The sequence below is a fragment of the Eublepharis macularius genome, chromosome 11 (assembly GCF_028583425.1).
Source record: "Eublepharis macularius isolate TG4126 chromosome 11, MPM_Emac_v1.0, whole genome shotgun sequence".
Taxonomy (NCBI): Eukaryota; Metazoa; Chordata; class Lepidosauria; order Squamata; family Eublepharidae; genus Eublepharis; species Eublepharis macularius.
In genome coordinates, this window is record NC_072800.1 from 47,082,506 (window position 1) to 47,650,485 (window position 567,980).

Genomic DNA, 567,980 nt, shown 5'->3' on the forward strand with positions numbered 1-567,980 from the left:
CATCCAATCCATTAACCTATCAAGAAGTTGTGCCGCAAAGATTTTCCCTGGAATAGAAAGTAGACTTATAGGACGATAGTTATGAGGGTCGGACCTATTACCTTATAAATTGGGATTATAATTGAACGCTTCCAGTCAGACGGCATGAAACCGGAACTATTTATTGATGAAAAGATGGGAGCTAAACAAGCCCCCCACCAATCAGGGTTCATTAGGAACAATTCAGGAGGGATAAAATCCGGTCCAGGTGCTTTGCCCCGTTTCAGACATTTTATTATATTAGTTATTTGGCTTGGAGAGACCATTGGCCAAGTTCCAATGTTCTCATTTGAAAAGCAAGGTACTGTGATAGTGGTCTGTATAGGTTCTTTTGTACTCTGAAAAAGGGCACTAAAATGAGAAATCCACTGGTGTGTGGTAATATCTGAGTTTTCATGTGAGTAAGTAGATGAATTTTTGACTAGCTTCCAGAAAAGCTTATGATCATTTTTTACTGTCGCTAGATGAAGGGATTCCCAGTCTTTCAAGGCTGCCAACTCTTTCTTCCTTTTAATGGTCTTCCTGTATTCTTGTTTAAGAAGTCTGATCTTTACAACTTCCTTCTGAAAGGGAGAAGGGGGGGAGCACCTACTTTGGGAGGCCTCCCAAGTGGGAGCAGGCTGAGACTTGGTGGGGGCGTGGGAGGAAAGGTGGGAAAAAGGCCCCTGAGGGTTGGGGGCATTTTGCATGCAAAACGCCACCCCTGGCAAGACAAGCCTGCATCTTCATTTTTTCCCCATAGGAAATAATGAAGATCAGCAGCAGCAAGCACAAAAAAAAGATTAGCAGCAGCAAGCGAAAACCGTTCCCTTTTTAGGCGAGGATAGGGGGACCTGGTTTGGGGGGCCATAACATGGCCCCCCAAAGTCCAATCTGTCTGAAACTTGGGGGGTTGTTAGAGAGGAGTTAGAGGAAGGTCCCCACCAAGTTTGGCTTGATTCGGTGTGAAAATGCCTTTGAATGCTTTTTCCCATTGAAATGCATTACCGAAACAAGCCGAAATACCGAAATGATTACCGAATCGCGAATACTGAAACGGCTTGCCGTTTTGGTATTAGCGATTACTGAAACGGTTTCCTGTTTCAGTAATAACCGAAACAAGAATACCGAAACGGTGTGCCTTTGCACACCCCTACTGGGAACACTTTGCAGTAGAATTACTGTAAATCTGATTAGTAGATATATACTTAAAGTGCATATTTTTAATGTCCAGAAAGAGTTATAGGTTTTTTGTTTTTACTGTCAAGTCACAGTCAATATATGGTGACCCCATGTGGTTTCCAAGGCAAGAGATGTTCAGAGTTGGTTTGCCATTGCCTGCCTCTGCATAGTGACTCTGGACTTCCTTGGTGGTCCCCCATCCAGGGGCTGACCCAGATGGCTTCTGAGATCTGATGAGATGGAGCTAGCCTGGGCCATCCAGATCAGGGCAGTTACATATCTATTTTAGGAAGTTGCATCCTTTATAAGAATGTCACATTTAGTTCTTTTAAGGCCTCCTCCCACATAATGAAGATGCCTCCATGAAGGCACTTACATGCAGAAATGTGTGAGAGCTTTGCATATAGCTTGGGACCTGTGAATCATGCACTTGAGTTTTGCTGTTGCTGCATGTACATGTGGTGTCAAAGTTTTAGGAAGCTGCAGCTAATAATTTCTATTAACATTTGATTTCAGTAAAAAAATCTCCATGTACAATAGTCATGTGTGACAGTCCTTTGCTACATGGAAATGCCATACTGTGGGAATCCCCCCTCCCCAATTGGGGGGAAAGGTGGAATATGAATAAATAAATTCAATACTCTTCTGTGTGAATTCAACATATCAGAACATATTCATAGAATACTCATAGAATTTTTCCTTAATTTTTTTCATGACAAATGGAGGCTTTTATCACAAGCCTTCCAAATCAAGGCTGTCTAAACGGATCTGCTCTAGGATGCCTATCAGTGAAAATTAAATGAACTTTTACTAATGTACCACTAATGACATTATTAAATATCCATTCAATGCGGGAAGTACTTTGTGCTCAGGAACACCAAGTGCCCAAGGGTGACAGGATGGATTTGATGTTATTAGCATGAGTGGCCATGGTATAACTGATTTTATTTATAGCAAGTTGATTGTGTGTATCTTTGACATTGCAGCGGGGACTGAGTTGCCTTTGGATTATGCCCTGGACCTTGTGACATATTTAGAATATGGTATAATGTACATTAATATTAATCTCTATTGTAAAGAAGTTTCCCCACAGGGATGATGACATCCCACTAATTGAGCAATTTCCTAGCTGGCAACTCCTGCGGATTATGTAGCAGGGACAGGATGCTGAAACAATGCAACATAACTGCACATGCTGGAAATGTGGTCCTGTCTGTTAATGCAGAAGTGCCTCTGAGAGTCTTTGTTGCTAATTTGCCTATCCTCTAAATGGCATATCAGTCTGCAGAATACAGATGTGTGCCAGCTGCTGTTGGAAAGTGGTGTGGGAGCTGTGCATCTGTTGATGTGCAAATGATGATCAGAAGATAATATGATGAAACCCTATTGGATAAATCCCTTGATTTTTTTTTTGCCTGCAAGTGCTGTGGAATTATATTTCTCTGGCAAAAGAATAATGAATCTGACATCAGGGCTTTTGTGAATTATTTGAACTTGAACCTCATCTGGATATACTGCAAAAACAGAATCAAGGACTTTAGCGCTGCAGAGGTATTTTCTGAGAGGAAAGATTTAGAGAATGGTTTTATGAAAAAATTCAAAACCAGGATGGGCATTTGCTCTGCTGGAATGAAACAAAGGGAATCTCTACTATTGCCTAAAGAAGTAAAGATATGATACAGGAATAGAGAGTGAAGTTACAGCAGTACAGTTAATTAGGATCAGAGGACAGGATACAAAGAATTATTTTCGTGTACCTAGCTGGGTTTCTCTACCACTTGTTCTCTTTGAACACCAGATCCACATGCTATATCACAGGTTCCTTTTGAAATTCCCATCTGTTTCAAAAATGTACTGTTTGAGAATCACAAGGATCACTGGGTTCTAACTGCATTGTTCTTTGGATCCCAGATTGCTGATCAGCTCTGCATTGCCAGCCAATTCAGGAAGGACCTGTACCTTGAAAAGCTAACATGCAGAAATGCAGCAGTTCTCTTTTTGTTTCTGTGCAGGGAATGACTTTACTGCTACTTTTTTGCAGGCCATGCAGCAGTTAAAGACACAGGAGCTCTGCCGGGAAAAAAGTTGGCAAGGCTATCCTTGGTTAAGCAAATATGCATTTTTGAGTGCTTGGAGGAAAGGCCACAAAGCCAGTAGACTGCTTAGCACTAACATCAAGCGAAATGATTACCAATAAATCCCCGTACCATTATTAAAAGTTTTATCTGCAAATACTATCTGGGGTTAAAGCTTATCTCCATGGTTTCTTACTTTCTTTACATAAGTGTCATAAAAAAAACCATACCTCCTGTTCTTATAAGCACAAACCAGGTTGGCTTCTTTCTGTCCAGCTTGCAATCCTATCAGTCAGAACATTTCCATGTTGCTTCTCTGCACCAACCAGGCAGACTGATTCAGCACATTTGATCCTCAGATTCTCCCAGGGCATCCCATAAAGCAATCAGTTTGGACAGCAGATTCAAGAAAAGATGCCATTTTCTTACCTTCACCACAGTGTGTCATTTGTAAAACTTAGGGAAGGAGGACTGTGATTTGAATTTTGGTTTCAGGTGTGAAAACCTGTTAGGCTAGCACCACACACACAACCAATTGTGTGGCTGCACAGCAGGAAAGAGTGAGAGGGGCAGCAGAATGGCCAGTGCTGGGCCTTGGTTTTATACCAAATCAGGTGCAGAATTCTCCTTCAACACCATATTTTATCTTTTCTGAGACTTTCACCAAAGTGAGCTGGTTTGGAGCTCCACCGTTATGTTAATAAAACAACATCAGTGAACACCTTTGTAGGAGTTACTCAATTTATAAACATACAGAAACACATATAAATATGGTTACCAAGTCAAGATGTTGAGAGGTAGTTGAGTCCCCCCCCCCTTCATTTTATTTGATTTTTTTTTTGTATAGAATTTAACAAATTCACCAGATAGGAGTTAATATAAAGAATAATGGTTTCTGAATGTCAGACTGTGGCTTGCTAAAAGTTGCAACTCAGCCCGCCTCTTTCAATAAGACAAAAGTCCTTTGGTTTCAAAAGGCTTTACTGGAGATAGACAACCATTAGAGTACACATTCCAAGATACACGGATCTTAGCTGAACTAGGAAATTGTTACGAATGCCAAGCAAAAGATGAGGTACAGAATAAGCAGTTCCCTGCAGGCCCCATCCTCCCCCACAGTTCTCAAAACAAACGACCCGAGGGTGAGAAAATGAAAGTTTCTCAAGGGTGCCAGGAAGGCAGATGTATGTAGACATAACAATCCTCTTTTCTCTGTAAAGCTTCCGGCAGTAGTCTTCCACCTGCAAAAGAAACACTTAATACACTGACAAGATTAAAATGGAGTCTCTTTGGCTTAAACACAATTAGAACCTGACACTGAATGTGTACCACTAAAAATCATTAATCCAGTTAGCCAAAAACTGGTATCAGCTAACCTATGAGCTACAGGTGTTCCATTCTGCAACTTCTGGCTTGAAAGCATTTTCCACCACTGTTCTAACCTTCAGCAATATGTTTCTGGAAGGACTCTCAAAGACCTTTGGAGGGGCCTGCAAGGCGATCCTGTTTGTGATGACTTCAGGTTGAAAGCTATTGTGCTGATAGTCTATGCCTGTTTACTAACAGCTGTATTTGCCTAACTCAAATTGGCTAAATTTGATGAATTGAATGTTTTGTTGTTGTTCCTTTTAGCTTTTCTGTGCAAACTTTTGTTCTGATGTAAGCTGCCCTGAGGTTTATGGAAGGGTTGGGCATAAATCTTTTAATAAATTAATAGCCTAAATATACAGAACGGAAAGGGAACATAACAACAGAGCCAAAATTAGAGAAGAAGCCCTCCTTTGGGGGAGACAGGCTGGGGCTGGGAAAGAGATTGAGCCCTTTTCCAGGGCCATTTTTTCCCTCCAGTCCGACCCTGTGTGGCTTCTCCCGTCACAGAGCTACAGTGATGGAAAAAGTCTTTTGTTCAGTCCTTATAACCCAATGCAATGCAGAAGTCCCACTGTGTTCAATAATTACTCTCAGAATTTGAACTCTGCCCAAAAGCAAACAACAAAAAATTAACTGGCTTACGTCTCACTGGCAATGGTTCCCCAAGGTCTCAGACAGGCTCTTTCCCAACTCCTCTGCTTAAGATCCTTTGACTGGAGATGTATGGTTCTGCATGGAAAGCATATGCTCTTCTTCAAGCCACAACACTTTTCCAATATGACAATTATATTCAGACTAGCAACATAGCCCATTGTGGAGAAAAAAATACAATGGACTCTAGAAAGGGAAGGGCATCTGGGCCCGGCATTGCACCCTACACCATACCCCAATTGCAGTGGAGGAAGGGCAGGGCACTGAACCTGACATTGCCCCCTCCCCAGCAGTGGCCGATCGTGGCAGGGAAGGGCTGGGAGGCACGCCTGCCCGTCCTGCTGCCTGCCCTCCCCGCTTTGGGCTGGTGGGTGTGGTTTGCCACCTACCCTTCCTGCTCCAGGGCTGGAGGCTTGGCAGGCCCACTTGTCTGGCTGCCTGCCCTCCCTGCTCTGGGGCTGAGGCTTGGCAAGCAAGCAGGTGTGCCTTCCAGCCCTTTGCATTAGTGGAGGGCTGGGAGGCGCATCTGCCTATCTTGCTTTGGGACCGGCAGACTGTGCCTACACCACATAAAAGGGTGAGTTGTTGGGAACATGGCTCCCCCTTTATGTTTAAGGATTCTTTCAGTGGTAGCTGTGTAGGGTTGCCAAGTCCCCTTACCCTATCAGTGGGAAGGCAGGTACCCAGCACTCCTGTGCGATGATGTCACTTCTGGGTGATATCATTGCACAGGAGCATGTGCATGCTTCACAGCAAGCCAATTTGGGTCCCAAGTGAACTGGATTGCAAAGTGTGGAAGCACTCTTTGGGTGACCCGATGACATCACTCCCAGGAAGTGATGTTGTTGTGCTGCCCTGGAAGTGCACCCGGGAGGCCCATTCCCATGCCTTTCCCCCCTGCCAGCCAGGTAAATGGTGGCAGGGGACAGAGAGTGGGAGCGGGAGATCCCCTCACTCCCATTGGGGGACTAGTAACTCTATAGCTGTGAGATTCTGTGCAATAGCATGATCATGGCCTGGTCCACAGTAGATATAGTATGAAATGCAACAGGATGAGTTTACTTCCAAAAAGGGTGATATACTGGTTAGAGTGTTGGACTAGGATTAGAGGATCCAGAGTTGAAATCCTCAATTGCCCTGAAACTTATTCGATCGTCTTGGGTCAGTAATTCTCACTCATCCTAATACACATGAAGCTGCCTTATCATGCCCTTGGACCATCAAAGCTAGTACCGTCTTCTCAGACTGACAAAGACTGAGGTCTTTCACATCACATCCACCCTGATCATTTTAACTCAAGATGCCAGGGATCGAACCTGAGACCTTCTGCATGCCAAGCAAATGCTTCACCACTGTGCCATGGCTCCTGTGCTACAAAAAACCCAAACACATGAAACTGCCTTACACTGGTTCTGTCAAGGTCCATATTGTCTGCTCTGACAAAGAATGGTTCTTCATGGTCTCAGGTGGAGGTTGTTCACATCACCTACTAATCCTTTTAACTGGAGTTGCCAGGGATTGAACATGGGACATTCTGCATGCCAAGCAGATGCTCCAATACTCAGCCATGTCCCCACAACTAAGCTACCTCTCATGGTTGTTGTGAGAATGATATAAAGAGGGAAAGAACCATGTATTTCACAAGCTTCTTAAAGGAAAGGCAGAATAAAACACGACAGACAGAGGTAATTTAAACAAGCCTTACTGATAGGCAAAATAATCTTAAAATCCTAATACTAAATACATTAACTTGGAAGGCACTCCTAACAATTTTGGCTGACCTTCAAGTAACAATGGTTTTGAATCACACAAAATTTGATTAGAAAGACAAAATTGTTCTCACAGCTTGTATTTTCTTTTCTAGAAAATGATGGTGAGTAAAGAAATGGAAAGTGAGCAAAGAGTAAAAACGAGTCATGGGAAACAAAGAATTGACTAACCTAGAAGGTTCTCAGATGAATAAGAAAAGTGCTGACATATACCATGTAAGCAGACCAGGAGGATTATTATTGATTTGAGAGAGATAAAGAGCCATGAGCTATTGAAGAATTGCTAATTGATGCCATGAAACAAGACACACGTGGTACCATCCTGGGAAAGCCAGAGAGTGTTTCTCTTAGCTGAGTAATGCCTACCTGGCACCTTTACCTGTTTTATAGAAATAATGTTTATTTTCTCACGATCTTTACCAGTGCTGATTCTAAATTAGTATCCAATGCCACTATCTGCATTTGTTTTATTGGAATACAATCTTCTCACACAAGTTAAATAAATCATGCTGACATCTTTGAAATTCTCCATATCTTGGCATCTGGAAGTTAATGAATTAATGCCATTTATACCCCGCCTTTATCCCCGATGGGGACTCAAAACAGATCATTGTCCTCTCCTCCATTTCATCCCCACAACACCCTTGTGAAGTAGGTTAGGCTGAGAAATCTTTACAGGTCCAAGGTCACGGTGCAAGGTTTCATGATATTACAGGGATTTGAATGCAGGTCTCCCAGATCCTAGTTTGACAATCTAACCACTTTAACAACACTGGCTCTCAGATGTTAAAATAATAGGGCATTTCAAAAGTACAGATTCTTTTGTAAATAGTTGTATTTTCTATATAATTTGAATTTTTTAAAACAAATTATTAGAGGAATGTGCCATGTAAGCTAAAAAAATTAACGAAAAAATTTCTATCCTGCCTCTCTGTAGCTGTCAGCTGGAGACAAGCTTACATAAAGATAACAATATACTGTCTGCCTTTCATATAGGTCTTCTAACCTCCAGGTAAGGTCTGGAGTTTTCTCAGAATTACGACTGCTTTCCAGACCATAGAGATCAGTTGCCGTGGAGAAAATGGCAGCTTTGTGAAGGGTGGACTCTTACATATTCCCCTCCCAAACTCCACCCTCCCCAGGCTCTGATGCCAAATCTCTGGGAATTTTCCTACCTGGAGTTGGCAACTGTACTTTCAGAGAACTTTGAAATAGCTATTATATCTAATAATGTGAAAATTAATGTACTTTACATACAGGATTGCCAACTTTGACTTGGAAAATACCTGGAGATTTGGGAGTGAAGCTTGGATAGGGCAGAATTTCAGGAGTGGAAGGATCTTAGCAGGGAATGGTGCCATAGAGGCACCTCCAAAAGAGCCATTTTCTCCAGGGGAATTGATCTCTGTAGCTTGGAAATAATCTGTAGTTCTGGAAGGTCTCCAGACTCCACCTGGAAGTTGACAACCCTATTTACACATAAAATAAAATGTGCTTGGCTGTACACAATTATGTGTCTTTATGTATTGTTACTTTAAGAATTAAAAGCAGGAGGAACGTAATATATGTCTGGGGATAAAGCAGTATACTGGTCTTATAGTTGCCAACCTCCAGGTGGGCGTGGAGCTCTCCTAGTATTACAATTGATCACCAGGTGACAAAGATCAGTTTCCCTGGAGAAAATGTCTGCTATGGAGGGTGGACTCTATGGTATTATATTGGGCTGAGCTCCTTCCCACCCCCAAATCCTGCCCTCCTCCTGTTCTACTCCCAAAATCTCTAGGAATTTTCCAACCCAAAGTGAGCAGACATTTCGATTACTGCCCAAGAAAGAGTGTGCTCCCTCCCCCCAATATTCAGACATAAATCCACAGAGTTCAATGGGATTTACTTCCTAGCACTGAAAGCTTAATAATAAATTGAGAGGACGGGGACCTGGCTTTGTGGTCTCCAGATCCATTAAGCCCAACACCTTACGCACGTGTCTTTTGAAAGAAGTCCCCACTACCAATTAGAGTAGCTCAAAATCTGGAGAAAAAGTGTCCTATCCCATTAACAGAGGATAGTTGTTACCAGCTGATGTTATGAAAACCTTCAGCAGCCCTTTCCCATAAATTCAGCCTGTTAAAAGAACAGGAGATTTCCCCCCATGGTGCACAGGCTTGCATACTGAAGCCCTAAAAACGTGTTCTGCAGGTATGTTGGTTTCCTTTGTTACAGAAGCGCATCGGTGGCCTCCAACGCACAAGCGCAAAGTCCTCAAAACAACAAGCACGGGACCCCTGCCGGCTCACTTCGGAATGGCCAGCAAAAGAGGCGGTCGGGGCTGCGTATTTTGCAACCACCTCTTCTCCCACCGACTGGACTGCGATTGGGGGAGCTTGGAAGGCGCCGCCCAGTTCATGTTCGTAACAGCGACAGATCATCGGGATCGGTGAGTGAGGCTGGGGAACGAGCGTATTGCATTATGCAAGCGACTTTCTAAGCTTTGGGGGTCTGGGGTGGCATCGTGGGGAGCGGCTAGCGCCCTCCCCCCTTTAGCAGCCTCTGCCTTAAGTCCAGGGCTTTCTGCAAGGGGCCCAATTGAGCCGCTTTTCCAGGCAGTTTCTAATTGCAAGATCATGGGAAGCGCAATATCGCCTCCGAGTGGCTATTGGAAATCGAAGCAATGGCTAATTTCAAAAGCGAAAGGTGCCGGGGCTTGGGCTGCTGGGAACGTCGGCCCTCTGCCCTGGAAGGCCTTTTCTAAATCCAGCTTCGTGGGGCCGGGTTAGCTGCGGCTGATTTTGCAAGTATTTATAAACTCGACATCCCTGTTTTCTCTGGGAGTGGAGTTTGAAGGTGAAAGAGCTTAAGGCCTAGAAACCTCAAAGGGAAATGAAATGAATCTTCCCGATATTTGCCGCTGCTGCTGCTGACTTCGTAGCACTTGTGACAAGAAATGAGTTACGTAATACTGAAAGTGGTAGTTCCTCTTCCTTTCCCCCTCAATAAATGTCAATTGCTTGTTTATTCTGCCTGTGCTGTGAAGGTGGCAATTTTTAAAAACTGTCCCAAGAGAAATTCCCAATGGGTAGCAGCCTTAGTCTATAACAGCAATAAAGCAGAAAGTCCAGTGGCCCCTTGTTAGCTTAAAGGCTAACAAAGTTTATTCCAGTATAAGCTTTAGTGAGTTAGAGCTGTTCTGATGAAGCAAGCTCTGATTCACAAAAGCTTACTCTGTAATGGGCTTTAATAGTCTTTAAGATGCCTTTACCTTTACCTAAGGTGCCACTGGGCTCCTATTTTATTCTGTATTGGGAAATGCTTCATAGAGAACCTTTAGTTGTCTTAATCTAGTGACATACTGATCCTGTATACACTATCTTTGGAGGAAGTAATACTTAATGCAGTGGGCCTTAATTATGAGTAAGCTTGTATAGGGGTGTGCTGTAAATCACCAGGGCGCCTCAGGCTGTGACACAACAATGTTTCAGAACCCCAGAGTTATTGCAGTTGAGTTTGGTGGGGTTTCTAACACTTTGGGGCGGGGGAAGAGAAATTAAACAATTGGCATTACTGTAGTGATTTATGTATACCTGTTCCTGTTGGCCTGGATATCACTGCCACACCACTACCTAGCAATGGCCAACACTGTCTATGTCTGGAGCCATATTAATAACGTTTCTTAATTTGGTAATATTGTGTGTGTGAATATTCATCCATCTGGCTGAGCACATGTGTAGCATTGTAAAAATAGTGTGTGAAGGGGTCAAGAAATAGCACAAAACTACCTCCTCTGTATTTGCGCTGCCCCTTCAAGAATCATTTCTCATTCTTAAAATGTATTATTTGAAAAAAAATGCAGTGCTGTACATTATGGTTAAGACCCCCTGCTTGAGTTTATCGTGTGAGTGAGAGTGAGAGAGAGAAAGAGAGAAAGAAATGGTCTGCACCAAAATCTTTTTTGAATCCTTGATTCAGTGTCACCAGTCTATTGAACTGAGTAGGGAAATAGCTACAATTGTGAAGTAAGGCTCCCCATCCACCCACCACAATGACATTTATACAACTACAGTTGCTGGATCAGGATTGGCATTGTGGCTGTGCTCACAGAGGAGGCTCAATGTTCTCCAGAAGTTCTTTTGCTATGAACAAATAATAAAGAAACTGGAGTTGGATCTTGCAAACCCAATGGCCACTATGTATGAGTATGCATAATACAAAAACCCACACCATTTTTGTAGTAAAAGAGACAACCAACCAACCTTGTGATAGAAACCCCTACCATGGAGGAGGGCTGATAAACTGTATTGACTCTGTCATGCCTGTCCAGGTGCTCAAGTAAATAGCTGTCCCTAATGAGTAGAGGAAACACCTCTATTTAGTTGTTTGTATCCTGCTTTTCTCCCCAGTGACCTACAACATAGTTCCTGCCTCCATTTTATTCTCTCAAAAACCCTGTGGGGTAGGTTAGGCTGAGAGCCAAGCTACAAGTGACACCTGACACAGGTTGGACACTTGTCAGCTTCCCTCAAGTTTTGATGGGAAATGTAGGCATCCTGGTCTTGCAGCTGTAAGGGAGAGCCAAGCTGTAAAACCAGGACGCCTACATTTCCCATCAAAACTTGAGGGAAGCTGACAAGTTTCCAACCTGTGTAAGGTGTCACTTGTGGCTTGGCTCTGAGAGAGAATGACTGGGCCAAGGTCACCAAATGAGCTTTCATGGCAGAGCGGGAATTTGAAGCTGGATTTCCCAGGTCTGAGTCTGAAAATTTCTACCGACTGTACCTGCTAGTTTTCAGGGAGTAGCAGGAGATTCCTTGGTAGGGGGCTTAGTAAAAAGATTATTGTGGGAGAACGTGTGGAGAGGAGAGGAGAAAGCAAGAGCTAGCAACAGAGTGAGTGAAGAAACGGAAATTATAGAATGCATCCTGGGGGTGGGGGAGTCTTGGAGAGCATGCATGGGCTACAGGATGGATACGTTTGCACTGGGATACCTGAGATGGTGTTTAGGAAGCGATACTGAGAGGCATGCAGTGATCAGAGTGTGCTGATGGCACTTTAATAGTTCTCCTTAAAGGAAATATGACCATGATGCCATATTTCATGGTCAAGCTGCTAAACCAAAAAAACAAAGTCCAGTGGTGTTTTAGAGGCTACCAGCGTTTATTCAAGCATAATTTTAAACAAGCCTGTCTATCAATTTCCTATCAACGCTGCCTTTCCGGAGTTGTGAATATCAAAGCATTGGCCTAATGAGTATATATTTCAATTATTTATAGTCTGCCTTTCTTACTGAGACTCAAGGCGGATTACATTGTGTGAGATTAGTGCAATCAATATCAAGGACATTTCCATAAACAATAAGTACAAGTTTATCAAGAATCCAATGCAGAGTTGAAGAAATGCTGAAACAGAGCATAAGGAATTCTGGGACAGACATTAGACAACATATAACTACCCAGTAGGATTATACTTGAAGCACAGGTAGCACATAGGAGCAACAGATAGGACATAAGGCAACATAGTGGTGAAATCTATGTGAGCTCTGTCTCATGAAAACTACCTGGTGCTAAGCCAATGTTTCTTTATAAGTTTCATCCTGTTTTGCCTAAACTTGTTTCCTTGGGAACAGTGTTTCTAGAAATTAGATACAAAGAGATTAAAATGTGCAAGAGATAACACACCTAGAAACATTTGTTTCCTGTGGAATGAGTAGGTGGTTTCAAATTTGAAATGAGACAGTAGAAAGAAGTAAACAAAATCTTGGGAATTGTATAAAGGTTTGTGTGTGTGTGTAAGGTGCTGTCAGTTGCAGCTGACTTAACGGCAACCCCTGCTGGAGTTTTCAAGGCAAAAGACTAATAGAGGAGGTTTGGAGATCTCCCATCAAAGTATTAATGAGGGCCAATCCTGCTTAGCTTCAGAGATCAGGCTTACCTGGGCCATCCAGGTCTAGGCATGAAGGTTTAGACCTGCAGATTTTTCCGTGATTGTTTTTCAAGGTCTGTTGCCATGGAGTCATAAGGACTTGAGATGACCTTTGGACCAATTATGTAGCTTTGTTGTAAAATGCATTAAATATTTTTGTTCCTATTTATGTTTTTGACAATGAAAATTAGACTCCAAAGGTCAGTAAGAAGCAACAAGCTACAAGAGGGAATGCTGTTGTAACATAATATTAGAAATATCTAATACCTTAGAGTCACTACTTCCTTCTGAAAAAACCAAGGATGAATCAAAGTAGTCATTTTTATTTCTTTTGGGTAGCTCTACTAAGATTCTGCTTGTTAGAGCTGGAAAAGGAGGAAGAGAATTTACTAGGCTAACAGGTAAGCATATAATTCCTCTTTGTATTTATTATTTTTGTAGCTCAGCTGCTGACTTAGTCATATACACATTCGACTAGAGCCCACTTTTTAGGCAGGAAGTGTCGATGTAAAATTCATGACTCTTTGATATATATGTATATTATGAATGATGTATCTGAAAATAAGATGCCCCAGTGTGCCCTTTTAGGAATAAAATTTCATTGTATCAACTAAGTAGTCTACCTCTGAAATACCTTGAATTTTCTTCTTATTTTGATAGCTTTTCCGGAATGAGAAAGTTTCTGTATTTGCTTGGAGGGCTTCCAGGTTGTTGCCAAGCAAAATGTAATCCGAAGCAATCTTGAAACAGTGTAACGAAAACTAATTCCTTTCTTAGCTTCCTAATGTTAAAAATTATATCCTTACTGTGTTTTACTGAGATACACTTCAGTAACTGAGAGCTTGTCCTGGTCCAAGCTGTTTGGCAAGCTTTCCTTTGCTTTGTCAGAAATATTCTACAACTGACAATCCTTGGCCTTGTTAGCCAGGCAGACTTCATCTATAACCAGATCCCAGATTTTCATTCTTGCTGAGAGGCCAGCAATTTACCATAAGCAAAAATGTTTGAGACTTGAATAAGGATTGTGAGGAGCTGTAGAGAGTGAGCCAGGAAGTCCTCTTTTCAAATTTTACCTTAGAGAAGAGCTGATTTTGGTTAGCTTTTATTCCTTCTGCTCCTGCCCCTTACCTTGAGCCATACTACCCTATCTTTTAAGGCTGTTGCAAGTATTACTGACAAAAGTGGGGAACTCACAAGGACTTGGGGGGGCATCTAATTTCCCCTCCCCCCATCATGTCTTCTTTCCCTTCCCTGCACCCTATAGCCTCTCCCTCTTTTCTTGCTTTCTTCCCACCCACCTTTGTCTGCCATCCCCATCTTTACCTTTCTTCCCCCCCCCGACCCCGGCAAGGCAGCCTCTCCCCTATGGCCCATTTGTGTGGTACTGGCTGAGCCAGGCCCAGTTGAATGGTGGGGAACCTGCAAGGACTTGTGGGGGTACTTCACTTTTCCCTGTATTTCCTCTTTCCCTCTTCCAGGTAGCCTCCATAAGCTCACTTTGCCCTGCATTCTTCTTCCCTTCAAATCTATTAAACAGCTTACCTTTTATCTGCCCCCATCTCCATCTATATTTATTAATTTAATTCATTTATATTTGCTTTTTCTACAATGCGGACCCATAGCAGCTTACATCATTCTCCTTGTGTCCATATCCTCACAACAGCCCTGAAAGGTATGTTAGGTTGAAAGTGAGTGCCTGGGTCAGGGTCACCCAGGGAGCCTCTACAGCAGAGCAGGGATTCAGCCTGGGTCTCCTGGATCCTGCTCTGAAACACTAACCTGTACACTCCACTGGCCTTTGAAGGGGGGCTGCTGTTGAGCAGTAGCAAGCAGCCAGGCCTGGGTGAGTCATGCAAGTCATGTGGTATCAAGTTGTTCAGTGGTTGCTTCTGGGCCTGGCCCCAAGGAGTCCTCCATCAAAGGCCAAAACAGCTGTGGAAAGGGCCCTGCCTTCTCCCTCCTGCCTCTTCCTGCCAGAAAGCAAGCCTGGAATACCAGCTAATGGTTGCCTAGCAACAGCCATTAAGGCATCTGACACTAATGGCTCCAGGCTCCAGATTGTAATCCGCCCTGAGCCTGCTGATGTGGGGAGGGCAGCATATAAATTGAATTAAATAAATAAATAATTTAAGCATCCACAGATCAGGGCCATTTGGCTATTAGTATATAAGATGTCTGTTAGGCATCTTGAATGTAATGATTCCATAGATACCTATTGTAAGAACATGAACTGGAACAAGTATTAGCTGCTTTGGGTAAAATTTTGAAGAACAGAAAGAAAAAGTGAAAAGGGCCTGTCTTCTTCACAAAAGCTTTTACTGGCCATTTTCTCTTAGAGATTTGAAATCTACTTTGTCCATTTGTGGGCCTTTTGGTAGCAGAGTCCATTTGAAATGACCTTCCAGAAAAGGTTAGAAAGTTTCTTTTGTCTTTGCCTTCAGGAAGTCCTGTAAAGTGGGTTTGTATAGAAGGGCTTTAACCTCAGTGGTTGAGTTTGAACCAATATCCTAGGGATTTTGTGTTTCTAAACTGTTTTAAAAGGTTCTATGAATTTAATATGGCCTTGTAGTAAATAGTCATGTCCCGGTATGGCATACGTAATCCATCTTCAGTGCCTTATGAACGAAAGAGGCAGTGTATGATTTATTTATTAATTAAAATATTAATATCCTAATGGTTCATTATTATATATTAATATTATTGTCCATGTGGTTCAAGGTGGCTTACATTTATGGTTAAAAAACTTTTCCAAATTAAAACCAAGATAAAATAACAAACCGCCAAATCTCTCCCTCCCCCTTTAAAAGATGCCTGCCATTCCCACCCCCTCAGAAGCTCTGGCAAAAGCAAGCCTTCTATCATCTCCTGAAGATCTTCAAGGAGGGGGCTCCACTCACCTCCTCAGGTTCCACAAAGCAGATAGGGTTGCCAGATGGTTTCAACCCAAATACTGGACACACTCCATGATTTTTGTGCGTGTGCATAGCACACATGCACTCCAGAGATCCCCAATGACATCACTTCCAGTTGAAACCTGAAGCTGCCAGGTCTCAGTGAGGTCAAAATTGGCCCCAAATGCAGCATTTTTGCACACAACCTCTCAGAGCACAATGCTAAGCCTGTGTATTCAGAAGTAAATCCCTTGGAGTTCAGTGGGACTTACAGCCTAGTTTAGGATGGCAACCACAGCCTATTTCATTATGCTTCAATAAGAAAGAAACGTGCCTCGAATCATGAACAGAGTGTTTCTCCTCTTCCCCTTCCACTTCATACATATTCTTCTCCCATCTAACTTTTCTCCATCAGCTTCTTTCAGTCTGATGTCATGCAGCAAACAATGCCTCTCTATTTAAACACCTTCCCAGCCTTCCTGGGGCTCCATTTCTCACTTTCCTCGGCTGCACGATTCACTGCTTGGAGGTGGAGGAGTGAGGACAGCTCTTGGGCTCTTTCAATCTCCTCTGTTTCACTTTTTCCATGTCCCTCAAACCCAGGAATAATGTGGGAACATTGGCAATAAGCAGCGCAGCTATCTTGGAAGAGGGTGACAGAGTTTAAATGCTCTTTTTTGTCAAGAGAGCCTGGAACTGCCTTTGGGAAAGGGGTATGGGTGTTTTGAACATTTGATCGTTCTCCCTTATTGAGATTTGGCAGGGGTGGGAGCTGCCTGAATCTTCCTGCATCAGGATAAGGCAGAAAGTGAGAGTTGAAGGATATCAACGTGCATCCCTGTCATACCGCTGTCAGTTATCCGTCTCAGGCATGCTCCATTGTTTGCTCTGGCCATTAACTTGAAAAGGTGGATGATTGTAAGAGGGAAGGGGGTTGCACAGGAAATTTGAGTAAGCGCACTGCTGTCTTGAGACAGAATGTTATGCTGGCTGAGGTGACTGGGCAGTCAACGGGCTGCTGGATGGAAATGAGGGGAATGGAGGCGGAGCTCAAGCTCTGCTGTTGTCTGCGAGGGCCTGTGCTTTTGTGCCCTCCGGCAACAGATTGGCTGTTGGGTGGAAGCACGGGGGGGGGGGCGGGTGGTGAGGAGGAGAAGGGAGGAGGAAGGGAGGTAGAGCTCGAGCCCAAGCCCTGCTGTCCTCAGTAACAGCCCTCACTTGTACATCCATCCTACCAAATGCTGAGACACCAGCCAGCTGAATCAAACTGCTGGTGCCCAGGCACAGCAGCAGCTGGCGGTGCTGCTCATCTCGCTCGCCTCAGCTTCTCCATTTAAATGTCTAGTTTTCCTGGACAGTCCAAGAAAATACTGGTGAAAACCAGGCACCTGGCAACCCTAAGAGCAGGAACTATGGGGGGAAAGGCCTGGACTGTGGTTGATGCCAAACAGACCACAATAACTAGTGTAACAGCGAACAGATGGCTATCTGAGGATTGTAGTTGGCACACTGGGAAAAATATTTTAATATTTAGAATTTAATATTTAGAAACATGAAGCATTTTTAATAACCCAGTTTGTTTTCAATGAATGGAAGAAAATGTTTGTTTTTTTCTCCTGGACCATCTCATTTCTGCACAGAATTTACATAGCTCTTCAAAAGAGAAAATTCATCCATTTATCTATTACCTTTAACGTTCCTTCTTTTAAGAGATTCATGACATGTACTATGCAAATGCTATTATTAGATTTATCATCAAGAATCATCTGACTGTCAGGCATGGATGGTTTTCTGGGGCAGGTTTTGAACAAATCATGATACTGTGATTTAAAGAACTGATACATTGTTTGATAAAAGGCTTTCATAATAAAATTGTAGGTTCATGTCCAGTATTGGAAAAACTATCTGGAAAAATTAGAAATAAAATAGAAAAGATACAGCCTAGAACAGTTTCCTGTACCCTACTTTAATCTTGCAGCACAGGTCACATTCCTGGGAAAGGCAGGCACATTTTCTGCAGTGTACTGCAGTTCTTTCCCTGACCTGGATAGCCCAGGCAAGCCTGATCTCATCACATCTCGGAAGCTAAGCAGGGTTGGCCTTGGTTATTAATTGGATGGTAGACCTCCAAAGAAGACCAAGGCTGTTATGCTGTGGCAGACAATGGCTAAACACCTCTGTTAGTCTTTTGCCTTGAAAATCCCTCAGTGACTTGATGCCACTCTCCACCACCATTGCAGTCCTTCCTGTGGAAAGACTATCAGGTTCATTTCACATGTTTCGTCTCTTGTACAGCCCTATCAATCTTTGATGTGGATGAATATAAGGCTGATTGGGACTGAAAATATTGGTACATGTGGATTGCAGGAGCTAAATGTACTGCCTGAGCTTAGAGGTAAAGGCCTCTGTGAACCACTTTGGATGTTAAAAGAAAAGAGCATCCTCTCGCCCTTCTTCACAGGGACATATTGTCATATATGACAGTGCAGCACTACTGTATATTCAGTTGTTTGGGACTTCCCTTGTCATGTGTTCAACAAGGATAGTTTCTTGTCCTTGTTGAACACATGAGCCAGGCCATCCATTTGTCCGCCCAGCTCAATAATGTTTCTGAATAGCAGTAGCTCTCAGTAGTCTTAGACAAAGAATGGCTTTTCTCAAGACAGCTACGCAAGGTCCTTTAACTGGAAATTCATTTACTTATTCTTTTATTGTATTAAAATATTTATATCCTTCTTCATGGCTGAAGTTGGGTTACAAATCATAATTATAATAATTATCATTTAAAAGCAACAAACTAAACTCTCTAAATAACTAATCTCCCTGCAAGCCATTAAAAATGATGGCAAATAAAATGACTTTGAAGAACATCTAGTTTTTTTTAAAGAACAACTTACCTCTCACCTTCTTAGGGAGCCCATTTCACAGAGTGGGAGTGAACGCAGGCTGTAGCTAGTGCCAGGTGGGCTACTTTAAGAGGGGGGAACTGCTTGTAGGTGGCAACCTGAAAACTGCTGTTAGCACATAAAGATATATTAGAGGAGATAGCTAAGAACTGAAACTGTTGTCTGCCTATGTGTTCATACTGTACAGAGAAATTACAGATAGTAGCATCACCTAACTAGTCAGATGCTCTGAATGGATAGTTCAGGCAAGCCTGATATCATCAGATCTTGGAAGCTAAACAGGGTCGGCCTTAGTGATTGGATGGGAGACCTCTAAAGAAAAACAGGGTTCTATTCATAGGCAGACTGTGGCAAGCCCCCTCTGTTCGTCTCTTGTCTTGAAAACCCTAGTCAGATATGATTTGATGACACTCTCCATGACCAGCTAGTCAAACATTTTGTAACTGCATTTGCTTATTCTGAAAAATACTTAAGATCAACATTTTCAAGCTGTGCAGCAACAAAATGCTTCTGTTGAAAGTTGTGTGCCGTTGCTGAGTAGTAATGCTTAATGTGCCACAAGAAGATTCAGGGTCTGTATAAAGTTGGAAGTTAAGTTCAAAGAACAGTGAATCTTGAAGAAGGAAATGGTATCTTGGATCCCTTTCCAGGTTGGCCGTTCACTAGTTCCCGTTCAGCAAGGCTGTGGTAGCCTGATAACATTGACTGCCTTTTCATGTCCATTGAAGAAATTTTGACATAAGATTTAGAAGTGTGCCTGAATGGCTGGCTGGCTTTATATGGGTGGAACTAATGTGTCTTTGTGTTTCACTACAATGGATATTGCTTTTGTTCCACCTTTCATTTGCCTTTGTATCCTAGTTCGTTGATTAGCTATGCTAACAGAACCTTGCTAGAGTTACAGATTGCCAAATGAGAGAAAATTATGGAATCATCAACCTTTTTGATTATAGCGTAACTTGCTTTGCATACTAAAATATGAACTCTAAAGGCCTTTCCCAATGGGGGTTCTTTCTCTCACACTGCTTGTTCTTAGCGCTTTGCTAGTATTAAGTGTGCCAACGTAGGCTGCTTACACAGATGATTCTCTGTGTAACAGTCATTGGTGCAGTGAATGCAGAGGCAAATATGCAGCAGAGCATATGCTCTGCAGTTTTCACACACTTAATCTCCCCCCCATGCTCATTATTTTTAAAAACTAATTGCTAGATCACTAGAGCAATATAATAATCTATTGTCATAATCTACTAGTTCCTGAATTTCATTTTTTAAAAAGTCTCTATAATTTTTTGTTGTTGAGTTATAAAGGGAAATATGCTGCCTGGGAATTAGTGCAATATTGTAGTAGATTCTGATAACACTACTGCCATCCAGAACTTCCTGATTTTTTTTAAAAAAGTCTGAAAAAACCCCTCCAGTGTGCATGTGAATTGGGAGTGGGGTGGCAGATGTGATGGCTGAGGTCAAGAAAATAGCACTGGCATCAGAAGGAAATGTAAAAATGTACACTGCCATGTCTGAACAGTGTCCAGAGGTACTTTGACTGTCATCTTTCCCAAAAGAGAGTACCAAAACAGGTTTGGGAAAGATTGCAACAAAGCAGGACAAAACATAGAAGCAAGACAAGCAGAGGATCTCATGTGGATTTTATATTTAAAAAACACCCAAGGTAGCTAACAAATATGAAACATCCTAATATAATGTAGACATCAAACAGTACCAGCTTTCAGATTGGTTTGTTTTGCAGGCGGCTAGGGGGTGGAGCTGAGCAGGAAGAAAAGCTCGGCCTAGATGCCAAGTTCTCCCCAGGATCTTGTAAGGAAGCCAAGGCAGAGTAAAGCATCCTTGAGGAAGAAGTTATATTGGAAAGACACAGGTCTAGCTAGCTTTGCTGCATAGAGCAGCTTTGCTGTGTGGGCATAATATCAGTGTGTCTGTGCATGAGTGAGACAACCAGATGGGCTCTTGTTCAGTCTGAGGAAAAGTGTAAGCTCAGGCACTGAAGGAAGGAAGAGCTACAGGAGCAAAGTAGTACAGATTTGTACAGTATTCAAAATAAGTTTTAAATGTACCTTGCATTCAATAAGTACTTAACACTAACTGAACTACCACTCCTGCCCCTTGCCCAGCAAAACACCAATGAAATTTGTGCATTTGGGGCTAAAAAAATAATAATCACATAATTGATGTGGAGTAAGAGAGCTGGTAAATAGTCATCCTATCATAACATTTGCAGAGGACAGATGGCACTTGGGTGGTAGTTTACTGACAGCTGGTTAAATGACAGTATTCTGAAAGGATCTTATGTAGTTAGCCTTGTTACTCAAATGAGCCACATAAAGCACAAAACCAGGCAGAAAAAAGCACTTTCGAAGCATGGGACTTAGTGACTGTAGTTTAAGAGACAAATGGGAAGCAGTAAATAAAAGAAATAATTGAAAATTAATCACTGAGACCTAGGCAGTGCTCCATATGGCTGCTTAGTGCAAGGTGTGTGCGATGAAAGCATCACCATGGACATAGTTTAACAAGAACAGCTCAGTTGAAATTTTATCTCTTTTCAATTCTGGCAGTTGGCCAACAGGATAACAATTCTGGTCAGGCTTATAAAACTCTGGCTGACTACTCCAGAGACTCACGAACCCTCCATGTGCATCCAATTGGTTGCCAGTGGGGGAAACATAGGATTGTGGCAGGAAGCTCCTTCCCTTATTTATACATGTTTAGTTTACAGTACTAAATCTATGTGTGTACATATACTTGTGGTTGGGAATCCTGCAAAAATCAAAGGCCAGGATCGCAAAGAACAACCTGCATGTTCAATTTATATGTGCAAAGGTTCATTTCCAGTGTGAAAAAGCACATAGGTTGTATTTTGCCCATACAGTCATGATTGAATACCCTTTGGGTATTCAGCATACACACACTGAATGCATGTAAATAGCCTGTGGTCCCACTGAAATATTTGTGTCAAGTGCATTGTGATACACTTTTGTTGCTTTCTCACAGTTAGCACCAGAGGATTAAATAAAGTTGGCAAAGAGCAAAAAATTGAGTCTTCTTTATGAGGGCCTTTGTATTCTCAGAAGTGTGTTTGTAGAAGTTTTGTTAGTACTGACTTGTCACGAGGACATGCCATCAGAGTTATACTTGAAAAATGGCTGCAGCTGTGGTTTTGAAGTTTAAGAACATAACAGAGAAGTAAAAGTAATTTGTTCTGCTTCAGATGTGATTTAACATTCTTTCGCTACTCCAAAAGAAGTCCGGAACCTAGATGATCTTTACAAGGCAGCAACAGCCAATTCAAATTTTGTTTCCAATCCTGCTTTCAATCTATTTTCTCCTGAGGTAGTTTAATGAAAAGATGAGCAAGATAACAGTTTTGCTGGCTTTGCTGAGTCTGATCTTCACCTTCGAGCGAGGCAGCTCCCATAAGCAACCAAGTGTCTTCCGAAGCATTTTTAAACGAATAAAGTCTTCTGTGCCAACAAGAGGGGACCCTGGACAACCGCTGTTCTTGACTCCTTATATTGAAAGTGGCAGAACAGAAGAAGGTAAAACTAGTTTTGTTAAAATTAAAGAATGCTGAGAGAATATTTTTAGTGTTTTCAAGATATGAGCCTGGGTAAAGTACAGAACACCTGAAGCTCTGTTTGTGGAAATAAAAGGAATACTAGTTGTTATCAGGGCCCTCCTGAGGTAAAAAATTTATGGTAATGTAAGGAGGAGCTGAATTAAAGGCCCAAAGGCCTTAAAAAAGACCATCATCATACCCAGGGCCGGTGCGCCCATGGAGGCCAGGTAGGCGGTGGCCTCGGGCGCATGGGCATTGGAGGGGCGCCGGAGGGGGTGTCGGGGGCGGAGGTGCAGGCGCACGCAGCGAAGCTGGCATGACTGGGCTGCATCTACTGCTGCAGCCAGCCAGCCAGTTCCGCGCTGCCGCCACCGCCGCCACACACCCCAGCTGGGCGCAGCCTCCGGGCGCTGCCCCAGCAGCGGCTTGCGGCTTGTGCGCCCAGCTGGGGTGCGTGGCGGTGGTGGCACGGAGCTGGCTGGCTGGCTGCAGCAGCAGCTGCAGCCGGCCACGGCAGCTCCACTGCGTGCTCCTCCACCCCAGCCGGTCACATAAGCCGTGAGCTGTTGCTGGGGTGGTGCACGGAGCAGCCTCCGCACGCCGCCCCAGCAGTGGCTCGCAGCTTCTGCCCTAGGCTGGGGCATGTGGTGGCGGCGGCACGGGGCTGGCTGGCTGGCTGCAGCTGCTGCTGCAGCCAGCCACGCCAGCTGTGCTGCGTGCTCCTCTGCCCCAGCCAGGCGCAGAAGCCATGAGCTGTTGCTGGGGCGGCGCACGGAGCAGCCTCTGCGCGCCGCCCCAGCAGCAGCATGAAGCTTCTGTGCTTGGGGCTCCATGAGCTGCCTAGCCCCCCGCGGCGCATGATGACATCTGCGATGTCATCACACACGCCACCTCAGGCACCAGAACCTCTGGCACCGGCCCTGATCATACCTGCTCTTTGTGATCCTGTCTGAAGAGATGAGGCTTGTGTCAGCTAGACACAGGGCTTTTTCGGTGATGGCACTCCACCTTTGGAATGCCCTCCCGGTTGAGGCTTGCCTGGCTCCCACTTTACTGTCCTTCAGGCACCAGGCCAAAATGTACCCATTCTTTTAACTGAGGAGTTCCATCTTTTAAAATCTGTTTTGAAAGTCTATTTCTAAGCTGTTTTATGGGTGCCATCTCAGGCTACTGTATATTGTTTGGGGCTGGGTTTTTTTTTATGCCCCTGGCTTGTTCTGTGATTTGTTTTAGTAATAGCTATTCTTACATTGGTTTTTGTTATAATTTTCTTTATTGATTATGAGTCGCCTCAAGCAGATCTCTGGAGAGGTGGCATATAAGTTTTCTAAATAAATAAATAACTCTTTGGCTGTGGCCTGCTAAGGCATAGATGTATGTGAGATAATTCATATACCTTCTCTGAGGCATTCTGGTGTTCTTTTTCCTTTGAACATTCCATCGCTATTCAGAGCTCATGCATTAAGAAGAGATTTGCGGAAAAATGCGCAAAACTCACAGCACGACAGCATCTTCATAGTGTGATTTCCCATCATGATCCCGTTTAATGGCATGATGACATCAGAAATTGTGCCATTAAACGGGATCATGATGGGAAATCACATTATGAAGATGCTGTCGTACTGTGAGTTTTGCGCAATTTTCAGAGGGTTACAGGTGTGTGAAAGTGGCCTTTGTTTCTTTGGCATTTTTCACTTACTTATGAATACCTTTCATCGGGAAATCAAAACAGAATCCACAGTAGTACTGGATACCCAGAATGTCCTAGGAAAAAGGACTGCTTTGCTTGCATCCTTCTTTCTTGATACAGATGTTGATGCAAACCATTACTTGTGTTCACTGGCCTAGTTTGTAAGAACAGTACTTCTGGCTTATCAAAATTGAAAAATGCCTTTAAATTGCCGCTGAACTGCTAGTGTGATGTGGAGTATAAATGGAGCATTCTTCAGACAAGTCTAACTACCCATTGAGGAGAAGGTGTGAACTCACCCACTTTCTTCACTTCAGTCCAAGACATTACACTGAATGTGTGATTGCTTCTTACACTGTGGAAGTTCAACTTTGAAATTGTTAAATAGGCTAAGAAAATGAGGCAGATATCTAGCAATCCATATATACTACTAGTATTTTTCTAAGCTGATCAGTGTTTCCTCTTTCTAGGAATGTCTTGCAGTAATACAGGTTGTTTCCAATGGAATAGTTATACCTTTTAAATATTTTGCCTAATACTGTAAATAAAGAGTGACTATATACTGAATATTTCTGCATTCTTGAACACTTCTTCACACTGCTCTTTGTCATTTGGCTTGTTTTTTGTTGTATTATGTAGGAAGGCAATTAAGTCTGGTAGGCCCCCTCCCAGGAACCAATGTGAAGAGCTATTCTGGCTATCTCACAGTCAACAAGACTCACAACAGCAACCTTTTCTTCTGGTTCTTCCCAGCTCAGGTAGGACTCACTGGAAATGCTGCCAAATGAAAGAGTTCAGAGTTTGTTTCTGAAAATATAATTGTGGAGGAGAGTGGCTGCGAGGGCCAGTTGCTGGCTCTGTATCATGTTTGGTGTGACTGGAAGTAAACATGATTACGCCAGAAGTTACATTGTGATGCACCAGAGGAGCAGTCACCTCATGTTCTCATCCAGCTGATATGAAAAGCCTCACTGGCAAAAAGTAGGCCTCAGGGCCAAGCTACAAATAATGAATGACACTTGCCTGGCAAGTGAACAGACTCACATGTATTCCTCCCTGTTCACTTGCCATTCACTTGCGCTCCACTTAATCAAGTGGAGCGCAAGTGAATGGTAAGTGAACAGGGAGGAATACACGTGAGTCTGTTTACTTGCCAGGCAAGTGTCATTCGTCACTTAGTGAGAGTTGTGGAGCTGACAGAGAAGGTCTTCATGAAGGTTCCTGACAAGACCCTAAGCAGGAAACTATGGCTCCAGAGGCAGACATCGAAGCTCAAATAGACTGTGAGGGAGGTCAAATCCACATTACTCATTCTAAGTCGCATGTTCCCCGCATTCCCCACGCAATCCCGAGTGCCGGTCACATTACCTCATTAAACAGACGCATTTCATTCGCATTTCTCCTGAATATGTGGTCACAGGTTTTCAACGGGAGTTTCACGGTGGCTGTGAACGAGCCAATGTGCAATTTACGTGGGTTTTTTAAAAACCACCCCCCTTCCTGTCTCTCCGGACGTTCCGAGAGTTCCTATTGGCTGATTCAACTTGCAAGTGCTCCGTAGTCTGCAAAAGACTGTTTTTGACTTCATAGCATTGGATTTATTGATTATGCTGTTTCTGAATCAAATCTGGTAGTTTGAAAAATCATTTTGGGGTGAATCCATCCTCAGAACAGACTCGTGAAACTTCCTTTTAAACTGTTTTTTATTTTTTTTATTTTATATTACTGTAATATCGAAATTATGAAATATCGAAATAATGACACTTCAAGGAAGTGAAACTTCAGTAAAATTCAGGCACTGAACTGTCCTGCATAGGAAATGCCCACGAAAGCTTCCCACATGCTTCCAAATTTCCCAAAAAGAAACGGGTGAGAGCCATCAGTGCTGTCAGTGGGGGAAAGAGAGGCATCATTATCTTCAATGATGTTTCTTTATAAGGCAAGATTGAAATAACGGAAAAGTGCGTGCAAAAAAATAATTTAAAAAAATGGGTGGGGAAAAAAGGTCCCGCCCAAAAAAGCGGTTTTCGAGCGGCCGTGTGACCGGAGGGACGCATGAGAAAGACGGATTGGAAGCAGGAATGTGAACGAAGAGGAAAAAATCACGGATTGGAGGCAAACGGAAGATATCCGATAAACATGCGGGTAATGGGTGAATGTGGATTCAACCGGAGTCTGCTGCTGGCTCCACCCTTATCAGAAGGTGTTGTGAAATTTTTGAGTGACAAAACAGCAGGTAAACAACAGAACTGTTTGAACTGAAGCACAGTGCAGTATCTCTGTGTACAGAGCATATGAGTAGTCCAGAGGGGATGTAGAGCTAAGTAAGGTAGGTAGGTAGGTCAGTTTCCACTGTATCTTTTGTCTTGTCTGCTTTTCTTCTGTCTCCTTGATTACCCAAATTGCTGTCTTTCCTAAAGCAACAGGAGGACTCATGTGGACTTTATTCCTAAGGTAGCTCCCCACCTTTCGCTTTGCACAAACAAGCTCTAAACCAACAGTAACAACAGACATTAGTCATGAGAAAGGAGAGAACAGTGCAACTCTCTCTGACCCAAGAGAAAAAAATTTCTTACTAGCCAATGATGATTGGGAGCAGGGCTTTTTTTCAGCTGGAACGCGGTGGAACAGAGTTCCGGAACCTCTTGAAAAGGTCACATGGCAGGTGGCCCCGCCCCCTGATCTCCAGACAGAGGGGAGTTTGGATTGCCCTCCACGTCGCTGAGCAGCACGGAGGGCAATCTAAACTCCCCTCTGTCTGGAGATCAGGGGGCGGGGCCACCTGCCATGTGACCATTTTCTCCGAGGGCAACCCACTGAGTTCCACCACCTCTTTTCCCAGAAAAAAAGCCCTGATTGGGAGTCCCAACAAATTATCCACAATCATACAACCAATCAGAAAAGTGCTCTGAGATTGGTAAAAGTTGCATCTTCTTGTGATCAAAGAGTACAGATTATTGGAGGTAGTTTTTCTATGTAGAGTCTAGAAGTGATGACTGTTGTACAAATGTATCAAGCCTGAGTGGGGAAAGATGACATGTTGATAGGGCCTGTTCAGGGGTGGGAATGGAGTGCTTGGAGCACTTCATGACCTCAGTTATCTTTCACTAGATGCACAGAGAGTCTGCCGCTGATCTTGAGGCACAGGGAACTGGTAAATAAGTCCTTGAGGCTAGAACCCAGGCCTGCCAAATCCCAATCAATCATTCTGCTTTTGTTTATTTTCAAATGTTAGTTTGGGAAGTTGCCTATAATCTAATGCTTTATTAACAGACAGCCTTTTCTTCTTTAATGTAGTGTGACACTTTTCAGTGACTACCTATTTTTTAAAAATACAACTTTCAAATCCTACTGCTTTTCTACTTCCAGCACTTAAAATAATTATTTATTTCTTAGGATGTATTTATTAGAGTATATGGGGAGATTCTGTTTTCTTGCTTTGCTAGAGAGCATGAAGATAAATAATATTAAAGTATTCCTTTTGTTGTTGTTGCCTCTTTCTGATCTTCTGGGAGAATGGGTGTATTTGGATAATGAATGATGCTGAACAATTTCAAGTCACGTGCACATATTTTTTAATGAAATCATAGTACTGTTTGCTTGTGATTCTCAGAAAGTTCTGTGATTGCATCCTCCTTAAGTTCCGAGTGCCACTGAATCCCATGATGATCTGTTGATACTATCTATTAATGAAGGGCATTTTTGTGAATTTGTAAAATAAAATCAATATATAAAATAAACATTCTTATAAAATGGGATATTTTCCTGGACCCACAACAGCTGGTCCTGGTCACAACCTTCAGATGCCAACTCCTCCTGTGGCCACTCCAATGGCAAGAGAGCCGGCTTAGCTCCTATATATCACCATGGCTCCTTTAAGGAGTTGGCAGCAGCCAGGCTGTCAGGCAAATGGGGAGCAGGTGTGGAAGGTCAGGGGAAGCTCTTCAACATGTACATGTATAAGGAGCCAAATGGCAGGCTGGAGAGGAGGCTCCAGGTCTTCTTCAGGCTGTGGTGGAGTGACTTGGGAAGAGAGGAGGAGGAACAAAGTGTGGCTAACCCCTCCCCTCTCCGTATCTGAGTGCTTTGCTGGCCCTAGTGCGTCAGCTGAAGCCACAGTGGCAAACAGGGATGACCAAGCAGCCAGGGATCCCCACAGGATAAAACTGGCATTTTCTCTGAGCCTCCACCCTATATCCTGCTAAATGGCAGTGCCGAAAATTCAAATGACAGTTTTGTTTAAAGGGCTTTTTTCATCCATCAATTTGTGAATGCAGTGTAAACTCTACATTAGCTAGAATGCTCATTTGCAGTATGGAGGGCACCTGACAGCAGTAATCACAACGATTTAAACAGCATGACTGAAGTTTTAAAGATTTTAAAGACTTGTATATAAAAATATTGAAAGTGATTCAGTGAAAGGGTCAGTCCAATCTTACTGAAGTGAATAGATTATCTCTTGAAGGTTTGAGGATGTAAGAGGGGCTGTGCTGCAAGTCTTAAGTGTGCAAAAAGATTGAAAGATATCAAAAATCAGTGTTGCTCAACTAAGGCTCAAATTAGATGTCACCTCTTACTTAGATTAGGACATGGGTGCCCATCTTGCCTCACTGTCACACCGAAGGGGAGGATATCTTTCCTTAATAGTGCTCTGTCACTCTGTTCTGTTCTGGAGCGCCGGTGGGAAAGATTTCAGAGCACTGTTTACCAGAATAATCTCTGCTAGGCAACAAAATGTCACAACGTTTATGAACTAAAATACTATCAGTATCTTGAGATGTGAGTTCCTGGAAGGGAGGGGGAGTAAAAATTTAGAAAAGAAAAAAATCTTCTATAAAGCATGATCTTTTTTTTGAATGAGAAAAACCTTGTCTAACAAAACATTTCACTCATTTCATAGGTAGATTATAAAAATATCTAAAGGTTTTATCAATTTTTCCAAAGGAAAAACTGGGAAATTTGAGGGAGCATTGAGAAAAAACTCAGTACTGTAGACATGTACAATATTTTCAATTTTTGGCTATTACAGAAGTCCATGAATGCTCTTGATTTGACTGTTTTGGTTTTATGGTGATAAGTCAGGCCACTGTGGCATAATCTGTGTTTTCAGATAAGTCACTTGATGTTTGGCCTGAATTTTGGAAAGCGATGTTAAATACATGTTTAGAGAACTGAGGCTTAAATTTACCATTTGCTGTGTGTAAGTATTTCTCTCTCTTGCTTAGGAAATTCCTTATCAGCAATTCAGTACAAGAGAGAGTATTAGAAAAAAGTGTATTGCGAAACTAATCTGAAATAAGGGGGCAAAGTCCAAGAACAACTAAAGGAGGATTATGGGATAAATGTTCATAGTATGGTTTCTGGCATCAGCAAACTTGTTGAGCAAAATGCTATGGATGTAAAAAAATGTCTAGGTTTCTTTCTTTTTAAGAAGAAAAGATCTTTCTTTTTAAGAAGAACCATTTTTCTACTGACAAATGCTTTAATTTCGCATGTCAGTATGTGGAGCACTTGCAGACGAGCACTTGAAGTTCACTGCCCAGGCCTCAGGTTATAGCCCTTTACAGATTGGTGGCAGAAAAGCAGAGGAGGTTCTTGCTGACTTGATGAAATATGCCTCGGCCTTCTCTCCCCATTCAGTGGACATTATTTTTTCTTTATCTCCTTTCCTTTCTCCCAGTGCTTTTGAGGCCTGGTCAAGAGCCTCATCCATTGTCTCTGCAACAAGCTGCAAAACCATTTCTTGTTTTTTTAAAAAACTGGGCAAGAAGCAATCTACCCCATGAGATACCATGTTGTGTGGCATTAGTAGTTAGAAACATTTTGTATAGCAGAGCTGAATGAGCCTACTGCCTGAACTATGGATTGCTGGGAGCTTAAAACAATTTTGCTGTTGCTGTTGTTGCTGCTGCTGCTATTAATATTAATATTGTTATCAATATTGTTATCAATATTGTTATCAATATTGTTATCAATATTAATATTAATATTAATGGTTGGACTATTCATTTCAGTTGGCACAATGTGGTTCTTTTCCTAACAGAAAGCCCTGAGTTCCATGAAATTAACATTTAGCACATATGGTTGCCTAAATACTAAGCAAACCCAGGCACTCTATACTGATTGATTTATGGCTGTTAGAATTTTGGCCCAGGTGTCTCTGCAATAAATGAACTTTGACAAAACTTTGGACAGAATAATTGATGAGTTTTCAAAGTATTTGACAGACACAGACCATGTATAACAGCGACTGCTTTTTGCAGAGAGGTTTAGACCACCATATAAAATCTTAAAACAATACCATTAAATTGAAAAGCAGTGGAGAAGCTTTTGCCAATAAGTTTCATTTCCTTTTCATTTTTAAAGTGTTAATTAGGATGATGTATTCTGACTACTCCAGGGAAAAAGAAAAATGGCTTTGTATAAAAATACCAGCACTGTTTCCAAATAAAGGATTTTCTCTTTTGTTAAGTAGCATAAACCATTCATTCCCGGTGTTAGGATAGCAACTGTGTTATTTCTGCATTTAGTGTTGCTGTCACAGACCTGACCTCCTTACTTGAATAACGTTGTCCGTATCGTACAACTGATGCCAAAGGCAAGAAAACCATTTACAAAAGCAGCCCTTTGGCTTAGAGGGGGCCCTGCAACTGCTTTCAAAACTGTATTAAATATCCAACCTCTCATGTGTTTAAAAATTAAATGATCATGGAATAAAACTAGAGGACAAAACTCTCCCAACAAACAGAATTGAAAAGAAAGCAATTAAAATTGGCTAGGATTTCATTATGCGGTCATCGTCAAGGTTTTTTTTTTTTTTTAACATTAGACATACCTAAATACATAGCGAATGCTTAGAAAGATTCAGTGTTTTAGCTAGCTTTCATCCTGACATGCTAGTTTTCTATAAGTAAAGAGGTTTTCTCCCCCCATGGTGAGGTATTTCAGCATGAGACTGCCCCATGTGCAGTCTGGTACAGTCCAGCCCTGACTTATTTATATGGCTCTGCTATATGCTCCTTCTTTCTCTGTCTGAAATCAGAAACTGTCTCTTCACTGTATGTCCAAGGCAGTGTTTCTAGCATTACAACTCACCCACACTACAGCACACAGCATTATTTATGTCTCTCCTCTTTGTCCATCAAGTCACAGCTGACATAGCAACCCCATAGGATTTTCGAGGGAAGAAATGTTCAGAGGCGGTTTTCTATTGCCTGCTTCTGCATGGCAACTGTGGTTGTCTTTGGAGGCCTCCCATCCAAGTACAAATCAGTGCCAACCCTGTTTGCTTCTGAGATCTGACTGATTCAGGCTAGCCTGGGCCATCAAGGTCAGGGTGCTCTCTTCCTGTCTTCTAGGAATGTATTTTTCTTCTGCTACAGTTCTTCTCTTGTCCCCACTCCAGGAATCCTCTTCAGATGTGTTTTGGATTTCAGAAGTGAACCACTTGAAATCATAAAGGCCAGTATGCCTGATTTTAAAAGCGGTGATTTAAGAGACCTGAGTTTAAATACTGTACACAAATTGGTAGCCCTGGGCAGACTATTCCAAGTTTATTGAAAATATTTTACCATGGATACTTAGCAGCGCTCTTTGAGACCATTTCTGACAATGACTAAAACACAATCAGAAAAAGATTAAAATAAACAGACACATAACATGTATTAAAAGCTAAGAAATCTAAAATCCAAGCAATAAAGCAATATTGAGAGCTGCTATTTCAAACCTCTTCACAACAATCCAGTTTAATTACAGGAGGGGTCCAATAGAAAAACAATCTGAACAGGGACTACAAAAGAATCAAACTTAATACAACTAGGTGCTGGACTCAATGAATGGAACTAGACACAGGAAGGTGCATGAATCAGTATCAGCTGTCTGTCTGTAAAACAGTAATGATAATCACCCGATTCTCTTGATAAAGGTTTTAGAGAAGGCTTTTTGAGAAGGGTTTTTGATCCTCCAAAGTCCTCGGTTCATCCTGGAGACACCCTTGATGCAGGAAAAAGAGGGCAAAATGATATGAAATGTCAAGAGCTCCATGAATGGAGTTATCAGTATTTATTTTTCTGTAAATACCAGACATGAAGGCTCCTGATTTTGATTGGGACTAAAGTGCAAGGAGAGGGGAAGCTTCAGTCTCCTTTTTATGCCATTTTCCTGATCTTAAACAGGCCAGATAGTGCTGCTAGCAGGGGCTGGTCCACTATCTGTTCTTTTACCCCAACAAGGCAAATGGTGGTTCTACAGGGCCATTCCAGATTGAGAAAATGCCATGGGCGGGGGGGGGGGGAGGAAAGGCTTAAACAGTCCCAATCAGAATTGGGAGCCCCTCACACCTACCAGTATTTCATACAGTTCAGCTCTCAGTAAGCAGGAAATACCTTTATTTATCTAAGACCCTGCAGAATCATTTCCAGTTAGTATAGACAATACTGAATTAGGTGATCTAAAGCAGTTCAATGTATTCAAAACACTGTGTGCATTCAAAGAGCTTCCAAAATGCTTTTTCTTTATTTGGATCTATATTCTACCGTATTCTGAAGGCTTGACACAATTAACAGCTCCTTCCTCCTGCTCTGTACTTTCCGTGTACATAATTTATGAACAGTCTTTACAAAGAAGGCTGGAGAGGGTCCATGGCTCAGTGCAGAACATCTACTGGGCATGCAGAAGGTCTCAGGTTCAATCGCCACTTAAAAGGATCAGGTGGTAGGTGACGTGAAAGTCCTGTCTGAGACCCTGGAGAGCTACTGCCAGTCTGTGTAGACAATATTGATCTTGATGGACTGATGGTCTTATTTCTTATGGTGCATTATAATTTTTAATTCGATTTTCAAATGCTATCAGGTTAATTTCAATTCATATTGTCCTTTAATTTGTAGAAACAGCCCGAGAATGCCCCTGTATTACTTTGGCTCCAAGGTGGACCTGGAGGAACATCCATGTTTGGCCTTTTTGTTGAACATGGGCCATACGTTGTTCACAAGAATCTCACATGTTAGTATGGCTTGCTTCTTCTTCAAAGGATTCCAGTGAGATGTAAATATTATAACTTTGTTGTACATTCCATACACAAGATGGAATAGTTTATAGATATTCTATGTTTATTTGATGCTGAACAAATTGCAGAAGCTGATGTTATTCATCTGATCATATTTTAGGTTATAAATGAAAACTTGCTGTTTTAACTTTTTTTAAAGAAATAAGTTTTTGTTATGGGAAAATGTTTGAAAGACTTGGCTTTGTATCAGTCTGATGGGAAATAACTGTTAACGGTCTTTAATGAATTAACTTAAAAGGTCACAGGAGTTGTTTTAAAAATAAACTTTGTAAAATAAAATTTAGACCAAAAAGAAATTCCTCTTCCATACACATGAATGTTGGAAAGAATTAGAAAATGCCTAGTTTTGCCAAGGCTGTGGATAATGTGAAGCTTGTTCTTTTGCGGCTATAAACATGTATTTTGCTTTGGAAATAGGCCGCTATCACACCATTATCAGGCATGATATGTTTTGAACAGTGCAATCCTAAACAGAATTACATCCTTGTAAACCCTTGTAGAAGAGTATAACTCTTGCACAGGATTACACAGTAATAGTATCAGGGTGAAAATAATCTTAGTTCAAATCCTCACTCCAAGTGATATGTCAGCTTTCTTACAAACTCACGAGGCTAACTTCTGCATGGTGGTAGGTTATTGTAATTCACGAATGTAATACTGAAACATGCCTGTGAAGTCTGCAAGAAGTGTCTTTCTTCACTGGGGAAGAAACCTGGGTAAACTTGATCCACTTTGCTTTCTACAGTGTTACCAACCACTTTTTGTATCAGCTACCATACAACTTTTTTATGACTTAACATTTCTGAAGTTCAGAATTTTTTTTTTTTTTTGGAGCTACACATTTTTCTTAGAACTGACTATCTTTTATCTAACTGCACATTTTTAAAAGCCCTGGTAAAACCAACATTATGATATACTTCAAAGTAGTGAACCCATTCAGAATGGAATTTTTTCATGTGATTGCCAATGTGTGCATTTTCTTGACACATAAAACTGCCAAGAAGTTTACTCATTGATATGCATCCAGAGACCAGCAGTGAGAATATGGTGCAACACCTTATTTTAGGTAGATCTCTTGATTATAAGAATTATATGTGCATGTACCAAAATACAGTGGCAAGATAATTGCTGTTTCGTACTGTATGGTCTTGAACATTTTGAATGATGGCTCAGTACTGGGCTGACTGACCTTGATGAGTCAGTTTTGCTTTGTTGTGAAACTAATATAACTGTTTTTGATTTGTCAAAGTCACCACATGGTGAAATCTAGCTATACTTCTGACGTGCTCACAATGCCAGCTATAACAACTTTTTTCATTTTGACAGTGTCCGAACGAAAGTTTCCTTGGACATCTAAATTCTCCATGCTCTACATTGACAACCCAGTAAGTTAAATACATAAAGTTTAGACTACAGAACCAAAAGTATGCATGTTAAAAATGTTTTGCTATTCCATTAAAGCATTTTGGGGCTTCTTTATAATGTAGTTTATCATAGGTCAAACTAATGTGGGTTTTATCAGCTGTTAGTCATGACTAAATGAAATCTTTGTATTCAGAGATGAAGCATTGCTAATGCCAGTTGTTGTGGGGCAACAACAACTGTGCCTCACTTTACTTCTTACATTTTTCCTGTAACTTGTGACCAGGTTTTATGCAATATTGGGGCCAGATACCAGGTAGAGTTGTTATATGGATGTCCTAAGAAATGACATCTCAGGAATGAGTAATTTGCACGTAACATTTAAAAGGAATAGCCACATTAAACTTATCTTTCATACGGTGAGTCTTCCCATCCCTATCACACAATACAAAGCAGGTCTGTTCAGAAGTAAGCTTCACTATATTCAATGGGTATTAGTCAGAGGTAGACATGGGTATGAATTGAAACACAAATCAAATTTCATGACAAATGGGGCTGATTCGTGTATTGTGAAAACGTGTTTCATGGGGGCCACGTTTTTTACAAAATCCACGACTTTGGGGGCTGATTTGTTTGATTCGTGAATACTTCGTGATTCCAGACAGGCTGGCACCAATCTATTGATTCCCTAGGCAACATAGGCCCGGAATGTCTACAGACCTTTTGTCGCCATAGAAACCCCAATCTTAGCCCACATAACCTTGATAGGCAGCTTTCCCTGCCAACCTGAGAGCTCCCATTCTGTTCTATGAGAGCAACAAGCAGGGGAGAGATGGTCCTTTTGTAGCCATGGGAACACCAATCTCATCCCTCTAAACCCTGTTAGGCAGGTCTGTCTGCCAACCAGAGAGCTCCTGTTCTGCTCTATGTGAGCGTTTTTTTATATAAGGCACAGTTCTGTGCCTCCTGCTTTCAGTTCCAGTAGACAGAGGGAGAAGGAGGAGATGTTGCTGGGATTTAGAATGAGAGAGAGTGGATTTGGGATCTTTTGGCTGGATTTGCTGCTGCTTCAAAAGTGACTGAAAAGCCTCTTTCTTATTTTCTGCTTTTGTGCTTGCTGGGAAGGTTGTTGGGTGAGTGTACCTTTTTTACTCCACCCTACCCCAGTCTCAGGGCATTGCCTGGCTCTGGGGCCTAGCTTGACAGAGGCCACTCTACCCCCCCCCCCGAGCCCATGGCACCTGGGGGGACAGAAGGGAGGCAGTCTCCCAGTCAACGTATTACAATCTTCACCAGACTTGGAGGGTGGCTGGAGAAGAGCCTGCTGAAGTCTCCCTGCGAGTTTGGCGTCTCTGGGTATGAAGAGGGCCATTGTAGGGCCCTGGGATCTGATGAATCACAAACCTAACAAATTGTTTCACGAAACAGGACAATTTCATGAAAGTTCATGGTTCGTGGAACACGATGAACCACGAAACTCAGGGTTCGGTTTTTTCCCCATTTCGTGTCCATATCTAGTCCCAGGAAAATGTTCTCAAGATTAAAGCCTAAATTTCCCTCTTCCTTCTAATCCTGGAACAACTTTAGTTCACTTTTAAAGGGTGTGTTTTGAGATCTTAATAGACAAACTTTCTAATGGCCATTAGAGGATTATTTTAAACAGAGTAGGTTTGAGGTACTTCTCCCTATTTCCTTATTTAATAGGATATATTTAAGGCAGTGTTTGTCATGTTGGTTGAAACAATGCCTCTGAAATATATGATGATGCTCAGGACATTTTGCTAGAATAATCCTAACTGGTGGACTTCTTCCTTTTTTCTTTTTTTTTTGAATTTTATTTAAAAGACAAAAAAAGAAAAGTAGTGTATAATGAAATAAAAGATTATACAGGTACTATATTAGAAATTAAGCTGAGTCTTATACAATCGTATATAAACAATACATGTAGAATAATTTTGGGAGTTAAACAAGCAGTATGTTTAAAGTTACATTAACCTAATAAACTGGTGGACTTCTAACTGGTGGACTTCTATCAAAGAAATATTTCCTTAAGCAGTAAGTGAGAGGGTGGAGATCCAGGACTTTGAATGTGCTAAGTGCAAAACCAGCATTTAACTCAATTCAGGTGAAACCATATACCTCACAAAATATCCTTTTACTTGATGTGGAAAACAGCAGTACAGAGCTGAAAGCTAATTATTACTCACACATCTTATATTCTCTTTTATTCTCAGGTTGGAACTGGCTTCAGTTTTACAGACGATACAGGATATGCAGTGAACCAAGATGATGTAGGAAGAGATTTGTATAGGTAAGTGAATTGATGCCAGCTGGATTTCTGATAGGCTTGAAGAGATATCTGAAAAATTAGCAATGCTTGCTGACCCCCTTCTGCATATTAAAGTGTTTGTAGTTAATTACCTTTTGCCCTTCTGAATCTTTGTCATGATTTTGCCCTTCTGAATCTGGAGTCATGATTAGAGATGGGCACAAACTGGAAAAAAAATGAACCATGTGGTTTGTGGTTCGTCGTATTTCATGAACCATGAACTTTCATGAACCTGCCCCAGTTCGCAAACTGGTTCGTTTGGTTCCATCACATCCAGGTCAGCAAATTGTCACTTCTGGGCCAGCAGAAGGCCACTTCTGGGCCAGCAGAAGGTCTGCAGGAAGTCCATTCCCTGTTGCCTAGGAAACTGATTCATTGGCACCAGGCTGTCTGCAGTGACAAACCAAAAAACAAACCAAACAAACCAGCCTAAAAGTTCGTGGCGGTTTGTCAGAAATGGGCTCTGACGAACCGCTGGTTCGCGAACCACGAACTGGTCTGGTTTGTCATGAATTTTGGTTTGTATTTCAGTTCCTGCCCATCTCTAGTCATGATTTTGCATGTCAGAATTGTATAGAAAGGTGTTTCTTCATATACAGGCAATAGGCCAGTCTCATAGTTATAGTGTTTCAATATCTATGGAGAATTAAGTATGTGTGGCAAAACTGTGCTTGCATTAGATCTGTGAGATTTTATCACACTTCCTTTTTGTAGGGATTGTATCAGGGTGGAGGGAGCAAAGTAAGAGGTGAAGTGATACAGGGAGGAGACGTACAGCGAGGGAGCAACCACCAGGAAGTGTTTTCTCACAACAGCAAAGGAAAAAGCGTGAGAGCACTGGTAGAGGCCCAAACCTATGTTTAATTGTTTACTTTATTTATACAAATCTTGACTAGCAAACATATTTCTTTTGGCATAGGGTTTGGCAGGGGACTAGTAAGGACTGCACAACCCTAATAGGTGTTGTTACTGGCTGAGAATGCCAGGTTAACACCAGCATTCCAGGCAATTATTTTGTTGAACACTGATGGTGGTGTTATTGCACATTTGTTGAACAAGATTTCCTCAAGAAAGCACTTATTTTCTAGAAACATTGGATTTCCCCCCAACACTCAAACAGTAATATGCTTTCACTGTGAAAGTGAAATTCGGCCTGCGTCAGTTATGGTAGCAAATATAATGTGAAATCTGATTGTGTGAAGACAATTGTGTGAAGACAATTCTCTCTCTCTCTCTTGCACTCTCTCACACACGTACACCTTTCTACCTGTGCCATTTTAGGGACTTTTAAATAGCTTATTTAAAACTGGGCACTTCCCTCTCTTTGGTAATTTATTGCTAGCACATGACTCTTCTCCTACTTGACTTAGAGGGAGTAACTGTTTCAAAGCATCCATTGTTTATGGCCACAGTCTTCCCCTTCCTTTTTTCTTTTTTGCTTCAGGCTTTTGAAGCTGATCCTGGAGAAAAGCTAATCAAAGGCATTGCAGAAAACTGATTTCAGCTGTCCCTTTATAGGTTTCATATTTTATACATCCCGCCAGAGATTGTGAGGCAAGGGGAGGAAGGTTAGTTTGCTCAGTATAAGTATGAGGCTACAGTGAAGGGCAGAAATGAAGAATATGCTTACAAAGGAGGAAAATAGGAATGTTAGCCTTTTCATATAGTAAGGAAACAAATTACTCCTTCAGACAACTGTTCGTGTAATGGTTCAAGTGTCATGCTGGAGTCTGGGAGGTCTGGTTCCTATATGCCTTCAGCATGAATGTAAACCAGTCACAGGTTGGAACAGGCCTACCGTACATGCTCATTGCAAGGATAGAAAAGGGGAGAAGCATGTACACTGCCCTGAACTTCTTTTAGAAAAATAAGTAAAAATATAATACGTTGTAGCAGTAGCTGAGAAGGCACATTTTAGTAAGTTGCCCACACAGGTGGTAATATTCGGCCATATGTCACAGTGGCCTAGTATGGAAGTAATATTCCGGTTCTCTGGTGGTCCAGAGGGAGTGGGACAGTTCATGCAATGGGAAGTAGCTTCTCCTCTCCAGTGCAGGGTCAGTTGACTTAATTGATCTCGGATGGGGAGGGGCTCTCCCACAGCTCGCCAGTTTTTTCTGGCTTTGCCTTGGTGTAGGACGTCAACGATGCTCCGTAGAGCACAGGATCCCAATAAAAAAAAAGAGTAAGATCCTTATCAGAGGAGAGTGGTGAGCAAAGAGAGCTTGCTGGGGACGGAAGGGTTTTCCTTCCACCACCACCCCGATCGCGGAAGACACGACTGCGAGTGGTGGAGCTGACGGCACTAGGCGCGCCTAGCTTCCACGGCTCCCACCCAGGCTCCCACACTGAGCTCCAGCCCTCGGGCAAGGAGATCTCTCTCTCTCTCCTCCCCCACCTTCACCTTCCTTTGCCTCGGAGAGTGGTAGAACCTAAAGAGCCAGCAGACTAACGTCGGGGCTGAGACGGCCTGCTACAGCTTGGCGCGGCTTTTCTTTCCTGCTCTGGTGGAGGCTTCTCTTACAATGCTAGAGGAGCGGCTCCCGGCTAAATGGATGGTAAGAAGCCTTTTCAGCTGTTTTCTGGTCACCCCCCTTTTATTCTTTATTTCTCCTGGCTGGTCTTAGACTCCACTTTTCCCACCCTTTCTACTGAACATTGCTATTTGGGTAGGAAAGAGCAGCTCTGGGCAATAATGGCAGCCAAGGCAGGCTTATCTAAAGCTGCTGGCATAGAGGGCACTCAGTGTGATTTGGATTTGCCTAACTCCCCTGCCTCCCTGTCTCCGCATCAGTCCCCATGGGATGAAAAGGAAGGCAATGCTGAGCTAGATTTCACAGGTCCTGATGCCAAAGCTAACTTTCTAATATGGCTCAGAACAGAGATGAGGAAAGAATTTAAGGAGGTATTAAAAGAACATGGCCATATCAGTCAGGCCCCTGTTTCCTCCGAAAGGCAAGGAAAGCAGTCCAAAAGGGGGTGAACCTCCATGAGATTAAAAAAAAAAAGGAGTGCCGCCTCCTCACCACCAAAATCTAAGAGAAGGAGGGAGGAAGAGTCTATCGTTGATAGGGATCTTAGCCCCTACAGAAATGATTAGTCAGACTCAGAAATGTCAGACTCATCCTCAACTAATGAGGAAGGAGAACTATCTGAGGAGGAAGAGGATACCCTGGCCCTTTCGCGGGCAAGGTTATTTCCTCAAGAGGTATATACTAGACTGTTGCCTAAGGTCTTAAGGGTGCTGGAAATTCCATCTATACCCTCTGACAAGAAGGAAACGAACCCTGCCTTCCCACAAGGGTCAGAGAGGGTTCTACCCAAGAAGGGCAGTCTACAAACTGGTGTGACCCTACCTGCAGTTTTCTATGACATTATGAAAGCAGAATGGGAAGCACCAGCAAAATCTAAGACTACTCCCCCTATTGTGAACAAGCTTTACTCACTGATACCAGAAGTGGCTAAGAAAATAAAATTACCCATTGTGGACAGCCTGGTATCTAGCCTTGCAATTATTTCAGTCTTACCCATGGAGGCAGGTGGTCTCCCTAAGGACCCTTGCAATAGAAGGATTGAACAGGCACTACATAGAAACTTCGAGGCCTCAGCAACATCACTTAGAGATTCAGCATCTGGCTCCTTATTTGCAAGGGCAGCTTTCTCCTGGGCTTCAGACTTAGCTACAGCGGAAAGCAGTGTTCCAAAGGAAATCAAAGATGAGGTCAAGAAGATAGCCCTGGTGACAGCCTTTGCAGCAGATGCCTCCTTGGATGCTCTTCAGTTCTCCTTCAGAGCAATGGACTTCAATGTTGCGGCTAGAAGGAATACTTGGCTGAGAAAATGGGAGGTGGATCCTTTGGCGCAAGCCAAGGTTGCAGCAATTTCTTTCAAAGTAACTAACTTTTTCGGTGAGGCATTGGAAATATTCCTAGTTGAAGATGAGAAGAAGAAGAAGGTTCTACCGCCGAAAAAGAAGGAACTGCAACCAAAAAAGGAGGTTCCAGTCCTTTCGAGACCCCAAGAGGACACCATGGTTCGGGAGCTCTGGACTTCTTAAGGGACAATGCAACCCAGAAGCAGATCTGATAGCAGATCCTCAGCTTTCTCTAAATTCAATCAATACAACAAGGGACAGAAGAAGGAGCCATCCGCATGACTACGACATTCCAAAAGAGACATCAGATATAGGGGGCAGGTTACAGATATTGCAAGCATATGGCATCAAACAGTCTCAGACAGATAGGTTCTGGACACTGTAACAAGTGGATACTCTTTGGAATTCAAATCAACTCCACTGAGACATATTCTCCTAATGTCAAGGAACCCATCAAGTCAAAAACATCAACTTCTACTAAAAGCAATCCAACACTTACTCGACATAGGTGCGATAGAACCTGTCCCACCAGATCACAGGAACCAAGGGGTCTACTCAGTGTTCTTCATAGTACTGAAGAAAAACAGAGATGCCAGGGGCATTCTAGATCTTCGGTGGCTGAACAGACACATCAGGATGCTCAGATTTTGGATGGAGAGTCTGTGGTCCATTGTGTCCTCCATTCGAAAAGGAGATTTCCTAGCCTCCATCGATCTGTCGGAGGCGTACTTGCACATCCCTATAAAGGAGACACATCAAAGGTTCCTCCACTTCGCTTACAATGGAGAACACTTCCAGTACTGAGCACTGCCCTTCGGTCTCAAATCGTCCCCCAGAGTTTTCACCAAAGTACTAGTAACACTGATGGCACTCCTCAGGCTTCAGGGGGTCTCATTATTTCCATACCTTGATAACATTCTAATAAAGGCATCCTCCTTGCAACTGGGCTTGGAGGCAGTAAAAAGAACATCAGAATGTCTGAAGGGACACGGTTTCATAATCAACACAAAGAAGAGCAGTCTGGTACCCGTTCAGAGGATCATACACCTGGGAGTAATGATAGATACGATGAAAGACAGGATATTCTTATCTTCAGAAGGACAAAGGAAGATTCGATCCATGATATTACAAATCCGAAGGGACCAACAGCAGGATGTGATGTTCCTGGCTCAACGCGCAGGAATGATGGTGTTGTGTCAGGACATAGTACAATGGGTGAGATTTCACATACGGCCACTCCAGTGGTTCCTTCTTTGTTACTAGAGAGCCATCGCACACAAAAGACACGTTCTGACAAAGATACCAGGAAGTCTTCTTCAAGAGATCAAGTGGTGGATGGACCCTTGCAGGTTCCAGTTAGGTGTCCCCCTTCAGGAACCGAGGAGAGTGGTGATAACTATATTCGCCAGTCGGAGGGGCTGGGGAGCCCACTCTCTGAGCCAGATGGCCCAAGGTACTTGGTCGGAGGAAGAGAGATCCAAGAGCATGAACCTGCTGGAGCTGAGGGCCATCAGAAAGGGATGAATGCCGTTCAAGAATCAACGTTCGAATACTCATGTGTTAGTACAGACAGACAACATGACGGCAAAAGCATATCTGAACTGACAAGGGTGGGGATCAAGTTCAAGACATTGCACAAGGAGGCCAGTGCATAATGGAATGGGCAGAAGCCAATATCCAGTTTCTAAGAGCAGTGCATGTGGCAGGGCAGAACAATGTTCTGGCGGACCGACTGAGCAGAAGAAAAATAGATCAGTTGGAATGGATGCTGAACAGGGACATATTCTTAAGGATATGCAACAGGTTTGGCACGTCACTCATCGACCTCTTTGCAACAGGGCAAAATTGCCAGGTTCAAAGTTTTGTGTCCAGAAGAAGGGACCTTCAGGCAATAAACACAGACACCCCTAAATTGCGATTGGCCACGGCAGCTACTGTATTCCTTTCCACCGATACAACTAATTCACAGAGTAATGCAGAAGATAATAGAACAACAGGCAGAAGTAATACTCATTGCACCACATTGGCCAAGATGGGCATGGTTCCAGGACCTGATGAGGCTGTCAACCATGGAACCGTGGCCTCTGCCCATCACGGAGAATCTGCTGACACAAGGGACCCTACGTCATCCTCAATCAGGGGTACCAAACTTCACTGTTTGGAAATTGAACATGACCAATTTAGGAAGTTAGGTTATACAGAGGACGTGATATCCACTTTGCTAGCCTCGAGAAAGAAGTCGACAAGCAGAAGTTATAACAACACCTGGAAGGTTTTCCAGGACTGGTGTTTGAACAGACAGAAGGACCCAATGTCAGTTGCAGTTAGTGAGGTCCTACTGTTCTTACAGGAACGCTTAAACAAGGGTTTGAGCACTAGCACCTTAAAATGACAAACGACAGCCATTTCAGCTATTAGAGGGTGTAGGAAAGGTAAATTTCTCACTCAACACCCACACATTAAAAGATTCCTTAGAAGTACAACACTGATCAGATATACAGATTCACAACATGGAATCTTAACGTAGTGTTAAAGGCTTTAACTAAAGAGCCTTTTGAACCTATGGCGACATGCCCCTTAAAGGAGCTAACCTTTAAAACTCTTTTTCTGGTGGGGATAACATCAGCAAGAACAGTATCTGAGCTAAATGTACTTTCAGTAGATAGGGAACTCTGCATTTTTCACAACGACAGAGTTGTGTTAAGGCCAGACCCAACCTTTATTCCTAAGGTTAATTCCACTTTTCATAGAGGTGCAGAAATAAATTTACCTTCCTTTTGCACACATCCCAAACACAAAAAAGAAAAGGAATGGCACTGCCTAGATGTGTGCAGAGCCCTAAGTTTCTGTATAGATAGGACAAAGCAAATCCGCAAGTCAGAGTCCATGTTTGTTTCATTCAGAAAATCATCCCTGGGCAATAGTGTCTATGTCCATATTCATAGATCCAGAGGAGTTAGCTGTGTTAGTCTGTAGTAGCAAAATCGAAGAGTCCAGTAGCACCTTTAAGCCTAACCAACTTTACTGTAGCATAAGCTTTCGAGAATCACAGTTCTCTTCGTCAGATGTGCATCTGACAAAGAGAACTGTGATTCTCGAAAGCTTATGCTGCAGTAAAGTTGGTTAGTCTTAAAGGTGCTACTGGACTCTTTTTGATTATACTTCCATATTAAGCAGGTGAATCAGGGGATGTATCATTGTGGCTTATAAATCCAGGGGATTGGAGCCTCCAGGAGGGATAACGGCTGACTCTCTTAGAGGGGCGGCTACTTCAGCTGTGTACAGATCCTTTCCCTTCCTGGAGGTGATCTGTAAAGCAGCCACTTGGAGATCAGTACATTCGTTTACTAGACATTACAAAATAGACAAGATAGCCTCAGCTGAGACTTTCTTTGGGCAGAGAGTACTGCAACACACCCTCTGAAGCTGACAATTGAGTAACCCTCCCTGGGGCACACTGCTTTTTTATGTTCCATTGTATGGACTGTCTCACTCCCTCTGGACCACCAGAGAATGGAAGATTTGAATTAACTTACCATGAAGTTTCCTTTCTCGGTAGTCCAGGAGTGGAACAGTCCTACCCACCCTGCAGAGGGAGAGGGTATGCTGACGTAATGAAGTTACATTATAAAGCAGGATCAGAGGTGTATAGTTTGTTACAAAACAATTAATTATGGCTTTAAGTTGTGTTATAGATAGGAAGTTGAGTTTTGACATAAAGGTGGAGGGGAACTTTCTATACCAAGCAAGATGGCTCATGAGAACACAAGGCCTGCAAAAGAACTGGTGAGCTGTGGGAGAGCCCCTCCCCATCTGGGATCAATCAAGTCGACTGACCCTGCACTGGAGAGGAGGAGCTACTTCCCATTGTATGGACTGTCCCACTCCCAGACTACTGAGAAAGGAAGCATCACGGTATGTGAATTCAAATCTTCCATTCTCCTAAGAAAAATTAGGCAATGGGGAGAATTCTATTACATGATTTCCTTCCTGCCTTCTCTTTCAGCCATTGCACAGTTTTAATTTCGTTGATGTCAATGCTAATCATGGTTGGTGTTCCCCAGGATTTTCAAGCCCTGGTATAGAAGTGAACTATGGTTTATGTGCCTTTCTACTCAGGACCCCCCTCCCTGGAATATGTACAGATTGTAGTTGAAGATTTCGCAGTTTAAACCTAATCACATCCAAAAGTGTTAATAAAATATGTTGCAAGAGTAGAAATAATAGTTTCTTTTTCTGAATTATTATTATCCTAGACTATTGTGAAATACAATGCATAGCAAGGGTAAAGTTAAGTTGATGTCACTTTGGTTTTAAATAACTAAGCTTTTGAGGAAGAAAAACCTACCTTGTTCTTTATCTTTATTTCAGTGCTCTTGTTCAGTTTTTTCAGCTTTTTCCAGATTATCAGAAAAATGACTTCTATGCAACAGGAGAAGTAAGTTCAGATTTTTTTTTTACAATAACTGAGCATGAAATTCCCTAGTAAGAGAATCTCCCTCCATCAGATGCTTCCTCACTGCTGGCATATGCCTCAGTCCTCAGAGAAGGGAAGGACCCCCCTTTACTGGTGATCATTAATCTTATTCAGGGTCTTCACTTTTCTGCTGATGGCTTGGATTGAATGTTGTATGCCATTTCCTGGATACAAACAACATGTTTAGCTGACTAGGCAATTTGAAAGATTTGTTTAAACAGACTTCTGCCTTCTGAATTGTTCCATTGTATACATGAAAATTAAGAGATTTTATATGATCACCCAAGCAGAATTGGGGAACTAATAAACAGAACAAGAATGGGTGGATAATATCTCTTCCTTCTGCCAAGAATGTGACTTGTAAGAAAGAGATATATTGAGATGATGTGTAGAGCAAAAGTTCACAAAGTAGCTTTATTCCTTAAAAATATTTGGCCTTGGATGATCCTAAGCAGGGTTACCTGTTTCTCACTTGCCCTGACAGCCCTTTGCTGGGTTCACCATAAGTTGATTGTGATTTGACAGCATATACACACAAGCAGAGTTACACCATTCTAAACCCATTCATTCCACAAGGATGGCACTTGTTAGGTAGCAAATTGCATACATGTTTACTTTTGACTGTCAAGCCATTTCTCTGCTGATCACCTGGAAGTTTAGCTAATCATAAGAGGAGTGACATTTTAGTCAAGTAGGGCATAGCAATGAACCCACTAAAGTTGGTCTGGGGAGATGCTTTTTGCTTCCTTGCAGTTGTAGTATCTTCATGCTTCCATGTCTTTTTCCTTAAAAGGTTAATATGCTAAAATTTTTGCCATTGCATCCTTTCACCTATTCATCATTGATATTAAGCTAACTTTTAAATAACTTCTTTTAGCATAAACTAATCCTGTAACCTTCTGATTCCAGAACTCCCCAAGCCTATTATATGTCCCCTTTATAGCATTTTGTATCAGTTAATTATGGTATTGATCTGTGCACAGCTGAAACTGCACAATTTTAACATTATTTAAGAAAAAAAATTAATGGCAAGAGAACACTTGAGAAGTGGGAAGGAAGAGAAGCTAAACACAGTAAGAGTTCTTGTTTGAAAGAAACAAACCCATTACAGATATTCTTTCAACTCACTTTACAGTTATTTACTTGGTATTCTTTTAAATCCTGCCAGGTATTATTCAGGGTTCCCCCCTCCTTTTTTTTTTTGGAAGCACAAGAGTCTTGGGTGAATATTATGAACATTGGTGCAAATACCTGTTTTTAAAATTAGTTAACACAAATTAAATCTGTAAAACAGCCAGCAGGGGGAGCACAAAAGAGCATCTGGCATTTTAGCACAAAAACACTGCGCATAGAAAGCCCCCTCAGTTAAAAGCAAAATGTTGTTCTTGCAGAGTATCTGTGGTTCATTTATCATTTTTCACTGTCAGTCCAAAGGGCATTTCATGGTGAATGTCTTCGGCCTCAGCATTTAGTCTGGCAGTGTTGATCTTAAAATGAAGAGTTTAGATTACGAGCCTTTCTGAACAACAGCTTTGTTTATCACTCTTCGCAGTGATGCTTGTTTTACTGACATTAATTTTTTTAAGTACTGGAAACAGAGAAACATTTTTGTCTTTCTGCCTGGTAAAATGTAAATAAAAACAAACGATTGTTAACCATCTCTAGCAACTTCAGCCAAGCAGTTCATTCATTGGTTACCTAACTGGCAACACATGTGACATTCAAGTCAAGAGGCACTGCTTTCATTAGAAGTTTGTTCTCTGATTCTGTTTTGTCTCTGAAGATGTAGATTGCATCTTGCTTAGTCCAACAAGAAAGTGATTTTTTAAGTGTTCATTTTTGCTAATAGATATTCTTGGAATGGATAGAAATCTGCAGTGAGAGCTTCACAGTTGCATCTTATTTTATTATGTATAGGAGTCATGCCACTTTCATATGATAAGGGTGAAGAAAGTTTTAAAAAACAATTTGTTTGGATGCAAACTTGTCCTTGTGCATGCTTGGGAGGAGGTTCTCTGCCTATTCCTGATGCATCCTCTACAACCCCACAGTATATAATTCCAGAGGCCCCTGGATCCTCAGGAGGGGCTTTTCAGGGGGCAGAAGGGGCTACAATAGGAAAGGGCCAATGGGAAATCTGTTCTGGTCATAGTTTGTTGGGACTATTACATTGCTTAGTAAACTGTCAGTGCAAGGGCTTGTTCTTGTTTTCACTAATCACTTTTTCACTTTTAGATCAGGTTATTTTAATGATGTTATTTATCATTAATGTTTTATGTCCTTTGTGATTGACTGTTGTCACTATATTGTTGCATGTGGCTTGGTTCACTCAAGTTATCTGGAGGATATTGCTCTGTAGGCATCTTCTACAAGGGATCTGATTTCTTCTTGTGAATCATTGCTGATTGGATCTGGAAGGCTAACTCTGTGGAAGCACTAATAGTGCAATCTTATGCCAAGAATTCTTCTTAGGATTGCACTTTGAATCCTCTTCTCAATTTTGTGTTACTCTTTTGTCCTTCCTTTCAATCGTCTATCTGATAGCCACTTTCACTGGGTTTTATTCTTTTTCTTTCTTTTTTTGGTGCAAAAACTTGAGCTATTCCTGCATCATCCCTCATCATATTCTTCCCAAATTATTTTTCAGAAGATTTGTAATCACAATTTATTACTGGCTAAATCTTTCAACTACTCATTCTCTATTAATCAGTTGTCCATTAATCAACCTAATTCTCAACATGGCCAATCTGGGAATACTGAAATCCAGAAACTGGAGCCATGAACAGACAAGTCGGATCTTTCTGTAATGTTGAAAAGCTGCAGGTTCACAGAAATATCTGTAATCTTAAAAAAAAAAAAAGTTAGAGGCTTATCCCCACCCACAAATAATAGAAGCAGCATCTGTCGTTTTAAATAAATCAATGTCCTTCTAATGGCTGCTGCTAGGCAGCCAGAACAGCATTGACAGCTTTGAAGCCTTGGTTCATCTGTAAAAGGCAGGGAGAAGGAGGACCGGGGCTGTTCCCAGGCTGTTTGGACTTTTGAGGGAGGACTCAAAAGGCCTGGCAGCAACCACCATGCAATTTGATACCATGTGACTTGCATGTCTCATCCAGGGTTCACTGCTTGCAACTGTTGGCAGATTATGAATGACATACATACATAAGTTAGAGTTTCAGACTAGGATCTGGGAGACGCAGGTTTGAATCCCTGCTCTGCCATGGAAGCTTGCTGGGTGAAATGCTCTCAGCCTAACCTACTTCACAGTGTTGTAGTAAGAGTAACATGGAGGAGAGAAGAATGATATAAGCTGCCTTGAGTCCACATTGTGGAGAAAGGTGGGTATAAATGAACTAAGCAAATAATAAATATAGCTGAAGATAGGGGACAGATAAAAGTAGGTAGGTTGGTAGGGAGGGAGGGAGGGAGAGAAGGAAGCTGGAAAAGGGCAGAGGCTATGGGTGCATTTACAGAAGAGAAAGAGGAAATAGTGAGTGAGGGAGCGATTGAGAATGCCCATCCCCACAAGTTGTTGTGGGTCCCCTCTTCGTAATGTCTATAATTAGCAAAGTATGTGTTTCTTTGTAGAGGGTTCATCCATTTTTTGTTTCCTTTAAACTTTTCTTTCTTTCCATTCTGTACTCCATCTCAAGAAGAGTGAGCCAAGAATGCCTGAAGGCCCCTTAGGTGCTCATGACTGGGCCCCTAGGAAAAACTGAAAGAGCCAACCTAAGCAGAGTTACACCCTTCTAAGTCCATTGAAGTCAATGGGATTAGAAAGGTTTAACTGTGTTCAAGATGGCACTGATTATTTTTTCCCCCCAAAGATGAATGCAGTTTGAAAGAGTGTCACTGCTCCTGGTGTTTATACCCAACCCGCAAGTATCTGGAAAACAAGTTTGGCAGGGTTTTTTATTTTTTAAAAAAGCCTCCTAAATCTATTTGACCAGAAGCATTATGAAGGTAAAAGTAATATAATGGGAATCAAATCCTTTCTCTGTGCATTTTTAATTTTCTTAAAACTCTTATCACTCTCTAGCTAACTGCAAATTAGTTTTTAGGATAGCAATATTGCTCCAGTGCAATATCACAAATCAGAAAATTTATTAGCATAGCATAAATGCTATCCTGTGATAAACTTCACTAGATAGTACAACAAGTTAATTTAGGGATTTTAAAAGGCTTTAAAATCCAGGTTACTGTATTGATTTGAAAGCTAGCCATATATTTTGTATAATATTTCAATTGTAATGATAGATACAGATTGTTAGTTCTTCATATTTCCTTTTGTTGACTGTTCTGACTCTTCATTATCCTTTTAGTCTTATGCTGGAAAATACGTGCCCGCCATTGGCTACTATATTCATACCCATAATACTGCTGCAAAGATAAAGATCAACTTCAAGGGTGTCGCCATTGGAGATGGTCTCTGTGACCCGGAAGTGGTACGTTGTCCACATATTGTATATTTTTAATGCTTTTTAGACCTAAGTGGTGTATGATTCTCAGATTACAGGCCTAAAGAAAGAACCCCATCCCAAGTGACTTCCTAATGGTTCTAACAAATGCCTTTAATTTTTGCCACATGTTTCTGAACATCAGCTTAAGAAATTAACTGTGCAGAGCTAGCCTACTTAAACACCACTCAAGTTTTAAGTCAGCAAACTGCTACAAATGTGAAATTGATTTTATTTTTTAAAAATTAGAATGGCATTTTAGAGAACACTCTTCACTAATACTGTGCATTATACACATTTCCTTTGTACAGATGTTGGGTGGCTATCCGCAGTTCTTGTATCAAATTGGTTTGGTGGATGAGAAGCAGAGGGAGTATGTCCAGCGGCAGACTGATCTGGGAGCAATCTATATTCAGCAGAAGAAATGGAAAGAAGCCTTTGAAGTATGTATTAGAGACCCACATGCTGGCCTTCAGCAATTAAAACCATCTGAAACGAGTGAAGGGGTCAAGAAGAAGCAGAATGGAGGTCAGAAGTTTGGTGCTGGAAAAGTTGTCCATTATATTGCAACCAAAAAGGAGGGTTGAAAAAAAGAGGATAATGGGGGAGAAAAATCGCTGTCCAGTGTTTCTTCAGAATTTACCTTGGCCTCTTTTCAAAATGGAGTGCTGTAGAGTATGTTTACACAGGCATCTCTCTCATGAATTGCTTTAGTTTCTCTAAGCCTGTGCTTGTATGCCCTTAAGGATTAGTTTATCCCCAGGAAATCAGAGGAAATGCAGTCCTGGAACATGTTGCTTATGCTCAAACACGTGCACAAACCCCTTTAGATCCATGGATAATCGTTCCAATTTTTTAGTCAAAAGAGGGGTGGTGGTGGTGGTGAAGGAAACCCCCTTATCACTGACTGGCATTTTTAGTGAATCTTGCAACACTGTATTGTGCTTGCCATCAAATTATATCCACTGTAGAGTTTGGATGCATGCTGTGATGGTTAAAACTGTAGCTGGTGGGGTTTTCGGTCTGATTTTTAGAAATTAGCCTTTTAAAATGCATATGTATCATACATATTTGAGTCTGAAATCCTTCCCTTGGAACTAATTTCAGATCAGTCCCTAAAATCCACTCATTATATAAACATTACCTATGGAGAAGGATTGTCCTACGTGCTCTACCTTGGCGCTCTACCTTGGTGAGGAATGTGGCTTGTGAATGAGCCACAAGCCCTAAAGGTGAAGAGGACTTACCTCTCTTCTCCCTCCTGTCCGAGAGAGACTGGATGCAGCCCCCTCCCCCGATAAAAGTTCTCAGAGCATGAGGCAAATCTGTCCGTTTGGTCTGTTCTGCCTGATGTGTGGTCCATGAGGTAGATATCTAGTCATGGAAAATGGAATTGCACGTAGGCCCTTTTCGCACTTATGGTTTAAACCGCCATTTATGAGCATTCGCCCCAATCGCAGTGGCTTCAGCAGTACACTCATTTGTTTCACACTGTCCACTGTAGTTTCGATTTGGTGGCAGTGCTTCATTTCAAACCTGCTTTGAAGCCTCGGTGCAGTTTTGGGCTTTTGGGGCTTTGCAATTCACATCACACTTTTAAAAAAACTTTAAGCATACATATTAACATTGCAATGTTGAAACCCACCCCCACCCACACTTTTGCTGACTGGGCTGCCCCCTGCCCACTGGAGAAGCAATTGGTGGCAGAGTTCTGGGGGGAAACATGTACCACTTTTTTTTTTAAAGCCAAGTCAGGAAAAGGTTAAAATACTGCTGCTTCTTTCCCTCTCTGCTGCTTTAATTTGCAAACAGCTGTGCAAAACACTTTTTCTTTTGTGGAGAAATTAGTAATTTTACAACACTTGAAAAAAAAAGTGTGTGCTCATACTAGAGCCAGTTTGGTGTAGTGGTTATGAGCGTGGGACTCTAATCTGGAGAACCGGGTTTGATTCCTCACTCCTCCACTTGAAGCCAGCTGGGTGACCTTGGGCTAGTCACGGCTCTCTGGAGCTCTCTCAGCCCCACCCACCTCACAGGGTGTTTTGTTGTGGGGATAATAATAACATACTGTAAACCACTCTGAGTGGGCATTAAGTTGTCCTGAAGGGCAGTATATAAATCGAATGTTGTTGTTGTTGTTGATATTATTATTACTGAGGGAGGAAGGGAAAAGCAGCCATTTAACCCTTTCCTGGCTTTTAAAGCTAGCAGGAAATTAGCAGCAAGCTTAGGAATCATTCCTGGCTTTGGAAAAAAAAATAAGAGTGCGAGCATACCCAAGAGGAAGGAAGCCAACGGAGAAGCAGCCTTATGACCCTTACCTTGCTTTACTGAAACAAATGACGGAAAAAGAGTTCAGAGAGGTGAGGAGCGTGGGAGAGGTTAATTCTGCGCAGACCAATCAGCTCCTGGGGGAGAGGGGGGAGAAGAGAAGCAGAAGGGGAGTATAAGTGTTCTCACTGACACTGATCGCGCCAGCTGTGACTTGGCAGCAGCTTCAAAATAAACTCATGTCTGCAGGGGGGAAAATCCAGGATGCTGGAGACAAACATCAGTTGCATCCCATGACTACATAGCAAGTGTGAAAGTCCCGCAAAATGGGAAGCAGAAAACGCTTTCAAGTTCCAGTGTAAAGAGGACCAGAGACTTCTGTCCCTTTTAGAAACCATTAGGGACAATAACATGGGTGGTATTAAGTGAAGGGATGCTCTATGGTTTGTACTTCATTATTGTATGTGGTTCTCTTTCCACAGGTGTTTGATGTTCTGTTGAATGGGGATGAAACTGGAAGCCCTTCGTATACTCAGAATGTTACAGGGTGTAGCAACTACTTCAACTTCTTGCAGTGCCAGGTAAAGGCTCCAGTTTGCTATGAACAATGGAACCTGGGGCTGATAACATCAAAGCCATGAGGCAAGCTGGTATCAAGCAACAGCTGATTTCAGTATGTTTGAGGGAAGGCTCCCCCCCTTAAAGCTAAGCAGACTGAGCTTTGCCAGACTGAGGGTTGCATGAGCAATTATACAACTGCTGCCAAGGAGAAATAAGGAGCATTGGACTTCTAGAATTGTACAACACCATCAGCTGCATTTTTTCTCCTACATCCCCACCCTTGCTATGGGCAGCACAAACCTATGCTGCTGCAGAAGGGCACTGTACCTTTGTTACTTGGAAAATGGGTCTATACATTTATAAACCCTGATAGCTAAGTGGGATCTCCATGCTTGAAAGCCTAGGGAGATCAGGTGCTTGGAGTCAAACAGCAAGTGGAGGGGTGCTTTTAAGCCCTTCCTAGAGCTTTGTGGAAGCACTTGGTTGGCCAATGTGAGAAACACGAGACTGGATTGGTTGCTTCACAGTTGTAGGTTCCTTTGAAAAATACTATACAATGAAGGAGTTTCTACAGAATGAGCTCATGTTGACTGCCTTGAATGTATGGATGCACACTCTCTAGGCAGTGAAAAATGAACATGGCTGCATTGTTTTACCAGCGTCAAACATCTTGCCTTTTCCCGCTGATCAATTGCCAAGTGTCAGCAGTTTTCAGAACCTGCTGTGCCCTCCCTTATGAATCTAATAAGCTCAAATGTATTCAGTTTCTTCAACGTTTCAGATTTTACCATGAAACTTCACAGGCCAGTTAACACAATCTCCACTTATTTTGTGCTTTCTATCCTCAGTGCTGGAAAAAACCCTGTGGATGGATAACTTGGGCATATAATTTTGAGCTGACTTCATGTGGCCTTTCCCCACTTTTTCTTCTTTGTTTTGGTTTTAATCAGGAGCCTGCTGACCAGGAATATTTTGGAGAGTTGCTATCCTTGCCAGAAGTAAGGAAATCTATCCACGTTGGGAACTTGACCTTCCACGATGGGTCTCTAGTGGAAAAGCATTTGCTTGAAGATGTGATGAAGACAATCAAGCCATGGTTAGCCATTCTAATGGATAATTACAGAGTAAGTAATCGGCAGCCAACCTCTACTTCTTGACAGCATATTTATTTAATTATTTATACCCTGCTTTTTTTCCCGAAGGGGCACCCAAAGCAGCTTACAAAATAATTCTCTCCTTCATTTTATCCCGTGAAGTAATGAGAGTGACTGGCCGGCCCCTGGTCACCCAGCAAGTTTCCATGGCAGAGTGAAGATTCAGATCTGGGTCTCCCAGAACTTACTCTGACAGTTTAACCACTACAACATGCTGGCTCTCAGGAGACCCTCTGAGTCAGACTGGTTTTACTTGATAGTTTCCAGGACCCAAAGAATAAAGGTACAGTTCTTGATGTTGTATCCTGCATTCCTAGGAAAAAAACTGGAATTCTTTTAAGCATCAGGTATTTACCATGCATGCTTTAGCAATGATGACCACAGGGAATTGGCCAATTAACTTTGGATTTAAAGTAATCTGATATTACATATGCTTTAATTGTGAATGTAGTTATTATCTATTTTTGGACATACATTTTCTTTGGATCAGACTCACTTTGAGGTCCTCATTTTTCAACTGGGTGGCTTATTCAAAAACACAATAATGCAAAAAACACATCATATGATGAACAGTTTTTCAGTCTTCTACCTGATGTAATAGGCTTTCACTAAGGGATGCTTTTTAACCAGTCTCTCATAGTAGCTATATTCTACTCAGGTACTTTTCTGCTCCACAACTTTTCTTCAGCCTGTTTGTACAGTACTAAGAATCCCTGCCTATAATGTTTCTGCAAATGGTGGCAGTTAACAGGATCTTACTTCTGTTGGCTCTGACTCTGGGAACAGAGAATTTGATTCATGCTTCTTAATCATGGCATTCCTTTAATTCCACATCCCACTGAAACTTATCTAAGATGCATCTTTGTAAACAAATTTAAATTGGTCTGAAAATGGTATGCATATATGAGTGTTCTTATAATAGTTATTACATTGGATGTTTCATATAACTTTTGAAAATGGTTTAATAGTTATGGATTTCTTTTTAAAATTATTTTTGTTAATTTTTTTCCAAGCATTCGTATGTACAGCAATCAATAGTTATGTATTTCTCAAAGAATCCTGGATATTTATCTTTGTGGGTATTGAAGTGTGTTTCCTAGAAGGATGCATTCTTTGAAAATTTGCAGTCAAATTTTGTGAAAAACTTTGCACCTTGCAAATTGTGTCCTCAGCCTTCTGTGGAATGCTTTACATTTTAATGATGTCAGTCGCTTTGTGAAATTTCCAGTGCACATTTTTTCTCTAATATGACTAACTCACATTTTGTCATTTCAGTTTTTAATTCTTTTGACCCTTGGAGCAACTGTAGTCTTTTGTGCCCCTTTTTTCCAATTGTTTTTAGGGGAAGGGAGGTACACACATGCCCTTGGATGATAGCACCATTCTAAAAATAAATTCCTTTGCTCTCCCGATTGGCTGTTATATTGCTGCTGGACAGTTTATTCGAAGACACTTTTGTACATTCTAAGTTGAGTGATGTAATGAACAATTTTAATTTAATTTATTGCAACTACACCCCACATTTCTTCCATCATAGGATTGGTGGCTGACATAGAATTCCAGGTCTCCCATCAAAGAATAAAGACAAGATCTAGAACAAAACAAAACTTTAGTGGCACCTTAAAGAGTAGAGAAGGGCACGAAACGGGAAAAAAATGAAACAAAGAGTTTCATTTTTTGTTGCATTCCACGAATCATGAAACACAAACTTTCACGAAATTGCCCCGTTCATACCCAGAGATGCCAAACTTGCAAGGAGACTTCAGCAGGCTCTCTTCCACCTACCTTCCCAGTTTGGCCAATATTGCAAAACGTTGACTGGAACCCACAAAGCTGGCCCCAGAGTGACCCTTTGACTGGGCTTGGGGGGAGGGCCCCAAAACCACCACACAGACACCTGCACAGGCGGGGGAGGTGCGCAAAATAAAACCAAAGGAAACAACAAGAGTGTGAGCCCTCAAAAGAGCAGAGAAAGAATTAAGAAGAAACAAAGACAAGCAAAGGAAAAATAAAGAAGGCCTCAGTCAAGCTAGGCCCCAGAGCCAGGCAAAGGCTTGAGACTAGGATGGGATGAGGTGGAGGAAAAAAGGCACCCTCACCCAAAGACCTTCCCAGCAAGGACAAGTGAGGAAAATAAGAAAGAGGCTTTTCAGTCTCTTTTAAAGCAGCAGCAAATCCAGCCAAAAGCTCCCAACTCCCCTCTTTCTCATTCCAAATCCCAGCAATGGATCCTCCACCTCTCTCTGTCTACTGGACCTAAAATCATGAGGCAGAGAGAGGTACCTTATATAACAAACGCTCACATAGAGCAGAACAGGAGGTCTGTGGTTGGCAGACAGAGCTGCCTAACAGGGTTTGGAGGGATGAGATTGGTGTTCCCATGGCTACAGAAGGCCCATCTTCTTAGTTGCCTAGGGGATTAACCCCCCTGTTCCTTCCTGTATAGAGCAGAATGGAAGCTCTCCAGTTGGCAAGGAGAGCTGCCTATCAAGGTTACGTGGACTAAGATTGGGGTTTCCAATAGCAACAAAATAGTCTGCAGACATTCCGGGCCTATGTTGCCTAGGGAATCAATGGATTGGTGGCAGCCTGTCTGGCATCATGAATCATTCACGAATCAAACGAATTGGGCCAAAAAGTTGTGAATTTCGTGAAAACCACAGCCCCACAAAACACGTTTTGCGAAACATGAATCGGCCTGATTCATCACGAAATTTGATTCATGTTTCGATTCGTGCCCATGTCTATTAAAGAGTAGCAAAATTTATTCCAGCATCAGCTTTCAGGAGTCACATCTTACTTCACCAGACTTACTTGGCTTCATCAAGTCATCAAGTGCCCCAAAACCTGCCAGGAATTCAGCAGTGTTCCAGGAAATCAATGGTACCATTTTGGACCGTGCACTTTGTAAGCATCAGAAGGAGGGAACCAGGCCAGGGTGAAATCCACTGCCTGCATATATTGCAGAAGTTGGACATCATCTCATCTCCTAAGATGAAGCAGTACAAACATGTCCCACAGTTTCTTGAAGTCAGGAATTAATACTGGAGGAAAGTTTGTTACAATGAAATGTTTGGTATTTTGTGTGAAATGGTGAACATCCTCTTGAGCTTTTGCTGGAATTAAGTATATATTACTTTTAAGGAGCATAAGAAAAATGTGGGGGGAGGGTTTGCAGTGGGGGAGGGGGTTGCTTCTCACTGAACCAAAACCAGATGGAGAATAATTCTCATAATTCATTGTTTAGGATTTGTGAAAGATGCAGCGTGACGTGAGGTAGCTAGTGATGGATGCAGGGGCCCAGTGACCTTTTAAAAGAGCGTGATCACTTCTAGATTAAGACCACCACATTTGGAGCTTAGAAATGCTCTCAGGAGTGGTTCAGAAATTTTTCCACAGACTCAGTTTGACACTCCATCAAGTTACTGTGTCTCTGTCAAACTGTAGGCTGTTTTTGTTTTTCTTTTTCATGTACAAGTTAATAAAGAATGAAAAAGTACCAAGCTGGATCCAGTAACATCCTTTCTTAACTATGAACACTTCTTCTAACAACGTTTTTCCTTCGACAGAAGTCTTCACTTTATGAATGCAGTTATGTGATTCAATTCAGTGTTATTTGGAAAATGCTATATTACTAGTACAAGTGGTCTGTTAAAATCTGTCATTAGTATCTGGTGTAATCTGATTATTTTTGTCAAATCCTGTTGGTATAGCTTATCCGCTGAAAATCCTGTGTCTTTTGGACGTGTTAGATTTATCGTTATTTAAAGAAGAGCTGAACAGATGTGATGATAGTGTTAGATCTCTTAAGGATCTTATAATTCAGTTTTGTAATCCCAGTATGTCATAATTTTACCAAAAGGTATGATCTAATGGGTTGTGTTTCCAAAGCTGGAAGAAGTGATAAGTGCAAAGGCGGCTTAAATGATAACAACAGTGGCTGAGTGTTGTGAAAAAAAATCAATTTTTTCTTGTTTAAAACTATGTTTCTAGTCATCTTATTTAGTTCATCCTCATAAAGGTTACAAAGTGCCATCCATCAAATTGAAAACCCTAGTGTCTGAAGGTTTATTACAACATTTAATTGGGTTGGCTTTTTAAAAACGTTACTGAGAATTGGCCATCTTGATGCAAGGTTATTAAAATTGGATAGGGGTTAAGCAGGACCCCTAAAGGGTTTCTAAAATTGAACAAAGGAAGCAAGTTTCTAATTTGTCTTAATTAAATGAAGGAAGCTCATTTATATTGACAATCAATTTTACTTCCTCTCATAAATTACCATATGCAATTTTAAAAGTTCTTAATTACCTTTATTACTTTGCTCCTGACTTTTACACCGACAAACAAAATGAAGTTACTTAAATTTTAACCATGACCCACACTTCATTCTGTTGCAGAGAATCAAGAAGTGGTCCTAAGGGATTGGTTGTTAAGTCTGGTAATAGTGATAAAACACAGTATGAATCAGAAGATCCATTATAAAATCTTAGATGATCAGAGGTCCAGAGTTACCATGTGAGTGTGGTTGAGGGGGTTGGAAACTTGAATCTAATTGGAGTCGGGGACTGACCATGAGTTACCAGGGTTGTGTGTGCCTTGGAGCCTCTTTGGAAAGCAAGAGGGGGTTGCAACATTGGCCACAGGTAGTTTGAACGCTGTGGTAAATACGAAGAATGTAGCCTCCTACGCTTACCTGGTTGAGCCTCTCTTGTACTTCAGGTTCTGGCTTTTACCATTCTCTTCCAGTCTTGATTCAGGTATGACTTCTTGTGATTGATTCCACATGGGTTTGGCAGGTGGACAATATTCAATTATATACCACTATCCTATTCTTGACCACAGTAATGGTGAATTCCCTTGCCCTTAAATTTTCCTCATTAAATTTCAGCCTTTGGTAAATGTTTTGACTAAACACTAAAACTTAAATAATGAATCTAAAGAATGGTATCTAAAGAAGTCACAGGACTACAAATAAAGACTGCAGGAAAGTAGTAGCAGAACTCATTGTACTCTTAATTAGTTTTATTTTCTTGGAAGATGTATGTACAACCTCTCCAGAGACCCGCTTTAGGTAGTTTCTAAGGCACTTGGCTTAGAATATTAACAGATTTATCAGAGCAGGACATCACCTTTGACCTAGACCATATCACTTAAGATATTCCCTTATTTAACAAGTTTTACATGACTTAGAAAATTTGTGCATATACTAACAATTCCTAAGAACAGTGTATAGAGTTCTACTTATGCTGCAAGATTTCAAAGATTCTTCTTCCTGCTACAGCCTTTAAAAAGCAATTTCTGGATGTTGGAGGAGGGACCCTCTGGAATGGTTTTCAGCATAGCATGGCAACTGCAGCTGGAAGGGGATTGGTAGAAATATAATACCCTCCTTGTGCTCCTCTGGATCACCTTGTCATTTGTACAAGATTTCTAGAGCCAAGCCATGTTGACCAGGAAAGAGGAACTTTGCATTCTTAATTAATATTTTGTTTTTGTTTTTTGGTGATTTATGTGTTCGTATTGTTTGGGACAGGTTTTGTTAGGTGTCTTGGGTATTTTTTAACAGGCAAGATATTAATATTTTAAATAGTTATAAACCAGTAAAATTGATCTTTCTCAAGCTCCCTCAAATTCCAGATGTCTATGAATGCCAGAAATCTATTCTATTTTTTGTTGTTCTTGCCTTCCTTTTTTCTCTATAGACACATTTTTTTCAGGCTCCAAAAGGTATAAAATAGTTTTGAAAACTTCTCCATTACATGAAAATTGGGACATAATACTAACTTGGCTATTTGTGTCCTGCTTTATATTTCTAAGTTTGGGCTCTATTTCCTCCAAGTTTGCTGTTGGGAGATTGTCTCAAGCTGTCCTTTTCCACTTTAATTTTTGGTAATTTTCTTCATAAAGTGCAGCTGTTACTGAAACGCTTAGTGATTTTATCAAGTTTTCTCATCATCTATGCTTTACAATGTCACTTGTGAGGAAATATTACACCAGTAGGTTCAGGCAATGAACAAACATGGCACATGTGCTGATTGGCCATTTTATAACATTAACAGTATTGTTCCTCATACAGCTCAGGCAAAGACCTCAGGAACCTAAACCCACACACATTTAATCTTTCAGGATTTCAAATGGGAGTTCTTTTACATCCACTGCCATTAGAGACCTTTCTTCCTTAAATATATCCTTGTTGCTCTTTCAGATAGATCCACTTCAGAAGTCAAGAAGCAATAATTACTGTTTTATCAATCTTGTCACACTTTATTTGGCATCACTTTTACATTGATAGATTCACAGATTTCTTACACACATCTTCAGCCATTTATTTTCTTAATATTGAATTGGTACATTTCTATATTTATCCACTGCATTAATTGGATGCAGAGTTTCAAAAGAAAGAGGAAGAATCATGATGGTGAATTAGCTGAATTTTTTAGCTCCTCCTAGCAAATGAAATTTCACAAGGTATCCATAGGAGTTGTGCCAGTCATACACAGACACACAAAGCTGTTTCAGTGGTGAATCCTTTTATAACTGTCTACCCGTGCATACACATGGAGTATTGTGCTGTCGCTATACAACATATGTCAGTATGAGGCTGTCTCTTGATATCAAGTTACCCAGTTTTTCTGAAGTGGTTTTCTCAAAAGTAGGAAATACTGGCTCATTTTGATTGGGAGTGGGAGTGGCTTTCATTGATGTTATTAGTTGTTTCCAATCATTTACTTATTCAGTAAATGCCACCTTGGGTTCCAAAAGTGAGAAAGACGTGTTAGTATTTTAAAATAAAAACATAGATAAAATATGTATTGTCGAAGGCTTTCACGGCCGGAGAACGATGGTTGTTGGGGGTTTTCCGTGGTCTTGGCATTGTAGTTCCTGACGTTTCGCCAGCAGCTGTGGCTGGCATCTTCAGAGGTGTAGCACCAAAAGACAGAGATCTCTCAGTGTCACAGTGTGGAAAAGATGTAGGTCATTTGTATCTACTCAGGAGGGGTGGGGTTGAGCTGAGTCATTCTGTAAGAGTTTCCCAGGGTGTGGAATGCTAATGGCGGGAGGCTTCACTGAGTCATTCTGTAAGAGTTTCCCAGGGTGTGGAATGCTAATGGCGGGAGGCTTCACTGTATCCTGAGGAGGTTCTTTTGCATATGGATTGGTGCTTGATGTGCTAATCTTCTCTGCAGGGCTATTGTCGGGTGTGGAGTGTTTTGTTGGCCTGGTGTTTTTCAGAACTGGAGCCCATGCTCTGTTCATTCTTAAGGTTTCTTCTTTCCTGTTGGCCATGGCCACCCCACCCCATGGGGAGCCCACTCAGCCCAGTTATAGCAAACTTCTACATGGAACATTTTGAAAAAACAGCTCTAGAATCAGCACCCCACAAACCCAGTGTATGGTTCCGGTTTGTGGATGATACATTCATCATTTGGAGCCATGGGGAGGAAGAATTGATGGAGTTTTTGAATCATCTCAACAACATCCACCTGAACATACAATTCACAATGGAGAAAGAAAGTGAGGGAAAACTCTCATTCCTGGATACCTTGGTCATCCGCAAAGCAAACTCTCAGTTAGGTCACAAGGTCTACAGGAAACCAACTCACACTGATCGGTACTTACACAAAAACTCCAATCACCACCCCCGACAGAAAAGAGGCATAATGAAAACATTAGTGGATCGTGCAAGACGGATATGTGAGCCGCGCTTTCTCAATGAGGAAATTAATCATCTAAACCACGCACTTCAGGCAAATGGCTACTCCAGAAATGAAATCCGAAGAGCAATCAAACCCAGGATGAATCAAACAACCAAGGAAAAACAGTCACCTACAGGAAAAGTGTTTTTGCCATATATCAAAGGAATTACTGATCAGATGGGAAAGCTTATGAAAAAGCATAACCTTCAAGCAGTATTCAGACCCACCCGAAAAATACAACAGATGCTACGATCAGCAAAAGACAGCAGAGACCCCCTCACCTCTGCAGGAGTATACCGTATACCCTGCAGCTGTGGACAAGTTTACATCGGGACCACAAAGCGTAGCATCCAGACAAGAATAAAAGAACATGAAAGACACTGCAGACTTGGACAGCCTGAAAAATCAGCAGTGGCTGAACATAGCCTAACTCAAACAGGGCACAGTATCTTATTCCAGGACACCGAAATACTGGACAACACTTCCAACTACTTTGTCAGACTGCACAGGGAAGCCATTGAAATTCACAAGCATAAGCAAAACTTCAACAGGAAAGAAGAAACCTTAAGAATGAACAGAGCATGGGCTCCAGTTCTGAAAAACACCAGGCCAACAAAACACTCCACACCCGACAATAGCCCTGCAGAGAAGATTAGCACATCAAGCACCAATCCATATGCAAAAGAACCTCCTCAGGATACAGTGAAGCCTCCCGCCATTAGCATTCCACACCCTGGGAAACTCTTACAGAATGACTCAGTGAAGCCTCCCGCCATTAGCATTCCACACCCTGGGAAACTCTTACAGAATGACTCAGCTCAACCCCACCCCTCCTGAGTAGATACAAATGACCTACATCTTTTCCACACTGTGACACTGAGAGATCTCTGTCTTTTGGTGCTACACCTCTGAAGATGCCAGCCACAGCTGCTGGCGAAACGTCAGGAACTACAATGCCAAGACCACGGCAATACAGCCCGGAAAACCCCCAACAACCATAGATAAAATAGTTTTACTTTCATTTATTCAAGGAAGAAAAGGAATATTCCTCCTCAAAATAAATTGACACTGGCCGCTTCCACACGTCCATAATGAGACGGCCTGCTAACAGAACTTTGGCGGATTATCTCACTCATTACATACGCCTTCGTTCCCCATGCGCGAGCAGGTCATCATGATTTCGAGATTTGATCGTTTTTTGTGAAACTAGTTTTGTTCCATTTTCATTTTTGATGCCACTTTCTTTGTGCAATTGTCTAACGTATCAATGCATCTGGAGACTTTTTTGTACTTTTGAAGTGCCCTCCCACAAATCTCCAACCCCTCCTCTTGCCATTACCCCTCCCACACAAGCATCTGGCTCACATGCACGATTATAAGTCCTCCTCACCCTTTTTTTTTACTTTTTAAAACAGTCCTTGTGCTATTACGATGCAGTGCTTGCTACATTGGATCACTCAGCAATCAGACTATCAGTTTAGGAACAACATTGGGAACAGAATGCCATTTCTGATTTTATTTCAAACTAGCATTAAAGCCTGTTGTTTTGGAAAATACAACAGCTCCTAGCAGCGCTTCCCCCCCATCCCGGCGCCTCTCCCCACAGCATCAGTCAAGAGGGGGATGGGGAAGAGAACAGGGGCTTCCTCCTCTGATCCCTCAGCCACTGCTTGGCTTGTGCCTGGCCCTCCTAAGACCCCATGGAGGCAGCAGGGAGCACCACCCCTGCTGCTGTGGGACATTGGGAGGGCCTGGCCGCCGCACTGAGCCTTCCCGTAGCCTGTGCTGAGCTCTCATTTTGCCCCCACTCACTTCTTATCCCTGCATACTGCACCTCCGTGGGGATACGGAGTTAGTACTAGGGAACATGGATTGCCTTTTATATAGTAGGATATGAAATCATGTGATTGTGTTACTCTATTGTTTGTATATTTATTAAACGTTGCATTTAAAACTTTGGAAAATCAATGGTAGAGAATGGAGTACTATGCCTGCCCAGTTTCTACAGAAACTGAAAGACAGGACAACGATATAGCGCAATCCCACATGCATTCAAAAAAAAAAAAAGGAAAGTTGGGTGGGACTGCACCAACATCATTTGTGACGAGGTGCAGAAAGAACACACTTTCTGTTTTGGGACCTTTTTTCCTTCTGCTACGAACACACACAAGAAACGCACGAAGACGCTGCGTATGGAAGGTAAGTTATGAAAGTGGGTTGGGAAGACTCGGCTTCAGGACAGAGAAAGCCCTAAAAAGAAGGAACCTGTGGAAGCAACCATTGGGTACCTTATAAAACCATTGGGTACCTTATATTTGAATAACTGAAGTTACATGCTCTTATTGCTGAACCTTCTTAGGATAAGGAAATATATGTATTAAATCCTATATACCCACCTAAAGCAATCTTAGGGAGGGACCACGATACAGCTTATTCATTGCAAAATCAAAATTAATTTTTCTCTATTGGATTAGACTCCATTGTGGTAAGAGTTTTCCTCCAATGGAGCAAGGCTTTGCAGAATTTTTTTTAAAAATACAAACACTTACTGATTCCGCACATATTGGATAATGCACTTCCAATCCTCTTTAGAGATCATTTGGAACTGAATTTTTCATGTGTGAAACACAAAATCCACTTCCAAACGATTGCTAAAGTGCATTGAAAGTGCAATATCCAATGTGTGTGGAATCAGCCACTTAGTGAAAGAGAATCTTTGGATCCAACACACTTTCTTCTAGAATCTGTTCCATGAAATGGATAAAAAAAATTAAACCTAGGTATTTCAGAATAAGTTTTCACAGCTTGAATTGTTTCTTTGTAAATGTCCCTTAAACACTCATTACAGACAACTGTGTGCTATATAAATGCTGAATGATCTGTGTACAAATATTCCTGTAAAGCCTAATTTTAAGGTAGTCAGAAATGATTTGGTGACAAATGTTCTGAGAAACTTCTCCTCCCAACCAAAATTAGCTCTTGTAGTGTGTTCTCCAGATGTTAGTAGAATGGTGTTCAGTAAGCCTTGCTCTTTAATTGAAAGAATATTTATGGAATTAGCTAAATAACAGATGTTATGTTGAATACAACATCTTTGTGAGTAACAGAAGATGGAAGGGGAGGAGGCACTTTTTCCAAGAAGGGCAGTCAAGATCATGTGACGCTCCCATCACATTCAACTAAAAAATCATCATTCAAACAGAATAGAACTACTATGAATTGATAAGGAGAGGGTCTCACCTTTGTGGCTGCTGTGAAGAAGTTCCATGATAGTGGTGACTCCCTATCCAACCACTCCACTGATCAAAGCTTATTTTAATTAAAAAATTTATATTCCACCTTCTGGTTCACGTTTGAAGCCTTCCTCTAATCTAAGGAGCCTTCTTCCAAATTAAGAGGCTCTTCCATTGGAGGGGCAGCCTTAAGTTAGAGGGAGGCTACTTGGAGTATGGTTGAATCCACTCTATGGTGGAACTGAGGTCATTCTGTATTGGCACTCCCAGTGGACTTTACCCAATCAAATATAGTTTTCATGCGTACTTCATTGACCCCTCCCCATTAAAAAGGGGGGAAGGGTCAATGATTACACCCTACAGAATAGACCATTTAAGGGGATTGTCCATGCTGATACCTTAGGTCATCTTCTCTTCACATCCAGTGAGATAGGTTCATCCCTTTCTATAGAGGACCTGCTGTTGTGATGTGAACCCAAGGACCTTGACCTTATCTGTGTTCTCAACTGAGTGTGGAAGATGACAGTTAGGGATGCATGAGGTGAAATTCAGTCCATTGGAGTCTAAACATAATGAACTATCAGTGTACAAGGGCTGTCTTCTTAAAGCTGTGGCACTGCATGTTTGAGGCTCTGTTTCAGGCACCCTGTTATAGTGCAGGTGAAGGTTTTTGCTTGCAGCTATGTGTGCTGGCCCAAGACAAACAGTGCTACTGATTCAGGAGGTTTAGTGAGTGACAAGCTTCAGTTCTGCCACATGCCCAGAATTTATCCTCTTAGCAACAGCAGTGTCATTTTCCAGTTCAGTATGATAACTGCCAGTTTGGTTCAAGTTTTCCTCTTGATGTACCTTTGTGGATAAAACAAAGTTCTTGATGATGATATAATTTATGCGTTGCCTCCACTTCATGATACTTAACAGGTAGCTAATATTTAATATCCAGTTCCACAATTGCAAGACGATATGTGGAATCTGCTGATAAATTTCAGTAAGTCTTGAGTTAGGTTTTTTCCTATTGATTCTTGTCCAATAAATCATTTTGTAATTAAGTGCTATTTTTTTGTGCTAATCAAGTTGTAAGCCTTTCTAGGGCAGTAGTTTATTTTGAAGGCTATTTATTGAATCCTTACAAATCTATAGGGGATATTTCTTTTTTTACCTCTTGAGTAGCTTCATTGGAAAGGTTAACTTGCCTTAGGTTAAGAATCTGCAGAAGCTTTCAAGAGTTCATCTAGTCAGGAAATTGTGGCGGGCCCTGTCATTTATCATTAGACAGCCCATTAAATCCAGATGAATGCTTTGTTCTAGTTTTTTTATGTCGCAGTCCCTTAATTATCTCACTAAAATCTTAACATTCAAACCACTGTGGTTAACTTCATTAGCTGACCCTAGCACTTGTCTAACTAGAGTTTGAAAAAGTTTTGTTCCACTTAAAGGGTAACGTGTAGTGAATCTATTCTATCCACTAGCCTGAAACGACCGACTGTGGATAAATATACATAACCACATTAGCACACAATTGAGTGTTCATTTATATTTTGTAATGTGTGTTGATCTTCTTTAATATGTCAGAGTGTTGAAACAGTTATGTCACATTCCACAGCAGTGCATATAGAAAGGATTAGCTGGTGAGAGGTGATGCTATTTATAAAATATGGCCACTAATATTCATGAAAGATATTGATTAACATATTCTAAAAAGGTTATGTATTTGCTCAGAGTCCATATCATGTAGTATGAAGAAAGGGTTCTGAGGTTATTCTTTCTTTTTAAGCAAATCATGGCCCAATCCAACATGAGCAAAACCCTGGTTAATAGCTGGACATACATGCCCTCCTCTTGCGCAGTAAGAAGATGTATGACTTCCAGTAACTCATGATATCTGAGTGCGAGCACGTTAATTTCTGTTTGGCTAGACAAGGTTCTTAACCATGATTTAATTCTGGGAAAGAAACTAACTTGTTAGTAAAGATACTTGCATGACTAATTGGAGTTAGTTGAAAACTAGCACATCCAGCAATGGACCGTGCCAGTTCCAGGCAAACTATGATTCATTTGTGACATCTGAATTGAGCATGTTTCTTCCTGGAGACTAGAGGTTCTTGTGATTTATTTCAGAATAAAAAGAAAATTTCTAGAGAAGGAGATGGATCCCATTTCTGAGAAACAAAACAAGGAACAAAATAGTGCTTAGTTCTCGTGGCCCCTTCTTACATGCCCAGGATAAGACCGATCGCACCTTGGGGTCAGGTAGCAGTTTTCCCCAAGCCAGTTTGGCTAGGGATCCTGATGGTGTTTTGCCATCTTCTGGGCATGAAGTAAGGGTCACTGGGCTTGTGCATGGGGGGGGGGAGTATTTGTGAATTTCCTGCATTTGTGAATTTTCTGCATAGATTCTATGATTCTATGAACAATGAAACAGGCAACTTTGCAAAGACTAGGAAAAGTCTTGTGCATCTCCATTTAGAAGGGTCAGGTAATAAGTTATGTGAAAGGTGACTGCCTTGGAGAGCTGCTGCTAGAGTAGACAGTACTGATCTGATAGACCAAGGGCCTGTCTCAAAATAAAGCAACTGTGGATTTGTCCCTTGTGCAGTTCCAAAGGCATCATCATAAATGTCAACTTATGTTTATAATCCAACATTGGGAAAACCAGTTTAAAAACAAGGGATCAATTTAGAATAACAACAACAACATTTGATTTATATACTGCTCTTCAGGACAACTTAATGACACACTCAGAACGGTTTCCAAAGTGTGTTGCTATTATCCCCACAACAATCACCCTGTGAGGAATAAAGAAACAACGTGTGGAGAAAAGGTTTAAACCTGCACAGATGAGCATATGCTCTAGTCTGCTCTAAATTGCCCCCTTCCAAAATGTTTTTTTTTTAAAAACTGAGCTGTTAAATTAGTGTTTATGTTACATATTCACATGAATGTTGCGGCCCTTATTTCTTCAAAGCACTTCCCTTGCTTTGCTTGCATCCTTTATTTGAAATGAATTTGTGCCTCCTCCCTTGCAGGAAGGATGGAAAGAAAGCCACCCAAAGAAGCTTATTCTTCCTTAATGCACTTAATAATATATTCCAAAAGTCCTTAACCTTTGTTAATCTCTCTGCTTTGCTTTCTTTGTCAGCAAGGCTCATGTAATGCTTCTTGCATATTCCACCTCTTGTATGGATACTACATGTGAATTTACCTATCCATTGGTCTTGTTACTTCCTCCCCGCTATTGTTGGGAGCAAGGATGATGGTTATGATGGCAGTTCTGAAGTTGTGTGATCCATGTGGATTGATTAATAACACTGGGAAATGGAGCAGTGTGACATTGTTATCTGGAGAAAGAGTATTATCTTTTCCTCTCCATTTGCTAGCATTAGGTCATCCTGCCGTAGTGGAAGTATCTCAGTGTGACAACAGAGCTTGTTTTCACTGTTCTGCTTAGTTTCAATTTAGGAGTTTTAGATGAATTATATTCTTTCTCTTGGTTGTTCTGCCCTTTGTTACCAATTGAAAAACATTTTTATGGTGATAAACAGGAAGGTTAATGTGGTGCTTGGTCCCATCTTTGAGGAACTTCTGGGAATATTTAGTGTTAGTGGCTGTCTCAGAGTAGACAGCTTTGGCTGAGCCTTTTTGCAATACCTCTGATCTTGTTTCTGTGTAATTGCCTCAATGTGTGTGGCTCTTTCAGACACAAAACTGGCAGCTGCAATGTTTAAATACTCAGTTTCCTGCAGTCTAGCGAAGTGCCCATGCAAGGAAGTTCAGGAAGGAAAAGAAGGCCTTTGCACTGCCAGGCCAGTGTCATGGTGAGGTAAATGGCACAAAGGTGCATGTCTTAGTCAGCTTCCCCTGTGTGCCCTTTAGGGCACATTTCACAGGCCTTTGGATGTTTGATAATGTTGCTGTTAACAATAGAAATTTCCTTTGGGTGTCAGGTTTACTCAAGTTATGCAAGTTACTTTATGTTTCAGTAGTCACAGGTTAAGATTTCATGGCGTTTTCTGTCTCTAAAGACCTGACTTTCTAATTCAGAGTTCAATTGTAATGGAGCATTGGGTCTAATGCTGTTGTTTCCTTGTAGAAACATTATGTTGGTTCATCACCACAACAGTACTGCTGTATCAGTGAAGCCAAGGCATTGCGGTACAATTGCACTTTTAATAGTAGTAATAGTAATAACAATAACTGTGCTTATATACCACTCTTCTAAACAGATTAGTGGCCCACTAAGAGCAGTGAACAAAGTGTCAGTTTTATCCCCACAATACAGCTGGGGAGTTGAGGCTGAGAGGAGTGGCTTCCCCAAGACCACCTACAGAACTCATGGCAGTAGTGGGATTCAAGCCAGCAAAGTGCTGATTTGCATCCCAACCACTTAACCATTATTATTAACCATTATTAACCATTCGCTTTCACTTGTAGTACTATGGCTTAGGTTCAGTTTAGGGTCAGAGGACCCTGCAGTAATATTTTTTTTGAATCCTCAATGTGAGAGTCATCTCTTCATGTTACAAATACAAGAAACAAAAACCCACAGTCTTCAGTGCTTCTGGGCAAGGTGACATGGGAAGGGCAGTAAAACTGGAACCACATTTGTGGTCTGTATGAACCTCGTATATTCCAATTTAAAGAAAGCTGTTCCCTAGGTTTTTGGCCACTGGCACTGGCACAGAACACACAGCAGATTTGTAAAGTGTATCCTGTGTCTGGCATTGTGTACCAAATTTGGCTTGAGTACTCTCCTTGTAACATCTAATTTCTTATTATTTGAGACAGGGCTGCCATGTCATTGCTCAGCTATCTGAAAAAAATGTTCACGTGTGCGACAGAGAGACTTTTCATGTATCTGAAATATGAGGCTGTATTTCAGAATCTCAGGGGTAACCTAAAGAGGCCTTCATTTAACTGTTTACTATAGCTCTGTTGGAGTCCTTTCCCTTTCCTCTGTTGATTGACGGTGACGAGCTGTATCCCTAGGTAACTGCATGCAAAAATCCAGAAGTTCTATTCTGGGCTTCAGTTTCAGTCCTGGGTATTTTTCTGATTTAAAAAAAAATCCTGACAAGTAAAATATTCTGCAAGTATTTAAACTGTGTAAAAAGGGGATATATTGTGCTCAGATGAATACACTGTAATTGTAATGGAGTGATTGTTTTGAAAAATGTTCATAAATGATTCATGCCATCAGGATCATTCAACAAAACTGTGATTAATGACATGGCCCCTGTATCAAATGATGCTATTAACTGCTGTTAGCTTTGCTTACTGGAATGGATTTGGTTTATGACCCCCAAAAAAGTCATTAGTCAGAACTTGTGTTTTGTACTGTCTTGCTTTTACCAATTGCCGTAGCTATTGAATTATGGCTGCAGCTGTTAAAAATGGCAGCGCTTCCTCAACCAGTCAGGGGACAATCTGAAATTGTCTGGTTCCCTATTCGGCGTTCCTTACAAATATCCTTGGGGCTTAGTAGCATATATTGAGGGCCTTTTGGTTGACAGTTTGTTGTGGAGTGCTCAGAATGGGAGACTGGGTGCATGAGGCAGGCCAGAACATCTTGGTCTGCTCTTCAATCATAATTTCCTCTTGCAGGAAACCACAAAATATCCTAGATTAAAGTCACTAGGGAAAGGAGCAAAGTTTGTTTGCATAGTATTATGGTGTATTGTGTCTAAGCCAAACCATGAAAATGGAGCTTGTTTTAAAAATATAACAGGAATAAGAGTTTTATTTATCACACACATTGTTTATATTAAGTCAAGAACTTTGAGGTGTTCAAGCAGATATGCTTTGCAACTTTTAATGAGAGCTTTTGTTATAGACCAGCTTCCCCAAAACTGCGAATTGAATTTAGAACTGTTTTTTTAAAGTCTGTTTGTTGACACTGCCATGCCTAAACAGAGCACATGTACTCAAGTCATGAAAGTTTGCTTTCATATTTTTATTCCTAATAAGTGCTGTATCTGTTTCTGTTTGCTAATTTGCATTATGTTGCACTGTTTCTACTCAGTGCATTTCTAACATCTTGAATGTGAACAGATTAATTTGCAGCAAGTCAGAATTGTGAAAATAACTCTACATATCCTGCTTAACCATCTAATTATGCATAAGTTAACATGTGATAAAATGGAGGCTTCCTTCTACTTTCCTTAAGCGTTGCTATGACAGCATTCTTTCACAATGCATAACTAATATTTGGGTTGTCTCTTTATATTTTATATGAGTAAAAGCTACTGGTATTAACGGTAGATGACCTTTGAGAACAGTTATGTTTACCGTTGTAGACAGAAAGAACAAGAAATTTGCTTAGTGCCCAACTATTAAAATGTAATTATTTCTTATTGATTGTATAGATGATGGGTGTGTAGGCTAATAAAGGACAAAGACCAGTTCTTGATACATTGCCCCTTACTGCCCCTCCCCCCCAAAGAACCATTATTGTAAGTGGTACACTCTTATTAGGTGCATTTATTTTTTTCTGTAACACAAAAACTTTGCTGAATGAAATGGTCAACTTTCTCCAAATAAAATGGATTTCTTAAGTTTATGCAATCTCCCACCCTTTTGCTCTCTGAGGGATAAACGTGCATGTTATGTATTTTTTACATGAGTTCACTAAGGGGACTTGCAGACACGCTGCAGCTGTAGTGCTTGTTGGTAACTTCATGTAAGCACCACAGGGGCCCAGTTTGGGTCAGGAACACGGTGTGTGTGGGAGGGGGGAAGGGAAGGGCTCCTGCCTCCTCCCTGTACCCTTTTCTGGTGCTGAAGCTGCCCAGTGGGGTGTTACTTGCCATTTTGGCTTGAGAAAACAGAGGGGGTAGAGGCAGAAACCCCTCCCCATGCTGCATCTGTGATCCAAATCGGTCCCTGCAGTGTTTTTACATGGTGTTCACACTGGGCACTCATAACGACAGTATAGCTGCCAGTACCCACTGGGAACTCATGTAAAATCGAACGTGTAATTTGGCCTTTAATCTGTGTGCTGTGACTAGGCAACTAACCAAAATGAACTTCATTGGTAGTTTGCTATCAGTTTCACAAAAATAGGAAACAAGCAAGTCAAGGGTCAACATGAAATTATAAAAGCATTAAAGTTTGACAGAACTCTTTTTTAATATGTTATTTGTTCACATGGATGTGCTCAAAAGTCTTCATGAAACTACAGCTTATTGAAAACTTATCAGAAAAACTGAAATTAGTTTGAATAAGCAGTGCTAATTATATGATGCCAGAAAGATTGTAGAAGTGAGGCTATCTTGCCTCACCAACTGGGGCGTTGCTTTTTTTTACTATGCCGTGCCTACGTTTATGCTAGTAATTGTAATTATTCCCATACCGTTGAGTGTAACAGCTGCAGAAAATTTTGCAGAGGCCATGGAGAATCAAGGTCTTTGAGGCATAGCTCCTTCATATAAACAGTGCAATTATTTTATTTGAGCTAGCTTGGGTGAGTCTTACAGAAAAGGCTTTTAACCCCACCAGGATTTTTTAGTAACAAAGAATTAATAGTTCATAGGAAACATGTGTGTATTGCAGCCATACAAAGGGTTCCATCTTGGCTTGAGCCCTAACAGTCTGCTGTTAGATCCTGATTGATACAAAACATATATGCTGTTTGGGTATGGGCTTTAAAGGGAAACTTAAACCAGGTTTGTGGGATGAGAGACATTTCTGCACCAATAACATGTTCCCCTTCCTCCCTTTTCTTTTAAGCAATGTATGCTACATACTAATAAGAGTCTTTATTCTTAACCTTTTCTATTCACTGAGCCAGAGTACAAAAATTTCTGGTAGAATCTACCAGAACAGCCTGCCAGGCATTTTGGTGGTGTCCTTTCTTTCCATATATGGCCCAGACCAAGAATAGATATTCCCTGACAGTAGTGCTCAGTGAACTGCACTTAAGGTTGCTACACTTGCTATTAGATGTCCATACATTGTTTTTACTGTTGCTACTACAGTTAAATTGATTGTACTATTTCCGTAGTATTTTTTATTTTAGATTTTTTTTGCTTTGTTTTGAAGCACCTTAACCTTGAGAAAAGGTAGCGTGTAAGCCTTTAAAATAATTACAATATTTACATTAACTATACATGTATTTGATCATCTTAGTGCTGATTTTTATTTATGCTTATGGACAAACATTACTTCATAGAACTATAGCTTGGCCCTCTAGAAAGAAGTGCAAAATGGGGTGGAGGGGAAGAGAATTGTAAACACAATAATGGTTGTTGTGGATTTTCCAGGCTGTATAGCCGTGGTTTGGCATTGTAGTTCCTGACGTTTCGCCAGCAGCTGTGACTGGCATCTTCAGAAGCGTAGCACCAAAAGACAGAGATCTCTCAGTGTCACAGTGTGGAAAAGATGTTGGCAGGTTATCTATATCTATATCTATATCTATATCTATATCTATATCTATATCTATATCTATATCTATATCTATATCTATATCTATATCTATATCTATATCTATATCTATATCTACCATCGTTCTCCGGCCGTGAAAGCCTTCGACAATACAGTAAACAGAATACCTTGGATTGAAAACTTTTCTATTATTTCACATTCCAACTGTGAATTTAGTTTTAGCTTTCACATTTAAAAAGCAAACATTTTTATTTATTTATGTTATTTATAGTCTGCCTTTCTCACCGAGACTCAGGGTGGATTACACAATCTTAAGTCAATGATCAATGGCTGGGGCATTCGTTGTTTTCAATAAACAATGCAATAGGGCAGGGCCGGATCGATGGGGGGTGGGGGGGCAGGTAGGGTAGTCTGCCCTTGGTGCCGTCAAAGAGGGGGCACCAGGCGCAGCTGCCAGCCCCCGGGAGCACATGGGCGGCTGAGCAGAGGGCAGTGGGAGTCCGCCCGTGCCATTCACCTGCTGCGAGAGCAGGGACATGCGGCAAGCCTACCGCCTTGTCAGTGTGCCACCCATGCGGCAAGCCAGCTGCCCCCTCAGCGGGGCAGGCAAATGGCATGGGCGTCCTCCCAGCCACCTGTGCTGCCGCCACCGCCAGCTCCGCAGTGTGCCGGGGCAGCCGGCTTGCCATGCAGGGTGGCATGCTCCACAGTGCGTGATGATGTCACAGAAGTGACGTCATCATGCAGCGCCGGGAGCACGTGCGCGCTGTGCACGCGAGGCCAGACTTGGGTTGCCCTGGGCGCCGGCAACCCTAGATTCAGCTCTGCAATAAGGTATGGATTGTAGAAATTTGAAAACAAGCAGAAATTCAATAGAGAGCTGAGACAATGCTAAAACAAAGCATAAGCAATTAAATATGATCTATTAAACATTGCAGAAGCACTCCAATAGGACCATACTTACAGCAACAGACAGTATGCAGTAGAATAGTCCACAGTCCTTCTAAGGAATAATTTTGCTTAGTGTTCAGAAAGCCAGGACAGTGGGAGCTTTCCTGACCTCTTCAGGCCAGCCATTCCATAAGGAAGGGACTACCACACAGAATGCATGTGTTGGGCAGGGGCTGATTTTGCACATTTGCAAGGTGGCACCTACAGAAGCCCCTGTTCAGATGAACAATGCTGCCCTGGCATAGCATAGGGAGAGAAGCAGTCCTGCAGTTATGAGGGAAAAAGGCCAAGAAGGGCTTCAGTAACCCCGTTGCTACCATGTTTTGTTTTGTTTTTTAATGAGAAGTGTGCTTTCTTAGTTTGATGTGCCAATGAAAGCCAAAGGCTTAGAAATAACACTGATGAAAAAGCAGATCTTACAATAAAGATGAAATGTGAGTTGATTGTGGATATTCTATTTCAGAATTACAAGTCTTAAAAGTTTCCCCACACCAAATACCCCTTCCTTATAAAAAGCTAGCATGTTGGGGGAAAGATTCTGAGCCAGCCTTTTCCTTCACATGCTGTTTTTGTATGTGTATGGAATACTTTATGTGGAATATCATGCACATATTTGATTGATGGTCTATGTCAAATACTTTTAACCAAAATGGGGCTGGTGGGGGAGCCTAAAAGTCATACTTGCCCCAGCTTGCTGTTTTGTGCTTCTTCCCTGCTCCTTGCAGAATTTTCTTCAGTACTACCTTTCCCATTGGGCTGCTTCGTCACAATGGGAGTCCAGCCAGTAAGGGATCATGATATCATGGTACCAAATAGATGGCATCTCTGAGTGCACCTGAAGCCAATTCAGAGTCAAAACTGTGCTTCTCGTAGGACATTTTCTTCCCTCTAGATTGATGTAAGGGACATGGGGCAAGAAGGGGAGTTCTGGCTCAACCCTTTTTGAATTCCCCGCTGCAGTCTGAAACAATGCCTCTCAGCAACATATACATCATTGGTGCTTTTGCTTGTCTATTTCAGATTCAATAGCTGTTGTCTTCCAGGCTGAGAACATGTGTTATACCTTATACTACATTATTCTCCAGTCTCCAGTCCTAACCTTGTGAGGATAAAATGGAGGAGGAGAGAAAAACGGGGTATAAATATGTAAATAAAGTTGAATAATAAACAGAAGAGTGGCTTTATTCTTTGGGTGGATGGGTCAGATATAAAACCTTTTTGGCTGACCAAATGTTGCTGTTGTCTTACAAGTTGCTGACTTGTGTCTTTTTTTCCAGGTTCTCTTATACAATGGGCAACTTGATATCATTGTAGCAGCCCCACTGACAGAACGATTTTTACCTACTGTGCCCTGGGCCAAAGTAGATGAGTACAAAAATGCTGAGAGAGTCGTATGGAAAATACATCCTGCAGATCCAGATGTTGCTGGCTATGTACGCCAAGCAGGTGAATTCTATCAGGTAAGAGAAAATTTCCCTATGATGCGAAAACTGTATTTTAAATGACAAGAATTCAAGTTCATTTCCACACACTGGCTGCAATCCAGTAAAATAAATGAAGCAAGCCTAAAACCTGTGGTGCTGGAAGGGGCTGTGTATGTATTTAATGCTCCCACACATACACACGTCACAATTGTCCCAGTTCAAAACTCCAGAGCTGCTATTTGCCTGAATAGACGATATGTACAAGCACTAATATGTACCCTCACCTGGATGATCCAGGTGGCCCACTCTTGTCAGATATTAGAAGCTAACAAAGAAAAGAGGGCTTCTCCTGTTAGTAACAGAAACCAACGACTACTGAGTAAACCGGAGAGACTCTACAGGTAAATCACTCAAGGCACAATAACCAAATATATGTATATATTCTATACAGTGCAAAGTGTGCATCTATACAATATAAATGTAAGGACAAAAGATAACCGTATTATCAAAAGACACGATATATACATATGAACATCCTATCCAAAATGGTCCAGTCACAATTCTAACAGGAGTGCACGCAGGCACTCACCAAAACTGCAAATATATACCAATGTAAAGGTGCTCACAGGTGCAGCTGAGCACCTTTACATTGGTAAATTCCTGTTGGAATTGTGACTGGACCATTTTGGATAGGATGTTCATATGTATATATCTTGTCTTTTGATAATATGGTGATCTTTTGCCCTTACATTTATATTGTATTGAGGCACACTTTGCACTGTATAGAATATATATATATATTTGGTTATTGTGCCTTGAGTGATCTACCTGTAGAGTCTCTCCGGTTTACTCAGATATTAGAAGTTAAGCACGGTCAGCCCTGGTCAGTATTTGGATGGGAGACCACCAAGGAAGGCCAGGGTTTCAGTTGCCTTGAAAACCCTTCAGGGTCGCCTTCAGTCGGCTGCAACTTAGCAGCACACACAAACCCTAATGTGTCCCCACCACCACCACCTTCAAGGTTGATAGCAGGTTGGAGAAGGGAGAATTTGTGCTGAGAGAAAAGGTTACATCCTTCTTCGAATGCTGTGGTCCTGATCCAGTTTGGGAGTGGGGCACTCCCATGGCTTATATTAAAAGAAGTGTAAAGGTATGCAAGATGAGATAATGAATGTCCACCCTAAAAATGTGGTTTTCTTGTTGTCAGCAAAAAAGTAGTAAAAATATCTTACTAGACAGTGACTAATATTAAGATGTGCCTTCTCTAAAACAGGCAACATTAATTTATTTATCTTCTGCTCCTACTGTACTTATTTAGGAATAAGCCTGATTGGACTCGTTGGCACTTACATCTGAATCACCCTTCCCACGTTCTGTACTTTGTGCCCTACAGAACTTGGGATGGAATATAGGAACTTTTACTCGACTTGTCTTTAAGTGTCATTGTTCTCTCAATAGCATCGGTTGAATACAACAGGAGCTCTAGTAATATGATCATATTCCGACCACCTTGCAGCCTGGTACAGATCATAATATGTTGGAGCTGATTCCAAATGTTTATGACTTCAGTTTGGACTCCAGTTTGCAGGAACAAATGATTGTCCGTGGAAAAAAAAGTTTAATTGATTTTTGCAGAAAGCACTGAGCAACTGATCAGTGTAGCTGTCTTTGATCGCTGTTGACAAAGATGGCATTCATGCTTGATGTCTGCTAGCAAAAAAAAAAAAGCATAGGATTTTTTTTTCCTGTGCAGCAGCTGCAAATACATAACTGAGTGTCTTGTATTGCGCTGCAATGGCTTATCACAAATGATTCAGTGTGTGTTTGCATCATAATGAACTTCATTGTGGGCTCTTACAAACCATGATCTGCTCCTACAGTTCCTGTAAGCTTCTGGAACTGAATCTGGTATTTTAAAAAATACATTGCATAGATGCCCAGAAAGCTATGTATAGTGTGAATAAACCATTTAATTAACCTGCCTATCTTCTTCTTTGCGTTTCTGTAATGGGGTCAGTAACCTATGGTGGGGGGAGATTCTGTAGGTCCAAAATACATCAAAGAGAAATGCTGAAAAAGCTGATATTGAACCAGTTTATACTTTTAAAAAAACAGCCTGAAACATTTCTAATATACCCTTGGTTTGGGATAATTAAGAAGGGCTTAACTGTAAATTCAGTTCAGTCCAATGAATCTGACATGCTGCTAGTACAACAAGCATTATCATCCATCCACAATACTTATTTCCTTATGCAGCCTCTCTTAGAATAGGTCGTGTTTTGTTAGGTTGTTGTTTTAAAGCTGTTTAAATTGTCACACACATACTAGGGAGATAACAAGCTCAGATGCCCACTATCTAGCTGATTTTATAAATCTAATTTATAACCCAGAATTGTTTATTAAAAATTCTTATTTAAATGACTGTTTGAAATTGGCTTAATTCTAATACCATGCATCAACATATTTTTGGCTTCACTAATAAGCACTTGATTCTTTGCAAGTATTTTGTGAAAACTGAATAGGGCTATAGTAATTGGTAGCTACTTTAGATATAAGCAAATTGTTCAGGCATTATCCATGAAAGGGTTGTCTTTTGCAGTCAGTAAATGTTAGCAGACCGCCTAGTAGCCAGAGAAACACGGCATGTAGGAGCTTGCATTACTAGTATGCATGGGAGAGAAACAACTTACACTCAGGCCTTGGCTACGTTTTAGAAAAGGAAATAAGAGTTCTTTATTGTGTGAATTCCATACATGATCCCTATACAGCTATCTAGTCCAAGGAGGCCAGTGGATGGCGGGATGGGAGATCCTGCATCAGTGGCACAGGATGGAGAAGAAAGAGATGGAGAGTGTGACAAAAAGAGGAAAGTGAAGTGTTCCAAAGAGGAAGTCCTTGAGAATATTATTCTACACAACAAAGGAAGTTGCCAGGGCAGTAAAAAGAAAAGTGTAAAAAGATTCCTGACATGTTTATCTTTGGTTTGTCTCCCTCTGAAACCTGAGTAAGGAACAGTGTTAGGCCTCCTCTTCTTACAGTAAACTACACTTACAGTAAAACTCACAAGTTTATCAATATTTTGGATATGATCTAGGTTATCACTATCTACCTTTCTATCGTTTTGCTAGGATGAAATTGTTTATGAAACAGTTTAGAAACAAATTGTGTTGGATTTTTCACAGTGATTTGAGACTGCTTGGCTTACAGTTAGCAACAAGCTTAGGTTTCACTTCCAGTCATGTGGCTAAGTGCTTTTCTGAAAGTGGGTCTTTCTAAGGATTTGGGGAAGATTGCTGAATTGCAGTAAGACAATATGAATAAATGTATTTCTAATCAAAGAAAGGAGCTGCTAAATAGATTTTGGATAATAACTGCCAAGAGCAGTAAGTTCCCAGCAAGAAAAATCTTGGCTTTCTTGAAGTCTTTGTCAGACATAGAATACAGTTGTTTGTTTCATAGTTTGAAGATGAGCTAAGTTCCTAATACTACATATTATGTCAGTAGTTTTTTAGAACCTTCTGTGTGGTGTTTTGGTATTTCATATGGCTTTCCCTTGAGTTTGTGAACCATATGCAAAAATGTGTTCTTAAGCTTTCATAATGGCATTGAATATAAGGAAGGATTATAAGGTTTAAAACCAATTTTGCTACATCTTTTCACCAGTTGTTCATCTGTCAAAATATCTAGTGTCAGTTAGTTACAGAAGAGATGGAATCCCTAACTCAGTGGTAGTGTGCCTATGGTGTATGCTGGGCTATAGTGCAATTCTAAGAAGAGATATATCATTCTAAGTCCCCTGAAGCCAATGGTCCAAGAAAGTTGTAACTCTCCTTAGGATGGCACTGTGTGAACAAAGTGCTGGACTAAATGAGCTTTTGCTCTGATCCAGAATGGCTCTTCTTGTGTTATTTGCTTTTCTTCCAGTGATAATAATCTCTACTAAGTAAGTAATTACTTAATAGTAATAGTCAGTGTTCCCCACCACATACACCAAGGGTTTTTCAAGCATGTAAGAATGATTCTTTAAAAAACAGAACAACCCACCACAAAACTCCCAACAAATATCCACCCAAAGGAACCCTACCTTTGTGGCAAGTTACGAAGCCAGTTTGGTGTAGCGGTTAAGAGCACGGGACTCTAATCTGGAGAACTAGGTTTGATTCCCCACTCCTCCACTGGAAGCCAGCTGGGTGACCTTGGGCTAGTCACAGTTCTCTGGAGCTCTCTTAGCCCCACCCATCTCACAGGGTGTTTTGTTGTAGGGATAATAATAACATACTTTGTAAATCGCTGTGAGTGGGCATTAAGTTGTCCTGAAGGGCGGTATGTAAATCGAATGTTATTATTATTATTAAAGCGACGACAAGTTTTGTGAATGGTAAGGGTATTATGGGCAGCATAAAGGGCTGGCCTTAACTAGCAAATACAAATCCCATTCTTCTGATAATCATTTTCTGCCAGGGAATATGTGAAGTTTTTTCTTCTTCTTCCTTATTCATTTCAGGAAGAAGAGAAAACTGTAACCCCAGCCAAAACTAATGACCAAAAGCATGGGAGCTGTATTGACAGTAAAAACAAAGGCAGTCACACAATCTCCTGTATCTAATAAACCGTTTAACTTGCCATGTTGTTCTTTGAGAGTAGAGGTAATGGCAAGAAGAATGACTCACAGTAGTGTGTAGAGACAAGTCCATTTTAAATTTTTTTATTTCATTCTTCTTTCTCCTCCTTCTCCTGCACCTCCTCCTCCTCCTCCTTGTATTTGAAATTTCTTGGCATCATTAATACTGTAGCCCTTCTTCAGTTGGATTGTTACCAGTCTTTTATCTCTTGTGGGATGGCACAGTCTTGCTATAACAGACTCTGACACTTGGCCAACAACCAAATGGCTTGGTTGCCAAGAATTCAGTTCCTTTTAGATCCAGCATACCTATTTTTGTATGTGCAGCTTGATCTTTTTTGACCTGCCAAGGGCCATTGAAGAAGTTAAAAGTTTTCTGAGCAATAAGGGCACAGAAACTTTCTTTAGGGTGAACCTCTGCAGTCACACAGGCAGCCTACAATCTGATTGGTTCAGTGATCCTAGGCATCATTTCTGGGCAGCCATTCTGGCAAACTGTTTTGCTGGAAATTATCTGAATTTAGGGAAGATTTTTCTCAGTGCTGCTTCTTTGAAAAGTTGCATTCTTTGTTCCTAGCCATGTTGTTTCTCTGCTTCCAGTGTTTTCCTTGCTCCTCTGCTGTGCTTACCTCAATTCCTATTATTCCTGCTTTCTTGAAGTTTGGCCATCTCATACAGTATACAGCTCACTATCTACCCAATGAGTTCCAACCTTTCTGAACTTCTTACTGGCAAGATGAGAATGTAGACATAATGACCATTGCTACCCAGTATTCATTTGTAATAAAACCTGTTTGAGGCTCAATCAGTGGAAGTCACGTGTTGTGCAAAAACAATGTAGTTAGTTATGTGTTCAAAGGTAATAGTAAAGTTTATGGGTCTCGCCAGTAAATCCCATATTCATGACCCGACTGACACTGCATTTTATTCCCACGAAGCCACATGTCTGCTTGTGAAACCAATAATTGATGTTGTGCTGACCTGCTGCTGATCTTAAAATTATAGTAAAATTCTGGCTGTCTATGTTTGGTTCTTCCTACCATTTTCCTGTCCACTTAGGACAGTCTGTTTTGTAACATTCTTAATTGTATGTGTCTGGCTTAATTGTACATGCCTGTGCACTTGTGGAGGTACCCACAAGAAAAAATACTTGTACAAAAAATGATGGAGTCAAATAAGTGATGCTTTAATAGATTTTGTTTGCAAGAGGCTTTACTTATTTGAACCAAGGTTAGAAAATATCGCAACTGATTTTTTAAATAACTCTTTATTTTAATTTTTTTCTAATTTTTTAACAATAACAATATACAAACTTTTAACACCAAATGATTGAACATTGTAGCAGTATGTGAAACATAACTTAAAATATAAAGTTATGTGCCATATGCAATAAATATAAGAAAAAATCTTTATTATTATTTTTTGGGGGTACAGAGCTATCCGTAGAAGCGTAGTTGGGGGACCAAGTTTCTATATATGAGGATTGATAGTTGGGATTATTCATAGATGTTAACTGATCAGTTATTTTCTCCATTATGAACATGTCCCAAACCTTCAGCATCCATTGTTTAACAGTAGGGATTTTATCTGTCTTCCAAGTTTGAGCTAATGCAGTCTTGGAAGCTGTCAACAGTAGAGAAACAAGATCTTTTCTCATATTTGGAACACAATTATCATTCCACAAGTTAAGCATTATAGTTTCTGGACATTTTTCTATTTTGTATCCTGTGATCTTTTCCGTAACATCTAGAATTTTGTTCCAATATTTTTGTACATGTGGACAAGACCACCAGCAACGTATAAACACAACTTTCCTTATGATGGCAAAAAAAGCGTGTTATTCTCTTCTGGTATAAATGCCTTTTATTACGAATTAAGAACATAACAATAGTGATGGGGAAAGACTAAGTATCTGTGATTTTTTCCATTGGGACAAGATTAATGTTTAACATAGCTTTTTGAAAAAGCAAAACCAAAAGATAATTCCCAGTAAATTAAGCACAAGAGCATAAGAAAATCCCTGCAGGATCAGTCCAGGATCAGTTCAGCATCGTGCTTTACACAGTGGCAACCTGTTGCCCCTGAGGACCAGTAAAGAGAGCTTAGAGGCCAGGACCTCCCACTGATGTTGCCTCCTAGCTAGCTTCCAGAAGTGATGTCATAGCATGCTGGTGAGGAGCATGCATGTCACCCATTGTCTGGGTTGCCTGCCAGTGGCAGGCGATGGCCGGGCAGGGAGGTAAACTGCTGGGAGTTTGCTCTCCACTGGCAGACACCCGGCAAGCCAGTGTATACCTGGCTAAAGGTATACCTCCTTTATTGTTAATTAAGTCATTTTATTTATTTATTTATTTAAAATATTTCTGTGTCTCCTTTTCACCCAATTTAGGGTCCCCAATTTTTAAATTTTTAAAGCATTTAAAATACAGATATATATATTAAAAATATTTTTAAAAATTAAAAAAGCACACACACAAAACACACACAAAAGCAGGGATAGGGTTAATAAGAGTTAGAGAGGGAACACCAAACAAAAGAAAAAAAATCTTCCTTTGCTGACGGAAGACAATGATAGAGCAAGTCAGACAAACCTCCCTAGGGAGGATGTTTTTTTTCTTCAAAGGGAATTTCATGGTTTTGGGACCACAACCATAAAGGCCTTGTCTTGGGTTGTCCCCCATCTAGCATCAGATGGTGGGTGCACCCGAAGCAGGCTTCTGAAGATGACTGGATTGTTTGGGTAGGTCCATATGGGAATAGGCAGTCCAGGTAAGCTGGCCCCAAGCCAAATAGGACTGTAAAGGTCAATACCAGCACCTTGAATTGGGCCCAGAAGCAAACTGGTAGCCAGTAGACTTGCCATGCCCCTGCAATCCCCACCTACTGCTCCCAGCCCTGCTGACCTGGATGGCAAGGGGGAAGGCATGGAGGGAGAAGTGTGTGCATGCACTCCTGTGCTTTCCTGTTGCGCTGGGAATGCAGAAGCTTCTGGGTTCACTGGAGCTGAGCTCCATATAAATCCTCCATTTACAGATGATTTCTGCTGAGGTCAGCTTCAATGTGGCTCCTCTGTCATGCTCATTTTCCAGTGTGTCATTTTCTGGTGTCATAGATCCAGAGGAGTTAGCCGTGTTAGTCTGTAGTAGCAAAATAGCAAAGAGTCCAGTAGCACCTTTAAGACTAACCAACTTTACTGTAGCATAAGTATTAAATAGTGGGTTCAGACTTGAAGTAAACCAACAGCTCTTTATTCAGTATAACCACACACAACAACAACAACTGACAGAAACCCTCAATATATATACATACCAGTTTTCCCTCCCAAAGAGTTATAGCCAATGAGAACACGTACTTTAGAATACCCTCGTTTGCATAACTCACATACATTGTAACTTATTTACAGCTCAGTGATTGGTCTTTATCTGGCTCTCCTGATTTGCTGCCACCCGTACTTAGTGGCCACTGATAGCAAAGCCTTGAGTTCTCTAACAGCTACAGTTCGACCAATACATTACACTCCTCCCCCCTAAGTCAGAACTGACCTCCTAACAAATATAATCTTTCAGGTGGCTGGGAGTAGTCCGAGTCCGCTGGGACCTTCGTAAGGTCACTTGAGGCGAGGGACAAAGTGCGTCCGACAATTGAGCCGGTGTTTGGGCGGTTGGTAGCCCGTTACTTAGTTCCGCTTGGTTCTCGGGGGTAGTACTTGCCTCTGCAGCCGGTGAGCTGACCGTTGGTGCCTGCTGTGGTATAGCTTCACTGTCCGTTTCTGGAGGGATGGTATCCTGTTCACTGGGCGTTGGTAAGCTCTCGGCTCCCGTTGTCCTGGTCAGCCATCTGCGTCGTAGCTGGTCCACGTGTCTTCGTAGTTTCCTGCCATCCGCAGCGACAACGGCGTATGACACTGGTCCCGTTGTGGTGTCCACGGTCACAGGCACCCATGGCAGACGTCCGCTGTAGTCGCGGGCATATACGAGATCCCCCGGCTGGAAGGTCCTTACCTCTCCTTCCGGCATGGGCCTTTCCTCATCCGCTAGGTCGGGGTGGAGCCTGTCGAGAGTCACGGTGAGCTTCCTGTTCATTAGTAGTTCAGCGGGGCTACGCCCTGTCGTAGAATGCGGCGTGACGTGTTGCTGTAACAGGAACGCAGCCAATCGCGATTGCCAGTCTCCTTGGCTGATTCGCCGAAGGCTGTCCTTTGTTGTCCGCACCATCCGTTCTGCCTGCCCATTGGTGGAAGGGTGGAACGGAGCAGACGTGACTTGCCTGATGCCGTTGTTGGCCAGGAACTGCCGGAACTCCGCTGACGTGAATTGTGTTCCGTTATCTGACACTACCGTGTCAGCCAAACCGTGTGTTGCAAACAGCTGACGTAGGGCCCTAATGACCACAGCAGTAGTCATTGTGGAGACGGGAACAACTTCTAGCCATTTTGAATAAGAGTCCACAACTATTAGGAAGGTTTGTCCCTGAAATGGCCCTGCAAAATCAATGTGGAGTCTCGACCAGGGTGCTCTCGCTGACTCCCAAGGATGTACTGGGGCTTGCGCTGGAGCTGGGCGTGTTTCTTGGCATGGCTGACAGGTACGGACCCATTCCTCGATAGCCCTATCCATGCCTGGCCACCAAACATAGCTGCGCGCCATTGCCTTCATGCGGACTATGCCTGGGTGTCCGCTGTGTAGTGCCTCCAGCACTTGTTGTCTCAGTTTGCTGGGAATTACAACTCTATTTCCCCATAGCAGACAGCCCTTGTGCACTGAGAGTTCGTGCTGCCTAATGAGGAACGGCCGAAACTCTTCGGCCAGCTGGCCTGATGGCCACCCCCTCCACACCCAGTTGAGAACACGGCTGAGGGTGCGATCTTTAGCAGTGTGTGACGCCACGTCGGAGGCTCTAAGTGGTGGACTCGGCAAGTCTTCCAGCAGCATGATGTGATGAGCTGGAGATGGGTCGGTCCCCTGGTCAGCAAGTGGCAGGCGGCTCAGGGCGTCGGCATGTCCCATTGCTTTGCCGGGGCGGTGCTGTAAGTCGTAGGAGTAGGCAGACATGAACACCGTCCACCACAGCATTCTGGGCGAAAGGATTTGAGGCGTTTGCTTGTCTGGAGAGAGTAGTCCCAGGAGTGGTTTGTGGTCGGTTGCGATGAGGAACTTCCGGCCGTAGAGGTAATCATGGAATTTTTTCACCCCAGCTACGATAGCCAGAGCTTCCTTGTCTATTTGGGCATAGTTTCGTTCCGCGGCCGACAAGGTTCTTGAAAAGCAGGCGATGGGTGCTTCACGCCCGGTATGCATTCTGTGGCTTAAGACGGCTCCGATACCATATGGGGAGGCGTCGCAGGCGAGTACGAGTGGTTTTTTCTCATCAAAGTGTGTCAGCACGCTCTCTGACGATAGTAGTTTTTTTACTGCTTCAAACGCCGCGGCTTCTCTTCTGCCCCACCCCCAGGGGGCGGAGGAATCTAGAAGGCGGTGCAGGGGTTCTGCAATTGAGGCCTTATGTGGCAAGAATGCGTGGTAGAAGTTTAATAGGCCCAGGAAGGATTGTAGTTCCTTCTTTGATCCTGGAGGAGGTGCACTTTTAATGGCCCGTACCTTTGCTGATGTGGGATGAATACCGGCTGCGTCAATGAGGAATCCCAAGAATTCCACACTCTCAGCAGTGAATTGGCATTTCTCTCTCTTTACCTTTAAGCCGGCGTCTTGTAGTTTGCGAAGGACACAGCGAAGCCTCTCTGCAAGTGCGCTTTCTGACTCCCCCGCGATTAGGACGTCATCAAAGTACGGAATGACGCCTGGAATTCCGTGTAGAAGTCCTTCCATGATGCCTTGGAAAATTCCTGGGGCGACGTTGACGCCGAATTGTAGTCTCTTAACCTTGAACGCCCCTCGGTGTGTCACGATCGTTTGGGCTTCTGCCGTCGCCTCGTCCACAGGTAGTTGTTGGTAAGCCTGTGCCAGATCAAGCTTGGCAAAAATCTTTCCCCCTTGAAGCGATGCCAGGAGATGGCTCACGACTGGTACTGGGTAGGCATGTTGCTGTAGTGCTTTGTTGATTGTGCATTTATAATCTGCGCAAATTCGGACCGCTCCATTGGGTTTCAGTGGGGTTACTATGGGAGTTTCCCATTTAGCGTGAGAAACTGGCTCCAGGATCCCCTGTTCGATCAGACGATCCAGTTCCTCATCTATCTTTGGCTTGAGCGCAAATGGAACCCTGCGAGGCTTCAGGCAGATGGGGGCCACGGCTGGGTCTAAGTCAAACGAGACAGGCGGTCCTGTGTAATTACCAAGGGCCCCGTCGAAGACTGCTGAGAACTCTCTGCATACTGATGCTACCTCATCACGATGCAGCCGCTGCACGCCTGCGATTTGGATGCCGAGAGGGCGGAACCAGTCGAGGCCAAGTAAGCTAGGTTGGCGGCCTTGAACTACCACTAATCGTAGTGGGCCAATAAAGTCCTTGTACTTTACTTGGAATGTGCCGATGCCCATGATCGGCACGCGGCGGCCTTGGAAGTCTTTCAGCACCATGTTTACTGATTCAAGATGAGGTGTGGATGACCCTCTGCGTATCAGCTTGAGGGTGTGTGACGAGATGATGGATAACGCGGACCCTGAGTCGACTTCCATTTCACATGGCATGTTTTGGATTTTCACGGTTACTTTTATTTTGTTGCTGCTTGGAGGTCGTAATGCTTGCACTGATGACTCACTAGTCTGGGCTACATTAGCGTGGCGTATAGTGACTGTATGGCAGTCGCTCTTGCGGTTGGGTGCCTTGTTGTAGCCCAGTGCTGACTTGTGGCTGGACTTGGGCGATCCGACTTGGTTCTTTGCAGAGCGACAGGCTCGAGCGATGTGTCCCATCTTCCCGCAGTTCCGGCATTGTGCTTCCCGGAACCGGCAGGACTTCCTCCAGTGAGGTCCTCCACAGCTTGCGCAAGGGGTGCCCTGAAATGTTGTGGCCCCCCCCGGTTGCTTGCCGTGGAACTTAGTTCTCAGGACCTCTTCTTCGTCATCCTCTGATGATGACAGGTCCTCTACACACCCCTGATGTACCTGTTCGGCCCTGTGGGATGATGGGGAAGTGTGCGACTGCCGGACCTCTTTTGCAGACTGTTCTGCTGCTTCAGCAGCGAGTGCCTCCTCATGCGCTGTTTTGAAAGTCAGCTCTTTCTTCGCAAAGAGTCGTCTTTGTAGTTTTTCATTTCGCAGCCCACACACCAACCTGTCCCGAAGTGCCATCTCTAGGTCAGGGAAATTGCATTGCCGGGCTGCCTGCCGGAGGGCTGTGACGAATGCCGCTATGGATTCCCCTTGGGCTTGGTTGCGGTTGTAGAACGCGTGTCTGCTGGCTATTTCTGATGGCTGTGGTGAGAAGTGTTCTTTGAGTCTGTTCTTTATTGTGTCGAACGGTGTAGTTTGAAGCTGGGCTGGCGCCACTAGTGCCCGTGCTATATCAAACGTGGAACGCCCACACACGCTGAAGAACGTTGCTCTCGCGAGATCTGTGTCTTCAATCTTGTTCGCCTCAAGGTAGAAGTCGAAGCGGGTAATGTAGGATTCCCAGTCCTCGGCTGTTGAGTCAAACGGTTCGAAGTGACCCTTAGCGGCCATGTCTGCCTTCTGGACGACGCGAGCGTATGTCGGATGGTGGAGGTGACAATTCCTCACGCTTAAGATTTCAGCTTAGGTCTTGGGGCTGCCTACCCAAGCACCTTGTTAGTGATATCGCTCTGGTATTGGGGCTGCATACCCAATCAGAGATCCCATCCTCGTCGCCAGTATTAAATAGTGGGTTCAGACTTGAAGTAAACCAACAGCTCTTTATTCAGTATAACCACACACAACAACAACAACTGACAGAAACCCTCAATATATATATATATACCAGTTTTCCCTCCCAAAGAGTTATAGCCAATGAGAACACGTACTTTAGAATACCCTCGTTTGCATAACTCACATACATTGTAACTTATTTACAGCTCAGTGATTGGTCTTTATCTGGCTCTCCTGATTTGCTGCCACCCGTACTTAGTGGCCACTGATAGCAAAGCCTTGAGTTCTCTATCAGCTACAGTTCGACCAATACATTACAGTAAGCTTTCGAGAACCACAGTTCTCTTTGTCAGATGAAAACTGAATCTTTAGCCTTTCCTTGTAGAAGAGGCACTCAAGCCCATCTTGGTTGTCCTCTTCTGCAGTTTTTCCAGCTCTGCAATATCTTTTTTGAGATACAATAATCAGAACTCTCAATGGTACTCAAGATAAGGCCACACACAAGGGCTCATTACAACAGTGAACATTTTGTTTTCAAGCCCTTTCCTAATAATCCCTAGCATGGAGTTTGTCTTTTTCACTGCTGTTGCACATTGACATTTTCATCAAGCTATCCACTGCAGCCCTAAGATCTCTCTCATTGTGTGTGTGTGTGTGTGAGTTTATGCCAGTTCAGACCTCATCAGTATATATTTAAAGTTAGAACACCAGCAGCTATTCTTGCAAGTGTGAATATGAAATCATGTCCCACCACTTATTAAAGCAGTGTTGCTTTTTGAAATCCCTGCTGACTTAGAATATTTGGCCGGTCTGTTTAAAATGAGAAATATACCTTCTCCTTGTGTCACACTTTTTTTTTATTCTCCAAGGTGCTCAGGAGGGTATTCATGGTTCCCCTGTTCTCCATTTTACCTTCACAAATTGGGAGTTGAGATGAGAGAAAGTAACAGGTGTACAGTTCACTTAGCACCCTTCATAACTGAGAAGGGTGAGTTATAGTCTAGCCCTCTAATCTTGCTCTTTTTTTGCTCTAGCTTCCAGGACTACAACTTCCAAAGTTTCCCTACCTCTCCTGCCCTTTTTCTAAGTAGCAAATAATATACTCCTCCCCTCAACCCAATAGGAAATTGGTTTCTGCCCAGTTTGTCTGTATCCTGTGGCTGACATCTTAACTCTGACCGCATGGAAAGTTTGGGAGGATGCGACAACATTGCAGCCAGTCATTCAGCAGTTAGGCTTCTGGTTCTTACAGGCCAGTTGCACATTTGTTGGGTGTTATATGTGAGGTCATTCTTGATTTAGGTAATCTCTTCTTTTTCTTCCTTGAAAGGACCATGACATCAGACCTCTTCTGTGTATATGCATAAACAAAGCCTTCTTACATTCATGATATGTTTAAAGCATCTGACCAGCAGATACATGTTTTTAACATACTAGAATTTAGCCTCTTCTTAGGTCTTTTGAAGATCCGTGATTAGGCAGCACTGTGACATCCTACAGCCATTGCCCTCCTTTACTTTCAAATGTGGAGGTCAAAGAGGAAGTTTGGGTCACAGTAAATATAAGCAAAGGCTTTGCATTCTAGTGTTCATTTTCTGTCCTGCATGAATGCCATTTGGAACAGAGCCCTGTGAACTCGGCTGGCTAATTTCCCCTCAATACTATGCGTGTGTCTTTGAAGCAGGATGGAAAGAAGGAGAAAAGCAGCTGTTTACTGCTTTGACCTAAACAACCCTTTTGGTAATTTTTTTCAGTTTCTGAAATTAGGGCTCAAGCCTGGAACAGCCTCTGTGGAGAGTTCAGCAGTGTCTAGTCAGGGCAATGATTGGAAGAAAGAGGAGCAGTGTCTGGAAGGACGTAAAGCGTAGCCAGCGTTTGTGTTTCAAACTGATCCCAAAGCCAAAGTAAAATGAGTGCAGGGTCTGTGGTTTAAAGCCAGTTAACATCAGGATAGAGTATGTGTCCCAAATAAATTACCACATCTGGTTCCTGCGAGGGGAAAGACCAGCAGTGGATTGTGCATGAAACCTGAACTCTTTCTCACCCCTAGAAAGGATGTGCTTTTCTGGCTGAAGCCAGGATGCTGTACCATGGCTTTATATCCCTGTGCCATCAGTATTTTTCCGAATCTGACAAACATGTTAATTGTGTTATCTGAGAGGAAACTGTGGGAGGGGCAGTCGGGGAAGTTACTTATGTAATCAAGTCACACAAGCCCCTATTTTGATATCTATGAATGTATGTTGAAGGTAATTTTAACATACCCCCTCTTGGTAGAACAGGGATCTAGAGGCAGCTCTCTTTCCCCCCACCCCTCTTCAGGGAGACATTCTGGAGAAGTCCCCCTCCTATTCCATTAATGTGCTGTTGGGCAGTGTCCTCCTCATAAACTATATAGGCACTCCAGATTAATGTGCCTTTTAGAGGAAGTCTATGCAGCCCAAGTTGTGGGTGCATGTTAAGTGCAAGTTGTGAAAGCTCCTGGTTGCTATGTGTTTTTGTATTGTGTGTTATGAAGTTGTATGTTTATAAAAGAGTCCGACTGCCCTCTGCAAGTAAGCCTTCTCGGTTCTGCTCAGGAGGCTCTGAATTCAGGGAGTGCTCCCTATAAATGGTATCTGGATCACATGAACGTTGCTCATCGTCTTCTGGCTTCAGTACTCATCATATTGAAGTAGAGATCTGTGATACAAATGGCTAAACTCCTGGAAGATTTATATAGTAGCGATTTAACACACACACCAACCCCCCCTCTTTCTGTCATAATGCTAGTGAGGAAATGACACTGTGATCTTTTTTTTTTTAAAACTTTTGTTCACATTTAATAAGGAATTTTGGTGCCAAACTCTTTTTAAACCTAAAGGCTGTATTATAAAATAAAAATATCACATCAGTGTCCTTCAGCTAGCTCTGTTGCTTCCACAGAAGTCACTGCACCAGAGAACTGCCAAGACGGAAGTCTGACTCTTTTTTCTCCTTCAAGGCTCCAGACTGATTGTTGGCGCCAGCAAGGATCCTCTCTGGAGTAACATGAAGATATTGTCCAATTGTTGTTTACTTGTAGCATATAGTGACGACGGAATATCTAATCAATTCAGATGAACTCCAGAAGGACCAAATCTGAGAATAAAAATGCCAAATAATTAGAAAAGCAGCATGAATTTACAAGGCTTTTGAAAAAATTATATTGCATTACTAAATCTCACCTTTTAATGTGAATTTGGCTTGTTACATATGCAATGGAGTGAGGCAGTAAGGAAATGGCACAGAGTCCTGATGTGGTGTAGAAAGGATTGTGCCGTTTCAGACTGTAGGTGCAAGAAAGATTGTTGAATATTTCCCTACTTTTAAAAAAGCAGGAAAAAACCCTTCCTACAAATAAATAACTAGCACAGCTGTCATTTTTTCGACAAAGACTTTTACTTGGACGTGCATTAAAAATGGTGGTCCCAACCTGCAGTCAACACTACCGACTCAGGATTCTGTTGTCCCATTCTGCTGTTTGACTCAGCTAGGTTTCTCACAGTCATACTTCTGTCTGAAATGAATACCACATACTTGATATGATTAGTAGACACCTTATCACTAAGGTCTGGAGAAGACACTTGCAACCTTTCTGAGGCATATAACTGTTACTCCAATCTGAGTTGGAATGATAAACTGGAATATGAACCAGTCTTGTAAATCTTGCTCCACCATGTTATACCTACAGGCTTATATCACTCCAGTCCAAATTGATACCTGAACTGTAATCAGCTGGTGAGACACACCTGGATGTGGACATTTCAAATTCTTTGAGGGCCACTTCACATTTTTAAGAGTACTCTGAGAGCACCCTGTTTGGACAGATTGTGTGAATACAACACACACACACACACACACATTACAGGAAAACATTGTCTTATTTTTCCCTTTCTATGACTGCTTACTTTGTTTACTGCCTTCCTTTGACCTCCAAATACATTCACAGGCCTGTTGCCTACTTCAGTTTTTGGACCAGAGTACTTATATGCATATTCAGCCAATAATTACAAAGGTATGCAGATGTAATTGAAAATCCTCTGAAGAATCTCTGATGTGGTATCTCCCATCCTTTCTCTTTTTTGAAGATGTGTATAGATCCATTATACTGCTATAAGTGATGCATGTATAGTTTGGACTTGTGCAAATGTAGGGAGCTTCAAAACATAAATTGAGACTTGGCCTCATACAAACAGCAAACACTTGAAGCAGTTCAGTAGAAAAACCGTATGTAGGTAAACAAAGCTTCTGCATTGTTAGCTGTGGACATGAGGGATAGGAAACACAGAGCATGGGTTGTACATGGAACTCTGAATTGTAACTGGCATTTGGCAGACCATGTGTGCATACATGTGGAAACTATTTTATTTATTACTCATTTGTTTCTCCTCATTGTGTAATTTCATTTACATTAATGCAATGAAAAGCTTGCTTACAGCATTTGCACCTGATAGCAACAGCAGCAGTAGCAGCAGCAGTAAACTTTCATCTGTGTATATTATTCTGCAGGATAAATGCAGCTACAAAATCCTGGATGTAATTTTTTTGTGGATAGATAGCAGTGATTCTTCTTCTTGGGCTTAGTTTTTATTATTTTTTACATTTTATTTACAATTCTACAGGTCATTGTTCGAGGTGGAGGACACATCCTGCCCTACGACCAGCCAGAAAGATCTTTGGACATGATCGACAGGTTTATATCAAACAAAGGATGGAAGCCTTAATGGATACTGAAAGACGGCTCTAATCTTGTTGCCCTCCTCAATTTCTCAACAAGAGAGTTAAATGGTCTTTAGAGAAACTTTGACTAAGGAAAGGCATTGAAGATTAAAATAGTAAAACAAATACTAATGTGTGATTTGTTTTCTTGTCAAAAAATCTGTGGTGTAAAACTGCAGTGCAAAAGGAAAAATCCGTTTGGACAGGATGTTAAACAATGCTTCAATTAGATCTAGAAAAAAGAAGATGCTGAGGTGGTTCCAGAGTCTATGCTAATTCATTACTAATATTTAATTGTCCAAAATGTGCAGAATGGGAAGGGAATTCAGAAGCAAACTTATACAAGTATCTTTAGAAGATGTTTATATGTCTGCCTGTAGCAGCTCTGTCAATTTTGGTTGGTGTCTTGCTTTTTGCAGAGGTTGAAGAACACGATACTTTCAAAGTGATGAATATTAATATTTGGTAAAGAATTGTGTGCCTTTTCAGCAGCAGACTTCATCTTCATCAAGCATTTTTGTTGCTTATGAAAGAGACTAGGAGTTGTCATAGGAAGCAGTGTGTGGGACATCATTTTCTAAATGCCCCTTAGGATGAGCATATTATGTCTACTGATGATTACTCATTACACTGTAGTTTCTGTAGAAATGATGGTTACATGAAATGTGAACTAGGGTTCACATGTGAACTAGGAAAGAACTATTTTAAGATCCCACATTTAAACAGTCTTCCCAACAAAAACTTTGGCCGTCGTCACACAGCCATAAATTTAGCACCATCTCCCGCTGAATGCTCACCTTATTCTGGTTCTCTTGCGATTTCGCCATTCTCCCCAATTCATGCTTTGTGACTCTTTATGTCGTCTTTATCCACTTCCATGTGAATGCCCTGGATCAACTATGAACACTTTGCAGCACCAAAACGCTCACTCTCCCCAATCATCTGTCTCACCTAACACTGATTCTCCTGCCCTACACTCCCACAAGCCCCAGCGCGACCCGCAATTAAGACTCAAAGTAATTAAAAAAAAAAAAAAAAACGTCAGCCTTATAGCGCTATAGCAAATTTTTTTTTTTAAAGGGCGGGATTTTGGGCCCCGTTTCCAGAGGCACTTTGACTGACCATCAAATTGCGCTTTTCCCTTTTAATGTGACTGACTGGAAGCGCAAGCAGTCATCAAAAGATGAGAGAATCCGTTCTAATAACAATAACAGAAGAAACGATTTCTAGTGCAACACTGACGAAATAAGGGTCCGTGTGACGACGGCCTTTGTCGGGTTATGAGATCTGGTATCTTTGCTGTATCTGCAGGCAAAACTCCATATGATGCCAAAATTTATTATTGGAACTCCAGATGTTCAAAAGGGGGAGCATCTGGATTCGGGCTGAGTGCTGAATATGGGGTGGGGGAGTTAACTCTTCCTCCCCCCCCATAAACATACCATTTCACTTTGGAAATGTAAGTTCCTCTGCCTTGCTTGAAACAGCCCAGGAAAAATTGTCTATGAGAGTTCTTACTGTTTTGCTGTGTCAGAACTTGTAAAAAATCTAGTCCTGGTACCAATAAATTCAATCTGATTCTTGTGTTTCCATAAAACCAGGGTGAAATATTTTGTATTCACTTATCTTTTGTTTGTACATAGTGTGACAATCCTAGGACGTGAGGATTTCAAAGTAATTACCAACGATCCCTTTACCTTGTGTTTGAGATGTTTATCAAAAACAAATGAATCTCTCACCAATCAATTGCCTTTCATTTAGCTTAATTGCCCACCTGTGTTTTTAAAATGCTAAACTCTGCAGGCTAGACTTTTCAGTGTTATAAGGAACCAAAGCTGGAAAATGTGTTGTACCTATAATTAGCAGATTGTACCTTTAAAGGATGTGTTTTCACAATAGGACAGTCAATCATAAGCTGATCCTAAAGGCATTCCTTAAATTAACTTAGCCCTTCTGGGAGCTGAATGAGCCAATGTCCCAATAGCCAATGGAACACTGGCTGCAGGGCCAGTCCCAGGTTTTAGGGAGCCTGCTATGCCCACTACTAGGTTCCCCTTCTTGCTCTTCTTCCCATGTGCCCCCATCTGCCTGTGCATCCTTCCTCTGCCCTTTTACAAGCTCTCCCACCCCTGCAGTCACAGCTGCCCACACCTCCTGCACAGCCTTTCCCCAGTGATGCTCTGTAGTGGGTGCAGGTAGGTGTGCTGCTGCCACAGCCACCAGAAATGCTGATGCTTTGTGCACAAACCTATGTGCACTTCTCCAGCACTAGACAGCATATGAAGCTGAGAGCAGAGGTGACAAAGCACTCACAAGCAGGCAGTGAAAGGGTGTGAGTACAGGCCTACAGGGGATCCAGCAGCAGTGGGTCCCCCCAGAAGCCATTGGCCCTGGCAGCTGCCCCACCTTGCCGTGTGCTGGCACTGACCCTGATTGGCCCAATCAGCTCCCAGAATGGCTAAGCTAATTTAAGGTGCTTCTTCTCTGGCATCCCTTTAGTAGGTAAGTGTAGGATACTCTTTAACAGTACTATTTTGTTCTGCTTTAATATTTATATAACATTTAATTGGAGAGAGTACTTCAAAACTCTTATTATTCATGAGGAATATATAAGACTACTGTCTTCAGAAGCATGGAAAAATCCCAAATACACATGCTCTGAATTACAGAACAGTTCTGAAATTAATGATATAAAGAGTCCCCTAAGTCCATTTAGAAACATACTTTGAACTGAAAGCCTGTTCAAATGTATGAGAAAACAAAAAAGAGCCAGTGGCCTTGAGAACAAAAGCCTCTGGTTTAGGACCAACAAGCTTGCTCAAAGTACACTTGGCCAAAGACTTCACATTCTCATTGGTTTAATTTCTGGATACAAAAATGTATGCATGCTGTCTTGTTATTGCCCCTTCATTCTCTCTCATGTATGTTTTCAGCTTCAGTAGTTGTCAGACTTCTTTTACTAAGGGATTTGGAGTGAGTGAGTGTGTGTGTTGAAAAATGCTGGTGTCCATTTCAACCATTTGCTAATTGAGAAATGAAACTCATCTTAGACTTCAATATGACCACAATATTTCTGACACCCACAGAATTACCATCCTGAAACTACTTTTCTTGCGTAACCAAAGCCCTGTAGTGGCTGGTTGTAATGCACATATAGATGCCCTCTAAATATGGGCTTATTCATTGACTCCAGTGGGGAGGGGGAGGTAGCTCTAAACTTGCTGTTCCTTGAAAAGCCTGCTGTAAGGGAGTGCATGTCAAAGCAAAAGACAAACAAGCAGAATAATTGTGCTTTGTCAAAACAGAAACATGAGGGCTGTGTTATCAGAAGGCGTTTAGATCCAGAATTGGAACTCTGCTCTTCTCAAAGAAAGATTATTCCTTTTTTTTGAACTTTGAAAACTGATTTCAAATCAAATTAGAGGGTCGTATTTTGGAGCACACGTTGGTTTTAAACAGACTTTTTTTGGTAAATAACATAGGAGTCCAATGCTTTATAGTGTATTTTATTTATTTTAATTAATTAATTAATTAGTTATGTCATATATTTAGTCGCCATTCTCACAGACTCAAGGCGGATTACACAGTGTGAGATTTATCTTATTGCATTTATCTTATTGTCACACAGGTTCTCCCAGACAGTAAACATTTATGCCTAATATGTTTCCTACCTCATTGTAATGAAAGCAAATCACTTAAAGGACATAATGTTGAGTTGCAAAACAATTAACTCCAGTCATGAAGATGGTTTTTATGAAACATAAAACATTTTCCTATGGAAACCTCTGTGGAGCTTTTACTGTCTAAAATGCAATGTTTCCACTTCTGAATAGTTATAAACCTAGTTCTTTGAAATGTGATGGTAGGCATTTGTCATGGGGATGGCTGTCCATGTGGCTGTCAAGTTATATTAAAGCCACATGACGTATACCTTTTGGTCAATACTGATTTCACAGGGCCTCATAATACACAGACTGTTTTGATAAATACGTTAAACCTAACTAGGCAAAAAGGTCTTGGCTGTGACCTGGGGATCGAATGTCAAAGTTCACTCCTTTAATTTCCTGTTCTCTTCTTAGAATTTTCATTTGGGAAAGATGATAGGTGCGTATTCTGAATGACCAACATGACCTGTTAAGCTTGAAAGTAAGTTGTATAACTTGGTCTTTTATCTTGATTTTTTGAAACTTCTTTTAGAAGATCTAGTTTTTAAAATAAGGGAAATATCCCAATTTGTAAACCGGGGATTTACTACTACAGTTAGGTAACATTGCATGCATTGTGATTTTTATTCCCCAAAAATAAAGTAGAGAGAAAGTTATCAAACTGATTTCTGAAGACCCTCATCCTGTGTTGCTCTTATTTGTAGACTTTTGGGGGGCACAAGGGGGGGGGACCTGCAAGTACTTGTAGGGAGCATCTCATTTCCCTCTCCCTATTTCTCCTGAAAACCCCCATAGCTTCTCCCCTTTTCCTGTTTCCTTTTCTCTTCCCACCCACCAAGCAACCTACCTTTACCTGCCCGCCCACCCACCCACCTTCACCTTTGCTCCCCCTCCTGGCAGTTTTTCCCTGCAAAAATTCTGCATGGTTTCAGTTGCTGGGCTGCACTGGGCCCAGTTATGGGGAGCTGACTGCCAGGCTGGGGCCAGTTGTGCAATGAGGAACCCACAAGGACTTTAGGAGGCACCTCATTTTCTCCTGCATCCCTCTCCTCTCATCATTTCTTCTTTTCTGCTTCTGGCAACTTCCATATCCTCACCTGTTCTTGGTTCCTTCTCTCCTTCCCACTCGCCAAGTAACCTGTCTTTTATCTGCACTCTATCTTCAGCTATATTTATTCTTTATTTACTTCATTTATAACTCATCTTTCTCCCCAAGGGGGACCAAAAGCAATATCCATTGTTCTCCTCGCCTCCATTTTATCCTCACAACAACTCTGTGAGGTAGGTGAAGCTGAGTGTGTGTAACTGGCCCAAGGTTACCCAGTGAGCATTCATGGCAGAGTGGGGGTTCAAGCCTGCCTCTCCCAGACTCTAGTCTGAAACTCTAGTCACTACACGCACTGGCTTTTGTGAGGTGGTTGCTGTCGAAAAGTGGCAAGCAGATGGGCCTGGGTGAGGCGTGCAAGTCAGGTAGTAGTAAGCTGCCTGGTGATTGCTGCCTGGCCCGGCCCGGCCCTGATGAGTCTTACTCTCCCTTCAACAGCCAAATAGCCCTGCAAAGGGCCCTGCCCCCCTTCTTCTGCTTGTTACTAACAGAAATCAAGGATGGAAAGCTGGCAATACTGCTGTTGTTGCCTAACAGTGGCCATAAGTGAGAGAGGCACAGGTTGAATGGTGTACTTTAAAAAAAAAGATTTCAGATTTTTCTGCAAATTTGGGGCTTTTCAGGTTTGTAGAAAGTTCTGCCTTGTCTGTACATGGCTCCAGATTTAAATATCCACAAATGCAGTCATGTTGAGAATTACATATATTGATAGAAATTTATATATGTAAAATTGTAAGCTTTCAAGAGGCAGAGCACACTTCTTCAGATACCAATAGATTTCTCCTCCATGTGGCTGAATGTGGTGCCTTTGAGGATATTAGGTAGGTAGCTATGTTGGTCTGCAGTAGGACAGTAGGATTTGAATCCAGTGACACCTTTCAGACCAACAAGATACTCAGAATGAAAGCTTTTAAGAGTCATATAGCTCCCGTCTTCAGACACTTGAAGGGAGTTCTGACTCTCAAAAGCTTACATTCTGAAAATCTTGTTAATCTCTAAGGTGCCACTGGACTTAAACCCTTCTGTTCCACTGTAAACCAACACAACTACCCATCTAACTGTCCTTTTCAGATAGGTTGGTCAGCTCCAAAACTCTGGAACACTCCCCCCAAGCAGATTCACCTGTCCCCTTTTGGTGCCTTCTGTTCCACCTGAGAGTGAAGACTTTTTTGTTTTGCTTGACATTCCCTCAGTGATCCCTCTTTCCTCCCCAGTGTTTTTAAGTGTTGTTTTTACGTTTTATATTTATTTTAAATTGTTTCACTGATGGATTTATGAGTTGATCTTAATGGCTTTTAAAATTATGATAATGTGTATGCTTTAGGTTCATTAGCCACCTTGGTGGACCTGTGAGGGAAGAAAGGTGAAGTAAAAATCTTGTAAATAAATAAATAAATAAATAAATAAATAAATAAATAAATAAATAAATAAATAAATAAATAAATAAATAAATAAATAAATAAATAAATAAAATGGTTTCCAATTCAAATCCATATGATACAAATAACAGCAATAATTGTTGCCTTTGTAACAACTTGCAGTACTGTCTGGTGGTGAGATAGCCGTTCTCCATTCATAACCTTCCCCATTCTTTTTGTTTTCCACTTCATTTTTCACTAGCAAAAGGCCCAACAAGTTTGATGCAAAAGGCAGATGGAAGTTGGGAGAGGTCCAGATTCTTCTCCAACCACCACCCCTACTCCATAGGCTGGGAAACCTCTTTCACTGCAATCAGTGCCCATTGATTTCAATGGGCTTAGACTGAGAGTAACTCTGTTTAGGATTGCACTGATACTCTAGGAAACACTGCTTCCTCCCCAGTGATATTTCTTTTGATGCCGACTAGCTTGTCTGGCTTCAAGGTTGCTGGGATAAATGAAGTAAATATAAATTCCTGGGATCTCTTTGAATTTCATGATAACTTTTCAGCTAATATCTGTTTAAGATTTATCCCACTAATGTACTTAATATTTTTTGTACAATTTTACAAAATTACAAAACCACTGAAAGTGTAATGGTGAATGTCACAGACACACACACACAGTGTTAAAACAACTGAAACCATTATCTGAAGCAAGCAACTGATAATAATGAATGGAGCAGTAGTGTAAATTGAATAATTCATTATTCAAACCAACAACCAAATTTTCTAAATACAGACACTGCATGGAGGTTATTAAAATGGATTGCAAATTAGATATTGTCCTGCAGATTTTACAGAAAATCCATTAAACATCCCAGTTTATGACAACTGCTTTGAATACCCTGTACTATAGAATTCTTTTATCTTAAATAGATAGATGGAGCCTTTCTTCCATGACCATCAAGATGTGAGATTCCTTCTGTAAAAAAATACCAGTGCCTAATTCCTCCCCACCCCCACCCGACGTGTTATAAAACTAACTTTTGGTGGCTACGATAAGAAGCATCAAGCTGGGGATTTAATCATGTTTAGTTTCTGTTGTTATTTTAAACATTATACATAATATGTTTGGCCGGTTTGAACAACTAATCCTGATGCAGGGATGTGTAAGCCCTCTCATGTGCAAACCCCACCCTACTCATTCTTGTGGCTGGACCCCAGTTTGCACATGTAAAAGTAGTGTGGCTTAGGTTCTGTTCCTCCATTTTAAAGAATAGGGTCCTGCTGAAAGTGTTCTTTACATCCCTATAAGAATTTTCAGAACTCAAACATTAGACTTTGCATTTATGTTTGAGAGGTTTTCATTTAAGTTTATGATGTAACTGTCCTTGAGGCTTCAGCAGAGTATGAGATTAAAATGAGAATAAATAATATCATTTCCCTTTACTGAAAATGAATCCTTTCTAAGTGATCCAATAACTATAGAGATTTCTGGGGGTCTCTGCCTTGAATTTGCAGCAACTGAAGGCTTCTTTTGCTTAGAATACTTAACATTTTATTGGCACGTCGACATGCTGGAGATTTGCCCAGAGAGTAACACAATCCTTTTGTCCTCTGGGATAGTTACCTCAACCACCTCATACTTTGCCTGCTGTTAAATGTAGATTGTTCACCCCTTGTTGCTGTTGTTGTAACATCTCTGGTACGTCCTTATCATTTAATTTTGCCAGAACTTGTGATATTTTATCCTACTTAATAGTCTTTGCAGTGTCCTTGAGTGCTATTCCATATTGTACTTTTCATTATTGGCCTTCTTTCTTGCTGTTTGGGTTGTCATGTCAACGCCAAAACCTAGAATTACTGCTTGAGAGGATTTCTTAAGAAAGGCACATCACAGTTACCAAGCTGCATGAACAGAAAACACAAGCATCACAAAATAAAATAACAGTGTGGCCCAGATAATTCAGCTTCCAGTTGTCCCTCTTTGGTTCCAGAAAAGTTCTTTGATACCCGGAACAAAATTAAAAAACGAGCTTGAAAACTGTAATGCTTTATTATTGTTGAGCAGTCAGATTATCAGTGCCAGACCACTATGCATAGAAAATAATAGCCAAAATACAGGCAATAAACCAGTAGAAAAGTAACATTTCACAGTAGCACCAGCCGTTTAATGTAATCTAGCCTTGCCCTTTCGCACAAAGAAAATGGGTCTATGATTGCCATGGATTTCATACTGAGCTGCAGTACACCATACCACATTTCCTACTATTCCAAAGGGGAACCTGACCCATTCTTTTAACACTTCATTGCACTTTAGTGTAACACTGACAAACAGAATCCAAAATGGAACTGTGCAAATAAGAACAGGTTTGATACATTTTTAATGCCTCTAGTCACGGGCCGGGAACAGGGTTAGTTCCAGTTATGTTTTCAAATATATATCCTTTTACCTGGATGTGTGAATTTTTGCCATTAATTCCTATAGAGAAACATGAAGTACAACACTTAGAAACACTGGAGACCCACTCCCAATGGTTTATGTTGTTCTCCCCTCCACTTCATCCTCACAACAACCTTGTTAGGCAGGTTAGGCTGAGAGTGTGTGAATGGCCGAAGGACAACCAGTAAGCTTCTGTGGCAAAGTCATTTGCTAATGACTTCTTTGGACATTAGCAAAGGCCCGACAGAGGTTTTTTTTTCAATCAGAAAAAGTGGGGAAGGTTTTGAAGCATAACCATTACAAGACAACATCAAATAACATATGTTTTCTTTTCCCCATCCCATGGTTTATTCGAAAATGAAAGTATAAATAGTGATCATATGAAGTTTTCCAATATGTACTCAAATCTCTAGTATCCAAAAGTTGTTCAAATATTCAAATATCAATCATAGTCTTGTATAAAATAATCCCACGTTTTCTTTCAAACTACACATCATTGTCGAAGATCCAGAGGCTCAAGACACAGGCCGAATCCACATTACCTCCGCGCGTCCCGGTGTTGCGCTAAATGTCCGCAAAACACCCGGAAGTATAGCGTCTTTCAAGCACGATTTCAGAAATCGCGCTTGAAAGACGCTATACTTCCGGGTGTTTCGCGGACATTTAGTGCAACACTGGGACGCGCGGAGGTAATGTGGATTCGGCTACAACTAACAGCCCAGTGTCACGTAGTGTGATATTTTATTGTCAGTTCAGGAACTTTGGCAACCCGTGTGCAGCCCACTGATAACCACAAAATGCTTTCCTGGCAAATGGAGGACTATGAGGAATGGTAGCAGGACGAATCGGCAGAAATTTTCAAGTTAAGTCTGGATCCCACCTGGTGTATTCTCTCGGAGCTTTACAAGCACCTCTGTATTTTTTAATTTTTATTTATGTCATTTATATTCCACCTTTCTCACTGAGACTCAAGGCAGATTAGAAAGCAATAAGGAGACATGGCCTTTGTCTATATTCAGACGGAGATTGAGCAAGAACTTCAGATCTTTATGTGAAGCACAAGCCCTACCCCATAACTCTATGGCCCCATTTCATACCAGAAGAAAAAGACTAGAAAAATACACTCTTTGAAAACAACTTTTTTTTTGCTTAAAAAAATGCAGGGGTCATGCAGGGTCTTAATCTCAATGAGTACTCATCAGTGCATGACTCTTCTTGCAGCCTCCTGTTTAAAGCATGAATTTGTTGCATGTGGATCCCACCCAGCCTTCAAGGAGTTCAGGGTGGTGTCAATTGGCTTACCTCATCTCATCGTTGCAACAACCCCAATGAGGTCAGTGTTAGACATAAAGAGTATGATTTTTTTAATGGAATTCTGGGATCTTTGAGACTGAGAAGTCCATATACTAACCTATTGCTTTAGCCATCACAACCACATGCCATTGCAGGCTACAGGATCAGGCACAGTTTCTCTCTGTTTCCAGAACATTGACTCTGTGATGGCTTGCAAAGGGGAACTAAAACCTCCCAACTTGGAAGATTTGAAACGGAGATTGATAATGCAGGGAAAATACTGCTCTGGTTGATTACTTCATTTAAATTCCACAAATATGGGGCTGTTGTTAAACAACGATTGGTTCCCATTAGTATTTGCTTAAGGCAGGAAAAAGCAATGACCTGTGATGAAGTTGTCAGCACAGTGACTGCTGCAGAGCCGTGCCTGGGTCATTCATTCCCCACTGCAGTGTACATCATAATTTAACAGTTTACCTACATGGTTGTATACTGAGATGCAGAAAAAATTATTGTTGTATTAGTATACATGTGACAGTAGCAGATGCCCAGATGCCAAGGATATTTCCATTGCTTTGTTCCTGTTTTATTACTGACGTAATAATGAAATGGTTTCTATTTAAATCCATCCAAGAATGCATATTTCTCTCTGGTATGCATCAGCAATGCAGACGGCATTTACTCTCCAGCCCACCCCTTTCCCATATAGTCTTTATAGCCATAATGCAACATCTACTTAACCACGAACCACTGTCTGACTTGCTCTCAAGCTCATGACTAGGAACAATAGAGGCACTCAAGGCATGGTAGTAAAGGTGAAATTAAGAGTCAAGGGTTAGAAGAATTCCATACCATTCACAAGTGAGTAGCTTTGAATAGATTTGTGAAAGATCCAGAGCTGGCTCTTTTCATCAAAGAAAATATTTAATAACATCTCTGTAGATCTTTAGGAAACCTGCTGATCCTCTGCTATTGCATATGATAGACAAGACAGATTGCTCCATTTTGGCTGTCATACTGAAGGTGCTGGAGTGACATTTTATATGGAGGCAGCCAGAACATGTTTGGGCCATTCACTGTATGAATCATATAGAAAATGTCTATGCCACCCCCAGTCATTGCTAGCAATTACATAGTTCTGATGTGCAGATTGCTCAGGCTATAGGAGAACTCACAGACCTAACGGCCCTCATAAACTATGCGGGACATTTATGTCCATTTGACATTCCCCTCCACATTTGGGTCTGCCAAGTTCACATGAACAAGGAATTGCATACAAGATGCATTAATGTTCTTATAATGAAATATTGCATTTTGCTGCCTGTTGGCCAGTGTTTTAACATTCATTCATTGTGAAACAACCTGGGAATGGCTAACATGGCTAGACCATATTCAGTGGGCACATACTGGAAAAAAAACTCTTAATAGGGTAAGGCATCCAGTTGTTGAAACAGGGTGTTATTATCAGACTTTTTTAAAAAATAGCATTTACTAGAAATTTAGCATAATCTTAATCTATAGGAATCTATAGGAATGCAGAGTTATTTTAATTTCTGAGGTTCTCTCATAAAGAGTGGAAGAAATACAGAAATCTATGTTTCTGAACGGTGGTGTAATGACATGTCCAAATGGCTGTTTCCCCCAGAGTTATAGTGAAGTAAGCCAGAATGAATGGAGAGAGCATGCCAACTAGGCACATATGAGTGTACAACAGATATTGTTTTCAATTGTGTCATCTGTGCTAATGCTAGTAGACCAAAGAATGCTCTCCGAAGCAGTATCAAGCAGCAAAGGTGCTGACAGAATCCTCCTGTGATTTGCAAAAGTAGGCCAAACCTGTGCAGCCGGCACTTGAAATAGCATCTGCCTCCAACTTGGTATCAAAACAGAGATCCTGACAACTGTTCATTTAACAATCGAGTGGATTACACAGCTTTATTTTGAAACTAAAGTTACCAGCATGGATGTACTTTGATTCACACAGGGCTCTCAATATGCATGGTACTTTACAGAGTTTAACATAAAAAAAAATAGACAGGTCCTTAATTCCAAGATAGGACAACAAAAATGAAAAAACTAAATAACAGAGGGATGATGGAAGTAGTAACACTTCTTGTGGGCTTACACAGTTTTATGGACTGAAAGCTTGGTTCCCAGCACCAAGGATTAAGGGTTAAGCCAAGGGCCTTGTACAAAAGATGAGTTTGAAGGATTTAAAGGAGGAGAGGGAAGAGTCTGACTGACTGGCATTTCCACTTAAAGAGAACCTGGATCTGCATCAAGGTCTTTGTAGGGCAGATTTTTTAATTACTATTATTTCCCCAGAAAGAATGCAGCATTCAGTAGTAAACGAGGTCCAGAATATAAACACTCTAGTCCTAAATGCATATCCATAGCAGTGTCATTAACTTTCATGAAACTCAGTGCCAAAAAAGTATTGTAGCCTTCCAAGTCATGAAAGTCGTGATTTAAAATTCTTTATAATGGGGAGGGAGAAAGAAGAGTTTAATTTCAGTTGTGGCACATTCAAGGAGCCTTATATGGGCTTCAGGCTGCTTGAATCAATTGCACAGCTACAGGGGGAAAATGTGTAATCGTGTTTTATATTTCACAGTGAAATCCTAAACAGAGTTACCCTAGTCTAAGACGATTGAAATCAATGGGCATAGACTGGTGTAACTCTGTTTAGGATTTCACTATTAGTATCCTAACAGATAATGTGTCAATGATACAGCAACAAATTGTGCTTAATCTTCCTTGCCTAAAAGTATTTAAGCACTGTGTGCCCTTTTTTTGGTCTTATGCAAGTGACTTACACTTGGCCATTTATGGGTATAGCTATTACATTGTACTGAAAGTATACATTTCTCTCCATTACAGCATTTCATTCCCAGGGAAAGCAAGAGCCCTTACACTATAAAAAGCAATGGAACTGGTTCAGCGTATCTCTTGTGTGCACATATCCCATTCAACCAAACTAGCAAAATACAAGCAGGGTATAGCCAAAAAATACATGTGGTTGAAATAATTCTTCACTTATTATGATTTTTTTATTTATTTCATTTATATCCAGCCTTTCTCCCCAGTAGGGACCCAAAGTGGCACATTGTTCTCCTCTACTTTATCCTCCACACAACCCTGTGAAGTTTCTGTAACATAGTGGTTAAGGTGTGGTTAAATCAGCACTCTGCTGGTTGAAATCCCACTACTGCTATGAGCTTAGCAGGGCCTTGGGTAAACCACTGCCAGCCCCAGCTGTATTGTGAGGATAATAACAACACTGACTTTGCTCACCACTGTGAATGGGTCAGTAATCTGCCTAGAAGAGCAGTATATAAGCAGTTATTATTTGCTGAAGTATGTTCAGCTGAGAATACATGAGCAGCCCAATGGCGCCCAGCAAGCCTCCATGGCAGACTGGGATTTGAACCAAGGCCTCCCAGATCCTAATCCAACGCATCAGCCTATTTAAAACATTTATTTGGATAGCAAACAAGTGAGCCAGCATGGTATGGTGGTTAGACTGCTGGACTAGAATCATATCCCCACTCTGCCATGGAAGCTTATTTACTTGTTTGTTTAGTATATTTTTAGCTCTTTGATGGGGGACCCAAAACCGCTTTATAAAAAATATACCTTAAACCAATTTACAAAATAGTATAAAAGTATGTGTTTTTTTTAAAAAAAACAAGCCAAAAGAAAATCAAAATCCTAGGCTCAAGTCAGTTTGAGTGGCCAAGGCCATGGGCTGTGATCCATGGGCTAAGAGGGAAAATGTTGTAAGCTGGAACTGGATCCCCAATGAGCAGGAAAGGGAAGTGGTATAAGCGAAGTAAATGAACACATAAGTGAGGACTGTAATTTCAATCAAAATTCAGTTGCCTAAATCCAACATGTACTGATGCAAACTTTGCTCATGCACAGCTCACAGACATGCTGCTCTGCCAACACGCGCTTTTGTCCTGATGTTGACCTGATGTTCTGATGAAAAATTGTGCCTTCCGTATCCCTTCATTTTGATGGCCCCACAAAATGGGCTAGACTCATCTTCAGATACCACTGGGAATGTGCATCCTTATCTATGGCACCTGGAAGCCATACACTATGAGAAGTGGATTGGGATTTTACATTTTTAAAATTAATAAGCCTTCTGCACATCCTTGACTCAGATATTTAGTGTTAACAGATCTTTGCAACTGTCAGAACAAGTTCTGTAGTCTAACAGTCCCTTGGGAAAAGATCTGGATAGTTATTAAACATCTGGTAGTTTCTCCCTGTCTGAGCAGAGTCAGCACAGAACATTTACTGTGGGTCTGGGATCCATGCTTTCTTCCTGAAGAAGAACTGAAGCCCTCCAGCGACATTCCATTCTTAAATGGAAGCAAATGATTCCATCACAAAATACCTTATCTGCAATGTTATTCAACCAACATGAATTACAGATGGCATATAGATTACTTCCACAAGTGAGCCATAAACTTGGGCGGGGAGGGGAGGGGAGAGAGAGCAAAGCATTCTATGGGATCTGGCAACAAAGGGCTCAAATTAGGCAACTTTATATCAGTCCGATTGGCTTTGGCACCCAGCATCATTACACTTAACAGCAAAGAAAATAACAGGCCTTTGCACAAAGTTTTAACCATTCTTCTATGAATGTGGGGTTCAACGTATATACCAGCTTGTCAGCTAGGTTCGAGTTTTAAAAGAACCTCTATGGACTTCAGATCAGACCCCAGGATTTCAAGAAAGGCCCACAGTTGCTAGCCATATAACAATATTGGTCAATAGACCTGTGCGTTGGTGACAGCTACTTATTAAGTACATCGAAATGTTGTGGTGTGGCCTACCAATTTTTAATGAGCGGAAACAAAGTTGGAACTGAGCCCACTGGCAACCTGTGCTGCATAATGTGAGCTCTGGGTGCAGGGGTGGGGGTGGGGTGGATCAATAGGGAGACAGATTTATGCAAGAGAAACTGAGAACTGAAGAGCTGGCATAGAAGAGTAGCTAAGAATGTGACCAGCAAATCTCAACACATTCAATTCTTACCTGAACCACGGACTTGCCAGGTGGCTGCTCCACGACAGGACTGCTGTAAAGGTAATTGAAGTAACTTATGGGATGAATATATGAGCCTGAAATATGCTGTGTATTATTACAGAACACTGAGTCACTTATTGGGAGTGTTGTAATAAATGCCTCACACCTGGGAATATCACACTCAGCACTTGTTTTCTGTAAAGACAGGAAAACACCAGTTGATGTCAAGAATCAACCCCGAGCAGTGAAGGGTTCAAAATAGAAATACTTTATTTTGTCCTTATGGCTTTATTACTCTTTGTATTTGTAGTATTTTATGCTCTGGCTGTCCTTAAAAATTTGAAGCCACAATTCAGCAGAGAGAATAGGGCTTATTACAGGCTTAAGCAGACTTAACTCCATACGGGGTTGTGCCTGCAGTGCCAGAGGAGCCAAGCGAGGCCTGCTGATTAGCACCCAGGAAAATCCTAAATGCGTAAGTCAGTTCTAAAACCATTGTGGATTTCCATGGCCATTCAGTTCCTCCTTTCCTATCAAAACTGGGGGGAGGGGGGCAGGCTCTACGGTACTTTGCATGAAGAAAGTTTCAGGGTTTGATCCTTGGTATCTCCAGTTAAAACAATCAGATAGTAAGTGATGTACAAGACCCGAGACCCTGGAGAGCTGCTGCAGGTCAAAGCAGACCACCCTGACAACCAGTGGTTGGACTCAGTAGAGGCAGCGCCATGTGTTCATTCACGTTCAGCAATGCAAGAGGAGTTGAGATTGTTCCCCCACTCCTGATCATCTCCTACTGGTTTTCCTTGTGGTTGTCCCAACTCCAATCTGAATCAGCTCAAGAAGCCAGATGTTTATATTGATTGATCATCTTCAGTAATGTAATATTTGTGAGAATGTTACTCGTTCGCTTAGCGATGTGATGAGAAGTTTCCTCCCCATCTCCCCTTGTGTATAGGAATTGGCCAGGCAATCCAGCAACCTTACTGGGATATGTAAAAAAACAAAAGCAAAACCCTACTCCAGAACATTTTCTTGCATATGATATCATCTCACCCTCCACAATAACACATTACCATAATTGCTTTATCCAATTTGCACACAATATTAGGAAGACTCTTTGGGTATTGAGAACAGGTAGATAGGATGATCCCTCAAGTGACTGAAATGTATCTGGGGAACACCCAATGCCCCCCCCCCAATCCTAGCCACCTTTACTTGTCTTCTTTTTTTACTTCTAAGTAAGTGTGCCTTGTTGTGTGCTATAGCGGAAGCCTTCAATGGAGTTCTGAGGAACATGTACAATGGGCAGATACCTCTATTTTCATGAGGCAGTTTTCTGAGTGAGGGTGCTGCTGACTGCTGAGCTTTGACCACCACCACCCCCGCCTCTGCAGCTCTTCTCTGAGAAGCAAGATTTGGCCATAGTTAAGCATGCTCTGATTATATCCAGGTTGGATCATTGTACTCTACGTGGGGAAATCTATGAAGACTGTATAGAAGCTTCACTTGGTTCAAAATGCACCAGCTGGGCTGCTAGCAAGTTCAAGTTACAGATATCATATCTTGCCAATTCTAATACAATTTTACTTATTCCTGGTTTGATTCTAGACCTAACTGAAAGTGCTGGTTGTTACTTATAAAGCTCTACACAGTCTGGGCCTAGAGTTCCTCAAAATCAATGTCTCTTAAGCCTGCACCTGCCAATTAAGAGGTCCTGCTCTGTGTCCTATCAGAGCTCAGGGGGTGAGTGTGGCAACCCTCCCCAAAGCCCCTCCTATCCTCCAGAGTTCTGAACCAATCCTCGTGATTCTGGCCTCACACAAGTGATTGTCAGCCCACAGAACTCCACTGGATGAGAAGAGAAACCTTTTTTTCTCAGACAAGGAATTGCAGCTCTGGATAAGAGCATTGGCTTAAGATAGGATTTTTATTTGGTTTTTAGTTAGGATTTCACTTGTTTTAGTGAGACAAACTAGCACCCTATCAGGGGCCTGTGAAATCTAACTTTAGTGTACAGGTTCTATGAACAGGGGCTCTGTGAGTTAAAGGAGTGGCCTAGAACCTGAAGAGTAACCCTGTCAGTTAGGGCCTAGGTTACAGCAAATCTTGAATGCTGAGGGAACCAGTCTGGAGAATAAGGAATCAAATCTCTCCTTAGTGTTTGTGTATGTTGAACTGAGGCTCAGTTTCAATGTTAACTCCCATTGGGAAGTAAATAAAATAAACACATTCATCAGATGGTTGTTGGGGGTTTTCCGGGCTGTCTTGCCGTGGTCTTGGCATTGTAGTTCCTGACGTTTCGCCAGCAGCTGTGGCTGGCATCTTCAGAGGTGTAGCACCAAAAGACAGAGATCTCTCAGTGTCACAGTGTGGAAAAGATGTAGGTCATTGTATCTACTCAGGAGGGGTGGGGTTGAGCTGAGTCATTCTGTAAGAGTTTCCCAGGGTGTGGAATGCTAATGGCGGGAGGCTTCACTGTATCCCGAGGCGGTTCTTTTGCATATGGATTGGTGCTTGATGTGCTAATCTTCTCTGCAGGGCTATTGTCGGGTGTGGAGTGTTTTGTTGGCCTGGTGTTTTTCAGAACTGGAGCCCATGCTCTGTTCATTCTTAAGGTTTCTTCTTTCCTGTTGAAGTTTTGCTTATGCTTGTGAATTTCAATGGCTTCCCTGTGCAGTCTGACAAAGTAGTTGGAAGTGTTGTCCAGTATTTTGGTGTCCTGGAATAAGATACTGTGCCCTGTTTGAGTTAGGCTATGTTCAGCCACTGCTGATTTTTCAGGCTGTCCAAGTCTGCAGTGTCTTTCATGTTCTTTTATTCTTGTCTGGATGCTACGCTTTGTGGTCCCGATGTAAACTTGTCCACAGCTGCAGGGTATACGGTATACTCCTGCAGAGGTGAGGGGATCTCTGCTGTCTTTTGCTGATCGTAGCATCTGTTGTATTTTTCGGGTGGGTCTGAATACTGCTTGAAGGTTATGCTTTTTCATAAGCTTTCCCATCTGATCAGTAATTCCTTTGATATATGGCAAAAACACTTTTCCTGTGGGAGACTGTTTTTCTTTGGTTGTTTGATTCATCCTGGGTTTGATTGCTCTTCGGATTTCATTTCTGGAGTAGCCATTTGCCTGAAGTGCGTGGTTTAGATGATTAATTTCCTCATTGAGAAAGCGCGGCTCACATATCCGTCTTGCACGATCCACTAATGTTTTCATTATGCCTCTTTTCTGTCGGGGGTGGTGATTGGAGTTTTTGTGTAAGTACCGATCAGTGTGAGTTGGTTTCCTGTAGACCTTGTGACCTAACTGAAAGTTTGCTTTGCGGATGACCAAGGTATCCAGGAATGAGAGTTTTCCCTCACTTTCTTTCTCCATTGTGAATTGTATGTTCAGGTGGATGTTGTTGAGATGATTCAAAAACTCCATCAATTCTTCCTCCCCATGGCTCCAAATGATGAATGTATCATCCACAAACCGGAACCATACACTGGGTTTGTGGGGTGCTGATTCTAGAGCTGTTTTTTCAAAATGTTCCATGTAGAAGTTTGCTATAACTGGGCTGAGTGGGCTCCCCATGGCCACCCCATCCATCTGTTCATAGAATTCGTTGTCCCATTGGAAGTAACTGGTTGTCAGACAATGATGGAATAAGGCTGTTACATCCTCTGGGAAAATCTGATTAATCAGTGCAATAGTGTCTTTTACTGGAACCTTGGTGAACAGGGATACAACATCAAAACTGACAAGTATGTCTTGTGGATTGAGTTTCAGAGAACTGATTTTGTTGATGAAATCTGCTGAATCTTTGATGTAAGACGAGGTTTTCCCGATGTGGTCCTGCAGGAGATCTGCCAGATGTCTAGCTAATTCATATGTCGGTGAACCAATGGCACTCACAATGGGTCGGAGTGGGACTGAATCTTTATGTATTTTGGGGAGTCCATATAGTCTAGGTGGCTGTGCTTCTGTCTTGCATAGTTTGCTGTGCGTGTCGGGATGTAGTGAGGAATTCTTGATCAGCGCATTTGTTAGCCTGGTGATTTTGCAAGTGGGATCTCGTTTTAGAGATCATCATTGTCTGACAACCAGTTACTTCCAATGGGACAACGAATTCTATGAACAGATGGATGGGGTGGCCATGGGGAGCCCACTCAGCCCAGTTATAGCAAACTTCTACATGGAACATTTTGAAAAAACAGCTCTAGAATCAGCACCCCACAAACCCAGTGTATGGTTCCGGTTTGTGGATGATACATTCATCATTTGGAGCCATGGGGAGGAAGAATTGATGGAGTTTTTGAATCATCTCAACAACATCCACCTGAACATACAATTCACAATGGAGAAAGAAAGTGAGGGAAAACTCTCATTCCTGGATACCTTGGTCATCCGCAAAGCAAACTTTCAGTTAGGTCACAAGGTCTACAGGAAACCAACTCACACTGATCGGTACTTACACAAAAACTCCAATCACCACCCCCGACAGAAAAGAGGCATAATGAAAACATTAGTGGATCGTGCAAGACGGATATGTGAGCCGCGCTTTCTCAATGAGGAAATTAATCATCTAAACCACGCACTTCAGGCAAATGGCTACTCCAGAAATGAAATCCGAAGAGCAATCAAACCCAGGATGAATCAAACAACCAAAGAAAAACAGTCTCCCACAGGAAAAGTGTTTTTGCCATATATCAAAGGAATTACTGATCAGATGGGAAAGCTTATGAAAAAGCATAACCTTCAAGCAGTATTCAGACCCACCCGAAAAATACAACAGATGCTACGATCAGCAAAAGACAGCAGAGATCCCCTCACCTCTGCAGGAGTATACCGTATACCCTGCAGCTGTGGACAAGTTTACATCGGGACCACAAAGCGTAGCATCCAGACAAGAATAAAAGAACATGAAAGACACTGCAGACTTGGACAGCCTGAAAAATCAGCAGTGGCTGAACATAGCCTAACTCAAACAGGGCACAGTATCTTATTCCAGGACACCAAAATACTGGACAACACTTCCAACTACTTTGTCAGACTGCACAGGGAAGCCATTGAAATTCACAAGCATAAGCAAAACTTCAACAGGAAAGAAGAAACCTTAAGAATGAACAGAGCATGGGCTCCAGTTCTGAAAAACACCAGGCCAACAAAACACTCCACACCCGACAATAGCCCTGCAGAGAAGATTAGCACATCAAGCACCAATCCATATGCAAAAGAACCGCCTCGGGATACAGTGAAGCCTCCCGCCATTAGCATTCCACACCCTGGGAAACTCTTACAGAATGACTCAGCTCAACCCCACCCCTCCTGAGTAGATACAATGACCTACATCTTTTCCACACTGTGACACTGAGAGATCTCTGTCTTTTGGTGCTACACCTCTGAAGATGCCAGCCACAGCTGCTGGCGAAACGTCAGGAACTACAATGCCAAGACCACGGCAAGACAGCCCGGAAAACCCCCAACAACCATCGTTCTCCGGCCGTGAAAGCCTTCGACAATACATTCATCAGACTATGACAGACCTAAGCAAGCCCCAGAACAATGCTAAGCAGCAGGGGGAAATGACTATGTACATATCACTTATGTGTTTTCCAGAATCCAGAGTAGATCTGAATTTTTTACACACGAACACGCAAGAGTTTCTCTTGGAGATGCTGGCTTCATTAATTTTGTGGTACATCACAGCCACAGAGTCCCAATGGCAGTGTAGTTGTTAGTGCTGAACTGAGATGTGTGTTCAAATCTCTGATCTCTCATGATGAGGCTAGTTCTTCATGAGAATTTACCTGATTGTTGTGAGGGAGGGAGAGTTGTATATGCTATCCTGAGCATCTTGGAGGAAGGGTGGTGTACAAATGTACTCTTCCTCCTTGACAAATACTACTTGCTCCGGCAGCATATATACTAAAATTGGACTAAAATTGTCATGTTCACTTTATACCATGCATACATACATTTGAAATCGGTGGTTGTTTTTAACTGCTAAAATCACACGTGCATGTTTCTTTTGAACACACGATTCATGTATGGAAGGAGGATTGAGGTGCAGAAGCTTTGAGCCAGTTGGCTGGGGTGATAAAGTCTGGTATTTTTAGCAGAGAGTTAATGAGTAGAAATGGGCGCTTGGAGCTTTTTATGGTAGGTAAATTACATCACCGGAGAATTGCTGCAGATCAAACTGATAGTGAACGGGAAGTTAGAGGGGGCAGTTTAAAAGATGGCAACCGAATCAGAAGTTCGTGTACATGGACCCTTGAATCCGTAGTAAACCGTGACTATGGATTTTGTACCGGCTGCTCCAGGACGAGGAGAGGGGCCAGGGCGAGGCTGGTTTCTGCGCCAGCAACTGAAACGGCCGAGCGCTTTATCTGCAGCCCACGTGTTTCTCTCTTCTCCCCCTCCCCTGCTCAGTAGACAGCGAAGTTTCTAATTCTGCTGTCCCCACTTCGCGCCCCTGCTGCTTGGATACACCGAGCCGAGCCAAAACAAAGCCCCCTCCCCTCCACCTACCGAATCACACACCCCGCCCTGTCTCCGGCCCGGCCGTCTCCTTCCAATCCGCCCGGCCTGTCCTCCCTCCTCCCTCCCCTCCTCTCTCCCCCCTTCCACCCGATCTTCCAGCGCGTCCCCGGGGGCGAAGTGTGGGAAGTGCGAGTTTCCGCTCCGTCCGTCTGTCCCCGGCCGCCTCCCCCGCCTCGCTCTGCAAGTCCAGCGAGCAGCCCGGCAGAGGCAGCAGCAGGAGGGGCGCTGGGAGCGAGAGCAGCTCGCGGGCGGCGTTCCCTGCCTACGGCTGCAGAGGCAGGCGATGAAGCCGCCACCGGGCTGGAGCTCCGGCAGAGACCCGTAAGCCCATCCTGGCCGAGAGAGAGGCGGGCAAGGAGGATCGGTAACGGCCGCTGACTTGCACCGGAGCCGTGCTGTCTTGCAGCAGTCCAGCCTGGCTCGGGCAGCGCGTATCCCAAAGCCGGAGAGGAGCCCGATCCGTAGCTGCAGCTCAGGAGAGGGGGATGCCGGAGAGACGCCGCTGGCGCCGGGGAAGCAGCCCGCCACTCGCCCGGGTGGGATGGAGCGCATGGTCCGCCTGATGCAGCTGCTGCTCCTGGGCTGCTCCCTGGCTCTGCTCCCGCCGGCGGCGGAGCCCCTCTGCCCGGAGCCATGCGACTGCCAGCAGCAGCAGCACCTCCTCTGCACCAACCGCGGGCTGCGGGCCGTGCCCAAGGCGCTGGAGCCTCAGGACATCCTCACCTACAGCCTGGGCGGGAACTTCATCGCCAACATCTCCGCCTTCGACTTCCACCGCTTGGTGGCGCTGCAGCGCCTGGACTTGCAGTACAACCGCATCCGCTGGCTCCACCCCAAGGCCTTCGAGCGCCTGGCGCGCCTGGAGGAGCTCTACCTGGGCAACAACCTGCTGGCGGCCCTGGCGCCCGGCACGCTCCGCCCCCTGGCCAAGCTGCGCATCCTCTACGTTAACGCCAATGAGATTGCTTACCTCAGTGCCGCTTCTTTCGCGGGCTTGGGCAGTCTGGTCAAGCTGAGGCTGGATGGCAACGCGTTGGGCTCGCTGGGCGATGCAACCTTCGCTGGGCTGTCCAATTTGCTCTACTTGCACCTGGAGGCCAACCGCATCCGCTGGCTGAGCCGCAATGCTTTTGCTGGCCTGGGCAAACTGCGGTTCCTGGACTTGTCAGGCAACCAGCAGAATTTGTTGCGCCATCCGGACACCTTCCAGCCTATGCGCTTGCTCAACACCCTTCTTCTCTCGGGCAACAACATACAGCAGTTGGCAAAAGGGCTCTTCCAACACTTGCCCAGTTTGGCCAAGCTGTCCTTGAGCGGGAACCGCCTGGCTTGGTTGGCACCAGAGGCCTTCGCAGGGCTGGGAGCCCTCAAGGAGCTGCACTTGGAAGGCAACCTGCTGAGCCAGCTCGCTTCCACTTTGCTGCAGCCGTTGGGTAACCTGGAGGTGCTGGATCTGAGCCACAACTTGCTTGTTAGCCTTCACCCTGACACCTTTGCCCACCTGCACAAATTGAGGGAGCTTAGCTTGCAAGAAAATGCTCTGTCTACTCTGTCCGGGGACCTCTTTGCCTCCAGTCCAGCTCTCTACCAACTGGAACTTGATGGGAATTCCTGGAGCTGTGATTGCCGCCTGCAAGGCTTGAAGCGCTGGCTGGGCTCCTGGCATTCCCGGGGACGGCTCCTGACCGTCTTCGTGCAGTGCCGCAAACCGCTTGCGCTGGCTGGGAAATATCTTGATTATCTGGAGGATTCCCAGCTCCTACCTCCCCCCAATGGCTCTTGTTCCGAAGCGACTGCCTCTCCTTCCCCATCCCCTCAAGGCAACATCAGCTACAGCCCAGGCCGGGTACAGGAGAGGCTAAGCTCTTTGCCTTCTGCCTCAACCATGCAATTGGTAGGATCCCAGAAGATGTTAGTCCCCGTGCCAGAAAGAGGCAGTTGGGTGACTGACGCTAGCCCTACCACCTCAACAGCTCATTTGCTGCTCAGCACCAGGCCACCTCCTCTGCCTGGTGGCGCTTGGCCCAGACGGGCAGGGAAACACCACTTGGTCTCTTCAGTGTCTGCTGTCCCTCCACTGGTCACTGACCCATGTGATTTTAATAAGTTGTTTCTGTACAACCTGTCGGTGGATTCGGTAAGCACCAGTGTAGTGACTGTGCGCTGGGGGGTCCGCCCACATCGTAGCCCTCGTTTGCTGGGGCCTGTGCGCTTCAGAATCCTTTTTGATCGCTTTGGGGCTGCTGTCAAGTTCCAGCGCTTTGTTTATCTCCCTAAATGGAGTGAGCCGACGGCCACGCTCCAGGAGCTGCGCCCTGATACCCCTTACCTGGTCTGTGTGGAGGGAGTAATTGGGGGCCGTGTCTGCCCGGTAGCACCACGAGACCATTGTGCGGGGCTGGTCACCTTGCCTGAAGAGGATGCAGCAGCAGCTGCTGCTGTGGCAGGTGGGGCTAGAGGCCCAGACCAGCAGCTTCTCACCCTGGTGCTGCTGGCAGTGAATGCACTGCTGCTCTTCCTGGCACTGGCAGCCTGGGCCTCCCGCCTGGTGCGGAAGAAGGTGCTAGGGTGCCGTCGGAGGAAGGCAGCATCACCGGTACATGTTAGGCAGATGTACTCAACCCGTCGGCCCTTACGCTCCATGGGCACTGGTGTGTCTGCAGATTTCTCTGGCTTCCAGTCTCATCGTCCTCCCCGTAGCACTGTATGTGCCTTAAGTGAGGCTGACCTCATTGAATTCCCCTGTGAGCGCTTCTTGGACAGTGCTGGCAGCGGTGGTAACAGCAGTGCCCGCCGTGGAGAGGATCACCTTTTGCAACGGTTTGCGGACTAAGATGGGCAGCATTAATAAAACTATAATTTGCAGGGTTCTGTTAGGCTGGAATCAGCTGGATGTTAAAATTGTGGTTTAGGGAGGTCTTCTGGGAACTGTAGCCCATACTTGGCTAAGGGGCCACCATTGAACAAAAATGGTGGTTCATCTGACAAATGGTAGATGGCTCTAGAACAGAATATGCTCAGAAACAGCAACTAAGGAAGTTTGCTATTACTTAAGTGATTGCTGCTTAGGGACCAAATGAAACTACCATGGGATTCCACCACTATTCTTTCCTGAAGTTGGATGGGCACTGATTCCTGTTCATTGGCAAATAACAATATTTAAAAATTTAAAATATCATGTGGGTTCATTTTCTAAATTGTCCCATCATTATTTTTCACACTCACTGCCCCTAGATTTAACTTTGTTGTTAATCATAGTTATTCTTGAGCAGAAAATGAATTAAGAAGCTGAAATGGAAAAAAAAGTGATGCAGTATGTTTCCAGCTGGTTTCCGTGCCTTTGTGTTACCTTTACCTGTGGCCTTACACCATTTTAAGTGCTATTCCCATCAATGAATGCAAGGTCAGAAATAGGGCTCCTCCTTCACAGGACAGTAATCTGGTTAGATTTTAATTCTTTCGTAGTAAAACGTCGTAGTGGAACTGTTTTCTGTACTGGCATTCCATTCTGGCGGAAACAGCAGTGTGCGCCTCCTGATCATGCACAAGCCCATACATACTACTGTTGCCACTAGTAAGACTATACTGGCATTGTTATGCATACATTGAATACATTTGGAACAGTGCACAAGCCAAGGGTGTGAAAGAGCACATGTTTTGCCTGCAGAAGGTCTCAAGTGGAGACCCATGGCAGCTCCGGTTAAAGGATCTCAGTGTTGGGAAAGCCCTTTCTGTGCTTGCCCTTGAAGAGCAGCTGCCAGTCAGAATACACAGTCATGAACTAGGTAGACCAGGGGTTGATGCAGTATAAGGCAACTTTGCATGGTCACTGTAGTGTTACTACTTCTGTAGCTTCACTGCAGCAGCAATGTATTTTTTAGTAGTGCTCACAAGAGGGACAGTCATGTTTAAAGTGGCCCTAAGAGGCTGTAGAATTGATTCCCTAGTGCATGATTCAGAGGTAGTTTATTGTATCTGAAATCAGTGAAATTGCAGATACTGCTTTTCATAGATACTGCATTTGAAGTTGTTAAGAAAATCCAGGTGTGCCTAACTTTTGTCAGATAATGTGAACCCAACTTACTACTATAAAACAGTAGTAGGATTATTCTTGAATTTATAATATTAAACACTGATGCTCAAAATTCAAAAACTATTTTGGTTCCTAGGCTTTGAGTAAAGAATTTTTTTCAAGGGTTTCCTTGAAAATGAACATTAGCTTGTACACGGTTTTTAAAAAGATAGAATGGTGCATTTTATACTGACCAGGTTTTGTGTTTTTTTTTTAACTCCAATGAATGTGAGATGTCTTTATGTGTGTTTTTATAAATATGCAAAAGGAAAATGCAAACAATTTTTATTTTGTAAGGCTAAATTGCTGACACCACTAGGAAAAACTAACCAAAGTTTGTTACAATTTGTTTAGAATGAATTGTTTTTACAATGGTTTTGAATAAATACTTTTTGGTACTCGTACAACTTAACATTTTTAAAAGCTCTCAGGGTATGTATTTGGAGAGTTAATCAAAGGAGTGTGTTTGGTAGATAACCTGGACATATTGTTTCTGAAAGTAGCAATCAGAGCATAGTTCAAACATCTGGAACATTTTTAGACATCCCCAATTAGGCAATACCTCTTAAAATGTACTTCATTTGACCTGGAAGTTAATTTTTAATATAAAGAAATTCAGCCAATTTATTGGGTAATGAATACATTGTTCTAAAGTATATTGACTCATATTAGAAGCTATGTAGGTGCTCACATTTAATTTGACTCACATCAGAAGCTTTATATGTGCTTTCATGTGATATTACTTAAGTTAATCTATGTTTGACATCACTTTTTATTTTTCAGCTTGTTGAGCTATGATGTCATCAAACATTTTCTTATTGGGTCACACACCACGGAAAATGGGAACTGTTCCTTCTGGGGTCTGTTGCTTTCGGTGATTCTTGTGCCAGGAAACTTCCCAGTGGATTGTGTCTCTGGAGATCATGTCTCCAAGGGAATGAAATTGGTGTATCTTTTGGTTTGCAAGAATGACATTTTAATTCATACCTTTTTCAATAGTGCTATTTTAGGGCACAAACATTTTAATTTCGGAGCAGTCAGAAATGTTTTGATTAGATTTCTATACACACTCCATGATTCTTGAACCTATGATGCTTGGATTCATGTCAAACTTCATATTCTTGATGTGTTCCATACCAGCCCTGATTCTGGTCTGTTTCCTGGTACACAATGAGAGCCTAGTAAACAGGAAAAAGAATTACATGCTGATGAATACCACAGTTGCATATGCTCAGATCCACCCATCTTGTGTTTGTGTGTGGATTCTTCCCTGCAGATATCTTTGCCCATTTTCACATCTGACACTAAATAGCACAATTTACCTTTTTGTGTGTGTTATCTTGTGCTGTGTGTGAATATTGTGAATGTGAGATAGAATACAAATGGATTTTATACATCTCATGTGGGGAATTGCTCTTTGTTTCTGTGCTCATCTGCTTTGATGGGCAAAGCGAGCCCAAAGGTCTTTGCTGTCTTGGAACTCTCCTGTAAATATATTCATTACGACTTTCCCAGCAATTTGTCCCATTCCCCCCTCCCTCAAATTGATTAGCTGTTTTGAAACTATAAATATATGTTGTCTTGAATGCTGCCTAACTGGGAAATTGGCCTTGGTTTTGACAGCACTAGAACAGCGGAAGCTGTCTCCATTCCATTTTGACAACAGGAGCGGGGAAGGAATGTCAGTAGTAGGATCCAGTTCTCCAAAACATGGGAAAAGCCCCTCCCCCCATGTGCATAGCAGTGAGCTCAGGCTCTTTCAACAGATGTGTGCTACACGCACAAATTCCATTCCAGTTGTCTAATGTGGGAATCAGCCACTGGAAAGTGCAGCCATCATTTGAATAATACTTCAAGAAGGCTGGCAATATAAGATCCACATTAAGAGGGCTGGTTATATAATTCACTATATAGCAAACAGATAAAAGTGTTGCTGTGGCATACATAATACACAGTTAATTGTACACACTCATGATTACTTAAATTACTGGATTATTCCTCATTGTCTTTCAAGGATTGCAGTCATGGCACCTAAAGAATAATGTTTGGTGCTTGGTTAGCATGCTTGTGCCTGAAGTGGAAAATCTAGTCCACGTTCTTTTTATAAAGCATTTACATAGGATCACAGTACTTTCATACTCAGAAATGTCATTGTTATTACAGAAGAATGAAGAAGGCATATTTTGGAAAGGGGAATTGTGGGTAAGAGAGAGTAACTTAGTCAGTGCTACTCACTTGACAAGTTTATGGCTGCGTTTGAACTTGGACCCTGCAGGCTTTTGACAAGTACTCTTGCTACTCCATCACAGGAGTCTGGAACATCTGACTTATGGTACTCTGTATACTGCTGGTTAAATGCCCTGCAAAATCTTGTTTCCAAATGAGATCTAGATCCAGAAAAACTATTACTATCACTGGAAGATATGCAGATTTGACTGGATCATATAACATGCCATCCATCCCCAGGATTACAGAAACTACCTTATACTGAACCAAATTGTTAGTATATGAAGGTCTTTACCCAGACTGGCCATGGTTTTCCAGGGTCTCAGACAGAGGCCTTTCTCATCACCTGATCCTTTTTTAAAACTGAAAATGCCAGGGACTGAACCTGGGACCCTCTGCATGCAAAGCATAGAACCACACACACACACCGAGAGAAAAAGGCACCCAAAGCCTTTATCTTACAGTGGAAGACCTAGCTGTTTCTGTTTGTGAGTAAGATGAGTGGAAGGAGAGATTGATGACTGTACTTTTGGTGGCCTGAGGAACTGTGAGTACAAAGGGTGTGATCTCATATATCGTGCGCAAGTGTCAAACCCAGGAGATTTCTCTGGCTTGTCGAGCTCATTCCATTCCTGCATCTTGCTAATTCACCACTGCCAAAGATGACTTGCCTCTCTGATTCATAAGGTCACACTTAAGGTTACACTTCTTGTGCTGACACAGGCTGCATTATGGATGCCTTCAGAAACATTCCTCTGAGCAGGATGCACCCAATATCTTACCTGCTCTTGTAAACACCCGATGGAATGAATACAAGAGGCTATTTTGAGGAAAGGGCAGCTATAGCTTCCAACCCATGCTGATAAGTTACTTACTGAGCCATCTAGACTAACCAAGAGGTGCTCCAAAAGCACTGCAGCTGTTTCTCTTCCAAATCAAATGATTACTTAGAAAGAAGTCATTGAAACATCTACAAATTGGGCCAAATTTATCCTCGATACTGATCCAAACAATCTGTGACTCTTTTCATTGGTGTCCATTTCAGGGGTTCTTTACCAATCCCTAGTCAATGACACCATATGGGATGTCATGGGATCCACTGGAGATTTCCACACTTGAAAGGGATTTTTGTCAGAATGACTTCAGCATTTTTTTTTATTTCATTCAATTTATACCCCGCCCTTCCCGTGAGCGGGCTCAGGGTGGCTTCTAACAAAATATATTGTTAAAATACAATAAAACATCATTGTAAATAGCATAAAATCCACTATTAATACACATTAATACAAACAGCATAAAAATCCAGGCGCCACCAAACACCTGCTGCAGCCCAAATGCTCTCCCAAATGCTCCTCCTGGTGTGGAGGGAACTGAACTACAGCAGGAGGAGAGAATTAATGAAAAATTGTCAACATCCCTTCCTTCAGTGGAAATTACTGGTTCCAACTTATTTCTTCCCCTTTCATGCCCCCTTAGAATTAAGCAGCTTTTCTCTGCCCTGTTGATGCCACGCTACAAAATGATACAGAATGACCTTCCAACTTACTGGTATTTAAAATGTTTTTATAATGGTAAAGATCACCTCTGCTGCCCTGTCAGGATGTAATACCGTGTAGTGCTGAGGACTCTTCATGTTATTCATTTTTGTTTGTAGAGTCTTCTTGGGTGTATGATTTTGTCCATAGAACACATGAAACTGCCTTATACAGAGTCAAACCGTTTGTCTATCAAGGAGGTCGATATTGTCTACTTTGAGGAGCAGCAGTTTTCCAGGGCCTCAAGTGGAGGTCTTTCACATCATCTACTTACCTGATCCTTTTTTCAGAATTCAAGAGAGCAGCATGCCAAACGTGCTCTAGCCGTAGCACTTCCCAACATTTTCTCACATTTCCTTGTCTTTCTCACAAGATAGTTGTGATGATCACTTTCATAAGTGTTTTAATAGGTAAAATGTTGATTAAAGAATTTAGAAAGTACCTTTTAAACAAAGAGCCCATAGATTCTGTTGCTACTGTTAAACATACAAGGCTGTGACATCAACTCGTTTTTTAAATCAAAACACTGAGTGATGTTTCTACTATGTACTGAGTATAATAATTACTCAAGCCATATTTCTTCTATGACTGAAAGCAAGAAAATCTTACGTTAGCCAGTTTATAGACATATCTGAGTTCATGAGCTTCATGTATTCCAACTTGAGTCAATGCAGAAGAACAGAAGTAGACCCTTCCCTGACCCCTGCTTTTACACTGGTACCTATATTTGGAATAAGGCTTCTGTGTGTGCATACTTATGGAAGACTGGGAAATATGTAGTCCCTCCCCCTGCCCTACCGTGATCCTGTGCTTTTAGGTCTGCCAGTTCCAATTATTGGGAGGAAGAAATTGGTGGAGGAAGAAAGTTGTCCGTAGATGTTTATTTATGTTCACTGGATGCTATCTGGAATAATGACTTCTCAACATCTGACTAAAATGGAATAGATGTGAAATGTATACCATATACTTGAGGGAACTCTAGGTTTTGTGGGTTAAAAGTATCAACCTTTGGCTCTAGCAAGCTTGGCAATTAAAAAAAAATATTTAAAACATTTCTGTGTCGCCTTTCCACCCAAATAAGGTCCCCTAGGCCACGAACACCAAACCTTAAAACATAATTAGAAACAGAGTATATATACAATAATTCAATAAAAACATAGAGACAGACGCAACACCAAAGACCAGGAAGGAGATCAATAACAGTTAGTTTAACTTCAGCCCATTAAAAAAACACAAATGAAGCTATAGCAGAGGCTGGCAACCTCTCTTAGTCTCTTGTCTTGAAAACCCCAGCAGGGGTCGCCATAAGTCAACTATTACTTGACAGCACTTTCCAACACACACATCTCAGGGAGAATAAAGCTTTGGGAAATTTCCCAATGTCCTCCTCCAGGGTAATCTTTCGAGCTTCAGCAGGCTTATATGCTCCCCTACATCCATTCCCTCTCCTTTAACAGATATTCAGCTGCTGCATTCCCTGCCTTCTAGAGCATAATTACTCTCTCTCAGATGATTTACAAACTAATATTTTTCTGCATGCTTGTGCACCTCTACCTTATCTGTAAATGGACACATTTCACAGCTCTTCTAATAGACAAGCAACCTTAACTTTATTGTTATAAAGAATTATAGGATATATCTTATCTTTGCTATAGGGAGGAATGGGGCTTTTTAAAGGCAGACATTTGATGAAGTAAATCAGTTTTGGGGTTTCATTACTGTGTTACAGCAGATACGGTCTTATTATTCATGACACTGAGAAATTAATTAGCCTCGGGAAAGACTGAGTCTCTGATTCAGCCAGATTCATGATATCTTGGATACCTCACATGGAAAACAAGGTTAACAAAAGGAAACATCTGCTTTTTATTCCTGTGAATGAACATTTGTGCGGTGAAGGAGCACATAAGCTTTGAATCACTGCTTATCATGTTCTAGGCTAGAAGTGATTTTTGAAGTAGGGACTTGCCTTGGATCCCATGTAGTGGGAAAACACTTAACAATAATATGCCATTTACTGACCTCTAGTTTTTCCTCTGGATATTTCTTTTTTTGATTCTGGAAACAAAAAAGCATGTTAATCAAACACAGTTTGGGAAGAAATACAAATGTTTAGTGAAGGGAAGAATGCATACTTTACTCATCCTTTGAGAGAAGGTAGAGGGATGTTCCAGTATTTTTCTGCAATGGTCTCTCTACTCTTGATATTCTCTCTTATTCTGCCCTTTCCCCATATGTTGACATCTGCTTCAGAAATAAATAAAACTGTCTATTGGTACCAGTAGCTGTGAGACTGTGATATGAAGATTTGCATTTTTTGATGAGAATATTGCCTTTGTTGATGCTTTCAAATATAATTGAAATCTTCTTTTTCTTCCCTGCTGTCACAGTCCTAAGACAAATTTTATGGCATTTCTTTCTTGTTTTAGAGCCATAGTAGACCTTACATAATCTACAGGTCCTGCTGTGGGTGCTGATGCCATTTTAGAGCTGAACTCAGCAATTTAAAAATGCTATGATGGCTCAGTCCTGATCTGGCCCGCAGTGCAGTAGGACCAGGTAATCTAACCCCCCCCTCCCTTCAAGTGCAGAAACAGCCCTTTGTGGCATTTTAAAATGGCCAACTTCGGTTCTAAAATGAGATCTGTGTCTGCAGATTGGACCTGTGGATGCCATAGTGTCTAGTTTTGCCCTTAGACTGATGTTTTGGGGAGGAAGTAAAGCCAAGGATCATTCATATATGTATTTCCAAAAGGAATCCCTGAGCCAACTGGAAGGTATGCTTTCTCAGCCACTTTGTTATCCTTCACTGCTAGGTATTGGAGCATCTTCTCTATCAGTCCTGTGCTAATTAATGTTTATTTCTTGTTCTTCCATTGCTTCCCTTTTTTAAATTTCAAAGAATCTATTACCACATGACCTTATCTGTTGAACAGTGTGATTCTGAGTCAATTCCCATGCTACGTGTTCCTTTTGGCAGCCATCAGGACTCTTGACAGACGTGGCCTGAAAGTTCATGTGTGTGGGGAGATAGGGCGTCAGTGTTCCCTACTCTCATGCTATTTTCTCTGCATGAAATGGCCCCATTTGCCCAAATGATGTAACAATCAGTACATGTTATGTTTTCCTCACAACGTAGCTCCCCAGGAAAATCCTTGCAGTGGAGGAAAACTTAAGGCCTCCTTTCCCCATGGCCCATAATCCTGGTCCAAATATCTGTTTCACAAGATTTTGCTCTATTCAGTCCAGGGCATTCAGAGTGCATCTAGGATACATGGAATCTGTCAGTGAGTAATACTTTTTTCTGAGTAGAAGCCAGGAAATAGTGACATAAATTGGGCTGAGAAAAATTAGGAAGGAAAGAAGCCTTCAAAACATGTCTTCACAAACGTTAACCTAAAATAATCTTTCTTCACACACTTGTGCTTCACTTCCCAAAGTTCTGCTGCCAGGAAGAATCATATTCAAACATAAACCATTGGAGGTTAGCTTGATACTTGCCACTTTAAGTAACTGCAGTTTGAGGGTGAATTCAAACCAGATGTTTATTTTTGGTCAGGATTATTTTCTGTTGCCTGGTGGGGGCAGGAGGGAAAGAGAAGCACAAAGAGTTATGGAACAGGCCTTTTCGTACTGCAGTTGATTAGAACAAATTAGGAAGAGGCTATGCTTCAGATTTGAAATGCCGAGGCGTTTATGATCTCAAGCGCTAGCAATTAAAAGGAAACAAAAACATGGGCACTGAAAGAATATGTCTTGCAACCAGTAAGCAGGATACATGGGTCTGCAACAGCTGGATTTCATTGAGTCTCAAAAAGTTTAATAGCATAAGCTTGCACATCTCTTCCTCTTCAGAAGTTCATCTGCCAGGTGGGGGAAATCCTACCCCTTCCTCCTCTCCTTCCCCCCAGTAAGGTTTGTACTGTAGCATTTCATTTTTACAATAAAAGGTATTGTCTCAACATGCCTTAAAAGAATCTGTCTTTTAACCACAGCAGAATTTACACCCCTGGAGGAAAGGGAATTCAGCATCCAGTGAACTGAAGGAATAGGCTGTGTATAACTATGAAGTGTGCTTTTTATCCTCAGCCTTCTGACAGAGAATAGTTTCATGGCCCCTGCTTGCCATAAAATGTGAAGTTTCCCATGCTGAAATTGAGTCCACTTATTCTAAGCGGATAGGTTTGCATCTTCCACAGACAAGTTTTCCTTAGCTCTGGTAATAGGGAAAACATCAAACAGATTCTTTCCTTTTCTTTACAGATGAGTAAATGCCTTCAAGAATTTTCTTTTAAATGTGAAATAATGGGCTTAGACCTGTGTGGGGAAACAAATACTGGATTCGCTGGCTGCTACTGTTGTACTAAGGGCTGAGGAGAGGAAAAGGATCTTCCAGCTGTTTCTGTCATATCCTCATAGTGCAAGCCCTCTACATAAAGCAGCCTGCGTGAACATGGACCATGACATCACTGGTGTATGTATGCCACTGTAAACTGTAGACTAGGAAGAGATAGGCTCAGTTCAGCCATCATGTGAAACCATGGCCTAATTTAACTAGCCATGAGTGTGGTTGTCTGAATGCAGACCATAGGGTTAGTTAGGGTTTAACAAACCAGAATATGAAACAGTGATTTTAATCAGCGTCTCAGTGGCTTTGTGTGATGTACAAATGCAGATATCTTGGTTTAACCTGTCTTGTTTTCTGGCACCCTAGAAATATAGAAACATAGAGCTGGAAGGTAAGGGTCATCTAGTCCAACCCACCTGCACAATGCTGGAGATTCACAGCTATCTGTCACTGCTGCTCTATGCCCACAGGAAGGTAAAAAACCTACAAAATACTTGGCCAGTTGGCCTGGAGGAAAATTCCTCCCTGACCAACCCCAAAGTGGTGATTGGCATTACGCTGGGCATGTAAGAAAGGGCCATGAGAGCCTAGCACTGGCTCATCTCTTCATGCCCTCTCTCTCCCCATATGTGTACATTCACATTGAACATTGAATCATCATTGCTGTAAGGTGGCCATCTAGCATCTTCTTAAATACCTCCAAGGAAGGAGAACCCCTGTTTCCTCCCCCACTACAGAGATGCCTGACCAGACTGAAATAAATGAGACCAAGCTTTTTCAAGGCGCAAAGGATTTGAAAGATTAACTGCAAACTGAATCTTGGTTTCAGAGACTAACCATTGTTAAAATGAACTGTGTTTTGCTTTATGTCCATTCTGAGCTATACAGGAGCAGTGTCTGCATCACAGGACACAGAGGCAGAATGGGAGTGAAAAACAGGACTGGAAAAGGGCCCTGCCCCCAAAGGAAGAGGCAGTCTGCTTGGTTCTGCCTACCCCTCTACCAAAGGGGGGGAAGAGGGAAGGAGGGTGGAGGAGGCAGCCTGCCTAACCAATTGGCCCAGCCCCTCTTGGCTCACTTCATTGTAGGGCTTGGGCGGGCCAGGTGCCACTTTGCTTGCCTTGTGTGGGGCTTGGACTAGCTGGGCATTACCTACCTCACCTTGGAGGCCAATGCTTCCCCCCCTGACTTGCAAAGGGGTTGAGGCAGGCCATATGCTGCTTCCCCACTGCACATGGGAGTTGGGTTGACTGGTTGCCATCTTCCCCCACCTTGCACTGGGGCTGGGCCCTGTCCTTCTGTTCTGGGGTTGGCCTGGTCCAGATGGAGGGAAGCCATTGGTCTACCAGGAGCTTTCCCAGAGCTCTTGATGGCCAGTCCACTCCTGTTGGGTGGTGAGAATGTTGGGAGAGGATCTAGGACGCTCAGGTTTGAATCCGCACAATGCCATGGAACCTCACTGGTGACCATGAGGCAGTCATGCTCTCTCGGCCTCACTGGGATGATGTGAGGATAAAATGGAGGATGGGGGACAAAGTTGTAAGCTGCTTTAAGGGAAAAAAGAACGATAAATATCTAAATAAATAAAAGAAATTGTCTGACACTCTAACCACTGCACATGCTAACCCTTGCTAGGTGCCCGCCAGTGGTAAGCAACCTCCTGGCAGTTTGTCCCTCTGCCAGTCAATTACTGGCAATCAGTGGGAGGAGGCTTGGCAATCTCCAGCAGGCAGCCCAGGCAAGCAGCCACATGCATGCTCCCACACCCCATGCAATGACATTGCTTCCCATTATACTGGAAGTGACAATATCATGTGAGGATCAGTTCTTAAACATTCTTAAAAATGCTGTTGTAACTCCTATGAGATTAATTGGTTTAGCCCAGTGGGGTGGAGTCAAAAGCTAGAGGCAGGCTGCTGAGGAGGAGGCTGGTTACTGGGGAGCTTAATAATTGATATGCTCTTACCACCTTGAATAAGGTAATCAAATGTTGTCCATAAGAAATATGATTTAAAGTGGTGTTTGTGTATTGTGTTTAGTTGGTGTTACTGGGATCAGGGCTTTTTTTCAGCGGGAACGCAGTGGAACGGAGTTCCGGAACCTCTTGAAAATGGTCACATGACTGGTGGCCCTGCCCCCTGATCTCAAGACAGAGGGGAGTTCAGATTGCCCTCCACGCCGCTCGGAGGCACGGAGGGCAATCTGAACTCCCCTCTGTCTGGAGATCAGGGGGCAGGGCCACCAACCATGTGACCATTTTCTCCAAGGGCAACCCACTGAGTTCCACCATCTCTTTTCCTGGAAAAAAAGCCCTGACTGGGATTATATTATTTTTGTTTAGGGCTATAATTCCCCAACAAGAAGACAGAAGCCTGGGATACAGTTGCTTCAAATTAATGAAAGAGGACTCATCACTTGGTGAAATGTTGAACTGTTTTGCCTTTTCAAAAACATTGTTGATTTAAAGTTTTCAGTATGGTTGCACTTATGAGTTAGTTTTTTTTAAAAAAGTTGTATTTTATTAATTGTTAAAAAGTTTAAAAGGAAAAAAGAAAAGAAAAATTCTTTCTTAAAATTGTGTGAAAGTTGCTTCCTAAGCCCCATAGAACCCATGAAAAGAGAAGTTACACTATGTTTTGAGCTGGTTCTTAAAGAATCAGCCCCAGCACAAAGCGTGCACGTGTTCCTGCTCCCTGCGCAATGATGTCACTTGTGGAGATGGCATCATTGTGTGGGAGCATGCAGGAGTTTTGTGTTAGTGAGAAGCTCCTGTGGGGTAAGTGCCTGTGCTCCCCCGCCCCACCTCTGACCTCCCAATGGTTGCCAGATCCATTTTGGATCTAGAGCACAGCAGTGCTTATTCACTGGCATTAGCTATATAATCCTCAAACATCTTTCGTCAGAGTACTTAATTTGGACCTGGAAAAAGTTGTAAAAAGCCACATTGATCCATGTAAAATGCAAAAATAACAACAAATCTCATTTATTAGGACCAACCAAATTGACACAAATATTGTGCAAGGTTTGAAACTCACCAGAACGCTTGATCAGGGTGGAAGTTACAAAACTTGGATAGAGTGATAGGAAGCAGATTTTTCAGGCCATGATGTTCTGTCCTGAAGTTACCAACACCCTCTGTGAAATGCAGGCCCCAAACTTAACTTAATAGCTGATCTTAGGTTACAGTACATTCTTTAGGAAGAGGCATTTTGATGGTGTCTAGTCTTTGTCCACACACTGAAAATGAAGAAACTATCATTAGTTCATCCGTGTTCCTCTCAAATGTCAAATGACATGCACCATTCCCCTGTGGGCTGAGAGCAAAGGGCAGCACCTGGTAGTTGAAGATTATTTCCGGTGATGCAGAAGATATAAAATCAATTAAAGCAAACTGGATTGTTTTTACCTTGTGTGTTGCAAAGTTTTTAGTAGAAGTGTGTCCCGGGTTTGTTTTTATTCTGTTGACAATTCCCTCTCTTCCTTGGCTAAAATTTGGTATCTCTGAAGTACATTTTTTTAAAAAATCTGGTCCATGCAAAATTGAAAAGAACAAAATCTGTGTAATACTTGCAATACCATATAAGACCTGGGCTAAAGAATGCAGCGGATAGGACAAACTTTGAGCATCAGCCTATTTCTAAACTCCAGAATGAACCCAGAAGCTTTGTGGTTGTTGCCCGTGTCCTGTTCTGTAAAGTAGAAAAACATTGTCACTGTTTCATAGCACAACATCTCTGCCATAAAACCTAGGTGATGGTTTTACCTTGTGGGTATGAAAAGTAACAGCTCCAATAAAAAATTTAACATGGCAGTAATTGGAGTCATGTTGCTAAAGCATCAGATTACAAGGCAAAAAACCCAAAATTAAAGCAAAAAGTCAAATGGCACAATCACATTGTATATCATGAAACAGTTGTGTCAGACATCTCAGGGAATGGGACAACAAGCCTCAAGCTGGTGCCAAATGTGATTTATTCTTTTATATAAAGCCCAGAAAATTTTGATAAACATCTTCCTCAGGGCCAATTAATTCTGAAGTCCTCTTCTCACAGAGAAAGAATGAAAGGGGAAAATCAATACCACATATAGCAGTTTTGTAAATGAGCTGTGACTGTCAAGCTGCTACTGTCTCATAAACCCTTTCAAGGTGACAGGATTCTCTCTTGATGCGGCAAAAGCAGTCCTGTGTGGAGAGATACAAGGCATTCTCCAGGTTATAGACGTTAAAGGGGAACGGTCTTCAATACAAGGAACCAAGGCAAAGCCACACAGACTGTTGTATTGCAAAAAGTTATATTTTACTCAGTTTCGTTTTCTTTTCCACGCACAATCACGTGAATACGCTTCTTCAAAAGCCTTCGTGAAATTGCCAATGAATTCTCTGAATAATCGATAGACAGGAGTCATCCAAAATTCCTTCTTCTGTTTAATACCGTGCATAAAGCCTCAATCCTCTCAAGTTCTCCTGAGAGGAGAAAACAGGAGAACTTGAGAGGATTGAGGCTTTATGCACGGTATTAAACAGAAGAAGGAATTTTGGATGACTCCTGTCTATCGATTATTCAGAGAATTCATTGGCAATTTCACGAAGGCTTTTGAAGAAGCGTATTCTCAGCGAAACGGGATATCTAGCCGGGCAAACCCGTTGCCATTCTCCCGTCGGGAGCAGTCCCTGGTGGGTGGACGCTCCTAGACCTTTATTTTTGTTTACAACTACGGTTTTCTGTGATTGTGCCTGGAAAAGAAAACGAAACTGAGTAAAATATAACTTTTTGCAATACAACGGTCTGTGTGGCTTTGCCTTGGTTCCTTATTCCCCAGGTTATAAACAATATGCAAACCTTCCTTGAGACATTTTGGTAACAAAAATAAAACCAATTAATCTTTTGTCCTTTAAGCAGAACTCCACAACTATACCCTCTGAAATGCAGCCTACAGTTACCTGAACCTTTTTAACTACTCCAGATTTGGGCCTCTGGTTGTCTTAGCCTCACCTAAGCTTCCTCACTCCACCTCCCCCCTTTAAAAAAAATCCCTCTTAGGCACTGATGGGACCTGCTTTTCCTGTCTCTTACTATTGCCTTATGAGATCCAGGCAACAACATCTTTGCACATTTCTCATACATCCCCATTAATCTATCCATGAGTTAAAATTTTCAGTTTAGGTCTTTCTCACCTCTGACTGCTCCCACCTTCAGAGGCATGGTAAAATGGGTGGCTACTGAAGGCAGTGCCTTATTTGTGGTGGCATCTAGACTCTAGAATGCTAGTCCCTTATACTGTCATTTTTAGATCCCTGTTAAAAACGCCTTTGCATATCCCTTTGTCAATATCTGACTGGTGTTAGTTTTTGTGTTTGAGTTTGCTTTTGTTTGTAACATTGCAATCTTAAGAACACTCTTCTAGGAGGATGTCCTAGGGAATAAAATTAGATTTATTGCTAAGTAAACATGTTTATAATTGCTCTCTAAATTGGGTAAAATAATATATGTCTCTAAAAAAAGAGATCAAAATCAGTCAGTCACCTTTTCCATCTAGGCATGACCATAGGTAATCCTGTACAAGGGAACAATAATGGAATAAGGCACATTCATTTAGATTTAGGGATCATTTCACCCATGACTGGGTAATCCAAAGCCAAGAATTTGATAAACTGTCAAGTTAATGATAATATTGGTCAGTGACTGAGCCCAGTGACAAGCAATGCCTCCATAGGTGAACTTCCAGCCAACAGCAACCTGGGCACAGGTCAGAGACCAAGAGTGTACAGCCTAGACCCACTTTGAGGGGCAGTGGGAGATAGGGGTCCCTGGGGAGACTGATTCAGCCAGGTTGGGGGCCCAAATCGACCTGGTGCGAAGCCTGGGAGCACTTCCAGGGCCTGTACGATGATGTCACTTCCAGTTAGGGATGCCATCCCCTGGCTGGGGGCGGGGGGATACCCCACTCCCACCCTCTGCCCCTTGCCTCTACTCACCTGACCTGGGGGGGGGGGAGGAAAGGTAGGGGAATGTGCAACTCCCAGGGCAACACGACAATGTCACCTCTGGGAGTGATGTCATTGCAGTGCCCCTGAGAGCACTCCTGCGCTTCTCAGCAGTATGTTTTGGACTCCAAACAGGCCAAATCATGCCCATTTGGGGCCAAAATCACTCCTCTGAGAAGCACCCATGGGCTCCCAGGGCTGCACGATGATGTCACTTTCCAGAAGTGATGTCATTGCATAGCCGTGAGAGCATGCGTGCAAGGAGCACCTGGGAACAATGAAGAGGTAAGTGCCGAGTCCTCTGCCCTCCCACTGGTAGGGTCAGGGGGACCTGGCATCCGTACTTCCAGGAAGTGGCAGCCCCCCCCCCAGGAGGGCCTGCTGCTAGGGTGGAGAGCAACATAGAGGGTGGGGCCTGGCTGGGACACTTGTTAAAAGCAGTCTGGAGATACAGTTGGGGCTGGCTGGGCACTGAGCAGGGAAAATGTGGCTGAGCCTGGGGGAAATTGTAACTGGCCTTTCCCAAGTTGCAACAAAGTTATTGAGGAATGACCATCTCTGCCTCTTTGATGGAAACACACACCGGTATGGATGGTTTTCACCTGCCCAGCTTGCTATGGATGCCAATGCTGCTTCCCCCATGTGGTGCTGTGGCAGTCTCCACTCCCACGACTGTGCCTGCCCCACTCACCGGGCCTACGCTATCATACTGACTTAAACCTCAAAAGAAGTCTCACAAACAATATTATAATTGAACCTGTCAAGACTTGACTTGCTATACACAGATGGATTTCTATCTGCATAACGACTCATTCATAATGCTGAAAATCAGTTCCACATTTACTAAATGAGTTGTGATTTAGTTGAGGATGATTCTATAAATCGTCCATAAAGAAAATGCTAAGCTGGCCTCCCTGGAAAAAAAAAAAGTTCCGGCCTAGTCTAGGTTTCCTAGCATGTCACTATGAATGGCTTGTTTATAAGCTTTCCATTTACAATGTCTCCTACAAGCTGCATTGTGTTTTCTCTCAGACAGTTTTAAAAATTTAAAGACGGCTAGTGCCGCCTTGTGGAATTTGAGATTTACTGCAGAGCTCAGAACAAATTCTATAAATTCTATCTCTAAATTTTCTCCCTCTCTCCTTCCCTCTCATACCATGCTCCATAACTTTGATATCATTCTTTCTCTGGAACAGCAATAAAGAAATACCTGGCATTATGGCATCATTTTGCGCATTATATTAAATGTAAAGGGACTTGGAGTAGAAGAGGGTGAAGGGACTTGGAGGTTCCTTGCTTTTATTGTCTATTTGGCCTTGAAGGTCTAGCTGGAGATGACTGAGGTAAATTCATATTTTAAAACACAAATTTCTACTGAAAAGCAGGAGTGGGAATGTTTTGTGTGGTAAAGTAGCGGGCATAGGTGATGAGATCTAAACCTCCTCTACTTGCTGATTTTTTGTAAGCTCTACCACACAAATAGAGGCTGGGGGATATTCTTTTGGGGGGGAAACTTAAGTAGGTAAAGGATCAATGCCCCTTCTTTCCTGCTACTGCCTCACTTTAAATTCAAGGAAGATTACCCTAAATCCTCAATGTAACAGTTCTTTTTAAACAGCAAGATTTGAGTCAAGTAGTACCACGAAGACCAACAAGATTGCTTTTCGGGAGCAAAGCTCTCTACGTCAGATATAAGCAGGGCTTTTTTTCTGGGAAAAGAGGTGGTGGAACTCAGTGGGTTGCCAGCACAGGACCACACAATGACGTCACTTTGGGTCACCTGGAACAAGGGGGGAGTTTTTTAAAGTTTAAATCACCCTCAGCGAAAAGCAGGGCCACCAGCCATGTGACCATTTTCAAGAGGTGCCAGAACTCCGTTCCACCACATTCCAGCTGGAAAAAATCCCTGGATATAAGTAGGATACAAGTATCCCAGCCAGAAGGTGGGAGGGGTGTTGCAAAGAAAGGTGTCAGGATGCAAAGGTACAATTCAGCCTGATTTAAACAGAAATTAACACCTGTGGTGAGATGAGAATCCTGTCTTTGTCCAGAAAGAGTTGGCATCTTGGTTCATTGCAGGCCCTGGTCCCAGAGTCCATGTCTATGTTAGAAAGACTATCAGGAATGATAAGTTGTTTAAGGTTAGGGGCTGCCTTTTGGCAAGAAAAAGGTTGCTTGTATCATTGTCCAGCATAATGCATTGACCTGATTTGAGTGAGAGCTGTATGTGACCTCCAGTGGTGTCCTGTTGTTTCATGTGGGCCTATCTTGTAGCAGGTTCTTCCTTGGTGTCATTCTGGCTTTGTTAATCTGTTTCCGTACTACTCTGGATGGGTATTGTAATTCCAAAAATATAGATCCTGCTGGTAAGAATGTATTAGATAGATTGGAACAGATGCAGTTGTAACATAGAGCTTTGCTGTAGACAATGAGTTGTTTGATGTGTTTAGGATGGTGACTAGAGTTATGTAGATGTTTGCCATTGGGTAGGTTTCCAGTATAAGGTGGTTCTGAAGCTTCCATCATTTGTAGAGTGGTTTCTAGAAAATGTACTTCCTGTGTAGATTGGTTCAGGGTCAGAATGGTGGAGGGATGGAAGTTGCTGAAGACCTGGGCCGATTCCAGACGGCCCTCCCCATGCCGAAACGTCGCGCGTCGTCACGCGAGAAAATGTGATATTTTGCGTTTTCCGCGCGACGACGCGTGACGTTTCGGCATGAGGAGGGCCATCTGGAATCGGCCCTGGTTGGTCTTAACGGTGCTACTGGATTGAATCTTGCAGACCAACACGGCTACCCACATGAAACTACTTTTTAAATGTATCTTTCCTTTACATCTGAGTTTCAAAAGTGATATTGTAAATGTGCTCTTATAAAACCTTGATTTGAGATTATAAAAATGTTTTGATAAAAGTGCAGGTGATGGAAAGACCATAAACAAATGATGTCAATAAACCTCTTCTGCAGTGCACAGCAGCAACTAATGGACTTGCGCATCAATTTTTGAGTGCGTCTGCTTGCTGAACTCCAACAAGTAGAAGAGAATTCCAGAGAGGTAGCTGTGTTAGTTTGTAGCAGCAAAAATAAACAGGAATCTTGTTGCACATTAAAAACTAACAAAATTTTATTCTGGCATGAACTGTCATGGGTTAGAATCTTATGGAATATTAAATACTTACAAGTTTTTATTCTAGCATTACCTTTGGTGTGAATGTTCATGAAAACTTATGCTAATTTTTTTTTTAAAAAACCTGTTCATCAATTAAGGTACCACAAAACTCCAGCTTGTCATAGATTGTTACCTGCTGGCTCTCTGTTCATGCCTTACTGCATGATACGTAGAAACTACTGCTGGGCTTCATTGATGCTGGTGTGTGCAAGTTCTAGTGTCAGAATAATTAGAAAGCCAGTAGACAGAACTGAACATAATTCATTAAGTAAACACAGCATACACACAAGGACATATTGCAGGGGGATGCACAACTGAAATTACTCCTACATGCATATAGCAGTGAGTATACAAAAGCAGAAACAGCAAAAGGGGTCAAGGAAGAATGAGAAAGGGGTCTACATCACAAAGAACAGCACGCATAAATACCCACAAGGAAGTCCCAGAGGAAAAAAGAAGAAGAAGGGCAGCCATTGCCATATAATATTTGTGATCTCAAGAGTCCTCTCAGGGCATAAATAGCTGGGATCTTTACCATTGTGATAGGAGATGCAAGTACAACGCACCACACAAAGGGAAGCTAGCAATCTGGAACCCCCCACAGAAAGGAATGGAAGATGGCAATATAAACTATTAAATCCATCATACTCCCTCCTCCTTCCATTAAGCATTCTCAGGAAAAAGTATCTGTGGAGCAATGTGATATTTATAGCCACAAATGGGAGAAAGTTGTGAGACCTTAATGACACTTTGCTACCCTGCAGTTCATGGCCAAGATCTCCCTTGACCTGTGGGGGCCCACGTAGGCAACAAAGCACCAAGGCCTCGCTAAAGCTTCTGGTACTAAATGGTACCCACCTCTTTCATTGGCTCGGTTAGCCAAATACCCATCTCCAATCTTTTTCTTCTTGCAGCACACTGTCTCTTTGGATCACATGGTGCATCGGATAACAGTACTTACTTTTGTTAAACAGAAAAATAGCCCAGTTCACATGTTAGAGTGAATACATGGACATCTGGCAGGTATACACGCACGTCTGTTTGTAAGAACCAGCCTACTTGTGTTTGCTTTACAAATGGGCACCCCAATACTGTTAAAAGGAGTTTCCCGGTAGGAACTCTCTACAGAATGGTGGTGCATCTTGTCTCGTTTGGCACTGTGTATAGGCTAGATTCTGAATGGGGTGAGAGGAGGATTAAAGGGATAGTACACTAGCTTGGTTAGGCTTGGGGAGTCATCTGACAGAGTCTCTAATTGGTTGTTCCCTCTCTTTCCCTTCCTTCGCCATGGGAAATGTTAACAGGCCTGGTTGATGGATTCTTGTTGACCAATATGGCTCCCTGTTGGTGAACTTGTTGGAAGAAGCAATGTGGTGTACAAAGAGAAAGAGAAGACGACCCTACTGGGGGCAGCAAGGTCTAGTCAGATAGGAACATGAGGCCAGCACCTCTCTTTCTATTGAGTGTCACTTCCTTGTCTTGTCTCCAGATTGGTACTCTCAGGGCAGTAACCTGCTTCTTCTCAGAACCTTTCTCTTTCAGTCAGCTAGAGAGCTAGAAGTCTATCTCTCCACTTTACTATCAAGTATGTTAGTTCCTAAATAAACTTTCTTTACTCTTAATCAGTTTGTGTGACTATTGTTGTATAGATACTCTGCCAACAGAACTAATATATTGGCATGGATGCGGCTCTAAAAGGAAAGAAAAGCTCTCTGCCTTTGTATGAGATTTTGCTTGGAGTGATTGAAAGAACGAGCCTGCTTGCCTAGGCAGCGGTCTGCCACCCACTGGACTGTCTAATAAGGAGGCAGGGTGGGAGGACGGAGTTGGAGGGGAGTCTAATTTGGTGGGGCACTGGCCCATTTGCCCTAGCGCCCTCCACTGGGAAAGCATTGTGTAGATGCTCCAAAAACTCTGCTGCAGTTTGACAGACAAGGCACAGAAAACCCTGTCTGGAAGCATGCTAGAGTAAAAGTTACTTTAGTAGATTAGACTGGGAGTAAGCTGTTACAACCCAAACTGCTTCAATTCCCCATGTAAAGCTGGAAATGATAAGCATGGCCATGGATATATAAAAAATGTAAACTGTTCCTGAGTAGCAGTTCATCTGGTAAGAGCTGATTCATGTATACATCTCATTCCATTGAAAAGCCTTATATAAGAAGTGGTGGTGGTGAATATGAGGGGGTCCTATCTTTGGTGTTACATCTGTGACAGTTATTTCCTCACATGCAGGGCGATGAATTCATATGGTGATGAATGAGAAAGGGAAAATTACCATAGGCATGCCTCATGGGGTGTGTGCGCTGCGTCCCTTGTGCTGAATTCTAGAGAACCACCAAGTTTTTACACACTTTTTTGATTCCCAGGAGTCCACATGTCAAGGGCATATGCAGGCCTGGTGTCTCTCTTTTTGTTTGGCTTGGCTCCCTCTTTTTACTAGAGGTACAGTCCCAAACACAATTAATTAGAGGCATGTTTCTGTGAAATCAATGAAACATAAGCCCAAGTAACATGGCCGTGTTTATAGGTGGAAATTCTGAACATTTTCACAGCACTGAGCCACTGCCATAGCAACTCACTTAAATACCATGTAACATCAACTTTACATATGGGTGGGATACGCCTTGGGTAAAATAAAAAAGTATTTAAAGTCTATTTTCCCATCCTTTTAAAGACGTTCTCCATTTTTGCTTTCCCTTCCGTTCTGTTTCTTCCTCACTTTCCCTATCAGTGAAAGTTTGGTAACATTTTGTTCTATTCCTTTCAAATGGACCACATTATTAAAAGGGGAAAGACATCACAATAAAATCTGCAATTGCTGCTTCTGTAATTTTGAGCAAATGTAAGCTGTAGGAAATAGGCTTTTGCAGAAGTTGCAAGGTGACTGTAGTTGATGCATTTTGTGAGGCAAGGTGAATCTTAGAACTTTGTCCACTGGCTAACTCAAGTGCTCACCTGGGCCCTAAAAATCAGATGGGTGCTGTTTTGTCCTCCCAGAAACTCTGTAATGTAGACTACAATAATCTCTTTCACAGTGTATAGATTTATTGGAGAAAATGTTGAGGATCTCTCCACGATGAGGCAGAAGTTTCAAACTGAAGCCTAAAATACCAGTATGGTCGCTTCCACATGTTCCTCCCCCCCCCCCCCGGGGCTTTTTCTGTCCTGAAGCCAAGTCTTCCCAACCCGTTTTTATAACTCACCTTCCGTACGCAGTGTCCTCATGTGTTTCTAGTGTGTGTTCATAGCGGAAAGGAAAAAAGTCCCAAAACAGAAAGCGCGTTCTTTCTGTACCTCGTCACAAATGACTATTGGTGCAGTCCTGCCCAACTTTCCTTTTTTTTTTTGGAGTGCATGTGGGATTGTACTATATCGTTGTCCTGTCTTTCAGTTTCTGGAGAAACTGAGCATGCATAGTACTCCGTTCTCTACTGTTAATTTTACAAAGTTTTAAATGCAAAAGCATTTAATTAATATATGAACAGTAGAGTAGCGCAATCGCACGATTTCATATCCTCCTACTATATAAAAGGCAAACCATGTTCCCTAGCAGCAAATGAGGGGCAAAACAATAGCTCAGCACAGACTGCGGGAAGGCTCAGTGCGATGGCCAGGTCCTCCCAACATCCCACAGCAGCAGGGGTGGTGCTCCCTGCCGCCTCCATGGGGTCTTGGGAGGGCCGGGCACAGGCCAAGCAGTGGCTGAGGGATCAGAGGAGGAGGGAGCCCCTGTTCTCTTCCCCATCCCCCTCTTGACTGATGCTGCGGGGGGGGGGAGGCGCCAGGATGGGGGGAAGCACAGCTAGGAGCTGTTGTATTTTCCAAAACAACAGACTTTAATGCTACTTTGAAATAAAATCAGAAATGGCATTCTGTTCCCAATGTTGTTCCTAAACTGATTGCCGAGTGATCCAGTGTAGCAAGCACTGCATCGTAATAGCACAAGGACTGTTTTAAAAAGTAAAAAAAAAGGGCGAGGACTTATACTCGTGCATGTGAGCCAGACGCTTGTGTGGGAGGGGTAATGGCAAGAGGAGGGGTTGGAGATTTGTGGGAGGGCATTTCAAAAGTGCAAAAGCCTCCAGATGCATTGATACATTAGACAATCGCACGAAGAAAACGGCATCAAAAATGAAAACAGAACAAAACAAGTTTCACAAAAAGTGCTCAAAACATGGGATCATGACCACCTGCTCACGCATGGGAGATGATGACGTATGTAATGAGTGGGATAACCCGCCAAAGTTCTGTTCGCAGGCCATCTCATTAAGGACGTGTGGAAGCGACCTATGTGTCAGTTCAACTTCCCTGATACAATCAAGAAAAACTTGGTTTTGTTTTTTTAAAAAAAAGAATATTCCTTCCAACAAACAAATAACCATAGCCTTTATGACAGGGCACATTTTAAGCATGTATTTCTGAACTGAACATTATATTAATAATAATATAGATCAGGAAATAAAAGCAAACAAGAGGGGAACCCATAAGGACTCATTCCCCCTTTTATTCCTCCTATCCACTCTACTTTCTTGTTCCCTCTCCCTTTTTCCTGCTTCCTCCTTTCTTCCCACTCATCAACCAACCTTTATTTTATTTGCCTGCCACTCTTCACCAAAATTATTTATTTACTTCATTTATCCATTTGTCCAGTGAGGACTTAAAACAGCTGACATCATTGTCCTCTCCATTTTATCAGCACAATAACACTGTGCAATAAATTAGTCAGTGACGCCTGACACAGGTTGGACACTTGTCAGCTTCCCTCAAGTTTTGATGGGAAATGTAGGCATCTTGGTCTTGCAGTTGGCCTCTCTGACTGCTGTCCAATGGACTTTTCAACTGTCACTTGTCCAACATTCCACCAAGCTGCCTACATTTCCCGCCAAAACTTGAGGGAAGCTGGCAAGTGTCCAACCTGTGTCAGGCGTCACTTGTAGTTTGGCCCTGAGAGAGAGTGACTGGGCCAAGGTCACCTAGCCAGCTTCCGTGGTTAGAGCGGAGTTTTAGCCTGAGTCTTCCACATCTTAGTCAGATGTTCTAACTACTATGCAACACGGTCAGCATTCCCTCCTTCCCTCCCCTGGGAGCCTCTCCTTGGGAAAAGTCTGGCCAAATTGCAAAAGTTGTGCCATAGCAAGTTGTTCAGATGAGTTATGTGTTTTGGAATAGGCATCTCAGCATGCCTTGGACATTTGGAGGGATTGCATGTCTCTCTCTGTGTATGTATTATTTTCCTGATTAGTAAGCTTTCTCTCTTTGGCTAAGGTGGAAATGCCTCTTGACTCCGCCACTTTTCCTGTCTTTGTTGCTAGGATGCACATTTCCAAACCTTCTGCTGTGGAGGCCTAATCCATATACCCACCTGTAAAAGTGATGCTAAATTAGTTGGCCATGCCAAATAGAGAGTTCACTTTCTTCTGTTTTCTACAAGAAAACGCTGTGAATGGAATCCACCTCAATAAACTGTAAATTCTATCTTTTCCACAATTTAATTGCCTGAAGATTAATTACTGCATGTTGGGAAAACACTTCTAAATGGTTAATGCTGCTAGCAAATGAAATATAACTATTTCCAATAACGTGGTGGCTCCTGCCAGGCTCAGTCAAGGAGTCTGGGGCAGAGATAAACTAGAAGTGAAGTGACAAAGAAGTTTGTATGACTGCTGATTTGACCTAACCAGCTAAACCTATATATGCATCTTTATTTTTTATCATCTCACTGTTAGGGTATAGCTTGAATTCTGGTAAAGCAGTACAATGAAAATACCTCAGAGATCAGTCCATTGACAGCAACAAATTGGTCTCTTTCTGCCGTAGGAGACTTATGGGGGTCTTGGGTAATGCTGGGGCCACAGAAAGATGTTTACACATCTTTGAATATTGCTCATGCTCTTGTGTGTGGCTTGTAAGATAATAATGTTCATTTACAGAATACAACTGCAGGTGATAAAATTGTTCTTTAAATCCTGAATTACTTGGATTCTGTATGAAGAAGCAGACACCAAACAACTCCAAAAGCCAATGTCATGCTTCACAAATATTTGTCTAACTTTTGCTCAAAGCAAAATGATTAAGAAATTTGAGTTGTTTATACAATGGGCATGTGTTCCAATAAAAGCAAATGAGTTTACAGAAAAATCCCCAAGACACTGCCAATCTTTCGCATCTGGACACCCTTGTTAACTTTGCATGCATGGAACAATTTATAAATAAAATGCTAGAGATGTGCTAGATATAGTAATGAAAGAACAACAACCAACTGAGGTTTTTTGTTTTTTTTAGGGGAGGTGGAATCTAAATAGGTGAACTTTATAGAAATTGTATAGAAATATAAAAAATGCCATAATTTATTTATCTTGTACAACCCAGCTTTCATTTAGATTACAATTAACTGCTCTTAGTTTAAACGATGGTGTATTGAACTGACCATAGTTAATACAGCAGAGAATCAAAACTGACTATAGACTGCTTAGAAATCCCAGTTTGATGCTGCCAGTGAAAACCAATTATAGCAGAAGACACAAGTCTCTGGGGTTTTGGCTGTTCTGCAGCTGCAATGGTATCTGGAGAACACTGCTAAGAAATCACCGGGAATTAAGTCAAGATTTTGACATTTGGACATCTGAATCACCACAAAGCAGGACTCGTGGACCAGTGTGTAACTGTGGCTAAGAATCCTGGTTTATGGCCTTCCTACTAACTAGATTTGGTGGGGTAGCTAGCATTTGGATGCCGCATGAAACAGAACAATAAAGAGTCCAGTAGCACCTTTAACACTAACCAACTTTATTGAAGCATAAGCTTTCGAGAACCACAGATCTCTTCATCAGAGCTGTGGCTCTCGAAAGCTTATGCTACAATAAAGTTGGTTAGTCTTAAAGGTGCTACGGGACTCTACTATTTTGCGAGTACAGACTAACATGGCTAACTCCTCTGGATATATGAACATGAAACAGAAGTATGCTGTTTAGCGTCTGAATGCAGCCTTAATGTTATCAGGACAACACTGTTCTTCAGAGCTATCCAGTTCTTGAATCTTTGTTGATGCTTATAAGAGGGTAAAAGTGATTTTTGTATTGTCTGTCACTGTCAGGCCCACACCTGTTATTGGACAGGTTGCCAGAAGCATATGACTATTTCAGGACTGTGCATCTATGAGACAACTGAACTGCAGATGCATACGAGGCTCTTTGGACTTGTATGCCACTGCAGTATTCTTCGTTGCAACATTCTAGAATAGCAGGTGTAATGGGAAGGGTTGTGTTACTCAGTGGTTGAGCACATGCCTTGCATCTAGAAGGTCCCAGGGGAGCTCAAGTAAAAGGTGCTAGCTTTTTCTGTACCTGAGACCCTGGAGAGCCACTGACAGTTGGAATAGACAATTCTGAGCTATAGGAGACAAAGGTCTGACTCTTCATCTTCATGGAGAAAAGGGAAGATGGATAAGCCAGCTGTGAAATGCCATGTGAAAACAGGTTAAAAGTCCAAGGAAAGCAAACATGGATATTTGGTCCACAGCATGAGCTGTTGCACTGGTCTGCGCAATGGGAATTGAGAGTGAGATCAAAAAGTGTCAGCCCTGTATTCCTTTGGATATGTTGTATTATTGTAATTTGAAGGGTGGTAGGTTGGTCTCTTTGGGAGAGTAGTGGCCTTCAGCTTTTCCAGACTGGGATCCACCTTCCCAGGTGATAATATGAGCCAACTGAACTGCAAGCATATGACAAGAAATCACATCAGAAAGAATGGGACATAGAATTATGACCTCCCTCGTGCTGAAGCCAGGACCCTGGGCAGTAGACCAAAAGAGCTGGTGACAGGAAACTCAAGCTCATCATCAGGAGTTGTACCATAATGAGGAACAAGTCAAAGGTCATAGCTAAGGTAGAATCCTGTATAGTACTGAGTGAATTTACCACTGTTGCTTCTCTCAGCGTGTATGCAAAAAGAGGCGGGAGGCATGGAACCTTTGCTTTCTACATTTGCATAGTATAATCAAATTTTTGCAAAAAGCCAGAAAAAATAGTGGTTCTGTAGGGCTTGTAGCTCTATAGGGCTTGTGTGGCTCTCCAACCCTGCTGAGCATCCCAACCCATGGGATGAATATCAAAAGCTAATCCTTGTTGCTTTTATGCAGCTGGTATATGTGCCAAAAACATTTTTGAAGTCCCCTGTGTCTATCTCCTGCTTGAAACTTGGCCCCTAATCTTCCATTACCCTTTGTGTCAACTGATTTATATTAGAAAGAGATGTTTAGTAAGCCAAAATTTCCTAAGGGGAAATCTGCTAATGATTAGCTGAGGTAACAGTGCCCACAAACCTTCAGTTAGCACTGAACTAAGTATTGCAATTTGCCACACACTGAAGTAGGGGAGTGGTGTCCTTTATTGTCTGGTGATATTTAGAGATGTTTTAGAGATGCTTGAAACTAATAAGATACAGTGCTCTTACAGTGCAAATTTGGCATCACTGAAAAGAATACATTTTAAAAGATAATTCCCACATCTTGGCATAACAAAAGAACCCTGTGGAATCAGACCAGTAGTCCACCTAGTCCAGCATTGAGTTTCATTCAGCAGCCAGCCACCTGTCGTGGAGGGCCAACACACATTGTGTAGAGGTCAAGGCCCTTCTGCTGATGTTGCTTTCTAGCCCTGGTATTCAGAGGTTTAGTGCCTCTAGATGAGGAGGTTCCCTTAAGTTACCATGACTAGTAGTCATTGTGGTAGACCTATTGTCCATGAAGCTGTCTAACTCCAAAGCCATGCATGCTCATGTCCGTCACTATGGCCTATGGCAGTAAATTCCACCATTTAATTATTCACTGATTAAAGAAGAACTTCCCTTTGTCTGTCTTCAATCAATTGCCCATCAATTTCATCGGGTGCTAGTACAATTCTAGTATAATAGGAGATATTAATATTATATTTAGATATAATATTTAAAAAAGTATTTCAATATTACATACTGAAATAAACACTCTGTTAAATGAATCTGTGAGGAAGTTTAGGCTGACAGAGTGACTGGCCCAAGGTCGCCCCAATGAGCTTGATTGCTATGAGAGGATTTGGACCCCAGTCTCCAACCCATTAATCACAACACTGTATTAGGTCTCCTTAGGAAGGAGTTACCAGTAGAGGTGGGCACGATCCCCAAAAACTTACCGATCAAGCTGATCGGGGATTGGCGCCGATGACGACCCCAAATCACCGATCTACACCGGTCATCTCTCGTTTCCGATCCGTGGATTGGGGATCGGGGAGGCCAAAGCGGAGGGGCGCCCCACTGTTCCCAGCTATGTGGGAAGGTGGGTGGTGGCAGCGACTGCTGGGTTCAGTGGGCACGGGGAGGGGACGTTCACACACACACACACACTTAGAGCAGAGGGGGGGAGTTTTTAACCTGGCGATGAGCCGGCTCCTCTCAGGGAGGGGACATTCACACACTCACACACACTTAGAACAGAGGGGGGGGGTTTAACCCGTCCCTGCCTCTCCAAATAGAGAGCGAGAGAGACACCCCGTCAACATGTTTCAGCCAGCTTTTATAAAAAAAGCAGGGACAGAATCCTCTATTCCTCCCCACCCGATTTTAAAAGCAAGCAGCCAGTCTTCCGAAAGCATATTTTAAACACACACACGGAACCGTGAATGAAGTTTTCCCACAAAATACAGTGTTTTTAAAAGCAGGTTAAAAACAGAGAGTGACAGACAGAAAAACAGCCATTCCTCCTACAAAGCCCCGTTTTTTTTAAAAGCAAAAAACGTTTGGAGCGCCCATGGCTACAGAACACCCCCTTCCCCCTCCCTCCCCTGGCTGTCTTCCAACTGGTGAGTGCATTGCTGCTCCGTGGTTGGAAGGAAGCCCTGCTGATCAAGGCAAGCTGGGCTTCCATTCGGGTTTCCAGGGTGACAGAAGGAGGGCAAACTCAGCTCAGGCATTCCCCTGGCTCCGTTGCCAGGGGAATAGATTACTGGTGCCAGAGTGACTGGATCTCTGATCTGATACTGATTGCCCCGATCAAGCCCTGATGAAGCCCCCCCCCCCCGAACGCTGGATTGGTCGCCGTGGACGGCACCGATCCGCCAGGTCCTGATTGCGCGAACGCCATTTTCGTGGGTATTTTTCTAGCATAATGCTGATCATGCCCATCTCTAGTTACCAGTGTCTTTGGTTCTTACTGTACTTTGTGGAGTTTTCTCCAAAAGTTGGCATATAGTTTGCTGAAATAAGGAGGAATATCTGTTTGACATCTTACACTTACTCCCCCTCTCCATTGTCATAGTGTCAAACCACAATCTGAGCACTTGCAGAACATAGACTTTAATGTACCTCCCATAAGCCTTCATCAGTTCTCTGGAGTTCAGGAGAAGACATTGTTAGGAAGGAATACGTTGCATCTTTAAAGAATGTTCCTTGCCCTTTTGCTCCCACCACTAATTGTTCTTTGGGGATTAATAGTAAAAATGTAAAGAGTCAGCTCTCTGTTCCAGTCAATAACTTTAATGAGAAATCTCCGTGCAAAGGGTGAAATGTGCCAAATTTTGATCAACCAGGAAGTGGCATTTCCCCATGCAGAACTCCTAGAATCCATTTAAGGTAGATAACTCAGTCAAAAGTAATTAGCTCTGATTGTCACAGGTGAAGAGCATTAAGCAAGGGAGCCTGCTCACAGTATATGAATTTGCCAGGAGTTATGTGATGGGAAAATTTCAATGAGATTTTTGTGCCTCTAGGAAAAGGGCTTTGGGCATATCCCTAGACTGATTCTCAAAGCAGTATAATTAATTACTCTGGAGAGTTTGGGAAAGTGCAAAAACTCTTTGAAAGGGTATCCTAAGTTCTAAAAGGGCTACTTAAACTATAAAAAACACTTAGCACATAAGATCCATTTAAATATTCAGTATGTAGACTGGCTTCTGTTCAAATGAAAGTTTTAAAGTTATATTTTTGCTGTCTAGGAAACTGATCACCCTAATATTTTGCAGGCTTAAGGTGGGTGGTGGTGGCCATGGGATGAAGCTTAGGAGGTGACAGAAAATATAGAGTTTACCATAAAGTGCTTTCTCACTTAGAACAAACATAGTGCATACCTGACATTTCTAGCCATAGCTTACACTATTGGACATCCCATTACTAGGACACTAAATCCACCTGGGCCCCATTATTAGCAGTGATTCTTGGATTTCTTCCAAAACACTGGCAGATTAAAGGTTACGTTGTTGTCAATGGTAACCTTCCAAAATACAATCATGGGAAAATATTCCAGTGGACTTCAGTCAAAATTACCAATGGCTCCTTAGTTGTTTGGATAATTAAAGCATAGCGACAGTTGGCTTGTGTCTCCCAGGAACATCTGACGCCGTGCCTCCCTTCATAGCAATGGTAAGCACAGCAGAGACAGTCCTGGTTTTCATAGGGAGATGTTTGCTTTTTAAGTAACGTAGAATTAAAAGATGCTAATTTATTCCAAAGCATCTGTCCCAAAATGTTTTGCCTTCAGAAGGTTGCATTGATATCAATACATTCATTGCAATATTTTTGAAATATTTACATTTTGGTCTTGATTAGAAGGTTGTTTTGTCTGTGTGGAAATTCCCCTTTTCCTGTGGGTGGGTGTGCAGTCAAGTCTCAGCTGACATGGGGCTTTTAAAGGCAAGTGAGAAGCAAGGTGGTTTGCCATTGCCTTCCTCTGCATTGCACCCCCAGTCTTCCTTGGTGGTCTCCCGTACAAGTACCAAACCCTGCTTTGCTTGTGAGATCTGACTAGATTGTGCTATACCATGCCATTCTCCTACCAGCACCACCACTTTCCCTACCTGTTAGAAAAATACATGTTGACTTGAGTTAAAATTCAGTTTGCTAAGGACTTCTGCACCGAGCCTCCTTCCTTAGTCTTGTCTGTTGTACATCCAGGCTGTCCAAAGATGGCAGTGTTTCAAAATGTTAGACTCGTACACATAAGGAAGCATGCTGTTTGGCTGGTAATATGCCACTCTTACCATTACGATCAAGCATAATCCTCTTCAGGGGCAGAAAGCGGAAGATAACTTGTTTGTGTCGATGTTATTCAACTACATAAAGATGTGAATCAGACCCACATACAGAAAGATGTCAGTGAAGACGTGTTCTAAAGTATGCTGCTCTTTTACACATTTGTTTTCAAAGCTGGGTTCAAAGCACTTCCATCTGCGGTAGAAAATACGACTGTCTCCAACTTGATTGCATTAATACAAATCCACAGCTCTCAAGAAATCCCAATGGAGAGAAATGAGAGAGAGAAAGCTTAGAAGGCCTGGAATGATCCTTGACAGAAGGCTGCAAAGATCTCCTGTAACTCATTACCTAGTTATATATTTTCTGAACAACATTTGACTTTGAGCCCTGCTTCTCATACAAATGCTCTTCCTCTTGATATGCTTTGGTAAGCACTTGGATCAGAGATGGTGGGTGGCCTCCTTTGATAAGTGCCGGTTCCATAAAGCTATGAATGTCAACATGGACGGCCACTGCTTTTGAAGGTCCCTTTTGCAATCCTCCAGCTCCCTCTTCCCCCTTTTTTCAGACTAATTTCACAATGGAAATGTGGAGTTTCAAAGATTGCTAATTGAATGTGATGGAAACATCGAAGGTATTTCTAAGTTTGTACATATAGAGCTTAAATAGATTATCCCTTCTGGCACCAGAGCTATCAAGTTCCTTTCATAAGGCCTCTCAAATGTGGAAATAACCACAGTGAAGTATTATCACCTGAAACATCTGCTGTGAATAGCTGGATTATACTGATCTTAGAATCTTTTTCTCCCTATGGCATTCACATAATTCCCTCTGTGAGAGATGTTCTCTTGTGACTGAAGACAGATTCTATGCTGCAATAATACAAAGGTTGTAGACAGCTTTTGGCGTTTTCTGGGGCCACCATGTTTCCATGTGTGTCTTTGAAGAAACAAAGGCCGGATGTCCAAGAGAAGCGCCTCACATTTGAGCACATAGATCTATGTGCACCAGATTTTCCCCTTTCTTCACAATGTTAGGTAGGTTGTTTGCCCTGAAGCTAGAGGTAGGAAAGAAAATAGAGGCACCTACCCACAACATAAGAGAATAGATAGGTGATGGTGAAGGATCAAATCACCAGTATGATTTAGATTCCGAAATCTTTTGGGTTCATTTAAAAAATGATGCACACAAGTGAAAAGAACTTAATCCTGCTTCCCTTGCCTTACTCTGTTGTGCTCTGAAGCATATTTTCTCCCATATGGAAGAAAAGACTGAAAGAAACTGAGTGGAAAAAAATAAGGCACAAGGTGGGCATCAGCTCCTACTGCTATACTAAACCCTCTGCTACCTAAGATCCTCAGAGAAACTCACTCAAATGCCAAGTTTGTAAACTGATCTAAGAACCAAATCTGAATGCTTTGGCACACCCCTGATTGTGTTTGCAATGTAAAACAGACAATAAGGCAGGCTGATTCTGCACTTGACACTTTAGCAAGGTTCAAGCCTTTCATTTGCACAATCTGTGACTAGTGTAATGAAAACTGGGGTCAATAGTACTTAAGACTTAAGAGTACACTATATTCCCTGTAAAAATCCAATCTTGTCCATCCTCCGAGATCAGATACTACTCAGAAGAAAACTGAGCAGTAAGTCCCGCTCTGTAAAGAAGCCTCTTCTTATTGCAACTTTTTCTCCCCCACCTTGCTTGCAGCCTAAATAATTATTTCCTGCGGTTGCAGAATTCCTGACACAATGATTAATGATCACTTCTAGTTCTGTGGGTGCAGGGTTTAAGTACTGCTTACTTTGCAGCCAAATTGATTTATCACTTTTGAACACATGAAGCTGCCTTATACAGAGTCAGACCATGGGTCTATCATAGGCAGCATTGTCTCCTCTGCAGGGTCCAAGCATTATCTTTTCAGGCCTGGTACAAACTTGTAAAATGGGTCCCCACACTAGGCTTGCCAACCTCCAGATGGGGCCTGGCGATCTCCAAGAATTACAACTAATCTACAGATGACAGAGATCAGTTAACCTGGAAGAAATGGCAGCTTTGGACAGTGGACTCCGTTGCAATCTGCTATGCTGAGGCCCCTCCTCTCCCTATACCCTATCCTTCTCAGACTCCACCCTGAAATCTCCAGGAATTTCTCAGCCCAGAGTTGGCAACCCTACCCCCTTCCAAACACCAGCACTGCAGTCCCTTGTCCCATATATACAATCTCACGAATTAATCCCCTAAAGACAATTTTTCTTGAAAGTTCACATTCAATAGACAAGGTCTCTAGGTGGCTTAGATGTTCCTGCCCCCTTGTAGAACACCTTCAATTTTTGATGAGTGTTAAGCTTTTTGAAACTTCTTTCAGCTTCTGCCATAGTTGCTGGCATTATGCAAAGAATCCACAGACTCAGTTTCTATATCAAACTCATTTCCATCTTGTTCATCTTATTTATCTGCTTCCCCAGTTTCTATAATGATGCCTGACTGCAGAAAGGACTTTTCTGATTTGAAAAACTGGAGGATAGATTGGTTTCCTTTATCTTCTTCTTGTTACCTTCATTTTACCTCCTTACATTTCTGACTGCCTGATTTGTATTTATAGCCACTTCCAGCCATGGCAGCATGGAGCATATGTGTTTGTGGCTGTGAATGAATTAGGTAAGGTAAGGTAAAAGTGCAAGCACCGAGTCATTACTGACCTATGAGGAGATGTTGTATCACGATGTTTCCTTGGCAGACTTTTTATGGGGTGGTTTGCCATTGCCTTCCCCCACGAAACTGGGTACTCATTTTACCAACCTCGGAAGGATGGAAGGCTGAGTCAATCTTGAGCCGGCTACCTGAACCCGGCATCCGCCTGGATCGAACTCAGGGCATTGTGAGCATAGCTTGGGCTGCAGTACTGCAGCTTACCACTCTGTGCCATGGGGTTTACATATATTTTGGGTCTGCAAATCCTGCCAGAAGCAGCAGCACTTGCTCTCACTGTCTTATGGTGCTTTGCTCGTCCCACCAGGTGTTCCTCCCTCCTTTCTATACAACAGGAACTCTGGAACTGGTAAGTCTTAATATGATAGACCCAGGAGGTCCAGAAGTTCACAATGTTGCTTGAGATTGCTGTTTTAACACTGCTTTTGATTGGCTCCAGAAAATCTCACAAAATCTGGACAATAGATATACAGATGCAAAGAAGTACATTTCTATAAATATCCTCAGGCAAGATCTATAGTTTATTCTCAATTTCCCCCCTGATGGTAATGGGGATTGCTGCCTGGGCTGGGCTCCTCTAGACCTCCAGGCCCCAGCAAAGTGTGCCCTTCCCCCACCATGTGGGGGCCTTGCTCCTCTGACTGGTGGCAGTGCCTTGCCAGAGTCTCACTCAGAATTCTTTCACATAATCACATGAGCCTTTTTACTGGGTATGCCAGGGATTGACGCTGGGACCTTCTGCAGGCAAGGCAGATGTTCTGCCAGTGAGCCATGCTTCTTAGTAAACATTTTTTTAAAAAAAAATTGCAATCATAATTTGATAATAGCACTGTAACAATAATTTTAAAAATTGCATAAAAATGAGAATGGCTGTATCTGCAAAATGAAAAACATGTACTTGCTCCTTCCGCCAAATGAACTGATAATTAACAGTTGATTCATGAATTCTATGGCCAGCCAGAGAGAACAAGAAATAATTTATTAAACTGAAAGTAGAAGAAAAGAAGGAAAGGAGGGATGGTAGCCTGGAGAAACTTCAATAGTATTTTGGCAGTCAGTTCTAAAGTCTGAAACTTAAGTTCTGTCTCATGTTTTAAATATTGCCACAAAGCAGATCTGAAAAGGATGGGAGGACTACTGGGAAAACGCTGGAATGTAAAAGATTGCCAGTGATGCCATTTGGGCTTTCTGTTAAAATGAAGTGAATGAATGATGGCAATTCCAGACTAATGGCTCATGTGGAAGCACCACAGGGCGGGAACAGCGACCAGGCTATGAAGAGAGAGAAAAAAGCGAGCAAATGCAATTACATGTACCTAAGCCTGGCTGAAGTCTGGAACAAATGTTAAGGGATTAAATTAAAAGCCTCAAAAAAAGGTTATTTTTAAGAAGCAATTTGAAGAAGCAGAGAGAGGTGACATGAATATATTTGTAATGCTAGAGATAGTGAAGAGTACTTGTGTGAACTGACCACGTGCAATGAAACCTGTCACAGCCAGAGATTATTTTCTTATGCGGTCTCTGAAGCCTAACTGATTTACTAATAAAAATGTTTTGTAAACCAGCCCAATTTTCTTACAACACAATCGTAAAATGCAGAATTTAATGAAACTAATTTTCTAGTTACTCTGATTGCAGTCTGTTTCATACAGGTTCTATAACCCGCTTTGGCATCTGAAGGCCAACAGATTTTTAAAAAAAGGTTTCACATCCTTTAAGGGTAAAACACACACAACATTGGAATAAAACAGATTTTGGAAAACCTTGATTAAAGCTTCATTAACTGCAGGAGTACAATTTTTTTTCAGTGGGAATGCAGTGGAATGGAGTTCTGGCACCTCTTGAGTCCGGTGGTCCCGCCCCCTGATCTCCAGATACAGATCAGTTCCCCAAGAAGGAAATGGCCATTTTGTAAGGGGTCCTGTGTGTTTCTCCCTCATTTTCCTCTAGAGAGTTCCACCGCCTCTTTTCCCAGAAAAAAGCCCTAGTGGTATGCAAAACCTTTTAAAAAAACCCACCCTTTTCCTTCAGAAGCCAAAGCTGATTTTACCTTAAAAGCATGTGAAATCTTTTTTTAAAATCTTGTTTGCCTCCAGCAGCCAAAGTCGGTTGAAAAGCTCATATGAAAGTCACTTAACAGTACAATCCTGTGGAGAGTGACTCCAACTGAAGCCCATTGAAGTCATTCTGCACAGAATTGTGTAGGGTAGAATCTGGATATATCCCATATGCATTGTTTATCACTCATGGTTAATACTTTTTTCCCTTACACCATTTCTGCAAACTCAGTTTGGATTCTAAAATACAACATTATCCCTCCTTTATACTATTGTATATACACCTTAAAAGTTGCTTCCCTGCAGGGCTTTTTTTCCTGGGAAAAGAGGTGGTGGAACTCAGTGGAGGACAAACTCCCCTCTGTCTGGTGATCAGGGGGCGGGGCCACCAGCCATGTGACCATTTTCAAGAGGTTCCGGAACTCCGTTCCACTGCGTTCCAGCTGAAAAAAAGCCCTACTTCCCTGTATTTATATGGTTAAGGCATTTAGTTGTGGATTTGCTATTCTTGTCAATAAGACTTTTTAAAAAACTCTAGCAACTAAGAATTGCCTCTACACTCTTTTGACACAAGTCCTGAAGGTGGCCTCTGTGGAAATATTAAAGTAACATAATTAAATTAATTATTTTTCTGACCTCTGAAAGAGACTTGATACCTTGAGCAAAAGCTAATTATTGAGACATATTAGAAAAATGAAACGATTCCCCCTTCCTCATTAAGTTAAGGTATTTTTTTTAAGCTAAAAGAATATTTCATTGTTTCTGGTTGTCATATTACAGAAATATAATCTTTATTCAAAAGCCTCTGGAGGGTTTTAAATGTAGATCAGTCAACAGACTGCATGTGCGAATACAGCATTCTACAAAACGTTTATTCTGGCTCAGACAAAGGTGAGAAGTTCCCTATTCATTCCACTAGAGGGCATTGTGGGCTACATAAACAAGGCATGATGAAGAGTTTAAGCAAGTATCTGTCAAAGGATACCATTTGCTAGGAAAACATAATTCTTTTGCTCCGTTCATGGATATTCTCTTCTTAAACCTTTGTCTTGGCTTTTAATATATATGCTGAAGGTAGTTGTGCAATCCTTCATTTAGAGTACAAATACCCATTTCCATTTAGAACTCAGACCCGAGAAGGCATACTTGGCAAAAGAACTGTTTCACATGGTGAAATTTGTGAGGATTTATCTTGTCTTATCAATTCTTATTTATACTCTTCCTGGGAAAAGACGAGGCAAGTTGCATGGTGGCCACTGTTGCCAGGTCCAGTCAAGTTGCGCAGTAGCTGCTGTTGGACCCAGTTGTGTGGCGGCTGCTGCTGGGCCCGACCAAGTTGTATGGGCAGTGAATTTCCAGCGGTCTCCATAAGGCCTGTCCCTGGCAAGTTCTTCTCCATCCAGGAGCATGACAAGGGGTGGGGGTGGGGAACAATATCCTTTCCACAACTGTTTGGGTTTCCAAGTCCATTCCTGCACACACATCCCCTCCGTGGTTTGCTTAACAGAAAGCAAGGCTTGGAAAGTAGGCGATATTGTTGTGGTTGCCTAGCAACCTCTAAATGCTTTAAAATCTCAGAACTTAGTCTCTGTGGGCGTTCTTTCCTTAAAGCTACAGGTGGTGGTGGTAGTTGTTAGTATTATGTGATGTTATCACAGTCCACCAGATGTTTGGGCTGGAATTTTTTGGTCCTTCACTGACTGATTTTATCCAAGAATTTAGGAGGCAGTGAGGTATCACCTTAATATGTGGCATGTTCCAAGTAGTGCAGCTGTTTGCCACTGTCTGATTGTTATCCTGTCTATGTCGATATTGCCTAGATATTTAGTTAGTCCTTTTGGAATTGCACGTAGCAATCCTATCACCACTGGAATAACCATTGTAGAGTTCTTGCAGAGATACTGAACTTCACGTCTTAAATCATGTTATTTTGTTACCTTTTCAATCTCTTTTTTCAATTTAACCGTATTATTGTTATTGTTATTGTTATTGTTATTGTTATTGTTATTGTTATTGTTATTGTTATTGTTATTGTTATTGTTATTGTTATTGTTATTGTTATTGTTATTGTTATTGTTATTGTTATTGTTATTGTTATTGTTATTGGTATTGGTATTGGTATTGGTATTGGTATTGGTATTGGTATTGTTTTAGATTTCAGATTTGACTGCAAGTCCGGGGCTTTGTTCAGGTTTGTAGAGAAATCTCCTCTGTCCAGCCCTGGCTCTATTTTGTGGATTTTTTGATCCATACTATAGCCCGGTTTGGAATTAGATGTATGATGGCCCTCAATCCAGCAATGGTCTCAGGCTGTACACCGACTGTGAGGGTGATTTCACCATCTCACTGCACTGACCATCACCCCTGTTAGAGATCATTATATTCATCATCTATACAAGAGGATATGCTAGTGGAAGTCTGCAACTGGTCCTTCTCTGGGACATGTTATCAGTCAGAACTGGCAGCTCTCATATTGTGAGATTAGTAGTGGGTTAGGGTTAGGCCATAGTAACTTTCAAGACTGGTAGAAAACATTTTTTGCCCTTAGGAACTTGATCTAGTGTGCAGCTCTCCTTTGTTTGAGTGCAGTTCCTTATCCACATGTTGATGATCAGTGCATTTCTACAAGAGTTTTGCTTCTTTATGGCCTATTCTCCAAGGAGTCCTGGGGTCCTACATGGCCCATTCACTTTGCCCAATTTCCATCTGCGTTCCTCAGAACTGAAACCACGGTCCAGCAAATCATGCTCTTCTTTCTGTCATGTGTGGAGAGATTCAAAGAAACCATCTCTTGACAAATGCCCTGTTCCTGAACATGCAGGCCATTTATATTATGAGTTTGTGCAGGATGCTGAGAGGCCTCTCCTGAGGTTTGTACCTGCACCTGTTGGGGCTGGGCTTTTTTGTTGTCTGAATCATTACCTTCCCCTAAGTATTCAGTCTGTATTGAATGCCAAAAGACGGATCCACTGGACTTACTACTTTTTCCAGAAGAAACATATTGGGAATGGAAGATTAGAAAGAATCCTCCATCCACAGTATTTGTGTATTCTTAACTGTGATGCAATATTGGTTCTCACTGCGGGCCAGAAAACTAGTCCGGGGGGAGGGGGGAGGATTTCTAAGCTCCATTCGAAATATTATGCTAAGTATTCTGGGGGAAAATTACATTCTGGTCATTCAGTGTCCCACACATACAATATAAAGAAAAGAGGGAGAACACCATTGAGAAAACTGTCAATTGTGGAAAGTGGTGAATAAAATCTATATCCATAGAGCCTCATTTTAAAACTTGGACTTGAAATAAATAGTATTTTAACTCGTATTTCTATCTGAAAGAGTGTAATATATAGTGGGAACTCCTTGTGAAAATAATTTCTTGCCACCTTGAACAAATGAAGATGGATCAACTTTATATTTTACATTCATTTTGTTAACAATGTCCTACACTTTTAAAATTAGTAATCTAGAGTAAACAAAAGTTATATGGTTTGGCACAATCAAACTAGTGTGTTGCGGTTAATGAATCGTAGTGAAAATGAACCCATTAAAAGGATATTCAGCACATTTTTACAAAAATTAGAATTCATATATTTTTTTCTTTTTTAAAAAAATGTGTACACAGGTTGCTTACTATTAAAGGACTAATTGTAGTGTAAATCAACCATAAGTCCACAGCCTATTAAGATATAGTTTATAGGATTTTTACCCTAAGGTAAGGACCTCTATTAAAATATACAAGAGTCACATAGCTAAATACCATTTTTACAGTGCCCTATACATAATGTCCCTTTTAAATTTGCTTCATTAAATGTTTTTGTAATTAATGCATTTAATGGGAATGCTGTGGTAACAAATATAGAATTTATTACTTTTTTAAAAAATAAAGAAACACACCACTTTGCTTACTAGACTTTCCATTAGCAAGCCACAGTGTGTGAAACTCCTTGTAATATTTATGTACCCAGACCAGGAATCTACTACCAAAAACAGGTGATGTTTTCAATAGTGCATAGAAATATTCCACATAAACAATCCTTACGAAGGAGTTAGTAGTGTGTATAGAACATGAGGCAACACCAAAGGGTATCTTTAAAGTAATCCAAGGAAAATGTTTCCCATGGTGATAGCGGTGTATGTATGTAGGCACCAGAGCTTGAAGGAGTGAGTTATGAAGTGTAGAAAGGTATAGTTCAGAAAACCTAGTCTCATTCTGAGTTTGAAAGTAAACACTATCCAGCTGCCAAAAATAGGATGCATGAAAAGTCTAAGGTTGATGCCTGAATTTACAGGCTATATAGAATTTGAATTGCTACCTCCCTTCCTCTCCCCATCCCCGGCTTTCATTTATGCCACTTCTACTCATGTGAGGTATAGATTTTGGTTCTAATAAGCAAAAGAACGAACGATGGAACTGAACTGATCTCTAGATCAGTAATAATCTACACAATGTGGTCCAGTGGTTAGAATGTTGGACTAGGCTCTGGGCGATCTCACTTCAAATTCCTGTTCTGCCACAAAGTTCATGTAGTGATTCTGGGCCTAGTTCAGAGGATTGTTGGGAGGATACAATGGGGGAAGGTAAAACCAAGTGCGATGCCTGGAGTGCTGTGGAGAAAGTGTGGGATAAAAGTGACCACTGAGGACTCAGAAGAAAGTTCTAACAAATTCTCCATCTAGGAGCCTTTGTAGATGGCAAGTGACTTAAGGGTACACTCAGGGCCAAGCTACAAGTGACGAATGACACTTGAACGGCAAGTGAACAGACTCACATGTATTCCTCCCTGTTCACTTGCGCTCCACTTGATGCGATCAAGTGGAGCGCAAGTGGAGCACAAGTGAACAGGGAGGAATACATGTGAGTCTGTTCACTTGCCATTCAAGTGTCATTTGTCACTTGTAGCTTAGCCCTCAGTGCCACACGAGGAGGGCTAGAAGGACTTCAATCAGCTCATCAGTTTTTTGGGTCTTTTCTGCCTTAAATCTTTCAAACAGAATCGAGTTCATATGCTAAGTGACAGCAGCACTGAAACAGCCTGGCAGAGGATCCATTCAAGTGCCTCTTCTGTAGCTTACAAATGACTTCCCATGGAAAGAACTAGGATGGATTGATTCGATCTGTATACATGGGCATATGCAGTGGCAGCTCATGGGATTAACCTACCCTCCACCTATGTGCAGCACTGAAAGTGAAGGTGGATGAGTAAGTCCATATTTATGAAGAAAAACACAGTCTTCATTTTAAAATGCTTCATGTTAGTTTATAGCAGGCAACTACTTTTTAAAAAAGCATTCCTTCCAATGTGTGACAATATGTTTCCTGTAATTTGCCAAGGGAGGGGTTTGGAAGTACTTCATATTCAAAAAGTAATATGTTTAAAATGATTAATTTGGCCATCGAATACATAAGTTGTCCATCCCAGTTTTAGAACATGGTATGAGACCACTTTTTTATTTTACATATAAACTGAAGACATTCTAAGATGATATTTTGAGTAAAACATCTGTATAAGCCCTACTAGCAAAATGATTAGAAAATACCAATTTCCTTGTATAGGATTACCTCAATACGGACAAAACTGAAATTGTCTCTTATTTTTGACCATGCCAATAAAATTGGAATTAATTTATTAATCATTAAAATTGGCCCCTATTTTTGCCAACATGGCGTGTTGCAAGAATGTCAGCCTTGGAGATCCAGGTTTGAATCCATTCTCTACCCTGGAAGCTCACTAGGGAACCCTCGGCCTGCCACATTCTCTCAGGGTTGTTCTGAGGACAGAGGGGAAGAGGGGCAGATGAAAGTAAGCTCTTTTGAGTGTCCATTGTGGAAAAGAATATAATTAATGGTGTGACATGTAAAACTGTCAGAAAGGTAAGAGAATGTTGCTATGTTCATCGATCCAGTTTCCAGTGCATTAGCATGTTACAAGAATGTGAGAAGCAGCACCAGGAAGAAAAGGAACGATGCTGCATGAATGTTCTCACTTTTCTTGCAGTGCGTGAAGACCACTGTCTCGGCTGACCCTGCTATTTACTTGGTTCTCCTTGTAGAGCAGGGGATCAAACTAAGAACTTGGGGCAAAAATGGTCATTCTTTCTGTTAACCGTTACCTGATAGGAAAATATCTGAGTCCACTGAGAACTGTCCTAGTTCACTGATGCCTTCTGTACAAAGGTCCTGTTATCGCCACCTAGATAGAAGCAGGGATTGCAAAGACCAGTCCTTGGAGTCCCATACAAGATCCCTCCACCACACTAGACCAGATAGATTAATGTTCTAAATTCAGCATAATGCTAGTGCATCCACATTTGACTAGGAGGAAATTGTTCGGTCTTGTTAGTTTAAGTAAGCATATTCTAAATTCTCTGGCTTTAAAGTGACCGTCTTATTTTTCCATGCTTTGTCCCAGCAGTCTTGATACATTCAGCAGTTGTATGCCAAGTCTCTCCCCCCCCCTCCCACCCCTGTTACTGATTTACCACAGACTCCAAAGTGCTGACTGATATATTTTTCCTTGAGGGAAGCCTTGTTTTCCAGTGGGATGTCAGTGAGAGAAACGCCATGCCTCCCCAGCTTGTGAGCTCCTTTCGGACTGGGAGGGAAATTCTGTGTGTCAGTATCGAGGGTCTATCTTGATTGTGCTCCAAGCAAATCCTTGGAGATTGGGCTGATCAGGTTCACTAATGGTCAGGCTCCTCTTGGTATTTGCTTACATAACACTATCGGAACACATGTCTTAAATATTTTATCAGCTTTAAAGGGTCGTTTTCATAACAAGGCATTGTATTGCACTGGAGCAGAGAGATTAGGTTGGAGGAAAGATGGTCTGCCATTCACTGGAGGAAAAACAATAGCTTTGAGCATGTAACCTGTGTGACTTGCTCCCGTTTCAGTCTATTAATGGCATATTTCTCCATAGCAAGAAAAAAAACCCTTTACAAATGTCTCCAATGAGAGATTTATACAGGAATAAATTGAGATAACATGTTAAAGATCTGCTGTTTTTCCCTTTGTTACCGTTACAATCTTTAAGAAAGCATTTCTCTTGTTTTCCTCTGTAGTGTCCAATACTAATGATATATAGCTTCTGAAAACGGTGTTGTCGTTTAAAGAAACAGGTTCCATTAAAGCTCTCTTCTTCCATGACCCCTAGCCAACCTATTTCATGAATTAGATCACACTGATTAAACTATGCTAAATTTAAATTACTTTAAAACTATACTAGTTCACTGGGCTTGAACTTTTTAACAGCTGTTGTATGATATGTGAAAATCCAGCCAGGGTCACCTTGGCTGAATCCACATTACCTCGGCGCATCAGAAATCATGCTTGAAAGATGCTATACTTCCAGGTGTTTAGCGAACCTTTAGTGCGACACTGGGATGCGCCAAGGTAATGTGGATTCAGCCCTTTACTGGTCATATCATTCCTCTTCTGCAGTTAAAAGCCTAGCTGTATCCTATGGGGTTGCTCTGGATTGCTTACTCCATCCCTTTCTTTCCAACAGTCTAGGACAATTTGTTTTCAATGGGCTCCATAGGGAGAAGCAAGTGTTTGCTGAATTTAGGCTAGCTCCGAATGCTGTCACTGTACAGCTATAGCAAACAGGAGTCTTCCGGCAACTGAAATATCAGCTTAAGAGTGCCTTCCATGAACTAGAGCCCATTTCATAAGCTGCATGAAGCGATTTGCAAGGACTTTGCCAAGTCCTCATGTTTCTTGAATGAAGATTTTCAATCAAATGTGCAATGGGAGCTTGTGCATCCCACACTCACACGTGCGCTTTTCTCCTCACAACCACGGTGAACATGCAGAAGTGGCAACTGTCTTCTCCTCCATGCTGTTCTCCCCCTCCTTAAATGGCCTGCGAAGTCACTATTGCCTGGGTCGCAAAACTTAAGTGCAGGCACACAAGTATGTAATTATGTAAATTGAGCCAATAGCTGCTCCACAGTACAGTTGAAGGATCTAGAAACAGTGGAGAGGGAATGAAGCAGCGTGAGAAGAGGGCACACATGAGTCTTGGAGATACAAAACGCCAGGCACATGCCTGAGTCAAAGTTCTTGCATCAATGCTCAGCAAATACAATGACTTTGTAATGTTTCAGTTGGTTGTTATAATCACTGATGAAGTGAGCTCTAGCCCCTAAAAGCTTATGCTACAATAAATATGTTAGTCTTTAAGAAGCTACAAAGCTTCAGCTAGTCAGAGACGGAGTTCCCCACTAGCCCTGTATTAATGCCATAGCATACAACAGAAATAAACTGCTACCCATTTTGTTGCTGCCAAAGACTAACATGGGTTAATGCCCCCCTTGCCCCAGAATTCAGTCAAGATTCTTCCATATTTGCCTCCTCTAGGCTGAAAGATCAGTACGGCAGTGCCTATCATACATTTTGCCAATACACCCATCTGCTAGTATATTCTAGCAACTGATTCATTAGCGTTTCAATCCACAAAATGCAAGACTACAAGAAATATGTTAGCAAACAAATATAGCATACAGGTCAGGAAACATGACTGTGTTTGGAGTCCAATATATACTTGGTAGGAAAGTTTGAGGATGCAAGATGTGACATGGCCTACAAAGGTTGATCGCCTTTTGAGAAGGCCTGCTTTTCCTATATTGATTTCTCCAAATACAACGGTTAGTAGGCTCAGACATAATGGCTTGAACCCTAAGCTACCTTTCTGTTGTGGGAAGCAAATCTGCTCTCAGAATACGGTTAGGGTCATTTTTTGAGATTCCCCTGACCATTGCTGTCTCTCTACTTTGACCCACAAAGGAACAGTTTCAGGGGGCACATCAGCTGGAAAGGGGAGGCATGAAAGTTACCAGCTTTGCATGGGATCCACATCCCATCAACTAAATAAGTGATTCTTATCAGAGGATTGAGTGGGGGAACATTCTGAGCTTTGAAAGACACGTGGAATTTTAAGCAGCCCCCTTGCAATGGCTTCTGACTGCAAACAAAGTGCTCGTCTTCCTGTACTGAGAGTAAAATCTCAGATCCAGTATTTCAACCCTAGGTCATTAAAAAATGGGCAGATCTAAGTGGCATAAAGCTTAGTATTAAGGAGCTGGTCAATGATCATCATGCATCAAGGCACTCACTAAACGCAAGCCTGAGATCTGTATATCATACAAATGTATCATAAATATTCTTATGTAAATGAATTTGCTTTGCAGGGAGAGCAGGTTTTCTGTCCCTGTCTTTTACTTGTGACTTTGGGGACTTCACTGATAATTTAATTTATTTATTTGCATTATTTATACCCCACCTTTCTCCCCAAAGGGGACCCAAAACGGCTTATATCAGTTTCCTTTATTTTCACAACAGCCCTGTGAGGTAGGTTAGGCTGAGTGTGTATGACTGGCCAAAGATCACCCAGTGTGCTTCCATGGCACAGTGGGAATTTGAACCTGGTTGCCTAGATTGTAATCTGTCACTGTAATCACTATACAACACTGTCTCTCCGTGTGTACTTGGCAGGTTAGTGGTCTACCATTTAAGAATCACTGATCTAAATCATGGGTTGAAGATATGGTTCCTGCTCCTGCATTCCTTTCTCCCCCGCAGTTCCTTTTACTTGTGCATCACTGTTCCTTTCCTCTTTCTTACTTTGCCTTTATACAAGAATCAGGTACGTTTCTACAAAGCAAGTTTCTCTGAAAACCAGAATTACAACGCATGAACAAACCACAGCCTGCAGTTCTGGTTTTCAGGCAAATGATGCTTCACAGAAATCACAATTTCACAGTTTGTAAACAAAAAAGAGGGGCAGAATCCAACCATTAGTGGAAAAGGGGGAGAAATATGTGGGCTCAGGTCTTGGCATGATCAACCCAGCTGTGGTTTCTGATGAAAGCCTTTACTACGTTTGAGATTTGGTGAATTCAAGGCTCAACATTATGTTTCCCTCAGGCTTTAAGAAAAGTGAAAATAACTGACATTTAATTGCATTCAAGTGCTTTATTATACTGGAATTGCAGTGATATTAACATTTGTACAAATGCACAAAATCTCTTCTAGTTAGAAAGAGATATAGAAATGGGATCTAGCTGAAACATCTCCATGAACTCAATGTCCATTTGTAATAAATGAGTTCTCAAGGCAACAAAAGAAGCATAACATAACATTAAACACATTAAAAGCGGCTGTAGCAGTGCTATTTACAGGTATGTACCAATTTTTGTTCTCTCCTCCCAGTGAGGAAGGTGGTTGGATTTTTTTTCTTTACAGAATAAAACAAAACACAAAAATTTTGCATACATTACAAAAAGAGAGAGGCTCATGCCCTCAACCATCATAGCAACAGCATCTTTATCCCCCGTAGAGTTCCATAGTGCTTACTCCACCCAGTGCTCTGTGTTCCTTTTAAAAATCCATAGACTTAAGTAACAGTATTTCATAGAACTAGAAGCAACTTGCATTGATATACCAGTGCTTAAAATGGAAGCATTTAGAGATGAGAGGTGAGCAGAGCAAAGTTTTGTGACAGTACAACAGCTATTCTTTCGCTCCCAATCATGCCCTCCTTTCTGGCAGAATTGCTTATGGCAGGAAGGTTTGTAGGACTGCAGGTTCCATCTCTGAGAATACTTAGTAAATGTGAAGTATCCCCCCCCCCCCCGCGCAATGGGATTCCAATGGCAAAATGATGAATTTTACAAATGATTTCCATTCTACAGCACCCAGTTGTATGAATATACAAAGCCGCCTTATACCTGAGTCACTTCGCTGACTCAGTAGTCCTTACTCTGACTCTGTCTCAGGATCTCCAGCAGAGAAGGATCTTTCCTACACCTCCTGCCTGAGATCCTTTCATACACAATTCTCTGCAAATTTGATGAGAAGTCAGTCCCATTGAAGTAAATGAACTTTATTCTGAGTGAACATACATAGGATTGTGCCGTAATTGGAAATACCAAGAAGGCCTTCTTGGGCCATTCTGCATGCGAAGCATGCACTCCATCCCTGAGCCACAGCTCACTGTTCTGTTCTTTGCCATTGTTGTCCTGTCAGTGCCTGTAAAGGTAGCTTTCAGTTCAGGAAGCAGGGTTATTGGATGGTAGAAAGGGGACAAAGAGTAGGCTTCTATTGTTGGCCACTCCTGAATCAGGGGTAAGAAGAAGCATGAGAATGGGAATCAGAAAACCTTTTTTTATTCCCATGCGCATTTCCATGACTTCAAGGTAAGACATAAAGAAAGGCTTTGTTTCCCTGCTGGGTTTCCCTGGTATACCAAAATAATCTGCATCTCTGAGGTGTGACATAAGGAAAAAAAACAACCATTTGGTGCAGTAATAGTAATGCTCTCAAACCAGACATGAGATTAAAAAAATGTTTGTTTCAATAAAGCAAGAGTCTACAGATGGTGTGTTCCACATATTATGCATTTTGTGTAAACAGAGATGAGCATCATGTTCAGTTATTATCCAAAGAAAACTTGGAATGTGCTCAGTTTTCCACTCAAGAGGATTAATCTTGTAACTCCACACTAATATTTTGGATTTACACTGTAATTAATCCCCCCCCCCCCCCCATAAATTATTTTGAGAGACAGAAGGATAGCTGAAAGACCTTTCACGTATTATTTCTTCCAACATGTGTATTGATAATACAGGGATTAACACCATCGCATATAGAAATACTTATAATGGAAAAGTTATATAAAGTGTAATGTGGGAATGGCTGCATTAGGGTTTACTGCTAATAACATATGTTTTGAAGTTGGCATTTTTTTCACTCATTTATCAATATGATCGTAGCAGGTATTACTCATGTTGGAAAAAGGGAAAATTCAAAGCAGACCTCATAAAGGAAAGCAAGTGGCATGGGCAAACAATTTTGCTGCAAATGTCAGGTTCACTGACAAAGAAGACCTCATCAACAGATATAGAAGGAAAAAGAAAACCAATACTCTTTTTGCCTTTATGTTTCATATGACTGGAATTTTTATTCCATTCACAATTTAAATATCCCATTGCCATTAGACTTTAAAAAATGCAAAAGGTGCTGGCTCCCATGATGTTACAACAACACAATGCAGTATTAAATAAGCTTCAAATTAAAAATGCTTCTTTGGCCACTACTATTACTGTAACTACGGGCAGACTCAGCTCAACAAGGGATTTCACTTGAGGCTACCATTGCTCTCTGTCTCCAGCCTCCCCTCTGCCTCGATCCAGAGCAACCCCACCACCAATTCCTCTCACAAGCATTCTGGAACCCCTATTGCCACACTCTGTTAAAGATGTCAGGGAGAGTGAGGAAGGAAGCAGTGGTAACTTCTTTTACGAGTTGAGGTGGAGGCAGGCAGTGGTGGCGGCAAGGGTGAGGGAGGCAAGGCAGGGGTGGCAGGGCAGGCTGCTGTTCCCCCAACCTGCCATTCAGAGACACTGCTTCACCTTACCTAATGACACAACTGGCCCTGGCTATAGTTTGGACAATATTTTCAAAGCAGTCCAATGAGAAACAGGCAACTTCCTGCCATGTGCCACTTTGAGTGTATCCGTGCTATAGACTTAAACTGGTTTCAGTCCCAGAGAACACTAGGGGTTTGTAATACATATTTTTATCAGCGGATTTTCCACACCTCATTGAAGTGTGAGACCAGCAACGTTTAGAAAAAGCATCTTCTCTATAAAAATGTATTACAAAACCAATTTATAGTAGAGGTAGGGAAACTTGATTCTCTAGGCAAAAGATGACAATAGGTTAGACGAAAGGGTATTCTGCCACTGACTGATTTTTTCCTCTTTCATACTTCCTAGCACCTGCTCTTGGAGGTATTTTGAAAGACCAGGGTCAGTAGGCCGCCAGCTACATCCTCGTCTTGTCGGCTGAGGTCTTACAAGGGAAAGCAAGACGGGGAGAAAGTTAAAGTGCAATTTTCAAATAATATAAATAATTGAAATGCAGTAAGATGCTAACTAATTGCAACTGTTTCTGTTCTCCAGGCACTGTTTTAGCAATTGTACAAATTAAACTCTTTACATTCCCTCCCCTTCCACCCTGGGCAATGTCTCAGATAATTTTATCTGATTTACAATGTGGCTTCAGTGGCCTAAAACTCCTGAACGCTGCGAATAAGGGACCAAGAATAACTGATAAGGCAGTTTAGTGCAACTCACTATGTGATATTCAAAAAGAAGAAAGCATCAAGCAGGATCTCCCCATTGGAGTTGCTTATAAGGAGCCTATTCATCAAGGCAGCTTTCCAGTTATACGGGTCATTTCCTTTTAGCAGGCATGTGCATATCTTTAACAAAAAGGAAACAATTATACGTTTGTACACTTCTGTTGTTACAAAAAGCAGATGCTGCTTTGAAGAAAATACTGAATTCTGGACATTTCCAGGTGGTAGACCTCAGCCAATCATTCCATCTATGATGGGCAATGCCTGCTTGAGATCCACGAAGATATATAATATATATATTTATATATATTTACATACACATACACTGACAGTTGTACATTGCAAATCTAATGGAGAAATCCATCCAGCACTTGCTGTTGCCCATTTCAGTGAGGCCTGAGTGATGGTTCAAGCTCCAAAATGAAACAGTACATCAGCAGTCACTGGGTGGATTGCCCCTCAATGCGTTGGATTTAAGCTGTGAGGCGGGAACCTTTCTGCTCATGGAAGGAGTTCATCCCCTCCCAGAAGGGCACTTTTGGATCCATCCCCAGGTTTGAATCCAACCCAACGTAATTAAGAAAAATATAAACAGATTCTATACAAGAATGCTGTTTAAATGGAATGTGTTAAAAAATAACATTTAGTAATAAATACTTTATAAAATTCTATATGAATACTAAATTAATAGATTCCGGTTTATTTTATTTTTTAATTTCACTTTGGTCCTCATGAGTTTCCATAAATCCACTATGTAAGTTTTTTTTTCCTTTTCTTTTTTGTTAAAAAAAAGTTGTTGGCTAAAAAGCAGATTCTAACTAAAAGACTGGGTTTTTTTTTAAAAAAAACTCTCACTAAATATTGTTGCTTTAAAAATATAAATTCCCCCCTTAGGAGGGTCAGTTGTAGCTTGCTTGTTAGAGAAAAGAACAGCAGTTACAATGAAACAAATGCTGATTATAAAGACCCCCAGGTAAAGAGGCTTGTGTCCCACCCCCATTCCAATGCTGAGCTGTACATTTTAACTTATAACCGCCTGAACAAGCATGTGATTCAACTCACCATTACCAGGCACCTGAATTGCACTCACACTACCTGTCCCCCACAGGTTGTGTTAGAGGACTATGGCTTACAGAAGGGAAAATAAAGCAAAGCAGAACGAATGAAAGAACGAAGGAACAAACAAACAAACAAACAAACATTTGTACTGCCACACAATCCCTTAGGATAACTATCACAATCAACTGTGTGTGGAATTTCCAAGATACTTTCTTTGTTGCACAGTACGAAGGGAAACAAATCCCCAAGATCAAGGCCTGTATGCAAATGTGGTCAGGCCCCGTGTTTTTAATTCTAAGTGAAATGGCTGGCATTTTAACTGTAGATGAGAGGAGTGTTTTGATACAGAGTTTGAAGTTAGAAAGAAGGGACATGCATAAAATCTCAACGCTTCGTTATTTTTAAATAGAGAAAGCCTTTTCTTTCAGGTCTTCGTAATGTGAAAAGGGGGACAAGTAATGGAGAAAAGTTCAGCATTATTTGAAGGCTGGAAATTAAGAATGTAGGGAGCAAAGCAAGGCAAGTTTACTCAGAAATCAGTCCCATTTTATTTAATGGGACTTACCAAGTGTCCTTAGGATTGCAGCCTTACTAGGTTGGGGGATAATAATTGCAAGTAGGTATATACAGGGCTTTTTTTCTGGAAAAGAGGTGGTGGAACTCAGTGATGGAACTCAGGACTGCACAATGATGTCACTTTGGGTCAGCTGGAACAAGAAGGGAGTTTTTTAAAGTTTAAATCACTCTTGGTGAAAATGGTCACATGTCTGGTGGCCCCTCCCCCTGATCTCCAGACAGAGGGGAGTTTAGATTGCCCTCCGCGCCACTGTGCAGAGGGCAATCTAAACTCCCCTCTGTCTGGAGATCAGGGGGCAGGGCCACTAGCCATGTGACCATTTTCAAGAGGTGCCAGAACTCCGTTCCACCGCATTCCTGCTGAAAAAAAGCCCTGGGTATATAGCATGCTCCTAAGTGAGTTTAAGTTTGACAAATGCTGAGTACAATTACCTGTAGAATGATGATGGGATACAAATGGGATACAATTACATTATGTCCTTTATGGTTTCACCATGTCTTTGTCTGTTATGAGAATGTGCAGTATCTTGTGAAATATCACAGAGGAGCTGAAAAGAGCCTCTTCTTTCCAGAAAGATTGGGTTGTTCCAGTTTTCTAGGAATGAATCATCCTATGGAGAATAGTATAAGTGGACCAAAAGCATAAGGCCTATGAAAGGTCACACCTCAATAAGCTTGCTAGTCTTTCCACAGTAACAGGTATTTTTGTTCTTATCAACCTCTTTAATCACTGAGTGGACAAATTTGCCCATTTTCATCCTATCCTATTTTAATTGAATGCCTCCACTTTTAAATGGTGGAGCCAAAATTAAAGACACATTCTAATTTTAAATCAGATCAATTCTCAGAGTTTGTACTGGCACTTATATAAGTAAATATTCCACAAACAGAAAGGTAACTTTAACACAAGAACAGTAGATTTCTTTTAGAATTCATTAAGAAGTTGTTAGCATCAAATTAATTTGGTAAGAATCCCTTTTCAAAGGAAGCTTTGTTCCCAGTTCAGAGCTTTGTGTGTGTTCTTTCATATGCAGATCAAACACCTGTCAACTGGGCCTCACCATCCATTTTGAAGGAGGGGTTATTCCATGTACGTGTTTCTTTGAAACTGCTGAGCTGTCATCTCTGTGAAAGGAATTTCTCCATTTACTTTAGGTGAGACAGTTCCTTATACACATCTACATACAAGGATTCACTGCTTGGACCATTTGTGTTCTAAAGCTCTGTTTCATCTTAATTTTGTCAGAGCCCTGATGAATCAAATCCAGGGGGTCCATACAACTTGCCATTTCCATATTTAAATACTGTATAAATACATTTTTTCCAAAAAAATATAATATAAAAATATATTTATAGCATTTATACTGTTTGTTCTTTGAGTGAATTCTGTATTGTATCCTCAGTGCTTTCTCTTCCCTTCCATACCACCTTTCCCAAATCAGTTATGGACCTGAATTGTTTACCTCGGGGTAGGCAACCTTTTGGGCCCAACACCTGACAAAAAATATCTTCCTATAAAGATGTTGGAGTGTTGGCAAACAAAAGCGTGACAGGCGGAGAGGAGGGTTGTATTTTGAGAGATGCTTAGAGCAAGCCAAACCCAAGCAATGCTGGCAGCACTGGCCAAACTCTGAGAGAGAGAGAGAGAGAGAGAGAGAGAGAGAGAGAGAGAGAGAGAGAGAGAGAGAGAGAGAGAGAGAGAGAGTCCTTTAGTTATTATTATTGCATCTCTTGGCTGTAATAAACCAAAAAGAAGATAAGCTTGATTCTGCACCAAGGAATGCTAATAATGTTGATAGTTTAGTTTTGCAATTCCCCCTGCCAAAGAAACCCAGAATTTTTGGGGTTTCAGCAACATACCTGTTGGAATATATAATAACCTACTGACAGTTAACCACAAGTCCCTTTGCTTAAATTCCAACACTGCATTTCTTTTTTAGTGTCTTAAAACCAAATGTGTTTGAAATAGTCTGTAGACTATTTGGCAATGCTGTTCAGCAGATTTGTTTCCTGCTTGGAAAACTGTTCCCCTTCTCACAATATACGGAAACCTAAAGTCTTCTTGACATATTTAGGCAGATTCTTAACTGCTGAAGAAGATGATGACTTGCTTTGACTCAGGTTCAGTTGTCCATAAAATTAACAAGAAAACCAATTCCTGGTAATTAACATTTTCCATCCAGTATGTAAAAAAAATAAAGACCACGCAGTGATTTAATCCTAAATACACTTACTGGGAAGCAAGTCCCACTGATCTCAGGGATTTATTTTAAAGGGAATGGATATGGATTAGAATCTCTTAACATTCAACCAGTGCACCAATTTATAAACCATGTTTACTTGGAAGGGCTAAATATTAATGACTGCATCAGTAGTGACATAAAAACTACTTGCTCAAGCCTTCTTCCTATGTAGCTGCAGTGTGTAGATGATAGGATCATGTGCATTGGGCCAATAGCACAATACTTCCCTGGGCAACTATCACCCGAGTCCCATTGCATTGGATCCACCTGCATGGTTCACATTAGTGGAACAGCATAGGAAGAAGCCATGGAGAAGGAGCTCCCATTTTGCCATGGGATGGCTGCCAGTCCTGCATGACCACTGAGTACAATAACGTGGTACAGGCTTTTGCTGTGCTTCCATTTCTCTGGATTGGGGTAGATGTTTTCTGCTTTGCTTGGCAGTGCAAAAGAAAAATTAAAAAGACATAATAAGACTGCTTTGCCTGCAACAAAACTCTTATAAGGCTTTCCCTAGTGTTGCTGGCTTAGAAGCAGGGCTTCACCTGTGGTTAAGCTGCTTTTCACTTCTACTATTTATTAAAAACTCTAAATCAGGACCATAAAAAGTGTGTGTGTTTTTGTTTTTGGAAAGGCGAAACACAGTGCAGCTGTGGGAAAGGGGCTATTGAAAACAGTGACCAAGCCAGCTGTTTCTGCATAAATGGGCGGTGGGCCTAGAGGCTTTTCTTCAACCTTAGTGTTTCTTCTGAGTTAAAAAGAAAATGGTAAGAGCAAGAAGAAGTAGGAATCAGAGTTGTAGGTTAAAGGACCATAAGAACACATTAGGAGCAGAATATCTGGTTTGCAAATGGAAACGGAAATCTAGATTGAAGACAAAGAGACAGGAAACCTCAAGGAAGCTCTAATTCTGCACTGAATCATGTGATTTTAAAAGATTGCACATTTCATATTTTGGTTCATTTACATGGGCCCTGTGGTGGCTGGCCAAAAATATAGAATGAGAAAAGGGCTTATGGATAGACACAAGGACAGACGGCCCAGTAAGGTACTGCACCTCAATCCCTAGAGCATTACACAGACTGCCTGCTTTGCAAAAAAAAAAAAAAAAGCCCTGAAATTGCCAAGAATTGCCACGGCACCCCAAATTTCCTGTAAAACTCCATGCACACTGAGTAGTAGAGAAAACAGCTCAGACAAAGAATAGAAAGAGAGCTGTAGGGCTGACTGCCACAATCTGCTTTTTGAGCCAGAAAATGAGTAGGGTGTAGAAACAACTGCAAAAAGAGAAAAAATGGTATGCAAAGCTATTATTGCATTTGAAGATCTGGTGCTTTTGCAAAAACAAATGTACTTATTACTTTGTCAACCAGGCTTCCTCCGTGTATTTATAGCCCAATTATGCCTTACTGCCTGTGTATAACTTGTTAATATTTCTTAAGCCTCATTTTGGCTAACAAGTAGCAGTTTCACATGTTTCAGATATCACAGCCTGTAATGGTGAGAAAAGAACATGACAATGTACAGGAACAGATTGGTTAACAAAACAAATAACTGGTACCAGAAAACTGGAGAAAGCACCAAAGCATCTCTCAAGCTGATAGCATAATCATTGCATAACTCCCTTTATTATTACTAAGTATAAAAGACATTTTAATAACTATAAAAATGCAACGCAGAGTCTTTTGAGGGCTGAAGTGTTTTCCAGATCTGAGGATAACGCTGAAAAAATAAATGCCTTTAAAAGAAAGGAAATAGGATATTTTATCGCCTTTTCCCCTAGCAGTTCCCAACAGATAGCTTTTAAAGGATTGGATTCATATCTGTTCTGTGACTTGCAAGCTGGTTGAGGGTGGAGCTTCCCACCACATCGCTGACCGTAGAGGAAGTGGTAATTGTGTTATGCTGAATGACTTGTTGCTGGGAGCAGGCTGGGACAGGACTGGCAGGAGGACTACTTTCAGGACCTGGAAAAGAGGATAAATGAAGATTCACGGACATGTAGGTAGAACCCCTTTTCCTCTTTTATCCCAAATAGAACAAAATGGTTAATGGCACAAAACATCTAATGACTGGAAATCCAGAAAATGGGTACTAAAACTAGCAAGATGCTTTTGAACATAATGTGTTGGTATCTCCAGGGTTAGCTCTAGCACATCTTATCCCACCTTTCCTCCAAGGATCTCAGACTGGCAGAGGTGGTTCACATTTCCTCATTTTATCTTCTCAACAATCCTCTCTGATGTTAAAGTGACTGGCCCAGGATTACCCAATGAGCCTCCTATCTCAACTGGAACTCTGTGTGCATGATTTTTTAAGAAAGTGCAACATCTCATTCACAGAATTCCTGGCATCACATACATAATGACCCTGTGTCTGGTTTTATCACTTCTGATTGCAAGTGGATATCAAATGCGCCTTCACACTGTTAAACTTCCTCCGGTCAGAGCCTAACCAGAAATGAGGCAGATGAGCCATGTTCACATCTAAAGCAACAGATATGGGTGATGGTGGCAGTTAGAGATGGGCCCGAACAGAAAAAAAATGAACATGATGTTCATTGTTGCCATCCACGAACATGGCCTCACGAACAACCGCGAACATGGCCCTGTTCATGAACATGTTCGTGGTTGGCTGTTCGTGGGGGCCAGCAGGATCTCCTCCAGCCATCATCCAAGTCAAGATCCCTACTGCATCACTCCCAGAAACCTGACCTGAGAAGGCACCAGGAAAGCTAATAAATAATAGCTTGGCCCCAGAGCCTGGCAGCAGCCCTGGAACTTGAAAGGGTAGATCTCTACTGCACCACTCCCAGAAACCTTACCTGAGCAGGCAGCAGGAAAGATACCAATAATAAATAATAGCTTGGCCCCAGAGGCTGGCAGCAGCCCTGGAACTTGAAGGGGTAGAGCCCTATCCCACCACACACAAAGAAAATTCAAGCTCCAATGCACTCTCTCTATCAAAATTCCAACAGCAACTGTCTCTCCACTGTCTGCAAAGTCAGAGCTAGGAGCCCCCCTCCCCCCTGGTCTTTGCTCCCTTGCTGTAACAAATTTGGAGCTGCATACTTGAAAGGAAGACCTGCCTATCAAGCTAAATTGGGCTTAGAATGGGGTTTCCAGGGCAACAGCAGGAGTTCAGACAGAGTTCAGACAATCCCTGCCTAAATTGCCAAGGGAATTGATTGCAGGTGCCAGACTGTCTGGCTTTATGGATAGCAAGACGAACAGCAACGAATGAGGCTTGCAACGACCACCTGTTCATTTAGAATGGGGCCTCACAAACAGCTTGTTCGTGAACAGCAGATTGGGCTGTTTGTGGCTTTTTTTTTGTTTGTATTGCTGTTTGTGCCCATCTCTAGTGGCAGTGGCTATTTTCAACAAAAATAGATATTATAAATAAGGAAAAATAAACCCTGGCTGTTGCCCCACCTTACCTTGCTTTGATGCTTTCTGCTCTTTTCTTCCAGCCTGGCTCACTTCCTCTATTGGAGCTGGGCTGGAAGAAAAGTGTTGAAAGCAATGGAGCACAAATGAGGCAGAGAGAGGGATAAAGGGAAGGGATTATCACCTTCACCTGCATGTTTCATTTTTGTTAAGAATTAGATACCCTTACAAATAATGGATTCCTTTATCTCCCAGTCATGTCTAGTTTGCCCCACAGAAAACTAGATTTCTATTGAGCTTTGTCCCTGACATTGTACATTTTAAGCACTGGTGATTGATTGCATGCTGAACCATTCTATAACATGAACTCCACACCTGCAGTCTGAAATGGTACAATCTGAACATAAGTTTCAGGACAGTGACTAATAAATAACAGTAACTTAGGAATGGACCCTCCCCACTTTATTGTTGATGCAAGAAGGATGAGTCTTTTAACCCATAAAAGATCATGGGATCTATATGGATGGGGAGGCAGTGCAGAGGCAAATTGCTCAAGACTGCCCATTCTTCCTCTTGTCCCAAGAGAAAAACAGATATAACTGTGCTCTAAAAGCATGGCCCTAAACAGTGCTACACTCTTTGAAGCCCACTGATCAATAGACTTAGAAGGGTGCAGCTCTGCATAGGACACCACTGTGAGTGATTAAAGTACCATCCTAAGCAAAGTTACACCCTTCTAAGTCCACGAAAGTCTAAGTCCCAATAGAGCAAAGACAGCTGCTAGAGATTTCAAATGTTTTTCGATGCCTATACTGAACTATGTGTTCTCCAGCACTAATATGCTTTATCACAGGAACTTGCTTTCGACTGTTAACTCCATAAGTTTCATAAATATTCTTTGAAACCACAGTTCAGACATTAAGACAGATTAGACAGAAGAAGAAGAAAGAAGCAGCAGCATTCATAGGGTAATTTGGAAAATACAGCCGAACAGTTACTTACTTAGGTATCCTTGTGACTCTTTCTGCATGGCTGTAATTGGACAGTCTTTATGTGTTAACAACAACTGTTTCAGCTGTGCTACTTCATTTTTCAACATAGAGACCTCATTCTGGAAGGGAAAAAAACCACCATATGTGACCCTTAAAATGAAAATATTCCACATCTCTCACATTGTGATAAATACAGAAGCATTACATAGGTCTGATTGTTCATCAAATTCTTTTTTTTTTAAAGTTGGTCATGGGGCAAATCCTCATATGGCATAGAACTTCAAAGCTGTTGTATTTGATATTGCCTGGTTATTACAGTCTTAGCATCAGCACTGCCATAGAACAAGGCATCTGGGGCTAGTGACATTGAATCTTATCTGCAATCCAATTAGTAACCTGATTGTATGCTCTGCTGCTCACTACTACAGCAAAACTTAAATGAGCATCTTTCTCTCTTTGCTCCTGTATTGGACCTGGCACAGTCCATAAGGCAGAAGCAGTCATCTCTACTGTTTAGTGTAAGTGAGGAAAAACTTCTAGAAGTCTCATTTCTTCTACATTCATTTTTTAAAATTCATGACACTAAATAGCAGTGTGTTTAACAATCTGCATCTTTTTTAAAAAAATGCTAAATATAAAAAACAATTTTTTATCATTCTGATACTCTGGTGATCTCTTAGAAGTACTCAAATGTGCCTGTCAGTTATCCTTTGACTTTTCTTTCTCACGTGTGCATGCATTCTGTGCTTACAATTCTGTGTGCAAGAACTGGGACCGATATTGTTTCAAATGAGACTCAATCTTACACAAGGTTTTTAAAAAATTTAACAAAGAGACTTGCATTAACACGAATATATTAGCTTGCCTGAAAATCTATGGCTTCGTTATTATGAGTTAGGTTAGTAAAGTCAGATGAAATTAATCAGAGATGGAAATAAGACAGAGGATGATAGCTAATAGAAATTAATGCTTTGACTAATATCTTCCCTACAGTCTTAAAAGCTAATTTAAGTTAGCCATGCATCATAGATCACATCCAACTATTCATTCAGAAAAAAAAACTGTTGTGGATTAGACCTGCCCTTAGATTTTACATGTAACAGTATAATATCATACAGTACAGATTTACACCTGAATTTTAATTCACATTTCATGTGATGTCATCTTGTGGAATCAAAATATTTTGTGAAGCAGAAAAATATTAATTTGGAATAAACTGCTAGTATTTATGTAGAAACAGACATTTGTTTCTCATTGTTCACCGAGTGCAGAGCTTTGTTTCCTCTTGAATAATTAAAGGGGGAAGGGTTGGCATCTCAATTAAATGCTGCCATTTGGCAAACGTCAACTCTGCTTTCTCTCAGTAAATTTAACAGTCAAGAGAGTTTCAGGTCTATATAATTTTTAAAGCCCCTTTAAATTTAAACAAATCATCTCCTGATAAGCAAAATATTTTTTGCCTGATATATTATTCTCCATCTGTTTAGGAGTATAAGGAACCCTATAACCTAGAAAAAAAAACTATGGATTTTTAGTTCACTCTTTGTTTCTTTAAGGTCAGCAGTGCATTGACCAGTAATGATTACCCAGTAATATAGTGGAAATGTCAGGAAAATAATGGAGAGGGATTTTTAAAAAAATTCTGATGCCCAAATTGCAACCCATGGGAAGATTTTTTTGCCCTGCAGTGCTTGTACAGGAGAACCTCTCAGCTGTCTAGGAAACTATTTCTCAAGTTCAGTGGTGAAATTAGAAAATCCTGTGCTTCAAGAATGCAGCCACCCCCTCCAATAAAGATCAGCTGCAGCTTCATTCATGGATACAAAGGACACTGCAGGGGTCCAAAAATGTGGCTAAAAGGTCACCAGCAATGACCTCTTTCTGGTGATCGTCAGCCTTGGATATCCAGAACACCCCAAGAAATTCCTTTCACTCCCAAAAGAACAAAAGTACAGCGTTTGTGTCTTACTTCATGTGGGTAGGGGAGGTCCCATTCTTCCTCCCAACTTCTCTGACATACCAGGGGAAAGGGAAGACTCTTTGGTCTCAGGCTCTGACTTTGTGCTAGACTTCATGGTGACTGGGAGCAGAGAGGGATTCTTGTGCATCCAAGTTTGGTGAAAAGTGAATATTGGACCCTTCTGTGCGCATGCTAGAGAACTCAGGATGGCAGGGGAGGGGAGCAAGTAGCGTTGGTGGTGACTACAAATGTTTGTCTTCCAATGTTAGTCAGTCCTGATTATCTACAGAGGAAGGGGTCATGGCTCAGTGGTTGACATCTGGTTTACAAGCAGCACCAACCTGCAGCATCTTCGATTGAAAGGTTATGACCTGGTTTTAAAAAAACTCTCCTTGAGACCTTGGAGAACTACTACCAGTCAGAGTAGATGATACTATGCTGGTCTTGATAGACCAAGGGTCTGACTTAGCATAAGGTAGTTTCATGCTTTCTGTATTTTTAACATGAGGACGTGTCAAGTAGGAGGAAAAGACTCATTAGTGGACCTTACAAATGCTGTAGGACCAATGAAACTCTAAAGCTGCATTCAGAACTTTCACCGTGACATATTGTCACCCTAGAAGCTAACCTCAATTAAATGCTAATTCACTTGTTCCAGGGTAAGTATCTCTACTTATCTGAGCATTTACTAGGGTTTCAGGGATAAAATTCCTACCCAGTTTTCTCCTGCATACACCAGCATTCCATTTTACTGGGACAGTTTGGCATGGATGTACTTAAAAAGAATTGCTGTCCTTTGTCTATGTATATGCTTAGGTTGTACAGTGCTGTGAACAATTATATGCCAGGCAGCTTGTACCTTTTGTACTGGGATTAATACCTAGTGCTTAGGTGTAATCATCCACAGTAAGAGAGGTTTCATCCTGATCAGAATATAGTTTGGCATACTTAGGCCATGGTTGGTTTTGAATTTAACAACAACAACAACAACAACAACATTTGATTTATATACCACCCTTCAGGATAACCCACTCAGAGCAGTTTACAAAGTATGTTATTATTACCCTCACAACAAACACCCTGTGAGGTGGGGTGGGGCTGAGAGCTGTGACTGTGACTGTCCCAGGGTCACCCAGCTGGCTTCAAGTGGAGGAGTGGGGAATCAAACCCGGTTCTCCAGATTAGAGTCCCGTCCTCTTAACCAGTACACCAAACTGGCTCAAATGAAGAACATTAGCTACAATGTGTACTTTTTGGCTCTTGGAAGTAAGACTGATTTGTCCTATCACATTCTGCTTCTAATACTTATTGGTGGGATCTAGTGGAAGATTTCTGTGTGTGCCCCCTCGCACAGGCAGAAATGTACAGAAAACTATGTTGGCACCATGAGCTACATTATTGTATTCTAACTTGCATTTCTCTTTCCACAAGGTACCATGCACATAATAATCAACTAATTCTTCCAACATGTCTAGCAATATTTTTTGCACAAGCAAAATAGTGCTAATCGAGCTTGTGTTTCTGCTTATGCATCATTGGATCCAACTTATTGTCTTATTCCATTCCTAGGAAATATAGACATCACTTCATGCTATTTACTAAAATAAATCTGTAAGAGCAGTCAAAAAGACTGGCAATACTGAAAAAAGGCAGCTTGTGAACATTGATGCTCTTCTTGGTTAATGTTTGCCAAATGCAATGTTTAATTCCTCAGTACAATATTAGGATTGTCATATTAATAGTCTAAAGGGTAGCACTGCAGTTTAGGTCAAGAACATTTTGGTAACACAGTAATTACCCACAATGCAAACAGTGCCTCTGTGTCCTAGGCATGTAGACAGTATCCCGCACCTGAAGTTGCATGTTTGTCTGGGTGAGTTCTTCTGCTTTCTTTTCCAGTGACATCACCCAGACCTTCCTCTTCTGTCTGCAACGTGTGGCAGCTGCTCGGTTTCGTTCCAGAAATTTCCGCCTCCTCTCGTCTGGATCTTCATCCACCACTCGCCTTCGGCGACCCCCAGTGGGTTGAGGTGGCTGTATTGTCTGAGTGGGTTGCATTTGTTGGGCTGCTGCTGATACCTAGTAAGATAAATAACTGGAATCAGTTAAATAGCCGGTGGGGATGACACTGTTGCTGACAGTGGAATAATAAAAGGAAAAGAAAAAAAAAATATACGACCAACCTATGTTCTTTGAATGCAGACATTTTGGCAAGATATGAGAATGGCATAAGTTCAAAGACTTCACCAGAGCCCCTTAAATTTCTCTTAGACAAACAGCCAGCATGTACCAGGAGGATGTTTTGGAATAACCCCTTTGAATTGCAGCAGGGAGGGAAAATTTTTTCTGCTCCAGCTTATTAAAATATTTCATTTCATTTCAACAGCAGTAAAGAAAGCATTCGATTCAAATGTGAAAAGTCTAGATCTCTCTAGTGACTTGTATTCATCACAAAACAGAAGAAGTCTTGGGACTTTTCATTGTGCTCATAATTTCAAGACTTTTCTCCTGCACATGGTACATAAGCCTTATTTATATGGAAAGTCATCCTAAGGTAGCAAACCAGTCAGTTACGTTGGGTATTAGCAAAGAATAAATCTAAGAGAGAAGTGTTAAATGCCGGAAGCTGATAATGAAGAAGTCTTTTATTGCCTTGTTTTTTAAAAATCTTGAAGCAACTGTTGGTTGATTCAATGACCATTAAGTTATCTCAAATAAGACTATGTAGAAGGAGAGAGTTAAATCTTTAGATCTGCAGGAAACCTCAGAAGGAATGTAAGGTATTGCTTGTCAAAAGTGCTCTCATTTCAGCCTATCCATGTACATACAAAACTCATTTATCAAGGAAAGTTATTCCAGCCTTGTCTTCTTTTTGACATGCCAGGTTCATATAAACTTGAAGAATATGATGTGATGATAAGTGACTTGACAGTACATAACATAGACACAGGCAAACAGACACACACTTTCAATAATTGTCCTGATACCTTCTAATTCTCTGGGGAGGATCTGAATATTTGAATCACCCAGGCATGTCTTCTCTTTGCTATGTCCCTAGAATCGATATCCCTAGAATCGATAGGTGTTGATTACTTTCCAATTGGCGGCAAGCTTGGTAAAATCAAATGCCAACTTTCCTTCTTGAATGAGGAAAGAACAGACCCGATAAATGACGGCTTGCATTAAGAAATTGGGACTTGAATATATGATGAAAATAGCACATGGTCACTTCATTACATGCCCAAACTCCGGCCACATGCAATCAGCCCCACATTTCAGACTGCTACCAGGGCTGTGAGAATTGGCTGTCAGTGTCTAGTAGGTTATGCTGAGTAATGCCAGATGCCCTGTATAATACTGATATGTTTTGTGGTTCCACAACGACACACCTGAAATGTAAAAACCTCAAAGGTCTCTTTTAAACTGTCAACATAACATCAAAGACCATAAGCAACACTTTCTGAATCATCAAAGATTTTTGTTTACATTTCTGGATACCCAAATTTTTCCTCTGCACAGGCTTTCTCCCTTTTTTTCAATATATATAAACACTAGTTTTAAAGCTCTGCTTCTTAGAATTGCTCTTTTATATTTATAGAACAATGCTTTCTACTCCTTAGGTTTCTTTGCTTTAAATTAATAGTGATATGGGGCTTTTTTCAATTAGAAACAACTGGTGGCTTCCAAGATATTTGAAATATTTGATGTCATCCTTTCTCTAAAGCTAGTCAGGTCCAAGTTGGCCATACCTGGTTGGCAAAGCTCCATATGAGTAATGACAGCCAGTTTGGTGTAGTGGTTAAGAGCGTGGGACTCTAATCTGGAGAGCCGGGTTTGATTCCCCATTCCTCCTCTTGAAGCCAGCTGGGTGACCCTGGGTCAGTCACAGCTTCTAGGAGCTCTCTCAGCCCCACCCACCTCACAGGGTGTTTTGTTGTGGGGATAATAATGACATACTTTGTAAACTGCTCTGAATGGGCATTCAGTTGTCCTGAAGGGCGGTATATAAATCAAATGTTGTTGTTGTTATTATTATAATAGCACGATGCAAATGCAATACATGAAGTTAGACAGAGTAACTAAACCAAATACTCTTGCCATTTACATTGTAGTCTGAAATCTATTTGGTCCACTTGCACCCAGCTTTTCCCAGTTATGTTTGTAACAGTTTTTCTGTTTCTGGTTACAAGACCCACAATGAAATGGGAGGTATTATCATTAGCAATATTTCATGTTAAAGGCTTCCCTCAGCCCTGACAATAGCTTTACTTTGCTCTATGGTGTGTCCCAACACTTTGTGGAGAAAATCCGTTTTCAGTGCCTCTCTGTCATTCTGCAGTGTGAAGATTTTTCTCAGTCAAAGCTAATGTGCTAAGAAAAACTGAATTCTTTTCAGCCTGTCAGCCTTTTCACTCTACCCATTGACTCACCCTTCTTCTGGTGCTTGCAGATCCTTGGATGATATAAGGGAAAAATGCCTAGTAGGCAAAGGACTATGATACCAGTCAGTTGCTATCTCAGCTTCCTGCCTAGTCTGTTCTAACTCTTAAGTTTATGTACTCTAAGTTTGGTTCTTGCATCTCATCCTACATCGCACCTTGTCTATAGAGCTTATGGTCCATTAGTACATGCATTGTATGGGCTTGTAAGAAAACGACTCGAGTAGATGGGGCAACTGGATAGCCAGGGGTCCTCAATATGATACCTATGGGCACCATGGTGCCCGCCAATACCTTTCAGGGCATCCACTGTGTTTTTAGAAAGTGGGTGGGGTCAGGTGGGGCTTTGAAACAGCAGGACTTCTAACTGGCCATTGGCTGTGCAGATTAAAAAAAATCCCTTCAGCAGCAGCTGCCACCATAGTACAAGGATCTCCACAACATGGCTGAAGATAAGCTGCATATATACAATAAAATATTTTAAAACAGTAAGTTCATTTTAAAAGGCACCCCATTAAACAGCACTTCTGCCTGAAATGCTGAAGAATTACTGTTAGAGCTGTGCATTACTTCACTCCCGGAAATTCTTTGGTCGGCTCTGCCTTCTGCAGCAGCCATTTTGTGGTTGTGCCCATTCTCCTGTCAGAATTCTAAAAGTGCCCATATGCGCAGAAAGGTTTGGGGCCCCTGGTATAGCCACTGCATGATAAATAAATTTGAAGGTATGATTATACAGATAATTGCTAGAGGAACAGTTTTGTTTTTGAAGGAGAATGCTGGCAAAACTGAGATTATCCATATATATTCTGGATGGTGCTAATGTAAAAAGAATGCAGGCAAGGATAATGTCATCAATTCCCATAATCTACACAAATACACAATCTGCACATAGCTGTGTGTCAAAATTCTTTTGATTGGGAATCCATATGAAATCAGCTTCAGTAGTCAAAACAAACTAGTACCTGAAAAATGTGTGTGTAATATCTGACTCCAGCCAGCTGACACAAAGCAAAGCATCTATCACAGAAAAAAGGACACACTAAATGGACTGGTTGTTGCCTTGATCCCTGATTCAATATGTTCTTCTGTTGTTTATAACCTGGTGCTCTATTTGTACTCATTCATTTCAGCAACCCATAATTCATTAAGCGCTGCATGGCTGTTGATAAGTTTGAAATTTAATGCAAGGGCATGGCATAAAATAATCAAAATTACAGCGAAAGGGAGAACATAGCTCCTAGCAATTCAGATCATGTTTTGGTTTTGACATGAACCTTGAAATTGAAGTATTTGATTCAATAGAAAGAGTTGGTTAATAATTAGTAAAGTGTACCATAAGATTAATGTGTCTGCTGAAGCAGTCTGACCCCCAAAGAGGCCAGAACTAAGGGGAATTATAGATGGGTTTGGAAAGTAATAACCTTATGTTTATTACTCACTCAACCCATCTTTTATCCCAGTCAATGCCCTCTTCAAAAAGTGTCACTGCTATTGTGTTCCCATGAGGAATTTAAACTGTTCTGTTGTCCAGGGAACTACCTGACCTATAGATCTTAACACTTCCATTTATCCTCCAAGTAGTGCTGCACAATGTTTTTGAGCCAACATCTCTTTCACATGACTAATATGGAAATGGAGTAATTCTGTGAAGGCCAATGGGACCGTGCTGAGGTAAAGGAGTCCTACAAGCACTGGTACCTCTAATTTCATGCTCCAGTGTGTGAATGCTAAATCTTCTGTTTAGACCAAAGATGTACTGATCTTGAAGTGAATAGAAACTGTACCTGAATGGACAACCCAAGAGAAAGCACCTATTTTGCCCAAGCTTAGAAGCCTAAATGCACCTCTCGCTAGCTGCAGTCTAGAAGAACTAATCTGAAAGTGGCAACGAGGTCCTGAGTATGGATTCCCTTCCTTACTGAGTTCTAGGTATTCCTGGGCAGGGCATGTGCTTTATGTAAGATTCAAGTTATCTATGGGCACAAGGGACTTGAGAGTTTTAGAGTACAAGCATACATAAAAAGACAAACTAAGCACCTGCTTTTAAACCTGCATCATCAGAAAATAAATTGTGAAAAAGCGTTCTACCTGTGCTTGACTGCCCGTGTGCAGTGGCGGATGTGGCGAGGTCTGGTGATGTGCCGGGTGTGCGTGAAGGTGTGAATGCGAGTGGTGATGTGGATGGTTCTGCTGGTGATGGGCTTGAGGGTGAGAATGGTGTGCTGGGTGCTGATGCTGGTGAGGATATGGATGATGAGGTGGAAGCGACTGGTGCTGATGTGGATGCGAATGCATATGATGGTGGGTGGTCTGGTCCTGTCGGGAGCTCATCATTTCCATCATGTGACCCATAGTATTCATATTTCCATTGGACATGCCTGCAGGATGGTGAGTCAATGCTGCCTTCAACCTCTAGAATAAAACAAAAGAGAGCATTTACAATAAATATACTGGAGGGGGAATTTAGGTGTTACTAAAATCTGAGGCATCAATTATCTATTTTTGTTAATCGACCCAAAATGTGAGTTGTTACTGATCCACAGTTAAGGTTTTTCATCAGTTTCCAGACACAATTCAAAGTGCTGGTTCTTACCTTTATAGCCCTGAATGGCCCCATCGAGTCCAGCCCACCAGCCTCCTCACAAGGCCTGCTCTCTGTACCCACCCCACCTTACAGGTGAGTGGTGTGACTAGAGACAGCTTTTTCAGGGGCAGCACCTTGCTTGGGGAATGCCCTTCCCTCTAAGGTCTGCCTCATGCCTATACTACTATCATTTAAACACCAGGTCAAAACATTTCCTTTTACCCAGGATTTTAATTAAGGGTTGATCTTTTAACATCATTTTATAGTCTGTTTTTAGCTTGAGAACTGTGTGAGACTCATTTTAAGTTGTTTGGCATTTTATCTTTTTATGCTTTGGCTAGGTTTTTAATGCTGGATTTGAAATAAAGATGGTGCTTTATATTTTCATTATGTTTTAATGTAGTTGGAAAGGTTCCTTAAAAAGGTAGTGTAAAATTTTTCTAAAATAAATATAGAGTTGTTATCTATCATCTAGGAGACCAGAACTCCCACTTCAGTGGAAGACCTACCAGCATCCCTCTCCTTTACTTGCTGGTTTGCAGAGGGCCAGCAGGGGTAAAGAATGTTCAAAAAAGCAGCATTTTGCTAACAGCACATCATTTCTTCCAGCAAATAGCAGAAACCGACATCACAGCACCAGTGTGAGGCTCTAAGATTCAGACTAAACTCTGTGGTTTTACCATAGAATTATGTCTGAATCTGAGAGTGTTACATTGATGTTACACCGGCAATGTGACATCACTTCCGGGTAATCACCCGAAGTGACATTATGTAAGCTGGTGTGCCGTCATTCTCTCCCATCCCCATCCTATCACTCCCTGCTGGGTGTCAGCCTACTTTCAGCTACTGTGAACAAGTGATTTTAGTTATCTATTTAATTCAATATACTGTATATGTTTTATGGAGGAACTTTGGCCTGTTGCCTTTTAGCCAGATCTGGGATCAAAAAGGGAATCCCAAAGACAATTACTGACTCACACCAGGGACCACTGGAGAATTTAAACTTCAGCTGCTCAAAAGCCTCTTGATCCTTTACTACCTCCCCAAACACCTGTAAGATGCTATTTCTTTCAGTCCTTCAGCCAGTGTAGTTTAGTGGTAAGTGTCAGACTAGGATCTGGGAAACCCAGGTTTGAATCCCCACTCTGTCACAGATGCTCATTAAGTGGCCTTGGACCAGTCACTATCAACTTAACCTACCTCATGGAATTATTGTGAGGATAAAATACAAGAGGGGAGAGTGATATACGTTGCTTGTGGTGGGGGGAGTAGCATATAAATCAATGTCAATTCATCTGCAAAACCTGTATTTTCCAGATATCCTTTGCCACAGTGACAAAGTCTCCCTTCTCTGCCTAAATTAAGGAAACTTCACATTGTTTCTGTGTTTATACTGGCCTCTTCTAACTCTCGCTCCTGCTTAGCAGTGATAAATTGTTTGCCATGTAATTACTAACTGTAGAGAACCATTTTTGTTGGAAACTTTTTAGCAAGAAGAAGGAATCTTCCCTGAATTATTTTCTAACTATTGTGCAGGGTTGGCCCTGGTTAACAACCTCTGTTCATTTCTTGCTTTGAAAACCCCACAGGGGTGCTGTAGGGTGGTTGCAACTTAATTGCAGTTTCCACCAGCACAGTTGCAGGTGCTTAGTAATATTTAATAAGGAGGGCAGATTAGGAGGAAAGCTACAGTTAGTCACACCATCCTAGATGGGCTTTTGCTTGCTCTTCCTGTTTCCTGCTTGAAGGCATAAAGATTGGATGTGACCATAGGTATGAGTCAGTTGGCAAGAGGCAAAGGGTTCTTGGGCTTGGATAAGATGGCTCATTGGACTGAAAACCAGCCCAAGATAAGGTTGGATAATTGGTTGTCTATTTATTTGCATTTTTGTATTATAGTTTGGTTATCTTTTAATTATTGTAAGTTACTTTCTTAATATTCTACCTAGCTGAACACAATGCTCCATCGAATCTTATTCAATACTTTGTTCTAAGGGTTTACAGAGGCATGGTGAGGAGAAACCAAGTGGCAGTGGTGGTGTGGAGCAGCAAGGCTAAATTTGGGCAAACCCATAACGGCTTTGCTGATTAAATGGGCCTGAGAAACTGAATATAAAATATTTTCCATTCAAGAATGGTGTGTGCTTTCCCCTCATTGATAAGACAACTCCCCTCCCCCAATCTCAGCTTTTTGGTAATCTACATTATTTTTCAATATGTGTAATATTGAATACAGCACAAACAAGTCACAAACTATGATTATGGCCATGCTTAGTGCTAAGCCCGTATCTTCCCTCTGCAAATGTCATCTGCCTGAATGTATTATTCCTATCTGATGATTTTTTTCACACTATACTGTGGTGACGTGATTGGAATGGAGTTACTTCTGGCTGACCCAGAAATGAGCTAGGTCAGCCAATGTCCATTTAAGTCAGTGGAATTGACTCGCTATATTGTACCATGTTTTAAAATATCCCTCTTCCTGCCTTGTTCCAGGAATTCAACTGGTGACATGCACCAGATCAACCTGGGTTTGTGCTGCTGCTGCACAGAAACCCTCTGAGCCAACAACTGCTTGAATTGGATACCTTTAGCTGAACTGTCTGGGTCAGTAAACTGGGCTATCTGTCACAAATTAACACTTTGAAAGGAAAAAAACACCACAGCTATTAAAAACAAAAGTTATTAAGAAACAGTGATTTATCCTTCCATCCATCATCTACCCATTCGTTTGGCCTTGCTGTCCAGTTTCCATTTGGTTACAAAAATGGTAGACTGCCTCAGTATTGCTAATTCTTTCACAAGAACCCACACTCTGTCCTATTAGTTTCTCCAAACATGCAAAATAACAGAAGTTATTCAAAAATATGTTAAGGAATGATAGAGGAAAATATGCCAAACCTAAGTCATTTTCAAGTAAGGCATTTCTTCTTCTTCTTTAAAATAGAATCTGCTGAATGAGATGTGTTGGACAGCAATATTATTTTGGTAGAAGTCCAATAACATGTTATAAGATTGTTTATTCACTCCAAATATAAAACTCCCACAGAAATTTTTATAAATGGTGACTGTTAGTCTGCAAATGTGCCCACGCAGTGTTTGTCCAAATGATCCCACTTTGATGGCAAACTACAGCTTCCTCCATCATAAATGGCATAATTTTTATGCCCCCTTGTCCCCTCCCTGCTCCACAAAATGTCAAGGATTAAACATGCCATAACGTGTGAAGAAACATACTTGCCCTCACTCCAAAACAGAAAAGGCCATGACTTTGGACTTTTGAGAAGATTATATTATTCTGTTTCTTTCTGCAGTGCTTCAGCCACATATATTTATTTGAGATTACAAAATCAAGAGAAGCATCAAGACGGTTGACATGCAGCTGGTTTCTGTCAATAAGGGGTCATTTCTATTCGGTCTGTGTACTTTAACTTTACAAGCTCCTTGTTCGCTTCTCCCAGCGGGAGGGTGGGACAGCTGCCCTGGATCTGAATCCTAGTAAAAACCCAGCTATTTACCTCATACCGTCCCACAGGGGGTACAGAAAGTGCCCATCCTCAGTCTCTCTTTAACTTAGATCAGCTCTACATTGAAAGTAGTATTCTCCAGCCCACAGAAACATTTATAAAACACAGGCACAACTAGAATTATCTTTCATGGAAGTGCTATTGCTTCTACCGTGAATGAGAAATTCTTGAAGAAATACTGTTCCTTCACATAAAAAATTGTTTCAAATACAATTAAAAACCTTTTAAATCCATTAAATTGAGTAAATATGTCACAGTTGATGCTTTCTGTACTTTTTCAACATGAATGTTTATATATATATATATATATATATATATATATATATATATAAATGTCTTTTTGTGACAGCTAATATCAGCAATAAGGAACTAAAAATTCTGACCTTTCCAGAGTATTAGATAGCTAGAATAATGTATAGAAACTGCCTTGTCAATCAAAAGCACTATATACATTTTGAGTATTATTATTTGTTAAAGAACAATGGCATATTCACTGACCAGCACAGATGATGGACTAATGAATGTACTAAATACACAGAGATATTCATCACCTAGAAAGATGAATGTTATGAGATTCAGAAGAAATCTGATTCTGTGTTTCTTTAGGTAGCTCTTTAAAGGCCATCCACATGAAACTACTTTTCTGTAAATGAACATTCCACTCAAGATTCATAAAAAAGATGTGAACATTATTCATCTCTATCCAGCATCAGAACTGAAGATACTTGATGATGACACTTCAGAAACAGACAGAACTCTTTACGATTAAAGAACTGCAGTCCTTATGAGCCAAAAAGCTCCTAACGATTTCAAGGGAAGCATGAATGTTCCAGAAATCCACATCAAGGTCTGTGTTTTAGTTTAGACAATGCCAATTTGCCAATCTTGCTAATTAGCCCCAGGCGTGACTCTCTTATGTTTTTTAACACAGAAGAGTATAGTGGTTTTAAAAGTACCTTCCTGCGCATGAAGTGCTGGAAATAGAGAGCTTGGTCCTTGGCAAGCAGGAATCAGAGGCTTTGCTGAGAATTTGCAAGAGGGGTGGTAGTTGCTTAGTCCACAGTGCAAAATGATATACATGGAGTTTTTATCTAAATTGGAGATTATATCTCTAGAATCTGTCCCAGCCCAATTCAAGTGTTCACATTGGGTGACAAGTTAAGTGCCATACTGGGTGACAGGCAGTGCTGTGAGTCATGCTGGTAACTGAAAGAATGTTAAAGACTAGGAAAAAACCCTGAACTTATGTGCATTGTTGTATCTAAAGACACGCTGTTCGCTGACTTAACACAGTTACACTTCTGTCAGAAATACCATCTACAGAAGAAACAGCTTCCTGTCTTGTCAGAAGCCTTGTGGTCGGCAGCTATGCTCCCCTCTTAGGCTGGAACTCTGCATTTTTATCCTCTTGGAAATATTTGGGCGGGGGGAGAAGGGACTTTGCAGCCTAGACAAAAAGCTTCAAAGAATATGGCATACATGTGATGCAGTCCACGTGTTGCTGAAGTTAATGGCAAAAGTGGCCTGGTCTGAAGAGGTCCAGTTCTTCTCCTCTGTTCCATTGCTAATGAAACCTAAGAAGAAGCAGTTTGAACGTATGAAGGGTCCAAATCAAGGTCAGTATTGTATGATCAGGCTGGCAGCAGCTCCCCATGTCCCAGACAGAGTTCTTGCACATCATCACCTTCTATCTGACCCTTTTCATTGGAGATGCCAGGGACTGAACCTGGGACCTTCTGCCTGCCAGCAGACGCTCTGCCATTGAACCTCTCCCTGACTTAGTACTGGAAAGAATCAAGAATATGGAGTGATAATTCACAAGTAAATGAAATAGGCTGTGAAGAACTGCAAGTGAGAGGCACAGGTGCAGATACAGCTATACCAACATAGCATTATGAGACAATCTTCGCTCAACACAGGTCCCATACATTGTTCTAGTCTTAGCCTCAGAAGTGGAAGCAGTCTTGTAGAGTCCTTGCCTACAATATCCCTCAAACCTGTTGCCTGAAAACAGGCAATTCCTAGAAGGGTACTACTAACCACTGAGGATTTGAAGATTACTGCCATACAGAAAGGGAAAAAAGCACACATTTTTTAAGGTATTGGTTATGTGTGAAACCCTATCAGAGAAACCCTAAAGCTGTTTGCCATTAAGCAGAAATATAACTGGAGAAAGCAGACACTGGAGCGTTAAGCTAGCAAACCACATCACACACCCCATTTATTTAACAAGTATCTTTGTGCTTAAGCTGTGGCAGCTTTGGATTCGAATGTGCCTCTGTGAGGGAACAGACGATCTTGCTTTCCCACAGAATGTTCACATCATACCACAGTCTAGAAGCTTAATAACCTATTATGAGCACAGCCAAATCAGTTCCTCTTATACAACTACCTCTCCATGGAAAACTGCCAAAATATTGAAGACAAGTTGTGGGAGAGGCAGGGCAGTGGGGTGGGGGGAGTCAACCAAACCTAGAAAGGGAAAGGGAGGAGGGAACATTGGGCAGAAGGTGGTTGTGGTGGCTAATTCTTTTCTTGTTGTTTTCCCTCCTGCGGTTAGAGCAGTGAGAGATAATTTATCACATGTTTTGATAGTGCTCCAGCTGGCAGCCATGAGAGAGACTTTTTTATTAATTTAATTAGTCCACTTAGTTATCGATAGAGGGCTGAAAAGTACAATCACAGGGCAAGCTGTGCCAGTTTCAGCCTGTCTAGAGTTGGCGCTTCAAGACTACGGCAAAGCAAGATATTTTCACCCTTGCTGCTGCGGATGTCTATTGCTGCTTTTACCTTGAACAATGGGGGAAGGGGAGAACACTGCATGTCACCAGACACACAGTTTCTCTACTTGGGGGCACAGTCCTAGAAATGTGGGTGAGTGGGTGACTTTGAGCCAGTCACTTTCTTGCAGGGCTGTTACGAGGACAAAATAGGGGGAGAGAATCATATGCACTGCTCTGAGCTTCTTGGAGGTAGGGAAGGATAAAAATGGATAGATTATTTTTTAAAAAAGCAGACTTTCCTGGCAAAAATTCACAAAGAAACATTTGGGAAATAAAATAAGGATACAAGAAGATTCTGACAGAACAGACAAGGGGATCAGAGTTTGCAGGATCAGATCGGTCCAGCCTGCCGTTTCACACAGCAGCTGACCAGCTGCCATGGAGGGCTAAACAAACAGAACATAAAAACTGAAACTGTCTCCTACTGCTACCTCCCAGCACTGAAGTTTGCTGCCTCTGTACATGTAGGTTCCCTTAACTCACCATAGCTACTGATGGACCTGTCCTCCATGAATGTGCCTAGCTCCCTTTTAAAGCCACCTACACTCAGGGCTGGCGCGCCCATTGAGGCCAGGTAGGCGGTGGCCTCAGGAGAGGGGTGCTGGAGGGAGCACTGGAGGAGGTGCAGGGGGTGGGAGCGCGCGCCACAAAGCAGCAGCCACCTATCCCTCCCACCCCGCGCCACCACCAGCACAAGCCCCTGGCCAGGCGCAGCCACTGCGGGCAGGCATCTGCGGTGGTGCCGGCAACCGAGTGGGAGAGCTCGGAGGCCGCCCACCGCAGCGATCGGGCTGGCAGCGGCGCGTTCCCGTGATGATGTCACACATGACATCATCATGCAGCCTGGTGTGCATGCGCTTGCGTGCGCGCGGGAGGTGCCCGGCCAGCCGCAAATGCCACAAACCCTTGCACCGCCCCTGCCTACACTCGTGGCTAACATTACCTCCACTGGCACTAAATTCCAGAGTTTAATTACTTGTTGAGCAAAGTATTTCCTTTTGACTGTCCTGAACCTATTTCACTAACAATTTTATTGGGTGTCTCCAAGTTCTAGTATTATGGAAGAAGGACAAAAAGCCCCCTCTATCCACTTTTTCCACCTCAAGCATAACTCTATGATGTCTCCCCTTAGCCATCTTTTTTTCTAGACAGAAAAGCCCCAAGCTCTGTGACCTTTATAGATGTTTTACAGTCTTTAGGCCTTTGCAGCTGATTTTTGAAAACCAACATTTTTATTTATACCACTAGCCTGTTTTATTCAGACTTTTAAGTGGGATTACACAAGAATATCAAGAGTTTCATATGACTGAATGCGTAATCTCTCAACAGTTATGCATATTGTTTTATAGCTCTGCTATTCTCCAGACATGTAATATATTTCATGTGAGAATGTGTTCTAAGCAGATCTCACAGCAAACTTGTACATGGATAAATTATAAAAAGCCTTCCTATGGAGAATAAATTTCAAAAACAACATCCATTCTATTTCTATTAATCTTTCAGAATTTTTAACCCTGATGTTTGTATTGTTCGCCCTGTGATTTGGTGTACAATGATGAAATTTCGTTCCCCCCCCCATATTTTAGAAAGTGAAGCATTTGACAACTTTTTATAAATTCTGAATTGTTTCACTGCAACTATATTAAAGAGTTTTGTTCAAACAAAGTTGATAATTACTCATATAAATCAGCCCACTGTGGCATTTCTTGTGATCTCTTTCAATCGTCTCCCATGAGGATAGGAATCCCATCTGCTCCACTCCATTTAGGCTAATTGAAGGGCACTGACTTTTTAAAATGGAATCATTAATTACTCCAGTACACAGGTTCTCCAACTTTGCCATGGCAAGCCTCTTTGAGGCAAGAATTTTTTTTTTTTTAAAGGAGGACATTCCTAGCACACCTTCCCAGTTCAAGCAAAACAGCCTTCCTGGGACAGCTACTACATGTAGCTACTAGTTGTTTATGAGACTATGTATCAATTCAGTTGTATGGCTGGTCAAGGAATGTTCACTGGTACACTGAAAACAAAGGAAGATGCCAATTAGCAGGAACAGAGTGATTAGTAATGGAGAAATGACAAACAGGTACATGTGAAACAACTTATCGGGCGGAATAGCCTCCTGTCAGCTACAGCATATTATTCCACACTACGCACACTCCTCTTTCCTTACTAGTAAGAAGTTCCAGGGGTAGCACTTTCCTGGGATTGACGGTACCACTACAACTTAGTTATTTTGGGGGGCTAAAGGGGCATCTTGGAGAAAGACCCACTTGAAACTCACCATCTGTCACGAGTTAGGTTGTGTTGCACTGGGATTCCTTATCTACAAAGCATTCCTAATTCAGTGAGCCCCAGTGGAGATTTGGGATGCCATCCAAAGGCCTGGGAATCGCCTGGAATTATTACTGATTTCCAAATCAGTTGTACCGGGAAAAAAAAGACTGCTTTGAAGGCTTGACATTATGGCATTATATACCCTGCTGAGGTCCCCCCCTCTCAAACCTTGCCTTTTCTAGGCTCTGTCCCCAAATCTCCCAGAATTTCTCAACCGAGAGCTGGCTACCTGATGCATGTGAAGTCATGTAGAGTATACTGCTTGCTTGTTACCACTGAGAAGCAACCACTGGGGGCTCCCCTATGGCAACCAGAGAATATTGTATGGCAGTGGCTTGATGCCATACAAGGCTTGTCTCCCTGCTGCCCACTTCTTGCTTATGAGCCCTCCTAACACCCACACTCACAGCTTCACACACTGCCCAATACTGCTGGGGGAAGGGTGTGTTGAAGTTGAAAGGCAATGACACTCCCAGAGGTAGTACTTTCAGCTCCACACACTGTCCAGCACAGTTGGGAAAGGAAGGCTGGAAAATAAGCAAGTGGATGTGGGAAAGGTGCATTGGTGGGCACTGGAGTGTGAGTGGGTTACAGGGTGGCATGCAGAAGAGGGGAGGGCCCACACTCTGCCCAGGGCCGTCCAAAATCTGAAACTGGCCCTGTTCCAGTTCAACAGAAAATGCATTAGAGCTCAGTGGTAGAGCACTTGCTTTGCCTGCAGAATGCCTTAGATTCAATTCCTGGATAAGAAAGCAACTGAAGCAGAAGAGTTCTACCTGAGATCCTGGAGGACCACCATCAGAGCAGATACTGACCAGAATAGATCAATGGCCTAACAATATTGTAAGCTACTTTGGGTCCCCATGGGGAACAAAAGTGGAGTATAAATGAAACAGGTAAAAAAAATAAAATGTAGCTTCATAGATTTTCAAAACAACTCAGAGAAATTGGAGACCACTGAAGAAAATGGTGCTGCCCAACTGAACAAAGCACCACTTATTTGTTAATTATGCAAATACAAGTTTTTTGCCTGCTCCATTCCCCCAGGCAATAAATAAAGTAATAAAAGCTCTTAAATATAGGATGTATAAATAAAATAGCTATTAAATTACAGGCTCTCTCTGTGCACTTATCTCCAACCTAAACAGTTGCCGGGATAGAAAAATCTTGATTTCCCTCTGTATTTTCAGGAAGAGATTTCAGAGAGAAGACAATATCGGAGCTGAGCAGTAGCAGCCACAGAGAACACCTCTCAGTCTCTTGCTACTCTAATGACACATCAGGAGTTTAATCACCCCAAAGCTGAGCCCAAAGATAAATGTACAGAGGTACTTAATTCTGTTTTATGCATTCAGGTCAATGGCCTAATCTGTGCAGTTGAGCACTGGTGTGAGTCTTTCCTTCCACACACACCCAGTGTAGGGTTGCCAGCACAAGACAGGGTGGAGGAGACATGGAGGGCACCGTCACACTTATGGCATGACTTCATTTCCGGGATGAATCCAGAAGAGACACCATGTCAATCTAGGATACAGTAGAAATGCTATGGGTTTATCATAAAATTTCAAGTGAATTCTAGAGTGAAGTCACTTCTAGATTTGCCCAGAAATGACAATGTTACAGCTATTTTTGCTTTATTCCTGCTCCTTCCACCCTTTGGGGCAGCAGGAGGAAGTGGCAGCTTCTAGCAGGAGATCTCCCGCTATAGGAGGAGACCCAGCAACCCTAACCCAATGTCATATGGAAATGCAGATACTCCATGTGTCCCAATTTGTGCTATTTTTTCTTCAGTTTTGAGGATTTAAAATCATGTGCATAAACCAAATGGCATATACACACCATTTAATGAGCTGCCTTGCTTCCACGTAAAATTATGTACGTGCGGGTATGGATGGTACATAAGATAGCATTATGGTGCTTCACCAGCTAAAAGGGAGGGCAGGACCAGTAAATATATGGATTGGACTCAGTTTTCCACCAGGAGCGAGAGTTCCTCCACTCCTGGCTTCTGTTTCCCACTGCTATTCTTGTGGCCAGTGGGAGAAAAATAATGGGGGGAAACCCTTCATTGGTGACAGCATGATATCACTTTCAGGAAAAACTCAGAAGTTATGTCAGTCCATTCTAGGAATTGGTGGAAACTCTATCCTTTTACCATGGAGTAATTCCACTTTCAGTTTTCCCCAGACATCACTTTCAGTTTTCCCCAGAAATGATGTCACACCAGTGCCTTTTTGTTACAATAAAAGAATAAAAATAATAAAATAATATAAAAGGAAATTATTTTAAATAACCACTTTGATCCTGGGGTGCCAGGGAATTAGCAGTTGCAGCATATGTATTATTTTGGAATAAATATAATGGAGTTAGAGAAATAATTATTACCCCTCACTTGCATATCTTAACATTTAGCAGAAAATCTGCAGTACAGCCCTGCAGTGTGTCCCATATTGTTAAAAGGTGTTTACTTCCAGGAAAGTGTGCAGCCACAGCAACTCCCTTCTAAGTCCATTGACAATTGCACTCTTGGGTATGTTGGTTCTTGCTGGATTACGTTGGTTCTTGCTATGCTGGTTCTTCCTGCAGAAAGAGTGGCCTTTAAAAAATACCCTAGTTATTAAGTCTAGACTTGAATTGCCAAAAGAATTTTATTAATTTAAGGTATTTGTGCATGCTTGATAACAGATTTCCTGAATGTATTGTGCAGCTGAGAGAGGTCTGTTGATCATGTAATCAAGTGATTTTGGTTTTTTTCTGGGCTGGCGGGGGCGTGCGGAGAGTCCATCTACAAAAGAATACCACAAAAAATAACCCACAAAATCAACATTCCGTCCAATACCCTGATACACTGAGCAAAAGGCTCCCCTAAATCGTACTGCCTTGCTTTGTTTTTCTAAATATCAGGAAGGAAATTATTTCCTCACTTCTTCTGCAAGAAGAAGCCACCTTGGCAAGATGAGGTAAAAACATTTAAATAAATAAATACATAATAAACAAAGCTGTTTCAGGCTGAGGATAGGGTTGCCAAGTCCAACATCGAAAATTCCTGGAGATCTGGGAGTAGAACTTGGGGAAAGTGGAGTGTAGAGAGAGGACTTCAGAGGACTACAGTGCCATAGAAACCACCCTCCAAACCACTCATTTCCCCCAAGGGAAACTGATATGTACTGTCTGGAGATCAGATCTTGTCAGGATGTCAGTTCTCTAGCCAGAGTTATGCCATATTAACTTGTGTTATAATCAGTAGTCGTATAGTTTTCCTCCCTCTAGGCCCAGGTGTCGTCCAGGCCGCTCATACCCATGGGAGCAAAGAGTCCTTATCTATCCAGACCAGCCAATGACCTTGATGTCCTCGTCTTCTCATGCCTTTGCAGATGGGACTGGGGGGAGGCTGGGAATGGGTGTTTGAAGTATTGTAACTTTCGCTTTGCATGCCATTCTCAACAAAGCTTCCGTTCAGCCAAGGGCCTCAAAAGCCTTTGGATTATGGACACCTGTATCATGAGCATAGTCTTTCAATAAACCTTTTGGAATCGAGAAACCTCGTGCTTCTTGCAAGAGGGGGGAGACGAACTCTAGATAACTGGGATTCCACAGTCTGACATATCTACTGGTCCCATCTGGAGGTCAGCAGGGTTTTCTTGGAGGTGAAATCACACCATCACAATTTTTTAATTTTATTTTCTCCTACTGGCTGCTGGGCAAGGTCCACTGAGGGTAGGAGATCTTCTACCTCCAGCGGGCATGTGGCAGCCTTATCATGATGCCATTGTCCTCCTTAGTCTTAATATAAACAAAAGCAGATGTGCTGGCAGCAATTTAATTTTTACATTTAAGTGTAAAGTTGTGAAATGCTTGTAATCCCATTCTTCCTTTGCTGCTAATTTAAAATTCATTCAGCATCTATAAATATTAAGAGTGAAACTACTTCAATGTGTTTTCTTCTGCACCATCATAAATATAAAAGATGGCCTGTAAGAAGAATGCAGGTGATGAATGCCAAATCTCTCCTCCCACAACCCCAAATTACTAATAGTTTGCTGAAAAAATATGTAACAGCATAATGCAAAATGAACTAAAATCTTAGCTCCACAGGTTTTGTTGAAGAGATAGTGACAAAGAGCCCAAATCAAATACATCGTCCCAATATTCCAATGCCATTGCAAAGCCATTTCATTATGATCAGATTTCAGCATAAGCATTTTGCTTACTCAAGAAGAGTCATTTGAAGTGCCAGCTAGCAAATCTGCATGATCTGCAGATGTGACATTATTAGAAGATAGATACTGATGCTGGTTGTCAACCATACAACAAATCTGAAGGTCATACCCCTACGTTTAAAGGATTAGATTTTATGGAGCTTTGTGTGTGCATATAGCATCAAGTTCAAATATGCAGACCCATGCCATTAATGCAGAAGCAGCAAATGGGGTAAAGCAATTGTATGGGGGCCATTTCTGTTAACTTGCAGAGTTTAAAAAAAATTAAAAAGAGATTCTATTGTTTATAATGAATGTTTGCAGAATGAAACCTTGATATTAAAATTACTCTGGAATGTCATGTAAAGACAGATGACTGCATGCTATATACAGTAATAACCACACATTTTTCTCATAATGGACTATGCTATTAAATATTAATTTATATACCATTTTCTTATTTTATAATTCAGTGTCAGGCCAAAACCCAATAACTTTGCAAGCCCTTTCTGAACAGTCCTTGGATCTGAAAGCCCCAATCCTATACTATTTACTAGGGGGAAAGTCCTACTAAGTATAGTGGGATTTAATTCCAAGTAAGTATATAAAGATGCATAGGATGGGGGTGAATGACGGAGATGGGATACTATTTATATGGACCTTCAGTGATGAACTAGAGAATTTCTAAATAAAAGGGACTTGATTTGATGACTCTCTTTCACTGAGTGAAAGCTTACTCCAATGGGGGAGGAAGAGTCCTAAGGAGCCACTGGACTGAACCCAGTATGTTTGTCTGTGAGAGCCTAAACATACTTACTGGAAATGTTCCATTAATATATATTATCCGTATACCAATAAGTTACAAGTAAATGTGTTTAGAACCCATGCTAGATTTGTGAGCTACGTGCAAACAAAAATGCAGTTTTTTCCAATGGTTCTGAACAAGAGTCATATGTATTTTTATTGTTCAGTGCTGAAATGATGGAATGTTGAAAATGAATGTGAGTTAAATGAACAAATGGTGTCAGAAGAATTTCTTTTCTAAATAAAATCCATTTGCACCCATGGGATCCCTCTCTAAGAGATAATAAGCAAATGAAATCTGACATTTCCAATTAAAAAATGGTCTCTCTCTCTCTCACACACAAAAACAACATGAAGGACAAAATGGGATAAATACAAGTTATTTGTGTGGATGATGGGAAAATACATTTCTCTGCCACATGCTTGAAACTGTTGGCTGGGGACAGCTGAACAAACAGCTTGCAAAAGTCTTTTTGAAGACAGCCAACAAGTTACACCCATAATTTCATCTCTGTTAACAAAAACAACTCATACTGGTGCAGGACCTGGGATTGATTTCCTAGCCTCTGAGTTACAGTGTCATGATGCACTTTAGGTACCACCTTGCTGATTTATAGGATACAATATGATGTCAACCCAAACTAGCAAATTCCATGTGAAATGACACAAAGTTGACACGTTTCCTTGGCAATGTTATTGTATGGCCAACAGAGGAATGATTGATGATACTGAATGGCTTAGACAAAGAACTGTGAACCATAAGCCTTAGTAGTAACTGTTCTTTGTGTTAAGAGACAGGAAATGGTGGAATATCATAGGGAAGTGAAGAAAAACTAAAGGAAGGAGGTTTACACTGTTTAAATCTATTGTTTGCAATTAGTCCATCACGTTCAAATATTTGTCAGTATTTATGGGGAGCCTAAGACTTGCTAAGTTTCTGACAGTAATATATTGCCACAAAATCACAATAGTAGAAAAGTATCAGAACAGAAAGTAACATAATGCATGATATTGTACAGAAAGAATCTTGATATCACACATTTCTGTAAAAGATACATGGATAGCAGTGATCTTGGGAATAATGACAGCAACATATGAAAGAGGGCAAGGAGAGAGACCTGAATTAACCCAAGTTATGGTGAGGATGGTCACAAAGCTTAACATAGTAGAAATTTTACTTTCTTCTAATCATATTACTTTCTTCTAATCATATTTTAGAAGTTAGATGAATGTGCATCAGGAATGTCATTTGCTCAATATCTGCAATTTTTGAAAGAAGTTTAGAAAAACCATATGGAAAAGTTACGGTGATATTTTGCAAAACCCTACAAATGCTTCCTTCGAAGAGGATCACACAAGGAGCTTGTCAAATAATAAACTATTCCTGGACTGTATCACTGCAGAGTATGGGGACTGCTTGATTGAATGGTCCCCAATTAGTAAAATGATTTGCAACCAGCAATACTGTCCCTCTAACACATAGTTTTATTATGTGTGTGTGGCTTGTTTTAGCGCAAAATACATTTAACACTCCCACCCCAGCCCAAAGAGGTATAGTGTAGCAACATTTTTACCCGTGATGAGCTGTATGTCCTCTGGAACATTATGTAAAATTCTGTAACAATTATTGTCTATATGTGTCCATAAGAGTATAATAGGAATGCAAAATTCTGTACTACTTTTAGAAGGAAAAAACGAAAGGAAAAGGCAGTCATGGAAGAAGCAAGGGCAAGTCTTCCATGGTTAGATACTCAGTTTCTGAAGAGAAGCTGGAAACGGCCCCCCTCCCAATTCAGGAGGACACATAATGCTTAACTAAATGGAGGAACCTAAATGTTACAGCTCTCCCACCCAAACACATATGTGAAGCTATAAAATGAAATATTAACAACACAGCAAATTGGCAGCTGGCACAGCCAGCTATGTTTAGTGCCAGCAGTGGGCCCCTTTACAATTTTTCCCCCTTAAGCACTCACCACTAAACGGACTATTAAAAGTACACAGATTCACTGGGCAAAGTTGAGCAGAACATAATCAAATATAGACAACAGTCTTTACACTTTGTTTTCTAATGCTGATTGGATGACTTATGGGACTGAATTCATGATACCCATATTTTAAACAGTTCAGTGACAAAACTTCATGTTAAAATGGCAAGGTAAAGTCCTAGAAAGATAACCTTACTTTGTCATAAAATAGCATGAGAATTGACCTTATTTATGGACTAGGAAACTATTTAAACCTCTTTGCCAGGAAGATTTATTTTTCATTTTACATCTGGTAATAAATGCAACCTTATGCAATTTTTTAATATAATTTTATATGAGAATAATTTACAGTAAAAGTGATTTCTGTGAATGTAGACTCATGAATGTGTGAGACAGAAAGCGTTAAGCAGGCGTACTTAATTGAAAAGTCCTATGAAGTATGTGAGAGGTTTGATTGACAAAACACAAGACACAGTAACCTCCACATCAGTTGCAATGTTAGTTAGTAAATTTGAGTTCTGGTGCCTTCATACTGTTGTGTTGACAAAATGAAACCACATTTCCCAACAACATAAGCTAGATGCTTATTCATGGTTCAGTAAAATGGAAATATGTTGTGCTGAAAATAAATTATCTTACAAGGACATATACTCCACTGGGAGATAATGTATTTAGTAATTAACTACTCTTTAGGTAATATGATATTGTAATGAAGCCAAGAAATGTTTCTATAGGAACGTGACAAGCAGTACTGGGAAATCAGTTCCAAAATGAGGGAGAAACAATCATAGTGCAAAACACATTTCACATTTTGTTCGAATAAAACACAGCCACAGTTCTGGAGGATATAGCTTGCATTTACCTACTGAAGCCCATCAGTAATGGAGAGGTATTGGAGCTGACCTCATGACACAACTTGCAACCTGGAGCCTTTACGTGTGTCTGTTTGGAACAGACGTGGGCATGAACCACAAAAAACCCGAACCATTCGGTTCGTGGTTCGTGGGTTTCCATGAACCAGGAACCAGGAACTCCCACGAACTGGAGGAAGTTCCTGAACCAGTTTGTGAGGTTTAAATGCCCCTTTCCGGCTGCCATTTGAGGCGGCCATTTGAGGGGTGGGAAGGCTGTTTTTGGCCTCCTCTGCCGCTCTGCGGGCCTGTGCAGTGGCAGAGGAGGCCAAAATGGCCTTCCCACCCCTCGTGAGAGAAGACAAGGTAAGTGTGGGGCTGGAGTTTGTGGGATTTGTGCATTTAAAGGGCCCTGCCACTTGCAAGCAGCAGAAAAAGTTTAAATGGCCATTTCCCCGGGGAAATGGCCATTTAAATTGCCCTTTAATACGAACCAAATGAACCAATAGACCAGGTTGTGGAAGTTCGTGGAAATGAGCTTCCACGAACCACTGGTTCACGAACCACAAACTGGGCTGGTTTGTGGGTTTTTTTTGGTTCATATTCAGGTTCGTGCCCATCTCTAGTTAGGAACTAAGTCCCACTTAGTTGCTGATGTCATTTGACAAACTTGTGAATAGTGATGTGGACTTGAATGGCTTCTGTTTCTTTTACATAATAAACAGCCCTGGTAAAGCATGGGAAAACAGAAACCTGAGCTTGCCAGGAAATGCATGGTATTTAAAAGGAGAACAATTCCTATTACAGAATTTAATAAATATGGGCAAAAGGGAAATTATGTTTTATGCACTGAATTCACAAGCAACCAAGTGTTAGCTTCACACCAAAGCACCGGTGAATGGGAAGTAAATAGATTCATTCAGTCACATCAGCATATTCTGAATCTTGCACTATGTGCAAAGAGTGTGCTTTGAAGGGTAATATCTTAATGTGTCTTGCTTTATACAGCAATTCACCAAGCACTAATGTATAACCTCCATGGATTTCAATGGCACTTACCCAACAGTCCTTTGAAATTAATAGCAAACAACAACAACAATAACATTTGATTTATATACCACCCTTCAGGACAACTTAACACGCACTCACAGCAGTTTATAAAGTATGTTATTATTGGTTGTTGGGGGGTTTTCGGGCTGTATTGCCGTGGTCTTGGCATTGTAGTTCCTGACGTTTCGCCAGCAGCTGTGGCTGGCATCTTCAGAGGTGTAGCACCAAAAGACAGAGATCTCTCAGTGTCACAGTGTGGAAAAGATGTAGGTCATTTGTATCTACTCAGGAGGGGTGGGGTTGAGCTGAGTCATTCTGTAAGAGTTTCCCAGGGTGTGGAATGCTAATGGTGGGAGGCTTCACTGTAACCTGTTTTCATTATGCCTCTTTTCTGTCGGGGGTGGTGATTGGAGTTTTTGTGTAAGTACCGATCAGTGTGAGTTGGTTTCCTGTAGACCTTGTGACCTAACTGAAAGTTTGCTTTGCGGATGACCAAGGTATCCAGGAATGAGAGTTTTCCCTCACTTTCTTTCTCCCCCGACAGAAAAGAGGCATAATGAAAACATTAGTGGATCGTGCAAGACGGATATGTGAGCCGCGCTTTCTCAATGAGGAAATTAATCATCTAAACCACGCACTTCAGGCAAATGGCTACTCCAGAAATGAAATCCGAAGAGCAATCAAACCCAGGATGAATCAAACAACCAAGGAAAAACAGTCACCTACAGGAAAAGTGTTTTGCCATATATCAAAGGAATTACTGATCAGATGGGAAAGCTTATGGAAAAGCATAACCTTCAAGCAGTATTCAGACCCACCCGAAAAATACAACAGATGCTACGATCAGCAAAAGACAGCAGAGACCCCCTCACCTCTGCAGGAGTATACCGTATACCCTGCAGCTGTGGACAAGTTTACATCGGGACCACAAAGCGTAGCATCCAGACAAGAATAAAAGAACATGAAAGACACTGCAGACTTGGACAGCCTGAAAAATCAGCAGTGGCTGAACACAGCCTAACTCAAACAGGGCACAGTATCTTATTCCAGGACACCAAAATACTGGACAACACTTCCAACTACTTTGTCAGACTGCACAGGGAAGCCATTGAAATTCACAAGCATAAGCAAAACTTCAACAGGAAAGAAGAAACCTTAAGAATGAACAGAGCATGGGCTCCAGTTCTGAAAAACACCAGGCCAACAAAACACTCCACACCCGACAATAGCCCTGCAGAGAAGATTAGCACATCAAGCACCAATCCATATGCAAAAGAACCTCCTCAGGTTACAGTGAAGCCTCCCGCCATTAGCATTCCACACCCTGGGAAACTCTTACAGAATGACTCAGCTCAACCCCACCCCTCCTGAGTAGATACAAATGACCTACGTCTTTTCCACACTGTGACACTGAGAGATCTCTGTCTTTTGGTGCTACACCTCTGAAGATGCCAGCCACAGCTGCTGGCGAAACGTCAGGAACTACAATGCCAAGACCACGGCAATACAGCCCGGAAAACCCCCAACAACCATCGTTCTCCGGCCGTGAAAGCCTTCGACAATATGTTATTATTATTCCATGTACTTATTATTAATTGTGAAAAATTACTTTGGAAAATGTGGGTGAAGAAAAGACATCCATTCTAAAGTGTGGGAGAAGCAGTTTGAACTCATTATCCTGGAATCATGCATGCCATCCGACTTCCTATGAAAAAACCACACCTGTGAGCAGTTGCATAACTACTGTGACGTACTCTGACACTGCAATTGTGCAACTGATCAACTCAGAATGAGTGTGAAATCCTGTAAAGTGTATAGTTCAGTTGCACAAATGGATGTTACATATTAGACCAGCTGTTCTTGTTTTTTACCATGGAGGCTGTAGTGTGGTATTAAGAACCCTTTAACAACTCTTACATCACATTCAGGAGAGCCAGTGTTGTGTAGTGATAAGAGTATTGGAATAGGGCTTGGAAGAATCGGTTCCCGTTCCCACTCTGTGCTGGGTGACCTTGGGCCAGTGTCGTCTTTTTTCAGCCCAATCTACCGCACAGCTTTGTTGTGATAATAAAATGAGGAAGGGAGAACCACATCCGGGGGAGATCTATCGCTCGGGGGAGATCTATCGGCCCGTCACCCTTTGGTGTGCGGGGTTCCCCAAGGGGCGATACTCTCCCCAATGTTATTTAACATCTATATGCGCCCCCTCGCCCAGTTGGTGCGGAGGTTTGGGCTGGGTTGTCATCAATACGCGGATGACACCCAACTTTTTCTGTTGATGGACGGCCAGCCAGACATGGCCCCAGACAATCTGGCCAGAGCTTTGGAGGCTGTGACGGCATGGTTGAAACAGAGCAGACTGAAATTGAACCCAGTGAAGATGGAGGTCCTGCAGCTGGGACAGGGGCTGCCAGATGTTGGGATCCAGCTCCCTGCCCTGGATGGGACACCACTGGCAACTTTGCCAGTGGTAAAGAGTCTGGGTGTGTTCCTGGATGCCTCCCTATCGATGGAGGCCCAGGTCACGGCGGTTGCCAAGTCTGCATTTTTCCATCTTCGTCAGATCAGGCAACTTGCCCCCTACCTGACGCCCCAGGACCTGGCTACAGTGATCCATGCAACGGTCACCTCCAGGCTAGATTACTGTAACTCACTCTATGCTGGGCTACCCCTGGGCCTGATCCGGAAACTACAACTGGTCCAGAATGCGGCGGCACGGGTCCTGACTGGTATACCTTACCAGTCACACATCACACCTGTCCTGCGCCAGCTGCACTGGCTTCCGGTTGAATTCCGAATCAGGTTCAAAGTGTTGGTTCTTACCTTTAAAGCCCTGAGTGGGTTGGGACCGGCATATCTTCGGGACCCGCCTCTCCCTGTACGTTCCCCGGAGATCGCTCCGATCAGCGAATAAATATTTACTTGTGGTCCCCGGCCCTAAGGAAGCCCGCCTCGCTTCAACCAGGGCCAGGGCTTTTTCAGTCCTGGCCCCAGCCTGGTGGAACGCTCTGTCAATGGAAACCCGGGCCCAGCGGGACATATTATCGTTCCGCCGGGCCTGTAAGACAGAGCTGTTCCGCCAGGAGTTTGGTGATTGAAGGGGGCGGTGCCATGTCGGCCTCCCACCTTTGGGGTGGGGAAGGTTCTCCCCACCACTGCACTTTGTTAATTTGTTTTATTATTTGTATATTGATTTTAGTTTTTGTTTTTATCAATTTTAACTGTTCACCGCCCAGAGCCCCTGGGAGGGCGGTATATAAATTGAATAAATAATAATAATAATAAGTTGCTCTAAGCTCCTTTGAGTCTCTCTGCTCGAGACATCTTACACATAAAGAACACATGTCGGAAGATGCAGTGGTAGCCAGGAAGAGTAGTTTAAAAAGACAGAGCCGGCAGCAGGGCAAAGGCTTTGCTATACACTGGAGTTGTGTGAAGGGGCTGTGAAATGCCAGAAGGGAAATTTCAGCCTGTTATAACCTCTCCAGGTCATAGCCTGGCTCTGGAAGGCAGCTCCATAATAATAATAATAATAATAACAACAACATTCAATTTATATACCGCCCTTCAGGGCAACTTAACACCCACTCAGAGTGGTTTACAAAGTATATTATTATTATCCCCACAACAATCACCCTGTGAGGAGAGTGGGGCTGAGAGGGCTCTGGAAAAGCTGTGACTGACCCAAGGTCACTCAGCTGGCTTCAAGTGGAGGAGTGGGGAATTAAACCCGGTTCTCCAGATTAGAGTCCTGTCGCTCTTAATCACAACACCAAACTGGCTGTCCACCCCATTTCCATTCCTTGCTGTCCTTTGGTTGTGATCCCACACAATTTTACACTGGAGAGGTGAAATTGAAAGAACCTTCAGGGAGGTGAAAATGAAATTAACAAACTCTCTGAGGAGTGATCTCTGCTGGATCTGTCTTTTTAAACTATGCTTCCTGGCTAACATTGCATATCCCTCCATTTGATGAACATGCATTGAGGCATCTCGTGTAGAGAGCCTCTCAGAGAAAAGGTGGTATAAAAATATACTAGAGGAATCCTATGTAGCATCAATAGATCCCTGAATTTGATTGAGGATTACAGCTGACCACAGATTGAAAAAACAACAGGTTAACACCCAAGAACTGAACCTGTCTCTGACTCAGCTAATATGTCACTGAGGAGCAGTGTGGCATTGCAAAGCACATAAGAACTGATATTTAAATGCCTCCAAACCCATCACACGTTTTAAAATATAACAGATATAAACAAATGCATAGTATGTTAAGTATTTGCACCCTGAGGCATTTGTTTTCATGACAGAAAATGTGTGTTCAAATCATTTCTACCACACATAGATCAGCATTTTGCATACCAAGCATTTTCAGGCCTAGTCACGCCCCATCCCCCAGCTAAAATTACACTCATTCTTCATTATATTTCATAAAAGAAATATAACTTAAAATGCTGTACAGTATGCCCATATGGTATTTTCTCTTATGAGTTTCTTTCTCCTTATAATAACAACATGCTTCCCTCTAAATTTCTCCCTCCAGTTTGTTATATATAACATACGTCAGAAAAATACACTAGAAACTTGAAAACTCCATTCAGATTGCCGTGTACTATAACAAGGGAAAGCAACACAATTAATCATGCTGATATAAATGCGGGTTTTTTTGGTTGAATTGGTGTGCTAATATACCGACTGTGTGGTTTTCATTAATACAACCTCTGAGGACTTATTTTTCAATGGGCTTAGACTGGAGTAACTCTGCTTAGGATTTCACTGACAGTCTATGCACATGAAAGGGAGCAATACTGGGTTCACTGCCTCTGTTCCTGGATATCAACATGTACAACCAAATGACTACAGCAAGTACAAGTGTATGCATGTACGTTTGGTATTTTGCAGAATTTCTGACTCCATGTACAAAGCCTGCATGTGTACACCTGGGCATGTGCAGGGCTTTCTGCAGATGTTTGGCTGGCCAAGGCCAGTCCTGATAGGTACAATCCTAAGTGCACACAGTGTACAGAATTCTGAAAGCCAGAATGGGATTTAAGAGTAAGGATTATTCTATTTTCATGAATAAGGCATTCAAAAACTGAACTTATCTGGTTTGCAGTTTCTCAAATCAAGCACCTCCTATATTTGCACTGATGATTTGTTTGCAACTAAAAATGAGGAATGACCAATGAGCAAGTAGTTTTGTGTCTGTACAGAGGCAGCATTCAACATGGCAGGTAGCCAGGTAGCCTCCGCTGGCACATGCTTGTAAATTATTGGCTTGCTAAGCTTACCATCATCCAAGATTGTCATGGGCCATCATGCATCATTTAAAATCAGCTACAATTATTCTTCAGGAGGACAATATGTCCCTGCAAGAGTTAAAGCAATCAGCACTAAAGTTTCTGGGCAATTGCTGTTTGCTGTTGTGGTATGGATCAGTGCGGTAACGGATAATATTGATGGACTGTTATTAAGGTTCCTACACAACATCTTGGGAACTCCAAGATGTGTGTCAGCTTTGACAACCAAGATTGGGGAGACGTTTTATGAAGAAAAGGCTTGGTGGAGAGCATTTAAATTAAAAATTAGGGTCTTGTAATCAAACTTAGAACCAGGTCTTCTTGAATTAGTTATGCTGGATCATCATACGAGTGATTGGGAGATTTGTAATACAAATTATCATGTTTGGACATCACTTGTGATATGATAGAAACTCTGAATAGCAGTGAATTGGGTAAGTTCATCAAAAGACTTTTGAGGGCTCCTGCTTATAAGCAAGCCCGGTGCCAGGTTTTCTGGCACCTGAGGCCAGGGCAGCTTCAGTGCTGTTGCTGCCCCCACACATGCATGCATGAAGTGGGCGAGCGCGCAACTGGACTGTGTGATGACATCATGCTGCAGGCAGCTGGGACAGCATGCATCCTCCCAGCCATCCTGCTCAGTTGCTCCGCACACCACCCTGGCTGCCTGCTGCGCCTGGCCTGCAGCTGCTGTGCCTGGCTAGGAGTGCGTGCTGGCAGCAGTGACGGCAGCTGCACAGGGCAACTGACCGGGAGGGCTGGGAGGCTGCAGCACCTGTGGGCCAAGCATGGCAGGTGGCCAAGGCGGGGCACGGATGGCTTCCCAGCCCTCCAGCGCTGCCACCACCAGCTACACAGCACCCCCACTGGTGCCCCCTCCGGTGCCTCAGCGCTCAAGGTGGCTGCTGGACCAGCTTCTATGGACAAGCTGGCCCTGCTTATAAGTGAATGTTGGTTAGAGCTTGCAGAGTATGTTGTTCTTTATCAGTTGGTATGCCTTGTCCGATAAAAAAACCCAACCGTTTGGCATTTTTGGCCAACAAACTATTTGTTTGAGTTAACTCTCCCAAAGTACAGAAAGGCATTTATGCTTGCGCGTTTGAACACCTGGCCATTGGTGGTGTTGTTCGGAAGGTTTTGTGGTATTCCATACTGTTACAGATCCTGTGGCTGTGGCAGTAACCAAATTGATTCTATAGATCATGTTCTTTTGGAGTGTCCTGAATTTCTAGACTGGAGAGCTAAATTGATTCTTCATTTAAGCAGGAGTTTATCTCTCTTGAAGCTAAATTTTCTTGGCTATTAAGATAAACAAGTAACTTTGTGTGTGGCTAAATTTTTGGCGGCTATAGTAAATTCCTGTTGTAACTCTGGCAGTAAACTCGAGGTTTCCCTTTAGTAGGTGATGGCTTGCTGTTTACGACTTTGGTCGTGGAAACAGTAATTAAGAAGAAGAAATCAGCTACATTTAAAATATATGTGCTTCTTTTGCACCAGATCTGTTGATGGTATTTATCATCTGATGACATTCATCATGTTGGTGCCTATTCAGAACTTAACTCAACTGAACTACAGTTCCCAGGAGGCAGTTTTTTCAATCCAATTTAGAATCTGGTTTAAGTTAACATATTCAACTTTAGGCAGGCAAAATGAGCAAGAACAGAATACCAGGGAGCCAAGTAATTCCCCTCCTTGCCAAGCAGGGTCAATGTAACTAGCCAAGGGAAATGTCTCTTTTGTAAATTGGTTTTTCACCCATTAGGTGGGTTGTAGGGCTACCAGCCCAGCGTTGACAACCACAGGAGACAGGGAGGGCAGGCATATGTAAACTGCTGTTGCTCTGACAAAGTCATGTTATTTCTGGTGTGAACCTGGAAGTGACATCATGGTGTCAAAGCGACAGTGATTTTCTCCCCTGCCACCATTGCTGCTGAGCTGGAGGTCTCCTGGTGGAATGAGGAAACTGGCAGCCCTACTGGGTTGGGAAGATGATGGATGGGGAAAAGGGGGGAACAGGAAGAATGGGAATGTGAAAAAATGTGTAATACACTCATAGTGTGAAAGACTGGACAATTTTCAAGTGTTTCAGAGCACTGTTCACAACTGCAATTAAATTGCAATTAAATGAGGAAAGTTCACCCAATCGCTAGTTAAAACAGGGCTGAGTTGAATGGAGAGTACTTTTTATATTTTCAGCAGTGTCAGAAAATGCACTCTCCTTTGAACAGATCACATCTCACCTATACGGACTGACCCCAGATCTTGTTGAATTTGCCTTGCTTATTCTCAGTAATATCAGCACAACTAGCAAAGTATATTGATGTAATTCTGTAAAGTAGGTTGGATCCTACATACACATGAAAGGGCCTGATTCTGAATTAGACCACTGATCCCTCAAGGTCAGTACTGTTTACTCAGACTGGCAGCAGCTCTTCAGGATCTCAGGTAAAGGTTTTTCACATCACCTACCACTTGATCCTTTAAAAAAAAGACAATGCCAAAGACTTCCGTATGCAAAGCAGATGCTCTATCACTGAACCATGGCACCCTCTGCTTATTCTATCACTCCACTGAACTAAGTCTGAAGCCTTCCTCCAGCCTGAGGTGTTTTCTTTCAACTTAAAAGGCTCCTCTGTTAGAGGAGGAGCCACTTAAATTGGAGGAAGGTTCCATAGGCAGGGCTGGCATGCCCACTGAGGCCAGGTAGGCGGTGGCCTCAGGGTGCGGGGTGCCGGAGGGGATGCTGGAGGAGGCGTGGGGGCAGGAGCACATGCCACAGAGCTCTCCTGCTCGGTTGCCCTCCCGCCCTGTGCCGCCGCCAGCACATGCCCCCGGCCGGGCACAGCAGCTGCGGGCAGGCGTCTATGCCGGCGCAGGGCAACTGAGCGGGAGAGCTCGGAGGCCACCCGCGTGCCATCCCAGCCACCTGCTGCAGCAATCAGGCCGGTGGTGTGCGCGCACCCGTGATGATGTCACACTTGATGCCATCATGCAGGCCAGTGCGCATGCACGCATGTGCGCCTGGGTGCCCGGCCCACCAGCCGGCCATGGGCACCAAAAACCCTGGTGCCACTGCTGTCCATAGGCTCCTTGAAGGATCATTGGATCCACCCCAGTACGTGATCTTCAACTGCCAGGGAAAACCTAAGTATCGTGAGAAGCATTGCCTTCACTTTCAGTGGCTGCAACTATCCTCAGTGACTATATCACAAAGCCTAATCTCACTGACTATGAAGATTTGTTCATTACATGATCTTTAACTGGAATATAATTAATCATAGAAGATTCATTACTCTGAAAAACAAAAAAAGGTGCCCAACCAGCACAGGCGGGGGAAGCAATGGTGTGGAAAACGGATTTTTAAAAGGTGAATATTTGGGAACCAACCCTATGTTTATTCTGAAAATTGAAATTAAAATTAAAAGTCAATTCAAAGTAAGTTTGCCAGGTCCAGGTTGGGAAATTCCTGGAGATTTGAGGGGTGGAGCATAGAGAGGACAGGATTTGGGGAAGGGAGGGACCACAGCCCGGTATAATGCCATGGAGTCTGTTATGTATTGCTTGAGCAGAACGAAGGCTCCTGAGGCCTACAAAGCTATTGGTGTTTGGGTGCCGGCACAGCCAATCAGAACTGTTGCTTTGTAGTCCAATTACTGTGCTCAAAAGTACATACTTGTATATAGTTCATGCAAACGAAGGATTCTAGCTGCTTACATTGTATTGGTTGTTGTAAAAGTGGGAGTGGTTTCTACAAGTATAAATTAGTTACTATTGAGCCTGAGTCTTCAGTCTGTCTGCTTCCAGTCTCCAATAAAGATGTTATTACAATAAAGAGCTGTTAATCTCAATATATAATAGAGTACACCCTCTAAAGCATCCATTTTCGCCACGGGAACTGATCTCTGTGGCCTGGAGATCAGTTGTAATTCCGGGAGATCTCCAGCCACCACTTGGAGGCTGGCAACCCTAATTCAAAGTGACTATCCATATTCAAGCATTTGGTCTAAAGCGATTCCTCGCAAGCTCCTTGTAAATTCAGAACAAAGTATTGCACTGTAGTTTGGTGCTGGGGAAGAAGTGTCCATACACTGGATTTAAATGCAGCTGAGTGTTTGGACAGCATTATGGAAAAAGGAGTGGAGAGTTCGTTCATGGGCAGGATTTTCCAAGTTCTCACAGCTCTAATTATGATAGTGGAAGAAGAGAATCTATTGGTCCATATGTTTTGCCAACTTATTATAAGTCCTTTAAAGTTCACTTAATATATGACCTGACACACAGACCCTACATAACTTCTCAGTTCAGCTCTGCTTCATATCCTTGATTCATTTTAAATCTCTGTTAAATGATATAACAGCAAAAGTTCCCTGTTGAGGCAATGGTAGTGCCAAACTACTGCTTTCTCCAAAGAAAAGTGGGTGAGTAGGTACAAATGTAATTTTTCATAAGTTCAATTTTTTTTTGGTTGATACCCTAAAGCAGAAACTGTCCATACTATGGTGTCGAAGAGTTGCACCAGCACAAAGGGCAGAACATCTCTCTATAGCAGTTTATTATTGTTGTTGTTTTAAAAAAATAAAACCTAGACTTTAAAATAAACCATATGAGGCTTTGCTTACTTTAGAGGTGTAAAAAGGTCTCCACAGTGCACTTTACACAAGCTGAGGAAATAGTGTACTGTGTATCAGACCATAGAGAACAATAGTGTGTGTATTTTGCAGCCTGCAAGAAGCATTCAGGCATACTATGGGAGAGCCTGCCGTGACTCCACTTCCAGAAGAGAAGAACTGTTGCTTTAAAAAGGAGCTGGTGTAGCATGCAGCAGAAAAGCCTGTAGATTCAGCTGTGTTCATACCTCACTTTCCCTTCTGCAGTGACCTCATCTTGTTACAATGCTACTATTCATGCAGATAGGGTGGAAAACCACACACAAAAGTTTCATTTAGTCACATAAACATTGATATTTAGCCTGTCTGATTAAAAATGAAAGCTTAATGCTGTTTTGTATTAATGCTCTAAAGTAATTTTAAAAAATGCTTCCACCATCAACACATATGCCGGCATACAAGCCCTGGGATATATGACGGATTGTTAAAAAGCAACTCGGGTATAGAAATCCAAGAATGCATCTCAGTCTGATGCAAAACCCATAGCTGAAGTGCACTGGTGTAGATCTATTGATGTCAAGAGACTTACAGCAATTTATGCTGGATAATGGTCAAACACATCCATTAAAAAATTGCATGTTATTCCACAAAGCCATTATGGAATCTCTCTTTGGGACCCTGAAAACTTTAAACTCACTTAAGCGCTGCAATAAGTGGTACATTTTATAGCGCATGACAATACACTTTGCAAATTTGGTTTTATGTGGCTCAAACTGGACCTGGATCAATCCATTTATGCTGAAGCTGATCTGGTATCAGATGCCACAGATACAGATGATCAGTGCTTCAGTAGTACATGTCTGGAAAGGCTCATGCTGAATTGTTGTAGCATATTATGGACTCAGCTGGAGCCTGTTTTGGCCATGTGATCATAGCCTAGACTGTGACTTTATTAGCAATTAAATCATGCTGCACTTACCATGGACAACCATTCCAATCCCTTGGTCTGTGGGGTCCTGCAAGATTCCATTTAATCCCCTATGCTTTTAAACATCTACATGAAATCATTGGGTGAGGTCATCAGGAGATTCTGGTTGACTTGTCACCAATATGCAGATGACACAGCTCTATCTCTTGCTCCCAGCTGATCCCAGGGAGGCTGTCGAACCCCTGAACCAGTGCCTAGAGGTGGTTCTGAAGTGGATGCTGGCTAACAAATTGAAGCTTAATCTGGACAAAACAGAAGTGGATTTAGAAGAAGTGCCAACTATTGAAGATTGGACTTACAAATTGCTGTATATGGCTGAAATGGACAAGATGACAAGAAAATTGAGAGATCTGGACTCAGGGCAGTTCAACACAGACTGGGAGAAGCTGAAACAATACCTGGAGAAGAAATGGGAGGTGGGAGGGAAACTGTGGCAGTTTGAGAACTACTGAAGTATTGAAGTAGAGGGGGGAGACTTTACCGGGGGGAGAAGAGATAAATGTGAATTAATAAGCAGTCAGATTAATAGATTGACATATATATAGATATATATAGGTTAACAAACAGAACATAGAGAAAATAATTAATTATAAGGACTAAATATAAGGAGCGATTAACTAACAATATTTTCTTTTTTTTTCTGACAAGTTTTGTACCAAACTGAATGTCTGAAGATATAGATGGGTCAAAGTGATTGACTACGTGAGGAGAGATATATAGAACTATTATAAAAAGATAGAATGAGTAATATATATAGAGAATAAGTCAAATTGTTTGATATAAACGAATGTATGATCTATATGGTTTATGATATATAGAAATACCTGAAATTGAAAAATTGGGATAAATTGTTTATCTAAGATGGAAACAAAGGCTTACAGTTTGGGCATATAATGTTAAAAATAGTTAAGGATGTACTGCTTAGAATAATGGAGAATATATATTTGTTTTAGATAGAGGAAGCTAATAAAAGTAAGGGAAAGGGGACAAAGGGTTGGAAAGCTGTTGGAAGTCAACAAAAAGGGGGGGAAAGGGAGGGGGTTAGAGATGAAAAAATTGGGGAAAATTGAATGTAAATGTGGAAATAATGGATTCTAACCCAATAAAAATTTTTCAAAAAAAAAAAAGAAGTGGATTTAGAAGGGTGTAACTGTGGCTACTTTCACACACATTGGATTATGCACTTTCAATGCACTTTAGCAATAGTTTGCAAGTGGGTTTTCCTCTTTAGGCCTGCTTCATGGACACAAAAAATTTGGTTAGAGTTTTCCTTTAATTGAACTTTACTTTCATTGAAACAAAGAATGTTTTTGATGATCCTGAAAAGTAGGTGAAGGAAACATCCATGGAGTTTCCTGCCTGGTTAGGTTTTACCCAGTGCCACATTCAGTTACATACCTCAAATAAATTTTCAATTTAGATTTAATAAGGCAGTTATTTAATAAGGCATGCTAATGTAATATTAATGGATTGTTAAAAAGGTATTATTTCATTGAGTTTAACAATCTGACAGTAGACACATCTATCCGAACTTAAGTATGCATTAGTTTAATCTCCATATGGAATGGGGTTATCTGCTGAAAGATTAACAGTGCAATCCTAAACACAATTACACCCTTCTAAATCTATTAAAGTCCATGCGTTTAGAAGGCTGTAATGCTGGTTAGGACTGCATTGTGATTCATTTGATTGTCACACAAAGATCTGAGTCCAGTAGCATCTTAGAGAACCAGATTTCCAGGGAATCGACGGATTATATGAATTGTTTCTGTGCTGCTGCTTTTTGTAGTTTAGATTTTAAATTATATATTATTGTCTATTGGTTTTAAAGTTAAAATATTAAACTTTTTAAAATAATGTATATGTTGTAATCCGCCCTGAGCCCGCTGATGCGGGGAGGGCGGAATATAAATTGAATATAAATAAATAAAAAAATAAGAATTAAATTCTATAGAAAGACTAGTAGATATTTATTTTTGAAAAGGTTGGATTTGGTTTACATTATCTGTTCTTATTCCACATGCAACAAACCTTTTTTTTTTTTTACTTTATGCCTACAAGGCAATCTACATATTGGGGGGAGGGTCCAGAGACGAGAGAGTGTCTACACTTCATAGGTAAACATTTTCAGTGTGAAAGGTGCCAAAACATTACCTAAAAGACCCTTCTTTTTCAGTACTTTTCCAGTACTGTTTCAGTCCTATTTTCTATTCTTATTTGACTGCTACTCAACAGGTACCTTGCTGTCATATTTTTAAAAGAGACTTCTTATTGCTGGCTATGTGATCAAGCCAATCAGAGATCATATCAACATAATAAGATTATGTAGCCATCAAGATAACAGATGTGGTTAAATGATACTATCACAAAGGGAAATCTAAGAGAAGGCAATGTTTCCTACCCTCATTTTGGCCCCATTCTGCAATACCATCACATCATTGTGGAAAAGGAGGAGTCTGTTTCACAGTTGGTGAAATTTTTCATAAAATGTATGAATACCCACATATTTTGGGCCAGTCCCTTTTGTGACAGCAATTTTTAATTAAAAAATGGAAAGTTCCCCCTTCAGTTGTTCTGAACAACATGGGAAGCCCCAGTTTTCCCATGTTGCAACATGACAATCCTGGTGTAGAGCATTATTTGAATGAACAGTACAAGGACCAGCACTTATACAAGAGAGTGTAGCCTGTAGAGCAACCCAGACAATGACTGTACTCATCTCTACAGGTTTACATAGAAATATTCAGTAAACAGTTCTTGCCAGTCTTCTTTAAAGAAAAACAGATACCAGTTTGAATGCATTTCATTATTTTTAAAGACGAGCTTGGATCTTACATGATGCATAGTGCACTTTTTATATAGGATAGGTTTTTAAAAAAAACTTTATCAATTGCCAAGAATGATGTCACATTTTAGGTTGTTAAGCCAAGTTTTCAACCAATTGGATTCTATGTCTGAGACATGTAAAACCATTTATCTTCCAAAAATCTGGCATTCACATTAAACACTTCAGTTCATACTTCATTAGGTACCCCTAGCAACCCAATAAACACACAATAACTGGGGAGGTTTTCCTAAATAAAGAATGAATTCAGTTAATTAGAAATACTGTTTCAATTAGCTTTCATTTTAGCAAAAACAAGAGCTGATTAAAAAATGTATGTTGTTGGGTGCCTTGTTTTCTATTAAAGCAGGCAGAATGTTCATCATGAATGAGTTCTAACAGGATGTGCCTGATAAAGGTACTTCTATTGCTTATTATTTAAATAGCATAATTTCAAATTCTCATCTAAGTGCTACACATTCTTTTCTCTCTTTTCCTCACAACATTTGCCAGTCATCATTATTCCCAGTTCGCAAATAAGAAACTTCTTAAGGTACAATGACTCCTGAGTTAAAGTCATTAGAGCCAGGGTCAGCTATAGACCTGGGTCTGTATCTTCAGCTCAGGATTCCAGTTCTCTGTGGAGGGTGTCGGGAGCAGAGATGGGCACGAACCAGAAAAAAACTGAACCATACGGTTTGTGGTTCGTCAAATTTCACAAACCACAAACCACGAACTTTCACGAACCTGCCCGTGGTTTGCGAACCAGTTCATTTGGTTCGTGAAAACGTAACATCCAGGTCAGAAAATCACCACTTCCGGGTCAGAAGAAGGTCTGCAGGAAGTCCATCACCTGTTGCCTAGGAAAGTGATTGATTGGCACCAGGCTGTCTGCAGTGATGAACCAAAAAAATGAACCAAACGAACCAGCCTAAAGATCATAGCGGTTCGTCAGAAATGGGATCTGACAAACAGTGGTTCGCGAACCACGAACCGGCATGGTTCGTGCTTAATTTTGGTTCGTATTTCGGTTTGTGCCCATCTCTAGTCGAGAACTCAATGTGAATCTGGAACCTGAAGTGTAGCAGCTGCAGCAGGCAGAAGTCGAAGGCTGGACTGACAATATTTATACTAATCTTTGCCAAGGTTTCATAATGTCTGCCAATAGTGGGTACTGAATTTGTACATTCATATCCCATTTTTCACTTGAAATCTGCACTCTGAGGCCCAGCCACATACAGACTAAGGTAGCTCACCAGGCTTTGTCCCAGCCTGAGACCATATTGTTTCTGCTAAACCCCTCAGGTTTCCTAGAAAAAAGTGCAGTTTTCAGTTTGCTAGAATCTTTGGGATTTAATTACTTTAGATGTCTTGAGACATTCAAGAGACCATCATAAGGCTGTCAGTCAATACAGAAAGTGACGCAAATATTTTAAAATTGAATGTATCCTCTGTGATCAATGTGGTTGATGCATTTTATTTACATACATTCAGTTTTCGAAGGCTACTTTTAGTGACAATGCTCTTCAGTCAGAGACAAAGGAGCACACTGTTGATCTCTATTGAACATTTCTGAACGAAATATACTGAGCATGATCCAGTTGAGCTGCAGAGACTCGGCTGTTGAAGCAGGGAGATGATATCCCCTCACTCTAAAGATATCAGGTGGCCGTTCCTTTGACATTTTGTTCCTAGTCTGTTCATTCTGTGCGTTCCAGGTCAGTTTACTCTATGTGAAGAAGTGAAGTAAGTAAAGGAAAAGTGTATTTTTTATTACCTGAAAATGTAGTTTTATTTCTAGAAACAATCATATTTACATTCTGGTTCCTCATAGCTGAAGAATTGCCTTTCCCCACATGACTTAAGATCCTAAGAACAAGGTTTGCTCTCTTTCCCTATCTTTAAAGAAGATGAGCTCTGTAACTGCCAGGGCAAGAGTCCTTCCTGTGGTGACCCTAGGGATCCCAAGTTCCCCAGTGGGGGATCCCCCATTCCCACCATGCACCTCTTGCCACCATTCACCTGGCTGGTAGGAGGGGAAAGGTGGAAGAACAGGCCTCCCGGGAACGCTCTCGGGGCAATGTGATGACATCACTCCTGGGAGTAACATCATTGCACTGCCCCAGGAGCACTCCTGCTCTTTGAGTGTGTGAGGAGTTTAAAAAGGTGACTGCCGCCCCTGTCTCCTCCTCCTCCCCCACGCTGGGAGGGTAAGGGGACTCGGCAACCCTAGGTGACTCCATTTTATGGAATGGCCTGACAATTGAAGTAAGGGCTCCCTCTTCTCTCATCTAATTTAGGAGGCAGTTTAAACGTTGTTTAGACAGGTTTTTCAAGACGTGGCATTTAATTGTGTTAATGTTTTAATGTCTGGTTTTTCTGTTCATCTTTAATTTGCTTGTTTTTTTGTAAGCCACTTTCAACAATAAAGAAAACTGTTATATGATATAGTAAAAATAAATATACCAAAATGACATTAATTTATACTTATTAATACTGATATTTTAGAATAATGTTACAAAATTTCAAAATGTTCACCTATATGCCAAAGCAACTCAAAATTTGGTAAATGGCACATCTTCTTTGATACAATTCTGTTAATACTTAGGGCATTTTCACAGCTGATTTCAAATCAACTCTGTTTTAAATTAATTCTTAATTCCAATGTAAAGCATATACTGGTTACATTATACATGGGTTAATTTCTTTCAAATTCTTTCCCACATAAAGAGCAGCAATATATCACACAAAAAGTGTGAGAAAGTGTCAGATACAGTCCTTGATCATTCTTACTTCTCATACTCTCAGAAAATTTTAATCCAGGCTAAATTTTACCAGTGTGAGTCTTTTCCTCCAATGCAACATTCTTTCCTTAATTTATCCAAGCTGCTAAATTTCATAATTACAGTTTGTGTGTGTGGGGGGGATCCAACTATCTTCTAAGTAGGTTTTGTACAACATGTGGCTTTTCTTCTAGTGAAAGAGACTCTTATATTGGAGGAAGTTTCCTTAAACTCCGATCAGGGGACAAACAGCTGTTGGTGGTCCCTGGCCCCAAGGAGGCCCGCCTAGCCTCGACTAGAGCCAGGGCCTTTTCGCTCCTGGCTCCCACCTGGTGGAATGCTCTGTCTGCTGAAATCAGGGCCCGGCAGGACTTACTATCTTTTCGCCGGGCCTGCAAGACAGAGTTGTTCCGCCAGGCATATGGCTGAGGCTGGGCCTCCGCCGGCCTTGAAAAAAGGGGTATATAAAACCCTCCCTGTGAAGGCTGTCCACTATCTTGTTTTAAATGTGTTGTTTTTAATGAATATGAATTTTTAATTGTATTTTTAATATGTTGGCATTCGCCTTGAGCCCGCTTGCGGGGAGGGAGGAATACACATTTGAAATAAAATAAAATAAAATAAAATAAAATAATAAACTAGAGGAAAGTGTCAAACTTGTGCAAAAAGGAAAGGTCAGTTATTAATATTTTAATAAATGAATGAATTAATGAATAAACTTTGCTCAATGGAGTGGTAGGACAAGGGTATTCCAATTATCTCCCACACTTTTCTAGTATGTATGCAAAGAACCATGAAAGTTTGTTATAGAGAGTATATGGGACAAATATGATTTGTTTTAAATCACCAATATAAAGATAGGCCTCTTATTCCAATCTTTGTGCCTCAGAAACATGTCAGCCTTCTGTCTTTGGCGTGTCAATGCCTGCTGCCTTAGGGGAAAAGAGGCTGCATCCAGCATCCAATCCTAGTCCATTAAGATTTCCATGCACTCACCCTTAGGTCTCTCGACTAATCTCTAATACCAGATACAGTCACCATTGAAAGCTTTAGACTCTGGACTGGGGGTGTTGGTGGAATCCTTCATTTTCTTTCATGTTGGATCTATTCTGTCAAAACGCATGTTAAGAAAAATCAAGGAAAGAATATTTGGTAGTTGCCTTATAAACCCATTGACAGCTCAGGTCTGCTTTACAAGAGGTCTAAAGCAAAACTGAGGCTCTAGCTACACTTTACAAAGTCCTCATGTTTGTTGGGGAACAATACAAGGACTTTGCATCACATGAGCAATGGGTGTTTGGTGTCTCCCAGATACACACTGTGACCAAAGCAGGCAAGGAGAAGCAGTTTTAGCCCTGCTGTTTTTGTGTCTGCAAACTAGTCTATGGAGCTGCTATTGGCTCCACTTTTTAAAAAATCACATTACATTCATGGCTACATGTAAATTTCATAACAGAGCCAACAGTGGCTCCACGGGGTCGTCTGCAGACTAGGGTCACCAGCCCAGCACTGGAACTCTGTGAGAGACTGCAGAAGGTGAGAACCTACCTGATTGGTGTCATATCAATGGTGTAACATCACTTCCAGCATGATCCAGACATGACATAATCATAACACTCTAGGATTCACCCCAAACACTAAAGTTCATGCCTGAAGTGACACTGCAGCATTAGTGAGACACCGAATCACCCCATTCTCCCCCCCCCAATACCCTATGAGAGATCTCCCACTCTAACAATAACAGGAGACCTGGTCCCCCTCCTTCAGTTGCAAAAACAGCAGAGTGGAGAGGCTAAAACTCTTTCTCCCTGCCTGCTTTGGTCACAAACAGAAAAAAACTCCCATCACATGTGTGATGTAAAATCCTTGTGTTGTTTCCCAGCAAACACAAGCCTCAGGCTTCTGACAAACCTAACATGAGGAGGACCCCTTGCTGTGTGATCCTTGGGAGTGGGGCAAAAGAATATAAGAAGAGCCCTATTGGATCACACTAAAGGTTCATCTAGTCAACATTCCTGTTTTTCAATAATCTGGAGAGGCAAGGCACAAAGACAACACCCCTGGCTATGGTTTTACCATGGTATTCAGAAGTACATTGCCTTTGGAACAAAACATACTCCCATTCTGTCCTAAAAAGTGTTGATTTTTCTGGGATTTTAACCTCTGGGATAAGATCTTTTACTCTGTGGATGAGAATATATCTCTCTAGGCCAACAAGCCAGTCCCAGCTCAAACAGGGACTGTTATTGAAAGTACTCATTTACATTCTTTCTCTCTCTCTCTCCACATAATATGCTAAATTCTAATTGGTCAATTTGTTGGATAATCAAGTGTCTCTACCTCAGAAAACACAAACACATTGCTGTCAATTGCTATATTTTTTCTTTATCTGAGGGTATGGGGAAAAGGAGAAGAAACATCACTGACTCATTGGCGCAGTACATAATGGATGACAACTTCATGAAGCAATTTGAAAAATAAATCCCAGAGGTAGCCTTTGTGCCAAATTTCAGTGACACGCTTCAGTAACACGAGATGCTCACTGTTAGCAATGCCATTCCTAGCAGCTCTCTAAGATTTGGATTCCTCCCCCCCAGGCTACAAAAGCACAATGTATGAGTTCACTGCTAAAGAACGAAAGCGTCTCTGTAGTGCAGGCAGCCTGGTGATTTCCTACAGGAATGTGCCCATTATTTTTCTACTTAACTGCTATAAATTTTAGCCAATATGGCCAGTTGGCTTGAGGAGAGTAGATGCCAGTGTAAATGTAATGGGAATAAGAAATGCAAGAAACATAAGAAACAATATGATGATTATAAGAAACAATACTTACCTAAACATTCATTATTTTTTGTGGACGGGAGCTAGGCATTCACAGCACTAAAGCTATGGATCTAGTTGACCTGGTCCCGTTTTCTGTATAAACGAGGCATGGGACAGGATTGGCAGGGCTGGAAACATGCCAGGGGAAGAATTATTACTTAAGGGATACATAAGGGAGCTCCGCCCTTCCCACACAGGATCCTGGTGGGACGCAGCATTGCTGGCACATGATTAAAGCATGGGCTCATTTTACATTGAAGTGGCTCCTATAGCTGCGAGTTTGGGATTTTCTAGCCATACAATTCAGGGAGTCGGTAGGTAGTGCGTGATATAGCACCTTTCAAAGTTGTATTTCATGAGTGAACAATGTTTATGTTTTACAGGTGCAGGCATATTGTGGCACCCCATGAAGGCCCTTGTACTGCAGCATTCCATTGTTTTCTGGGCACAGGAATGGGCCCATTCCAGCAATGGTGGTGGTGTGGAAAGCAGGGATGCTACGGAACCAATTCCTGCCTTCCCTCCCATCTGGTTTTGAGAGAAAGCTGTTGGATGTTCTCTTGAACTTCTGTAATGAGCCTAGGCATGTACAACAGTCTCTGTGTTATTGGAAAGTCTGAAAGGTAGGATTTCCAGTCAGGCAGAGAAAGCTGTTAAACGTGCACAGATGTATATGTACAGGTGTGATTCAAAAGACTAGATGAACATGGGGAGGCTGAGTGAGTGAACCCAGTTCCCCTCAATAATATTAAAATAGGATGTGATGATGGCTACAGCATTTCTGTAACTGAGGGATTGATAGGGGAATTTGGGACATCCAGCGGATATTGGGGGAGGGGTTGCATTATATGATTAATTCTGCATGCCTTATTAGGTGCAGGTCTATAACCCTGTTTCTTTTCCTTTAGCACGTATCTGAAACTTAGTATTGGGTGATTAGTAATAGCATGATGTGGCCTTTCTTAGCTTAGCTTCTGACATAGGGGTCTATTATTATCCAGTGCACCAGTACTGGAGTAATGTAAGATCAGTTACTTCTGCAAGCAACAGAGCTCTTAAAAGGTATTGAATGTTTGCTGGATCTTTTCCTCACTCCTGTGTCTTATGATTGCAACATGAATCAGAACTTTCACTCTTATAGCCCTTAATACTATTAAGGAATATATACCTTATTAGTCCACCTCACAATGGAGACTCACACAGTCTTCCTAGAAACCAAGGCATTTTTAAAAGAAACCCTTAAGAGTTACAATCTCCACTTTATTCTGACATCCAATACTCTTTTACGGATCCTTTTACAGAATACAATATCAGCAGCCTGCATTAACTGTGGAAGTAACTAGCTTTTGAACAGAAAACATGAAATTCAGTTATGGAGATTAGAGATTTTAACACAGTTGGAAAAGCTCCTATATTTTCACATGCAATGGCACTGACCTTCACACACATGGAGCAAGTATTACAGGGGTACAGCAGCAAGCATACAGATAAGGACATAGGAAGATCCCTGCCAGATCAGTCAAGCATTTCATTTCACACAACGCTCAACCAGTTGTCCTGGAGGCCGCCCCCCCCCCCCCAAAGGACAAAGAGGCCCAGGCCTTCTGATGTTGCCTCCAAGCACTGGCATTCAGAGGATACTGTCAATACTTATGGCTGCCAATCCTGTACTACCAACACCTGTGAGCTTTTAGGAGGTGGTGTGCAGGAAGCAGGAACATTGCTGATGCGGCAACCTGATGTCCAGAAATGACATCCAGAAGTAAGATCTCCATATCAGCAAGGCTCGAGGAATTCCTCAAATTACAGTATAGACCACAGAGATTGGAGAAATTTGTAGAGTATCACTGACACGATGAACAGAAGTGAGATCCCAGTGTCTGTGCAGTCTCTCTCTCACCCACACCCACACTTTCTCCACTACCCAATTGCTTGAAAGCAGGCGAGGGCAGGAGCAGCTGGAGAGCAGGTGGTGGCCCTTTCAGTTCTAGGTGACACCAGGTGATGATACCTGCAATATTACAGGGCAGTCCTGAGCAGAGTTATATCCTTCTAACTGCATTGACACCAGTGGGCTCCGAGGAGGGTGACTCTAATCAGGATTGCCCTGCTAATGCTCTCAATATGTCTGTCCCCGTCAGAATGATGTATGCCAAAGTATACTTAGGTGTTACTGTCCATTTTTGTCAGCATCAATATGTTGATTTCAGTTAATGAATAGCAGAAGGCAGATAAAGGGAAATGTTTTATACCTGCACAGAGTGAAGGCAACAACTTATGGCTCCAAAGTTACAAGAATTAGTTAACAACATGTAAGGGCTTCCAAGGGAATTTCATTTCCCTCGTACCCCCACTATTTCCTCTTTCCCTTCCATGAAAGTCTCCCTAGCATCCCCTCCATTCCTCCTTCCTTCTCTCATTCCTACTCACCAGCTGATCTGCTTTCATCTGCCGCCCCCTCCAACTTCCGTTTTCCCTCCTTCTTTTCCCCTGGCACCTGAGAAAATGCTGGCTGAGATGTCAGGCTCAAGGTCATCCACTAAGCAGTGTGGCAGAGTGGGGACTGGAACCGGCATCTCCCAGATCCCAATCTGAAACTCTTAACAACTATGAGTGGAAATATTATGAGTGGAAATAAGTATCTGGGATGGGATGACAGCCTGCAGAGCAGTTTCTCTGGTCCTGGAGGCCATCGTTACACTCTGGGGGCTGGCATCCTGGCACTAGAGCACAGATTTCAAGGTCCACCCCACATTCTCCTCACATCTTTCCAATGTAGTGATGTATTTAAATAGAGCTGCTGTGAATCAATAGGCATTTGTGGCTCCCATCATATCCAATGGGCCTTCCGGTCTCTCCTGTGGTTTCCAATGGGCATTTCCGTCATTTGTTTCAGAACCCGCCCCTCTTCTGCCTATATTGAGCTCCCTCTCGGGGGGGGGCCTGATCCTGAGTGCTGTGGGCTGTGGGTCTGACCCTCGTCTGGCCTTACTGCTTTTCTGGTATTGCTTTTCAAGGAGATGGTGCATGTTTCTCAGAGCAGCAGTGGTGATGAGGAGTTAGCCAGCGAGTGGTGCTTCAGCTGCCAGCCTGGCCCTTGTAAGGAATGGGGGTTGGGCAAGTGGGTGGGCAGGTGCCCAGTCTGCACCTTCAGTGTGACTCCCCCTCCCACTGGACTGGGCTCTTCTCTAGGCAAGCACCCCTGTAGGGGTGTGGCGAACCTGATCACAAGGGGTCTTTTTGCCCTGTGCACCCGCTCTCTGCAGAGTTGAGGGATTGTAGGTTTGGCAGCTGGTAATGACAAACACAGCCTGGCCAAAGGACTGGCTACGCCTTTCCCTGACACTCACGGCACTGTCAACTGCAGCTGCCCTGCAATTGGTGGATTCTGCCAGTGTTGCCAGGACAACTAGGGAGCATTCTCTCCTAGCCATGACTTGCTGGTCTCAGCTGCTAGCACAGCTCTGCCGCAAAAGCCCTTAGGGAGTGGATGAGTGGTGCTGCAGTTATGCAGGTGCATGGGAGCTGGTGGCCCAGCGAGTCTCAGAATTGCCCTGCTCATCAATCAATCAATAAACAAGAAGGTCATTTTTAGTCCACGTTTCTTCATGAAGGTCTTGAGATAGTAGACGATGATAGCTAAAACCTTATACCAATTTTAAAAGCAAATAAAACACCAATCACTGCCAGAAAAAATAAACACAGAAATATAACTAAGGTCTCTCTTTAATAGTTGTCTTCTTAAGGAGTCAGTGTCTTCCTGGCCTTTTCAGGAAATGCCTCCAAATTAAATACTAAAAATGTGTATGTATTTGTTTAAAATAGTTATATGCTCGACTTGGGGGACCTAAGAAGTGCTAAATACAAATTAGATAATTTAATTTAAATTAAACGTTTAGAGACCAATGTGGTCAATACAAACTGTACTCCAAACATTTCATATTTCATATACTCCTTTAAAAAATCTCAGTTATGCAATACTTCCAAAATTTTATTCTGCTCTTCCTTCAAGAATCTCAGAGTGGCATACATGGTTCTCTCCTGCTCTATTTTATCCTAACAACAATTCTATGTGGTATGTTAAGTGGAGGGAGTGTAACTGGCCAAAGGTAACCCAGTGAGTAAGCTCCATGGCAGAACGGGGATTTGAATTTCTGATCTCCCAAATCCTAGTCTGGCACTTTAACCATACCATAGTGGCTCTGTATAAGAGGACCAGACTTTCTGGCCTCTGCTTCCATTGCTGTGTAAACTCCAGCAGTGGCTCTGCCCTGGAGTTTACCAACTCTCAGCTGGCAACCCTAGCTCTGTCGAATCTGGGATACAGGGTGCCAAAAAGTCAGGTTGTTCATACTGAATTTGTTAGCAGCAATGCCATTAATGGCTTAAAAATCTAAATCAGTTAAACTTCTTGAAGCAATGGGTGCTTTTGAAAAACACTGCTAGCTTACTTTGAGATAGAAACCTAGAGGGGGGAAAATGCTAGACTTACAATTGCAGTTTCTGGATCAAATTCACCTTGATGGACAGATTAAATAGGCATATTACCTTTGATGTTACATGAAATCTGAGACTGGCTTGTCTTTTTTTCTCTTTGCAATTCAATTAGGAGCTTTTTCCTCTTTAGAAATTGTTTAAGAAGCTTTCAAATTAAGTTACATTTCTAAACACAGAGATTGCAATTAGGTTATATGTGTTTACAATTATATAGAAATTCAGTTGTTCAAAAATTATTTATATATATATATATATATATATATATATATATATATATATATATATATATATATATATATATATATATATAAACAATTTTATATATTTTATATAACCAGAACAAATTTTCAAAATGGAGGCTTCCAAATGTCTGTTCTTTGGTTTTGTTCTGGAAAACAAGTTGACAATATCTCAAACTATTAGTGCTCACACACTGAAGAGGCTAGATTAAATTGGGACAGGTAACACAGTCTAAGTTGCCTTGAACCATGCACAGAGATACTTTACATTTGTATGTACATCCGCAACTAGGTTTATATTTGCATTCAGTATTTACATACACATCTCAGTCTAGCAAGAGAGACTGTAAGTCAAGCTAAATGATACACTGGGCATAGGTTCAAACCCATGGCCAGTAACAAAATTTTATCTGAGAACTGTAGTTTTCAAAGACAGTGCCACACACAGGTTCACATGGGGGTGGGAGAAATTCCCTTGGCTGCCCCCAGCTGCTCATCTGCCTCCCTCTCTCCCCCCACTCTCCTAGTGGTGGTGCAGGCCACTGCTTACCACTGCCACCTCCCTCCTACCTTTTCTCCCTTCTCCTGCTCCCGTCCCCTGGGTGGCTGCATGCCCATGCTCCCAGAAGGAGTGAAGGGAAGAGGCAGGCAGCAGTGGCACACAACGGTCTACACCACCATCCAGAGCACAGGGGAGAGAGGAGGTAGGAGAACAGCCGGGGAGGAGAGCCGGCTTCTCCCCTTCCCTGTTCCCTAGCAAGCCCATGTGGCTCTGTCTTTGAAAACTACTGTTCCCAGGTAAAATTGCATCACTGGCTATGGGTCTGAACCCGTGCCCAGTGTCTTGTTTAGCTTGACCCTCATTTAACCTGCTTCACAACTGTTGATACAGCAGAGTGATGATCTGTTTCCGTTCAAGGATCTACAATGGTATAGAAAAAAAAATTCTAGACGTAAGCAGAGTCTTGCTGAATCAGAACAATGGTCCATCTAGTTTAGTATTTTCAACAGTGGCCAACTCGATGTCCTAGAAGGTACAGTTGATGAATAGAGGCAAAATCTTCCCTTGTTGCTTCCTCTTACAACTGGCAATAAGAGTATACTGCTTCTATACATGAAGGTCTCATTTAGCCATCATGGATAATAGTCACTGAAAGACCAATCCTCCATGAATTTGTCTACTCCTCTTTTAAAACCACCAAACCTAACACATGTTTGGTGGTGGATAAAAAAAAAATCCATTCGAGAAGGTAAGGGAAATTAGTAACAGTCGACTGAGTATATTCAAATATCTTCAACTTAAGAGTTTCTTGATTAGCAAATTGAGAGGAGCAGGCTCTGCCTCTAAGTTATTATCAATGAAGGGAGGTAATCATAGCTTGGCTTTGTTATATTATATAATCCTTGAATTGCAATCTGTCAATGGTTCTTTTCAGAGCAGATGGAACAATGGTGTAGGTTATGTTATTTCAGATCAGACATGGGCATATATTCTTTTATACAGTTTTTCCTTTTTAATATATCTCCAATATAAAGAAAATTTGTTGAAAACGATTCACCGGTGGTATATCACTCCTAAAAAATCATCTAAAGTATATAAGACATATTCAAGCAGATGTGGGTATTATAAACAACTTGGTGCAAATTTATTACATACGTGGTAGTAATTTTTTCGTGCTGCAAAATATTGGTCAAGAATAGAGACGGGGAACAAACAGCATTACGAACTCAAAAAAGCCCACAAACAGCCTGTTCAGCTGTTTGCGAACAAGCTGTTCGTGAGGCCCCATTCTAAATGAACAGGTGGTTGTTGCAAGCCTCGGTCATTGCTGTTCGTCAAGCCAGACAGTCTGGCATCCGCAATCAATTTCCATGGTAACTCAGGCCGGGATTGTCTGAACTCTGAACTCCTGATGTTGCCCTGGAAACCCCAATCTAAGCCCAATTTAGTTTGATAGGCAGGTCTTCCTTCCAAGTGTGGACTGGAGCTCCAAATCTGTTACAAGAGGAAAAGACCGGGGGGGGGGGCTCCCAGCTCTGGCTTTCAGGGAGAGACAGCTGCTGTTAGAGAGACAGGGTGAGTGCACTGGAGCTTGAATTTTCTTTGTGTGTAGTGGGATAGGGATCTACCCCTTCAGGTTCCAGGGCTGCTGCCAGGATCTGGGGCCAAGCTATTATTTATTATTGGTACCTTTCCTGCTGCCTGCTCAGGTAGGGTTTCTGGGAGTGGTGTGGCAGGGATCTACCCCTTCAAGTTCCAGGGCTGCTGCCAGGCTCTGGGGCCAAGCTATTATTAATTATTGGTACATTTTCTGCTGCCTGCTCAGGTAGAGTTTCTGGGAGTGGTGCAGGAGGGATCTTTATGGCTGGAGGAGAGCCTGCTGGTCCTCACGAACAACGAACATGTTCATGACAGGATCATGTTTGTCAGTGTTCATTGTTCATGGATGGCAACGAACAATGAACACCATGTTTGTGGGTTTTTTTCTGTTCATGCACCCATGTCTAGTCAAGAATCATTGAACTCTCAATACAAAGTTTAGGCATTATATACCAGCCTCCCAGATGTATGGCTGCTCAATAATTTCAAGTCTGTACCAAAGTGGTTTCAAGATATTTTGTTATATGCTGCTTCAGTAGCTAGAATTAATTTTGGAAATCTGAGTTATGTCCTAATATCCAGAATTGGATAGTAAAAGTAAAAGAAACAAGGTTGATGGTAAAGTTTACTAATTTACAACAAGGTAGAAACATAAATAAGGTTGAAATGGAGGGTCTTTTATTGTCCATTTATAATTCAAAATTTGCATTTTTCATCTTCCCCTGTTTAATTGATCTGTTTTACTTGTACCAATTAATGTGTACAAAGACAGACATAAATAAAAACTAACCCCCATCTAACCTAGTGGTCACTAGGTAACATGGAGTTCCGCAAGATAATTATGCAGTGTGTGAAGATGTACTTTCTTTTGCCTAGAACACCATGCACAAAGTGCACACAAATGTCCACTTTCCTTGATGCACACTCATGTGTGAAGGAGCTTTTGCAGGAAATTGTGAATGGAATGCTACTTGAATAGGTAAAGATAAAGGTAGTCCCCTGTGCAAGCACCGAGTCATTACTGACCCATGGGGGGATGTCACATTATGACGTTTTCTTGGTAGACTTTTGATGGGGTGGTTTGCCATTGCCTTCCTCAGTCATCTACATTTTACCCCCAGGAAATTGGGTACTCATTTTACCAACCTCAGAAGGATGGAAGGCTGAATCAACCTTGAGCCAGTTATCTGAACCTGGCTTCCGCTAGGATCAAACTCAGGTCATGAGCAGAGCTTGGACTGCAGTACTGCAGCTTACCACTCTACGCCACGGGGCTCTTCCCACTCAGCCTCCCATCCTTCCGAGGTCGGTAAAATGAGTACCCAGTTTCCTGGGGGTAAAGTATAGATGACTGGGGAAGGCAATGGCAAACCACCCCGTAAAAAGTCTGCCAAGAAAACGTCATGATGTGATGTCCCCCCACGGGTCAGTAATGACTCGATGCTTGCACAGGGGACTACCTTTACCTTTTACTTTAATAACAAAGTAATTGTCAACAAATTTGGTGACATATTTGTTGAAATATTGGATGTGTGTTTCATGTAGCAAAGCATGAAACAAATATGGGAGACAAACTGATTAGCATGTTGGAGCTGCAGTTCTGGTGAATAAGACTGCAACCTCGTTGTTTTAAGCTATAATAGGCTATCCTGCTGTTAGAACTCCAATGAGATTCCCTCCTTTCTAGTTTTGGAAGCTTTGGCCACAATCCAATACAGACTTAAGCACACTATGGGACACTTAGATCTGTGAATATTAAACAATAATTTCACACACACAGCTTCATGATCACACAACTACCCTTTTGCTGCCTTCTAAGCATCTAGACTCTACATCTTGGCTTGATGCTGAAAGGTTGTATGTATTCATTCTTTTGAACCTGACACCAGTTATAAATCCACACAAACATGCAGCCAAGCCGAGAGTGGTGGGGCTGGTTGCTGATTTCTTTTTCATCTGAAACAACTCTCTTACACATGGCAGTATTATTTATTCATTACTAAATTGCTGAGATCAGGTAGCAGCCTCTAAAAGGGTCCTGAAGCCTTTGAAACAGCCGTGTGCTTTGCACAAAACAGCCAGGGAAAAACTAAAAAATTGATCTTTGTTTATAAGATGGATGTGAATAAGGCAAGTGTTCAGAAAGAAGTTACTAAAATGATGTTATAAACTAGCTTTAAAAAAAATCTTAGCAGCTGATCTTCTGCTGGGTCTGAAGAAATATATGAACCAATAACACTCTCATGAGATTTCATTACTGAAAAGGCTCATTAGAAAAGGCATTAAAATACTAATTACCTCATAAACTATTTAGTTGTGTACCCACTGGGATAGTACTTACTAGTGCCCAAACTCTACAAAGATCCAGCGAATCAATTAATGCTCATTATAACTAGAAAGAGTAGGCAGACTGCAGCATGTCGGAGAAATAAATAAGTCAGAGGTTAGCATGGAAAGTGACTTGGCTGTAACACAGCCTTCTTTTGCAACACTGCTGTTGTCCGCTACGATTTAATTTTAATCAGCCTTTTTGTTACCATGGGTAATGTGATTCGCCCAGGTTTAAGAATCTCAGCAACTGCTATTGGTTCTTAAGTACATAATTTATCTTAGTAAGAACTAGGAATGACATTCAGAGATTGAAGCAGAATATTTAATTAATTTGTTAAAATAATTGCATGCTAGATTTCCATAATGTAGCTGTCAAAATGAGAAATTTTGAAGAATGGGGCTGAAGAATATTTCCCACAGAAGGTCTGCTCCAGGGCTTTCTTCTCCTCTGCAACTTCCTGCTCACCACTTCCCTCTGCTCTACAATATCAGCTTGAGGACCTTGAGTCAGACTCAGCATCTAGGAGCTCTCTCAGCCCCACCCACCTCACAGGGTGTTTTGTTGTGGGGATAATAATGACATACTTTGTAAACCGCTCTGAGTGGGTGTTACATCATTAGGAAGGGCAGTATATAAATTGAATGTTGTTGTTATTATTATTATTATGGTTAGGGTTGCCAGGTGGAGTCCAGAGAAATACTGGGTCCCAAGGAAGGTGTGCATGCTCCTGCCCCCTTGGGTGATTATGTCACTACCAGAGTGACATCATCATGCCACCCCACTTATGGGCGGGGAAGCCTGGCAAACCACTCCCAGATGATGCCGTGCAGGCACCCAGGCAAGCAGGGCAGTTGACTGGTTGCTTCTCTGGTGCCACACAGGTGCCCAAGTGAACGGGCTGGAAGCAGGGGGGAGTGGCACAGACAGTGCAGGAGGCTGTGCGGTAGGGCTGCCAGGTGAGGGTGGGGGATCCTCCACTCCCAGCATCTGCCCCCCCCCACCAGTCATCTGGCTGGTGGGGGGAAAGGCCTGGAACATGGGCCCAGGAAGCAAAAACCTCCCAGGCCAGCATGCAATGGGTGCACTCCCACTAGCCATACTGACATCACTTCCTTAAGTGATGTCATCACGCCCGGTGGCAGGCATGCTGTCACGCTTCACAGGGGCCCAGAGGTGTTAGCAACTTTGCATTGGACATGAAACAGCTTTGTTGAAATCCTAATACCAGTGCAATGCTAAACAGATTTATGCCCATCTAAGACTATTGAAGTTAATGGATTTAAAAGAATATAATTCTGCTTAGGACTGCACTGCCATTCACTGGTTTGTTGAATGGGTTCTAGTTTCTGCCTTTTTGGATATATCCACAATGCACTTATTCTGGAAATTGGTTATGGACATCCAGTGTGTTCTGTAGCCCATGTACATGCATGGCTTCACCTGATGTTGGTTAGCTCTGTGTCACTGTGACAGTTTTTTAATCATTGCTGCAGAAATTCAGGAAGCCCCTGAAAAAAGATAAGCCCTTTCCCCTGTGGAATACCTAAGGAAAACTGAGTGCAGGCAGGTGTCATGCAGTCATGCCTTTAATCTGTTCAATTAGAGTAATAATTATCAACATTTCAGTGTCCTTATTGGGAAGATCATTTGCATCACTGCATGTTAAATATGCAAACTGAATAAGAATAATGCCAATGGCAGTTGTGAATGTTGGTAAAGTAATCTTCAGTTTATCCCTCTAGCTTGCACAAGGAGGTTGGCTATATAAAGAACTGAAGTCACAATCTTCATTTATTTGTATTTATCTAACTCCACTGACATTTATGGGATGTAAGAGGCCTGGTTAATGTTTTGGCCAGTTTAGTTCACATCCAAATTCGTCTGGGCAAAATCTTCTAGGTTGCTGAAAAGTGAGACAGGGGGCGGGGAGGGCTTTGAAAAAGTTTTCTTATTGCTTTAATAACAGAACCCTCCATTTAGCTGCAAACTCCTTCAAAATTAAACTTCCCTTGAAAAATAAAGGTTCATGATTAACATGTGAGGATTTTTTTTTAAAGAAAAACCACTCGTTTCATGAAATAAAATTTTAAGTGAAAAAGTTTCTGATGCTTTGTGCAGTTTAAAATCAGCGGGTACTATTTCTACAAGGTTGATAATAAATGTTCATCAGTATAAGCTAAAAATCACCAGAAGGCTACTGGGACAAGGAGGATTGTCTATAATGGTTGTTGTGGATTTTCCGGGCTGTAGAGCCGTGGTCTTGGTGTTGTAGTTCCTGACGTTTCGCAAGCAGCTGTGGCTGGCATCTTCAGAGGTGGAGCACCAAAAGACAGAGATCTCTCAGTGTCACAGTCACACTGACTGTGTTACTGTTACTGTTTTGAAAATTTTATATATTTTATATTGTATTTTTGTTCATTTCTTTGCAACCATGTTCTAAATCAGTATGTTTGTTTATTGCAAATGAACAGCAAATGTAAACAATAATTAAACAGAGAAAGACAACTGACTGCTATGGTATGAACAATGGGCAGAGAATACAATTCAGAACCAGCAGAATACGCACACTGATTCCTTGCACTCCACAGTTGTGAATTACCAAACGATTCACTAACTGCAAAATCACTAATTTCCATAATATTCCAGTCTGGCATTTTCACAGTTGGATATGTGTTCATCTCATGCCTAATAATATTTTCAAAAGTTCAAAATGCGAAGAACATTTTCTGTGCTATAACCCACTCAGTCCACGGAGAGAAAGAGCATATCCCCAAGTAGTGAACAGCTACATGAGGATAACTGACTCCGTGATACTATTTCAGGGCTCCCTCCCTGCAGTCTCCTCCCTGGCTTAATTTCACCAAAGATGGTTTCTCACATTCCAAGCAGCTACAAACAGCAGCAGTGGACAAATGTTCTGAATCACTATTGGTTCATCATGACAAGACGCACTGCGTACATTTTTGCTATATCACCAGAAATTCAAAAGGTAGAAGCTCACAGCTTCTGTATATTCAAGTGTTGCTTGTGATGCTGAAAAACACACACTTTCCTGATTTCAAATACAAATTTCTCCAACTCATAGTGGCTGAATCCACACATACCTGCATAGCGCTAAACTGTCGGAATGCCAGCGTCTTCCTGGCACGATTTCTGATGTCATCGCGCCACAAGAGCAGCATTGTGGCACGATGACACCAGAAATTGCGCTAGGAAGACGCTGGCATCCCGACAGTTTAGCGCTATGCTGGTATGTAAGAATTGAATGACATTTCCCAATAAGCTTTCTGCTATCTTGCAACATAAAAGGAGATTCTGCCATGTGCAGTAATGGTTCAGCAGTCCAGGTGTCCAAAACAAGCTGCTTGCACACCATTTGCACACCATTTTTAAATAACAAATCCAGTGCTTAAGTTATGAAGGAGGTAAGGTAATAAACAGAACAAAATCCACAAATCCCACATCTCCTGACTCACACCGGGTCTCTCAAGCCAAACCACAGTTCTGTACTATAAATCACATAAAAGAGAAATTCCCTTACAGCCAACCCTCTTTCAGGCTTCTTCTTTTCCCAGTGCCTTTCATTTTTTTAAAAAAATAAATTTTATTGAAAGATTTTTAAAAGCAAGTAAAAATTAAAAAGGAACAAAAAAAGAAAAAAAGAAAGAATAGAGAAGAAAAAAGAAAAAATAATATATAGGAAAAGCTTTCTATTTTCTCTATGACAAATATTGGCATGATTACAAACTTCATACTTGTTCTATTATCAGAGTAAAACTTCTCATTTTTCTATACTGCTTTCCCCCCTCTTACTTTTCAAAACTACAACTCATCAGTTCGGTTTTTTTTCAGTTTCACGCAAAAAGTCAATAAGGGGTTTCCAGTTTGTTATATATGTGAAAAATGTCTTTACACTGTACATTTCAGAGATAGAAAAGAAATGGCAATACCAATGCCTGGTTCAGCACCAGGGAAGGAACACCATCTGAGATGTAAAATAGAAGGCACAAGACAAGATTACAATGATACTCAGTGGATTACTATTGTTCAGACTCTTCTTGACTCATAATTAGACATGGGCACGAACCACAAAAAAAACCATGCAGTTCGTGGTTCGTGGGTTTCCACGAACCAGGAACCACGAACTCCTATGAACTGGGGAAAGTTCCCAAACCAGTTTGTGGTTCGAGGGGTTTAAATGCCCCTTTCCGGCTGCCGTTTGAGGGGCGAGAAGGCCGTTTTTGGCCTCCTCCACTGCTCTGCGGGCCCAAGCAGCAGCAGAGGAGGCCGAAAATGGCCTTTCCGCCCCTCGCGAGAAGAGGCCGCAGTGACAGAGAAGACAAGGTAAGTGTGGGGCTGGGGCTGGGGGGCTGGGGCTTGTGGGCTTTGGGCATTTAAAGGGCCCTGCCGCTTGCAAGCAGCAGGAAAAGTTTAAATGGCCGTTTCCCCAGGGAAACGGCCATTTAAATTTCCCTTTAATATGAACCAAACGAACCAGTAGACCAGTTTGTGGAAGTTCATGGAAATGAGCTTCCACGAACCACTGGTTCATGAACCATGAACCAGGCTGGTTCGTGGGTTTTTTTGGTTCGTATTCAGGTTCATGCCCATCTCTACACATATTGTCTCTGTACCAGTCTATCTACATGGTTGGTAACAAAGATAATATACATAGGGGTCTAATCTTGTTCTGGACTGGAACTTTTAGTTCTGTCTTCCCATTAATTACAGAGGGAATTTTCCAGAAACTTGTTCTTCATTTTCATGTGTACCATTCTAGAGTCCCTCACAAAGCACAGAAGCCAATGAGGCTAAGCCTTTATTCTGCAGTCCTTTCCCAACAAGGCATCAAGGTTAAGGAGACAGAATACAGTTCTCCTGAGGCTCATTTGAGTTAATTTTTCTTCTACTCATTTCTCTAGCCATAGTTCAAGAAAGCAATCATCTTGGAATCAGGGTTCTTCTGAGTTCTCCTGTTGCCCCAGTTATAAGGTAAGCAAATTTAAGGCACAGCAGGGAAGCTTTTTCCATTTGGCTAAAACCTGCCCTCAGTCAGCCAGTATATACAGGCTTAAATACACTTGGGACACTTGAGGTGTGGCAGTAGAATCTGATAGACAGGAGAGTGGTCATTAGGGGATAGGAGCAGGCAGCCAGCAAGCTAACAAAAAGGAGACCTTGCCTGGGGATATAACTTGGGTGGATACGGACAGACACCTGAGTAAACAACGTAGTGCAGAGCTGGGGACCAAACAACCCTCCTCATCCAGGCACATAGCCACATAGACATGGGGTAGCTGGACAAGTCCAGGCAGAGAAAGGACTGCAGCAATGAGCTAGGGGACCAAACCATGCTTCACATATCTTTCTAAAAGCAGTTCCTAAGAGGGAAGTCACAAAAAGTAAATTGTGCGGGGGCTCCAGCCCCTCCATAATTTAAGCTGAAATTCTAGTTGATTACTCTGAAACTACATGAACAACAAATCCAGATTCTCTGTACATACATCCACATCAAGTCCTTACTCGTCGCAACTTTTATTAATTGCTGTGAACTTGATCAATGCACTTGACCAAGCAGATTTTCATATGTTGAATGTTTTTTTTGTCAATTAATTTGATTGTCTCTTGCAAACAACTCTTCTTGTTTCCAGGTGTTTTTTTCAGGTGGGTGGATCCAATTTCTATGTGGCCCTCTGCCTTACAGATGCTGGAGCTACAGGCACACACATGCAACATAATGTGTATCAGCAAAGAGAGGTAACTCGCAGAAAAATTGATAAGGTTTTCTGACTGCTCACTGAGAAAGTTTCTTATTACTGAATTAATGGAATTGAGCCAAGAGTAGTTTTCTCATTCCTAGTCGGGTAGAGATCCACTTTTTGCTGGATCTCTCAAAAACAGCTGAAAAGGATGTATTAGTCCTAAAATCATCCTTCTAATTAAATGAAGCCAAGTTCCTTAAAAGCCAGATCAGTATGACTTAGATACGAACTAGTTTCTGCAAGAACACTAATTTCCATCCGTGGAATGTGATTCTCCTGTCTCTCTCTTCCATAGCAGCCTGAAAAGCACCCTGAAATCTGGAGTTCCCCCCTCTCTTGGTAACAGGATTTGGTGTGTGTGTGTGGAGGGGGATTTAGGGCTACTATTGGAGAGGGGAAACAGGAAAATTGTGTTCCATGGATAGAAATACTTCTGCCAGTGAAAAAAGGTAGTCTGGAGCCAACCTTATGGGAGTAGGAGATGATGACCTTATGACTTTAAAAACCCATTAAGCACATTAAATAGTGGAATGATTGTTGAGAAACTGTATTGTTCCCTACAACTCATGTGCTGTCATCTGAATCCCTATCAGCAAGACAGCAACCAACTTTTACAAAATACTTTGTCCTAAGTCATTAGAAATGCATCTGTTTGTTTATTTACAGTTCACCTTTGTCACGGAGATTCAAGGAGGGTTACTTAATGTAAGTCACTGCAATTAACAGGAGGAGACATCTAATGAACAATGTAACAAGATTAAAACTACAAAAATCTGATATGAGGCATAAGCAGTGCTTTTTTTGTTTTTTAAAAAAGTGACAGTACAGATATATAAGGTTGTGCTGATTTCCATCAATTCCCCCCAACACCAGGACTTTGGACAGACTCCCCAAAAGGTGACAGTACTCAGTACCAATGAGTACTACCACAAAAAAGGCCTGGGTATAAGTATTAAAAAGACATGTTAAACAATGCAAGAAATGGTATTATATAAATAGAAATATATTTAAGTGACAACAAGATAAAATGCTGCTTGATTTATATTATGAAGAAATCCAAATATAAAATCAAAATTTCTGGCACAGGCAGATTGGAAGTCACCAAACTGGTCATTCTCTGCTCCATGCTTGACAATATAAAACCAAAAGTGGATTTTCCTTATTGCATTTCAGCATTTCTGCCATCACACTTTTGTCTATTTACTTTATTTAAAAAAACGCATGCAAGTTTGCATTCTTAGACTTCTGTCAAAGTACATGTGATGCTGATAAATGTCTCAAGGCAGCATTAATAGATTAATTACCTGAAGGCACTTCAACCTAACATCCACATCCACATTCATTTGACCCCCACCCTCACCAGCAAAAAAAGCCCTCTTTATTTTTCATGCACCATACAAGGACGTACAAGCCTACCAATCTGCCTTTCCATCATGAGCCCTCCTCAAACATTCCATTCTGGAAGAAGGGAGATGGAAGAGAAAATTAGTTCTTGAGTTAGTCATTGACTTACTGAGAAAATAGTTTGAATATATCTTGATTTTTAATTTGTTTTTATTGGTCTGGGTATTAAAATTATTCCTTTTCATTTTACCTATCTATCTCTGTCTCATACTTTCACACTCTGTCCCTGTGATGACATTTAGACATCATGAGTATGAACAACCCTAAAAATCTTGGGGACATGTGCTCTTTTCCCATCTCCCTTCCTTTGTGTGACCTGAGTTTTGACTTTATTGTGCAACCATTTGTTGAAATTTCTGAATTGAGCCCTTTAATATTGAGGTTTGTTTCTTGCTTACAAACCAAGATTTAAACTACTGTTTAATCCTAGTTTAGAATACTAGTTTGCAGGTAACAAACAATTTTCAGTTTCGTTCATGGCATGTGAATGCAGACATGCTGTTCATATGACTTGATCTTCTGGTGTTCACCCTGAAGGATAAGTAAAATAATCATCTACCTATCTATGCAAACCCACACCCAAGCAAACATACAATTCCAGTTTTACTGAAGTTATTGTTGAACATAAAACATAGAATTCATATATGCTTCCCTTTGTTTCCTGGACTGGTTATACATGAAAGCAACTCCTTATGGCACCAAAGCCAGGGGAAAAAGAGAGGAAATTATAAAACTGTTGTCTTACAGGGATGGGAACTTCTGCTGCAAAAAGGTTTTTTTTTAAAAAAGTCTTTTCCTTGGAATTTGCGCAGTTCTACTTTCCAGGATCATTTCCATGCGCCATTAACAACAAAAGTTATTTTACACTGTGGGTTCTCCTTCCTTCATCTGGCACACACTTCAGATGTATGTCTCATCACACCATAAATGCCCTCAAAGACAGAGGATTTTCAATATTAATAGATCTAGTTTTATCTACTCAGGAAATTTAGCATGCCAAACAGTCATGAAAAAAAGTCGTACTATTAAAAATGAGTTGGAAAACATTTTCCCCTTTCATCTTATTAAAATGTACTTTTATTTCTTTACTTTTAAACCTCTCTCATAGTACAATAATGGAAAGTTGTTCTCAAGTATAATAATTACTGTATACTAATACAATTTAAATAACATTTGATTAATTAAATTGCTAATCCTGATAGCATTATTTCTGTTTGTAACCAGCTGTGCAGCACAGCTTTTGATGACCTTCCACCCTCTTGATCAGAGCGCCCATTCCACACAAGCCAATTCTTCAACATATCACAGAAAGAGACATATTTGCTGATCAGCAAAAAAATGAAGAGGCACCAATGTGCCCAAGGGACTCCTTGGACCCCAGTAACTAGGCCCATGTTCAAGTAAAGGAAACTTAACTATATAAATGAAATGACTTGACCAAAATCAAGGCAACTATGCAATAATGGTAGGGCACTAACAAAGGAATACCTCTTTCATACTTTTGTACCTAGTCTCTGCAAAGGTAATACTAATTAGACAGAATCAGCCATTATTCTTATGCTCTGTTCTGTTACTTGCAAGAATGGGTTTTGGATTTGCCTCAAGTACAGAATCCCTGCTCCAATTCAGAAGTCTGGTTTTGCAGGATGCCACACTGAGTAATTCATTACTTAAAAGAAAATTGTGGTTTAACACTAACAAAGATTTCTTTTTATGAAACTAATATGATATTTTAAATACATCTTGAAATTTTGGGTTTTGTGGCAGACATGAACACTGATTCAGAACAAAAAAATTGTTTCCTCTCTAAATGCAAACTTGTAAATATAAAATATAAAATTTCCAAATTAGAATAAAGGCCACATCTGAGCACAAATCAAATATAAATTTGACTTTTAACATACTCCTTTTTAAAAGACACATGTCCACGTTGAATGTTTTCAAAAAATACAGGGTTTTTAAAATAGTATTTCAATGCATATTCAAACTAACATGGAAGGTTTGGTCGTATCAGGTGCCAAGGTTACACATGAATTCTAATGGGATCTAACAAATGCTTAAATGTGCCTTAAAAGCCTAATGCCTAAAATAGCCTTTACTAGACCCATACAAATTATTTTAAATTACATAAATATTTTTAATATGTCTGGCTTCTGACAAAACCCTACTATATCCCAGAGGATGGCACTGGTTACTTTGCGCTAGCTTTTTCCGTTTCCTTCTTCCATCCTCGCCCTCCTCTGAAATAACTAGCATCATTATTCGTTTGGGCTACGATTTGCTTTTATGTATTGCAGGTGGCTTATTATCACTGAAACGGTGTGTGTAGAAAGCGGACTGATCTAATGGAGAAAGGCACTTCATTAGGATAATGTTGGAAGTGGTAGGGCATGATCCAGCCAAAGTAAATCTCTTTTCATTCTATTGATTTCAAAGGGAGACTAGCTATGTTTGTGATTTACCCTTCTATTGAAATCAATGAGCTGTCTTCAACTGAATTAGCACAAACTGAATGACTAAAAACAGCAGAGCCTCATTTCCTCCACTGTGTTTCATAGTTGTCAAAAAACTAGGACAGTAAGAACTTGTCATGGATTTGGAGCATCATCCTTCAGTCATTTCTAAAATCTCTTCATGTTTCCAAACAGTACCCAATTAAAGAAGATAGATTTGCAGTGCAATCCTAATAGGGTTGCCACGTGGGGCCTGGAGATCTCCCAGAATTGCTACAGGCAACAGAGATCAGTTCCCCTGGAAAAAATGGTGACTTTGGGATATGGCAATATACCTTGCTGAGGGCCTTTCCCTGCCCTCCCTAGACTCCACCCCGCAAATCTCCAGAATTTCCCAACCCAGAGCTGGCAATCCTAAATCCTAAACTAAGTCACACCATTCTAAACCTATTGACTTCAATGGATTTAGGAGTATGTAATTCTTCTTAGGATTTCATTAAAATTGAATGTGTTATAAGATAAATTAAAAACCATTAATATTTATCTATTGCTCATTTATAAGAGATTCCAAAAGAGGAAATCTGTCTTTTAACTGAAGGAAACTATATCAGTTAGCAGAAGAGTGTTATTGAATACAACCCACCTCTTTTAGATGATGCCTGTGTTGCAGCAGACGCTATCTTAAGAACATGGGATAGAAGGGTGATGAGTATGACACATTCCATTTTTAAGAGTACATGTGACATCTAAGTTTTTCTAAATACTTCCATTGAAAACAATGATTTTTTTCTTTAAAAATCTACTGCCCAACTAATTGGAAGCACCTTTTTAATCACAAAAAAGAATTTACTGAAATATTGGTTGAGGCTTTCAGACACCCAATTTAACTAAGGTTAAATAGGTAAGTGCATGAATTCAGCTTCGGCTGGGCTCTGAATGAAGAAACCAGGCATTTAAGATTAAGATTATCTTGAATAACCTGTAATATACAAATACAGGCATGTAATCTTAACCAGGGTTAGTTTTACTTTTACAAACTGGAATTCTTACCCACGGTTTAACCCCAGTTTAGGATCCCAGTTAGTGGACAAAATACTGTCTGGTTTGGCTGTGTGCCTGCATTTGTATAACAGGAATTAGTTTTAAACCACATTCTTTCATTGTGCTCTGCCTAGAAACGGAAGAGGGCAGAGTGAGAACTCAGGTATGTACAAGCTGAGTTTTTACACTTTTTAAATTAACTGTACTGAAATTTGATTTCTGAATGCATCCCAAATACTGCAGTTCTGCTAAATAATCTGGGACAAAACTTTTTTAACTCTTTCACATGAAACAGCCTGTCTGATCCCAGGGTACTGATTGTGTGAGATACAAAACCACAAGATTGCTGTGCACACACACACACACTACATCCACATAGCAGGAAAGAGAAGCAGCTCCCACACTGCACAGTATGTGCATGGCAAAAGCCACTGGGTTGAATCCTACAAGCGTTCTCCTCATATGGGAGATTCTTTTCCTGCCTTCCTTCTCCCTTTCCAGCAACCCGCCTGCTACCCTGCAAAATCCTGTGCTAATTGATGAAGGCCATTATTAATAACAGGCACTTTAAAAATAGGCTTGACAGGTCTCTATGGGTGGCAGGCAAACTCCTGACAATTGCCTATGTGCCTGGCAATTGCTGGCAATTGATGGGAGGAAGCAGGCCACCCAGAGATTGCCCATCATTGGAGGCAGCCCAGGCAAAAGGCAGCATGTGTGCTCCTGTGCCCTGCATGATGATGGCACTTCTGGTTACACCAGAAATGACAGCATCACGCAGGAGCCAATTCTTTAAGAATCAACCCAATATCCTAGAGAATCAGCTCTGGCACAATAATGTTGCTTCTGGCAGAACTGGAAGTAATATCATAATGTGGGGCATGGGCACATGTATATACTGGCGTGCATATGTATATACTCTAGCCTACTCCCATTGCCCTTCCAACCTCCCAACAGTTGCCAAGAGGACCTGGCAGCCCTATTTAGCAGGGTGGCTGCAGTAAGGAGCAGTTACTGTGTAAAACTGCTCACCTCCCTCTCGTGTGAGTGGAAAGCTCACAGGACCCAAAGCAATGCCTCTGTTTCATGATATCCATTTGCATACCATTTCTTTCTATTCTTCTTTGGGGCTCTAGGACATTGATTTTAACTGTTCACTGATGGAGTTTTATTGCAGTTTTTATTGTTGTCTTATGTAACTCTGTATGCTGCCCTGAGGGCTCCGTCCAGCCATACAGTGGGATATATATATATATATATTTGTTGTTGAACATAATGATAATCCTTTCTGTTTCTTTCTGTTAAATATCCTGAATTTACTTAAGCTATAAAGGGATGCTGTTACACTGATCTCTTTTGGGGGTTTTCCAGTTTCAATAATGTATTCACTAAACAATTATATCCTATAAAACACTACCAAAAGAGAAGAATTAATGCCTATATCTAAAGATCAGCTAAAGGTAATTTACTAGGGTTTATCCATTTATATCAACAAATAGTTAATCCATTGAAACAAAGCAGATTCGAAGGGTCTTTGTGGAATCAGTTTCCTAAGAAATAAAGAGCATCATCTTCTGGAAAGTTCTCCACAATCTGCCCAAGAGACTTGGGGTTGCACCCTTTATTGCATAGGCAACGGGTTCCATAAAGATCCTTAGAGTCTCAGCGCACTATAAATGAGGTAAAAACAACAAATAAACTGTTGCACTTCATTCGAATAAGCCTAATATATTTTCTAACTGACTCAGCAATTTTGCCTCCAAGTAATATATACTACAGCCAGGGCTTTTTTTCTGGGAAAAGAGGTGGTGGAACTCAATGGGTTGCCCTTGAAGAAAATGGTCACATGGCTGGTGGCCATGGCGTGGAGGGCAATCTAAACTCCCCTCTGTTTGGAGATCAGGGGGTGGGGCCACCAGCCATGTGACCATTTTCAAGAGGTTCCGGAACTCTGTTCCACTGCATTCCGGCTGAAAAAAAGCCCTGACTACAGCATGTATGGAAGCATTTGCCAATTACAATCCAACATCATTCTAAGCTCCAATCAATTTATTCAAGTAAGAAGATGCCTCAGGGGCAGCAATAGTCACTGACTAACACTACTTTTGGAAATTCAGATCATTATCAAATTCTGCTCATTTAAGTTTACAGTTAGTTGACAGTTTACAAAGGTTTTCTGAAGCATTACATATTAAAGGCTGCGGAAATATTAGTGTGTAGTCAGATTCTAATGCTGCGTCTGACAAATGAATGCATCATTGAGTTCTTTCAACTGTTGCTTCTAGAAAAACAACTTAACCTAGAGAGTTAATAGAAATAAATAATAGTGAAAACAATGAAATGGTGCATTAATGTTCATTAGTCATATGGTACAGAAAGCGCATCCTGTGCTTGCCAGTCTTTGGGAAGCGTCTCCTAAGAAAAAGCCTCGCTGAAACAACACCTTTATGACTCTGATTGTTAGCCAAAACAAATACATTCAGATTAAAACGTGATCCACTTAACTTCACATATTAAAAGTACAGAATTCTCACCATATGTATCAATAATTTCATTTTTTTAAAAGCCTCAGTGCTCTATTAAAAATGGGTGGGAAAAGGCAAGGAAACAGCAGAACCTTCAGTCTCCGAAATAGATGTCAGAGGGGTGGTTTTTTTCCCCCAAGCCAAGGAGTATTTTGCTTGGCTCGACAGCGCTTCGGTTTGAAACACACACACACACACACACACTTGCCGGCAGCCTAATCCAGAAAGATTTAATAAGCTGTGCTGCAGATGCTGTTGCTATTTGGCACATCACAATTACTGTATGGCACACAGCAGAAAGAGAACCCTTGACCACAGATTTTGTTTGGCTGACGTTGCCAACCCTGTTGGCTACATCTGCTCTTTAAGCCAACCAACTGCATATTTACAGAGTGTGGTTTTAGCTGAGGTGTTAAAAAGCTTTGGGTTGGCTGCTTAACCAAAATTTATATTGAGGTAAAGATGTGACCTTTCATGTCTACCATATAGTGTCTGTTGCATGTTTATTGTATCTATTGGCCACAACTGCTTCCCTTTGCCCCCCTGCTGTGAACAACACTAACTTCAAAAGTACACATTGTGGCTTTTCTATTTAAATCAGCAATAAGAAGTTAGAAGCATGTGGTGACAATATGAGAGGCTAGTCACTGGCAGCTTTGTGTCTCTCTTGCAGTGATGCTGTTTCACATTGGGGTACATAATCCCTGACTCAACAAAGCTGTTCTCCCCTCTGAAGGGCAGTGTCAGAATGTTCAAAAGAACACTTTCAGTGAAACCTTAATACTGCAGTATAAGCGGATTGATTTCAATGGGCTTAGGCTGGTGTAACTCTACTTAGGATTTCACTGTTTGGGTATCTGTGTCATCCAATTTCACACAACATCAAGAAAATCACTGTAGCTTTGCTTTCCAGTATAGTATTGTTTGCCTGGGAACCACCAATATCAAGAGAGAGAGAAAGGGACTGAGAGAGAGAGAGAGAGATGGCTGAAGTATACACGTATGCATGCAAGAGAAATGTGTATGGAAACCAAGACCTATAAAGAAAGGCTGAAGGGACTGGATGAGTTTAGGAAAAGGAAGCACGATCATACTGCCATGCAGGTTTTCTGCTTCTCCAGAGGGCAGTGTGGCTCCAGAAGGCAGAACGGCTTTAAATTATATGAGGAGGGATTTCTGTTGAATATTGGCCGTTTTCACACTGCTTACCGGCCACGGAACATCGCGCCAAGCTCCTCGAACAACAGCGTCTTTCTGGTGCAAAATCGAGCCAGGAAGACGCTGTCGCTCTGGGAGCTTGGTGCGATGTTCCGTGGCTGGTAAGCAGTGTGAAAACGGCCATTAGGAGAACCTTCCTAATGGTAAGAATTGTCTGAGAACCAGTTATGGGGCCAGGATGCATTTTCAAGCAGAGGCTGAAGCTGCAGCTGTCTCTTTGGAATACTTTAGCTTTGGATTTTCTACACTGTGCAGAGAGCTAGAATAGGCCCTTTCAAACTCCGGGACTCAGGGCCAAGCTACACATGACGAATGACACTTGAACGGCAAGTGTATTTCTCCCTGTTCACTTGCCCTCCACTCAATCCACTTGCCGTTCAAGTGTCATTCGTCATGTGTAGCTTGGCCCTCAATCTGGGTTTCTGCATGACTCTAGGGACAGAAAGCAAATTCTAACCCACTTTTAGATGCAAGCCATGCACAACTTTAAAGAATCATTACATACACTTCAGATAAAAAATGCCTGAGCATTTTTCAGCTGTTTCTATAAGCATCCCAATGTTATCTTTTAATGTTATTTTTTGTGAAACATTTTCTCTTTGTGTACAGTTGTAAACCAACCTCTCACACACAAAAATGCATGCAACGAAGATAAGGTTTATTGCTAACGTTCACATATTCCAAAAGAACATCTTGAAATTTAAGCTTAGGCCTCTAATCCCTGACATTCTTTGAACCAAGAGAGAATGATAATCTACAACCTTGGAAGACGAGTAGCCTCAGCTGGGCCTGCCAAACTCTAAACCAGTTCACAGCAGATGATCAATCATATGACTAGAAATTAATTATTCAGCTTGAGCTCAGAGCCCAGTAGATCACCTGATAAAATGATTTTTTTTTTAAAAAAAGTCAAATTTATCAAATATAAATATGTTTTCAGCATTTTACCATTTTGGCTTCTGAATGCATTGGAGAGACTTGCGATGAAGCACATGGGTTACTGAGGTTTGGGCCTTGCATCCCCATGATACTGGAATTCATTGACATTTGCCGCTCCATCTTGAAAGAGAAAAAGAGAAAAAACCAAGTGGTATTTGAAAGGAAACACACATTTCAGACTGTACATATTCTGATTTTCCTCCAGTGGATGAAAGCTGGGCATTTTGTGCTCATTTGGGTGGCAACTAAAATCTTTTCTGAACATTTGTCTGGCATCAGAAAATGTAGTCTGTAATATTCTTTTATCCAACAACCAACAGAAAACTGCATCATCACTAACAATAGCTACCTAGGTTTTTTCTATAACTATTTCCCACTCCTTGTAGAAAACAACTCTGGTATGAGTGGCTTTTAAAGTAGTACTTTATAAGATTATGGTGATGTAGTTATTGGTAAAATTTGTTTAAGATAAAAATAAAAATGCATGATTTAGAGTACTTGAAAACTGAGGAATTTTCCTACTGGGATTGTTGAATTTGTGGGATATTTTCTCATCACATGCCTTAGATTATTGTGGTACCACTTTTTTAACACACTGCGAATGCAAGAAGTAAACAATGGAGATGTTCTTGCGGTGTACATGACAAATGCAAAAGAGTCATTTACCAAAACAATATTGCAGTAGTTTTAGTGGAGCACTATGGAAAATATTTGCTTGCCAGCTCTTCCACTGGCAGCTAAGACAGATTTTCAAGGTAACTGATTCACAGGGGACAATGTAAAGCCAGATGATTGGGACTGATTATGCTCAAACACTGGGCTTGTTTCCTGCTCACATTTCAGATGTATCTGAACAAACTATATAATGCTCTGTTTTCTTGCACGATTACATGGATTTCTTGCAGCCACCATTCCCATGCCATTTGATTGCAGCCACTTCTGTCTCTAATTTTAAAAGTAAAAAGGAAGTTTGATATTTTTGAGTCAAGAAAGACTTACTACTTAGGTGTCTTTATGTGTCTTTGGTATCTGCTTATGAAACCAGATAATCTTATAATCAGTTCTTTCAATGACTTTGAAAATAGATGCTGCTGTCTGCACAGATGCAAAAAAAAGGCTGCTGGGAGACTGGGGAAAGGAAACTGCAAGGATAACTGCTATGTGGAAGGCCTGTTGTTGCTGTGCTGTATTGACAGCCACTGCAGCAGCAGAGAAACCTAACAAGCCTATTCCTGTGTGGAAACCACCTATATCTTGGCTATGAGAGAGGCAGAAAGCGATGAAGCAAAGTATAACGAATGATTGGAATTAGAGCTGGTTTCAAGTTGGAAGACTTATTATTCTGTAGTAGAGCAAAATTTGATCTACTTTAGCACTTTAAAAACCATAAAAAATTCCAGGGTATAAGCTTTCTTGAGTTAAAGCTCGCTTTGTCAGATACAAATGAGAATGAAGATCGATCAGCCCTTATATCCAGTTCAAGGTGGGAGGTGTGTTACAAAGAAAGGCCAATTGGAGTCAGGATGCGAAAGTACAATGCACAACGCAATCAGCTTGAACAGAACTCGGAGATATGCGGAGGTGGGAAATGGAATTATAGCTGAAACAGTTAGGTAGGTGAAATTCTCAGGCATATTCTATAAATTTATTTGTACAAATCAAATTGATATTTTGTTAATTTTAATTTTTTGCTGTATTCCCAATTATGCATAATGTTGGTTTTAACAAAGCAAATGAGAATCTGATTATGTGATACTTATTCCTACCTTAAAACCCACCATTTAAGTCTTAAATTTAAATGTTTAAACACCAATTTCAAAAGTGGTATTTGAAAAAGTTAAAACTGCAAAAATTCTGAAAACTTGCCGTTTGGTTAATCTGTGTAAAATTTGTTGTAGTTCTCTGACTGGATTATCCTAAATCCCTGGGCCAAAACCCACCATTCCTCAGGCAGCTCATGTGTCTTCAAGTATCTTTAATTTACTCCAGATAAGTAAAGTTATGATTATGTTGCTTTGTTAAGGCATAAGGATCTGAATATCACTTAACCATTTAAATGAGGAATATAGCTCCAGTAAGAAAGGCCAGGATGTGTGGAGTTAATTAGAGATCTAGACTTGTTTTTCTCAAAGAATAGCCACCCATGTTGCATAGCAAACCGCCTTTGAAACTAAGCAAACTGTCAGAAACAATTTGTGATATGGCATGAAGGTCAGCTGCTCCAAGTCAAAAATTCCAGTGGGCTAGTGGAAGGCAAGCCCAAAGTAGAGTCTTGGTCCCAGACATCTTAAATTTAATTGTAGTGAAATAACAGTGGGGAAAAGGCTCCCTAGATGCAATTTGGCCATTATTTGATTTCCCACTTTTGATTAAAGATCCTGTTTTTGCTTCTAATGAGATATACAAATAGGGTTCCCAACCTCCAGGTGGTGGCTGGAGATCTCCCAGAATTACAACTGATCTCCAGGTGACTGAGATAAGTTCACCTGGAGAAAATGGCTGCTTTGGAGGGTGGACTCTATGGCATTATACTATTCTGAGGCCCCTTCCCTCTCCAAACACCATCCTTTCCAGGCTCCACCCCCAAAATCTCCAGGAATTTCCCAGCCTGGACCTGGAAACCCTACATACAAAGAACAGGTATACTTACTGGCATCAAAACTGCAGAGGATCCAGGCATGGTGGGGTTAGGAAGAGTACCAGGCATAGATGCAGGCATGGGCTGTCTTTGCCGGTTGTGCAGGTGCAGTAATGATGACAAAGAGCCTGGGAGAGGCCTAGAGGAAAAAAGGGTGAGGGAACCAAAGGTGAAACAAAGTCTGGGAAAATTTTCGCTCGAATAATAATTTTTAAAAATTTAGATTTTTTAAAAAAACTATCAAAAATATTAAAATTAAATTGGAGCCCAGTTGCACCCACCTTTGAGACTAACAACATTTACAGTTTAATCCTAAGCAATTCTAAGCATAATTCTGTTTAGGATAGCACTGAGAGTCTTTAACATGTAACAGGACTCCTGTTTTATTTTGCTGTTGCAGATTAAAATGGTGTCCTATATGGAAATAAAAACATTACAAACAGAACAAATGTTAAGCATTCATTTGGTCCTTCCTTCCTGCTACTAAACAGCAACCATTGTATTGTGTTTGTAATGTATAGCTCCTTCAATGTTTAACCTGAACTAAAAAGGATTCTGTATGGTAAATTCTCACACAGGTAAATTATTACACCTTTTGAATTTGCTTGTAGAACTCCCCATTTTTAAAAGTTGAATTTTCAGTTCTTAAATGTATTTTTGTATGTATTTTCAATTTATGATAAATTCCAGATCACATCTAAGAAATACTATTTGAGCGAAAAAGCAAATGTGTGTTTTACAATATTAGTCATATAGTAACAGGAAACATTCTTTATATTATGCTTAGCATGAATAGTGAGAAATAAAGATGTTGTTTTTGTTGTGTTGGTTATACAGAACCTGTAGCAATGATGTCAATTAAATCATCAGGGAGTCAAAAACATGTCTTGTAAGGTATCGCTGCAATGGTATAAATCTCCCCATCCCATCTTTTATCCAAATACCTCAACTTCTTCTTATGCATCTATATTATAAAACGGTCATATTTAATATTCAGGATTTATATGGCACTTGCTGTATTTAGTGCTATAGTCCACTCCTAAACAGAGATGTACCCTTCTAAACCCATTGACTTCAATGGATCTGGATGGCACTTTATAGCACTTTACATATATTATTAAAGTAGTTCTTACAACAACTCTCTAATGTAAATCAGTGTAATCCCCATATTGCTAGTGGGGGACTGAGATGGAAATAGAGTTGCAATTTGAGCTCCTGGATCACTGATTTGAATCTGGAAATCCTATGTTTGCATATGTCCAGCTGTCCCTTTTACTGTCTTCCCCCAACATCTTTGAACTGTTTTTTTCCTTCCTACCTTGCACCAAGTTGCAACTTGCAAGCAGCTTTAAAATTCCTCTGCTTCTTGGTTGGCAGGGCAGTGAAGGCACAGCAGAGGACATATGCATGGATCTTCTTTGTATTGGGACCAAAGAAAGAATTCCATGCATAGGCGAGCTACTTAAAAAGAAAAACTTTTTAAAAGTTTTTTTTTAAAAAAGGAAGTGATTGCCAAAGAAGCCAAAACTCAGGACTTTGTTGGTGTTTTATTGTGTGTATGTGTAACTGCCTTCAACAATTCCTTTTTGCTAATGTAGATTGTATAGAAGCTGTTTTAGATTTATAAAAGTATATGATCAAATTAATCTACATAGTTTTGCTTTAGAAGAATCCTTTTTTTAATTGGAAAAGAAAAAGATATAACAATACATAAAAGAAAAAAAATTAACATTAACAGAATATATATCCGCACATTTAAACTAGAAAATATTGCTCTTCTCCATCTCCTTACTTAATTTATACTCAGCATTCTATATTCAACATTATACTCAGTATTTTATATTCAACATTTTAAAATACTTATTTTCTAGTTAGCCTGCTTCCATAAAAAAACTATTCTTAATTTTTCTTAATTACCAGCTACGTGGTCAAAAAGGACTTTCCGTTTTTCCTGAAATTCTAAGATTGGGCTTTAGAGGCATCCTTGAAGACAAATCTAGGGCCTCATTCAGTCATTTATCCAGAATATGTTACAGTTCCTATGTAGAATTTTCATGAGCAGGAAATAAGTAACTTATGGATACAAATGTTAGTTTCTGAAGTGAGCAATTTGTTAATTTGTCATGTTGCCATACAAATTGTCCTAAACATATGCCTTAACTTTGCACTAAGGAGTTCTCCTCCACCACTTCTCTCTGTTAAATGCAAATGGGAGTGGGAAGAGAAACTATGTTTTAATTAAGATGTTTAAATCAAGACTTCAAAAGCTCAGTTTGAAAACAGACACATGTCCTGTAAAATTCCAGGGTGCATAGTCTGCGCGCACACACTATACAGGTATAGTTCCTCTCCCCAAATCTCAAGAACTGGCGGCTAAATGAGGAGATCTTTTCTGAATGACTATTTTGTAAGTGTTACAGATTTGTAGTTTTGGATTGGAGAGAAAACAGCACAGTTTGAAACTCATGTAATTTAGCAAAGTAGTAAGTTGCTTATTTGAGAGTAGGAAGTCTTTTTTCCTTCCAAAAATGCAAAGTTTTAAAACATTTTATATGGCTATTTTAAATTATTTCTACTATATACTACGTGGTTACTCTGCCAGAAGTTATTACCCTTGCCAGGGAATTCACATTGATTCGGAGGCAAATTCTATGTATTGTAGCATATCTTTTCCTGGGTCCAGTTCCACTAAACTAGTCTGTGTGTAGTATCATTGAGAACTAAATTTATTAATTTATTGGACAGCAATCAAAAACCAGTTTATAAATTTGTCAAAAGATTACATACACACTACAGAGCAGCATCCTCATACTTTTTGTGACTACTCTTGTAGGGCTTTTCAAAAACCTTTGTGTGCATGCTAATGGCAGAGCCAAACTGTAAGTTATGTCTACCACATGATTGCCATTGGGACCCACAGCAAGACACTAGCTGTATGTTCCCATGAGAACACAATTCAGAAGTGCCACAGGGGTCCAATTTGGATCCGGACCAAGGTGTGCAGGGAGGAGGGGGTTCTGCCTTCCTTCTGCACCATTTTCCAAAACCAAAACAGCCCAGGGGGTATCATTTGTCCTCTGGGGGGACTTCACGTACAAGCATCCAGGGAGAGTGGAGATAGATGCCTTTCAGTAAAAAAACAACTTCCACGGCTTGCTTGGAAGCCTCTGACTGCTGGAAATTAATGATCTGAAGGTATTGACAACTTCAATGCCATAATGTGGCTTCTGTGCAGGGCTTTTTTTCAGCAGGAACACGGTGGAACGGAGTTCCGGAACCTCTTGAAAATGGTCACATGGCTGGTGGCCCCGCCCCCTGATCTCCAGACAGAGAGGAGTTTAGATTGTCCTCCGCGCCGCCGAGTGGCGCAGAGGGCAATCTAAACTCCATTCTGTCTGGAGATCAGGGGGCGGGGCCACCAGCCATGTGACCATTTTCTCTGAGGGCAACCCACTGAGTTCCACCACCTCTTTTCCTAGAAAAAAAGCCCTGCTTCTGTGTAATTTACAGTTTTGACCTAGGTTGGGCTTTAGTAGTCTCAAATTTTCTCTGGAATATTTCTGTTGAAAAGCAGGTCAGTGAATGTTGTACACCCTGCATCAGATTTAATGTTTACTCGGGGCACTTGAAAAACTAGATTTTGGAGTGGTTGTTGGACAAAGAAAACAAAACTCTGCAGCACATATACAGTTCTTTATTCACATAGCAAAAGATTCCCTGGATTGGGCTTTACAGAGCAATCCGTCCTCAATAGGACAATGTTCTTAGTACTGCACTGTTAGTCTTCTATAAGATCTCCCAGTGGATATGACAAAAGATATGCCGCTGGGAAATACATCTGCAGAATGACAAACTGCAGGACCAATTGCGGCTTTTCATCTCTAACATTTGTGATGCACTACAAATTTATAATTTTCTGTGAGAGAGTGCTGATTCGCAAGCTGCTTGATATAAAACATGCATCCCCCAGGACAACGGCCTGGAGCCTCACAGCCTGTGAAGCCTACTGGCCCTTTATAAAAGCTCCCTACCTTCATAATAAACGAAGGTGTTAGGCCATTTGACAGAAACTTGTATTGGCTTGACTTACGCAGTTTGCACAGGTAATTCTCCAGAGCCCATATGGTTGGAATTTGACTTATATGTTCCAGAGCCAAAATATTTTCTGAAATTGATTTAATGAGCCTGGGAATAGGGGTCTTGGGTAAGAAGGAAATTATTTGTATATATTAAAATAGCAAATAAGCTACCTTGCTGTCCTCACTCTCACCCTCGGCTCAGCTTAACTTTGCAAGTCTGCATCTGCCTTGCAGTGGGGAAAAAACCCTGTTTTTGTTTTTGTTGGGTTTTCTTTTGTAGCACTTTGGAAACTTCAAGGTTTCTCTTGGAAGGTGGGAGGGAAAAACACACTTTGAAGTTCAGGAGCCAGTTTTGTCCATATCCCCTCATTTCCTAGTTGTATATTTTCCTATTGTGTACGCACAGAATACAATTTAGGTCGAATCCACATTCACCCATTACCCGCATGTTTATCGGATATCTTCCGTTTGCCTCCAATCTGTGATTTTTTCCTCTTCGTTCACATTCCTGCTTCCAATCCGTCTTTCTCGCACGTCCCTCCGGTCACACGGCCGCTCGAAAACCGCTTTTTTGGGCGGGACCTTTTTCCCGCCCATTTTTTTTAAATTTTTTTGAGCGCACTTTTCCGTTATTTCGATCTTGCCTTATAAAGAAACATCATTGAAGATAATGATGCCTCTCTTTCCCCCACTGACATCACTGATGGCTCTCTCCCGTTTCTTTTTTGGAAATTTGGAAGTACGTGGGAAGCTTTCGTGGGCATTTCCTATGCAGGACAGTTCAGTGCCTGAATTTTACTGAAGTTTCACTTCCTTGGAGTGTCATTATTTCGATATTTCATAATTTCAATATTACAGTAATATAAAATAAAAAAAATAAAAAACAGTTAAAAAGGAAGTTTTGCGAGTCCGTTCTGAGGATGGATTCACCCCAAAATGATTTTTCAAACTACCAGATTTGATTCAGAAACAGCATAATCAATAAATCCAATGCTATGAAGTCAAAAACAGTCTTTTGCAGACTACGGAGCACTTGCAAGTTGAATCAGCCAATAGGAACTCTCGGAACGGCCGGAGAGACAGGAAGGGGGGTGGTTTTTAAAAAAAACATGTAAATTGCGCATTGGCCCGTTTACAGCCACCATGAAACTCCCGTTGAAAACCTGTGACCACATATTCAGGAGAAATGCGAATGAAATGCGTCTGTTTAATGAGGTAATGTGACCAGCACTCGGGATTGCGTGGGGAATGCAGGGAACATGCGACTTAGAATGAGTAATGTGGATTCGACCCTAGATGGACAGGAATCAGTCTGAGGATCACATAGTGTCAATCAATGTGCCTGACAACCAAGAAAGCTTGCATCTAGAAGTCCCTAAAAATAACCTTTGGAAGGGTCTTAATCCAGAGCTAGTCTTGTTCATTTTATAAGCGATGCTTTGTAGTTTGCTGCCATTCTACTACAATATTTGCTAAGTAGCGATAATGTGCGAAGTGCTGTAGAAAACATAGGAGAGCTATGGGCCTAGACCATACCTTAGAGGTTCCTCTGCTGCTGCCATGTCACTGCTTGCAGTAATGCCAGGCAATCAACAGCCTGTTCCTAATCAACAGTCTGCTACCCAAAAATGCATTATTATTTTCTTCTTGTAGAATTTAGGAATGATTCCTTAAACCCTTCTTTCTTTTCCAGGTTTTGCATTCAGTCTTAAGGCATATTAATAAAAAGAAGTGAAATCTGAGTGAAAATGTGTGGTTTTCCCCTCTCTTTGGCAGCCTTATGAATGACTTCAAAAGAAGCAAGGTCTCAGCCTGCAAATCCTCATGTTTTGGATATGTCTCAGAATTAATTCGCATCGGAAATGGTCTGCACACTTTGGCACCTGTTAGTACGAACACAAAATGTAGAGGACAGAAATAGATGAAAGAGATTAGAAAAGACTAGTTGAAAACAAGTACAGTGCAATAAAAAGAATGGATCCTCTAGAAGCTATATGATATCTGCCATATCAGATTTATCACCAGGCATAAGTTTGGCAAGATATAAATCTTCATTAACCAAAGCAGTTCAAAGTGTGATAGAAAAATAATAACAATGTTACAATAATTAAGCTGTCCAAAATACAAGTGACTGCATTGACTGATGCTGTTCAATTCAGATCTAAAGCAGTGAAATAAGAGTGGGTGCAGAGTAAATTTTTTTTTTTTGCATCCCTTTGTGAAAGACTGAAAAACTGTTCACAATGCAGCGGGTGGTAGAAAAGGAATTCCTGCTGCTACTGCAACTGGCCAGTGCAACTGTTGCCAATGCAGCTGCCATGATATCTGAGAAGCCAGAGTAATAATATGGAGGGAATGAGCATTTAGAGTAGACATGCTTCCAAAGAAATAGCCTATTAAAACTAAGATGCAGATGTTCTCTGTCCACACTGTCCATGCTTTAACTGGGGCAGAATGCAATGTGGATAAATGGCATCTCTGCCCCTACTAATAGTCACATGTGACTAGAACTGCATTGGGGGCAAAAGCATTGCTGCACAGCACTAGTGGGCAATGAAACTGCCAGCACAGCATGAAAAGATAGGAAGTACTGTCCAATTGCTTGAGTTATTGCTTCCCCCCCCCAATCCAAATGGAGAGAGATTTGTTTGGCCTCAGTTACATATCACATAGACAAATATGACTAGCTGCATGGTACTAGGATGTTACCAAGATCACTATATGAACTAGATCATGCAACAATGAAGAACGCACTGCATCAGTACCACTAGATCTCTCAACGGGCACAACAAGAGAGTTAAGTGATTTTTTTTAAATGGACATTCTGCATCCCTCTGCAGCTCATCTATGTCCTCACGAGCTCACAATGCTTTGTTCTGCACTAGCAGATTAAGGACATGCACTACAAACTGGAATTCTCCATTTCATATTTAACTCAGTCACTGGAACCAGCAAGAAGGGCATCACCTGATCTTCCTGACTGTTTAGCTTGTCTACAAAAGCTGTTTTATGTATATGTATATGTATATGTGTATATGTATATGTAAATATATATATATTCAGAATTAAGTGGCACAGAGAAGTATGCTTTAAGAGCATTTGTTGCGGTTAAGTTTTCATTTCTTGTAATAGCAGAGAGAGAGAGATACTTTTGAGGAATAACCAGGTGGTATGAACCAGGAACAGAGGAAAGGACTCACAAAGTGAACCTATATGTTCTAAATATACAAGTATTGTCAGTTTACTGTCATTTATAACACTTTCTTAAATGTGAATATATTCCCAAGTAGGCACACGCTCAAGAAAGCCACATGAGTTCACCTGTCCCCCAAATATACATATAAGATTGGGAAGGTCAGTTTGTAACCCCTCAAAGTAGCTTCCACCAGAGAGTCCCGTTTTTGCCACTGTGAAGAGAAAATGACAACAAAGGGAAGGACCCATGGATCATGTCTTTCCTGGGGTGCAATCTCTCTGAAACTTGTGGGGTCTTCGGAAGACAGTGAAGACTATGTCCCCTGCAAATTTGGTGGGTATTGGACATTGGGAAGATCAGTTTGTAACCCCTCAAAGTAGCTTCCACCAGAGAGTCTCGTTTTTGCCACTGTAAAGAGAAAATGACAGCCAAGGGGGAGACCTGTGGATGATGCCTTTCCCGGGGTGCAATCTCTCTGAAATGTGGGGGGTCTTCCGAGGATAGCGAGGACTATGTCCCATGCAAATTTGGTGGGTATTGGACATTAGGAAGGTCAGTTTGTGGGGTGTTTAAAGAGTCCTGCCCCTTGCACGTGGCAGGAAAGGGCCCTTTAAACTATCAGCTGGCAGGTGGCAGGGGGGAATTCCCCCTGCCACCTGCCAGCTGATAGTTTAAAGGGATCTTTAAGGGGCCACAAACAACGAACATGTTTGTGAACAGGGTCATGTTCTTTACTGTTTGTTGTTCATGGATGGCAACAAACAACAAACAGGTTGTTCATTGTTTTTTTCCTTTCATGCCCACATCTACTGATGAGATGAGGCTCTCTAGAAGCCTGTTCCAAGGGAAAGGAATAATAAAGAATACAAGTGGGCAGAGATAATACATGTCACTTGCACTGATGGTACTACAAAGAGAACCTATTGCACTGAACAGAGTTGGCATACTGGTTCGTAGGGGGGGTTATATAGATATACATTCTGCATTAGGTGATGTTTTTGTGTAGTTTTCAAGGCTAACCCACTCTAGAGTGTGTTACAGCAGTCTAGTATATAAAATGGTTCAAGATGGCCAGGACAGTCAAGTATAGAAGGGAAAACAATTTGTGAATAAAATGAAGATGAAAGAAAATACTCCGAGAAACTACTTCAACTTGCTGTTCCATCAACTGTCCTTATTTATTTCAAATATATAAAAAAAGATTAGAGGTGGAATAACGCTGTTCTCTTCCCTAGACTCCTAGAGAGTGTTCAAGTATTTTATTGCTCCATTCTGTCAGGATCCACCTATACTGCGTATCTGGAGGGAAACCAATTTTCAATTACCATTTCTGGTTCCTGTTGCTGAATTTTTTTATGGAAAGGCATGTCTAATTTTCTTAAATCCTGGTTTTACTGTACAAATATTTTAAATAATTTTTGAAGTGATTATGTATTTCAACTTTAACTTCCTAAACAAAGCAGTGGTTTTCCTCTGAAAATGAGAAGGCAAATTACAGTGGAATCATGAAAACAAAGGCCTAACAGTCTCTCCAGTGTCGGCTTGTTACCATGAGCTAATAATTCCAGACTTTAAGCAAGCAGAGCCTCCTTTAAAAAAAAATAATAATTGTGTGCCTCTAGGCAAAGCATTTCTACTAAAAACTATTGAGGCACAGAACAAGGCAAGGTGTGTGAGCTAATGTGGGACTGTTCGGCTGCTAAACCAACTCCTGTGGCACCCGTCCTGCTCTGTACTGACAGATTATTTCTCCACGTACACTTGTAAAAACACACTGCTTAAGGTTAAAACCTGCTTGAGTTTTTCTTTTCAATTAAAATGTCAAAGACGACAGCATGTGTTTTCACTGTCCCCCAAAAGTATGATGGATGCTAAGGTGAGCGTTACAGATCCCTGTGTTTTACAGATAGTTGTCTGTGTAAGGGCTCCTTCATATGTTACCACAGCAGTACATGAGCTGTTTTTCTGTAACCCGATCCTTTGTTGCCTTTGTAAAGTTTGGAAGGCTAGAATCATTTAGTTGGGGCCAATTGTGTGAGGGCTACCTGCTCATGTGTTGTTTTCCCATGCATGCTGTTAATACCCCAAAACTGTGGCTTCCATGAGGGCACGTCAACATGTCATTCTATGTTTCCAGCTGGAAGTGATTAAGGGGGAGATTGAGAAGCATACTAGATAAAAATTGGGGACATAACTCATGTTGACGGCAGGAATCCAGGTGTACAGCAGCATAATCTGATGCTACTTCCGCCACCTGTCTGCTACTGTCACCTCCAAATTTTAGAAGGAACATATTTTTCAAAAAGACATGATTTTTCAGTTGAAACTTACTAAGTAGGTATTAGTATGCACCTCTGATGTCTGCCCATCTCTTACAACAATCACTTATTGAATAGATAGCACTGCCTGCATAGGCACTGCAATCTAGTTCAAGTTGCTAATGTAAAGGGTGGATCCAACTGCACAGATGCAAAGAGGAATCAATGTATGTTATCACAAGGCCTCGTGGGAATTGTAGTTTCTTCTTTGCTCTGAGTTTGCAAAACTTTTTAAAAATCTTTTATGCTAGTAACAGAGATGTGACTCATAACTTGTCACTATGCACTATTCTTGGCATGCATCATTCTCAGTGGAAACTAAAAAGAAAGGAAGCGGGATCGTTCTGGCTGGGGATACATTCATGCATGCACAATGCATCTACTGTAATTCATTTAAAGAATGTGTCCAACTGACAGGCACAAAGAGAGGATGAACTGTGAGTGATTCTGATTCTGTGCCAGGTCACTTTAATGACCTGACCATGACCCTGTGGTATACGTGCCTTCTTCGGTGATGAAGAAAATCTAGTTTGCAGACTGCACAAATGTAAAAGCAGCCACAAACTGCAACACAGGAGTTACAAATATAGCTTCTTGAACAAGGCATGCCCATATCATGACCCTGGGGGTACCAGTGACTGCTGCACAGGTGCAAAACTTTTTGGCATAGTATTCAAGTCAAACAAGGTAAGTTAGGCATCCTTATTTTGACCATGAGCCACGAAACTGACTGGGTCAGCTCTGTAACCCTAATCCAATTTGGATGAAACGAATGGGATAACCCCATATAGACTACCCATTGTTCATTTTAGGAAGGGAGAGGCACAACAGCGACAGTAGTAATGAGATGGCATTTGTCCCCACATTCTTCCATTTTACCTTTTCACCTTTATAAAGTGGATATGGACCTATTAACAGGTCAGTTATCAACAAATGGAACCTGCCCAAATTCATGCTCCCTTCACATTTGCAAGTGCACTCAAAGGCCATTCTGTGCAGACAGAGAGCATATACATGCCCAACATTTTAAGGGACATCTTGAGGAATTACAAAACGTTACAGTTGGTGTGATTGGGAGGGTCTCCAATGAGGACTGGAGATAATCCAGCTTCAAGACTCTGCACACCATAACACTCATTGGATGGGCCAGCCATTATCTCTCAGTTTAACCTTCCACCCTATGTTGTTGTCATGAAGATAAAATGAAGAAAGGGAGAAGAATGAACTCTGCCCTGAGTTCCTTAGGGAAGGGCAGGATGAAAACGAAATAAATATCCTAAACCATTGGTTAGCAAAAGACTATACTAAAGTTTTGTGTATAAAAGTAATCACTCACACCTCTTGGGTATCTGCATACATTTCTCTCCAATCCATCACACTCGAGCCTCTCCTACCACATTCTTACTTGTACATAATTTTTGTATGGAGCTCTAAATTTATTCGATTTGTGCAGCAAAGCATATGCTGTGCTGTGTTCCCTGTCATAATCTGAGCTTGCTCCATCCCTTTCCAGGGCTGTATTGAACATGAACTTGCAGCTGATTTTGTGGTTGGCGTCCATTTGTTTTTACATCAATGAAATTAATTTCTATTGGAAACTGCATCTGAGGCATTTAATCAAAATGGGCCTAAAATAATTCTGAAAAGCTCATCTGTCTCCAATCTATATAGTGTTTTAAAAATTGGACATGTGCCCTGCAATAATATTGCACTTTACAAAAGCTTAATGCTACTTCTGAATATCTGTTACATCAAAAGCCTAGTAAATTAAAGCAGACTGAGATCTAGCTTGCATTGATATATAAACATGTAGACAAAACGACAGTTAACTGTGCCTCTGCCTTGAACAAAGTACAATTTTAAAAATAGTGTTGAATTCAATACATATTAATAATAGATTTCCTTGCGGCTAATTTTTTTGTTATTTTAACGATAATTCAGAATTAAAGCACCCAGGACTACTAACAATGCAAACCTATGTAGAGTTACTCCAGTCTAATTCAATTGAAATCAATGGTTTTCAATGAGCATAACTCTGTTAGGATTGCACTGAAAAATCAGAAACGAAGGGAGGAATCCGTTGATTGGGGGCATTCCAAGCATGTCTTGAAGTTACATGCTTGAAACTACTGGACATTTTGAAAAAGAATCTGGAAATATGATACAAAATTAAAGGCCAAATCCCCTCTGGCCTAAGTATGATCCAGAGCACATCTTGCTCTGAATAGATCCAGAGGAGTTAGCCGTTAGTCTGTAGTAGCAAAATCAAAGAGTCCAGTAGCACCTTTAAGACTAACCAACTTTATTGTAGCATATGCTTTTGAGAATCACAGTTCTCTGACGAAGAGAACTGTGATTCTCGAAAGCTTATGCTACAATAAAGTTGGTTAGTCTTAAAGGTACTTGCTCTGAATGTGCATTATAGACTTCCAATTAGTTTAAATGAAGGCGGGAGATTTGCACATTTTTGCATTAAGATCAGTGTTCTCCACTGAAATATAGAGGCAAGTTCCATGTTATGTGTAGGGTTCCAGGGCCCCCAGAAGCCACACTGGGTGGGGGGCAGGGATCTGGGGGTAGGAGGCAGTGGGACACTCACCTTCCATGCACGGATAAAGTGCTACTGTGCTCCAGGCCAGAAAATGACTTCATTTTCCAGTACGATGAGGAAGCTGTGGGTCGCATTAAAGACAGATTAATTAAAAAATCTCCTCCTAAAAAGAAATTTTAATGGATCTGTCTTTAGCGAGATGGGGGAGTGCCGGGGTGTGCTTGCTTCTCCCTCCCTGTGCTTTCCCCTCTGCCAGCCAGGTGAGTGGGGACAGGGAGCAACAGGTGGAGGTGCAGGTTCCTCTGCCCCAGCCGGCTGTGGGAGTGGCAAGCCTAGTTACGTGTACAGTTTCCCATTGACCACTGGTGAAAATTAAGAAGTAGCTTCAAGAAGGTGCACTTTTGATTACAGGAATGCCAGGAGGGAAGGGATGCTCCATCCTTTCCCCATCAACTGTCTATATCTTCAAAATCATCTCCCCAGTTACTTTTCTTCTCCAGGGCTCTAGATGAACGTTTCAGAGAGAAAACATGCACCTGAAATTGTGCAGGAGAGGCAAGGTCGGATTATGACAGACCAAGGCCCCAAAACTCTGTCAAGTTTAAGAGACCCCCAAAATGGTAATTTGGTTTTTTATTTTAATTTAGAGAATGCCTCGCAATCTGAGAACCTAAACAGTGAGTGATTCTGCACACGTTGGATAATGCATTTCCAATCCTCTTTATAGATCATTTGGAATGGATTTTTTTGTGTGCAGAACAAAAAATCCACCTCAAACGATTGATAAAGTGCATTGAAAGTGCATTATCCAACGTGTGCGGAATCAGCCTGTATCTTAGTTAGCTTGAGCATAAATCCAGTTCTGAGGAGGGAGCAGTTGGATGGCAATTTAGAGTGAAAGACGGCCAGCAAAGTTAAACATTTTGCTGCCACTCTATCACTCAAAATGCCAATGTTGTCCTTCGTGGGCAGGGTAACTCTGAGTTTGTCAGTTAGGCTAATACATTCACATGCTGGATAATATCATAACTTCCACTAGAAGTCACTAGGATCAAGAGGAATGTGTCTGTAAGAACTTTTTCTGCTTTCTTCAACAATTCCAACAGGTGGTTAAAATCAGAGTTTGTATAGTTATTTAATTTTCTATAAAAAGCGCTCAAAATTTCCCTGAATAGTTTTATGTGCTCTAATGGGCCAGGTGGCATCTAAATTATGTTTGACTGTATATAAGAGCATTACTCCACATCTTACATTAAGTAAATATAAAGCTGAAAAAACAGAGAACGAACTGTAATTGAGCCTTCAGAATAATAGTTTTAAAAATATCCTTATTGACCTTTGTGTTCCCGGCGGGGGGTGGGGAGGAATTCTAAATGATTACTGGGCTCTAGTTTAGTTCTAGTAGATGCTCAGGGCATGCCTGTGGTTCTAGTAGGAAACTAAATTTGCTCCTGAGTCCAGGGAGTAAAAAGATCTGGGAAACTTTGCATGTGAATATGGCTTCAAAATGCAATAAAATGGTTGTTAGAACAATAGTGTGGCAAATACTAAATCAGCAGACAGCAAAAGTAGGCCAATTCTCAACAACAACTGTAGATCCAGTTGCAGCTTCATCTCTGCCATAATCTTCCCAAACTGTATAATAACTCTTTCCACAGTAAGTAGCAAAACACATTACACAGCAATCAAAGTCACAAAGTCAAATGCAACAGAGAAGGTTCTACATGTTTAAAGCAGAGCCACAATGGCAGGCAGACCATTTTTCATACATGCACATAAACAAGCAGCGCAGTCTAAGCAGAGTTACTCTGACTGGAGTAACTCTGCTTAGTATTGCACCGAAAACCAGTTCTTGTGAAACAAACGCTGATTCTGCACGGCTTACCTGAAGCTGGGACGTTGCGGAACATGCGGGGAAAAACGCGGAAGATCGTGTTTTCTTGTGAGTTTTGCACTATGTCACGCAAAACTCTCATGAGAAAACATGATCTTCAGCATTTTTTCTGGCATGTTCCGCAATGTCCCGGCTTCAGGTAAGCCGTGCAGAATCGGCCAAAGCCGTCCTCTTGCTGATAATTCAGGGAGGGGTCTGTAAAATGAGGCAAATGTTTCTCTATTCAGCATAAGGGCAGGCAGTATTTCTTTCACTTGATTTTTCATTATGGTGCTATCACCTAATCAAATCTGATTATCTGTGGGGCATCACAATTTAATCACACCTGCAGCATGATGGCAAATTCACACAGGAAGCAACAACTCCAAATGGTAACAAAGCAGTTGCTGATGGGGGGGGGGCAGCAAATTGGAGCAAACCCGAGTGAACCATTAAGAAAAATATTAGGATTTGGATGGGATTTTAAGGAATATTTGGGACAATTTTTGCATTAAAAATTTATATGCCAGAAATTTCAGCCCTGTATTATGCTTCTATGCTTGTGTTTTATTTCACTGATTTGTGCAATGCAGAGCTTTAATATACGGTAGTTTGAAAAATGCAATCTTCAGTATTAGGCTGACTCTAATAATGGTTTAACAAATTGTTACTTGAGTTTTATTTCATTGATGTTAATTTATGGGAAATGCAGAAGATAGAGTACAGACATAATGTAGCAATATGTTGAAACGTTCTGGAGAAATCTGTCACTAATCCTATTTTCCATTTTTCCAAGTTATAGAGTTCTGTGGGAAGATTTAGACCTGAAGCAAAATTAATCTGGTGCTATGTATACGGTATTTGTTCACTGCTTTGTTCCTTTTTCTTTCTTGAACATATGCCCCAGATGTCACTATGCATGCATATTTGCTCAAGATCAGGGCTTTTTTTCAGCGGGAACACGGTGGAATGGAGTTCCAGCACTTCTTGAAAATGGTCACATGGCCGGTGGCCCCGCCCCCTGATCTCCAGATAGAGGGGAGTGTAGATTGCCCTCTGCGCTGCTGAGTTCCACCACCTCTTATCCCAGAAAAAAAGCCCTGGTCAAGATCATACAATGCCATGGGGTTTAGTTCAAGATGTGTATAAGACAGTTGAAGAAAATGACATAAGAATGAGACAGTACAGAACTAGATTACTTGGGGCCCAACTAAGCAAGAACCTCTCCGACAAATATCACTGGAAGGATTGAGATTAATGCAAAGGAACTTCCATTTATTTTTATTGTGCATTTGTCTTGTACACTTTCCTGACTATAAAGTGTAAACGGTTTCAAGAAAAGGTGCAAACACAAAATCAGCAAAATGCCTATTTGAAAATCTATATGTTAGTTAAATATATATAAGTGTTTTGTCAGTACCATCCATAAAAATCAAAGTGCTTAGACTGGAGTAACTCTGCCTAGGATGGCACTAGCATCTAGCATTTTGTTATATGCATTTCCATAATTGTACCTTGATGAATGAGGCCTGTGTTGGCAAGGTTTGCAAAGACTTGGCCACCTTGATTTTCCTGGCTTCCCTTCTAGAAATTCTCCTTCAGGAACCAGCAAACCATCACAGTCTGTGCATTGGTGGTCTGTACCCTAGGCAATGTCCGAGCTCTCTGCTTTCTCTCCTGCAGAGTTAATGACTGCCCAATTACTCAGAAGTATTTACAAATACTCTAGAAGAAATGGATCAGATTACGTCTTTACAATAAGTGTAATTAGCATGGACACGAAGGAGACCACTTAACTATATCAAGCTTCCTGGTTTTTCACGAACTTTACCTTTACACAAACTTGTACTTGTATGTCTGTATCGCAAGGGGAGAGTTTACCTATTTTGACCACTTAAGGAGGCAGGAATCCAGATTCCTGGGAGATTCCTGTGGAGACTTTCAGATGCAAAAGGTCTTAGTATTTTTGTTGCTGTTGCTGTTCTCTCACATGGTTGGTTTATATACACTCTAATCATTTATTGCTTTGTTGCTCTTTGTTTCAGTCAGGAGTGTAGGTTGTCTTCGAGGCCTTTTGTTCTGGCTTTGGAAATGGATTCTTAGAAACAAGGTAAATAATGTATGCTTGCCCACTGCACACCTTTTGACCAATATAGTCAAAATGAAGTTTCAATTTTACCTATTGTTATGTATGAGCCAGGTCAGCCAGGCCAGCTGGGGCAAATAGGGGGAGACAGAGCTGTCAGTTTATGGTGACAAAGGCTTCTCTTGGAGCCAGGCCATCTGGGAACCCTTCTGCAACACCTGGATGGTTACTCTTTAAAGCTCAGTGAGAACCATCTCCATTCTATTGGATTGGGGAATGGCGATCTCTGGAGGTTGAGACCCCCAAGCCCAGACTGGTTAACCTACCTTGGGACATACATAGATTTCTCTAAAAAGGAGCTGTCCCTTTGTCCCTGGGTATGTGTTGTGTCATTAGTTGTGTTAGATGGGAGAACTTGTGTGTGTGTGTGTGTGTGTGTGTGTGTGTGTGTGTGTGTGTGTGTGAGAGAGAGAGAGAGAGAGAGAGAGAGAGAGAGAGAGAGAGAGAGAGAGAGAGAGAGAAGACCAGGAGCCACACACACACCTTTATGGCTCAGCCAGAGCCTGAAGTCATATGATCTGTAGGCCTCTTTAACTAGCAACCTTTCCCCTGTTTTCCTTTTGATTTCTTAGATGGCATGTTTTACTGTATTCCTGTATTTTGCATTAGAGTTTGTTTCTAGTAGATAATAAAGCAATTTAGCTTGAGAAGTTGTTCCTTGATTCCTGCTACAACACGCCCTGGCTGTTTTCTACACTACTGAGTGAAAACTGCATGGCTGTTTCCTCTGGAGCAATTACGGAAGGGGGGCACCCCAGCTCAAGGTAAGGGTCGAATAGCAAAATATCTCAGGGGTGGTGGTGTTGCTACTGAAGAAGAGGTACAGATAGAGAGGCAAGAACACAGCTATGTGACTGCTGGGTTTTAAATTACATTTTTTTCTTTCATGTTTGAATGTCAAGTGCCCTACTTCTATTCATTACAAATTGTTAATTATTTAAATTTCTGCTCGATTTGAACCTGAGTTTAGCAATATGAAAAAGCAAATATATTTACTATTTGGAAATGGGTGTTTTGGTTTTACAGGAGAAACTATCATCGCTCTAAATGCCTAGAGAGTTAGAAGGAAGACATGAGGGCCCAACTGAATAGGCAAGCATTTTAACTGGGGGTCTTGACAGTGCAAGGTTAAGGCATTGCATGCCCCTTGGGGGTCTCCCATACATAAAACTGAATTTTTATAACAGTGTGTTTGGATAATGTGTGTAATTATAACCACTGTGTTGAAAGAAAGAAAAAATCCAAAGCAAAACATATACAAGGCAGCTGTTTGTTCTTTAGCTTGTGGCTGAAAATTTAATCAGAGAAAATAACTCAGCTCCTGGTCTTATTCCCACTGAAGACTTATCCCTTGCTTTGGATAAATGTGGTGTTCAGGGTTTGGAGTTAAGTATTATTTTGTATTATTTCTGACACCTCCTTGAGATTCTTTTTATAAAGAGTCTGATCTTAATTTTTGGTAGGGTTATGAATACAATAAACATCTATTTCAGCTATTCATTAGAAGTTGCAAATATAAATGAAAATAAGAAGTGACTATTTTTTCCTAAACATTCAGTGCCATAAGTATGCAAAGCATGGACAAATTAAGGCTGTGTTCCAAACAGTCTCTTCTCATCCCTGCTGAAAACCTGCCTCATTAGACACTATATACAGTGACAACAAACTGGAGTTATGGAGGTATGGAGTTATAGAGGGTGCTTTGCAATTTTCCTTTTGGGGAGTGGCCAAACAAGATTAAAAAACAAGAATATTAAATGACCAATATTGTACTGCCCCTGTATAGATCTATGGTGCAGACACATTTGGACTGGTATACAATTCTGGTTGTTGCATTTCAAAAAAGATACTGCAGAGCAGGAAAAAGTTCAGAAGAGAGCGACCAGTATGATTACGGGGTTGAAGGACCTTTCCTATGAGTAAAGGCTAAAGAAAAAAGATAACTAAGAGAAGTTATGATAGACTTCTAAAAAATATGTATGAGACAGAAAAAGTAGAAAGAGAGCACTTTTTGCCCTGGTCTCAACTTTGGGCAACTTTGGAGCAATAGATTCCGAATGAAGAAAAGAAAGCATTTCTTTATATAGGGCTGTCAGTCCCCCTGGTGGGAGCAGGGGATCCCTCCCCCAGTCTCTGTCCCCTGCTGCTACTCCCCTGGCCAGAGGGTGAGAAAGGCCCATGGAACAGGCCTGGAGAGGCAAAAAACCTCCTGGGACAGCTTACAGCAGGCACATTCCTGCTGGGTGTGATGGTGTCACTCCTTCAAGTGACATCATTGTGCCTGGCAGTAGGCATGCTTCCACACTTCACAGGGGCCAAACATGGGAGCATGCCCACTGCTGGTTGCGATGTCATCCCAGCAGGAGTGCGTGCACATTTTGCACATGCGCAAGAATGTCACCCTGGTGACAGGTCCCCACCACCACCAGGAATGTAAGGGGACCTGGCAACCCTATCTTTACAAAATGAGTAATTCATTGCTACTTAAGTCATGATAGACACTAGCATAGATGATTTTAAGAGGAAGCAACATCAAGGAAAGGCCTTGGCCTCCATGTCACATTTGCTGGCCCTCCAGGGCAAGTGGTGGGCCACTGTGTGAAAGAGAATGCTGTAGTGGATGGACCACTGGCTGATTCAGCAGGGATTCTCTTACATTCTTAAAAGGGTAGAAATTCTATAGAAACTTAGTGGTAGCATATAGGCCACATCAACTCTGCCATCTCTCCCACCAAATTGTCAAGCATCTGTTTCTTCTTTTTGTCTACCTGTCCAACTACCATTATCCCAGCAATAAGAGTTCTTTCCTTCATAGTTCTGGAATTATGCTTTCTGCTCATCATTAATTCCAGTGAATTTCTAACATTTCAGAACTGGCACACATGCACCTTTCTGCAGCTTTCAGTTTATTTGCTTCTTTTCTCACTTCTACATACATGTGATTGCAGCAAGATTCTCTTTGTGTGGTGTTTTACTGATGCACACATGGACTGTGCAATGGTAAAATGCCATTCCAAAACAATCTTGGTGACAACCATATGTACAATTACATCAAGATTGCTTCCTTGCAATTGTACACATGTGTACACAGATAACAGAGAGGAGAAAAATGATGCAATTGGACTTGAGGAACTGCACGTACACAGTTCTCTGCTGAAAATTTGGAATGGTTTTCAAAAAAAATGCCAGAATCTAGAACAATGGAGAATTCTTCATTCCTCAGTTCTATTTCGCAAACAAAAGTAGGTAATAAAGATTTCTGGTACTTGAAGAGAATTTTGGATGAGGAGAATTTTGCAAGCAGTTCTATCCAACAATCCTTCCCAATAATTTCTTAGAACCACTGGCACTGTGCTCCTAGGACATACGTCACATTTGCCACCAGGAAACACCAAAATGTGACACCAGCAACCCCCAAAATAGGCAGGTGCACAGGAAATAAAATGGTACCCAAGGAGCAGATAAATGTAGGGAACTGGTTGTTTCATAACCAGAGAGAGTTGTGCAGTGGGGAGAAACTTCATATGTGTTGTTTTCCTTTGCCTTTAGGCAATGAAATAACCCTAATCCTATACATTAATTTTTCACTTTATTTCTATTGAATTTCTTTGTGCTTTTGAAATGTGACATAGTAATACAAAAGCACTTGACACTCATCATTCCAAATCACAGACATTAGCAGCTGAGAAACATTAGTCTCTTCAAGAACATGCTTGCAGTTAAGATTTATATTTATTTATATAAATATTTATACTCCACTTTTCTCCCCAATGAGGACCCAAAGCATCTTATAATATCATTCTCCCCTCCTCCATTTTATCAGCCTTGGTTAGGCTGAGAGATAGTGACTGTCTCAAGGTCACCTAGCTTCCGTGACCGAGTGGAGATTTGAACCCAGGTTTCCCAGATCTTAGTCCAACACTCTGACACTAGCTCTCATTCTCTTTTCCATTTTTTAACCAATCTACAATCTTTCTTTCCTCATTTGATCCTTTGCTTCTCTCACTTCTCTCCATTTATCACTGTCACAAATTATCTTGAGCTTTACTTATTTAAAATATATCTTTCCCACCTACTAGTTAAGGTTCTTTACAGAAAACTCTACAAAAGGCAGTGCCTTCATAACATAACTTTACGCATTGCCAGCTCACATTTGCAACACTGATGGCACATGTTTCAGAATAGTTATCAATACTTGGTTGCCATCCACTTGTCCACTGTGACATTAGCAGGTCATCAAGTTTCTAACTATCTCTAGCTATCTCTAGCATCTCTGCTGATGGTTATAGGCTGGTAGTTGGAAACAAACATTCAGAATCCAATGAATAGTCTATTCAGTTATTTATCTGTGACTAAATAAAACCTTGTCTGAAAATTGGCGAAATTGGTAAAGGATAAATACAATGACAACAGTGACTAAGGACAAGGAAAAGATTTTAATAGGTACTGATAGGTCTTAATTACTGGCTAAACTAGCAACATGGTGCTCTTTTCATTTCTCTATTATTTACTGAATAATTCCATGCAGAGGAAAAGAAGATCCACCCAGGTTCAATTATAAGACACAGCTTATTTCTAGCTAGGGTAAGCCTAGTTAATTTCTAGCTAAGGTAAGCCTAGTTAATATTGTTGACTTCCCTGAATCACTGCCAGTTATGAACAGAGGATCTGACATATTATTAGGTGCCAAAGGAAAAGAATACAAAATGCAGCATTTCGATAAGTAGTTGGAAGTTAGAAAGGATGCCTCTCAACCATGTTTATGGACTGAACCACCCCCACCCCCAGCCACCCTCTGTAAAAAAAAAAGAAAATCCCCATTACATTGAAATATCCAGAATCAAGCAACTGGGACATTTAAAAGCTGTGGCAAGTGCAGCTTCTGCCACATAACATGCAGTTCTAAAGAGCGTTATACCCCAGCAAGTCCACTGACAATAACTTAGAATATGCACACTTATCAAAGAGCAAGGCCTAAAGAATTCACGAAAAGTTCTCAGTAAATTTGCATAGATGCAAGCTACACTTCTGCTTTTACAGAAAGCTACATCCCCTGACACAGGACTGAGAGTGGCCATTTTATGAACTATTTTATTAAGGGTCAAACTATATGTTGCACTACATAGTACCATGTCAGGCAAAGGAGACTGGGGTTCAGATACCCACACCACAACAAAGCCTATTGGGTGAGTGACCCTGAGCCAATCTCTCTCTCTCTCTCTCTCTCTCTCTCTCTCTCTCTCAGCCTAGTTCTAGCTTACCTCACAAAGTTGTGAAGATGAATGGGGAAGTGGCAGGAAGCAATGCATGCTGATCTGAGCTCCTTGAATAAAGAGCTGGAAAATGCAATAAATAATGAAGCACATAGATCCAGAAGAGTTAGCTGTGTTAGTCTGTAGGATGCATCTGACAAAGAGAACTGTGATTCTCGAAAGCTTATGCTACAGTAAAGTTGGGTAGTCTTAAAGGTGCTACTGGACTCTTTTCTATAATGAAGTACATGCAACTATAATGCAACAGTCCTTTTTGAAAAGCAGTTTCTGGAAATGGTGCTCAAGAATGACGCAGCATTGAGTGGGAAAGGGGCATGAAACCCTATCTCTGCCTTTTGGTTTCCCTTGCAAAGATGCACTGAAACTCCACCACAACGACAAAAGTCATGGGAAAGAGATTATTTGGGATAGGGAAAGTATTAAGTCCTCCTTGGGTTGCCAGTTCCGGGTTGGGAAATTCCTGGAGATTTGGGGGATGGAGCCTGGGAAGGGCAGAATTTGGTGAAGGAAGGAATCTCAGTGAGGCATTGTGCCATAGAATGCATCCTCCAAAGCAGCCATTTTCTCCAGGGGAACTGATCTCTGTTGCCTGGAGATCAGTTGTAATTCTGGGAGATCACTAGCCAGCACCTGGAAGTTGGCAACCCTAAGTCCTCCCCTCCTGCTGTTTCACTGCTCTGGATTCTCCAGCTGCGTAAACCACCTTACTTCTCCTTGGGCATTCATACTACCATTGCACATGTTGTAAGTTGCAAGCAATTGGGCCCTAAGTTGTACTAACCACCTTGAGAAGAAAAAAATCTTTTAAATTAAAACAAATCAAGCAGATGTGTTCGCTTGACTCTACTTTCAGCTGCTTAGCTCATGGCTGTAACTGGCAGCACAATCATAAGAGGAGTGGGGGGAAGGGTCAGGGACAACTAGGCTGTATGCTGGTGTATTTCTGAGATACGCCAACATAAGCTAGAGTTGCACTGGTGCAGTGCCCTAGCACCACCATGCTGGTTGCAGCCATGGGTGGAGCCCCACTGTGGCTGTCTGCCAGTGGGACACCACCATAAGGCCCTGTACCAGCAAGCAAAGTACGGTTGCCAGGTCTCCTGGAGCCCAAACCAGGGGACAGTGGGGTGGGGTGTGTGCATTGGGGGTAGTCACCTTGTGTGCACATTATGCACACATGCTCTGGAGCACTTTCTTGTCATGCCAGGAATGATGTCATTCCCAGGACAACAAGGAAGCCAATCCCCCCACGTAGGCTTGATTTGAGGCCATTTCCCCCATCCCCCCTGCCAGCCAGGTGAGAGGTTGCAGGGGGTAGAGACTGGCAGTGGGGGATCCCTAAGCTGCCTGGGAATGCCCTCAACACTGGTGGATACTTAAACCTGCAAAAAACATGGCATACGCCACAGGCACCCATGCAACAGAAAAGGCCAAGTATCCCCCACAGCCATGGTCCCCCCCAAAGCCTCCAACCGCTCCCCCATCTCTTGAAATCCATGCTGAAGGGGCAACTGCTTGCTAACAAGTAAGCAGGGGCATGGTGAGGACTGCCAGAACCATTGGACTGCCAGAACCATTGGGGTGGGGGGCGGGGTGCTGCCTCACTCTTATTGCTTGGAATTTCCTTTCCATGCATTGCAGTTTCAAGGAATGACCAGAACTCTCACTAGATACGGTCTGTGAAACAGACCTTTTTCTTGCTTGCATGGTTACATGAAGAAAACACAATCCAAAATGAATGAACCGAATGAGCATGATTTTCGGTATATATAGCTTACGTTATAATTCAGTAATTCTGTTCTAGACCACTCAAGGAAAATCAGTATGTTAAGCAGGCTTTGAAATGCTACCTTTTGGACATGATGGTGTTGAATGCGCCTACTGTTTGCAGTAGGGGAACTCATCCAGCAGCTGAGTGCACATTCATTCCTCAGTGCTGGAACTGGCAGCTCTCAGAGCATTGATCTGTGCTTTCCAAAAAGGTGTGTACTATCAGGCCAACAAACTTAAAATGAAAGTGGAGCATGGGCCTCAAGCATGCTGGTCCTGCCTGCCTACATATGTTTTCTACACATGAGCATAGCACTCTACACACATAGAAACTGGACACACTTAAGTTCCATGACTATGACAGGGAAAAAATGTTCCCTACTGTTCCTGATCATATAGGCCGTCGTCACACGGGCGTTTATTCCGTCAAATTTCCATTATGTGGCGCTATTGTTCCTATCGGCGCCATGATGCAATCTTTTGTCAAATACCGTCTCCTCCCGCTTTGAGTTGTTCACACCGTAGCGCTCTGTGCCGTCATTTTGAACGAGCACAGAAAAAACTCCTCCCCCCTTTTAAAAAATTTTTTTTCCGCTTTATTGCGTTATAACGATATTACATCGTTATAACCAAACGTTAGCCCAACCCCAAAAGAGCAGGATAGGTTGGCCAAGTTTTCCCGCCCTGGAAGCAGCTTGAACATTGGCTAAGATTGTTTTTCTTCCTAATTTGAACATCCATAAATATACTCTTGTTCTGAGAAAAACCCCTGTCTGACGTGATCCCCATCGCCGAAGACTCAACCATGGCTCCACCGAGTGAACTTGTAGTTCTGGTGGCCCAACTGGTTGTTTTGATGGTTCAGAGCACGTTCACTCTGTGCCATGCACACCTGCGATCCCTCCATCGGAGGCGAAGGGCAGTGGAAAGACTTTTTCGGTCTATGCTGCTCGAGCAGCATAGAAAGAACACTCTTTCATTGCTTTGTATTTTTATATTATTATGACGTTATAGCGATATAAGGACGTTTTTTTTTTTAAAAAAAAAGGAGCTCGCTGCAGGAGAGCGCGAAAGGGCATCTGGGATAACGGGTCAAGATAAGAAAGGGAAAATTCCGTCATTATGGGATAGAAATCGATGCCGGATGGTCACACGGAAGCAGATTATAGCGTGAAAATTGAGACCAGAGGAGAAATCTCAGACTCGCAACAGTGCCAGAATAAGGTGGGAATTTTGCGGTAGATTGCGCAATTTTCGCGCTAATTTTAAGCCCGTGTGACGACGGCCATAGTTCGCACGTACCTAGAGATTGTGCCCACATGCAGCAAACACATTTAGGATAGAGAGGGGCCAGCATGCTTGCACCTGCTCCTCCCTATGCATGCTTTTGAGTATATCATGTATGTAGAATTATAGGTTGTAGTGCCAACCACCTGTTTGGCAGTAAACATGAGTGCAGTCCTGTGCTCTACATGAAGATTTGTAAAGTGGAACCAATTTGTAAATCAGGAAACTGTAGATGGGCAGAATACCTAGTCATTCATACTTGATCAGTGCCTTTACAGCTAGCTAGTAAGGCTTTTATGATCATTGTGTCTGAATAAGGAGCTGAGAAAGAGGAAATGCCATGTCACACAGCCTGCAGGACAGCATTTAAATTTAATTACTATTGGAAGGGGGAAACACCTACAGTGCAGAAAAATCAGATTTTTTTTCTCAGTCTGCTGGTCTACAGCGAAATTAAGAAAATAATTCTGCAGAAGCTTTTGAATGGCTGAGAAAAGGGAAAGCGTGGGAGAATTTAAGGCGAGAAAGGAAAATCTTTGGGTTTGTTCCCTTTTCTTCAGTCTGGTTGGCTACAGAGTAGAAAGTCACTAAGCCCTCTCCGCCCATTAAGCCTTTAGCACTCTTGCCAAGATAAAGAACTGTTTCTCTAATGCACCTTCTTTCCAAGGTAATAAAATGAAGGACATAGCATGTCAAAGTCAATGTCTCCAAGGAAATCTAAAGCACCAGAAGGAGTAAATAGGAGGCTGCAAAATGATTCAGGCCATCTCTGGGGTGCCCTGATATCTGGTCTGGAAGTGGAAGAGATTGCTAAATGGCATGGCAAAGAATGTTGCTGCCAAATAGAACAGAGCCATGATGCTCTTCCTATCCTGAAAGCCAAAATATAACATTTGAATTTGGAGCCAGCATTCCATTCCATTTCATTTACATGAAAAGCTCCAAGATGGCAAATTCATTTGTTGGGGAAAGGACCAACGTAAGGTGATTTGATTATAATTCACTGCAAGGTGACTTTTAATACAATCGGTATCTTCTCAATCCCAGTACACAGGGCTGGTGCCAGAGTTTCTGGCACCTGAGGCCAGGGGCAGCTTCAGGGCTGTTGCCACCCCCATGCATGTGCGCATGTGCGCATGTGCGCACACACATATGCACACCCAGACTGCTCAGTTGCCCCGCACCACCCTGGCCACCTGCCGCGCCTGGCCTGCAGCTGTGTGCTAGCGGTGGCGGTGGCAGCACAGGGCAACTTAGAACCAGACCAAACGAGACGAGGGTCCCGCAAGTTTTCTTGGAGGGATGGGACAGAATAATGACAGAAGAAAGCAAAGGGGAAGGGGAAGGGGAAGGAGAAAGTGGGAAGGACCTAGAGAAACAGCTGCACCTCAGGGTGTGCACTTTGAATGAGCTGCTGAAGACGCAAATCCTTCTTCCAGGCACAAGCCCCCCCTCCCCACCCCCGATGCGAGGGCATCCTGGGAGAGAGCAGCAGCAGCCCATTCCGGAATGGTCTTTGGGTGTCCTCACATCCAGCAGGCTTGTGCCTGGAAGAAGAATTTGAGCCTTCAGCAGCTCATTCAAAGCGCACACCCTGAGGCGCAGTTATTTCTCTAGGTCTTTCCCGCTTTCCCCTTCCCCTTCCCCTTTGCTTTCTTCTGTCATTATTCCTTCCCATCCCCATCCCCAGTCCCCCCAAACAAACTTATCACTTTTTCTCCGCTCCTTTCCAGTTTGTGCGACAGGCAGGAGATGGGGGGGAATGCTTGGCATGCGTGTGTCCTCCCAGCCCTCCCACTCAGTTGCTCCGTGGCGCACCCCGCACCCCCTCCAGTGCCTCTGCGCTGGAGGTGATTGCTGGACCTGCCTCCATTGACACGCTGGCCCTGCCAGTACATCCTATAGATGCAACACAACTTACTCTGAAATTTGTTATTTGGATTCTCATGTAACTTCAAAAACCTCTCTCATACTTCATTTGTCTTATTCATATTGTGACTTCCAGGGTAACTACTGCACTGTAGATTTACTTTAGCTATCACTAGCAAACGGACTTATTTGTAAAATAAAAGATAAAGTTGTCTATACGTGGTGCTTCTGTGTAAGACATTGCTTCAGGCCCATGTGCAGCTGTGTTGGATATGATGAACTTATACATCTGTTTCATTTTGTACATGCAACAAGAATCTTCTGTTTGGTTGCACCCATGCTAAAACAGACCCAGTTTGATGTTATGTATTTTTTGCTTTATGTGCATGATCCTGCCATTTTGTTTCGCACCAGAGATGGTCTGCAAAGGGCCTTGCAATTTTTTTCCAGCTACTGTCTACATGAGAGTCTTGTGATTAACTACCAGAAATCTAAGATCTTAGTCTTCACCAAAAGTAGGAGATGGTCCCCGTTACATTGGCCAATCAACAGGTTTGATATTGAGCAAGTTAGGACATTCTCTTATTTGGGGATTCTGTTTTTGGCAGACTCATCTTGTAGATCAGCAGACTTAGAATGGCGTTTAACAAAGCAAAACATTATGCAAACTCTATAAACACGTTCTTCTATAATAAGGGGGGAAGTATATTCCTGGAGCTGTGCAGGCCTCCCACTAGCTGCCAGGCATTGCCTGTCAACCCTAGTTAGGTCACTTGTAAAGCAATAACATCTAAGAATTTTCTATACACCCTAAATGGTTATAATTCACTGCATTCAGTGAACTATATTCATTTGTTACATGAGAATATTGCATTTCCCTGAAAGTTTTATTTGAAAAAAAATTATCTTTAATTCGCTTGGAACCCACCCCTGAACTGAACCAACAAATGTCACCATGAATGATATTTTGCCTGGACTAGTCCCAAAGGCCTGGTGGAGAGGCCAAAGCTTAACACATGCTTCTCCCACCCTTACCTCTCACCTGTTGGAGAAAGCAGGATTCTCATATTGCCCCAGATTGGACAGGAAGGAAGAGTGGGAGAAGGACACGGACAAGCCATGACTGCATCCTCTTTTTCTGCTGTGGATTTCTGGAGGCATGCTCTCCAGGATGTGACCTGGAAAGTGGAAACCATACATTTGGCTATTTTCAGCCACTTTCCTCACTCACAAGAGTGATCTACAGTACAGCCTGTGAGCCCACACAACTTCTGCAATCTGTAAGCTTACTTCGGAAATTCAGAGGTGACAGAAGCTGGCTATTGGCCAAGAGAGTGGAATGGAATGTCCGGTTCAGAACGCCTTTGATTATCAGATATTAGGAAGTCATCAGCAGGGGGGGTTGTTGTCTGCAGGCCCTGCTTGTCGGCGTTCCTGTAGCATGTAACTGGCCACTGTCAGAAACAGGGTGCTCAGCTACTTGGACCATGGGTCAGATAAAACATGGCACTCCTTCTGTTCCTAAGCTCTTATGCTGAAAATGCTAACTATAATTAGTAGGGGCCTCAATTGGCAAACTTCCTTTTCATGATGGATTCAGATTATGATTTGGCATTAACTAAAGTTAGCTCCATGTACTCTCATGGAAAAGGAGAGAACAACATGAGCACCCGGTGTGCTCTTGATCATGACTGAGCAATCAGGAAGTATCATGTCTACATCATACCTACATGCTCATTCCTGACATCCAATAAACTGTAGCACATTTGATGTAGGAACAGTGCACTGTCCTATGCTGTAAATCTTTAGCAAACATAATGATATAACAAAAATATCACAATGCGAACGTGTTCACTGAACCTTATATCTCTCTGCTGAATTGTGACTATGTAAAAAGTGATATCTAAAGTGATTCTAACAAATTACTCCCCCCCCAAAGTTTCTAGCCCTCGTGTGCTGCCACCTTCTCAAATATTTATATTGTCTATCAAATTACAAAGACTTTCAGAAGAAGAGACTGAACACATTTGCCCCATACAAATCCAAACTACTAGGATTTGCAAGAGTGGCACAATCTAATATGGGACACTTTTATCTTTTCTATGAATTATAACTGGTTTATAGCACCCCCTGCTCACAACAAAAATAAAATCAAGCTCTGGTGAAGCGTAACATGTTACAAAATTATAATGCAAAATAAAAGCAATAAAAACCAGCAGATCTTTGCAAAACTGCCCCAAATGCATCATTTATTCAGTGACCAATTGTGTATGAGGAGGAGACAATGTTTTTGGTTTAGAATTTTAAGCATCCTGCTTGGGAATGAAAAGTATGAGACTGGCTTCCTTTACAACAGCCAAGTCAAGATTTTTACAGAGGAGCAGGTCACAAATCACGGTGTCTCTTTGCTAGAAAGAGGAAGAACACAAACACCAAAGAGCCACAATCCAGAAATCACTTCCTCCTAAATTGTCCCAGTGACACAAATCGGGCTGCAGCGCTTACAGAACTGCACTGGTGAGCATTTGTATGAAACCCCCAGTGGCACCTTTGAGACATGCTGCACAAATCACATCCTTAAATGATTTATATCCTAGAGAGAGCATATCTTCAGTGAAACCTTTTACTCGCTCTATTAGACAGCGGTTAACTGATCTCAAATTGACCAGTCGTATTTGGAGAGTAGACCCCTCCCCTTTTGGCAAAATGCAGTTTAAAAAAAAAATTAAACCCCTAGCAGAAAATAATTTGCAGCTGTGATAATATCAGGCTGGGATCTTTCTTTTTTTTAAAAAAAATACTATAGTTTTACATTGAATAATAAAAGATAAAACAGGAGAGTCTGTGAATAATTAGAGGTTGCTGTCTGAAGCCAGTTGCAGTCACTGCAACTGATAATAAACTTAAACCCCCTTGAGAGCAGGTAAATGCTTTGCAACCCTGACCCCCTTGCTCTCACATTACTTAACTACCCTGCAGCTCCAGCATTACATCACCATTGAAATGATTGGTCCCTGCAGTTTAACTCTCTCCCTGTCTCCTCTGATTAGGAACGAAAGAGCAATGCAAGGGAGGGGAAGAGAATCGAAAGAAAAGTTCTCTCTCGAAAGTTTGCTGATTGTTTTGGTCCATGTCAGTTTGTCCTGGAACACAGGCACTGTTCACCGAGTCGTGTTCAGAGCAAACAACACACTCCAGCCAAGTGGAGGGAAAGAAAGCGGGGGGGGGGGTGTTGAAGAATGTAGTCAAAGGAGGAAATGAATCCCTAGGCAAAAAGGAAGAGAAGGGAAGGTGGTTGGTAGTAATGATAGCAGTGGAGAGTCCAGAGCAATGCGGGGGGGGGGGGGGAGAAAAGAAAATTAAAAACAAACCTCATGGACATCACTGAGCTTGAATTCCCTGCTGAGGTGCAGAACATGAGAGCCCTGGAATGAATGTATGTAGAACTTGAGCCAAAGCTTAACTAGCCCGAGTGAGTCATATCCTTCCCATTTGATTCCAGTCCAAATGGTGATGTAATGCTCTGGCCCTCTCCCTCCTCTTCTCTACGCTTGCCTCCCCCCTTCTCCTTTTGAGCTCGGTGCTAGTGAAGTCACCATTTAAATCTGGCAGAGCTGAAGCAAAAAAACTTCAATGTAACCAAAACAGCCCCAGGCGAAGTTCCAGACGCACAGAGACTTGGTGGTGCAATTGCCATTGGAAACGGGTAAACAGAGAAAGAAACAGTGCTGCTTCAGAATGGCCCGAGCAGCTGCCTGAGAGAGATCAGAGTCAAACCCCAGGAATGGGGCTGTTGGAGATTTAATGGGGAGGGGTGTTCCCCTCCGAAGATACTACACACACGAACATACACAGAAACATTCCTGCACATTTTAGAAAAGAAAAAAAAAAGAACTTGTGAAGCTGTCAAGCAAAAAAGAGAAAGCCAAAGTGAAACAAGGAGAGAAAAGCTTTCTGTTTGGTCTGGTGAGGAAATTAATGCAAGCATAATGCCAGGCACCTTGATGCATTAAATGAAAGGGTCTTCCTGCTTCTAAGGCCAATTAAGAGTCCTAGTTGTTTGTACTGGTGGTTGGCTTCCAAGCAACGACCCCACTGGACATGCCAGGCTGGCACCATACATGTAGACACTGCGGTCTTCTGAAATTCCACAACTGTAGCGCTACTATTTGTACCTGATCAGAAAGTATCGCTTCTGGTCTTATAGAAGAGATCATGGCTCAGTGTTAGAACACCTGCTTTGCATGCACACAATTCCAAAATCAATCTCTGGCATCTCCAGGTTCCTGATGTTGAGAAACAACTTCGTTTGCTTGAGACCCCGGAGATCCACTGCCAGTCACAGTGCACAATGTTACCATAGATGACAGAATGGGGAACTGGAGATAAAAGACCAATAAATAGGGTTCTCCCAGAAGTACAACTGATCTCCAGCCACAGACATAAGTTTCCTATTCTGGAAAGTAGACTCTGTTGCACTATACCCTGCTGATGTTTCCTCCCCTTCCTGAACCCCACCCTCTCCAGGCTCTACCCCCCAAATCTCCAGGAATTTCCCAACCTGGACCTGGCAATCCTACAAGAGAAAACAGGACACCACCAATTTCCAATTAATCATTTTTACAAAATACAAGAATATGAATGCTTGCGCGTGCATGTCTTTTGAGGGGAGGGTTTCGACAGAGGCTGTATGGTGGCAACGTGCGCAGAGACTGGGCCCAAAAACTGTCAAAAGGTTAAAGGGAAGGATAGTGCATCAAAAAGAGTGCAGGGACATAACCAGAACAAAAGCAAATTTAACAAACTGTGGAAGAATACCACATAAGAAATTACAAGGGGTGCTAGGGAGAAAATACCCCTGTATGGCCATGAGTTTTACGACTGCCCTAAGTTCTTTCCCAAGATGCTGCCACTATACATCCTGAAGCTGCTCTGTTAACAGCCTGAAAGCAGAAGCAAGAAAGGAAATGCATATGGTATATTCTGTGTAAGAGCAAACTCGGTTGGTGCTGATACTAGATGGCCACTCAAAGTGACAGCTTTATCAAGTGAAGCCTCTGTGAATTAGAGGTGATCAGCCATAATTATTACTGGCGCCACTGAAGCTGGTAGCTTGACAGTATCATGAGTAGTTGTTATAAAGTTTGGTTCATTGTGTCATTGGCCTGCATAACTCATTTATGTCGGAATGACCAGTTATTGATTTCTCATCTTCTGTAACATAATAAAAAGAAGTTTAATCACCTAAAGCATTCTTTTATTTCCTGACATTACAAGCTACTTTAATTCAACAATGTACAGAAAAAATAGAGATGTAATTGCAAATATCTCTGTGACAAACGTCACAGTTCCTTAATTCTAAACATTTTTCATTAGTTTTAATTTCCATGCAGGTCTTTGGAGCAGAACTAAGTAACTAAGTGGTGTTCAAGGTACTGACTTATGATTTGTGGTTAAAATATAGAACCAAAGAACCCTGGAACCTGAAGAATTTTATTTCAAATGTGAGCAGATTGAAAGGGTCAATAAATACAACCAAACTAAAACCATTAAAAAGTGAAAGCTGACCTACAACTTATAGTTATCGGTGTCCTCAAAACTCTGTTCCCTTCTGGACAAAGAGATGATGTCTAGCTATGCAGTGACCATTTTGAAATTTGCTGCGTAGTTCGTCCAACCACATGGAAAGATACATCTGCTTCACCTATGCAATAAGTTTAGCATTGATATGTTCCTGCAATTTCTCTGTAATGCAAGGTAGTGGCATCTATCCAGTTTTATTCTGCCCATCCACCAAAGAGTTAAGGGCAGCACACATTATTCTATCCTCCCATGTTTATCCTCACAAAAGTCCTGTAAGAGCCAAACTACAAGTGATGCCTTACACAAGTTGGACACTTGTCAGCTTCCCTCAAGTTTTGATGGGAAATGTAGGCGCCCTGGTTTTACAGCTTGGCTCTCCATTACAGCTGCAAGACCAGGATGCCTACATTTCCCATCAAAACTTGAGGGAAGCCGACTAGTGTCCAACCTGTGTAAGACGTCACTTGTAGTTTGGCTCTAAGATAGATAATGCTGAAAGAGAATAATTGGCCCAAGGTCATCCGGCAAGCTTCATTAAAAAGCAGGGATTTGGACCCAGGTTTCCCAGACCCTAGTCCTCTACATGACACTGATTCTCTTGTGTATGTGCGCTACACCTGATTTTATTGCAGTTGGAGGTCACAAAACACCTGCTTCTCCAGTGTGTTACTTTCAGTCATCACATCTCTGTAGCCGATTGCACTGCCTCAAGATACAGACAGAAGACCACCATAGTCTTCTAGCCACCCCCTGGCCACCCACTAAGCAGTTGATACTTACAAACACCTAAGGAGCTCAGAGTAGTAATCATGGTTTCCCCCTCTTGTACCTTCACAAATAACCTATGAGATAGGTTTGGCTGAGAAAGAATGGTTGGTCCAAGAGCACCCAGTAAGGCTCATGGCAACTGAACATTTCAACCTGGGTCCCTCCAGTCCTTCTAAGAAATAAATGAACACATAAATAAATGAAAATCTCCTATCAATGGCTTAGTATGGGAATTGGGAAGGTAACCTACTTTTGTAGTTAAAAATAGATCCAACTCCCTGACCCTGGGACTCCTGCTTCATTGATGATTTATGCTCCTTTTGAAAAACAGAGCTGGATTGCTGATCAACTGTCTCCTCGTCAACACTATGTGAGCTTTGTCATAAAGTGCAGAGTACAGAAGAGTCACAGACAAACAGAATGTAGGGGTCACTCTGGATTCCATTTCAGGTGCTGCTTGCCCTTTTGTTCATCTGCTGGTAAATGGCTGTTCTATGTTATCCTTTCCTATCTGTGTCTTTCTTTGTTAGTGCTCTTTCCTCCTCAGTCCTCTGACTCACAACTAACATGACTTCTAAATGTTATTTCCTCCACTTACTGTTGTAATATGGAACTGACAGTATTGGGCTGGAGGTGAGGTTGTACAATTGTAGCCCCCCATCTGATTTTGTGCTCTAATTGTAGCTGTGGCAGTCCAAGGAGCTTTGCTATCTACAGCTAAAGGGTACACGAGCCAGGATGACATGTCCACTTACTACTCAAAAGCCATCCAGCCCACTCTGCCACATGTTTTGCTGGAAAAAGAAAGATGCTCCAATGGTGGTTGTGGGTTTTCCGGGCTGTATTGCCGTGGTCTTGGCATTGTAGTTCCTGACGTTTCGCCAGCAGCTGTGGCTGGCATCTTCAGAGGTGTAGCACCAAAAGACAGAGATCTCTCAGTGTAACAGTGTGGAAAAGATGTTGGCAGGTCCTTTGTATCTACTCAGGAGGGGTGGGGTTGAGCTGAGTCATCCTGTAAGAGTTTCCCAGGGTGTGGAATGCTAATGGCGGGAGGCTTCACTGTATCCTGAGGAGGTTCTTTTGCATATGGATTGGTGCTTGATGTGCTAATCTTCTCTGCAGGGCTATTGTCGGGTGTAGAGTGTTTTGTTAGCCTGGTGTTTTTCAGAACTGGAATCAGCACCCCACAAACCTAGTGTATGGTTCCGGTTTGTGGATGATACATTTATCATTTGGAGCCATGGGGAGGAAGAATTGATGGGGTTTTTGAATCATCTCAACAACATCCACTGGAACATACAATTCACAATGGAGAAAGAAATCGAGGGAAAACTCCCATTTCTGGATACCTTGGTTATCCGCAAAGCAAACTTTCAGTTAGGTCACAAGGTCTACAGGAAACCAACTCACACAGATCGGTACTTACACAAAAACTCCAATCACCACCCCCGACAGAAAAGAGGCATAATGAAAACATTAGTGGATCGCGCAAGACGGATATGTGAGCCGCACTTTCTCAATGAGGAAATTAATTATCTAAACCACGCACTTCAGGCAAATGGCTACTCCAGAAATGAAATCCGGAGAGCAATCAAACCCAGGATGAATCAAACAACCAAGGAAAAACAGTCTCCTACAGGAAAAGTGTTTTTGCCATATATCAAAGGAATTACTGATCAGATGGGAAAGCTTATGAAAAAGCATAACCTTCAAGCAGTATTCAGACCCACCCGAAAAATACAACAGATGCTACGATCAGCAAAAGACAGTAGAGACCCCCTCACCTCTGCAGGAGTATACCGTATACCCTGCAGCTGTGGACAAGTTTACATCGGGACCACAAAGTGTAGCATCCAGACAAGAATAAAAGAACATGAAAGACACTACAGACTTGGACAACCTGAAAAATCAGCAGTGGCGGAACATAGCCTAACTCAAACAGGGCACAGTATCTTATTCCAGGACACCAAAATACTGGACAACACTTCCAACTACTTTGTCAGACTGCACAGGGAAGCCATTGAAATTCACAAGCATAAGCAAAACTTCAACAGGAAAGAAGAAACCTAAAGAATGAACAGAGCATGGTTTCCAGTTCTGAAAAACAGCAGGCTAACAAAACACTCTATACTCGACAATAGCCCTGCAGAGAAGATTAGCACATCAAGCACCAATCCATATGCAAAAGAACCTCCTCAGGATACAGTGAAGCCTCCCGCCATTAGCATTCCACACCCTGGGAAACTCTTACAGGATGACTCAGCTCAACCCCACCCCTCCTGAGTAGATACAAAGGACCTGCCAACATCTTTTCCACACTGTGACACTGAGAGATCTCTGTCTTTTGGTGCTACACCTCTGAAGATGCCAGCCACAGCTGCTGGCGAAACGTCAGGAACTACAATGCCAAGACCACGGCAATGCAGCCTGGAAAACCCACAACAACCATCGTTCTCCGGCCGTGAAAGCCTTCGACAATACAAAGATGCTCCAACATCTATTGATTAGGAAATTTCTCATATTCTAATGATATCATACTGACTGCTCCTGATTCTACTCGTTGCCTGACCTCTTCGTTGGGTTGCCTATCTCCCACTCACCCCCTGCCCTAAACATCATATGGTGCAGGGAGAAGGCAACTACGGGACAAACTATCATTATCATTATTTCCAGGGCTTTTTTTTCAGCAGGAACGCAGTGGAATGGAGTTCTGGAACCTCCGGAGAGGTGCGGAGGGCAATCTCAACTCTCCTCTGTCTGGAGATCAGGGGGCGGGGCCACCAGCCATGTGACCATTTTCTCCGAGGGCAACCCACTGAGTTCCACCACCTCTTTTCCCAGAAAAAAAGCCCTGATTATTCCTGTGCACCATAGCTGGGGTTTCTGGTGCTTGATTCAATGCTCTGGTGCCTCTGTGCAGAAAAAGCATAAGATCCAACTTGTACCAACTAGTATGCAAAGTTGTCATTCAAAACGAAAGGGATTTTGAATGGAATGTGGATGACTTAGGTAAATACCAGAATTAGTGTGAAGACAGATGTACTTCAAAGTAAAGTAAGTGCAGATTTTCCAGCTGTGGTTCAAGCTCTACCTGCCCCACCCTGGCTTCACAGACACACCAACAGCCTCAGGACTGAAAGGACCCTCCTTGCTTTAGGTGGGCAGTCCACTTTATTTTGCATTTTATCTACATGCATATCCATTCTAACAATTGCCTGACTCTTTCATCTTTAACATTTTCTCCACTGCTATTTTAAACTTTGAAATCTCCTCCTGTTTGGGCGGTGGGGAGAGATACTATGTTTGGCTGCTCTGCACAATACTTTAAAGAGGTATTTGTAAAAAGAAACACCTGCATTTCATCCTCGCATTCCCCTCTGTTCTGTAATCACCACATTGGCAACCAGGAATTAATTTTGGGTAAATTCTTAACTTGAAACACAAAATGTATGTTTCAATAAACATGCTTAAAGCAGTTTAAAAACAAATTGAAATTGGTTGGAGGGCACCAAAAAGTTAATCCTATTCCGGAACTTTGAAAAGTCTATTGATTTTCACCATCTCCTTCTTACAGGAAACACTCTTTTCCATTTTCCTTCCTGTGACCTGTAAATGATATAGAATTTCCTGTACTACAAAGGAAACTGCACTCAGATACAAAAGCTCTACCTTTTTGTGTGCTTATTTCTTTTATTGCCTCCTTCTCTATTTCTTTGTAATCCTTATATTTCTTACACCCGGAAATATTTTAATTCTAAAGGGATCTACCTAGTACCCATAACTGCAGTTTTGCAGACTAACTAAGGAATGTTTACATCCCTGAAACATGTCTCATCCTTGGGGAAAGGGTGGTGTGGCAGACAGCACAGCTGCCCATTGTCAACACAGTTACAGTCCCACAGCTCTGGCTGCAAACCTTGCGTCTGCACAACCAGCAGCATCTGTGGTTTACAAGTAACATCATCTAGGACCATTTGAGGAGGCCACGATAGGCTGAAGGCACTACATGAACAACATTTTAAATATTTAAAAACATAGACTGTGGCTCAAGGAATTTGCAACTTTAAATACATTGTTTTATACCCATGTGTGAATATGGTCTGTGATACGAAAGTTGTATTTTAAGTAGGACTTGCTTCTGAGTAAATATGCTTATGATCAAGGTGTAAGAGTCCTATCATCTGCCCATCATCATCACTGCTATGATCCTACTGATTACAATTGGTGCGGTACATACTTGGATACCTGGTTGCAATTCACAAAGGGGAATACTTGGATTTCAGCTGATGTTAGTTCCGCTGATTAGAGTGGGATCAAATCAGCTAAATCCAAGCACTCCATCTGAACCAGTCTATGCTGCATATCTTTATAAACTGCATATAAGTAATTTTTTTCTGACATTACTTAGCCCATTTGAATGGGCTAAAATAATTCTGAAATAATTGTTCTCCGTTGGGAGAACGTCTCATTTTCATGCAGACATTATTTTTCCTTTTCAACCCAAGATCCCTCTAGTCCCTGTGGAATCAAGAGGGCCAGCAAATTTCAGGGTTAAATAAGCTTTAATGACTATCACATGTTAAAAGACTTAAACCTAGCATTAAAAATTATTTTTTTAAAAAAAAAATGTGGTATCTCTTCCTTTTTAAATTTAAAATAACCATCCAGGTGGTTTCTTAAGGACTTCTTTGCAAATTGCTTCCAGTGAACCCTTTCAGTTACAGACCACTGCAAAAACCATGTGGAGTTATTCTGTGTGCAGTTCAACTTGGGTGTCCTATGTTTTTATAGTGGACAGAACCATTGAGATTTTTACCCATAAGCCTATAGTGACAGAGATGCAGCATGCCTTGCTGTGAACTGAGCTGCCCTGATTATTCTGGAATAATATAGTTAAAAGTATTTGGGGTGAAAAAAGACCTCACAATGTCATTTTTCTGAGAGAGAACTAGACTGAAATCACCTCTCAAGCAAAAACTCAGCACACGGGAAACATCTCTTACCAAATGCTTACACAAAAGAAACACAGGGTATTTCAAATTTGTAGCTACTAAAGAAAACTAATAGCATATCAAACTGTAATGCATTCATAGTTTACAGGACTTAAGGTGCATGGAACAAGTGCAAGGTTCTCATATTTCAATAGGGCTTATGTGAAAACAAATAGTGAAGTATTCTTCAAATTCCTCATTTCAATGTATGCCAAACATGAACTGGAGAAACACTCTCCAGAGACTTACTAAACTTTCTTCTTCTTCCATCCTGAACTTCTCAGGTGAAATTGTCAAAATCAGTTAGCATCACTTGGCATGCAGGGCTCTTTTTATGGGGAGAAGGCGTATTGTATTGTCGACATTTGCCCTATAGGAAATGGGGTGAGAAATCTGCCAACTCTTTTTAATATAGACCTATGTAGGCCAAATAGCCTTAAGCCAGTATTGTGCTGTTGACCTGGAAATTAAGAATTCTGTATCCAATTACTATATTTGAGCCACGAGTTCCAATAGGATAGATTTTTAACTGACAGCCTTAAACCATACATGTTTAGAAATAATAGAGAAATTTCTGAAAAAAACATTTTAATGCTATTATACCAATATGTTTTTTGTTGTACTAGTTGATCTCAAAGCTACTCACAACGTGTATGGAAAAATGGTAAGAAAAGGTATCTATGCTTTACAGGCAAATGAAACATTAGTACAGAGGAGACTGGTAAATATAATGACAAATAATATGCAACCAATTATATTTCTCCATTATATTGAGATAAGTAGGACCAAAATGATATTTCTATTCTTACTTTAAGGTTTCCTAGTTGACATGAAGATGGGCATTAGATTCTTTCCTTACTTGGTTAAGAATTGTTCATGAATTAAAATGTGAGTTTAAACTTAGTAGACAATGAAGCCGTTGTTTGACTTGTGTTGCAGATTAATCAATTACAATACTTGATGGTGAAAGCAGACAAAAAAAATGTGATTCTTGTTACTCACAAATGTTACCTAGCCATTAAACTGACTGATCAGATGATACTCCCATAGCACACTTGAAATTTGGTTGCAGAAGGGATTAAGTTGAATCTGAAAATGTATGGACTTTTTATTTTTCCTCCCCAGTTTTCTATCCTATTCAAACAGAAACTGTGGGTCTATCAAGTATGCAAGTAGCTATGCTTTCTAAACCCCATGGTATCTCTTCATGCCACTCAGCACATTACAAAACAACATGGTAAATGAAACGTCTCGACTAGGTCTAAGATGAAACAGAGAAGATGCTAGAGCCAGCCATAACAAGCAAGACACTTTGAGTGTGATTGTTTCCCTTTATCTATATAAAATATCTCAGTTATTTCTAGGTTCTTGTCTTCTGTTATAAATTACTTTAGCTGTGGATTCACTGCAGTCATTTAAATAAATTCGAGGTTGAAAATCCTAACCTAGGAGAATAAGAGACAGTGCAATGATTATTTTAGGACTTTCTTCCTTCAAGTTGCTGAGTTTTTCCATAAACTCCATTTTTTTGTTTTGGTTAGTTGAAAAAAGGTCTACAGGTCATTTATGTGTGGAAAGAAAAACCTTTTTGTTTAAAACCTGAATATGTATGGCCATATTCCTGCTTTTTCTTGGTTTTTTGCTGTTAAGTCACAGCCAACTTATGGTGACCACATAGGATTTTCAATGAAAGAGATATTCAGAAGTGGTTTGCTTCTCAATAGCAATCCTACACTTCATTACTGGTCTTCCATTCAAGTACTAACCAGGGCTGACCCTGCTTAATTGGCCTTCTGTGAAGTGCAGGAACGCTCCAGGGCCCTCCCAGAAGTGTTCCCATGCTCTGCAATGGGCTGAATCAGGCCTGTTTGGGACTGAAATCAGCCCACTGTGAAGCGGGGAGCACTTCAGGGCCCATTGCACTGTCCCGGCAGCTCTCTTGTGCTCCGATGGGAGCCAATTTCATCCTCAAATGGGCCCTATTCGGCCCCAAACAGGCCAAAATAGGCCAGCTGCAGAGCATGGGAGTGCTCCCAGGGTTGGCACAAGGCCCTTCGGAAGTGACATCATCATGCAGCCCAGAAGCGCGAGTGCCAGCTTTCCCACCTCTTGCCCAGAGGGTGAGGGGACCTGACAACCCTAAGGTCAGGGCATGTTCGTGCATACAAAATTTAGGGCTGCCAGGTCCCTCACCATGGTAGGAGATCCTCTGCCTCTAGCCCCCTCCCAATGCTTTTCTGACCAGCAGAGGGGAGAAAGGTGAGCACTGGTAGGCCAGAGCAGGCTGTACATAGGCTTTGCAGACCTGATGATGTCACTTCCAGTTTAAACTTGAAGCTACAATGTCTCAGGAGGCCAATTCTCTAACACAGTGAAAAAAGCTATGCTTTTGGCCTACTGAGATGCCATAGCTCCTGGTTTAATTTAGAAGTGACATCATTGGGCCTTCAAAGTCTGCATGAAGTGTGCTCTAGCCCGGCTCTGCTCACCTGGAGAGGAGGATCGCCCCCCCCCCCATGCCCCACTTGTTTTTCAGGTAGGGGGGCTTGGCAACCCCATACAAGCTTTAAAAAAATCAATAACCTGAACTATGTTAGGCTAAGCTTTTTACCTGAATTAGGGTAAAACAGAAGCAATTAGGTGATCAACAAAGCAATCTTAAACAGGTTTACTCAGAAGTAAGTGCCATTTTATTCGGTGTGGTTTACTCCCAGGAAAGTGTTCTTAAAATTTCAACCTCAGAGAGCAATACTCAGAATCCTACTCAAGATTACTCAATTAGACTTACTTCCAGGAAGTTACATCCTACTAAGCCCACTCACATCACTGATCTTAGAAGGGTGTAACTCTGTTTACAACTGCATTGTTAGAATTTTTAAATATATATATATATATATATATATATATATATATATATATATATATATATATATATATATATATATATAGCATGCACATAGTTTCCCCACTTTAAATGTTGAACCAGCTAATTACATCATGCAGCACAGTGAAATGATTCCAGGGTTCCCAAGGAAACTGTTTTCACTAAGAACAACATGAGTTCTTCATTTTAATCTTATGCTCATGCAAGGCAGACATTTAGTTTAATCTTACTTCATAGCAATTCCATGCTATATAACCCCCTTGGTGGCTATTGAGATTGGCTAGGATAGCATGCCTTCAGTTCCAAAGACAAGACTCCTGGGGATTGCACCAGGGCCTCCTGCGTTTGGACTCACAATCTTTGAGGATATGCCAGAAGATCTGTGCTTGGAAAGGCCATTAGTTTGAGCTAGTATTTGGTTGATTATCTTTAAAGTTTTGGTTGACTTTTGTATTCCTTCTGTTTTGTTTTGTTTGCTTTGTTTTTGCTATGGTTGTCAATCTGGTTTGTTCTGCATCTTGGCTTATTAAGACATTATAACATACTACTGATAGCCATAACAAGCAGGGTACTTTGTGTGTTATTATTTTCTCTCAGCGACTATCTGTAAAAAAAAAACAACAACTTTTTTTCATGGACCATTCTGATGATTTAAGAGATGGGCTTTCAAAGTTCTGCATAACAAACACTTTCCTAGTTCTTGAAAACAGAATTTGGTTAAACATAGTATAATGACATATATTTTCTGTTATATCAGTTTACAGTATATCACATATATCCCTTTACATTTTGGCAATTCGATCACAATGCTTGATACCATTATTAAATATTATAAATTATTTCTACAGTACTTTTAAGTATGTAAAGTGATTTATAATTTTTATATTGGGCTAAGTGGTATCACCATTTTCCAATGGAAAAGTAAAGAGACTGTTCCACACACATCCGGTTTAATTGGTGAATGCAGATTCAGAGAGCAAGCATTCTAAAACTACTCTTGACTAGAGGTGGGCACGATCCAAAAAAGATTACCGATCAAATTACCGTGGATCCGCGCTGGCGACGACCCCAAATCACCGATCCACACCGATCATCTCCCATTTCCGATCTGTGGATCGGATCGGGGAGTGGGAAGGTGGGTGGTGGCGGCCGGCGGCCGCCGGGTCCTGCGGGCACGGAAAGGGAACGTTCACACACACACTTAGAGCAGGGGGGGAGTTTTTAACCCAGCGACGAGCCGCCTCCCCTCAGGGAGGGGACATTCACACACATACACACACACACACTTAGAGCAGGGGGGAGTTTTTAACCCGGCGATGAGCTGCCTCCCCTCAGGGAGGAGACATTCACACACACACACACACACACACACACACACACACACACACACACACACACACTTAGAGCAGAGGGGGGGGGAGTTTTTAACCCGTCCCTGCCTCTCCAAATAGAGAGAGAGAGACACCCTGTCAACATGTTTCAGCCAGCTTTTAAAAAAAAGCAGGGACAGAATCCTCCATTCCTCCCCACCCAATTTTAAAAGCAAGCAGCCAGTCTTCCAAAAGCATATTTTAAACATACACACAGAGCCGTGAATGAGGTTTTCCCACAAAATACAGTTTTTTAAAAGCAGGTTAAAAACAGAGAGTGACAGACAGAAAAACAGCCATTCCTCCTACAAAGCCCTGTTTTTTTAAAAAGCAAAAAACGTTTGGAACACGCCCTTCCCCCTCCCTCCCCTGGGTCTCTTCTCCCAACTGGTAGTGTGTTGCTGCTCCGTGCTTGGAAGGAAGCCCTGCTGATCAAGGAAAGCTGGGCTTCCATTCGGGTTTCCAGGGCGACAGAAGGAGGGCAAACACAGCTGAGGCATTCCCCTGGCTCCGTTGCCCCGGGAATAGATTACTGGTGCCTGATTGTCTGCATCCCTGATCAGATCCCGATGGGCCGAATCAAGCCCCGATGAAGCCCCCCCCCCGAACGCTGGATCGGTCGCCGTGGACGGCACCAATCCGCTGGGTCCCAATCGCACGAACGCCATTATCGTGGGTATTTTTCTATCGTAATGCTGATCATGCCCATCTCTACTCTTGACTTTTTAATCTAGCCATCATGGTACAGTGGTTAGAGTGTTGGACTTGGATCTGGGAGACCCAGTTTCAAATCCCCACTCTGAGGAAGCTTGCTGGACCAATTTGGGTCAGTCACACACTCTAAACCTAATCTACCTCACAAAGTTGCCGTGAGGATAAAATGTAAGCCGTTTTAACACGCTTGTAACCTCCCACAAAATCATGTACAACTCATGGAATGACAGTGTGATCATGGCACGATTTCCCATCATGATCTCATTTTGTGGATAGATGACATCAGAAATTGTGCCACGAAATGAGATCATAGTGGGAAATTGCACTACGAAGACAGCGTCATGCTGTCAGTTTTGCACAATTTTGTGGAGGGTTACAACTTACAAGTGTGTTAAAACGGCTGTAGAAGAGGAGAACAATGTAAGCCACTTTGGGTTCCCACTGGGAAGAAAGGCGTGATATAAATGAAATAAATAATACTGAAAATATTGCTCTTTGTAACAGAAAGTTTAAATAAACCACAATGAGGTGTCTATGAGAATAACTCTAAGCAGGTCTATTCAGAATCCCACCAGGTCTATTCAACAGGGAAAGTGTTTTTAGGATTACACTTTCCCTTGCAACGTGTTTAAGATTGCTCCCTATGTCTAAGATCATGATATCCAGAAATGCCAATGTCCATTTTCTGTATAATCTATCTCTTTTTATCATACCCAGTACACTCACTTGTATTTTATTTTACTTCATAGTTCTTATGCCTTTGTGATGATTTGTCATTTTTTTCAGATTTAAACAGTGAAGTTCATTTGTTAAAAACCACTGGATTACGGCCATTCACTGTCCAACACACTAATGGAATGATATGGTTTTAAAGGTTAGTATGATACTCAGGGAGTTCAAAACACAGCCAGATGTAGGCAAGGGAACTCCTATCACAGAATCCTGTTGCATCTATCTGTTTTAAGTGGTTACCATCATAAGAAACTGCAGTGTTATGAATGAATTGATATCTGATGTTCTCCACCACAAGGGACCATTATAGTTTATAAATCTGTTGTAATCTGATAAATTTTTCATATTTTCCAGCCTCACATGGTTAGTTAGAATTGGAGACAACAATTTAACTCTTCGCTGGCTATACAGTTTGCACTTTGCAATAAAAGATGCAATATTCTTTATAGCCATTGTTCCAAAGATACAAAAATGCTGATTGCGTTAAACCAGAGCACCTCCCTCCTAAATACACTGGAAGGTAATGTTTGGAAGCTTGGCCTTTTAAATGCTGAAAAGAAACAAGAGGGAACCTGACAAGTTAATATTACTGGAAAAGACCTACACCTGTAATCTGAAAATTTCATACTTTTTAAAACTGTTTTCTTTTGGTACATATCCCATACTCATAAATCAAGGAGTGCAATATGCATATTATGTATATTACTTATGCATGTACAGGTTGAACATATGCAAATCTCAAATTAGTTACTTCACTTGCATTATATCCAGCCAATACAGGACAACTGAGAAACTATTCTTATGTGCCTAAGTGGGCTTGGTGTTTCTCAGATAGCAACTCCCATGTGAAACTGAGGCAGAAATTCCAAAAGCAAGTTTGTAATAAGGGAAATATTTGTAGAGGGCTGTGGGCCAGCATGATCACTCTGTTTTTCTTCCATATGTGTGTATCTTTGTATATATTGTTTGATGGACACTGCTAGCTCTACAACTGTCCTCCCCATTAATATGAGTAGTTAAAGCCATTTGACATACATGATATGCAGAAGAAAACTGTCAGGCAAAACATAACTAGGAAAGGTTGAATCCGAAAGAGGCACATAGATTCATGAAGCACGAAGCCCATTGCAAATCAGAAAAAGTCTACATGTACAATGAAACAGAATAAACTGCTTTCTGTTTCAATCAGGACTTCATATGTATGAAATTGTGTGTGAAAATTACTTGCTCATATGGTCCATTCAGATTGCATAGCTCAAATGCGAGCAACAAAACTAAAGGAACCATTCCATCTCAGTTCCAGAACTGTAGCTATTGTTGCAGCAATTAAACAGGAATTCTGCAGTTGTTGGATATCCTCAAACATATTTCGGATATACTTTCCCTCCTTAGTCAAATTTTTCATTGTTGGCAATGGTGGGCAAAGGTCACATTCAGCCTTCTTTCCCTAGCTAACAATAGAAAATTCTCAGTTATCTACCTGTGGCCTGAAGTATAGTTTCTTGTACAGAACTTGACTACACTTAAGATACTGTCCCAAAGAGATGGAAAATCATACAAAACCAAAATGAGGAAAGGGGCATTCATAAGAAATGCAATTAGTAACTCACGTCATTATTAGACAATGTTCATTCAAATGTTTTCCACATGGTGCCAGCACTTCTTTATCACTTTCTGCATTGTTTTGTTTTTCTTGCTATGCTAGTTCTGTATATGCAGGCTTTTTTTTTTTAAGTGCAAGGGCATTACTTATAGCCTGAAATGGCATAGTCTCATTAGGATAGTAACATGGAATGATTGTTTTTACTTATTTAATTTAATTATACTTCCCCAGCAGAGACCTAAAGTGATTTATATCATTTTTCTCTCATCCATTTTATAAAGACATATACAGGAATCTCTCTGCATGATCAGGATCCCTGAAAAATCAGGGGGAAAACTATATATACAAACATTGTCAGTGCATAAACTCTATACAGTCTTCCCAAAGAATGGTCACAGGTCAGGGGCAGAGCATGACACCATGGTTGAAATTAATTTGAATTAGGGTTGCCAACTTCAGCTTGAGAAATTTCTGGAGCGTTGGGGGCCTTGCCTAGAGAAGGCAGAGTTTAAGGAGCTCTGCAGGAATGTGAAGCCACAGAGTCTGCCTTCCAAAGCTGCCATTTCCACTAGGGGAACCATAATGGAAAATGAAGATTTGGGGGCAATGCTTGGGGAGGGAAGTGTTTTGGAATAAGAGGAAACTCAGTGGAGTATAATGCCAGTGAACACACCCTCCAAAGCAGCCATTTTCTCCAGGGAAACTGATCTCTGTAGTCTGGATGGTGGTGGTGAATGCCCTCAAGTCATAACTGACTAATGGTGACTCCTGGTGGGGTTTTCAGGGTAAGAGACTAACTGAGGTGGTTTGCTATTGCCTGCCTCTGCAACCCTGGTCTTTGCTGGAGGTCTCCCATTCCATTACTAACCAAGGCCACCCTGCTTAACTTCTGAGATCTGACGAGATCAGGCTCACCTGGGCTATCCAGGTCAGGGCCTATAGTCTCGAGATCAGTTGTAATTCTAGGAGAACTCCAGACCTTACCTTGAGGCTGGTAACCCTACATCTACATCTGCATTACTTTAAAAAATGGCCCCAAAAGAGATTGAAGAAAAACAGTCAGAGATAGGAACTTCTCAGGTGAGGTTGCATCTCTGAATTCTTCCAAGCTGAATAATAGCAGATCAGCCTGTGTTCAGGAAACAGTTTTGGCTAGCGTCACCTTTCCCTGGAGAATGCTAATCTTGAAGCCAGCTCCATAAAGCCAAAGAATATGTGTAAATGGGAGTCATTAAATATCTATTGAAATTCATTATATTTGTTATATAATTATAATTTGTTGAGTTTTTTAAAAAGAATTTTTACTTTTATATGAGATTCTAATAATTTCAAAATAATACATTCTGAACTTGCTTAAAGCATTTAATAGTCGCAGAGATGTATGACTAAATATCCCCAGTGAGTAATCTGTCTTTCAGTCAGGCCATGCTGGAATCTGGTCTGGTTTTCCAAAAACAAACAGGGTTGGGTCTCTTTACTCCCATGGAAGACCACCAAAGAAATCCCACGGGCCAGCAACTGCTTTGGGTGATTCAAAGGCAGCGCTACGTCCTCAAGCTGAAGTTGAAGCTACATTGTGAGATAATGTTTTCATCCACAAAGTGAAATTTCCCGTTAACACTCAGATTCGTTTTTTAAAAAAAATTCCTTGATTCAGAAATTGCTTTGTGTTTTGAGCAAAAAGTGAGATTTTTTTTTTGTAGGTAATACTTAATACTTTTAAAAAACATTAATATTGCAGCTATCTAATCTCTCTCAGAAGAAACATCCTGAACTATTTCAGAGTGCTAAAAACAAGTCAAAGGTTAATGATAGAGAATGAGATCTATAATTTTTTTCATTTCGCTGTTGTTTCTGTTTTGTAAAATATTGTTCACTTTCACTGATTACTGCATCCATTCATTTTTTTGTTTGAATTCATTCCCACTGGGAATGATACTTTCCCTTCAACTTCACTTCCTCCTCTATTTCCTCACCCAAACTTTCAGTGCTGTGGGATGGAGCTGCTGCTCTGGCTGCTTGTGGGGTATACTGATCAGCTAGACTGTGGATTTTTGTGTGTGTTTTTAATCAGTTTAAGTTTTGTTCTAAAGTTTCATTTATTTTTTTGTTGCTTTTGTTTTTGCATTAGTTTCTTTGTCAGCTTTTATATTGGTTGCACTGGGAAATGCATTTTCAGCACTAATATATTTGTTTTCCATTCAAGTTGGATGAAAATTTTCAGGAATTACACTCCCACTCCACCCCCAGCCAATGAATTCTCCCTGCCAAATATCAAGTAGATAAGAGATAGGGTACCATTTTTGTAGGTGATTAAGATTCTCACTTGTATTTTGGGAAAAGATCAACATTTGATATCCAGTGATTGCAGGCAGTACTGATGAGCTATCTGTACAGCTCCCCAGCAGGACAAATAGTATCCCCCAGGGCCTTTTGTGTCTAGAAAATAGTCCATGCATGGGGGAAGTGTGAAGTCTATTCTTTCCCCACGCACTGTCCCAGTTAGGTTTCTAATCACACTTGGGAACTAAGTTCCTAGTGGAGTGATGTGTGGCCTGACTTGCAAAAAGTTGGTCTAGTTTAGTTCAGCCTTTTCAGAAGGCTCAAGGGGAACTGTTTAGCAAGAAAGGTAGCATGGCAGAGATATAGGGCTGCCATGACCCCGCCCGGGGCAGGGGATCCCCCTGAACCCACCCTTCCCCCCCCCCGTGTCCACTTACCTGGCTGGTGGGGGGAGCATGCTCCCTGGGGTGCCCCCTCCCCGGGTGGTGTGGCGCGCCCCCAGACAGGGGGTGTGTTCCTGCGCCGCAAGAGCAGGTGATAGCAGCAGCAAGAGCAGGCCACTCTCACCACCGCTGCTGCCACCACCCACTCTCATTCAGCGCACAGGGGAGAGCAGACAGTGGTGGCAAGAGTAGGCCACTCTTGCTGCTGTCGCCTGCTTTCACCGTCACCGCCGCCTGCTCTTGTTTGGCACACAGGGGAGAGTGGGCAGCAGTGGCAAGAGCAGACCACTCTCGCCACCGCCATCACCTGCTCTCGCACACCACCGCCCGCTCTCGCCACTGCTGCCCCTGTGCACCAAAGGAGAACGGACTGCAGTTGCACAGGCAAGAGCAGCCTGCACCGGCTGGGACAAGGGCCCCCTTTGACCCAGGGCGCTCTTTGATCCTGTGTGATGTCACTCCAGAAAGTGACATCATCACGTGAGCTGGGAGTGCGTGCGTGCAAAGAACAATGTGGGGTGAGTAATGGCTACCAATACCCTGCTGGGAGACTCCAAGGATGTGGGGATCTCCCGTTGAGGGACTCCAGGTCTCTGGCAACCCTACAGAGATACCATGCCTACCACACAACTCCAGTCCCTTGATCACTTTTCAAACAATGCCCAGCCTTCCTGAGGGGCCCCTCGATGGGGAGTGGAGAGGCGGGGGTGCTTCAGGCCTGGTCTGCAAAAGGCACTGGTGAGTGGGCTGGCTTCCTGCATGCTGAGCCACTCCTCCCTCCTCTTCCCTTCCTCCTCTTCTCCTCCCTCCCCTCCCACAGCCAGGTTACCAGTATTTTCAGGCCATTTTCCTTGGACAGTCCAAGAAGAAACAGGACCTGGCAACCATACTTGTACATTAGATCCTGCCATGAATTGCACCTATAGCTGCTTTATTTTTCACCATAGTGCACAATTATGTAATTAGCTTCCATGATGAAGAGAGATGTCTCCAACAAAAACTGGACAGATGAAGCATATGAACACAAAAATTTGCTACCAACCTAATCCATCTAATGTCATTTCAAGAACAGTATTGCTATTTTGGCTTGTATGACCCTTCTGTGTTGTCTAATGTCAGTTTTAGAATTGCTTATGCTCTGTTTCAGCAGTTCTTCAAATCCTTATTGGATTTTTGCTAATGTTATGTCTTTGTAAACTTGCATTTATTTACTCGATGGCATTGTTTACTGAAATGTCCTTAATATTGACTATACTAATCTCACTCTATGTAATCCATCTTGAGTCTCAGTGAGAAAGTGAGAAAGGAAGACTATAAATGACATAAATAAATAAAAGAAAAAATTGTAGCAGTTTCCCAAGATCTTTTTGGTTCCTTGGACTGACAGTAGGATCATAGTCTGGCAACTTGACCACTTGCCCCCACCCCCACACAACTGGAATATCAATCTCTCCTTGCCATATAAAAATAAGTTAGGAAACGGAGGCTTTCCTTATGTTTAATGCTTGATATGCTATTAGCCATATCATTCTATTACACCTTTGGGACCCAGGAGTGTATTCCATAAACATTACCTTCACTCTCTTTTATTTTATTAGTAATTGGATTTGTAAATATTGGAGAAAGAAGGAAGGGTAAAAGGTGAATATTTCTACAAGTCAATTCTTTAATTTTTTAAACAGAGCTTTTCAGTCACACTTTGATTTAGCACTTTTTGGTCCTCTGGGCTGGATCAGTGATGATAGCCCTCACTTTTCCCTGCATTGAAATTCATTTTTCAACAGAAGAGGTCAAAACAGGTGGCTTAGAGAGCTCCCATATGGAAACAAGAGATTCTCACTTTCATCCAAACTCTTCTCTGATTATGGGGGTAGGGGGGGTGTAAGAACTTGCTTGTGGTCTGACTCACAGCTATGACACTGACTCCATAAATGTGAATTATGGTAGCCCGAAGGAGCACTGTAGTATTTAATATCTTTTGACCAGGCTCCCTGACATAGTACCACGTTCTTTCTTTCAGTATGCTTATTATCTGTACAACTTCTAGGACATCTGTGGAGAATATGTTATCACTAAAACTCTTTCCTTCAGCTGTTTGGTGTTCTACAGCATTCTATCTTTCTCTGCTTGACAGTCTCTTCATTGCATAGCATTGCATATTTTGTTAATAAGGACTTTTACAATCCTTTTGTGCCATTTAGGAATTTAGAATAGCATCTAAGACACATTTTTTTATTTTTTAAGTCTGTACATATTCATTTATTTTGAATAGCTGAGTTGCAACTGATACAACAGAATCTCAATTAGCTGGTGTTGTTTGGTCCAGCGATTATGTTGTTAGAGTGATTATAGGGATATAGTGTGATTAGCGTGAGCACTTTAAGAGACTATCGAGTGGGTTTGCCAGCATATGGGCACTCTCACCCTGATTGAAATCACAGAATGAGAGATAGCAAAGATGCTAATTGCTTGTCTTTGTCCACATTATAAAGTTATGCTGAAAGATGCTGCCTATTAAGGCCACCTTCATGCTGGACTGAAAGAATGTTCAGGCATTGATGACCAGGAATGGAGAGTCCCTTCCACAGGCACCTGGATTTAGGGGCAGGCCACAGCTGGCAACCCCCAGCAGCTCTGCTTGCACTCTCTCTCTCTCTCTCTCTCTCATAGAGAAATGAAAAGAAAGCAGAATGAACTCAAAGCAGCACACACATACACACAGCTCCACCCACCCACTACCCCAATGAAAATAAAACAGAATGAACTCAAAACAGCACACACATACACAGAACCCCCTAAATGAAAGCAGAATGAACTCAAAGCAGCTAAGCCTCTTCTGCAGAGCTCGTGCTGGGCCCCATCTCTCTCTCTCTCTCTCCCTCTCTCACTCACAGAGGAATGAAAAGAAAGCAGAATGAACTCAAAGCTGCTTAGCCTCCTCTGCAGAGCCCGCGGGGCTGAAGGAGGAAGGAATCACACAGGCAGATTCTAGAGCTTCCAGAATGCCGTCATTTGTTCCTAAGGAAAGCTTGGCATCTGCCTGATGCCCAAAATAACCAGCATATTTTACTCTCCCCTGCATACTGACAGATACCACAGCAGAGCTACCACCTGAGTTTGGTCTCATTTGTAGCACAGAACAGAATACAAAAACAAAACAAAAAGGGCCCAAGGAAGCCACAGTTTAAACAATATGCTGAGAATGAATACTAAGGTTGCCAAATTCCCTTACCTCCCAGCAGGAGGTGGGGGGACCCAGCACTCACCTTTTTCCATTCCTTATGCATGCACAAAGCATGTATGTACTTCAGGGAGTGACATCATCGCGCAGGCCTGAAAGTGTTCCCATGCTTCATGCTGGATTAATTTGGGCCTCAAATTGGCCTAGTGCGAAGGGCGGGAGCACTCCTGGGACCTCTGCGATGACATCACTCCTGGGAGTGACATCATCACGCCATTCCAGGAGCAAACCTGAGAGGCCTGTTTCCCTGCCTTTTCTCCCCGCTTGCCAGGTGAGTGGCAGCAGGGAGCAGAAGCTTGGAGCGGGGCATCCCCTGTCCCCACCAGGGGACCTGGCAGCCCTAAATGCCACAACAATTAGGATTCAGCTAATATTCAGGTATTAAAAGAAAAATCCCAGCTCTGAAGCTACCACTACTAGTTCCACTGCTGTGCCAGTGCCGCCTTTGTTTAAGGCACATTCTGCACAGTCCAGATCTGGAAATTTTCAGTGGCTGCCCCACTCATGTCTGTGGAACTGCCTCCTGGTTGCTAAGACTATAAGACAGTTAATCTGGAGAGGTTTTCTATCCTACAAGTTAGTCACAAGGTATTTTTAGATTTTATATTGTATTTTATATTGGCTTTTTTAATATTTATTGTTTTATCTTATTGTTTTGATGTGGTGGGTCCTGAAATGCTCAGGAGAAATAAACAAATAAAAGGAAATTGTTAGCTTGAAAGGATATGTCTCAATTATATGAGCCTGCATGAAGCTTACACAAGCATGAAAGGCTTTGTTTTTAAGAACTGATCTGTTTCAGTTTGATTCTTTTTCATGTTCCTTGTTTTGTGCATATGCCTTCAGAGCAGAATTTTTTTTTAGTTGCAAGGGAAAGCCTTCATAAGTCATAAGGAAAAAAAACCCACATTGAAGCTCTACATATATACCTAAGGACCAGTTCACAGATCAATTAATGTAGAAATGTAGGCATCCTGGTCTTGGAGCTGTAATGGAGAGCCAAGCTGTAAAACCAGGATGCCTACATTTTCCATCAAAACTTGAGGTAAGCTGACAAGTGTCCAACCTGTGTCAGGCGTCACTTGTAGCTTGGCTCTGAGTGTCTGAGTTCCCGAACAGCAGCTGAACGCAACGAATGAGGCTTGCAATGACCACCTGTTCATTTAGAATGGGGACTCATGAACAGCCCGTTCACGAACAGATGAACGGGCTGTTCATGGGGGTTTTTGTTCGTATTGCTGTTTGTGTCTAAATGCCACTTGTGGTCACATACATACATCTCAAACCACTTCAATGCATCATCAATGACTTGCAACCTATGCTGGACAATAATGCTCTTCTCTCACAAGCATTGGGAGGCAAACCTTTTCTTGCCCACAGATAGCCCCCTAACCTTAAACAACTTATCAGTCATAATAACGTACTTCCCAACACTGACATGGACTCGGGGACCAGAGCCTGCAATAAACCAAGATGCCAAATCTGTAACCATATTTATTGCAACAGCACAATTACTGGACCAAACAACACCAGTTATCATCTTATGTTCATTCACTTGTTCATCTTCCAATGTTATATATACTATCAAGTGTCAGCAATGCCCTTCTGCTCTTTGCATTGGACAAGCAGGCCAGTCCTTATGCAAAAGAATAAATGGACAGAAATCTGACAGAAATCACAATATTCAAAAACCAGTGGGAGAACATTTTAATCTTCCAGAACATTTGATTGATGACCTAAAAGTGGCTATTCTCAAACAGATACATTTCAAGGGGAGATTACACTGTGAGATTGCTGAAATGGGGTTCATTCATAAATTCATAACAATGAACCCCCTCAGGGCTGAACAGAGATTTAGGATTCCTATCTCACTACAGATGCTCTAATCAAGCTGCACTGTACCTTTTACATCTTGACATCTTTTTTTGCTCCTCCCACCATCTCACCAAGCTGCATTGTACCTTTACATCCTGATGCCCTCCCCAGTAACACCCTACCCATCTTTGGCTGGGATATAAGGCACAGGGATTTCCATTCCTACTAGTATCTGAAAAGGGGGATCTGACTCTTGAAAGCTTACACTCTGAAAATCTTGCTGGTCTCTAAGGTGCCACTGGCCTCATATCCTTCTACTGCATAAAAACACGGCTACTCACCTAAAACTACCCTGCAATAGGCTTTCCTATATTGGCTTCTGAAGCAAGAGTTAGTAAACTGACACTTTCCATTTCTAATATCTTCAAAATGTTGAATAGAATGACCATACATATTACAGCTGCAACTAAACATATAAGCATCAAATATAAACTATTAGTTAATCGAGGGGAGGGGAAGAAGGCACAGATCAACAAGCACGTGGTTCTGCCATAACTATGACTGTAGGACTCTGCTCTGTGCAATAAAACACCTAACCACATGTATTTATAAGAAGTTTGTCAACCTCCAGGTGCGGGCTTGACTTCTGGAATTATAGCTGATCTCCAGATTACACATATCAGTTCCCCCCACAGAAAATGGCAGCTTCAGATGCTGGTGTTGATGATGACATGACATCTCTTCTGAGCTCCGTCTCCTCTCCAAAGTCCTCCCTTGCCCTGGTGTAACCTCAAATTGCCAGGAATTTCCAGACCTGGAGTTGGTAACTCTAATTTGTAAGCACCACCACAACATTCAAAATGGTATTTTTACTAAAATATCTTCAGAAAGCAAAACTGGGTCAAAATAGACAAAGACCTTAATAAAGATCAAGAACCCAATAACAGGGGTTGTTGCTGAGATTGAGACAGTTGATTGTCCTAAGCTATGTCTCTTCCAATGCACAGTCTGTGGCTGCCTCCTAATTAGTTGTAACGAATGGACATGTTAGCCAAGATCACCCATTTGGGTGGGGAATATCTCTATCCAGCTTAATTTTGGACAATGCTGCATCCCATTTTTCTTCCTTTTACTATATTCTTGATCTAGCTATGGAGCAATAAAAAGAGACATCTTGTAGTATCTTGACAAGGAGGATGCCTCTGTTGTTAATTTTCCGCATAAGAAGCCCATCATATCATTTTCCCCACCTGGTGACCATGGACATACCTAAGTTGAGTGTTAGTGTATGTTTGTGAGTATAGGGAACTGTTTTCTGGTTAAGACCTAGTTCATAGTTTAAGAATATATAGAATATTGGGTTCACTTGCATTATAGTTCTGAAACGCTTCCTAATATCCACGGACCAGAAAGAAATTAGTGCATAATTGAATTATTTATGCATTCTTTTTCATACGTAGGTAACTGTTTCTCTCTGTGTGTGTTTGTGGGTGGGTGTGTACGCCATCAAGTTGAAGCCATCTTATGTTGACCTCTGCTGGGGTTTTCAAGGCAAGAAATGTTCAGAGGTAGTTTGCCATTGCTTGTCTATGTATAGCAACCCTGGACCTCCTTGGTGGTCTCCAAGCTAAATTTTGACCACGGTCAATGCTGCTTACCTTTGATGAGATCAGGCTACCTGAACCATCCAGATCTAGGCAACTGTTTCTCTAGTTCCCACCAAATCTCATGCATCCCATACAATGTGTCTATAGTTTAGGTTGGTAGTTGTGTTGGTCTGTAGAAGAACAATAGGATTTGAGCCCAATGGCACCTTAGAGACCAACAAGATTTTCAGGGCATAAGCTTTTGAGACTTAGAGCTCCCTTCTTCAGATATGTAGGAATGGAGGTCCCTGAGCCTTTGTATCCCAGCCAAAGGTGGGTGGGGTATTTGGCTGGGATATAAAGGCTCAGGGATCTCCATTCCTACTTGTGCCTGTGGAAGGGAACTCTGACTTTTTAAAGCTTTACACCCTGAAAATCTTGTTGTTCTCTAAGGTGTCACTGGACTCAAATTCTGATACACAACATGACTAGTCCTTTATCAGACTGAAAATGGTGGTTGCAGTACATACTCAGTGAAATCAATGTGCAAAGTTAATCATGACTTACTTAAGTCTGCCAAGCTAGAAGTGACACCTTCCCTTAGTTTATACCCGTGTCTGCTGACACTATTAGTTTTTTAACACAGAGCAGCAAGACTCCCCTCTTCAGAAAATAAGCGCAGCGGGGCCTTTCTAGGTGTGTGGGCTTGCTTTCCTCCTGCTCTCCTTTCACAAGAGGAAGATGGCAACCTGGCTGGCAAGCCCCGCCACAGTCTCCCTGCTGTTAACTACACCCACAAAATGTGTTCAAGCCGCAAGAGACTGCCAGGCTGTTCACTGTGCCTGGGGGTGCCACTTGGCAACCCTCACTCTGTACAAAAAGGAACAGATTTAGTATTATGAGCTGCCCTGTCTTTCTTTCTTTTAAATAGCAAGGTCAAAGTGTTACTCAAGAATAGCGCAAAGGGACTCATGACTGAGCACATAACTTTGTTGGGCGGAAGGGAGAGGCTGCATTTTGAAAGCACAGATTCTGTGCACTTTATAGACCCTACACAGGATCATGTGAATGCTGACAGAGATTGATTCAAGGAACTTTCCAATCCGGAAGGAGCCAGGAGGGGGGGGGTTAGCTGCCTCCGATTTCTTGCGCCTGCTGAAGCCCAGCATGCGTGTTCTGCCCTCCCTCTCCCTGCCCCCTCTGCAAAGAAGAACCGCTGAAGCTAAGCCCAAGTCTTCCCCTTCCTGCTTGCGGATTTGTGCCAGGTAGGGAAAGGAGAGGCAGAGCAAACAGACTGCATCCACATTTTGATCAGAGCAGCATGGCGAGGGGTGGCCAGGTCACCATCTTCCTCCTATGAAAGGAAGTGAGAGCAGGAGGAAGGCAGTGGTGACGGCACATGGAGGGCTGAGGGGCAATCCCTCTCCTCCTCTGCCCAGCACACTGGGCGAAATGACACCTCTGGGCGAGCTGGCCTCCCCACTGTTCTGGAGAGGGGCCTTGTGTCTCTGTATTAAAAAAAAATACAAATCAGTTAAAAATGGTGTCAACAAACAGATACAGGTTTAAAATCCAGAGAAGTCATCACATCTAGTTTAGCTTATTCTGAATTGGGACTTAAGTGTAAAAATCAGCAAAGCTATTGCTGGCATTGTGGCCATATTAAACCAGCATTTTTTTGTCACAGGGATATGTGTGGGCATCTTAGACGAGCCTGCACTTAGTTGGGAGTAAGTCACACTGAAACAAGTAAGACATTTACAAGTAAACATGCATAGATTGAATCTGCACATATTCTCTCCTTTCCTTGTTTCACACAGTTCCTTATCTCCTCAATATTAGAGACACTGGAATATTGAAAGCCATCTTCTCAGTTCCTGCAAGGACTCTCAAACTGTAAAAGCAGTTTTGGTCACAGGCAAGGCTGTGCTTATGATACCGCTGTGATTCATGAAAGAAAAAGCCTAGGTTTCTCTTCCTTTTTAATCCAACAGTTTTATGTATTCCACGGTTATTCATTTAAAGCCAACCAAATTGTCCTCAGGGAATGGCATGCACAAGCACAACATTTAAGTGTTAATAGGAAACGGATCTGAACAAAGTACCATATTTTCCTATTATATTGTGTTTCTGCTTTAGTATAACATGTCAGCTTCCGTCACAGCTGGATATTTTTGTTGTTGCTTCCAGGGAAGCAGCTATCATTTGCCTAACAGTCTACTAAAAGTCTTCTTTTCAATCTAATGTATTCTCTATTGTGGTCACGTGCTTAACAAAGTTATATATTATACCACTGTTGAATTTAGTCCTTGCTTTGTAGATCTTGGCATAAAAAACAGCGAGAATGCTAGAAAAGGTTTGCAGGCAGGACATTGTAGATGTTCTAGGACTACAAAAAAGGACATTGTATCATTACATTCCTATCAGCATAATTAATGATCAAAAATAAATCAAACGTTCATTACAGCAAAGAAAAAATCTCGGAGGGGCATGAAATAGTTTCTCTCCTCTTTGTGACTCTGCTTCAATAAAGAATTACATTCAGTTTCTTTTATGAGTTCTCAAAGTAATTTCCTCCATCCTGTGGGAAACATTTACCACCCCTACTGAAAAAGAAAAGAAAAATAGAACAAAAATAATGTATCAATTCTCTAAGATTTGTATTTTTCAAAAAAAAAAAAAATTCTGAATTTTCAATGTAGCACCCAATTTGGAAAAAAACTTTGATTTGACACACATTTATATATGGCCATTTTGCTTGTGAATGCTGTGCATGTTATTATTTGTGCAAACAATTACAGGATTTATACAAGAAATCCTCTGTACACCAATAAAGGTGATGTGCATTGTACTATGATTTAAATTCATTATCAGCTAATGAACGGGGAACTGAAGCATGTGAGCTTGAGGCATTAATTTTTAGAATTATTTTATCCTTTTACTTACTATTTATGACTTCCTTCTTTCCAGATGTGTCACTATGACTAACATTCATGTCAAAAACAGATATCTTCTTTGCCTACCCGTAATCTAAAGAAGGGCAAATTATTAATCAGCACCTGGCCTTTGGGATAGGGAAGGCATGACAATAATCTAAGAATGCAATCTTGTGCACCCTGATGTGGGACAAAGACTGCAATCTTATGCCCACTTCCCTGGGAGTAAGCCCCATTGAATAAACTAGGACTTACTTCAGAGTAGACACGCCTAAAATTAGACTGCATTGAACCCAAATGAATTTGAAAAAAAGATCTGCAATGATTATGATAGGACAGAGAACAGGATGCCATCGGTCAAGCAGTGCTTCTGTGACATGCCCTTTCATTTAAATGCGGTCCACTTAAAACTATGGAGGTTGCACAGGGAAGGGGCCTACTGGCTTGCCAGTAATGGCTCCAGTGGGACATTTCAGTTAAATGAGTCAGATGCTCCGCTGCTCTTCAGTCTCAGAACAAGGCTTTCCTTCCTAGTTTTTCATTAGAAAGCGACAGCCACATTAAACACCTTTTATACATACAATTTTGCCCCTGTGCTGTTGGATCCTGTCTGCATTTTGTTACGAAAGGCGTAGAACATAAGGCCTTCTGTCTCGTAAACTCTAAGAACATTCCTGGTGCCAAATAATAATCATTTCTTCTTCTAAAAAAGTTCGAAGTGTGATGGGAGAGACATTGCAAAGCATATTGTAGCCTGCCAGGGGACTTGTCTGCTTGTTCTTTTATTCAGTGCTTTACACAAAATACGTCACGGACAAAAATGCATAAGTGCAAACTTGTGAAACGTGTCTTAATAGGAACTCTATCAGAAGATGTGACTCCTTCAATACATTTCCCCTAATGGAAGTCTTTTTCACACAAGTGGATTATATCTTGGCCCCTTTCACTCCCAGTGGTGAGGCAGCTGTCAGCCTTTCCCCTTAATCCCTGCTCACCCCAAGCCAGAGATGCAAAGTGTCCTCGGCATTAGCTCTTGTATTAATCAGCTTGGAGCCTGAGAAAGCCAGGCCATGTACTCCTGGGAACATTAAGAACTGGTGGTGTGGCCGACGGGCCAGACTTCATCTGGCTGTCTATTTGATACCATCTCGTACATTTTTGTGTGTGTATTAGTGCAGGCGTGATCTTCTCAGTGAGTGCCGGAGCACAGCTGCACTGCCTGGATAAAGGAAGACGTGAAAGCCGTCTTAGTAAAAAGACCACACTTTTTCAATCAACCCGTCCACCCCATTTATTTCTTGATTCTGGCAAACAGCTAGGCAGCATCCATTATCACTTTGCTTTGCGCACGGCTGTATGAGCTCTGGTACTGCTGAAGCCGGATCTGGTTTTGGAATGCTAGCTCATGAGATAAGCAGTGTCTCTTGGTAGAGTGAAATTGTGTGATTGGACAATGGCCTGCAAAAAAAAAAAATGCTGCTGAGCCAGAAAAAACCAGCAGCTCCTTGTTTGATTTCATTAGCAGTAATTACTGCTCGTGCTCAGTCTGTGACATGAAGCTCCCTTGTTGTCTATTCATTGCAAAGGTGATAGGTGCAGAGTGAATGATGTCAGCAACAAGTGATTTAAAAGCATCCAAGAGCTGTAAGCCAGCCTATTATACCTGCTCAGTAAACAGTCCGGAAATTATAACTAGTGGCTGATTGTTCAGCATGGGCAAACAAAGAGATTTACAAAGATAATAAAGCAATAGAAACATCCTCCCAGAATATTTTTACCTCTCAACTTTATGGCTTTATTAAAATGCGGTGTTAGAGTACATCTAACCAGTTATTTTCAGGATATCTGAACAGTTTTGCTACATTACAATTATGGCCAAAGGGGGTGGGTGGGAGGAATTTTATAGAATTAATTTAAAAATAAAAAACTAAGACCAGACCCATGGGTAGGTGTTAAAGGCAGTACACTGGTGGTAGAGCCATGAAAAGAGCCTCTGTTTTAGGTCACTCCGTGATTAATCTGACAGGCTGCACTTGAAAGTCAGTTTCCCAATGAAACCTGGTACTAGACGCCTCCTCCTCCCACAATGCATGGGAAAATGTCTGGGCTGTCAAGCGGGCAAATTGCCTTACAGTTACTGTGAACACTTTAAAACAACAGGCAAAAAGTGACAAATACAGATTAGTTGAGGATATACCCTTGCTGGTTTAATGTGTGCATTTGTGTGTGTGTGTGTGCATGTGTGTAAGAGAAAGAGAGAAGAGGTGTGTGTACTACAAAGTTTTTCATAATAATTTTAGATCTGGATTTTGGGTAGGGCACTCTTTTTGTTATTCTGATGTTTTAGAAGTGTTGTTACTGGTTTGGGATTTTTACCTGGCTTTTTTTTTTACCCTAAAACTTCAGGAGCATTATTTTTGTGAACTCCTACCCAAGGCAGCAGGAGTGGGAAGAGAGAGAGGGAAAAAGAGTAAGCCCACTAAAAATTCTTGAAGATATATTTCTATTACTCTTGGAGTTTGGGGAAGTATTTTGCATCATTTCAGGTGTCCCTGAGTCAACCCAAAACAGCTAATTTCTGATATAATTTCATCTTGGGTATATCCAAATACATATCCCTAGAAGAAACTACCCTGTCATGCAAAAATTATAAGGCCTTGGATCAAGTTGTTCAGACAACAGATTCAGAAACAAAAATAGCTGGCACTAGTTTAAAGAGTTCTGCCTAAAACCCAGGTCACTTTAGCCATGGCAATAGTTAATAAATCTTGGACACATTAGTTCTACCTTCTGTCCACTCAGGTAACTCTTGGCCTGGTCACAGAATAAGATCTATCTTCTCATTTTTTCCCCTTCTTTGTCTAAGGTGTTTTCCACATGCACACTGTGAGGACTGGATCCACTTCGGACCGCTGTAATTCTGCACTTGAGGGGGTAGGACCAAAGTGGTGTCTGTTGTGTTTTTTTTGCACTAGAAAAATACCTCTGTTCTGCTGCAGGCTTCCTGGAGAACACATCAGTTTTGTCAGTTGATCAGCTGAGGAGGACACATCACATTAGTTGGTTGGCTGAAGACTTGTCAGTTTCATCAGTGGATCTACTGATGGGCTGAGGAAACTTACAAGGGTGTTGTTTTTTAAAGGCACCAATATTTCAACCTTGCAACATTGCTGTTTAATTTTTTTTTTTTAAGCCAAAAAGGAATGGACAAAAAAAAACGGGAAGCACAGAAAGAAATTCTAAAAATATTAAGTGGGATTCAAAGCTCTCCGTAGAGTTTTTGCATTAGCCATACTGCAGCTTTTCCTCCCCATCAGCGACAGTTTTTTTAAGGCACCAGTGTTTCAAAGTTGCTTTTTAAATTTTTTTTTAAAAAATTCAGCCAATCAGGACATAGGGGTCTAAAGGAGAAGGCAAAAAAGGGCCAGGCCTCATGCCAAAGAAAGTATTCTGTGCTTTAAAAGCCATGATTTGACTTCACTGGAAAAAAATGAATATGTGTACAGAAAGCTGGGGAAAGATAGTTTGCGAGTGCAGGCTCTAAGGCTCAGGGAATGGGCTGTAATAAATACACTTGACACCTTGTGCGGAGTAAAATAGGCCACAACATTATTGGTTACAGTGGTAGGAGCGTTGGCTCAGCGTAGGGCGCGGATCCCTGCATCGGCTGCCCCGTCTGCCAGCCGATGACCCCTCACCTTACAGCCCGCCCGCTGAAAGGGAAAGCCACGGGATGACAGTTAGTGGGAGCCAATGGGCGGTAGCCTCTAATTGGTTCCCCTGCCACCTGGAAGCAGGCATGGGCTGGCAGCCCCCCGAGCTGGGCTTGCTCCTGTCCATGCCGGCCCCAAGATCCCTTATGGGGATCTCCATCTATGGGGAAGCAGTGCGCACAGGCCCTGTTTCCCCCCGCAAGGGGATCTGTGCCCAACGCCAAAACTGCCACACAGCCTATATTACCCATGTTATAACACTGATAAAACCCATTGAAAACTGCTCCAACCCATCCAATCACTATAACCTAAAGTTGCGACTAAATTGTAACTGCTCTACTTAAACACATTCAACCTGAATTAACATTCCCTTAACACAAAACAATCATATTATAACCAACCTGTATAAACCCTACTAAATGTGGTGGGTGGGAGGGGATCGCAGTCAGAGCCCAACTGCCGCCCACCCACCCCCAACCTGCTCCCTTAATAAAGAAGAGGGGGTGGACCTGAGGGAAGACTATCTTCCTCAGGTCAGGGACTGCGTCCCTGCCCCTATTTCTCCCAGCCAGCCTCTGATTGGCTGGCTGGGTTTGAATCCCACGGCTCCCTGTTTGCCTTTGGGAGCCGTGTCGGGAGCCGGATGGGAGGGTAAGGCAGACCCTCTCTCCCTTTGCCCCGCGCCCCGCAAATGCCAGCCCCACTGAGATCGGTGCCGGCAGCTTCTGCAGCAGATGCAGCTTTTCCCCATGCAGAATGCAAAAAAGTCTGGAAAGCAGTTTGGAGACTGAATCAGGGAATTTTGACCATATGTGCAGACCTCTGGAGAGAAATAGATGAAGAATGGGGCCAGAACCAATGAAAAAGCTCTGTGCAGAAAATATCTAAGATTCATAAAGAACACATCGCTCAAAATGTTTTAAATAGTTAATTAAAAAGTATAATTGCAATTGCTATGCAGTTCTCATAAATCTGTGAATAGAGTTGAAGATGGTGTCTTGACTGTTAACAGCAGAAAGAGAATGAAACCTGCATTTAATAGCAGTTATTTTCAACAGCTTTGGAAAGCAGCCACCTAGTCTTTATGACCCATCTGGGAAGTCAGGAGTGATACAGCTAAGGCATCTGTGGCAGGAGGGTGTCACCAACAGTTTCCAAGGTGCTCTCTGTTTCAGTTGACTAGCTTAACTGCAAAGCCAGTTGAAAAACATAATGTTGTCTGAAATGCAAAGGAGACTTTGGATTGGCAGGACTCATTTTTAAAAAGAACTGTCTTCTTATTTTGGTAGCCTAATTTCTTTGTGGTAAAAAAAAGATCTCAAAACATAATATACCTTCTGGTGATGTGCTATTTTGCCTTGATTTGGAATGGCAGTTCACACTGTGCAGACTTGAGCAGCTTATGCAATACTGCTAGTGGAATGACTTTCAGAACTCTCTGATAATTATGAGGACAGGTGTGGAGTAGTTGGTGGCATGTTAGCATATCTGCTAACTTGAAATATTTGGTCTACTTTTCCCATCTGAAATGAGGGAGTAGGCAGGGCTAAGGAAAGTGCATTTTCTGTGAAGCTGCCCAAATTACAGTCCTCTTTTTCATCTGATATGATCATTAATTTTTTTTAGGTAAGTGTTCAATGAAGTCTTTCATGCCTTTAGTGGTATTTTATTGTTTATTTTTTATTTATTATGTTAAATTTTATGTTTATACTTCATTGTATTTGATGTTTACACTTTATTTTATTGTCATGTTTTATGTTAATTTGTTGTGTGAACCACCTTTAGGGCTTTTATGCACAACAGGTAAAATAGGAACCCTCTAAATATAATAATCAAATAATAATGCTTGTGAGTATGGTAGACTGGCCATTTGTATCACTCAAGAACAAAGTCGGTGTGTAATGGATTAGAACAAAGTTGGAATAGTTGGAATAGGACTGGTGAGGCCCAGGTTTAAATTTTCACTCAGCGATGAAGCTCAATGGGTGGCTGTGGACCAGTCAGTCTCTCTCGACCTAATCTCCCTCACAGAGCTGTTGTTAGGGCAAAATGGAGGAAGGGAAGACAAGCTAAGCTCTTGGATGAAGGGTAAGATAAAATGTACGTAGAATTGGTAAGTAGGTTAAGTAGATAGGGCTGCTGAGGAGAAAGAGTATAATATTTCAAAAGGTTGGTCTCTGTGTGAGTCCAAGAACCTGGGCAAGGTGTTAGTGCTATAAATTTTGGTACTAGTGGTATAAAGTGCCTATAAATTCAGCAGCCATTTTATTGATTGGGAGAGAACGGAGAAATCTGACTTTTAGCCATCATTATCTCTCAGCCAGAGTTTCTGTAAGGATAAAACAGGTATAAAGGAACCATTTACCTTGTTCTCAATTCCTTGGAAGAAAGATGGAGTAGACATGTGAAGAATAGAATGGGGGAAAGTATGATGCACAGAGAGAGAACCAGTTGTGAATCTGTTCTTACCAGAAACAAGTCCTATGTGCTTGGACTGTAAACTGATATTCAGTCAGTGTAATAGTAGTTCTGCTGATGGAATGGCATTTCTATTGAAAGTTGAGGCAGGGCAATTTCTACTGATTCCCTCTCCCACTGTAAATCCCAGTTTGCCTTCATACTGTTCTGAGAAGGGGACCTCTGATCCACAGGAACTCAAATCCACACCGGGACCGTTTCTACACGTCTTACCTTCTGCCGGAACATCGTGGAAGACATCATCTTCATGCATGAAATCGTGCCAGGAAGACACTGTCATCCGGGATTTTTCCACAAAATCACATCTTCTTGCCATGATTTCGCACGAGAAGACACTGTCTTCCATGATGACAGCGTCTTCCTGGCGCAATTTTGCATGTGAAGACGCTGTTTTCCACAATGTTCCGGCAGAAGGTAAGACGTGTGGAAATGGCCCAGCTCAGGTAACAGTGGGAAGGAGAGGCAGGCAAGTTACCTTCTATAACATGGCTCCATTTGCATTGTTTAGGATCTCAGCCATGATTTGTTTTTGTATGATGTTTGGGTTGGGTCTGGATAGTGCGGAGGGGCAGAGGAATTCTTTGGTGACCATGCCCAACAATTCTGTGGTATTAGCCAAACATGGTGACTTGCTCCATTCATTCCATGTAATCACCACAGGGAAGGGATCATTTTAATAAATAAATAAACAAACAGGACAAGACTGCAAGAAACTATTGACGCTTTTATGCTCAGTGCTGTTATTTAGGAGTAGGATACTCCGAATAATGTGAAGACAGATTGCTCCTGTTAGACTATGTAAGCCTTTTGAAGTGGTTTAGCATGTTCCTCACTAAGGATGACATGAGACAGGAGCATAGGTTCCTTCTCTCTACCTTCTCTGCAATATAGCCAATGCCCTAGCCAGAAACATCTTGACCTTGTGGTGTTTTGAGTTAGAACATTATTTATGTCTGGCTTTTGTGCGTGGGTACACAAAAATCATATTATATGCAAGCTGCTGACAAGGACATGATATTTCAACATTTTCAGGCCTTTCAGCTCAGTCCTCCCCAATAAATATGTCTAGGAGTGCAGTCTTATACTTCATTTAACTATTGCTGGAAGCTAAGAAGAAACAAAATGAATACGTATTTAGTGAGAAACAAGCTTAATTGAACTCAGTAGTTCTGAATAAACATGTTAAGGATAGCAATCCTATCCCTCATTTGACTATAGCTTAGAGTTAAGAGGAAACAGATTGAATACAGCATGAGTCATAGATATATGAGGGTTGCAGAGTGCTTTCTAAATAAGGTGTTTAGTGAAAGAAGTGTGGACGTTATCCAAATAAGGTATCTAGCTAGCTAGCAAGAGACAGGTGCTAAAACTGACCTAATAAAACTGTTTATTTTGGCAAACGAATAACACATTACCTCTGTATCAAATACTGGGGTCTTCAGTGTTCTGTCCCTAAGAGCAGAACCACAAGTGACAAAAGGCACAGATTGGACACTTGTCAGCTTCCCTCAAGTTTTGATGGGAAATGTAGGCAGCTTGGTGGAATGTTGGACAAGTGACAGTTGAAAAGTCCGTTGGACAGCAGTCAGAGAGCGAAGCTGCGAGACCAGGCAGCTTGGCGGAATGTTGGACAAGTGACAGTTGAAAAGTCCATTGGACAGCAGTCAGAGAGCGAAGCTGCGAGACCAGGATGCCTACATTTCCCATCAAAACTTGAGGGAAGCAGACAAGTGTCCAATCTGTGCCTTTTGTGGTTCTGCTCTAAATTTCCCCCCTAAATTCTATCAAGAACTAGAATTTATGAACTGCTTTCCCAATTCTTGGCAGGTTGTTCTCCCACACATTTGAAGTTACTGCAATGTTATATTTTATTAGGACTAATCCCCAACTATGCATTCATGTGTGTCACCAAACTGCCTCCATATGTCGTCAGTGTGGCACATTGGTCCTAAAAATAGGATTTCTGGTTATTTTCACTACAAAGGATAGAATGTGAGTTGAATAAGGTTGCCAGGCCATGTCTGGCAACCAGTGTGAGCTTAGGGGATGAGGACATGGGTGGCTGTGACACATCATATGTGCAATGATGTCACTTCAAGGGAAACCCAGATATGACATTGCATAGCTCTAGGAATTGCTGGGAACTCTGTGGTAAAACCACAGAGTTTCTGAAAATTCCTAGAGCTACTTAATGTCACTTCTGGGGAAAGCCTGGATAACAAGGTGCAAGAAATGCTGGCTTAATTTTTTTTCTCCTGCTGCCACTTGGAGCAGCTGCCAGTAACACAAGTTGCCAGCAGGAGGCTTCCTGGCATTGCAGGAAGTCTTGCAACCCTAGAGTGGGACCATGTCTAATCTCATCACGCTTCTTAGGAAAACAGAATGCTTACTTGGTATCAGACTATTAATTGAGGCATTTCAAGTGTGCTGCTGGGGAAATAACTATGCTTACATCTTATCTCCTACAAACAGGTCAAATGGTTCCAGCAGGGTAATTTGGACTATTTGAATTACCCACTTTCATGAGTTTGCTATGACTGCCCCCAAACACACTTCTTCCATCTTGGATGACACCCCTCTGGAATTATTCCCAGAACTTTCCTCTTTCCCGTGGTCATTCTATTTCTTTAGCCCCTTCCTGCACCAGGAAAAACTTTTGCTTTTGACTCAAGCCTCTTGGCTTATAACTGGAATTAAAATCTGTTCCCAAAATGCACCTTTAATCAGCTCTAAATCATACATGTTTGTGCAATGACTTAAATGGAAAAGAGTCCAGTAGTACCTTTAAGACTAACCAACTTTACTGTAGCATAAGCTTTCGAGAACCACAGTTCGCTTTGTCAGATGCAGGAAAAGGTCTCTACTCTCTATATGACAGTCACATTGATCTTGCCCTTGCCTTTGGATTACCTTCCTGAATCATTGGCTCACTGGACATTTTAGACCTTTGCTAAACTTGCACAGATAGGTAATTATTACCCTTCCCTTACACACCCTCTCTACCTCTTTGACCTCCTGTCTCCTTTTCCTTCTTGAGTTATATGTTGCATAAGTTATCATCAGTACTTGGAAGAACTGGCTCTTAACATGGGCATTGTACTATTGTGTATTATCATTCTGTGCCTGATTTTGACTGCATGATTTTCTTAATCCTCCAGCCCAGCTGCAAATCTTAGTCCCTTTAATAAACTTTAACTCTGTTTGTATTCTGTCTGTATTTGCTGTTTAATAAATCTAGTATTTATCTATTACATAGCGTTATGCATTATTTAGTATTTAAGAGAGACCTTTTCCTTGTCTGTGTGCAGCCCTTGAAGTGCCAGTACTTTCCTAGGAAGGGAATGTCAAAGTAATCTCTGGCACTTTATTTACTTCTGAGTAGACCTGCGTAGGCTTGCTCCCTTAATTCACTATCTATCACATTTCTCTACTCTACAGCCTTGTAAGGGGGCACGTCAATATGGTTTTAAATATGGATTAAGGATACATAAAAATAGAAGCTGATGCACACGTGTGCATGCAAGATTGGCAAAGCTATCTGCTTTGCTGACCAGAAAGGTGGTAGAATGTCAATACAAGCAGCACCCAACATGGAATGGAAAGGAAAGGTACAATGAAATATAGACTCTCTCTTAAATAGCAATCAGGTATGCAGCAAATGCTATTAATCTCTCTGAACCTGTAATCAGAACAGGTTTGTGATGCTGTGGTGCAAAACCAATACTAGTCAGTTGAATGAACTTTCCTGGATTTATAAAGCAATGTTGGATGTTATACATATATTATATACCCATATTTGAAAGATGTTCAATGAATTAGACCAAGCTGGTACATAATTTTCTTAATTTTTAATTTGAATATCAGCACACACGATGACTTAAAACTCAATTCTAAGTTTATTTCTTAAAAATAGAGAGCTACTTAGCATAGTGGTAAAGTGGTATGGTTGGGAATCAGCACTTTGTTGGTTTGAATCCCAGCACTGCCATGAGCTCAGTAGGTGGCCTTGGGTAAGCTACTCCTCACAGGCCCAGCACCCTAGCTGTATTATGGGGATAATAACAATACTGACTTTGTTCACTTTTCTGAGTGGGTCAGTAATCTGTATAGAAGAGGTATACAAGTACTATCTTTATCATTATCATTATTAAATGACAAGAAAACAAACTGATTAATTTCCGGTCAACATCTTTAGGATCAGGGTTTTAGAAAGAAAACTGATGTATACTCATTTCGTTGCATCTTTTTCGGGGATATGTAAATTTAATTAATATAACTAATATATTTGAATAGTTTCCAAAGACTTGAGGAAAATCATGCTCTTTACTGATTTCACATGGGTCAATGGTGAATAATATTTTCAGTCTAAAGTATTGAATATAGCTTCAGAGGAGTTAGCCGTGTTAGTCTGTAGTAGCAAAATCAAAAAGAGTCCAGTAGCACCTTTAAGACTAACCAATTTTATTGTAGCATAAGCTTTCGAGAATCAAGTTCTCTTCATCAGATGCATCAGATGCATCAGATGCATGATCAGTTCGGATCATGCATCTGATGAAGAGAACTTGATTCTCGAAAGCTTATGCTACAATAAAATTGGTTAGTCTTAAAGGTGCTACTGGACTCTTTTTGAATATAGCTTGTTGCCTTGTTCTCACAACCTAAGATGTACAACTGAAGCCTAATTCTTCAGCTCTAGCAAGAACAGGATCTAATTTAAAAGATGTTTAATTCAACTAATCTTGAAATAAATTAGACACAAAAGTCAGCAACTCCAGTCTAAATTGGATCTTTTTCTACTGATGTTTCCTGTTTGATTCCTTTATTCCCAGAATGGATGTTGACTAGAGGCAGGCACGAACCAAAATACAAACCGAAGTTCACCATGAACTGGGACAGTTTGTGGTTTGTGAACCTGTGGTTCGATGGAGCTCATTTCTCATGAACTGTGATGAATTTTAGCCCGGTTCATTTGGTTCATATTTCAGTTCGTCACTGCAGACAGCCTGGCGCCAATCATTCAGTTTGCTAGGCAACAGGGGGATGGGTTCTCTGCAGACCTTCTGCTGACCCAGAAGTGACGTTTTCATGAACTGAATGATCTGGTTCATGAACCGGGGCAAGTTCATGAAAGTTCATAGTTTGTGAAACATAACGAACCATGAATCGCACGGTTCAGAATTTTGCTGGTTCGTGCCCATCTCTAATGTTGTCTCTTTGTCTATTAGATGACTCCATATTAGGGTTGCCAACCTCCAGGTATTTAGATACATTTTTTCTTTGTTTAGTTAGTTGTTCACAGTGCCTGTGCTGCTTTCACTTGTGGTTTCTTCCATGATTCTCTCTTGTTTTCTTAACCTCCAGGTGGAGCCTGGAGTTCTCCCAGGATTATAATTGCTCTCCAGGTTACAGAGATCAATTTCCCTGGAGAAAATGACGGGTTTTGAGGATGGACTTTATGACATCATGTCTTTGTTGAGTTTCCTCTCCTCCCTAAACTCTACCATCCACAGATACTGCCCCCATATCTCAAGGAATTTCCCCAGATGGAGTTGGTAATATCATACAGAAAAGCTATGTACAAACTAGGATAAAATGTACATTTGGCTAGAATGACTCAAATCTAGGGTTGCCAGGTCCAGGTTGGGAAATTTCTGGATATTTGTGGGTGTAGCTGGGGGAGTGTGGTGTTTGGGGAAGGGAAGAACCTCAGCAGGATCTAATTCCATAGAGTCCACCCTGCAAAATTTTCTCCAGGGGGACTGATTTCTGTAATCTGGAATTAGCTGTAATTTTGGGAGATAGCCATGCCTCACCTTGAAGTTAGCAACCCTGTCCAAAAATCATTGCACAATCCATGTGCATACAGTAACATATAATTAGAATTAGAATTCTTATGGTTGCAAATTTCCTCAGTGAATTTAAGAGAGACAGAAAATTAGTAATTACAAAGAAATGTACCCAGCAATTCAGCTCTCCTTTTGAAATGAACAGGGTATGTTGGAGCTGTGCCTGAGATACTGCAAGATTGGTACAAATATATAGAAAAGTGTGTTTTATTTATTCTTTACTAGGAGAATTGCAAAGAAGCTGCCAAGAAAATCTGTGCAGCAAAGACCCTTTGCTAGACGTAAAGGACTGACCATCCAGGAAGGCAAATGTACAAAAGAGAACATTTCTGAAAGTTTTTGCCTCAGGGAAATAAGGTCACATATAATTAGGTTGCATAATAATCCCAGTAAGAGATAATTATTGTTCTGCAGCTCAACAAGTTGATTGTGTCTATGATTATTATAACTGTGCAATTGTCAGATAGCAATAAAAGCCCCATATTCAGAAAAGCCTTTTTGAAAACCAGATTACAAAAAAAAAAAATCAGCATGGCCTATAAAAAAAATAAAATAAGAAACACAAGTGGGTAAATGCACAATTCTGTTCGTAACAGCTTCTCACTTTCTGGAAGTTTTAATTACGACTCAAGGGACTGGCGAAAAGAGGAAATGGAAGGGAGCACATTGGTTACTGCCCCAACCTTTACTGCTGTTGAACTGCAAAAATGAAAATCTCCACAGGCTAAAATTCTTTATATTGTGTATAAAATAGTTTCCTCCTGATTTTTATCAGCTAAGGTCCCATAAGGAAATGACAGACAGTTTATGTCAATGAGCATGAGTTATTGTTTGCAAATTCCTCTCCCTCCTCACCCCTCTTTGTACAAAAAAATGGGTTTTAAAGCAAATGTTTGTAATAACAACCAGCAGGCACCAATTTGGGGTTCTAGCACAACTGCTGTTTTATGTAGTACAGGTCTCTAGGAAATACAGCTATATTGAGTCGAACACTTTTGCATCAGTGTTGGCTATGAAGCTTTCATGCATTATTCTGAGGCCTTAATACATGTACATACATACGTGACATCAAGTTGCAACCAACTGATGGCTACCCCAGCAAAGGACTTTCAGGGCAAGTGTGGAGATGAGGTGGTTTGCCATTGCTTCCTCTGCAGAGTCTGCCTTGGTGGTCCCTCATCCAAGCACTGACCCTGCCTAGCTCCCAAGCTCTGGGCTACATCATGCCACCTTTCCTCTGCCTGCTATATGCAGACTACTTCAAATTGTTCCATGTTGTGAATATTGCCAAGCAGTGAGCCCTGTGTGTGTAGAAGCTCATCAGGCAATTTTCGTCATACAACTACAAATATTCCTTTTCTCTCTCATGACTTGGAACAATTTAAAGTAGCACACCAAAGTTGTGATTTACATCTGGTATAAGATCACATTATTGCTAGAAAATTAAAATCCACTGAAAGGTATATAAATATGAACAGACCTGTTTTCAACCTGTCCTTTAGGTGGACCCTCGGGGCCATTTTCTTTCATATATTCTTTGGAGTTGGGGGAAAGTTTCCTTTGGTATTTGATGTGGCAGATGTAACTGGTTTAAATTATACAGTGCAGGTGGATACACAAAAATAAAACATATTCTACACAACTCCTGCGTAAAGCAGGGAATTTGTCACAGGGTATGGCACTCCCTTCCATTCAAAGTATGATCTACAGGTGGGAATGTCCTCTCCTACAGCAGTATGCCTGATCCTGCAATTTAACTGCATACCCATAATGCAGGAAGGGGTAGGATCTTGTTTACTGCGCTTTCCTAATTCAGAGGTTCGTCTAATCCCCTACAAGTCAGTGGAGTGGAATTAAATGGACTACCTAAGATTATAAATAGCTTTTGGTATAGCCAGTTAGATTCTTTTCAAAAACAAGCAAAATGTTATGAATCTGTCGAGTGCTGCTGAGAGTTAGCTCTGCACATTTGTAGGGTATAGGAGAGCTCAAACACCTATTTTTGGACAGGATAATAAATAAAATAAAATAGCCCTTAAAATCAAATCCAAAACTGCTTTAAGCAATGGGAGGGATGCGTACACTCATCATGGCAATTATCCAATAAGTGATTAAGGGCCAAACTTCACATGACATCAGTGTTTCATGACTGGAACCCCCAGAATTTTATTTGGCCCTAAAAAGCAATCGAGGTGATAGGTATTAGGGCGAGGTCTTTTTTTCTGGGAAAAGAGGTGGTGGAACTCAGTGGGTTGCCCTCGGAGAAAATGGTCACATGGCCGGTGGCCCCACCCCCTGATCTCCAGACAGAGGGGAGTTGAGATTGCCCTCAGGCAATCTAAACTCCCCTCTGTCTGGAGATCAGGGGGCGGGGCCACCGGCCATGTGACCATTTTCAAGAGGTTCCGGAACTCCGTTCCACCGCGTTCCTGCTGAAAAAAAGCCCTGATTAGGGCTGTTGTGGTGCTTGGGAGTGTGGTGGTGCTTGGACCCTATACTGTTTCCTGATGGAAAAGGGCCATCTTGAGCAGCTGAAAGCCCTGGTAGGAAAAATTGCAGGTACACTATGGAAACAGTTAAATCCTCCCCTGGTACTGTACCACCAATCCTTATTGCCCCTTCCCCAGGTCCCTTCTTAGGGCCAAATAAGGCATCGGGAGTTCACAGCAGAGAACTCCGACAGTACATATAGAATGGATCGATTAATTCAGAAAATAGTCACCGGCCAATCTTCCATGCCCACAAGAGACTTTTAAAATATCTTTACAATACTCACTAAGTATCTGCTAAGTGGATTTAAGTGTGACAATATTTATGTTGTCACTGTTAATTAATTTCACTTACATCAATGAGTGTTTAAACATTTAGATTTGCTAAACTAATCTGTAAGTTTTAACTTAATACAAGTTTTCACTTTATAAATGCACAATTATTTTTAAATTGGAAAGAGTTGTTGTGTAAGATGAAAAGTTTGCCTTTCTAGTTTTTTTTTTAAAACATGCTCAATGTATATGTACCCACTTTGCCAAGATTTAGCTTTCACTTAGTCTGCAGTTCATGCCCTACAGGAATCCTAAAGAGTTCAGAATTTGGTCTCAACATATAAACAGGAAATACAATAGAAAAAGTTTTGTCTCAAAGTGCTAGTGAATGAGGTATAAAAAATAAACAATCTTTGTGCAGAAGGCTTTACCACATGAAAAGTTTACTAAATGAAATCTATTGTGTTGCTAATACGACAGTTAAGGACTTTTATATATTTGCACAAATCACATTTCTAGTACCCAGGAAAAAAGAGTTTGGGTTTATTACTGAATGGATGAAGGTATCAGTCTTCAATGCGTATAAAAATACTTTGCTAGCATGACGGATCAAAGCCTTCAGTAAATATACCTTCTTATCCCCTGTCATCTGGGTTTCTCTGAGATGGAACAGAAGGAATGAGAAGACAGCTGCCTTCAAACAGATGCTTGTAAAATGCCTGTTCAGAACAAACTCCCTTTAACTATGGCATCACAGTATATGGAATAACATCTGCTAAATCTCATTTGAAACGGCCATGATGGACTTTTAGTATATGGTAGGGGAAAATATTGAAGAGAATTCTGAAGGGCTTTGTATTCCATCACTGGTACTGGACAAAAGGAATACAAATTGGAAGGGTAGCTTAGGATTCATTTTAACATTAATGGGTAACTTCAGCACACTTACATACAATTGTACATTTCCCCAATTGTACATTCAAGAACAGATAATACATTTTCCCAAACTCCATGTCCAAGAAATATTTTTTAAATTTAAAATCTGGAGAAGATGCTTTTCTTGCCCTTGTAGACTTGTTAGAAGGCACTTTCAAAACTGGTTGTTTTGAAAATGCTGACATTTTATCATCCAAAATGAAACAAATCACAACAGAATCATTTGGGTAGAGACAATGCTGCTTTGCTATTTTATTAAATAGAGAGGGGCATTATTTTGTTATTCTGAAGTCCATCTAATGCAATTAGCTAATAGGATGTGGTTCCAAAGTAGGAGAAAACATGAGGTTTTTTTTCTAACAGCTTACTTTAAGTATATTAACATTAGCCCTATTCAGCACATTTACATTGCCCACACAAAATACATTAGTGATATGTATCTTCCAGAAGAGCTTGATTTATCCCAGCCTTTTTTCAACTAAGCTCAGACTTGGGCTCAAAGCACTACCTTGGCCACCTGACCTCCCTCCCAGAGCCAGTTGCAGCCAGAGGTGCTAGTGACCAACCCCATAGCAGGTATGGAGAGCCCCCCTATTCCCAGCCAGCCTGGCAGTGTTTGAAATTTGCCCATGCACCTGGGAAATGTAATCCTCATTGTGCCTAAGCTCTTTGTTCCTTTCTTCTATGTACTCAACTTCTTTTCTAAAAAGTTAAAATCCCACCAATCTAAATTCAGTTTTGCCACTTCCCTTCTGTTAAACAGATGATTTTTAACTTTTTGGAAAAATCACTGTTCAGGCTGCCATTGGTGATGCTGCTCTGAGGAGCAGGGTGTTTGTATATGTGTGCATGGCTGATTTCTTCAAGGGCCAGGGCTGGAAGAAAGGAAGAAAGGAAGAAAGGAAGAAAGGAAGAAAGGAAGAAAGAAAGAAAGAAAGAAAGAAAGAATGACATTGACAGAAATGAAGCTAGGGCTGGAGAATCAGGCAGTCAGATGGAGTTACACACCATCAGCAACTATGTCCTAAAACTGTAGGAAGCCAGATAAGAATAGCATGAGACACAAGGAAGGGCAGTGGGACATACCTTAACTAAACCCTCCCACTTGTGCCCTGCGCTAACCTGCAGCTCTCCTCCCCTGCAAACCCTGCCCTGCCCCCTCACCTTACCCCTGCAGGAAGGGGATGGTGTGGCATTAATTTGGTTTGTGCTTGAAAAGGTTGCAGTGGAATTGTAGTAGAAGTTTAAGAAAAATGTTGACCAATCATCACTTGGGGGAAAAAATAGGGAGATGGGGGGAGACATGGAATGCAACGGTCTGGGCTGAATGTTGTCTGGATTCTCAAGAGTAAGTATGTGAGTGAGCAGTGTCTATCCTGGAGGGAAAGGATAGTGTAGAAGCAAAAAAGGACTATGAGGGGAAGGCCCAGAGCTCCACAATAGAATACATTCTTTGTATGCAGGAAGGTTCAGGTAAAGGAGCTCAGGTGGCAGAGCATGAAAAGACCTCTCTCACCCTGTAACATCCAATCACAGAAGACAGTAATAGCCAAATAGACCCACAGTCTGTTTCATTCAAAGGCAGGTTTGTATGTTCTCCCAAGAGACTCTAGACCATTCTAGCTGCTTTATTCTCTTATATTATGAATCACTGCACCAAGATGGTTATCACAGTGGTTAACAACAACAACAACAACAATTTGCACTGTACCAACAGGCCCCCCATGGCCATTTTGGCTCTGGAAAATAGCACGAGGGGAAGGGTAAAGTCCCTTCTTCCCCATGTGCTCAATTTGCAGGCCAAAGTCCAGCCCTGCAGTGCTTGAGAACTTCAGTTCCTTGATGTTATAGGTGATGGCAAGCCACATTGGGGAACTCAACTCATGTCACACATATCATCTTGTCACAAGAAGCTGGAGCTCACAAGACTTAAGAATGTTATCATGCTATATAGGCACCTAACTTGAAACTATTAAGTGTTAATTACTTTATATGACAGGTTGTCAGCTATTTGTTATTGGGGCTCTTGCACCTTTTATAGGTGCCTTAAGAACATAAATCAGCAGGTAAAACAGATTCCTTCAAAATTGCACAAGAAGAGTTGACTCCTCAACTATTTCTTCATCACAATGCCAAATAAAGTTTTGTCACTTTTCAGAATAAAGCAAATTAAGTTATCAAACATATGCAAAAGAAGCCAAAATAATATTTAAACAAGTGTGACGGGGAAATCCTTTCAGAGCTCTATGGAAGAGCAGTCGTGTGGAAACTACATGATCCACAGAGGCTCTTTTGTGCTCACTGCAGTGATGTGCTGATGGAGAAAAATACCAGGCTCGGTGAATGCTGCCCTTAAAGCCCTCCTACCATTTGGAATATTTTCACCCTAACTTAAGCAGAGTATATGCTACATTAAAGGGGGTGATTCCAGTGATGCACAAGGGGAAGCAACTTCAAATAATCAAAGAAAAGTATTACATTAATTGGCTTTCTCTTCTTGGGAGCATCTTGGCCTATTAACAAGAGGCTTGGCAAGACACGTAACCGCCAGTTAATCATAGTTGCACGGCTATCTGACTTTTCCCATTTGATCTGTTAGGAAATATAGATGCTTTCATCTCTTCAGCCAAATGAAATGAAAATAAACGAAGGCAAAGGATCTTACATTACATAATGAGAAATAAATTGACCAGCTGTGCAAAAGCTACTCTAGCCATTTGGGAGAAAGAGCAAGTTTCCTTTCCTCTATGCATTAAAGCTACAAAATTAAATTTACAAAATTTCTTTCTCCTCTACATTTGCACATAACCCGCCCCCCCCCGCCCCAAGCAAAGAAAACTATGAATGTACCTTACTCAAAGCATCATGGACATTTAGGGCTAGATTGGCCAGTTGCTGTAAATCAACAGAGTTGATCTGGTTGGCATCCCTTGCCTGTCTACTCAATAATCTTGAGAAAGAAGAATAAAATACAGTATAACTATTGCCTATTCACAGGCTGAACAGAAATATTAATAAAAAATATCTAAGGAAAGATAGCCAGATAATAATAACAGAAGATTGCAGTTATATAAACCATTCAGGAACCCTACTATGAAAATTCTATAGAATTAAATAAATTACATGATAATATTAAGTGTGTTTTTATGCAATGTCTGTTAACTGAAATGGGGCTTATATTTAAGAACTGGATTTTGCCCTTTGCCCTTGGTTCCCAATCACAGAGTTTGGGGCTTTTGAGCTGAACTTTTAAAAGGTATCTGATTTGTTTGATTTGGCTTTATGATAGGATATTTCTGAAGGTGACCCTACATAATTAAGTGAAAGGCAACAAAACCCTCACAGAGACTCTAGACTTTCCTTGGCATCTGAAAAGGTGGACCCTAGTGAATTCTTTCATTGGAGAATTCATCCTTGACTAAACCAGACTGCTGCTCAGACTCTGCAGACACCAATGTCCTGTCATTAGTCAACTTCAGGAAATATAGAATGTTTGTTGCCCAATCTGCAAAGACAGGAAATAGAGGAAATGGAAAGTTGTTTGGGGAGGGAAGAAGTTCTGCTTATTGGTAAGGGATGCAGCACTGTGAGAAGATGATGGCTTGTGTTTATACAGCCTAGTCTCTGAGTGCTTCAGCGGAGAGACAAAGGCCTCCCCATCTGACACCAAGTAAACAGCATTTAGCCAGAATATCAGGACAAAGAGAGAACACTGGAGTTGGAGGGAAGGCTCCCCAGGCCAAGGTACAGGTTTATTAACCCAACAGTCAAAAGGGATTTGAAAAAAACTTCCTACAATTTAAGATGAAATGGAATTTGGAAGGGATTGATTAAAAGCCTAGTGAACTCAACAAACGTGCTTCCATTGATTTTAATGGGCCTTTGGGTCAAGCTGAGAATGATTACATGCAGCAAAATGTTGAAGCTATATCAAAACAGTGGATGGTATTAGGATAAATTTCTTGAGCCGCTCGTGATGCTGATTAAAGAATACTGGAGAACAAGACTTTCTGAAAAAAATCACATTGATATTGATATCTTGTGACTGAAGAGCCAGTGTTAAATAAATGTGTTGCACTGAGGATTCTAACTTGGTTTTCTTCAACAGTCATCTCTGCTGAATGCTTTAAAACTTATATTCTATAACTTCTATCAACCTGGCTTTCTTGAACCATTACTAGCCCTTCTATTTCCTGAATTTCTGTGTGCAAAGTAGAAGAAACAGGGGGGTCATACAGAATCCCATAGAGTGTCATAAATCTTGAGTTACACCATTCAGATATGGGGTAGCCAGGTCTTCCTGTCAACTTGGGCTGGGGAGTACTTACCAGACTTCTTTTCATCTTGCTAGCGGCAGGTCCCTTTAAACTAGCAGCTGGCAGGCGGCGGCAGGGGGTGGGATTCCCACTGCATGCCAGCTGATAGTTTAAAGGGACCTGCCACTTCCAAGCGGCAGGAAAGGGCCCTTTAAATGATTAAATGCCCCTTCCCCTGCTGCTAAGCAGCCAGAAAGGGGCATTTATACCCCATGAACCACAAACTGGTTCGGGAACCTGCCCCAGTTCATGGGAGTTCCTGGTTCGTGGAAACCCATGAACCACAAACTGCATGGTTCGGTTTTTCTGTGGTTTGTGCCCATGTCTAGTCCCTCACTCTTGACACTATGCCATACTGGCTCTTACCACACTTGCTAGGGCTTTTAATGGGGTATAAATTGCAGGTATCTTTTGGAGGGGTGTAGTTCATTTGCAGTTTTATTCTATTGTTTTTCAGTTGTAATGTTTAAATTATGACTTATAAGATGTGTTGGACCATCAGAAAAGGTGAGATAAATCTTTTAATTAATATTATAAAAATTAATTAATAAAAAGAAAAATTCAGATGAGTCATGATTGCTTAATGAAACTGCAGAGTTGAGACAGTGTGCCATGAAGCATTAATTACTGATGAGGGGTAACTGTAGGAAAAGACTATTATCTTCTTACCCTGTATCTAGCCTGGGTTCGTCAGGACCCACCTGACAACCAATGGGAAAATGGATCAGGCAGGGACATGGGGGAGGCACAGTCAACAATGGCATGATGTCACTTCTGGGAAAACCTGGAAATGATATAATGCCTCCTTAGGTAAAACCATAGAGTTTTCAGAGATTCCTACTAGAGATGGCCACAAAATGGGGAAAAAATGAACCCTGAGTTTCGTGGTTCATCACGTTCCACAAAACATGAAGCACAAGATTTCATGAAATTGTCCTGTTTCATGAAATGATTCATTAGGTTCATGATTCATCAGATCCTGGGGCCCTACAATGTCCCCCTTCATACCCAGAGATGCCAAACTCGCAGGGAGACTTCAGCAGGCTCTCCTCCAGCCACCCTCCAAGTAGCTCTGTTCAGGCTCTCTTCGCTGACATTTTCTTCCTGGCCTTCTGCTTTCTGCTGCTGCTGGAAGAAAAGTGGAGCGGATCTGCTTGGGTTTCTTCAGGTTCTCTTTGCTGACTTTTCCTTCCCATCCTCCTGTCCTCCTGCTGCTCTGACATGTCCTCCCCACTGCTTCCAAGTTCTCACAGGAAAAGCCGAGCAGAGCGGATCTGCTCAACATGTGCTCTGGGGAGCTTGGGGGTGAGGGGGTGGGAAGGCATGTCAGAGCAGCAGGAGGATGGGAGGTAGAGAGTCAGAGAAGGGTTCCTGAAGCTGGCAAGCAGTGAGCAGTGGCAGAAGGAGCTGCTGAGGCTGCCACCAACGCTGCTACTCCACCATTCTGTTCTTAAAAATGAAGAAGGGAAACAGAGAGGGGAAGGAATCTCTGACTACAGTTCCCATGTAAACTTGCGCAGACCTGCATTGCTCAGCTCTCAGGTTGGCAGGGAGAGCTGCCTATCAAAGTTACATGGGCTAAGATTGGGGTTTCCACGGCAACAAAATGTCTGCAGACATTCCAGGCCTATGTTGCCTAGGGAATCAATGGATCGGCACCAGCCTGTCTGGCATCATGAAGCATTCATGAATCGAACGAATCAGCCCAAAAAGTTGTGGATTTCGAGAAAAACGCGGCCCCATTAAATGCATTTTTGAGATACATGAATTGGCTCTATTCGTCATGAAATTTGATTCATGTTTCGATTCATGCCCATGTCTAATTCCTACAGAGGACTGATGCTACTTCCTAGTTTTCCTCAGAAGTGACATCAGTCTTCTCTAGAAATAGCCAGTTTTCCCTGAAGTGATGTCAATCCTCTCTAAAAATCATTGAAAACGCTGTGGTTGTGTGCTGATGGCATTTTTTCTCTCTCTAACTACTAGAGTGCCAGCAACCAAATCCCTGTGAGTCCAGGGGATCTTCTACCTCCAGAGGGTACATGACATCCCTAGGTTAGCCTTTGTGGGAAACTGGAAGGCAGGCCATGGGTCCGATCCTGTAGGGCTCTTCTTATATTCTTTTGTTCTTTTATATAAAAATCACTACAGTGTCATTTTTGAAAACCAGTTCCTTGTGATAAGTAAATATTTTGTTGTAGTGTGATTGCTGCTAGTATTTAGACTTTGGCCGAATCCACACGTCTCAAGTTTTCCACTTTTCCCCCGCCCATTATTCACTTCTTAGAGGGCTGTTCACATACTCTTACCTCAATCCCGCCATTCTCTCATGTCTTTCGTGTTGCGCCTCAGACGAATTTGTCATGCGTTTAAACGCTTCTCTTGCGTGGTTCTCACCGTGGATGTGGACAAATAGAAGCGTTTCACAAGGAGACCGCCCCTTCAAACCACCCCACTTTTGTGTTTGCAGCCTTTCCGGAACACCATCCCTCTTTGCTCTGCAATTATCAAGCTTTTCCATTCTCTCCACAGCATGCCTGCCTGCCCGCCCTCCCCCCTTTTTTTAAAAAGGGGACTTTCCCAGCGCTGTTGCACAATCCCGGCCATAAATCTTAATCGGGGTGCTCCAAAATCCCTGCGGAGACATCAAGGGGTGGCGTCATTTCCATTTCTGTGTCATTTTCAGCATGCTGAACAGTTGGAAATATTGGTGGCTGTTAAAATTATTTTTTTTTAACTGTTGAAATTACCGTTATAGCGGAAATCCATCATTCTAACATTACATACAAGCGTCAAATAATTAGTCTGCCCGTTTGGAGAGTCTGAATCACCCCCACACCCCCAATATCAGTTCAAATTAGCCCGCCAGAATAATGGTCCAATGGATTTCAAAGAAGAAGGCATAGAATAATATTAACCAATCACAGGCATCATAGGCCTCGCCATAGCAATTTAGCAAAAAAACGCTATAGCAGAAATCTGATGAAAAAATGAAAAAAAATGAACATGATGTCGTCATCGGCGACGCCGGATCTAAACCCGCCCCGTATTGCGCGATTCTACCAGGGATGTGGATGAAGTATAGCGTGAGGCAGCGGCAGTAAGAGAAGGGATGTGAACACAGACTGGGACATTATGGGATAGAATCCAGCACGATTAATGCACATGAAAAGCGGAAGGTAGGGAAGTGTGGATTCAGCCTTTATATCAGCTTTCAGTCATTTTACCTGCTGTAATAAACTACAGTTTTGACTATGCTCATATTCAAATAAAACATCTACTATGCAAAATCCAAGTGATGAAAAGAAGTCATAGTGGCTTAAATCACATCAAAAAGTAATGTGAGAATTACTTATTTTAGCACTAAAATCAAATGATAATGTATTCATGTAGCACTACCAGCCTTTCTGGTACAGAGGTCTTTACATTTTACTGTATCAAAAACTGTAACATAGTAAAATAACAGAAAATCTTTTGACACCATACTTGAATCTGATTGGACAGACTGTGGCTCCTGAGCAGTTATGCCACAATAAATTTGCCAGTGTTTAAAATATCACAAAACTCTTGGTTGTTTTGCCTACTGCAGAATAACACTGCCTCCATTGCCTGATACCCTGGAATATGTTATTATTAGTTGCTACAGATCCCTAATTTGCTACTATTGGGTAGGTCCAATTCACAAGGGAGACAATGAATTGAAGTGGGGGGGGGAGTTAAGTCAAATCAAATTCCTTGAGAACATTTGTCAACATTTCTCCTATATACGTGAGCATATAATTCCCCTATCCTGGATTTTCAGCGGAGTAACATGTTTTCATGGGCTATTATAATCCAGCAGACAGCCACATATAACGACACACGGTATCTGGCTAGAATTTTCACCAGTTTCACATCTGTCTCTTAAGTTAGAGACAGAAATATAGTTTTAAATGTGCTTGTATCAGGTTTTCAAACTGATTGATGGCCATGAAGAAAAGTGGATTTACAGTCTTATTTAATCTTACTGAATTTTCTGTGTGATCTCACAAAACTAATTTCTTTTGGGGTTGGGGTGTGTGGGAGAATATCCTGATAGGACTATAACATTCACAATGCTATTCTAAACAGTTACACCTTTCTAAATCTATGGTAGTCAGTGCACTTAAAAATAAGTAATTCTGTTTAGGATTTACACTACAAAACAACACTAGGTGCTAACATGAAAGTGTTTCCAAAGAAGAGAGTATAAAAAGAAAGAAAATCATGTCATTCAAAATATTTCTCAACCAATCACGAGGAAGCAAAGCATTAGGAAATGTCAGACTGCAGCACATGCCTGATTAGTATTCTTGCAGTACAAATCGGAGGTACTAATTGTTATTTATAAAAAGCCCATAAAAGGTAGTCATGATTTTTCTAATTCCATAAGTGAGTAATGACTTGATCATTTATCACCTATGAGTCATTACCTTTTCCCTTGTAAATAGGATAAGATCAGATCCAGTGGCAGCTTGTTAGGTCATATTTAAGCCTTAATTGTAAGTTTATTTCTCCTTCTCACTTGCACCTTCCACCTTTACTGCTCCCCCCCTCCATGCTCTTGCTTATAAAACTGTCTCAGTTCCAGTTACAATATATCAATGACTTGTTCCTCAACAATATGATGAACACTTCCCATGAACAATTTCTCAAGTCAAGGAAAAAACAAAAATGAATGCTCTTAGGCCTGACATTTCCATGGCTAGTGTGTCAAAATATTGTTCCTTTAAAAAAAAATGGACTGCTTCTGTTTTAAAAAAATCTGGGGGTGGGGTTGCCTCTTTAGCCATGGAAACCGACAAGCTTTCAGTAGAAGTGTCCAAAATGTACAAGAAAGGTACAACTATGATAAATGTGTAATAAATCCTTATTAACGAATGTCTAACATTTGTACCCTGCCACTGAATGTCTTTGCTATTAAAAAGAGTAAAGAGAATTACATTTTTTTCCTGAGAGGATGTAAGTGTACAAATCCCATTAGCAAAATGGGATTTGGGTCAGTTTAACTATATAGTTTGAATACCATATCATAAAGTTACTATACTGCCATCCCCCCTTTACCATTTTACAAATCTACATTATTTAGTATGGTCTTACTGACAGCTAATTCTGTGACAAGATATTTATTACTGGCTTGTCCTTGGAGGGCATGTTTCCCCATTAACATTTCCTTATAAAAACTACAGCATACATTAAAAGCTCATACTAATGTTCCACATGTTTTACTTGGAAGATTCTTGTTCTCTCTGTGGTATTTTACATTGCCTAAATTCTCTCTTGATTTCCCCCCTTCTTTTCTCCTATTACTCAAGACTTCTTTGAAAATGAAATATTTCGTGTCCATAGACCTTCCTAGTAATAGGCCTTTTAAACAAAACCATTGAAAAAAAATCCAAATTCATCTGGCATAAATTTAAATAAATGTTGTTCAGTTTGCTATAGGATCAAGTGTGTTAGAAGGGAATGAATTTAAAATGATTGTTTCAGTGAATAGCAGGTTACTGCCTTTTGTTTGCTGCTAGGGTTCAGCATAGACATTTTAAGAAGGGCCAATTCTGTCTTTTAAGAAGAATGCAAGACACAGAAAAGGTGCTCTGGTTTTGGCATTCAGCATTCCCTTTCGCTTAACCATGTGTTTCTGACTCATCTGAGAGCATCTCAAAAACACATTTCACAGGGTGAATCATCAAAACAGGTCATGCTACCAATTAGAAGAACAAAGTAATTTCCTACCTGTTCAAGAAAAAGTAAAGGACAATGCCCCTTTCAAAATTATGTCACATGATCAAACAAAATTCCATCACAGCAGTTATATTACAGGAAGAGTTCATTAGATTTTCCACAAGCCAAGACCTGAGATTTGCAATTTGACATGTATTACTGCATTGTTGAGACGTTTATCCAGGCCTAATTAAATAGGATTCTGTAGATGCAACAGGAGCAGCCCGCTATGAATGCAACGTCATAAGAACAAACAACTAGCATGTAGAAAGCCATTAGCTGCATGAAAAGAATGTGCACCCACAAGGATTCTACTGCTCAAAGGAGATTACTTTACAAACAAGGTAAAGTAGTAAAGATGGTTGCTGCATAACTCTCGGTGCATTTTTATGTTTGGAAACACAGCTTAACAACAGCAAAGTAGCTGCACAATGTCATTTCCAAGAAAGACCATACCAATAATGCATTTAAGTTATTTTCACACCTGCTACAGATTGAATATGAACTCTTCTGCATGCAAAGAAGAAGCTCTACAGTGAGCCACACTCCTTCTTCATACTGATGGTTGTTGTGGATTTCTTCTTCATACTGACTGAAGTTCCTATTGAAGGACTATCATAGTTTTGAAAAGCCTGAATTTCTAGAACTGCAGGGTTTTTTTCAACATACAGTGGGACACATTTGAGGGGGGTGGGATCCTGCTGACTTGCTGGTAGCAGTTGAGTTCCATTTGGGCAAACTTTGTCTTCCTTTCATTGTTGGTACTTCAAGTTTGAATGAGACCAGTGGAGAGAGCTAAATGGCTCTTAGCCTATGGCTTACAGCCTATGCCATTAGATGAGTTTACCACTTAATCTGGACCCTCCCAAGATGTTGTTTCTTCTGTTGTTTGTTTCTTTTCTTTTTTTAAAAAAAAAAATTTCAAAACAAAGAGCGAGGGGAATAACAGGATCCAAGGAATGGTAGGATTTTGCACTACAAGGGTACAGCGTACATACAACATACCTTCATTAGAGTTCATCAATGTTCAAATGAAGATTGCATCTACTCTTCCAGCTTCTGAGTACCTTACTGACTAAATACATTCTTTTTCTACAGAGTGTTCACTTTTAGATCAACTAAAGATCAAAACGAGTGGACTCCATGCACATTCTTACTGCTATATCTTAATATGGTCTAATGCTTCTACAAAGATCATTTCTATGTCTTTTAACTGTTCTGTTGTTTGTTTCTTGATTGATATTACATTTTTACTTTTTTTTACTGTTGTAAGTGGCTTTGGGTTGCTTCAAGGAGAAAACTGAATTACAAATGTTTAAATAAAATTAATAAAATATTTGTATGTTGGGAAATATGTGCAGCAGGGGCTACATTTGTAAAGCTGGATTTGTAAGGTTTAATAATGAGCTAGATTGTTTCTTAATACATGAGAAAAAATGGAAAATAAAAATGAACAGAAAATTAAGATGAACGTGTCATTTTTCCTTTCTTCCTACTGTGTGGTTTGTCTTTATTCTGTTTTCCTTGCTTTTGGGCTAGAAAAAAAAATCAGTGTGTGAACTCATGGGGGAAGAAACACTGTGCTGGATGCTTGTGCAGTGAGGAAAACTTGGTCAGAACAAACTCTAGAGTTGTAGGCTCTTTTTATTTTAGGGACACCTATTTTAAGAATGGAATTCTTATTTACTAGTAGTCTATGAATGACTCTGTCATGTATGAATTTGGTTTGTTTTGCCCATACGACTGTAGTTTCTCCATTCAAGCAAAGGTTTTTTTTTTCCTACAGAGTTTTAACACACTTAAAAATGAATCAGACAAGCAAAACAAAAATGAAGGCAGCCTTCCAAAGGGAACTGGCAAAGTGTCATGGCTATGGGGTGTTTGTAATCGTATTGTGGTCTCTAAGTAGAATGCCATCAACCACGCTATCACCACATGTGTCCGAACAGAGCTTTTTGCTCATCTCCTTTACCAAGCCAGCATGCTTTACCTAGATTACACTGTGGATTGTATAAATTAACAAAGAGGAGAAGGAGGGGTGTGTGTGAGGGAAGAATATACTATAGGCTTTTAAAATCTGTGCTGTAATGATTTATTGGAAGGTTTGAAGAGACAACACTAAGGACCTAACAGTATGTCTTACAGCATCTTGTGAGAAAAGAAAAAGGCTTTAGAAAAAGAAGAAAACATACTCACATCTAAAATGTCTTGGGCTTATGCCAACTATTAGTCCGGAGAACAATGCTGACCTTTAGCCTTTCTAATCAGTGTTGTCTGTCACCCAGGGCAGAGATTCCTAACCTATGATGAAGTTCTCCAACAACTGGCAACATTATCTTTCCCTCGTTCTCTCATGTTCACTGCAGCAACCTATCCTTGCCCATCCTCACACCCCACCAACTTCATATTCCGTCTCCCCCCACCCCCAGTAGTAACCATCGTTGCAAGGTGTTAGAAGGACAGTAATGCATCGCCATTGTTTGTGATTCCCGGTGGACTGAAAAATAAGACCTGAGGTTCTTTTTAAAGAAACAGACTTACTATTGCATGCAATGATGTTCCTAGGAAACCAGCGGTCAAAAACATTGCCTGGTTTGATTATCCATCAAATCAGAGAAGCGGTGATCAGATAATGTTCAGCAGCCAGCATAGTGTAGTGGTAGTGTCAAACCTAGGATCTGGGAGAGACAGGTTTGAATTCTGCCATGGAAGTTTTCTGGTTGACCTTGGGTCAGTTGCACACTCTCAGCCTAACCTACCTCATAGTTATTATGGGAATAAAATGGAGGAGAAGAAAATTTTGTAAGCCATCTTGGATCCCCATTTGGGAAGAAAGATTGGGTATAAATAAAATAAATAAATAAAAATTAACTCAAACAATTCCCCACTGTTGTAGAGATAATCATGATGTCAATATTTGCTGCAGGCTCAAAGAGTAGAAAAATCCAAAGTCTGTAGATGATACTTGATGGGTTTTTACAGTATTGTGTTCTATTTGGTGGACTTCACTAAGGATCTGCCTTTATGACCCTATTGTTCACTAATGTTATGAGTCCCATTCTTCTTTCCATTAGTCTCATCCTCTTCTCTACCTCTACCCCTCATGTGTTAACCCACAACATACATTCCTGCATGAGCCACCATTTATAGATTATGTTGCATGCAAAGAGCAACAGCTAATGTAACTGAGTTGCCAACATAATTCAAAGAATAGTTTAGTAAAACAATCCAGATTTCTCAAGCACATATACCTAGACGCACTGCTTTTAATTACTGCCTTTTTCCATTAACAAAAAATTCTGTGATTATTTCCTGTTCTGGCAACCTTTCCAAAAGCAGTTTGATTGCTTCATCTGCTATTCAGTTATTGTAAGGTACTGCAGTGAGCCTACTCTTATTGCTCATGTGGGCATGGAAGTGGATGCCGAAGTCAGCACTCATGCTCAGACACATTTGTTCTTGTATGTACGTATTCTTGGAGTTCAATGTTAACATATTCCCAAGTAAGCAAACTCAGCATTCTAGACCTTCAAGCTGCATTATTTACAACTAAACTACAACCTTGTCATTAGCTGACAAAATGTTAATTATTTTTCCTGTTTTCAGAGTAACACTGTTTAGTTGTTATGTTGTGGTTCACATTTGTACCAAAATCTAACTCTGCCATTCTCAAGCCAAAATTTCAGATAGGCTTCCAACCATCCTTTTGAAAATGTTTATACATACACACCATGCGGTCATGAATATGGCTTATGATGACAGCCTATATTTTTAATACAATATTCTGTGACCTTTATGCACTTTTTTTGCCCACCCAGATTCAGGAACTTTACTCCCACATAGGATGATGGGATGGAAATAGGGGTGGCACCTGTCCCAAAATGCTGAACTGTCTAAGAAAGACAACTAAGCTTCTCTTAAAGAACACTCGTCCCCTGTAGGCTGGGAGTGGTTGTCTGGCTGACACTCATGCACAGCTGGCACGGGCACACTCCAGATGGACCTGTTTCCAACTTTCCTTAGCTAGAGCTGCCGTGGGCGTCATGGGGCCTTTGGGGATGGGTGGAAAAGGGGAACAGTATACAAGTGAACACATGGCAAAAGATTTCCTGTTTCCATATTTTGTTTTAAAGTTTGACATTCATAGACTGTGCCCATGAAATACTGCCTTGCCTAGTATCAGGAAACCACACAGACGTTGGCACATAAGGATAACACCATTTGAATTCATCTGCATGTAAATATGGGTTGGGTATGGAATCTAGAAGACGAGCCAAGCAAGTTCTTTCAGTAAATGTCACTGGGTTTTACGCAAGAAAACATTCAGACAAAATCACCAACAACGTGAATGTAATGTAACATGAAATCACACCACCAAAATTTCTGAAGACAATATCCCCCATCTTACCCCTTGATTGTGTACTGCAGTTTGATGGGGAGCATTTTGAAGGAACTGCTCTAAGTTGCCACTCTGATAAGTTAATTCAGAGACAGAAACATCCCATGATTCCTGCACATCCAAGTCTCCTTTGTCTTTCTTAGGATCTTTGCACTAGGAATAAGACAGAGCAGGATTTTGCATTGATTGGCTACCTCCCTTGGTGGTTAGTGATGATGTTAAGGTATAAAATCTTCCTTAATGCATCTTCTCTCACAGGACACATTCAATGAAACTAATTTGCCTTCATATCTGGCCTTTCTTTGCACTAAGACACTAAATGAAGGGTTTAGCTCTGAGATTCTCAACTGACAACCATGATAATTTTAATAAGCAATTGTATACTAAAGCAGTATTGTGTAGTGGTTGGACTAGGATGTGAAAGGTTTATATTCCCACTCTATCATGAAATTTGCTGGGTGACCTTGGGTCAAGTCACTCTCTCTCTCTCAGCCTAATCTACCTTACTGGGTTCTTATGAAAATAAAATGGAGAAGGGGGACCATGTATGTTGCCGTAAGAGTGAGATAAAACCACAGACAGTAAATAATCTAACAGATTTTAGAAGTGGGCTCTGAAAAAAAATGGTTTCCATTTTGGATCTGAAGTTTCTGAAGGAACAATGTATCATTATTGTTTTTTTCCAGATGGGGTGTTGCTAGCTCGGATCAAATCCTTTTTGTTTGTTTGTTTGTTTGTTTGTTTGTTTGTTTGTTTGTTTGTTTGTTTGTTTGTTTGTTTGTTTGTTTGTTTGTTTGTTTGTTTGTTTGTTATCATGAGTTTCGGTCCCATTGCAACGAGGGCTTCCCGGCTCTTTGGGGCAGCTGTTGTTGAACTTAATGGCACCAATGTCGCATAGACCCACAGTCCTCCCTCTAAACCATCAATCCACTGAGTTTTCCTCAGTTAGTCTACACACACATAAAACAAAAGACTCCAAAGAAGGCAAGTGTTGGCAGGTGTATGCTATGGCAGGAAACTGACTGACAAAGAGGTAGTGTGGTGGCAGTGGAATTTAAAGCAATCCTGCTTTATGTTCACTGTTTTCTTTCCCTATACTGCCAATACATTATTACTGTGGCATCCTTCTGTTTTTGGTTGATGTCATGTTTCTTGTACTTTGCAAATTAATTCCTACAATGAGGAGTGGTCATAATAGAAGAATACCCCTCATTGCAGGAACAAAATGCTGCCAATCTTCATTGCCCAAGTGCAGGCAGGCAGCATGATAGTCTGAATCGCCGCCCCTCACCAAAACAGACCTCTATTTTTTAAGTTTTCCTTTTGCTGTGGGCAGGCAGGATTGTTTTTGAAAGGGAAGAGTAGTCGAATGGATAGCAGGATAGGGAGGGGCAATCCTAAACAGGTATATTCAGATGTAAGTCCCATGTTATTCAATAGTTCTTACTCCAAGGGAAGCTTCTGTAGAATTGCAGCCTATGATTGAAGCCTGCACATCCCCCCCTTCCAATTGTTTCCAAAGCTGATAGCCATGGAGGGATCTCCTCTTGTGAGGACTCACTTGGCCATTCCCAGAAAAAAATGCACTCATGCTTCCTCCCTCCTGCCAACAGAGTTAGTTAATAATCTCAGGGCTCTCTGCCCTTGGGATCCAATTAGTAAATGCTGTTAAGGAAAACAAGATGCTGCCATGCGGGCCCAGTGCTTGCCTGCTGCCACCACAACTGAAGGTACAAATGAAACACGCAAACTTTTGGGTAGGAGAGTGTTGTTATAATTTGGTTTCCTGGATTTGGCTCACCATTCTGTAAGCTGCTTTAACAAAATGAAAGAGATTTCCAGGTGTATTTCCAGTTTGTTTGTTTTGTTTTGCACACCCCAAATGGATTTCCTTTTATTTTTAACTAATTCCATTCATTCTGTACTTTAAAATATTCAGAAGTAAGAAGCAGTAAGTAGAAAAACATCAAAAAAGCTAAACATTCCATGACCATTGGAAATGATGTCACAGTAGAAGGGTTGCCTATATTTAGTAACCCTCCAATCGGCATCTGTTGACACACAGCCTTTAAAGGTCCTTGACATACAAAAGCCAAGTCGAGAGAGCATAAGGAGTGGTAACGTCTCCACTGGATGGGTGCATTTGTCCCCATGCAATTGTCCTCAATTTGGCTTTAAAGAAGAGTACAGACTGTGAGGCACTTTGTTGCCTATAATGGATAAAAAGGACAGCAGTAAATGGCTGGAAATCTGTGTCTTTTGCAGCTGAGCCAGAAATCCGTTGTCACTGAACAAAATAAAAATCAATTGAATCTGTGTTATACCAGCAATGTATTTTACTGCCAAATTTCCCTTGCACTTAATTCAGCTGTTGACCCCAAAACATGTTTATTTGGTTGCTGCTCACCCATTGGCCCTCATTGGGCACCTAGCTTTACTCCATGGAAAAAGGGAAATCACACTTTTGTTTCTTGCTATGATAGAATCAAGTTGCATGACATATGCAGCCATTTGTTTTTCAGGCTGATTTTCAATGCACGCCAGCATGGATGATCTGTCAGGCCAGGCTGTCTTATAGTTGAGCTGCAATGCACTGAGGCAGACATGTGCCTACCAGCACCACATGCTGAACTCAGCATGGGTGGGCTTTTTCATGCCATGCTCAACATGCTCAAAGAGCACTTTCGCAGCAGTGTTCAGAAACAATGTTATTTTCATTCTGTGAAGTGCAGGTTGAGCATTTTGTGCCTTGAAAATGTAAATGGGCACTCAGCTTGAATCTACAAGCCTACCTTTCTTCAACTTCCCTTCTTCAGGCTTTGGATTTTGTTCCAATTGCTTTTGAATGTAATGTCTGATACTGCATTCTTCTCTCTTCAACCAAAAGCAAGTTATTTTCCTTTGGTCACAAGACCATTATTGGAAGAGAGTTTACTACAGTGTTTGGCAGAGATGTGATGGCAGTAGGATAAGGCTTATTTTTATATGATTTACCTATATACATATAATTGTATATAGGTAAAGATAGTCCCTGTGCAAGCACCGAGTCATTGATGACCCAGGGGGGGATGTTGCATCACTACGTTTTCTTGGCAGGCTTTTTACGGGGTGGTTTGCCACTGCCTTCCCCAGTCATCTACGCTCTACTCCCAGGAAATTGGGTACTCATTTTACCAACCTTGAAAGGATGGAAGGCTGAGTCAACCTTGAGCCGGCTATCTGAACCCAGGTTCTGCCAGGATCGAACTCGTGTTGTGAGCAGAGCTTGGGTTGCAGTACCGCAGCATACCACTATGAGCCACGAGGCTCTTATATAGTTGTATATATAGGTAACAGATTTGGATTTAATTTTGTATTTACTTTGGAAATTATATACACATTGGAGCGCAGAATCTAGTACCTACTGTTCTGGTTCTGTTACCTGTGTGATAATTATATATATAGGTAACGGAACAAGAACAGTAGGTATTAAATTCTGCTCTCCAATGTGTATATAATTTCCATAGTAAATACAAAATTAAATCCAAAGTAGTAGTTTAAACAGAGGAAGAGCAAATAAAGTTTGCTTTGTAACCACTGCAGACCACTTAAAATCAAGAAAGTTAAAAAATTGGGCTGCTATCTTCTTTCTTCAGGTAAGTACCTAGCTATTACAGGTGATAAACTCTTATCATATTAATGCAGCCTTAGCTCCGACAGTTTTTTTGTTTAAGCGAATTCTTAAATTGTACTTAAGGACCAATGGCTAGAAGAAGTTATCATTGGAATAATTTATTCAGTGCAGAAAGCGTATCATATGTAGTTCATTCTATCTTTGATCAGCCAGAGTTATTGTTACTCATATTGATTTTGAGAATTATGCATTCTAATTATGCATATCAATTAAAAATTAGAAACTTCTGGGAGCAATCCTAAGCAGGTCTATTTAGAAGTCTCATTCTATTCAACGGGGCTTGTGGAGAAATGCCCTCTGCCAGCCTAAAATTAACCTTAATATTTAAATAATTGGGGCTGTATTTTATACATACTTCAGAAGCTCTAATGCTTCTCAAAAGGAAAACTACAGAAGAAGAGTAATCAGCTTTTTGCCATCTCATCTTTAACCATGACGACTAATTCATCTGTGTGTCTACACTGGGCCACCATCTTGATCACATGTCAAAAGATAACAGAGAGAAACCCCTAAACTGGAGAGCAGAAGTAACTGAGGACTTTTAAATTGCTATAACCTCAACAGTTAATAGCCAACCTAAGTAACAACACTGTTAGAGTACGTCTAGAGCTGGGCTGTTTTTACACGTCTTACCAGCTCCAGTACGTTGTGCAAAACTACTGCAAGGACAGCGTCTTCCTGGCATGATTTCACGTGAGAACCGGGAAATTGCGCCAGGAAGACACTGTCCTTGCGGGAGCTTTGTGCGACATACCGGAGCCAGTAAGACGTGTGAAAACGGCCCTGGTGTTAGAAGACTGTGAATTTTCTCCTTTTATTTATAAACTTGCTCAGTCTGATACTTGTGCAGATCGTATGTGTATTTATATTCGGTTATTAAAATTCCTTATAATCTGAATGCTCAAAGCCTGATCTCTGTGCCCTTACCAAACCTGGTTCCAGTGACACTTTCCAAAGAGAGGTAAGGGGGGATATGCATCTGACCACACCATCCTCAAACTGTGAAGTTGCAAAAGTGCAACAAAGCATCCCCACATTAGCTAGTATGAGCTAAATGGGACTGCAGCAAATATACTGTGCCTGGGAAAACCTGGAAGTGACATAGGTAGCTTTAGGAATTATTTCACATAGAGTTTTTGGTGATTCCTAGGGCTAACCTGTCACTTCTGGGGGTTTTTCTCCTGCTACCACTTGGAGCAGTGGCAGGCAAGGACAGTTGCCTGTGGAGGTCTGGCAACCTTAGAGAACAGGCCTGCTGGGTCTGGCCAACAGCCCACCTTGTCCAGCCTCATGTTTCCCTCACTGTCCAAGAAGATGCCTCGGGAAGGTCAACAAGCCAGGTTTAAAGACCAATGCTGTCCTTGCTATTCATTCCACCCAGCAAAGAGCATTCTGTCTCTGAACATGGAGGTGCTATTTATTCATCATTATGACTAATAACCATTGCTGGACCTATCAGGCAGCAATGACTTTGTATAAGCCCCTTTTTTAACCATCTTAGTGGCTAGTGCTACATTCTGTGACAGTCAATTCAATGAGTTGCATGGTGAAATTTGTTATTTTTTCTGCCTTGACCTCAATGCCCCATTGGTGCCCCCAACTTCTACTGTATCAGAAGAAGGCAAATCTTTCTCTTTGTAAAATTCTTAATAGTCTTTTCTTTAAACTGAAAAGCTCCAAACTCTTTTGCCTTTTCCTTTCTGAAATGTTGTTCAACCTCTTGGTCATTATCCTGGCACTTTTATGAATTTTCCCCACCTGTACTATGCCAGGCTAGTCTTCCTTCCGTAGGCAAGAACAAGGCATTATTTAAGCAATTAACTTCCACCCCCCTGTCCTGAAGAAGTTATAAACTGCAGGTTCAAGAGTATACACTGTATATATGTATACAGAGATAAAATGAATCTGTTTCTCTAAACCAGTTAAAGCAATTAACTACTGCACCTGAACCAATACAGTAAAGGAAGGGTATTTTCCCCTCCTTTCATTTGCTAGCCCTTTGTTCCTGACCAGCAGACCCCATGGATTGAGGCAGCATTCTTCTACCACATGGGTTTACCAAACCAGCAGTACTTCTTGGAGCTGTATCTTTAAAGAGAAAGAATTACAAAAATGCTCTCTCCTGTTACAACATTAAGAAATAACAATGTTTAAATAAAACACCTTATTCTGGTTTCCCCTGAAACTATATCTCTTGCTCTTGGTTAAGTGAAACCCGATGAAATACAAATCCAACCCAAAGGAGTTCACCTCAACCTTTCACCTCAAAACTTCCCTGTGCTTTCAAAAAATAAAAAGAAAAGAGGAACAAGAATGGAAAAGCATTAGGGCTTGAACAAATGTTTCCAAATGTTTTACATTTATTCACATTTATCAGACTCCCACCCCCCTACCCTGCTCCAAAATCCCCATAAAAATGAGATCTTTGGGCACTGCTTCTAGTTTTAAAAGAAAATTTATTTTTTATTTTTATGGAAAGGAACTCATGTGTCCTATTCCAGCAAGCCCAATAAACTATTGTGGTATAACTGTTATAACTTGGTATAAAAAGTTTGGGGCTTTTCAGTTTAAGAAAAAGACAAGAAGAAGCATGAAGTTTATAAAATAATGTATGGTGTTGAGAAAGTGGGAGAGGGAACTTTTTCTTCTATAAGAAGCCGGTGTGGGTGAGTGAAGCTGACAGCCCCATTCTTCTGCCACTCGGGGGACAGGAGAACAAGGCTGTCAGTTTCACATGCCTTGCACCTGCTTCACCCAATTGGATGAAACCTGCACGAGGTGTTTTGAAACTGACAGACTTCTCCTGCTGCTTCAGAGTGACAGGAGAAGGAGGCTGTCAGTTTCAAACGTCCCGCACTGGCTTCAGAAGCCAGTGCCGGGCATTTGAATTCCACGAACTATGAACCATGAACTGATTTGTGAACTGGTAAAAGTTCGTGGAAGTTTGTGGTTCCTGGTTCATGGAACGATGACGAATCACGAATCAGGGGGTTCAGTTTTTTTCGGTTCATGCCCATGTCTAGTTCAGAGACAGTATATTTCTGAAAGCCATCAAGGGACAATAATAGGGAAGGCTTTTAGGGAAAGCTGTGTCCAGCTGATATTTATTATTTATTTATTTATTTAAAACACTTGTATGCACCTTTCCACCCAAAACACATACCCAACGCAGTGAACAACAGGTAGAGGCAACTAAAACATTACAATAATATTTTAAATACATATATAAATATAATAAAAACATATAGATACATAAACAAATACACACACTAGAATTGCCAGGTTCCCTGGGGTCCAAACTAGGGGATGTGTTGGTTGTGGGAAGGGTGTGCATGGGAAAAACTTACCATGTGTGCATGCAAAGTGAGCATGGGTTCTGGAGCCTTCAATATCACACCATTACTGTTCTGCGCACCTTCCCCTCCCCCCAGCTGGCCAAGTAGGAGGCAGCACGGGGTGGGGGCTGGGAGCAGGACATCCCCCACTCTGACCAGAGGCCCTGGGAACCCTAACACACACATATAATCTGGAGGAGAGCCAATAAGAGTTTACTGGGGGGTCAGCCAAATGAAACAAAAGTCTTCGGCAGCTAGTAGAAATTGAAGACAGAGGGAGAGATAGACAGACAGACATGTTTTATACACATTTATACATGTATTTCATTAAAAAATGTAACTATTTTAATGAAATAAAGTATCTAGCTATAGTAGATAGAGAACCAATATAGGAATGAAGGTAACATTTTACATGGTGTTTTGAAATGGTGTTACCAAAGTGTTTGAATGCTTGAAGAAAATAAGAGGAAGACTTTCTTGCTACCCAAGAGGCTGCTCACAGCAGATTTAAAGAGACAGTTTCTGGATCAGGAAAGAAGGCTGAAAGACAGACCCATGACTAGCAGATCTGAGGCCTAAGGCAAACCGTAGTTTTGGCTCACCACAGTTATAAAAGGCTTTACAAATGTGATCTTCTGTAATGGTTTAAAGCATAGCATCAACAGCTTAAGTACTTGTTTATTAATTTTTCATAGCTTATCTGAAGAGTAAGAGACCTCCTCACCCCAGAAAATCAATGATTTTATGTTTATAATGGAGCTGAAATTAGCACAATACCTCCCCGTGTCCCCGCTTGTCATTATTTATTCAGAGAAATCTTTAACACATTAAGGAATTTGTGATGAATATTTTGCTGAAGACTAAGGGAGTTCTAAGCACTGTCTTTTTTCAATATTTAAAATTCATATCTTGTCACTCAGGAGTCAAAATACAGAAATAATGCAAGACTTCAACATGGGTTGTGCTATATAATTATCCTTTGGTTCTAATTTTAACTAGGGATGCCTGAGTACCCACCAGTTCAGCACACATTCTGCTTGCTGATTGTGACCAGAGAGCTGATTTTTCATTAGCCCATTTGGCTGTTCACAAAGCCATTTGAGCCAGTTCATGGGATTACTTGTCACATACAGTACACAGCAACTGGGCGTATTTCATGCATGTACATTCTCACACTATCCTAGTTCCTCCCCTACACACACCTGTCACCAATGCAAACCCTTCAACAGCCAATCATATAAATAAATAGTGAGCAAAGGAGCCAGCCAGAAAAAGAAATAATATGTTTTTAAAGTCTTAATTTGGTTAAGTCTGTGTTGACAAGTTATTTTGTGCATGCACATTTTTACATGGACTTATTGGAAATATAGTTCCCCTCCCACATCATTTAATTACTTGACTCAACAACCCATTGATGTTAAGGGAGATGCAAAAGTGCCTGCAAAGCAATGCAAGGGAACGAACCTTCACTACTACAAATAAAGGAAACCCCACTAGCATAGCAACCAAGCAGCTGCAAAGCTGTTCAGTAGATGTTCTGCTCAGATGGTGGCAAGGTAAGCAGATCCAGTGCCTAGCTAACAAGTGATCGCAGCTGTGGAACATAGTATGTTTGCCTGCCATGCTTGTCTACTGTAAAGTTCATAGCATTCCTAGTTTTAACCAAAGCACTAAGCAAAAAAAGCATGAAGGGATATACTTGGCCCTTGATAATTGGTCTAGATGGGATGGCAAACAAAACAGTTCAGTTCCTACATCCCTTTGTAGATCTTTTTGTTATATACATGAAATATTTCTTTGAGTGTTTAAATAAAGCACATTTTAGCACCCCTAGCACATAAATTTCCTTCCTCAGCCCTGCATCCTGTTTTTTCCCCCTGAATATTCAAACATCAGAGTTATTGAACTGTCACAGAGGTACATAACTCAAGCTGCCAGTTAAATGGCATCCAGGTTTTCTCCACCGCAGTTCCCAAATGAAAACAACAAAAAAATGAAATAAATTCAGATTTAGTGCAATTTACTGCACTTGTCATTTGAAACCTTTATTCTAAAAAGTAATAGGATGGCTACTGCACAGCTGAAAGAAAAGAAACCCCAAAGATATATACCTTTAAAGAAGGGGTGGGGGCAATGTTGACTGCACACTGCAATCAGTCTTAATTCATTCTTTATTGCTGCTCTGGTTTGGTGTTATTTGAGCTGCTCTTAACTGTTAAAAGCATTTCAAATGTTCACATGGTGTGCATTAGGTTACCGAGTAAAAAGCAAGGGGAGCCCACCAAATGTAACTTTCTGAACACAAACCACATGAATTTGATTTCTTTGTGGCATAACTTTAATTGGGTTCAGAGGTTTCTCAGATGTACCTGTCTATCTGCTTTCTGATGGCCTGATCTGATAAGGCTAATATGAAGAAGCTGGTCTGCTCTCGGTTACAGTGAGCCCGTTACCTTGTTTACCAGGTTGCAGCCATACTTTACCTTCTAGTCTTTTTCTTCCCCAGGCTGTGGCCACCAACTATCTGGAAGTGACAGGCTATTATATGTGCCACATTACATGGTGTTGCTTACTTACAAATTTGCACAAGGAGTTACAGGCCACATGGCTGCCACATTTAGGGTGTTTAATTAACCTCAGTCACTTCTACAAAGTGCCCCAGAAAGAATGAGGGGCATGGCTGGATGTGAATATGGGAAGCATGCATAGAACTACCACAGAACTCTCAAGGTTTTTGTTCAGTGGTTCCTTAGAGACCAACAAGATTTTCAGGGTGTAAGCTTGCGGAAGAGCTCTCCTTTTCAGACACTTCAGAAGAAGGGAGCTCTGATTCTTGAAAACGTACACTCTGAAAACCTTGTTGGTCTGTAAGGTGCCACTGGATGAAAATCCTGCTGCTCAACTGCAGACCCATCTAACCACTCTCATGGTGCACGGCCTGTGCAATGTGTAATCAGAGAGATGAGATGCTGTTTCCTCAATCAAAAGGCCCCCAGCTGCTTTAGCCCCAATAGGGCAAAAAGACAGGCACTGGCAGCTCAAGATCTTTTGCTGCCTTCCTATGGGTGGCAACAGCATGCTCGCCTCATCACCACCATTTGCCTTGCTGCTCCATTTACCCACCTCACTGCTGCTCCTGTCTGGAGTAAAAGGGGCCTCTCCTTTAAATCTGCCACCTGAAGTAATGTATTTACCTCAGGTTGTCTCATTATAGAGTTGGTCCAATATTGTGCCTGTCTTTTCCCCTTTATTAGAGCATAAAGCAGCTGGGGGGGGGGGAGATATCTGATTGGGAAATGATGTGAGGAAAGAGTTAAACCTATCGTTCCCCAGAACCATGGTCTAGGTTCACTTTCCTCCTGCCCCTCCAGCTGCTTATTGGGACCACTGGGCCACTGCATTTTCCTGAAGACTGAAAACATGAAGGTGATAAACAACTCACCGCAGTTCACTGTTGTTCTTTTCCTTTGTTTTCTAAGTATTGACTCACTGTATATTTTAAAATTTTGATTGGAATTTACTGATGTGCACAGGTCCTTTATTTTTACTATTTCATATCAATGACACTATTTTGTGGCTGGTTTTGATTCTGCAGATGAAGAGACATCCCTTTTCTACACTGGCAGACCAAAGCTAACTTTAGTTGAAATCAGTGAATTTAAGACTGAGGGAACAGGTGACAAAGGGACTTTTGTCACAATAGTTTTCATTACAATGGTTTGCAACTTATAGAAGGAACTATAATGAATTACAAGGAAAATCTAGGCAACCAAGAAGCAGCGAGGTTTACTACAACAGCACAAACAAAACGGAATCTTGTGACACCTTAAACATGAACACATTTATTGAAGCACAAGTTTTCATAAAGCCCACAAAAGCCTATGCTTCAATAAATCTGCTTATCTTTAAGGTGCCACAAACTCCTTTCCGTTTTCACAACAACCCTGGACACCAGTCAGAGCTGGCTGTATGAGCTGACTGTCATTTTATAACCTTTCAACCAAATGTGTTCAGTCAGGATGGAATTCAGACCAGCACCATGAAACCTTAGCAAAACAAACCACATGAAAGAGCACAAATTGAGAATATTAAATGGGAGATTTGACAGGAAATTGATTTAATTTTTGGCCTGGTTCTTCCTGGATGCTAATCACTGAATCATTTCTTAGAATTTTATATTGGTGCTTTAACAGGAGTCAAACGTCTACAAAGGCCTGTTTACTTTAACTTTGTTTTGTTAACTCCTTAAGAATTCCACAGCCTCTGGCCTGTTCATTTAACTCTCATTAACACATGTCCCAAAATACTGAGCTGATGACTCACAATATTAATCTCCATAGTCATAGCGGAACTGTTATAGTGGGCACAGTTTCATATAATTAAAGAACTGCACTATAATCTAAAAAATTCAGGTGCCAGATTTACCATGGTTTTGCACAGGAGGGTGTTGTGCCAGTTTTCCACACACAGCTTCACCCTGTCTTTAAAAAAAAATACTGTCTGGATTGGAACATTCTCAGTTAAACTAATTATGGCAGCCCTTGTGGAATCACTGTGGAGTGAATACTGGTTGTAGTCAAATTCAGTTCTGGACAAGATTCCCTTTTCCTTGACATCAGAAGTAGTTTGTGCTTTGTCTATTCATGCTTAGAGACAGATTTTTAAGCACTTATACAGAAGCAATAAACAAAGACAAATCTATATCTATGGATAATTCTGTTGAAAGATTATCCCATTAACTACAAGGGCATCTGTGGCTACTCTCTCTTAGAGCCAAGCTACAAGTGACGCCTGACACAGGTTGGACACTTGTCAGCTTCCCTCAAGTTTTGATGGGAAATGTAGGCATCCTGGTCTCACAGCTGTAATGGAGAGCCAAGCTGTAAAACCAGGACGCCTATATTTCCCATCAAAACTTGAGGGAAGCTGACAAGTGTCTGACCTGAGTCAGGCGTCACTTGTAGCTTGGCTCTTAGCCTAACCCTGGCCAGGAACAATAAGAGGCTTTATTAAGAAATGATAATATATCTCTGTCCCTCTCTAAAAGTTTTACGTAAGTACCTATTTCTTGAACAAACTTTTCATTGTATCTGCAGACTTTAGTCTCTGATCTTCAGCCTTGGAGAACCTTGTGAAAGTCGCTTTTATCAGAGAATAGGGTTGTTGTAAGTAAGTAAATTTTATTGTCTATAGCCATAGGCCATCACAAATTTACATAACCATACAGTATTGTCTTGCCTTTACTGTATTGTATTCTACCTTTGTAACCCACTTTCTGCATTATGGTACGTCATGCCTTATACAGGTTTGTGTGTTTGTTTTCATCATTCTCCAATTCTGTAATCCTAGTCCTACTGCTTGTTGATTGGATGTCTTATGTTGTTTGAATTATTTTTTATATTTTGTAATCCACCCTGAGTCTTAGCAAGAAAGACAAGGTATAAAAGAAGTAAGTATATAAATAACCCTACAACTCCTTGAGCATCTCCAATCAAAGTTCCTAAGACTGGCTTTGCAAGTCCCCAATTGCGTACTAAATGCGTTGCTACGTCTGGAGACTGGTACTGTCAGAGTGGAAGCTCAGGTGTGCCTTGCCTGGCTTAAATTACTGGCTTACGATCAGCTATTTAGGGCAAGGCTTGACCCCACTGCTCCTTCTGGATGAACATCAATCTGAATGGCTTGAGACAGTCCTTTGCAAACTTGCAAGCCTAGGCTTTTCACCCCCCATTATTTTAACCATGGGTTTTGATCAGCCAAAACAGGCTATAAAACAAAGGATATTGGACACTGAATGCCAGCTTGATTTAGGGAGGGTCCCTACTTTTTTGTCCCCTGTGAACACCAGATATATAGTTAAGCCGGCTGCCTATCTGTCTCACTTGGAGGTGCATAGTCACAGGACGGCCTTTACACTTGCAAGGTGTGCTGCACTCCCCTCTGCTGTGGGTGGGCAATTTAACAGAATTCCCTATGAGAAAAGGCTTTGCCCCTGCAATGAAGGAGAAATTGAGACTGTAGATCATGTTCTTCTATGTTGTCCCTTCTATCAAGATGCTTGTATTAAGACCATCACCCCTTTGATCAATAGAATACCTGGAAGAATGAGCTTGGAATATGCTAGGCTACTTCTAGAAGAGAGAAATCCGACAACTACAGCCTCGGTCGCAAAATTTTGTGCAAGAGCTTATAAAATCTGTCAAATGCTCTCATTATCAGAGTTTATGTAAATACCACCCCTTTATATTACTGTTTTAATTATTTTAATTTTGTGCTATTTTTACTAATAATTTTAACTCCGTAATTTCGTAGTATTTCTTTTATGCTGGTCTTTGACTACATAATAAAATTTGATGAATAACCCTACAGCAGCTTCGTACATTGCGGATGGACTGCAATGGGAAACTGGAAATATGGAAAGTGACCAGAAAGAGTTCCACTGAAATGAATCTACCTTCTTCTTCTACCTTTGAAACTGGGAAGCAAGATGGTCAGGCAGTAAAACTGATGCTTGTTAATACTTTATCCTGGCTTGACCTGCCGGGATAATACTGTAACAACTTCTCCATGCATGCTTGCCCTGTAGAAAGTTCTTTCAAAATCTTCAGGCAGATATTCCTTAATCAGTACAGAGAGATTGCCAAAGTTCCTCACAGTACTTAACTGCCACATTTCCTTTTTAGCTGCTCTTGAATGGGAAAGACCACACCCCTCCTTTCAGATGGCCTCCTCTGAACCTGCAGGTGACCAGCCTTGGCTGCAGGTAGGTATGTCGTGCATGTTTGGCTTTAGGATTTCCCTTCCGCTGAGGTAAAGGCTAATAGTCAGAAGGAACTACATGTTGGCAACACAAATCACATCTAAATAAATTCCAGGCTACCCACAGACTTAAGAAAAGCCTGGCTGCTGGATCAAACCTCCTAGAGCACCAAGCACTAATGTCCATTCTTCACCCAAAAATAACACAGATGGAAAGGGTATGGAAAGTAGCCCATTTATACGCTATTGTCAAAATACATCTTGGGTCATTCTATAACTCTTTATTGTCCTTTGTATGAGGACTGATCCAAACAGCTTTTATTGGAGGGGGGCGGGGTCAGAAGATCTCACAACAGTTTAGGTCAGGGGTCCCCAATCTTTTTGAGGCTGGGGGCATTGTTGCAATTCCGATATAATGTAACATATAACAAGGGAAGGCAACACTGGATGGATCTTATCCAGTCAGATGACTTCTCCCACCCACACTCTTCTTTCCGGACAGCTCAGCAACATCTGGGATGTTTATGCCAAGCTGCTTATCTGTTATAACAGAGATGCTGCTTCCTGTTTTCCATTGCTTGTAGGCATCCATGCTGCACTTTTTAAGAAAAGTGCTTTCATTCTCAAAGCATGTACATCATCACTAGGCGTTTAGAGAAAATTGGGGTCACACAGCCACTGGCATTGGGCATTTGCTCATGCAGATGAAGGTCGGTAGGAAGTCTTATGCTCATCCAACTGTTTGCCTGTTGGTTTTCTACACAGGATCAGTAATGCTGCAAAAAGCAGGATCCCAATCACATACACAAGGTCTATGTATATACATATATGGTTGCCCTACACACATTTGTTGGCATGCACAGAACTCTTGTGGTAAGGCTAACAGGCACAATCCTGCTCCCCTCTCTGTGCATAGTGTGTATGCGCTTTTAATGACTTAACAGGGCTTCATTCAGAGCCTGTTTAATAGCACGAGTCTAGTTAATGTCTGAAATAATATGATTATACATTGTCACAAATCTTTTCTCAAAAAACCTTATCCAGTATCTAGGACTTTTCCATTTCATGCACACACCTCCCAGCCCAGAGGCTAAATGAAAAAGAAGACAAGAAAAGAGTGTGGAAAGAGTCACAGTCATTGTGAACAAACACACCCCATTCTTTTGCATGGACTGAAATGCCCATGAACACAGAGGAGTCCCAGTCTCTCGTGCAGGAGTGGAGCCTGAGTGAAGGAAACCTTATCTTGCCATTCATTGTTTTTGTTGGACTACAGCCAGTGCAAACATTTGCAGGTGGCTAGGCTATATTTTGACACTTAACTATCTACAGTTGTGATAAAAATCAGAGTGTTGCTACAGTACAATTCTCTATAGCCTTTAGGGCCTGATTCTGCTCCCACTTAAGATGAAGTACAAGCATGACGACATTGCTTTCTGAAAAGAGTTATTAACAGGCACGTTCTGCTAGGCCATTCATCTCTAAAGGTAAATAAAGAAAAACTCCTAATTCTTTACACACCTAAACTAGATCCAACCTCCAACAAAGGTAGAGGACATGCAAATACAAAGTAAGGATCTGATCCTAATTATTAAATATATTTTCTTAAACTGAGCGAAGCCTGGGTGCCAAACAAGAAGAAGTAAATTAGTTTTGAGTAGAATAGATTTTGTAAATTTGCATGAATAGTTCAAAGTGTAATTATTTTAATTACACTGTTTGGTGTTTCCAAGGTTCTTTGATCATTCTCTCAGTTTTTAGGATAGTAAAGTACAGATTTGGTCTAAACAGTTTACATGAAAGTCACGGGCAGAAGTCTTAGGTAAAGAAGAGAGACAGAATAGAAAGATAAAAGGTGAGACACAGAATAGAAAGAAAAAAGGTGAGATAGATTTGCTTCTTTTTAAAAGTAGCATTGAGTGAATACTATGGTGCTATGATACCACTGGAGAAGACACTACTACTGAGGATATTTTTACAAAGTTAAAAATAAAATTTCCTACAAAAACAATATCTTCACAAGCAGAAGCCAACAGGTGCCAGTATCATCCAAAGAACCACATTTTATTCTCCAACAGCAGTATGTCCAGGAGCTGGAAAAAGAATCAAATTTCCTCAGATTCCCTAGGTTTCTGAGCACTCAAAATTGAGAAAATAGAATACTTCTACAACAGGAGTATATCCTTTCCTAAATATAAGAAAGACAAAAGATACTTAAACATGTGATGAGATACTATTTTGTTAAGAATGAAAATCTGGGTGGATTTTCACTGTGAACATGTGGACCAGATCAAAGAATGACAGAAACACTATCACCCTGAATAGAATGGAGTTGATTTGGGTTCAGAATTAGACTCTGAACTTTCATCATTAAAGAATATTTTTGGTGAGTGACATCCTTTTGTTCCCTTAATGATAGACAGCTCTGAGGTTCTTGCAGACAGTCTGTTGCAACTATGATTAGTATTGCCTGGTAAAATCCCAAGTTTTGCAGCAGAAATGTGGAAACTCTCTTTAGGATAGCAATTCCACATATATGAACAAAGGCCCAGTGTTCTGAAGTGAATGGATCTTCAACTAGCTGTGGAGTGCTACAGAAACAAGGAATTTTTCTTTTTTCAAAAGAAACATCTGGTATAACATCTGGCCCAACATTTCATCCAACCTGAATTAAAACAACAGAGGACAGTCTTCTTACCCAATCTGCCGATTTGTAGAAGGTGCTTGCGTAATGACCGAGCTGGATTGTGGAGATGGCATCGCTTGCTGAATCACAATGCTGGTGTCATGGTTTGGCATCCTTGGATTGGAGAGCTGGTGTGTCCCAGGGGCTGCCATGGCTCCACCAACAGAATTATGCATTGAAATATTCTGTGAGAAAGGCAGAAGGAAAACAAATGGGTCACAATGGTTTGCTTCAATTTTCCTTATGCCTACAATTAGGGATCGGGAAGTATCAACAGAATGAGAAGTGATTGGCTTCTGGCAAACCTCATGTCAATAGATCTTGCTCTAACTAACAGCTATAAAGAAATGAAAAATAATGGTTTGCTTTTACAATGTGACACAACTTGAAAATACCCAAAAGTTGACTAATCACTCTTCTGTACATCTGACCCATGATTTATAACACAGACATTTTGCACATATCCATTTGCCCGTGTGTGTGATATATATTTCATCAGAAAATAATTTTCACAGTCAGTGTATGGCACATTGATTTAGTATTCTGGCTATTGCTAAAATGCTAGATCTGTTGAGAATGATAAGTGAATTGAGTTTGACAGACTTAGAATAACAACCAATGAATTTTAAAAAAATCTTTACTTTTATTCTAGGTACAATAAAATATCTTAGTTTGGAACAAAGCATTGTTTGAACCGTCTTTCCCCTCTTACCATAGCTTTCAAGTATTACAAAATTCTTTTCAGCTCAGGAAAAGGGGACAATGTTGAAAGTGACACACAAAAACTGTCAAGTTCACTCTGTATGTAGGTGAGCATTTAGTAGATTCCATAGAAATGGAATGACTTCTGGTATATAGAGGATTTTCAGATATGACGCTTAGTATTTTGACAGCTAAGGGTGGGAAATCCATGACTGGATATTACACGACTGAGTGAAAAGCTGCAGAGGGAAAGAAGGAAATTTGGATGGGTCAAAGCACTGGGAAATGGAGATATTTTGTGCCATCCATTTTTTTTCTGATTAAAATCACTTCCCAAAGTTTTGCCCCTCAAAAGGAAGCAAAAAAAACCTGCTCATAAAATATGTGCAGTTTTACCCCATGTGAGTAATTTTAAACTTCTAAAATACTGTGGGAGACTGAATCACAGATCCTCAACGTCTTGTCTATTTGGGCTGTTAAATTAACTCTCTTAAACCTCTCTCATGCTACTTGTCTAAATATTTGGATTGCTGTTAGTGTGGAAGCAAGACAGCAGCATTTGCAACTCATTCTATCCAGTGCAGGTTTGTGTTATAAACCAATGGAGCAAAAACTGATTTAACTGTCATACGTGAAACTGCCTTCAGAAATGGAAGGTCAGGAGAACAACTGGTCTAAAGACTAGCATGCTGCTATAATCCAGTAATTCCATTGTTCCTGTGTAAACATTACTCAGCAACAAACTCCCTAATTCACCATTCAGTAAACACTGGGGTTGTTTCTAATTTGGTAGTAGTTCAAGAAGATACTGCCAAGATACAAAAATGAGAACCATCACCAGGCAAGTTTCCACTGTTGTAAGGTACCCACATTGTAAGCTGCTTTGGGTCCCCATTGGGGAGAAATGCAGTATATAAAGGAAGTAAATTAATAAATATAGATGATGGACAGATAAAAGGCAAGTAACTTCATGAGTTTGAAGGAGAGAAGAACATAGGGAGGCTGCAAGGAGGAGGGAAAGATGAAATAGTGTGGGGAAGGGAACAGAGGGAAAAGTGAAGTACCCCTGCAAGTCCTTGCAGGTTCCTCACCATTCAACTGGGCCTGGCTCAGCCAGCACCACACAAATGGGCCATAGGGGAGAGGCTGCCTGGGGAGGGGGAAAGAGGGAATGGTGAAGACTGGGAGGGCAGACAAAGGTGAGTGGAAAGAAGGGAAGCAGAGAACGGGGGAGAGGCTATGGTGGGCAGGGAAGAAAAAGAGGACATGGTAGGGATTGGAAATAAGATGTCTCCCACAATCTTTGTGGGTCTCCACTTGTCTACTACTACTAATACAAAATATAGGTGACAAAAAAGCCTGTTGGAGTTGCCAGAGAATGGTGAACATGACAGATATTGGATGTGAGCAGGGAGACACAGAAATTTGCACATGGATCCTAAACCTGCCATGAGTACAAGATTGATCTCCCTTTGTAATTGTTCTCTGTCCACTTACTGATGTGAAAAACTTTCTTTGCAGCATTTTTTTATCTTCAGTGTTTCAGAAAGACCTTGTTTGTTTTCTTTTAAAATCTTGTCATTTTAGGGTTTTGTCTGTGCTGCTGTTGAAATGATTTTGAGTACAGATGAAAGAGCAAAGAGCTAAACAGAATTGTCTTGATGCAATGTAGTTAGATAAAAGTAATTATAAATAATCCCTTGATAACTAGGTGCCTGACACTAAAGTTCTGATGTCAGTAGAATCATTCCCAAACATGACACACATGGGGAATGGAATCACGTATTTGTGGTTGTTCCACCTGCTACCGAGCACCTATCTCAGATTTCTGGTTTCCGAACTGTAGCTGCATAATTTGTCAGAACTCTAGCGGGAGACTGGGGCCTCTTGGTTGTTAGCTGTCTGCACCGTCTTCATGCCATCATATTCATGAGCTGATTTGCAGTGCCAGTGTAGGGCAATTGTATTTTTCCCCTGCAAGGTTTCCGCTTTTCTAGAGTCCTCCCCATACCCATATAAAACCAGCCCTTGTCTCTGACTCTCTTTTTGCTTTTGATCAGTGAAACACAAGAGTTTTCATATAAAGCTTTTGTATAATCTCATTCACAGCTGGCAAGCTCATCACAGATTTGTTTCCTTGCCTGTCCACACTAGATCATGCTGCAATTGCAGAATCATTCTGAACAGCCAGATCCATGAAATGTTAAGATATGTACTTTTGCAAGTACTACCCTTCCAGTGTCCTACCCTTCTGGTGTCAAATATATCTTGAGTGCATATATAGTGGGTTAAATAGAGCTATATAATTAAATGATACATTGAGCAGGGCTGTTTTAAAGCCATCATTGGCCCCTAAGAACCAGATTTCCTCTGGAAAATCAGCTATTGAAAGCAAATCAGCAAGTCACTGGACTTGCCCAGCCCCCAAGCTCTTCCAGAGTTTTATCCCTACCCCACCCTGGTCCCCTTTTTGGCAGCCCTGCAGCTGAAGACCTAAAGTACTTTCCACAGGAGATTCACATAGAAATAACTCCTTTTGTAGTATGCAATGGCTCCCATGCTTCATCAACAACATGCAACCAGTCTTAATGTAAATATCACCAACTTGACCAACTGCCCAAGAATGCTGCAGATTTAGTGCTTTGGGACTTTTATCTTAATTTTTCGTGACATGAACTAATTAGCGGTGCCCTCTAATTATCAATGGAAATGTATAATGAAAGATTCTCCTGTTTTCCCAGTCTATCTCCACCATCCACCCCTGGTTTTTTTTAGCTTCTGAGCAGATTAGCTTCTTGACATGGGCTTTTACATACACAGTAGTGCACAATGGCCACTGGATATACATATAATAAACAACTACACTATTGGAAACTTTAAAAAAAACCTAGATAAAAGGAACAAATATTTAAAGAATGGTGAAACCCAGATAGTTGGAATGTTAAATTTTAACATTAAAGTAAATTCTATAGGATGAAAATATGCTGTCTTGCACAGACACTGAAAAAGAACATTTCAAGCTTCAAAAGTAGAACACATATACTGCATGGAGTTGAGGTTATTTATTTCACAAACAATCAGTCGCCTGAGATCATCATTCAAACAGAACAGTACACAAAGCGCTTCTTATGTTCCAATGAAATTTCAGTAACACGGAATGTACGTGGCACAATTAGGGTCATTTAGAATATGCTGCACTGGGATAACTGCACAGCATCCTGCTAATTGAAGGCTGCAGAGAGGGGAAGGGGAATTCAACTGGATGGATAGCTTTTATTTATATTTTGTCTTAATAACAGTGAAGTCATATAATCCAGAATTCTTTTTTCTCTTGCACAGTTGCCTGTTGCTGATTTTATAAAACAGGAATTTGGCATTGTGTCAGGGGTGCTAACTGATTTCCTTTTCTAAATGCAATTTTTAAGAGCAAGCAAACAAGTTTATCCTGCTAATGAAACAACACATGCCGCTCTGGAGCTAAATTGTTCTTTCTTTCTTTCTTTCTTTCTTTCTTTCTTTCTTTCTTTCTTTCTTTCTTTCTTGTCCTGGAAAAGCAAATTCAGTCCCCCTCCCCCCCAAAAACTGCTTTAAACCCTTTAAAACTTTTATTGAAATAAAAGCCTGGCTATGGTCACATTCTAGCAATTTGTATCCACTATTTATTTTTGCCACAGAGGATTGCTCCTCTCTAGTATTTAAAAGCCATTTGTTGCTACAGTTCAACAGTCTTGCAATACCACTAATTAGACACAGAAAAATGGAGATCAGGGGTACTATACAGATATATATCTGCACATATATATGCAGATTTTAAACTTAGGAAAGCTAATTGTAAGCTGTCAAAAAGCAACTGCTACACTACTCTTATTAATTGATTATTCAGGAATTCCACAAAATGGTTTCCATTTATTTATTACATTTGTATTCTGTATATTCCCCAAAGAGCCCAGAATGGTGTATATAATGCATTTGCATTCATAAATTACTCACTGTTTTCCTCCTAGAACTGTATTGAACAAAAAAATATTCTTACTAGCTATAAAATAATGGATTTTACAGTTCTGAAATAGTCGGAGTTCATTAATTGTTCCTATAAGGAGGTAAAACAAAGTGGTGATTAGAGATGGGCATGAACCGCATTACGAACGTCAAAACCCCACAAAAATGGCAATCGTGCAATCGTGACCCAGCGGATCGTGATCGTCCACAGCCAACAATCCAGCGGTTGCGAGAGGCCTATATCGTGGCATTTGGGCTCGGTTCGGGAATCCAGACACTCAGGCGCCAGCAATCTATTCCCCTGGCAATGGGGCCAGGGGAATGCTGAGCTCTGTTTGCCCTCCTTCTGTTGCCCTGGAAACCCCAATGGAAGCCCACCAGGCTCGGCTGCCGCTAGCCTCAACCACGTTCCTGCCTTCGGTGGGAATACCAAGGCGCTCCACTTTGGCCTGGCAGGCAGGCACATGGGGGGTGCCACCAGTGAGCGGCGAGACCCCTCACCTCCTCCCCGTGCCCGCCAGGCCTGGTGGCCGCCGGCATCACCCACCGTTCCAGTATCGCTGGGAAGGGAACAGCAGGGCGCCCCTCTGCTTTGGCCTCCACGATCCACGGTTTGGTTCAGGAACGGGAGTTGTTCGTTGCTGTTCAGGAACTCGGGATCGTGGTCTGCACCGAACCACAATCCTCTGGATCGTTAATTTTTTTTGGTTCGTACCCATGTCTAGTGGTGATACCTTATGGCATCAATACCCCCAAATGGATTTGCTCTGTCATCAACTATTATATTTTACAGAGTATTATCATCCTTCTGAAGAGAGGTAACACTAATTGGAAGCTGCATTCCAGAAACACTGCACCCATTTCACAGAGAAGAACGTGTACCCCTTTCCATGCATATATCGATTCCAACGCACACATGGATTTTCTGCTTCTATTAAAATATCTCTTGTGAGCGGAAAAGATCCATGTTTGATATTTTTACTTGGAGAATAATTTTTATTTATTTATAACATTTAGAGATAAAGAATATATAAGCATAAGAAATCATTGGCTGCCTTATTTGTTCCAATATCTACAGCAGATTTGTGTGCACGAGGAATGTGCACATGGCTCTCCTGTTGTCACTGACCTGCACACCCAGGAATTTCCCTGCATTCCTCTGTGTTCTGGCAGCCCCTTCTGACTCTCAGATAGATAATTCCTGGGAATGTAGGACCGGGGTGCTACATAGAAGAAGGGGAAGAAGTGAAGTCTCTTCTTTCTTTGGAGCTGTGCTGATAGAAGACACAAAAGGACTGATTTTCCCCTTCCCCTCTCCTTCCCCTCCCTGCAGTGTCCATGGGGCTTTTCATCCATGCTAGTACTGCAACCCTAAGAATATTTCTGGAGGTCAGAAGGGGTTGCTGGGATGGCAAGAAACATCACAAAAAAAATCATCATTCTCTGCACGCATAATGGAATACAGGCCATTAATATGAATTGAGTACCTCTTATGAGTGGAGCTCCATATTTAGCCAAAACACCTATGTGCGGAAGAAATCATTGGACTGTAGTAGCTGCTGCTAGTATATAAATGCATCTTTTCTGAGGATAGACATTTGACTGCCAAGCCTTTCGTGCTCACATTTTACTAAAATGGAGGATGGCTATGTTTTGTGAGCACTGCTATGAAATGTACTCCCTTTTTTGCAGTTTTTCACATCCCTTCATGAAGTATGTGAAGCAGTCACAAAAAGATGGGTATCAAGGGAAGAAGCAGTACATCTCAATTGCCTAGGTAACTGGGCCAATGTCCCCTCAGTGCACTAATCACAGGTAGCTGAGAAACTGGGACAGCATGGAAATGAGGGTGCACAGTTGGATATACACTCCTGTCTTGGATGACTTCTAATTCTGCCCTCCATATATATGCAAATCCCCAGAGTGTCTGATCAATGGGAAGCTATGGATTTGTCAGAAATAGAGAGAAGGGGAAAGTGAGTAGGAAATGGACAATTATGGAAAAATTCCTCAGATACAGCTCAAACACTGGTAAAGATAGGTAGATAGGGATCAAGCATTGACAGAACTATGAAGATAGGAATCAAGCACCTACAGAAAGGCAGCATTAGGTTAGGTATCCTGACAGGCAACTTAAGTTACCTCAGAGAAATAATGTGTTAGCAACTTGTGGAAGGATTGAGAGAAAATATCCTGAGAGACAAGCTAACACTACTTCAAGAGTCTGAGGGCCAAGCTACAAGTGACGAATGACACTTGCCTGGCAAGTGAACAGACTCACGTGTATTCCTCCCTGTTCACTTGCCATTCACTTGCTTCCCACTTGATCAAGTGGAGCGCAAGTGAATGGCAAGTGAATAGGAAGGAATACACATGAGTCTGTTCACTTGCCAGGCAAGTGTCATTCGTCACTTGTAGCTTGGCTCTGAGATTCCTGCATTTAGTGAGTCATTCCTTGAAAAATCCATCCATCTCTCTCTCCCCAACAGAAACACACTGTCATTTCTGTAACCTGACTGTGTGATATTGTAACCTTTCTGAAGCAGACCTTTGGCTCCCCTTAACTGTTAATAGTTACTACATTGGTACACCCATTTACTTGTTTAGTTTTAGTTCACATGGCTACTCTTTATACACTCTTCCAAATAAAAGACAATAAATTTATTCTTGTGTTGTTGAATGAAGGTGTAGTTGTGAATCACCCCAGCGAGGGGGGAAAGGAAAATGAGTGGAAATTATATCAGACTCTTATGCTACACCCCTGTGTCCCATCTGTATCTGATAGAGTAGCCAAGTTCCATTTGGGGCCTGGAGAGATCTCCAAGAATTGCAACTGATCTCCAGATAAAAGAGATCGGTTCCCTTGGAGAAACTGGCTGCTTTGGAGGGTGGATTCTATGGCATTACACCCAATTCCCCATCATTCCCAGGTGTCACTCCCAAATCTCCAAGAATTTCTCAGTATGGAGCTGGAAACCCTAGTAACTGCAGCTTGATATCCAGCACAGGTATTTTCAAATCTAGCTTTACAGACCATTCACAGATATGCCAAACAAAAATTGCCCGGTCATTGCTACTGGGATTATGATGGATTGGGGGGGGGGGCACAGACTGAGACAACACTCTGCCGTCACCACCTGATACGGCTGATGAACAATATCTTCCTCATCCAAGTGTACACCTACATTCTATCCAACTATCTGGAGCTGGAACCAGTGAAAGACTTGCCGAATAGCACTGATAGAAAATGAAACCACAATTACAGTGCTGCAAGAGAGTATGGAGCCAGTTGATCATAGCCTTTCCATGTTGGGGCCTATGAAACTTGCCCATCATTCATTCAGAGTTTAAAATGCTAAAGCATATGAAATCCAGACAAGCTGCAGTACAGGCCCTTTTTACAATATATAAACTGAGAAGCATCTCTGCTGTGTCTTCAAGGAGTTTGAGAGCATATATCTGACTTGACTTATAGCATCTGTTAAATCACAAAAGAATCTCCTGTCCTTAAAACAGAGAAATGAATAACACTTATGTACAAAAGTGATATCGTGTCTAGCAGTTCATATAGTAAACAATGCTAATGCTTCTGAAGAGGAGCTGACCTTGCTAGCCTATTCCATTATGCTAATTTGGTCACTGTAACTTCTGTGCAGAGGCATTTGTACTCAGACCAGCACAGAGATTTATGTCGGTGCTTCCAAGCAACAGACTACGGATCTTAATCTCTCACCTTCCTGTTATAGTCTTACATGGCAGCATCTATATGAAGCAACATTGTGTTGTTTAAATGACAGCTATTATTGGCTCTACTTCAAAGAGATAACCAGACATGCTCTAGCTTTCTAATAAAGTTTTTTTTTAAAAAATCTAGGAAACCACACTTTTGAAGATTTTTTTTCCTGAAGCATAATGTTGAAGTTTTCAATGCACTGACAAGGGTTTCTGGGCTCCATTACCTTGCTCTAGCTATATTATGAAATACAATCACATGTTAAAAGGAAAGGATTCACATAGTACTAGGCTGCAGCACTCACATTATGGAAAAGATGTCATTTTATGCTGATTCTGAAATACGCTCATTCAAATGAGTCTAATTCCATGGACTTCCTAATTCCATAGATGGAGGGCTCTATTTTAGTGTTACTGACCCTCATGGTCTGCACTAGAGATGGGCACAAACAGGAAAAAAAATGAACATGATATTCATTGTTCATTGCCGTCCATGAACAGGGACTCACGAACAACCACGAACATGGCCCGTTCACGAACATGTTTGTGATTGGCTGTTCGTGGGGGCCAGCAGACTCTCCTCCAGCCATCATCCAAGTCAAGATCCTTACTGCACCACTCCCAGAAACCTGACCTGAGCAGGCACCAGGAAAGGTACCAATAATAATTAATAGCTTGGCCCCAGAGCCTGGCAGCAGCCCTGGAACTTGAAGGGGTAGATCCCTACCGCACCACTCCCAGAAACCTTACCTGAGCAGGCAGCAGGAAAGGTACCAATAATAATTAATAGCTTGGCCCAGAGCTTGGCAGCAGCCCTGGAACATGAAGGGGTAGATCCCTATCCCACCACACACAAAGAAAATTCAAGCTCCAATGCACTCTATCAAAATGCCAACAGCAACTTTCTCCCTCTCCACTCTCTGCAAACTAAGCCAGATCTGGGAGCCTCCCTCCCCCCTGCTCTTTGCTCCCTTGTAACAAATTTGGAGCTCCACACTTGAAAGGAAGACCTGCCTATCAAGATCAATTGAGCTTAGATTGGGGTTTCCAGGACAACAGCAGGAGTTCAGACAGAGTTCAGGCAGTCCCTGTCTCCGGTTGCCAAGGGAATTGATTGCAGGTACCAGACTGTCTGGCTCGACGAACAGCAAGACGAACAGCAACGAATGAGGCTTGCAATGACCACCTGTTCGTTTAGAATGGGGCCTCACAAACAGCTTGTTCGCGAACAGCAGATTGGGCTGTTCATGGCCTTTTTTTTGTTCATATTGCTGTTCGTGCCCATCTCTAGTCTGCACTTCACAGCAATGTTACTCCCATAGTCAACTGTAGAGTTCTCTAAAGTAGTCATCATAATTGCAATCTGGAATAACTAGATCAAGATGAGTAGACATTTTAGTCTGTCTGTAGCAGTAGAAAAGAGCGAGTCCAGTAGCACCTATCAGACTAACAAAATTTGTTTTAGCGTATGAGATTTCATGAGTCACAGGTCTTTTCTTCAGATACACATCTGAAGAAGTGAGCTATGACTCACGAAAGCTCATATCCTACCACCACCACCACCACCACCACCACCACCACATTTGATTTATATACCACCATGCAGGACAACTTAACATCCACTCAGAGCGGTTTACAAAGTATGTTATTATTTTCCCCACAATAATCATCCTGTGAGGTGAATGTTGCTGAGAGAGCTCTGGAGAGTTATGATTGACCCAAGGTCGCCCAGCTGGCTTCAAGCAGAGGAGTGGGAAATCAAACCCAGTTCTCCAGATTAGAGTCCCGGCACTCTTAACCACTACACCAAACAAATTTTGTTAGTGCTGTGACTCATGAAAGCTCATACTCTACAACAAATTTTGTTAGTCTTATAGGCGCTTCTGGACTCTTGCTCTTTTCTACTGGAATAACTAAGTATTGAAGATACAATTTGCTGGAGTCTGCCAGCTTTCTGCTGACAGAACTGAATCAGTCCCACCTTCCTCTTCCCCCTAGGATTGCGAGGTCTCCTGACCACCCTGACAGGAGAAGAGCAACCTGGCACTTACCTTTATACTGTCCGGCTCGTGTGATGACATCACTTCCAGGAATTATAACACAGAAATTATAACGCAGAAATTCAGAACTTCTTTAAAACTAATTATTTCGGGGTACAGTTACCCATGTTACTATAAGCAGTATTACTCAGCTTCTCGGCTTTTGATACTAATATTATTTAAATAGGTTATCCTTCACATTCTCATTAAAGGGACTCTTTCAACATGCTGTGGTAGTAATTTAATCCTAATAGTAGTACAGAAGTTACACAACCTACTACTTAGAGCAGTTGTCTTGTGCCTTACTAGAGGTGTTTCTTTAAAAAAAAATTTTTTTTTTGCAGTTTTATTTAGGTGATTGCCAACTATCTATTGGATATCCCGTCACTGAGAGATATGAATGGATGGTAGTCAAAAGAAATGAACAATCCTTCACACTGACTGATTTCCCAGTCTAGTTAACAACTATCCTTTCATTGCCTAGCATAATCATTTAAAGATTACATTCTCATTTGGGAAGAAGCCAGGAACTAGTTGGAGATTCTCAAGTAAAACTGATATGCAGGGCTTTTTTTCTGGGAAAAGAGGTGGTGGAACTCAGTGGGTTTCCCTCAGAGAAAATGGCCACATGGCTGGTGATTCCGCCCCCGATCTCCAGACAGATGGGAGTTGAGATTGCCCTACGCGCCGCTGAGTGGCGCAGAGGGCAATCTCAACTCCCCTCTGTCTGGAGATCAGGGGGCGGGGCCACCAGCCATGTGACCATTTTCAAGAGGTTCCGGAACTCCGTTCCCCCGCGTTCCTGCTGAAAAAAAGCCCTGCTGATATGGCTTCTGGCCCACAAAGGATTTCCTCTAGAAAAAGAATTTCCTCCTATCTTATTCTCTAAAGAATGACCAGTTTGCCCGAGTTGCTGACACAGGGTTAATGCTTCTGAGGATCAAATATTCATTCCTCTTATTTATATCTGACCTTCCAGGGATCTTGGGGTACCATATATGGTTGCAGATTATACCACTCACCCATCCCTACATAAGGTTGAAGAAGCAGACTGGGCAACATTATCCAGCAGGCTTCATGGTTGTGTGGAGATTCAAACCCAAGTTTCTATAGTTAATGTCAACACTCTAACTACTACACAATGCTGATTCCCTGTATGACAGTGCTGTAAGAATAATAAATATGGTCATATGTTGCTTATGTCTGCTATAAGCAACTGAAGTAGGTTTTACTAGGTGTTAGGGTTGCAGACCTCTAGGTGGGGCCTCCCAGAATTCTGAGCTCCAAGTTACAGAAGTCAGTTCCCCTGATGGAAACAGCAGCTTCAGAGGGCAGATTCAAATCTGCTCTTCTCAGGTACTACCCCCAAATTTCCATGAATTTCCCAAGCCAGTGTTGGCAACTCTACTGACTGCATGGAGAAAAGCAGGGCAGGACTGAAGACTGTACACAGCAGTTTACCTCCTTTAGGAACCACTTAAAATAATATTGACTGTTGCTACAGCAAATTGATATGCTAAACAACATACTGAACGGATATTGATTAAACTGATATTACAGCAACTTTGAAGGAAAGAGCAATAAAGGGACCTACCAGTTCACAGCAGTCTCACAACAGTACACTACACTGGTTTCTACACACACGCTTTGAAAGCTTTGAGAGGCCAAAAAGAGGGCAGTCCCTCATTAAAGCAATTTTAAAAGCTTAAGGCTGGATGTTCGGTATCCCATTGTTCGCTGCCACTAATACCTAACATATCAAATCTAGATCCTCTGCTTTACTAGGGGTCTGTTCTTGCTTTAGTGGATTTATGCCTCCTGTTTTGTTTCTATTTTCTTTTCCTTTGACCTTGAGGCACAAATTAAGGACCTGCATTGTGGGATTAACTCTTGTGGATACTCACTGCATAGATCCTCATCAACGATGTTTCTTTTAAAAAAGGAAACACGGCTGTTGGAAATGGTAAAATAAAAAGTACAGTTGGGAAAACCTTAGAAAGCCCAGAAAGGGTTTGTGAATAGATTGTTCCAATATGTATAAGGTGAAATAAATCCATTCAGGGTAATAACTGTGCCTGTTCGGAATCCTCTTTCTATAACCAGCCAAGCAGCATGAAGAATTAGAAGTCAATAACACTTGGTCATGTACTGTTTACCCATTGCAATGCTCACAAAATAATTTAAGTGCACAGAAGACAATCAATCAACAATAAAAAGCCATCTATGAGCAAATGGGTCAGTCAGTGATATTAGAGCTCAGGCCAAACCGAGCCAATGTGGGCCTCATTAGAATAGCGAAGGAAACCTTTTCCTGCTGGAGAGGGAAGGGGAGCTATTTGGAAATTTCAAAAGTTAGAGCACCTCTTGAAGGACTTTACCAACAGCAGCAGAACCACCTGGCTGAAAATAACTACCTTATGCTGAGTAATAGCTGTTCTGCGGCTTTCTGAAACCTTTATTGGTGTTTCCTGTTCTCAGCTTTTTGGCTCTAGCTTAGGAATTCCCACTAAATAAAGATGGCTACAGCCATAACATGCTGACTTGGTCTGGCTTTTTTATTTCTTCTTTCACTCGTTTCCATTAACAAAACTCCTAAGATTAATGGCTCCTCCCACACATAAATGATATCACTTAAATAAATAAATAAATAAATAAATGGCAAACATGGGTGGGGGATGAACAGGAGAGCAGTGTGAAGAGGAAAATGGTGAGAGGGGAAGAACTATGCTCTAAAATGCAGACTCCGCGCACTTATACAAAAATCAACATATGGTTCTAATAGGCTTTCTGGAATGATTTATCAGCTATGATTAAATCCTTAACCTGTATGTTTGTCTCCATAAATAAAGCAGAAGTGCACCTTGCTCTAAAAGGTATCAGCAGTGTCCTATTACTCACCCGTAGATGCTGAACTCTGCATACCTCTCAACTATGGAAAGAGAAGAATTTGGATTTAATAGACAAAGAAGGCTGCCAAACTTAAGAATCTTATTTTAGGATAGTATTACAAAAAAATTATTAAAGTTTGTTCCTTAGATCTTTGTCACATGGCCCCAAATTACTGGCATATTAGTTTAAGAAGTTATGCTTCGATTATGCTTTTAACAATGCAATCCTAAATAAAGTTACACTCTTCAAAGTCCATTGATGTTAATAGACTTTTAGACTCAAGCCGAATGTGACGGGGTTCCTGAGTCCACCATTGGGACCATCATTTTACTTCTAATAATGTCACATTTTGGCTTTAAAAAATGGCACGGGGGAGGGAGGAGCCCTTCCTTTCCCACATCATGTGCTATGGCAGTCCTAAGCCTAATCCCTCCTGCCGCGATGAAGCTAAACATAAAGTAAGTGAAATTATCATACACAGCCTCCAAAACAGTAGCGGTGAGTAGAGATGGGCACGAACAGCAATACTAACTAAAAAAAGCCATGAACAGCCCAACCAGCTGTCCGTGAACAAGCTGTTTGTGAGGCCACATTCTAAACAAACAGGTGGTCATTGCAAGCCTCGTTCATTGCTGTTTGTCAAGCCAGACAATCTGGCACCTGCAATCAATTCCCTTGGCAACCGGAGGCAGGGACTGCCTGAACTCTGTCTGAACTCCTGCTGTTGCCCTGGAAACCCCAATCGAAGCCCAATTGAACTTGATAGGCAAGTCTTTCTTTCAAGTGTGGAGCTCCAAATTTGTTACAAGGAAGCAAAGAGCAGGGGGGAGGGGGGCTCCCAGCTCTGATTTTGCAGACAGTGATGGAGAGACAGTTGCTCTTGGCATTTTGAAAGAGAGACAGGGAGAGTGCATTGGAGCTTGAATTTTCTTTGTGTGTGATGGGATAGGGATCTACCTCTTCAAGTTCTAAGGCTGCTGCCAAGCTCTGGGCCAAGCTATTATTTATTACTGGTACCTTTCCTGCTGCCTGCTCAGGTAATGTTTCTGGGAGTGGTGCGGTAAGGATCTACCCCTTCAGGTTCCAGGGCTGCTGCCAGGCTCTGGGGCCAAGCTATTATTTATTATTGGTACATTTCCTACTGTCTGCTCAGGTAGGGTTTCTGGGAGTGGTGTGGTAGGGATCTTGATGGCTGGAGGAGAGCCTGCTAGCCCCCATGAACAACGAACAAGTTCATGAACAGGTCATGCTCATCAATGTTCGTTGTTTGTGGATGGCAACAATGAACACCATGTTAGTTTTTTTTCTGTTTGTGCTCATGTCTAGTGTGGTGAGTCCCTGTGGTGGACTTGAGGATGTTGTTGTGCATAGTTTGAATCTTAGAAGATCGTCACTGCTTCAGATGGCACTGTTGAAACATCATAAATATGCCAATCTAAAAATTAGTTACAGATGTGGGGCTATCACACATGCACATAGTTCTCTTCCTCAAACCCCCCCCCCCTCTTCTGGTCACATCAGTGGTGGTGTGTACCTTTCTTTGACATTGATTTGTCACTTCCTCCATTGAAGTAAACATGCACAGAGGTCTGGAGCAAAGTCCAGGCTAGTCGCAATGGACAAGACAGGAGTAACAATAGATACAGGGGTAATAGCCTGTGATTTTTAAAAATTCTATTTCAGTGAAACTTGGAAGTGTGTTATCTGAGCCTACTAGAATTTCAGGGCTTCCAGTGAGTGGTATTGCAGAGAATGCATAGCCTCATGTCCATCTTCCATGGTTTCTTTTTACCTCCGTGGTCAATGCATTTCCCTTTCTTCCAACCACTGTCTTTTTTTCAGGTCCATGTCAAACCACTACATAAAATGTTACAAGAAACTTCTTTAAAAGACAGGAAAACTCTGGACCTGGGCTGAGGGTTGTGGAATAGCACAGGGTCCCCCAACTTTAAAATGACAGAAAACAGGGACACGGACTGATTTCTTTTCTTTTCTTTTCTTTTTTTTTAGATGTGAACTTAGCATCATTTGGCTTGTAGGCGTTTTTATTACAATCAACATCTAAACCAAATCCACAATATTCCTTAAAATAATTAATATGTCTAATCCAATTGTTTTAAAATGACTGGAAAATTTCAAAAGTGACTACTATTCTGCTGCTGCACTATTGCTATTTAGAACTGCAGGACGTGAAGACATTGGGGGAGCAGGAGGGAATGATGCAACAGATAATCAACAGAGATGTCCCAATAAGTTAGCGGATATTCTTATTCTCACAGTTATGTCTGTGCACAATATTTTTTTCAGTTCTATCATACATGAGCAAAAGTGTGCCCATTTGCTTGCTATTCCATTTCCTGCTGTGCTTGGATATTGCATCTGCCTACTTGCTAGAGACAAATATTTTGCTACACCCTCCTATTACAATAGGCAGCATATCTGAAGGGGAGAGAAGCAAACAAGGCATAACGTATAGAGAAGTTGGAAAGTAGGGGACAAGTGCATTTTCCCTACAAAATCTGGGGCCAAACCCAACAAAATAGGAAAGATATGAATTGATCTGGTGTTTCAATTAGTTTCTACATAAGAAATCAGTGAGGGTCAAATTTATGAAATCCTATTTTGTACTTAATTTCATATAAAAGCAGCTGTTGTGTGTCCCTGATATAAATACCCCCCCCCCCAACACACAAAACTATTAGCCCCAGCAGAGGGAGAAAAGGACAGGCAACCCTTCATTCACATGCAAAGAAAGTGGGCAACTTGAGCTATTTTTAAAGAAAACCAGAGTATGTGGCTGAAGGGAATTTTATCCTGTCCACCCCCCACGCCCCTGGTGCCTTACTCTGGGGTATGATGGGAAGCATTTTTCTGCCAGTCCACCCCTAATACTAGAATCAGCTGGTCTGGAAGAAAAATGAGGAAATCAAGCAAACGCAGTGAGGTAAGCAGTTGGGAGTAACATGTAGTTCCACTCATCTGATAGACCTACCAAAGAGGTGGGTATGGGGGGGGGATACTACAGCAAAGATGAGTTTCTCATTGAAACCAGTGGAAATCAATAAGGAAAATGAACATTTGTGTTAACAAAAATAAATAAAATTATTAAAGACTAAATGAACCAAATAGAAATGTAAACAACCTTTTGGTACACACATTCTCTCCCATTCATTTGTTCTATTTTGCTCTTCATATGGAGATACCTTGGAATTCACTCTATATTTGGATATATACACTGAAACCAAGGCCCTTTTCACACGCCATTAAAGTTGTGCAACATCATGCAACACTCATGGAACGAGGGCATCTTCATGGTGCGATTTCTGACATCACCCCGTCACGATTCTGGTTTTGCAGTGCAAAACATCAGAAATCATGCCATAAAGTAGCTAACATTCCATGAGTGTTGACCGATGTTGTGCAACATTAACTATGTGTGAAAATGGCCCAACACTATTTCAGAACACTGTAGGTATTCATGATAAACAGACAATAGTGATGAGAACAACAGAGCGTATTTTCCAAATGATCAGTAAGGACCCCGCATGTGATACAAGTTGCACTGGAATAACTGCAAATTCCAGCTAGCATTCACATGGATTCCCTGGTGATTAACGTTAAAAGGACAATGAATCTGGAATAGTAAGCCTAAGTGTCGGCATTCCTAAAAAATGACCTTCTATTGATGTATTTTGAGAGGTTCCAAAGTACAGTGCATAACAAATCATACAGAGAAATGCCACCGCAGCACACTTTTTGAAGGATGGCTATTAGCTCCTAATGTCTTGTGCTAAATCAATAGTCAATAACACTGATGACCTTAACATATGCTTCTAGAGTGTTTTCCTTTTTAAGGTAGCTTCATATCAGAAGCCACAGTGAATGTAATACAGTCAACGCTGGTATCATTTATTAACAGAGGTTCTAAAACACTGTCTTTAGAATCCTCAGGAAGAACCGTGGAGATATTCCTTTCTTTCCTGAATTTGTATTTGCTCTTCCCTTATGAGACCCAGTTTAGAATTTACTAAGAAGTCTACAAACATAACACTATGTATTTTAAAATTATTCAATAATATGACAATAATATTTAGCATTTCAGCCGATTAGACCTGTTAATAGTATTGGATAATTAATCTCAAAAAAGCTATTTCCTAATTGGTGTAATGATAATCAGCTATCTTCTAACTGACCGCTTGAGGATATGGCTGTTTTCTATTGTATTTTTAGATTAATGTTCTACTTACATTAAACTTTGTATGAAGTATATGCCTTACAAAACTATCTTATGCATTTATACTTGAAAGTAAGTCCCATATAATTCAGAGGGCCTTGCCCTTAAGCCAATTCTGCTTTTTTAACCAATTTAATATATCACTGTAGTAACATTTTACTCATATTAACTATTCTATAGTTCTTTCCTCATATATAGGACTTCAATAATTTGTGTGTGTCAATCAAAATCAGTTCAGAAAAGCATTTCAGATACCTTCTTTTGTTGCAAACTTGTAACAACTCTGTAAGGTAAGATTGTCCCCATATTGTAGCTCAAATATGAGAGAAAGTAGCTAGCTTAAGGCCACTTAGCAAAAATGAAAAATGAAAATTGCCTCATTCCGTTTTTTGCAACTATATTATACGAGCTCTAGATGTCATGTACTGACTAAACTACAAATGCATCCTACTGGAAAATTCTTCTGCATGAATCACACAGAAATGAATGAGCCACACAATACCATGCTTGCACTGTTGTGCAAGTCTTGTTGATTACAAAGGGGCATACGGAAAAGAAGTGTAGGTATTCTAACCTCGCAAAACCTTTTATTGTTTACATATATACTTCTATGTTCCCATTGTCTTTAGGTTCCATTTTCTTCATACCACAGCACCAGCCAGCCAAACCTCTCTCCTTCATTGTTGAGTTGTTGTCTTTATAGACTAGTTCTGTATAAACTTTTTGTAGTTAGTATCCCTTCTTATTCATAAGAGGCTTATAGATCCATAAAGTCAAATTCCAAATGCATTCATAGTATGGAGTGGAATGAATTGCAGTTTTAGTCATTGTATTAACAAGGAAGAAGTTTAATCTAGTGAAAATAAAGTGTTGACAGTAGGAAGATTCAGGTATACCTTTCTGTTAGACTCTTAAAATAACTGTCAATTTATGCTTCTCACATATCACTTAGCCAGACTATAAAGACTACTATTCATTTTTTTAAAAAAAATCCTTTCATAAATCTCATTATTTCAGCAGCAACACCTCCCCCCAAATTTCCCCATACCAAAAACTATCTATTGTATCAATATCTATCTAGCAGTAAGGTGCACAATTAAAAGAGTGTTTATGCTGCAATCTTACACAGAGTTATACTCTTCTAAGTCCATTGAAGTCAATGAGCTTAGAAGAAAATTGAACGTAATAATGATGATGATAATGACTAGGCTGATATACCACTCTTCTGGACAGATTAGTGCCCACTCAGCATGATGAACAAAGTCAGTGTTATTATTATCCCCACAGTACAGCCGGGGAGCTAGAGCTGAAAGGAGTAGCTCACCCAAGGCCACCTGCTGAGCTCATGACAGTAGTGAGATCTGAACCAGCAGAGTGCTGATTCACAACCCTATCACACAACCACTATGCTACAGCAGCTCTTAAAACCTGAAACTCTGCTTAGGCTTGTTCTGCCAGTCCATCTCAGCCACATATGAAAACCTCTAAAAATTCTGTTTGTTCCTTTCGTAACAGTAAATTATGTTCAAAACCACAAGAGAGAAGTACCACCTCTGATGCATCCCCTTTTCACTTTCAGCTGCATGATTCACCATCTTCTGAAAGCTGGAAGATGAAAATGGAATTCTTTATACATATCGGCTGGCTCACTTCAGCACTTCTTGACAAGGGTACTTCCAGAAAGAGTGTTTTCCACATCTCACCAACACCCATAAGCAGGACTCTGTACAGGTGGCATTTAAAAATAAATTTCCAAAATAAGTAAATAAATATAAGGATTGTGCCACTCTCTGCTAGACCAGCCAAGAGACTGGAAACGAACATGAACAGACTAAGTAGCAAAGTCCATGTGAACAAATGCTGGTATCTTTGAGGATATCTTTTCTGACAGTGTGCATTTGGCATTTTGGTAATAAATAACCCATTTGTGGGTGAAGGGGACACTAGTTACACTATCATATCAAAACTTGGTGGAGTACCCAGTGCAACAACGACCTCAGTGATGCAGATTCACTGCTCTGATTCCCACCTACCCAGCTAAAATGTAAGAGCCCTGCGCCCTTGACTAAGAAATGTCCTCTTGCATGGGATCAGGGATAGCTTAAAAAGTTTTGGACATTACAGTTCAGAACTTTCAAAATACTGGTTCAGTGAACCACATGTGGAAACAGTTGGCCTTTCCCTTCTTCCTTCACTCTGCCTCTTAGGAACCATGAGGTAAAACAGGTTCTAAAACTGGTGTCCTAGCAGACAGGTCATTTATAGGACATCCTCCTCCTCTTCTTCTTCTACTTCTTCATATCCATTCCCCCCCAAAACACAAGATTTAAAGCCACAAGGATTATTAGACTGTTCTGCAATGACCCCCTAAAGAGAGTCTAGCCATGGTAACAAATGGCAGTTGGATTCCTTGGACTGGAGTAGTAGATTGCACAGTTCATCACAACTAGTATCTGTAAACCTTGCTATATTTGATACAACTGTGTAAAAGATTTCAAAAGATACTCTGAACTCACACCTTCCATTATAGTAAAGATATACCTACATTACCATTATAGTAAAGATATACCTACTACTTTATACTATCCCAAGTTGGATGCCACTTGTACCTTTTTCAATCCTGCACCGAATTCAGGCGAAGCAGACCTTTTAATACAGCTGATCCAGATATTGGGTAGAAAAGGAATATTGATAGTCCCAGCTTTGACTTTGTTCTTGCAGACTTGCATTCATTGCTCCACAGCCAATTTCCCAGCAGTTCTTCTCCGGCAGCAGGAAAGGTCATGTGGTTGCAAATATAACCTATGACAAATGCTTCGGATACTTTATGCTCAGGACCAGTGTAAACCTAAAACCTGCTGCTTGCAGCTTTGATGAAAACCTGATCTGCCAACACTGTCTACCTTGCTGCTTTGGATTGCAGTGTCTGAGTGACACTCTCTGTCTAAGGCAGAGCCACCAATTACAGGCTACTGTCACAAAGGGATGACTCCTTGACTTGGGCGTCAGGAAGTTTGCATTCTCCCATATCCTGTTACCAAATGTAATTTGCTGTTGTTTTCATTTTCTCAATAGATTCTGCAGTCAGGATGCTAGAACCTGGGACTGAGACACCAGAAACCATTCTATTCAAGTGTACCAATTTAATAGCTACATGATCTATTTTCCTTCTATAAATCCTGGCTTCTAGTGTGAACTGCCTCTGCCATTTCACCCTCTCTCTGTCATCCATGCCTGCCCTTTTCCTCTCCTCTTTCCTCTCCTCTCCTCTGTTATTTCCTCCTGTTGAAATTTAAATGGTCATATCCTTCTGGCAGGCAGCCACATGTTATTGTGCAAAATGTTATGTATACTCCTAGAGCTCAATCCATGTAAACCTGTACAGCGTTACCCCAGTTTAAGCCTACTGATTTTAGTTGCCTTAGACTAGAGTAACTCTGCATAGGATTAAAATGAATAATTGATAAAAGTTCTTTTTTAAAAACTCACAGGAATAATAGCAACAGTGCAATTCTAAGCAGAGCTACATCCTTCTACTACTATGTGTAGTTTGTCATATGATGAATGACCTAGAGACTGTTTCACCATCTCTATGCACAGGATGGAACCATTGCCAATCAAGGCTTACTGTTGCATGTGACAGATACACCAGCAGTCACCACCACTCACCATACTGACAAACTGCACTCAGAGGAGTCACATAGCTACTGACAGGAAAGTGTTATCTTGGATTAGGAATTATACCTTGCGTGAAATTCCAGCATTGGTGCTATGTGTGAAGACTCTCCTGTGCATCAAATGTAAAACAACCATGCCTGTTTTCCTAAGTAAGACTTCATAGTATAACTCAAAACTGTCTCTTAAAGAGGTTTACACATATATCTCATCCATCTTGCTGAAATCCATCTGTCTCTCAGACCTTGCTTAAGTAAAGAGCATAATTCTATGATTTCCATATGCCAAGTAGTATATATGAGAACATTCCTGAGACTAGAGTTCCACACTTGAAGAAGTTCTCGGTTTCTTTTTTTTTATTTCACAGAAGCACCCCTCACCACAAAACAAACCAATATAAAAATTCACTGTAAGTTTGGAAGTAGCAATGAAAAATCAACAACTCAAAGCTATAGATCAAAACCCTTGACTGGACTGTGGCCCAAATATGCAAAGAGAGGGGAAGAATGAGATAGCAAAGGTCCCAACTTTAATTGGCTTTCAACCTAAGATCATTGTGGTGGATGCTAACAAGGACTCATTTACTCTCCTCTTGCTTAATCTGTTCCACATACATCCAATCCACAGAAACACTATACCCACACAGAGTGTTAGCACAGAACTGATGTGGTCCCCCTCAGCTGCCACTGGTACAACCACAGACAACAGCAGCAAATTAGAACTGTAAAAAGATGACAGTTTTAACATACAATCCCCCTTTTCAAACACTAGTGGCAACTATACTATATATATATATATATATATATATATATATAAATACAAGAGTTTTCTACTGTTTGGTGTAGAGGTTAAGAGCAGTGGGGCTGTAGTCTGGAGAACCGAGTTTGATTCCCCACTCCTCCACTTGAATCCAGCTGGGTGACCTTGGGTCAGTCACAGCTCTTCCAGAGCTCTCTCAGCCCCATCCACCTCACAGGGTGATGGTTGTGGGGATAATAATAATATACTTTGTAAACTGCTCAGTGTGGGTGTTAAGTTGTCCTGAAGGGTGGCATATAAATCAAATATTATTATTAATTTATATTGTTCTATATTAAATAACTTATTTTTGACCACACTTTAGCAGAAGTGTTAGAAGGGCATAGTATACAGCTGCAAGGTGGTTTTAGGTGGGTAGCCATGTTGTCTGCAGTAGAACAGCAGGATGTGAGTCCAGTGGCACCAATGTGATTTTCAGGGTATGAGCTTTCAAGAGCCAGAGCTGCCTTCTTGTATCTGAAGAAGGGAGATGAGACTCTCAAAAGCTCATACACTGCATATCTTGTTGTTCTCTAAGGTGTCACTGGACTCAAATCCTGCTGTTCAGCTGCAAGGTGGTTTGTGTAAGTATAGGTTTGGTAATCTTTATCCAGTTTCCCCTTTAAAAAGCTGACGAATGATCTTTCATTAGTTTTAAATCTGGTTTCGTATTCAATTTTATCATGTCTCAATCTACAGTGCCACCTAGTTTCCAATCTAAAAGTTTTTTCCCTCATTCAGGTAACAGAGCTCTTTTGGCTTTCACACAACATTCTCGCAGCACATAGGAGGGAAAAAGGGTTTCTAGTCTACAAAGGGGCATACCCTTTTATTGGTCTCTTCTTCTTGTGCCTTTCTAAACTCATGCTCTAAGGAGCAGTCTATATCGTTGAAGAGGCCCACTTCCTCACAGTTCTTCAGGAATCGGGTTGGTGTCGGAGTTTGGTCTGAGGAGAAATATCAAAAGGAACTGCAGTGGATATTTGGCAGTTAAGAATGAGGCATTGTCACAGAATATATTACAACATGTAACATATTATAACAGATGCAATATCAATGTAGGGAAGTAATAATTAGATTATTAGGAACAACATATTATTTATTGGATGTAACTCTTATATAGTTTTGTGAAGTTTTTTTTTAAAGATAAAACTGAAGTATTCAAAATTTTCATCTTATATTTTATGTATCCCTTCCCTACCTCCACCCCACACTTCTGCTTTATAGAGAAAACACAAAAGGACCAGGGAAATAGCAACACAAGATATGAAATGGTTATGACCGTTGTACTGGCTTATTTAGATATTTAGTGCCCAAGGCAATCGTGAAGTTTCTGGGAGAGAAGCAGTACTTTTTACTGGGAGAATAATAATTCTTTTTTTTTTACTGTACACACCATTGATCATAGCTTCTCTCATCTCTGAGCCCTCACTGAAAAATACAGTTCATGTCCCAGAACAACAAAACCAGATCAAATGAAACTGACAGAGGTCTCCTTAAGATGACACAATGGCCTCTGATTGGCAAGGAGAAGGAAGAATGCCCAGTATCCAGTGCTGTGACAGTACCAGGCATTCATTCACTGTTATATTGACTAATCTGGCATGCCTAAACCTACATGGCAGTTTTGAAATCCTACATTTGATCTAAGCACAAACCATACTTAAAAAATAAAAACGGAGACTTTTGGTCCCAATTGAGGTGAAAAGTGGCATATAAATGAATACACAGCCCGCATGCACCTATGTTTATTGCTTGTCCTCCGAAAAGCTTGAAGCAACATACACTGATTTTCTAGATGGCTTCTCACTTGAAATACTAATGAAGTCCAACCCTGACTAGCTTCAGAAACTGATGCTACACCCTTTACTTTCAAACCATTGCCTGAGCAAGAAGTCAAGCTTGATAAGATTTCCAAGGGAATAGAGCTAAGAAGAATATTGAGATCTGCCACCTCTCCCATTTTGGGTGGCATACACTCGAAGGGAAAGTTACTTTGCTCCATTCTGGTCAACATGGATCCCCAAGCAATGGAAATAGTCAAAATGTCTGTGTGGTGAGTTTGCCAGATCAAAGCAAAGTTAAATGAAGCTCATCTTCTCTTCCAGTTTTGCGCTTTATTTACAAGACCTTAGATTTGAGCTGAGCAGTCATTTTTTATAGGGATATACCCCAGTACAAAATTTGGATTTGAAATTCAGATTCACAATTGTGCCTCTTCAGATTCAGAACTTGGAATTTAAAAATGTGGAATTCCTTTAAAATAAAAAAGGAAAAAGCCATTTCCCACTAAGAATAAAGGAAACAAAGGGTGTGCATTTGGATATTTCTGAGACAAAATTATACCTAAAACTTGCTATTTCATTTAGACTCAGGGATATCCAAAATGGCAAAAGGCATTCCTGAAGTTTTGGGATGTTTTTCTGGTTATGTTTGCTTCAGGGTAAACCTAGCATCAAAGTCCAGATGCCAGGCCTATCATTAGGGTTGCCAGCCTCCAGGTGGTGGCTGGAGATCTCCCAGAATTACAACTGATCTCCAGGCCACAGAAATCAGTTCACCTGGAGAAAATAGCTGCTTTGGAAGGGTGGACTCTATGGAATTATACCATGCTGAGGTCCTTTCCCTCCCCAAACCCTGCCATCTCCAGGTTTCACCCCCCCCCCCAATCTTTAGATTTCCCCAACTTCGAGATGGCAACCCTACCTATCATCCATTGAAAACAATGGCAGTAGTCTTAGCTTCCTCCATATGGAGGCCAGGTCTACTAATACCTGATATTTCTGAACCCAAAAAAATTACTTGAAATATATTCTCAAAAGGTTAGCAATAACCCTTAAATTTTGGGATGATGGTGGTAATCATTCCGTTGCTGAAATACTGAAATGAAATCAAAAGGAAGTTTTTGAAATGCAAATTCCTAAGGCAAACTTCTTTTTAAAAGGTATAGATAGCTCAGGCCTCTGACCCTTTCCCAATCTCTGTGCCAACTCCAAATATGAGCATGAGCAGATATGGCAACTGCACAGCAACAGCTATCTTTATGGTTAATACATCCCAAAAGGGGCCTAAATGAAATACAAAAATGTCCTATTAATCTAAAATTTACTTACTCTATGAACCTACTAATTCTAAATCCTGTTCTGAAATACTATGTAAATATATACACTAAAGTGTAGAGCAGAACTCAGGCATAGAATGAGATACTTGGAAAGGGACACAGGGAGAACTGTTTCAACATGTAGAGCATTAATCAACAGCAAATGGCTAGGCAACAGCAAAGCAGCTGTGCACGCCCTTTAGATGGAAAAGGCCAGTGTGAAAGTGCCTTCTGTTGTCTGTGCCTGCCTTAGAATCCCGTAAGTGCAGACAGACATCAGTCAGAGGTTTTGCTCTTACCCCAAACCCTGTTCCCTTGGCAAAACCATGGCAACACAATTGGGACACTCCCTCATCACACAACGTGGTGCTAGGCTGTATGGGGAATATGTTTCACTTTTCATTTCCCAGGCAGCCCAGTTTGCTTTCTACAGAAGCCAATGGAGTTTCAAATATCCAAAATTTCTGCAAGTATCTGGAATTATAAAATTCAGATTCTGACATATGTAGAATTATTCAATGAATTCTGAATAATTCCAAATCTGAATTGCCTATTGGTAATGTTTCCCACTTAACTGATGATTAGGCCCTTTCCCATTCTACTGCAGAAAACCAAGCAGCAGGTGTCTAGACAAGAACATAGTCTCAGCGGTTTGGATCCAGGGAACCTCATGTATGGGAAGACATGCAAGAAGAAATCCTCCAATTTTTACTGATTCCTCCTCTGCAGCTGTTCCCCCAGCACCATCCACATAATTCTGGAATCAGGGAAGCCCAGGTTTGAAACACTACACTGCCATAGGAGCTCACTGTGTGACCTAGGGCCAGTCATATATTCTCAGCCTAACCTATGTCACAGAGTTGTTGTGGGGAAGAAAGGAAAACAACTTAAGCTGCTTGAGTCCCCATTGGGAAGATAGGCAGGGCATAAATGAAGTAAGTAAATAAATACATTTTTCTTTTTTAGTTTGGCTATAGTTATTAAAGAATCCCTCCCAAAACACTTTCAGCCACATGGATAAGCAGTTGGGGGAATACATGGAAAGGAAGCAGGACACTGGTACATTATGTCTATGGCATCCATGAGTAATAAAGTTAAAATTCATTTCTTTCCCTGTTCAGAAACTCACCTTCCAGAGACATGAGGGAAAGGTCTGGGTCCTAAAGAAATATAACGCAGGTATGTGCACATTAATAACATTTTAAAAGGTATGCCAGCATTTTGCCAAAAGGCAAAATGGGGCAGTGTTTTACCAGGGACATGTGCCAGAAAACAGGAACTGTCTTTATTAAATGAGGGACTACTGGAGTATTTGTAATTGTTGTGAGAGCTCTGTACGTAGTTGGTACAATGCTCAGTTTCCAGAACTGGGAATGAATAGTGTTGAATTGAATATGACACACTAATCTGGAGCTGGCCATTTTGATATACACTGGTTTCCCCAGGAATAAACTTATTATTTAAAGCTCTTCACGGTCTGGGGACAGCATACCTGCGGGACTGCCTCTCCCATTATGTTCCCTGCAGGGCGTTGCACTCTGCAGACAAACAGCTCCTAGTGGTCCCTGGCCCAAAGGACATCTGTCTGGCCTTGAACAGGGCCAGGGCCTTTTCTGCCCTGGCCCCGGCCTGGTGGAATGCTCTCCCTCTGGAGACTTGGGTTTGCGGGACTTGTTATAATTCCACAGGGCCTTTGGCTGAGGACCAGCAAGTGTCCTTTCACCCTTCCACCTAAGACCACCACCTTTTCTGTGACTGCCCTCGGCCATGTGTATGCCCACATGCTATGGCTCATATGCAGCTGTTGATTGTTTATTTAAGTGGCCTATACATAGGCTGAATCCACACTTCCCTATCTTCCGCTTTTCATGTGCATCAATCACGCTGGATTCTATCCCGCAATGTCCCAGTCTGTGTTCACATGCCTTCTCTTACTGCCACTGCCTCGCGCTATACTTCATCCACATCCCTGGTAGAATCGCGCAATACGGGGCGGGTTTAGATCCGACGTCGCCGATGACAACATCACGTTCATTTTTTTTCATTTTTTCATCAGATTTCTGCTATAGCGTTTTTTTGCTAAATTGCTATGGCGAGGCCACACCCCTAAGATGCCTGTGATTGGTTAATGTTATTCTATGTCTTCTTCTTTTAAATCCATTGGACCATTATTCTGGCGGACTAATTTAAACTGATATTTAAGGTGGGGGTGATCCAAACTCTCCAAACGGGCAGACTAATTATTTGATGCTTGAATGTAATGTTAGAATGACGGATTTTCACTATAACGGTAATTTCAACAGAAAAAAAAAAAATTTTAACACCCACTGATATTTCCGACTGTTTGACATCCTGAAAATGACACAGAAATGGAAATGACACCACCCCTTGATGTCTGCAGGGATTTTGGAGCAGGATTGTGCAACAATGCTGGGAATGTCCCCTTTAAAAAAAAAAAAGGAAAAGGGCAGGCAGGCAGGCACGCTGTGGAGAGAATAGAAAAGCTTGATAATTGCACGGCAAAGAGGGATGGTGTTCCGGAAAGGCTGCAAACACGAAAGTGGGGTGGTTTGAAGAGGGCGGTCTCCTTGTGAAACGCTTCTATTTGTCCACATCCACGGTGAGAACTGTGCAAGAGAAGCGTTTGAGTGCATGACAAATTCGTCTGAGGCGCAACGTGAAAGACGCGAGAGAATGGCGGGATTGAGGTAAGAGTATGTGAACAGCCCTCTGAGAAGTGAATAATGGGCGGGGGGGAGTGGAAAACTTGAGATGTGTGGATTCGGCCATAGACAGAACCTGAACTGTTTTAAATTACTTCTGATTTTATAGTTTTGATAATTAACTTATTGTACTGTATGCATGCTGTGAGCTGCCCTAAGCCCATTCTTGAGGAGGGTGGAGAATAAATAAATTTATTTATTATTTGTTTATTTAAAACATCTATTGGTCACCTTTCTACCTTGCAGGAACTCAAAGAGGCTTACAATACAAATAAAACAACAATTATAAAATAAATAAAAACAAAGTTTAAAAGAACAGTTTGCCACAGTAAACCAATAAAAACAGTTAATTAAAAACAGTGTTTGGGAGCCTCCTGAAGATCGACATTGATGGGGCTAGGCACACCACCTGGGAATGCTGTTCCATAATTGTGGGACTGCCACTGAGAAGGGCCCTCTCTTGTAACTAGACATGGGCACGATCCAAAAAATAATCCCGATTTAGCTGATTGTGATTCCGCGACGGCGCCGAACCCAGGTACCTGAACCTCACCGATCAAGTCCCGTTTCCGATACAGAATTGGGAATCGGGAATCAGGAAGGCCGACGCAGGAAGGCGCCCCGCGGTTTCTAGCGCTAAAGGAATGGTGGGTGCGGAGGATGGTGGCCGCCGGGCCCAGCAGGCCCGTGGAGGCGGCAGCGAGCCACCTCCCCTCAGGGGGCAGGGGGGTCTGTCCCCACGGGAGTGTGCCGGTACTGTCATGGGGGGGGGAACCAGAGGAGAGAGCTCCCTATTCCCTAATTCCCTATCCGCTGAAGCCCAAAGCTAAAGCTCCCTCTCTCTCTCTCTCTTGCGTGTTCTCTCTCCAAAAGTGGCAAGCGAGAGCTCGCCTCTGTCCCACTCCACCTGCGAGTGGAAAGTGAAACTTTGTTGCACAGCACATGGCTATTTATAAAGCCTGGGTCTGCTACACAGGAGGGCTGTGTTTGGCCGTAAGAGCTGCCTCTCAGGCTTTGCAGGGATGAGATTCGAGTGCCCATGGCTACAGAAGAACACCCCCTTCCCCCGCCCTCCCCTCTCTTCTCCCAAATGGACGAGACGGGCACGTGCTTTTCTGGCTGCTCCATGGTTGGAAGGAAGCCCTGCTGATCAAGGAAAGCTGGGCTTCCATTCGCGTTTCCAGGGCGACAGAAGGAGGGCAAACAGCTCCGGCATTCCCCAGGCTCCATTTCCACGGGGCTCCGTTCCCTCGGGAACAGATGGCTGGCGTCAGACTGTCTGCAGACTGCAATCCCGAACATAAACCGATCGATCTGATCGAGACCCGATAGAGCACCCCACCCGAGCGCTGAACCGGGAGCCGTGGACGGAACCGATCAGCCCGGTCCCGATGATGCAAACGCCAAAATCGGGGCAATTTTCAGTCCGTAATTCCGATCGTGCCCATGTCTACTTGTAACCACCGGGTAAGCTTCTTTAGCAGGTGGGACAGTCAGGGAGGTCTCTGCTTGTGATCTTAATTCCTGGGCAGGAACATATGGGAGAAGATGGTCCTTCAGATTCCTCAGTTCCAAGCCATGTAGGCTTTAAAACCAAAATTGTCACCTTGAATTGTGCTCAGGAGCAGATCGGTAGCCTGTGTAATTGCTATAATGTTAGGGACACATGCTCCCGATAGCTGGCCCCAACCAGAAATCTAGCTGCAGCATTTTATACTAGCTGTAGCTTCCAAACACTCTTCCAGGGTAGCCCTAAGTAGAGTTCATTGCAATAGTTCAGTCTAGATGGAACTAAGGCATGGGTCACTGTGGCTGGATCTGACTGAGCCAGGAATGGGCACAGCTGACACACCAGCCAAAGCTGGGCAAAGCACTTGGAACCACTGCAGCCACTAGGTTTTCTAGCCTTATGCTAGTTTTCTGCTACCATACTATTCTATCAGTTTTCACTGAAAGTCCTGTTTATCATATTGTATTTTGCTCAGTTAATGTCCTACCTATTCTTTGTACTGTATTCACTCGCAGTGTGTAATCCACCTTGGATATCAGTGAGAAAGCCAGACTATAAATAAAATGAAATAAAATCATCATCTCAAGTTCCTTGTCTGCCTTTCTACTAACTAGAGACTCTCTTAGTGCAATCCTAAGCAGAGTTACTCCAGTGTAAGTGTATTTTGTACCTTTGTGATCTCTGCATATTTGATTATTTCAAAATTGATTAGATTGGTTTTAAACAAAAATCTTAAAAGACAACATTGAGTGATTATCGGCTGGGGCACATGGTTTTCACTTTATATCTAGAATATATAACCTTCTGGCCTTTTTTGTTAGACAGTTGTTAGCTTGTAAGAGATGGGCTGTGGAAGAGAGCAGCCATTTCAATACATCCCTGTGATTCAGTGGTTAAACCATTGCTTTGAAATAGACAAAGAGAGTCTTAGTTTACAAGTCCAAAAGAGTCCAGTAGCACCTTTAAGACTAACCAATTTTATTGTAGCATAAGCTTTCGAGAATCAAGTTCTCTTCATCAGATGCCTGATCCAAACTGGCCCCATACAGAAGACAAGTATCCATTTTAAAAGGAATGCTCTCCCTGCAGGTGTGATAACATACTGCAACACAGTGGCAAGAATGACTGGGAGGCACACTGACTTCTCCCATGCTACTCTTGGTTGCGAGGAGAGCCAGTGGCTCTAGCAGCACCACTGGAGCTCAACTGGATCCTGACATCTACCATGGAAGGAGGTAAAAAGTGTGTCTTGTGCCACAACTGGCTTGGAGAAACCAAGCCCCGACAGTACAGCTAACACTGCACCCAGATGCGAGCAGGGCAGGGGAAGAAGGCAGCAACAGAAACAAAATCTGCCTATTACCTCCTTCCATGCTACCAGCCAGCCAGCAAATTGGCCGTCACAGCTCTCTGCTACAATTTAAAAAGCCGACTCTTGCTCTGTTCACTGGAAAATAAATGGCTATTAGTGGACAAACCAACACGAACCATAAATCCAAGTGTCATGGCTTTGGTTTGCTCATTACATCATGCAGTTTAATTTCTAGATTGATACTAATCCAAAAAACTTATTCATTTTATCTGTTTAAATTGGTATTGAGAACTATCAAGTTAAATAAAACTCAACCTATAGAAGAAAATAGTAATCACTTTAATCCTATAGAACAGACCTATTCAGTGACCCCCTTTTTCTTCCACTTCAGAAAGTGGAGGAAAGTATTAATTAAATACACCAGAACTGTTGTAATAGCAACCCCTTATAATATATTTTGCAATTTGTATTTAGATTGCCCAGATAAAGAATTTTTAAAAAAAAATTACGAATGAACAGTGCCCAAGTAGGGGCATATTCTTTTTAATTCCAATTTACCACTTGTATTTTGAAGGGAAACACCACATATTATACATAGATATACCCAGGGCTCATACAGAGCGGGAACACACAGGAACACCGTTCCAGTGGTTCCGCCAACAGTCAGGTGGCCCCGCCCACCTGACTTGAAAAAATTTGGACCGTTTAGGCCTCGATTGGGGCCATAACAGCCCAGATCGGGGCTGAAACAACCTGGATTGGGTCAGTACCGGGTGGGGAAATGCTCCCCCGCCTGGTACCAACCCGATCCAGGCCGTTTAGGCCCCAATCCAGGCTGAAACAGGCCCAAAATGGCCATTTTCAGGCATGTTTGGCCCATTTCGTCCTGGATCGTGGCTGAAATGGCCAGATCAGGGCCGAAACCATCCAGATTGGGTTGGTGCGGGGTGGGGGAAGCTTCCCCCACCCAGCACCAACCTGGTCCAAGCTATTTAGGCCCCAATCAGGGCTGAAACGGGGCAAAATGGTTGTTTTGGGCAATTTTGAGCCTGTTTCAGCTTAGATCAGGGCCCAAACCATCCGAATAGGGTTGGTGCCGGGAAGGGAATGCCTCCCCCACCTGGCACCAACCTGGTCCCAGCCGTTTAGGCCCTGATCCAGGACAAAATGGGCCAAAAATGGCCATTTTAGGCCTGTTTCAGCCAGGATTGGGGCTGAAACCATCTGGATCAGATCGGCACCTTGTGGAGGAAGCTTCCCCCACCCAGCACTGACCCTGTCCTGGCCGTTTAGGCCCTGATCCGGGCCAGAACGGGCCCCAAATGACCATTTCCGGCCCGTTTCAGCATGGATCAGGGCCAAAACCATCCATATCAGGTTGGTGCCTGGAGGGGGATGCCTCTGCTGCCTGGCACTGACCTGGTCCAGGCCGTTTTGGCCCCAATTCCAGCCCAAACGGGCCCAAAATGGCCATTTTCTGCCAGTTTTGGCCAGGCTTGGGGCCAAAACTATCTGGATCAGGTCAGAGCCATGTGGGGGAAGCCTTCTCTGCCTGGCACTGACCCAGTCCCAGATGTTTAGGCCCCAATCCGGGCCAAAACGGGCCCAAAATGGCCCTTTTGGTCCGTTTTGGGCCCATTTTGGCCTGGATCAGGGAAAACCATCCTGATCGGGCCAGTGCCGGTGGAGGTAGCCTCCCCCACCCAGCACCAACCCAGTTCCAACCATTTCAGTCTCGATCCGGCCCCTAAATGACCATTTTTGGCTATTTTGGGCCCCTTTCCCACTGGGATTGGGGCCGGAACAGCCAGGATGGGGTTGTGCCAGGTGGGGGAATGCTCCCCTGCATGGCACTGACTTGGTCCAGGCTGTTTCAGCCCTGATCCAAGACCAAACTTGCCCCAAATGGCCATTTTTGGCCTTTTGGGGCCCGTTTCGGCCAGCGTCAAGGCCAAAACTGCCATGATTCGGTCGGTGCCTGGTAGGGAACCCCTCCCCTGCTCGGCACCAACCTGATCTGAGCTGTTTTGGGCCTGGTCCAGGCCAAAACATGCCCAAAATGGCCATTTTGAGACATTTTGGGCCCCTTTCAGCCTGGCTTGGGGCCAAAACGGCCCTGATCAGGCCACTGCCAGGTGGGGGAACACTCCCCCCTCTGGCAGCAGCTGAATCCCAGCCATTTCGGCCTGGTCAAGGGGCATGGCATATGCTAATGAGTTATGCTAATAAGTTCCTGCAGCTCTTTTTCTACGGAATGACCCCTGGATATACACTTTATAACCAGAGCTGCCAGCCACCCATTTGTTTTTGTTTAACCTAACTGGTTTCATCATCTGAATATCGGGCAGACAAAAGTTGCCTTTCCCACTCCTGCATAGTTTTCTGAACGCACAATTTTTATCAGGTTCCCAGTTTCCATTAATTTTAAAAAGTATGCCTCTGTCTCTAATAGAGCCCAAAATGTGAGGTAAAATATGTAGGCAGTATTCTGCCCAATTATTTAAGGAACAAACAGCCTGATCATACCTTCTATTGTTCAAATCAGTGATTGTCAAAGCTTGCTACATGCCTCCCTGTGGTATTCTATGAGAAGAAAGCATAAGCAAATTCTAATACATCGTAAAAAGGTGCTGTCTCTTATCATTCCCCAGCTTTTGTAGAGGTGCCAGTAAGAGAAACAAAACAATTGGTAGACAGATAATTAAATTCCATATAATGGCCTGTGAGAGTCACTGAAGCCCTAAAGTATATGCCTCCTTCCACCATGGCCAGTTTTCCCATACTGGTGCCAACTCCACAAAGCCAATATCGGTTGTTTTAATTCACTTGGGGCCTCAAAAAGGTGTTTTAATGTAAACAACAGATTTTTTGTTACACGTTCTTGCTATCTTAGGTTCAGTTGCTCAGATGTCAGAGCTAGAAGGGCTGCCAACCTCCAGGTGGAGCCTGGAGTTCTTCTGGAATTACAACTAATCTCTAGACCACAGAGATCAATTACCCAGGAGAAAATGGAAATTTCAGGAGATGGACTCTGGCATCACATCCCTGTTGAATTCCCTTCCCCCCCCCCCCCAACAACAACAACAACAACAACAACAACAACAACAACAACAACAACAACAACAACAACAACAAAGTTTATTAGCCAGAGGCCATCACATTCTCAAAATCAATTAAAAATTACACGATTGCACATCAGCGAGACACACACCATTTTAAAATAAATATTTTAAAGGTACATATTTCCACAAGTTACCACCTTTAAAAATTTACTTATAAAATTAATTAGTCCTAAAAGCATATTTGGCAACAATATAAACTTAAAATATCCAGGCAATCATTAAAACTGTAGGTTACTAAAATTTACATAATATAAATACCTAAAATTCAAATTACCTTATATTATCAAATTATAACAATACTCCCCAAACTCTACCTTCCCCAGGCTCCACCCCCAAATCTTCAGGAATTTCCCAACTTGGAGTTGGCAACCCTTCAACAGGACAGATGGATAGAGCAACAGGGAAACATTTGACTGAACCGTCCAAAGTATATGGGCAACACTGGCCTAAGTTAAAGAACGCTGAAGAGTATTTCCAAGAGGGGCATTAGAACACTGCCTTGCTGGTGTTAGAGTTGCCATCTTCTGGTTCAGAAAGTTCTGAAGATTTTGGAGCAGAGCAGAGAAACTGTAGTCTGGAGATCAGTTGTTCCAAGGTAACTGTGGGACCCACCCTGAGGCTGACAATCCTAGCTGGTATACACTGGGGGAGAGTTCTTAGAGCTTTTCACAGGCTTACCTTGCCAAGGATATGATAGAATAGGTAAAATGAGCAAACTAGGCCGCAACCAGAAACATTTTCCAAAATGGACTTTGACTTTCAGAAGTTTGTTTCCCAAAACGTAACTGCAGATGGAATAGACTACCTTAACAGTAGCCTTGGAAAGCACAGTATGGAGGAAATGTACTGTATTATTTCCATTAAGCACCGGGAATTGTTAAAACAAAAGATGGATTTTAAAATATTATTTGTCAGGACACGTTTTTTCCCCAAAAAAACGAAAAAGAAAAATTAAGCATATTGGCTGACCAAAAAAGACACCAGCAGCAGAGAGCAGCTATAGAAAACAGATTTTTTAAAAATTTTTTTAAAACAAATTCAAAGCCTTTCAAATGAAACCATAACAAATGTGATTAATCTGCAGTGCAGATATGTGACAAGCTGAGATCCAACTGGTGTAATTTGATGCCTGATATTTAACAAAACTGTTTAGTCTGCTGTACATTTAATAACAGGAATTTGGCTTGTTCAGCTGGAGAGTTCCACTGAAGTTATAGATCAGCCATGTTTTACTTCCATGCAATGATAACAAAACCAGAGGAATAGGAGTGCTGAACAAAGGCTGCCTATCACACCACAGAGGGGTTCAAATCTCTCTCACTTTCCTTTCCTTTTTTATTTTGACAAAGTTTTTATTTCTACTAACTTGTCACATCATTACTCAAAGTGTATTAGACAATCTGTGTCCTGGGCAGCTGGATTTTTTTTGGTGGTGCCACAGAGCACATGAAGCGAAAGAGATCAGAAATGCAAGTGTTGCCGAGAATGGGGAGGGACTAATTTCACATATGGCAGGACCGCACAGCTAATCCAAAACATAAACACAGCTCAAACCAAACTCAAATGAACTTTATTGTTACCTATTGTTTACAGCCATGATTTTACAGAATGAGGCCTTGTTTCTAGCAGGGCTGCATTGGGGACAGTGAGTGTAGCTATACATCTGCACCAAAATAGAGTTTATACAGCTGTGGGTGCATAAGACTGTTCAACCAGAAAGAGGAGGAAGTTTCCATTCTTCAAATCAAGCCAGTACAAAACTACATAGTCTGAAAATGCATTGATTGTACAACAGAAAGCTCAGAGTGGTATATTCTTGTCATCTAGTTTCCTAGCAGGACAATCTACAGAAAAAGCATCACTTATATGAGTTTCAAAAAGCTAATTTGGAGGGGGGGGGGGTGGAGCAACGCTTGATGGCAGCAGATGTGTGAGCTGAGAGCTCCTGAGCCCTTGCCTCCTCAAATGAAAAAATCAATGCTCTAAAACAAGCAAAACAATCTATCAATGATGGGGAAGACAAACGGGAGCAAAATGAAGCAGGCAGCAAGAGAATCAGTGTCCATGAAGACGTTTTTGAAGCCAGGAGACCTGCCAGCAGATCCTGAGCCCCAGCAGATCGATGGAGCCAAAATGGCCACCGTTAACACTCCAGCTGACCTGGAAAATGCTCCCGTAGGCAAGAAGGATCTGGGAGAACTGAAGAACAATCTGCAGAACTTTTTCACTGAAAAAGTTTCAGAGCTTCTGCAGCCAATTCACTCTCAGATGAAAATACTGACAGAAAATCTAAAAGAGGCCACTCAATCAGCAGAGACTGCACTCAAACTGGGAATAACATTGCAAGAAGATATCAAGTCACTACAAATGAATGAAGAAACTATGCAAGAAAGCGCTGGAGAATAAATGGCACCAAAAAAACTTAAAGCTGAGAGGAATCCAAGAAAAGGTGGAAAGTAATACAGATCTTGCTATCTTTATTTCAAAATGGCTGGCTTCTGTATTAAATCTAGAAGAGGGGGTGGCCCCAGTTATTATCAGAGCTTTTCATTTGGGTAAGCCTGCTGCAGCCCTTTCTAATCACCCCAGAGTCATTTTGATACAATTTTTGGATCCAAGAACAAGGGATAGAATTTTGCAAGAAGCACGGCAAAAGGGAGCTCTATTATGCAATGAAAGAAAAGTACTGGATCTGTCTCCTGAAGCACTAGAGAAATGAAGATTACTTAAACCAATTGCATCTAAACTTTCAAGTGCAGGCATTTGCTTCAGATGGAGCCCCACATCAACCCTAACTGTTCTTCATGAAGGAGTTATTCATCAAGCCAGTGATTTGGCCTCAGGAAAACTTTTATCTGCACTAAATCTCTCTTTGACATCTGAAGAACAATTGGCAAGTAAAGAGGCGCCAAAGCAACAGTTTCGAGCTCCAGTGATTAAAAGATGGAAAGCAGAAGGCAAACAAGATCCAGACCCCAGAATTTAACAGTCATAAATACATGTTACTTCTGTATTTCTGCATTATGATTCCAGTAGTCAGGAATGCACTTTGTGTTAATTCTTGCAAAAAATGCAAATAGATCTATTTTGGTTAACAATAGTTGGTAGCTTATTGTAATATATAATTTACTTTGTAAAAAAGAGAGCAATTATATTGAAATAAATCTAAGTTAAAAAGACTAGCTATAAAGGAATAAAACAACATTAACAGACAAACGATCTATAGGAGGAGGTAGAATAAGGATGTGAAGTTCCGGTTTTAAACACTTTTCCTCCAAAGAAAGAGGTTCTAGATTAGGGAGTTGTGGAGTTCTGACTCCCTATGCCCAGTAGTTTGAAGGGCCCTGAGAAACCCACCCAGTTTACAGGGTGCTTGAAGTTTATTTGCTTTATAGAATGTTAGGTGTTCCTTTATTTTATTTTATTCTATTTTGTATAAAGAGTAAGATATAACTCAATAAAGAGCCTATATTTTAGTAACTTTGTTCTTGGCATTATAGCAGTGTTTAAAACTTTCGAAATAGTTGCTCAATTAGTATAGGGCTATAGGAGTTGTAAGTTTTTGTTTTTTCTTCTCTCTCTCTTTTTCTTTTTTAGTTTGTGAAGGGTTAACTTAAAAACTCAAGGTATAGTTGATATCCTTAGTACACAAGATATTTAATTTAGCCAAATATATAGTGATAAAAAATAATGACGCACTCCTTGAAGGCAATTACATGGAACTTCAGAGGTCTTAACAATCCAGTTAAAGTAAAGAGAATTTCTAATAAATTGACCAAAGAAAACCCTTGTTTTGTTTTTTTAACAAGAAACGCATTATAAAAAAGTTGTTAAGCGTATCTTAAGTTCTAACTAGTTTAACATTTCATTACAAGCTCATGGCTCCTCTAAGGCTAGAGTGGTAGCTATTTTGATTTCTAAAAAAGTACCATTTCACCATCAAGACACCAAGAGGATCCCCCCCCTGTTTTAAAGGTAAAAGAGATAAACCATCAAAATTACAGGAGATCTTGGGTTCCTTTGGTCTAGAGGATGTCTGGTGATTTTATAACCCAGGAGCCAGAGATTATACCTATTTTTCTTTGGTTCATACTGTATATACACACATTGATTTTTTATTAGCTTCCAAGTCGATGTTATCACAAATTCAGTCTCCAGATTAGGGCTGCCAGACCCCCGGTGGGGGCGGGGGATCCCGCGCCCCCACCCTCCCAACCCCACCCCCACTTACCTGGCCAGCGGGGGGGGGCGTGCACCTTCCATGCGCGCCCCCCTGCGGTGCTGCGCGCCCGTTTTAGCACGGATCGGGTCCATTTTGGCACGGATTGGGCCCGTTGTGGGCCCCTGCGGAGCGCAGGAACACTCCCACGCTCCACAGGGGTCCAAAATGGGCCCAATCCACGCCAAAACGGACCCGATCCGTGCCAAAACGGGCCCAGATTGGGCCCGTTTTGGCGCGGATTGGGCCCATTGTGGGCCCCTGTGGGGCGTGGGAGCGTTCCTGCGCTCCGCAGGGGCCCACAATGGGCCCGATCAGTGCCCAAACGGGGGCTGCGTGATGACGTCACTCCCAGAACTTATCAATTTTTATATACAAGATCAAGAACCCCCAAGGGAAACCATTAATATCTTCAAAAGAGATCGTTCAATCTTTTTATGACTGTTATCCAGATCAATCTGGCTTTATGCCGGGGAGGTCTTTAACAGACAACATAACAAATTCACTTAATATTATACATCATTGCCATCTTAACAGTCTGGAATCAATCCTATTGGCTATAGATGCAGAGAAGGCCTTCAACAAATTAGAGGTACTATATTTAAAAGTAATTCTAAGCTATATGGGTTTTGGTCCTAATTTTATGACCCAAAAAGCAATCAAAGACAGTTTTCAATTTAAGTGGGGAACAAATACCTGGAGGCACTTGGGAGTAAATATCCGCATTGATCTAAAGGACCTATTTGATTATAATTATAAGACTCTTAGCAGAAAAATAAATACCACATTAAATGATTGGGGAAAAAATCTGACATGAATGGAAAAAATAGATCTTATTAAATCTGTCAGTTTTCCACAATTTATTTTTATTTCAAAGTCTTCATGTATTGGTCCATCAAAGTAAACTAAAAATTTGGCAATCTAGAATTAGTAATTTTGTTTCGGCCAATAAAAAACCAAGAATAAATTTTCCTGTTAACTTGCCTCCAAGTTAGGAGGGGTACGGCTTCTCAATTTAAACTCTTATTATGTTGCAGCCCAAATAAAAAACATATTGAGTTATATGGCCCAAAACAAAGACAGGGCTTGAAATTGAACAAACCTATATTTTCCCTTATTATTTACATGAATTAATTTGAGATAGACCAAAAGAAAGACCTCAGAAAGTTCTATCCAATCCCCTTTTATTAACAACATTAAATTTATGGGACAAATATAGGAAAATGTTGGCACCTAATACCTCCCCGGTGTCAGCCCTCCTGGGACAAAGTTGGTTTGCACCTGGAAGGGATCCAAAAATCTTTAAGGAATGGAGGGGGAAAGGGGTCTTTATACTGAATGACATCAGTCAAAAAGGACAGATTTGGTTAAAAATACAATTAGAAACAAAATATAACTTTAAAATAAGCTGCTTCCAGTATCACCAGCTACACTGTTTGTTTGTAAAAACAGGACTGACCACATTATTGGATATAGAGCTTACCCTGTTTGAATCCCTGTTTAAAATGATACTTCTGGCACCAAAGGGAAAATCACTATTCTTTATAAACTGCTAAACAATAAACAGTGGTCACTAATGACAACACAACAGAAGGCATAGCAAAAGGACTGCGGCATAACAATAAATGAAAATCAATGGAATTCAATATGGTCTTCAAATATTCATTCTTCTAAAGCATTAAATATTAAGTTACAAGTCTTTAAATTGAATTCAAGATGGTATTTAACTCCTTTGAAATTATTTTATTACAAATCGAACAATGACCTCAGGTGTTGGAAGGGGCTGGTGGGAACATTGTACATTGTTGGTGGTCTTGCCAAAAAATCCAGATTTTTTGAGATGTGCTTGATATCGTTGAAAAAATTACAAATCCCAAAATGTCCAGAAACTGTATCGCTCAGTTTGTGGAATAGTTCGTCCATACCAGCCATTAGGAGAGATCTTGCCTCATTATTGCTGGTAGCAGCCAAATTTAAGTTAGCCCAATACTGGAAGTCTGAAAAAATACCCTCAATAAAACAATGGCTATATAAGGTTTGGGATTTGGTTGTAATGGATAAAATTTCATCACAAATAGCAGTAATGGAAACCTCAACATCCCAATCAAGCTGTTTGGAAAAGTGGTTTCATTTTTTGATTATACTTCAAATTATGCTTCAATGGATATTTCCTTACCAAAGAAATATATTGATTTTGTATTTTATTAATCATCATGTATTTTTAGTACCCTTCACTAATATTGTAAACAAGGTTACTGTTAGTGTTAAATAACATTATGATTACATTATTATATTGGAAAATTAAAATTAAAAGTTTTTTTTAAAGCTAAAGATATGCTACATGTTGTGGTTATCATAGGGAATCCCACCAAACAGAAAGCAACTCCCTTGTGGCATGGCTCCTCCGCTGGATAATGGCTCCCATGCGGATGGGAGGCATCTTCTTATATGTTTGTATTGGCAAGAAAACTTATGAAATGATGTTCCTAATCTATTTAGCACTTTCCAGATAGGCAGCTGGAGACATTTGAGGAGGGTGGAGGGGCTCTCATATGGTACTCAGCACTGCCTCTGATGCCAAGTCCTAAATTCCTTAAAGCCCTAACACACATGCACACACACTGTTAGGCCCTCAGCCACTTTCTTCTAAACAAAAGCAATGGCTCTTTAAACCCCTCTCCACAGCATGAACAACAAGACAGGTTCTGGCTGAGCTTCCTCTATCTTTGACAAATCAGCTGCTTGCTCTTAGCACAAGCCAAGACACAGGGAAATAATAGAGAGCAGCTGAGATTCCTTAAGACAAGGCACTGCCAAAGCCTCTGATACTGTTCACAACATGGGAGAAGGGGTTAAAGACCACTTTGCCTTTCCCTCAGGTCATGTGTCAGTGGGTGAAGTTAGCATTGCTGGTTCTTGCTAGGTTACATGTGACTCTGTTGAAAATAAGTTGCTGACTAGTATTACAAATGAAGCTACCATATACTGAGTCAGACCATGGTCTGTCAAGATCTGTACTGTCTACTGTGTCAGAAGCTCTCAAGGGGTTCAGAATGATTTCTTTCACATCCCAACTGCCAGGTCCTTTAAACTGGAAATGCCAAGGGTTAACCCTAGGACCTTCTGCATTTAAGATGCTCTGCTGCTGAGGCACAGTTCTTTTCCCATTGTCCTAAATGTATCAATGAAGCAAAGAGCTGCTTTAACTCAGGGCAAACCATTTTGGGTACCAGCACTGTGGCAAATATAATGTGTAGCCTGCCTCTTTGATATGTGTCTCTAATTACAAATAGAGAAACCGATGATTTGTTAATTCACGTACTCAAATTAAGACACTCTTGTCATCATTCACACATAATTATTGACTTATGTTATTATTTGATAGTATAAACTGCCTTCACTCATCTTACCACTAGTACACTCCCTATTTCTGGGAATATTTGAAGACAGAGCGCATGTTACACTTATTCTCAAAATAGGGTTGCTGCCATAGAACCAGGGCTTTTTTTCAGGGGGAACGTGGAGGAACAGAGTTCCAGAACCTCTTGAAAAAGGTCACATGGCTGGTGGCCCCGCCCCCTGATCTCCAGACAGAGGGGAGTTTAGATTGCTTTCCACTGAGCGGCGCGGAAGGCAATCTAAACTCCCCTCTGTCTGGAGATCAGGGGGCGGGGCCACCAGCCATGTGACCGTTTTCTCCAAGGGCAACCCACTGAGTTCCACCACCTCTTTCCCCCCCCCAAAAGCCCTGCATAAAACGCTTCCCAGTGATAACTCATCACTGTCCTGGTGACAATGTTTCTATCAAATATTCACCACCTGAGAGCCACACTACACAAGATACTCAAGTCAGGTATAGTTGGAGAGTCACGGGTAGCTTGTTCTTGAAAAGGGATGTTTGTTTGACAAAGTACAATTATGGAAGCCATAGACTTTATTGGAAAATTGTTTTCTGCAAGAAATTAGACTTTGTTAAACTTTTCCATTTATCCAACCATTCCCCTACAAATTACCCCAGTTGCTTTCTGTACCACAAGAGAAAAGATACAAATAAACCACCCCCCTTGACAGTTTTGTGATTCAATTTACAGCCTTGCTGTTTTTAAGCAACAACAAAAAATATGTCATAGACAAGTTATATGCCACTAGTTCTGATTTACTGCGCCATATTGCAAATAGCCCCTTTCCATGTTCTTGACATCTACTGGAGAGAGAAGTGATGAAACACAAGATGAGGGGAAGCCATGTCGTATATGCATACATTGTGACTTATGACTTCGTGATAAGGAAAGAGCCACATATTCTTGTGGAAACATGTTCCTGTTTACCACCGTTAGATAAAGACACAGATTTTCTGAATGCTCACTGAAATTGCTCTTCATGGAGTTTTTGGAAAGTAGCTGATCTTCACTCAACAAGTATTATTGAAAAAATACTCTTTAGTATTACTATTTCTCATGTATGGAGAAAGATCGGGGGGGGGGGGGGGGGGCTGTGGAATTTAACTGCTGGAGTTTAAGAATTTTGCACCTGGATTTGCTAAGGGGCAACTGCTGCTGTGATTCTTTGCAGATGCAGATGACATGAAAAACTTTGCCAAAAATGGGGAGGGGGAGAGAGATGAGATGAATGTCTAAAAGGAAAGTATGTCTAAAGGAGAAAGCCTCACCCTCTCATATATCACTTCTATACTTCATTATGAAATCTAAGAATAAACCATATAACTTTAAGGAATTCAGATTTCCTGAGGGGTTAGGTGGGTGATGAAACAGCTGCTTTTCAGTATTTCTCTGTCTGAGGAAAAACTAATTGTTAAAATGAAGGTTATGAAAATGAGTGCATCCTAAATTACAGGCTGACTAATCTACTGTTAGATTGGGAGGGTGGCAAACTAGCTTTGTTCCCTAAATATACTGCCACAGGGATGTCTGAGACACTGGTTCAGCATGGTTAATACTAGGAGGAAGCACATTCCTTATTTTCACTACCTCTCGATGTGCGTTCACACACTGCTGGAACAGTGTTCTAGCTGCTAACAGTGTCATCCTAAGTAGAAATCCTTCTACAAGCGCACTGACTTCAATGAGCTTAGAACGGTATACAGTGCAAATGGAACATATGTTCAATTTCCACAGAATTGCACTTTCTGGTAGGGTTGCCAGCCAGATGGCAGCTGGAAATCTCCCAAAATTACAACTGATTTCCAGGCCACAAAGATTAGTTTCCCTGGAGAAAATGCCTACTTTGGAGGTTGGACTCTATGCCATTGTACCTCCTGAGGTCCCTCTCCTCCCCAAACCCTGTTCAAGCTCCACCCCAAAATCTCCAGGAATTTCCCAACCTGGAGCTGGCAACCCTACCCTCTGGCCTCACTCCTATTTCCAACAGAAGTCGTCAAAACCAGTGAAAGAGCAAGTGAACATATAAACTGTGTTTGTGTCTCCACTTGATTAGGAGCTGAGCAAATTGCAAAACCCTTAACTGAACTGACATACGTAGTTTTTTTGCATAAAGATATAAAAATATTGAGTCGAGCAACATGAAACATCATTATTGCCTTTACATTGTTAACATGATGGGTTTTTTAAAAAAAGGTATACTTCAAAGTAATATGTTAAAAGGAAAATTTGGGGGAAAATGAGTTTTTAAAAAGTTTAACTTGTATTTTGAAATTGCCACACTGGTAAGCTGTACAATATTTTGTGCAAAATGTTCCTTTGGCTTGTGCAGCAGTTAATTGGGGCAGGTATAGCTTTTGGCATCATGATAATACTGTGGAGAGGGACGCTGCAGCCACCAGCAGTGGGTGATCAACAGTATACCAGATTTTGCATCCTGCAGCTTTGTAAGTAAGCAGCTCTTATTTTTAAAAAGTAAAACTTATTTCTTCAAATAAATGGGAAGTACCTCATTAAGCATTGCATAAAACCGGCACCCTACAGGAGAAATGCATTATACTTCGCACAATTATGCTTCTACCTTCTGATGTGTGTTCACCTGTGGCTTTTTGGCAAAGGACTTACAGCAAAGGGCTTACAGCAAAGGACTTCCATACTCTTGGAAGAAGCTATGAGCAATCCAGATCAGCACCCTAAAGCTAATCTTGTAACATACACTTTCCGTCTACTCTCCCCTACTTTGAATTTTTTGAAAGGAAAATTTCAGGAAAAAAACCCTACAAAACAAGCAAAAGATAGTACCACAGTAAGGATGCGTTCAAGGTTGTCACCTCAGCCACAGTACACTCATTGTCCTCACCACCCATGCAGGTTCAGGAAGTGATGTCAGTCCCATGCAAAATATGAACCACGTGTTACTCCTATCTTACCGATGGCCAGGAGAAAGTCAAGCATCAGTACCATCTTCATTATGCTGCCCCAAGCAGGAGGGCCAGAAAACTAGTATTAAGTATTCCCTTTACAATGCAAGGGGTGGAGTATCAATTTGCCTCTGGCAAGGCAGACGGTATAGCAGAATCTGAGAAAACTCTTATCCCCTGAAGTGTTTCAAAATTATCCCCTCAAAGATTTTTTTAAAAAACAGTGACATGGCTCAAAGTTTACATGCTCTCTACATTATAAAAAATTAAAGCAAATCTTTCATTAATTTTAATTGGTTCTGGTTACAAGTTACTTGCTCTGCTAGCTTTTTAAAGCAATGGTCAGTAACTATGCAGCATGCTGTCAGACGTGCTGTTATAAGTTAGACCCCATCCCTACCAATTCCCTTTCTGAATGCATTCTTGATCCAAAGAAGAACCTTCACCATCCTCCTCATGGTGTTCTCATGGAGCTGGTACTCCTGATCATAAACTAACTATTGGGTTTGGGAGTCCAGCTGGAAGCAGATTTGACAGTATAGCATCTCTAGCCACCCTCTCTGGCTCAGGGTTTGCTCTGGGAAAGAAGGAGCTAGGCAAGCAAAGGTTAACAGCAGGAGGATTGAGATGTTGGGGAGCTGTGCGCTAGCCAAGTTACACCCTTCTAAACCCACAGAAGTCAACTGCTTTAGAAGGGTATAACTGTGCTTAGCATGCCATAAAGTTTCCCAGTCTGCAATTAATGGCTAAGGAGACTGCCTAGACTTTATAGGGAAAGGAGCAGTCATGCAAATAGCTTAGCCTCAAAGTGTCACTCACTTTACAGCCTTTTCTTTGTAATGGAAGAAATAATACACCAAAGAGCCTTGACAGGGCAGGACCACCAGAATGGTAACAGGTGCACTCCCAGAATTTCAGCCACAAACTATCCATTGGAGCCATCACTCGTCTGCCCCAGATCAGTCACATTCCTTACACCAAGTCCGACCATCTAGCCCAGCATTGTCTACTGTGCTTGGCAGCAGCTTTCCAAAATCTCATGGAGAAGAAGATCTTCCCCAACATTTGTTCCCAGTGTACCATTTTAAGCTACAGATGCTGAGGACTGAACTTGGGCCCTTCATCACCAGGCCCTAGTTGAATTAAACATTCTTGTGACATTTGGAAACATGAAGTTTCTAAAATTCCCCTTTTATTTTTGATTGGATCACCCTATGTTTTAAGTACCAGATGTTCTCTCTCTGGTGTGGCAAAAATGGAGGTCAAGCGATTTGATATGGAGACAGCTAATGTTGTCATCTTGTTTGACAAAGTGCAGTTACAAAGTCTGAAATGAAAGCAGAAAAGAGGGGAGGAAGGAGTTTGTCTTTTTTCTGGATGGGGCCAAAGGCAGAAATATTGTAGGAGGGGGATGCAGATATATCCAGTGATTTTTATTTGAAAAACAGCAGCAGGAGGAGACACAATCAAGAATCACGTTTCCCTTTTGCTGGTTTTCTGCTTTAGTTGTAGCCTTTGGGCTTGCATTTTACCAAACAAAAACACACAATGTATAAAGTTGTCAACAGGCCTAGAGAAAAATGTCCTGTCCCTTTAATAGCCTTAAAAGGATGTTATTTAACTCCATGCCACATCAGTTTCAACTGATCATTACCACACATTAAGTCTATATGAAAAAGACAAGACGATTTTCTCCAGGCCAGTTGGCAATACTAGGCACAACATATACTTTAGCCTATAGACCTGCTTATTCAGGGGTGAGCCAAATTATTTTATCTTCCTAAATTCATTTCAATACTTATCAAAACAGGGCCACTTCCCTCTTACCGTTTTCCTACCCGCTGAGGAAAATGTTGAACTGGCAATAGCATGGGAGGTGTGCGGCTCTGTGAGAAGACCTTTGGATAACCAGTAAGTGCTTCATTTATCCTTCTGACATCAAAATTGGCAACTGATTTGCCTTTCCTACTCTTGTCTTCTTACCTGATAACATGTTATCCGTTTTGAGTGAAGGAAACTTCAAAGTCATTTCATGTTTGTGCCTGTGAATCATCAGGTGATCCTCTGTTGGAAAACGCTGTCAGGCAAACACAAAAGAAAATAAGGATTCAGTTCTGGAATATATTTCTGACAAAGGACAATTTTTTTCCCTTTAAGAAATTGTTCCAGCCATTAAGATGACACAGAAAGGGTGTGGGAAGGGTTAGAATCTAATGATATGTGCAAGAATAAAGGAGTCTTCATATATTATTGAAGGGAGCTTATTTTCTGTAATGATGATAATAAAACACATGAAAGAGCATCTCCTCCTTCCTTCCTATTGTTTTGTTCTTGTATCCAGTGCTTTGTTCTTACATTTTGTTCTTATATTATGCCTGTCTACATTGTCTTCCTTTATACTTTTATGGGTATGCAAACTCATATGAATTATTTACAATCATCCGTAGATATTCTTACTGTTTTATAAAATATGCCTGTGGGGAACTAGGCCTGACTGTGATTTTTAAAAAATGCTATTAATATCTATGATCAAAAACAATCTTTTTAACCGATACATGCGGCATACATGTTTTATAGTCATTGCCTTTTGGGAAATTTCTCAAAAACAATTAACATAATGATCTGTCAGACTAGTTAAAATCAGTTTCCTTCCCTGCTTGTGAAACTGAACAGTACTTATTCAATTCTCTTTATTGCTGGATTAACAATTTTTTTTTCCACACTGTGGGGCTGGTCCTCATAAGCAATCTGTTGTAGTGGATTGTTGATTGAGAGTGGATTGGTTGATTGAACAATTCAACAACCCTTCTACTCATAGGGTTGGATCTAACTACGTCCACAGAATGACACTTTCTTGCTCCTCCTTCTCAAGCAAGTCACTGATCTTCACACAATGCTACTCCTGGTGGATAGGAGGGGTGGATAGGGAGGGAAAACATGGGAGTGCAGGAGTAAGAAGGGGAAATTGGTGGAAATTACCAATGTAGTTTGGAATCAGCCTTTGCAATCAGAATGGTTGGATTCAATCTTCAAGAATGTGTTATTAACATATTTTGACAATCATATCCTAGCTTGAATATCAACTCAAGGATTAAGCAAAAAGGAGACAATTTACCCCATTGACTCACTTGCTCATGCACTTCAACTGCTGTAGCTGCCTGCTGCCACAATTTGAACATGCAGGTATGTGCCTCCATAGAAATGGATTGGTCACTATATAGAAATATACATAGCGATTGCTATAAGAATCCTGGCTGAGAAGAGAGAATGTACCATATCATATATATATGTAATCTGATCCATCCTGAACTGAAGGGTGAGTTCATACATTCATGATTATGCTGGTTTACCTGGTTTAGAATACAACTTTGCCTAGCTTATCATGCTTGCATTTATTATACATCAAACATCAATCATCAAGAAATTCTAAAGTGACATAAATAAGATTCTGCCCATGTGAAGAATCTTTTTTAAGGGGTTTTTTTTTGGTCCAAATCTGGAGCACAATTCACAGCACACAGCTAAGTAAGCAACCTAAAAAAATGATTTAAACTATCATTAAAAATTTGAAATACTTCAATTAAAATCTACCAAAGGGTAAACAGAAAAGGGTACCACTTATTATCTTCTTATAAACAACAGATAATGCTTCTTATCCTAAATGTTCATATAACTTCACCTTATTCTAAAAATTATTTAAAAAGCAAAAACTCCTCCAACACCAAATAACATTAAATTCTTAATTCTTAAATTGATTAAATTCTTCCTCCTTCCCAGAGTTTTAGTGGTGTAATTTTATCGATCTACACTTTTTGTTTTCATTGCCATTATTTTAATGTGGGGATCTTCTCTTATTTTTAATCTCTCATTACCAATATTCAAAAAGTTGTGAACAAGTTCCCAACTAACTTCTGCACACACCCCTTTTTATACATATACTTGATATATTCTAAAACCAACACAAATTATTGTAATGGCAGCTTGTAACTGGAAATATTTCTTAAATTAATCATAATGCTTTTCCAAATCACTTATATGTCCAAATAAATTTGAAATCTACCTTCTATGCATTGTATCATTCCCAAAGTTTGCATTACCACTTTGGGCACCAGCTATTTGAAAGAAAGGCAATAACATCAGCAGTTCTATACATTTTCTAATGTTCAAATTTTCATAAATACAACAAAAACATTCCCTTTAGATTTAGCATTTCCAGAATAACAAAGACCTACAAAACATACCATAGTAGTTAATCCATTTTTTTCCCTTTTGGAAATATTTAAATGTTCATTTTGATGGAAAATGGAGTTTCAGTTAATCATTTTACATAGTACAGTAGACTATCATGCTTTTATAAATCCTAACAATTCCGTAGATGGGCAGATAAAAGTAAGAGAGGTAATAATATTATTTCAAACATTTTATCAAAGGACGTCATATATCAGTCTTCACTAGGTTTCTTGAGAACACTCCCAGTAACTCCATACTGTTTTCCAAGTCCAATTCCCTGATATGAAATATAAGCATCTCACACCACTTATCACTGAATAAATGTATTACTCATATTAGTATTTCTAAATTTATAATATTATTGAGCAACAGGTCATATTTTATAGTTATTTTGTACATTATGCAGAGCCAACGCAAATCTTCTGCCAAACCTCCTCTTCCAGTTTACCCTTTTCCAGCTAGACTTCTGATCACTGTATTCCCCCCTACCAAACTGACAGCCAGTTTGGTGTAGTGGTTAAGAGCACGGGACTCTAATCTGGAGAGCCGGGTTTGATTCCCCACTCCTCCACGAAGCCAGCTGGGTGACCTTGGGCAAGTCACAGTTCTCTGGAGCTCTCTCAGCCCCACCCACCTCACTGGGTGATTGTTGTGGGGGTAATAATAACACTTTGTAAACCACTCTGAGTGGGCATTAAGTTGTCCTGCAGGGTGGTATATAAATCGAATGTTATTATTATTACCCCAGTATGGCAGATCAAAAGAGCACAACTTCCAGCTGATCTTCCCTCAAAAATATTTTTGGTAGGTGCAGAGCAAATTTTCCCAGGAGGAGAACAGAAGCTGACTCCCAGCTGCTCCCATCAGCTGGGAGTTGGCTTCAGATGGCTGCAAGTGTTCTGTGAGTACACATGAACAGGTTGCAAACAGCCTGATGATTAATTGGCTGCCAGATCACCACTGATGAATAGGAAGTGAACTGAGCTTGTACCTGCTTGAACAATCTTAGCTCTAATAAGCTAGGATTGTTTATAGAATTTGCTTTTCATTTTTGCTCAACCTAGAAATAACAAGGTCAAAATAAGACCTGAAGTTCATCCAGAATTACAACTGATCTCCAGGCTAGTGATAATTTCTCCTAGAGGAATTGGCACCTTTAGAGAAAAGACTGTATGATATATTAGCGTCTAGGAGAAATGGAAATCCTAGCATAGGAAGTCCTAGAGTAGGCTGCACCTGACCACCAGCAGAAGCTCGAGGCAGGAACATGGGGGGCACCAGGGTAGGGTTGCCAGTCCCCTGGTGAGGGCAGAGGATGCCCTGCTCCCAGCATCTGACCTCCACCACCACTCACTTGGCCAATGCAGGGGAAAGGCCCGGTGAATAGGCATGGGAGGCAAAAACCTCCTAGGCCAGAGGGCAGTGGACAAGTTCCTGTGGACCACGATGAATTACTTCCTTAAGTGACATTATTGCGCCTAGTGGCAGGCATGCCCTGTGAAGTGCAGAAGCATGCCTGCTGCTGGGTGCAATTATGTCACTTCCAAAAGTGACATCATTGTGCCTGCTGTGAGCATGCATGTGTGTTGAGCATGCACAGGGAGATCAAGCAAGGCAACCCTACACCAGGGTCACATATGTCATGACTTCACTTCTAAAAAAACCTGGAAGTGATGATGCATAGAGTTTCCAGTGATTCCTAGAGTAACGTGATGTCACTTCCAGGTTTTCCATGTTGGTGATGTCATGCCATGTGTCTCCAACATTTTAATATTTTTTTCTCCCACCGCTGCTCAGAGAGGTGGCAGGCAACAAAAGTTGCTGGCAAGAGGTGTCCTTCTACAATGGGACACCAGGCAATTCAGTCCTAGAGTGACCTCACATCCAGCTGAGCTCCTTCCCCTCTCCAACTTCTGGCCCTCAAGCACTGACTCCAGATATCCAGGAATTTCCCCACAGTTGGCCACCATAGCAAAACCAAAAATCTGTCGAGCTACCCTGGGCTGCCCAAAGTTCCCTAGACATTAAAAGTCACCATTTGAGTATGTTTACTTCACTCTACCTGAGCAAGATTCAGGTCCAGTAGCACCTTAAAGACCAACTTCCAGGGTATGAGCTTTTGAGAGTCTTCAGATACATTTAGAAGTAGAAGTATGTAGGGTTTTATCCATCCAGAAAGTGGGAGAGGTATTTAAAGAAAGGGTGTAAGGTATAATAATACTGTAATTAGCAGAAAATCAGCATCTGTGATGAGTAGGGGTGTGCAATTCGGTAATCAGATTACCGGAAAAAACCCGAAACATGCCTGTTTCGGTTTGTTTTGGTATTACCAAAATGTTTCATGATTACTGAAATGTTTTGGTAATCATGAAACAGCAATTACCGAATTGTTTCGGTATTTCGGATTGTTTCGGTAATGCATTTCAATGGGAAAAAGCCTCCCCCAGGCTTCCCTGAAGCCTGGGGGAGGCATTTTCCTACCGAATCAAGCCGAACTTGGTGGGGACCTTCCTCTAACTCCTCTCTAACAACCCCCCAAGTTTCAGACAGATTGGACTTTGGGGGGCCATGTTATGCCCCCCCAAACCAGGTCCCCCTATCCTCATCTAAAAAGAGAAAGGTTCTCGCTTGCTGCTGCTAATCTCTTATTTTGTGCTTGCTGCTGCTGATCTTCAGTATTTCCTATGGGGAAAAACGAAGAGGAAGCAGGCTTGTCTTGCCCCAAAGAGGAAGCAGGCTTGTCTTGCCCCGGGGGAGGCAAGACAAGCCTCTGTTATTTCCCAGCTGGAAAAAGTGGAGAAAGGGGGGGGGGAGCACCTACTTTGGGAGGCCCCCCAAGTGGGAGCAGGCTGAGCCTTGGTGGGGGGTGGGAGGAAAGGTGGGAGAAGGGCCCCTGAGGGTTGGGGGCATTTTGCATGCAAAATGCCACCCCTGGCAAGACAAGCCTGCTTCCTCTTCGTTTTTCCCCATAGGAAATAATGAAGATCAGCAGCAGTAAGCACAAAATAAGAGATTAGCAGCAGCAAGCGAGAACCTTTCTCTTTTTAGATGAGGATAGGGGGACCTGGTTTGGGGGGGCATAACATGGCCCCCCAAAGTCCAATCTGTCTGAAACTTGGGGGGTTGTTAGGGAGGAGTTAGAGGAAGGTCCCCACCAAGTTTGGCTTGATTCGGTAGGAAAATGCCTCCCACAGGCTTCAGGGAAGCCTGGGGAGGCTTTTTCCCATTGAAATGCATTACTGAAACAAGCCAAAATACCAAAATGTTTACCGAATCGCGAATACTGAAATGGCTTGCCATTTCGGTATTAATGATTACCGAAACGGTTTCTTGTTTCAGCAATAACCGAAACAAGAATACCGAAACGGTGTGCCTTTGCACACCCCTAGTGACGAGACAAGAATCCATTGTTTCTATTAAGTCACTGGGAAGGGGGGGTCTATTGTTCTGAATTTACAAATACAATTTCAGCAATCTTGCATTGTAATTTTCCTTTGAAGTTTCTCTGCTTGAGAACTGCTATCCTTAGGTCAGCAATGCAAACTGTTTGTCCAATATAAAGAGCTGAAAGGCATTACTGACACATGATGGCATATATAATGCTGGAGGGTGAATGAGCCTGAGATGGCATAGCTGGTGTTGTTAAGTTTGGTGATTATGTTGTTAAAGTGAATATAGGAACAGAGTGGGAATTGTGGTTTATTGAAGGCCCTGGTCCTAGAGTTAATATCCATGTTGGGAAGTGCATTGTTGAAAGTGAGAAGATGCTTAAGGTTGGGCGGGTTGTCTGTGGGCAAGAAAAGGTTTGCCTCCCAATGCCTGTGAGAGAACAGTATCATTGGCCAGCATAATTACAATTCTTTCTGAACTGTAAATACTGTCCCATATGTGGACAAAAGTATACATATGAAGGTTCTGTTTGTGAAGACATGTGGAAATTAAGAGATGAAAGTGCATGAGTGGACAAGCTCTCGCATGGACACTGAACCCGTGAAGGAAGTTCAGATGGGAATAAACCTCTAAAGCTTTTCTCATATTTAACAACATATCCCTGAGCCATAATTTAGGGCACAAAAATATTTGTATATTTCTGGATTTTAAGTCTAGTAATGCACAACTAAATAGCTATAAGTGCATATGAAATGGCATTTTTTTATTTAAAACCCCTGGTTTTAAAAAAGAAAACATTTTTATTAAATACATGTTAATATATATCAAGAGGTACTCTGCAGGCTATGGCTAGATTTTGGTTTATATTCCTGCCGACTCAACTCACCTGCGAGCAGCCTGGGGCGCTGCAGACAAAAGGCCTCTCCTGCTCCAAATTCATCTTTGATTCCTCATAAATCTACATGTTAAAAGGAGAGGGGGAAAAAGGGAACCCATAAATACAGTCACCCAAAACTTTAGGAAACATGGAAATTATAGGGCCCCTTAAAAACACAAACAGAAAAACTTCAAACCTCAACCCCCCTCCCTTAAAGCCTCAACTGGCTAAAATTAAACTTCTTGGTGTTTGAGTTTATAATGCTGTTTTCAGAACACAAGTATTTAGCATAAATACAGAAAGTCAGAAATTAATCCGGTTTGGTGAAAAAAAAATACACTCAGCGTATAATTAGATAACACTACATATGTTCAGAAATATCATGATTTATTGTTTTACCTTTGATCTTTTTTTCAAGTGACCACTGTTACGAACAACAGTGAACAGAATTAAGTGGTCATATGGAAACAGGGAAACTTACATTAGCTGTAGTCAATGGGGGTATGGACCCCTGAAGTGGCAACCAAACATAACTCTTAAAATGGAACATTTTGTGGAACATCCCTTTCACATCTTTTCTCAGCCACTGGGCCAGGGTAGAGAGAATTACCAGTTGTAGCCAGGCACATATTGATGTTTACAAAGTGTAAGATATGTTCTGTTTACTAGTATGATCATCATGGTGCCTTACGTTGGAAAAAGAATTGGACTGAATCATGACTAGAGTGCAGAAGGAGCACAGGAGAAAGATCCTTCCTAAAGAGGTCTGCCTAACACAGTCAACTAGGCATTTTCTGCTTTGAGCTGTTTCCTGGTTAGCAAGAAGAAACAATGTTGCTGCCAGTCAAGCTACCCAACGTTCTTTTTTTTATTTGAAACAGGCCCAGAGAATGCTATGGTTACATTTAACTTGGATATCCTTCAAAACATAATGTTAACATCTCATTCTGCAGATGTGAAACTCGCAGGTGCCTTTCCCCCCCCCCCATTTCATATTAATCGAGTTTTAAAAGGAGTTGAATTAGTGGAAGACTTACATTTTACATTTATTAGGAGTGGATACCACACTGTCCTGCTTACATGCTTCAGCTCTGGACCAAGAGGTAACTGCCAAGTGAGGAGGCTGTTGGTATTTCAATTCAGGCCTTTATTGCTCTTCTGATTCTACCAAAATAAGTGGGAATTGAAGGTAAGAAAATTTTGCTTTGTTCTATGAAAATCTGCATTGGATCAAGAGTCAAATAACTTTTCATAAAGATATTGCTGAGCAGCTTGAAGAGAAGTAATATCGATGGCGGGAGGGTAATATCAGAACCAATTAAAATATTACACAAGAATTGGGAAAGCTGAAGCAAAAGTGATTCATGGTTCTGCTTTCCTGCACTTTCAGTGGAAAGTGGGAATTGCCAAAAATATCACACACATTGGAGCCATGAAATGGCATCAGAAAGCCTCATTCTACACATTTCAGCAGAAGCAGAGGAGGTTCAGTACATTCATTTCTGCTGTAATGTTCACCCACTTCTACATAATGTTTGAACAAGCTCTAAGAAAATGTAAAGTGTGAATACTTAGAGGCAACATAGTAATACTATGATCAGGTTTCACCTACTACCGTGACATGTAGGCTTAACAGTTGCTTGCCAGTGGCAAGCAATCTCCCAGAGGTTTGCCTGGTTACCTGCCAGGAGGTAGCAAACCCTGCCTGGCGATCACCCACCACTGGCAGGTAACCTGGGATAGTGTGCACCGGGTGCACTCCTGGAGGGGCACAATGACATCATTTCCTGAAGTGGCATAAACACGCCGGCTGTGGGTATGCTTCTGCATTTTTCTGGAGCCAATTTTGGCCACAAATAGTCCAGAATTGGCCCCACACAAAGCTTAGTAGCATGCCTGTGTCAGCATGATGACATCACTTCCTGGAAATGACATCATCATGCATCTCTGGGAGTGCACATGCACTTTAGGCTTCCAGAGGTAAGTCCAGGGTCCCCCTTTCACAGTGGGAGGGTATAGGGACCTGGGAATCCTAGTGACAGAAATGAATAAAGCCATAACTATCACGTTCATACATCACAGTTCTCTACAAGAGTACATCCCTGGGGCAATCAGCACTGCTGTTATGGCCAAAAAAATGAACTGATCATCCTTTTCAGAAAAATCAAACTTAGCTGATGGGACTCTCTAGTGGTTGAAGTGAGGTGGAGTGGAATGTCATTCCATTTCCTTTCAGACCTAATGCCATTCTCCTTCTTTTTTCTCATGCAAAGTATCTCAATGGAGCAGGATCCACTAGTAAAATAGGCCTTAATTAGGTTGTTTTTTTTTTATAATATTTTTTATTTTTCAATATCTAACATACAAAACTACTACATACATACATAACCTACAAAACAGTAACTACAAAAGACTACAATAGCACAAGGGATGGGAAGGAAAGGAGAAAAAAGAGAAAGGGAAGGGGGGGTGGAGAAAAAGGGGAAGGTAACCTACAAACACTAAACACTACGTTTCAATGCCTTCCCTTCATACTGCCACAGTAAAAAAATAGCTTAATAAGATAGTGACGGAGTGGTTGATCATACAAATTACAAATTACAGTTCAAATTAAATCTTTTTCCCTCCCCTGAGCCTCGGGCGCAATTCCCTCTGCGCAGCTACCGCCGGAGCGCTCATTGCCTCCCCCCTCCCTTCAGGCTTCGGATCCTCTTCTTTTTGCTTGGTATCTGGTCCAAATTCTGGATTTATATCCACAAAATCCCTTAGCTGATCTTCCGAATTAATCTTGTAAGCTTTATCTTTATAACTAAACCCGATTCCTTCCGGGAGTAGCCATTTGTACTTTATGTCCCGTTCCCTCAAAAGAGCTGCCAACATCTTGTACTTAAATCTTTTCTTCCGAACTAAAAATGGAACGTCCTTCAATATCTTGACTTTATTTCCCAGAAAGTCCAATTCCGCATTGTATGAATTATATAGGATACTGTCCCGGACCCTCCTAGATGAAAACTCGATAACAATCTCTCGAGGCAGCTGCCGCTTCGTTGCGTATTTTGAAGATGCCCGACGGACTCCCAAAATGGCGCTTTTCACTTCTTCTTTAGTTGCCCTCGCGGGTGTCGCTAAAAGTTCCGAGGCGAGATCCCATAAATCCTCTTTTTCCTCCTCCTTAACATTCTGGAGACGCAAAATAGTTTGTGTTCGCTCCACTTGCAGTCCGATCAGCTGGTTTTCCACCAACTTTAATTCCCTGTTCGTTGCTCTCGTAAGTGACGCACTTTCCCGGGCAGACTTCTCTGCCCCCCACGCTGCTTCTTTAATGGCTTTCACATCGCTTTCAATTAAGCCCACCCTTTGATCTGTTTCATTCAACTTGTCAACAAAGGGTTTTATGGCTTCCATAACCGCTCTTTTAACCAGTTCTTCAAGCGTCTCGCCCCTCTGCAAGGCCGCCGTAACTGACTTGCCAAGAGAAGGACTCTGCTTTCTCGCTGCCATTTTAGGGGGGGGGAACCGCCAATCTTCCAAGACTCTATGAGGGGGGAAAAATCCGAGTCTTCTAACCTTCAGACCCCACCACTCCTCACAGCGCTTGTAGTAACAGAAGGGATTCGCTTACTTGCAGGCTTTTCGCCTAATCTTGCTCCTTGCCGTTTTCCATAGCCCGGCAGCACACTGGGTGCCGCGCTCGTCTGCCGGCCTCCATAGGGACAAACGGGCGATTTACCCCCTGCCTCGATCTGTCAGAGGGCTCTTCCCGCGGCGTCCCGGACTCAGACTCCCTGCCTGAGAGTCTGGGGGCTAACCTTTGCAGATCGCCCGGCCAGGCGGCTCGGCCGCTTCCTCTCGGACCTGCCGAGAGGAGCATCCGACATGGCTGCGAAAACGAAAACGAATCGGCCTTAATTAGGTCGTATTCATCACTGTTTTTTCCTTTGTTTATAGCAACATTATCTTTGGTAATAACGGATAACTGACTGTATCGATTTCACAGTATGAACACCAAATCTGGGCTTGTTAGCACGTGGTTCATGCTATACATCACTGTATCTACTAGCCAAGGGCTGAGTCCCCCTTCCCTGTGCAGAAAGACAAATCTGGACAACCGAGCCGGTTATGGCTACGATTTGGGATTCTGCAAACCCAGGTTTGAAGCAAAACCTCAGTTTTGAAAAAATATCTTATTTAGATATAACCAACCTCAAAATAACAACAGTGAGTAGTGTTACCAAATCCAGACATCATAGAAATCAAAACCACACAGTTCAGGTTGCATTTTGAGTTGGTTTGCCATTAAAGGGACAAGACTTTTCCTCGCAAGTTGATGACTTTTCCTTAAATACATGTATCTATTTACTTAGGAAACAGATGAGTATGTGGATCTAGTTCAGCAAAGTGATTGATTCTTATGAGAGTGGAGTGTAATATGTGTGAGAAGGGTGTCTGAAACTGGATGCACTTGTCCAATAAAGTAAATAAATAATTGTTTGATCGAAGTGATATTTTGTTTAGCAGGACTTGGCTAAACCCCAGAGGCTTCCAGGAGTTGGTCAGTAGCAATAATGGTAAAACTCAGAGAAAAAAATGAGATCAGGATGCATGGTAAAACCGTCACATAGCTGATTTGCCACACTCTCAACATTCATTCAATCTCCAGTTCTCATCAACTTTCAGAGTAATATGAATCAGCCCTTCATTACATGACGCTATTCTCCCCAAGTTGTATTTTTCCATTAGGGAAGTAATAATATTTATTACTAAATAATGATAATGATGATGATAATGATAGTAATAATTTTACATCAATTTACTTATGACTTAAATAGCATTTTCAAGCGCTCTAAGTGCTTCATATACTTTATTTTTATCAGCCCTATAACAGTCCTGTCAAAAGGCCAGGCCAGGCTAACACCTATGTGAGAAGGAGATGATAAAACAGAAATGAGGAGAGCCATGCAGGCTGCTTTGAACTTCAAAGCAAAATGGTGGGATTAAAAATACAGCAGGTAAACTGCTCCACTTCAGAGGCAGGGGAAGGATCATAGAAGTTCCCACTGTGGAATTTATTTATTTCTTTATTTCTATCTTGCCTTTCTCCCCAGTGAGAACCCACAACATTACATTGTTCCTCTCCCCCACTTTATGTTCACAACAATCCTGTGAGGTAGGCTAAGCTAAGGTGTTACCCAGTTACCCTATAGGCTTCTGTGGCAGAGTGAGGATGTGAACCTGGATATTCCAGATGCAAGTCTGACACTGTAACCACTCTACCTCACAGAATGGGCCCCCTATTTAAAACTTCCCTGCAAACTGGAAACCAGCAGAGCAAGGAAGGTGAGGAGGCAAGACTCCTACTTCCTGCTGTGGTGATTTTCTATTTGCATGGAACGTTTTAAAATTCTAGATCTTCCCATATTCAGTCTAAAGTGGAACAGTACACAGTACCTCCTCATTCATTCCCACGTGTCCACAAGAATCCATTACCACTAAAGTCTGAGGGTGAGGGGTAACACTGACAAATAGTGGTTTGCTTAAAGGTATGAGATTATACTTCATATGCTGAACCCGTAGAGTTACCAAGATTTTTTTTGGCAAAGCCCATAAAACAGGGACATGCATTTATGTTCACTGCAACTGGCAGAACTCTCAAAGGTACATTTCTTGCTGTGAACCTGAGCTGAAACAAACACATGTATCCATCCTCACACATTCTTGTGTTCACTGTGAAAATACATGGCAAGCCCAATATTTCTGTAGCATACAAAATCAGCACTAATTTCCTGGAACTTTCCCAGATTGTGAAATTTTAAAACAAGAAGCAATTCTCAAGGCAACAGAAAAAACAAGCAATAAACATATTTCAGCCTGCAATAATAAACCTTTTTAAAACTCTTTTGTACCTTCTGTACTGTGTTTGACAATGGACTACTACCTTTCTCCTAGAACATGAAAATGTAACTCCCAAAAAGCGTGTTTACTATGAAAACCTAAGCCAGTTAATAAAAGGTCTCTTTAATATCAAAAATTTCTTCAGACATCAAGGCAATGCCAAACACTTCTGCAGCCCTGACTTGCTCTCCTTACATTTATATGCAATGGAACAAAATGGCACAAAATATTGGCACACTGCTATTTAAAAGACACACCAGGCAAAACCTTCCCGGGACTGAACACAGATGGGGTGGTAGAGGATTAAGAATCTGCTGATATGTCACTGTCTGGCAGCTATTCTTTTGCTACTCAGGGCCAAGCTACACATGACGAATGACACTTGAACGGCAAGTGTATTTCTCCCTGTTCACTTGCCCTCCACTCAATCCACTTGCCGTTCAAGTGTCATTCGTCATGTGTAGCTTGGCCCTCAGTTTTTTATAAAGCTGTCATTTTGGCCAACCAGTGCAACGTAGCTTCAACCAAGCAGAAATCATGAACATGTGGCTGAATGTGGGTTCTTGGATCCTCTTGGAAGGCAGGAAAAGAAAATGGGGGGGTGTAGTGGCAGGGCAATGGATTCCTGCTCCGATTCCACTTTACAGACATCTTGGGCAGATTGTGGAGGAATGAATTAAGACACATGGAGATACTGAAGGGCTCAGACCCCCCATGACTTTGCTTGCACACACTGGCAGGCAAGTGTGGTTGCAGAGACCAGGAATAACAGAAGAAGAGGCTTTGCTTCACCCCTTTCCCAGTGATTCAAAACAGAGGCTCTTCCTCTCTCCAATCATAAAGAACAAACATTCATACATTTAGAAGACAAAAGGGAGATTAGTGATGGCGAAGGATTGTATGCATCTGTGATATGATTTAGCATATAAGATCCCCTGCATGCTTGTATTGTGTTTTAAAGCACTGCAGCCATCCAGGCCACCCCCCATATGCATGAGTCTGTGCCAGGGGGCAGGCAGGGGGGGGAACAGTCCTGGAAAAGGGTTGTGGCCCAAAGAAGGGAAAGAGGAAGAGCCCGCTGGAAGAAGACGGCAGATGCTGCGGCATCACCTACCCAGGCATCTCATTTCACCGTGAATCAGCCAGGCGCCACCTTCCTTCCCCACGTGAGGACTGGGTGCTGCCCTTCTCACCTCTGAGCTAGCCCAGTCCAGGTGTGGAGGCAGGCCATTGGCCCAATGGGGAAAGTGAAGGGGGATCTGAAAAGAAATCCGAGCTTGCTGTCAAGGGACCTGACTCTGCTTCCCCCTGCTTTACTTTGCTGCCTCCCACTATTTGAAACACATTTTTTTTCCTGGCCAGGCTCTGAAGTTACAAAGATATGAGAAGACAGCTGGGCTGGAAGAAATTGCTGAAGAAACAGAACACAGTATAAGACACAGAAGACAGCAGAGAGTTTCTCCCTCTCACATGTGCCCTGATCTGATTGAAACTACTTCAAAACTGAGTATCTCCAACTTCACCTTAAAGTTTCCAGGAAAGGAGGGAAATGGTTACTTACATCATGATTTTCTGAGCAAACTATGTAATGGAGGGCTCAAATTGTTTATGGAACAGGAATGCTTTCTCCTATCCATCTGAAAGATGGAGCAGCGTATTCCTTGGTGATGGATACAGTCCCTGAGAATGTCTTCCCAACTGCAGGATTTTTCCAGCGTTCCTTAGGTGATGAGAGACCTGCAGAAAATTTGCCCCCGGGTGCAAGTTGCAATTGTTTTGGCTTCCACCCATCAATGCCTTTCCTGAGTTAGGAGGGCTAGGACTGAAATACCTCCCAGCCTGGGTCCCTATTCCTCTCTGCTGCTCAACAGGGTAGCAGTGTGAAAATGAGGGGAAGGGATTCTAGGGTTGCCAATTTGGGGTTGTGAAATTCCTAGAGGTTTGGGGTGGAGCCTGGGGAGGGGAGGGTTTGGAGAGGGATCTCAGAAGGGAATAATGCCACGGAGTCCACTCGCAAAAGCAGCCCTTCTCTCTAGGGGAAGTGATCTTTGTGATCTGGAGATACATTGCAATTCTGGAAGATCTCCAGGCCCTAATTGGAGGTCAGCAAACCCTAGGCAATTCAGTGCTGCACCAACGCGTGATGTCATTTCGAGTGAATCTGGAAGTGACATCATCATTGTTCTAGGAATCACCCCAAACTCTTATGATTTTCAATAGTGTTTTGTGTGAATCCTAGAACATCACCCAATACAATGATATCACTTCTGGTTTTGTCCCAGTGCAAGAAGTAACATCAAGCATCAGTGTTACATCAAATAGCTTATACACATACACCCTGTTCTCCTGTTGGTGTGCCATCTAGGGCTGACAAACCTGTTTGGTGTAGTGGTTAAGAGCACGGGACTCTAATCTGGAGAACCGGGTTTGATTCCTCACTGCTCCGCTTGAAGCCAGCTGGGTGACCTTGGGTGAGTCACAGCAACTAAGAGCTCTCTCAGTCCCACCCACCTCACATGGTGTTTATTATGGGAGGTAATAATAACATAATTTGTAAACTGCTCTGAGTGGGCGTTGTTGTCCTGAAGGGCAGTATATAAATCAAATGCTGCTGCTGCTGTTGTTTATGAGTGCACAAAATGAGGCATTCTTTTACCTTTGATGCCATAAATTGTAACCTGGGTCTACCTTATAAGGCACATTTAGAACAGAACTCAGACATGGCCTACTAGCAGGCACCAAATATAATAAAGTTTTAGCCTTGCCCCCAACAGGCTGGTATATGTCCTGCAGATCAGGAGATTAACCCTTAGGTTACCTCACACCCAGATGGAACTTACTCTGAGAAATGTGTTTCCCTTTGATACCAATGGAAAGGCTTATCAGATAGATTTCTTTAATACAGTAACTTTCATTAATGTAACAATGTTTGTAATTGACATTAAAAGTCATTCTAAATCTGGCTGGCTCTTTCTCTTTAACAGTTTTACATACTTCTAGTATACATAGACAATATTGCCTTAATAAGGTGCCAGCTAGGTCTCCTAAACAGAGAAACACTGTTTTAAGTCCATTGAGTAATGGTCTGAGAAAAGAGTGTAACTGAGTCTCTCTACACGAAACATCTGACATGTGAAGAACATGTATTGGGAGATGCAATGTTAGCCAGGAAGAGTAGTTTTAAAAGACAGAACCGGTGGCAGGGCAAAGGCTTTGCTGTACACTGGAGCTGTATGAATTCCTGTGAAATTCCAGAAGGGAAATTTAAGCCCATTATAACCTCTCCAGGTCCAAGCACAGCTCTCGAAAGCAGCTCCAGCCCATTTCCATTCCTTGCTGCCCTCTGGTTGCAATCCCACACAGTTTTAGACCTGAGAGGTGAAATTGACAGAGCCTCTGGGGAGAGGAAGATGAATTTAACAAACCTCTGAGAAGCGATCTCTGCCAGCTCTATCCTTTAAAACTGTACTTCCCAGCTAACATTACAACTCCCTACACTTGATGAACACACACTGAGGCATCTCATGTAGAGAGACTCTCAATCACCACAGAACAGGATGACCATGAGTTTGAACCAGCAGAGCTCTTATGTTCAGGAATACCCTGAGAGATTTTGCAAGCCTTATCAAAACTGCTGAAAATGACATTGTCTGAAGTTGAGAGCCCTATCCCTAAAGTTACCTGGGCCAGTGGAGGTGGCACAAGGAGAGAGGGAGAGCACAACGAGAGAGGGAGAGTTTTCTTGGCAGACTTTTTACAGGGTGGTTTGCCATTGCCTTCCCCAGTCATCTACACTTTACCCCCAGGAAACTGGGTATTCATTTTACTGACCTCGGAAGGATGGAATCTGAGTCAACCATGAGCCGGCTACTTGAACCCAGCTTCCACCAGGATCGAACTCAGGTCGTGAGCAGAGCTTGGGCTGCAGTACTGCAGCTTACCACTCTGTGCCAAGGGGCTCCTATATAAATGTTTGCATGGAATGCATGGAAAATGAAAACCCATATATAGCAGTGCAAATTCATCCTCACTATACAACCGAACATTGAAAATGCTGAAGGCACTGCAGCTGAGTGGTGCAGATTAGAGTACTGGTGTCTCTCTTCAATTAGCATTTGCCATGGGGTTAGCAAACAGTGAAAAACCCAAGGTAGCCTCAATGATAGTCAAAGCCAACTGCAGGAACATGAAAGATTGTAGGAACTTGAATGAATCATTTTTTCAGCAGTGCCCATGTTTAAGCCTGGCAATAAAATGTAGATACAAGATAAACGTTGAAGTTCTTTTTTCCAGGTTTTGTACGATGTACAGGGTTTGCACAGACGGGCAATCAAAAGCAAAACAAATTAGCACTCCCCTTCCAGTAAAAGAACCACCCCTTTAAATAATTTCAGGACTAGATTTCTTTTTTTCCTTACTCTTTTGGATATACCAGAGAAAAACCACCCCACCATTACACCACAGCTAGGAAGGAATAGTGTGAAATAACTGAATTAAGAAAGCCTGTTCTCATTTCAGTCCTTGCACAAATAACAAATAACTCAATAAAATATCAGCAAAATTAGTATGGCTTCACTGGAAAGAATATCATGCAGGCTTGTTTCCTGTTTCAATGTTGTTCTTGAAGTGAGTTGCAGTCAGAATCTGATTTTCATCGAGCTGTTATTATTTGCAGCTGTGTGACCTTCTTAACCCTGTTTCGAAAATGACATTTCAGCGTTCAGCCTCAAATTGGCTGAATGTTGTAGAATTTTCAACCTTGTGATTAACCCTAACCTCCCCCCCCCCCCAAAGTACAGACTAATTGTCATGTGTACATCTCGTCTAGGTCAGTGGTATGTCTTGCATAATATTCACTCTGGGCATATTCCTTTTCCATGGAGAGAGGTACAAAAATGCTCTCCAAAGGAATGTAAAATCCACATGGATTTGTAGGGAAGATGTAGGAATCCAGTTTCCTATTTGTTGATCTTTCCATGAAAGTCCACCAGCCAGACATTGGCCCATCATGACCAAGGGATGCTTCACAGGTGATGGGGCTGATGGGTTTACATTGGAACATGCTGTGCTCCAAAAAATTCTCTAAAAATGTGGAGGAAGATGCCTGGCAACACGTGGAGTTTATTGGGTATTTTAACTCAAGCATCATCTCCCCTCTATGTGGCATTTTTTTTTAATTTATAGCCTGCTTTTCTCATGAAAAATCAAAGCACATGACAGAATAAAAAACAATACAATCATACAGCATAAAATCCAGTGAACAATTCTATAGAACTGAAATTGCAAATTTAGAAAACAATGTGAACAACAAGCTGCCTATGGCAAGGCATACTATGAACATGCAGAAGTGGAATGATAAAGGAAGAAGACAATGCAGTGAAAGCAAGATGACACCTACAATTAGGGTCACCAGGTTCCTTGCTGCCACTCTGCTGGCTAGAGCAGTAAAAGCAAAATGGAGGGGGGGGATTGGTGTCATGCAATGCCGTGCCGTCACTCACACTCTCGAACCCAGAAATGATTCCCTGGCATTGTACACTGCTCTAGGAATTGCCCAAATCTCTGATAAAAATTGCATTACGTGATGCCCAAATGGCATTGCACAATACCAAATCAAATTTATTATTACGGTCATAGACCAGCAAGCAAGATACAATACATAGTAAAGCACAATACCAATTTTTGAAGACTCTGCCCCCTTATTACACCTGGGGGAAATCTGCAATCATCATTACAGTCAACTACAGACCTATTCCATTATAAAAGTGTCCTTCTGAACTGTTCCATTCTACTACAGTTCTAATACCTTTATAAAAATGCCTGACTGAACATTTGTTGTTGTTAACCACTAACAAGGTTTTCTAGGATGACTTTAACAACATCTTTCCAAACATAGTAAATCAAGAGTTAATGACTAACTATTTTACCAGCCTCTCCCAGCCTGAGTAAATCCTACCACCAATTTTCAGGATCATTGCAATGAAATGGAGTATGGTGTTTTCCGTTCTCTCTAGCTGAAGTGCTTGTTTTTAAAACGTCCAGAATCAAGCTTTCCACATGCACACATACAGGATTCATTATTACATTTGTGCTTGTTTATTCTGCTACTTTTTTAAAAAAAAGTTCTGTCACCCATATTTTCCAGGATTAAAATATTTCCAAATGGGTCTGGATGCTAGGAAGTATTCCACATCTGGGGTTCCCTGAACAGGCCTTTGCATGATCGATGGATGGAACTTCAGTTCTCAGTGGTGTTTTAGCAGAAGTTATATGCAACAATATATATGATGCCTTTATGTGGAAATACAGAGAGGATTTCTGCATTAAAAAAAAAAGGTCTCTACAGATCTTTCTTACCACAGAGGCTTGTTTTCAGAAAAGAGCCAACAGATGTACAGTAAAACAGTGTGAGATCCCAAATTCTCCATTTGATCAGGCCCTGGGAGGGGAGTGGTAACCTGCCTAGAGTACATTTCAACACAAGGCTCACTTTTAACCCCCATCCAGCAGCATAGAATCCAAGGCAAATATATGGCAGAAGCCTCATAACCTAGTCATGTGATAAGCAGTCATGTGACATAGGGTTGCCAGTCCCCCGCTGGGAGTGGGGGATCCTCCGCTACCACCCTCCACGCCACGCCACACTTACCTGGCCAGTGGGGGAACATGCCTCTTTGGGCAGTATGCCAATTTTGGCCTGAACCAGGCTGCTGTAGAGCACAGGAGCACTCCAAGGCCCATTGCACAGCCCCGTTAGCATTCCCACCCTCCACAGCAGCTCGATTCAGGCTGAATCGGGCCTGATTTGTCATCGTGCAGGTAAGTGCCAGGTTTTTCACCTCCCACCTGGAGGGTAAGGGGAACTGGCAACTCTAATGTGACATCACAGTCAATCTAAATTCTCAGAGACTTGAGCAAGCTGATATCTCCTTCCCTCATTCCTTTAACCAACACCCAGCTGCTTGCATTATCCAATCCCTCACAGAACACAGGCGTCCAGAAGTTTCCGCTGTTCTGTTTCTTTTGGTCAATTTACAATGTCAGATTCTTAGCTATAGGCGAAGAGACCCGCAACAGTGATCCCTCATTTTTCTATGTGTGGTTCCATTTTGCTGCTTTCATCATCTGAAGAGAAGTAACCTTCCGCATGTCCTCCTGTCTGGTTCTCTTTGATTACTCTTCCTTCTTGTTTGGTGTGAATTGTAACTAAATTGTTATATTAACAGCAGAAACAATCAGGGGCACCTCTGTGCTTAATCTGGAACGACTGCTTTTAAAAAAAAACTATCTGGAAGATCCATCACATAGTTTAGTCTGGATAACAAAATACTTTCTATCAGTTACCTTTAGACCTAGCTAGTTCCTGAGTAAATCCTACCACCAATGGCACCTGGAGATCTCCCAGAATTACAACTGATCTTCAGATGACAGAGGTCAGTTCCCTTGGAGAAAATGGCTGCTTTGAAGGGTGGCCTCCATGGCATTATACCCTATTTTTTTCTCTCTAGGATGTTGGCAACCTTAATGGTGACATTAAGGAGGAACACAACTTAATGTGCAGTGAAATATCAGTGGAAAGTCTCCAAAGGCCAGCAAAAGCAACGGCTGCCACAGTTAGAGATAAAACACATGGAGCACAGGGCGTCAATGATGAACTCCTAGCAACATCTGGCAAATACAAAAAAAAAACCCTTGCAAAGCTTTCTGCTGCTCGCCAATGGGGTGTTGTCTCTCAAATGTACCATGGTTTCATAGCATTGGGATGCAATGGCAAACAAGCAACAGCCTTCACTGCTGAACACCAAGCAACCCTCATATTGTTGTTATTTGTATACAGGGTGTTAAGAGCTTTCCCTCCAAAAATAATATTGACTGACAGGGATTTTTGAAAAATTGTACTGTAATTCCAGTATACTAATTGTTTTGGTTTACAGTACACAATGAGATAAAAAGAATTTGCCTACCTTGAGTGCAAATAAATAGTTAGATTTCTGAAGAGAAGAAGGGGAAAACATGAAAGGCATCCTGGGGGAAATGACAACACAAGCTTGTTTAGCTGACTTTCATACCAGGAGCAGATGCAGGAGTTGTTGTGGGAGTTTAATGCATACTTGGAAAACTTTGCCAGGCAACTTTTTCCTTTCCGTTTATTTTTAAAAATTGATGGAACTTCTAAAATCAGCAAGGAATATGCAGCACTATATTTACCATGTGGGTATACTGAAACTGGTTGCAACCTCAAAACAGTCTAAAGCTCCCAAGCAAAGTACTAATGGCAAGTGAAGAGAACTAAGGTGGGTGGCGTGTGTGTGTGTGCCATTTAGAACTTACTATGTACAGGAGCAGCGCAAGGGTTTACCACGCTCACGGCCAGCCGGCCGGGCACCCCCGTGCGCGCACGAGCGCGCACGCGCACTGGCCTGCATGATGACGTCACGCATGATGTCATCATGGGAGTGCACGCGCCGCCGCCGGCCCGATTGCTGCGGCGGGCGGCCTCCGAGCTCTCCCGCTCGGTTGCCTGCGCCGCCGCAGATGCCTGCCCACGGTGGCTGCGCCTGGCCGGGGGCTTGTGCTGGCGGCGGCGGCGGCGGCGCGGGGTGAGAGGGATAGGAGGCTGGTGCTTTGTGGCACACGCTCCCACCCTCTGCGCCTCCTCTGGCGCTCCCTCCGGCACCCCGCGCCTGTGGCCACCGCCTACCTGGCCTCAATAGGCCCTCCGGCCCTGACTATGTAGCCTTTCCTCATTCTCTTTATTCCCAGTGCAAATGGCTGCATGGTTGACAAAAAGACCCACAACAAATCAGATATTTAAAAGCAGCATTTATATGTTCTACTGTATCTACTATGGCTTAGCTCAAAAGTCTCCATCCTACTAACAGCAAATCCTTCCACCAGCACCAGGAACTTTCTACTCGTAGAATACGCTCCTTCCACTAGGGCAAGGCTCCCCGCACTACAGGAAGGCTCCCCTGTTAGCGGAATGAAACCTTTGGATCTATTCAATGCCATTGTAATACAGTACAATAAAAATATAACTTCATTATAGTTTAGTCCTAAACTTCAGCAGCATTGGAATTTATTCCCAATTAAGGTCCAGACTTAGGGATGTCACCTCTTGGCTGGCAGTTCCCAGGATCATAAGGAGGGAAATTTCTTGGAAGTAACTTCTTGTTTTGAAACAGGAAGTGGCATCATGATGCTCTAGGAATGGCATAAATAAAATAATTTTTTTAAAATTATGTTTTTACCAAAGATTTCAAAATTCCTAGATTGTCATGACATCACTTCCCATTCTGAAAAAAGAAATTACTTCCATGTGCTGTTCCCCCCATTTCCTCTCTATTTCTCTGTTAGCAGTCAGACCCTTCTCTCATACGAAAAAGGCAATTTATGGATATGGAATATTATTAACTCCTTTTCCAGCAGTTTCAGACACTGCTAGAAAAGGCAGCATGGATGCCAGGTGGCCTGGAGATTGGAAAATTACCGCGATATGAGTGAATGGCTCCCATGCCTCAGAGAGCAGCAGAGATAGCGAGGCTTCTTGAGACACCTCTCAACCTAATCTCATCAACACCTCCATCCATTTTTCCTTTCTCATTTACCTAATCAAGGCTATTCAACACATCTGATAGCCTCCCTATCTGGTGGTTACTGGGTCATCATATTTTACCTATAGTCCATCCCAAGATAATCATTCATACCTTTCCCAACTTATTGTCCCTCCTCTGCAATTAAGCCATTGTTTTGGAGGCAAGACGCCAGTCTCACTCCTGGGAACAATTTGCACTATAACTAGCCCACTCAGCCATATGCTTAGTCTTGTACCTATCCACACATCCTCAAGTTCGCTTGAGCCTTCTTCTTGCCATGAAGTGTGCAGGTTACTTTGCTGCTCCTCCGTGGATCCTCTCCTCCTCCTCCTCCTCAAGACTGGTAAATATCATCCGATCCCAACTATTCTCTCCCATTTTCCTCCCTGTTTTCTTAGTTAGCGCTGTGTGTATTTCCTGTGTGTTTGCCTTGTATTGCTCTGTTAATAAAGAAACCTTTCCTGTTATACACCCACCTGTTTACTCAAGAGTTCTCTAAGGGAACCATCCTGGTATACATTGGTGGAGATATGCCAGTAACCCCCTCTTGCTGTGTCACCTTGAATGCTAATTCCCTCAATTCACAAGGAACCCCTCCATTTAGGGCAACAGCTCCATGGAGCATGAGTGGGGAACAGGGAGCATCAAGGGGTGGAAGGTGTCCCACCATTGCCAGGTAAGTGGCAACCTATCCAAACTACGTGTTGTATTTTATACAAACTCCCAATAGGGAATGCTTTTACATGGAGTTGCCATCAGGAAACTTGCATCTGCAGTATGTCTGCATCTCCCCATGATGAACTTGTGTAAAACATGACATTTCGTTTGGTCCTAACTGCGCATGGTACTGCAACCTGAACACTACAGAATATGAATTCTTCACGTTCACAGGGCAGTGAAGGCAATGACAATATTTCTCCAGATTATTATGAGGCTGGATTGTATGCCAAAGAACTAGTTTAGTTTAAATTAATGTGCTCTGTGTGACTGGTATGTAGGTTTGGTTGTAAAATAATGAAAGCAAGCTCTTCATATGTTACCTTTTCTGACCAAGAAGTTAAACTCTTATCTATTCTCACTGTGGCCGAATCCACACATCCTTACATTCACGCCACTTTTTTGCTACTGCTGCGCTATACTTACTGCTGTTCACACGTTCTCTATTCAATTCTGTCATTCTCTTCCTATGGTTGCGCTTCAGTTCAGAATGCGTGAAAAACATTCTCCCGCTTGGAGACACTTCTTTCACGCTAGTTTCAGTATGAATGTGAATGCTTACAAGTGCTTCTCAAGAGACCAGCCCCCAAACCACACCTCCTTAGAGTGCCTTGCCTTAAAGGAGCAAGGTTTCCCTCAGTAATGGGATGCTTATGGCCAGGACTGTGTCCGAAGCTATCCTGCTCCCCCTTGTTTCCCCTTCCCCCCCCCCTGATGACAGCCACGTCTTTAAAGGGGGAAGGCTGCAGCCTGCACGATTCGGCGGCCATCACATGCCCACCTTGACTCAGTGGCCGCAAAACTGAATTTCTCACTGCTTCCTCAAGTGGAGGAAGAGTAGGAGCAGAAAAAGGAGGGCAAAGGCAGTGGCGTTGTGGATGGGCCCCTTGGCTGAGCGCTCAACTGTGCGCCTGGGCTGGTGGCGGAGCTTCCAGCGCTACCCTCCTCTCCTTAGCCCATGCCCTTCACTCTTCCCTTCTCTCTGCCATGTTGGATTGCAAGGGAGAAGTTGGAAGTTTAGAACCGGTTGGGAGGAGGTGGCAGAAGAAGGGGTGAGGAGGCAGTGTTGCCTCATCATTGGTGAAGCTCGGTCTCGCTCCGCCCTATATCCCACATTTCTCACAGTAATGTGCACAAATGATAGCGCCATGCAGTTGCTATTTGGGCAGGAATATGAATTACCACTGGGTGATTGCAGAATAGAAAATAACACAATCGTTGCAAGAGAAAAGTGAAATGTAAGACAATGTGGATTCAGCCTGTATTTCTCACATTAGTTTCCAATACATGTAAACTAGGTGTAAAAGATAGTGGTTCCTCTGTTCATGTATTATGGGCTGGACTGGGGAAGGCAATGGCAAACCACGCCATAACAAAAAGTCTGCCAAGAAAATGTCATGATGCGACACTCCCCCATGGGTCAGTAATGACTCATTGCTTGCACAGGGGACTACCTTTAACTTTACTGTTTCTAATACAGGTTAATCTCCATGTCAGAAAGCAGAAGACAATTCCAGGGATCTAAAACAGAAAATCAACCTATCCTCCTCCAATACTCAGTTAATAGGTGACACCCTCAATGGTCTACCATGGTGTATCCAACAATTGATAAACATGTACTGAAGAGTGAAGCTACTTGGCACCAGGTGGGGAAAGCAGGGAAAGAGAAGCAAGTTTAAAAAATCAGAACTGAAAGCAATAAAGGTGACTCAGCAGTAGAAAACAGAGAAGCAGAAAACGATGATGAATGCATAAAGTTACTTCAGTGAAGGATGAACTGGAATCAAGTGAATAAAAGAAGGATGGAATGGGGTGGGGATGATTCAAGTGATCGCTTTCTTGGGCCACCTTAATCCAGCACTGAAATCTGTGCCAAAGCACTGGGTTTATGGGAGAGAGGGGGATGGAAGTGATGTACGTGGAGTTGACTTCAAGGGTAACAGAATAGCAGTGGGCCACCCAACTTGGAAAATGCTGGCTTTGTCCCACTGTGCAGGTGCAGCCTTTCCTTTTTCTGTCGCATCAAAGGATTGCAAAGCACTTAATACTTCTCACAGTGATGGACTACATATGAACTGACCTTTAGCCCATGCTGCACATTTAACAAATTTGCTAGCCAATTAACATAATGGCTTTCTGTACCCAAGGGCTCTCTAGAGATTATCAGAGGAGGTGCTCGAAGCAGAGTGTGAAATTTAAGGCACATCCCATGGAAAGGCAGCTACCTAGATTAATGGCTGCTACTTTCCTTTCCATCCATTTCCAGAAGGAAAGTTGTACACTGTAAATTTACAGGGGGGCTGTTTTCCCTTGGTGACAAAATACGGCTGCATTTACATACTTCCTTGCATTGTGAGCAAGACAAAGTCTACCCCTGAGGTTCTAAAATGCATTAAGAACTTACCACTGGTAGAACAGAAACCGCATGTAAATAAATAGTGGGGAACTGGCAGACAAGACCTGCCCCTAACAGATTCATGGTGCATAGATTCCTCTGGCAAGTGAGGGGAGATGTAACAGGAGATCTCTGTTGGAACAGGAAGATTTGTCTCTACTTGCTCATAAAGAAACATTTCCTTTTCCCCCTTTCCACTGTCAAAGAACTTGAAATGTGCCCCAGAGCTACAAAATAGCACAGATTTGCATTGGGAAAAGTTTGCTACATTATTGAATTTTTTTAATACTCAGCATTTATAATATTTTGGGAACCGAGCAAGAAGTTTCATCAGAACAATGTGATTTACAGCTTATAGTACACCTTCATTCATGGAAATAATCTGATCATTTAAGTAATATGAAGGACAGGGAAAAAAGCATCACTTTATATTGTAAAATGTTCAGAGAAGTGGAAGATACAGAAGGGGAAGATACAATGATTGTTAAGGATATTCAGTCAACCAAAGTTCAAGTAATGGAAGTTCTACTGCAGTTCAATGCTGCCCACCGCCTCCCCCCAATTTGTAGAAAAAAATTAAACTAACTGTTAAACCCCCTTTTCCCAAACTTGCTGGAATATATTGTACTGCCATCTGTGCATCAAAGATCTTCTAGTTATGAAGCCACATTATCAAAAAGAAGAAGAAGAAGTTACCATAACATTTGAAAAGCTTTATATAAAGATAGGGAAATATTTAGCTGAAGAGTATTATTTAAAAGGATGAAATACCAGAGGTAATTATTTGTAACTGTATAAGAAGTATATAGTATAAAGGACCAAATGGTTTCAAAGTTTAGCTCAGAGGATTAGCGTTTTCTCTAGCTGTAATAAAAAGTGGTTACATTATACTGCACAGTTTGAGAAAATTTTCCACAGGGATTGAGATCTAAGAAGCTGTTAACATATGTGAATGCGTTTGAGCTAGTAATTTTGCCATATATTTCACAATTGGTATAATTATTTAATAGGCAATCTATCACAAATCCTTTACTAATGTTGCTAAGGTTGACTTAAATGGATAAATCAAATATCCAATAAGATACAAAGGGTCGATATAGAAAATAAAAAGACACAAGGAAAATGAGATAGTGGTGTGCAGTGGTTAGAGTATTGACCTAGGACACAAGTTCAAATCCCTGCTGTTATGGAATGTACTGTTTGAGCTTCCAGCATAAACAAACTCACTGGTGTTGTGAGGACAGAATATAGGACAGACCCATGTATGTATGTGACACAGAAGTCTTCAAATAAGAGAGAATACTATCAAATCAATAACAACTATTCGCTCTAACTTCTCTCTAAACTCATCTGTTTGACATTCCAGAAAATGAAAACCTCTTATTTGCATTCAGGGATAACACTAGGAAAGGGAGTGTTTTTTTTTCTTCATATAAAATCAGCCACAAATTCTTAGTCCACTTCTGCTTGGGAAAAATAAATAGCTCTTGAACTTGATGTAACTCATGTTCTAAAAAGCCTGACCAGGAGCATTTGTATATTTTTTCCACAAAAGAATTAAAATTAAGAAAAACACTGGTCAAAAGTCCCTCAAGGAGTATTAATGCCACAAGTTTTAAACAAAGGGGAAAAAAACAAGCAAAAACAGCTTTTGTTTTTAAATTGCTCATTTGTTGTCTTTGGCACAAATGGAGAATAGAACACGGTGATGGGTCCAAGTGGCAACTGATTGCTATTCAACCCAAAATACATTCGACTCTCCTGCAGTATCTCACGAGTAGTGAAATGAGCTCAGAATGTGCTGTGAATACGTAAAAAATGTAACAAACATCAGTGTGGATGTTATATAAGATAGTACATATGCATACATGCTTTCTCATCATTTGATAACTGCAACAAGTGAGGACTTCCAAGTCATCACAGGTCTACCACAAATAGAATTCAGACATCACATGATAGTACATCAACTACTGGATTCTTCAGCATAGCCAGTTTATACATTCAGGTGTTCACCATCAAGCTATTATATTTTTAGAAATCAAGTGATGTGTGAATCATCCCATTATCTCTTAAGTAGCCCCATTTTAGATAAAGGACTTGCTCAGATATGATCAAAATGTTATTTATACTAACACATACATTTTTAGCTTTTGTTTTTAATCAAAATGATTTTTGAGGAACAGTACTAACATTGGGTCTACGATACCATTGCAATTAATAAACCATATACTATCCAGTAAATGAAAATTAGCATTGAGTCAAGCAAGTAACAGAAGATTTTAAAAGATATGTTCCTGTAAGGTCTAGGGATTGGTGAGTGCTCCTCAAGACGCTATGAAAAAGTTAATTTCAAAGTATGTCATTTCTTACCATGATTACAGCATTCTATAAAATACGTTAGAGCTGAAGATTTCAAGGTAAGATATCCTTATGAATTTTCAAGTCAACCCAAATGGGGAAGCACCTGTACACAATTTGCAAATGATCTCACTTCGACATGGCTCTCAGTGCTGGTAATTCAAATTATACGATAGGGTCAAGGACAAATCAGCTGTGGAAGAATTCCAGATTTCCTGACTTTGAACTCTTCCCACAATATTCAACAGAACTAACCATAAAAAAAAACGTAAAATGAGATGATATAGCTGTTGGAAGAGATGACTTTATGCTTTGGGCAGCTCTTTTGAGTTTTGGGTTGATTTTACTAAAAAGCATATCATGGTTTTAATTGTTGTGTTTCAATTTTTAGATCCCTGGTGAATATCTAGTGATTGGATTTACCTTTGCTGTAGCCAAAGCTTAATTTGCCAAAATAAGAAGTGCCAAGATGGCTCAAATGTCTTGGCAATCAGACTCTCTCCCCCCACCCCCCACAACCTCCCTAATCATAAATATGTGGGGACATGTTAGCCCCATGGAGAATATCATCAGTGCAAGGGGAAAGTAGGACCACAGTGACAATCCTACTCCCAACCTCCATATGTTGGTTGGAATTTCTGTGCAGAGCCTACGTGCATGCATTTGGATGTTCATGAATCCCTTTAAGGGCAATTTGGGACTTTTCATTTCTAAACACCTGTGCATAGAAAAACACGCATACTCTACACACAAGATCTAATGTAAATTGGTGTTGGGGCAGGGCCGGTGGCTGGAATTCTGATTTTTCCCTTCCATGTATTGATCATAGCTAGATTTAGAACATCTGCCATAATTAGTATGATTCCTCAAATGTGAAAGATGTCTTCCTTTCAAAAGTGAAAGATGAGGTTCTGCTCATCTTTACTGTCTTTTTGAGTGTCAAAGGGCTGACTTGGAAAACAGGGGGCAGAGCTAAGCCTGGTTTAAATTAAGCTGTGCCTTCAACACTGGTAAGGGCATTATGGCACCATTCAAAGTCACCCTGGCTAAATGCCTAACTATTCAAACACTCCCCCCGCCCCAAATAAATGAGACTTGCTTTAAAGAAATAGTTAGGACCGGGGCGTGGGGGTTTCTCTACATGAGCAGGCTTTTAAAGAGTTGGGTCTGGGTGGGTTCCCTCGGAAACTTGGGTTTCCGCAGGCATACAGCAGTTAAAAAGTAAATACTCCAAGTAGAGCAGGAAAAACAGGGGGAAATCCTCCCTCCCCAGCTATTCTGACCCAGAGCAACAGCTTGAGCCCCCCCCCCCCACAAAGGTATTCTGTTCAGGCTCTCCTTATTTTTTAACAGTTATTTCTCAATGCTGCTGTGTAGCTCCAAGGAACTCGAGTTGGGTCTGGGGAACCCAACTCTTTAAAAACTTGGACATCTAGCTTGGCTCTGAGTTCAGACCGGGAACTGAAAATTAGACAACTGTAAGGAATCTCTTAATTGTACAAATATAAAAACTTTAGTAGAACTTGAAAGTCAACAAAAATAAATTCCTCTGGAGTTGCTGTGTTAAGTCTGTTGCAGAAAAAAAACGACAGTGGAGTCTTATTGCACCTTGAAGGCTATCAGATTTATTGCAGAAAAAGATTTCATGGGTTAGAGCCCACTTCATTAATGGCTGAGAATTCACTCCACACATTTGATCAAGTGAACTCTAACCCATGCAAGCTTAGGCGGCAATAAATCTGTAAGATTCCTCTTGTTTTGACCATCTAAAGAGAGAAAATAAAATTACTGTTTCTCTTACTCTCTGAGACTGACAAGGCAACAACTGACTATGCTGGGATAAAAACCAGTTATATGAGATATTAACTAACAACAAAAATAAATATCCAGTCTCAAATACCATTTAACAAATTGCTATGAAACAAAATATCACCTATATATGTTAAGATGTAATTAATTGCTAAAATGCTGACTTTTAAACAATTTGTAGCAAACAATTTAAACATCTGCTAAGTTCTCAAACAGCATAAATGCTATACTTAACAGAAGCAATGCCATTTGATTTTATTTAGTCAGCAGAATTTGTGGAATAGCTTTTAAAGACATATATGAATTATTTACAAGTCTAATAGCATGAGCCTAGATAGGTTTCCTTGGAAGTAAGCTCCATTTACTTCAATGGGACCTTCCTCCAAGTAAACATGCGTAGGCTTTTAGCCTGTGGCTATACTCCAAAACATACTTCCTGGGAAGTAAGTACTTTGAAATTTACTTTCACATCAAAGGTTTAAGATCGGCCTGTAAATTTATTTCTTGTGAATTAGTCTCTTTGAGAATCCTGAAGCAGATGTGTTTGTATGATACTGCTACACTGGAGGATAGTTATTGGCTCCTGAAATATATCACTACCGCTGCTATTAATAATAATATTTATAATTTATTAAGCACCTAACTAAAGCTCAAGTTGCAGCACAATCAATCAAAAGACAATTACCTTCCCACAGACTTAAATTTGATAAGACATTATCTGGATAGGGCTTTCAGTTCATTACACTGCAGCCTAGTTCAACGAACCCCTTCTCCATGCAGCAGCATACCTGGGGATACAATTGTGTGGCATGTTTTAGCAGAGTGAAGCAGCCCTAAGAATGTTTGTTGCATGACTTTGCTAACTGATTTGCGATATAGAAAAATTAAGAGGGTGTTTTGGTGAATTTAAAAGCATGTGACCATGTCATGGACTATTAGACACTGCCTTCTACTGAGTCAGATCACTGGTACATCTAGGAGTCTCTCTACACAAGATGCCTTGGCAGGTGTTCGTCAAGTGTGGAGATGCAATGTTAGCTGGGAAGGGTAGTTTAAAAACACAGAGCCAGAGGAGATCGTTTCTCAGAGGGTTTGTTAATTTCGTCTTTGCCTTCCAGAAGGCTCTGTCAATTTCACTTCTCCAGTCTAAAACTGTGTGGGATCGCAACCAGAGCACAGCAAGGAAGGGAAATGGGCTGGAGCTGCCTTCCAGAGCTGTGCTTGGACTTGTAGAGATTATAATAGGTTGAAATTCCCCTTCTGGCATTTCACAGCCCCTTCACACAGCTCCAGTGTATAGCAAAGCCTTTGCCTTGCCACCGGTTCAGCCTTTTTAAACTACCCTTCCTGGCTAATGTTGCATCTCCCAACACACATTTTTCATGTGTCAGATGCCTTGTGTAGAGAGACTCAAGGTTAGTATTGTCTATTCAGACTGGCAGCAGCACTCCAGGGTCTTAGGCAGAGATCTTTCATGTCACCTCTTGCTGGATCTTTTTAGTTGGAGATGGTTGGAATTGACCTGCAGCATGCAAAGCAGATGCTCTACCACTGGGCCATAGCCCCCACACCACTGGGAAAGGCAGACTCTAAGGGCAAACCATACAGGATCAGATCTCTAGATTTGTACTTTAGCTGCTGAAGTGGGAAGCAATGCAAATAAGCATTAAGGCTGCTTGGAGTTTTCCCTGGCTTTGTCCTGAAGCATTTCCTCAGTGGGAAATAACATCCCTTGGCTGCTTGAAGCACAAGATAGGTCTCTCCTGAGGCTTAAAAATGCTTGCATGGGAAGTGTTTCTGTTTATTTAGTTTCTTAATTTATATCCGCCTCTCTCCCCCCCCCAAGCAGCTTACATCATTCTCCTTTCCTCCTCACAACAACCCTGTGAGGTAGGTTGGACTCCGAGTCTATGACTGACCCAAGTTCACCCAGCAAGCTTCTTTGGCAGAGCAGGGACATGTACATGGGTCTGTTGTATCCTAGGATAACACTCTAAGCACTACACTACACTGGCTGTGATTCAGGGAAACAGTACAGGAGGAAAAAGTTATAACTCCCCTTCTCTGTTGTTGCAGCTCCAACCACCCCATGTCTTTTGCACTTAAAATAAACATTTGAGGATCTGGTCATGGATCCCTAGTGTTTTGTTGTGCTTTGCCTGCAACATACACAAAACGTCAATTGTATAGGGTTTGATTGGCTGAAATTTAAGATGCTACTTCACAGGAACCTCAGGTCCTGCTTCACAGGAACTCCTTGTCTAGAGATTTCATCTTTTTGGCAAATATTCTAATATTATAAGAAAAGAAATATGGAAGCAAGTGCCAATTCCTCCTATATTTGAACATTTTGCCTTGATAGCATATGCTTGATTTTTAGACCTGTTTAAAATTCAGCCATTTGTGTAGCAAGAGTAAAAAAAAAATGGATTTCATTTTCTAATGGGCATTTAAACTCAAATCCCACTTGGGCATTGTGAAGGTGGGGGTGATCTATTTTAAAAGGTCTCAGTTACAGAGTGCTACAAGGGTCATGTCTCCCACTCAGATGTCAAAGCTCTAGACTGGGTAAGACAGTCTGGTTCATTTCAGTTTCTCTCTCCTTCCTAGAGATTGATTTCCTTGCTAGGCCTGCTCAGAGACTTTAGAGAAGCACAGGGTGACAGCAGCCTCTAATGGCAAACGTGTGTACAAAAATGTCATCACCAGATAACTTCTTTTTTTAAAAAGAAAAAAAAGCAGATAAAGGATCACTTTATGGAACTTCTTGGAGTATGAGATAAGGCCATTAAAAAAATTTGATTCAAGTTTCATCAATGTCATTCTGGAGATTCTTGGAATCTCCAAACAATTCTATGAGAAAAGGACATGGTTGGTGACAAAGCACTTCCTTGCAGTCTGAACTCTGCTGCGTTCCCGATGCTTTCAAACAAACCCGTCAACGAAAGGTGAAAGACAATACAGTTTGTGTGAAAGAGGGACAGAGAACAAATGTCTATTTTAAAGATGTCAAAAATACAAAACAACGGACACCTTCAAATTGCAATCAGGCTTCAAAAGGCTGCACAACAGGCAGAAACATCACACATTTTGGGGTTTAGTGTGTTTCAAGAATCCATCTAATTAATTGTGTGTTTCAGGTAAATAGAGAACAAACTTTACTTGAGTGGCAGTAAATGGACTGGGAAGCAGCATGCCAAGTGTAAGATCACAGTTAGGATATCGGCCAACGTAGTGGCCAATTGCACGGCAGAGGAAGGGGGATTATGCTCATTTTCAAAAGTGTGTATTTATTTTGTCAAACCCACTGCCATAGAAAGCAGTTTGAAACATCCTTTTTGGAGTAAAACAAAATCTGTTATTGTTTGTGTACCAGATGTGTTAACAAATTAAGAAAAACCCATTTAGAAACAGACAAAATACAATTCAGAACAGAAATTCAGACTAAACCTGAAAGATGGAATACGAAACACACACACACATAAATGAGAAACTGTCAAGAACTCGAAGCAATTCATATGACTGAACAGCACTGTCCTGTTGCTTTTATTTGTTGGTCTCAAAGTTTCTGAACAAAAATAACATTTTGTTTTATGCAATATAATCTCAGTGGAGTCTGCTTTTAATGTGGAAGAGGCAGGAAAGGCAGGAGATGTCAGATTACTGAATGGGTAACAGCAGACTACGTCTGTTCATCTTTGCTGCTTGTTCAATTTTTCGTATGGCTGAAATTTTGGAAGCTTTGGGGATACTGAAGTTACATGCAGCAATTATAGTGAAATATTATTGGAATTGCCTTTATGTCAGGTATGTTGCAGCTGAATACTTATTCTTCTGTGTCTGTTGAAACCTGGGCCGAATCCACACTCACCTATTTTCCATTTTTTTAACGGAAAAAATCTGTGTGTTTCCAACCCGCAAATTTCACCAGTCTGTTCACATTCATGCTGAAACTGCGTATTCCTTGCACGATCTACTGTTCACATATCCATTGGCAAAGCCGTCTTAGTGGGCGGAGATCAATCTTCCCGCCCAATTTTTAAAAATTTTTTAAAACAGATTTCCATTATTTTGAAATCACCATATACTGAAACATCATCAAAGTGATATATCACATGCCACTTTTCGTAGCGATTGGTTCACATTTCTGGCGGGATACTTAAAAATTCTATTAAAAGGATTTTTATAGGATTTTTTATAGGTGCAGCGGCTCCTCAATGCATCTATCGAACTTTCAAGATTGCGTCCGAAAACCAAATTGGGATCTATGCAAAAAGATATCCCATTTAAAATTTCAGTAATTATGAAAATATTTAGGAAGTGGCGGTGGCCGCGGAAAAAAGGGAATCTTTAGTGCCTATGTGTTCTGTTATATTCTGAATTGCGCAAGAACATTTAGCGGAATTTCGATATTACATTAATCAGATTTAAAAAAAAAATTTAAAAAGGGGGGGGAGTGTGGTGGTCCGCATCGCACCACTGAGGATTGAATTCTCCAGACCGCTTTCCCCAGCAACGAGATTTTATTCTGGCAACATCAAAATAATGTTTTCAATTGTACAAAGTAAGCTATGACAGCCCAGCGTTCATGGAGTACGGAGCATTTGCGGGGACAATAAGCCAATCGACGCGTTAGGAACGGGTTTCCTATTCAGGGTAGAGAAACGGAAGTGGGGGTGGTTTCAAGAAAAGGCGCTTGAAAACCGCTTCTGGGCATTCATGTCCACCGTGCAACTCCCGCAATAGACCAGTAACTGGCGATGAAAACCAAACCGAAAGAGAAGCGAGAGAACTGTGGAATGGAAAACAGGTAGTGTGAACAGCACTGAGATTTGCGCAAAAAAAGTTGTAAAACTGCGGGAAAATTTATGTAGTGTGGATTCGGCCCTGCTAAATTAACTAAGTATGTAAAACCTGTCAATTAATTTTAAAATTATCACTGAATTATGCTTTCAACATATAAGCTGCATTCAGTGGGACTTATTTTCCTTAAGTGAATTTAGAATAGGGTTACCAAGTGCCAGGTGTGGCCTGGAGATTTCCTGGAATTACAACTGATTACCAGACTACAGAAATCAGTTTCCTTGGAGAAAATGGCTGCTTTGCAGGGTGGATTGTATGGCATTATACCCCACTGAGTTCCCTCTTCTTCCCAAACCCCTCCTTTCCCAGGCTCCATGCCCAAAATCTCCAGGAACTGCCCAACCAGGAGCTGGCAACCCTAGGATAGGATTGCAGCCATGCAAAATAATCCTGTGCATGTTAGCTCCAAAATAAAACATGACACACAGCTAACTTTCATTTCCCTGTATTCAAGTTATGTATAAAATGTGATGTGCATCTGCTTGAATCCCCCAACATTTGGAAGGTGTTGGTTTTTAAAGCAGCCTTTGCAGGCTGTGTGAGTCAAGCAGAGGCACAGCAAGGAAGACTACCCCTTTACTCTCCAGATACTTGCCACTCAAATTCTCTTCCCTGCCTAATTTGGTCCCCCAAAACAAGTCTCTCTAAAGACCGAGCAACATATATTATATGATCACATCTCCCAATAATTTCTTGAGCATTAAAAAAATGTAGCTGTGGAAGGCTCTATTTAGATTGTGTCCATCTTTCTGTTCCATCCCATGGCTAAACAGCAGCTTCGAGAGGAGGGGATTCCTACTGGACAAATGGCCAGTAGAACTTATGCCCTAATGAGTGGATTTAGGATGGCAGCTTCATAGTGCAGTCCTAAACAGAGTTCCACTCATCATAGCCCATTGTTAGCTGAGGTTTTAGCTCAGCTTAGGGTTGCACTGTTAGTCTAGGGTTGCCAACCTCTAGGTGCAACCTAGAGGTCTCCTAGAATTACAACTCCAGATGAGAGAGATCAGTTCCCCTGAACAAAATGGCTACTTTGGCGGGTGGATTCTACGGCATTCTACTCCATGGAGGTCCCACCCCTGGCTCCATCCCCCAAATCTCCAGGAATTTCCCAAGCCAGAGTTGGCAATCTTATGTTAGTCACATTTGGATCTTGCTTGAGATATTCAAAAGAAAAGCACTGATGTAAGACATGCAAAGTATTTAAAAGCAAATTGTACTAAATTATAGTTAGCCTTGGTTTATCTCACCTCTCCCATTAGATTGCAAGTGACTGACCAGAGGTCACCCACTGAGCTTAAGGGTTGACTGGACCCTTTCACCTCGGGCAACACTACAACTATTACAGCATGCTGACATACTGACGTAGAAATTGCTGGATCACACTGCAGTTTAGCCCTTTGTTCTCAACAGTTATGAACAGTTATCTGTTCAGCATGCTGGACCAGACCAGGAAATTCATAATTGCATTTGTTTACAGCATCTAGTGCTCAGAATTAGGCTGAGTTCAGAAAACCATGGCCTATTTTAACTAGAGCTAGTTTGTAAAACTGGGATTTGGCTTACAATCATTCTGATTCTGGATCACCTCGACAAGTGCGGGTTGTACCACCATTGCTCTTTTCTCCACCTTTAATTTAATTAAATCATGGTTTTTCTTTGTGCCTGAATTGAGCCTTTTGTGTCTCAGCATAAAGGCATTATCTTGCTATCAAGTCTAATGAACAAACATATCCTGCATGAAGTTGTCTAATCCTCGCTGAAATCCATCACAGTAAGTGGATAGTACCATAAATTGTGGCAATGTTGTCTTTTATCCATCTAAACTTACAAGTTATACACAACATTTCATAAGGTAGCTAACACAACAATTGTAATGCTATAGTACAACCAGACATCTGTCTTTCAAAATAATATCATCTACTTGGTCTGATATTGGCTATCCAATTTCCTTTTCTATTCACTCTCCCTTTTTGTTCCATTTCATTCTTTCTGCAGAGCAATTCTGTGGAGTTCAGAAATCTGCCGTCTTTTAACATAGCACAAGCTCTCATTCCACCAATAGAATTCATCTCTGCATCGCAGTGAAATTCTCTTGACCTTCATTATTATAGTCTTGGTCTTTCTCTTCACTGTATTTAGAACTTCAAAACTTTCCTCCTATAATAAAAGGTTTTGAGGTTCGCATGTGATTTTTTTTTCAGACAACAGATTAAAGGTTTGACGCAGAGCTGACTGCCATGAGACATGATATAAGTAGGCATTTGTTTTTAAACCATAGCTTAGCAGCAATGAAGGAGTTTTCTGTCTAGTCTGAGGCCAATTATGAAATGTGTTCCATCTCTCACTATGAGACACAAGGTAAATGAGATGATACCTTTCACTGAAGCAAAATATTTCAAACTCCAGGCTTGTGTCTTCTGTCTGCAGACCAAAATGAAAGCCATGCATGTTTTTTACTTGTTGACTGAAGCATCAAAACACAATTTGCACGTGAGAGAACTGGTCTACGTGTTATGCTTTATTGTGTGATTCTTCATCACATGGTGTTTTGTATGGTACAATCTGTAGAATGATTGCCATTTGCAAAAGTTTTCAATCAGCATATAATGTATGTCGGGCTTTGGGACAGATCACACCTGCACAAATGGTGCAAAGTAAACTCGATGCAACTTACTTAAAATATTTGATAGGCAGCCAACTGTATCCCATTTTGCAATCGGAGGTTGAAATTAGATGGCATATGCCATTAAATGGCATTTTTAAAAATCAGATTTGAAACATGGTGGGCAAGAGAGAAAGTGGAGGGGAGGCTGTTCAAACCTTTTCCCTCTGATCCTTTTTTCAGATAAGAAAAATCTGAGCTGCTTTTTCAGCATGTAAGTAGGGGAGAACCTGCGCTTTTGTTCTCATGGGTTAAGAAAATAGCCAGGGAAGAAGATTAAACCTGGGGCAGGCAAGCAACCTTTCTGTACTAAATGCCAACCCCTCCCCACAGAATTTCCACCTGTGCAGATGCTGGTGTACAAAAACAGAAGGGCAGAGACAAGGGTTCCACCAAACACACTGAAAGTAAGCAGCCTACCCACTAGTCTGTGCCAAAAAAAATGGTCTGGTGTGCTGCTATTTGGCACAAGTGTAGGGATTGCCTGTCCTGGAATTAAACAGTCCTTCTCCATCTATCATTTCCTGGATCACAGCCTGTGACAGCTGCTTTCACTGTGTGCATGCATAGTTCTGGGTGTAGAAAACGCACAAATATACACACACCTCCATGAGAATGGGGGGAGGGGTAACCACATAAAACTGTGTAGTTTGAGAGACCTAGACAGGCAGCAAAAAGGAGAACCAAGGAGGTTGTTGGAGGTGGGCTGCATTCAGCTTGGTGGGTCTCAAATTACATATGCTTATAGCAGATTATTGAGTAGGAACTTAGACATGTGGCTGTTGAAGATTTTGTATCTATGTGGAACTCCTGAGTCCTGACTGACACCTCTGCGATGGGGGTGCTTTGAGTCCTGTCCACCCTACCAAACCAATTTTGCCTGGTTTCAGTTTGGTTTCACTATGCCAAATTTCTCCTCTTTCACTGTAGTACTACCCATGGAAACCTCTTCTATCACCAATCCTGACTTAGTTAGGGCTGCCTACTCTGGGTTGGAAATTCCTGGAGATTTTGGTGATGGAGCTTGGGGAAGGCAAAGTTTGTGAGGGGAGGGACCTTAGCTGGTTATAATGTCCTAGGGTCCACTTACAAATGCAGCCATTTTCTCCAGGAGAAATTATCTCTGTCCCCTGGAGATTAGGTGTAATTCCAGGAGTTCACCAGCCACCACCTGGAGGTTGGGAACCCTAGACTAAACCCATAGTCCCAGTCATACCACCTCTACCTTGCCTAGAGATGTAAAATTTCCAGAAATGTTGAAGCAATTACCCTCTTTTTTTAGGAAAAAAACACCCAGATTTTTTGCAAAATTAAATATATGCAGCTCTTACTTTGATACCAAGCTTCAGTTTATGTTACTGCTTTAACAACATAAAATGCATCATGTATAACTCAGTCTATAAAACATTACTACTTGGCACATTTATGAAGTTTAAAAATATAATTGTCTTACTTTTCTATAAACACAACTGCAAATATAGCCAACACTAGAGGCAGAGCAGGCAGCCATATTGCACTACTAAACCCTATGCTGCCTGAGCAACTGAAACTTTGTTTCTGAGAGGTAGGGGGAAGTAGAAGTTGAATATAAAATACAAATTTTATAGTATACTACTTGGACAAAAATAGTCTCATATAGGCATAACATGGCTAGCCAAGTAGCATATTTATATAAAGAGCTAAACTTTGTAACATTGAACTCTTCCTGTGACCTCACAGGAAAGAGATGAGTTAACCTTTGACCTAAATATGACAGCAGAGAAGTGGCACCACAGTATTATCATTATATACTTTATATAGCATATTAACTGTATACAAAATTAATCACATGTAAACAAAAAATGTTTCATAGAAAATATGTTGCCTATGTCTCCAGTATATAGAGGAGTTTTTATTCTCGAATGGTATAGATAATCTTACATAAAAATCATCATATTATACATCTTGTGTGATTAAAACCTTAGGTTTAAAAGCATTTCACTCATTCCAAAAGGAAAATATTTCATTTGAGTTTTCTCAGTGTTCTCCAAAAACACCAGTATTTTGTTGAACTTTTTAAAAGTCCTTCAGGGAGAATTTTTTTTCTGAATTTTTCTGGTCCCCTCCCCACAGGTGTTCCTATCTCACCTCACCACCTCCACATCAGCTTGGGAACACAGCAGCTAATTTTCCTTGTCCTCTTCCACAGCCATATCTAAAAATAGTATGGCAATCTGGGTATGGCCTATTGAGATTCTTGAGATATTCTTTCTCCTTGCGAGAGTTCAGCCATGCCTATTACCAGGGCAACCAAAGGGGTAATCCACTCTCACACAAAAAAACCCAGCCATGTGTCAGAGAAGACCTAAAGGGCCATACATAATTTGTCATGTAGTTTTTAAAAAGGCCTGATGAAGGGAACAGGCAAAGAGGTTAAAAGTTCCATCTACTGATCTGAGGTAGAAACCTGATAAGAGGGTTACCAACTTCAAGGTGAAGCCTGGAATTCTCTCAAATTACAATTGATCTCCAGACCACAAATATCAGTTCTTCGGGAGGAAACGGCAGGTTGAAAGATTGGCTACAATGGATTGTCTAAGGGTGGATGTATTCACTATGGTATACCATAGCAGAAGTCTTAGAGTAGAGGAAGAACTAATTGATTGTCACCTGTGAAGGCACTAAAGGCAGGAGGCCAGGTGGGGATTTAAAAAGGGATTCCTGGCACTTCTCTATGGGTCTTCAGAGTGGATTTTTTTCTTCCTATCACTGAAAAAAATGAACATTTTGAGAAGTTTTTTTTTAGATAGAGTGAAACATGACTGAATACAATAGCAGTCAAACATACCAGCACAAATAATTTAGGATAAAAGGATTTTTATGACATACTGAACATATGCATGTAGAAGCCTACAAGTGATGTAAGGTGGGAGGGGGAAGATGAGAGGGAAAGATGTAGCTAAAAGGAACCCTATTATTCAGAAGCATGCTGGTGTCTTCACTCTCTGCTTCCCAGAGCATCTAGATGGCCACTTTCGAAAACCGTAAAGGCTAAATTGACATAAAATGGTTTGCCCACAGCTACAAATGTTGCACAAGCTATCAGTCGGGTCAGAGTCCCAAAATATTTAACTGTGTTATTCTGATTCCCTCTGAAATGGCATTCTTTTCCTAAAATTCATTTATCCCCAAGATCTCCAGTTAATTCCCTCCAACATTTATTCTCAAAAACACACTTCCCTCTTTATTTAATACCCCGCTTTTCTTTTCAGTGGGGACCCAAAGCAGCTTAACATTGTTCTCCCTTCTTCCATTTTATCCTCACAACAAGCCTGCTTAGAGAGTGACTGGTCCGAGGTGAGCCAGCAAGCTTCTGTGGCAGGGTGGGAATTCAATCCTGGATCTCCCAGATCCTAGTCTGACACTAAAATAAACTACTACATTTTACCTTACTCAGCTAGTTCATTCCTCTGTCTTCCCTCCTTTTCACCCTTACAAGCCCAAGGCATGGCATTTAATAAAAGGAAAGTTACTGTCATATCAGCAGCTGCTCACAATGAGCTAGCTTGCTTCTGCCACTCACTCATGAGCCATGATTGCACAATGGCACTAGTGCCCACGCATCATTCCAGTATTTGGGTGCCAAACAAACCCTGCAAACTTCAGGAGCACTGGATATGGGCCACCTGATTATTATTTTCCAACCCACATCTTTAGGGGTGGGGGAAAAATCAGTGCTCATTGATTTTTTACTAATTTTTACAGTCTATTGTGCTACAGCATAGACTCATAGCTTAGGTCAAAGGAACAATATCTATTTACTGATGCCTGGAACTTCATTTTGATCACTCAAATTTCAGAAACAAATTCTGCATTTTTGGGAAGTGTTTTCCATTAAACGAGATTTGCAAATAAAGAGCTGTAGCTCAGTTTTCCAAATCTTTACTTAGATATAGTTCCTGACCAGGATAGCCCAGGTAGCCTGATTATGTCAGATCTCAGAAGCTAAGCAGGGTCAGCCTTGGTTAGTAATTGGATGGGAGACCTCCAAAGAAGACTAGGGTTGCAGAGGCAGGCAATGGCAAACCACCTCTGTTAGTTTCTTGCCATGAAAACCCCACCAGGGGTCGCCATAAGTCAGCTATGACTTGAGTACATTCTTTACCACCACTTAGATAAAGAATGTTAGTTGATCTGTTAATATGTAACCAGTGAAGAACAGCACCAATATTTCAGATAACTTGTTAATACGAAGTGCCTCAAGTTATAATACACTGGAAAGAAAACTCGGATGATGCAACAAAATATTTGGTTATGAGAATATGCCAAAATACTCCTACATATAAATTCTTATGAAATGAATGTCTAGGGAGGTTGCTGGAAAAGGAACATAAGAACTGGAATCCTTACATTGGAACTGCTCTGGTTCTATTGATCATATATCATTCACTTGGTTGAGCAACATACCGCTCAGAAACTCAATGAAAGTGTTAGACAAGATTGATTAACGTTCATTACTTGTTCTTAAATTGCTTTAATAGTTCAGGACCTTCAGGAAGCCTCTGGATATACAGATAGTGAAATAGATTTCTCACATCATGGAGCTGTCTGTATAGGGGAGTTCCAACCAATTTGGAGTTGAAGAAGTTTGTTTTACAACCAAGGTATTTGCTTGGATAGGATGGATCGGTATTATTTGCACAGAAGCCAAACCAAGTAAGAGCATAAACAAATAAGGTACCCATGAGCTAGGGTTGCCAACCCTGAGTTGGGAAATTCCTTTAGATTTGGGGGTGGAACCTGGGGAGGGCAGGGCTTGGGAAGGGGAAGGGCCTTAGCAGGGTATAATGCTATATAGTGCACCCTTCAAATCTGCCATTTTCTCCAAGGGAAGTTATCTCTGTAGTCTGGAGATCAATAGTAATTCCAGGAGATCTCCAGACCCATCCTAAGGATGGCAACCCTACTATGAGCAGGCCTATAAAATCCAAAAGGTCTTTTGCAGCGCAACAAACAAGATATTGGCTAATGCATGCCATGTGCACACAGCCAATTAGGTAGTATTCTTTCTCCTCCCATCAATCTGAAGATAGCAGTGCCAGCCATGAGTTTTGCTGCTGTGTATGTAGTCTAACTGGGATATTGAGAGAACCATACACACAGCTCCCTTTCATTCATCCAGCACTCATCCTAATAATCTCCTGCCATGCTAAGGCAGTAGAATGAAAATACATTGGAATGTGATCTCAGCAGCGAGCTTTCCCCCCTAACAACACACATTCACTGGAATATATACACAGGTACGCATACTCTTTCTCTCTCTCCACTCATACAAACAGATGTGTGTAAGGTTCTTTCCACACAATTAGGAATCCAGATTCTTCAGGATTCTCAGTCACACAGATACAGCCCTACACATTTCCATTTGCATAAGAACAGGCTCTAGTCATATACTCTAATGAAACCACATAAGTGAGTGCAGCCTGTCACAAAATCCCACACTCCCCATCTCATACTCATCTTGCCCCCTTGGAACATCTGGACTCATTATAGGGAAGCATGCTTCCATGTGCAGAGAATCATAGCTGGGCCATGCCTTTTGTCTAAACAAATAAGATCCAAGTTCTATTCCAAAACTTCTGCCAAAGTCTGAAGGAGCAGGAATGACATATAGCATCTAAAGACCAACAGCCTGATCATCCAATTTTTTAAAAAAAACAATAAGAGAGACATGTTTTCAATGAACTCTAGGCATGTTCATAAAGCATGTTCATGAACTCTAGGCATGTTCATAAAGCAAAAGTCACTTATGCTTACCCTTTGTCAAAATTCAGCTCTCCACTTTGTGAAAAGTACTAAATACTGGTTACTTTAAAACACTTCTCAAAGGTTATTCTGCACTGTAATCACAGGAGATATTAAATAAAGATGCTTCAAAAGAGACACCAGGAAAAATACAGAAGATCTGTACAAAAGGGTTATGTGATTAAGAAATATACTTAAAGCAAATGGCTGAAAAGTATTATTTGAAACACTTCAGTGAGGGAGAATCTTCTTCTTTATATACTGTTGAAAAACATTTACTAAACAAATGGAAAGATTCACCAGCAAAATTACAGTGATTAATTTAAAAAAAACAAACATGCTGGGCAATAAATTACTATCAGTTGGAGAGAACACAAAATGTTTCCAATCACTGAATATGGTGAAACACATTGCTGTAGATAATTCAGTAATCACTGACAATTACCCATTGATACAGTAGATTCACACACTAGTATCACATAGCCTTCTTTAGAAGGAAAAGGGCTTCCTAGCAAGTAAGCAGGTTTAATTATCAAGATTTTTCAATATATTCGTTTTTTTGTTTAATAATGTGCAAGCCACATTCAACTCACATGTAACATGGATATATGGATGCTTTGCTGAGAAAACAGCCTCTTCCCTGCTCTAAAAATGCAATGTATTAGTGCTGTGGGGGAAAAAAGATAGAGAGAGCAAGTTAGACAGGCAACATGCTACTCTCCCCCACTGCTTGAACTACTTCTCTCCCTATGCATTCTATGAGGATATCCCTGGTTCTGGAATCTGGCTAGTCATACTTTAATGTTAAACGTGAAATCAGGATGGATAACATGAGACTAGCTAAAGGAAAGGGTAGCTATTGTGCTATCCTTTCCAGAGAGCAACCTAGGATCAAGGGGATAGGGCAAGTACAGGCTGATCACACATCTTAACTGCACAGCTGGTCATGCAATTTGGTCAATTTGCATGAGTATCAAAATGTCAAACAACAAAACTTGCATGATATCTCAGCCTCTCCTATGTGAGTGTCTTACAAGAGAAGATCACGTTTTCACACAAGCTTCTTCTCCAGTGTGATACTGTGAAAGCAAATAGACCACTTGCCTGAGCCAGAATCTGCACTTAACACAAACCTACATTACATTGAAACCCAAGGGGACAAAAGGAGGGAGCAAGGTTCAACTCAAGAATTATAGTTCTTTTTTTAAAAAAAGAATCATTGTTGGGGTTTCTTTCTATATCTCATAATAAGGATACCAATAGTAACAATGCAGGTCAGCCCCTGTTCCTGACACAAAAGGATTTGTGCCTATAATGTGCACAGCAAAGTTGTGGGTCCATTTTATTGTTTGTAACAATGGCCATTCAGTGGACTGGTTAAAATTACAAATGATCCTGTGAAATAATAATCACATGATGTCTGCAACACTGGGAGGAGGGTGACATTACTCTGCCTTACAGTTCCTTAAATAGAGAGGTAACAGAGCAAGAGAGAAGCCAGCCTGACAACCAACACTCTAACGGGATGCAGGAAAGAATTTATTCCTATAGAACTAGTTCTGACAGAGGTCAAAGTTGTTTGGATCTTCACAGGAGAACTGTGGCAACAAATGATAGTTTATTCTGAGAAGGAAAAGTAAGCTGTGCTCCCTGAATTCCCTCTATGTTAATATTCAAATAGATTTTGGGAGTTCTGAATTGCTTTATCATATTTATGAAACGATACATACACATTAGCAATCTGCTACTCTTCTATTTCAGATTTCCAGACTTTGTTCAAACCAACATACATGTTCAATTTGCTACAACTCTCCCCTTCATTCATTATTAATGAACATGCTGATGTGTGTATGTTATGTGCCGTCAAGTCACCTCCGACCTATGGTGACCCTATGAATGAAAGACCTCCAAAACGTCCTATCATTAACAGACTTGCTCAGATCCTGTAAACTGGATATGGCTTCTTTTATTGAGGTAAGCCATCTCATTCTATGTCTTCCTCTTTTCCTACTGCCTTCTATTTTCCCCAGCACTAGTTACTTTTCCAGAGAATCTTATTTTCTCATGATGTGACCAAAGTACAATAGCCTTAGTTGTGTCATTTTTGTCATGCTGATGTACCTGTGCCTTAACACACCATACAAAAAGGTATGCTGATACAAAGCACAGTTCCAGTAGAACTCCTTTTTACACAGTGATTTAAACATAGTGGATGCTCAGGTGTGCATTGATTAAGTCACAGCATAATAGTTCATTTATTTCTGCTCAGTGTTTTAATCAATGTAAATAATGCATACATACACTCATACTTTATAGGGGGTGAGTGGTAGGCAGAAAACTGGCAAGCCTTGTGCTAATTCCAAAAGTGACTTTAAAATTCTTTATGCTGAAGTGAAATCCTGATGAAGTGAATAGAGGCAACTGAGAAACCAAGATATGGCACAAAAGCAGAACAGGAAGATATCTGATCTGAAATTCTATTGTAACCTCAATCAGCAGTTTCCGTAATTAGAAGAGAAGCTGCCATAAGCCAACCAGTTTGGCATTTAAATTTTCTCTTTTCAAAAATCTTTTTTTCAAATGTTATGTTACAAACATAAAAATTAGCTGGTTAAAAAATCTGCATTATCTACAAGTAAAGAATTAATACTTGATATTCCCAGACTGGGACCAAACAAATGTCCAATAAGGCTTGCATTTTGTCTTAATCAGTGACCAGCCACATGCTGATGAAAAGCTTATGAGCAAGACATCTTTTGCAGATGTCAGTTCAGGACTTTTGTATTTCCCTCTTTAGTGGGAAGTGGTTAGAGCTTTTCCTTCTCCCTAAAGTTAAACTTCAAATTCCCACAAGTCAAGAAAAGACAAAAAGAAGGCACAGCTTGCGGCACCTGCTTTTACGTTTAGTTTAAGGGCACGCAGCGCAAGTAAAAAAAAAAGTATGTGGGCCCGTGATTGACAGAAGGGTTGGCAACTTAATTCCTGGCCTTATTACATATTATTACACCTGGAGCAGGTGTAGGCAGGAATGAACTCAAGCCTCCCTGATATACCACTATCAGTCACCACATCAGATTTCTCTCTCTACCCACCCCCACAAATTCATCAATTAGTTCTTAGTATAAACACGAAAGTTTACTAAATTTAGGAAATGTGGCCCCCTCTTTCTCTTTTATGCTATTTTCAGCCTGTTTCCGAACAACTTATTTCAAAGCAGGTCCCATCAAGTTCAAGTTCAGGATTGCAGCATTAGGCTCGTGTGTGTGGCGATACCAGAACAATAAACATCTCTGTATCCCTAGAAACTTAAGTGGTTGTGAATGATCACGGGAAGCCTATTTCAATTAAAGAATGCCATTGCCATTATCCATAGAGGGGAAAAAAGATCTGTTTGATGTGTTGTTCATTTCCCACCTTGTAGCTATATTTCAGGCAAAGTCTAGCAGCTCACGCTCCAAGAACTAACAGAGAAGTGCTTTTGGTGGTCTGCAATAGTTACAAAAAACCACCAATGTTAATGTGTATTATTTTATCTTATGTTTTAGGGTTAAAAAAAGAGAACGAAATTATTTTCAATTAGGATTTTTTTTAAAAAAATCAGGGTTTTCTTAGACTAGCAAGATGAGTTTATGTATTTCTTAAGAGCAGCGGAAGATTTTCCAACTGGAGTCTAAAAGCTTAAATGGACCTTATTTTAACAGTCTGCTGGGAAGATGACATCTGATTCTTTAAACAAAGAAAACATAACTCCCAAGAATATGTCAAGTGTTTAAATTAATGACCCTACAAGATTCTCTGGAAATCTTACTGAGCTTCAGGGGAAGGAGATGATTAAGAGGAGTACTCAGTACCTTGCATCCTCATTTATTATGGGCACAAATACTTGATCCTTAGCAAGCTGGACTGGGTGATGTTCAGCACGCTGCAGAAATGGGTTCCCAGGTGCCTTCTCTCTTCTAGAAATCTATTTTTTTTCCATTTGGTATGGGGGTGTGTGTTTTCTTTGTTGTGACTGGAGTTGAAATTAACACAGGTTTTGGTGCAGGGAGCACCACTCTTAAATTATATAGTGACTTTATCGTGTTAAAACAAGTTTGTTTTTATACCATTGTCATGGATGATCTCAGCGGGGCAACATTCAGAGAATAATGGTTTAGTCAGTTACAGAGTTAGCAAAGAGAATGCAAAACAATGTACTTATACACTGTTCTTATATTGAGCCACTTATAAATAATGCCATTTATGATTTTTGACAAAGGAATAACAGTTTAGTTTTAGTAACTATATGCCAGTGATTGGAATCTGAAAGGCTCTCTCCCAATCAGTTGTGCTCTGGGGCATAAACCTTAGATGCCCCATGGAATACACACAAATCTATTGTGTAATATTTCTAGACTATCTGAGGAGTCCCTGAGAAGTTTAAAATGAGCACATTTGCATGGAAATCAACAGAGCTACGTAAAAAGAAAGAATAAACTAGGGAGGACTGAGCCTTACACAAGAAATGAAACAAACTGGAAAAAGTGCCATGCTGACAAGGGTTTTTTTTTTATGAATTTATATAAGGAAAAGAAATGTCCCAACATCAAAACTGTTTGGTGTATCACAGAAGCCAAGGCAGTTATTTGCCCTGGGTTCAATATAAAAATATTCAGTTGCATACTTTTAAACAGCTTATAGACCTTGTAATTTGTAGCTAGGCCTGAGGCTGCAATGCCTGGCACGCTAAGTATGATAGGGCTGCAAACCCAGTCCTGGCCATCCACAGGTTTCTGGGGGCAGGGACATTCAAATATGCAATGCTTCAACATGCAGCGGCACTTCCTATGTGAAACCAGAAGTGACAATATTGTGATGGGGTGATGCTCTAGGTTCTTGCCAAAACTCTATGGCAAAACTTTAGACCATTGCCCTGATACAACTTCATCGCATCTGTTTCATGCCAGCAGTAATGTTGAACTTCAAAGCAACACATACTCCCCTTCCCATCTCCCCCCCTTCCCTACTGAGCTGCAGTGGGAAGCTTGGGCTGCCAAAGGGAGGTCTCTCTGAAGCAGGAGAGCTGGCAGCCCTCAAGTATGAACACAGTGGAACTTACTTATACACAGCACAAACAGCAGAAGGAAAATAGTGAACATGATTCTGGATTCTTCAGCCAAACTTGGCAAATGAAAAACACATCAAGGTCAGAAGAACAGAAACACAGTAGCGATCTGAATATCCTGCTCATTAGCCATACGCAGCGGGGGGGGGGGGGTTCTGGGAAAAGAGGTGGTGGAACTCTCAAGAGGGGAATGAGGAAGAAACACATGGGATTCTTTGAAATAATATTATTTTCACACACTATTGCCAAGTATTTTCAAGAGGTGCCAGAACTCCATTCCACGGCGTTCCTGCTGAAAAAAAAAAGCCCTGGCCATAAGGCTTCAATCCTCTGAACACTTACATGGGAGTCATCCCTACAGGGAATTTCCAAATAACGGAGGATCCAGTGTATGGCATCCTTACAGAATATAGACTGGATTTAATTTCTCCTGTGATACTTGACCACTTTGAACATCTGAGCCCAGGGGACACATAATTCATGAACATACACTTCTGGCAAAAGACGGAATTTACTTTCAGCACTGAGAATAATTTACCTGTATGCAATTTTATCAGTAGTCCAGGCTTTGTGGAAAATGTGGGGTATCTCACACGTCTGGTGGGTCTCTGTAGAGAAGAAGATGGAAGACTAGATGGACCATTGGCCTTATCCACTTGGGCTCTTCTTATGATTCAATGTCATATTCCTATGTTTTGGGCACATGGAATTAATCTTGTCCTGCTTATCTTTTACCACCTGGTTTTAATGTTTACTTACTGACATGGCAAAGATAATGCAGGTGCTCTGAAACAATGTGCAGTGCCATCCTAGACATTCAGAAGTAAGTAACATTACAGTCATTGGGACTTGCAGTACGTGCTCATTGACTTCAGTAAACTTACAAAGGTATAACTCTGCTTAGGGGGTTAGTGCCTAGCTTGATAATTTATGGGGCTACCCTAAGAAGGTCAACTCAGAATCTACTAGGGTCCATTCAGTGGGGTTTACTTCCAGGAAAGTGTTCTTAGGATTGCAGCAAATCTAGTTTCTTAGCAGTACTCATATGTTAGTTAGCAATGAGATAGTTTGCAGTACTCTGATGATCCAGGAAGTCTCTAGGTCAAATCTTCATCTCAATAATATGTTAACTGAGTGACCCTGAGCAAACTGCCAATAAAAGGATAATTATAACGGCCAGCTTTATATTGTTACTGCTGAGTTATATTTATTGATTTAATAAATATATTTCAAAGAATCCGTGGTGACTGGCTATTTTGGTCACTGGGACTTTTCTTAGTGATAGCCCTTCCTCCTTCCGCTGGGCTAGACTAGGGTGGGAGGTGGCACCTGGTCTGCCTGAGCCTTGCACAGCAAAGGGGAGGTGTTGGCACCTGGCCCACTAGGTGGATGGGTAACTTCCTTCTCCCTCCTTCCTTTGGGAGCCAGGGCGGAGCGCTTTTCCAGTGCCATTTTCCTCTCCCAATCTGCCCTTGGGGTAGCCAAAATGCCTTGCAACTGTAAAATGACTTTCAAAAGAAATTTGCCATATGTGAATGCAGGTAAAAAGCACATAAAGTGCCTTGAACACTCACTGCACTATATGAATGTTTAAGTACTACTGGAAAAATTTCTTCAAATTCTTACAGTCTAGATGGTTCATAGTTCCAATGTTCAGCTACAACAAATCATTGGTCATGGACATAGACTTCTGTCCCACTAATGTTAATGGGATTTCAGCAAGGCTTTGCATTAGGAAAACTGACTTTTTATAGGAAATCAATTCACAAATGGTGAGATCTCATTATATTTAGCATGTATATTTAGCATTATATTTAGCAAACCAGAAGGGTACATACTACAATTAGGATGCCCATGTCAAGCTTGTTCAAAAGGCTTGTGTTAGAGAACTTTTGAGTTGTTTCATCTGAACAGCTGGCTCCCCATAACATCGCATAAAGTGCTTTTGAAACTGAAGGTGAGTTTCAAGAGAAGTTTGCCTGGCACAAAATGAGTGAACTTGCTGTCTGAGAACAACAAGTTCAAATCCCCTTTCAGTTCCCAAGACGAGTTTTACTGTTCTTTGGATCCCAGCCCAATGTTAAGGATCTTTGTTTCAGATTAGATATACTGATATGATCCCTCAGTGGAATGAGGCCAATGGGATTCAAAACAAGAGGTGACAGTGGTTGCAACATAATTTTTTTCCTGCCAGTCTATAAACATGGGCATGATTCGGGTAAAGGCAATCACGTGCATAATTCTCTCACTGAAATCCACTGAATATAAATATGCTTCTCCTTAATCTGAATCACACCCGTTGTTTAAAATACAGTTATGCAAAGTTCAATAAGCACTTTACGATGTGAACAAGGGCTTGAAATTCACAACTAGCTGCACTGTTGACAGCTAGATTTTAGCCTCAGAACACCTGGTCTGAATCAGGGCCAACCAGATAACAAGAAGATCAACAATTGGGATAACACAGTGGCAGGGATTGGGGGAAGGGATTGAAAGCAGCCATGTGAGGCTGCTAAATTGATTGGACAAGTGGCACCATGGGATTTCATCCTTCCACATCATCCTGTGTTCTCTATCTAAATTGTAACACACACACATCTGCCACTAAGCCTGCAGGAGTTAAAAAGAGGGGAGGTTTAGATCAGGGAAACAGGGTGGAAGGGACAAATTAGAGACTCCTTCATAGATTCAGCCGTGGAGTTAAGATAAACCACCATCAGATGAGGCTTGGAGTTCTCCTGGAATTACAACTGATCTCCAGACTTGCCGGGCATCACATCCCAGCTAAACTCCCACCCTCCCAAAACTCTTCCCTCCCCTAGAACCGCCCCAAAATGTTCAGGAATTTCCCAAGCCAGAGCTGTTATATCATTTGATATGCAAAATAAGGCAATAATTGTCTGGATAAGATATATTTAAAATTCTAACATTGACAAGTATTCAGTAAACTGATGCTCAGGCACTTGTTCATTGCATTTGCTACATTTTCCTCACAAAAAGTGTCTTGGAATGTCTTTATTCCAAATAATGGCTTAAACTGAGTTTTAATAGCCATGCCATGGAGCATACCCTAACCCCACTCTTCCAATTCTTAAACTACAGAGTCTCCTTGAATGTTTAACATCAATTAACTTGCCACCACTATAGGGTTTCCCCTCACAGTCACTCACTGGGCAGGAAGTGAAATAATCTAGAAATGGCTAGGCCACGATTCCCACATTTAGTCAACTGAACTTCAGAGCACTTGTGAATATTGTCAGTTGTAGAACATTTGTAGCTAACAATGTGATACCAAGTCACAAGTACTGAATAATTTGACAGAGTGTATTTTTACTGCTGAGAAAGTCACTTCCAACATGATTTCCCCAAATAATTAAGTTTAAGGTTAGTAGTAGTAAGTAGTAATTTATTATTACAGCACTTGGCCAGTACGTTAACCATAAAATTTAAGTGCACATTTTACAAGTTTAAGGTTAGAATATTAAACGGTAGATCCCTGATGCTGCCTGTACCGTCAGTTTCCAATTGTAGGGGCTCAATAACTATGAACAGGAGGTATTCAGGACTATAAGAAACTGAAGTGAAATGCCTGCCTAAGAAAAAAAGTGAGCGCAAACAGAAATGCTCTCTGTGATCAATGCCACTCTTAAGGATACATGTATAAAAATTGAAGCTACAGTCCATCTCCAATGGTTGAAAAATCCAAACATCTATAGGTAGTAGAAGCCAACCAGATGTCAGAAGAAAGCGGACCCAAGGCCTACCTGATTTTTAAAAAAAGTATCCCTAATTCTAAACACTCGTCCCAGCATTTTTGCCTGCGAAAACACCCCGTAACGCTGTATTTGCATGGCTCAGCAACGATAAGGTTGTAATTTTTGGCTTCTGTATGCATAGTCCAAAAGGCCTTTGAGTTGTTCAAAACAAATGGAAATTAGACATTTAGAAGCGCAGTCACAAATAAAAGATGTCTAAGTCAAACAAACATTACTACAAAAAGTTCATTCCACATTGCTGCCTTGGAAGAGGGGGAGTCTGATGGGCCAAAATTGGCATATCAATAAATAAATATAAAAAGAGCTATTTGTTTTCCATATTCTAGAGAGGCTATACAGTGAATATTTGTAGCCATGAGAGTTGAGTAACCCGGGCTCTGAGCAATCAGAAACTACTGCCGTTTCACTCTTGCCTAACATATGCAAGCTCACCCACATGCACTCTGCACTAGACTCCCGACTAACTGCCACCCTGTTCTTCTCTCTTCATAATCACTAACATGGATTGGAATGCTTACTTCAGCTATAAGCATATAATGGAAGGGGAGGTGACAGGCTTATACTGGTATGGGCACAGTGGATGCCGCTTCACCCTACCTGGAGCACTGGTCTGCCTCACCTTTATAAAAAGAAAATGCAGTTTTTTTCATTTAAATGCAGGGGGTTTTTTTCATTTAAAGACTTGATGCTTATTTTTAGAATAGGAAAATCTCTTATTAAAAAAATCCCCATTAGCTGCTATGACTGTGAGCACAGCAAAATACCTAAGGATTTAAGGTGTAACTTCAGGAAGGAATGGTTAGCTTCCTCAGCCTGAGGTATGGATCCTCCCCTCTCATGACATTATTGCTCTGTACCAAATGGCAAACTGGCTAGGGGGCTCCTGGAAATATTGTTGCCCACCACTTGATAGGGAAGGCTAGCTACAGCCCTGGGGGAAATGATCCCTCACTGTGAGTGGCAAATGTCTGATTCTTAATTGTTATATTAGCCTGTTCAGATGGTGACTGAGTGTGTATGTGTCGGGGGGGGGGGGAGACAATCAGCCCTGGCCACACCCCATATGCATCTGACTTCTGAAAAAAGTCTATGAGCACAAACTACACTTGCAGAGTTTTTGAACATATGATCTACTGTTCATCTGTTACCAAAAATGCATATTAATTTGCATGTATGTATCTGTCCATGAGAAAGAGCCAACATGCATTCACTTTTCAATTGAAACCAGAGACCAGAACCTGGGTAAATGCAGGGTGGTATCTGCCGTGCATGAGTTGAATGTAACATGAGAATTACTCGATGCATATATATGCATGGTACATGAATTGTACTTTTGTGACTGTAACTTTTAAATAGGGCTACTTAAAAGCAGGGTACAGATTCACAGCAACTGTCTCATTTCAGGTGGGAAGCCATGTTGGTGTGCAGTAGAACAGCAAGATTCAGGTCCAGTAACACCTGAAAGACTGACTAGATTTCCAGATATGAACTTTCAAGAGTCAAAGCTCCCTTCGTCAGATACAGGCCATACTTGCATAGAATTTTGACAGTTGTTATGAATATGTGAAGATTGCAAGGAGACTGGGCATAATTACAATTTCTACCACTCACTTCAAATACATTACCACCTCAAATATATTATCTGAACAGAGCTAACTGTGTCAACTAAGAATGCTTGGAAACCAGTTCAGGATGGCTTTCTAGCTAAATTATCCTATTTCTTTCCTATTTGTTCGCAAGAATGCATTTGCTGTGGAGGAAGTAAAATACTGTATTGCTGGTCGACAATCTAGAGAGCTATTTTAGGTGCATCAAAGGGATTGCTCATTCTCAGAGGGCTCCTGGTTTTTTGAACAGTAAAGCCCATATGGTAACTGCTTGCCATGTGACACAGAGTATGGGTGTTGTCTGAGAAATGCAAATCCTGGTAGATGCATAGAGTAATGTGAACAGTCTTTGGCCCTAATGTGGCCCTAATGTGATGACACAATGGCAGCAGATTCTGATAACCAGAATCACCGAAGTTCTGTCAAAATTAAAATAAAACACTGAAGTGTAACTATCTAAAATGTTTATTTAAAAAGACTTTGGAGGATTGACTTCTTAGAATTTCAAAGCAGAAGAGAGAAACAAGAATTAAAGCATAATATAAGCACAGGAAATTGTAGCAAGCTTTAAATATTTTACTCTGAAACTCCTGAAAACACACCACAAAAACCTTAGAAAATCTCGTATTAACAGTACACCATCTCAGAGGAAAGGACAAAGCTTTGGATAATCCCATACATGCTTATGTTCCATTGAAGTTTCTGTTGGGAGACCAAAAATTGCACACTAAAACTGGAAATTCAATGTTTAATGAAGAAAAAGAACTTCTCTAGAAGTATAAGATCTGCTGCTATTCAAAAGGTGGTGGATGCCTCTAACTTGAATATATCTCAGCAACAGATGTTTCACCATAAAAATTCAATATAAGGTTAGCATCCGTTAAGCAGCTAATATTAAGGAATATAGATAAGTGGCATAACAATTTAAGTTTGGAGATTTACTCAGTCAATCTTTAAAAACCATTAAGCAAGTAATAAATATGCAGTGCACAAACAACTGCAAAACTACTGCACAAATGAGCCCACATCATATAATCATTTTTATTTTTAGCTGGTATATTTCATTACAGTGATTATTAATAGTCTATTTTGCAATGTACCTTATCAGGAAGCTTAATTGAAAAAAAAAATTAAAGATGCATTTTCCATTTCTTTTCAAGATAGCTAATACTTAAAGTAAACCAGAATATTGCCTCTTAAAGTTCTGATAACTGACTAGCAGTATGATCCTATGCATTGAAATTAATGAGTTTAGAGTGGAATAATTTTTCAAGGATTATACTGTAAGGAATCCAGATACATACCCAGAAAAACAGCGCTTTAAAGTGCAATACTAAACAGAGTTACAGAAGAAGCCTCACAATTTGCAGGGGATTCATTCCTGGGATGATCATGAATGGTGAAATCTGAGAATACTTAAAACCAGGGGGTCTGTTATCTCCCAGCAGTGTAACAACCAACATTTCTTGCAAAATTTAAGAACATGCATAGCAAGAGCAAAACAGGCTGGAGAGTACAGCCTATAATTGGACTGCGGGCTGTGAATAAGTGAAATCGCAAATCACAAATCAGTGATTGGTGAGGGTCTAGTGTACATCATTCTAAGTCTGTTAAAGTCAAAGGGTTCAGAAGGGGATCTCTGTTTAGGATTCTACTGCTAATGACTAGCACCATCAGTATATAAGGCAGTAATCCTAAACCTCTTCAACCAGAAAGAAACTACTTTTCAGTCAACTATTTCCAAGTAAAATGAAGGGCATGCAGGAAAAGTTACAGATGTGTGCTTAGCATCTGCACATAATCCCCTACAATTATGCCTCATAGTATCACATCTACTTTATTATTATTTGCATCTTACAAAATTAAGACATAATGATTAAGCTTTCTAACAACTTATTTTACTTAAAATGTTTATTTCCCACTTTTCTCCTCAAAGGGACCTGATGTAGCTTGCAGCATTTTTTTAAAAAAGATGATCAAAACACATTGGAAGAAAAAAATATAATTTAAATAAACAAAAAAAATTAAGCAAGAGGTTAAAAAGATACTGGAAGAAAAAAAATTCTAGTTATTTATTTTTAAAATGGTTGCCCTGTTTCTTGGGTTAGCTTCTGGAGCAATGATGCGGCACTCCATACAACAGCCAAGAATTGCATCTTTCAGAAAACAGAATTCCATAATGTGCTACATCTACTAGACCAGAGTTTCTGATTTCATTGTCATTTAAGCACTCTAATTTTGCATGGGAGTGCAATTCAGGACAGCAGCTCTTCATAAGATAACTGTGGCTTGAGATCCGTACGCTTAAATCTACAGGTGGAGAACCTTAATTTATATATGAGATTGGAGAATAATCTGTGACTGGGCTGAACTAGCAAGCATGTGAATATAAATAATGTTTTTAAAGCTTTCACTAAATTTAATTCACTTTCTAACTGTTTTTTTAAAAAAATCTTATCGTGGGAAGACAGCGCATATCCTAAAATACAATCCAGAAGAGAATCATTCCATATACATGGAATAATGGGCGGGGGGGGGGGGGGGGGCGGGAAGGCAGATTCAGCTGCCTGTAGGCTTTTGTTGCTTTTGTAAAAAAGCATGCCTTCTACTGAAATACATTTTTATGTATCTAAATAACAATTAAAACCAAGTTCTACTGTCCTTCATTGAAGATAATCATTAACTTATTTAAATATATGATTGGACAGTTATGAATTAAGTGCTTGGACAAAAGAAACTTGGAGAGAACTTAAAAATTATGAAATAACTCAGAATGGATTGGCTCTTTCATCAGACAGACAGTCCATGGTAGAAAATATATCAGCCCAGACTAGAAATTACCATAAGGACAGATCACACCAGAGATGGTCTGTTGGCTGACAAGGCCTTCACCAAAACATTCTGGTGATTAATTAGAAAAACTACACATTCACTGGTTAAAAAAATATTACTTCCTTTTCATTTTAAGGAAAAATAGTCTGACTACCCAGAACATGACAATAATGATGATGATTATGAGGCCTCTTAATCACAGTCACTCCGTTTCTCGATTACGTTGAACTATGTTGTCATTAAATCAAGGGGCACAATAGGATACTGTTAGACTTGAGCTGTTGCTTGGTTTTACCTAAGCCAAGCTGCAAAATAAATATAAATTAGCTAATAATTATTAGCTAATAATGCTAATAATAATTTAAATTTGCTAATAATAGGAGTTAATTTATAGCTTTCTGCCATCCAAGTAAGGGATGTTTCATGAATTACACAGCAGCGATGGTATGATTGCCCTGAACATAGATCTGGTAGCAAGCTGCAGCCAATCCTGGCTTCAAGTACACATTTTGGAGGTACACTCTGAAACTATGGGAAGTGAAGAGGCAGTTAAACAAATGCTGAGAGCTGTTTCAAACATTACAATCTTTCTAGGCAGAAAAAAGGCACTTCTACAGCGATCGCACATACAGAGACTGTTGACGCTTACATTCATGGATGCTTCATAGCTTGCAATACACATAAGTCTGATTGTTTACACATGGGCTGCATGTTATTCCCATGAAGAAAGTTTGTAAAGTCAAAGGCACAATGTTACAAAAGACGCTTTTGAAAGGTATGAACCACCCTCAAGCAGTTTCAAGTGGTCAAGAGACTCCAATGATTCTTAATGACCTCTCCCCATAAATGCCTGTACCACAAATGTATGCAGGAATTTCTCAAATGATGTACAGTATAATCCTAAACAGACTTACATCATTTTAAGTCCATTGAAGTAAATGATCTTAGAAAGGTGTAACTCTAGGATCACATGGTTCACTGAAGTTTCAGCAACCTACTTTATCTTATTCTCTCTGCTATCTTAATTATGTTTACTTTTGTCCACCTTCTCTTTCCCCCCTATTCCAAATAGGTAACACCAGTTTTTGCTGGATTGACACAGTTTGTGTTAATAAATTCCTTTTAGGACACAGAATTTTTTTTACAAAGATAATTTAAGATATGCCACTGTTTTAATTTTGTATTTCCTTGATGACATGATGATGCCTTCCCATTGTTCTTCCAAACTCATTCTATATATAAAAAAAAATCACTTGTTGAATAAAACTCAACCTGCTTATTTCTAACAAAGCGTCATTAATTTTGTTTCAAACGACTGACAATTTCTGTTATTTGCAACAGGTTCAGTTGACTTGCTGGCCTTTCTTTCATCCCAGTGAAATGTGATCTAAGAATCAACATGCACGTTTACAAATAGAAATGTGTTAACAAAATCATGAGCACCTTACAAAGAGGAGCAAGTATTATGTACTTGTTCTCTACAATTCAGGTATGTAAAATATATATAAAATGAGCTGAGAATAACAGAAAAATAAAAGCAAAGGTCTTACCATGATGAAGGACAAGTTACTGCATTTTAATCAACTTTTCTTTCCTAATGATCAGACTCTTCTACCCTTCCTTTTTCCAACAGTAAAAGCCAATCAGAGAATCTTTTGGATTCTATGAGATACTGGAATGCAGGCTGCTCTGCTCGATACACCAACTGAATACATCTAATGTTACAACCAGTTCTTTTAAATCAGGCACTCCAGTTGTAGAACTTGCCACCCACCATCCTCTCTCCCTCCCTCTATTTCTTTTAGTGGTGAGACTAATTTTTCCAGTAGCCTTTAACTTACTTGATTAAATGACATGGAAAATGTGACTTAAAAATGTACAGAACCGTCTAGCGTCAAACCCAGGACAGAATCAACTTTGTGGTAAGTGTTGAAGGACACAGAACAAGCTGCTACCCGTTGAGTTCATTCACAACCCCACGCTCTCCACCTCCAGGACTGGAGTGCGCCATCTAGTTAACTGACAGCTGGCCTCCCATGCTCCCTGCGAAGGGGACACGGTCAGCTCCTTGGACTTTTAACACTTGGCGACTTGGGTTGCTTTCAAGATCCCCATTGTTTCCTTAAATGAAAAAGAAATTATCACTACCGGGATAATCTGCATCCCGTGGATATGGGAAAATCTAGGCTATAATAGCCCCGTGGACTTCGCCACCAAACTTTGATTTACAAGATAAAAGCGACTTTTAAATTAAAGCGCCTTTCTGTGAACGGGGCTTATTATTCCAAAGACAGGAACAATTTTCCTAGAAAGTTGTCTCTGTGCGCCTGCCTATTATCTTAGATTTCCCCCTTCCACTAATGAGCATTTATCTAAAAGAGCCTCTTAATCCTCTGATACGTGCTTCTGGTCAAAGGTAACAGTTTGAATAAAGACACTAATCACTTATCGCTGATAATTAATCACACTTTTCTTGGGGGCTTCCCCCCCCCCAACCTGCACAGGGACAAGAAGTCCCAATTCCACAGCCCAATTCCACCCCAGATGTTGAAAGTTCTGATTGACGATTCCTCAAAAGTAACAGATGCCAAAGCCCAGCCTGCAGAACTTGGGCAAACTCTTCCCAGGCGGGTCAGAGGCGACGCGTTCGCTAATTGCGTTGGGTCGCCTTTTACGCGTAGAACTACACGGGCTGACGCCTCGGGCGCTCACCGGCTTCTTACCAAAAGACGGTTTCAGGTGGCAGCCGGGCTGGTCCGTAGTAGAACTGCAGGATCTGAGACCAGGGGCACCTTAGAAACCCACTAGATTCCCCGGGGTTGAGCCTTCCAGAGGCAAAGCTCCCTTCTTCAGAACAGGGAAGAAAGTTTTTTGGGAAGATCACGGACACGCTGCCCCAAGGAGTTCCACCTCGATTCTCGAACCGGCCCCAGGCAAAATGGATCGGGGCGCCAGTGCCGGCGCAGACAAGCCCCCTTCCCTAGCGCAGTCAATATATCACCGATCTCCCAGTGCAGCATATGCGGGGTCGAGACCTCCCACCTGCCTCTCCACCTTTTCTCTAACTCTAATGCCCTGGGAATCTCGCCGGACCTTTAGGTGCTGCTGGACCGGATCTTGCTCTTCTGCTGCAGACCAACTCGGCTGCCCACCTGAACCCTTTGTCTGGCAACGAGGGAATAACCTCTCCCTCGGTCGCTTTTTGCCTTTCCCCCCAAACGAAACCGAATTCAGGAGCGAAACTTCTTGTCCTGCGGAGTCTTTAAAGGGACTTACCTGCTACCTGGTTAAACGGGGAGGGGGGGTGTTCCCTCTCTCTTTGCTGCTGCTTTAACCCTGGTGCCCACTCCCCATGCCCGCGGTAAATGAGGTGGGGGACCAAAGTTTCGCCTGGCGGGTATCTTCCTGACACCCCTTTGCAACTGGAAGGAGAAAACTTAGCCGGGGCCAGAAGGAGTGGAGCGGGGGGACCTGAAATGTTGCTATCCTACCAGTGGGGCTGAGGAGAACAGGGGGTAGACTTGCAAGCAGGTAGCGATGCCTGATCAGCATTTCGGAGCCCCCCACGACAGCCCCCGCTCTCGCCGGCTCTTAAATCACACACTCACGGCCTGCAGCATGACGTAATGGCCCGCGATCCAGGCTCCGGCTCCCAGAGATATGTCAGATAGGGCGGGGGCGACTGGGGGGGGCAACATAGCGATGCAGCCACCTAACAACCAAATATACACACATGCAGAACGCGGAGCTCTTCAAACAACAGGGGACCCTGCGAGGACTGGAGATAGAAGGGTGGGGGAGGGCCGGTGCCTCGTCGAGTTTCCCCGAGCAAGTCTGCGGGCGAGAAACTTCGCTCTTCTCTAGGCGGCGGAGTGCCAAAGTTGGAGCTCTCCGAAGGCGGCGAAAGCGCCCAAGAAGCAGAGGGAGAAAATCCCGCCGAACGATGAAATCCCGGCAGATGGGAAACCGAACCAGCCTGGCCAGTATCCCCCGCAAGGTGCCCATATCCAGGTGGTCACTTGCTGGCCGCCAGGCTCAGCCACCCGCTCCACTGCAGCCCTGGTGAGATCACGGCACCGGGGAGCCAGCGAAGGCAGAGGGCAAAGGTCCCGGGGCTGGTTCTCTCTCCTCCGCCCCATTGCCTCGGACCCTCTTTCCAATGCATTGAGAGAGAGTGTTTCTGAGCGTGGGCAGAGCGCGCCGCTCTCCGCGAGAAAGCGAGCGCCGGGACTGGGAGGCAGGGCTTGCCCAGGGACGTGGAGGCGTCTGGCTCGGGGGAGGGGGATTTGACTCCGCGGTGAGCGGCGTGGAGCCCTGACAGCCCGGCTAGGGCTTTCGCTGCCTCCCGCGCCGGCACCTTGCAAACTTTCTTTCCCCCGCCTCGCGGCAAAGGGGTCGCAGAGGCGCTCCGCAGCTTCCCGCGACTGCCGAAGCCCCCGCCGCAGTTACTTCATTGCCCGCCCCCAGCTCACGGCCCCAGGCAACATCTCGCCGCTGCGCGCGGGGCCAAGAGATAAAGGCGCGCGCCCCGACGCATCCCCGCGACACCTTCCCAGTCCGCCCCGCACACACTTTCCGCCTGCCCCGCTGAATTCCCCAAGCAAAAGTCAGACCCAGCAACTTGCAACAGTCCGCGGGGAATCCTAAGCGGAGCGACAGAATGTAAAGGCAGCGCTCTGTTTACAGTCTTACGGCGATCCTCCCCCTTCCCTTCTTCCCTACTTTGGGGTTTCTTTTGCCCTCCGGTCTCCGTTGCGTTAATTTCACACGCGCGTTAAGCAGCCCAAGGGAGGGGGAATCAACCCAACCGCAGCGGGATCCGCTGCAAACGCAAACTTTTCAGAGGCGCGCTGGAAAGTTGAGCTTCGCAAAAAGCCAATTCAGGCTTCGGAGGGACTTACCCAACAAGTGTAGGAAGGGACGGGACCAGCAGCCCGGCTGAAGGAACCACGTTGGACTGAGAGAAGGTTACAATACGTTCTATTTAGAGAAGCATTACATCACCCTCCGTGACGTCACGTGGGATTCCTGAACTTCTAAATCATTGCGGTCCCTGCTCTGGAGAGCGGAGCAGTGGGCCGGGCGAGGCGCGGGGGGCGTGTCCTGGGCGGGCTCCGCCCCGCCGCCCCCCGCCAACCAGAGGCCGCGCCGGGAGGAGGGCTGGCACGCCGAGGAGGCGCAAGCAACAGCTTGCCGCGCAGGGGATGACAGGGCGCTGCGCTTGGGTCGGTGAGTCAGCTTGGAAAAAATCTCCGGATCCAAGAGTCGCGGGAAGGAAGCTGCGAAGGGACCGTCCCCGCCTCGGGCGGCAAGGGAGGCTGCTGCCCCAGCCTGGGGGGCGGAGGGGGGCTTCCAGTCCGTACAACTGCGATGAGTCACACTTGAGAAGGGGGGCGCCAGGAAAGACCCGGAGCACAGAAGGTGCGGCGCTGGGCTTTTTCCCAGGGAGAAAAGCGCCTCTCTGACCATGCACAAAGTGTATTTTCCCACTATCTGAGAACGGGGTCGCCAGGAATGAACCTGAGCCCAGAAGATGCCGGGACTGGGCTTCTTCCCAAGGAGAAAAGCGCCTCTCTGGCCATGCACAAAGTGTATTTCTTACCGTTGCACATCTCTAAGCACCGACAGAAGGCACAAGGCTTTCTATGCAGAGGGTGTGACTTCTGATCATCACTCTCTCACACACACGCACGCACGCACACGGGGTCCTCTTTTCAGAAACTGACTACCAGGTGAAGGTCTCCAACAGCAGCTCTGCCTCCTCGTTTCCCCCCAGAGAACCATTTGATTCTTGACTGATGGGACCTCACTGTGATCAGCCGAGCGTCACGGGCTCTTTCTTTCTGCTGGGTGTGCTCGGATGGCAGGAATCCATTGGAGGGCATTCAGAGTCCTTGCCTCACTTTCCACAGGGTGCAAGGCCCACTCTGCGTCAAGTGGCCATTTTTATAGGTCTCAGTATGTGGTGATTCAGACTTCAAATTGGCTCTTTGTAGAACTCATGAGAGAATTTTTTTAAAAAAAAATCCCGCCTGTTTCTTACATGGTATGAATGTCTGGCTTGCTTTTAAACTGTATGAATTTATGTGTTTAAAAAGCAAGCTTGGAAACAAGAATTCTTGGGGGCAAAGTAATGTTTGGCTGACAGGAGTGGCATTGAGTCATGACTGTAGGCCAGCAGCTCCCTCTGTGGCTGTGGTGAGAAAGTCCATGCCTGTGAGTGCGTGATTTGGCGTGACTGCTTTTCTGTGCTGCTGTCCCCCAGTCCTCTAGATAGAAAGCTAGAATTGGGGGCATCTGGGATGAAGACCATCCTCTGCTGCGGCCTCAGGCAAGTCTCTTTTCAGCCTCAGTTGTGTACGTGTAAAAAAAATTGGCACCGTGACCTGCCTTCCTGTAGGCAACAATGATGAAGTCTGTAAAATTCAAGTTATAAGAAGAAAAGAAAGCACAACGACAGGCTGATCCTGTTCAGGGCGAAGCAGACGACGTACGTTTACAGGCCAGACTTCAGAAGGGCTTGTGAGAGAAAGCAGAGCTTGACAGGGAGAGGTGAGGAGAAGGGCTGTGGTGCCCAAAGATGCTCGCTATCCCTTAAACCATGTTCTGCCCTCAGAACCTCACAGAGACTAAAGAATACAGAAGGGGTGGGATCTGCCTCAGAAGAAATTGGCAGAAGGCCACTTGGAGGGCTGGGGGGCCGGAATTTGCCCAGCCTCCTCTTTCCATTCTTCAGTAGCTCTTAAAGATACTTTGTTCCATCCTCTGTGGTCTGTTTTAGGTTCAGTCATCAATTGCTTCCGGTGACTCCATCTCTGTCTTGGTTGCCCCCTATTTACTATCCCGTATTCTAACTGTTTCTGAACAGTTAGCAGCCTCTTCAGCTCGCTCTGCTCTGCTGGGTTTTGTACCAACTGTGAATGCTCTTGGCACATGGCTACAGAACTCCACAGAGATGCCACGGCTCTGGAAGGAAAACAGCATACCTCCTTTTCATTTATGGCATCAATTTGAGGAGGGGGGCACAGTGCAGCCCCCTGTGATTTAGGAAGTTAATATGTTTGATAGGGAACTATTACTCATATGGTAGCGAGTTCTCCTAACTCATGAAATCACCATTAAATTGGCAGTAGGCAGCTTCTGGAGACAATGGGGGTGCTAGCTGTACAGAGTAGAGGATTTTGAGTTTGCAGGTGGTTGGAGAGAAAATGGAGAGGGGGGGCTGTAAAGAGAGTGCTGTTTGTGGATCTTTGTAATCACACAATGAAATGGTGCAGTTGAGATCCCAACCCAAGATGTAGCACCAGCTGTCCAGTAGCCAAAGAACTTGTCCTGTCTCTAAGACCATCCGGGGGTGGGGGCTGGGCAAAATGACTTCCACCCCCTCATCCTTTTTTCTCTGAACTGCAACTAGTGACCCCTTAATACTCTTTCAAGCCTCACTGGTACAGGAGTTTCCAGGTTGGCCTTCCATTTCCAGCTTGGGGGGTGCCTACTGGGAAGCAGCAATACATGCCCTTGTTTAAAGCCCCCCCTCCTACCAAGGACTTCATGCTGTAGCAGCCAGTGATCAGTGCTGATCCCTCCTGGGGCCTGGGAGATACTTGACCATTCTAAACCCTGGCTGTGACTTTGACTGCCCTCTCTCTCTTCTGTAATTATTGCACTATTTAATACTGTGAATTCCAGGCATTGCACTTATTTATCAAAAGGTTCAGTTAATGTGGTCTGCAAATTTCTTTCAGCAGAAGTAAGATCTAATAGAAATTGCCCTGCTATGTCACAGTCCCATCTCAAGGTGCCCCTCCTCTTTTTTCCTAAATGCAGTGTTCAGATTATGGAGGGGGGGGGGAAGCAGAGACTAGTTTTGAAGTTTCCATGATGATCATGATTTGGATCCTATCCCTCTGTCCGAGTATCCCCCACAACTCCACAGCCTGGATCTCTATGCTCTCTTTCTCTGTAGCTACCAGCCCGGTGGCAGAGGAAGGCTTGCTGTTTTGCAACTGCTGTATTTCCTTTGTCCATTTGTATGTTTGCTTTGTGCTTCCGTGGGTGTTTTCCCTCCTTGCCTGCCGTATTTCCTTTGTCCAGCAGGTTTCCTTTGTCCACTAACATGGCTGTTCCACCACATACATGGTTTGGTCCCGTCAATTGGAGTTTCTTGCTGCAGCTCCAAGAGTTCCTGCTGCCCAGGGTCTCCTACATATTCTGGCTAAGGGAATTGTGTAGAGAAGCAGAAAGTTCTCCACTTTAAAACCTTCCATCAACGTCAGGATCCAGAAGAACCTTAAGCTGAGCTGTGTAAATTCTTCCAATCTTGCAGGAGAATGAACAGGACAGGACTGCAGTGAGTTAAACTCAAAGGGCCATCTGGAACTACACAGAGGTCCATTTGATTCTGTTGGTTTGGCCTGGGAGCCCTATTGGGAGTGGGCAAGGAAATGCTATGGCCTAGCTGTGGATCCTTTACTTTGTAAAGTTCCAGAATCTAAGCCATGAACAAATTCCTGAAAATTCCCCTTTGGAATTAAGGGGGGGGGGGCAGGATACATTCCCTTTTGGAATGAAGGGGGAGGATAGGTTGCAGTCCAAAGTAATATGAGGCACTAGATCTCAAGGTGTACATGGAAGTGGGGAGGACTCCATTTGTTTATGCAACAGGTCAAGAAAACACTAGGTTTACCAGGTGTCCAGTTTTCCCTTGGACAGTCCAGTTTTTTATTGGACTGTCTGTGAGAAATGCAGTTAAAATACCAGAAATATGAATGTCTAGTATTTATTTATTTATTTCAAATTTGTATTCCGCCCTCCCCATGAGTGGGCTCAGGGTGGATAACAACATATCATTAGTAGTATTTTTGTTGGGGGGGGGATTGGCTGGCTGCTGGCAGGCAGGAACTGGCAGCAGCACCTTTAGGCCTTCTTGCACCGCCTCTGTCTCCACCCTGCTTGAAGCACTCCTTGGGAGTACCCGGTGGGCTCACCCAACCTCCTGCATCACATCCACCTCCTCCCCCTTGCTTCCAGCCCAGCCAGCCTGCCGCTTGCTGGGGAAGTGGCCAGCCAGTCTGCTTGCTTGCCCTCCCGCATGCTGGGGAAGTGGCCGGCCCAGCTACCAGAGATGACGTCACTTGCAGAAGTGATGTCATCTTGCTGGAGTCGGGAACACACATGTGAAAGAGAAAAGTTGGGTGAGTGCCAGAGCCTCTGTCTGGGTTTTTTTGGTGAGGGGGAGGCCATCTGGCAACCCTAGAAACCACCAGAAAGTTCCATCCAGAAATGTCTCCCCCTACTGGAATCCATCCCCCTGCATGGATTCCATCCCTATATAATGTCCACCATCTAGCAGGAGGATATTTGAAAGGGTTCCAGATTAGAAATTAGCTTCTGCATTTGGCCTCTGTATCCCCAATCAAGTGACTTTGTATGTGTGTTTGTATGTGTGTTTTGCCCATCATCTGACGAAGAGAACTGTGGTTCTCGAAAGCTTATGCTACAGTAAAGTTGGTTAGTCTTAAAGGTACTACTGGACTCTTTTCTATTTTGCCCATCATTGATTCCCATGTTTCTCAGAAAAGCATGATGGACTGGAACATAAGATGAGAAGTACACAAAACGGAGGTGCAGTAGTAGGAACCTGTTAACTTTGCTGTCTGTCATGCAGCTTTTAAAGGCACAGGGGCCCTTAAATAAATGAAGACTGTTTCTGAATTTCAGAATTTGGAGTCCTGATTTACTTGGTACAAGGCTTAGGAATCATCCTGTTTTTTGATATTCCTAAATTTTGTACAGGCACATTTGATTCATCGTTCCTTTCTTTAGTGCTTCTATGTTAGCCATGCACACATGGTAAAACACTGAAAAACACAATCTTGATATGATCAAGGTTTTGGGGGAGGGCTAATGTTTTACTAATGCATTGATATGAATTGATAGAATTTTACAAAAATCAGTATTTTTACATTAGTTGTTTTAAAGGGTTTTAATATATAGCAAACATGACAATCAACAGGAAAAAACAAAAATTTCAAAGAGAACTTCCCAGCCCTGAAATATGTTGGTCCAAAATTTCACTGAATGTGGAAGGGAAACAAAGAAAGAAGGAATAGTCGTGGAGAGTCATTTGATCATCTAGACATCAGGTTAACTACAAGATGGTTGGGTAAAGTGACCTTAATGCAATTTTACATAAGGTTGTATCAAGATTATTTTTGTGGAGTGTTATCCATAAAGACTGTTTGTTGTTTGTGGGTGCTGGTTTCAGAACTGTGGATCGATGCTTATGTTTCTTCCAGGAGTACACAGAACCACAGGATTGGTCTTCACGTGTACATTGAAGACTTTCTTGCCTCAGCAGGCCACAACTGAGGTATCATAACAGAAACCATATTTTTCAAAATCTATTGCTCCGTAAAAATGAAACTGCCTTTTGAAAATGAGAGCCATTCCAATTTCTGATTGGGATGAGACAGATTGAGAGGGTAGTTTTTCTGAGTAATGCTGATGGTGGAGCTGTGTCAGCAAGCATCCAAAATCTTAGTCATCCCAGTAAAATCTATGATGAAGCGGACAGTAAAGGTATTACAGTAATTAAAGGAGTTTTGTATGTTATAGATTCATTTTAAGTAAAAATCCTATTGATGATGCAAAATTAATAGTTAATAAGTGCTCGGTTATATTTTACATGCAGTTTTGTGTCAGGTTTTAGCCAAATTCCTACCAGACCTGATTAATCCTGTCATCACTTTGAGCATTTATGACCATCATTTTACAGATACCTCATCAGAATTTTCACAATAATTTACTCTCTCATCTGCAGCATTTCAAAGGTGTCAGAAGATTATCTACAGAAAGGAAATGGGGAATAAGGCAGTTCCTTTTCTTTTTGCTAATTATGATATTCAGCAGTTCAATAAAAAAGATTCCCTGCTGTATCAAGGCTTGTATCTTTGCAGTGTAATTCTAAACAAAGTGACCCCCTTCTAAATCCATTGAAGTCAATGGGCTGTTTGAGATTGCACTGTTGGTCTCATTAGCCCAAGCCAGTTCCATTACCAATGAGAGCCATTGTGCTGTGGGGGGCGATCATGGCCATAGTAAGTGAGGATGAGGTGGGTAAGGGGACCATAGAGAAATGAAGCAGTAGCCGATCATGTTCCCTCACTCCTTGCACTATTTAATATTAACAGCACAGACATCAATTCCAAGTGAAAACTTGGTAAGGAAGGTCCAGCCCTATGTTCAGAGGTTAACTACCACCTCTGTTACTCTCTTGTCGTGAACCCCTCCCCCAGGAGTCACCATAAGTCAACTATGACTTGATAGCACTCTCCACATTTAATTATTCTTGCCCATCACTATCCTTTGTCTGTTCCTGGGAGTTTGCCAGTTGCTTTTCAGACTAAAAACCCACCTTGAATCTTTGGCAGGGGATAAGCTAAAAATGTTGTTAAAGAACAAGAACCAGACTTTCCACTAGGGCATTGATCTTTGCATTAGTTCTCACCACAGGTTGACTGAAGATGGGGCATTTAGGCAGTTGTAATGCTGGAGAAAATCAATCCACCTGAAACAGAAGTGCTTCCTGGACAGAAGTCGAGTGGGTCTGGACCACAAAGGAGCAAAACCTGCACATTTGCCACAGTATCTCCTGGTCCTCTGGAAATACTTTAACATCTGTGGAAAACATGCTTTCCTTTTAAAAATTAGCACTCCACACTAGAGTTGCATAAGTCAACTCTCTTAAAACCCAGAACAAAAAAATAACAAATATCCATTTTGCATTTATAGAGTTGCTAATAAGGTAACCTGGTATTAAGCATGTTAATTAATTAAGCACAGAGAACTCTGAAAAGAACAAGATAGTATTTTGAGCATGGCAGGTAGCACAAGTCCTAAGCGATCAGCACAAACCCTGTACATTCTTGCTGTTAATATTTTATGATTAAGTGCATGGAACATCTCCCCCCCTTCCCAATATTTAATTTGGTAGTTTATTTAACAGAAGAGGCAGACCAATGATATGGCCCTGCTATGTCTAAAACTCTTATGTTGGCATTTGTGTATGTGTCACCTTGGTTTTTTCACAAGATTATACTAAGGAAGAACACTTGTTCGGCTTACATACAATACAGCATTTTCAGGGATCCTGTGTCATGACCATGAAGCTATTCGACACAGAAGAGACTACTGAGTATTAAAACTATTCAGGAATTCTCTCCTCGAAAACAAGTTTGGCCACCAAACCATAATTTCAGGAATGGTCTTTGTTCAGTTCCATGTTTAGGGAAAGCAGCCTGGCAGTTCAGCCAGAGAACTGTGACGAAGCCAGTAGAGGTCTGTTGTGTGAGAGAGTGGCAGGGAACAAACTGAGTCATGTTGACGGAGAAAGCAACAGGGCTTGAGGAAGGAGTAACTGAGTCACCAAGTTAATGCAGAGACACCAAGCCTGAAAGGGCATGGACAGCCTGCAAAACAAGACTCCTATAAACCTAAGAGTGGATTTTAGAAGGGGCTCTTACAATGCTGAAAGTCCACACAAGCACGCACATACATACACAAGTGGTTTGAATATGCATCTGTTGGTTTCTTAAAGTAAAATACTTTAGTAATTTTTGACTGAATTCTTTCCCGATTGTCTTTAACTCATTTTCCTCTCCAGTTCAATACAATGGGCACTTCTCTGCACTTCTGTGGGAAAGCCAGTCTGCACGAGAGGTGCAAGGAACATGGCCAATCTAGTTCAGGCCTGGTTATGGGACTGAAACAGCCTTGGTCACCCTGGTGCTCTGGGACATGGCAGAGGGAATGCGACTCCACTGATTTTCCTGGACCTCTTAGTGGCTTTCAGTACCATTGATAATGATATCCTTCTGGACAGTCTTTCTGGGCTGAGACTAGGAGGCACCATTTCGCAGAGGTTCTGGTCCTACCTGGAGGGTAGATTTTAGAAGGTGATGCTGGTGAAGTGCTGTTGACTGCCTTGGTGTTTGGCCTGTGGGGGTCACACAAGGTTCCATCTTATCCCCTATGCTCTTTAACATCTACGTGAAACTGCTGTGTGAGGTCACCAGGAGATTTGGGCTGCATTGTCACCAATATGTGGATGACACATGGTTCTGTCTTGCTTTTCCAGCTGAACCCAAGGAGACTGTAGAAACCTTGAACTAGGAGGCAGTTTTGATGCAGGCTAATAAACGGAAGTTTAATCCCAACAAGATGGAAGTGCTATTGGTGAATGGAAGGTTTGACCTAGGATTTAAGGTGTTACCCCTTCTGGATGGATTTGCACTCTCCTTGAAGGAACAGATCCGTAGTCTGGGGGTGCTCTTGGTCTCAGACCTGCTGCTGGATAAGCAGATGGCAGCTGTGGTCAGAAGTGCCTTTTACCAGCTTCAACTGGTTAGCCAGCTGCAATCTTTCCTGGGCAGAAAAGATCTGGCCACTGTGGTACATGCCTTGGTTACATCTAGATTAGATTACTGTAATGCTCTCTATGTGGTGCTGCCTTTGAAAAGCGTTCAGAAACTTCAATTGGTGTACAATGCTGCAACCAGGATGCTGACTGGAGTGGGTTGTAAGGACCTTATCACTCTAGGCTTGGACCATCCACACTGGCTCACAAACTGTTTCTGGGTACAATTCAAGGTGCTGTTTTTAAAGCCCTATATGGCTTGGGACCAGCACACTTAAGGCCCACCCATACCTTACAAACCTACCTTACCACTACAGTAATCTTTTGAGACCCTGTATCAGGTGCTTCTGCCTTCTGAGGTTAGGCAGGTGGCAACACAGGAGAGAGCCTTCTCAGTTGTTGCACCAAAACTCTGGAACTCACACACCAGGGAGACTAGTCTGTCCCCTTCTGTTGCCATCTTTCACCAGTGGGTGAAAACTCCTTTCTTACGTTTGGTATTCCCTCTTTCCTGCCCTATGTTTTAATTGCAGTATTTATGTTTTTTGTTTTAATGATATGTTTTTGTTTGATTTTAATAGTTTTTAAGACATATTTTTACTATGTAGTTTTTAAATCTGTTAGTGGCCCTGATGAGGGGAGAAACCAGGGTATAAATTTTGTAAATACAATAAATAAATTGCATAATTAATGACATTTACCACATCTCTATAATTATTTGCACAGCCAAATCACATGTATATTCTTTTATCCCCATGCTAGTAAGTCAGCATCAGACATCAGCATCAGAGCAGAAGAAGATTGCAGAAAATTGGTCAGCAGCTTTTACCTAGGATTAGGTGCATTTGCGCCCATTATATAGCCCAGTGAACTTAGAGCCGAACTAGACGAGACAAATTACATGAGTCTATGTGAGTGGCCATAGTCGTTATTTTTCCTTACCTTCCCGTGTTTCTTTTACCTCCAGTGTCTGTGGCTTTGCTCTGTGCACGTGTCAGCAAATAAGTGGTTTACATGTAGTTGCATTGGTGAGTGTCCACGGAATATATCATCGAGTTGCCGTTGCAGAGCGGTGATTCTGTTTTGCTTCTGCTTCCCTCTTCCCATGCAGAAAGGTAATAGGAGACAGTTTAAGCATGCACAAACTGGCTGTGCATGATGGGATACCATCCCTGTGTCTTGGAGAAGAAACTCGTGCCAGCATGGACATGGGATCAAGTGCAGTCTGGCTGCATTGGCAAATGTACAGGAAAGCAATGGGAGACACATGTAAGTCCATTCATGTGTCATTTATGTGCCATTTGTCTCATGTAGTTTTGCTCTGAGTTCCAAGGATCAAAGATGTTCTATAATCCTGCAAAGGGCAAACCATGAAGCAGGTATAGAAAGAAAGAGTTAAATGATACAGCTATCACTATGTAAACAAATTCAGATGAACTTCAACATGAGTTCTCCATCATCTTTTGAACATTCCATGTGTCAGTGTGTTTCTAGGGCTGTTATTTATCTGAAATGTCAACCCATTGCTAACATTGCAGGGCCAGTTCTGCCTAATTGGTTTCCTTAAGCCAATTCCTATTTAGACCAATTCATACAATCATTTTTGACATAGAAAAGGCTTGACAGTGAATTTTTCACCCAATGCGGTTTTTTAGTAAATATGGGCCTGCAGTTGGGTGGCAACTAATCAAACCCAAACCAAATATACCCAGTTCTTCAATACAGTTATTGTAACTAATCCAAACTGGAAAATTAACCAGTCTCGGAAATACTGACAGAAGATTGTTAATCCTCAGTATTCGTTGATGCGGTTTCAGTATGAAGAGATGAAGTGGGAAAGAAGTAGACAGGAGAGAATGCACCAGCAGGTAATGAAAGTGATTGAGGGGCATAGTAAACAACCAACAGAGTTTATTAAGGTCACCACTAAGGGCAGATAAGGAGATTGTAGGGGCCTGGGCAATACTGGAATATTAACCCAGCTTGAGGTGGAGCCCAGCAGGTTAGGGGACATAAGATGCTTTAATACAACCCCAATTATAGCTCAACATACACGCAAACACATAAAGCTTACTTGTACTGAGTGAGACCATCAGTTTCAGAAGGTCAGTATTGTATACTCTGATTGGTACAGATCATTCACATCACCTTCTACCTGAGCCTTTTAATTGGAGCTGCCAGGGATTGGACCTGAGACCTTCTTCATGAAAAGCAGATGCTCTAAGACTTTAAAACATGGACCCTCACCAAAGAAGCCAGGCAGAAACTTTAAGAAAGTTCAGTAAGCCAAGCGTTAGATAGGTCAAGTATACACATGGAGTCTCTCCCACCTTCCCTCCTGTCTTTTCACACATTTTTTCACATGGTGCAAGAAACAAACATCTACTGTGATGCATACATAAATGAAAGACATCCCAAACCCCCTTCCCTTACTCAGGTGTATATGACAGGACATGACAGATAACACACACTGTAAATATTCTGGTCTTTGGCATATGCAAGCCATATGCCATGGGATGGGAGTAGCATAGTGCTGGAAGAACGAAATCGCATTAATCCATTTTGTCTAAAATATGTTTTATGTGAGGGAAATTGCAAATTGTGGTCAAGATAGCTAGTGTGGGTAAAAATCAAAACAAACTGTAAGTGTACCTTGAGATTTGGCTGCTTGAAGAAATCATTTTTCAGGCTTTGTGGCTCTTGCTAGCATCATCAGCCAGTAGTGTTTTTCTCTTCTCTCTCTGCTCCTCAGTTCGCTATACTTCTTTAAAGGTCTTCCATTTTGCAAGAGCCCTTATAGAAAGATGCAAGATATGTCTTCATAAAGAAGCTAACTACAGCATGATTGATCCAGATTTAATACAGAACAAATTTGTTCAAATATTTGTTCAGTTCCCACCTGGAAGCACCCCAAAAGCCCCACAGAATTTTGTGAGCAATGCAGTTATTATGGTTATGCAGGAATTGTGTATAGAATTCAGTGTATTGTTCATTAATACTGTGGGATAACATACCAACTGTAATTTTCTTGGACTATACTTTTGCAAATTTTATTCAGTCAGCTCTGAAGGTCTGGAAGCACCCTGCTTGTAGTTCACTCAACAGCCACTGGCCACCAAGTCCCTCTGCAAGAGCAAGTTTGCCAAGGGTAAAGATTAGCAGGTAGGATTCACAGGGAGACTCCTTTAGTTCATTAGATGCTGAGTGTTGAGGCTTTCCATTCTGCTGCTAGGTCCCCCCATGCCAGTGCTGTAGACTCCAGCCGGAACACAATGCCACCTACTGGCCTTTGTGGTAAATGTTGGCTGTACTGACAGGTTTTTGGGAACAGCATTGCATAGTTGAGAATTCCACTCCCCCCCCCCCACCAAATCCAGTAAAAGTACATAGCAGAGCCCCCACTTACTTGTAGCACCAGGAAGGGAGTTAACCCTCCCATCATGGTTTCACCAATCCAAACACTCTGTGCTGTTGTTAGCCTGAAAAAGAAAAACGATAGGCACATTCTCTACCTGACTTCCCCCCCCCCGCCCTTTTCAGGACATGTGACTGTGTGGGGGAGGGTAACTTTGATTGGTGAGATGATGGAAGGGTAAATCAGTCCAATCAAGTCCTCCAGCAGCTGCTCTTTGTCTTTTTAAAAAGCTAGGAATATTTGGTTGTGGATTGCTCCATGTCTTACCTAGTTAGGCCTTAAGACCGAGAAATATCAGATCCTTTGCTTGCACTGATACTTTTCAATATTGCGTACATCAGTACAGCAAGTTATTAATGTGGGAAGAGAGAAAGTCCGGTGGCCACCCTATTTGAAACCCAGTTACTCTGTGTGTGATCCAAGGGCTTACACCTTTCAACACTGCAGCAATGATATGTGCAAATTAAATTGGAAACAGATTATCAGTGCAGCAAAGGAGGCAGAAAGCAATAAATTGGCAGCTCAGCTTCATAGCTGGAATATACATTTACAACAAGATCCTGTAATCGATGGGTTTAGACCAGAGTAACTTTGCTCAGGATTGCACTGATAATATTTCTCTGAATCATTTTATCTCCTTGTTAGTTGTGAATTGCATCTTTGATATGCATTACTTTTCAATTAAGTTTTTGCTCAGAAGTTGTTTATCTATTTACTTATTTGCTTTATTTATACCCTACTGTTGTCTGCAATGGGGACCCAAAACAGCTTACATTATCTTCTCTCCTCCAAAAATCTTACTGAGTTCAATGGATCTTACTCTTAAGTAAATATACTTATAGATTATAGCCATAACGATCTTTTTAATTGATGGTTTTAACAGTCCTCCTTTTAATTTAGTTTTTATGCTCCACCTCTCTCCCCAATGGGAGTCTAAAGTGGCTTACAACATTGTTCTCCCTGCCTTCATTTTATGCCCACAAGTTACAACAATAACCTTGTGAAATAAATTAGGCTGGGACAGAGTGACTGGCCCCAGAAAACGTAGAGAGCTTCCACAGCAGAGTGGGAATTTGAACCTGGGTCTCCTAGATCCACATGTGACACTCTAACCACTGTACCACTCTCTGGGTATAAGAAGGGTGGCTAAAAAGAATGTGCAAGCCACTATGTTTAAATGTAATGAAACCATATTTGAGCAGTGATCTGATCAGCTCTCTCCTACACTGCAAACAAAACCTGGGCCCTGTCATATTTATTCTCTACTCCAGCACAGGACAACTGACAAGAAGCAGACAACTTCTAAAGGAGTAGAAATAAAGTTTTTAAAGAAAAGATTCACAACCTGATGGTCAATATGAAGCAGTAGCCTTGTTATTCTTTGTGACTTTTAATTTTAAATAGAACTGGATGAGAGCCAATGACATCACAGTCCATATTTAAGTGATGCTCATAACTCTTGCTAAACATTTTCTTCATGACAATCACAGAAACCAGCACTGGAGAAACTAATTTCATTTCCTTAGATCCAACATAGATGCAGTTTGATGGCTCAGAAAACGCAGCAATAGAACCTCAAAGGAGGGCTGTGCTTGACGTTCAAGCAATCACAAATCTGCATTGATTGCTTTAAAAAAAAAAAACCTTACTTTTGTCATGCACAGATTAATCTTTTAGTACATGTAGTCAGTTGATCCTACACAAGTGGCCTCAATATGATGCCTGCACGTAGAGTTTCATCTTTGTTAAGGCCTCCCTGTTATTCACACCCTGAAAGTATCCTTCAGCATCCTTTTATAAGTGCATATAGTGCTGCTGTCACATCAAAGCTAACTTATGGCGACCCCGTAGGATTTTCAATGCAAAAGACGTTCAGAGATGGTTTATGTGCCTCTGTGTAGCAACCTCGGTTTTCCTTGGTAGTCTAGTCTCCCATCCAAGTCGGCCAGTTCTGTTTAGCTCTGAGATCTGATGAAACTGAGCTAGCCTGCACCCATTGCTTTATAGGTCCTTGTCATGGCAGGCAACACACAAGACTGCTTTGTCCCATGCATCCGAGAAGTTTAAAAGAAGCACGAACTGCCTCTCATCATCTTACAGCCATGCAGCTAGAATATAGCTGGTATATGTAGTACTACTATCTGGCTTTTGAAAGCTCCTCTTCTCAGACTTGATCTGCAGCATGCCAGGACACACGTAAAATTATGATCTGGTGCAAAAACATTTGGAAAGCCAGTGCTCCTCTTTATTCTGCTGGCAGATGAACTCAACCTTGCTTCTCCTTTTTTAAAAAAAAATCTACATGTGTTATTTTGAACCCCTTTATTGCACATTAAATGTATTGATTTGGAATAACTGATACCTTTCAAGATGTTTATTAATTTTATTCTTAAAACTCCTCTGCATTTTTATGATGACCTGGAGATATGAAGACTTTATAATGATATTGGATTGGATCCCATGGACAAGTTCCGCATGAGAACTTTCATATAAGTTTACATGCATATACATGCGCGTCTGTACATGTATGATTTCTAATGTTAGTTTTAATTTTTTTAGATTGTTCACCACCTTGAAGAATCTAATTGGGTAGAAAAGTGAGATGATTTTTTAAAGAAATAAATAGAATTATCTTTCACTGTCTGCTTGCCAGAAGAGAGCGCAGTTGTATCCTCCACTATCTTCTCCATGTGTATAAGACATAATATGAGGTATTTCTTCTGAGACAATTTCAGAATCAAATTAAATCAAATCGTACACACCACCTGTTGTACATTCCATTGCTTCGTATGCACACTGTTATTTTGTTAATAATTATTTTCAAATACTGCATTGATTCAGCTGCATTGATTCAGCTGATTCAGACAAAGGCAATGCCACAGTGATCATGAAAACAGAAGAATACAAAAGGAAGATGAAGGAACTCCTGGACCCTTCCACCTACAAAAAACTAAAACGAGATCCAACCCGCAAAATCACCAGGCTAACAAATGCGCTGATCAAAAATTCCTCACTTCATCCTGACATGCACAGAAAACTATGCAAGAGGGAAGCACAGCCACCACGACTATATGGACTCCCTAAAATTCATAAGGATTCAGTCCCACTCCGACCCATCGTGAGTGCCATTGGTTCACCAACATATGAATTAGCTAAACATCTGGCCAATCTTCTACAGGACTACATCGGAAAAACCACATCTTACATCAAAGATTCAGCACATTTCATCAACAAAATCAGTTCTCTGAAACTCAATCCACAGGACATACTCATCAGTTTTGATGTTGTATCCCTGTTTACTAAGGTTCTGGCAAAAGACACAATCGCACTTATTAATCAGATTTTTCCAGAGGATGTAACAGCCTTATTCCACCATTGTCTGACAACCAGTTACTTCCAATGGGATAACGAATTCTATGAACAGACAGATGGGGTGGCCATGGGAAGCCCTCTCAGCCCAGTTATAGCAAACTTCTACATGGAACATTTTGAAAAAACAGCTCTAGAATCGGCACCCCACAAACCTACAGTCTGGTTCCGGTTCGTGGATGATACCTTTATCATTTGGAGCCATGATGAGGAAGAATTGATGAAGTTTTTAAACCACCTCAACAATATCCACCCAAACATATGATTCACCATAGAAAAAGAAATCCCATTTCTAGATACCTTGGTCATCCGCAAAGCAAACTTTCAGTTAGGTCACAAGGTATATAGGAAACTCACACAGATCGGTACTTACACAAAAACTCCAATCACCACCCTCGACAGAAAAGAGGCATGATAAAAACATTAGTAGACCGTGCAAGACGGATATGTGAACTGCACTTTCTCTTACGAGGAAACTAATAATCTAAACCACGCACTTCAAGCAAATGGCTACTCCAGAAATGAAATCAGAAGAGCAATTAAACCCAGGATAAATCACACAACCAAGGAAAAACAGTTTCCCACAGGAAAAGTGTTTTTGCCATATATCAAAGGAATCACTGATCAGATGGGAAAGCTTATGAAAAAGCACAACCTTCAAGCAGTATTCAAACCCACCAGAAAAATACAACAGATGCTACAATCAGCAAAAGACAGTAGGGACCCCCTCAACTCTGCAGGAGTATACCGCATACCCTGCAGCTGTGGACAAGTTTACAACGGGACCACAAAGCATAGCATCCAGACAAGAATAAAAGAACATGAAAGACACTGCAGACTTGGCCATCCGGAAAAATCAGCAGTGGCTGAACATAGCATCACTCAAACAGGACACAGTATCCTATTCCAGGACACTAAAATACTGGACAACACTTCCAACTACTTCGTCAGATTGCCCAGGGAAGCCATCAAAATTCATAAGCATAAGCACAATTTCAACAGGAAAGAAGAGCTGAAGAATGAATAGAGCATGGTTTTCAGTCCTGAAAAACACCAGGCTAACAAAATACCCTATAACCCGACAATAGCCCTGCAGAGAAGATTAGCATATCAAGCACCAATCCATATGCAAAAGAACCTCCTCAGGATACAGTGAAGCCTCCCTCCATTAGCATTCCACACCCTGGGAACCTCTTACAGGATGACTCAGCCCAACCCTACCTTCCTGAGTAGATATAAATTACCTGCCAACTTCTTTTCCACACTGTGACACTGAGAGATGTCTTTTGGTGCTACACCTCTGAAGATGCCAGTCACAGCTGCTGGCGAAACGTCAGGAACTACAATGCCAAGACCAGGGCTATACAGCCTGCAAAATCCACAACAACCATCGATTCAGCTGTTGTTTGTGCCAGCAGAACTGCACACGTTCCTTTTTGAGCATGCGTCACTGGACCCAACCCATGGTCCAAGGGAAAAAACCACATGAAAAGAAGAGTTTGAAGCAGATGTTTACTTAGAAACACACTGTGCATGGATGCTTGTGATGTTCTTGTGGAACAACAACCATCAAAGTCCACCACAGAAACATGGTAGACAGCGGGCTCCCACTGTAGCTTCCTACATGTGGTAAAAGGTATGAAAAAGTTATACCTTTCACACCATGCAGGTGTGAGAAAGTTATACCTGCCCAGAAGCTATACCTGCCATTTCCAACACAGTGCTTAAAAGGAATTCTGGGCGAAATCCTAAAGGCACTTTTCCTGGGAGTAAGCCCTGTTCCATTACATAGAACTTACTACTGAGTAAGCCTTCATAGGATTTCTCCCTCTGTCCTTTGTTACCTTTGGGGCAGACATTTAGTGGGTAAACCTGTTCCTGGCATGGAGATCTGGCTGTGAGAAATTCATTTTCTTAATTTGTGTATGCCCCTAGGATCCTGTTACAGCTGCAGACCAACAAAAAAAAGTATAACAACCCTCTAGGAAAGGGTGTTCTACAAGGGAAATGACTGAATTAAAAATGAGACATTGCCAAAACACAACTGGGTACATCAGATTTTTTAAAAAAAACCCTCTGGCATCAAATTGTTATATAGGAAGCTATTCAAACATGCAAAAAACCTTTTAGTGTTTCATTGGTGAACACATCTTTCAGCATCTGTGACAAAAGAATAAGCTAAAGCAGAAAGCTCTCTTAAATCAACATCAAACCTGGAATAAAAGAAGTGTTACAAATCCATGAAAACAGTTCTCTGTCCTTTTACTTACTTACAATAATCTTTTCCCTCAAGTTCATAATCATTTAGCTAATATCAATAGCGCCCTCTACAGTGAATCCTAAGAACTAACTGTGGTTCTATATTTTGCCAAGGAAAGTATGGGGCATACATTATATTACTGCAGTTTTCATAATTAATTCAATACTGTAATTGCTGTAATCAGTTTGCCAAAAAATGCACCTTATTGAAGTACAGAATAACAGAGTTATATTGATACATCACAGTCTTAAACAGTTATCCAAGGGCAAATCTCACTGGATTCAAAGGAATTTACATTCAAAGGCTGTAATCCCATTAAGTAACATGGCACTATCTTCTGAGTAGACTTTATTAGGATTGCTCCAAGTGTCTCTTACCTGAAAGTAAAATCCAGAAAAATCAGTAAAATATAGACATTTTTAACCTTCTTTGGATTGTGCATATTTACTCATTTTTAAAATTTTAATTATACCACCTAATAACATTTAACCAATATGAGGCTATTGATTCAAAACCCAAGCCACAAAATCCAAGAATGTCTTAGGAGAACAATTAATTTCAATTATTTTTCAGAAATAATAGATCAACAACAGCCTTGCATGCTTTCCCTTACACCTAAGTGTAAAATTTATTAGTTTTGAAAGAAGCAAGAATAATAAGCTTTCTTTCCCGACAAGTGCTTGGAGTAAAAGAGCAAGGGTTTTAGATGATGATGGGGTGATTTTTCCCAGTGACTCAAAGACACGTTCAATAAGACGAAGCAACTGGAGTTTGTTTTCTCTGTGATCATCATAATTGAAAAGATCCATTGCACCTGGGTTGAGGTCCCTTAGAAGTGAAGAATAATTCCCAGATTGAGCATCAAGCCAAAAACAAATATACATCTGGAGAGAACATAAATCGCTATCAGAAGCCTTTCTTAATTGTGAGGCTCAACATGTTTATTATGTTGGATTTTTTTCCTTTTCTACTTTGTCTTTCTCTAATTTGCAGGTGCCACACAAATAGTTAATAACCATCTTTCAAACTGAGAACCTATTTAAAGCATCCCACCTGTACAGCAAACTGAGATTTAGTAAATCTGATAGGTTAAACATTCTAGTCTACCTGTTCATGTGTATCCTTGATAAATACAGGGACAGAAAACTGAAGACATCACCATTACTTACTAGCTCAGTTAGGAATGTTATCTTTTCCCTTACAATATATATTTTCAAGCCACTGTTTTACTAGCAGAAGTTTATCAGATGAGGATTTCTATTCATTGCATCCCCGTGTTTGGTAAATCTTCACTGCTTAAAGAACCTCTTTCGAAAGAAAAGCCACATTCTGACTTAGATGCTTCCATTTATTTTACAAATGTCTCTCCTTTCCTTTCCCCAGACATGAAAAATATATCCCTGCTTATCAGTGGAAGTAGAAAACCAGGTATTAAAAATTAGGGTTCCTAACAGAGGCTGCACCCATAAACCACTGGATCTTGCACTACCGTTACATTTTAGCAGTCATTTGCATCTGGATTAACTTGTCCACTCAGGATAATCCAATTGTGAATTACTGTTGTAGTCTGACAATTGCACAATGTGTAATGATTGGGGGTGCAGCCAAAGGCAAAGTCAGGTCAGCGGTTAAGGACAAGAACAGGTCAGTTTCAATTGGTTTTAAAGTCCTGATGGACAGGGTCCAGGAATTTAGTTAGCCCAAGAATCAATAGAAAATGTTGGTTATGCAGATGTTGCTTGTGGCTATCAGCTTGTGCCTAGTGAGTTCTTTCCCAGGCAGAAGAGGGTGAGGCCAAGATCTCACTTATGGATGTCCTGCCATAATTTTTTTTGGTTGCACTCTGGCTCTTGATGCTGGGCAGCCAACAGTCCTCTTTTTCCAATGTGTACAGATTGCTGTAGCTAGGTTATCAAGTTATCTCACTTGGTAACAACAAAAACAGACAGCCCCAGGGCAGCTGGCGACAACCATGCCCCAAACATTTGGTGACAGAAAACCTTGGAAATAATGTGCCAAATTTTAGTTCACAGACATTTGGACTGTGAAAGGATGGCTTTGGAAGGTGAGGAATTTCATGAAAATCCTCTTTGATTACTTTTTAGTGTTGTTTACCACTGTTTCTTGCCCAATCTGAAGAGGGGAGCTCTGACTCTCAGAAGCTTACACTGTGAAAATCTTGTTGGTCTCTAAGGTGCCTCTGGACTCAAATCCTGTTACTGCACAACCTGTGGCTTTAATGCCAGTCAACAGACAAACAAACCCCAAAAAACAAAACAGGGACTTCTTCCTGAGTCAGTCCCAGCCAACAAGGGATCATGTAGCCTGGTGATTGCTTTGTTCCATCCAATTGCCAGTAATGTGACAGAATCACAAATCAGAGCAAGCAGCTTTACTGTGAGCAGGTTTCCTGATGATGCCATGAAACAAGATCAGATCAGTGTTTCATATTGCAGACCCGCCACCCAACCCCTCAAAGTTGTGGGTGCATTTGGATGGGATGGTTTTATTTTGCTGAATCAGCATATGAACAGTATTGATGGAGGCAACATTTGGGGTTATTTGTACAATAATGTCATGGATATAGCTAGAACTATAGGACAACAATTGCTGGATATGACCAAAACAGTCATTCAAGATACCTTTGTACACAGAAGCAAGGCTACCCAGACCCATAACTAGACATGCCACAAAGGGAGTTTAGAGGTCTAGAATACAACAACCTTGGAGAGGAATATGAAACAATGGAATAACAGTTGTACGTAATAGCAGGAATGTCTAACTTCATAGTAGCTGGTGATATTACTCAAGGATAGATGTATTGGTTAAGGGCCAGAAGATATTCAAATGTATGAAAAACTTGTAATAACTAATTTTACATAGGCTTTGCTAAGATAAGAGGTAGCAAGAATGAAATATGTTTGTGTGTTTTAAGAAGAGGCTTCTATTTAAAAAAAACTGGATCCTGAACCTGTTAAAAGGTATAAATATATCTAGGTAGAGTGTATCAACCTCAGAGAGAATGTGATGGGTATTTGGAGCTTGCTGGCTGGTGTGAGTGTGTGAGAGAAAAGATAACAAACTTATACTTAGCTTAGGTTTAGAAAAGAAATCAGAGTTCATTATTATAGGAACTCCATACTCTGGTAGGAAAGAGGAGAGATAGATTCCTATCTACCTATCTAAGGATGAGCATGGATTGGAGGACAAGTCCTGCATCTATAGTGCAAGATAGAGAGAAGAGATAATTGTGTGACAAAGGAGGGAAGAGAAGGATGTCACGAGGAGGAAGTCCTAAGATTAGCAATCTACGCATCAAAGAATAGTTCAGTACAGTAAGGAGTAAACAGATGCCCTAACCTCTCTATCTTTCTAACTTTCTGGTATGTCCCCCTCTAAAACCTGAGGAGAGGGATAGCTTTAAATCCTCCTCCTATAACAATTTCAAATATAGATAACCTTGTCTCGTGTTTGAAGTTATAAGATAGTAGATTAGCCAAGAATGTGACCCCTTTAAAGTGAGACAGACACTGCTATTGTTAAGAGACAGCTTGGAAACCCTGTAAATATGACAGGCTAAATTGTGCTCCTTGCCCTTGATGTTCTTATCTTTGGGTAAGATACTTTTTTGGACTTATGCAATTGCTTTCCTTGAATGATCTATGTAGTCATAACAGATGGTATGATTTTCTGTTGACGGAGTTGATATTAAGATTGTTAAACAATTATGTTTTGTTGATAAAGGCTAAGAATGGAAGCTGAGACTCCATAATTGTATTACTTGTATACTATACCCAGTAACGAACCTAAAACATTATCTCTGATGTACCTCTTGCCAGGAGTTAAATGATTTGATATTAGACAGCTAACTAGACACCTAGGGCTTCTTAAATGCATACCTATAGCTAAACCAGGCCTGACCAAAGTCATACGGAATGATAATATGATCAGGCGGGAGATTCACAGCATATGAATACATGCCACATGGGTGGCAAAAACTGTTATTTAGAGGTCATTTGCTGTTGCACAACCATAGCAGGGCCTGCTGGATTGTTCCCTTAGCTGAATGTCAAAGTATTGCCATGCTCATTTAGCTGGCTGCACCCACCCCTACTGAAAAGGCCTTACTTAGATAGACAGCAACCTACATCACACTTCAAGAGTTCTTACTCTACGTACAGCTGTCAAGGCGACAGATGCAGACTTCATGTTGAACATTTTCGGCAGGTGAATGTACATACTCTGAATTCCTCGTGTTCATTTTAGGGAGGGGGGAAGAGATGTCTATGTCCCTTCACATTGCAGAGAAGTGAAAAGAGAGACTATACTCTTACTTTTCATTTAAAAATAAATCAGAACATTTTTTCACAGCTGCAATCTAGCAATTGCTGATTTAAAAAAAAAAGTGAGAAAAAAGTCCTCCAGTGGTTGAGGGAAAATGGCAGCCGTGGGAGGCTGGGGCAAAGATAGTGCAGGGAAGGCTGCAGTGCAGAGACTCCAATGCAGAGTGGCTATAACAGCTAAACAGAGAACCATCCTCCTGTGGAAGCAGCCATAGACAGTTAAATCAGTCGCCATTCATATAAATTAGTCATAAATAAGCGTGCTTTTTTTAAAAAAAACTATTCTTTGGTGTTTGCAAAGAAGTTCTTAGCAATGTTAATGGCTGACAATCTGTTTGGATTAGCAGCACTTTGGCATGTTTAGAAAAACCCAATGCAAACCTATTTGTCATGTGTTTGAGGTGTTTGGTACTGAACTGAACAGGCCTGGTGTCACTCATGTCTGATTGTCACAGTCAAACAAGGTAAGTTTGACAGACAAATACATCTGACACAAAACTTACAACACCCCTAGGCTCCTGGTCCCTAGTGGTAGCTGTAGTATTGGTTGCTGGCTGTCCGTGGTAGTCGTACTGATTTTCAGCAGAGCTCTTCCTTCAAGAGACTACCTTCTTGACCATTTTTCATTGTAGCACAGAGAGTAAGCTAGAGCCTTCTTCCCAAATGTCTGACTTGAGGCCCCTGAGGCCATATATGGTCCACACACGACCTCTGCACACCATTGATCCTTGCCATGATTGATGCTATGCAAATATTCAGGTATTGCTGACATATAGGTAAGAATCTCTGGGGTTCTGTACATTCAGTCAAGTATACAAATCAGCCCTTTATTGGATCTTTGATCTACACACCCTTTTGCACTGTTCTACAGGTTATATAAATTCACACTGATTTGTAATAAAGGAAGCTCACCAACTCGCCATGAGAAAGGTCGCAGCGGGGCCAGGCTAAGGATGAGGCGAAGGATGTCAGAGGACGCAGAAGGAGTGCCAAGTGGGATGGGCTCCTCCTTTGCTCAGCCTGGGTGTTTGCCACCATTTCCAGGTAGCAGTGGACAGAACATTACTCTTCTCCCATCCACCCTCCCCCAAAGGCAGGATGTGAGTGGGTGGATAGTCATGACTTTAAATGGTTGGTGGTTTTGAGGCATTGGGCTGGATCCACTGGGGTGAATGGTGCAGAACATGCACCCAACTTCTTAGGGAGTCCCCTTAAGGGCAGGGCCATTGCAGTCTTTGTCCTGGGCGGCAGGGGCCATTGAGCATCTGGTGGTCAGTTGTACATTACCTGCCATCCTGCAGTGTCCAGCAGGCATGCTGGGGGAACATAGCATTGAAAGGCGGTGGGCCTTCCAATACAATGGATCCACTGTCCTATACTTTGCCAGTGCTCCAATGGCTGTAATCAATAAAGTTGTTGCCCATTTTAACCAATCATGCCATGTCTGAGCATTCTTTGCTGGAGGCACCAGCCTCAACATTGCCCATAGGATGCAACTGTCTAGTTTTTCCTACCCTGCAGATGTTTCCATCCAAAACACAGATGGAAAGAAAGTGATCTTGAATGACATTATCTGCCAGATAGAAAAGTGACACTTGGTGTAACAAACAACCTTTAACTATCAGCAACTTGGTATTTTTTAATTTCTGTATTCAATTGGATGCCTACACTTACTTCTGTTTATTTAAGGTTTCATTATGCCACTGTTTTACTGTGTGCCATACATTTCCAGAGAACAGAAAGGCATGTTTATAAAGCCCATACCTATAATTAGCATCACTCAAGGGAACAAGGAACTTCTGTTTTATACTTGCCACTGCTGACATGCTTTCTTCTGAAACAAGGAGACTTTGGAGTGAGTTTCTTTACAACATACCATGTGTTATTGAACTGGACCTGTTGTTCAGAACAACAATATAAGGTATTAAGCTCTTTGACATCCCCACAGCTCAGAAAATGCTCCCTTGATTCTATCTCTACTTAATTATTGTTCTACTTTTGAATAACTCTATGTCATAAAATCTTGGCATGTAGTCGATTGAGATTAGCTTTATCCCATCAGGCTGTGACAGACTTTCAGCCTGCTCATTAATCTCTGGTCATAGGTTTTGGTATCATGTAGATAATAGAAAACCCAGCCATATTTAAATCTGATCCAGCAGGAGTGAGGAGACATTCTAATACTATACATTTCATTAGAATTTCAATAAAAGTGCTATTGCTCAGTCCATTTTATGAAGGTTGAAACTGCTGAGCTTAACTTTAGGTTGAGATGCCTTTCTGTTAAGGGAAATCACTGTAGCAGAGAAGATAGCAATATTCTCTCAAGATGTACGGTGCCTTATTACATCTTGATGGCTATTTGTCTTTAAAGTTACAGTTGTATCCATTCAAGTTCCATATTTATGTCTAGTTTTATATCCTTTTCTTAGAATCAATGTGGCAGGCAGGTATTACACGATAATGTAATTGTAGGTATAAGTCTGTGTCCATCAATTAGCTCATCAACCATAATATTGAAGAATTCTGTACTCTTTTGTAGAGGGAATAGAGAGCTACCTTCCATTTAAAATTTTATCTTATGGGATTATTCCAACAATTTACTCTGGAATCTAAAACTGCAATAAAAAGGATGTATGTCTATAACAGAAAAAAATTGGGGGCACTGTGAAATCCCCAAATGGCTTAGCAACACCATGTGACATTTCTTACCTTCCTTATTGATGGTAATGTTAGAAACATAAAGGGTGATCCTTAGGGCAATGCTATACAGAATTACTCCACTCTAAACCCATCAAAATCAATGGGCTTAGGCTAGAGTAATTCTGCATAGGTTCACACCATCACTTCTGTAAACTCTCACTTGAAAGCACTCCAGTAACTAAGTAACATTGGAAACAACTCTTTTGATGGCATCCCTTTAAACACTGGAAGGATCCAAGCACTGAATCCTTTGAAATTGAAATATCTAATCCACGTAATTGGTGTTGGAATATATGTTGCAAGGTCTGACATTCAGTCGTTATGGGGCTAATGTATTTACTCACTGAGCTATTGTTTGTTTAGACCTGGAAGAGAACCTGGCACAGAGCCAATAGCCTGGAAGCTCAGGGAAACTGAGATTTGTTTGTAAACTGTTATTGTTCAATAGGTCAGGTGATTTTCTTTCAGGGTCAAGAAGACAGAGGAAGAATCCCCCTTACTATTATCTTTTCTCTTTGTACTCATGGTCAGCAAGATGTAGCTCATAGGGTTTGTTTTTATTTTGTAGCAATCCTGTGTACCTTTTTTCCTTTAGAAGTAAATGTTTTTGAAAAGCAAACTGATGTTAGACTCTCTATTGATTCAAGATCCATTGCACTTCTGATTTTAAACTATTTTAAGCCCTTTCCACTAACAATTGGTTGGTTGGATTCGGCTAGCTTTTCCTCCGGTGTAAAAGGGAGGAGGAGTTCCCCTTTAGCCACTAAAAAATTATGCCAGGATTCAAGATAAGAACGTGGACAAAAGCCAAGTAGGATGGGAAGGGGTAATAAGGAGGGGAATTTAGTGAGACTGAACAATAAAGCTAGCTGAATCTAGCTCCATGAAGCATAAGCTGGTGGCATTTATCTCATCCCATTTATTTCACTGGGACAAGCACAGCTAAGTTAACTTGGATGAAAATCAAAAGATAGAAAAAGAAAATGGGTAGCTAAGTTTTCATTAACCTCTGTTTCTAACCTCTTTACTAGAGGATCATTATAGAGATCCCTAGACAAACTGTTTTAAATTTCAGAGTTACCCAAGAAATCAGAGACAGTAAAATATTGAAGAGCTTCTATAACAAAGAGTTCAGATTAAAGGTAATGTGAATATTTTTCACTGGCTTTGCTGAAGAGTGTGGTACTTACTACTCTCACAACTTTTAGCATTTCATGAGTAACAAGATCCGACTGTATGACTAATGTTGTTTGTGATGCTGTTTCTCTTTATATGAAGAAAATGAAAAAAAGAACCACAGGTACATTCCAAAAGAACGGAAAATGAATTTACCAGTGCCTGATGCTATATTACAAGAAAACTCTATAATGGACCAAATCAAAACTCTAAATACTCTCTTAATGTTTTAACAGTACAGACTTATGGCTACATTTGTAGCTTGGATCATCATTAAGGCAAATGTTCATGACAGCATTTGTTTGGTCTCTAACAGTGTATATAGTTAATGTAACTAACTTAACTCCGGTATCCCAAATGCTTATTGTTGATAAAATGTCCAATTATTACATACTGTGTCAGCTTTTTAGAGTGAACTGGAATAATCAATTCATACAGTACATCACAAGCATATCACCCTTTCAATATTCAACAAAATAAGAATATCATACTTTTGATACCTCAGTTTTTATAGCAGCATTCTGAACAAGTAAAGAGTGGTTTTCTTTGACATCCATATTCCCAAATGGTTCTGCTGTCTTTCAAAACCCAGACACATGATTACTATATCATAAATAAGTATCTTTGTGCATGTATCTTTGCAATTATATGGAACCAGAATAAATAAAATTAGGGGACAGAAAATCTGTCAATGATTATTTCAGGATGAAAAAAATGACCAAGAACATTGAGTTGGATCCTACTACTCCTTTCTGCTAAATGGAAAGCCTAGTTCTGGCAAAAGACAAAAAATGAGTCTTGTGCTAACGAAGGAACTGGGCCCAATCTATGATATCTGCGCATTGGTGAATTTTTAATTTGCATGAGGAACCATTGGAGAGATTATTTAAAAATATGTAATGTGTGTGAGAAGTAGATTGAGAGAACTTTTCATCCCTACACTAATTTTGGGATACCTAATGAGGCTGATAGATTCAGTAGACTCAGCACACACAAAAGAAAATATTTCTGCTTAAATATGGAATAAGCACTCGTTTAGATGGTTTCAAAAGAGGATTAGAAAATTTCATGGAGGACTAAGGATCTCAGACCCCTGGTGGGGGTGGGGGATCCCCCACTCCTGCTCCCCACACCCCATCCCCACTTACCTGAGCAGCGGGGGCGCACACACCTTCCTTGCATGTTCCCCCGTGGCACGGCATGCTCCTGTGCTCCGCAGCCACCAGGAACAGGCCTGTTTTGGCCTGGATTGGGGCCGCTGTGGAGCGCGGGCCTGATCCACAGCTCAAAACGGGCCCGATCTACGGCAAACCGAGCCCGTTTTCAGCAGCTGCAGAGCGCAGGAGTAGAGATGGGCACGATCGGCATTACGATAGAAAAATACCCATGATAATGGTGTTCGGGGGGGGCTTGATTGGGGCTTGATTGGGCGATCGGTATCTGATCAGGGATCCAGTCACTCCGGCGCCAGCAATCTATTCCCCTGGCAACGGAGCCAGGGGAATGCCTGAGCTGAGTTTGCCCTCCTTCTGTCGCTCTGGAAACCCAAACGGAAGCCCAGCTTTCCTTGATCAGCAGGGCTTCCTTCCAACCACGGAGCAGCAACGCACTCACCAGTTGGGAGAAGACAGCCAGGGGAGGGAGGGGGAAGGGGTGTTCTGTAGCTATGGGCACTCCAAACGTTTTTTGCTTTTTAAAAAAACGGGGCTTTGTAGGAGGAATGGCTGTTTTTCTGTCTGTCACTCTCTGTTTCTAACCTGCTTTTAAAACACTGTATTTTGTGGGAAAACCTCATTCACAGCTCTGTGTGTGTGTTTAAAATATGCTTTTGGAAGACTGGCTGCTTGCTTTTAAAATCGGGTGGGGAGGAATGGAGGATTCTGTCCCTGGTTTTTTTTAAAAGCTGTCTGAAACACGTTAATGGGGTGTCTCTCTCTATTTGGAGAGGCAGGGACGGGTTAAAAACTCCCCCCTCTGCTCTAAGTGTGTGTGTGTGTGTGTGTGTGTGTGAACGTCCCCTCCCTGAGGGGAGGTGGCTCGTCGCTGGGTTAAAAACTCCCCCCTCTGCTCTAAATGTGTGTGAACATCCCCTCCCTGAGGGGAGGTGGCTCGTTGCCAGGTTAAAAACTTTCCCCCCCCCTCTGCTTTAAGTGTGTTTGTGTGTGTGAACGTCCCCTCCCTGAGGGGAGGTGGCTCGTTGCCGCCTCCCCATGCCCGCCAGGCCTGGCGGTCGCCACCACCACCCACCTTCCCACATAGCTGGGAACAGCGGGGTGCCCCTCCGCTTTGGCATCCCTGATCCCTGATCCACGGATTGGAAATGGGAGGTGATCAGTGTGGATCAGTGATTTGGGGTTGTCGCCGGCGCCGATCCCCGATCAGCTTGATCAGTAATTTTTTTGGATCGTGCCCACCTCTACGCAGGAGCACTCCTGTGCTCTGCAGTGCCCCCAAATGGGACTGTTTTGGCACAGATCGGGCCCATTTTGAGGTGCTGCGGAGCTCCTGCACTCCGCAGCACCCAAAATGGGCCCATTCTGCTGCAGATTGGGCCCATTTTGAGGCACTGCAGAGCGCAGGAACACACCTGCACTCTGCAGTGCCCAAAATGGGCCTGTTCTGCCATGGATTAGCCCATTTTGAGGCACTGTGGAGTGCAGGAACGCTCCTGCGCTCTGCAGCGCCTCAAAAATGGGCCTGATCTGCAGCAGAACGGCCTGTTTCCGGTGCTGCAGAGTGCAGGAGCGCTCCACAGTGCCTCAAGATGGGCCTGCCCAGGGGGCGTGTGATGATGTCACTCCTGAAGTGACATCATCACCCCTGTGGGGGCACGCGCTCACCTCCCTCTCCCCAAAGGTAAGTGCCAGGCCCCTGTTCCCCGCCAGGAGGTTGAGGGGGCCTGGCAACCCTATGGAGGACAGGTCCATCAGTGATGATCACCAATTGGCAACCTCCATCTTTAGATACAGTATGCCACTAAACATTAACCAGGGAGCGGCGGGCGGGAGTATGGGGCAGCTATTGTGCTTTGTTTGTGAGTGCCCAAGCATCTGGTCAACTGTTGCAGGAAACAGGAGGCTAATATGTTTTTACTTTGCTTGTTTTAAGTGTTAGCTGCTTTGGTAGCCCTGAAGGAACAGAAAAGTGTGGTATACATTTTTAACCAAATAAATAATAAATCTGTGCATGTTATGTGCTGTCAAGTCACCTTTGACCCATGGCAACCCTATGAACAGCTTCTTTTATTGAGTCCAGCCATCTCACTCTTTTCTTACCACCTTCAACTTTTCCTAGCATTATTTTTTCCAGGGAGTCTTGTCTTTTCATGATGTGACCAAAGTACGATATCCTCAGTTTTGTCATTTTAGTTTCTAGGGAGACTTCAGACTTGATATTATATAGGACCCACTTATTTGTATTCATTCATGGTATCCGCAAAACACCTCCAGCACCACATTTCAAATGAATCAATTTACTTCCTGTCAGCTTTCTTCATTGTCCAGCTTTCACATCCATACATAGTAATGGGAAATACCATAGTTTGGATTATCTTGATCTTGGCCACAGAAAGACATCCTTATCTTTAAGAATCTTTTCTAGTTCCCTCATGGCTGCTCTTGCAAGACTAAATCTTCTGATTTCTTGGATGTAGTCTCCCTTTTGGTTGATGATTGAGCCAAGGAATAGAAAATCTTGAACAATTTTGATTTCCTTGAATAATAAATCTAGCAGATCTCTTTTTATGCTCCTCTGTACTTTCTGTTTGCCTTTTCAACACAGAGAAATTGTCATATGTGTTAAAGCACAATGCATATCTAACTACACCCAGAAGACATGAACCACGGTGCATGACTCATTTTATTTGTTCCACTCTTTGCTTCTTTTTCATATATGGAAAGGGCTTTAGAAACAGATTACATGAGCCAGAAACAGGGTAGGGGAAGCAGTCTCAGTTCACTCAAACTGCTCCCTTCCAATTCATCACTGACAATTTCTCAAGCTCAGGACAACCTATGCTAAGAATTACATTAATAAGATTTAATCTAATTGAGAGGAAGGGGCCCAGCTGGGGGATAACAATATCCCTAGATAAAGAAATCTGATCACAGGCAAGTGCCCAGATTTGAATACCGATAGCCTATCATTTATACTTCATAGAAAGCAGAAGGCATTGTTTCCTAAAGATGCATATTTGTTCAAAAAGGAGTGAAAGAAGAGTTACACCTCCCCCCAACACTGTTATCCCCAAATTGGTTAATCATGACAAGATAATTGATCAAAGAAGTGACTGATCAAAATCACATGCTGCAGCTGTTTAACAGCCTGTGTGTCAGATACCAAGGTAACCTTAAAAACAGGAAATATCAAATACAGCTTGTGAGAGTATAACTGTTGTGAATTTGTACTTCCCTGATTTACCCAATGATTTGCAGATGTCCTCTGGAAACCCTGGCCAAATTAGGAAAGGAGTTTCCTCTTCACACAGTGCTGACCCATCAGCCGCTTATAAGCATTGCAGAGCGCAGGATTGTTGCCCGTTTATTTTCTGCCAGATAGGAGATGAATGAGTTTCCAAGGTGTTTCAAATTATTTCATTTTTTGTCAGAAAAGTACTTCACGTAGAGAATATTAGTGGGGGGAAATTTCAAGGGGTTTAGAGGGGAAGTCTGTTTTATTGCAACAGATAAATATTGTAAGCTGTTCGTTCTAATGCCAACATTCTTGAGATAACTATGGATGCCGAGCAAAAACTGGCTTTGCTACAACAAAGGTGAATGAATCGTAGAACAGAATCTTTAGTCACCTTTTAGCAGATTCTGTTTTTTAGATCTGAATAAGAATTTTGGCATATTTAACTGAGTAATGCATACTACCCTCAAGAAGCTAACTTTGGTTCAATACCACACAGAGATGTGCTGGCCCCTAAGGGACCCTATTCACTCTTAGGTCTTCTTTCTGCTTTGCAGTAATTTTTGTAAAGGCAAAAATGCAGGGAAATACTGGACATGAAACTGCGGAAACAACCCCCCATTTGATGACTGTACCACTTCAAAAATCCATGTGCGACTTGTGAGTCACAGTCACATTAAAAAAAAATTAAGGCCTACATGCAGTCTTTTCCATCCAGTCACTACTCACTTGGAACCAGAGCACCCTCAAGGAATTAAGTATGGGGTTGTTGATATAAATATCCCAGAGAGATGAGACACATAGTGCAGTCCTAAGCAAAGTTACTCCAATCTATGCCCATTGGTTTCAATGGGCATAGATTGGAGTAATTCTGTTTAGGATTGCACTGACAAAGCCATACAGTGATTTCCATTCAGGATCAGTCATTCAGTCTGGAGAAGATGTCTATTTCCATAACAGGACTCTTTTGTGTGGCTCAGCCATTCTTTTCCTGCAATAAGTTGTAAGCAGAATTGAAACTGAGTTTACAAGTGATACAATAGGTAGTTATACTTCTAATCTTACTATAAGTCCTGTTCAGCAGTAATGGTGTATGCCCTGTTCTCCCTGCAGTTGTCTTTTATTCCTTTATTTTACAATTACTACCAGTTTTCTTAAAGTCAGCAGTGGCATTCATGAGCAGGGCTAATTATCTTATTCTCTGGTGAGCAGGTACTTATGCACTTCCCCCCACTTTAGAGTCATATAGATTGCTTATTATTTTATTTTGTTTATGCTTTATGATGGAATTTTGTAATAATATTATAAACATTATAAAAATAAACAATATTGTAAAAATAGATTTGGCTGTGATATGTAAATCTGTATGTATCTCATTCCTTTTAAAACAATTGATTCAGCCATGCTATGTGTGTCTACACAACAGGAAGCAATTAATCTTGAAGTAGAACAAAAGAAGAAAATGTAAAGGAACAGCAGCCTGAGAATCTCAATAGTTCTTTGTTCAAACTGGACTACAGCGGACTGGATGTTTTAAAAAATTGTCACAGATCAAGTCTGCAAAAAGAGAGGAGGATGATTCAGAAACCACTGGAATGCAACAAGTTGCCAACATTATACCCTGGATTCTACATGAAAACTAAAAAAACCTGCATGCATGCATGCATGAATGAAAGAATGAATGTCTACTGGTATTAATTCCAAACTAAATGGGTACTTTGGGAGCAGCAGACAATTTGTACCTTGAGAATGAAGAGGCAGGCACAAGTGTTGGGAATTAAAGAGCCGCTTTATTAACATTACAACAACATATCTGTCAACATGGCAAGGGCCTAACTAGTGGTACAGGTCAGGCCCTGGGGTCACTTCTGGATCTCCACCCTGACTAGGGTTGCCAGCCTCCAGGTAGTAACAAAAAATCAAGCACTCAATGTAAATATATTGTTGCACTTTAAATTGTTGTTATATTGTGTTATGTAATAATATCTTTGCACGTTTGCACTTTTGCACTTTTTGGAAAAATACACTAACAATATATTTACATTGAGTGCTTGATTTTTTGTGACCCTGGTTGTTGCATTGTAGTTTTGTCTGTGTCCCCAGGGGGTTCCCTGTGTTCTTGTTGAGCCTCCAGGTAGTGGCTGGAGATCTCCTGGAATTACAACTGGTCTCCAGGCCACAGAGATCAGTTCACCTGGAGAAAATGGCTACTTTTGGCGCTGGACTCTATGGAATTATGCCATGCCAAGGTCCTTTCCTCCCCAAACCCCACTTTCTCCAGGTTTCTCCAGGATTCACCCCCCCCCCCCAGATCTCCAGGAATTTCCAAACTTGGAGCTGGCAACCCCAGCCCTGACCTGTTTGGGCAATCCATCAGCTGCCCCAGGTGTGAGCCATCCATCATATGGCTGGGACCTGGCCAGCATAGCAAAGTGGTTCACCCCCTTAAAGCTCTCCCACCCAGCTGTAAAGCTGCGGGGCAGGACTGGCTTGCCCAGGGGTTCCCCAACAAGGCATCTTTGCAACTGGGCTGTAAAGCACCCAGCCCACTCCCAACAGACTCCAATTCCCCATCAATGGGGAAACGCCAAGGGTGGTCACCGGCCCGCTCATTTCCCCCAACTTCTTGCCTGCCACCGCTAAGGCCAAGCTAAGACACTGGAAGGTGTCATGCCTGTTCCAAAGCAGCCAGCTGCTCCATCATTTGCTGCCAGCAAGACAGGGCAATTTCCCAGTACAGACAAGGTACAAGAGAAGTGGACATCCACCCAGGGAAATTAAGAGAAATATTTCTATATATTGAGGCAAAAAGCTCAAAGGTTTATACAGTAGGTGTGCTCAACAATTTTCATAAATATCATGCATTCATATGTACAAAACTTTCATAGGTACATTAATACAAAATTCAACAGTCAAAGTCAAACAAGAGACTGCATGCCCTATTCCAAATCCTTTTAAGAACAGGAAAGGTGCTCCAGGTCCAAGGAGAGGAGAGAGTAAGTATAATTCAGTGAGAGTAATTGTAGCAGTTCTTATTCCTTTCTTGTAGGTGTCTTCCAAGATGTTACACTGAGAATCCAACACAGAGATAGCCCTAGTTGGGGCTGGCTGAACGGCAGATTTTGTCATAGAGACTTCCTCAGGGGCTTTGCAGGATCTCCTGGCTCCGTGCTTTCATTTCTTGGAACCCAGAGAATGAGGCATTCTGACCCACCCAGGTAGAATACAACTCGCTGCGGTACGTAAAGGCCAAGTCTTGGCCTCACCCTGTCAGGTTTTCTCCCAGGCGCTGCAGTGTCAGACGCCGTGGTACCTGACTTTAGCACCTGGACGCTGCTAGGGATTATGCAGGGTCTTGCTTCGTGGAAGGAGGGGAGGTATACCTCACCCTTGCACCCTCTCAAGCCACCAGCAAGCCCGCTCAACTTAGCCTCCCTCCCTCCCTCCCTCCCTCCCTCCCTCCCTCCCTCACTCCCTCACTCCCTCACTCCCTCACTCCCTCACTCACTCACTCACTCACTCACTCACTCACTCACTCACTCACTCACTCACTCACTCACTCACTCACTCACTCACTCACTCACTCACTCACTCACTCCTCCTACACAACCCACCACCCCAGTGCCCTTCTGAGCCATCCTTTATAGGGATTTCTCTCCCTGCCCCACCCTCCTTGCAGACTCCACCTGCCAGGCCACACCCCTCCCTGGCCTTCCAGCATTGTCCTGGGCTGCCTCAAGCCCTTGCAGCTGGGGTAGCTGGTTTGGCTGCATCGGCCAGCAACAGCTGTGTCTCGTTGGCTGGCTGCCAGGCCTCTCTGGCTGAGCTGATTGCTGAAGGCAGGCCCAGCTGTGGCCCCTTGGCTGGCTGCCCAGCTTCTCCAGCCGAATGCCTCCAGCAGCTCCACCTGGAGGGGCTTTGCTCTTGGCATCTCCTGAGCCAGGTTACTGTCTTCTAGCTGAGGTATAGGCTGGGGCACAGCTCTGAGCTGTTGTGGCTGCTTCTCCTCCTTGGCTAATAAGGGCCCTGTTTGGGCAGCTGCTGGGTCCCTATTCCCCCTGCCTTTGCCCTCTCCCTCTGCTCTGCTTAGCCCCCTATCCTCCCCCTGGAGGGCGGGACTAGCTGGCCTCTCTCTGCTCCTTCTAGCCCTCTGAGGCTTTGGACCTTTGTCCCTTCCCCATGGTGTAGGCAGGTTCTGGCCCTGGTTGCTGGCTGGGGTAGCAGGACAGCTGTCTCCTGGCTGCCTCCCATTGCTTCCTCCCGGCGAGACCGGGGGCTGTGCCTCAGACCCTGGACACACCCTGCCAGCAACTATGGCTAGTCAGAAAATGGCCAAAGTGGGTCCATGCAAATGGCTGCCAGTCCTAAGAGCACCCTGCTAAAGGGCAGCTGTGAAGACCAGCCGCAAAATGTCTGCTGAAGGCCCTTGACTCCAAAGCCCCTTGTTAAATGGCTGCCAAGCCTAATGATCAGGACTGGAACAAAATGGCTACCAAAAGCCCTCACAAAATGGCTGCCGGGCCAAATTATAATGGGTGCCACGCCTGCAACTGCCCAGTGAGATGTCAAGGGGTGGAGCAGCCTTATAAGGCCTCCGATTCTGCTCCTCATAGCATGCCTGGATAGTTGGAAAAGTGTTGTTGCCTCTCCCTCCTCCTCCAGGGAGCCAAATCCCGGATCCCAGCCACAGCGGCTGCTGCCGAGAGTGCCGCACAATTACATACAGTGAACATCTTGTTTACAATTACGTCTTGATCTGAATGTCAGATGAGAATGGGTGCTTTAGATGATAGTGTGGTGTTTGTGACATGTCTGTTCCTATGCTCAGGGCCAGTGTTTTACTCCAGGACTTAATGTCAGCAAAAACAGATTAAAAGGAAGTTATTGGTACTGCAGCTCCATGCACTGAAAAAGACTTGACTAGTCTTTGAGAACTGGCCTGTTTGGGGCTAAACTCAACCCCAAATGAGTGGGAGCACTCCCATGGCCGGCACAATGATATCATTTCCTGAAGTGACATCATCATCTGCACAATGATATCATTTCCTGAAGTGACATCATCGCATCTGCTGGGAGCACTCATGATGTGTGTGTTTCCTGGGTGCCTGCTAGTGGAGGGCAATATCTGGATGGCACAAAACCTTTTGCTAGTTGCCAGTGACCACTGACCAGTGGGCAAGCAGGTATACCACTGAGTGATTGCCTGCCATTGGTGGTCACCTGGGATCCCTAGGCATGAATCATAGCAACTGTGCATGCACTACAAGATGGAGCTCAAAACAGAAGCTTAGAGAAATGTGCCAATTTGCCTTGTTACTCAAAGAGTAGCAGATTTTCTGATGCCATTGCTATATAGGCTATCAAATATTATGCTCTTGGACATAGGAGAATTTGGCTATATTTATACCTGATGTTTCCACAGGCCAAGCTTGGGAGGATGTGGAAAGGAGGGCTGCCAAAAGATTAGATCTGTTGAGGCAGAAACAAGCGTGCTCTCAAATATCCCCATCACAAAATCACTAGACATAATGCAGACAACATCGTGATCCAGTTCACAAGTACTTTTGTCTGCAGTGTAGGTTGCTTGATGGTTCTTCATTCTGTTGATACTTATTGCCCCACAGATTTAGCTGTTTTAACATATAAATCTTACAATAATAGTAATTTCCTAATGTAATCATGTTTAAATTTAATCTGTGATACACTTCTAGATGTTAAATGCTGGCCTGAAAATAAACATATCCTCTCATATGAACACACATACAAAAAAGAAACTGTCCACCCTATTCTAGAACACATGGACATTGGCCATTAATTTAATCTACTCTTCTAATGTAATTAATATTTTACAGCATTTTAAAACCTTATCTAATTAATGCCCATTTAAATCAATGGGAATATTTCACTTACATTTTACTGGAGTTTGATTCAAGGCTCCTGTCTCTGACCTTGGATCTTAAGACTATCTTCTGTATTCTTTTAATATATTTCTGTCTGTTAATATTTTGAAACTACTCATCTTGGTTTCATCTCCAGGGACCGATAATGGAAACAATATGAAAATGAAATTTGGAAATAAAATTTATCGGAAAGTGGAATAAAATTAAATAATGACATGACCCAAAATTTAATGCATTTATGGAAAGTTGCCATTTGAAGAGTTTAGTTATTCCTGTCCATTATCTTGACTTTACTTTGGAAATGTCTGATACTCAACACTTCACAGCAATTTACATTGTAAAGGATCCAGCCATTTGGGAGTGATCCTAAACAGGTCTATTCAGAAGTAAGTTGCATTTTACTCAATGAGACTTACTCCCAGGAAAGTGTTGAATTGCAACATTTGCTTTCTGATTTTTGGCTATGGAGATCACAATTCAAGAAGAAGCATTAAAAATACACCCCCACCCTCAGACAAACTACAGAAAAGCGCCAATGGCAACTCTTCCAATCAATCAAGTAAAGACATTAATCCAGACGGGACAGCCGCCATGTAGGAAATTTCATTAACATTTCCTAATGATGGAGATATTCTCCCCAGCTCTAGAATTGAAGTAACTATCTTCAGTGCTTTTTTAAAAAAATAAAGATGTACCAGTACTCCATAAAGAGGTGCTGGTACTCCATACCTTCATGTATCCCCTGGAACCTTCACGTATCCTCTGAACCTTCAAATGGCCCAATACGTGTTCAAATATTATGGTCAGTAAGGCATGGATAACTGATTCTACATGACCCAGATTCATATTTTTCCTACCACACTTAAATTCTGATTTACAGCTACCATCCCATCATTGTACCCTTCTTCTTCAAGCTAAGAGACTTAGAGCTGGACTGTTTTAAAGGAACCCCAGGGATGAAACGTGCGCCTCTGTGTCTCTACTTAGATAGCTGTGTCTTCTGCTTTCATGAGACCAGCTAGCACTAACTAGCAGCCAGGAAAATGTCTCAGGTTTTGTGGGCTGTCAATTAGAACTTAAAGCAGGAATTCCAGTTAAGTCATTTTTTTTTCAGGTAAAGAAATGTTGAGATGAAGAGGTTTGAAAAATGAAAGTTAAAAAGAAGAAAAGTATCCATCTATCTTGACTATACATTAAAAAATGTAAGCAGGTTCCAATCTTCATAAATACAGGTACATTCGAGGAACAGAAAGATGATAAAATTCTCTAGGCGGACAGGATAATTTCAAGGATCTGGACTTGGGGAGAAGGGAGAAGCATATGCATTTCACTGCTGGGAAATGGACAGAAGTTCCTACCCTTAAGTCAGAATGACTCAATGAGAAAGAATTGCCCACAGTCAACTGGAACAAGCAGTCACCATCTTTGGGATACATATAATGGGAACTGAAAAGAAAGCTTTCTTTGGAGCGCATAGCTATACCTCAGCGCAGCCAGTGCTTGAAGAGGGTAGTTAGCAGATAAGGACAGAATGGGAAAGTATGACTCTACTGTAATCTGGGAGGGAATTCAGGTACCTATGTCAGACAAGGTTTGTGAATGGAGTTTTCGTGGAGCCTTACATTGGTTATACATTTGCACACAGAATATTTAAGGCATGCTTTATTCTACCAGGATTATGCATTGATGAAGACATTTCTCCTTCTCCTGAAATATGCTGTATTAATTTGCTTTGCAATAGCTTGCTCTGTGCTCTTCTAAGAGCCAAGAAGGTCAGTGTCCTTTCATTAAGGGTATGCTAGAAAATAACATATCTGTATATGATACATTTTTATATCTATGACTATTCTATATTAACTATTCAAAACAAGTTTCCACTGTGCTGCTGCCTCAAGATTCTAACTAAAGGTTGCTTTCACCTGCATGGCCACAGAGCTCCCACAAGGTAGATTTCCCCATTCTTTCTAGTGACGAAGGACAGGGGGTGGATGACAGCCATGAGGGGAAGCGGGTGGATTGGCATTAAAGTTGCCTGGAAAAGTCCCAGTGGGCTAATGGCCTGGGGGGGCTACCCCCCCCCGCCGCCGCCACCACCACCACCCAGGACCACCCAAGCCAAGTGAGAAGTAGCACTTGCCCTGAGTGGAGGAACAGCCAGGCAGCTGCAAGGAGATCAGTGTACTGTGAGCAGAGTACCAGCATGGGTGGGAACTGTAAAAATGTACACCTTCCCATCCACATGATGTACAAACATGCTTTGACTGCAATCTTTTGCAAAAGATCATATCGAAACCAGATTTACAAAAAATCGGGGCAAAGCAGGGGAAAAAGTGGACAATTAGGAGACAATTAGGAGGCAAAACTCGCAAGAGGAAACGCGATATTTCGCATTTTCCCCGTCACAATCCGGAAGAGGGCGGCATGAAGCGCCTTAAGGTTAGTCATCTGGAATCGGCCAATGTCATGTTGAATGCCAAACTGAAGCAAAACTTCTGCATGGAAGCAACCAGGGATATGCTTTCATCTATGACCTACTGAAAATCCAAAGCAACCCCTTTATTTAATATAATTATTGCAATTAATCCAGACTGAAAAAGGAACAATCGTCTGATATAATGAGGGAAGGTCTTGAAACCTTTATTCTGCCACCTTGCTTATGCTGTTTAGTTTGACCAGGGAAACAGAAATGGGAACAGCACAGATGGGGAATGGAAAAGGGGAGAAAGTGACTCAGCAAATATTGAAATGACCAACCAGCAGAAAGTATTAACAATTTCACCACCAAAGAGGATTGTGCCGAAGGGCCAATGTACATTGCATTTCCACCCATCAATGGAAAGTGCTTCTCAGAATTCTCCATGGCCCAGCAGACAGGAGACTTCACCTCTGTATAGCTGAAAAGTCTCCCAGAAGCATCATCTAAATCCTGGAGTGCTAAGAAGGCCACTTGTTTAAAAAAAATGTGGAGGACACTGCATACAGCCTGTCTGGATGAGTGAGCCGCTTTTTAAAAAATGGATGGCATCACAGAGCCAGGAAGACAGTTTTAGTTGGGCAGCCGTGTTGGTCGGACAGCAGGATTTGAGTCCAGTGAAAGGGACCTCTGACTCTCAAAAGCTTACATCCTGAAACTCTTTTTGGTCTCTGGACCCTGGACTCAAATCCTGCAGAGACAGGAAAACACAATGCAAAGGATACCATTGCTAACCATGAACAGAACAATGAACCACTGGCTTAGTTCAGGCATAATGCAAAACATGGGCTTAATTTAACTGCACAGTCTCTCCAAGAAAGAATTCTACACAGGCAAGGAAATTGAGCTGCTCTGTACTTAACAGAGTAGATCCATAAAACCCTCCTCAACATAGAAAGAGCACTGAGCAGTTATTAAAAATGCCTTTTTATCCGCCTTTGTTGTCTGATCATGGCTCAGCGATAATGTCAAGTAGATGAGAATAGGCATAACATAGTGGCTAAGCAAATGAGGCTTCTGGATCAAATCTTTCCTCTACCTTGAGCTGATGCCCTCCAGCAAGCCACTATGCCATAGTCCCACCCCCATTTACAGAATAGGGATCATTCATCATGACATTAACATAACTTACAAGGATTACAAGATGATAATGCGCAGGAAACATTTTGAACACTGAAAGCGCTGTTTCAGTTATCATGATGACCCTGTAAATAAGATAGTTGCAAGCTGATTCTGGTTCAAGCCAGAAGAAAATATTTTGGCCAATCCAGACGACTTTCAAGTCACCTGCAGCACTCATTCATGTGTATGGGAGACTCTGGGTCACTAGATTTGGAACTCCTGTTTCAGCTGCAATCTGGATCCACTTGACAGGAACTGAAACTCTTGCTTGAAGATTAAGAAAATGGACATTTTCATCATATCTTGCCCTCAAAATTGGTCCTGCAGTTTACATCATTATGATTTTTTAGACTGAGAAAATCTTTGGTCTTGTAAAGGCCTTTTTTATCCAGCAGGATGTATTGTTTGAAATAAAAACAGAACCATGAAACATAATGTTTATATTTAAGAGTGGAGAATTTCTTGACAGCTCTTCCTAACTTCTTCCTGAGAAGAATATTTACATTATTTCCTACTGTGAGGCCATGGTATTCCTACTCTCTAGACTTGTTGATTAGAGTTTCATTTTTGTTACTAATATCCAAAGGGTCTGTTTCATTACTGCATTGTTTCATGTAGTTTTGTTTCATTTTTGTTTCTTTTTTGTTTCATTTTCATAATTCTATTTGGTTATTATTTCCTATTGGTTCTTACTGGAAGATGCTCTCTCTCCCCAAACCATCTCAGCTTCCCCACCTCACCATCTCATGCTCTTTGTCAGAGCATTTGGTGACACAAAGAAGGCAAGGCATCTGGACAGGTGGCATCAAGGGAATCTTAAGGTAGATTTCCTTGGACAGGGGATAAGGTTTGGAGAGCAGCAGCCAAAAAGTGAGGACAAACTGTAAGGAAAAAATTGAGAAGAGAGGAAAGCAAAGCCACACCCCTTATCCTTCGGGGTTGGATGGAATACTTCACATATGTATGTAATCCTAGTGTTACAGCTTGCTGTCAATCAAGAAATCCTAGGGGCTCCCCGCCCTCCACCTAACACTGTGCTGTCTTTATGCCGTTTATTAGGAAAATGCTGATTGCCTTGTAAAAATGATGCCAACAGAGGCAGTGACTGCAATAATAAAAGAACCCAGAGCAAAACAAAATACATTTGTGCAGGGGTTTTTTATTGTAGACTGTGTACCTGGGTAATTTGCTTCATTTTCATATTAAATACGATAATGACAAAAGACCCAATTTTTGAAATTATTATAATAAATAATGAAAGAAAGCCCCAAGTCTAATATTCTGACAAATCTTAGATGGTGTTTCTGAAAATATGATTGTAAACAACATAATCCATAGTTCTCATAAATGAGAAAAGTTAAGCTTAGATTTCTTTATTCTAAGCACTCTCTGCTGCCTTGGAAGGTAAGACATTGCCAGGGCAATGTTTTATGGGTTTGGTTTCCTTCAGATGGTGAAGGACTCTACTTGTGGGGTTGCCTTTTCAGAAGGGTAACTGTGTAAGTCTGTTGCAGCAAAGTAAATGTGGCACGTTAAAGACTAACAAGATACTACCATTCTACCCTTGAAGTGTAATTGAAGTCATTGGAGTCAATGGAGTAAGAAGGGTGTAACTCTGCATCAAATGGCACTGTAACTAGCATGAGCTTTCACGGACTGGATTTCATTTCGCCATATGCATGTTATAGTCCTTCCTTAATATTATTTATTAATTTATTTAAAAGATTTATAAGCTGTCTGTTTGGAGACCTGCTCAAGGCAGCTCGTAAAATAAAAGGTAAAATCATAAAACAAAACAAAAAAATTAAAATTAACAACCATTAAAACCAACCAGTAAAAGCATATAAAAGCCCAATAGACAGCAATGTGGCACGCACACACATGCACAAGCACACACAACTTCTTAATAATTGTGTGTGTGTAATCAAATACATTAGACATACATACATAGTTCAGATTAGAGATGGGCACGATCCGCATTACGATAGAGAAAAAACCACAATAATGGCGATCGCACGATTGGGACCCGGCTGATCGTGCTCGGGCAAGGCCAACGATCTAGCGATCGGGAGGGGGGCTGGATCCGGGCTTGATCGGGGTGATCATGCTCGGATCAGGAAGCCAGACACTCAGGCGCCAGCAATCTATTCCCCTGGCAATGGAGCCAGGAGACTGCCTGAGCTGTGTTTGCCCTCCGTCTGTTGCCCTGGAAACCCGAATGGAAGCCCAGCTTTCCTTGATCAGCAGGGCTTCCTTCCAACCACAGAGCAGCAAAGCAGTCACCAGCTGGGAGAAGACTAGAGGTGGGCACGATCCAAAAAAAAAATAACGATCAAGCTGATCGTGGATCGGCGCCGGCGCCGATCCTGAATTAACGATCCACACCGATCATCTCCCGTTCCCGATCCGTGAATCATGGATTGTGGATCGTGGAGGCCAAAGCAGGACGTGCTGCTATTCCCAGCTATGTGGGAAGGTGGGTGGTGGCGGCAGCCGCCAGGCCTGGTGGGCACGGGGAGGCGGCGATGAGTCCTCTTGTTTAAGAAGAAAGCATTATTTAAAAAATACAGGACCAATTCTATAGAAAAAAGCCAGTACCAATTAGCTACATTCACTACATTAAAAAATGAAATGTAAACATAAATATTACTAAACTATATTAAGACTAATAGATGCATCAATTAATTTCTTTTTCTTTTTTATCCTTATTAGATGAAATGCTTAAAATTCTATTTTTTTTCTTTTACACATAAGTCAAAATCTAGGCCTGTTCAGTCTAGGATCTCCCTGCAGGTCTTCGGGGTCTGTTGAAAGTGCTTCTTTCCGTAATCCTTTATAAAAATTGAAGCCAATGATAAAAGGTAAGATTGGAAAAGGACAAGCAAAGCCTGCTAGCTCATTGATTTACTAGTATATTATACAGAGTATTTTCCTTTTAAAAAAATAAAACTAAAAACTGCCTTTAAGGTCTGCTTTTCATTTTATTGCCAATAAGGAAAACTGATGCATAAGGAAGGATACATTTTCAAAGCATTGCAGTGGTTTTTTTTACAACATGGGCCACGTGTTTGCAACCTTGAATAGTGCTTTGAAATATCCCCTTGGGCATTGCGTGCCTTCCTATGGGAAGCTGGAGCACTTACAGTTCAAGTGTTACCAAGGAGGTAAACCAACATTATGAATATCAGCCTAAATGTTTCACCTGTATTTTACTGGCCTAGTTCCAAGGATGATCACACCAGAAATTATGCCTGAAGAATTGCACTACATCTACATTGATTCTAATTCACTGGAAAATATGGATGTCAGGATCTACCAGTCTTGAACGCGGTCTTTCCAAGCAGTTGTCCTACTAGAGAAATCTCCTGAGTTATATGCTTCAGACAAGCTCAACACTCTGCTCAAGAATACATGACTTATGTTGTCAATAATAAAAAAATGGGTGGTCGACCAATGCAAAGCAGGATAGTGGACTGACGGTGGCTTACAGTCTCCAGCTACAATCCTATCTGCTAATATGCCAGTCTCCCTGCCCTTAAAACATGTAGTAAAGATATAGTAGTAATCATGTATTTGTCACTGAATGGGGGAAACTTACCACATAGTTCTTGGACAAGCACCATCTTTCACATGGAGGCACAAAGTGGATAAGCAGAAACTCATCCAGGTCAGAGGAACCAAACAGGTCAGAGGAAGCAATCTTATAATCTTGGTCACTTAAACCAGATCAAATAGTCTTTGGATTAAACTGCCATTCTTCTGTGAAATATCACAAAGCTGAATTGGTGTCCTTATATCATTCTTTTATTCCAGGCAAGATCATCAGCAAAAACTATTTCAAAAAATCTAAATAAATATTTGGGAACAAGTCAAACATTCCATGGAAGCAAAAGCTTCTAGCTAATCCAGTTGCCCCAGCACCCCCAAATATGACCCAAGGCAATAAAGACAGACAGCAGTTATGTGGGTTCAACTAGTTCCTTTATTAGCCTTCAACTTCTCCACAGCAAACGGAGGCTGAGGGGTAGGGCAGTCAGACACACTCCATCCGGATTGGTTGAGCCACCTATCTCAGCCCCCACCCATCAAGCCTTGTGCCATATTCAGATTATGTGGGCTGCTGGGGCAAACTGGTCCACGGCTAATTGCTTTGAACCTCACATTTTAAAAAAAGAATGTTAACGTGAGAGAAACCTTTGGAGCTTTGAATTAAAGTTAACAAAGTTGTGACAAAACAATTGTTCGATACAAAATGATGACTTTTGTCATGAAATGAATCAACATTATCAGGGAGCCTCCTGAAGGTAATTTTATTTTGTTGATCTTGACAGTGTGAATTGATTGTTCTCTAAAGCAATTGTGTTTCAATGCTTGATAAATTGAAGGAAGAAAGTTTCATGCGGGTAGTCAGGTTGGTCTATAGTAAAACGGCAAGATTCAAGCTCATTAGCACCTTAAAGACCATCCAAATTTTCAGGGTTTAAATTTTTGAAAGTTGTATCTGATGAAGAGAGCTTTGACTATTGAAAGCTTGTACCCTAAAAAAATCTTCTTTCTATTTAATTGAAACCCTGGAATGAAAATATGACAATACTCAAACTACCGGTGAGTTCAGGCCATTCATTCCTCTTCATCTTTTGTTTTTTTGATTGCATGACTGTCTCCCTCAGGAACAAGCACTGCAGGGCAGAAATGAATAATATGACGCTATGATGGAGTTCTGGAAAATATCTTTTACTTGCATTTGATGTACTAATTTTGATTGAAAAGGGCTGTTCATTCACAACTCCTCAATGCTTCAGAGGATCAGAGACCTGCAACCTTCTAACCTAGATAGTGGCTTTCTTCACTACAGACAGAAAGCTCAGTCTGGATTTTCTCAATCACCTGGACTTTGAGACCTGACCTGTTCAATTTTGGAAGATTCAGACACACTCTTCTCTGTCCAGAGGCTGACTTTTGTAATTGATTTATGGCGATATTCCTGTGGAGAGTAGTCATTCTTACATTTGTACTCCTGCATCATTTCTATTTAACAAGACCCATTTTTGAGATCACTGAGACCTTATGGCTCTCTTGTCAAAGTGATTTCAAAATCAGCTTCTCATAAAAGAGTGAAAGCCGTTTAATATCATTGTGAAAAGAGAATACTATCAAGATGCTAGTGGGGCCCGGACACCTGCACCTGGAACAGACATAGATCAAACATTTCCCATTTCTCAGCCTGCTGTTGGAGACTAAAGAAGGCATCTGGGCTAGAGCAGCAGTTCTCAGCAGACCTAGGACCTCATTTAGGATTTTTTAAAAATAATTGTGGACCCCCAAACCTTCCCCTTTCCCCTCAACCGAACACACGCCATGCCAGACAGCTCTTTTGCAAACCACTACTGGCCAGCCACATATGCCCATGAAGGCTGCTGTCCTCTTGCATCCTCAAAACAGTACAGAGACCCTAATCGGTTACACTTTAAAATCAATATTTCTATTGCCTGTTCTTGGTCTACCCAGGGCCAGGTCTCAGACGGTAGCTGATCCTACAAGGACTCAGTTCAAAAGGCCTTGACCAATGTTTTATTAATCTTTCTCCTTAGGAGGAAAGGATTGCCTGAGACAGCAAGAGACTTACTTATCAATTCATAACCAATATGCTGTAGTGGTTCGAGCGTAGTGGTAAAATTTGGGAGACTCAGATTTGAATCCACATTCTGTCATGGGAACTCATTGGGAGACTTTGGGCCAGTCTCACACTGCCAGCCTTACCGAGCTCACAGGGTTGTTGTGAGAATAAAGCAGCGGAGAGGAGAATGATGTGACCTACTTTGGATTCTCATTGGGGATAAAGGTAAGACATGAACAGAACAGAACAGAACAGAACAGAACAGAATAGAATAGAATAGAATAGAATAGAATAGAATAGAATAGAATAGAATAGAATAGAATAGAATAGAATAGCTCTTAACCAGAGGTCCAATGAACAGAGGAGGGAAGAGTTCTGAGAGAACAGTCAGAGCTGCTTGTAGGTATCAAAGGAGACCAGCATCACACAAAACATAAACTTCTGGCTATGCACCATTTCCTGCATGAAAAAGTATTATGCTTTAAAAAATACACCTAAACAACTAAATTAAAAGCCTATCAAAATAAAAGTGCTTTTGTTCTGTATCACAGACTACAAAGAGATAGATCTAGACAGGGTTCCATGGAGAAAAGACTGGCATTTCTGAAATTAATGCCATTTTTTTTAAAGACCTTCTGGTTTGGACTTCCACTGCTCAGCCTTTGGGTGGTTTCCAGTGCTAGCATAAGTAATAACACTGTTTCCATCCATGCTTGGAAGCATTCATGCTATAGCATATTCTATAATATTAGTGGGGGCTATGACAGTGAAATGTGGAGAAAGAGGAACAACAGACCACTAACTAAACAAATGTAGCTGAACCTTATGCGGGAAAGAGAGCAGCTATTAAGAGCTCCCTTTAAAGATTATGGCCATTTTCACACGTCTTACCTGCCGCCAGAACATCGTGCAAAACACCCGAAAGACAGTGTCTTCTTGTGCGAAATTGCACCAGGAAGACGCGATTTTGCACAAAACTCCCGGATGACAGCATCTTCCTGGCGCGATTTCGTGTGAGAAGATGCTGTCATCCGGGTGTTTTGCACAATGTTCCGGCAGCAGGTAGGATGTGTGAAAATAGCCCACGACTTGATGATTAAGGGACCATCATTTTGGGAATTATGTGCTTAATTCTGATATCATGTATTTGCAAGGTTGCATTTACAATGACCCACTCCAGTTAAAGGAAGTAACTTGGTTTTTAAAAGATATTTCTAAGAGAAGGGAATCCTTGTAGCTGCTGAGTAGCATATGGAAAGGAAAGCTTAGCCTAAAGGAACCAAGTAGCTGTGGAAGTCAGCATATCAGGTGCCTCAAAGCATTTTGGGATGGATGAGAGCTAACAAGCTGAAACTCGATCATGACAAAATTGAGATGCTACCAGTGGTAAGAAGGTCCCAGGATTTACAATGTCTTATGTTCTGGATGGGGTTTCATATTCATAGCTTGGGGTGCTGCTGGACCCTAGGCTTCCTGTTGGATAAATGGGTGGCAGCAGTAGCCAGGAGTGCCTCTCACCAGCTTCAGCCGGTGAGCCAGCTGCAACCCTTCCTGGGCAAAAAAGATCTTGCTACTGTGTGCGCCTGGTAACATCTAGATTAGACTACAGCAATGCACTCAATGTAGAACTGCCCTCGAAAACTGTCCAGAAGTTACAGGTGATATAGAATACTGTGGCCAGGGTGTTGACTGGAATGGGTTGTACAGGCCAGATCACCCCAGTCTTGTTCCATCTACACTGGCTCCCAATTTGCTTCCAGGCCCAATTCAAGGTGCTTTAAACCTCCAAAGCCCTATACAGCATGGAGCCAGCATACCCTTTTCCCATGTGAACCTACCCAACTACTGCGGTAATCTTGAGAGGCTCTGCTTCCTGTGTCCCTGCCAGCTGAGAGTGGCAACCCAAGAAATGACCTTCTCAGTCACAGCACTAAAATTTTTGAACTCTCTACCCAGAAAATTTGTTTCCTTCTGTCATTGTCTTCCACCTGCAGGTGAAGACTTTTTTGTTTGGTTTGGTGTTCCCTCATTAACTCGTATAGGCATCCTCCTTGTTTACGTGTAGATGTGTTTATGTGCTTATATGTTTTATGTAATTGTTTTAAATATTTTATATTGCATTTTAAATGCTGTTTTAATTCCTCAAATGTTTGCTGCTTTGGCAACCCTGAGTTGAGTGGAAAGGCAGCATAGAAAAGTTTTAAATAAAATAAGATAAAAATGTATGCCATTCAGTGGAAAATTTATTTTTGTTTCCAGTGAGGTCCAGACTTGGGGGATCCAAACAAGAAACACTGTATTTTCTCCAGTGTTATGATAAAGTAACTGGGGGGGGGGGGGAAGTCTTCCTAAAACCTATAATCTGGTTATTTATAGTAAGCCTCCACACCTACGACTCCTTCCATGCTTGACACGGCCCATTCAAACATGACATACCCAGTATGCTAGCTGGTAGTGAAATCTGCTAAGGTGGGACTGGCATTGTTTGTTGACTCTTCGATAGATTTAACCAAGATTAAACTTCTTAGGAATATTCATGAATCTCAGCCAGTCTCACAGCTTTGCATATGAAAAAAAAACACCCTGTGATTCTCCATGGGTGCACTGAATACTGTGCTGAAGATCAACTCTGAAGTTCAGTGTTTGGTTAGTCATGCAGTAAACTGAGGACTGTAAGTCTATGTGAAAGGTGGGGGGGGGGAACACATTCTGGAGCCAGATAAGGAAGAGATGAGATGATCAAAGACAAATTCAAAAAGACCCAAAATTGCGGCAAATATTTTGCAGAGCAGAAAAAAATCTGGCTCAAATTTCCAGACTTTGTTCAATCACAGTAATGTATGTGGCTATGGGTGACATGTATGATTATCAGTTAGTGCAAGTGCTGGTATGTGCTGCTGAGTGGAACAGGCCGGCTGAACCTATATGCTCAGAAGCATGCCCTGAACTTGAATTCTAGCATTCACAGGCCCTCCCCTTCAGCTCTTGGAAATACAAAAGCCGATTCATGACCCCTCCATGACTGAATGTGCGGAGGGCATGCATGCGCTCACTGGCCCTGACCTCACCCCCGCTTCTGTGAAATTGCCAGATGACACAACCTGTCAGTGACAAGGAACATTTGGAGAGCAGCATTGCCCAGTCAGAAGGAGGCAGCGTGCTCATGGACATGCACACAAGCCAGCAATCATGGGGAAGCAGGAGATGGGGCCCACTTGCTCATGCCCACTGCTGCTCTCCACATGCGCAGTCAAAACACAGATGAGTCATGTGTAGAGAGTTGCTTCCTGGAAGAATGGAAGTAAGTGGGTGCCTGCCTACTTAATTTATTTCTTTACTTCATTTTTCCCCAGTGGGGATCCAAAACATTTCTCTTCTCTTCTTCTTTTATCCTCACAACAACCCTGTGGTTAGGCTAAAAGTGAGTGATGGCCAAAGGTCTCCTAGTAAGCTTCCATGGCTTCCTGGGGATATGATCCCGGGTCTCCCAGATCCTGGGTCTCCCGGGTCTCCCAGATCCTGGTGCAACACTCTAATCCAAGGATCCCCAACCTTTTTGAACCTGCACACACATTTGGAATTCTGCCACAGTGCAGTGAGTGCAGTAACAAAATGGTTGCCACAAAATGGCTACCATGGTTCACCTTTAGTCACACAGTGAAGACCCTTGTGCTGTGGAAACAGCTTCTACCAAAGCAATGTTTTAAAAATCTGCACAGTCAATCAAATCTCCATTGGGCAAAAGCCGCACCTGGCCCCATTAATTTTTGAAAAACATTCAGCAGGCACAATGAAACAGGGCCGGATCTAGGGCTGCCAGCGCCCAGGGCAACCCAAGTCCAGCAGTCCCCCTGCGTGTATGCGTAGTGCACTCCCAGCACTGTGTGATGACATCACTTCCGTGATGTCATCACGCAAGGGATTGGAGGCGTGCCGTCCGCATGGCAAGCCAGGCGCCCCAGCACACAGTGTGCCACGGAGCTGGTGGTGGCAGTGCGGGTGGTTGAGCGGAGGGCTGGGAGGCTGCCCGCATGTTCGCCTGCCCCACTGACAGGGTGGCCGGCTTGCCGCGCACTCCCTGTCCTGTGTATGCAGCAAGCCAGCCGCCCCATTCCAGTGCGCACTCCCTGTCCTGTGTATGCAGCAAGCCAGCCGCCCCATTCCAGTGCGGGTGGCCTCCCAGCCCTCCACTCAGCTGCCCACATTGCCTGCCACCAGCTCCGGCACGCTCCCGGCGGCTGGCAGCCGTGCCTGGCACCCCCTCTTTGGCGGTGCCGGGGGCAGACTACCCCCCTGCCCCCTATCAATCTGGCCCTGTAATTAAAGCTGTCAGCAGGCACAATTGTGCCCATAGGCACCACATTGGAGACCCTTGCTCTAACAACTACAACCACACTGACTTTCTTGGGGAGTGATTGCTTTCATCAAGGGCAGTGTTGCCACCAGCTTTGCTCCCCTGCCTACCTTGTGAATTAATCTGTTGTTGGCAAGTGATTTTTGTGAAATTTGATGGTTTTCCGAGGGTGAAGCCTGACATTGTGAATTACTTTGAGTCCTCACTGAGCAGAGAAAAGTGTGTTAAAAGCACCCAAATAAATGAATAAAAATAAACACAGTCATCTAAAGAGCCTGCGTGCCTTGCTGAATCCCTCCACAGACCTACATGCTTCAGCATTGTGTATCCACTAAGCAGATGCAATGTGCAGAGGTGTCCTCTTGGTACTGTTGCTCTGAGATGTTATTTTATTTACATAATTGATACCCCAGATTTCTGCCCTCATCAGGGCCACCAAGGCAGCTTGGTGAGATTGTTGTCATCTAGTAGCAAAACTGTATTGCTCCTTAACATGACAATATTCGTAATAGCTACTATAGATGATAGATCTAGTAGGTCTAGTCCATTTTTAAAGCCACGGCCAAGATCTCTTGTTAGTGATGGACTGAATTTATCCTGATTTGTTTGTACAATCTGTTCTAGAGGATAAGTTCAATTTCTAGGGCTTTGAGAAGAAATTCTGTCTCTGCCTTTATAATTCTGTAGACCTCTATTGTGACACCTTTCGTAGTCATCTTAATTGAATCTCATCTACCATTTTTGTCACCTAGCCACCTAGTCTGGAAAGAACCTTCTGAGGCTCAGCATCATCTGCTGTGGATTTTACCATGAATAATTTGCTGTCATCTGCAAATGTAATAATACCTCACTAATAGCCTTGTGTACCTTGGCATCAGCTGCTTGGAGGGCAGAAGCTGGGGGGGGGGAGAACAGTGATGACCTTTGACCATTAACTCTTCATGTGCAGTGTACATGAGAATAGTGGATGAGAATGAGAATAGAGTCTGGTGTTGGAGTGGGGCCCTTTACTTTCCTATATTGTATACTGCCTTAAAGGTACCTTACTGCCATATGCAAATTCACAATAAATACACTTGTTGTGTGGCAGCTGATAACTGAAGTTGAAAAAACAACAATGTGGAAACCAGAGAACGTTGGGGAAGGGGTGGCCAAAGGCTTTCAGTACAGAAACCCCTAGTTTCCTGCTTCATCTTCTTCTTCTTACTATTATTTTATGATTTTCCAGTATATGAATGAATGAATTGTATATGGCCATAGGCCTTCACAATCCAAAACTATAAAAGCAAAAAAAAAATACAAGAATACAGATATAGTTACATACATATAAATAAAATTATTATAAAATGCATTTTACCTAAAATGTAAAAGTTAACAACATTAAAACCAAATAATTTCTAGCAGCTTATAAGACAATCTATATCAGATGTTTACTCTCCTGGTTGCCACATTTGCCCTTGTTTTCCTAGCAGCCAGGGCATAGAGGGCCATCCTGTTCGAAATAAAAGGGTCTGTATCTGAAAGTATAAAATTTAGTTTATCAAAATCAGACAGAAGATGGAGACCAGATAAAATATTCACGAGAAATTTTCCCCTTGGTTCCTGGTAGAGGGGACAGTGTAAAACATAGTGTGGTGGTAAATCTTCAATTGAGGTTCCACAGATACATATACACTGATTGATGGGGGGTGGGGGTGGGGTTTGGAATCGCCCGAGTAGCATCTCTGATTTTCCAGTATATGATTTCCTAAGGAAAAACAACCTGGTCTTAAACTTGGTTAATCAGGCATCAATTTCATTCTACTCACAAAATATTGCACTTAGGGGATGCCCCTCCCAGCAGAGCCGGTGTCAGCATAGCCTGAGGTGGGCAACTGCCAGGGCCCAGGATTTCTGGCAGGGCCCACTGCCACTACCTTTCTGTCTGCCTTGCTGCCATCCTGCACACAATTCCCCACACACTCACTCACTGGAAAACCTTCCTCTCACTCATGCTTGTGGCCATATGTGTTGCCCAGTATTATTAGGGGAAGAGCAAGCAGTTGGTCATGTGACTGGGAGCACAGATGATGGGAGGGGGGTCACAAGAAAGCAGGGGATGGATGCCCAGGTGGGCTGGGTCTGGGTCAGATGGGCAGGAAAGGGTTATAAGCGGGAGGTAGCAGTGGGGTCTTGATAATTCTCTGCCCAGACCCCTCCAAAACCTGGAACCAGGCCCTACCCCCAGGATGGGGGGGGGCATCCTGGGCTGTGGCAAGAGGGAAAAGGCAAGGAAGTCATCCTCCTTAGGCAGAATTCCTCCCCCCCACAGAAAAACTCTGGTGGATCTGAGAGCGGAACTACAAGTGACAAAAGGCACAGGTTGGACACTTGTCAGCTTCCCTCAAGTTTTGAAGGGAAATGTAGGCATCCTAGTCTTGCAGCTTGGCTCTCTGACTGCTGTCCAATGGACTTTTCAACTGTCACTTGTCCAACATTCCGCCAAGCTGCCTGCATCTGAAAGGACAATATGGTTCCCAGGTGCTCGCCAATGAAGGGCAAGCTCCCAGGGGTTTGCCTGTTGCCTGTCGATCCGCCACTGATCGACAGGAGGTGGCAAGCCCCCTGAATGGTGCCTACCACCAGCAGGCATCCCGGGGACACGCGTGGTGCATGTGCTCCTGGGGAGGAATATCACTTAGTGACACCGTTGTGCTGACCTCAGGTGTGCTTCCATGCTTTGCTGGGGCCAATTTTGGCCCCAAACAGGCCAGAATTAGCCTCACACAAAGAGGGGGAGCATGCCTGTGGTCAATGCAATGATGTCACTTCTGGGAAGTGATGTCATCATGCAACTGCCAGGAGCCATGGGCAAGGCAGAAGGTAAGTGCTGGGTCCCCCACCTCCCTCCAGGAGAGTAAGGGGAGCTGGCAACCCTACAGGACAAATATATGGTCAATGAGGAAGCCATAACAGGAGGCTCTTGCCGCAGGAAAAATTAAATCACTCTCTCTCTTCCTTGCTGCTTCCCCTCTCTAAATATCTCACTCAAAGCCTATGTCAGGAGTTGGACACATTTGCTCTACACATCATTGTGTAACATGTACTTAGACCTCTTGAACTTGCAAAGGTCAAGATTGAGATTGTTGAGGTTGCCCCATAAGAGTGTTATTAGTCTAGAGTTGATGCTACTTTCTGCTGCTAGGGGAATATCATGATATGGTGATGATGGAAGTGGGGAGGACAACTGGGGCAGAGCAAGGAATTCCAGTCCTCTGGGGATGGGGGAGATATGGTGGTGGGACTCGGTCAAAGTGGAGAAGGCCACGGAGATATGGAGATACTCGGTGTCCTTCTAACCTACGTCCCATCCCGAGACACTCAGGTGTTGGAGCTCGGAAGTTTAACCCCCCTCCAACACTGATGTTGTGCAATGCCAGGTCCATAAATAACAAGTATAGCAAACAAAATAGCAAACAACCCAGCATTGTTAGGAGGAAACTTACCAATGCTGGGTTGTGAATATATTTATTGAAGATGATGCAATAAATGAATGGCTTGATAAAGCAAAAGAACGCGAAACGGGCTGTTAGAACTGCTGGTGCACCCGTTGCCAACAACCTGGGAGACCTCTGTTCTACCTCTTGGCTCCTGTGGTGTCTTCTCCGTCCTCTTCAGTCGACGGCTTTTGCCAGCAAAAGGAAGAGACAACATTGAACTCTGTAACAAATATACTTAGTAATTACCTGATCAGATATTGTAATTGTGAGAATTGAATTGTCAAGCATTGGTTTTGTATTTTTGTAAATAATTATGGAGTAGAATGAAATTGATAACCTCTTTCTAAATTGTTACACCAATAGCACTTGCGCTATTGCAAATGGTCTCTTTGGACCTTGTGGTCCTCTAGTAGTATCCATAAATAACAAGACCAGAACTCTGCATGATGTTTTTGCAGCAGCTAATATGGACCTGGTATGCGTGGCCGAGACCTGGGTGAGGGAGGGCAAAATAGTCACTTTGGGTGAGCTGACCCCCCCAGGATACTCAGTCCTTCATCAGTCCCGAACGGGGTGTCGGCGGGGAGGGGTGGCAATCCTCATCTGATAGGGTTTCTCCTTCAGACCATTCCCCACCCCGAAGATTTCTGGTATTGATTGTGGGGGACTGGTGTGGAGTGCCGAGGAAAATTTGTCTGTCTGTTTGGTGTACCAACTGCCCAGCGCATCTGCAGACATCCTGTAGCACCTGTTGGAGGTGGTGGCAGGGTGGGCCTTGGAGTTCCCTAGACTGCTGGTACTGGGGGACTTCAACATTCACACTGATGATGCTTCCTCGGTACAGGCTGTGGACCTGGTGTCGGCCATGGCAACACTAGGACTTTCCCAGTTTGTTTTGGCCCCCACACATAAAGCAGGCCACGCGCTAGATCTGATATTCAGGTTGGGATTAGATGTGATTCTGGATAGAATAGAGTTAGTGCCATGGTCAGACCACGTGGTTCTGAAGGTTCGGTCGGGTGATAGAATAGAGTTAGTGCCATGGTCAGACCACATGGTTCTGAAGGCTCGGTCGGGTGTGCAACTCCCCCCCCCCACAAGGGCGGCGAGCAAATTTATGCTCGCCCGCAGAGACTTACGGATCCAATTGGCTTCCAGAATGCTCTGTGAGAACCAATGCTCCACAGCAGCTCATTGGATGAGCTGGTGGAGGACTGGCAGGTCTGGCTCTCCGGCTGATTATGAAATCCTATGAGATGGCAGTAAAGGCTGTGAAGAAGGAATTTTATGCAGCTTCCATTGCATCAGCTAGCTCACGCCCGGCTAAATTTTTTTTTTTTTTTTTTGAAAAATTTTTATTGGGTTAGAACATTTTTATTTTTACATTACAGTCAATTTTCCCCTAATTTTTCGTTTCTAACCCCCTCCCTTTCCCCCCCTTTTGTTGACTTCCAACAGCTTTCCCACCCTCTGTCCCTTTTCCCTTACTTCTATTAAGTTCCTCTGTCTAAAACAGATATACATTCTCCATTATATTAAGCAGTACATCTTTAACTCCTTTACTTATTATACACCCAAACTATACGTCTTTAGATAAACAATTTATCCCATTTTCCAGTTTTGAGTAATTCTATATAAACCTATATATCATAAACCATAAAAATTTCCCACATTTAAATCAAACAATTTGATTTGTTCTCTATATATTACTCATTTCAACTTTTTATGGTAATTCTATATAACTCCTCAGATACTCAATCAATTTAACTCTTCTATACATTCAGTTTGGTGCATATAAATCTTGTCAAAGAAAGAAAATATTGTTAGTTAGTCAATCCTCATGTTTAAACCTTATCATTAATTATTCTCTATCAGTTGACCTATACATATCTATATATATCTCAATCAATTAATCTAACTGCTTATAAATTCACATTTCTCTTCCTCCCCCGGTAAAGTCACCCCTCTCTTTTATACTTTTATTATATTTCAGTAGTTCTCAAACTGCCACAGTTTTCCTCCCACCTCCCATTTCTTCTCCAGGTATTGTTTCAGCTTCTCCCAGTCTGTGTTGAACTGCCCTGAGTCCAGATCTCTCAGTTTTCTTGTCATCTTGTCCATTTCAGCCATATACAGCAATTTGTAGATCCAATCTTCAATAGTTGGTACTTCTTGTACTTTCCATTTCTGCGCATACAAAAGTCTAGCTGCTGCAGTCATATAAAAAATCAACGTCCTATGATGGGCTGGAATTCCCTCCATTCCCAAGTTTAGCAGCAGGAGTTCTGGGTTCTTATTTATTTGAAACTGTAAAATTTCACTCATTTCTCTTATTATTTCCCCCCAGAACTGCCTAGCTACCTCACACGACCACCACATATGATAGAGGGAGCCCTCATGTTTCTTACATTTCCAGCATTTATTAGAAGTATTCAAATTCCCTAGCGCAATCTTCTTTGGTGTCATGTACCAACGATAGATCATTTTGAAAATGTTCTCTTTAATATTGATACATGTCGTTGTCTTCATTGTAGTTTTCCACAAGTATTCCCATGCCTCCATTGTTATTTCTTTATTGAAATTTATAGCCCATTTCACCATCTGTGTTTTAACTATCTCATCCTCAGTATACCATTTCAGCAATACTTGGTATACCTTGGATATTCTTTTCTTGTCTTCTTTAAGAAGGGTCTGCTCTAGTTCCGAGTTCTCTGTTCGTATGCCCCCTTTTGCAAAGTCTGAGTTGTATAAATCTCTAATCTGTCTATACTGGAACCAATCATAGTTAGGTGATAGTTCCTCTTGCGTCTTTATTCTAAGTTTAGATACTTCAATCTTAGTTATTTCTTTGTACGTTAAACATTGTTGTTCATTATCCACAGCTCTCGGATCTATCACCTCATATGGAACCACCCACAAGGGGGTTCCTTCTTGTAGGTAGGTTCTATACTTCTTCCAGATTGTAAATAGACTTCTCCTTACAAAATGATGCAGGAACATCGAGTTGACCTTTACTTTGTCATGCCATAGGTATGCGTGCCATCCAAAAATTTTTTTATATCCCTCTAGGGCTAATAGTTTCTTATTCTTTAATGTCATCCACTCTTTTAGCCAAACTAGGCAGATTGCATCATGGTAAAGTCTCAGATTGGGCAGTTGCATTCCGCCTCTCTCCTTTGCATCTTGTAAAACTTTTACTTTCACTCGAGGCTTCTTGCCTGCCCAAACAAAATCTGATATTTTCCTCTGCCATTTTTCAAATTGTTTAGAGTCTCTGATGATTGGTATTGTCTGTAACAAAAACATTACTCTTGGTAACACATTCATCTTAACTGCTGCAATCCTGCCCAACCATGACAGGTTCAATCTATTCCATTTGATCAAGTCTCTCTCTATCTGAGTCCATAATTTTTCATAATTATTCTTGAACAAATCTATATTTTTTGCAGTCAGCTCAACTCCCAGGTATTTCACCTTACTAGTTACTTCACAATCCGTTGTTTCCATTAACAATTGTTGTTTCTGCTTAGTCATGTTTTTGCATAATATCTTTGACTTCTTTTTGTTAATGAAGAAACCTGCCAAGTCTCCAAACTCCTTGATCTTGTCTATCACTTTTGGCATGTTCTCCAGTGGGTCTTCTACAATTAACATTATGTCGTCTGCAAATGCTCTGACCTTATATGAATAGTCCTTTATTTTTATTCCTCGTATTTCCTCATCTTGTCGGATTTGTATCATCAGAATCTCCAATACTAAAATGAACAACAATGGAGATAACGGGCAACCTTGTCTTGTTCCTTTACTAATCGTCAATTTCTTGGTCAGTTCATCATTCACTACAATTGCTGCAGTCTGGTCTCTATAGATTTCCTTGATTGCTCTGACGAATCTTTCTCCCAGTTGTAGCTTTTCCATAGTGGCAAACATAAAGTCCCAGTTTAAATTGTCAAACGCTTTTTCAGCGTCTACAAAGAAGAAACCAACCTCTTTGTCACAACGCTTGTCGTAGTATTCAATAGCATTGATCACTGTCCTTAAGTTGTCTCTTATTTGTCTGTCTGGCAAAAAGCCTGCTTGTTCCTCCTCTATGACTTCCGAGAGCCACCCCTTCAATCTCTCCGCCAATATCTTCGCAAAAATTTTATAGTCATTATTAAGTAGTGATATAGGTCTGTAATTTTTCACGTTGGTCAGGTCTTGGCCCTCCTTTGGGATCAATGATATATTCGCTTCACTCCAAGTATCTGGAATCCTTTGATCCCTAAAAACTCCATTCATCACCTCTTTTAGGAATGGTGCCAGTTCATTGGCCATTGTCTTATAAAATTTAGCCGTAAGTCCATCTGGCCCTGGCGCCTTTCCTAAATTTGCAGATTGTATTGCCTTGCTTATTTCCTCGTCAGTTACTTCACTGTTCAACTTACTTCTCCAAGCTTCCGAGATTTCTGGAAGTTTGGTTTTCTCCAGATATGATGCTATTGATTCTTTGTTTACTTCTTTTTTATTATACAGCTTAGCATAGAATTTATAGAAGGCTCTACTAATGGTAGTCTGCTCCAAGTACGTTTTATCTTCTTCACAGATTTTATTTATTATTTTCTTTTCCCTTTTCTTCTTCAATTGCCATGCCAAATATTTCCCAGGTTTATTAGCACCCTCAAACGCTTTTTGATTCAGTCTTTTAAGATTCCACTCCAATTCTTTATTACTCATTGCTGTTAGCTGTTCTTGAAGAATTTTGATTTCCTGGTATATTTTCTTTTTCCCTGGTCTCTTTTTTAACTGTACTTCTTTGGCTTTTATTTTCTCCTCAATCTCTTGTCTTTTCTCCTCTTTCTTTTTTCTTGCTCTGCCATTTAAGTCCATTAGTATGCCCCTTACAACCGCCTTGTACGCATCCCAAACTTTATTGGTTGGTACTTCTTTATTCACGTTGTATTGTATAAAAAACTTAGTCTCTCTTCTCAATGTTTCCATATTCTCACTTTCCTGTAACAAGTCCTCATTTATTCTCCAGGCTTTCCTTTTTCTCCTTTTTCCAAATTTCCACATAATTGGGTTGTGATCTGAGCCTACCATCGGCATTATTCCTACCTCCTTAGTCCATAACGCTAAGTCCTTTGAGGCCCAGATCATATCAATTCTTGATAATGTAAGATGCCTTGCAGAATAAAAAGTAAACTGTCTGGTTTTAGGATATTCTCTCCTCCATACGTCTTCGAGAGTCTCTTGTTGAATCAACTCAAAAAAAAGCTTTGGCAATAATCCTCTTTTCTTTTGTGCTTTTGTAGTCTTTTTGTCTAGTTCCAAATCTGTCACTCCATTGAAATCTCCAGCAAGAATTATCTGGTCATATACAAGATCGTCTAAGTGCTTCCTTAAGTCCTCAAAGAAGCTTTCCTTTGCACCGTTAGGTGCATAAAGTCCGACTACCAACACTCTCTTTAAGTTCCAGTTACATTCCACTGCTACAAATCTAGCTTCCACATCTCTCATAACAAATTTTGGCTGCAGCTCCTCTTTTATATACAACACCACTCCTCTTTTTTTCTTGTTGGAAGCCGCTACAAATTCTTTGCCCAATTTTCCAGATTTTAAATATTTTACATCCTGTTTTCTAATATGGGTCTCCTGCAGACAAACAATATCACATTTTTGTTTTAGTAGCCAATGAAAAATATTTTTTCTCTTATTCGGTGAGTTTAGTCCATTTACATTCCAAGATAATACTTTACTCTCCATATTCATGGTTTTGTTGGTAAGTCTTTTTCATTGTCCTTAATAAATCTCTCCATCTCCCGCTCAGATCTGATACGCTTTTTTGCCCCTCCAAACTCAAAGGACACTCCTTCCGGTAACTCCCATCTGTACCTAATGTTCATGTCCTTCAAAGTCTGAATTAACACTCTATATTTTTTCCTGTCCAGTAACACTGATCTGGGCAATTCCTTCATTATGATAATCGTCTTGCCATCAATCTCCAATGGGTCTTGAAATTGTTTTGTCACAATCCTCTCTTTCATATTTCTAGTTGTAAACTGCACGATCACATCCCTTGGTAGTTTCCTCTGGGTTGCAATTCTCGAGTTCACACGATACGCCACATCTAGGATAGCCACAATTTCCTCCTCCTCCTTCCCCAGGTATTCAGCCAACACCTCAGTCATCTGTTCTTGCGCTGACTTCCCTTCAACTTCTGGCAGACCACGAAAACGAAGCTGCTTCTCCATGTGTTTAGTTTCTGCAACTGACATCCTCCCCTTTACCGATCTCATCTCTGTTTGTTGCGTTTCTATTAAATTCTCCATCGCGTCTTCTACTGTTTTGACTCTCTGTTTCGTTCCTTGTAATTCACTGCTAATCGTTTCCACGCCTTTTTTCACTTCTGACAGCTCCGACTTTACTGTCTGTGTAACTTCTTTGACCTCTTTAATAAGCTCCAATTTCGTGTCCTTAAGTTCTTTCATCATGTCTATAAGTTTTTTGTCCAAATTTTCTATTGCCGATTGCCACTCTTTTTTCGACATCGTGGGGCTTGCTTTAGCTCGCTCCCACGAATCTGCTCTCTTCCTCAGCTCCGTGGCGTATAATTAAACGTTTTCCTTTTTTTTTCAAATGTCCCAATCTTTGCCAAAATTAATTTTTTATATCCAAAATGTCGGGCGTCTTTTCTCTATGGTTTCTCTATGTTATTATAATCCAAGATAGCCTACTTCCTCTTCCGCTGAAGCCACGACCCTTCCACTTTCAAAAATGGCGATTCCCCACTTCCTGTCCCTTGGCAAGGGCCGCTTCCCTCCAGCCACTCTATTGTTATTACGCACTTCCTGTCTCCCGTCTTCCCACAGCAGGTCTCGCGATGGTGTCTTTTTCCCACAGCTCCAAGACCACAGGTATTCAAAACAATAGTCCGATTTTTGTAATAACTTCTTTAAACTTAGTCTCTTTTAAAATACAACTCCTGCCGAGTCTTCACCTCCTTTTCACTAGTCTGTTGCAGTTTAAAAATCTACTTTCTTTCCTCTCTGTTTTTGTCAATCTGTCCCGTTTCAAGAGATAGCGATCTTTACCTTCTCTTCAACTTTCTCGGGTTGTAATCGCTGTTTCGATCTTAAATTCTCCTCTCGACTTCCCTCCCCGATCGAAGCTTGGGTATGTAGGTCTTATGCCAGCCGAGTTGGCCCCAAAATTGCCGCAGAGATTATAGCCGACCCGTCGCAAGGTGGGACCTCAAGGATCGGGGGGAGACTCCTTGTGTAGAGCCCCCCCCTCGTCCGAGATCTAGCTCACCCTAGGGTCTTGAGCGTTCTTTGCCTGCTCCCCGCCTGAGAGCAGTCGGCCGCGGGTTATTTTCACCCCTCCGGCCGGTTAAAACGGCAATCCGGTCAGCTCCGCAAATGGAGCTGCGTTAGACCTCCATGAATCCCAAACCGGAAGTCCGCCCGGCTAAATTTTTTAATGTGGTGCATTCACTGGTCCCCTTTTCAGGTGTAGACTGTCAAAATTTGAATTCGACTATCAGCTGTGAGGCTTTTGTGAGCTTTTTTGCTGTTAAAGTCTTTTCTCTCTGCTGTGATTTACCAGCCACAGTTGACACAGTATGTGAACTAGAGGCCCCTTGGCTGTCTTTGGGGGTAATATTAGATCATTTCAGCCCTCTTTCCGGGGAAGAGGTGGACAGGATTCTGCGGGCGGTGAGGCCTACCACATGCCCCCTGGACCCGTGTCCGTCGTGGCTGGTGAAAGCCAGTGTCGACGGATTATGGGATTCCTTGGAGGCTATTGTTAACTTGTCTCTGGGCTCTGGGGCTTTTCCTGGGGCACTAAAGGAGGCTGTGGTGAGGCCCCTTCTAAAGAAACCATCATTGGATCCTGCTGACCTGCTCAATTACCGCCCAGTTTCCAACCTCCCGTTTCTAGGTAAGGTGATTGAGCGGCGGCAGAGAAACAACTGCAGTGTTTCCTGAAGGAGACCTTGGCCCTAGATCCCTTCCAGTCTAGGTTTAGCCCAGGACATGGGGTGGAGACATTGCTGGTTGCTCTCACGGACGATCTTCACAGGCATCTGGATGGGGGCGGATTGGCGCTGCTGATATTACTAGACTTTCAGCAGCTTTCAATATGGTTGACTACAATCTTTTGACCCACTGTCTTGCCAACATGGGAATCCAAGGGATGGCACTACAGTGGCTAGTCTCTTTTCTTCACGGTCAGGGACAGAGGGTGGCGCTGGGGGAGAAGTTATCATCCTGTAGGCCACTAATATGTGGTGTGCCGCAGGGGGCAATACTCTCCCCATTACTGTTTAACATCTACATGCGCCCAGTTGGAGCAAAGTTTTGGGCTTGGGTGTCACCAATATGCGGATGACACCCAGCTATACCTGTTGATGGACGGATGGCCTGGATCAGCCCCAGATGTCCTGGAGCATGCTTTTGAAGCTGTGGCTGGCTGGTTGAGGCAAAGTCAGCTGAAACTAAACCCTGCGAAGACAGAGATCCTGTACTTGAGTCGCAGAAACGTGATTCAGGTCCTTGGTTTCCTACACTCGATGGGGCAGTGCTTACACTGGCCCCAAGAGTTAGGAGCCTGGGGGTGATCCTGGATGCCTCCCTGAAGATGGAGGCCCAGGTCACCAGGTCTTCTTTTTTTAATATCTTCGACAGACCAGGCAGCTTGTCCCTTATCTTTCGTCCTGCAATTTGGCTACAGTGATCCAGGCAATGGTCACCTCTAGTACTGTACTGACTACTGTAACACACTCTACGCTGGGCTTCTCCTGAACCTGATCCGGCGGTTACAGCTGGTACAGAAAGCAGCAGTGCAGGTCATCACCGGAACATCAAGGTGTGAGCACATAACGCCGATATTGCGTCATCTACACTGGTTACCAGTAGAGTACCGAATCAGGTTCAAGGTTCTGGTATTAACCTTCAACACCCTATGCGGACTGGGACCAGCGTATCTGCGGGAACGCCTCTCCTCATATGAGCCTCAGAGGACTCTTCGTTCTAATGGCAAACATCTGCTGAAGGTCCCTGGCCCCAGGGGGGCCCACCTGGCATCGACCAGGGCCAGGGCTTTCTCGGTCCTGACCCCAGCCTGGTGGAACGCTCTGTCTAATGAGACCAGGGCCCGGCAGGATTTACTGTGTTTTCGCCAGGCCTGTAAGACAGAGCTGTTCCTCCAGGCGCATGGTTGATGCTAGGTGGAGCCCCCCTGTTCAGTCGAGCATAGTCTGTGCCCTCCCCACTAGCAACATCCTCCATCTGTTGAGTTTCACTATAAATGCTCTGGTGAAGGTGAAAGAGAGGTGCCTTGTGTATGTGTATAGTGCATTTTATTATGCCGCTGAGTTTACGTGTATGTATATATATGTATTTTAAATGTTAGGATGTTTATATATTTATAATTTTAAACTGTGTCAATTGTTAGATGTATTTTAAATGTATGTAAATTGTAATCCGCCCTGAGCCTGCTGGTGTGGGGAGGGCGGAATATAAATCTAATAAATCTAATTAAATTATATAGTAAGAGGCAAGGGAGCACCAATATACACCACAGAGTGTAATATGTAGTGCATCCCTAAGTAAAAAGTTCCTTTGAGGTTCACGGCTTCCTTTATAGTGAGCAGGTTTTGTGCTACAGCAGAATTCCTGGGGACGTAAGTAGGCTGAGGCATGACAGAAATATTTACCTCCATTTTTCATCTCTGGCAACGTCTGCAGGGAGTTTGTGGGCAATTTTAATCTGCAAGAATTCCTACAATTTCAGGTGCTGAGGTTAGATAACATGTTTATACTGGATCTAGCGTTAATTCAGGACTAGACCACCAAATGGATTGTCTTGAAGCTACACTTAATCCCAGCGTGTGGAAACATGACAAAAAAAAGGCACCATGCCAATGAAGATTTATAGTACGGTTTTGAAAGCCATTATCCGTTGGGCACGTTGCGCATTGATTCATTGAGATCTCTGTATTGATTTTGCTGCACCATTATAACAAACCAGAATGTCTGTTTTCCTCATGATTTAATGAACCGCAGCATAAGGTAAACATCATGAAGGCACTGTTCCTAGGCAGTGTTTCCATTCAGTTTGCACAATGAAGTCATACAGCACTCTGATTTCCATTGCAAGGAATTGGAACCAGTGCTGAAATGAGTATGGGAAATAAAGTTTGCATTAATCAAAGTCTACACATTTCCCAGGTGCAAATGCAGATCTCTTGAGGAACTGCACATGTAATGAGGTTTGCAGAAAGATAAAATTAATGAAAGCTAAAAAAAAAAAATGTGGCAGACCCAGACACACAAATTCATGCTGATTTGGAAAAAAGAGAGGCACCCAATTTCCTTTGGCTCTAGTTGTTAGTTTAAGTCCTGGCAAATGGTGCATGGAAAGAATCGTATTCAAAATAGTGGTTTGCCACTTAACATTCACATAATACTTGTCAAATGTCTAAAGCACGTATCATACATTATCTTATTAATCCTTACAACAGTGCTGCAAGGCATGGTAATGTGATTACCCCCCAGACGATGGGGGACCCTTGTGAAATTATGGGAGCGGATAAACAAATAGGAAATTTCCCTCCACCCTGTCCAAATCTCCCATGGCAGGAGAAGCAATTAGGTGCTTAAGCTGCTTTTCTTGCCTGAACCCTGAGGGTCTGTTACAAAGTCCTTGACTCCTGCCTGGATCTGCCACGAGGACTTCCCTACCCTGTCAGTTTGATGCTTGGAACTCAATTTAGCCTTGTGGGTTCCCAGTTCAAACTAGGCTGACAGCATGCATTGAGACAGGGCTTGAGCCTCCCCCCTGCTCCATTTTCCCAACATGAAAGTATTATTTGCCCTATTGGGGGCCGGCTCCACATATACCGATGGGTATACATAATTCCCCCAGTGGGGTAAATAGCACCTTCGGTGCTGTTTCCAATGAGGCACCAGAAAGAAGACTTATGCCTCATTTCCTTGCTAACCATTGTTCAAATAGGAGAGCCAAGTCTCCCGCTATAGTGGGAGATCTCCTGGCCTAGGCCCCGATTTCCCAACAGTGCTTGACAAACCAGCTGGAGGGAAGGATGAGGGGGCAATACTCTAGGATTCTAGAGCATTGCACCAACATGATGATATCATTTCCTGTTTTGTGCTATCTTGCATCAGTGTGAAACCAAAGAGATTGTCCCAGCCCCCCCAAATTTTCCTTTGGGGTACTAGCTACAGCTAGCAAGCCCCTAAGCCCCAATTGAATCAGCCTTCTATTTGCATGGAATTTGAGTTACCAGAGGGAAACATGCAGCACACATTTGATTGAAAGTTCTTGTGGCACACACAGAAACAGCCTAGCAGCTGTGTAAGATGTAGTTAGGCCTGGGTGTTGTGATGCACGAGGTATTTTACTCTTCCACTTGGAACTGTATGCAAGAATTTGGAGGTGTGGAAATTCACATATAAACATATATCTCATATCCCCCTCCACCCCATTCTGGGATACTATAAGGACACCCTTCATAGTATATGGAGTTTGAAGGGATGATTAATTATAACTGGAAGAAGTAGCATTCCTCCAACCCTAATTCCCCACTCCAAGGACTTTTTAAGACTTAAATTCCTGCTAAATATGATACCATGGACACCTGGCCTAGGAGCCTACATAGGGTAATTTCCCCTCTCCTCCTCTGTTACTCTCAACATTCTGTGTCTTCCAGAGCATGTTCAGTGTTTATTAGGCTGTTTTGCTCCCCCCTTCAGTTAATTTAAAAAGGATATATTTTGCTGCACATCTGGAGAGTCCTCTGAGTATGTAGAGACTGCTGTTTTGATTGTTGTGGTGACCTTGTTTGAGGAACTTTGTCAGGGATCAGTTAATTTACTGTTAGATATAGTAATGGCAAGTGGGGGACTCACAAGTGCTTGCAGGGGGGCTCTTTTTCCCTTTCCCTACCATGTCCTCTTTCTCTTCCCTGCCCTCATAGCCTCTCCCATTTTTGCTACTTCCTTTTCTTCTTCCCACCCATCTTTGTCTGCCTCTGCCCCATTTTTCTCTCCTCACCAGCTAGGGTTGCCAGGTTCCCTTATCCTCCCAGTGGGAGGGAGCGGGGAATCTGGCACTCTCTTTTGGAGGTCCTCGTGTGCACACTTTGCACATGCACTTCCAGCGTGGTGCAATGATTTCACTTCCAGGAGTGACATCATCATGCAGGCTGCGGAAGAGCTCCTGCATTTCACGCTGGGCTGATTCTTAAAGAATTGGCCCAGTGGGAAGCGCAGGACTATTGCGTAATGATGTAATTCCTGGAAATGGCATCATTGCACTGTGCCAGGAACAGGCCCTGGGAGGCCTGTTCCCCTGCCTTTTCTCCCTGCCAGCCAGGTAAGTGGTGGCTGAGGCATGTGCAATTTCAATGTGTATTTACCTAGTAAGTTGTATAAATGACTAGTCATTGTGGGTGGTGTTGCTTTCAGCCGCCACACGGGACAAGCTAGATGCTTTATGTAAGATTTAGATCCAATGTGATGGTGAGCTGATTTTTAACTTATCAATATTAACTTTATTACACTGGTTTCAGTATGCTTAAAGAACTTTATTGTGTATTCCAAGAATTATTCAGGTGAGCCTTTTAATTGCCCCTGAGGAAGTCCAGGATTAAACATCCAGATTTGCAGCTGGCCCCGTGTTGGGTGGAGGTGTAGCGCCTGCCCATCCTGGGCACCCCTACTTCTACAGTGTCACCTGGAAAAGAAATAGAGAATACAAGATTATTTCTATAGTTCAAGCATTCATGGATACATACCTCATTGGATCTGGTTCCAGTTTTGCCTCTTAAACTGCACCTACAAAGAAAAATAGAAAATAAACACGAACTTTATTACCGTGGCATGGAGGAAAGTCTTTGGCGGCATAGTAGGATTTACCTCTTATATATTTGCATATATTTGATATTTATAGGAATAGTCTGTATATATTTTGTATTACTGTATTTATTGGAGCACTGGTCACTTTAAATCACCTATATATTTATATAAATAAATTATTCAAATTATTACTATTTATTCCACTCAAGTCAGGGTTCTTTAAACCCCTTACCTGCCAATTGTGTGTTTTTCACCCCTTTGGGATAGATTACCTTTGGAGGAGTCTCTGTTTTTGGTTAGCATTGAACAGTAGCAAGCAGCCAGGTCTGGGTGAGTCATGCAAGTCATATCAAGCCCACCCAGTGGCTGTTTCTGGGCCTGGCCCCAATAAGCCCTCCCTCAAAGGCCAAAACAGCCATGGAAAGGGACCTTCCCCCTCCCGAAAGTAACCAAGCCTGGAATACTAACTAAACTGTTATGGTTGGCTAGCAACAGCCAATTAGGGCATCTGGTTAAAGTTTCAGAAGCTTCTTTTATCATTCTGAGTTTTTTTTTAACTCCCTAATGTATTTTTTTTTATTTCAGATTTTTCTGTAAACCTGGGGCATTTTTCAGGTGAGTAAGAAGATCTATCTTGTCTGTTCATGGCTCCAGTCACCAGATGTAAGTATCCACAGATCAGGGCCACTTGGCTATTAGTATATAAGATTATTTCTTTCATTCATTCATTCATGTCATGTATAGTCTGCCCTTCTCACTGAGACTCAAGGCAGATTACACAGTGTGAGTAGAGGTGGGCACGGCCCACAAAACAGACCTAAATTTGACACAGTCCAGCCTGATTTGTGGTTCATGAACACATGGTTTGTGGGACTCACGTTTTTCATGAACTTTGGTCCATTTGGGATGGTCTGTTGGTTCCTGGTCCGTGAATCCAGGCATCCTGGGCCGAATCCACACTACCGTTGTTCTTGCGGCAGTTTTTCACTTCTGCAGCGCCATTCCTTCATCTGTTCACATGCATCGTCTCCAAAGCCGTCATTAATTCGCCATGGCGTCGCCACAGCCCATTGCACTTTCGCCGCGGGTTATCTTTTGATGAATAACTGCCCTCCGTTGAATTCCGAGCCTCTCTTGACCCGCCTCCCAATCAAGGAGTAATTCTCCGCCTTTGTCCCCACCCCTTTTTTTAAAAAATAAGAGTACCGTGTCGATATGGCGACATCTCATCATATTAATCTCATTTTTAAAAAGCGGGCAGACCTCAGATATCAGAGGAACAATTTCATATGTTAATTCAATTTATATATTGGGGGGGGGGCATCCACATGATACTGAAATCATGGCTCATGTTACATCCCGACACGGACTGTGCCGACAAGTTAGGCACAGATTTCAATTTTCCAAAGACAAAATGAAGCTCTGCTGTGGGATGCTGCTGTAGGTGATCGTGACTGCTCACCCATTCCCGGATGATTTCAACCAGCATGCAGGCTGTGATGTTCCGAGCGCTCATCGTGTCTCGGGTGATTTTTTAAAATATATTATCTTAATGGTGTCGTTGTACCATTGAACCAGGATGCTTACTCGTCGATATAGCGTCAATTTGTCCTTTTTTAAAAAAAAAAAACCGCGGAGCCGTTCGGGTTTTTCCCGCCCCTTTACCCGTCTTTTTGAAAGGGGATGTGATCAACGGATTGCGCAGGAGAAGCGCTATTCAAAGGGTGATGTGGACAAACAAGCGAAGAATGCGCAATAACAGATGGAGCAATCATTGCGCAAGAAAAGCGGGAGCTAAGGTAGTGTGGAATCGGCCCTGGTGCCAATCTATCAATTCCCTAGGCAATGGAAAGGATGTTCACAGGCCTTCTGCAGCCCTTGGAACACACCAATCCTAGCCCTTAAAAACCTGATAGGCAGCTCTGACTGCCAACCAGAGAGATCCCATTCTTCTCTATCAAAAAGAGTCCAGTAGCACCTTTAAGACTAACCAATTTTATTGTAGCATAAGCTTTCGAGAATCACAGTTCTCTTTGTCAGATGCATGATGCATCTGACGAAGAGAACTGTGATTCTCGAAAGCTTATGCTACAATAAAATTGGTTAGTCTTAAAGGTGCTACTGGACTCTTTTTGATTTTGCTACTACAGACTAACACGGCTAACTCCTCTGGATCTATTCTTCTCTATGCGAGCAAGGAGCAAGAATTAATTCCCTAGGCAACGGAGGGGAGGAACATTCTGCAGCCCTGGGAACACATCAATCCTAGCCTTTAAAAACCTGATAGGCAGCTCTCTGACTGCCAACCAGAGAGCTCCCATTCTTCTCTATGCAAGCAAGGAGCAATAATTAATTGGGACATTCTGCAGCCCTTGGAACACACCAATCCTAGCCCTTAAAAACTTGATAGGTAGCTCTGGCTGCCAACCAGAGAGCAATCATTCTTCTCTATGTGAGTAAGGAACAAGAATTAATTCCCTAGGCAATGGAGGAAGCCCTAGGAACACACCAATCCTAGCCCTTAAAAACCTGATAGGCAGCTCTGGCTGCCAACCAGAGAGCTCCCATTCTTCTCTATGTGAGTAAGGAGCAAGAATGAATTCCCTAGGCAATGGCCGGGAAGGTGTCTGTGTGGTGAGTGAGGGGGTTCTTCCCCCACCCTTTTCTGTTTGATTTTGCTTCATTGCAACTTTTTGGTGCTACAAGCCAATGCAAGTCAATTGGCATTTGCGACTCCTAGTATCTACTGGAAGTTTTCTGGGGGCGGCCACTTTGGGGCTTATCTGGTGACTTATCTCACCAGGTTGTTGTGAGTATAAAACGGAGAAAGGGAGAGAGAGGTTGTAAGCTACTTTGTGTTCTCATTGGAGAGAAAAGCAGGGTATATATTTTTTAAAAAATTACAATACTATCTTTATATGCAGTTATCAAAATTAATCATATTCCCTCGCCCTCTGAATGAGGTTGACAATTCTCTTTTGCCTCAGTTTCAGATCTGTTATTTTAGTAACAAATTATGCACTTTTCAACAAACAGTGATGGGTGTGGGTGGGAGAGGTGCTACAAATTGCTGTGTTTACCTATCTGACTGAATAATAGATGTTGGCATTTTATTAAGCCTTTTTTGGAATGGCTCTAACTTTAAAGTTAAAATTCTGCATGAATATGCTTGTTATTATTGCTTTTCAAACATGGGGCACTTTTTCTGGATTTGGCCATCTCTGCCTTTTTTAAATAGTTCAGAATGGACACAGTCCATCCAGATGTTGTTTTATGCAAGCCATTGTGAATAGAATGGGATCTGCAAAAGAGCATTCATTCATTTACATTGTCCAAGAAATCTTCCCAATGGATTGTTATGAAAGCGCAAACATGTTGTTAGATTATTATCTGAAGATAAGGAAGGGACTGGAGTCTAAACACTGCTATTCTTTTGCACCAGCTGACAAGCATGTATGTGTTTTCAGAGAGAGCTATAAATATTCAGTATTTAATTATGACTAATATTTCTGTATGGTACAGATTAGCTTTTATATGGGGAATGGTGTCCTTCTATTCATGTGACTTTTTTAGTGAACTAATCTTGGTGTGAAGGTTTCTCTTTTCTTAGAAAGGAATTTTTTTGTCACAGAGATCCTGAATAATTAAAAGCAGCCATTATACCTATCAGATGGCTATATTGAAGACTGTATCTGGGACATCCTCGGTCCTCTCTCCAGCAGGACTATCCTGGTAGCACAAAATACTTGTAATACAAAAAGGCTCATATTACACTTGATTTAAGTTCTGATTTAAATGTTTTATTATTATTATTATTATTATATATTATTATTCTATTTATTATATTATTATTAATAATAATAATATTTTAAACTGGTGAACCCTTGTTTATTGGAAGCATGCCAACTGAGAGTTGGCAGGTACAACCCCCTTGACTGGGGCACGGCAACTGTAATGGTGGTGGGTAGGTTCTGTGGGTTCACAGAGGTGGTGCTCCCAGGGGTATGGAGGGGGGGACATGCCACACTCAGCTGCTGCTCTCTCCTAGGCTGTGCTTGTCAAAGAGATACTCTCCAAGGCCCCCCTGGGATGCTCCCAGCCGCTGGAGGTTGGTGATATAGTCACCCAGGACCTTGGCCGATTCCAGACGACTAACCTTAAATCGCTCCATGCCGCCCTCTTCCGGATCGCGACGGGGAAAATGCGAAATATCGCGTTTCCTCGCGCGAGTTTTGCGCGACGACGCGCAAAACTCGCGCGAGGAAACGCGATATTTCGCATTTTCCCCGTCGCGATCCGGAAGAGGGCGGCATGGAGCGATTTAAGGTTAGTCGTCTGGAATCGGCCCTTGATAGCTTTGACTTGTTCATCGAGGTAGTGAGTCTCCAGGAAGTCACAGAGATGTGGGTCTCCCTGGTCACTTGCCAGGCGGTGCAGCTCCAGAAGGGCCTGGTTCACACTCTTTTCCAGGTGAAGGGCTGCCTCCATTGCATCAAGAGTTGTTCCCCAGGCATCCCATTCTGGCTTCTTGATATGTTGTAGGAGGACACGGCCACCATGCTGGCTCTGGAACCCAAGTAGCTTGTCAGCATGTTCCCGCTCTTCATGTGACTGTGACCGGAAGAATTTGGTGACGTGTCGCAAGGCAACGTCATCCCGGTCAAAATAGGATGCCATGGAGAGATAGACGTAGTTGGTGTAGCGTTCCATGTTGACCATGCGGTTGACGGCCGCTTCACAGTCATGGTGGTAGTTCTGGTGGATCTGGGAATCCATCGCTCCGGTTAGCTGGGAGGTTCGGGTTTTAAGAAGCGTCTGGTCCGGCTGGTGCAAAAAGTGATATGTTGGCTGGCAGTTGTGATGTATCTTGCTCGATCACCGCAAGTGTGCTCGAGGCTACCAGCGATTCTCTGCGGAGAGGGAGGAAAGGTGGTGGAATCGGGTTCCGTCCAAACACTCTTGAAGCAAGAACCGAGCTCCCAGTTCTGATTTAAATATAATTGTAAGCAGCAGGATTTGAGTCCAATGGCACCTTAGAGACTAACGAGATTTTCCAGGTGTAATCTTTCGAGAGTCAGAGCTCCCTTCTTCAGACTCAGGTCTGAACAAAAGAGCTCTAACTCTCAAAAGCTCATACCCTGGCACCTAAGGTGCCACTGGGCTCAAATCCTGCTGTACTACTGCAGACCAACAAGGCTACCCACCTAAAACTATTGCCATATAAATGGCAGAACACTATACATATGATCCCACTGTGATATTTGTATTATTAATGCAATGCCCCACCCAGGCTGGAGGTCTTTAGCATGGTGAGATTGCACACATGGTAGTTGAAAGCCTGAAATAACTGCATGTGACTCACAGAGGTAAGTCTTTCTGTCCCTCCAGTGTCATATTTAAATCAGGCCCCATAGTGTGACCCTAAACATGTTCCCTTCATGTTGTTTTCAATAGGACTTCCTTCAAGATAAGCGAGCACAGGATTGCAGCCTCATTATAGTAAGTTAGTATTTTCACAGATGGAGAATATGTCCATGCAGGAAAGTTGTTATACGTGAAGCAGCCCTTACTGTCAGCACTGACCATCATTTTTCTACACAGTCCTTTGCCTTTTCTTGGAGAAAGATTCCCTCAATGAGCTAAAGATACTTTCATGTTTGAATTTCCATTCAGAAGTTTCATATTTTTCACTTCTATTCACCTGAGAGGCAGATTAGATTTTTAACAAGCACCGTCAATCGTCTTAAATTTACATACCTTTTACAGTTATGTATGGTAATAAAACACTTTTTTGTATATTACCTTATGGAGGGCATCTTACATTAAGGGCAGCCTTTCCCCCCCAAGTAAATATGGTAACTTAAGCATATGCTGTAAGAAGTTTTTTAATAGCCACATTCATACTAAACATGCGTCACACTGGTCTTTTATCTAGTTACATCTGAAAAATGCTTGTTGTAGCACTGATATATCTCGCTGATATACCTCGCTGTTTCCTATCTTTCAGCATTCAAAGAAAAGTTGCACAATTACAGTAAACTCATAAAAGTCATAAATACAAGGTGCAGCTACATGGCTACATATTTTCTTGCTCTGGCCACTGTGAAAACTCCTCCAAACCATTTGTGTTTTATGCACTTGAAAGACATGTCAACACCTTCCGCCAAGGCTAAAAGCAGCAGATTAGTCATTGGAGAAGAAGCTGGCATTCTGCCTTCAAAGTTCAAAGCTGCAGAAACCTTTATCTCCAACAGCTACACAAAAGTATACGAGAGAGGCAATGGAACAGAGTGCCCTGGACATGATGTCATGCTGAAAGGTGACATGCCAGTAGTTTACAGGGCCCCCCACTCCAGGGTTGGAGTCTGGGGCTTTGACACCCTCCAGAGTTCCCTTTTCCCATTGTTCAATCCTTGGAAGAGCCTCAGACCATGTAGAGGGGGAGGGTTCTGCAGCACCCTATTCACGTTCCTTCACACGCCACACTAAGCATTGTTGGAGCAACCTGGCCCTTTCTCCCTGGCTCTCCCATGGCCTGCCTATTAAAGGGGTTCCTGAGGGCAGTGTATCTCTGGGCTCTCCCAATCCCTCCTTCCCTGAACTGGGATCTCCAGGAACGGCAGGGTCCATAGCCAACTGGCCTTTTCCTCCACCTGCCCTCTCCACCAGACTTTCTGGCTGGTGCGGCTCCTGCTGGCTCACTCCCCTTCCCCTCCTGTGGGTATTCCTGGTGCCCTGATGCCAGCCTCATCCTGACACTGTTTGGCTAGCTGGTGCTCCATAGTGCCAGGCTATGCCACGGCCTCCTCTCCAGCAAGTCCCTCACCATCCTATTCTTGCTGCATCAAATCCTCCCAGGAAATAGTTTATTCACCATCACATCCTGGCTCTTTGGTGTCACTTGCTGCTACCCCGACATCTGCTCCTGTCCTGGCTTGGCTGCAGGGATGAAGTGGCTGCCTGAGGCTTTGCCAGCATCAAGGTGAGTACCTCCAACATCACCTAGCACACTTCAGTGTGAAAATACTAGCACAGTATATGAGGTTGAATCCAGCCAGGTTTGTTTCATTCAATTTCACCTAATTCCTGTCTTTACTAAAAAAAACCCCAACCCACTTGGCTTTTGTCTATCCAGGTCTCATGATCACCAACCAGCATAGCTTTTTTGCTCATCAACAGGGTCCCTTCCTGCCTTTTCCACCAACAGTGTAGCTGGTTGGATCCAATCAATGGTTTATACAGTCTTAAAACACTTTCGCTCTATAGACTATTCACACTGTTTTCTCCAGAACTGACATGATTTGTTCTTTCACATTGGCAGGAGAACACAGTCAACACTGCTGTCAAACCAGTATATACTGTTATACTGCAATGTTTGCCTGATGCTGGAAACCTTCCACAAGATTGCAATGCCAAGCTCAAAAAGGGAGACTGCAAAGCACCTGAAGATGCCATCTAAAGCACTGTAGCATTCTTGAAGTCTTCTTCCCTAGCCACCATCTAGTCCCAGGTCCTCTCCCAATTCACCTGCTGCTGCAGATGTGGTTGAAAACAGGTGATGGTGGCAGACAGCAGAGCTGCTGGTGGGCGTACAAAGTTCAGGGGGTCCAAGTCTACCTGAGCAGCTGTGAAGCCAGGGTCATTCTGCGTTCAGCATTTCCATTTATTTTACGTTTTAATGCAGCTCTGCATCACAGCCACTAGGGGTGCCAGGAAGGCACAGTACAGTAAACAACGTTAACTCTGACTCTCCACTCTCCGTGCATTTCACCAAACTTTCCTGCTAGGAGGCTGAGGCAAACACCTCTCACTAGATGCTACTAAGCCCATCGACCAAGCCAGCAAGGCAAGACCTTCAAGCACAGCTGCTACAGTAATTGTCAGGCTGCAGCCTGCTAACAAGGTCATTGTTTCCAGCAGTCGTTGTTTTCCTTCTTCCTTTCACTTTACTCAGCTCCATAGTTGTTCACCCAGTCAGTTCTTGCGAAGGAGTAGCCCTTAGTGTGTTATAGTAACATAAAACTACCTTTCCTTATCTTTTCCCGTTTTTCTCTTCTGTCCCCTCACACTTTTCTCCTCCGTTTTGCTCTCTTCCTTTCATGATCTGCCTTCGTTTCTTTTTCTCCCCACCTCTTCATATTTCTGTGTCCCCTTCCCCTTATTTTCAAGTCTTGCTCTTAACTCATTCTCATCCCTGTTCTGCTTGCCGACTTAGAACATACTTAATAACAGTATAGCAGCAAACCTTTGTTAATATTATGAACAGAAGGAAGATGGCCAAATTAATATTTCTTCATGATCGATCACAACCACTACATGAGCAAGATCTGGCAGATTGGAGATTCAACTATTAGAGATTCAAGAAGACTGCTTAAAAACTCCCTCATTACATGTTGCTAATTGTGGCAATAACCTGGTCCAGGATGTTCCAATCTCTTCATTTTTAGCACTGCAGCTCCCATCAACAGTCTGAGGCTGGTGACCAATTTTCAAACACTCAGCATTATTTTCTGATGAGTTGTGCCTGTCACAGACAGAGAGCCTCAGCTTCCATTGCAAATAGCACGGTGTGTAGGGGAGCCTGGAGATAATCTGGGCCAGGATATTCTGATCTTCATTTTGGGGACTGGAACTCTCATGTTCCATCAGGTGCCCGGCTGGAGCAGTGCAGATTTAGGGCAAATCCACATGTCCCGGCGCATCCTGGCATAGCAGCAAACGTTCGCTAAAGTTCTGGAAGTATAGCGTCTTTCTAGCGCAATTTCTGACTCATCGCGTGATGAGTCAGAAATCACTCTAGAAAGACGCAATACTTCCGGAACTTTAGCGAACATTCACCGTGATGCTGGGACGTGTGGATTCAGCCCTTGTTCCCAGAGTGTAGAGGGCTCAGGCAAGGAGCAAGTTCCAGCAGTATAGTTCAGTCCTAGGTCAAAAGCACAGAGTCTAAAAGCCAGTGGTAGCCTGGTCCAAGGGCCAGTCCAAAGTACAAGGTCAACAGTTGCAAGAATCATCTGTAGGCAAGTTCCAGGGCTAGGCAAAGGCAGAGTCGGGGCCAGTCCAAGGAGTCGCAGGAAACAAAGCAGGATCCAATGCAAGAGTCGGAGGTATGACAACTTGTTGTTTCCATGCCTCATAGGCTGATTCCGCACATGTTGGATAATGCACTTTCAATGCACTTTATCAGTTGTTTGAGGTGGATTTTTTGTTCTGCACACGAAAAAATCCGTTCCAAATGATCTATAAAGAGGATTGGAAGTGCATTATCCAACGTGTGCGGAATCAGCCATAGTCTTCCTTGGCTGGGTTTTATAGGAGGCGTGTGCTTTGCCATCTTTCCTGCAGTCTTGTCCTTAGCATCTGGCTGTGGCACTCCAAGTGTGTGGGTGATGCCGGAGGGCTGGGAATGGATCAACTGAGTTTCACTTGTTGTTGCTCTCAGGCTGGAGGGCGCTGGAGGTTCTGCCTCAGCTGCTGGCTGTTGGTCCTGGTGAGCCTGCAGCTCGTCAGCTTGTTTGCTGGATCCTGTTTCAGGGCTGGCTACCCAGGCAGGGCCAGCACCACCGTTGAGGCGGTGAGGCAGGGGCCGTGGGCGCCGCAGGGCCGGAGGGGGTGCCGGGGTCGGAAGCGTGTGTTGTGCCACCACCACTGCCACCACACGCCCCCAGGTGGGCACAGCCGCCATGGGCCAGGGACGGCAGGCAGCCAGGGCAGCGTGCAGAGTGCGGGCAGCCTCCTCACACTGCCCCAGCCACCCGCTGGCCAATGGCCCTGGTGTCAATGCGTGATGGGTGCGCCTCATGTGCCAGTAACCCTGGCACGCAGATGGCCTCAGGTGCCAGTAACCCTGGCGCCAGGGCTGTACCCAGGGCTCCTCTTGTCAATGCTGCTATGCCCTAACTGACTCACAACATGTTCATTCTGAAACTGGTGGTCAATTCTGAGACTCCTAGCTTTATCTTCTGATGAGTTATACCTGCCACAGGCAGGCAGGCAGGCAGGCGGATCTTTTATTATTATAGATGCATGGTGGCAGCAAGCCAAGTGAATTCTTTTGCTGTTGTATTTGGTTTGGGTCAGGATCATATGGGGGCAGATGGAATCTTTGTCTGGGGGCTCATGGTTGACCTCAGTAGCCCTGGCAGCTGGGGAGATGCATTTTGGTCATTTGGCCATTGGCCATCCAAATTTCCTGGGATACAGATGGGTTTCACGAATGAGAAGAGCATCCCTGCATCCATTTCAGGTGGGGAAAACAGCAAGGAGGGGAAGGCTGAAGCTCTTTTCTCACATGCTCTGTGGTCCTAATCCAAATCAGATACTACATATACAGGAATCGAAGAGAACCTGACACTCGTGCCTGATGGACCCTATCCACATACTTCATAATGTGCGATCCAGCACAAGGTGAGAGAAGCCTCCCAGTCTCTTCACCCTTTCTTCCTCCTCCTCCTCCTCACCTCCTTTGCCTGGCATTCTGGATGCCAGAGCCCCAGGTGCCCTGAATGAAGATGAGGAAGACGGAAGAAGAGAGCCAGGAAGACTCTTCTCTCCTCATGACTACTGGGCAGGAAGCTGGCTGGTCCCTCTGGTCTTAGCTATTCTCCCTGTCTGTGCAACAGCAGGGAAGTTGGGCTGGGGTGGGTAGGAGTCAGAGGAGGACTGGTCACTGGGGAATTTCCTGGCCTACCCCCGCCCCCTTGAGCTGGTCTACATAGTATGGCCTGGGGAAGGTGGCACCTGACCTGACACAGGAAAGGCAGCTCCTGGCCCAGGCAATTCATGCATAGCCAGGAAACGCAGCACCTGACCTGGAGAAAGCTGCACTCTGCCCAGGGAAGGCAGCATCTGGGCTGGGTGAGCTCTGCCTGGCCCAGGGAAGGTGACTCCTAGCACAGGTGAGGCACACCTGACAAAGGGAAGGCAGCTTCAGGCTTGACAAACTGTGTACAGATGTACCCAGCCCAGCAGAGCTGGAGGAAGGAAGAAGACAGATATACCTGGGCCCAGTATAGCCACAGACAGCATTCACTGTACAAGGTGCAGTAGAGGCTGGCTCTTTTTCTGGGGCATGCTGGGGGATGGGGCCCTGTCTAGGGCTGTTTTTGCCCGCCCTTTGTTAAGAGTGGCCAAGAAGGATGGAAGGGGAAGAAAGGCCTTCCACGGCTCAGATACAAGCAAGAGAAGCATTTTGTAGAAGTAGTGCTTGACTTCATCACGATGGGAGCTTGCATTTAAACACAAGGACTATCCCTCCATTACACTTTTGCTGACCTCCTGAAAGACTTCTAAAGGTTTGGTGACCCCTGGGTCCTTTACAGAAATCATGCTGATTCTTCCTCTGCAACTTTTGTTCTGTTCTATGTTTAATAATTCTGCCATTTATAAAGCTTTTCACCGATTTACTCAGGAATGAAACTATCTATTAATGGGTAATGGGACTGTGATTTTCTGAATCACCCCTAGTTCCTTCTTTAAAATGTTGTTACACAAACTACCTTCCAGTCTTCTGGTAAGATGGTCAGTTTTAGTAACAAGCTGTATATTTTGGTTAGAAAACCAACAATCACACTGAAGTCCTTTAAGAAGAGCAGGGTGTCTGCTTGGAGTCAGTGACATGTTGATTTCTTACTTCGACAGTTTGACCTAGAACTTCATTTCAGGTCATCTTTGGTTGACTGAATTATTCAGATGTTCTCCTCACAAGAAAAGAATTTCAGGCATGGAAGTGCAGTTCATAAAATCCATTCAGCTTCTCTGCAAACTTCTTATCTATATTTTAAAAATAACCAAGAGACTAGAAAGAATAAAAAGGTAGAAAATGTTTTGTATAGAATTCTGAAGTTTCTTTCCTACACCCACACAGCTTGTATGGCTGTCTCAGTTTAGAGTGGGGCATAATTTTAAGGACATCTCTGAGCAGATTCATACAGAGAAATGTGCCTCTTGAGAGCCATCGCTTTATTTGTGTTTTGTTGTAAGGAAAAGGAGAGTGGTGATTATATGCTCTTTCTGGATACGAATACAAGAGCCATTATTCACCAGAATAAACAGCCATGGATAGCCACCTATGATTTACTATAGTTAAACTGTGTTTCAGACTTGCAACCTTCTGTGTCTATTTCTGCTAGGACCCAGGTTACACACAGAAAATAATGAGACGGACCATGCTAGTGGAATATGCTCCCTTTTTATGAAATGGGTTGTCAAAAACTCCACCTTGTTTTGTGCTGTACTGAAATAGTTGTGTAAGTAAAAAAAAAATCACTGTGCTGATTCTATATCCTGTTTCTGCTGTGTCATGCCATGATGCCACCTAGAATAGTGAAAGGTTTAGGTTATGTAGCTCTTCAAAATAGGCATAAACACATGTATCTTTCAAGATGTTTGTGCCATGATTCATCACAAAGTTTTCATAGTGTTCAAACTGATCACACACAAATAATGCAATATTGTTAGCACAAAGCTATGGCTCAAGTAAAGGCTTCGAAATTAAGACTTGAGTTTTGTCTTCACATGCAAGGTGATGAAGTGGGGGAGGATGAGGTAGAATGGACTGTACCACTTTAGACTGCAGGTGGTAGATTCCAGCTTTGAATATTTCTTCATGTATAATTTTTTAAAATCTCAGCAGATGAGAAGTTAGCACAACAGGCCGACAAATCCCGTCCCATCCCTTTGCATTCTATGCGGATTTTCAATTGATGAGCCTGTAAGGGGCATTCACAAGTATGATCACCCACCTGTGGTCGCAGTCTGTGGCGTGTAAGCACCAGGACTCCCCATTTTAGCCAACAGACTTGCGTGGTTTTTTTCTGTTTCCACATGACATTGTCCTGCATTCATGCTCCTACTGCGAGCTGCCCATTTTTTCTCTACAATAAACACTTGTGAACTTTTTTTTTATTTTGGAGCGCTGAGCAACATTGTAGCAATGTTGGTGAACTACAATACAAAACCATGTGGGTGTCTGTCTTTCAATGATGCTCATGAATATTTCACTATTTGGGGAAGGGACAGATGCCAAAGAAGTTTGTGAACAATACATAAGCTCGCTTTGGGATTGGGTGGGTCAGGGATCTAGCGCTTACTCCCGTTAGCATAACCTAAGAAAATGCCCACATGTAGCATGGGACTTGAACTAACTCCAGCCTGGAATGCAAAGAGGGGATTTGCTTGGCCAGAATGGGGAGGGAATTGGCCCCATTGCCTGGCTAAACTTGGCAAGGAATCAATTCATTGGTAGAGAGTAGGGCTGCCAACCTCCAGGTGAGATCTGGAGTTGTCCAAAAACTACAACTGATTTCCAAACTGTGGAGGAAATGGCAGGTCTGGAAGACAAATGCCTTGACATCCCATCCCCGCTGAGCTCTCTCCCCTCCCACACCTCCACCAGGCTCCACCCCCAAATCTCCAGGAATTTCCCAACCTTGAGTTGGCAAACCTAGCAGGAGAGAGAGGTGAAAAATTTGGTAACTCAGAGCTGAAATGTAACGTAGCTGTAATGTAGCAGGGAACTAAGTTGGGGGGGTTGAATTACTGGCCCTGCCCAACTTGATGAGGAACAACTTCAATCTTTACTCAGAAAGAGAGAGAGTGGATTCTGCTTTCCCAGAGCAGAAATGTTGCCCAAATGTAGGGAGGAATTGATCCATTAAAGGGGTGCAAGCATGAAGAGTGTGGCATTGTGTTATTCCTTAGCTGTGCAGTTCAAACATGGAAGTTTTTTTTTAAAAAAAAATTCATCTTTGACCTATTTCTAAGCAACAGCACACATGTGCCCCAAGATAAAAAAGAAAGGGTGGGTGGAGATGTGGCCTGATGTGGAAAAGGCATACATCTGGTGCAAAAAGGAAAACATGGCAAACAACGCTGGGAAATCGAGTTACCCCGCTGTGTCTGGAATCTCTGTCGCAAGTGTGAATTGGCAAACAACCCCTCCAGCAACTCCAGCCATGTGGCTGGAGATAATGAGCCGGATGTGGGGGTCAGGTCCTAAATGCACAGATTTTTTTGTTTTGTTAGAAGGTCTCAAGTTCACTTCACACCGGCAATGATGGATGGTGAGTTCTAGCTTCTTCCCCATCTTCTTCAGTTACAGGCTGTGATGTTGATGGTCTGTCAGGCTAGTCAACCTCCTTTATGGGAGCTCCAGCAGCTGGTGGGTCACCAAACCTTGTCTCCCGGGTGGTGGTGCCTAGAAGTGGAGTTTCAGGCACCCTCACTGCCTTAGGGCTCAATGGCTTCTGCATTTATTTCAGGGGCACTGGTGGGTGGAGCAATATCCCACTGACCAGTCAGAATGGGGGTCTTACTATAGACCTTATATGCTTGGAATTTTCCAATCCTCATAGCAGTTTGATTGTGGAGGAGGGAACTAGATAACCCCTCAGTCCACTTCACATAGACGATTAGGCAGTGGTGCCCATACCCAACCCTCTTTCATCCAAGTCACATAGGATTCTGAAACTGGTCCTAGAGACTGGTCCTGGCATTTATGTTTCAGGGCAACATTCTGTCTTGCCTGCAGATGGACCAATTAAACACACACACACAACAAGCCTTGCCATGGCCGCTGCAGTTCGCAGTACAATCAAATGAGTTCATACAGGGAGGTCACATAAAGTGTGTCGTGCCAGTACCAACATTTATACAGTACCCATTATAATTAAAGTGCAAGTGCTACAATATATACAGTTCATAGAGCACAATGTGCCTCCCAACTCCTGTAAAAATACATAGAACATCTGCAAGCAAGCAGCTTGTGGATGTCAACGAGGGGAAAGCGGTCCAGTCAAGGACGTGCCATCTGACAGTTGGACCGGTTCCTGGGCAGAAGACCATTTTGGACCTTTTTCAAAGATGGCAAGATGTAGCAAGAACAAGTGCTGACGCATCCCTTCCTCCACTCCTATGAAATTAACAAAGGTGACAACAATCCAAGAGTATACACACTACAAACCTTCGTTTTCTATTACAAAATAGGAGCCCGTACTTACATGATAAGATGATAATATACCATTCACGTTAGCACCTCACCCTCAACAAGGAATTCATAATAAAGTGCGTGTGCAGAAACAACAGCCATGAAGCATTTTATGCAAACGCTAAAGGATCATTAATGAGGTTCCCTTAAAGAGACATACCGATGGTTAGCCCTCCATTACAGGTAACATGAGAAATCATTGCTGATATTAAGTCCTGTCGGAACTAGTGTACATAATCTATGTATCCAAAAGGTTTCCTTCCTGAAGCTTGTCCCTCAGGGCTATGATTGCTGGGAGGGCAGTGGCTGCTTGGCAATCAGGTGCCATCATACCCAGCACACGGTGAACCTATGACCGAGTGGGTGGCAGTTGCTAGGCTGGGTTGTCACTAGGCTGGGGCACAGGAGGGTCTATAGGAGTTATGGCTAAGCTGGTGGACCTCCCCTGCAATTCTGGGGAAGTGGAAAGTTAAGGGGCTTAGCCTCATGGCCATTGGCAGCCAAGAAGGAAGCTTTAGCTTTGCCAGTAAAGCTCCCAGTTTGTGGTAAGCCCGGGTGACTTCTGGGGACACATGACATTAATGGTTGGTACAGGAGTTAGATACTGAGGGTCAGCACTTTGATGGCCCAATCACTTAAGGAAGGGTCTGGTTGAGCTCTGAAGCTCAAGACTCTACACTTAGCCACAGGGCTGGTGATGGCTGGGCTACTATCACTGTTTGATGGGAGGTGGGGTCCTTTGCCTCACTTCTGGTCATTCACCTGGGGGTAATGAACTGGGCTTCCCAAGGTTATGGTCATACTTACAGGTTCACACAGACTTGCAAGCATAGGCAAAGGTGGCCTTGTGCGCTCGAGGGGAGGAGCAGTCCTCCGCCTCCTGTTCTGGTCATTCACCTGGGTGGTAATGACCTTGGCTGCGGGGCATGGCCCTTCTGATACAGATTCACACAGACTTGAGGTGCACAGGCAAGTAGTGGCCTGGTGACTTGAGGGGAGGTGCAGTCATCCACCTCACATCCTGGTCATTCACCTGGGTGGTAATGACCTTGGCTCACAGGGCATGGACCTTTCCTTACAGGCTCATACTGGCTTGCAGCACCCAGGCAAATAGTGGCTTGATGGCTTGAGGGAAGGTGTGGTCCTCTGCCTCACATTTGAGTCATTACCTGGGTGGTAATGACCTTGGTCTGCAATGCTTCCACATTGTGTGTGGCAAGAAAGTTGGGACCCTCTAGGTGAGAGGGCTAGACATATGGCTCCAGCCTTGAGATGGATAGATGTACGGCCAACAGAGCCCTAGAGAAAGCTGTGGGGAGAAGCTGCGGAGGAACTTGCCATGCACCTGCTTAAAGATTGAATTTGCCGACCTCTGCAGAGGTGACGAGAAGACGTGGCATAGGGCCCATAAGGCCCTTTAATAGGCTTTGGAGCAGGATGGGGTATTTATTTGCCCATATTGGTGAATGGCAATGCAATATTCGTTGGTAACCTACAGCAAGGGCTATGGTTGGCACTAGGCCAACTGTAGGATGTGAGGGCCTAAACAAAGGCTTGATCCTGGTAGTAGCAGGTTAGATTTGTATAGACAGAGCAGGACAGTGAGCACCCAGTGGCACCTCCCCATTGGTGGGGAATTGGAGTTTGTCTGGGATTGGCTGGTGGGCTTTACGGCTGCCAGCTGAGAGGGCAGACTGCCTGTGGGACCCCCTGTACAAGTCTTTTCCTCAGGCTCCATGGCTTGGGCTGCTTGGAGCTTTAAGAGGGGAATCATTCACCTGGCTCACCAGGTGAATGGCTCACACCTGGGGCAGTGGGTGACTCATCCAGACAGGTCAGTGAGGAGGTCCAGAATGATCCGCTGGTCCTGACCTGTACTGCTAGTAGTGATGCCCATGCCATTATTAAGTTTAATGTTGATCAATAAATGGCCCAGATTTATACCCAAGCCTTGTGTCTGTCTCTTCATTCTGAATTGGGGGAGGGGATTGGATTACCCTGCTGTGTCTGGAATCTCTGTCACAAGTGTAAATTGGTAAACAACCTTCCAGCAACATCACCACCACAGAACCACCACCACCCCTTGTGTGGAAGCAGCACAGGTTTAATTAGGTCTGTCAGTTAAAGATTAATTTATATTACAGCAGGGGTCCCGAACCTTTTTGCACCTGGAGACACGTTTGGAATTCTTACATGGGTGCAACCAGAAAATGGCTGGCACAAGAAGCAAAGCCAAACACAAAATATCAAACAGTGGGATCGCGTAGAACTCTAATAATAACTCTTCAAAGTTTTAAGTAGATGACCTGTTTAACAGGATGCCTTTTGAAATGAGCATATTGTTCACAAATATTTTCTTGCATACACACAGCTTCCTTCAGCCATGCATTGAAGGTTCTTGTCCTGGGGTGGCAGTGGCAGTTGAAGCAACTTTTTAGAAATCTGCACAGCCAATCAGATCTCCAATGATCAATCAAAAGTTATGTTGGACAAAAGTGCCACCTGGCCCTACCTACTTTCTAAAAACTAGTGGTTGACAGGTGCCAAGGTGCCCAGAGGCACCACATTGGGAAGCCCAGTATTATAGCTCTTAGTGTATCTCATTTAGAAGAAGGAGACTTTGAACCACTGGTAAATAACAAGGCTTGTCTCAAAAATTTATGGTGTAATTTTGCATAGGATCCTATGTGGAATTATTCTACTCTAATGGGTTTATATACTGGAATAAATCTGCCTTCAGAGGTCTGAACCTATGGCCCTGGAGCTAAATATGGCTCTGTTCAGAATTAATATAGCTTTTTACAAAATAAAATGAAAATTTTAAGTTAGGGTATATATTAGAGGGATAAGTGAGATGATAGAATAACCAGTAAATGAAGGGAATGGTAGGCAAAGATTTGTATGGGAAGAGCTTCTTTGGTAGTGGAATGGTATGGTATAGACTGATCTCATCAGATCTCAGGGTCAAACCACATGAAACAAAATACACTTGCACTTGAATTACACTCAAATACACTTGAATTACAAAATACACTTGAATTACCCGTGTAATTCGAGTGTATTTTGTCTCGTGTGGTGAGACTCTCAGAAGCTAAACAGGGTCCGTACTTAGATGGAAGACCACCAAAGGTGACTGGAATCGCAGAGGAAAGCAATAGCAAACCACCTTTGCTTCTCACAGGCTTGAAAGCTCCTTGCTGAGATTGCCATAAGTCAGTTTCAATTTGACAGCACAACTATGCATAAAGAGCTTCTCAGAGATGCTTTACCAAAGAGAAATGTTAGCCATGAACAATTCCCAATAATTCATTGCGAACTATGCACAAATTTATGCCCATGAAATAAAACAAGTGTGCCAGGTGTGTATTTATTACATACTGTGATTTATTGTGTGTACCACTTTGTAATAAAGAACTCACAACAACCAGTGTTTGGGCCATAGAAACTTTATGGATTATTAATCAGCATGTCAATTATCTGTAATGTTAAGTTTTATTATTTCAGTTGTACAATGGATTTTCTTATAGAAGCTCTTTGCTGATCTCGGGCTTTGAATTTTGAGAGTTTGGCTCTCTAATGGTAAAACATTGCAGACTCCTGCTGTAGGATTGCACTGTTACTCAGCCCTCCTAAGCCGTTGTTCCTGTCTTTCCCTTCCCAGGGAGCAAATAGCTTCAGAGGGGCTATTTAAATCATGGAAGAGACAAAAGAGTATCCAGCTAAATGATCCTTCCCCCAGTAGCTCATCTCCAATCTTCAAAGCAGTACTGTGGGGCTCCTAATTACCGTTTTTTTAAAAAGTGAATCTAATCACATAACTCCCACATCAAATACAGTTTGGCCTTTAATAAAGATTAAAATGACTTGGGGATCATTCAAGATGGGCAAGGATGTAAGAAATGACATCTGACACGAATTCATATTATGTTCTGATTGAATGAGGGAACCCTATAAAATAGTCAAAAAGTGTCTGAGCAATGTAAATTTAAATGGAAAGTTCAAAAATCCACTGGGAAGATTACATAATAGATGATGGTTTGATTATGCACTAGAGAAAAAGTAAGATGCCCTCTCTATTAAGGAAAGATAGGCTGAGGAATTTGCATGGCTTATGGCAAAGGCCTAAAAGTTATGAAAGTGAAAGGAATTTTTATACTCTTGCAGTCACATATCCCCAAGATTAATGTCTTGGTGCCTGGCCAAGTAATCCCCAAACAATACATCATACAAATTTCTCAAGCCTTGCCACTGCAATCTACGGCACCCTGCAGAGACAACGCTGGCTCCAACCAAAGATTTCCTTCCCCTATTATCTCCTTATTTGAATCTAAGTTAGGGAATGACTTCAGTCAACCATGACGTATAAAATGAGTGAGAACCATATGCTCTAACAACCACTAGCTCCATCCGATTCTGTTTGTGAATTCCCCAGGGGCAGAAAGCGGATCATTGCTGGAAATAAAGGCCTGCACTAGCCGGACTTTTGGTTACACTGGCAAGAGATGGGATTTCAATGGGTGCTTTTGTCCTGTCCGGTACAGCAGTAGCTGCAAAAACTTTGCCACCTATACAACTATTACAAATGCAGCTGCATCACCAATGTTGAAACCTTAATTTTCCTTCCTTTTGGCTTACAACTGAAAACAAAGTTGAGAAAACTATAAAAACGTAATTCCCTAAAATGTAAAAAAAAAACCCAATAAAACTAAATAAAACAACAATAATGTATGAGATGGTCAAGCAAAACTGGCTAGCATACCAAGGAGATCAATTTATTTCAATAATTGTGGTGATGGTAAGTTGGATCTTATCAACCTTTTGCTGGGGCAAGAGGGGGGAAGAGTAATCTCTCAACCAATTGCCATCATCATTACAGGTTCCCATGCTACAAAGCTTTTGTTTACAGGCAGCCCACAATCCTTTTCAAAGGTCAAAATGGTAAGGAGAAAACAGGGGAACAACCTGTTTCCACCAGTGGTAATCTGGTAAGATCCAATTCAGTCATCATCATTATCATCATCATCAAATAATTTATAACATGTCATCAGTGTGCATTGTACTTTATAAGGTATAGGAAGACAGATTTCCAAAGAGTTTACCATTTAAATGTTGACATAAGAGATACAACACAGGAAAGAGAGGGAGGTAGCTGTAGGAATAAACAAGGGAAGAACATGCATTCTTCCCAGTCACGCATGCCTTAGCTTAGCTTCAGTAGAGAAAGATGACTACAGAGTTGTGTCAAAGGATTCACAGAAAAGATGAGGTTTAAGGAGGATTCTGAAACAGGAGTTCTAAGAGCGAGTTCCATGCATAAAACAGGCAGCAAGGGGAACAGAAGGGAATTGTTTGAGGGACTGGGAGACCTTGTCTGAGGGTGCTAGAGGATATATTGGGATAGTCCAGGGAAGAGAAGGGGTGACCATGGAAGGCTTTGGAAGTAAGGATGTGGCGGTAGAGATGGGCATGAACCAAAATACGAACCAAAATTAAGCATGAACCAGGCCAGTTCGTGGTTCACGAACCATGGCTCGTCAGATCCCTGCCACAAACTTTAGGCTGGTTTGTTTTTTTTGGTTCATCACTGCAGACAGCCTGGTGCCAATCAAGCAGTTTCCTAGGCAACAAGGGATGGACTTCTTGCAGACCTTCTGCTGACCCGGAAGTGGTGGTTTTCGGACCTGGATGTGATGTTTTCACGAACCAACCAAACCGGTTTGCAAACCAGGGGTAGGTTCGTGAAAGTTCGTGGTTCATGAAATTTGGTTCAGGTTTTTTCTGTTTCGTGCCTGTCTCTATGTGGAGGTTGTGCTTGATCTGGGACCAGAGAGGAAGCCAGTGCAGGGATCTGAAGGCTATCACATGATCTGAATAAAGTGAGAAAAGGATAATTTTTGACATCTGTGTGCTGGATCGAGGTGAGAGAGGACTAGTGTTTTTCAGCAGTCTCTGTTCTGATCTGCAGTTCCTTTCCTTGATAAACTATTTCTCTCTATTTCTTTGTGTGTCTTGTCCATTGACTGTTTTCAGTGTAGTGCCCAGTCTATCATATCCCCTCAACTACCAGGCGTTTGGCTTCCTAACTCTTATTTTCTCTGCCTCCTTGGAATTTCCAGACTTCATTTTCCTTTTTAGATGCTTCTTTTCCTAGATCTATGCTAGAATTTTCTCTAGCCACATTGACCTTTTCATTCCTTCACAAAAAATGTAGAAGTGAATGTTCTAGGCTATGTACTATGCAAAATTAGAAGACACATGAACATTCTATTATCGCAGCCGTCATGCCATCACTGCCCACAATTTCATGCCACAAAGGTCAGAGTCCTTTCCAGTCCCCCTCAGCAACAGGTGAATGGATTACCTTAGTTTTTGAACTTAAATGTAGAATTATGTCCTCAATACACATGCCAAGTTTATCACTCTATCTTACCATTCAATAGTTGAGTTAAATTTTGTGACCCAGTCAGAAACACTTTGGCTCCTATCTCATTCTGAAATGTTGCCTTAGATATTTATCCTAAGCTTTGTGTCTCTATCTTCATGTTATTTCCCAGAAAATGATGAATGTTTGAATTATGCCAACTTCATTAACAAGTAAATATGAACAACACCATTGTATACCAACAGTGCAAACCCATGTAGCGTTAACTTCAATCTAAGTCCACTGAAATCAATGGGTGTAGCCTGGAGTAACTCTGCATTGTGTTGCACTGTAAATAAGCTTTAAGAGATTTGTCTTTGCATTCAGATAGAAGTTTAGGATGCAATGTGCCAGCCTTTCAAACAACATTGTGCTGGCATTAGGGGCAGTCATCTGTGCAAATATTTAAGATAAAAGTGTCTCCAAAGAGGAAGAGCAGATGGTACTTCTGTGAGCTATTTATGTATGTGTCTAAAAATGGAATTAAAAGGGATTTCTCCGTGTAAATACTATCATTCTGAATACTGATAAATATTCCATTTCTTACACAGCCTTGTGGATACCTCAGGTTTCGTCCAGTTTGCTGGCAACAAAGAGCTAATAAACAGGTTCTATGACTGCCACCTACTGTGTAGGTCAGGAAACTGCCCTCACACAAAAAAAATCAAAACTGCTCATTATCTTCACTTCCCTGGTTTCACCATAATTTTTGTAATTTACAGTGTAATTTACAGCAAAGTTTCTCACAGGCTAGTGTTCCTTTTGTGTAGTACCTCAAAATGATCCTTACTTGTCTGTATATCTCCCTATCCAATCTGAGTGGAATGTAAGAGGTAAATTAACATGTTTTGTCAAAATGGCCTCACTCTTGGGCCCAGGGACCATGAAAATAGCATTGTCCCTAAACTGGAAAAAAAAAACCCAGCATAGACATTTTCTTCCCCCTCCATTCCATAGTCCTATCATTTGTGCCATTCTCCCTCATACTTCTTCAAGCAAGAAGCCCAGTGAGGATGAGACACTCTTTTAATCTGTTCTGTATCCTGTATTTGTATTTCCTATAAATTCAGAGACAAGAAATTGGGGTGGGAAGAACCATTTTCACTTCCCTTGTGAAAATTCATTTGCACATCTCAGTATTCTTGAAAAATGCTGTAAGTACTAGAAAATGGCAATTATTCCAGCAAAGCAAAAAGAGCTACAAAAATCTAGAAAATCTGTAAATCAAGTTCCTCACTTGTCCCAAACCAAAGTTATTTCAGTACATGAAACATGGGACCTGGTAGCTAGTGATAACTTTGTTGGGTTCATGATTATCTATATTTTATTTATATATTTACTATTATTTCTATTAGAATGCTGTTTTTTATTCCTTTGGACAACTAAAAAGCTTTATTAAGATTCCAGACTGGATAAATGGACACTTGGATAAATAGACACTTGACACATTTGTAGCATTTCCTGTTGGTATGTGAGCAACTCCCAGCAATTCTTCCTAAATGATTAATTCTACATTTTTATGCCTATTTACCTTTCAATGTACATTCACCCAGCCTATTTCCTTTAAATATATTCCTTACTCCATATAATCATGGTTTTGTGTTGTTTTCCTTGTCTAGGAAATGATGATCAGTACTTATTTATTTATTGTTATACTGTGTTGTTTATTTATTGTGTTTATTCATCACATTTCTTCCATCATGGAACTCCAGGGAGTTGTTCAAAAGGTTCCCAGGAGCTCCCCAGATCAGATTTATACCTACTTAGTTTTTGCAAGGGTACTATATCCTGTGCCTTCTAGCCATACTCTGGAACCCCAGTTATTCAGCTGTTTTGTTTAGACTTCCCTCTATTTTTTCTGGCAAATATCCACAAGAACTTAACTTGACAGATGCCAGAAACTAAGAGATGACTTTGTTTTGGAGAACAGTCATTCTGAGAATCAAACTTAGATGTCTATAAAGTTTGCTTGGGATGTTTGTAATCCACAAGTCCATTTTAATTAGATTAACTGATAGTTCAGTCATGTAGAGACAAAACATGGGCCCTGAATAAAAACATAAATCTTGTACTATCCTTCTGCAATCTCCCCCTAATGCCGTCAGTAGATAACCTAGAATATTTTAGTACATGGACTATCAATATAATAAATGCATTATATATTTTAGTATGCAGTGTTTAAGGATGATATATGCAATAACCATGAATGCTGATTAATTAGGTAAAAGGGTTTTCTATTGTAAGCCGCTGTCCAAAGGTTGAAGGTCAAGAGTGAACTGTCAGATGGGCATGACCTTCTTTGTCTACTAACCAACACAATGTGAGGCACCAAAGCAATTTGCCTCTGCTGCTACACTCCATTCTCTGTACCCCTGGTCATATAGGCTGCTTTGATAGTTAGGTATTAAGGATCAGGGACAATAAGACCTGCACCAGAGACCAGTATTTCCTACTTTGTGTTATTTATCCACTCCCGGGGGACAAGGCGGCACACTCAGAAATGAAATGAGGGGTAAATCAGAGGTCTACAGAATGAAGGGGGAGTTAGCAGATATTACACCTCTCCTTTTATTCGCATAAAATTTAGTCTGCATTCCAATGATACAGAAGAAATTAGCACAAACATAGTAAACAAGAGGAGCAAGTTATTTAATGTAACATTTTGACTATCATGGAGCCAAGTTAAATGCAGCTTTTTAAAAATTATTTGGGGTTCTTTAATAGCTAAAGTTGCCCCAAGAGATGAGGATATTTCAGTGGCCGGTGCGAGAGTTTTGCAACGTTTGCAGATAGTCTCTCACAGTGCAATCCTAAACAGAGTTGTACCCTTCTAAATTTACTGAAGTCAATGAATTTGGAAAGGGGTAACTGTCAGATCTGTTCCAATCAGGATGCCAAGTTAAATGCAATTCCTGGGCTGGAGATAGTGAAAGCATCTGCTTGTCAATTGTCTATGTATCATTTCCCTCTGGCTACCTCTTCTGAAACTGACAGAACACTAGGGATTGTGGAGGCTACCCCTTAACTGCCTAAAGCTGCAGGAGGACTTAAATGGGATAATTAATATTTGTTACTTAGCTTAGGTTTCATTTCAAGGAAACTAAAGGAAGCTATTGGTTGGCCACTGTTGAAAATGCCTTTCTGAATAAAGATATCAAGGTGAAAGTTTAGATAAAGTTAGTGAGAGAGTGCTGGCACAACATCTCCTGGTATAGCTGAATGAAAGTTCATTCATTGGTCCTTTGGCATCTGGTTTTCAGTGTCATTTGGGAACAAAGACAGCTTTAGTAGCATTGGTAGATGATCTCCAGAAGCAAATAAACGACAGAAATTCCTTCCTGTTGATCTGTCCTGTTGATCCTATTAGATGAATCAGCCATGTTTGATATGGTGAATTATTCTACCTCACTGGGCTGTTTAGAATGGCATTTTGGTCCTCCACTGACAGCAATCATTTGTTTGTGATCAACAGTACCAAGTCTTTCTTGCAAGAGGCAGATTTGGCTTACGGAGTTCTTCAGGGTTCTGTGCTTTCCTAAATACTTTTCATTATTTATTCGAAACTACTTAATGAGTTCATCTGGGATTTTGGGGTAAGTTCTCATCAGTTTTAGATTTCTTTGTCAAAATTCTGTTCTCTCTGTCCTGAATCAGTGTCTGGAGGCTGTGGTCAAGTGGATGTGGCGGAGCAAACTGACATTCAATTTTGACAAGAAAGCTGATGTTTGGAGAGGATTGATTTACCTGCTGGGCAGGGTCCCATTGGCTCTGTCTGGATATGTCTGAATCTGACCTTTCTTTTTGAAAGGCAGGGTGATGCTTTTATCATGAGTATTTTCAATAATTTAAATATGATTCCAAAATTCTGCCTCTTCTTGACTCCACTGAAGACCAAGTTGCATGTCACATTTTCCTTGGAGATGTCCTCAGGTCAGATGGAAAGTTGTGTTTGGAAGTTCTGTGATTCCCAGGATTGTGTGGGCCCAATTTGGATCAGCACCACTGCATGCAAGGTGGCTTAGGCCTCCTCTTGCACCATTTTCCCATCCTGAAATGGCTGAGGGTTGTATATATACTAATGGGCTTTTATGTTTTCCCAGTGGGTGAAATATTGCCCACGGAGCTTTTTCAGGTCAGGAAAACTATACAGGGAGGAGGTCTAAGCCTCCTTTTTCACTGCACCATGGTTCTAGTTTGAATTGGATCTACATGTACCTGGGAGCCTTAGGATTTGAGTCCAGTGGCACCTTAGACTCCTACAAGATTTTCATGGTATAAGCTTTTGAGAGTCAAATTTCCTTTCTTCAAATACCATCTCCCTTTGACTCTCAAAAGTTTATACCCTGAAAATCTTGTTGGTCTCTAAGGTGCCACTGGACTCAAATTCTGCTTTTCTACTGCAAAACAACATAGGTACCTATGTGAATCTGGGAACCACAGAAATTCAGAACATGCCTCTCCACCCAACCTGGAGAAATGCTCTGGGGAAATTATAAGATGTAGTTAGGCTCTGACTTGGCCATACTGAGCCATGTATCTGTAACCTTCATATTAGACTACAGTAGAATGTTGTACATGGGCTTGTTCTTTAAAGTAACTTAGAAATTGCAGCAGCTGCAAAATATAGCATTTCACTCCTTAATAGGTCTCATGTTTAGAATATGGAGGGTCAGTCTGTTTTCTCTTTCTAGTTCTTAAAAAAAAACAGTTTAAAAGACAGTTTTCCTTGGTTTTGTTTTGTGGGATTTTTGGATTGTTTCTGCTGTTTTTTAAAAAAAACATTTTATACCAGGTTCAGAAGAAAATTTCTGTATATGTTTTAATAATAGTTCATTGTAGGTGTGCATTAAGATTTTTTTTAAAAAAAAGGTTGGTTTGGCTTGGATTCTCTAGTTTGATGTTGATTCTGTTGGGTTTGTCGTTCTGTTTGCATTCTTGTGGTTGCTCCTGTATGTTTGGCTATTGGTTTCTGTGAATCCCATAGGAAACCATAAAGACAAGTTGGATTGCTGTAGGCACTGTGTTTAGGGGCCTATAGCATTGGGCCCCTTGGTCCAATTCAGTTGAAACTTGTGGGGGGTATCTTTGATGGACTGGAAGCACTAGGTTCCCTAAAAAATGGTGTCATTTGATTGAAAAACAGCCACTCAGTCTCTGAAAATGTCCTTCAGACTGAACAATGGAACCCAAATAATTCTGGAATTCCGGGAGGGGGAGGGAACTAACCTGAATCCTGAACAGTATCAGGGACCCAAATAACCTGGAATAATAGTGTTAATGCTCTTCTCAAAACCAGAATCTGAACAATACTTTTAGATCCAGAGGAGTTAGCCATGTTAGTCTGCAGTAGTAAAATAGCAGAGTCCAGTAATACCTTTAACACTAACCAACTTTATTGTAGCATAAGCTTCTGAGAACCACAGCTCTCTTTGTCAGATGCAAGGTTCTTTTAGGTGCATATCCCCTAGTGTACTGTTGTCTATTTTCTGGTTTTCTAGCAATTTTTATATTTCAAATCACAAAGCAGAATACAGATAGAAGTGTTTATATAAATTGATAGATACAATTCACAATGGCTAAGTGTTTCTATTACAAGTTGGGTATAATGATCTTGTTTCAGAATAAAAATGGATAAAGTATATTTAATTGAATCAGGTGGACAACCAATTGTTTCTCATCTTACATTCTGTAGAGGACTGAGAAATTCTCTAATCCATAGCTGTTGCCTGTTGTCCCAAAGGGGCCACTGTCCCAACTAAGGGGAATCCTAGCAATACACTTTCCTTCACACATACTTCTGCATATGAAGACAATTTATCAATGATTCTGACTAGCTTTACTCAGTCGTGTGTTCCACGGTTGCAATAGAAAGTTCTGCTAAGTAAGCAGGATAGACACGTAAGGATACATTTTAGACAATTATCTATGTTGCTGCAAAACTAGGAAAGAGTTCTTGTTAAAGTCTAACAAATTGATTTGGCACAAGTTTTTGTAGGCAACAGCTTCCTGCATGGACACCTGAGAGTAGTTTGAATTGGACTCTTTGGAATATCCTTTCAAGAAAATGATAGATACAATTCCCATTTGAGGCTTCCCATTGTCAGTGCAATCTTACATAATAACTGTTTATTTTAAAATATATCTTCCATTTGAAAACAATTGTGTACTGGAGACTGATTGATTGTCATGTGATTGCATACATTTGCCCCACAATACATACTATAAAGATCTTCTTTGAGGATGTATTGTGGTTCTTTTAGATAGGGATGAGCAGGTGGAAATGTACAAATCAAGATCAACCCCAATCTATGCCCATTCATAAATTATGGAAATTCTCAGAATCAGAACAACTTTATCTGCAGTATTTGAGAGTTGTTATATCTTTCCAATATTACAGTTATTCAGGTGCCTCACTGTCTAGTTCCAATTTTCTGGGCAGCAGGAGACAAGGGATTGGAATGGTTTGGCTCAGCATCAGCAGTTATGTGCGTGCCAAGGATACTATCTAAGTGGAATACTTCTCACCAATCCTCCATGCTGGCATTTTTGTATTCAGAGTTTCCACTTTCCATCAAACATTGTACACTCTCTCTCTCTCTCTCTCTCTCTCTCTCTCTCTCTCTCACACACACACACACACACACACACACACACACACACACAATACAACCCCCCTCATATTTAAAGCTCTGAGGTTGGGTGCCACCATATTTTATTATTCAGACCTCCCTTCATTCTTCTTTGTTCTGAACTGGAGCTTTGAGGCTGTGGTCATGTGACTAAGGCAGAAAACTGAACGTTAAATCTAGGCAAGAAGGAGTGATGCTGGTTTCGAAGGCCGGTGATTTAGAGGAACTGGGTCCACTAACTGGGGCATGGATGTGGAATTTTCAAAGCACATTAAGAGCTTGGGGATGCCCATGGACCTCACCTTGCAATGTTTTTCATTATGATTTGAAAACTGCCGTGACCAAAAGGAAGATGGTATATAAATATTTTAATACATAATCGATATAAAAAATAAATGGTAGGATACACAACCATTGATTCATTTCAGCAATTCCTTTGGCAGAACTCTGATGCTGACACAACCATCTCTTGTCCACATTCTCTTTAATGGAAGAGTAGGCAAAGGGATATAGGCTGAATGGGGAAACCTGCTTGTGCAAGAAGAGCCTGGAGATCCTTGGTAAAATGTACAGAGTTTTGGACTGTAGCTACATCACTATCTATTCCTTCTGTTCAAAGTATACATAAAATGATCCTTCTGTGGAACTTAATTATGCTTCTTCTCAGAGGTCCACAGATTCATCAGTTTCCAAAAAACCTTGCCATTCTTTCCCTTTTCATATGAATGAAATGTACATAGTAGAATTTGTGTGATGAACAAGTGGGCCAAGTGCACTAGATTCAGCAATATGAGCAACAGTACAATATGATTGTACTGTTCGGTGGATAGGGAACTGGTTAGAGGACTGCACTCAAAGAGTGGTGGTCAATGGCATTTCATCAGATTGGAGGGAGGTGTCCAGTGGGGTGCCGCAGGGCTCAGTTTTGGGCCCGGTACTTTTTAATATTTTTATCAATGATCTGGATGAAGGAGTGGAAGGGCTACTCATTAAATTTACTGATGATACCAAATTGGGAGGAGTAGCAAACACCCAAGAAGATAGAATTAAAATTCAACAAGACATGAATACTCTGGAGAAGTGGGCAGCTGTGAACAGGATGCAATTCAACAAAGACAAGTGCACAGTATTACATCTGGGCCACAAAAATGGGAAGCACAAATACAGGATGGGGGATACACTTCTGGGCAGTAGTATATGTGAAAGAGATCTTGGGGTAAGAGTGGACTGTAAACTAAATATGAGCAGTCAGTGTGATGCAATGGCAAAAAAGGCTAATTCAATCTTGGGTTGTATCAAAGGGGCCATAGCGTCGAAATTGCAGGAGGTCATAGCCCCTCTCTATACTGCCTTGGTCAGGCCACACCTGGAGTATTGTGTGCAGTTCTGGAGGCCTCACTTCAAAAAGGATGTGGCCAAAATCGAGAGGGTGCAGAGGAGAGCGACGAGAATGATCAGGGGTCTGGAGACTGAGCCCTACGAGGTAAGGCTGAGGGCCTTGGGAATGTTTAGTTTGGAGAAGAGGTTGAGGGGGGACATTATTGCTCTCTTTAAATATTTGAAAGGCTGTCATTTGGAGGAGGGTAAGGAGCTGTTCCAGTTGGCAGCAGAGGATAGGACCTGAAGCAATGGGCTTAAATTACATGTACAAAGGTACCGGCTGGATATTAGGAAAAACTTTTTCACGGTCAGAGTAGTTCAAAAGTGGAATCAGCTGCCTAGGGAGGTGGTGAGCTCCTCCTCACTGGCAGTTTTCAAGAAGAGGCTGGATGAATATTTGTCAGGGATGCTTTAGGCTGATCCTGCACTGGGCAGGGGGTTGGACTAGATGGTCTGTATGGCCCCTTCCAACTCTATGATTCTATGATTCTATGATTGTACTTTTGACATTTATACTGGGGATGCATAGAATACTAGCAAGTTAATTAATGGAAGAGCTGACTCAGCATGAACATCTTATCTTGCTGGACCACAGGACCGGCTTTCTTCTCTTGACTGGTTTTCATTTAATTGGGGCCATTCTGAGCTGCTGAAAGCCACCACAGGTCCCCAGACAAAGATTCCTTCTACCCTCCTTCATATCGCATTTGAGCTTCCCGCCTATTCAGATAATCACATACAAGATGCTCGCTTAGAATGGATTCCCCCAAAGGGCACCTTGACCAGGTTCCTGGTCTCCAGGGCAATGTGAGCCCTCAGAATCTTTCCATGGTAGACCCAGGGCTACTGTCCTTTTCTCTCTATCGCCATGCACACATGTCACATATGTATATACAAACACAACACACACATATGCTATTTTAAGCAACTTTGTAAAGTAAGAATGCTTGGGAAAGTTTAGAAAAGTCTTTAGAAAAAGCAAAAAGAGAAAGGTCGTTAACATGAGCTTTCCATCTTGCCCAGCCCTTCCAGCTTGTGTGCCATATAACCACCCGCAAAACAAATGGGAAGGAGCCAGACTTTTGGAATACACTGCTTAGGCATTGTTCCAAGATGTTTTATGTCTGTTTCCTACATAGGAATGTGCTGTTAGTAATGTTGTTTGGTGACAACATACCTGCTTCATTTAAGCATGTCTTTGTTAGTAGTTCCTGAATGTAGAGTTCCTTGTCTCTCCCATTTACTTTAATTTGTGTATTCATTGATAAATGGAAAAGCTAGTAAGGATTTTGTTAGGCTAGTAACTTGTATTTGCAGGGTTGCTCCCTTTTCAAAAGTTTTAATTACTTTCATATCAATCCCCATGTCAAAGCTCACATGAGTTGAAGACATTTCCAAAAGCAGTCCATTTAAATTAGAACATGGACACTCAGCAACGATTTCTTTTAAAATGCCCTGACACTAAATATTAGAAGTGCTATTAAAATGTTTTAATGGTATCTTGTTACGTACAAAAAAACACTGAAGAAGGAAAATATGGCCTTTGTAATCACAGCATACACAATAGTTACTGAGATTATGCCACATTCCTTTCTACAGATCATAAATTTAAAAAAAACTACAGTTAATGTGCATACTTTTTTGCTGTTGTCCCTGATTAGGTTGGTTTATCCTACCGGTGGCTTTTCAAACTATGAAAAGTTCAATGCAGCCTTTTCAAAGGGTTAATATTTCAAATGGAAATGCTGTACACATTGACAGGCTGGGCACAGCCAGTGTGGTATAGTGTTTAGAGTGTCAGACAAGGATCTGTGAGGGTCAAGCCTGCTGTGGAAGCTTACTGAGAGACCTTGAGACAGCCAAACTCATACGTATATGAGTTCTTGTGAGGATAAAATGGAGGAGAGCCACTCTGGATTCTAATTGGAGAGAAAAGTGGAGCATAAAGGAAGTAAATAAATTAAAGATATAAATTACAGATATGCAGAGGGAAAGACAGAAAGAAACAGCCAGAAGAGGAACTGCAATGGTGTTTCAGCGCTGCTTTTATCACAGTTTTCCAATATCTCCCCATCCCAGTATACCAGTCCTCATCTAGGAAAAGTTGATGGTGTGCAGAGTAGAAGTAGAAATGTCTAGAAATTTACAAGCAGCAGGAAGAGGTAGCATTTCAGATATGTATTTGTGGGTATAGGATTAGCACACTTGATACAGAACTAGTATGTAAACCAAGAAATACACTAAATTCCTTAAACTGGCCACGTTATCTGAAATATTGGAGGGGTGGCAGTTAGGGAGGGTTGTCCTTGGATATGAATATAATATCCTTTTACATGGAGACATCAGTGCAAATGAACTCACACTTCATCTCATGTGGTCCAATATGAAACTTGGCTTAAATATAACTCTGTTGGCAAAGCCTCAACAGAAGCCAGGCTATAAAGGCAAATATTGGATTTCTTTCTGACGATACTCTATTCTACGCACACACACAGCAGATGTTTCATTCACTTGATAGGAATTAGTCTAAGCTCTGAAGCTGAATAGATCAGCACAATACTGTTGTGAAGTTGTATTCATTTACAATTTGCAGATCTGGCTGGGAGTTTCTTGGCAGCTCTCTAGATCAGTTTGATGACACACACTGTTATCTGTACCTCAAGCTGAAATGAACAAAATGCAAAAATATTTGCTTAATAAGCCACTCCTGGTTTGCATGGTCTGAAAGCTGCAATAACTTTACTTGCTCACTGTGTTGGATACAGCCATGGGCTAGAAACTATTTCAGACATTTTAAAACTGTAGAATTTTCCACCACCCTTTTATCCTTAGGAAATTAACTTACGGACACTGGCTGGTGAACGTCCACCCATATACTGCATCTAACATCTTGTCTTCCACATCACAGCTGAGCAATAAGGCCATTTTCTTCATGGACTGTAAAGCTACTTGTATTTTTTGCCACTCTTCATACTTCTTAATACTTGAGAATCTATCTCAAGTATTTCTATATAAAGAGATTTTCTGTAAATCTGCTAGGATCTCTATATACAGTACGTGGCTGAGGGGCTGCAATATTTCCTTGAATGCCCCATTTTATGTCCACTTATTCAGAAATGAATCTTAATGTGCAAGTGGAATTTACTCCAAATATGTGAACATACAATAGCAGCCTACAACTTAAGAGCAGCCATGATGGATCTCAGCCATGGTCCATCTAATCCAGCATCCTGTTGCACTTTGTGATTAACTCAAGGTCAGGGAAGAGAAGCCAAAGCCTCTCCCTGTTCTTCTTCACCAAAACTGGTATTCAGAGGGTTACTGTTTCTGAACATGGATGTTCCATTTAATCATTGATCCGGAGGAGTTAGCCGTGTTAATCTGTAGTTGCAAAGAGTCCAGGAGCACCTTTAAGACTAACCATCATCAGATGCATCTGACGAACAGAGCTGTGGTTCTCAAAAGCTTATGCTACAATAAAGTTGGTTAGTCTTAAAGGTGCTACTGGACCCTTTACCATTTAATCATTATGACCTATTTAATTTAATCATTGATAGGCCTATCCTGCATGAATATGTCTAGTCCTTTTTAAAAGCCAACCAAACCAGTGGTCCACCCAATCAAGTACTCTTTGAAGTCTACGGACTTAGAAGGGTACAAATCTGCATAAGATTGTGCTGTTAGTGAAATACTTCCTTTTGTCTGTCCTGCACCTACTACCCATCAGCTTCATTGTGTAGTCAAGAACTGAAGCATTATGGGAGAGAGCAAACACTTATATCCACTATATGCATAATTTTATAAACCTTAACAAGTCTCTCCCCCCCCCACCCCACTTAGCTGTCTTTTCTCTAAACTGAAAAGCCCCAAACGCCTTAGACTTTTCTTGTAGAGAAGGAGCTACAAACTCTTCATCATTTTGGTTGCCCTTTCCTACACTTTATCCTGCACGGCAATACAATGTGGGAAGTTGGGTGTCTTTAAAATCTTTTTATGTTCATCTTTAAAACAAAACTTGCCCTTTTGTATGCATTTACTCATTGTGAGCAATATAAATCCTTTAGAACAGTGTGAATTATGTAAATAAATAAAACCGCTGTGTATGTGAGCATAGAATAGTAATTTGCTGACTCACATTATCCTTGCTGGGCAGAATGTTACTTATGCTTAGCAGGTACATTTACCACACTGTATTGCCTAGGTATTTAGCATTATGATTGCCTTTTTTTCTGAGCGTAATACTTTATATCTTAGAAATGTATTAATCTAAACTATGGGAGCTTTTATGTTCTTTTTCTTGTATTGTGCGCACACACACCCCTCCCTACAAGACATACAGGATAAATTGGTTCAAGAGGATTTATTTATTAACCCAGCCCTAACCAAAGCGGTCTTAATTTGCCTGTAGCTTTTCCTAGCTTGCATACAATGAGATGCCACAAGGAGCTGGTGAAGCCTCAGCCCCAAGCCTCCCCTCCACCCCCTGACTGTGGAGCCATGACAAGCTGGTTTGGGGAGCCTCCCCCATTATAAGATGTCTCAGGGTGCTCGATAAGCATTCTTAACTTATGCAAAAACCTGCTGTGTGCAAATGTACCTGGGGACCTATCCAATTTTAACCAGGCCTAATTAAGAAGACAATACCCAACCTGAAAAAGTGGCAATGAGCAGCCAATAAGGAACCCTTCCTTAGCCAATCTGAAAAAGAGATGAGCAATAATTTTTTTGGCCCCACTGCAACCAGAGAATCTGATCTTGCTAAATTACAGGGATGAGTGGGCAGTTCCAAATGGCAAGTCCAGGCAGGAGCAAGCATCTATTATTATTATTTTTATTTATATCCTGCTTTTTTTCCCTGAATGGGACCTAAAGTGGCATATCACACTGTTCTCCCCTCCTAAGAGATTGTGAAATGGGCCCAAGCTTACTCACTAAGCTTCCATGACAGAGCAGGGATTCAAACCCAGTTGTTGCAGGTCCTAGCCCAACACTCTATCTACTATGCAATTCCAGCTGTCAACCCCACTGACTCCTCATCTCCGATTGGATTGGGAGCCTAGTCCTCCAAAATGTCCACCCTGAATCTCAGTGTCCTTTGAAGGGGAAAAAGGAGGCGGGCAAATGCAGCTCTCATGCAATGGGAGGGGGCTGTACTTCTTTCTTTGGATAGTTTTGGAATACTTGGAACTACTGGTCAGTTAATCTAGCATCCCAGTCCTAAATCTATTTATGTTTATGCAAATATGCTGATAATCACAGCCTGTCTTTTTTGTCTTTTCCACCACGAAGGAAAAAAAATACCCTAAAGTTGCTGTATAAACTAAAATAGGATCCCCATAGCACAAACAGAATGCATTTTTCTTGTCTAATGACTGCAGCTGTAATATGTCTCTGCTTTCTCTTTCTACTAATGAAAGCATAGGCCTCTGCTCTTGCCAAGCCTCAGTGGCACACACTAAGGAAACAGCTGCTAATTAACAGTATTATTGGCCTTAAGTGAGGACATTGCTTAGAATTCCAGATCTGATTTTTTAAACAAACGACTCTGGTCTAAATGATATTTCCTTATAAATAAAGACAAGAAATAAACAGAAGACATTTTAATAAATTAGTTGCTAGATTGTAACATCTGATCTGACACTAGGGTAAACTTAACTATACTTCAAACCATTTCTTACTTTTGTGCAGAATTCTTTCTTATAGTCTTTATATTTGTCCAGGATTCCTGAATATTACTTCCTTCACTGAACAACAAACTTATCACATCAGTAAAAACGATTTAATCATCCACCTAAGCCATGAAAAGAAGTTAGAGATGATTGCTGCAAAAAATTAGAAACTTTGATATTATTGGAACATTTGAGCTCTGAGTAACCAACTCACATTGCCACTATAACTGTTAGGATTTCAGTATGTAGTTATGGCAGACATATTCTTGAAAAGGGAAGGGGAAAAAAGAGCAAACATTTAGCACTGATGTTTCCTTAGAAATTAAACAGAATGCACAAGAACAAGCGACTGTGCCACTCAGAATTCTAACTTTAAAATGCCATATGGATTTACATGGAAATATGAACTGACCATTATAAGAGTGCAACTTGATTTCAATTAGTGAAATTGTGTCAACAAAAGCAGTTCCTATGTATCATTTTCTAATGATAGGCCTAAAAAAAACCCCTTCTGATCAAGCGCCCCAGTACCCTTTCATCCAGGAAAGCTGGCTATATGTTTATTTTATAAAGTGAATTAGACACATGGGGAAGTTTTGAATCTCTAATTCCACCTCATGGATCCTTGAACAACATATGAAGTGGGATGTCTGGAATTGACTCTTCTAGTCAGATATATCATTTGTGTTTGTTCTCAGTCAATGACATGCAGATCAACAGACTAGTTCTATTTTTTTAAAAGTTCATTAGTGTAACTGGATATGGTATATATTGGTTTAATAAAAGTCTCTGTCCAGCAATGACTAACTAGAGGGGAGAGGGCAGAATTACTGATAACCTGCACCACAAACTACATCTTAATGCACGAATGGCTGGTTGTAGCATGAAAAATGGTTAGCATTTTAAAATCAAGTGCATGTAATTTTAGAAACAGATATCAGTTGAGGCACACCAGCTTTGCTGACAGAAGGGTGAACAAGGAATTATGAATCTTCATCCTCAAAATTAAATACAGTTTAGTTGCATAGAGATCCTGACCTGGATAGCCCAGGCAAGCCCAATCTTGTCAGATATCAAAAGCAAAGCAGGGGAGGCCTTGGTTAGTAATTGAGATGGGAGATCTCCACCGAAGATCAGGGTTACAGAGACAGACAATGGCAAACCACCTCTGTTAGTCTGCTGTCATGAAAACCCCACCAGTGGTTGCCATAAGTCAGCTTTGACTTGATAGCACTTTCCACCACCAGTTGCCTACAGAATTGTCACAACCACATAATTCTGTAATAAAGACGGCCCTTACCCACCCGAAAGTGCAGCGGCTAGGGTGGTGGTCACTTTTGCCGCGCGGAGGAAGGAAAGGCAGTTTCCCTCCTTCCCCTGGCATACGGGCATTCAGGGAGGGTGGAGCTAAAGGCATATAAGCCTGCTCCGCTCCCCCTCCCTTTGCAGAGGGACGCTTGCAGCTGGTGGGCTGTACGGTAGCCAGCGGTGAGGGCAGACTGCCACGTGGCTCCCCTGAACAAGTAAGGCCCTCTTGCTGTACAGCGAGGTGCTGCAGACTTGGAAGGGGAACCATTTGCCTGGCCGCCGGGTACAGCCATTTATAGGATGGCTCACCCCTGGGGCAGTGGGGGCTCGCCCAAACAGGTCAAGGCAGAGGTCCGAGGGACTCCAGCGCTTGACCTGTACCGCTAGTTAGCTAGATCCTTTGCTGTAGTGACAAGTTATGTTGTAATTAATAAAGTGGCCCAATTTAATCCCAAGCTTTGTGTCTGCCTTTCATTTCAACTGGGGGGGGCAATTCTATTTTTGTATGTGATCAGTACAGTACTTAGTAAAGACATTCTAAGCACTTATAAATGAATCAAGCAAAGTCTCGGGAGAAAAGTGCTACTGAACTTTGTCCAGAGGATTTCACCATCAAAACATCTTAACTACTGTCTGTATGTGGCAAATGAAAAAGATCAGTTTATGTAGACAGAAGACCACATTAAGTACCGAGGGTGAGTAGGGGCAATTGGCAATGTGGGATTTGCTAGAAGAGTCACTAATGTGCTTATGCTGGCATGTGCAGCATTGGCAGAGAAGAGGGAGAGCTCTCTTGGTAGGATCCAGTGGGAGAGTAGAGTCACCGCAAAGATGCTCAGGCCTCATATAGCACATAAGGAGCTCAATGAATCTCTTTTGTGTTATGGTTACTCTATGCAAGCCCTTGCCTTGAACAAAGTTTAGCTGTTACTGAACCACACCAGAGTCAGTGAATGTAGGAAGACAGATGGACTTTGTGTCCAGAAAATGTTGAATGACCTGTAAATGGTATGCCTCTACTTCTTCAGTTGCTATGGAATAAAAAAATTGAGAAGGAGAGCCCAATCTCATTAGATCTCAGAAGATAATCAGGTTAGTAATTGGTTAGTAATTGGATGGGAGACCTCCAATGAAGACCAGGGTTGCAGAGACAGGCAATAGCAAACCACCTCTGTTAGTCTCTTGCCATGAAAACCCCACCGGGGGTCGCCATAAGTCAACACTGACTTGAGGGCTAGATTTCATTTTTCATCCCTAGAATATGAATATGTTATCTCACAATATTAAGGAACTCTACTTTTTCAGTTTGGAGTCCTTTTTAATGCAGTTGGGAGTCCTTTTTAATGCCTTAAATCTAACTGCTCAGTTCAATTATCAGTTCCTGCATAATTGGCACTCTTCTCCAAAATCTGTAGGACAGTTAAATTTATTGCCAATTTGAGAACAGCACACATTTTTGAATGAATTCTTTCTATAATATATTTGAATGAAGGATGATGTTGAATTTTTTACTACATTTTTTTAACAAGAGCTGTTGCTAAATTGATAAGAAAATAAGGAAAGTTCAGGGAAATGCAAAGAAATAAAATGAGAAGCAACAAAGTTATTGACTGATGAGAAGTGTTCAACAGACCTGCTAATCCATAAAGGGAAAAAAAGCTTTTGAATAAAGGAGTCTTTCCCCACAAGCCATCTCCCCCTAATGTGAAACACAGCATGCCCCTGCTTTATTGAGGTGCTTACACACAATGTTGTGCCCTTTCCTAGCATGGCTCGTGGGGCCCCTGGGGCTTTCTCTTTTTAGCTGAATCAAAGGAAAATCTCCTTTATTCCAATTTAGAAAGGAAATGTTTGTATGACTGAGGTCACAGATTCTGTATTAAAGTTCTGCCCCCTGCAAGTTTGGAGAGGGGCAGAGCTTAGCACCACCTTCAAAATGGCAGCACAATCCCCCCCCCCCTTCAACTGGGCTTTTTTTTAAAAAAAAAGTTACCCATGTAAACCATATTTTAGAAAAGAGATTTTGGCTATTATATTCTTGATACTACATTGTTCTGTTCCATAGCATATGCCTGGCATAGACCAAGGACTGGACCTTATGTTATGTGTTATATGCTGTCAGGTGTGTAAGCTGCCTTGACCAGGTGTATGGAGAAGAAGAAGAAGCATATAAGTCCCATAAACAAACAATCATATTGATTTACAGTATAATCTGCCTTGAGTCTCAGCGAGAAGGCAGACTGTAAGTAACATAATTAAAATAAATCCAGAACTTCCAACGTTCCTTAAGCATAGCTATGCACACAAATGTTATAAAGAAATAGGCCTGCTTGGCCAGAGCCTGAATGAATTGTGGATAAGTGATTAGGGTTGCCGGTCCCCCAGTGGGGATGGGGGATCCCTCACTTCCAGCTTCCACCCCCCCCCCACACACACACACACTCATCTGGCCAGTGGGGGAACGGGCCTCCTGGGGCGTGCTCCTGGTGCACCGCAACAACATTACTCCCAGGAGTGACAGCCTCATGCAGGTTGTGGGAGCGCTCCTGCTCTTTGCACTAGGTTAATTTGGACTCCAAATGAGCCGATTCTTTAAGAATTGGCCTGGTGCAAAGTGTGGGAGTGCTCCCACGGCCTGCATGAGGATGTCTCTCTTGGAAGGTGAGTGTCAGAAAGGTGAGTGCTATGTCCCCCCCTCTTGCCAGTAGGGTAAGAAGACCTGGCAACCCTATAAGTGATGCCATTGTGAGAAAGAATCCACAAAATCATATTGCAGCACAGGTGCTGTTGCTGAAATCTCCAAGGCTGAGCCGTTCAACCAATTAAGCTTATCTGACCCAGCTGCAGATCTCAAGAGAAGATGGTGGCTCATGATGATGCTGTGTGGGCATAACTGTAGAGCACCCATCTCACATGCAATGGCAAGGCATTTATTGGTTAGTGAGATCTCCCCAGGTTGTTAGGCAATTGAGAACAAACCAGAAAAGGCCAGCTTTGCTTCTCATTCTCTGCCTCTTGTTGGGACTCTCTGAGGTCCCTTGTGGATTTTCTCAGTTATGGGTGCCTTCTCACCCTTGGATTATATCTTTGACGTGATGCCTTGGTTTCAGAAACTCTGATGCTGACTAAGAATGCTGTGTTACATGTACAAGTTACTACAATGGCTTAGAATGGCAAAAGGCTCTGTCAGGTATGCGTAAGGTTTAATTAGTTCTTTATTGTTTATCTATCCTTTTACACACTTTCCAAAATAAACCTTTTAATGCACATGACCAAATGATGAACAAAATAATCTATAACTGTGTAGTATTTCTTTGATTCCTGGCTTCAATTTAAACCAGTGCCCAGACCACTTTGGTCTAGCTACCTTTGTAGCTTCTCTGGCGACTCAGTAGAACTGGCTCTTAGGTAATGTCTGGTAAGGCTGGAGTCTTGTTTTCTCTGGTCTCTGAGCTATGGTTATATTAGGGGAAATGGTGGCAGTACTACCATGCTGTGTTCAGGGGAGTTTATTTAGGATTGAAACTTTTATTACCAATTCTACTGACTCCCCACCCTCTGGTCCAAATGGGAGCACAGCAAGCATCCCAGTGAAAGTCAAGCAAACTCTACCTTTCACCTGCACTCACCAGAAACACCTGCAACAAAGATGGAAAGCCAACTCTACAGGTAGCACCGTTTGGGGGTCCCTGCCATCTATGTCAATTGTTATGATTGGCAAGTGTTGAAGGTTCCCACAGGTTTGTTCTTGCAAGGATCAGGACTGTTGAACTGTATTGTTAAGTTCTAAATCCCCTTCAAATGAGAACTTTCTAAACAGACAAGAATCACGTTTCTAAGTCACCCGTTGCTAAACACACTTTCTATCAATCTTGATATCCAACAGTGGATTTGCGTGCATGTAGTTTTTGTATTTATTTTATGCAAACAAAATTTACCTTAAGAAAACAGATAGTAAAGGAAAGAAAACCCTTAATGTTAAGAGGAACGCATATGCCAACCACATTCTTTCAGTTTAATTTTAAATAAAGCTGTCTATGAATTTTAGCCCTGGGAAATGTAATTTTAAATCAATTAATCAGCCTGCCTATTTAGCGAATAGCTTACTGATGGGAAAAAAATGCTGCTTGACATTCAGGGTCTGATGCAAGCATATTAAAATTAATTTCTTTTAGGCCTTGTTTGTTTTGTATATGTGATCCGATCCTTCATTTCCTGGCCGCTAAGATGCACCAGTGACAAAAAGGCACTTCGACATCTAATGAAGAGAGAGTATGTCTTTATGGCTGGAAAACTCTCTCTCTTGTCCACATGACCATTCTTGCCTGCAATCTGATGCAGTCCTGTCCAGATATAGGCTGACCAGTTCATCTGCTATTTCTGAGATGCAGACATGTAGGCAGGTACAGAATTTAGTAGACAGGTGAACGATAGACTGACAGTAACATCCATTTTACCATACTTTAAGTTATATATACGTTGAACTTTCTTCAAGAGAGAATCCCCACTAAAACCAATGTGGATCCTAAGTACTGTTTATATTAACTACAATTTAATTCTAAGCAGTTATACCTTTCTAAGTCCTATGGGGGTTAGAACAGCGTAACTCTGCTTAGGAGGCTCTGTTAGATAGTAAAGAGTCCAGTAGCACCTTTAAGACTAACCAACTTTACTGTAGCATAAGCTTATGAGAACCACAGTTCTCTTCATCAGATGCATGTGATGAAGAGAACTGTGGTTCTCGAAAGCTTATGCTACAGTAAAGTTGGTTAGACTTAAAGGTGCAACCGGCCTCTTTACTGTTTTGCTACTACAGACTAACATGGCTAACTCCTCTGGATCTGTTAGAGAGTCATAGACTGCTTAGAGCTACCGCACATTACGTAGCCATGAAGGGTAGCTGATTGACGCTGAAAAAGAGCCTTGTTTGTGGTAGTGTGTAGAAAACTGCCCAAGCCATATATTGAGTAACTGCACATGAGCAGTCTTTGTGTGAAGACAGAGGCTTGCAAATCCAAGATCTGTTACTTCTAATCAATTATATGAGTTTTAACCTTTCCTCAACTCTAGAATCAGGCACAGGTCTCCTTTCTGCCCCTTTAAAACTTCGTATGAATAGAATAACTCAGCCAATTGCAGAATAATTTGTAGGCAGGCAGGTATGGGCACTCTGGCCTTTTCAGGCCCTCTGTGATAGTCAGGCAGAGAAATCAAGTCAAATCCTTAGCATGTTATGTATACATTAGAATAGCTGCCATGAGGAATGATTTAAAGTGGCTTGCAATGAAGCTTACGTAATATGTTCATTAGTCATTAGTTTATATCCCATCCAAAAGATACACATGCAAGAGGGTACAAATTGCCCTTTCCCGTGACAATCCTCTGACTCCCCCCTAATGTTGCTCTTGGGGATCCTGTCCCTAGGAGCAGTGTTTCAGAGGCATTTGGGGCTGCTGCTTCAGAAGAGAGGGACAAAGATAAGGTGCTTCCATGCACAGAATTTAGATAAGATCCAACCCTTTGTCCTTCTCATTTATAGCAACGATGCTAGTTTAAGTGGTATGTGAATAAGCCACGCCACTGGGTTAATGTGTTAATGTGTTAACCCAGTTACTTGCATCCAGAATAAATAGGTGGAAGAGATCCTTGCTATGTGGATATTTAACTCAGTACTGAGAGCTTAATTCTGCAAGTACAAATGCATAATTTTAGCAGTCAGTGAAATGGTGTGTATCACCACACCACTTTGTGTTTTAACTATAGTGACCAATCAGTAAGTAGTCCCAGATACTCTTTGGTTCCAGTGTATTCCACAATCCTAACCATGCTGCCAAGACTTTTTTACAAGTGGTTATATATAATGCTCAAGAGCATGACCAAAACAGTACAAAAAACATGCTTACAACACTGGAATAATCTTTCAGCTACTTTGTACAAATGTATCATGTGTACACAGTGATAGTGACTGTAACTAGCCTACACATAAAAAAAACCCAAAACATAATGTGAGTCCTAGGATTGCAAACAGAGATGGAAATGCTTTTCCTTCTTTCAACTGCATCCATAACCACCCAAGATAACCAGAATGGCCACTTGATATCAAGCAGTGGGAGAGAATTATGGCAGTCTCTTAGCAGATACTTGTAGATCCATGCAGTAAGAACAAAACAGAGTGTCAGAGAATTAAGGAAGCCACCCGCTGGATAAAGTGGTGCGTTCACAGTTCAAATGCTGTCCAAATGCTGAGTGCCATGTGGCAACCTGGGGCTGGATGATAACTGCTGGAGAAGAAACTATCTGGAAACATTCCAATGGCCAGATTGAAGGACCTGCTATGCTAACCCTAGATGCAAGGACTCCATGAGACATGGGCTCATTTTTACAAGGCAAAACAGCTGAATCGATGCATTGTTGAAGCAAATCAAAATAGGGTACAGCTTCGTCAGCCCAAGACCATTGGATGTAGGTGGAAATGAACACTGAGATCAAGGTAGGGAAATGGCATCTAACACATAAGGACTAAGGAGTCCCGTTTGCACCTATGCTAACAATAAATACGAACATAAACTCAAACATATAAATACCAATATATGTCATGAACCGTAAGCTGGATATATCACAAAATGATTCAAATTGTAGAACTGCAAGATCTGGACTGAATCCTCTCCATGAAGCTCCAAGAAGCTGTGATACCTGAAATGAGAGATAAATAAATCAGGACTATCTGAACCAATACCATCCAACTGATGTACCATTTGTAAAAAAGATGGATTTGGGTTCAAACATACTTGAAAGTCTTCAGATCAAGGCCAATGAAAGGGGGGGGGGCAAGGAAGGCCTGAGTCTGAGTCTCGAGCTTAAAGAGGGCTCAGACTTAGACACTTGTTCATTTTTTGGATTTGACAAGTTTTACAACTTGTTTTTCTGGATAGCATGTATCATTTTAAAAACCATTTTTTCTTAGTGCTAGGGGCCTCAAAAACTGGAAGCAGCTGAGGCCTTTCAGGACTTCAGAAAGGGCCTGTCTAGTATACAGAAAGCTGCTATACATACCCTATTATTGTTGTTTATAGTACACCTTTCTTTCTGAGAGCCAATACTACAAGTGAATATAATCAATAGCTAGGATATTCACAGAGCAAAAATACAATATGATCAACAGTTAGGGCATTCGATGAAAACAGATGCAATAGTGTATTGTAGCTGCAAATTTTTATTTATTCCTGTATTTGAATGCTATGCTTCTTTTTAAATTTCTGCTATGCATACCCTTTTGTTTTGTCTGTTGAATGTCCCACCTGTTGACTGCATGGACTTAACACTTTGTAATGCGCCTTGGGTCTCAGTGAGAAAGGCAGACGATGAATAACAAATAAATCTCAGATGAGCTGGGAATGGTTCATCACTGGTGACAGTGAGGTATGAGGCATTTGATCGAAGGCTTTCTTAACTTTTACTTCCCCTCTCCCTGGACTAAGGTCTTGTTCACACATCTAGAAGAATTAGGAGACAATGAATGGACTTAACTGCTTCATGCTGCACGAGCATGTAAATGATCACAGTATGGAATGCACCCCCACGACAGGAAAAAAAAAAACCCCTCCCAGCAAATGAAAAAAGCACAAAAGCAAAAAGAGGGTTAGCAGGATTTTGCCAGCTGTACTGATTTTGTTCGGGGAGGGGGGTTGTTTATTAAGTTTTTTTTTAATGTGAAGGAAGGTTCAAAGCTTCAACCCATCACCTCCAGTCAGAAGTGGTGCATACAGCATTTCTACAGCCTCATCCTCCTGCACGTGTGAACCGGGCATAAATCCTGGATCCAATAATAGACTGTGTAGTGAAGCCCTGGCTGGAAAAAATAGAGCCTTGGGGGGAATTGAGGGGATTATTCCCCCACCCACCCACTGCCAAGGCAGTTTACTGTTAGAGGGAGTTCAAAACTTGCTATAGAATAAGCCCATTTGAAGTTGGGAGGGGAGACACGCCCCCAACTTTTCTTTCCCCCCCACCAGGTTTTTTTCCCCTGCCGAGCTTCCCCCGCCCCAGAGGACCGTCCCCAGCCAGCGCCCATCCACCGAGAAGAGAAGGTGCTCGGCGTGGCCTG

General features: G+C 41.8%; 4 protein-coding genes across 6 annotated transcripts; 2 read left to right on the plus strand and 2 right to left on the minus strand.

The window, feature by feature from the left end:
• The first annotated feature begins 9,453 nt into the window (after nt 1-9,453).
• On the plus strand, nt 9,454-92,544 carry CPVL (carboxypeptidase vitellogenic like). 3 transcript variants are annotated; one of them, XM_054991429.1, is made up of 14 exons: nt 9,454-9,500; nt 13,319-13,380; nt 22,125-22,330; nt 24,680-24,798; nt 32,926-33,040; nt 34,431-34,489; nt 36,701-36,777; nt 45,041-45,107; nt 49,469-49,591; nt 49,915-50,046; nt 52,357-52,455; nt 53,386-53,559; nt 75,127-75,309; nt 92,322-92,544. In XM_054991429.1, exons 3-14 carry the CDS (start codon nt 22,141-22,143, stop codon nt 92,421-92,423), a joined length of 1,440 nt encoding a protein of 479 aa, XP_054847404.1. In that variant the 5' UTR covers nt 9,454-9,500; nt 13,319-13,380; nt 22,125-22,140; the 3' UTR covers nt 92,424-92,544. The 3 variants fall into 3 exon arrangements, with proteins under 3 accessions (XP_054847404.1, XP_054847402.1, XP_054847405.1); XM_054991427.1 differs by having other exon boundaries at nt 22,129-22,330; XM_054991430.1 differs by lacking the exon at nt 13,319-13,380 and having other exon boundaries at nt 9,462-9,500; nt 22,129-22,330.
• A 21,512-nt stretch (nt 92,545-114,056) lies between these two features.
• On the plus strand, nt 114,057-119,226 carry TRIL (TLR4 interactor with leucine rich repeats). Its single transcript, XM_054992172.1, has one exon. It carries the CDS (start codon nt 114,392-114,394, stop codon nt 116,681-116,683), a length of 2,292 nt encoding a protein of 763 aa, XP_054848147.1. The 5' UTR covers nt 114,057-114,391; the 3' UTR covers nt 116,684-119,226.
• A 51,067-nt stretch (nt 119,227-170,293) lies between these two features.
• Nucleotides 170,294-457,564, minus strand: CREB5 (cAMP responsive element binding protein 5). Its single transcript, XM_054991606.1, has 12 exons — nt 457,484-457,564; nt 404,222-404,348; nt 403,194-403,265; nt 396,671-396,764; nt 373,208-373,329; nt 350,327-350,499; nt 246,371-246,497; nt 243,730-243,840; nt 181,850-182,173; nt 177,174-177,401; nt 173,373-173,481; nt 170,294-170,948 (listed from the first exon to the last, which is right to left on the minus strand). The coding sequence occupies exons 3-12, from the start codon at nt 403,245-403,247 to the stop codon at nt 170,785-170,787; spliced, it is 1,506 nt and encodes a 501-aa protein (XP_054847581.1). The 5' UTR covers nt 403,248-403,265; nt 404,222-404,348; nt 457,484-457,564; the 3' UTR covers nt 170,294-170,784.
• Nucleotides 457,565-527,349: 69,785 nt separating this feature from the next.
• On the minus strand, nt 527,350-528,339 carry LOC129337645 (ferritin heavy chain A-like). The gene is made up of 2 exons (XM_054991524.1): nt 527,846-528,339; nt 527,350-527,639 (listed from the first exon to the last, which is right to left on the minus strand). The coding sequence occupies exons 1-2, from the start codon at nt 528,257-528,259 to the stop codon at nt 527,511-527,513; spliced, it is 543 nt and encodes a 180-aa protein (XP_054847499.1). The 5' UTR covers nt 528,260-528,339; the 3' UTR covers nt 527,350-527,510.
• Between the last annotated feature and the right edge of the window lie 39,641 nt (nt 528,340-567,980).

Coding starts and splice junctions, on each gene's coding strand:
- CPVL (XM_054991429.1), top strand. CDS start 22,141: ATGAGCAAGATAACAGTTTTGCTGGCTTTGCTGAGTCTGATCTTCACC. Junction 36,778..45,040: donor GTAGGAAGAGATTTGTATAG/GTAAGTGAATTG, acceptor TCTTTATTTCAG/TGCTCTTGTTCAGTTTTTTC. Junction 50,047..52,356: donor AATGGAAAGAAGCCTTTGAA/GTATGTATTAGA, acceptor CTCTTTCCACAG/GTGTTTGATGTTCTGTTGAA.
- TRIL (XM_054992172.1), top strand. CDS start 114,392: ATGGAGCGCATGGTCCGCCTGATGCAGCTGCTGCTCCTGGGCTGCTCC.
- CREB5 (XM_054991606.1), bottom strand. CDS start 403,247: ATGAATTTGGAGCAGGAGAGGCCTTTTGTCTGCAGCGCCCCAGGCTGC. Junction 182,174..243,729: donor TGCATTCAGAAGCCAAAATG/GTAAAATGCTGA, acceptor GTTTTATTCTAG/AGGTTGAAGGCAGCATTGAC. Junction 177,402..181,849: donor ACACGGGCAGTCAAGCACAG/GTAGAACGCTTT, acceptor TTATCTTACTAG/GTATCAGCAGCAGCCCAACA.
- LOC129337645 (XM_054991524.1), bottom strand. CDS start 528,259: ATGGATTCCCAGATCCACCAGAACTACCACCATGACTGTGAAGCGGCC. Junction 527,640..527,845: donor CTCACTACCTCGATGAACAA/GTCAAAGCTATC, acceptor GAGCGATTTAAG/GTTAGTCGTCTGGAATCGGC.